Source organism: Panthera pardus, unplaced genomic scaffold (genome assembly GCF_024362965.1).
Source record: "Panthera pardus isolate Hobbes unplaced genomic scaffold, ASM2436296v1 HiC_scaffold_24, whole genome shotgun sequence".
In the NCBI taxonomy this organism is placed as follows: domain Eukaryota; kingdom Metazoa; phylum Chordata; class Mammalia; order Carnivora; family Felidae; genus Panthera; species Panthera pardus.
In genome coordinates this window covers 91,192,005-91,768,720 of record NW_026526810.1, presented here as the reverse complement: position 1 = coordinate 91,768,720, position 576,716 = coordinate 91,192,005, and the positions used below count along the sequence as shown (strand labels likewise).

Sequence of the window (576,716 nt, the reverse complement as noted above, 5' to 3'; positions counted from 1 at the left end):
TTTTCATATAATAAGCCATGGATTCCAGCCTCACCTCCTCTTCTCTCCTCCCCTTAGCTCCCTGTGGTTTACACCTTCTCATTCTGATTGGTAATTGACTATTTTCTGGTCTCCTTCCTCCACTAAAACCACAAAGTCCATGAAGGACGTAGTGTCTACCCCAGCACAAGGCCTCACCTACAGTCAAATACTAAATTATTTGAGGCTGATGACAAGGGCAATAGGAGTTGAGAGGAAAGAGGTAAGTATTTCCTGAAGTCATTCACAGACAATATGGAATTCAGACTAGGTTTGAAAGGCGAGCGAGATTTATTTACTTGAGGAGTTGAGCAATGGCATTCCAGAGGAATAACATCATAAACAAAGACGTGGGGTTAGGTTTGAAAATGCAAACTGCAGGATGAACCACAAGAAAGCTTAGAAAACAAGGTGAAATTGGTAGGGTGGGGCTCGACTCCTCAGGGCCTGGCCAGCCAGGCAGCTGAGTGTGGTTTCTAATGGGTTGGTAAGAGCATCATGAGCCAGAGCACTCTGGGTTTTGTGCAGGAACTGGAGGTTACATGCATGAATCTGGCAAGATGTGGTTTGCATCAGTCCTTTTTTATTTTTTTAAGTTTATTTATTTTGAGAGACAGAGAGAGAGCCCATGCATGTCAGCAGGAGAGGGGCAGGAGGCGGAGGTGGGGGAGAATCCCAAGCAGGATCCATGCCCAGTGCAGAGCCCAAAGGGATGCTTGATCCCATGAACCACAAGATCACGACCTGAGCTGAAATCAGGAGTTGGACACTTAACCGACTTGAGCCACCCAGGCGAACCGGCATCAGTGTTTTTGACTTTAATCTTCTTTTTCTAGTGGGAGCACTTCAATTTCCTTTAGATCTGCTATTTTGCCCTGTGGTACAGTGATCCTGGGGTTCAGGGATGGGTGGGATCTCGAACTAGATCCAGCCAGTGGAGAGTCTTAGAAAATGTTGCCAGTGATATAGCCAGTGACTTGTGCTGGAGCTGTTACTATCTTTCCTCTGTGGTTGCTGACCAGGTGAGAGCAAGCCTTACACTGCCGACACTGTCTTGTTGCTGAAGGTGGGCGGGGGGAGTCTGAGAATCAAACCCATGCAGAGGAAAGCAGGGCCAAAGGACGAGAAAGACACCTGATGACATCATCTCAGCACCTGGATCCAGCTGAGCCTGACGTGGGACCTGTTTCTGAGCTCTCCGGTTACATTTAGCCAGTTTCATTTAGGTTCCTGCCACTTGGAACCAAAGGAGTCCTAATTAATGGGATGGCTCAGAGTGGGAGGAGATGAGTCAGCGTGGCCACCCCAGCAAGTGTGGCAGGAATTCAAATGTGAGGTACTGAGGGTCTGAACCTCTGGGGGCTGAGAGGAAAGGATGTGAGTCCAAGCACTGAGAAGGAAGCATCTAGACTTTCCCCTCTCTTCAAAAGTTGTGCGATCAGTGTCTAATGTCTCTTTATCACCTCTTCCTTCAGGAAACCTCTGTACTTCTCTCTTTCATTTGGTTTTGACAACTTAGTGAAGCAGATATTCTCATCGTCATTTTATAGCATGGAGAAGTTAAAGAACTTGCCTAAGGTCCTATGGGAACTCTGGGGCCTAGTTCTGCTTCTCTAGCTCATGCTGGTTGGGCTCTGTGGATACAGTACGAAGGCACCAGGCACCGTCTTTCTGTCACCTTAGCATGGAGATACACCCCCACCCCAGGGCAGGGACAAACAGTAGGAGTTCTTACTGAGGAAAGGCCTGGGAGCCCATGACCCTTTTCATTAAAAATAAATTCTGCCTGAGTCTCCTGGTTCTAAATAGAAGAAAATGTAGATTTGGGGCAGAACCGAAGGGAAAGGGATTTCCCTTGGCAAATTATTTGCAATTTGTGGATTGGAGCTGACCCAGCTCCGATTCCCACGTGATTGTGAGTGCTGCCTACAATGTGACCAGCTTATTAAAGAGCCAGAGCTAAAGGCAATCCTCTCACGGGGGCTCAACAAAACAGGAACAGAGTTAAAACCCACCAGCTTCCTCCCCACGGTGTCTCATGCCTAGGATCTGCCTAGATTCTCACCCACAGGTTATATGTCGACTCCTGGACAGCTACGTCCTTTGGCTGTAGGAATAAGAGCGAGCATAGATTTGGTTGGTTTACGCCTTTCCTTAGGCATTATGCAAAGCTCGCTGTCGGTAAGTCCTTAAGTCATGGTCCTCGGACTATGCCATGTAGGTGAGTACGTGTACTTAAGTACCACTGCCAGAAATTCTTAGTTGCGGCCTACTGTCTGCCTTCTTACTAGGCATCCCAGGTGATTCTGAAGCAGGTGGTCCAGGGACCACTGTCTGAGAAACAGTGATGTAGGTGGACAAGTACGTTCACTCCAAGTGGCCCCTTTATCAGTTTTAAAGATGCTGCTGTCGCTGGCACAAGTCCTGAGACATCTAGCACCTCCTTCGTTACTGACAGGGTCTACTAGTCACTGGCATAATTTGAGGGACATACAGAAGGTTTTGTTGACTAAGAATATCTCTGAGGAGCTACTGAATCTAGAGAGTGAGAGCGTGAGCCACTGAGAGAGGCACGGGGCAGTGTGTTCAGTGCAGAGCCCAACGTGGGGCTCCATCCCATGACCCTGGGATCATGACCTGAGGTGAAATCGAGAGTCGGACACTTAACCGGCTGAGCCACCCAGGTGGCCTCCAGTACCCCATTTAAGTAGTGAACAACTTACGGAGACCAGACTCTCTGTGTTTATTTGTGCGTGTGTGTGTGTGTGTGTGTGTGTGCACGTGCATGCGTGTGCACGTATGAAGAAAAAAATCCCAGTGCGGCACTCACAGCACAGTAGAGCATAATCACAGTTTGTCCTCATGGTCCAGCCTGCCGGAGCCCTGGGCTCTTCTCCATCACCTTTCTCTGTCCCCAGGCATTGTACCAAAGATGTAGAGACCCAGGGAGAAAGGCTTTTAAAGAGTCTCACGTGAGTCTTTCTTTCCTTAGGGCACCTCTATTAACAAAATCCTAAAGAAAGCCAACGGATTTCTATTTCCCCATCCATCCTGTTACATGTCACCATCCTTCTCAAATTAACCATGAAATCGATGGGCCAGGTGGCCCACGGGCCCTCAAATAAAAGTGACTGCATGTGAAGTGAATTTGAAAATTCCATTTATTAAAACAAATACATTGTCCATGTGGGATGAAAATGTGCACATCACATTCAGGTTTTCCTTCTTTAACATTTCTGTATTTTCCTCTCTTTGAAAGACACACTCCATAGATCTTATATAGGAAAAATGTGAACCATTCTTGGGTTGGGAATATATTAATGTATATGTAACAATTCACCTTTGCCAGGAGCAGCTTAAAGCAAATATTAAAAAAAAAATACAAAACTCTAAGACAGCATGCTTGATTTCCTCAATTCCCATTTGTGAATAGGAGTATATGGATAAATTGATTTAATTTCTCCTTGGTAAGCAATCTCTTTCAAATATTATTATTAAAATTACCCTCAGATCAAAGTACTTTTTCGCAACCTCTAAGTAAAATTAAATAGTACTTGGTTTAAAATCGAAAAAAAAAAAAAAAAGAAATTGGAATATTGAGGATGATACAAGATATTTTTTCCCCTAAATATGAGGGTTATTGTTACTGTTTAAATTAACTGCATGGCAGATTCTCATTACTATCCAATACATTATATGCAGATATTAGGGCCTTGAATAATTAAGTTTTCCTATTGGTTATTCCTTAAGATAAAGTCATGCTGGTGGAAATGATTGGTGAACTTCTAACAGAATTAAAGCTCTTTAGAGGTATAAGTCATCAAAAGATTTCTTTTCCCCTTAACAAGTAAAAATACCAATAAGCAAAAACGCATATAAAGACTCTGGTAGTATAATTCCATACGATAGGACATGAAGGTACGACAAAGCCAAAACACTTTCCTTAAACGTAATTTCAGATGGGCTGTGTGTTCTCTGCCTTCTCTCTTCTTTTGTAAACAAGGTCACACGCACTTTGGAACTGCCTTAACTTTTCTAATTACCAGAGCCGTATTATGGTGCCTCCTTCAAGTTTTAGTTCCATCTTAACTGCTCCAAAGATCTAGATTCACATAAAAATATAAAGAGCCCCTCTAAGAAACATAAATGATGTGGATCATGAAAATCCTTGGGGTCTCGCAATGACACCTTAATCACCACCCAGAGGTGCTTCATTTACAGTTGTTTTTGTGTGACTGCATGGCCAATTCATGTTTTGACTAATTTTGAAAATGGGATACGGTTTTAGTTGATTCCACGGTAATACTAAGCTAATGGTACAATATGGCATGTAGTTTAACAACTACTCTGCCAAGGTCTTCCCACTGTATCTGCATTAGTGTCTCACTGATTGTAACAACACCCCAGGGTTTGAACAGCAGTATCTGGTTACAGAAGTACATTCATACCTTTTGCAAATGTTTCAGCATTCCCTTTTCCTGGCCCCAGGCGTGAGCTTTAATTGGATGTACTTATTCTTTTACCATCATGCCCATAAAAGGAGCTAAGGAAAATATTTACTCTCTCAAAACCTGTCCTTGGCATATTAAGCTTTTACATCTTTTTTCCTTCCTTTCCTTTTTTTTTTTTTTAATAGAAGGAAGAGAATGGAAAGAGAATAGAATGAATTTGGAAATGGTTTTCGTGACACCAAAGTAAACAGTGAGATGTAAGAGAGGTCCTCTTTTGCCTGGGAATGGCACAGAAAAAAAGTGATGCAGGCTTCCAGGACCTTCCATTACTGATGAAGGCTAGAGCTGTAAGGAAAAATCACTTTCAAGATCATCTCTTGGGAAAAGAGGGCTCTAGCTGCCAGGAAGTTGTAAATAAAGACTGAGAGACTCTAACAAACAAGATGGAAAACAAAACCAGAAAAGGTTCTACTGAAAAATCTGCTCAGTGAAAAGCAAAGACCATCTCAGTGGCAAAAAAGAGCCAGAACCTTTGTGATGTTGCTGGCTGAGGGGGCCGCACCTGCCCCCTTCTCCCTGGCAGTGAACAGCCAGGATGCTGAGAATGGGTCTTCTCTGGAGCCATCCAGGTTTATTTCTCCTGGTACTTGAACAAACAGAAAGTGTTCTTGAATCTAGAATTTCCACAATTCAGGGAAAGATGAAATTTGCCCTTACTCTAACAAAAGCACCTCCCAACTGATGCTGAATCCTTCCCTGTCCTGTTCAGTGGTTCCTGTGCTGTCCTGGATCCTGGACACAACCAAACTGCTTTGGATTCTGGAAAATACGTCGAAGAGGCGTATACGCCACTGTGAACTCAGAGGTATTTTAGGCATGGCTAAGGCGCTGAAGTGATCTCAGTTTTCAAGAGACTGAGATTTTTCTTCTCCAGCTTTTCTCCTCTCGCGTTCCTGTTCCAAACTTCAGAGTGAAACAACAAACCTTCTGAATGGATGTAACATAGGGACATTTTCATGCAGTATCACTCAAAAATTGTCACAAATATATGAAAGCACCAGTCACAACACATGATTTACTTTTACTTGCAGAATCAAAGCTATCATGTACAAATGTTAGGAATTGTGATAAGAGAACACAGACAACCGGCGTTTTTTTGTTGTTATTACCATGAGGATAAACCACGGGGAACATCTCCCTACATGTTTGGGTTCTCATCCTTGGAGTTCAGTCTTACGGACAAGTCCAGTCTTATCTTTGTACTACTCTAATGGGAAGGGGTGGAAGGAGAGGTATGGGGGAAGGAGAAAAGAAAAAGGCACAAAGACTAAACATCAATGCCATAAAACCAAACTGCGGCTACACTGGACAATTCAGCTTATCAAAGGGTATGCTAAAGGCAATATTCATTCCAAGAAGGTCATACACATCTTAGCTCAGTACGGCTGTCTGTTTTGATTTTTTTTTTAAATATGAAGCAGAAACATAAGGTGTGGGGAGGGATAGCAGAAAAGAAATGACGCGGATTTTATCTTTACAGATTCCCCTCCTCCAGGCAGTTCTGCAGATATCAGATCTCTTAACTTGGGATGTGGTTTGGCGATCATTCTCATAAAGGGGACCAGTTCTTTAAACATGCATAGCCTGGAGTTTCCAGGATGGTTCTCCTCCCTCTCTTTAAATGCTGTGGACTAGAAAGGCGCCCACTTTGCTAAGAACTCTACATCAGTGTCCCAGGAGCCCGGCGGCTCTTCAGGCTCTTCACGAAGGCTTAAAGGATGGCGCAGAAAAACTTCTTCTCCCTAAATGGGTTTTCTGAAGCCGGGACGGGGGTCAGCAGGGGGTCTTCCTTGGCATGGGCCTCACAGTAGGCCATCAAGTCTGCAGCCGCCTTGGATACCTGGAAAGGAGGACAAAAAACAACCGGATGTTTAGACGCGGCATCGGCAGAAGCATCCATGGCTTCCATCAGTCAAGGCCCAGACTTCAGAGTCCAGCTGCCCGGAAGGATTTGGGCTCAACTCCATGCTGCACTGCTCACCAGCTCGTGTGAAAGACAGGCGGGTGCTCAACCTCCATAGGCTCCGTTTCCCGGTCTGCAAAGAAGGGAGTTGGTGATCATGACCTCTCAGGACTGTCTCCAGCAGTCCCGGGAGTAGGCCCAGGCGAGTGAGGCCCTTAGGGCACAAACGGGATGGGGTGCTCACTGCTAAGGTCATGTGAGGATCAACCCTGCATGCGCACAGCCCTGACAGTGGAGGTGTCCTGAGACTTGTGCCTCAGGTACCTTACTAGGTGCCTCATCATAGTCCCAGCCCTGGCTGCAAGGGTTAAGTGAGTTAATCCACACAATTTACGTAGTGCCTGGCACATGTAGGCTTTCCATCCAGGCTAGACATTATTACCATTTCATAGTTGTGCCTTCTTGCTTCGGGAACTGTGTTAGAATGCAGAAAGGCTTGTTCATTTCCTTTTTAAACAAACACAGCAGGATGTGCACAAACACAAAAAATGCACATAACTTTACGTATTCTTATATTTTTACATATTCTATATTATATGTTCTTATACATATATAATTATGTATATATCTGATAAATATATATTATTCCTTCAATAGAGCACTGTATCCTTGAGGGAGTCCCATTACAAGGCTGGTCATTGATTTCAGCGATACTGTTATTTCTCACATTTCTGTAGCTTCTTCTTGGGAATTGTCTGGACTACCTTCTTTCGACCAGTCTCGACAATGGCAAATTTTCACTACTTCAGGGTGGACTTCATTTGGTAAAATAAACTAAAGGTCATTTATAACCACATCTGGGGACTAGGTGGATGATCCACCTGAGGAATGGTATTTGGGCTCAAAAACCATGAAGTTAAGAGTTGGTTTCTTACAGGACATAATATACTTGCTCTAGAGATCACTCCAAAAGATTTTTCAATATCACTGTACTACTAGAATAGCCTTTCAAAGTGACTACTGAAAGGATAATCCTCTGTAAGAGTGGGATGGAGTCTATTATTGCTAAACAGATTCACTGGCCCACCTTACAGGTAGATTATACACACCCACCCAACGACAGCAGACTTGCTCTAGCCAATGAGATGTGAGAGAAGTGATGTCGGTCACTTTAGGGCCGAAGCATCAAGAACCAGTGCATAGTCTGCCATATGCTTTCTCTCTGCCAGTTTGTCCACATGAAGCAATTTACTGCGAACCACCTTAATTGATTCAGAGGTTTTAACGAAAGGCATAGTGGCCATACCCTGGATTTGTTCCTTGCCTTATGGCCAAGTTGATTACAGCTTTGCTACTTAAAGGCCTTTCAATTTTATGGTTTGCTGGTTTCGTCATCTAACTCCACAAAGCTTTGAATTTTTGGACTGTCTGTTCCTTTCATCACACACCAGACAGAGGCAATATTCTGGATAGAGGATGCTGTGACTGCCAGGATCCCTGATGAAAGTGACATGGTGTGGAGTGGCAGCTGATCTGTAAAGGATATGTGGTGGGAATATCCACCAACATAACCCCCAAGAATGTTTGTTGTAACCCCCTTTGTTGTCGTAACCCCCAAGAATGGGAGGAGAGGACCTTTTGTTATTGCGACAAAACCTGGTCTACCCGGACTGATATAAAGAGGTATAGGAATTGGTATGTGCATTAGTTTCTTCAGTCTGCCTTAATAAATTGCCACCAACTAGGTGACTTAAAACAACGGAAATTTATTCTCTGGCACTTAGTGTTAGAGACTGGAAGTTCAAAATCAAGGTGTCAGCAGGGTTGGTGGTTCCCAATGGAGGCCCAAGGAGCATCTGTTCCATGCTTCTTAGCTAGTGCTGGTGGTTTCTGGCAGTCCTCAGTGTCTCTTGACTTGTAAATGCATCGCTCCAAACTCTACCCACATCTCTCCATGGCCTTCTCTCTTGTGTGTCTCTGTCTTCCCACGGTATTCCTCTCTTCGTCTATGCCCCCATTTCCTACCTACCAATCACTGGATTAGGGTCGACCCTAATCTAGCTTGAACTCATCTTTCCTTGATTACGTCTTCAAATATCCTACTTCCCAATAAGACCACATTCTAAGGTTCCAGATAGGTTTAGGGGACACTATTCAATGCAGTAGAGTATATTTGTGTCAGAGTCAGTCTCACCTTTTTTAAAAATTTTAAATAATCTCTTATTTACCTTTTTCCCAGCTTTATCGAGATATAATTTATATACGATGTATAACTTTAAAGTGTACATTGTAATTGTTTGATACACGACTATACTGTGAAATTATAACTACAGAAGGATAATTACTACCTCTGTCACCTCACGTAATTACCTTTTTTTGTATGTGTGTGGTGAGAGCATTTAAGATCTACTCTTTTAGCAACTTTCAAGTATCCAGTATACTATTGTTAACTGTGTCACCCTGCTGTACATTCAATCACCAGAATTTATTCATCTTATAACTGGAAGTTTATAGCCTTTGACCAACATCTCCCCATTTCCCTCACCATCCAGCCCCTGGCAACCACCATTCCATTCTGTTTCTGTGACTTAGATTTTTTTAGTTTTCACATGTAAGTGATATACAGTGTTTGTCTTTCTCTGACTTATCTCACTTAACATAGTTCCTTTAAGGCCCATCATATTATCACAAATGGCCAGATTTCCTTTTTTCTCATAGCTGAATAATTCTCCATTGTATGTATATAACACATCTTCTTGATCCATTCATCCATGGATGAACACTTAGGTTGTTTCCATAACTTGACTATTGCAATGAAGTGCAGATCACTCTTTGGAATCCTGATTTCATTTCCCGTGGATATATATACTTTTAATTTTTTGAGGACCCTCCATACTGTTTTCTGTAATGGCTGCACCATTATACATTCCCACCAAAAGCAAATAAGGGTTCTGCTTTCTCCACTTCTTTTTAAAAAAAATTTTTTTTTAACGTTTATTTATTTTTGGGACAGAGAGAGACAGAGCATGAACGGGGGAGGGGCAGAGAGAGAGAAAGACACAGAATCGGAAGCAGGCTCCAGGCTCTGAGACATCAGCCCAGAGCCTGACGCGGGGCTCAAACTCACGGACCGCGAGATCATGACCTGAGCCGAAGTCGGACGCTTAACCGACTGAGCCACCCAGGCGCCCCTCGCTTTCTCCACTTCTTAACCAACACATATTATCACTTGTCTTTTTGATAATAGCCACTCTAACAGGTGTTAAGTGATATCTCATTGTGCTTTTGATTTGCATTCCCCTGATTAGTGATGTTGAACATCTTTTCACATACCTGTTGGCCATTCATATGTCTTCTCTGGAAAAATGTCTGCTCAGTTCCTCTGCCCATTTTTAAATCAGATTTCCCCCCTTCTTTGAGTTCTTTATATACTTTGGATATCAACCCCTTCCCATGTGTATGGTTTGCAAATATTTTCTCCTATTCCATAGGTTGCCTTTTCATTTTGTTGATGGTTTCTTTTGCTGGGCAGAACCTTTTTAGTTTCATGTAGACCTTCTTACTTATTTTTGCTTTTGTGGCATGTATTTTTGGTGTTGTATTTAAGAAATCATTGTCAAGACCAATGTCAACGAGCTTAGCCGCTATGAAATATTGTTTTCAGGAGTAGAATTTAGTGATTCATTACTTGCATATAACACTCAGTGCTCAACACAATAGTTTCATTCTTTTGCATGTGATTATTCAATCTTCCCAACACCATTTATTGAAAAGATGATCTTTTCCCTATTAAGTATTCTTAGCTCCCTTGTCAAATGTTAGTTGATGGTATATAGTAGGGTTTATTTCTTGGCTCTTTATTTAGTTCCATTGGTCTGTGTGTCTATTTTTATGCCATACTGTTTTGATTACTATAGCTTTGTAACAGTTTGAAATCAGGAAGCATGATGCCTCCAGCTTTATTCTTCTTAGGATTGCTTTGGCTGTTCAGGGTCTTTTGTGCTTCATTATGAATTTTATGATTTTTTTTATATTTCTATGAAAAATGACATTGGAATTTTGATAAGGATTGCACTGAATCTTCAGATGGTTTGGGGTAGTATGGACATTTCAACAATATTAATTCTTCTGATCTATGCACATAGACTATCTTTCCATTTATTCGTGTCTTCAATTTCTTTCATTGAAGTCTTAGTTTTCAGTGTACAGCTCCTTCACATTCTTGGGTAAATTTATTCCTAAATATCTTATTGTTTTTGATGCTCTTGTGAATAATTTTCTTTATTTCTTTTTCTGCTATTTCAATGTTTTGTATAAAAACACAATGGATATCTGTATGCTGATTTTGTATCTTGCTACTTTACTGCTTAGCAAGTTGATTAGTTCTAACAGTTTTCTGTGTGTGAGATCTTTAGAAATTTTCTTTATCTGAGATCATATCATCTTCCAATGGAGACAATTTTACTTCTTCCTTTCTGATTTGGATACCTTTCATTTCTATTTCCTGCCTGACTGCTCTGGCTAGGACTTCAGTACCATGTTGAATAGGAGTGGTGAGAGTGAAAACCCTTGTTTTGTTCCTGACCTTAGAAGAAAAGCTGTCAGTCTTTCATCACTGAGGATGATGTTAGCTTTGGGCTTGTCATATATGACCTTTATCATGTTGAGGTACATTCCTTCTATACCCAATCTGTTGAGTTTTAATCCTGAAAGGATGTTGTATTTGTTAAATGCTTTTTCTGCCTCTATTGAGATGATCATATGATTTTCATCTCTCATTCTGCTAATGTGATGTGTCACATATATTGATTTGTTGCACCATCCTTGCATTCCGGGATAAATCCTTAACTGCAGTGTGTGATCCTTTTTTTTTTTTTAATTTTTTTTTAACGTTTATTTATTTTTGAGACAGAGAGAGACAGAGCATGAACGGGGGAGGATCAGAGAGAGGGAGACACAGAATCTGAAACAGGCTCCAGGCTTTGAGCTGTCAGCACAGAGCCTGATGCGGGGCTCAAACCCACGGACCACGAAATCATGACCTGAGCCAAAGTCGGCTGCTTAACCGAATGAGCCACCCAGGCGCCCCATTGTGTGTGATCCTTTTAATATGCTGTTGAATTTGGTTTGATAATATTTGGTACAGAAGTTTTGCATCTATTCACCAGGGATACTGGCCTGTAATTTTCTTATCTTGTAGTATTTTATCTAGCTTTGGTAGCAGGGTAATGGTGGCCTTTTCAAATGAGTTTGGGAGTATTCCCTCCCAATTTTCAATTTTGGAAGAGTTTGGGAAGGATCAGCATAAATTCTTTAAATGTCTGGTAGGATTAATCAGGGAAATCATCTGGTCTTGGGCTTTTCCTTGTTGGGAGGTTTTTGGTTACTGATTCAATCTCCTTACTCTTTATTGGTCTGTTCAGATTTTCTATTTCTTTATGATTTAGTCTTGGAAGGTGGTATGTTTCCAGTAATTTATCCAGTTCTTCTAGGTTTCCAATTTGTTGGCATATAATTTTTTTCATAGTAGTCTCTTATGATCCTTTGTGTTTCTGTGGTATGAGTTGCAATGCCTTCTTTCATTTCTAATTTTATTTGAGCCTTCTCTTTCTTTTCTTAGTCTAGTGAAGGGTTTGTCAGCTTTACTCATCTTTTAAAAACTAGCTATTAGTTTCACTGATCTTTCCTATTGTTTCTCTGGTCTCTATTTCATTCATTTCTTGCTCTTATCTTTGTTATTTCCTTCCTTCTGCTAACTTTAGGCTTAATTTGTTCTTTTTAAAAAATTCCTTGAAGTTTAAGTTTAGGTTATTTAGGATCTTTTTGTTGTTGTTGTTGTTTTGTTTGTTTTACATGTTGCTATAAACTTCCCTCTTGGAACTGCTTTTGCTGTATCTCGTAAGTTTAGGGATATTGTATTTCCTTTTTTTTTTTTTTTCATTTCAAGATATTTTTTTATTAACCTTCTGATTTCTTCTTCGATACATCGGTTTGCTGTTCGGGAGTGTGTTAACTTCCACATATGTGCGAATTACCCAGTTTTCCTCCTGTTATTGATTTGTAGTTTCATACCATTGTGGTTGGAAAAGATTCTTTTTATAATTTCAGTCTTCTTAAATTGGCCAAGGCTTATTTTGTGACCTATTATTTGTCCTGTCTTAGAGATTGTAACATGTACACTTAAGAAGAACATGTATTCTGCTGCTGTTGGATGGAATGTTCTGTATATGTCTATTAGATCCATTTAGTCTAAAGTATAGTTCAAGTCCAACATTTCCTTATGAATTTTTTGTCTGGGTGAGTTATGCATTTTTGAAAGTGGGCTGCTAAAGCCCGCTACTATTATTTTATTGTTGTTTATTTCTCTCATCAGGTCTGGTAATATTTGCTCAATATATTTAGGTGCTCTAACGTTGTATAGGTTTATGATGGTTATATCCTGTTAATGATTGACCCCCTTCATCATTATATAATGACCGTTGTCTCTTGTTACAGGTTTTGGCTTAAAGCGTTGCTCTTTAATTGATATTACATTGCTTATAAAAAGATTTTTATTATGCTCCTACTATGTTTTAGACATTGCGTTTTCCCTGTTGATCTACACAATTATCCCGAGGTAAGAAGCGTTATTGTCCTTTCATAAGTGAAAAATTAAGGCTCAGCAGATTGCTTGAGTTTTCCAATGTCATATAGCAAAGCACATGGCAGAAAAAGAACTGAACCTGATGCTTTGCCATTAAGCCACAGCTATCCACATAGAAGCTACTCAAATGCAAGGCTAGTTCCAAAGGTTGAAATTGAAATTCTTTGTGCATCTTCATGAAATGCTATTATGATAGAATGAAAGGAAACAACTTGTTCTTCTCTTAGCTCCTCTAAATGAAAGCAAAGGACAGACTTTCAGACTGAATCTCAATCACTGTGTGTGTGTGCCTTTTACTTGTTTGAGCCATGGTCATTATTACCCCAAACAGGAGCTCAGCTGCAGGCAGCAATGACTAGGCAACAGGCGTATCTAAAACTCACTTGTTAAGAAGAGATCCAGCACCATCCCTATTCTGCAATGTTCACATACAAATACAGGCATGCCTCAGAGATATTGCAGGTTTCATACCAGACCACTGCAATAAAGTGGATACCACAATAAAGCGAGTCAAATGAATATTCTGGTTTCCCAGGGTGTATAAAAGTTATGTTTACACTATCCTGTAGTCTATAAGTGTGTAGTGGCTTTATGCCTAAGAAAACAGCGAACATACTTTAAGTAAAAAATACTCATGCTAAAAAATGCTAACCGTCATCTGAGCTTGTAGCAAGTCATAGTCACTGATCACAGATCACCACAGCAAATATAATAATGATGGAAAAGCTTGGAATATTGCAAGAATTACCAAAATGTGACACAGAGACGTGAAGTGAGCAAACGCTGTTGGAAAAATGACACAAATAGACTTGCTCAAGGCAGGGCTGCCAGAAACCTTCAGTCTGTAAAAAAACACAAAAAAGAACCAACAAAAAACTGCAGTATCTGAGAAATGCAATAAAAATGCACGATAAAACAAGGTATGCCTGTGTGAAGCAGAGGTTTTCAAAATCTTTTTATTAAACAAAAAGTGCTACATTGAGAAAAATTAAGCTTACGTGTTGCATATGTCTTATATTTGACCACTTGATTCTGAATGGTTTCTTTTTAAAAATATTTTACGGGTTTTATCTGGTTTCCTTAACCAGATTGCAATTTCCTGTGGGTGATAGTCCCACACATTGTCAGAATCCTAGCAGGAATGAGAATAATTGCTATTATTTATCTTCTCTTGCTATGTGTTAGAAATGTGCTAACCACTTTACATACAGTATCTTATTTAATACTTACAACAACATTATGAGTCACAAGCTATTATTATCCCCATCTGAAATATGTGAATTTGAGGCTTCATTAGGTAGTTGTTTGTCTTAGGTCTCACAGCTCATGGGTGGCTGAGTAGTGAGTCTCAGTGTTTCTGACTTAATCCTATGAATACTCTTCCTTTAGAATGCATAGTGTCATCCTTATCCCTTACTTAAAATGAGTCACAGCAAAAATAGTCTGCCTGGAAAGTCTTCTTGCTTTCTGACTATCCCTGCCAAGATTTTGCCTACCCTGTCTTTTCCATTAAATACCTTTAGGCCTACTTCCATGAAAACTTTCCCAGTAACCACAGGCAATCTCTCTCTTTTCTGTCTTGTTGATTATTCCTCCGAAAATATCTCAAATTTGTTTCCTTATTGCTATTGTGACTGCTCTAATTCAAGCCTCCATATTCTTTCTCCACGTTTCCAGAAATAACCTCTTAAACAAAAAGTGATTAATTTGGGTTTCCCAAAGGGTCTACTATAAACTGAATGTTTGTGTCCTCCAAGATGTATATGTTGAAACTTAATTCCCAATGTCACGGAATCTGGAGTTCTCATGCATGGAGTTAGTGCTCACATGAGAGAGATTCTAGAGTTCCCTCACCCCTTCTAACATGTGAGAACCTAGTGCAAAGTCTGCCATCTATGAACCAGGAAGCAGGCTCTCATCAGACATGGAATCTGCCAGTGCTTTGATGTTGGACTTCCCAGTCTCCAGAACCATGAGAAAAAAATTCTGTTGTTTATAAGCCACCCAGTCTATGGTATTGCATTACAGCAGCTCAAACAGATGAATACAGACTCAACAGATAGAATTCAGGGGGTGGTCTGTGAACTTTAATAAGAAAAATTACATCTTTATCTTCACCAACCTCAAATGGAAATTTAGCATCTTCCATTTCATTTAGTATTTCTTTTTATTTCATTCCCAGAGGTAGACAACACACAACAGTAGCATTAGCCCTCTGACTTGGTTCCCCATAGAAATCAGATATTTTCCATCACATTACTAGCTATTGCAAACATCTGAACATTTCATTTATGTTCATCTACCTCATAATTATAGACCCACTATGAGATCTTATATAATCAGTTAATAAAGGAGTACATATATAACTTTATCACAAATGTTTTTTTCTAAAAAATATTCTGATAAACTGTATTTCAATAGGATTACTTTCCTTTGTAATTTGAAAACATTCTGAAGAGGGGACCATATGCTTCAGTAAGCTACCAAACAGGTCTAAGGCAGAAAAGTTGAAGAATCTCAGTTCTAAATGAATTCCCTGCTTTGACTACTGTGCCAAGAGTAGCATTTTCCATACTACGGCTAGGAAGTTAATTTAAAAATATAAATGGGCTCATATCATGCTCTTAGTCAAAACCTCTCATAGTTTGTCATTCTACTTTGTAGAGAACAAAAACATCTTAAAACAGCCTGTGAAGCTTGCATGCTTTGGGCCTGCCCATCTTTCCAATTTTGTGTGTGGCCTCCTTCCCTTCCCCACACAAGCCTTCACTAATTTTGTGGAAGCTCCAAGTTCTCTTATGCCTTAGAGCTTCATTTATACAACTCCCCGGAGTATTTTTTTCCCCATTTTCTCCATAGGCTGGTTTCTTCTCTTCCTTTAGGAGTCAGCTGAAATATTGCCTCTTTGCAGAGTCTTTACTGACCGCTTCATCCAATAATGACTTCCCTCATCATGTTCTTTCAGAGCACCCTTTCTTTCCATTTACAGAAAAACGTTTCTCACAATTTATAATGACAAGCGTCGTTTATTTATTTGCTGTTTGATGTATGTCTTTCTTTTTAGGCACTATGCTCTATGAAGGCAGAAACTGTATCTGCTTTATCCACTGTATAATCAGTGGCAGACACAAAGTAGACACTCAGATAACTGCTGAAGGAGTTCTCAAACAATCTTACTCAATAAATATTCTATTCAACTAATATTTATTTACTGAGTACCTAATTTGCCGGGCATAGGTCTGGATATTTGGGATAATAAAGGAACAAAATATACAAAGATTCCTGTCCTTGTGGAACTTATGCAATATTCTAGGCTTCTAATTCAGACTCAGATGAAAAAACACACACTAATTAAACTGGAAATATATGAACAAGTAGTTTTTAAATGTCAGGCAACAGGTAGGACAGGACAGTGACCCGTGAGAAAAGGGAGATAAGATAAGCCCCGTGATTGTCCCAGTTGACTGTTTAAAAAAGGGGTCCCTGGGTGGTTCAGTTGGTTAAGCATCCGACTTCGGCTCAGGTCATGATCTCACAGGTCATAATTTTGAACCCCACATCAGGCTCTCTGCTGTTAGCACAGAGTCTGCTTCAGAGCCTCTGTCCACTCCCCCTCTTCCCCCTCCCCCACTTGCTCTCTCTCTCTCTCTCTCTCAAAAGTCAATGTTTAAAAAAAAAAAAAGGGAAAACTGTTTTTAGGCCATGGCATAGGGAAGGGCTACCCAAACAGAGTTCAGGGATCTCCCTGAGTTGAAGAGAGAGTAACAGAGAATAAAGTGCTACACAGACACAGAATGAGAGGGAGACAGAAAGCGTGAGCTCTGGAGGTTTCCAGAGGATTCCTTTTGAGTCATTAGCTGAATACTGATCAGCACATATGTGGGAGAAAACTGCTTGAAGCTGTACAAAAAAATTCAGAAAGGATCAACTGAATAATCCCTGGTGATCACGCAGGGCTGGAAAAGTTTGTGCCTCCACGATCTCATAACAGATGGGGGATTGACCAGAGTCCTAAAAAGGGTATTGCTTCAGAAGGGGTACCAAATCGGCCTAGGTTAAAGGCTGTTGTGGACCCACCTGCCAATGTTCAAAAGTAAGCCTTGAATAGATCAAATGCTTCTAAGTAACTTAATTGCACTAGAGAACAAAACCCCCAAATATTAAAGGGAATACAAAAAAATTCCAGTATGCCACAATGTCTAGAATCTGATAAAAAAAAATCAGGCATGTAATTAAGTGTGAAAAAAATCTCTCCCTTATAAGGAGAAAAATTAATCCAAAGAAAAAGACCCAGAATTGACACAGATGATAAAATTAATAGATAAGGAGGTTTGTTGTTAAAATAGCTATTTTAAATATTGTCCATACAATCAAGAACATAGAAGAAAGCAAAACATGATAGAAAGAGACATGGAAGATATTTAAAAGACCCAAATCACATCTCTGGAGATAAAAAAAAAAAAAATACATTGGATGGAATTAACAGTAGATTTAGACACTGCAGAAGAAAAGATGAGTGAATTTGAAAACGACAATAGGAACTCCCCAAAATTAAGTACAGAGAGAAAATAGGCTGATAAAATATGAACACAAAATATTAAGCTAGAAGACAACTTGAAGGGCCTGAATACACATGTAATGGGGGTCTCGAAAGGAGAGGAGATAAGTTGTGGGTGGAGAAGAAGGAAGAAACAATATCTGAAGCCATAGTGGCTGAAAGAGACATAATGGCTGATGAAAACAACAAGTCCACAGGTTCAAGTAACCCAGAAAACCTCAAATGAAGCAACATGAATCAAACTATACCAATATACAGCATAAAGAAATTGCTTATATAGTATTTGAGTGGGAGAATTCTATATATAATTGCGTATATAGAATTTGAGTGAGAGAACAGAAAAGAAACTATTGTAGTTAGAGAGAATGTTAGAAGGTAGTAAATTTTATAAGGAAATGGAAAGTAAAGCAGGGTAAAAGAGATTATGAATGTGGGTGTGTGCAGTGGGGGTGGGGAACAGATTACAATAGTTGGGCTCAATTGAGAAGGTAATTAATCTTTGGGTAAAAACTTACAGAAAGAAGGGGAGGCACTGACTTGCACTGGAAAGGAGCACTCAGAATGCTGGTGTGGAGAACACGGAGTACTTTTGGGGAGTCAAGGGAGGAAGCAGAGATTGCCCTGGAGTCTACCACTGTAATCTAAGAGAGAGGTGGCAGTGGTTCAGAAGTGGTGTGAAGTAATATAATTCTAGATAAACGGTATTTGAATGTAGACTCACCAGGAATTTATGACAGACTGGAGATAGGGTGTGAATGCAAAAGAACTGGTAAGGATAATTCTTAAAGTTGTGGGACTGAACAAGTAGAAAGACGAAGCTGTTCTCATTTCAGCTGGTGAAAGCTGCAGGGAGAGAAGTTTTGGGGGTGAGATCAAGAATACAGGTTCGGTTTGAAATTAAAATGCTATCAGTGGGATATACAGTGCTGGAGTTTGAGAGAGATGTAGATGAGAGCTATAAATTTGGGAGTCAGGGCCCTACAGATGGTGGATAAAGCCTTGGGAAGGAATAAGATCATCAAGAGAGCATGTTTAGATAGAAAAGAGAGGGACAAGGACTGAACCCCGGGACACTTCAATGTAAGAAGCTGGGGAGCTCAAGCAGAGCCAGGAAAGGGAATTTAGATGGAGTAGCCTGTGAAAGTGGGGGCTGCTGAGAGCCAAATGCTGAAGAAAATGCTTCAAGGCATAAGGAATCATTAACCATGTCAAATGCTACCAGTAGGCCACGTCCGATGAAACTGAGAATTGACTTAGTTAGATTTAGCCAACTGCAGCCCTCAGCAACCTTGGTGAGAGAAGGTTTAAGAGAATGGTGGGAGTGAAAGTCTCACTGAACAGGTTGAAGAGCAAACTGGGGGGCACGTGGGTGGCTCAGTCAGTTGAGCACCTGACTCTTGATTTTGGCTCAGGTCATGATCTCAGGGTTGTGGGATCGAGCCCCATGTTGGGCTCTGCACTGAGTGTGGAGCCTGCTTAAGATTCTCTTCTCTCCTTCCATCACTCCTACCACTCGTGCTCTTTCTCTCTAAAACAATAATGAAAAAAAAAAAAGAGCAAATGGGGCCTCCTCCTCCTTCATGAACAGTTCAGTCTTAAAGAGATTGGTGGGACTAAGCACGGGGGGCTCCACACTAGGTCAGAGGCCCACGGTGGGATGTCAGAGCTTACGCAGGGTGAGGAGAGCATCTGTACAGGGGATAGGAGCATAGGAGCCCAAGTGGGAGGCGAATGCATTCATGTTGGGAGGAGAGGCCATGGAATATGGGACCTTGGTTCCCTACAGGAGAGTTGACCAGATAAGGACAAGGGGAGCCAGGACCCTCTCTGTCAGTGAAGGAAGTTAAAAATACGGGAAGTGGAAAAGCTAGAATGTACTGTGGTGTAGGACAGGACCTGGTGGTGTCGGTGTGAACTCATGCTTACATATACATGGATACACAAGAAAGAAAGAAATGCAGATGTAAAAGTGTGTGTGTGTGTGTGTGTGTGTGTGTGTGTGTGTAGTATTCTCTAACTCCGTCCACTGAGAGGGACTAAGAGTAGCAACACCTCAAACGCTTCAGCAATGACAACACCTAGCATCCAGAGTTTCATTTGTAAACACCATTCTCATAGGAACTAGTGCTCTTGGAGAAAGGATGATTCTAGGGCTGGGGCAAGAAAATAACAAGAGGCCCCTACACCATCATCTTTTTGTACCAAACACTAAGGAGGCACTCAAACAATGATGGAGTCATGTCAAAAGGACACGGTAGCTAGCTTCTCAGTCTGTGTCAATTAAAACATCAAAATAAATGATGGCAGTAGCAATTATAAACCACCGAATAAAAGAGGAAACCATGAGTCCATATCAATATAATTAAATACGTTTTTAAAAATAGAATGTTTGTGGGGCGCCTGGGTGGCTCAGTCGGTTAAGCATCCGACCTCGGCTCAGGTCACGATTTTGTGGTTTATGGGTTCAAGCCCCACACTGGGCTCTGTGCTGACAGCTCAGAGCCTGGAACCTGCTTCAGATTCTATGTATCGCTCTCTGTGCCCCTCCCCTGCTCACACTTTGTCTCTTTCTCCCTTAAAAATAAATGAACATTAAAAAAATTTTTTTAATAAAAGAATAAAATGTTTGTTGAGGGGTAGGATAGTTATAGATCTCAAGGTCCCTCCCCCCAAATACAAATGTTGCTGAACTACAAAAGACAAAAGAAGAACTTTACATGAAGAAACTTGAAAATAACACCTTAATTAAGTAATCAAAGTTAACATCACAGTGACAATTTGAAATCACATGTCACTGATAGAATGCAATGAGACAAATATCCCCATCAATTCTATATCAATGCCCCAGTTTTGTTAACTGAATTTAATCATGAAGAAATACTAGACAAACCCAAATTGAGTGGTATTCCACAAAATAGACGGCCCATAATCTTCAAAAGTGCCAAGGTCATGAAAGTGAAGGAAGTCTATGGACAGGACAACTAAATGCAACACATGATTCTGAACTAGGTTCTTTTGCTAAAAGGGATATTATTATTATTAAGGTGATTTGCAATACTTAAATGAGGTCTGAGGATTAGAAAGTAGCAACATATCAATGTTAACTTTCTAATTCTGATGACTGTACTTTATGATTATGTAGAAGAATGTTTTTATTTACAGAAAGTACACACTAAAGTATTTGGAAGTGATGGGGCAGCTGTTGACAACTTATTTTCAAATGGTTCAGGGGAAAACAAAATTCTTTATACTATATTCGCAACCCTGTTATACCTTTGAGATTACTTCCAGAGGAAAAATAATGTTTCAAAAGAAAGGGAAAATCAGAGGTAGTGAATACAGACAACTTTTTCAAGAAGTTCTGCAAAGCAGAGTAAACAAATGAGGCAGCTGCTGGGAGAGGAAGTGGGTAAGTCAAGAGAAAAAAATTAAAAATTTTATTTAAGGGGGCGCCTGGGTGGCTCAGTCAGTTAAGCATCTGATTTTGGCTCAGGTCATGACCTCACGGTTCGTGGGTTCAAGCCCTGTGCTGGGCTCTGTGCTGACAGCTCAGAACCTGGAGCCTGCTTCAGATTCTGTGTCTCCCTCCCTCTCTCTCTCTGCCCCTCCCATGCCCATGCTCTCTCTCTCAAAAATAAATAAACATTAAAAAAATTTTTCTTCAAGATGGAGAAATAACACTGTGTCTGTACATTGTTGGAGCTGACGAAATAGAGAACCAAGACTGATGATTTAGGATGGGCAGATGGTGGAGCGTGTCCTCAGGCAGGGAGATGACATCTGTTGCACAGGTAAAGGAATGACATTTGATAAGCGTGTGCATGTCCCCAGACTGACCACTGCTGACGCCCAGCTATCCGGCAATCTCTCCAAACGAGACCGGGGCTGAGAACACCGGAGGGAAGAAAGGGTCACTCCACACAGTCCCAACAAAGGCTGCCACACTATGATTTTAGGCTCTGAAAACATAGGAAGCCACCCTAGGCAGATACCATGACAGCTCTGAGAAGCAGGTGTTAAGGTAAAAATCAGACCCAAGAATTTAAACAGTATGTAAGGATATACATCTGTCTTCATTACATTCTGAGATCGAGACGCATTTTAAAATTGATGTCGCAAAATGCTTGCAAGCCATCAGGCAAAGAAGTAAGCACTGACAGGTGGTCACTGCCTATGTATGCGGGAAGTCTCATGTGTGAGATGGCAATCAACCCTCTCAGTTGAGTTGCCTGAAAGGCACCACCCAAAGTTGACTTAACTTTAACTTGTTGCTTTAAAGGACCTCAAAGATTGTGCTGGGATGGAGGCCTGAAACAGGAAGTTATTATGAACATTGAACATCGCCCGTCATAGGCGTGGTGACGTACCTGAAGGCAAAGAAACTGCCAACCTCCGGAAGAGACAGAATTTCCAAAGTAGGAGAGATTGGTCTGACATTTGTCTAGAAAGGTCTTTTGCTCAGGTCAAAAGCAACTGGCTACTTTTAAGCCTTCATTTTTCTTTGAACCATTAATATGTAATTCATGTAAGAAAAAATGCAAATGTTCAGTTTAACACTAGTGAATGCAGAAGAAACCTCAGTATTCTTTGACATGCTTCTCAACATCATGGTGTCTGTATCACTGCGGGTGGCCATAATTGAGTAGAAAGGATCTTTCCTGGGTGTGAGGAGTACCCAGGGTCAAACTTTGATTGCAATACTACAGAAAGTAAAATTGTATGGATAAATATCTACTATTTTTTATTTATAAAATAATGAGTGAATATTCTAAGTTCTCTTCCCCTCTCCTCTCCTCCAAGGGTGGTATTAAACTAATGTTGTATCTATAGGATTTTTTTTAAAGGAAATAGAATGATATTTTTGAAATTAATAACTTGAAAATAGTCACCAAAAAAGTACATTTATTTAATAAAAAAGAAAGACACTGAAAAGTGTCACCCAAAATAGTTACATTTTTAAAAAGGGAGACTTCATCTGGCCTGAAAACTGGGCTATCCAGAGAAATTCATTTTCTAGGGATTTCAAATCATCAAGGTTTAACAGTACTTCTGTAGCCCCTAGGTACAATGTGTAAGGCTAAGCATGTGTGTGGTGCTTAACAAATACCTACTGAATTTTTAAAAGTTATATCAACTGTCACAAAAATGAAGTGCCAAGCTCAATTATTAACGTATGTGTGAATTCAATTTAAAATTTTTTGCTTCATTATCCGCAAATTGAAAGAATTAGGACTGGCCAATGCTGAACACAACCCTTTCCTCTTTAAGTCCTTTGACATACTGTACTGATTTTATAGTCCCTGAAAATTCTCTCAATTGGCCTATGAGGAGGACAGTATCTTATTCTCCCTAATAAATCAAATGCAAGCATTTTGGGGAAGAGATGTTAAAACTTTCATTTCAAATGCTGGAGAAAAACTTCAAAAGCCTCAAACTTAGGATGTATGTCCCCTCTCTAGTACCAAGTGTGATGTCTAACTGGTCTTTTTTCAGTACCATTTTTTTTTTTTATGATTGGTACAATTCCAATCTTTTATGAATCAATCATCAGAAAGATGATTTCTTCCTCTCTCTCTCTCTCTCTCTCCCTTTGCCCCTCCCCCAGCCTCTAAGAAAAAGGAACCTTTGTCTTTAATTCAATAATTTACACATATTTGTCAGTTATGAAAATCGGGTCTATTTTTATGTTGAACTGTTTTAAAAAGAAGGTGTACTATAAACGCTGGCTACTTATAATCATACATATGACATGAAACTATTTGCCCGTCCTCTCTTCATTTTTGCATTTCAGTGAAACTTCTCCTGTGATCACAGTTTTATTTAGCCAGTTTATATTCAGGCTTGCAATTTCCCAAACCATAAATGTCACTGGAAATATCACATGGAGTATAGCTCCTGATGTCCTGTTATATGACATTCTTAACACATGAACTTAAAGTTATCCACTCAAAAAGAGTTTCTGGAATGCCTGAGTACTCCACTGCCCTGACGGATGCAGACAGGTGAATGACGTGGTCTTTGACTTTGAGGACTGGAGTCTAGTTGGAAAAATTTGTTTGATGAAAATGGTCAGAATGGCAAGAGATTCACGGACAAATGGGGATTGGAGCTGACCCTTAAAAGGGGAGTAAGATTTGGACAGGGTCTTAGTCAATTCAGGTTCTGTAACAAAATATCGTAGAATGGGTGGATTATAAACAACAGAAATTTATTCCTCACAGTTCTGGAGAGTGGAAAGTCTAAGAACAGAGTGCTGGCAGATTCAGGATCTGGTGGGAGTCCACTTCCTGGTTCAAAGATGTTTTCTTACTATTACCTCCCACGATGGAAGGGATGAGGGACCTCCTTGGGGTCTCTTTTTTTTTTTTTAATTTTTTAAAATATTTATTTATTTATTTATTTATTTATTTATTTATTTATTTATTTATGAGACAGAGAGAGACAGAACACGAGTAGGGGAGGGGCAGAGAGACAGGGAGACACAGCATCTGAAGCAGGCTCCAGGCTCTGAGCTGTCAGCACAGAGCCCGACGCAGGACTCGAGCCCACAGACCGCAAGATCATGACCTGAGCTGAAGTTGGACGCTCAACCGACAGAGCCACCCAGGCACCCCGTGGGGTCTCTTTTTAAAAGGGCACTAATCCTATTCATGAAGGCTCACCCCTCCTGACCTAATCATCCTCCAAAGGCCCACCTCCAAATACCATCATATTGGGGGTTAGGATTTCAACATATGAACTTTTTTTTTGAGGAGTCGGGGATAGAAACATTGAGTCTGTAGTAGATATGAAAAGAATAAGGAGAAAGGCATTCTCAGTGAGGGACCCAGAATAACCAGAGAGGTGGGAATTTACAGAGCATATTCTTGGGGGAGAAAGGGGGAGTAAGGGGAGCAAGTTGCAAAGGTCTACTTGGGATAAATGAGAAATAAATTTGACGTTTTTATGTGGGGTCAATTTATGGAGCATCCAATTAGTTAAGAAGCACTCATTTCACCCACGCCCCTGGCCTTGGCTTTCTTTTTTTCTTACATCTACATTATTCTTCATTATGCTAACCATGCCCTCCGTCAGAAAGCATCTTTCCAGCCTACAATGATTCTCACTCCTCCTTAAGTATCCATTCCTTTCCCATTCATGTGGGTGTGTTAATTCCTAGGAGCAATGTTTGTGCAATGTGGTTCTATTCTAATGTCCATTGATTAGAGCTGTAGATGGCTCACTCTTGCTAGTACAGAAATGCCACTCTAGGAATATGCACTTGAAAAGGAATTAAATCAATCTATCACCTCTTCATGGAGGTGGAAGTGACATGGGATCCTGGGAGCTGTGGGCAGCCATCATATCTGCCACACGGAACAGACAGCTGAGAAATCTATTCTTGGGAAAAGAAAGAGACATACAAAGGGAGGCAGAGACATGTAACAGAGCTCTCCCGGTTTCCAATGGGCTTCCAGCTCTTATTTCTATTGCTTACCCAGCTACATTTCTGCTCTTGGAATCTGAGACACACTGTATCTTTTATAATCAATCCCCTCTTCCTGCTTAAGTGAGCTTGGGTTAGGCTCCTATTATTAGAAACCCAAGGAGCCCTAATATAATGGTGAATAAATAGATTTACTGAAGTCCTGCTGTCCTTTACTTTTGGACATGCTCTCTCAACTTGTGCTCGAAGGACAAGCTTCCTTTTATTTGTCTCTGCTCAACATCAGTGTGAGTATATTGCTGTTTCATACATCTGAGTGTCACAGTTCTACGCCCCTCTCCGTTCCTGTCGCCAGATCCCTTCCCAGCTTCCTTAAGTTTCTCTTTACTTTCTGTCCTTGAATTAAATGCTAACAAAGAAACACAGAAAGGCTGGGAGTATAATTTATATATGCCTGAGGCTTATGAACAGATAATGGATTCATTAGCCCAATTCTCCCAGGATCTGTGATGCAAAGGGATAGGACACAAGAAGGTTTAAAAATGAATATGCTATTCAGATCCTCTTACTGTACAGCTTCTCTCTGCAGCCCAAGTTATTCTGGAGGCCACAGGAGGGATAGGGCCGTGCCTGCTGATGGGACTCTGGAAGCTCCAGGGCCACTGTGTTCCCAGCCCCCTGTTTCTTGTGGCCTCAGCCACAGTGGGCTCTGTCACATGTACATACCACCACCACTGCCCTTTATAGCTTAAAGAGGTCGCTACTCTGACTGCAAAATCACAAACATGGGATCTCCAGAAAGAAGCCCTCTCTTGCTGATGGGATCATGCATGCACATCAGGTGGAGAAGCCTGAGTGCTCAGAAGCCTTTGAAGGGACTCCGGAAGGCACATACCCCAGCCCTAAACCATCTAGCTGTCAACTCTGTCAACACAGTTGCAGTTTAGCCAACAGCTGAACTAAAAATAATCTGACACTTCACCACAGCGTGCCTGCCTGGCTCTGATGTGCAGAACAAATACAGAAATACAAGCTGCTGCTGTATTTCCAACAATGTGAGGTCTAATGACATAGTGAGGGTCCAGAGATTTGGATATGAAGATTGCCTAGGAAGATCACCACCCAGGGCCGGCTTTATTAGATGAACGCTTCGTCTCTCTTGCCGTGGTGATTCCTTTGGTGTCTTCGGAAGAAGTATACAAAGGGAACTGGGGTGTGGTGCTGACTTCTTTCTGATTATATTTGGAGATTATGCTTCTTGGCTATCTTATTTATGTCAGTGATAGGTCGTGTTCATATTTTCTGTAACCGCTTCCTAGACTAGGAAGGGGGATCAAGGAGATCCTTGAGGGCAAGAGCCATGTTTTCATCTTTATCTGTCTTTGTCTCTCTAGGACCTAGCAAAGGTCTGGCAATTCAAAAAGCTGTCAGTAAAATATTTGTTAGATAAAAGAATAGATGAACAACTGAAAATCAGTAAAAATCCAACCTTATGATGAGGGTCTGGGAAAGCTTCTCAAAGGATGTAATGATTGGTCTGAGCCTTCAAGGAGTCGCCAGAGTTAGTAAAGCAGAGAGACAGAAAGAAGGTGAGTGAATGTTCCAGGCATTTGAAATTTCCATCAAGAGCATCAGAAGTGGCTCAGTATGGCAGGTTGGCAAAAAGAAGGGGATGAAGCTGAAAAGAGGGGCAGAGGCCAGAAGCACCTTGCATACTCTGCCAACGGTTTGGATTTTATTTTATAGGTGATGGGAAGCATGAAAAGATTTTCTATAGGAAAGGAACATAATGAGATTTTTTTTTTAATTTTTTTTAACATTTATTTATTTTTGAGACAGAGAGAGACAGAGCATGAATGGGGGAGGGTCAGAGAGAGAGGGAGACACAGAATCTGAAGCAGGCTCCAGGCTCTGAGCTGGCAGCACAGAGCCCGACGCGGGGCTCGAACTCACGGACCGCGAGATCATGACCTGAGCTGAAGTCGGCCGCTTAACCGACTGAGACACCCAGGCGCCCCCATAATGAGATTTTCTTATAGAAAATTTTCATTGGCAGCAATGTGGAGGATAGTTGATGGCACGGATGGAGACACGGTTGAGATGGGATTTCAGGGATCAACTAGGAGCCCCTTGTAGTCAGTCACTCAGGTGAGGGAGGATGGAGATCTGACTTATGGCTGAACAGGCCTATTTCTGTCTTCTCTCTCCCACTGCCAGCTTTTCATCACCTCCAGTACCATCACATCCTCCTTCGGGAGAAGATCTGAGAATGCTGAAGAGTAACAGAAAATGCCAACCACAACAGTGCCTCACAAACACTTTTATCTTAGTTGGGGTGCCCTGAAAGGCAAAGTGACATTTTCCAGAAGGTCCATGGGCAAAACCTCCCTCTGTTCCCGTCCCTCCCAAAGAAGAACTAAATGTCTCATTTTGATGTGACAATCCTTGAACAACCTCACTTCTCTCAGCAGTCACTGTGCTACTTTTTCAGCAAGGGGGTAAGAAAGAAGAGGCAAAAGGAAAAGACAAGATGAAGAAGGTGGTAAAGGAGCAAGGCAGATGGTGAGGACCCTTTATTTATCTCATTCATGAATAAAGAAGAAGAGTTAAAGCTGTTGAAAGAAGAGAAGCTGTTTACATCTTATAGCCCCATTATCAGAACTCAAAAAAGAAGATTAAAATAGATAGATGTCCATGGATATTTGCTTAGCTTACTTATGAGGGAATACCATCACCCCCTTCACTCTCTAGCATGTATCTGATAGGAGTTAGAAGGAACAAACCCTGGGTACCAGGCTGCCTCAGTCGGGTGAGCATGCAACTCTTGACATCAGGGTCATGAGTTCAAGCCCCATGGTGGGTGTAAATTTTTACTTAAATTTAAAAAAAAAAGGAGCAAATCCCTTCCCCTAGGTTCTTAACCTTGGCTTTACATTGAAACTAAGTGATAATTAAAAACAAAACACACACACACATACACACACACAAACCTGATGCCTGAATCATAACTCAAGAGATTCTGACTTAATTGGTCTAGGGTGTTATCTTGGAATTGATCTTTTCATAGAGTTCCCTGAGTAATCTGAGTGTACAGGTGGGCGGAGAACTATTGTTCTAGACCAGGGGGTCAGTCAAGTTTTCAGTAAAAGGCCAGAGAGTAATCATTTTATGTTTTGAGGGCCACGTGGTCTCTGTTGTAACTACTCTGCTCTGCTGTTGTAGTGGGAAAGTAGCTATAGACAATATGTAAATTAACGGCTGTGTTATAATAAACCCTTATTTATAAAAATAAATGTTCTGGCTCATGAGCTTTAAGTTACTGACCCTTGATCTACAAGCATACTCCAAAGGTTGGGTAGATAGTTTAGGCTGCTAACTCAGGTATGGAGAAAATAGTAAAAATATTCTAGTTTTAAAAAGAATTTGGGGGGGCGCCTGGGTGGGTGGCTCAGTTGGTTAAGCGTCCGACTTCGGCTCAGGTCATGATCTCGCGGCCCGTGAGTTCAAGCCCCGCGTCAGGCTCTGTGCTGACAGCTCAGAGCCTGGAGCCTGTTTCAGATTCTGTGTCTCCCTCTCTCTCTGACCCTCCCCCATTCATGCTCTGTCTCTCTTTGTCTCAAAAATAAATAAACGTTAAAAAAAATTAAAAAAAAAATAAAAAGAATTTGGCACTTGGAAGAATGTTCTAGTGTTATTTTAATAAAATGAGATACATTTCTGAGTTTCACTTGATAAAATACTTTCATTTACCCACTATGCTGTTTGACTTCTCCTTAGGGAGACCATGTGTGATTTCAGTGTTTTGAAGAAAAGAAATCCAATGAGGTATAAAAGAGTGAAGAATCATAACCTGCAGTGGTGAATAGAAGGATTAATCATGACAGGATTAATCAAGAGAGACACTTAAACTTAGAGCCTAAACCAAGACAGAAAAGTTAAAACCCAAATAAGAAGACAGTCTCTACAAAGTTAGGGAGGTCAACTGGTGACCTGATACGTTTTGTGTGTTCTCCAATCTCCTTGGCTAGATCTCAGCCATGAGCCAAAGTTTTTCATTTGTTTGTTTTGCTGTTATTGTTTTGTTTTTAAGTCTACATGGAGAACCAGTTTTAATCTATGCTGTCATTTCATTTGAGAGAAATCTGGAGAAAGCAAAGACACATTAGAAAAATGAACGTTTGCCCAATCATTAAGTTTCTCTCTTGCCCTCACTGCTTTCATCACTCTCTATAGAAGGGAAGTCAAGTGACAGGTGGCTGCAAGCCACGCTCCTCATAATCGAGGCTGGAGGAGTGGTGTGGGCTACGTGGTCCTCACCTTTATCCTATCGATGTTGGCCTCCATCTTCAGCTGTTCTACCAGCTTCCTGGCTTGTGCTATGCTGGCGGTGTTGTTGCTGGCCATTGGAATGCTGGGTAGGCTTTTCAGATACACTGAAAGAAAACAGGAAGGAAGAATGCATCAGGGAATTCATGGGCTGCCAAATGCACAGGCTCATCATATCCGGGAGTGTCAAAAGAGTGGCTGTGGTCAGGTCTGGCTCTCCCAGCCCTCTACATCCCCAGTCCAGCACTGAGTCTGATTGCAGGCAGACCAGAAGATGAGGTGTGTTTTTCCAAATACCTGCCCTCCCCACCTCACTGCCCTGCCCCTGCCCCCCCCCCCCCACATCCATCTGCACTTCTTCCCCTTCTTCAGAGAAGCACAATGAAGCACAATGAAACACAATGTTTACGAAATCACTTAGAATAAGATGTACTGCTGAATCAAGAAAGCAAGTCATTAAAGTTATCTTATGAAATGAGTTCAAAATAGTAAGTGCGACAATATACATTATTACTGCTGTTATTTTTCAGGTGCTATTGTCAGATACTCTGTTAAGTGCCCTCAGAGGGTAAACAATGGAAGGCAAGCAGAGAGAGGAATGGTACATTATATAATCCTTTAGGACTAAAGACACCAGGTTTGCAATGTTCTCCTGATGGGCTCAAACACCAGCTTTATAGTTAACTGTAATCACCTCAGCCTATTATACTGCAAGGACTCTATACAGGATGTGTGGCTTTTCAGTGTTGTTTATCCAGCATTTTAAAAAATAGTCATTTCTCTCTACTCTATTTGAAATATGGCTGGCTAGATTCACAACCATGTACTTGATTCACAACTTTTCATTTATAACAACAAGGGGGAAGGATTGCCATGTCTGAATTGTTAATTACATCAATGAGTTCACAGAATTCTGGTGAATTCTTTATTAAGTATAATGGACTTATTACTTTTCTAAATATGGAAATGGAACACAAATGTTCAGAGAGTGGAATTCTGCACCTATGTAAATTGTGAGATGGTTTCTTTGCCTCTGGCTTTGCCAGATTTCCTCCGCATCTTTGCTCCCATCCCCTTCAGGTCCTATCCCAATTTCATTTTCTCTTCTAATTCTTTCTTGACCCACCATCTCATTTGATTTTTGTCATTCATCTCGGAAAGTACCCTATTTTATTTTTGGTACCCATTTCCCCCACATTCTGATCACGTCTCACTCTATGTTAAGGTGCCATATGCTATTTCAAGACTGTCTGTATAGATGTGCCCCTCATGGTCACTGACACCCAATAGTGAAGCAATGTCTGAGAGCAGCAATTTAACTAGAGTGCATGACACAAGAAATGAGAGGCATTAAAGCCTTGCTTCAGTCAACAGTTGAACCTTGTTCTGAAGACATTATATTAAAAACTGTGACTTCTGCTAGCTTTGGGCAGTATTTTAATTCAGGGATAAAGTATAATCAGGCTACCATCACAAAAAGGAAAGAGAACACATAGAAAACCTGGGGAAGGAAGAATGACCCATAGTAAGTTCAATGTAAGACTGTCTCTTATTCAGTAAAAATCAAGAAACAATTTTTAATGACCAAAAAAGCATAAGTATGCAAATTATTTCCTTTGGTTCTTATATCTTGGCATCTTATTCTTCACGACAAAAGAAGAAATTATGTATAACTCTCTGTAAACAAAGAGGTCCCTTCATAGTGTTATTTTATAAAGAAGACTGCAAAATCAGCCACCCCAACGGCACTTACAGTATAAACTGGAAGATAATTAACTGTTCTCTCAACTTATTTTCAAAGGCGTCAGAGACAATAAAGTGGGAAGGAAGACTGAAGGGATTTTGAAGCCACAAAGATCTCTGAGCACTACTTTCATACGCTTGAAGATCAAGGGAGGGATCTTTATGTAAAAACAAAAAAAAAATAAGAAGAGGCTTTGACAATTACGATTTCATCAGCATAATTAGGGACCCAATCATCTCCCCCACAGGGAAATTACGTATCCCCAAATGGAATAAAAATCTAACACCCTTGCAAAATGTCACAAGACCAAGATGGAATTTTGAATTACCAAGTTAGGGTAGTCTAACTCTTTCATTCATTCAAAGTTGGAAGTAGTTATGATCCACAAGACCCTGGACACTGTTCTGTGAAGTTAACATTTCTTCTGAATTAGAATTTATCACACTAGAATACAAATTATCACAGAATTATCAAATACTCATTGGCGCTGAGGGAGCTTTGGGAGTCTGGCCAGCTATTCTTCTGCCCTTGAATTTAAACCAGATTACGTAGCAACTTTTGTCAGAGACCACAGCTTGCCTCCAAATAGTCAAATACTGCTTCTCCTCTTCTTCATTAGTAATGACAATTTTTTTTTCTTTTTAACAGAGACCACAAGAACCCTGAATTTTAGCTGGGCAGACTTTACTGAAATATATATTCTCCGGTCTCCCTTGCAGGCCGTTATAGCTCTATGACCAAGTTTTGGCCAATAAGATATAGGCAGAAGTGCCCTTGAAGGGAGTGGGGTGTGTTCTTTGCCTCCCTTTCCTCCTGCTACTGGCCTAGAAGACAGTCTTGTTGGCTATAGTGCTCCATCTTGAACTGTTAGGTTTCACACCAGGGTGAGAAGGAAAGATCCGGGTGCTTACTGATACTGTAGAGCCACAATACCAGTTGTGACCTGGTTATGTAAAGAGAAATAAGTACTATTTTGTTTATACCACCATTATTAAGAGTTTTTCAGTTATTGGACAAGAGATCTGCCACTGAGTAAATGACCCATTGTTTTCATGTGAATATCTTAGGAAAGTCTGTGTCCTAATGCCTTTTCATGTTCCTTGGGAAAGCTATGGCTGTCCCAAGGAGACTGAGACAGAAAATGTCTGAGTTTTCTATTGCTCCTGTATCACATTACTACAAATATAGGAGCTTAAATAATAGGAATTTATTATCTTACAGCTCTAGAGGTCAGAAGTCTGAAATAGGTCTCACTGGACTAAAATCCAGGTGTCAGCAGGGCTGTATTCCTTCTGGAGGCCCTAGGGGAAAATTTGTTTTCTTGCCTCATCCTAGCTTCTAGGGGCTACTATTGGTGTTCCATGGCCCTATCCTTCATTTTCAAAGCTAGCAAAGGTGAGTTGAGTTGTTCTCATACCATATCACTCTGACCTCTTCTGTTGTCATATCTCCTCCCTCTGACTCTCCTCTGCTCCTTTCTTCAAGAACCTTGTAATTTATGCCTGGCCCACCTAGATAATCCAGGACAATCTCCCCATCTTCAGGTCAGCTGGCTAGCAACCTTAATTCCAGCTGCAACTTTCATTCCCCTTTGCCATATGACGTAGCATATTCACACATACCAGGAATGGAGACATGGGCATTTTGGGGGGCCTTCATTCTACTTACCATGGAAGAAGACCCCTGTACAAACAGAAAAGAGAAGTGGGGAGGTGAGGAACGAGATGGAAAAAGAAGAGGGATGGGGCAGGATGCAAGTCTGAAAATGTTGGGAAGAAAACACATTTGAAACCTAAATGGACTTAAGAGTAAAAGTAAACACAGGTTTTCGTTTTCGTTTGAGGAAGATACAGCATCAGTGTTCTTGGTTTACCATATGACCCAACAGAGTCTAGTATCACTTTTGGAATCGCTTTGTGCATTTTCTTCTTTTGTGTATCCAGTTGCTTTCCCATAACATCCCCCTCCTGGAGATAGAAAGCACTAAACAGTCCTAGACCAGTGTTCCAAAGAAGTATGTTTTCCTAAAAAGTGGCTATGGTAAGAAAAGTTAGCCTGTCTTCTAAGCTTGATGTATTTGGACAATGCATCACGTGTGCGTACATGCACGTGCACACACACACTCAGAACCCTTCTCTTCTTATAAAACTGAAACTCTGTACCCAGGAAACAGTAACTCCCATTATTTCCTCCCCTTAGCCCTAGAAACCACTATTCTACCTTCTGTTTCTATGATTTTGGCTACTCTAGGTGCCTCGTAGAAGTGGGATCATACAGTATCTTTTTATGACTGGCTTATATCACTTAGCATAATGTCCTCAAGTTTCATCTACATTGTAGCATGAATCAGAATCACCTTCCTTTTTGAGGCTGAATAATATTCCACTACACACATTTTGTTTTCCCATTCATCTATTGATGGACACTTCCATTGCTTCCATGTTTTAGCTACCATGAATAATGCTGCTATAAACATGGGTGTACAACTATCTCTTCAAGACCTACTTTCAATTCTTTCGAGTATACACCTCAAAGTAGAGTTGCTGGATCATATGGCCAATCTATTTTTAGCTTTGTGAGGAACAGCCATATTATTTCTCATAGCAGCTATACCATTTTACATTCTCACCAAAAGTGCACAAGGGATGCAAATTGTCAACTTTCCCAATACTCATTGTTTTCCATTGTTTTTGTTTTTGGCAGTAGTTATCTTAATGGGTGTGAGGTGGTATTTCAGTGTGTTTTTGACTGGCCTTCCCTAATGATTAGTGATGATGAGCATCTTTTCACGTACTTATTGACCATCTGTAGATCTCCTGTGGAGAAATGTCTATTCAAGTCCTGTGCCTCTTTTTGTTTTTAATGTTTTATTATTTTTAGGTAATCTCCACACCCAGCATGGGCCTCAAACCCATAAACCTGAGTTCAAGAGTCACATGCTCCACTGACTATGCCAGCCTGGTGCCCCTCTTTGCACATCTTTTTTCAAGTTTATTTATTTTGAGAGAGAGAAAACAAGAGAGAGTGGGGGAGGGGCAGAGAGAGAGGGAGAGAGAATCCCAAGCAGGCTCCACTCTGTCAGCACAGAGCCTGATGAGGGGCTCAGTCCAACAAACTGTGAGATCACGACCCAAGCTGCAATCAGGAGTCAGATGCTTAACCAACTGCCAACTAGATGTCCCTGCCCATTTTTGAATCAGGTTTTTTGCTGTTGAGTTTTAGGAGTTCTATATGTATTTTGGATATTAATCTTGTACCAGATAATACAGGGTTTGTAAACATTTTCTCTCATTTAATAGATTGTCTTTTTACTCTGTTAATAGTGTGCTTTGATGCACAAGAGTTTTTAATTTTCATAAAGTCCAATTTTCTTTTGTTCCCTGTCCCTCTGGCATCATATTCAAGAAGTCATCAAATTCAATGTTGTTAAGTTTCTGCCCTATGTTTTCTTTTGAGAACTTTATAGTTTTAGCTCTTACGTTTATGTCTTTGATGCATTTTGAGTTAATTTTTGTATGTGGTGTTGGGTAAGGGTCCAACTTCATTCTTTTGCACGTGGACAGCCAGTTTTCTCAGCACCATTTGCTGAAAAGATTGTCTTTTTCAAGTTGAACGGTCTTACACCCTTGTTGAAAATCATTTAACCATATATGTGAGGGTTTATTTCTGGGCTCTCTCTTCCTAAGTTAATTCTATTCTAAGTTAGTCCCTAAATATTTTATTATTTTTTAAAAATTTTTTGGAATGTTTATTTTTGAGAGAGACAGAGCATGAGCGGGGGAGGGGCAGAGAGAGAGAGGGAGACACAGAATCCAAAGCAGGCTCCAGGCTCTGAGCTTCAGCACAGAGCCTGACGCGGGGCTTGAACTCACGGACTGTGCGATCATGACCTGAGCCGAAGTCGGACCCTCAACCGACTGAGCCACCCAGGCACCCCAATATTTTACTATTTTTTAATGTTTATTTATTTTTGAGGGAAAGAGAGACAGAGTGTGAGTGGGGGAGGGGCAGAGAGAGAGGGAGATACAGAATCCAAAGCAGGCTCCAGGCTGCAAGCTGTCAGTATAGAGCCCAATGTGGGGCTCGAACCTGAGCCAAAGTCAGTTGCTTAGCTGACTGGGCCACGCAGGTGCTCCAATATTTTAGTAGTTTTGACATTCTTGTCAAATGGAGTTTTTTACTTAATATCCTTTTAAGACTATTCATTGTTAGTGTATGTAAACGTTACACCACAGATTCCTAATGGGGAAGACAAAAGCTTTTGTTTTTCATCTCTACCTGAGCTGACAGGGACTGCACACCATGAGAAGTGTTGTTGAGAAAAAGATGTTGCACATTGTGAGCATATCGGGCCAAGAAAAGTGTTGACAAAGTGCTTAGGCAGAAGCATAGATGCATATCAGATATCCTTTGCTAATGTTCCTGTTTCATTTTACATCTTACTGAAATTGGGCAGAAATTATTTTAAGAGGGAAGGAAATGGTTTGACTATACCAACCACTAAAATAGCCAAAAGGAAAAGTAAAATTCTGCTGAAAAGATCATGTAGACAAAGCTTTAAGACACCTCTTAAAAACAAACAAAAAACTGTTAGTTAAAAAGAGAGGGTGATTAACTTCTATACACTGCTCCTCCCTCACCCCGTCAGCTCAGTCTTTGGGCTGCCTTGTGATGTACCATAGTTTACCCTTGCAGGGGCCCAGCCTGTCCCTGGAACCATCAGAAGCCCACCTCCACGATGCAACCAGCTGTGGACTCTAACTCTTCTAGAAATCAGTGAGGCAGAGGGAAACAGAGCCAGAGTCTGTTTCTCAGGGGGAAACTCTGGATTCCTGGGGTCACTTCTGGAATCTCAAAAGATCTCTGGGAATCAGCTGGGGTGATGATCCAAGGTTGGGTAGTGCTGGAGTAACACTCTTTGGTCCAGCCAGCTGTCTTCAGCCCAGCAATTGGTGGCACCTGTAAAGTGCTGCATCATCTGGCAACCAAGTTATGGCCTAAAATATGGGTGGTTACACATCTCTGAATTTGAATCAGAGAACACTAATACTGCAGATTAATTCTTTCAGAATTCCACAGCCAAGATCTCTTTTCAAAATTCCAACAGTCTACCCTCTGGAAATTCCGAATGGGATTCAATCTATTCTCCAAGTCTCGCTGGCAAAGGTTCTCAACCAGGGAAAGTGCCACCCCTTAAGAAGCATTTGGAAATGTGTGAGGGTGGCCTGAGTTATGACAGTAATTAGGGGCACCAGTGGCATTTAGTGAGCAGAGGCAGAAACTCTAATGCCCTGCAGAGTGCCAGGCAACAATGAATTGTGCTGTTCCTCATCTCTCAATGAGAAAGGACACACACACACACACACACACACACACACACACACACACACAAGCCATAGATCCATGCATGAAAAATCTGCTCAAAGAAAGTAATCCACAAGGAAAGGTTCAACCAACTTGGCTTTTATATTATGTCTTAGGATCCTGATTACCTTCAAAGGGATGAATAAGTGTTAAGTGCTCATAATTCTTGTTAGCATTATTATGCTTTATGGATATTTGGTCCCTGCTGATTTGAAAGAGGGCACAATCTCTTGCAATGTGCGGGTGGAATGAGATTATGCTGGGTCATATTTGCCAGTGAGGAAAAAGAAAACAAACAACCAAAGCCCCTAGAACAATTCTAGAGTTTGTGTGAGAGACTGGTAGGACTCTGCAAGAATGTCCTAATTATCCCACCTGAATTCCAAGCCTGAGACTAATACAGAAGGCATTTTATTCTTTTTACTGATGAGAGGAGCGTCCCTGCCCCTGAACATGAGAGATAGGCTTGTTATAGAATAATAACCACTAGATGAGTTTTCTTTTTCTAAAAATACATCCAGCATTTTCATTTCTTTCAGGAGGAACTCTTCTGTTAAGAAACTATACATTTTCTTGTCATTTAGTCTTGGGAGTAGAAACACAACTCCTTATTTCTGTGGCACAAAGATAAATAAATGTTTGGATAATGAGATCTTTGCCTTAGAGAGTATAGGTTAATTGTGGTGGATTCCATTTTTCTCATGCTGTACTTGGTGTTTTTTAAGCACGGCATGCAGGCGGCTTCCCTATGGTCTTTCATTTTCATTACAACTGTGTGTTTCTCAGAACTATGTTTTGATAGTTGCAATTGGTGATAAGGGGGCTTGATTTACTTGTTTTGTATATTCGCAGGTTAGGATTACACGGCAATAAAACAAACAATTCTAGGTCTAGAAAACAAATCAGAGGCTTGCAGTCTCCTGTCACTTGATGACATCTTTTATTATTCTCATTTGTCAGGTAGCTGGTATCATCGATGAGTGGTTGTTCGTTGCTTTTGAATTAGAGGCCCAATTTCTAACAATTTCAATTTGGAATTCGCCAGAGCTGCTATAGTTAGTCACTTCGATCAATGTCTACCTTGACTGTTTGTTCCACAACACAAGTTTAGCTTGGTCATTTTGCCAAACTTATTTTTCTGGTTTTTTTGCTTTTTTAGATCCCTACTCTAATTAATTCTGTAACGAGTCACAAAACGCATCACCAAATTGATTAGAGTAGGTATACAAAGAGTCCAGGGACGGGCCTTCACAGTCAGACCATGAGTGAATTTCTGAGTTGTGGCTGCAGTGAGAATCAAATAATAACTGTAAAGCAGCCCGCCAGGTTTCAGGGAACTTTTTGGTCACATATCTCTATTACCAGTTGGCCACTTTGACCTGAAAATACCAAAATAGCACATTACGATCTCCAATAATCAGCAAACACTAATTTCTTTTCAGTTTGCCCACCACTAGGGATATTTTAAATCAATAGAGGATTTCTTTGTGAAGGTTGTTGCTTCTCCCTCCACAAGTTCAAGCCCTAGGGTCTCAGGATTGGAATCCACCTCACATGCTCACTCTTTCCCAATCATGTGTTTCAACAATTGGAGAGGGCACAAAGATATCTTTGGGATGTCACAACGTCCTGGTTTCCTCACTGGCCTTTCCTTTGTTCATTTTTAAGCAGCAGTGTGGAGGTGGGGGACGGGTAGCAAATGAAAAGAAGGTGAGAATGGGGAGGGAGGTGTCAGGAAAGGGGGAGGGCAAGGTAGGTCCACACAGACTTGGGCATGGAAGCGCTTGGGGACAGAAGATGTGAAGTGATGTTGGACCCTGGGGCACTAGTTAGCATTTGAATAGGGGAAGGGAGAGAAGGAGAGCCAGTGAGGGGAGGGGGGCCAAGGGAGAGGAGGCACAAGAAGATAGCCTCCCCTGTGGAGACCCAGGGAGTTTATGGGAACCCAGAATGCAGAGAGCCGGACCCCACAATGCTGGCTAAGTATGGATTTGTAAATAAAACAAAACAGGAGTCTCCCAAGCACCTTCCCCTTCCTCCTCTCTCTTTCAGTGCTTCTCATTTCCGGGAATTTGATCTTCGAGGCCAAAAGCTCTGTTCTTTTATCAGAGGACCAGGAACGCATACTAAAAATGAATATTAGCTTATAAACCAAGGGCTTGCCATGTGCCAGGCCCTGGGCCAGCTTCCTGTTTAATCCTCACAACTCCAGGGAAGTAAGCGCTGCCTCCCTAGCTGAAGGAAATCAAGGCTGGGATTAAGTCAGAACATTGGAGAAAGGGGTATTTCTAAAGCAAGCCCCAACCCCCCACCCCGCCCCAGGGAAAGATGTTCTCCCAGCCCTTCTCAATTCACATTTTTAGATACAGCAGACTGATCCTAATCTGGGGGACTGTGGTTTATGTTTGGCCATTTTCACAAACACAACAGCAATTTTTACAATCTGTGTAGCTACAGGGAGAGCGAGATCTGGTACGGAAGCTATGGGCCAATAGGGAAGAACATGAACCGAGGGAACAACATATCCACTTAAAATCCACCCTGGACTATTTCCATGTGGTTCTGCTGTGACGTTGCCACTTACCAAACGGGAGAAAGACAAGATTGCGTCTGATTTCCTTCAAATCTGCATGGGGGCCGTCTATGCCTTGTAGGTGGAGAGTTAAGACACAACACAGCTTCCCTGCCTTAGTCGGGTGCCAGAAACCATTATTTGAAATGACCGCCCTCTGCTTTCCAGTAAACTGCTGTTTTTGAAACATCTCTGTGAGATGCAGTCTTCTGCTTGGAAAGAGCATCATTGGTCAGCTGCTTTTAACGACCTTGACAAAAACATAGCCCTTTGAAAAATGTTGACTGAAAGTCACAGATTTCACAGGTTTTGTAAAATGAAACGGAAAGGAATAGGCCATGTTGCAACTTAAAAACAACATGGAAGTTTTAGTTTTTCTCTGAGCCTTGGATAATGAAATGGCTGTATCCACAAATGGGAGCGGGCATTCTCAGATGTTAGATGGGCTTTGTTTGCTCCCAGGAAAAAAGATTTGTGTTTTGTATGGTACATGTTGGGTTTTCTTAATAAAAAAAGAAAGAAAGAAAGAAAGAAAGAAAGAAAGAAAGAAAGAAAGAAAGAAAGAGAGAGAGAAAGAAAGAAAGAAAGAAAGAAAGAAAGAAAGAAAGAAAAAAAGAAAGAAAGAAGAGAAAGAAAGAAGAGAAAAAAAAAGGAAGCCTAGACCGTGAACCAGTAGGGTTCCAACAAAAGAGGAATAATGAGCTTGTTTCCATAGAAATGTCTCTGTTACCCTACTGATGTCTAATGCTCCACAACAGCAGGCAAGGGGGATCTGACAGGCAGTGGCCTTCTGCCTCCTTGTAGGAAATTATTTATTGGTTAATTAATTTCTCTTTAAAAAAAAAACAACACTGCTTTAATTCTAAATCCTCAGTGGATCTCAAGCCTTAGGCAACCCCTGGAACCCAGGGAGACTTGCCTGCCTGCGCCTCCTTGCCTCTGCTCAAATGGACTCTTAGGCTTACAAAACGGTGATACCAGAGGTCCTTAGGCTGAGCTCCTCAATGCAGTTTCCCCAGGAAGAACTAGACCCCCTCCACCGAAGTTTGTTATCACTGTATTGTCTAGGGATACTTCCTGAGATGTAATTGACAGATGGTACAAGAGTAGAAAAACAGGTACTAGGAGACAGTAGGCCTGAATTCTAGTCCATTATGGCACTCCTAGCTGTTTTTTGGTGGGAAAGTCACTTAGTCTTTCTGGGACTCAGTGGCTCAACTGGACTGCAGGATTGCACAAGTGTGCCTAATGTTTGTGACAGCATGTTATAAATTATGGAGTGCTATACAAGGAAAAGCCATGAATAAAGAATGATCACCACCATTTACTGAGCAACTACTAAGCTCTGTAACCTAGAAACATTACATGCAGAATCTGCAATCCTCACAAGGAACATGAAAAAGGAATCAGGGACTAAGAAAGGCAAAAGGAAAAATCTATGATTATGACCAACGGTGACTCTATTAATCGAGAACTCAATAATAAGCAAGAACTCAACAAACAGTCCAAAGCAGAGGGGATCTCTTTTGGGAGGGAAGGGTGGGTAAAACTACATCCAATTCTAAAATTTCTAATTTGCATTGCCAACTTATTAAAGAGATGACGATTCTTTGAAGATCAATTGTGATTTCAAATCAGTAAACGGGGGTTTATTGTCTCATGTGTGTGGCTCCAAAGTACGTGCACATGTTATACATAGTAAGTTTCTATGGAAACTGGTCACTGAGTGCATGTGTGAGAACCCTGTGGGCTACCTCAATAATTCTAAGAAGGTGCTATCTTTCACCAGTATCTTCTGGAGGGAAAGGTTCACATCCACCTACAGCATTTGTAAAGGTTTTCTGTGGGCACAGAATAAACCTGCAAGCTAAGCACCCGAGGCTCATTGTCTTCTGCTTCCTCCTCAGGCCTATTTCCTGTATGTAAAGGCCAGCAGAGCATCTGTGCATACAGAGCAGATTTTGCACTAAAACCTATAGTGCATGGTGCTACCCCACATCACCAGCCCTAAACTTCGGCTCTTTTCTCCCAACACAGCACATGCCCCTGGCAGCCATGATTTCACCATGTCTCTCATTCCCTCACGCACACCTTATCTTTCAGACTCTAGCCCCTCTTCCTCTGAGAAACCTTCCTCAGCAACTACCTACTACGTTGACTACATCCTCAGTCCCTCAAACTCATACCAACCCAGGAGGCTGTGCTAGTATAAACCAAGCCATTTCTTGGGCCTTTTAAATAAATGGCATGGTGACTGGCATTATTAATTACTAGCTTTATTAATTACTACCAGGCGTCCTCCCATAAACATTTATTAAACCCACTCCTCTATCTCCAAAGTTTGTCTGTCTTTACTGGCTGAACAGGCCAAGACAGGTTTCACCCCAGGGCCCTTGCACTTGCTGTTTCCCCTGTCTGCCAAGCTGCACTGCCCTGCGTGGTACTGCCCATGACTGCCGCTTTCTCCTTCGAGTTGACGTTCAACTGCCGAGTCTCCTGATGATCACATTATCTAAAGTGCTTCATTTAGCCCGTCGTTCTCGGAGCACATCGCCCTGTTTATTTTCTTGAACGCATGATAACCATCTGAAGTTACTGAATTAATCTGTAGATCATCCATCTTTCTCTTCCCCTACATGCAAACTAAGAGTAAAGACCTTATTGTGTTCACAGTAGGTGCTCAATAAATACTCATTAAATGAATCCAAGTCCCCCATATAGCATCCCCAGCACCCAGCTTGTAAATATTAGATGCTTCAGTAAATGTTGCTACTTATGAGGATGAGTCGCTGGAGCGGGTATCACCCATGCAGCCCCACCAAAGAGTTGCTCCTCAGTACAAATTGCTAACGGCGGCTTTTGTTTGGGAGCAGATGGGCTCCTGGAGCACAGTCCCTAAAAGGGCACCTCCCAGGCTCTTCATCTCATCTGATCTTTAAGCATCCCCACACAACTGGGGCAAAAGATAAGCTTGTGACTTTGAACCTCCTTCTCACCGTTGCCTGGCTGCTGCCAAGAAAGAGACAGATCCTGAGGTAAACCACGCACAATCTGGGTTGTTCTTGGCAACACGTAAATCACCAACAACTCTTCACAGTTGCAAAGTTACGCAAACACACCGCAAACACACCGTTTGAGAGCGTAAACATCGGTCTGATGCTGAAAAAGCTCCTTTGTCATAGTGGCCTCACATCCCCTCCCCCACCCGGCGGCCACCACTGGCTCAGGCAGAAACCCAGTGTGAGGCCACAGTCCTGAAAATGTGGCACAGAAGACCTTGGCTCCCTTTTGTTAGTTTATTTAAAAAAAAAAAATTTTTTTTTTACATTTATTTATTTTTGAGAGACAGAGTGTGAGCGGGGGGTTGGGGGGTCACAGAGAGAGGGAGACACAGAATTAGAAGCAGGCTCCAAGCCGTCAGCACAGAGCCCAACGCGGGGCTCGAACCCACAAATGGTGAGATCATGACCTGAGCCGAAGTCAGACGCTTAACTGACTGAGCCACCCAGGTGCCCCTCCCTTTTGCTAGTTTAGAGTCAGAGACAGTAAGGAGCACAGGTTCTCAAACTTGCTTTTTAAACTATTTTTTAAATATTAAAAAAGTAAAGACTAAAATTCTTTTACTTTAAAAATATTTCAATATTGAAAAGAAATATACAGCCATCATCAGAAACTCGAAAAACACAGAGCTTCAGAAAGCACAGATCCCCTGTGATGTACCATCAAGAGACAACCAAATGAACCCTCACAGTCATTTTTCAAGTGCCTCTCTCCAACTTCTTTTTTTAAAATTTTTAAAAAATGTTTTATTTTATATTTGAGAGAGAGAGAGAGACAGAGACAGAGTGCGAGTGGGGGAGGGGCAGAGAGAGAGGGAGACACAGAATCGGAAGCAGGCTCCAGGCTCCGAGCTGTCAGCACAGAGCCTAACGTGGGGCTTGAACTCACGAACTGCAAGATCATGACCCGAGCTGAAGTCAGACGCTTAACTGATTGAGCCACCCAGGTGCCCCACCTCTCTCCAGTCTCTAATGTTGATTTGTTTTTTGGTGTGTGGTATTATGTTGGGAAGATAATATTAACTAGTACACATACACAATTTGCTGGGGCTTGCATAAATGCTGACTTTCTGAGATGTTTTCCCATCATGCACACTGCAAGATTTATCCACCCCCCACCCCCCAACATTCATCTGTAAGAGAATGAAGTTATTTTAATGTTTCCCCATGACTCAACTGTCAAATTCTATATCATCTTTTAAGGCTGTTACACATCTCTGATATGTCGTGCCGAGCCGGCTTTTATTCTTCTAAACAATACTGTTTTTACAACTCCTGCTCTAAGTACATAAAATAAATTGCCCTGCCAATATCCCTTTGATTATAAGGACTGTGTTAGAGGAACAATGTAAGAAATCCAAGATGAAGGAACAAGTAACCCTTTCTTTTACTTTATCATTAAGTAAGGACACAGACAACTCTTGCCCACACTGATTATCCTGAAGACACCTGGGTTGGAGGGAAGAAGAATCAAGAAGGGGACCCTTTTCCATGGCACAGTGGTTTACTTGCTGTCTCCAAAAGGTAAAGGAATTAGTCGGAAATGGTGACTTGGGGACCAGGAGACCACCTCACAGATACTTTTATTTTTTAAGTTTATATTTATTTTTGAGAGAGAGAGAGAGAGAGAGAGAGAGAGAACGCACGTGTGTGGGGCAGAGAGACAGGGAGAGAGAGAATCCCAAGCAGGCTCTGCGACCTCATGAACTGCGAGATCAGGATCTGAGCTGAAATCAAGAGCTGGACGCTCAACCAACTGAGCCACCCAGGTGCCCCATAGATACTGTTTTTATGCAATGTTTTTTTAATTTAATTTTTTATTTTTAAATGTTTTTATTTATTTTTGAGAGAAAGAAAGGCAGAGCGTGAGCTGGGGAGGGGCAGAGAGAGAGGGAGACACAGAATCCAAAGCAGGCTCCAAGCCCTGAGCTGTCAGCACAGAGCCTGACGTGGGGCTCGAACCCACGAACCGTGAGATCATGACCCGAGCCGAAGTCGGACACTTAACCAACTGAACCCCTCAGGTGCCCCTCAGATTTTTTTTTTAAATTAAAGTCAAGTTTATTAGGATATAATTCATACACATTAAAGTTCACTCTTTCTTAATGTGCCAATGAAAGAGTTTGACAATTGTGTACGTATAATCCCCAAACCACTTCAATTGCAGATACTATTTTTGGGAGCTATTTAACAACAGTGTCTGATCACTTTCTTCCTTTTCTAGCCTGCTCTCACAGAATAAACACCTCTGAGATCAGTCCCCAGGTACCGAGAACAGTTCTAGGAAAGCAAAGGCTGAGAACTTGACTCACCTTCCTTAATATGGAGTTCATGGAGTTATGAAATCTCGGAAGTTAGCAGGCCCCAGAAGTTATCTTGCAGGACCATCTACCCAAAACAAATCTTTTTTATAATCACTGATTTAATACACTTTAATCTCTTGTGACACAGGTTTCGGAAATACCGCTGAGTGTCTGGAGCCCCGGGTAGCACAGTGTTTTGCTTAACAAGTTTGGTTCAGTTTTGGCAGCCCCTGCGGGCTCATGACAGGAAGGCCTATCCAGGATGAGGGGTGAGGATTTTTCTAGGAATGAGCAAGTTAAAAAACATGGCTTCAATATGGCTCCTCTGCAAATGTATGCCACTAACCCTTAAAGACGGGTTAAATATGAGGCATCTGAAACCCACTGAACCAAGATCTTATTTCACAGATAAAAACAAAACAAAACAAAAAAACACAAAACAAAACAAAACTTGAGGGCCTGAGCAAAGAAATGAATTGCCTTAGAAAATATCACTAACAACTAGTGTCAGAACCAAGGACTTAAACCTGTTTCCTATTTCTAATATCAGAAGCATTATTAAGCTTCAAATTTCTTCAGAGGCACCTGGGTGGCTCAGTCGGTTAAACATCCAACTCTGGTTTGGGCTCAGGTCATGCTCTCACGGTTCATGAGTTTGAGCCCTGAACTGGGCTCTGTGCTGACAACACAGAGCCTGCTTGGGATTCTCTCCCTCCCTCTCTCTCTTCCCCTCCCCTGCTCCCTGGCTCCCTCTCTCTTTCTCTCAAAATAAATAAATAAAGTTAAACATTTTTTTAAGGGTTCAAATCTCTTCAGATTTCTCACTAAATTCTACCTCCACCCCCATGCCTGGTCACTACTAGAAAAACCCTATCAGGGAATGGGGTGGGAGATGGGGTGTCGGTGACATAAAAACACTATCATACTCCCTCTGCCGATCCCTCACCAGGCCATGGTGATCAGTACCCAACAGTGAAACAGTCTGATCTATTTAGGCTAGAGGAACTGGGCTTAATTTTCTCACTTTAGTTTTTATTTTTATTATTTTTTTTTTTACTATTTTTGTAAAGAATGTAAATACCTGGCAAATTTGACTACAAGGTGCCTTGATTAGTGAGTGAATAGTATTTGCTGAGCACATCTCTGCACTGGAATAAAATACGTTTAATGTTGTATGGTAGGAGAAACTTGAGTCAATCTCCAAGGAATTTTCTGGAGGCCATCTCTTTCTAGTACATGTGGCATCTGTGGATGGAAATGTGAAGGGAAAGGCAGAGGGGCATGGAAGCAGGGGAGCTGTGAGGATGCTTTCTGAGCTGACATCCAGGGCACCCCAAGGTACTGAACCAAGGTTCACAAAGGAAATGTGGGAATCAGCATGGGGGAATAGAGTGCTGAATTCTGAGGCTGGAAGTCTGGATGTAGGGTTTCAACTTTGCCAAGTGATCATAGATGAGTCATTTAAACCCCTCTGGGGCTCAGTTTCACCTTCTGTAAAGTAAGAATCTGGAGGTGAATGATTGGTTCCTGCTAGTTATTGTAGAGATAATAAGAATTTCATTCCTGTCAGTGTATCACTGAACCCCGCACCTCTGGGATTTTCTCAACACAGTTAAGTGTCAGTTCAGATTCCAAAATTCACTGGAAATTTGTCCAAGGAGAGTGGACAAATATGTGGAAAAGCCTTAACACCAAGAGGTCCCCAGTTGGTTGAAAGGAAGATTTCAAGCCTTCTATTGTCTCATGTCCATTTCCTGTCTTCCCAGATCAATCCTGCTGTACCCTGATGATAAAAATTCAGAACACCCATCTATTGAGCCTGCCTCCTTTTCCCTGTTCCTCAAAACCTTCATGTTCTCACGTGTCACCATACCAGGTTTATATCCCATGGTCTATTGTGTGGTCACTCCCTTCAAACTCACAGCAATCCTGCCACTTTCTCCCTCAGTCATACCAGCTGACAAAATCCCCACCCCTGATTGAATCCAACTCTCAATCTTATCCTTAAGCAGCTAAAGAGTGTTGAGTAAACACACAACCACAAATTCACAGATATTAACTATAAGTAGGTCCTCAGTGCTGTCTAGTTTTTCTTCCACATTTCCTTAGTCAACTTCCAATGACGTTTCCCATACGTTCTCCTCTCTCCTCAAACCTCTAATACCTCCTTCTGTCCCCATCCTCATCCCCAGCTGATGACCTTGCTTCTTATCTCAGTGAAAAACTAGCAGCACCCAGAAGAGAACAGCCATGTTCTCCCATGACCAACCCCACCCACTCACCTGCACATGCACTTCTCCACTCATAACTACTGCCTTCTCTTCTCTCGTGAGGATGAACAGCTCATGCCCTGGTTTGGTTTTGTTTAGTTTTAATATCTTGGTGAGCAGACCCTTCACTTTAGCACTGGCCCCCGTCTTCTCTACTAAAGAACTTGACCCTTGTCCTTTTTCTCTCATTTTCTCCTGCATCATCAGTTTTCCTCTCCTCTGTACTGGCGCAATCCCATCAGCATACAAACATGCCAAAGCATCTCTCATATTTAGAAAAACAATAAAGCCTGTCCCTTGACCTTGCATGCCCTCCCAGCAAGAACCCCATTTTTCTGTTTCTTACAGATGACTTGGAAGACTTGTCTAGCCTCACTGTATCCATTTCCCTTCCTCCATGTTTTTCCTGTGGCCACTCCAAATGGCTTCTCTTCCACTTACTCTACAGAAACGACATTTGTCTAGGTCGGCAGCGGGCCAACTTCCAGTTTTCCAAATCCAGTGAACACTTCTTAGTCCTCATCTTACTTGACCTCTGTTTCAGTCTGTTGTGGCTGCTGTAACCAACAATCACAAACTCGACAGCTTAAGACAACAGAAATGTATTCTTTCACAGTTCTGGAGGATAGCAATTCAAAATCACTCCTCCACTGAAGGAGATCAAAGTGCCACCAGGACCATGATTCCCCCAAGACTCTTGAGGGAGGAATCCATTTCTAGCCTCTTCCAGCTTCCGGTGGCTGCTGGCGAACCCTGACTTGTGGCCCCGTCACTCCAGCCTTTGCCTCTGTGGTCACATTGCCTCCTTCTCTTCTGTGTGGCACCTCCCCCTGGGTCTCTCTTGTAAGGATACGTATCATTGGATTTGGAGCTCACCAAGATAATTTAGGATAATGATTCCATGTCAAGAACTTAATCACATTTGCAAAGACTCTTTACGCTTACAAGGTAACATTTACAGATTCTAGGGATTAAGATCTGATATCTTTGGGGGCCATTATTCAGCTACTACCACCTTCTGGCAGCATTTAATGCAGTGGATTGCTTCCTTCTCCTTATATACATTCTTCACTTGACCCCAGGGATGCTGCTTTTCCTTGACTAACTGACTGACTCATTCATTCATTCATTCATTCATTCATTCGTAATTGTGGTAAAAGGCAGGATTTATCATTGTAACCATCTTTTAAGTACATAGTACAGTAGTGTTAAGTATATTCACATTGCTGTGTCAATCTCCAGCAAGGTGAACTTTTCACCTTGCAAAACTGAAACTCTATGCCCATTAAACAACTCATGTCCCCATCTCCTCTGCCTCTGGCAACCCCAATTCTACTTTCTGTTTCCATGAGTTTGACTACTTCAGACACCTCATCTAAGTGTTTCTCAATAATTTCTCAATAAGAAATTGCACAGTATTTGACTTTTTGTGACTGGCTTATTTCACCCACAATGTAGCATGTGACAGGATTTCTGTCTTTTTTTTAAGGCTAGTATTCCATCATATGCATATATCACATTTTATGTATCTCTTCATCCATCGATGGACACTTGGATTGTTTCTACCTCTTGTCTACTGTGAATAGTGCTACTATAAACACGGATACACAAGATCCTACTTTCAATTCTGTTGGATAGATACCTGGAAGTGGGATTGCTCGATCGTATGGTAGTTCTATTTTTAGTTTTTTAAGGAACTCCCATACTGTTTTTCAAAGTGGTTGAATAATTTTACACTCCTACCAACAGTGAAATGCACAAGGGCTTCGATTTCTCCACTTCTTTGCAACACTTGTTATTTTCTGTCTTTCTTGATTCTCATCTTGCTTTACTGTCAGTTTCTTTTCAGTCTCGCTTCTGGGTTTTATTCACCTCTTCGATCCCCAGGTCTCAGTGTGTTTGCATTTTTCTATGTTTACACTCAAGCCAGATGATCTCATTCAGACCCACGGCTGAATTACTATCCATTGGCTTACATCTCTCAAACTTATATTTTCATTACCGGTCTTGCCTTTGAACTCTAGACCCAACTACCTAGTCAAACTTTCCACAGGAATAGGCATTTCAGATTTGATATGTCCTAAACCAAATTTTCAGTTTTCTCCCCCAAGCCTGCTCTTCCTACAATCTTCCTCATGGCAGTCAATGGCAGCCCCATTCTTCTGGTTGCTCAGATTAAAAACGTTGAGGACATTCTTGCTTCTTTGTCTCACAGCTCACCTCCAATCGCCCAACAAATCCCTGACTACTTCCTTCCAGATATATCCAGAATCCAACCCCCTTCTTCTCCCTTCCACTGCTACCAGTCTGGCCTAACCACCTTTATTTCTTGCTTGAACATTTCAATATCACCTATCTTCCCTGATTTTGCCCCTGCCCCTTTCAGTCAGTTCCTCATATAGCAACTGGAGTGTATGTTAATAAAATGTATGTCAGAATGATGCCAGACCTCTGCTTATAACTCTCCAATGGCTTCCCACCTCACTCAGAGTAAAAGTTCAGGCCTTTTCATGGTCTATAAGAGCTGAATGAGAGAGTCCATTGGCATCTTTCTAATTTCACCTTCCACTAATCTCCTCTTGTTCATTCCAATACAGCGATAGTGTCTCCTTGCTGCTGTTTGAACATAGGAAGCATACTCCTTCCCCAGAGCCCTTGCACCTCCCAAAACCTCTGTTTGGAATATTCTTCTCATAATTCACCCCCTCATTTTATTCGGGTGTCTGTTCAAGCATCAACTTATCACAAGCCTTCCTTGGCCTCCTCTGACCTGAAAACAATACCTTGCTTCTAACACTTCTCATGCTCTTTACCCAGCTTTATGTTCTTCTTTGGTACTTATAACCACCTGACATATTTTATTTATTTTTATTTTTATGGCGTGCATTGCCTGCATTATTTAGTGTAGCTCACTAAAATACAAGCTCCATGAACGCAGGAAATTAGTCTGTTTTGATCACTGCTGAATCACTAGTGCCTGAATCACTAGTGGCTTCCAGTAACTATTTATAGAATAAGTGAATGAGGCACCTATAGTGAGTGCCTTTGCCAAAAGAGTCATTTCCCAGAAGGGAGTTTACTTCTATTGATTATTTGTAGATGGGCCTTGAGAACTTGGGTAGTTTGGAACGTTAAAAAGAAAAAAAAAAAAAAAAGGCCTTACAGGAAGTTAACTTTAAAACAGGTTTCCTGTTGGAACCTCTAAACATTGCCCTTACCTGGGGGGTAGGGGATTTGATGCTAACTTGTCAGAGATACTCCTGAGGCTCATTTGTTCCATTTAATTTTAGGCCATTAATATAGAATGATAAGTATAATAGTGGAAGGTTACCTTCAAGAACTCATATTGTATTTTCCACTGTTTGGGGGAAACGCCTCTGAGACAAACCAGAAACAGACTTGCAGATGAAGAAACAATAGAGAGATCAGGTGACCTTGCCAAGGTCATAGGTCGTGACTATAAGGCAATTCTTATGTCTCTGACAACTAGTACTTTCACTAGAAAACCCCCCAAAATAGAATCCCATTTCTTACTAGGTCTTTCCTGTGAAAATGAGTAACTTCTTCCATAAAGTAGGGCAAGGACAGAGCTGACATCCAGAATCACTTTGCTAATGGTAGTGATGGATTAGTCAGGTTCGTGATTACTATGTCCCCTATCACCAAGGGACATGGCAGGGCAGGACTTAACAAGCACATCTGTGGTCTTGCAACAAAACAAAGCTGACCCTGCTGAAGAGAAATGAGAGTGGTTTAACCATATTTGTACAATGTGCTAACCAAATATACCAAAGGAAGGACACACAAGGCAGAAGGGCAGGGGCGTCTGGGTGGCTCAGACTGTTAAGCACCTGATTCTTGGTTTTGTCTCAGGTCATGATCTCATGCTTTGAGAGATGGAGCCCCACATTGAGCCTGTGCTGACAGTGCAGAGCCTGCTTGGGGTTTTCTCTCTCCCTCTGTCTCTGCTCCTACCCTGCTCATGCACTCTCTCTCTCTCACAAAATAAACTTAAAAATTTTTTTAAAAAAAGTCAGAAGGGCAACTCGTGCCTGGTTGTATCATTATGTGCTTGGCTGAGGGTTCTTCACAGTCTACAGGCTGAGGCTAGGATGAGTGGGACACTTCACAGACAGGGGTGGTGATTAGTCATCCACATAGAAACATATTCTGGAATTTCCAGAGATAGATGCTTTTTTACTGGTGAGTTTAAAATAGGATGCTACTTTTTCTTCTGCCTGATGAGAACAGAGAATACCATCCTAGCAAATAGTTTTCCAGAGGCATTAAATTGCCCATAAGAATGTTCATTTACCTGTCAAACTGGCATCAGAGCAACCTACGTCAATTACTACTGCCAGCCTCTTCTCTCAATGCCAGTCTCCCGTCTTCCTTATGTTTTCTGCCCTACCAAGCACACAATTATCAAGGAAGTCCCTGTGGCCAGTGGATTCTGTCTTCTCTCATCCTCGGTAGTATCTCCATGAAAATCAAACCAATAATGAGTAGGAAAAAGACGTGGACATACTTTTAGTTTCAACACTTGGATATCCATGAACCCATCCCACACCCAATTACTTGTGGCTCCAGGACATAAAGCTTACATTCATGACTAATGCCTTGATTCTTTCTTTATGTTTTCCCTTGCTTGGAGAAGCGAATTTTGCTGGAGCTGCTAGAAAATTCGGTGAGTTATGGATACTCATTTGCAGAAACCCTGTGTGTTTTGAAAGGCCGCTTCACGAGTGACTGGATTCCCAGCATCCCTTCTTCAGCAAATGTTTGATGGGTCACACAGATATGAACTGCACCCTCCATTGGGGGTAGATAGGAATGGGATGAACGGAAACAGCCAGTGGCACCATTACAGCAGCTATTTAAAATAGCTGGAAGAGAAACAACACACAACCCTGTATCTAAGCCAGCTTACTTGCTGGGCCTGTCATTCAGGCGACTTCTGATTAAGTAAACGAGCCCGATTCATTTTACAGAAATCTAATTAATACTCTGACATTACTGAGTCATTTGAAATTCCTAGGATTTGGTCCTAAAAACTCTAATGTTAGTAACCCCACGTGTTTATGAAATGTCTCTTATTCCTAAGAGTTCCACATATGCACAAATGACAGAACAGAATCTTTAATAGTAGTCTTTCAAGATTACTGAAGCTATGGTTTGATGAGAACAAAGAATACATGATTTATATGAGACAATCGTTCAGTTCACGCCACTTACTGTGATGGTACAAAGACTGAAAAAAGGCAAACACCCAACAGGGACTCCAGAGAAGACTTGGTGTTTCCATGAAGCGTTTTGGTGTCATGACAAACCCTTAGGATTCTAATGACACAAGGGGATCAGTTCATCTTTCTTACCATCAGTTGCAAAGAACGCCAGAATATTGGTTTCAAAAACGTTCACTCTTCCTTTACATAACAGATCATTTTTTCCTAACATCTGGGTGGCCTTATTTAATCTAACTGGACAATTAAACAGAAACCTTGCCAGCCCTCCGGCACTACTCTTCTATCAAATATCAGCACAATCTAGAGATTTATGTGCCAGGCAGTGCTGGGAGCCAGGGAATCAGATATAAGCTCAATTTTCAACGAGCCTACACACTCTAAAGGTAAGACAGACTCATAAAAAAGCAATTTCAACGTGGCGCCCAGTATGCTCAGGTAGGAGAAAGCCCAGTGTATGATGGAAGCACCTAGGAGGGGCATTGAAACCATTTTCTTTTTCCAGAAAAAGAAAGAAAAAACTAGTTTATAGAACTAGTGTGAAATGTAGTGATCTGTTAGGTTAAATAAGAATTTCTCTATAAGTAGAATGGTGGTTGTGGGGCTGGGGTAAGGGAAGGGGGGAAATGTTGGTCCAAGGGTACAAACATTCAGTTATAAGATGAGTAAGTTCTGGGGAATATAATGTACAGCATGGTAACTATGGTTACCAATACTGTATTACACACTGGAAAATTGCTGAGAGAGTAGATCTTAAATGCTGTCACCACACACATGCACACACAGACACACACACAAGGGTAATTATGTAAGGTGATGGATGTGTTAACTAGCCTTCTTGTGGTAATTATTTTGCAATTTATACATGACTCAAACCTTCATATTGTACACCTTACACTTATGCAATGTCATGTGCTAACTATAGCTCAATAAAGCTCAAGGTAAAAAAGGAGACTCTGGTGCATAAAGAGTCTCCCCAGAAAACAAAATAAGCACAACTATGAACTTGCCTTGCAATACCTGTGTAAGGGACACTGTGGAATCACAATTTGAGCCAATGACAGAAAGAATCACACGTGACTAACTTCGGAGGTCTGACTCTTCATCTAATGGCAGCTGGGTCTTAAAAGAACTGGAGATGCTAAATTATAAAAGAAAATCTTAGGGGTGCCTGGGTGGCTCAGTCAGTTGAGCATCTGACTTCGGCTCAGGTCACAATCTCATGGTTCATGGGTTCGAGCCCAATGTCAGGCTCTGTGCTGACAGCTCAGAGCCTGGAGCCTGCTTCCGATTCTGTGTCTCTTCTCTCTCTGCCCCTCTCCTGCTCACACTGTCTCTGTCTCTCTCTCAAAAATAAATAAACGTTGAAAAAAATTTACTTACAAAAGAAAATCTGATTTTTGAAGAATTTTAATGCCATTAAACTGGGAAAGGGGAACAGAGAAAAGTGTAGGGATTGTAATTCAAAATGACATCAGTTCCAGAGAAACGGTAGACATTCGATCCCAGACAAAATTGTTTACCATGTTGCTGGACTGCATATGCACTCAGATGGAATTATCTGACCAAGTGGAACTGCTAATGGTCAGGGGAGACAAACAATGAGAAGGCCAGCACAGCCCAAGAGTGAGGAAAGACCTTTCTAATTAATAGCCCAAGGAAAGGAACCAGTTGAGGTGGGTTTGGCAACTTGCCTCAATTTACAGTCCCATCTGCCTCCAAGAACCTTCTGTTTGATGAAGAGCTTATGAAAGGTATCCACACACACTCCAGTGATTATTGATCAGGCCTTTAGTAAAAAGATATTTAACACGAATGAGCCTGAAGACAAAGAAATGCAAATATCTGGCACCTATCTCTGAGTATCTTCTCAACAAGATTATTGCCTTTTGATGACTTTAATACCTAGACTCTAAATGTTAGTCTATTTTTATTGACTTAAAAAAAGTCGGTAAAGGATAACAAAAACAGTAATCAAGTGCAGCATGGGGCATAGAGTCAATGATATTCTAAGGGCAGTGTGTGGTGACAGTTACAGGGCTATGCTTGTGAGGTAGTACAGCATGACACACGGACTCGGTCAATCACTGAGTGGCACACCTGAACCTAATGGAACATTGTGTGTCAAGTCGACTCCAATAAAGAAAGCGAGAAATCTACGACAGGGACAGTGTTGGAAACACCATTCCATGTCAGTGGTCTTTTGGGGTCTGTCCTGGGGTGCCGAAACATCAAACTTTGGCCCGCATTTCTGCCCACCATACCCCTCTGTGCCTGAAAAGACCAGTCCAGAACTCATTCTAGAGTCAGACGTAAAACTTCTGCCATTTCCCTTACCTATGAATCTACTTTTGCCTGTAATTTCTGTGACTTGTTTCGAAGGGAAGAGAGGATATTTTTTAAAGTTAAGGCCAGGGGCGCCTGGGTGGCTCGGTCGGTTAAGCGTCCGACTTCGGCTCAGGTCATGATCTCACGGTCCGTAGGTTCGAGCCCTGCGTCGGGCTCTGTGCTGACTGCTCAGAGCCTGGAGCCTGTTTCAGATTCTGTGTCTCCCTCTCTCTGACCCTCCCCCGTTCATGCTCTGTCTCTCTCTGTCTCAAAAATAAACGTCAAAAAAAATTTTTTTAAAGTTAAGGCCAAAAGTCCACTACTTTGCTTTGTTCTTCGTGACTTGTCTCTGAATAAATTGAGACACACCTTGGTGAAGCCTGGAGGGAGAAGCAAACATCACGTCAAAATGGTGATTTCAGAAGATTTGCAAGATGGAAAAATAACTCAGTGTGACCTATCACGGCTAACAGCAGCTTTGAGAGTTCACTTCTCAAAAAGAAATGGGCGCTTCTTTACAAAAATGGACACTTGACATTCTCAGTGTCCCTGGACCTCTGTTCTTCTCAAACCCTTATTTCACTTAAAAAAACGAAAAGACAACTGATCACTTCCTTGGAGCCCTTTCCTTTTTGGCCCTACTCCATCCTTACCGCTGCAAGTATATTTAAGGCTTCAACATCAAGTCTCGTGTAGGAGAATTTGAGCACCAGGTCCCAAAGAAGGGAGTGTCCTCTGATGATCACAGAAGCAGATTCTGCGCACTTCTTGTCTTCTGCACATTTTAATTCCTTCACCTCCAGTGGCTATGCCAACGGTGGGGAGGAAGGAGACACAGTATCTGTCTGGTTCTATGGTCATACTACCTGGTTTCAGTTGGATCTTCTACGCCAACTGCTCAAATTCCTAAATACTCAGCCTCGGTTCTGTCAACCGTGAAGTGGGAGTATTAGAGTACGTAGTTCTTAGTGCTAGAATAGTGCCCCACTCATCGTATGTGCTTAGTGCTTAGTACATAGTACATGCATAGTACATGGTACGTGCATAGAATACAGGACATGGTTACTGCTCTTATTAGATGACGTACACTGAAAAAGAGACAAGAGGCAGGATCATCAGAAGTAGACAAGATCATTACATATTTTAAAAGTTAAGCAGGACCACTATTTACTTTAAATTCTGTATGCTTTTGGAAGATCCTTGTTTTGAAAAATATTATACTCAGAACTCCATAGTCTGTGTCTTAGGGGTTGCCTAACAATTTAAGACGAACCTCTTCTATTGACTTTTTCCTTGATAGTAACTGGAGCCATCAGGGTGTTTCTACCTCGAGGTTCCCATGCCTAACTGCAGAACAGAACTGTGTTCCGACATTTCCTCACCTCTTTCCTCTCCCTTCCCTCCTCTGATTTGTAAAACTTTCAAATACCGAAGTCCCTCACTGAGATAATGCTGCGGGCCTGATCTTCCCAAATGTCTTATCATTCGAAATTCCCTCTCCCTGTGACATCCCTGTTCATCTGTTAACTAATCTCAACTTAAAATGTATTAATAGCCAGGATGATGTACCACTGATCTCAGTTAAAAGTATTCAGTGATGACTGATATTTAAATAGTACTTCATAATTTAATAGAGGTCTTCCATGTGAATTACATCATTTTGACTTCATAGCTGTCTTGTGATGGCAGAGCGGATGGTAGCCTTCCTATATTCAGGTTAGGAAACTGGGACTCAAACGAATGAACCGGCTTGCTCTAATCCACAAAACAGTGAAGTGACCCTAGGTTAGGAACTCACAGTTTCTGATTTGGTCTGCGAGCCACTCAAGACAGGAAGCTAGTTAGGTAATTAATTAGATAAAGCTAATAAGCTAATTCATATTAAGATATGAATGACCAGGGGCACCTGGGTGGCCTGGCCGGTTAAGCGTCCGACTTCGGCTCAGGTCATGATCTCACGGTCCGTGAGTTCGAGCCCCGCATCGGGCTCTGTGCTGACAGCTCAGAGCCTGGAGCCTGTTTTGGATTCTGTGTCTCCCTCTCTCTCTGCCCCTCCCCTGTTCATGCTCTGTCTCTCTCTGTCTCAAAAATAAATAAATGTTAAAAAAAAAATTAAAAAAAAAAAGATATGAATGACCAACACCTTAAACCTATCAAGAGGCATATGCTTTTAAAAAGAGAAACCTGAAAGGCTAATAAATTTATTATTATAGAATAAAAGTGAGAGTGGAGACTTTAAGTATCTTTGGGCAGAGAACTTTTCTTTTCTTTTCTTTTTTTTTTTTTTTTTTTTGAGAGAGAAAAAGAGAGAGGAAGAGAGAGGGGCAAAGAGGATCCCAAGCAGGCTCTGCACTGCCAGTGAGGAGCCTGATGTGGGGCTCGAATTCACAGGCCATGAGATCATGACCTGAGCTGAAGTCGGACATTTAACTGATTGAGCCACCCAGGCGACCCTGGGCAGAGAATCTTTCTGATTTTTGTTGCCCATTCCTGCTGACCTGCGTGGCCATCGGTAAGCTGAGATATCTCAGAGTATTCGGTAAGGCTGAGAGAAGAGAGTAAACCTATGCCCCTCGGGAATCTGTGGGCCTTTCCGATCACAAGCAAGGGCTGCTTCGCATTTTTATCTTAAATTCTTATCCATTTTGCATTCTATGTTTACTTTAATGTAAAGTAATTTTTAAATGAAATAAAGTGAAACTTTTACCATATTAATCCCGGCACATGGTTGCATTCTTGCAGTTTAAGAAGGCAATATGAAATCCATTTCGAGTCCCACAAATAAATATCCTCTCACTTCAATCTAAACCACATACGCACACGCACACACACACACACATACACACACACACATTTACCAGTACAGAATGCAAATGCGTTTACATATATAATCATGTACGTATGGAGAGAAGTGAAATTAACCATTCGATTTCACAGCTGTCAAAAATGTTATGAGTCACTAAATCGACCCTCTCTTTACTTCTACGGTTCAGTTTTTCTCCAGGTTTGATGACCTCTACACGAGTCTAACTTAAGACCTAAGACCAGGAGGCAACTCCTTCAGAAGAGCTCTGCCTGGCTCTGGGCACCATCATGATGGCCTCCACAGGAAAGGCAACACACTGGCTTCCCCTGGCAGCACTTTGCTGGCCTGCCACAGAAAAAAACCCCACAGGTTCCAACAGTTTCCTACTTCGTGCCTAACATTTTCTCTGCTCAGTTTTTTTTCTTTTTTTAAATAAGGGTATTTTGTGAAAAAGAAAACCACTCTGTACACGGGAAAGCATAAAGAAGGCCATTTGGCAGAGAGAGCCGCTCTGCTAACAAAATGCATGTTGGCCCGTTTAAGGCCGAGCTCCTGGGGCCCCTCTGAGTAACTCTTGTGGGAAGTACCTACACGGCCACATGCACAGCACTTCCCCTTCTCCTCCACCCCCGTCGCAGCCCCCATCGCAGCCTTGGAAATTGGCAGTTGCAATCTTTGACTGGACTCCATTGAGCCGTCCCACCCGCGGCTGCTCAGGAAGCACATATCAGCAAACAGAATGAAAGGGGCCTTTATAAACAGGAGTCGGTTATTTCTTAAACAGACTCCCACATAAAGACTTTTTTGTTTCTTACTCTTTAGGAAAAACTGAGCTCCTTCTGAGCGGACTCTGGAGAGGGAGGAGAAAGTGAAGATGGGGAGGAGGCTCACTGGGGGGATGCTACTTGGCGGGGGACAAAGAGGGGCACTGCGAAGGGTCAGACTTCTGAGGTAAAACCTCCAGTGTCTCTGGCTGACAGAGAGCGGGGTCAGGGCTAAGGGGCGCTGGCTGGTCACAACCACTTGGGCTCTTCTTCCCCAGAAAGAGATGCATCCACACAAGGAACATTCAGGATAGATCCTAGTGCTCTGGCATTTTTCTGGCTCCAGAAAATGCCAGGGAACTAGGCTTTTTTCTGAGAAGACTCAAATTCTTGTCGATTTCTTCTCCTTTTCTTTAGAAAAAAAAAAGCTGCATGTTCTATTTCACGAGATTTGCAAGCAATTTCCTTCCTGTCATACTATCCTGGCTTATTTCTCTTTTGCTAAAGAAGTATAATCTCCTAAACTATTTCAGACATCCCCAAATCTGAGGAGTATGTAGGAAAAGGATTGAGGTTTACCAGTTGACATCGTTTGTCACGTGATTATGCACACATGGACACACACACACAGACACAAGAAGGAGGATATATAGTAAAGTCTCATTAATTTATTATTTGTTAATTAAACATTTCATAAAAATGCATCATAATGTAACTGAATCCAGGTGGTACTACTGAGGGAAATGCTAAGGAAAACAGTACGAAGAAGAAAAGGATCGGGTTTTAGAGATTCGTATGCATTAAGCAAGGAAGAGAAACTGATGCTGTTTACTGCAATTCTGCATTAGCTCTGTTAAAAGAGAATATCTATGTAGAAGTCAGCTAAAGTGAATGCTTATATTTTTTAAATACATTTTTCATGATTTGCAAAATCCTTCCCAGGTTTAATTTCCAGGGTCTCATTACGTTGCTTAAAAAGAACAACTCACTGCCCTAAGAGATTCCGCAGCTCAGCACTTCTGGTAAAACGGCATTTATCTCTGTGGCTCTGTCATCCTGGCGGCAGGTATGACAGCATTATGAAATTAGCACTAGTTTAATATCCTGTACACACCTCATACCCAGGGGCTTGATTACCTGTCTGTGTCCTAAGGAAAGACAGCGCCTGTGGGTATCAAATAAAGCATTCTATGGTTATGGCCCCTTTTCCAAAAATTGCCCCTTTAAAACACGCCTGAAACAAGGCGAGGTGTGGTAGGAATTGTGGACATGTAAATCTTGGTTCCCACCCACTGTTCTGTTTGTATGTTCCCTCCGGTGTCTTGAGCGTTCTGCCTCTATTGGAGTCCCACCTCCAAGGAGGTGACCTCCTTTCAGTAACAGCAGTGACACTATTAGTAACACTAGTAATAATAGTAACACTTCTTAAAAATCTGCCACGAGGTAGGAGGCACTGTTCTATGTACTTTACCTAAACCGATTCATTGAATTCTCACAACATTATGGGGTAGGCACTAATATCATCCCCCCACCCCCCATTTTTGGAAATGGATGCACAGATGCACAGAGAGGTTAAGAACCTTCTTTCCTCTTCTCTTCCCTCCTCTCCATCCCCAGGAGAATTCAGGTCTTCCTAAGGAACCCAGAACCTCTTTCACTGCTTCACATTGCCTCCCATTTCCATGGCCTCAACGACAGCAACCATTAGGGCTATACAAGCTCATGATGCCTTGGTTTAGCAAGATACATATTGGCAGTAACACAGCTAAAATTCATGGTTGGGGCATTCCTGCCATCCTCCATTGTTTACAAAGGATGAAAGGGAAGGAGGGACTTAGAACCATTCCAAGGACACTTCTAAGCTCAAAATCTCGGATGCTCACTGGGACGTTTCCATTTGTTAAGTTCTATCCAAAGTAAGTCTTCCCTACTATATCTCATGGCACTCTGTTCCCATCCTTCAGAGTACTTCTGTAGCACAAGTTATAGGTTATGTGTATATATGGGTTATGCATATGTTTACTTCCTGTTTCCCCAGCTGGATTATAAACTCCACGAGGACAGGGCAGGGGCCATATCTCTTTTATTTGCCTATAAATACCCAGAACCTGGTATACAGTAGTTACTCAATGAGTATGTGTTCAACAAACTTACTCCAAAGACTAAGCAACACAGTGATAAAAGATGAGCTCAGGCTGTGTCACATTTTGCCTAATAAAACGTCTACTCTTCAGTGCTCATGGCCTTTACCCAGTCACTGGAGCACATCCACTACTAGGGCAGAACACATTCAAACAGACAAAGTCACCAGCAGCAGCAGCTGACTACAAATCTACCTTTAAAATTTTTTAAAAATATTTATTTATATTTGAGAGAGAGAGAGAGCATAAGGAGAGGAAGGGCAGAGAGAGAGGGGGACCCAGGATCCGAAGCTGGCTCTGCGCTGACAGCAGCGAGCCCGACGTAGTGCTCGAACCCACGAACCATGAGATCATGACCTGAGCCAAAGTCGGACGTTCAATCAACTGAGCCACCCAAGCGCCCCTACAAATCTACCTTTTATTTAGGGCCCGGGAACCCCCTTGGTGGGGCTGACTATATTGTTAAACCTCAGTCATCACACTAAATAGCAGGGAAGACCAGTCTAAAACGTCTAAATAATGGAATATATCGGGGTAAATGTATTACTTTTAAGTTCTGAGGGTTAACTTCAAAGTATACGAGCAAAGCTGGCTACATGATATTTCATCAGTGACTTGCTTGAAAGACTAGAGAAAACAACTCGTGTTTGGCAGGTTCACTGTTTACATGCAAAGAGTTATTTCTAAAGACATCAAGGATGTTCAAAAACAAATCATTCCTTTAACATTTTAAATATTACTCTTACAATCTTGTTGACAAATTACTGCATTTTAATCACTTACATCGTTATCCACAAAGAATAGGTTTTTTGAGTAAAAATTAAATGTCAACCCAGTTACTATCGGAAACAAAACACACTGTGAATTAATAGAATTTAAATTAACAAAGCTTTTACTTTGGCTGAATTAGAGTTTTCTACATTCTATTTTCCTTGATGACAACGTACAAGAATGTCTCCAAAACAGTAACGCTTTGCCTTTTAACTCTTTCACAATGAGGAAAATAGATTCAAGGCAGCAGTGTTAATTTTGTGCCTAAGTAACCAATATGCTTTAGTTTCTATTCCATAGCCAGTTCCAAGTAAAAGCTGTCTTATTTTTGTGCTATATATGTTAGTCTATTTATTTATTTAGTTACTGATTTTGAGAAGAGCCTGCAAAACCCAAGGTAAACAAGCACTCTCCTGGGCACCATGTCGGAGATGAACAACAGCTCTTTTATTTTCAGAAAATACTTTTGTGTCAGTTAGGATGGATAGATCTGTTTCAAATTTGAGTTCAACCTTGGCCTCCTCTTATAAGGATGACACCACAAAACCTGCTCTCCTTTTGAAATGAAGGAGATAAAAGTCAACTTCATGTTTTATAAAGTGCTCTCCGCAGGGGACTTACATCTATGGAAGAACAATCAAGAGAAGCAGAGTAAGAGGAAAGCTGGGTGGAGACAGGGCAGCTCTTCACCAACACGCATGATTCCATTTTGGTGATAGGGCCAAATCTTAGGAGGGCACAACCTCGGCAGCTGTCTTTGACACTATTAAATAAAAATGCTTCAGGATCACTTCTATGCCACCGTGTCCTCTCGCTTTTCCCCTGACACTCAGGCTCTTTACCCTGTAGCTCTGATCTCTCCCTTCTTCTGGAGACGGTAATGGGGCTTGTTACTCAGTCTTAAAAATAATATAGGTGATTGGTAAGAAAATGGTAAGAAAAATTAGAATTGCTTTTATGATTCAAATAACCATGGCAAAATAGCTCAATGGTATGGTTTAAAAAAAAAAAAAGCCTGATTTTTACTTTTAAGGAACAAAAAGCTCCCTTGATTAATCTTAAATACCTTTTTTAAAATGTGTGTTTTTTTAAATTTATTTTTGAGAGAGAGAGAGGGACAGAGTGCAAGCGGGGGAAGGGTAGAGAGAGAGAGAGGGAGACACAGAATCCGAAGCAGGCTCCAGGCTCTGAGCCATCAGCACAGAGCCCGATGCGGGTCTCAAACCCACGAAATGCAAGATCATGACCTGAGCCAAAGCTGGAGGCTTAACCGACTGAGCCACCCAGGCGCCCCAGTCTTAAATATCTTTAATCAGAGGAAATTCAGTGTGTGCAGGACTTCTACCACTTTCTGGATGTTAAGTAACAAAAACCAACCAAACAAACAAAAAAACATGATGCTAATAAACTCAGCACTGGGCTAAGGTTCTGGCTCTAATCCCCTAGATGATGTTGCATCTCACAGAAGATTCCAAAGGAGATTGTAATATGAAGGAAACCAATCATGTCATTGCTGTTGGACAAATGGGATGAAATTTTCCTGTGCTTTCCTCTCAGGGCTGTGTGAGTGCATCTATGGAAAAATTGCTCCTTCTCCATCCCTCTTCCCAGCATCAGGTGGGTTTCACGGGGAAGTGTAGTGACTGGGTATTTTTGACTGGAGAGCATTTAGGGACTGCTTCTGCTTTGATGAAAGTGATTTCAGAAAGGAGGTGTCATTTTGAAGGGGCAAGGGATGAGCTGGAGATGTGCTTACATGCCTAAGGGCTACCAGAAGTTTAGGTCAAGTCCATTAGGCAGGTCTTTCCTAGCCACTTTCTCCTCCTTTCTAGTGCCAGCGTTATTTTAAGCAGGCTCTGCTCACCAGGTACCGAAGCCAGCCCTGAACAAGATCGAATCTCCAGCAATGGGTGAGGTTTGAAATAGACTTTGTTTCTAAAGCCTCATAGCCAGAGAACTGAAGACACCCAGGCAATGTTTCCTAAAGCATTCTGCCCTTTTGGCCAGGCCTTCTGCCAGGCATCAACATCCAATGGCCAGGACTTCCTCTTTGAACTTTAATAAACATCATTTTTAAAAATTTAAGAAAAAAATTTTTTGTAATGTTAATTTTTGAGAGAGACAGAGAGAGTGTGAGCAGGGGAAGGGCAGAGAGAGAGAGAGAGAGAGACAGAGAGAGACAGAGAGAGAGAGGGAGACACAGAATCCAAAGCAGACAGAGCCTGGAGCAGGGCTCGAACCCATGAACGAACCGCAAGATTGTGACCTGAGCCGAAGTCGAACGTTTAACCGACTGAGCCACCCAGGTGCCCAATAAACACTATCAAATGGGAGGCAGCTTTGCAGCTGGCAGATGGCCCTGGAACCTTGACACTATTCTCTACCTGACATCCCCTGTCCATCACACCACACACCTGGGATACCTACACCAAACTGGATGTGGTCCAAGGTGACCCTGTGCTGTCCCCACCACACTGCTCGTAGCTAGGACTTCTGCTCCTGGCTTCCTTCTCTTTCCTTGGCCACTGACGAAGATGCACTAGCTACAGATCCTGTTCTTGCAGGAGAGTGCGTTTAATTTGATTGATCTCCGTTTCTTTTCTTCAGAATTATTTCGGTGGTGAAATGCGAACACTTTAAGAAGTTATAACACCAGCATCGTTGCAACCAAAATATGGAATAACAGCACAGAGCAGGTCCTTGTGGGACGCCCATGTGAAAAATTTCCCACCATGATCTGCCAACAGTACACTGTTCTCAACTACTCCATTTATCTCCAGGGGGCAAATAATGGATATGTGCCAGCACCCACTCAATTTCTGTGTTTTCCTCTGGCGAAAATAATAATAGATCTAAAATATGGCTTTCCATCTAAAATTAGCCTTTGGTTAGACACTATCAGCTACCACTCAACACAAGGAGATTTCATACAGAAATAAAATGATTATGTAGATAGAATGATGCATAATTTCATCCACTAAATCAACTGTTCTGTACTCATTTGATGTCTCCTCTATGTAGTATGTTGTACAATAGGCGATAAAGACATAAACGGATAGAGGTTCCTGTTCTCAAGGAATTTATCTTTGAGGTTGACATTTATATTCTTTTATAGTCCCACTGTATCCTTTGAATTTCTAATGCCTCCCTCTCTAAAAATGACAGTAATAATAGGTTTATCTTACAGCAAATATTGTCGTCACCTTTCACCTGCTGCCACAGGCAGGGGAACACTCCCAGGAAAACAAAAAAAGCCTGAACATGGTGCTCTTTGGTGTGTTTCTGCCTGAAAAGAGAGTTAACAGCTATTTCCAAAGTTCTCAGCACATATCTTTAATTCACATCTGTAGGCAAAAAAAGGATTATTTCATGCTAAGTGCTTTCTTCAAAGAACTAATTTAAAGAAATGCCACTTTTTTCATTCATTCATTTTTTTAACATTTATTCATTTTTGAGAGAGAGAGAGAGAGACAAAGTGCGAGTGGGGGAGGGGCAGAGAGAGAGAAAGACACAGAATCGGAAGCAGGCTCCAGGCTCCCAGCTGTCAGCACAGAGCCCGAAGGGGGCAGGGGCGGGGGGGGGGGGGGGGGGGGGGGGGAAGGGGCGTCTCCAACTCACAAACCATGAGATCATGACCTGAGCCAAAGTTAGACGCTTCACCAAGTGAAGCATATAGGTGCCCCAATGCCACCTTCTTTCAAATAGGATCTTGTCACAAAACATTTTAGAGAAACATCAATTTTCTGTTGCAGAGAAAAAATTTTAAGGACGTAATATTTATAGAGGAAGATTTCTTTTTTTTAATGAAAAAGCCACTTTAGCTCTCTCTGACTAGAGCAGAAGGCATCAGTGAGCATTGGGGTTGGCTTGATAGGCTGGGTGAGCCAGACCCCATACTGACACGTCTACTGCAAAAGAGAATGGTGGCTTCTAATGGATTATATTTACCCATTCCCCCCCCGCCCCCCCTAATTTTCCCTTTATCCCAAGTTCAACTTGTTTTCCTGCTCCCTCTCTAAATCCACCCCCTATCCTGAGAGCAGCTTAGGTATCATCTGTGAATTCATTTATGTTCTTTGTTCTATTCATTTTATTTGAGGCAGTAACAATTTATAGACAAGACACATTATATTATGAGTCAGTCATAATTATTATACTCAAATGTGTCTTTTTCCATCATAACAGAGCAGAGGTACAATAACGATTAAATCTAAATTTCTCAACCCAAAACTGCATTCTTACCCATGAGCTAGTTAACTGCCTTTACAAGGCTCTTTTTCTTTAAGGACAATGCCCTTATTCTAAGAAAAGAACAAAGAAGATGAAAGGGAGCATAGGGAACAGATAATTGAACTGATTAATATACTTGAGATCTAAACATGGCTAACGTTTCTTAACAGCTGAGGCACAATGGTGAACACTTTGGGTTACATAGTTTTCTGCAGGGTAAAAGGCAAAGCAAACTTACGAGTAGAAAGAAATGCCCCTGAAGTTAAACCCAAGGAAGAAGTCGTGAAGTGACAGGCTCTTTGGCCCTTCCTGACACCATGCACGCATGATACTAAGGCGTGACACCGGGTCATGCTTATCTTTTGTCCATTTCCCTTGCTTTATCACGAGATCTCAACCACATGATTTTCAAGTTTTTTCCAAAGCTAGGAATTTGTGAGTGATGCTGGTCAATATTAAATACCAGTGCAAACCTATATTATACTTAAAACACACACACACACACACACACACACACACACACACACACACACAAAACACTCTTCAAATAAAATCTGATGAAGATAACTAGCCTGTGGGACCCCATCCAACAAGTTTCACCAACTAAAATCTCTCTCTGTTACTGGACCCACCACATCAGGGCCGCAAAGGAGCTCCCTTAGACTGCTTTAATTAGGTATTTCACTTACAAATGAATTAATTAATTAGTGATAAGCACCTGAAACACATTACTCATGTGGTCTGTTTAAAGCTTTAAATAGATAAAGACTACTGACATTTCATTACTATCAGATAATGTCACATAGAGGCTTAGCATACAAGATAATTTACCAAACCTTTTCCTAAAACTGTTAGCATATATTTTAACTCCTCCTCCACCCTGGGCACCCTGAGCAGGGAGAATCCTTCAGAAAGACTCAGGAAAAAAAGGACTAAAGCAGGAGCTACGGCTACTGTGGTCAGCTCTACTTCACCAGTAGTTCGTTAGACATAACAAAACAGCCCAAGATGATGGTCTTCCTCCGTTTCGCCTTGGTCTGGTGTCCATATCACGTTGCCTAATGAACCCTGCACAATGGCACTGCCGTGTATGGCAGCCCGTCACTGGAATAAAAGTGGTGACAGACCTACACGAGAGCCAAGATGGAACCACTACATTCTCCAGAAAATGGCTGCAAAGTGTTGAAGTACGTCCTGCAAAACTAAATAAAAAAGCAAGCAGGCAAACAAAACACCTTCAACTTTGTACAGTGACTCCCAGTACTAAGCACACATAGGGAAATTCTTACCCAAACCCAGCTCAAGTAGGCCTACGAAATATGGCAAATTGAGTAAAACTCTCAAATTAGGCCAGAAGGAACTTTGTGTATCCTTTATAAAACTCATTCACGCAGGGGCGCCTGGGTGGCTCAGTCGGTTAAGCGGCCGACTTCGGCTCGGGTCATGATCTCACAGTCCGTGAGTTCGAGCCCCGCATCGGGCTCTGTGTTGACCACTCAGAGCCTGGAGCCTGTTTCAGATTCTGTGTCTCCCTCTCTCTCTGACCCTCCCCTGTTCATGCTCTGTCTCTCTCTGTCTCAAAAATAAATACACGTTAAAAAAAAAAAAATTAAAAAAAAAATCACGCAAATTAAAAAAAAAAAATCACATGGTTATTTGTGGACATAATATGGGCCTAGGGATGAAAATACATTTGTCAAGAAACTAAATGAATTATTGGCATTGATCTTTAACTAAAGAAGCCCCGGGGGAGATTCCCATTGAAAATAATCTTGAGAAAGAGACACTGATTTTGCACATAACATTCTTGACCAGACTGACTGACTACATCTAGATAAATTACCAGACCAGGATGGTTATATGCGGGTGTTTCAAAAAAAGGGTGGAGTTCTGGAAGGATTGGCCAAAAGCACTGTTAAAAATGGGTAAATGTGCAAAATTCCTCAAAAGGTGGTCAAAATTCATAAATTCAGAAGTATGAATAAAAGTCATCAAAGGTTTTCCAATTATCTCCTGTTAAGACACAGCACATAGTCTCTGAAAATCTCTAATTTTAATGTCTAGATTAAAGGAGTATATTTCCATTTGATGCTATGGTTAATAGTGCTAAATATAGAAAACAAGTTACATAGAGATACAACATATACAACATTGAATTTTTGTATAATAATGACTTTTTCCACGGGGTGCCTGGGTGGCTCAGTCAGTTAAACCTCTGACTTCGGCTCAGGTCATGATCTTGCTGTTCCCAAGTTCGAGCCTGCATCAGGCTCTATGCTGACAGCTAGGAGCCTGGAGCCTGTTTCGGATTCTGTGTCACCCTCTCTCTCTCTGCCCCTACCCTGCTCACGTTCTCATTCTCTCTCTCTCTTTCAAAAATAAATAAATATCAAAAAAAATTTTTTAAGAATCATGACTTTTTCCTGAATATCAAATGATTTGTCACTTGAAAAAAAATCTATATGATTCAGACAGGTAATGTGGAAAATGTAAAAATCATTTGTAATCCTACTATCTAAAGATAAATTTTTAGTGGGGGCGCTTGAGTGGCTCAGTCAGTTAAGCATCTGACTCTTGATGTCGGCTCAGGTCATGATCTCATGGTTCCTGAGTTCAAGCCCCATGTGGGGCTCCATGCTGACAGAGCAGAACCTGCTTGGGATTCTCCCTCCCCAAGAGGAGCCCCTCCCCTGCTCACGCTCTCTCTCTCCCAAAAATAAACATTTAAAAACATATTTTCAGTGATACTCTTTCCATTAGTTTTCATATATACAGAATGAAATACATATGTGAAAAAAATATTCATACATTATGTGCAACGTTTCTGGTGTTATTATTGGATCAGTTTCAAGGGAATACATGGAATACCCTGAGCCTCGTTATTAGACTTGGGAATGTAACTTAAAGGTTGTAATCGTCACTCCCACAGTAACTTCGGGTTCTCTGACAGTACAAACAGCCATGACATCTATTTATCTGGAGCATCCCTTTTCCATCCCCCTCTCTACAACCTCTCCATGTCTCTGCTGCTCTGCCTGGTGCTATGGATGACCATGTGCAGGAAAGCACCGCTAATCCTGTACCTCCCTCCCACAGTAGCAACTGTATTTTCTCAGTTCTTCCCCACAAACCTTATTTTTTAATGCTTTTATTCTGCCTAATTTATTTTTTAAAATTGTAAATGCACAGAAAAGTTAAAAGAATAAAACAATGAACACCCGATGCCATCGACCTAGATGTGACAATCATCACTTCCGCCTTCTGTCTCCCCACCCACCCTTTGAAACGAGGTAGCAGACACGATTAGACTCTATCCCTGAACGTTTCAGCAACAGCATCCCTCTGAAAGCAAAATTAGAAGATAACAGGTTACAATAACTCCCAGAGGTTAGTGAACTTCAGCAGTTTTACCTAAATACTTATTTTAGCGTTTTCTGGGTAATCGCCCACCTCAAGGACACAAAACAAAACCAAGCCAGGCAACCAAAACGTGGACCGCCGTATTTGAGATATGGATTACGTCTTGCCTGGTGTGAGGTGTTTGTGAAGGGCTGCCCACATAATGTTGTTCCCCAGTGTGGTGACTTTGGCCTCATATTAGAATCGTTGACATATTAGGAGAAATAATCTAGGCTGGTAACTCTGCTGGGAATAATTCTTCTCTAGAATGTCAGATCTGGCCAATCAGGCAATTCTGTTTTGAGAATTTCACCTAGACCATTCTGGTGTGTCTGAAAAAGCCCAGCAATAATGAAAGTAGACAGGACTCCATCCATAAGAGGGGATCTCCCCTGGCCATGGTGCCAGGTACCCCTGGACAAACCCCTGGCCAGTCTTCAGTAACCAGGACGGCTGTTGCAACAGCAGAAAGTGACAGTCTCTCCCTCACTTAAGTGGGATCAAGAGGTTTCAGTATGGGTATAACACTCAGGACATACTCGGTATTTAGTTTGAGCCACTGGAATTTGGGATTTGCGAGGGGGTGGGTAAAGGGTGGAGGATAGAGGGCACAGAGGCTCCAGTCCACTCCAAGGTCCAAAGGAATCTTAGTGCTCTCATCCCCCCCTTTCTGGCCCTTTTCTACTGTATTTCTTCCATTCTTTATTCCCTCCCAGGAATAACATAAGCTAACGTTTGTTTATGGCTGGGAGGCAGTGCAGCAACGCAGTTAAGAGCTTGGGACTCTGAGCCCAACTGTCCAAGTTTGAGTCTCAGTTCTGCCATCTCCTAGCTAGGCGATCTCGGGCATCTGGAAAGTGGGGATGATGAGAATAATCGCACATACCTCCCGGGATCTTGGAAGATTAAGTACGTTAACATATTCAAGGCCCTTCGAACAGTGCCTGGCATTGTTAGCTGTATTTTCAGTCTACTAAATAATCATTTTAAACAGAGGCTTTTTCATGCCTCAACTCTTTTAATTCTCACAAAAAGCCCATGAGAGAAGGCTGTCGTTATTCCCATTTTACAGATGAGGAAAATGAAACTCAGTTATGTTCATTAAATCTCCAAGGTTTCTTAAATAGTAACTGGGGGGTGGGGCAGGATTTGAGTTCAGACGGTGGGTCTCTAAATCCACGGACCTGGCCACTTTGCTCTCTGGCTTTCCAAATCAGGACACAGGAACACCAAGCTATGCTCACTGACTGCGTCATTCTCACAGGGCTGGGTGAGCATTCTCTTCACAAGCACACACACACACATACAGAGTTTTTATAAAGCTTGACATTAAAAGCATGACATCAAGCCACGTTATACTTTTCATTTCACAATTGCAAAAGCTGAAGCTAACCAGCTTGGTGAGCAGCACTGACAGATCCCTGGCCTGGTTCCTGAGGCCCTGACCACTTTCCCGCTCACCCCCAATGGCACTGCTGGACAAATGCTGATGCTGGAGGCACAGCTCTCCACTCTACCCCTCGTTATTAAATAATGGCTCAACACTGACTTGAGCAGCAGTGACGCATTTCAGAAGTTCAAAAACTAAAGGCAAAAGGGAGGAAAAGTAGGTTGTTCTGGAAGCTCTGCCAGCTAATTCCGTGTAGACAGGTGACCCATATTATGTCAATTAAGTGCCGTTTTAGAGGCATGCTGCAGTGGGCTTTTTAAAACATTGAACATTGTAAGGCAATGTGGGGATGGATTAAGGTTTGCTGAATGCACTAGGGCCTTTGCTCTGTAATTCAATTAATAGAATCAGGCATGGACTTTGGTTGCAATCCTCCCAGGCAGCTGAAAGGCAAAGTGGGGCACAGACTTTCAAGTCTATGAGGGGAGAAAGGCAGGTCCCGGCCAGGCCGCTCAGTCCCTGAGCGTGTGCCATGTGTGACGATGGGTCCGAGCCCAGCGGCACCGTGCCCAAGAAGACCAGGTGGATGCTGAGGTACAGGAGGTACATGGCTAATGGAGCGGATAAGCTTCTTATCCAGCTGGCACTTCTCCCTTCCAACCCAGTGTCCATCACTCTCCCTCCTCTCCTCCGTATCTGCCTTTTTGAACATTTCCAGATCCCGAATACCTTTTTCAAACTGCTTCTTCTAACAAAATGTGCAGGGCTGGCATGATCTGGCTCTGGGCCCTCATCTCTTGCTATGACTCCCTCTGGCCACACTGGCCTTTTTCCTTTCCTCAAACAGCTCAGCTCTTTCCCGCCTCAAGGCCTTTGCAAGCATGTTGTTACTTTGTGTTCTGCCCAGTGTGATTCTCCCAGGGTCTCTCCTACTGAATATATTTGAATACTGCCCACTTTCTCCACTACCTGGCAGTTCCATGTTGGTACTTGTTTTGGCTCATGATTTTATACCCAGTGTCGCATAGCTTCTGGCCTACAGTGGGTACTATAGTTATTATTTGATGAATGAACTCATGAATGAATGAATTCCATTCTTTCAGAGTCTCAGTCTCTTCAACTAACGTGAAATACTAACTTTGCTTGCGCATTAGTGGCTGATGTCAAGATTACTTTCCTCAGACGATGTGTGTGCTGTTTAAAGGATCTTGAGGGGCACCTGGGTGGCTCAGTGGGTTAAGCGTCCGACCCTTGATTTCGGCTCAGGTCATGATCTCATGGTTCATGGGATTGAGCCCCGCTGACAGCACGGAGTCTGCTTGGGATTCACTCTCTCCATCTCTCTCTACTCCTCCCCATGCTCACGCATGCTCTCTCTCAAAGTAAATAAATAAACATTTAAAAAAAAAAAGGATCTTGAGTCTAAGGTGTCAGGTAAAGCAATAGTGAGATTTTCAGGAAGGAATGTTGGGGGGCTCTTGGGAAGAAGCTGGATTTTTCTGATCCACTTATCTTCTGGTCTATTCCATCACTTTCTTCACTGATGCACAGACACCTGAAGGCATTAGTGTTATCTTATTAACAGATGAGCTGGGCAAACATCGCTAATGTTCACACTCAAGGCAGAGTAGCCTAACTGGGGGTCTAGTGCTGTGTGAGCTTGGGAGCGGCTACTGCCGCCAGGGAATCAACCACTCACAGGATCCCCTCCACTCTCTCTGACTGTCTCCTCACACCACAGTCCTCCCCACCACCCTTCTTTTTCTCTGCCAGGTACACGACAATCACCTTCCTCAAAATTACAGCAAGGTGTATCACAGCAAAGTAATGCTGACATTAGAAGGCAGGTGTTTGGGGCACTTTTGTCACTAAAGTATTGTAAGTACATTATTTTTAATAATTTTTTAATGCTTAATTATATTAGAGAGAGAGAGAGAGAGAGTGAGTGGGGGGGCAGGGGCAGAGAGAGAGAGGGAGACACAGAATCTGAAGCACAGAACCCGACGCAGGGCTCAAACTCATGGACTATGAGATCATGACCTGAGCCGAAGTCTGATGCTTAACTGACTGAGCCACCCAGGTGCGCAGTAAGTACAATATTTTTAACAGACAATTCAGCAACAGCTGATAAGTTTTTGATGCACATACTTTTTCACTCAAGAATATACTTTGAAAATTTGCTCTAAAGTATTGTCATACAGCATGCAAAGATATATGTACAAAAATGATTCTTATTTTGTCAAAAACCGGGAGGGGGTGAAATTCAGCTGCCCAACAGCCGGGACTGGATAGACAATTCTGGTGCATTTAGTCTACTTGCTACAGTTATTTAATAGAATACTATGCAGCTTATAAAGATGAATGAATGTATATTCTGACTTTGAAAGATATAAGCAATACATTGTTTAATGAAAAATAAGATTCAGAATAGTGTTATCACTTTTTTAAAGTTTATTTTTTTGAGAGTGAGAGAAAGTGTGTGTGTGTGTGTGTGTGTGTGCGCGCGCGCACGCAGGGGAGGGGCAGAGAGAGAAGGAGAAAGAGAATCCTAAGCAGGCTCCTCACTGAGCCCGACGCAGGCCAGGTTCCCACGAACTGTGAGATCATGACCTGAGCTGAAATGAAGAGTTGAATGCTTAACTGACTCAGTCACCCCTGTGATTTTTAAAAATAAATATATTTTATAGTGATATATAAATATATGCCAAAAACTGTGGGTATAAGGAGCTCATGTAAAATTTTAAATTTCTATGTTGTACTCGAGTCTCTGTTATTTAGTCTTTATAATTGCATTTTACTTAAAAATAATAATCAAGTTTGTTTTTAAGCAAAGACATAAAAATGATTTTCAAAGTATGATAGATCATTATTACTCACTTGATCAAGAGGCTGTCCCTAGAAAGGGAGCTACCTAATCCATGGTTTCTAGAGAAGCGAGTCATGTGAACCTGTGGTAGGCAGCCTCCAGGAAGACCCGCGATCATTCCTGCCCCCTGGTACTCACATCCCGTGTGATCAGTAGAATGTGGCAGAACTGATGGTATGTTACTGCTAAAATTAGGATACAAAAGACTGTGGCTTTGCTCTTGGGTTCTCTCTCGCCTGGATCACGGGCTCTGGGGGAAACCATGCCACGAGCAGCTGCACAGAGAGGCCCCTGCGGTGATGAACTGAGGCTTCCTGCCAACAGCCATATGAATCAGCTTGGAACCAATTCTCCAGACCCAGTCAAGTCTCAGATGACTGCAGTGTGGGCTGTCACCTCAGCGGCAGCCTCACAAGAGCACCTGAGCCAGACTCCGCAGCTAAGTCAATCTAGGATTCTTGACCCACAGAAACCATTAGATAATAAATGTTTGTTGTTTGAAGATACCATGTTTGCATTAATTTGTTAGGTAGTCATAGATCACTAATACAGGACTCGATCAACTATATAATTTTTAGTGCCTGTTTCCTCATCTACACAAACAGCCTTTTAAAGTTAACCATCTTTTTTTTTTTAAATTTATTTATTTTTAATGTTTGTTAGTTTTGAACGAGAGAGATACACAGCGTGAGCAGGGAGGGGCAGAGAGAGACAGGGAGACACAGAATCTGAAGCAGGCTCCAGGCTCTGAGCTGTCAGCACAGAGCCCGACGCGGGGCTCAAACCCACAAACCATGAGTTCATGACCTGAGCTGAAGTCAGACGCTTAACCGACTGAGCCACCCAGGCGCCCCTAAAGTTAACCATCTGAAAAAATAAATAAATAAAAAATAAAGTTACCATCTGTGAGCTCTAAACTTAGTTTCCCCTTGGTTCCTGCTTTGCACCAGCCTCAAACTGGAGAAGACCAGCAACTAAAGTTAGTATAGGGCATTTTGTCCTGTTCCTCAGGAGGGTACCACTGATCATGACAGGTGGGGACTGACCCCAAAAGAGGTCACCAGAGACACAGGAGCCTGGAACTATTTGATCTCAAATCTTCAAATTAAAATCCTGTGCTTTAAAAAAAGACTTCTGCCATTTTAATCTGATCCAATCAATCCATTACTTTATTGACTCAGACGATGGTCCACATTAAATGTCACAAGAGAACACCCATAATTAAGAGAAAAGGACAGAGCAGCTGAAAAAGCTGCCCATTATTTCCTTGCAAAGTGGGTTTCTGACAAAAGAAATGGATTCCTTTCATATGTAGGTTTAATTCTGCTCAATGCCAAGTGCAGAGAAGGAAATGAACTTTCATTGTCATAGAAGATTTTTCTGCTACACTGTTGGTGAGTTTCCACTCAAGACCCCTGGTTTTTAATCCAGCCATAAGCATCGGTTCAAATAACTCTAGGAATGGCTTTTGTTTTAAAATGGCTTGCACATGTATTGTGTAACTGAAAAAAAAAATGTGTGTCTGAAAGACCACTTCAAAAACCAATGAGAGGTCAGGGAAGCATAGCTAGCATGTCCAAGGAGAACCAATCTGTCCCAAGGCACCACTGACTCCCCGCCAGCTTGGTCTAAGGAGACTTGGAGGTGGCCGCCAACCTGAATAAAATCTAGAGCCGGTGTGCCTGTTTCTCCAGAGTGGCTTAGTAATAAAGTCATGGAGTCCATACAGGGAGTCCTCAGACAGGCTGCATGTAAAATATATTCTATACATCTGTGTTCTTCTATTTTCACAAGTATAAGTAGATGCCAGTGTGATAAATCAAATGGAAATTCATTTAAAAGCATTCTTCAATGAACAGCTTTCTTAACCAACGGATATTAAAAGTACATCTGATATACTGAGATTTGTAAAATTTTACTTAAAAAAAAAAAAGACTTTTCCAATTGACATGTTGAGAATCATTGTTCTAGAGATGCTACAGGGAGATCAGGGACATAAAAACATTTCTTGTTCTCCACTGAAATGTACCTGCATTTGGATTTCATTTCACCCACTCCCTGAATGGGAAGATTCCATACACTGAGTAAAACAAATCATGTTTTATGTATAGATTTACATTTACGGAATATACATTTTAAACAAAAAGGAAAGTGGTCTCCTTACACAGTTAGGTATGACATATAAAATATACTATAATATCATCATTTCCAGTAGGCCCAAAACTTTGATACAAAATAGTAAAATATGGAGGCGGAAAAAAGCAACTGAGCATGGCCCTTGAGGGCGAGGTGGTAGAACGGCAAGGAGTGGAAACTTTTGCCTCATGTGGAAGATTCTAGAAACTTCAGTGAACCAGTGACAGCCATAGTCCCCTCTGAGTTTACTGCCTTGGAAGGGTGAAGGGGAATGCTGTCTGCCATAGGTCTTTGTCCTTTTTTTTTTTTAATTTTTTTTTTTTTAACATTTTTTTATTTATTTTTGAGACAGAGAGAGACAGAGCATGAATGGGGGAGGGGCAGAGAGAGAGGGAGACACAGAATCGGAAGCAGGCTCCAGGCTCTGAGCCATAAGCCCAGAGCCCGACGCGGGGCTTGAACCCACGGACCGTGAGATCGTGACCTGAGCTAAAGTCGAACACTTAACCGACTGAGCCACCCAGGCACCCCTCTTTGTCCTTTTTAATAGCACTGCCAAAGCATACCTTCTCTGTCAGTATGAGTGACCCTTTTCTATGGCATATTTGGCCTCTAACCTTCCTGACTTTATCTATAGTTCAAAGTGAAAAAGTAAAGGTAATCAGAACAAATTCAATTTCCCTAAATTTATTTTTAGTTTTTCGCTTATACTCTAGAGGTGTGTTCAGAAAAACTCAGCTAAACCATGCAGGGGAGGTATGTAGGTGAAAATGTCATTGCAATTTTAACCTAAGTCACGATCATTTTTATTTTCAGGCTATCTATCCAATATCACTGTCGATTTTGTGGTAAATAGTCAAAAATGACAACCCCGCCCAAATACCAAAAACCCTAGCCATCTCACAGAGCTGTCCCCAAATTTAAAATAGTTAAAAAATGTTTTACAAACACAACTTTTTCAAAAGAAATATTACTGGATCCCAAATCTCTAGGGAAAACTACAGCAAAATGTTCTGAAAATTGGGAGCACAGCAAAAGGTAACTAATTATTTTGGACTAACTACTTCCATGATGGATGATGGGAGTGACTGAGGAACATGGCAATGAACCCTGCCAGAAACTGCAGGGAGCACCCTATTCCCCGCTCTCCTTCCCACTCACATAACAAAGAATTTACAGTGAGAATAAGTAAGATAGTAAGAGAGAAGCATTTGCAACTGCAAATTCCTTCCCGGTCAAGTTCCCTCAAAACCCATCATGACCAAACCATTGTGTTGTGTGTGTCCCCAGTCAGCTGGGCATTTGGGCAGTTCTAGAAACTGTCTGAATATGTCTTATATTGTCAATGGGCATAAAGTGCTTTCTGAAGAATACGTTTTTTAAGACATGCAGCCGATCAAAAGTTTTCTAACACAAAAATATGGCTCTGAAAATCAGATTTGACTTTCACAATTGATGTGGAGGCAGAAGCCCCTGAGAGCCTAGGTCTGGGGCATGTTTGGGGAACATGCATAAGTCAAGAGGCTTTGAAGTCTGTTTGGCATTTCTTTAAAAGTGGTTTTGCATTACTGTATTACTATAGCTTGTCTCTCTCTCCTAACGGTAGAGTAAAAGGAGTTGCACACTGGGCAGCTATGGCAGTGGGGGCAGCCCAGGTTCCCATATGGATCATGCTCCAGCTGCCGGGACAGGACAGTCAGTCGTCCCAACAACATACTCCTGTAGCGGCCTGAGTCATAAGTGAACCCCTTCACGTTGGCTGTGTAGGTAAGGCACTTTTATCATTCTTTTTCCCTCCTTTTTCTACCTCTCTTCCTACGTTTGAAGGCAGAGGCTAAAATTCATTTCCCTGGCTTTCTCGCAACAAAAGTACAGGCACATCACCCAAGTTGCTGCCCAGACTCCAAAATGGAAGCTTGAGATGTGGAGAACTGGGGGTGGTGGACGTAGGGGTGGTGGCAGCTACTCCGAGCTTCCAGAGACAGTTGTGGTAGCAGCTCCAGCAGTGGCATCCCAGTGCCCAGGGTCTGGGGTCAGTTGCGTGAGCTACAACAGAGTAGCACACAGCCAAGTGACATCTTCTCTGGACCAGCTCTGTGGTAGGATCTGGGTGTTCTTTCTGACTAACCATCTGCCACTTTTATAAAGAGCCTCCATCTTTCCAAGAGATTCCATGAATGCTGTGTAGCCTTCAGATACATTCCTTCTATGGTAAAATTCACCCAAGTTAGTTACGACTGCTTGTAGTTAAGAATGCCCACGGAGGGAAGAGCTGGGGAATAGAACACAGCTCTCTGAGGTTTAAGTCTTTTTATGTTCAGCATGGGCTATCTGGTTAGGATTTAGGCCACAGGCGCCCTGTCACCACCTGAGCTCTTCCCAAATCAAACTGGTAGTCAATTTCTGATCTTGTGGAGACTAAGGAAATATAACTGGAAACATCTACTAAGGTTCCTGCCATTTTCTTAGGATTTATCACGCAGGCCTATGCTACTTGAATAACAATATTCTTGTTGATCTTCGAGGAAAAAAGGGACTGAAAGTCATGGAGGTCTAGAACTACGTGTGTTTACTACCAAATGAGAGTAAAAAAAATTTACCACAACCTAACAACAGATGTCTTTTTCTGGCTCACTCAAGACTTTGTCTGATGATATTGGACCAGAAGTGAACACCTAAGTTTATGCCTCCACTAAAACCAGAGTCGGTTCTCATTATTCATGGTGGCTATGTTCTACAGAGTTACCACAAACACTGAATTAACAAATGCTAATTAGCATTGCATCTAAGGGAAATGTAGGGCTAGGCTCCTGGGACCCTTTTTCAGAATATTTGGTCAAGGAGCAATATATAATCTGGTTTTATGTGTATTTCTGTTTAAAGACACCTTACTTAAGACACTTTATGTATTACTATTTTTTAAGACTATTTATTATTGATTGGGTAACACTGAACACTGGGCCAACAGCCCTATAGCTCATGGCTAAACAAAGCTTATCTAGCATGCATGTTTTTCCCAAAAGGCACCTCACAGCCTTCTTGCAGTTGGGAACGCTACACAGCACTTTAACACTATGCTCTGGGGGCTATTTTAAATGGTAAAATCACCATCAACCACAAAAAGGCATGATAATATGAACAACATGGCACTAAACAGACCGTGAAAAGAACACTTATTTACAGGACGAGAGCTAAAACAAAAAGACAGAATGCCGCTTCGGTTTGACTTCAGCTGCGTATATGTGTGTTGAGCAACTCGATATTCTCATTCTGTTTACGTCTGCAAATTATCATGAAAGCGTCATGAGTATTGTCTTGGGGGTTACAAATAAATTTCAGCGAGTAGGCAAATTCACAAATATGGAATCCGTGAATAATAAGGATCGACTTTTCTTGGTTCACAGAAATCTTTCTGGATACCATGAACTGCTTTTGAACATTGTTACTACGTGCTATCAGGTTGAATGTAGGGATCATAAATCTTGGAGGAACAATGCAAATTGAAGGGAGACAATAATCCTCAGAAAATAAATTTGGGGTTAAATATAAATGTGCTAATGATCTTTAGTGACATCCTACATTGGCCATCTGTAAGGGAGGTAAATTTGTCTTTAACATTTCTTGCTCATCCATAAGCAAAGGCAGCTTAATAAAAATTACATCCTGGTGGCTTTTCACCTAGATACTCTCCATTGCCCCTTATGTTTCCATTCCACAGATGGATACTGTGTGGTTTTCAAACATGGCTGGAAGCCGAATGTGCATATCTGTTAATATTTCTTCTAAACTTCTCCACGTAATATTCACATGTATCATTTCAAATGAGTGCATACTATTTCACTGTGCTGTTGGGATATTTTGATTGCAAGTTTTGCTATTATAAACAACTCTGCTATAAACATTTATAAAGAAAAGTTTTCATTTCCTTTAACATTGTTTCCTAAGGATAAATCCCCCAAATGCGTGAAGAAAGTAAGCAGCCATGATTGTTAGTAATAAATTAATTAGGTCCTTCCAGAAAGTGGTGACAAGCTTTCCCATTTCCCCAGTGGTTCTCTGGCATTGGTTTTATTTCTTTAATTTGCTAAATTAATAGGTGTGAAATTATATCTTATGAATGTTTTAGTTGCATTTACTTAATTACTGGTGAGGATGAAGAGCTTTTTCATATATTGATTCAGTCATTTACTTAGTCAATTAACATTTATCAAATCCCTATGAGACCAGGCCTGTGTCAGACACTGTCCCTGCCCTTGGGGAACCTCCTTTCTGCCTGTTTTTACATTTATACAGACTACCTACCTAAAATTCAACTGTCTGCCTATTGGAGGTTTGTGTTATCCTTTTGGCTTTGAATAAGCACTTTATTTAAATTCAGACAATAAATCTTTACCTATTATATTGTCAACTATGTTCCCAATTCATTTTTTCCTTAGTTTTGATGGTTTGGCTGAAATAATTTTCATTTGTATAGTCAGAAGTAAAAGTCATATTCAAAATATTTAACTGGAAGATAAAATATTAATATGTAATATAATAAAACAAAATATTTAACCAAAATATGTCCAACATTCCTTTATTTTCTAAATTAACCATATCCTAAACATCCATAAATAATATATTATGGAGAAAACAATCTACCAAAACAATCTAGAAACTTCCTAATTTGTTGATTTTTACAAATTGTTGCCACCTTAGTGGCATATATATATGCCCCTATAGCTGTCACCTAGCTAAGCAATGCCCTTGTTCAGAACCACATCAATGACTTCACCATTATATTAATAGTCATGAAATTTCCAGTATCTTTGTTGCAGCTGGACATACTGAAGACGCTTCACAACTGGTATATAGCTGGATGCCAGTGCCCCCCAAAGGGCCTGTGCCCACTTTGCCACCCCTACTAACTCTAGGTAGCCATGGATCAGAGGCAGGGCGCTGAACACCCCTCCACTGTTGCCTCTCAAACCACTCAGTGGCTGCTGGGGCCATCTGTGCTGGGGCTCCTCCCCGGTCCATTGCCACCTCCACAGCCACTGATGGGAGACATCATTAGATACTTCATAATCTCAATGGAGAGACCATTTCTCTTCACCAACCAGTATGAAAACATGTCAGTACTTGAACACCCAAAGCAGCTCTACGAGTATGTACCAGCTGATTATTTGGCCTGGATAACCTCATATAAGGGTTTTATATGAAATGATTCTTCAGAAATGTAAGTCCTATAGATCTGACACCTGCTTAGATAACAGATTCTAAGCATTCCCAAACACTTCAGATGGTCAGTTTGCCGGGAACTTGGGAACACTTTGGAATCATCCTCCAATGCTCCACATTTGAAATTTGCATGCCCTGGCTGAATCTCTAACCCTAAACAAATAAAACCCCAAAGTCCAAACCTGACAAGAGCATTTAAATGCCTCTGGGTAAATTTACACCATCATTTTTATCCAACTATGAATACTGAGCTACTCTTTCCGGCAATTAGACAACCAATAGAGCCAAATCCTGTTAAGTCGCTCTGGCCAGAAAGAGCATAGGAAGGTGACAGTTAAGTGACAGAAAAGATCCTCTGCTCTGCCCTCAGACCATCTTACCCTCTTCCACAGCACACAGGAACAAGGAAACAGACTGTTTCTGAGAGTAAAACTATTAAGTCTGCCGCAAAAAATTGTCCAAAACTCAGAAATAAGGCAGGAAGACTCATGCACCCTTTTAATGTGATACAAGAGCATGGTCTAACAAGCTCATCTGGCTTCATCTGACACTGAGGAGAAGGACAGTTTTTTGATTTACTGTTGATTAGGACCCATACTCTATAAAGCTAGATGTTCACTGGTAGAAGACTGACAAATTACAGATTATTTTTTTTTGGGTAGAAAACCAAATTATTTAATTGCAGAACTAACCCCTAAACTTATGCCTTTACTGCCCAGTAGAGTATGAGCCAGTTTGGTAAGTAAGTTGGTGATATTCAGTGTCCTTTCTTTCATGACTATATATACTTTGTGTGTTCTTTAACTGAGGCTTTTCTTTTTTTTTAACGTTTATTTATTTATTTTGAGAGAGAGAGAGAGCAGGGGAGGGGCAGAGAGAGAGGGAGACAGAGAATTCCAAGCAGGCTCCATGCTCTCAGCACAAAACCCAGCAAGGGGCCAGAACCCAACAAACTGAGATCATGACCTGAGCCGAACACTTAATCGACCGAGCCACCCAGGCGTCCCTCAATCAGGTTTTTAACTCATTGTTTCCTTTCATGAGTTAATTAAATCCTTGACATGTACTCACTATGTATGTGTATGAGACTCATTTTCTTCACTTTTTCAAAATTGACTTTGACACTCATAACCTAATGGATTGTGGCGAAGATGTGCAAAGACATCATCAAAGAGACAGAATTACTTCCAGACACGGCTGACTGGATTGATGACAGCGACTTGACTGAACTAATTTCATCACCTGTCAGTTAGGAAGGGAAAGTTGGTGGATCAGCAATGGAAGCTTCACAAGTGAATGTCCATCCATGCAACCGCTGACCCGGTGGATGCGGCATCCACTTGGCAGGTGTATCCCTGCATCGCCAGTAGGTACCCAGCCTGACGCTACTAATATACAAATCATTTATTTAACCCATTTTTTTTTCTGTTTTCATGCTCACTGAGTAACCTCTGGATTATAGGTTGGTGTCTCAGGCAGGGAAATGATTCACTGGTCAGGCCAACGTGAGTAACCCGTCCGGTTGACAGTTGCATTTCTCACTGGAAATTAATAAACTGTCATTGGCATGTGGTTTCATATTCCAGTTCCTTGTGGAACTGACAGCGTGTGCCTGTGTTATGACTTAAATCAACTCTTAAATCAAGTTTCTGGCCCACAGGTTATGACCTGTCCCAGATCATTCACCAAGGGAAATGCCCCCTGGTCAGAACTCTGGTGACGGTGCTCCTCAAGTGGTCTGTGGCTGCAGACATGTTGTTTATTCACCTGTTGGGTTTTAAATTTCCAATCCCTGTGAACCAGTGCTTTTACAAAATTCAATGAAAATATATTACTGGAAAAATGAAATTTTAAAAAGTCATAGAAAATATAGGCCCATTTTTTGTTACTAGATTTGATAGAATCCAAATTACTCCAAAATGTGGAAGTTCCTTTTAAAAGTATAAAAGTATAAAATGTTTACTTCCAATTTATGCATTTGTCTCAGGCCCAGAGACTACACTGCATGAGGAAACTTGTTAGAAAAGCAAATTCTTGGGCCTCATCCCAGGCCCACTGAATCAGAAATGCTGGGGCTGTGGCTGAGCAGTTTGTTTTAACAAGACGTCCGTGTGATTCTGATGTCCAACCAATTTTATGATTCTAGGCAAGAAATACTCACCTAGAATGAGTATTCATCAGAAATCATAAGCTTAAATGGCAAAGGGGCCAGGTAGGCACAGAAAGACAATTGTGACATGATGAGAATTATGAGGAATGGTAGATTCCTTTGGCAAACTGTAGCCTAGATGTCTGTCCCACATGGTAGCATCCAAATCCAGACACACACACACACACACACACACACACACACACACACACACACACTCACGCACTTACACACCTTGGGCCAAACAAAACTTCCACTGGCTGATGCGGGACCTCAGTCTATTACTTTTTCTAAATATGGGTTGAGAGTAATCTGAGTCTTAATAAAATGATGGGTTGCTTTTTCCCAACAACTGTTTAAGCTCAGAGTACTGTATATTAAATCCTGAATGTATGAAGGCTTATTCTTGAGGTCTCTATTCTGTCACAAGAATGTATTTCCATTGTTAATTCTATATCACACTATTTTGAATTGTGAGACATTATAATACATATTTAATCACCCCTGATTATATTTTTTTTGTTTTTCTTGGTGTTTTTTGAGAGAGAGAGAGAGAGAGAGAGAGAGAGAGCGAGCGAGCAGGGGAAGGGCAGAGAGAGAGGGAGACACAGAATCCGAAGCAGGCTCCAGGCTCTGAGCTGTCAGCGCAGAGCCTGATGCAGGGCTTGGACCCACAAACTGTGAGATTACGACTTGAGCTGAAGTCGGACGCCCAGCCGACTGAGCCACCCAGGCTCCCCTTTCTTTGATGGTTTGAAAGTTAATTCTTACAATAGGTTTTAGAATAATTTTGTTATGTTCCATTACGTGTCCTATTAGCATTTCAGCTGAATTAACTATTAGTTAATTACTAGTTAACAAGCAGTTCACTTGGAGATGGGTTAGAAAAAAAACAGGCTTTTGGTTCCCATCCCAGCTCTGCTACCCAGTAACTGTGGCTTTGGGCCTTATCCCTTGAGCTGGCATACCAACGCCTCTCCCACAGGCTTGCTGTAGGAAATTAATAAAACAACATATGCTAATCACCCATCCATTTACAGCTTCTCCAAAACATCACTGCCCTTTTGCCTCCTCCTACTCTAAAACACTGTACACCTCTTCTCTTCTCTATCCAGTTAACAGTTTTCTCTGCTTCAGGGATGAAATAAATGAAGAATAAAACAATCCTGAAAGTGATACATTTCTTCCTCTGTAGTGCTCATCTATGACTTAATTATTTTTAGAGTGCTTTTATTGTAACCATTTTGGGGTGAGATGTACTATGTTCATCAAATGGAACACCTGATATGATTTCTGATTTCTTACTTCTTATTGAAACTTTCTATGTGTTCAAGTAGAAAATACATTTTTATAACTTCTTATGTGTCTGAAGAAAAAAAGCATTTATTTTCCAGAGGCAACAGAAGAAAACAAACAGATAAATTAGATGACATCAAAGATAAAAATGTGCACGCAAGAACACAATCAACAGAGTGAAAAGGCAACCCATGGAATGGGAGAAAATATTTGCAAATCATATAACAGGTTAATATTCAGAATATATAAAAAATTCCTACAACTCAAGAATAAAACACCTGACTAAAAAACAGGGAAAGAACTTGAACACATTTTTCTCCAAAGGCAAATGGTCAATAAACATATGAAAAGATGCTCAATAATCAGAAAATGCAAATCCAAACCAGGAGATATCACCTCCTATCTGTCAGAATGGCTATCACCAAAAGGACAAGAGGTAAGTGTGGTCAAGAATGGGGGGGGGGGGGGGCGGGAAGGGAACCCTCGTGCACTGTTGGTGGGAGTGCAAAATTGGTTCAGCTACTGAGGAAAACAGTATGGTGGTTCCTCAAAAAAATTAAAAAATTGAACTACCATATGATTCCGCAATTCCACTTCTGGGTATATACCCAGAAGAAGTGAAAGCAGGGTCTTGAAGAGATATGTGCCAGGCTATGTTCATAGCAGCATTATTCCCAACAGCCAACAGGTGGAAGCAACCCAAGTGTCCATCAACAGATGAATGGATCGACAAAATGTGGCATGTACATACAATGGAATGTTATTCAGTCTTCAAAAGAAATGGAATTCTGACACATGCTACAGCACAGATAAACCTTGAAGACATTAAGCTAAGGAAAATAAACCAATCACAAAAAGACAAATACTGCATATAAATATTTATATGAGGTACCTGGTCAGATTCCTAGAGACAGAAAGTGGAAGGGTGGTTGCCAGGGGCTGAGGGAAGGAGGGATGGGGCATTACTGTTTAATCGGTAGAGTTTCAGTTTTACAAGATGAAGAGAGTTCTGGAGATGGATAGTGGTGATGGCTGCACAAAGAGAATGTTTTTAATACCACTGGGCTGTACACTTTAAAATGGCCAAGATGGTCAACTTTACGTTATGTGTATTTTACCACAATTGCAAAACACGAAACCTCAAAAAAACCCAAGATGTTGATTTTCCTTTTTCTACCCTTAATTTTGATATAAATCACAATTCTGCCTTATTGTTGGTACCATTCTTGTTTCAGTTCCAACTAAGTCGTGGGCTGGGGATGGCCTGAGCCCCAGGAAGGGGCTCATTCAGAGTCTGTGGGCTCAGCCGAAAATGGCTGGATCTTGGCAGAGGCAAGGCTGAGCAAGAGCTGATGGGCAGAAATGGGCTGAGGGAGGGAAAAACATGGAGTTCCCCCAAAGAGCCCAGAAGCAAACTGTTATTTGTCAGCAAGGTGTCAGAACCAGAAGAATACTGCAGAGAGACTCTCCCAAGAGTCTCAAACAAGCTGGGACACAAGTCCTTGAAGGTCAGTTCCAGAGTAGAGATAGGTTTCCAGGAAGCTAACACGGCACTATCAGAGATGAAGGTTTCATCACCCCTAGCCTTTCTTCCATTTCTTTCCCATCTTACACCGCTGCCAAACGAAAAATACATCAGAACCTTAGGTCTTTATTAATTACTGATCTTGCCATTCCTACCTATTTAATTTCCACCGAATCCTCATGGTTTGGGGGGCAGGAAACTTTAAGGCAGAGCTGACAATGTCCAGGTACTGTAGCAGACTGTTCAGGAAGACAGGGGACAGTGAGTGACTTGGTAGTATTTGTCTGGAAGTTGTTCCCTATCTCAGGCTGCAAAGTTACAGAGCTGAAGGGCTCTGCAATGAAACCTACATTTGTATTCAATGCATATCAGACCACTTTTCGTTATTTTTAATTCAGACAAAGAACTTTCCTTTGTCCTTTGTGGCGATTTTGTTTGTTCCATTGGGCTTTTGCTGGCACTATTATTTTGACAATTTTCTCTCTTTTTTTAAATGAGTGATCTTTTTAGCTTTGTTTCATGTTACTTTATTGCATTTTTTCACTTTTATTAAGTGGGGATAAGGGAGCAAGGGAAGAACTATGAGGGTACTTTTTCTTCTCCTGGCCAAGTCTGTGGTATTCCTTTCTATATCTACTCCAATGCACATCTATGTGAGACCCAGCAAAACATAAATGAGGGAGCTATTTCTACCCTTAAAATTCACTATGCAAATCATTCAAAAGAACCACTAAGAAAAAATAAATAAATTCTCTGTCCTTCCCTGTATAATTTAAATATTTCACAATCATTTGTAAGCAATAATATTAGTTTCAAAGGCAGCTTGGGGGAAATGGCTGGAATGATACCATTCCAAAATTTTCAGAATATGAGATCTGTAAACTAGAATCTGTGGTCTCTAACCTATGTAACCACAGGACAGAGACAATTTTCTTGAGAAGTCCAAGCCATAGATGGAAAATAAGATAAATGAAAACAAAATCCAGAGAGCAAGAGCGTTAAATAAATCCAGAGTCAGAGGGTCTCTCTGTTGATAGAGCCCCTTTCATATTGGCCTGCCTCCCGACAGCCTCATTTCAAAGCAGAGCTTGAAAAGAATGTTGCTATTATGCAGATATTTCCCATTGCCTTCCTTTAAAACATTATTCCTTTAATACGTTGTGGGGCATGCAGCAGTTATAACATTAGGGGACCGTGACCTCAAACATGGTGAGGCCAATAACATTCTGTCTACGCAGCCATGTTCAGTTCCAACTAGCTTTTCACCAAAGGAGTTCCCTGTCGTCTCAGAACCAGGTGAAAAGAGATCCCAAACTATCTGGTAATCTACTAAGGGAAAGGCAGGTAGCATTACAGATAGGCCTATGCCCCTAGGAAGCAAAGCTGATCACTAATTCCCCCACCTAATAACTTTTTCATCAAACTTCTCAATCCATCTCTCCTTGAAGTTACCATTGGCATATGGATTCGACTGGAAACTTGGTTCCATCTGTATAACCCGCTCACCTGATACCTCTTAATTCTAACATTACCCTTTTTTCACATCACAGACTTACTCTCACTGGAGTTGTGCAGTGGGGCAACCCTGACTTCTATATTGAGTTCCATTCTCATTAGCTATAGGAGCAATCACTTGCACAGTTGCTTAGGAAGTGTCTTTCTCCCCAAGATGAGCAATCCTAGGAAACTCATATAATTCCTATCTGTAAGTGAATGAAAGATTTGACTCTATTATATCTGAGTCCAAATAAAGCCTGACTGTCTACTCCACTCCATGTTAGTAAACCAGGAGGTATACAACATTTACATTTTTTTATGTTTATTTATTTTTTTGAGAGAGAGAGAGAGAGAGAGAGAGAGAGAGAGAGAGAAGTGCAAGCAGGGGAGGGGCAGAGAGAGAGGGAGACACAGAATCCGAAGCAGGCTCCAGGCTCTGAGCTGTTAGCACACAGCCCGATGCGGGGCTCGAACCCACAAGCCGCGAGATCATGACCTGAGCCGAAGTCATACACCCAACCAACTGAACCACCCAGGCACCCCAGAGGTATACAACATTTATACCTAAATTGCAAGAGGCTAAAGCTCTTCCCTGGCTCTGAGGGCTCTTGGAACATACCTCAGGATAAGCCAACCTTCACTCTTAGAATGATACCACCCAAAGCAGACCCCAACCTAATACCACTACTTGTGCACTGCAACATTATTTGCTTGTTCCTTTTGTTTCTAACACTTTTCCTTTTACGCATTTTGTTGTGATGTTAGTTCTCAAATATTATTATTCCCAGTTTCTTTATTATTTTAATTAATGTATAATATTCCTACCTTATATTTAAATGCATGAACTTTTGTTTTAAGTGCATCGGTTTCATGTGGAATAATTAAGTTATATCTCTTATGACTGTCATACATGGACCGTCATCTATCATTATTTCCTCTTACTTTTGCTAGTTCTTATATTTGCTTAATATATGGCACTGGTATTAACTAAACACTGTATATATACTCCAATCTCTTTTGAAACATGTTTGGGAGAAAGTACTGAATGAAACTATTTCTACCTAAACTAAATCTGTACACCAACATACATATACGCACGCTATCATGACAATAATCAAATTCATTTGTCTGTTGATTTCTAGTTACAGCCATTATAAAACCAAAATTTCTTGGGCTTCTATGAGTAAAAAAGAATATTTGAGCTATGGGCTGCAGCCTCTCTCCATCTTATTTCATTCTGTTTTCACACTGTTATTCTGAAACTTCTACTTTTCTTGGGGGGTCAGAAAGACATGTATCCAAATTCTGACTATTACTTAGCAAAGCAAGTTATTTAATCTGAGACTGTTTTCTTAGCTGAAGCAAGGGGGGTCATCCTCCCAGGGGTTTTGAAGATTAGGTGAAATGAGGTACTGTAAAGAACTTGATACACAGTAGATGCTCCCTAAATACTAGTTCCCTTCAAGTTTTAGATCACAATCTTATCCTGCAATGGGACTGTGGTCAGAAGCACTGATCCTTCCTACTTAGTGTTTCTAGTGTCTCCTATTGAGAGTTGATAAGGCAGCCACAATATGAACAAATTCCTGTTGGGGACCCAAAGAGTAAGGCCAGTGACTATTTAGGGTTGGTGGGATATGTGAAAATCTTTCTTTAGCTTTCCCAAATGAATGACATCTTGCCTGGATAATTTTTTCCATAAAGGGAATTGCAGATGTTTCATTTCCCTGGGGAGTTTATGGTCTCAGTTGCAGCTGTATCTGAAATCAGTATTTTGAATGTTATCTGGCCTTTCTTCCAGATGTTTTAAGATTTTTTCCTCACTGAAGTCTGAAAATGTTATAAGTAATGTCTTGATATTTTTCTCTAGATGTTACTATCCGTTTATAGGCTAAGCCTTTCATCAATTCTGGACTTCATACCTTCGATTGTAGATTCTTAAAAATGTATTTCTTCTATTGGCTTAAGTACTTACTGTATTATTTTTTAAGTTAAAACAGTGTGCTCCATTCTAGAAATGATTCATTGTGGTAGCCATTATTTATACATGTTTACTTAAGCCATCTAATGTTGGATTTGAAGCTATGGTTCATAAGCATACTTCCCTAATTAACCATTTGGAAGTTATCTATGTCAATTCTTTACTACTTCTAGAAATGTCCTTAATTGTGATATTGCAATTTTTACTACATGGCCTTTGTTTTATGACTTTCTATCTTCTTTATCATTTAGAGTATATTTATGTTATTTTTTAAATTCCAATGGAGACTTTTTGGTTGTTCTATATCGGTCAAGTTCAAAGTTTTGTTGTTGTTGTTGTTGTTTTTTTTTCCGATTCTCATATAATTTTGTTCTCTGGTGTTCCAACATTTAAAAATTAGTTGGGTTATTTTGAAATTCTTTTTCACTTAAAAATTTTTTTTGGATACTGAGGTTATTTTATTGAACATTTTTGAGACATTTTCATTGGCTACTTATTTTAGAGAGAGTGTGTATGCACACAAGTGAGCCTAAGTGGGAGAGGGGCAGAGGTAGGTAGAGAGAGAATCTTAAGCAGGCTCCATGCACAGCACGGAGCAAGCACAGGGCTCAATCTCACAACTGTGAGATCATGACCTGAGCCAAAATTAAGAGGCAGACGCTTAACCCACTGAGCCCCCCAGGTGCCCCTTCATTGCCATTTTAATAGGTTTACTATGAAGAAGAACATCTATACTGTTACTTAGGCCACTGGTTTCTAAGAGGTAAAAACATTTCTACTTGTAAATTCTACAAGTAAATACAGGAGTATTGCAGATATTTTTTAAAAAACTGATGATAAAATTCTTCCAATAAGTAATATTCCTCATCTACCATATATCTCAAGATTTTGTCTTCAAATGAGCCTCTGTTCAACAGATAGTTGTGTTTCAAAGAAAACTGAAATGTAAATAGTCAGTTTCCCCTCTGTTAACATCCTACTTTTAAGACTATCTTGGCTAATCCAGAACCAAACAAAGAAATAACATGCTTAACCCCACAAAGCTCAGAGCACTGCCTTCATCTATAATAATGTTGCCCCACATTAGCAAAGTTGGAATGAAATCAAGTAGCAGAAAGCTCTTTAATATTTCTTTAATTTAATATTTTGTATTCTGTAAGTCGGCTCATCACAACTGTCCCTGGGGCCTGGAACTAGGGACTGCTCTGTGTTTTAGTCTGAGAACAACTTTTAGCACAAAGAGAAGAAAAGCCATGTATTTTTATATTTATCTTACATCTAGCCATTTAACCAAATTACCAATTCCAAAAGAAACAAAAACTCTTATACATTGAGGAACACATAAAAAAAAAAAAAAGCTCCATATTTTTTTTGAAAACCATTATGGGGTGCCCGGATGGCTTGGTCAGTTAAGCATCCGACTCTTGGTTTGGGCTCAAGTCATGATCTTGCAGTTCATGGGATTGAGCCTCCCATTGGGCTCTGCGCTGGCTGTGCAGAGTCTGCTCGGAATTCTCTCTCTCCCTGGGCTCCTCCCCCACTTGTACGGGTGGGGACTCTTTTCTCTCTCAGAATAAATAAACAAACTTACAAAGAAAACCATCATAAAATATTTTTGAAAGATGTAAAGCAAGACTGGAACAAAGAGACATGTTTCCTGGATAGGAAAAAAAGACTATAAAAAAAAGTTGGTCCTTTACAAGTCAAGATATGATTTTAATGCAGTTTTAATCAGAATCTTCAATGTCTTCAGTGGTTGTTATCCCCTTTTTAGACTGTAACAAAATGAACTCAAAGTTTATATGAAAAAAAAAAGCCAAATAATACCAAGAAATACTGAAAAAGAGGAATGAAATAGGACTTGGTTGCTTTTCTACATACTACAACCTAAAACAAAACTACCGTAATCCTGACAGATATTCCTAACTGACACCATATATTCCAGAGGGATTTAATATATGCATATAAAAATAAATCAATAAAAGTATTAGAAGAAGAGTTAGGAGAATATTTATATTACCTTTGATAAAGGAAACCTTCCTAAGCAAGGTAAGAAAGATACACATATGTGACTAAATATAAAATTTTTTTGTGTGTGGCAAAAGAGACTATAAACAAAATCAGAGGCAAATGACAGACTGGGAAATGAATAACCACAACATGCTGAGCAAAGCGATACTATCAACAATAAACTAAAAGCCCCCGACAAATTGAGGAGTCAGATAACTTTATAGAAACATGGGCAAAAGAAATGAAAATTCAGGAACGAAGAAATGCAAAAAAAGCAATGAAAATATATGAAAGTATGCTCAACGTCACAAAATTCATGGGATATCAATGAAAATAGAATAGCATTCTTTACCCAGTAGAATAATAATACCCAGTGGTCACCAGAATATAGAAAACCAGCAGTTCTATACTTGCTAATGGGAACCTGAACTGGTACAACTCTTTTGGAAAGAAATCTGACAACGTATTTTAAAATTTGAGATACATGTGCCCTCTGACTCAATAACACCACCCCTCCTCCCACTCCATCCCTTTGAAATTCAACCAGAGTGAAGCTCTGGTATATAAAGACATATTGGTTAGGGGAAATACAACCACAACCAAAGGAGACAATGTTAATTTCACTCCATGGGGGACAGTACAGGGAACACTGTGCACTCATTAACATGAGCAACTTAGATCCATACCAATGAGCCAGGTGAAAGTCTGTGACATGTGTCATGTAAAACATAGTTGATGGTAATCCTTATATGTGAAAAATCCTCAAAAACAGAATATGCAGGCATGTGTTATTGAGCTATAGGAAACTGTTGATATGTGTATGTGATTGAGCTCATATTCAACTGCTTTTGATCCACTAAAATGGCAATTTCATTAGTCACAACCTTGCATGTGTTTATTACATACATATGAGCAGGAGAAAAAGAGTGAAATCGTACAGCCCAGGGCACTGACACTGGTTATCTGGGGAAGCAGAGAGATAAGGAAGGAAAGGGAAGATGAACAACTTTTCATATATCTTTGCACTGTTTTACGTGTTACACTTGCAAATTAAAAATATCTAATAAAGGGGTGCCTGGGTGGCTCAGTCGGTTAAGCGTCCGACTTCGGCTCAGGTCATGATCTTGCAGTTTGTGAGTTTGAGCCCTGAGCTGGGCTCTGTGCTGAAAGCTCAGAGCCTGGATCCTGCTTCAGGTTCTGTGTCTCCTCCTCTCTCTGCCCCTCCCATGCTCATGCTCTGTCTCTCAATAATAAATAAACATTAAAAAAATACATATATCCAATAAAGAAAAAATTTGAAGAAAAAAACAGAAAAGAAACAAGATGCTCAGGTTGGATATTACTTAAAGACCTATATCTAGGGGCAGAATCTATAGCAAGGGTCCATTTGATTTTATAAAATGTAGCAAATGAAACCCGATTTATTCTCTTATCTCTTTCACTAAGATAGTTCCAAGTGAAAACCCCAACCAATTATTTGCTATTTAAAAAAAGAATTTCAGAGCACATTTGCAACAAGACTAGTAAAAATGAAAATTCAGAGAACATTAAGTATTGACAAGGGAAGCAACAAAAACACTTTTACAGGCTAATGAAGAATAAATTGGTGTAACCACTTTAAAACAATTTGGCATTACCTAATACAGTTGAACATTGCATATTCTATGACCCAGCAACTGAACCCCAAAGCACACATCCTGGAAAACTCCTGGATGATGACTAGGACACACGTACAGAGTGTCCAGAACAGCATTTTCATGAGAGCAAGAAGCTGGAAGCAACCCAAATGGGTAGAATGGATAAATAAAGTGGGGTATATATCATACGGCAGAACAACAATATTGAAATACTAATTAATACTAGTGGTGAAAATAACTACACACATCTACCGGCAGGAATCTCAAAACATAATGTTGAATAAATTCCAAACGAGAGAAAAAGCATGAAACAGGCAACACTAAACAATAAAAAAAAATAAAGATTTTAAAAAAGCAGGGGAATGACAACTTAAAAGTTGGTTTCTAGGAATGGGGAGAAAGGAGGAAAAGGGCAGTGATAAGAAAACAGGAGTCTTTAAGCGTGATACTTATCAATAAAGCTAGGGAGGAAAAAGACTATACGTGTGCTTATTTTATTAGTCTTTAGAATATGTGTATACATGCATGTATTCTTCTGATGTATGGTATGTTTCACTCACACACATGCGCACACACAGAGAAAGAATCTAGGTCAATGTCTGCTTATGCCTTCAAGCCTGTCCTACTCCTGGAGAAGTCACTTAAACATCTTCTAGGCATATTTACATTCTAGATGCTTAATACATAAATGAATGGATATATTTCTAGATTCAATGGATACACTATACCCCTATATATATTTCTAGAATGAATGGATGTAATATATCCCTGCATATATTTCTAGAATGAAGGGATATAGTACCTAAATGAACGGACATTCCTGGGAGCCGTCTTTTTCCAGGGCCAAGGTAAAACAGAAATTCTCTTATGCAATTTTTCGTAGCGTGCCAGAAGCTGGACAGAATACAACAGAATGCCCAAGATAAATGCCAAGTCACCTTGGGAGAACTTCATTCACTAAGTTACAGCAAAAGACAAAGGCAACATTCCTTAGTAGAGTTACAATGGTTTTAATTTCACTGTTTCATTCACATCATGATTTAAAGTAAATGACATCAAAACTCACACCATGGCTATTAAGATTTCTAAGAGCAGAAAAAATGTCTTTCGTCCACGACAAATTCCAAGTACCCAGGAAACACTGATTTATTGGGACTAGACCCCATGGAACTCTATGTCCAGACGTTACAATGTCGGTCCTGATTCACAGCAGTGGAGCAGCGAAGAGCATTCTAAATAAGGCGGTGCTTCACCAGGTGAAGGAAGGCAATTAGAAAGGGAGGAAGTCTGTCTTGATTCCCATCCTCTACAGCTGCTTGAAATCAAAGTTACACCTCTGACTGAATCACCACTGACTCTGAGCTACTGGCTTCTTTTCCTTTCCAAGGATTATCTTGAATATTTGGACTTCGACTTTACTCACTCTGTTCTGCCTACTGCTGTTAGGGGTTTGGTAAATAATCTGATTTAGCTAAGATGCTTTACTGACAGGATATCCTGCGTCTAGTTAACCGAGGCCAGAGGAAAGGGTGATTAGGCAAACTGAATGCATGTTATTTTTAAAAGGAAAGGAAAAGACAAAACTGTCAATGTAGTTATAGGCTCTTTATCATCTCAAGTAAACTAAAACAGTATGATACTGAACTGCCTCCAAAATATGACTTATATACAGATGTGACATTTTTACTTCCTAATGCTTGAAAGTTCCACATTGTACTCAAGCCCTAGAATGCAGGCGCAGCATGGCCAACGAGGAAAACAGCTTTAAGTTTTCCTTCAGCAAATTAAAAACAAGCAAATTAAATTAACTGCTGAAGTTCAACGTTTTTCCCCAGTTTTACAGATTACTTTTTAAAATAACAGTTTTATTGAAATATAATACCCATACTATAAAATTCACTCTTTTAAAGTGTATAGTGCAGTAACTTTTAGAATATTCAAAGTTATGCATCTATCACCACTACTATTCCAGAACATTTTTATCACCCTCCAAAAAACCCCCATACCCATTAGCAGTCACTCCCCATTTCCCCTCCACCACCCCAGTCCCTGCAACCACTGATCTACTTTGTCTCTATGGATTTGCCTATTCTGGACATTTCAATAAATGGAACCATGTAACATGTGGCCTGTTTTGTTTTTTTAAGTGTATTGATTTATTCTGAAGGGGGGACAGGGAGAGAGAGAAAGAGAGAGAGAATCCCAAGCAGGCTCTGCACTGCCAGCATGGAGACTGACACGGGGCTTGAACCCACGAACCATGAGATCATGACCTGAGCCAAAACCAAGAGTTGGACACTTAACTGAATGAGCCACCCAGGCACCCCTGTTGTGCCTGGTTTCTTTTACTTAGCACAATGTTTACCAGGTTTATCCACAATGTAAGCATGAATCCATATTTTGTTCTTTTCTATGCAAATAATATTACATTATATGACTATATCACAATTTCATCCAGGTATCAGCTGATGGACATGTGGGCTGGATCCTCCAGGTTGCTTATTTCTTTTAAAGAGCAAACAAAAGCTGAGGAAGTGGAAAGAACTGAGCTTCAGCTCAGAATCAACCTAAGCCAGGGATTAATAAGCACCATTACTGTTATGTCTGAATTTATCCCCAGTTGTTATAAACCATGCTACCCCTGGGCGATCTTAATGGAAATGTCAACTGGGTAACATGGAATACGTGAGAATTTTTTCTTATACTCTTAATGAGGAAAGAAGAAGGGAAAGAGAAACAAAACATAACTGAATAGTGTCCTCCAATGGGTGAGCAAACAGGGGCACACCAATCCAATAGAGCGCTACTCTGTAATAATAGGAACAAATAGTGATCTTTACAACACGGATGTGTCTTGTAAAATCATGCTGAGCAAAAGAAGCCAGGAAAAAAATACATAATATGATTGCATTTATGGAAAATTCTAGAAAACGCAAATTCTTCTAGAATGACAGAAGGCAGATCAGTGACTGCCTCAAGACGGGGATGGGAAGGAAAGACAGTTACTGGGCATGAGGAAACTTTGGGATGGAAATGTTCATGATCTTGATTGTGGTGATGGCTTCACAGGTGTATTCAGTCAAAACACATCAGCTTTATTATTTTTTTTAATATTTTAATGTTTATTTACTTATTTTTGAGAGAGAGAGAGACAGGGCACGAGTGGGGGAGGGGCAGAGAGAGAGGGAGACATAGAATCCTTAGCAGGCTCCAGGCTCCGAGCTGTCAGCACAGGGCTTGAGGCGGGGCTCAAACTCACGGACTGTGAGATCATGACCTGAGGCGAAGATGGATGCTCAACCAACTGAGCCACCCAGGCGCCCCTGTTTTACTTTTTTTAAAGTTTATTTTTTTATTATGAGAGAGACAGAGACATTGTGAGCAGGGGAGGGGCAGAGAGAGAGAGAGAGGGAGAGGGCCATGCAGGCCCCGCAGGCAGTAAGCCCAGAGCCCGATGCGGGGCTTGAACTCACGGATGGTGAGATCATGACCTGAGCTGAGTTCAAAAGTTGGACGCTTAACTGAGTGAGCCACCCAGGTGCCCCAAAACTCATCAACTTTAAATATGCATTATTTACTGTATGTCAATTATATCATATGTCCATTGTACCTCAATAAAGCAGTTAAGAAACTATTTTTTAGTAGGTAAGTATACCCCCCAGAGGTATTTGAATGTGTGAAAAACACTGCCTTTGTTTTGCACATATGGCTTTAATCAATCTTGTAATAAGTCAAATTATTCTCATTTTATACACAAAGAAACTTGAGATTGAGAGAGTTCAATAATTTGCCAAGGGGGCCACTGTCGGTATTAAACTGAGATCTCTTATTCTCAACCCCCAAACCCATGTTCTTTTCTCTATACCACAAGCCACTCACTGTTCCCACTACAGACCCAACTCTTTTTCTGGAATCTCTGGGTCCCAGAATTTCCCAAGTCAGGGAGTTTTCTGGCCCACAGAAGAGATTTATGCTTTACAGCAGTATTCCAAATGTGTTTTCTTCTGTGTAGCACGGTATGCTACCACAAATACCTCTCCAATTATGGGGATTTGTCCAAGTCAGTTGATTTATTCATTTTCAGTGGATCAGAGTAGTTAATCTGGATTAGATCACGGCAAGTAATCCTGGTCTCTGGGTCAAAGAAGTGAAAATAATTCATCTGAGATTAAAAACAAGCTGGACAAAACAAAAAAACTAGCCATTCAACCCACTAGCTGAGCATTGTACATCACGGGGAATGATAGGTCACTCTTTTGAATATGGGGGTCCAAGAATGTAGACTATTCAAAGTTGCTCTGAGGCATCTGTCCACTTTTGGCCACCCTTAGCACGAAACTTAGGTGGAGGTTGCTGTCCCCTCTCTATATGGCTCATGGACAGGATAGGCTTTCTCACCTCTGTACAGCCTCCAGATCATCTTTCACCGCATAAACAGCTGGATATTGTCCAAATGCCACCAATGTACCTGGGTCCATTTGAAGATGGGCTATGACCACCATTACGTAAAATTAATGAAAAAATACAACTTGGTTAAAACGACTGTTTTTATAAGATAGCTAAATTGGGGGGAGGAAAGGGTGCCATTTCTCTCATGCACGAATGTCATAATGAAGGTTCTCTGGGCTAGCTATCTTCCATTTGTCCCTCCAGACCCATTCTCCAATCCTATTCCACTAAGCTTCATGCCCCAGGAAACTAAACTGTACAAACTCAGCAGCAGCAGCCTTTCTTATTCTTTGTCTTCCAGTTGGGTTTGGTCAACGGGGAGCACAAACAGATTCAGAGGGAGAAGGAATCATTTCCGTGTATAGTTTCCTGGGATCTCTGCCTCCCAGGTCATTATAATCTGGCTCCACCTCTTCCCTGGAGGCTACAGTTTCACTCGGGAGGCCTCTCCTCCCAACCCTCATCCCTTCAGGCTTCTAGACAGTAAAGGAGCCTTGGAGAAGTGCACTTTCCCTACACTCTGCCCACATCCTTGTAAATATTCTCATTATTAAGCTCTCCTAAAATTAACCAATTTGAGGATGCCAATTTTTCCCAGTACGGGCGAAATGTCCTGAGGGCTAAGAGTACGCCTTCTTCAGAAAATGAACTTTATTCCAAGCCCTCAATTTGTATGAAAACACAGACATTCATGGGGTGACATCAAGGCCAGGCAAAAATAAAGAAAGGCTAGATGAGGTGCGTAACGGAGAGCTCAAACAGCTCTGATTCAAACTTACTGCACCACGAGCCTGTAAGGCAAAGACCTATTCACAAGATTTACAAGCATACAGTAAAGGGCGGTGGACGCATTTCTCAGATTTTAAAATGTGGGAGATGTAAAGCATTTTCAGGTTGCTATATCCTTCTTCGTGCTTATAAATCATTTTCCTGTGGTGCCTTCAACATTTCTGCATGTGCTACGTTACTTAGATTGAGGCTTTAAACCACTTTTGGGGAATTCTAACTATCAATATGAAGAAAGAGATGTTTGCTACAATAAAAACTGCCTAAATGGCAAATCTGAGAAAGAGAGCAGATTTCAGAGGTACCATCTGTTTTCCTTCATTGAGAGGTATTATCATATATAGTAAAAAATGCTATAAAAGTGAAGTGATGCTTCCTGTGTCATACATAAATTATAATCTCAAGCAGATTTTGATTACTGAGAGCTTATATCAAAGATATAAGACCATTAAAGAAAAAGATGGATCTTGATCCCATCTAAGTCCGAAACAACTAACCTTCTGTCTCTAGAATTAACCCAACTATATTATTCCCAAATGAAGAGCATTCTATAACTAGAATAACTACTTTAAGGCTGGCTTAGGTTGAAGATTTTTCTCTAATGAAGACAAAATGTTACATAGCACAAATCTGTAAAGCTTCTTTTAAGTGAAAAAGCTAAAATATTGAAATATCAATAGGGTGCTTTGTTTACTTTGGTTTGGGTGTGCGTGAGCACATGTGACTGTTTGCATGCTTGCTGTAGATTACAGCCACAGACAGAAAAGAGAAACTCATTGAATTAACTTGAGTCAGCAAGGTAAGATCTATCCTAGTATTCATTATGAGTGTCTCTAAGAACTTAAGAGTATTTGAAAGAAGATATCAAAAAAATCTGGGGGACTCTGGCAGCTTCCATTGAATTCTGCATCACACCAGATGGCTCTTACAAAGTTCTCACTTCTTATTTTCCAAATGAGTGGTAAATTCATGCTTTTGATTTTTCCCAAGTCAATACAACATATCAATGAATAATACCACTTTGCATTTGTACAGCATTTTACAATTTACAGAGTGTTTTCCAATTCATTATCTCAACTAATCTTTAGAGCAGTTCAGATATGGTCAGGGCAAATATTAGTAACCTCCATTTCACAGATGCGAAAACACCTAGAGATACCATCCAGAACTGTCTGTAGCAACTTGAATTAGCTTAGGTAAAAAATGGAAATGAAAATGTGTTGACTCCCATCAACTGAATTCATAGCCTCCAATTGTTAGTGAGCTCTCTCCTTTCCCTTTATCTACCTGCCTCTTTCTTTTGCTTCCCTTCTGTGCATCAGACTTCGTTCTCTCAGCAGACTGAAACATGGCCTTATATGACTCTTACTGCCTTGAGATGAGAAAGGATGGGACCTCATCCTCAACTTGAGCTGGAATATCCCACAGGAAGAACCTATTGGCCCCTGCTTGGCCACATGTCCACCCTTTGAACCGACTCCCGTGGTCTGGGGATGAAATACTGTGGCTTCCCCAGCTCGGGCCAAGTCCCCACCCTTGAGGCCAGTATTACCCAAACAAACAAACAAAACAGGAATAGACAGACAGAGCCAGCGAGGAAATTGTGAGCAGAGAGCCAGCCACCCTAATTTGTATGTACTACATTAAATAAATTGCCCCGGGCAGAATCGGAATGACTTCATAACCATCTTCCAGTGCAAGCCCAGCACCCTTCCACTTGACCGCACAGCCCATCACTGCAGGAGCCACACAGGTATTATGTGCCTCTTTGTTCCTCACGGTTACCCGTGTAGTCTGGCTCCAGAGTAAAATCTGGACTAGACTCAGGTTCTAGTCCTCATCCTACCAGTCATCGGCTATGTTTGTGGGCAACGCATTTAACCTGAGAATCACAGCTTCCTCCTTGGTAACATAAACAATTCCTACGTCACAGGGTCATCAAAAGGATCAAGGGAGATAATGTACTTCAGATGACTTTGAAAATTATAAAGAGCTACCTTAAGGTTTATTACTAAAGCTCTGTATGTAAATTTCAGGGAGGCCAAAATGACACAGTAAGATTCTTCAGTGCAGGCCCCCCTACCACCATGCCCTATTGGCATCACTTTGGTGCTGACATTTTTACTTTTTCGGTGTTGGAAGGCACATTTCAAAAAGAAGTATCAAGTAGTGTCTCCAGATTAAAAGATGTGGTCCAGAAGAGAAGCAGACTAACAGATGGTTTAATGGCACTTACCATACTCACCTTTTCACTATAGATTAACCGAAAGATGAAAACTTCTGACAGACACACAAGAAACTATTAACAGCGGATACCTCCAGGGAGTGGGGCTAGAAATTAGCATTTGGAAAGAAACTTCTATTTTTCACTTAACGCCTGTCTCTACTGCTTGAATTTTAAAAATCTTACACATGTATTCCTTTCATAATAAAGAAAACTAAATTAAAAGCATGGTTATCACATCACAGAAAAGGAATACAGTATATACTTAGTATAGTGTCTGACACATAAAAAGCTTCCAGCAAGTGCTTATTTATTGATCAAAGTAGTTACCGCCTATCCAGCAAAGTAAAATCAACTTCACTAGAATAAAAGCCAGCTTTCATCTCTGTGACTATGCATGTTTTCCATTAATCATATTGTGAGGAATGTTCATTGCCACCTGCTGAGCGTATGATTTTAAACTCTTACACCTCACACACCAAAAAATGAAAGCTCCTTTCTTAATTCCCAATCATAAAGCATAGTGCATGCCGCTACCTCTCAACTCTGTTACCGCTGTTCTTGTAGGCACACTTCCTTATTCACAGCAGATGATGCCGGGCTTCTAGGAACCACTCTATTTTACAGTTGGGGGGGTTGCATGATATTTTCTAAGACATTAAAGGTTACATGGCAGCATATGCCAAAGCTAAAATACTGATTTAAGTGGTATTTTTTAAAAATGATGCGATGGTTATGAAGTTTGGGTGCTGTGCACTGGCTACATGCTGTTACTTGTTGCCTAGTTACATCTCTGAGGAAAGGTCAAAATGGTTGCCTCTAAATCTAGAAGGAATTAAAAAACCTTAAAGCTTTATAATTAAACCAAGGATTGTGTGAACCCTTATGTAGGCATCCCTTAAAACAAGTCCCCATCAGACTTTGATCACATGACAGCCCTTGGGAATGTCGAAGGAGATGTTTTAATGAAAGACATTTCTGTATCTGAAATTTGTTACCTGCTCACATTTCATTAAAGTTATCACATCTGGACTCTTTCCATTTTATCATATCCACCTGCAGTCTGCGACCACAGGATATTAAAAAACTGTCCAACCTACTTAACACAAGTTCTATCCCGTGAAAGATAGAAGAAAGTCCAGTGTTTTAAACTGTTCCACTAAAAAACCAAATTGTTATTGTGGTCAACTTTGCAAAGTCTAGGCCAGTCTATAATCTAGTAACAAAAACTATACATCTTAATAAACAACTTGTGTCTTAACTCTCAAAATTGTTCCTCCTTCACCTTTTTAAGAGTTTCCTCATTAGGTCTGCCTTGCAGACACTTTTAAGTCTAAATATCTTCTCTGAGTAGTGGGGCAGGATACAATCACAATTTTGGTCTAGAAATTTAACATGAGTGTATTAAAATGGCTAAGATGGCTTCCAGAATCTACAGAGAGGGAGAAGCCATCTTTTTTCACTTGAAAAAAGTATTTTTTTAGGTAAAATTCACATAACACAAAGTTAGCCATTAACCATTTTAAAGTGTACAATCCCACAGCATTTAGTACATCCACAATGTTGTGCGGCCATCACCTCTCTCTAGTTCTAAAACATTTCTATTACCCCCAAAGGAACCCTGCACCCAGAGTAGTCATTTGGACCTCTTATTTACATTTACTCTCTAATTTCTCTCTGGCAAAGAATAAAAGAAATCTGGGTTTAAATGACAGCATAATGATTTGATATGCTTTCATTTCTTCTGTAACTTTTTTGATTCACAAAAAAACCAGCATGCACAGGTCTGAAGCTGAAATGATGCTAGTCTTAACAAAATGAAACCGGGATTGGTTGTCCTAGAAGGAACCCCAAAAAGGGGGCTGAGGTAGATCTCAAAATAATTTACAGTTCTATCCAAGACAAATCCTTGTCAGAAACCCAGATCGTACCTCCATGACTGATAGTGCTCAATCTATTGGGATTTAAAAAAAAGATATTGAAAGAGAATTCCTTATACTATCAACAAGGAAAGTTCAGAAGATAGGGAACAATTAAGCACATTTAATAAAAAGAGGAGGGGGGAAAGTGCCAGCTCCTGAAAGTCAAGTACCTGTTCTGGGGGAGCTAATTTATTATTCTTTCAAGAACACTTATAGCCTTCTTTGTCCCCGTGGTTTAGAGAAACATAAAATAAGAGACCCCAGGACCTTCAGTATTCCCGTTTTCTCACTCTGTCTCGTTATGGTTAACACAGTGCAGTGTCTTATGGAAGCAGGGAGGAAGGACTGAGCAAGAGTCTTTACCCAGATGCAGCTACTTGGATCAGGGCAAGTAGCTCACACTCTACAGCTGGCAAGTCAGAAAGCATCAAGAGCTGGGTGAGACTTGAGCACATCGTCCACTCCAATCCCTTCTCCTCGGACACTCAAGAGAGTCTTCCTAATACTTCTCTATTTCTGAACAGTCTATGCTATCTCTCAGGTGGGAAAGTCCAACTTTGTCATACAAGAGACAGAATTCAAACTAAGAGAGCCCCGGGTTGTTTAGGGAAACCTGGGTTTTATCATTTCCATACATGCTGACGTGCTGAAAAAGAAGCAGTGAGGCACTGTGGTCACTTCAGTAACAAAGTTTTTAAAGATGGGCTCATCAGAGGCATCTTATAAGAGGGTGCTGGTAACACTGGGGAATTGAAAGGGAAGGCCATGAAATGTAACACCTCTTAAATGTCACAGGTTCTTCTTAGTTCTGAATCTGAGAGTTGTTGTTGTTGCTGTTTTTAAGTTGGTTTGAGCAAACATGCTAATGTGGATACAGGTTTTCCAAGAGTTAGACTTGCTCCTCTCTTCACCCCAAACCCTGGGGGTTGTTGTCATTATTTAATGCAATCAAAATTTCTATTCGGGGGCACCTTTATTTGGGCCATCAGTCAGTGGAGCGTGCAACTCTTGATCTCAGGGTTATAAGTCTGAGCCGCATGTTGGGTAGAGAAATTACTTAAAAATAAAATCTTTAAAAAATTTTTCTATTTTAGTAATTCATTGACATGACAGCTACTTTCCACTAGAGCCATTTGTTAGACAGATGGTGGGGGGACCAACTGTCCCGATTTTCCCAAGACTGGTCCAGTTTTAGCATCAAAAATTCTATGTCCCAGGAAACCCCCAGTCTTAGACAAATCAGGGTGGTTTGTTACCCGATTGCTAGCCCTAGGTTTGGTCTTCAGATCTGCACTGCGGAAGTGTCTAGAAGTAAATAGAGAGGGGGCCTGCTACAAAAAGTAGCTGAAAAAATTTAAAATCTCCAACAAAAATTTCCAGCTACATTGTCCTCCAGAGAGAATTTTCAAAAAATAAGCCAGTGGTTCATTTCACTCAGTAGGCAAAAAATGGTTTCTTACTTTGTGGGGATGACCTACCTGATGGATGATGGAAATTAAACCATACTTAGAAATTAGCTATAAGAAATACCTCTACAGTGAGGTTTTAAAATATTGTTATTTTTTCCTCCAATTTCCACATTTTAGAGCCTAATAAATATAGCATAATATGACACACAGACATAACAGCATAAATAAAAATCTCACATGTCTTTGGTACTATTCAAAGACCTTGGAACTTACACACTGTGGGCAAACTCCCCAAAGCTGGAGGAACTCCAAAAATAGCACACCCTCCAGGGGCCACACCCATAGTACCAAAAGGTCTGGCCAAGAAAGGAGCTGTGGGACGTCAACCTGTCCACTGGATCCAATGACAAATACTCCAAGAAAACCCAAAGCCTTTAGGGCTTGTATCTATAACACAGGATTTCCAGAATCAAGACAAAAACTTGCTCCAGCAATTCAGGAACCCTAACTCCTGCTCAACCCTACACAGTGGAATGTTAGATAATCCTACCTCTGCTACCCGACGCCTTTCCACTTTTCTGAACAGCTAATCTCTTTTACTTTGCAGTAGGCAGAATAATAGCCTCCAAAGAGGTCCACGTCCTAACCTCTGGAACCTGTGAATATGTAACCTTACAAGGGAAAAAGGGACTTTAAATTAAGGACCTTCAGAGGGAGAGAGTATCCTGGATTAGCCAGTGGGCCAAATCTTATCACAGGGGTCCTTAAATCAAAGAAGCTTTTCTATCTGAGTTCAGAATTAAGAGATACAGAAGGCATACAGAGATACAATGTTATAGGCTTTGAAGATAGAGAATTCTCTAGAATTCTCTCCTAGAGCTTCCAGAAAGAAAGGTGCCTCTGTCAGTACTTTGCTTTTAGCCCAGTGAGATCCCTACAGAACTTAACCTGCAAAACTGTAATAAATTTGTATTGTTTTAAGCCACTGAGCTTGTGATAATTTGTTACAACACCAAACAGGAAACGAAATATATCCTTCATCATTGCTGCGCTTTCAATTTGCATGCTGTCTTGGTAGTATTTTGCTTTAAACCCCAATATTTGACCATTTCTTACCCAATATTTAATTTGCTTCTCTGTATAGACTAAAAAAAAAAACAAAAACAAAAAAAAAAAAAAACAGATTTGGTCCTAGAGCACATATGCTCAAAATCCCTCCAACAGTGCAAAACACTATTTTGCTTTACATATCTACTTGGTTTAGTTTCTTTCTTTAGTTTGTTAGCACAGAGACCACTTACATAAGGAACCACTGAGCATAAGTGAAATCAATCATTTTGCATGAGGCAAAAATGCTTGCGAGAATAAGTGACAAATAATCGCTCTACCATTGTGTGCAAAGACACAGTAGTTCCCAGTGTCTTCCTAGGGTGCTCTGGATATCACAGTGACTGGAAGATGCCACCGGCCTTTTGTGAGCCAAGGACAGGAACACCAAAAAGGACAATGAAGAATTGTCCCATTCAACATGCCAGCAACTCCCATTGAGAAACTCTGCCTGGATTGATTTGAAGCATTTAAGTACATGCATTAACATGAAAAAAATCAACACAAACATCAGATAGAGAACATCAAATACTTATAAGAGAGTCTTCATTATCAACAATACAGTAGTCCCTGCCTTATCCGTGATTTTGCTTTCCATGGTCCCAGTGGTGCTTGGTCAACCACAAATATCCCCCACAAATAAGGGGGGGCTACTGTATTTGGTACAATGTAGGGATGGCTCAGTACTCTCTTGCAAGATATTAAGTACTTAAATCCAAAAGAACTTCACTATGAGGTAGCAAAAGCTATATATGGTCTTAAAAGCATACCTACACAGGCCTTTCTTCTAATAAGCTCTTGATTAGAGATTCTTATCCTAAGTTTCTAATAGTAGAAAATACTAAATATTTGCTGAATAAATAAATGGATGAAAGACCAGCTCCAGGAAACTGTCAGTATTTTTTATTAGCACTTTTCTGTAACCACTAAATAGTTATGTAAATAAATAATTAAAAATCCAACAACCAAATTCAAGCCACTGACATAAAATCCAATGGGCAACGAAGAGAATAGGTGATAGCATAAAGGAAACAATATCGGCCACGAATTGATAGTTATGGAAACTGAGTGGTGGGGATATGGAAGTTCATTATATTATTCTATACTGGAATATGCATGAAATTTTTCCTAATGAGGTTAAATTTTAAAATAGGGGAAAGGGGCACTTGGGTGGCTCAGTTGGTTAAGTGTCAGACTCTTGGTTTCAGCTAAGGTCATCATCTCTCGGTTTGTGGGTTTGAGCCCTGCATCAGGCTCTGTGCTGACAGTGCAAAGCCTGCTTGGGATTCTCTCACCCTCTCTCTCTGCCCCTACTCTGCTCTCTCTCTTTCTCTCTCTCTCTCTCAAAATAAATAAATAAACTTAAAATAGGGGAAAAAATCCAAGTTGCTGACTACTGGTTGGGGCCGACAAACACATTATCACCTGTCTCAGCAGTATGGTGACCTTTCAAGTCTACAACCAGAATCAAATGGCTTTAGCTACTTTCAAAAGCCAAGTTAGCTTCTTTAAGAAGAAACCCCTACAGCATTAGATTGACCTTTCGTTATTATTGTTTGTTGCTGCTGGAAAAAAACCCTTACAACGTCTACAACCAGTCTGTTAAGAACAGGGCTTACCCTTCTCTGATCTAATCTACTGTGACGTCTGTCTTGCACAGGGTATGTCTTCAATAGCTGCAACCGATTAATCATGTATAGTGCCACAGGAATACATTTTAAGGCTATGACCCCAAGGCTCTCCAACTCAGGTTTTTAGAAGAGAATAAGAAAATCTGGGTGAGAAATCTGATTTTAACTATCATCAAGGATAACCAGGCTTGCCTTAAATCCTGAAATCATGTTAATTTTACTAAAGCCTCTATGGATATTTCTTTTTGATAAACATCACACGTCAAATGCAATCATCTACAGGATCAGTTAAGATACTCTTTTCGGCTTAAAGTTCTAGTTAGATTCAAGAAAATCCTAGGAGAAAGTATTTTATAATTCTTACCTCTTGAGTTCCCAAAGCCTGAGGCTCACTGGCAGATCTGGGCTGTTGAGAAAGCAGAGAGGAAAATGTATTTTTTTTTTTATAAAAAGGAAAAATAACATGATACGTAAGAGCTGAACAGGCAAATGGGTGTTTCTGTAAATAGGGTTTGGTGGTAATGGCTGGATAGCTCTAAGGGCAGAGGGTCTCACAGGTTTACATTTCTGAACCAAGAAACAAATATTTTGTTAACTCTTTTTCTTTTAAGAAGCAGATGTGAAATAAGAGTCTCTTTCTTTGTGAACTTCCCTGGCCCACAAGAAACCATGAAAATACAAAGTCAGCTTGGGAACTTAAGGAAAGCAGAGTTCTTGGTGACAGAGATGACTAAGAACAAGTCTTTCTCTTGACCTCACCCAATCTGTTCCCAACGGACCAAAGCGGCAGAGGCAGGAAAGGTTCTTGCTTTAGGTGTCCTGGACAGAGCTGAAGTTCCATTTGTGTGTATCTAGCCCTTTAAGAGGGTAGATTTAGACAATTTAGCAATTATAAAAGCATCTTTAGTATCTACAGTTTCTGTGGGCTGTTTAGAAGTAGAGACACGCATATCCCTGGCCACCATAACTTCTGAGGATGTTGAACAAAAATCACATTGGGTCCTAGGACCCATGAACATCAGTGTCTGTAAAGATCTCACAGTGCTTAAGATTGGCACGTGTGCTACAGTCACAACCCAACCAGCTCCCAGATGGTTAGAAGGGATCATACATTTTATTTTATTTTATTTTATTTTTTTTTATTTATTTATTTATTTATTTATTTATTTATTTATTTATTTATATTAACATATGAAATTTATTGTCAAATTGGTTTCCATACAACACCCAGTGCCTATCCCAAAAGATGTCCTCTTCGATGCCCATCACCTACCCTCCCCTCCCTCCCACCCCCCATCAACCCTCAATTTGTTCTCAGTTTTTAAGAGTCTCTTATGCTTTGGCTCTCTCTCCCACTCTAACCTCTTTTTTTTCTTTTTATTCCTTCCCCTCCCCCATGGGTTTCTGTTAAGTTTCTCAAGTGGATCATACATTTTACAATGAGCCAAAGTTGTTAGGAAAGCATTATCTCATGATTAATGACAGCAAAGAAATAAAAAAAGCCAAGGGCCAAAAACAACCTATTTTCAGAGGATGAAACCTATGGATAACGATGATTAGTGGGGCTTGTAAAATAAGCCTATCCAAGGATGCTCGGAGCTGAGCACTCTCATGCATTACTGGTGCTAGCAGCCTCTTGGGAAAACAGTTTGGCACTATTTATCAAGGCCCTCAAATATGTTCTCAATCATTGTCTTAGTGATATCACTCCTTGACTTTATTAAAAAAAAATACAAAATGCAGACAATTTTTACCAAGGTGTTAGAAACAAACGAAATACCAGTAATTCAGCCTACTGAGTAAAATAAAAACTCTGCATGATGGAACTTTGAAACAATACATACAAAAAATTGGGGAGCCTTGGGTGGCTCAGTCTGTTAAGCATCCACCTCTTGATTTCAGTTCAGGTCATAATCTCATGGTTTGGGAGTTCAAGCCCCACAGTACAGAGCCTACTTGGGATTCTCTCTATCTCTCTCTGCCCTTTCCATGCTCATGCTCTCTCAAAGTAAGTAAATAAAACTTTTTAAAAAACAGATACAAAAATTTTAAATAAGGAAAAATATACATGATATAAAGTAATGTGAAAAAATACAAAACTACATATAGTATGACCTCAATTTTGTAACATATGTTTCAAATATACTTTTTCTAATTCTTTTTTATTTTTTATTTTTTTTTAATTTTTTTTAACATTTATTTATTTTTGAGACAGAGAGAGACACAGCATGAACGGGGGAGGGGCAGAGAGAGAGGGAGACACAGAATCGGAAGCAGGCTCCAGGCTCTGAGCCATCAGCCCAGAGCCTGACGCGGGGCTCGAACTCGCTGACTGCGATATCGTGACCTGAGCTGAAGTCGGACGCTTAACTGACTGAGCCACCCAGGCGCCCCTCTAATTCTTTTTTATATTTTCACATGTATATTCTTCTAGTACATTATTTCACAAATATTATTTTCTGGTAAATATTATAATCTCTCTGATATAGGTTATTCTACAAAATGACTGGAAGAAGATACATCAAAATGTAAACAGCATATTACCTCTTCTATCCTATCATCTATAGGATAATGAAAGTAGCAGAAATTGCTAGATATGTCCAGTATCTGCTCTTCTCTTTTATGCTTATAATAGAATTTTCAGCTAGGAACATAGATGTCAAGGATAACTACTTTTCCCAGCCTCCATTGCTGCGAGGTGTGTGGCTATGAGACAAAGTTCAATGCGAAGACTGCAACAGTGATAAATGTCAACTTGTGGGCCATGCCCTCCCCTTTCCAACGACGTCCCTTCCTGCTGGTGATAAGTGAGATCCTCAGGGCAAGCTACTACTTTAGATCATAAACCAAGAGAAACATGCTTGAGTGATGGACTAACATGATAGAAAAAGCATGGGTCCCTGGATGTTCTTGAGGAGCAGAGCTACCTTTCCAGCCCTGGACTACCCATACCTCTGAATTATTATGTGAAAGAGAAATAACTTCTGTCACCCACGGTGAAGTCAAGTCTCTGTTACTTGCAGTTCAACTAACAACTCAAGTATTTTGGCAATTTAAGTATTTTCCAAATTTTCAATAATCACCGTGAATTACTTTGATTATCTGAAAAAAAAAGTTTGTTAAGCATCGTTTCATAATGTTAAGAAAATTAAGATAGCACAGAATGGAGTTCAAGCAACGTGTGACTTCTCTCCATATAGGAGAGGAAAAAATGAAATCCACAGTTTCAAGAAGTAGTTAATATATCCTTTCAAGGGCATAAACTACACACAAACTCCCTGAGTTGCTATGACCCTTTCATCATGCACCAGGGCACTTTATTTCAAGCCTTTTGAAAAACAGTTTTAACAAGGAAAAGTTGTTTAGCTCTAAATAAAATCTGCTTTAAAATCTGCTTGAGGAATATTCTAAAAAAATACAACTCTAGTCAACATATTATAATTATCCACTTGAGAAGATATCTAGACTTCTTAAAGTAAACTTAGAAACATTCTTAAAAACAGGTTTATATGCACTCACTCATACCTTTAATTTAATAAGGTTGTTGTTTTCTCCCCATATAGAATCATAATGACTCACCCCTACCGTACGTAATTCCACTGGTCCAACAACTGTGTTGACTGTCCATCAAACAAGTGTTATGTTTTGATTTTACTTTCCTCTGGAGTGGAGCTCACATAACCTCTCTAATCTCTGTGACCCATGGGCCCGTATTATAAGATGACTGACCAAGATAAAGGAGTCAAATCTACTCCATATAATAAAGATACCTCATCCACTTGGGGATCAGCTCTGAAACAATGGCCTCACTAAAACCAGTCTCTACCCATATTAGAATAATGCATTAAGGATCCTTTAAATCTGCAATAACATTATGCCCGTGGTATGTGATGTCTTTTGGAAGATCATTAAAGCCTTGTGCACTGGCGTGCAAGACATTTCCCCAGGCAGACCTCAAAGACTTATATGTAATTATGTATCAGATAAAGGATCTATTTTTCCCCCCTTCTACCCCCAAGAGAATGTCAAATGGTCCTTTTCTCCCCTGTGAATCACAACCCCCCAACACTAATAAGGCTAACTTATATTCAATAACCAAGGAGGTATGCCAGAGTTTCTTCACTCCCCTCTAAGGATAACTACGCCAGTATGTTTTCAAGATCCCCCTAAACTCTCTCTTGCAATAGGCAAATAGAAGCTGATAGTCCAAGCTCTGAATTCTCAGTTTCTCTCCCCCTCTTCCCTTGACAGGAACATAAGCAAGCCAACTCGACAGGCCTAATTACCATGGTAACAACATGCACTGTGATTATAGATGTGTTTGTTTTTTAAAATGACTCACAGATTGTTCTCCCAGAAGCCCCAGACACACAGGTTTCTGGGTGGTTTACAAAAGCTATTCAAAGTTTTCTTGCAAATTTCTCGCTCCTATTAGCATAACTGGTGTGATGGAGAGAGATTCATCAAATCAAATATGCCTTTCTCCTTAAGGAAAAAAAAAAAAAAAAAAAAAAAACGCCGCTTGGTTCCTTAAACGCTCCAACATTAATCAATTTAAAACTTGGGTTAATAATGAAATTAATTTGAGTTTGTACACTGGAGATAATTAATCTGTTCCTAATTTAAATAATTAAGGTATTTCATAATGTAGTTTTAGAGACCCAAATGAAATAATCAAGTGAAATAAAATCAGCACTAAAAAAAATAGCAAATAAAATAGCCTAAATCTGTGGGTACATGATCGGTCCCATGTAAAGTGTTACAAAAGAATAAATGTTAAGTCTTAATACCAAGATGTTTTTCAACTGACGTCCAAAATAAAGACATTGACTTTCTAAATGCATACATGAAAGAGTCCAGATATTTGGAAAAATTGGACTGTTCTGTTCATTTATTCAATACATATTATTTAAGACACGCTATGTAATAGGTATCATTGTTTACAACCAGAACATCGCAATAGGGCTTAGGGAAGACCATTTTTTTTATTGGAGACAAAGACCATGGGTGTGGCTTAGTCTATGAGAAAGATTCTTTGCCTCACAAGGCACCATTCGGGGTAAGCTCTCAGTGAGAAGGACAATTTTCCAATGATAGTATTGGGCTTAGAATTCAGAGTCCTGACTTTGGCATCATGGTTGACTCTCTCCAAAAAAAAGCACAGTTGGTAATTTTGGTATGTTGGCTTTCCTCAGTATGAATTGGAAACAAACCTTATTTTAAAAGAAAATTTAAATGGAAACTTCTAAATCTATTTAACTTAAAACTCTATCTCCTGATGCTTTCATATAATACAACATATAAAACACACACACGCGCGCACACACACACACACAAAATAGTCACTAAAAATCACTGTCTCCAAATAGCTACACATTTTATGCACTGTTACCAATAATATACTCTTCCTCTAGAGTTTGAAGGGATAAATTGGCTAGGTTATACTGTGGTGATGAACATTTCCCAAATCTTAGTGGTGTAAGACAGCAAAGCTTATTTCCCACTCCCACTACATGTCCATTGCGGGTCAGTGGAGAGACCATTCCTGGGTTGTCTTTACTCTAAGACCCAGGCTTAAGAATGCAGCCCCCATTTCTGTGTTCCTACCACCGCCAATTGCCAAGGAATGCACTCACACCCTGATTCTTAGAAGCTTCTTCCTGGAAGTGATAAATAGCACTTATGCTCACATTTCACTGGCTAATACAAGATATGTGGCTACATCTAACTAAACGGACAGAGAAGTGTAAGCCTTTCGTGAGCTGGGAAGGAAAACTGGAAATATGTATGACTAAGTGCATGGATTACTGGACAAATAGTGCAAGCCTGAGATCGGCGCTTAAGTCAAAACATCGACATCTGGCTATCCCAGGGAAATAGGCTTCCTCAAGTGATTCCTTACTCCAAGTTCTTTGTGTCTGTGACTGCTATTGGTCCATAGCAGTGATTTCTGCTAGAATTTGGTAAGAATCCCATGGACAGAATAAAAGACACTCTAATTCCAGCTTTGTAGTAACAGTAGTAATTACAGTAATTAATAGTTATACTTCTAAATAGTTACTATGTGATGCATTCTGCTAAATGAACATTTTAATACATTATATAATTTTCTCCTGACAATTTTGTGAAGTAGGTATTGTCATTATTATTTCCCATTTTATAGATGAGGAAACTGGGGCATAGAAAGTAACTTGCTCTAGAGATTCCGATTCCAAACTGGTGTCCTTTAATTAACTATGCTCACTTGTGTATTAAGCTTTAGAAAATTATTTTTTTAACATTTATTTATTATTTTCTTTAGAGGGAGCGTGAGTGGGGGAAGAGCAGAGAGAGAGGGAGACTTGAGGATTCAAAGCAGGCTCTGCGTGCTGAGAGCAGCAAGCCCGATGCAGGGCTTGAACTCACAAACCACGAGATCATGACCTAAGATGAAGTCAGACACTCAACTGTCTGAGCCACCCAGACACCACAGAAAATTATTTTTTACACTACAGTATTTTAGGATTATTTTAAGACTTATAATAAAAAACACATCATTTGTCTTTTACCTAGAAGCTTTCACTTTTTCTTACTTAACTTTTGTATTATTTTCATTAAAAGAAAATCTAGGGGCTGTTCAATATCAAGGGTTTTTTTTTTCTTAGTGAAATTATTTGAATGCCTATACACCATGATGTTCCCTAAACACAGTCATCATTTATGAGATTTTTTTTTTTAATAGCAAAGAATCAGCTCAGTTCTCTAAAGACTCAAAAAGGATGGGTTTTTTTTCCTGTTTAAGTTTTTTCACAATTTTTCTAATATGGTTCTGTACAGATCAGATAAATACCCTTCTTAAATAGAGCTCTGTTGGCAAAGCCTAGAAATTAACTTTACTTTCCTGTTTAAAAATGCAACTATGAGTAGGAAGCACTCAATCATTTATTATAGAAAAGGTACTCCTACTATTAATACTTAGTCTGCTATGATGAGAACGCAAAGAAACCACACCTCAAGGCAAGCAGTCAAAACACTGTAATGACAGCAATTCCGCTGAAATCTCCCTTTTTTCACTATGGCTGCCTCACACACGTGGCCTCTGAAATACAATGCCAAAGTGGAAAGTAGGAACCATGAAGAAAAGGCAACGATAATAGAACTGCATGTTGCCTCCAGAGTTGGAAAGTGAAAACCAATTTTCGAAACAACTCATAATCTGAAATTCCAGAGATTAGTCATTCTTCTCTTACAGGTGCTGTAATCAACAAAATACACACCTCTCTAGAGAAAACAAGGTTTTCATTGAAGTCTGACAGGCGCCACACATAGAGAACCCTTGGCCTCTCTGGGGCCTGTCTTGGCCCAGGGTGGATTTTATTTACATCAAATTGACTTAACTGACCAGGCAGGAAATCTCATTTTATATATATGTGTGTATATATATATATGTGTGTGTGTAACATATATTTATACATATGTAACATATATATAACATATAATTTATATATATGTTACATATATATATTTACACAATTTTTTACAATGCAGATAATGCAAGAGTGGTTGTCTAAATTAAACGACATTCTTTTTTTTTGAAGTTTTCATTTAATTTATTTTTTTTAATTTACATCCAAGTTAGTTAGCATATAGTGCAACAATGATTTCAGGGGTAGATTTCTGAATACCCCTGACCCATTTAGCCCATCTCCCCTCCCACAACCCCTCCAGGAACCCTCTGTTTGTTCTCCACATTTAGGAGACTCTTATGTTTTGTCCCCCTCCCTGTTTTTATATTATAAGTTAAATGACATTCTTATGGCTTTACAGGACCTGATGTATTTTCCTCTGGAATAATTTGGTTAGAAGGTTATTTACTAAGTCTTGTATTAGCCATTTGGTATTTTCTTTCAGGATTCTTTCTCCCATCTACCTATATCACCACCATTTAACAAAAACAAGCTTTTTGTCTATGTGTGTATGTGTGTTTTTCAAAAGGAAATGCATGGAAACACTGGTCAACTCCAAGTTGTGGGCTCTTGAAATATCAATTACCTTTTTTTGAGCCTTGATAGCTTCACTTATAAAATGGGAATAATAATAGTGTTAGACTCCATTGACTGCCTACTTGTTAATCATCAACTCCTTGTCCTTTGCTAACACAACCAGACCTTTTCTCCGGGGTCTGGTGACCATGTGCTTCAGAGACGCTGTTCCGTGGCCCCAGGAGGAAACTCTCACATCAGCCAATCACAGGGGTTCTGTCTGCCTCACCTCCATAGATAAAGCGTGTGAGCTCTGAGGGGGATTCAGCTGGAGACAGCTGTTCTGTAACACTAATAAGAGGTACATGAAAAGGAATCGGTCACCTCTCTGTGCCTCTAGATATTGAAATCTTCCTGTTATTCTGAAATTGTAGTAGCCATGTCAGCACCAGCAGGGGAACAGTCTAAGAGAGAAACCAACTGTGGAGGATGTCAGAACTGGAGGAAGGAAAGAATGCAGGTTGCTGAAAACAGTGTTCTGGAGTTACCCTTCTTTTAGGAGGTCTTGAGGCAAATTTCCTGTTGGTTAGGCCATTTTGGTAGGGTGTTCCTTTACCAGCAACCAAAAGTACCCTGATAGAAAAATTCTGTTCACTTCTCATAGGGTTATTTTTTAAAACTAATGGCAAACAGTAATGTATGCAAAGTACGGGGCACAAACAGCATGCCCAGCAAATGCTAGTTCTCAACTTGATTGCTGAAATGTGTTGATTTTCACTCATTCAACCATGAGTGAGCGCTTGACTCTATGTGGTCCGAATGGCTCCTCTGTGAGGTTTTCCTTGGCTCCTCCCAATAGAATTAAGGGCAAAAATCACTGCTTTCTCTACTTTGTTCATCTAAAAGATAATACCAAGTACCTAAGGTTTATTTTAAACAATAACATTGGCATTTAGTCCAGACAACAAGCCCTGTAGTGCTGATTGCAGTGTAGAAAAATATAACGAAACAAAGTAGTCTTGCTGACTGTGTAAATCAATTTGATCCGAATAAATTTTAACCCAGACCAGGTACTCAATGGAGCAGCCAAGTGTGCTCCATTTGGAGACTGCCTAGTTTAACGGAAAAGTGGCTTTCTGTAGAGGAAAGACATATTTCATAGATTATTTTTTTAAGTTTATTTATTTATTTTGAGAGAGAGTGCATGCACGTGAGTGGGGAAGGGACAGAGAGAGGGAGAGAGAAAATCCCAAGCAGGCTCCACAGTGTCAGCACAGAGTCTGACACAGGGTTCAGTCTCACAAAACATGAGATCATGACCTGAGGTGACATCAACAGTCAGATGGTTGACCAACTGAGCCACCTAGGGACCCCGAGATTATTATACATGTATGTGAAAAGGACATACTGGCTCTGAATTTCATCTCATCCTTAAGACCTGACTGGGAACTCTCACCCGCCCCCACCCCCCACATCCTCACATGGTGTTCTCCTCACCAAGGCTCAATTTAAATGTCACCTCCTCAGAGAGGTCTTCAGGGACTACCCAACAAAAGTACATTTCCATTACCACCACCATCGTATGTATAATCTCCATCATTCAACTTGTTTCTATTTTCATCCATCTCAGCACTTCTCACTACCTGATATTTTCTTGTATTATAATTTATTTCTTGTCAATGGGGTCCAAACTTGGCTGGCTGTGATCTAATTAGCCTGGGCTGAGGCCAGGACCTGGGTATTTTTTTCAAAGTACCACTCAGTGATATTGAACATGCAGCCAGATCTAAAAGCCACTTGTTTATGTGTTTACTGGATCTCTCCCAACACTAGACTGTGAGTTCCAAGAAAACAAAGAACTGGCCTGTTTCGTTCATCCAAGTCTCCCTGGCCCCTCCAAGAACACGTGGCACATTGCAGACATTCAGTTAAGGCTTGTGGACCGAATGACCAACTGGGTTATAATTACATCAGCATTTGTCTGTTTCCCCTGTAGTTTATGAGCTCCTAGAGAGCTCCTAAAGTATCTAGCCCAGTCTGCATCAAAAAATAAGTGATGAAGGAGAGTTCAGTAAATAAATGAATTATAAACAAACTGCATTTGTGAGCTTAAATATTCTCTCACATGCACACACATACACACACACACACACACACACACACACACACACAATAATATGTGAAGTAAGGGATGTGTTAATTATCTCGATGGAGGGGATCCTTTCACAATGTATACATGTATCAAATGAGCCCACTGTACACTTTAAATGGCTTATTTTATTTGTTAATTATACATCAGTAAAGCTGAAATTAAAAACAAATAAACAAAAACCCCCATAACTGTATGTGTGTGGTATATATAAGGAAGACAAAGATGAAACTGGGCGTGGCCACTGTCCTCAAAGAGCTGGCTGAAGGGGAAAAAAGGCAGATTGCCATTATACACACTAGAATGTGCTAACTGCTATGATGAAAGAACAAAAGATTTCAGGGGAGGTAAAAACTGTTTCTTACTGGGGAGGGGGGGAAAGAAACCAAGGAAGGCTTCATGGAAGAGGTAGCATTGGAACTGAGTCTTACAGAACAGATGGAATTTGGCTATTCAGAGAAGTAACACTGTGGGGTGAAGTGTGGAAGGGGAAGTAGGAAGGTTATTCTAGGGAGAGGAAAGAACACACACAAACCAGTCCAGCTGGAAGTTAGGAGGGCCTGGACTAAGACACCAGCTATCAATGTGGAAAAGAGTAGAGAGTGTCAAGATATGTTCCCAATCACAGTGCAAAAAGCTATGGGACCAGCTACAACTTGGGCTGTTTGTTGAGGAAAACTGAAATTGAGTTTTTATAACTGAGGGACTGAGAGAATGGGGTGTCATTAATAGTCAGGGAATCCGGTAGGAGCTAGTTTTGGGTGGGGAAAGGCAATAGTAGCACTAGTTTGGACATGTGAGTTTCATTTTCAGTGGGTCGAATGTTTGCAGGGTGCTTGATGCACAAGTTTGGCAGCGGATGAGTGATGACGATGAAGGATCACATTTGAACTTACCTGTACGGTGACAATGACTAAAGTCATAGAAAAGGATTTGATAAAGGGAGAGGGAGAAATTAAGAGGCAGAAAAACCAAATCTTGAGAACAAACATATTTAGGGATCATAACTTGGGGGTTAGTGGGGAAGTTGGGAGCCTTAAGAGAGCTATGAAGGGTGGAAGAATGTGCCACCCCAAAATATACCTCTTTGACATACAGATTATTTTGAACAGGATACTTTGGGAAACAGCAGACACAGGAGAAATTCTGAAAACAGACTAGATGTTACCACTTATGTAAGGGAAATTTACACTTACAAAGAAAATCTCCATTTATAAGGGTGCCTCCTCCCTCTCCTACCTGAAAGGGAAGGATGACTAAATCCCTAGAGACTCTAGTCAGTGGACAGGTATCCACTTAAATCTGCTTTATCTTAATCTTACTCTTATTTACCACACTTTTCCTGGTCACCTCTCCCATAACTGGCTTCCTCCAACCCTTCTTCTCTGCCTTTAGCTGAAGATGGTATTTCAGCCGGAATTCTAAGCCACCTCTGAGAGTTACTCATTTTTCCTGGGTATCCTGCATGTATACATGAGGTATACATGTTAATAAGTATGTTTGCTTTTCTCTCACTAATCGGCCTTTTGTTCCAGGGTTCCCAGATGAGAACTTAGGATAGTGGGAAAACTATTTTTCTTCCCCAACAGGTAGAAGAGAACAGGTTCGTTGAGGTTATAAAAGTCAAGGGGAAGCTCTATTGGCAGCAGATCTAATTTTAAATTAATTTATGTGCATGAACTAATCACATTTGCAGGCAAAGAGAAGAGGGCCAATAAAGATAAGAAACCAAATACGTGTGAAAGAGATAGACTTATTGTCAGAACATAGTCCCCTACAAAGTAAAAAGAAATGGAATGGAGAGTCCAAGTAGAGAGTTTACTCTCAGCTTGAATGAAAGGCTGTGTTAATTTGACCTAAGAAGACAGGGGAAGAGAATGAGTGGAGACACAGAGGTATTTTGAGATGGTAAATAATGAGGTTGAGGAAGCCTGTAATATATACCTTTTCAGATAAACAGAAGGTGAGGTCACCTGAAATAAATAAAAGTAGTGGGACTTAGGTTTAAGGGTTTTATTGAAAATGCACAGGGAATAGTAAAATAGGAAATTTTAAAAAAAAAAGAAGCAAAGGGTTTTCAGAGAACAGCAATGGCCCTACTGATGTTGCAGTGAATGTGGAGTAGAACCCAGCTTCTAGACCCTCTTCACTAGCTCTGAGTGCCAGGTACTGGAGGAGAGGATTGTGGAAAGGTCTGACCCTGACAACCAGGCTGACAGGAGGGCAAGGAAAGTCCAAAGCAACAGGGAGGAAGAGGTCAAGGGCCTAGTTTTCCCAAGCCTCTCCTTTAAAGAGCTTGACTGTTTACACATATTTGCCAAGAGATAAAAGAGTTGATCTTGTCTTATCTCAAACCTTGGTATAAAGTGGTACCATTTCTAAGAAACATGTTATCACTCGAGTTTAAGATTGAACTCCCTCTTTTTTAATGTTTAATGAAGTCCCTTAGAGATTGTTTGAACATCGATTCCCATTAAATATAACTCGTTTTCTGTAACATAAGAGTCTGGGGGAACATATATATCTCTAATGCTCTTACCTGAAAATCTGAATTGCAATTCCAACATGGCATCTTTACATTTGAACAAATCTGAACACAGAAACTGCATACTTACACGTTACACAGGGTGTTAAATTTAAACACTTATGGTCTTCTTTTTAAACAAATTTGGTCATACAAACAATTTTAAAAGTGACAAACTATAGAGACTTTCTCTGTCCGTTTGCCCTAAGACGGAGGGAGGTGAAATGGAGATTGAATTGGGAGGCAAGGTATTAATCATCTGGGCAAATCTAGAAAGGTAACTTAAATTCTAGGCCTTTTCTATTATCCATCATGGATGGTTTGATACAGGTTAGGCTCATCCCCAGGTCATTTTCAGTTGTACAAGTTCTACGATGTCAAAGGTCAGGAACTAAGTCTTAATACAGCTCTGTAATTCCCCTCTCCACCTGGATCTAGTAAAGCCAGTGATGGATCCTCCAAGTAAATGCAGAATAAATAGATTTGCAAATTAAACAAACTGAGGATCATTATTCAACCAACCAACACAAAGAGTGCATTATAAGAAATACACATATGATCATTCAGGAGTTCTTCAAACCATTCAAGGTCAACCTCTGTTCCCACACCATAAATCTCAGATATTGTTGCTCTTAATAGAATCCCCCTTCATCTTCCCACCCAGCTCCTCTCAAGCCTTGTCCACTCCCTGCCTCACCAGTTTCAGAATCAGGGGTGAAATCTGCAGTGGGAAATGAAACACAGAAGGATTCCCTATTTTCAAAAGTGAAATTTAGATCAGCATCACATTTCATTAGTAGAAACCTTTTTCAGACATCTATTGTCGTTTAACTACCAAAGCCCCTTCTTCACAGGTTAATCCTCTCCATTATGCAGAGCTGGAGAGGGGCACCTGGGTGGCTCAGCTGGTTAAGGGTTGGACTCTTAGTTTCGGTTCAGGTCACGATCTCACAGCTCTTGGGTTCCAGCTCCAGGTCGGGCCCCGCACTGGCAGCTCAGAGCCTACTTAGGATTCTCTCTCCCTCTCTCTCTGCACCTCTCCTGCTGTCTCATGCATGCGTGCAACAGGCACACACACTCTCTCTCTCTCTCTCAAAATAAATAAAGAAATTAAAAAAAAATAAAATAAAGAGCTGAAGAACAATTTAGTACTTTAGATTCTCTTCCTTATTTCTGACCCTGCTAACTATTGGACATTTTTTTTCTCATCCAGCTAATGAGAAGAGACTAGAAGAACATGGGAACAACAGTCCCCCAGGGCCTCCTCTGTAGTAGCCTGGTCTACATTTGACCAGCCAGCTCACTGGTGTGACTGTCTACAATACAGGTTTGGATTTCACTATCAGGTCCTTGATATCACCAATTACCAGGAGCTATACAGATTTTCTTACTTTCTCCTTTTGATTTTTTTTTTTTTAAATGTAATGTTTTTTATTTTGTGTTTTAGAGAGAGAAAGAGATAGAATACTAACAAGGGAGGGGAAGAGAGAGACACACACACACACACACACACACACACACACACACAGAATCTGAAGCAGGCTCCAGGCTCTGAGCTGTCAGCACAGAGCCCAATGTAGGGCTCAAACCCACAAGACTTATTCATGACCTGAGCTGAAGTCAGAGGCTTAACTGACTGGGCCACCCAGGCACCGCCCCTCCTTTTGATTTTAAAAGTTACTTCTGAGAGAGATATTTTACTTGGGCAGAGATAATACTGGTATATGCAAGAGATTAAGTACAAATATTACAATCATGATCTTTATGATGCACTATGTTAAGTGATCCCACCATTTAAAAATGTCTCCTTGAAAACAATCCAATTAAAAAATGAGCAAAAGACTTGAGTAATCGTTTCTCTAAAGAAGATATACAAATGGCCAAGAGGTCCATGAAAAGATGCTCAACTTCATTAATCCTTAAGGAAATGCAAATTGAAAACATAAAGAAATACCAATTCATATCCATTAGTATGGCTACTATCAAAAACAGACAAACAAAAACCCCCAAGAAATGACAAGTGTTGGTGAGGATGAGGAGAATTTGGAACTCTTACGTAGTGCTGTAGGACTGTAAAATGGTACCATCGCTGTGGAAAACAGTATGGCCATTCCTCAAAACAATTAAACACAGAATTACAATTTGATCCAGCAAATCCATTTCTGGGTACCCCAAAAAAGTGAAGGCAGGGACTCAAACAGATAATTGTACACTCATGTGCACAGCAGCATTATTCACACTAGGTGAAACATGTAAGCAACCCCAGTGTCCAACAGATGAATGAATAAACAAAGTGTGGGGTAGACACACAAAGGAATCTTATCCAGCTTAAAAAAAGAAAGAAATTCTGACACCTGCTACAACATGGATGAACTCTGAAGACATTATGGTGAGTGAATTAAGCCAGTCACAAAAAGACATACCACTTACATGAGGTACCCAGAGTAGTCAAAGTCAGAGACAGAAAGTAGAATGGCGGTTGCCAGGGGCTGTGGGGAGGAAGAAATGGGAACTTATTGTTTGATGGGAGCAGAGTTTCAGTTTGAGAAAAATGGAAAAGCCCTGCCGATGGACAGTGGTAATGGTTACACAACAATGTCAATATACTTAATGCCACAGAATGGTACACTTAAAAATGGTTAAAAGGGGAAATTTTATGTTATATATATTTTACTCCAATTAAAAAATATATATATATATCTCCTGGAACCTTGGAGGTAGCTAGCGGCAAAGGTCGAGAATATGCTAGTTTTCCCTTATGTCACCCATGAAGAAAAAATGCCACGTGAGTACCTACCACATAGCAGGCACTCCCCTATTCACACACAAAAGCAAAAACAAAACACAACAAAATGAAAGACAAAAACAAAAACAAAAAGAAACCCTTGATTACGTACTATTAACTTCTCTTTACAACGAAGAAACTAAGGTTTATACATTAACGTACCAGGTCAAGTAGTAAGAACCAGGGATAGGATTCAAAGGCAGATCTGCCGGACTCTCGAAGCCTATGTTCTTTTCACTCCACGATGTTCTTTTATTCTACCCACAGTTGTCTTTTTGAACTGGCTTTCTGCTTTGACGATAGAGCTTTTATACTTAAAAGTTGGGCCTGCCTTCTGAAGTAGGCTAAAAAAGTCAGTCAACCAAATACATTCACTATGTGCCCACCATATGAGGCCCAGGGCTGGCCACGAAATAATGGAGTCATGTTTCCACTCAGCCATTGGCCATATGGCAGGAAAAAAACCCCATACAATTAAAATTTCAGTGTCCATCGACTCCCTCAAAAGCCACTGAATACTCTGGGCAAAAGCACTATGTCTTTCAATATTCCATATGGCCAGAACAAGTGGAAATAGTCCAGTTTTACAGCATAGAAGCATTTTTATCTTTTTTCTAAACCTTCTACCATCATAGTGGCTGATCTGCTGTTACTCACTGATGTTGTGCTTCAAGCTGGAATTTAACAATTAAGGAAATGTTTTGTGCTGTGCAGAAAATAGGCAGCTCTTAATTGTTTTCTAAAAGAGAACAGGGGGCCCTCTTGACTCTCCTGTGCCTAAGGGCCAAGGTTTCATTTTCTTACTCTTTTGTGAAACACGGCGAAGAATAACACAGATTATCTACACATCCCCAAATAAAGCAGGGTGTTGGCAGGATCCAGTGAATACAGCCTGAAGATGAGTAAGTACCAAAGGGTGAGCCCCATCCTTGTTCATACAGCCCAGATCCCCAACTTTCTATTTCATTTAGTGACAGGCAGCTTGATCACAAAACTGGATCCAAGTTAGGGGCATTCTGGATCCAAGATCCACCCTACATCTCCCCCTGGAAGATGATCTTTACATATTTTATTCTTTAGGAGGCAAATGGGGAGTGTAATTGTGAAGTACATGGAATGACCTGGCTTGCCTACAGGTTTGATTAAATTCATTGACTCCACAGGGAAACTCTACGGTTTCAACACTAGCAATATTTTGCCCCTTAGACATAGCACAAGTTTAATTTAATAAGTAACCTCAGAGAAGTAGACATTTTTTTTCCTTTAGTACCTAAAGATTCTCATCTCTGAACATGTGCTGCTACCCACAAATTTTGGGAAGACAAATAAATTTCAGAAAGATGGCATTAAAAAGCAGACCTTACAGCTTCTCATAACCGAGAATGGTGAGAAATGAGGAGCCATATACACTCTCAACGGCATATTTAGTGTTTAAAAGCCTATATGTTAGGAATTTGAATATCTAAATACGACCTTTTTACTATTTTTTTTACCTTACTATAAGCAGTTCTTTCTTTCCTTTGAAAACTTATCTCTCTTCATTCTAAACATTCAAGAAGAAACCTTTCATCAATGACCATTTATTGCTTACCCACACTTTCCATTGGAAACAAAGCTTAATTTTTAAAACCATGCTTCAGTAGGGTCTTATGCTCTTTCTCCTACATATCCTGCCAAAGACATCTCACAATTTCATTTCCAATCCATTAGACCTATTTAGTGTACTTTTACAGGTCGTTCATAAATATGAACAAGTCATAGTCACGGGCACTCTCATTAAGAGGATCCATTGCTCAAGATAACCAAAGAACAAAAATCGCATTCTGATTTTACCATTTGGGTGTAAACAGGTAAGGAAATAACCGAGCTCCACTTTCACGTTTTGTCCCTCACTAAGGTTAACATGCATCTTGACCCACAGATGAATAAAATCCACATAAACATCAAATCCATATATATCTGATTCTGGACAAGTTAAACCCGCCACACTCCTATGAGAAAGGATGCAACTTTAGGATGAGACCTACTAGCAAATGGTAGCTCTGTCTGAGGTTATCCAGAAAGCAGCTGCACAGAGAGCAGAGGGAGGAAGACACCGTTTTTTTAAAACAAATACTGCCCCTCACATACGCAATTCCAGCCCTTGTTGGCAAATTCTGAGTACAAAAGGATTTAACCAAAAATAAATAAATAAATAATAATAATTTAAAAAACCGCTAAATCACAGTCGTTATAGTGCAAAACAGCAGACACCTCAGTGCAGTATGTAAGAAAGATAATGCAACGAACATTTTCCACCACTTAACACCCTTAAGACGAGGGGACTGCAACGCTCAGATGATGAGCCCACAGCTTCACAGCCCCAGTTGATTTCAACTGAGCCCCGCTTTTCTTCCAAGAGAACTCTGCAAACGGCTTCTTAACACTTAGGGTGTTTTTCTGACGAATCGCCAAAGCGAAGCGCCAACGATGATTTCAACAACAAAAACCAAACAAACGCAAAAGCAAATGTGCCACGAATTTGGCCATTCTCAACAGCCCTTCTCAAAGAACCCATCCTCTCATCCTTTCCCCCCACCGATCCCGAAGCAACGTCCCCATCCTCCCTGAGAAATCCGCCCTTACAACCGCAGGCGGTGGTCATTCTCTCGCTTAAAAAGGAGCGAGCCCCAAAGCGGCCCCTTTACCTGGGCGCCCGCGGCTCGTCGGAGAGCGGCTGGTCTCCTGCGGGGGAGCCGATGTGTGCAGGGGAGCCCGGCGCAGCCCGCGCAGCCCGCCCAGCCCGGCCCGGCCCAGCCCAGCAGTAGTAGGAGCTGCCACGGAGCGGCCGCCGCTGCGCGCTGTGCGCTGTGCGTGTGTAGCAGCGGCGCCTGCAGCCCAGGGACTAGTCCCCACCCAGCTTTGTCTTCAATCATCGCGCTTTCTACAGGAAGCAGCGCATCTCCCACTTCCTCCTCTTCTTGGTGGCTCTCGGCTGCTTTCTTCTTTCCCTCTCTTTCGAGCTAGCGCTTTCACCTCCTCCTGCGCTGCCCACACTAGTGTGACCAGAACCCCTCTCCCCCTTTGTTCCAAGTCCCCCTGGTGCCTCTGTTCCTTCCTTCCCCTTTCTCATTCCCTCACCTCTAACAGCAGCTTCCAGCAACCGCCTCTTCGGGCCCCCTTCCGCGCGCGCAGTCGGCTTCCCGGCAACCGGCCTGCACCGGCCAGTTGTCGTTGATGGTGCTGCTGCTGTTGGTTTTGGGGGGTCCGCAGCCCCTGGCGGGGGGCTGGCCCTGAAATCCAGCACCAGCCTCAATGGCTGCTCCTGATTTACTGTGGTCCCTTTCAAGGCAGCTAGCTGGGAGCCTGCAGCTTGCAGCTTCTCGCTGCAGCATTTTGCTCTGTGGCCAACATGCCAGCAGCTTAATTTCTCCAAGGTCCCACTACCACGGAGATCTTATTAACCCACATGCTCAGAAAGGAATGGCCCTGATAAGTATCCTTGTGGGGTACAAGTGCTAAACCAAGTCCTGCACTGCTACCTGTAGCCTGACAGTGAAGACATATTCCCAAAAGATTCTCAGAGGTGCCAAGGAATGGGGGGGGGGGGGGGGAAGCTGAATGCCTTCCCAGCCTAGAAAGAGAACTCTGCCCCTGCCCCCACCCACTCCCACTGGTAGGGCTGAAAGGACCCTCATGACCCTCTAATCCTTTCCCCCTTGCTTTAGGGCTTTAGGACAGGTATCATGTTATGGGTAAGGGTAGAGACTGCAGGCAGTCTGTCCACTAGGACTTGAATCCAAGCTGTCATGACTGACTATATGAACTTGGGTGAATTATTTAACGTCCGTGTCCCTCGATTCCCTCATCTGCAAAATGGAAAGGATTACAGTCACATCCCACAGTAGAAATGTGAGGGTTACAGGAGATGGCCACAAAATGCTAATAGTTCCCGGGACTTAGGAAGTGTTAAATACACATTAGCTCTTTTTAGAGAACGTGGATGCTCTGAGACGAGATGACTTTTGAGAGTCAGCAGCCACATCAGGACCAGTCTTTGGTTTCTGAGTTCCCCACCATCAGTATATTCGTCACTAAACTCTGATGCTCTTGGCGACAATCTATTCAGTTTGTGAATCACCCTCCCCTCAATTCCAATACAAGGTGCTTTGGGGAAGCTACAGATTAAACATGGCCTAGGGGCAGGAGAAAATCTTCCCAGTGTCCAAGCATTGCTGTTAAGAAACCTCTCTCCAGGCTTCAGTGCCCAGAAAGCTAATCCTCCCCAGGCAAAAGAGTTAATTCCCCAACTCCACCTGTTTAAATCCAGTCCTGCTTTAACCCTCCGGCAGTTTGAGGCCACATGCACCTGAAGATACAGAATTTACTAAATAGGAAATGTTCTGACACGGTCCCAGCATACTCTTTGTTTTGACGTTCCAAGAACAGAATTGACTTTTCTTTCTGGAAATCTTTTATCAAAAAGGACCCTAATGTCAACTCACTAACATCAGAAAATTACAAAATGGGTTGTTTTAAGATTAAAATCAAGGAACTGCTTTTGAGCCACCAAGAAACAGAATTGTGGTAGGGAGAAAGATTGGACACAGATTTCCACTGCCTCCTGCAACCCAATGGAAATCAGACACGAATTATCTCCAAATCAGGAATCTTCATGGCAGAGGTTCCCAGGAGCTTTTAAGTAAAAATTTAAATACAGTATCTGTGCTACAAAGTCTAAGAAAAAAATGAGAAGCGCAATTATTAACGGTTGGAAGATTACGGAAACAAATCTCTGGTTAGTTTTAGACTAGTGGATTTTGGTGTTAACTCTGGATTCAAACAGGTCTCTTCATTTATTTATTTTTCTAATCCTCTGTTTGTCTCTCTCCTTCTCACACGTTCTCTCAACCAGCAGAGAGTGGTTGGTATTTACCTTTACATCTTTATAGGAAAATCTCAGACAAGGAAATCTGCCAGGAATTTGACCTGTTGTTTTCTGATTGGCTCTTCCCCCTCTGGAGCTTAATAAACTCTCAGTAGGTTCACCTGACCACTGCTGTGAGCGCTCAACCAACCTCTCTTCACAGCCAAAAACTAGATTTTAAGCTCTTTCTCTTTCTGTCATTAACCTCATTGCTTTCAACTGGTCCTAACAGACTCTTTCTGGAGAAGAAAAAGCTGGGGGGAGTAGGTTGGCCAAGAGAGAAGATCAATCCAGTTCAGATCTCTTAACACAAGCATAGTGTAAGTACACACTAAGTCTGCAAAGTGTTCATTTCTTGGGAGATATAATTACATCTCACCATTAACAGTTCATGCCATCAGTAACTAAACATGAGCCTAGCCTGGATGCGTTGTATCAATGCATAGAACAGAAACCCGTAAAACACTCCAACTCATCAATAGTCTTATTTATAGGCATTGATACCTTCTATTTCTTAGGTCCACCGTGTAGAAGTGGTTGATGGTCATAAAGAAGCCATCGTTTCAGCCTGATATCTCTCCTGCATTACCGAACATTCTAGCTGGATGTCCCTTGAAATTAACATTTTCCAAATTTTGTATATTGCCTCAACCAAAGCATGTTCCCCTTTCTGTATTCTCCACTTTATTTAATGAGGACTATAAACCTGTTTCCCACAGGGGGAATATAAGAATGCTATCAAAACCATTTGTCTTTGTCACCCCATGTCTGATTGAAAGTTCCTTATCTGTTTGTTCCCATATAATTTGATAGCACCAAACTATCCCTTTGACTAAATCCCTGTTTTCCTTGCCCCTGTCTTAACATAAATGCCTTGGTTTCCTCTATATGACTGCAATACTCCCTCCTGTGTCCTTCTACCTCCAGTCTCTCTTCTAAACCATGCCCGCTAGAAGTACACTTCTAAAATGAACAGTTCAGGGGCGCCTGCGTGGCTCAGTCGGTTGAGCTTCCGACTTTGGCTCAGGTCATGATCTTGTGGTCCGTGAGTTCAAGCCCCGCGTCGGGCTCTGTGCTGACAGCTCAGAGCCTGGAGCCCGTTTCAGATTCTGTGTCTCCCTCTCTCTCTAACCCTCCCCTGTTCATGCTGTCTCAAAAATAAATAAACGTTAAAAAAAAATTAAAATGAACAGTTCAGGGGGCACCTTAGTGGCTCATTCAGTTAAGCCTCTGGCTCCTGATTTAGGCTCAGGTCATGATCTCACCGTTCCTGAGTTCGAGCCCTGCTTTTGGGCTCTGCACTGACAGCACAGAGCCTGGAGCCTGCTGGGTATTCTGTCTCCCTCTCTGCCTGCCCCCTCCCCCGCTTGCTCTCTTTCTCTCTAAATAAATAAAAATAAACTCTAAGATAAGCCGTTGATAGCTGATACCATCACTGCCCTGCTATACCTCGTCAGCATCTCCCCTCCCCATTGCCTACAGGACACAAATCTTCATTCCTCTGCCTGGCACACAGGACCTTACAGAATGTCACCCAGCTACACTCTCACCTTATTAGCTAACCTACAACCCCACCTCCACCTCCACGGGGATTCTCATGGGACCGTGCCCTTTATCTCCTTTGCACCTTGGCATATGCCCTTCATCTGGGTAGCAACACCCTCATTCCTTCCTCCATTTTGTCTGCTGGCAACCCCTTCCTATCTCTTCAGACTCAGCTTCTCTCCGAAGCCTTCCCTGACTGCACAAGCAGGGCCGGGTGTTTTTGTTTTTGTGTTTAATATTTACTTATTTATTTTTGAGAGAGAGACAGACAGAACATGAGTGGGGGAGGGGCAGAGAGAGAGGGAGACACGGAATCCGAAGCAGGCTCCAGGCCCTGTCTGGGCTGTCAGCACAGAGCCCGATGCGGGGCTCGAACTCACGAGCTGAGAGATCATGACCTGAGCTGAAGTCGGATGCCCGACTGCCTGAACCACTCAGGTGCCCCAGGGCCGAGTGTTTTTTGCTGGGAGAACACACGGTGCCTAGCCTCGACCTCTGAGTCAGCATTAACTGCATTGTTTTCATGAGCTGTTATATGTCCGCCTCACCTGTTACTGTTTGAGCCCCTTAAGGTTAGGGCCACGTTCTGTTCATCTTCGCGTGTCACAAAGCAGGTAGTTACTGTTTGTATAATAGTCATCATTGGCAGAACTTCCAAACCTGCCACTGTATTCATTTGGGTGCCTGGGGAGGGGAAGAAAAGGGAAGTCTCTGATATGAGAAGTTGGTCATGGGATGAGACAATAATCCCTCTAGGTTTGTTTGTTTGCTTGTTTACAGAAAACCACGGTTTTCTGCAACTTGCATGCCAAATTCTGAATTTTGGTTATGTAGGTAAATCCTGGTTCTACGTCTGCACTGAATTGCTTATAAAGAAGCACAATCTGGCAACAAAAAGTAATTTTAAAAAATAAACTCTAAAAAGAAATAGAAAAAAAGGAAAAAAGCTATTCTTTACTTGCATTTCTGGGTGAACTTTAAAGAGACTGATTTATAAGCCAGAAACACTTTTCGCATTCCCTCCTGCACGCTCCAGTTTTTGCCGCCTCGCAGCTGTCCCAGAGGCTCTCCTATGCCAGATCCCCAAACCCTTCTCCAATCTCTTGACAATATTGTTCCTGTCCCTCTGCCGCCCTCGCCATGCCTGCTAGTTCTTTAGTATTTTGATTGACTTGCTTTCTCTGGCTGAGCCCTCCCTACTTTCCTGTCCATGTCCCAGCTTTGATGTCTCTCTATCCTTTCTTATTCTGTTGTAGCAGCCAGGAGCCATAAAGCGAACCGGCAAAGCCGCTGCTGGATTGCATCTGTGTGTGGCTGCAGTGAAGAGGGGAGAGTGAAATGGAAAGAAAGTTCATACATTAATAAATCTTGTGCCAGTCAGATCTATGTGTCACAGGGTCATTGCCAACCCCCCTCCCCCCAAGACATCTGAGCCTACCCCAGCTGTTAGGAGTCAACAAGACTAAATCATGTTTGGTGTAAAGAGAGTCGGGGCGGGGGGAGGTAGACAGAATAGATTTTTGAGAGAGAGCGGCTGCCCCTCACTAATGAAAAGTGGCAGTCTGTGTCATGGCCCAGGACAAAAGCTAGTAGGATAAGGGGTCTGCAGAGTAATGACCAAGGCTTCCTCTAGAGGGCAAAATGTTAGAGGCATGAACTCCCCTCTCCCTTTCCCCTGGGCAGGGCTAAGGAGGGGATTCAGTGCAAGAGGGTGACACCCTCCAGATACTTCCCTGATATTGCCTGAAACGTCACCATTAAACCAATTTGGGTTGTTAACCCAAATGTACGTGTGTGTGTTACAGGCATAAGGCCCTGGGGAGGTTGTCACTGATGAATGAGTTCAAGAAATTTGCTTTCCTAATATCCCATGAGAGAAGAAACACAAGTGTTGATAGGAAGGAAGGGGGTGGGTTCGGAGGCCAAGGGTGGCCAGGAGCTGGATGCTGAGGAGGCTAATCATGAAGCATGAGGTCTTGCTAGAAGATACTAGGTATGGAGGGATGCAGGAAGGAAGAAGGCAGGAGATGGGGAGGGAGGCAGAACCAGAGCTGGAAGTCAGTCAGCAAGCGGCCTAGATGTGGATGGAAACAGCGGGCGCTTGGCCAGGCTGAAGAAGGCTGGACGCTCCCCGAGTGCACACTGCCTGCACTGTGTCTGCAGTCCTGGTCTTCCCAGAAGGAGGAAACGTTCCAGACCCTCCACCAGCAGGAGCAGGAGGTGGACCATTGACTGGGTTGATGAGACAGTCTAAACCAAATGCATTATTACCATAAGGACAGAAACAGCAATTGCCGCAAAATACAACTTGTTTCCTCTAAAAAGTCTCTGAAGCACCACACAGAAAATCAGGGACAACAGGAAGTGAGCAACAGGATCAAGAAGAGGGAGTCAGCAACAAAGTACGACAGAGGTTAGAGACCATGGAGTGCAGCAAAGCCTTGGGAGAACAACCCTTGAAAGGAATGTCAGTATTAAAGGACAGGAATCGGTGAGATTAACGTCACACAAGGAAACCATTTTGAAGTGTCTTGAAAGAAAAGCTGTACGCTGAGAACTCCAATCATTTGCAGGCAGGGCAGAAAGGCGAGACTTGATTTTTCTGCACCAAATATGTCAACCAGATAAGGTGATCTCTTTCTATAGCAAACAGGGTTGAAAAAGGCTGGAGAACAAAAGATGTTTGAAAGCCTCTTTGTGTCTTTGTTGATTTCCCCATTGTAAAGATACTTCATAGGTTTACTTACGACCTCGGTCTCCCCACCAGCTCTGTTTTTCTCCTAAGTTCTCACTTTGAATTTTCCTATGATAGAATTTCAGAGACAGAACCCCAGGCACTGAGGAAGGAACTTTGGTGTTAAGGGCTAGGTGGTGACTCTGTCTCTCCCACCAGAGTCCACTTGAGTCTAATAAGTAGACTGAGTGCTAAGGACAAGGGCTGTGCTCTCTGCACCATTCAGCACCTTGCACAGGACTCGGCATGTCAAGTTATGCTCAGTACACGTTTGTTGACTTTAACGGAATCTAAACAATGAGGCCCTGTGGGAGAAAGTTATGAGTACTGCTGACCACTTTGAAAACACATGCACATATTTTTTACAAAATTCTAGGAATGAGCAAACCACCCTGGCTGCTTAATATATTACCCAAAATGTCCTTGAGAATCAGAAAATCAGAAAAAAGGAAAAGGTGATACTGAAGTTAAAAAAGGACAGACCCTGGGCTCAGTCAGTTAAGCCTCCGACTTCGGCTCAGGTCATGATCTCCCGGTTCCTGAGTTCGAGCCCCATTCATGAAGCCTGCTTCAGATCCTCTGTTTCCATCTCTCTCTGCCCCTCCCTCACTCTCTCTCTTTCTCTCTCTCTCAAAAATAAATATTTTTTTAAACGGACAGACCCTGAAGTTACCAGCTGACTAATGTTAATATTAAACTAGTATGAAAATCCATTATTTGCTCAGATGACAGTGGAGTCCCACTCTATGTAGAAAGCTCCTAAAAGTTTTATCATTGATTACTCTTCTTGCAAATCTGCACACTTGGATGGTGCATCTTCAGTAACGCAAAACATTTTCTATAACGTCCTGTGAAATGTTACAAAAATGGTATCAGTTCCGTTAGTAAGAAGGTATTCAACGTTCTTTCGTTTGCATTGTTATGCCCAGAATTCGTGATCCCCAAAGACCACCAGGGAGCCGAGTCCGATGCAAAAGCAAAGAGCCTTTATTGGAGCTAGCTCGAGCTCAATCCCCTACCTGCACCGACACAGCAGTAAGATACCGGAGAGAGAGAAAGAGAGCGCGCGATTTTCAAAAGCACAAAGGTTTTATAGGGATCATGGCCTTAGCCGACTGGCTCGGGAAGGGTCATGGCCTCAGCCTATTGGCTGGGGAAGGATAGAACAATGGCTGCCAAGGTGTGGTCCCAGATCAGCAATTATCAGCGTCACCTGGAACTTGTTAAAAATGCAAATGTTGGGCCTGGGGGGTCACAGACCCACTGAACCAGAAACTCTGGGGGTGGGGCTCAGCAATCTGTGTTTGAACAAGTCTTCCAGGAGATTCTGATGCACCTGAAGTTTAAGAACCACTGTGTCTGAGGATCTCTAACATGTTTGGCCTCAGTGTATACAGAACGTTTCTCACTGGTCACCTATTAACCATTGGCTGTCAGCCTTGCTGTGCTATATAAATACCTAGCACCAAACACCATCCCCAGAGACTCTGATTTAATTGGTTTGGGGAGGGGAAAAATGCTCCCAGGTCATTCTAAGCCTGGACAGGGTTGAGGGCTCCTGCCTCTCTGGCCCCTACCTGAGAGAAGCCCTCCCTCTTCTATTCACACTTTCCGCGCCTCTCACACTCCCCTTCCTCCCACCTTAGACTTCGGAAGAATGCATCAATCGGTAGCCTGCTTTCTTAGAAAACATAAGTTACTCAAGGGGAGGAGGTGTGGTCTGAGGTTTGAGCGGGAACTTCTTTCTGCGGCCATGTCAGGGACATAGTCACTAGTCGGCTGGCCTAGGTCTGCTCTTTCAGTATGATTACACAGGGAAATTTCAACAGAGAAGAATTGTGTGGTGTATAGTAAATTTGGATATCTCAAATTATTGACTTGGCAAAAATAAACAATATGATTCCTCAGGAAACTACTATTTTTACTTGTGAAGTTTTCTCAAAGAAAATGACTGGGTTAGGTGGATCCTCCCTCCTTCACAAATCACCTCTTGCTTATCCTGGCTATTGCTCTTATCACACTTTATTGTCATTGTGTGTTTCTCCTTCTCTATCATCTACCATATGTGGAATTCTAGAATACCCAGGTAATGTCTTACTTGGTGCTATATCTCTAGTACCTTCTGCAATGCTTAGTGCACAGGACGTTGTAGGTGTGCAATAAATATTTGTTGCATGTATGAATAAAGGCAAAAGCATGCCAAGTAAAGGACACAGATTAAATTTAATTTAATTTGTGGATTTATTTGCAATTTTTAAAAAAATTAATAAAGTCCTATAGTATCTTGTTGGTAGGCAAGATTGTCACTATTTATACCTTGTCCTTTATGGCTTTGTTTTCACATGAAAAGAATGGGTTACTTGCTCAATATCAGTTATTGTCATTGCATCCTTCCCAGCTCAAAATACCAGAATTCACCCAGCCCACAGCCAAGTCATTTGTTTGCTACTAAAATATCTGTGTACATTCCTAACTCCCCAACCTCACATTTTCACATTTAGAAAGTAGGTAGATTTATACTAAAAATTAATAGCATAAATATGACTAAGAAAACTCCACCAATACCTAATAAATACACTTGGCACTCTAACATAAGACTACATTCCCCATGTTCTAAGGATTATATATGTATATCCGTAGTTTGATATCTGCAGAAAATGAAAGAAATAATCTCAAACAATATACACAAGAGGGAAAAAAACATTGTATGTGCCCATAGCTAAGGGAACCCCACTAGAGAAAAATAAGATTCCAAGAAAGAAGTGAAAGTGTACAGTAATGAATATATTTGCTTTAATTTTTTAGTGAGACAGACTCCCACTTTATTCTGGAACAATAGCCTAAGGAGAATCTTCAAAGCCCCACCATTTATGACAATCATCAGATGAGAAAAATCAAAACACCTCTCTACCCCTACATTTCTAGGAAGATAACTAGGTGCTTATTTTGATTAGCCAGGGTCTTGATGGTGCCTGGTACCCAGTATCTACTCACTAAATCTTTGTTAAGTGAACTTTACAAGAATGACAGAAACTCACTATTCATATTTCTAATATGTACAAATGATGAGGTTTAGTACTGATGAGAGCTGAAGCTGTTGGTTCTGGTACAGATTCTGAATGGCTGTAGCTCATTACCGAAAGGAATTACAATGAAGACTTTTGTGTGTAGATTTCGTGTGTAAGTATGGCACTAAGTGTGTCACTAAGCGTGGCACTAAGTCATGTCTTCTCACCGGCTGTAACAACCAGCTTGTCTCCTCCACTCCAAGGGCCATTGCTTCAGAGCATAACAGACTAGTTTTCTCCCAATTCATATCTGGGAAGGTGTTAATTTATCACGCACCTTCTAGGGCTGGTAGAGGATAGATTTGGGTTTACCCACTCTAGATTTGGGTTTAGATGTTCCTGAGGCTGCCTTCTTCTTATGATCAGTCAGTTGGGATAAGGCATGAACATGGGCTCCCCAGTTGGCGCCAGGGTGGGGGGGTGGTCCAGGACAAGTGTTTTGTTTCCTGCTTGCTCTGTTCTCTTCTGACTATGGGTAACCAGAGGTCAGCAATCTCTTTAGCCTCTTAAGTGCCACGGAGGACAAGAAATTGCCACATGTGCCCTTGCCAGATTTCAGAAAGAAACAGAGGAGGGGGAAATAAAGGGGAAGCTAGAAGGGAAGTGTTTATTTTTCTCGCAAAAACCATTTTTAAACAAGACCTCAGAAAACAGAACTCAACGGAGAGCCAGATAAACAGAAAACAATTTAATTTACTTTTAAGAAGGAGAGATGTGAAACCTTGGTTTTAAAATTTCAGGAAAGCACTAGCAACAACTCAAAGGAATAGCAAACCAGAGGAGGAGTCAGGACTAAGAGACAACTGTGTTTCTTGCAAAGCTCTCAGAGGCAAATTCTAATTCACTGAGTAGCAGTGCTCTTTCTTTTTTTGGGGGGCGGGGGGCAGAGGGGATAAGGTTTTAGTTTTAAAAAGGTGGAGATGTTACTGGAATTGGGCATTTAAAAACATTTATTTTTTATCTAAAATTGGGTATTATTTATACATTCAATTACAAAAGTATTTCTTGAAAGGTTGCTAAGTGCCAGCAGGAAACAAAATAGACTAAGTCTCTTATCTCATGAAGTTTATACGATAGTGGGAGAATCAAAAATAAAACATAGTTGACCCTTGAACAACACGGGTTTAAACTTCACGTGTCCACTTACACGTGGGTTTTTTTTTCCCCATACAGTACAGTACTACAAGTATAGTTCTTCCTTACAATTTTCTTGGCATTTTTTTTAGTTCATTTTATTGCAAAAAATATAGTATATAATACATATAACATACAAAATGTGTGTTAATCAACTGTTTATGTTATGGTAAGCCTTCCAGTCCATAGTAGGCTATTAGTAAAGTTTGGGGGGAGTCAAGAGTTATGTGTGGATTTTTTATTGTGTGGGGTATCAGTGCTCCTAACTCCTGTGTTGTTCAGGGTCAATGTGGTTAATACACAAATACATGTCAGGTAGCATTAAGTCCTATGAAGAAACATAAAACAGAGTAAAGGGGAATGGAGTGGCAGGATTGCATACAATACTTTAAGTAAGAAGGTTGCTATTCCCTGATTTCTACATTCCCCCCCCCCCCACCCCCGCCGGCCATTTCAATTCACCCTCCACCCTTCTTTGCTTTGTGCTGCACTCAGTGGTATCTCTACTACATCTGAGATGTCCCCCAGTTATAACTGGCTCCTGGTATGCACACCCTTGTGTGGTCTCCTCTCACATTGACTCAGAACTGCTCTACTCAGCTGAAGTGACCCAAGGGATTTTCAAGGCTAGGTCACAAAAGGGCATTGTAGCTTCCACCCTGGTCTCTTGGATCACTCCCTTGGGGGAAGCCAGATGCCATGTTGTGAAGATGCTCAAGCGGCTTAGGTCTCCTGCTGACAACCAACAACAATTCACCAGCCGTGTAAGTGAGCCACCTTGGATATGGATCCTTCATCCCACATGAGCCTTCGAATAATTGATGTCTTAACTGCAATTTCACATGAGGGTTGGGACTGGAAACACGAAGATAAGCTGCTTCCAAGTTCCCCACCCAAAGAAAGAGATAACAAATGTTTATTGTTTCAAGCCAGTGTATTTTGGGACTATTTGTTGTGCAACCATTGATAACTTCTATAGTACCCAATACTACATTACCTGGACTCTCTTGGACTCTGGTTTCCAGCTCTGTTTGGCCAATCCACAGGAAGTGAGGTCAGTGGCTTAGGCCTCAGCATTCTGTTCTGGGCAGCCCCACGGGACTCCAGGATGCAGCTCCCTTTGTGCGCCTACAATATTATTTTTTCCCTTTGGCTCCTTAAGACTAGCTATGGCATTCAACCTTGCTGTTGGCTTCCTTATTCCTGCACACAGCAAATAAGTCCTTTCATCTCCTAAAACTTGTGTGACTTTTGTTTCCAATGAAAGACCCAGGCTGATCAAAAGGCTTCCATGAACCATGGGAATCTACCCCCCAAAACCAAGAGCACACTTTACACACTGTATGTTAGCCAATTTGACAATAAATTATATTAAAAAATAAACAAATAAACAAAAAAGGCTTCCTGTAGGAGAGCCTATTTAGAGACTTGAAGAAAGTGAGGAAAGGAGCCCTCCTAACATGGGGGGTAGGGGGAAAGAATATCAAGGCATGTGCAAAGACCCAAAGAAGAATCCTGGATGTGTTCAAAGAATGACAAGGTCAGCATAAAAGAATAGAGTGCACACACAGGGAAGTGTTAGGGTATGAGGATGGAGGGGTAGGCTGGGGCCATAGCAGGCCACGGCTGCATTTTGAGTGTTGTGCACAGCCATGGGGTGGGTGGGGAGCAGTCTCAATGCTGGCATGGCATGACCTAACTTGCCTTGTGTGACCAGGATGGGAACCGGAAGACCAGTCAAGAGGCTCTTTTAGAATTTAGAAAGATGATGACAACTTGGGTATGATGGATAAAAAGGTGGAGAGAAGAGACTGCATTCAGGACTTGTTTTGAAACCAGACCTGTAAGAATTAGCTGCTAAACTGAATGTGAGAGAAGTATGGATAAGGAAGACTCTCAGTTGAATGATGAATGTTGGAGCCATTTACTGAGATGAACACAGGGAGCAGAGGAGGGCAGTTTGCAGGAAGGAGGGGTAGAAATCAAGAGTTGGATCATTTCATCTTCAGAAGAGGAAAAGAGTAACAAACACTCTGCTGTTAGAAAGGAAGATGAGAGGTTTTGTTTTTTTTTCCCTCATTTTACAAACCAGAGGATCTACCTTTGCAGAGGCAGTTTCCTATTTCCCTATTAGGATACTGCCATTAGAAAACTTTTAAAAATCAGGTAGGGCATTCTCAAGTTTAGCTATAAACATGATCAAATCATGGGTAGTTCTGGCTCCCCACAGGTCAGACTAAATAAATCCAGGAGCCAAGTCTGTTCCGGGGGACCAGAGCCCCTGTAGTTTGTTATAAAACATGATCTGCCTATCAGCTGGGGATTCTAATTATCAAGCCTGTAAAAGATAATCTCACTGGTTAACCTCACATGACTTTCTTTTAAAAAAAAAAAAATTGAAATATGACTACCCTCAGCTCCAGAAGCAGATGTGGCAGGAAACAAGACTTAACAGACACTTCCGTTTTTCTTGGGACAGCACCCTTTGCTCCACTTCTGCAGTTCAGGGTTCTTCTTACCATAAAAGTAGAACTGTGCCCCAACCCAAACAAGATACTCCCCCTCCTTACACCTCAGTTACCTGCCTTTCCTTTGCAGACCTGAAACTTGAGAGAGAATCGGACAATTCAGTGTGAAGCTTGTGCTTAGGGACTTCCCTGAACAGACCTACTAGACCAAGTCAACACCCTGTGCTCTGAGGGGAGAAGGCAACGCCCTTTATCTCCTTGTAATGTTTGCCACCTGCTCACTGGCACCCTCCTCTACTACAAAGAGCTTTGTGATGCTGGAGCATGGTTGTCCTAACGCCAACTGGCATTTTGTTGTTGTTGTCGTTGTTGTCGTCGTTGTTGTTGTTGTTCTTGTGTTCATAATGACCTCTTTCTAAAAATTCTGTAGGCTTCCTGGAAGGGACACCAGCCTACTGTGATAAAATGGACTTCTCCCTGCCCCCCTCCCCACCTCTGGTTACCATGGCAACTCTGAATGACTGATTTCCTGGTTGCCATGTAAATGCAGTGGGATCCCAGCCACTGCACCACACAAAGACGTCAGTAAGACTAGTGAGAACACAAAAATCATATTTAAAAAGACAAAGCATTTCATTTCAAGGCTTTTTCTCACACAAAGGCGGAGGAAAGGAACCAACTATGATTAGAAATCGTGCTCTTCACCCCCCCCCTCCCCCGAGGCAGGAGTGTGTCCCTCCTTCACTGGAGGGAAGACTGGGAAAAAAGGGGAAATCCCTCCTTTGTAGTGGAGTTGGCATGGTGACAGGAAGACAGATGCCATTCTCAGGTGCCAGGAACCCTTCAGTAATCAGCCTGAGTCCCACAGAGAGGAAATCTGAAATATTTAACTGGAGTGGAAGAATTAAGTTGAATTGAAAACAAAACAAAACAAAAAATAAGTCTCATGGACTTTGTTTAGAATTACTTCTATAATTTTAGAATTAAGATTCCAAGTGTTCCAATTTAATACTTACTCAACAATGAATTTTTATTTCTTTCCAATAACTTTGGAGAATTAAATGCAGCTATTTATCTATTTTTTTAAAAATTGATTTGTAACACCCTGATGAAACCATATACTGAATATTGATTAATCCAGATTTCTATGATTTTCATAGACTGCGTGTTAACTGTGTTTAGTAATATCTATAAAGAGGATTGGCATGTAAAAAGATGTATATTTTGTATTACTCTATGTATGCAAAAACTAAAATTGTTGATAACTTACCTCTTTGACGTTCCATCATATCTTAGAACCAAATGGCTTAAAATTAATCTGTTGTTCCTTTTCCAGAAAAATCTTTCTGCCTTTTGACTAATGTTTCACATAAAGGTTTCAAAAACCTAGTCAGGCAGAATTTCCATAGGTTTGTTGAAAAACACATATATAGGCAGCTACTGGTGCTTTACTATTAATTTTTGGCTGTTGAGTCACAAGGTAATTTTTTTGAATGTCTATCTTGGGGAAGGTTAGATCTGCATTGAACGAAAGCCTCCCACGTATTATAGATGCTAGAGAAGTGACACCAAGAGATAAATTTCTGTGCCTGGGGGTACTCCAGGGTACAAAGCAGACAAAGCCAGGCCCTGTAACTGCCATTTCTTAATATTCTTTCTGGCATCCAACACTGCCTCATTGCAAGAGCCAGCAAGTTCCAAACTGGGTCAATAAGTGTTACACAAGGTAAAAAGTTGGGGCAGGAAATTCAGAGCTCAAATAATTTTGTAAAATCTTAGGTTCAAGAATGTTAAGCAGGTTTATTTACTGCGTAACTTCTCAGCGATTTTGATATTCCAATACCTATGGTGACTCTCCAGGAGGGGGCTCTAGACAATATGCTATTTCCCAGATGAATTTGATCACTGAGTGATATCTTCACAGAACATCCCCAGTACTTCAGAGCATACTTTGAGAAATGCTGGGGCAGATTTCTTTCAAATCTAACTATAATTTAAAGATAAATTTTTATTTATGATTTAAAATTACAAAATTTACACAAGTGATTGGCTCCACATGATACCCTAAAATTTAGCTCATAGATAAATTCTTAAGAAAGCCAAGAGAAAATTTTAAAATTTTAAAAAGAATCCTCAATAAATTGGGTGTCTTTCAGAATATTTATTTTGAACCTGAGCATATGAGTACATATTTTCCTTGTCGAGGTTTTATTGTTGCTTTTATAGGTCTAGATGAAATTCTCTAACAATAAACCCCACAAGACCTCTCAATTTTTTCAACAAAAGTTGTGGCAAGGAGCAAAGAGGGATGTGAGCCATGCCTCCATTGGGACGGGGGGGGGGGGGGGGCGGGGGGGGGGCGGGGGCTGATGGGGGTAAAGGTCAGCTGGAGTTGCTGTGGATTCTCCTGGGAAGTAACCACCAATGCTTAGGTGACTTTTTGGGACTGAGTTCCCATCAATGCAGATTTGGGGGCTTCCATTCTGACCACAGTGACTCTTTATAAGACTATTCCTAGCCCCTGTCCCCCACCAACCAATGAGCTGGGAGAAACAAAAGAGTTGCCAACAGCCTCATTACCACTGAAGATAAAGAAAAAAGTGACAAAGGGAAACCTCTGCTCCCTCTGAGGTTCCCTGAGTAGGGAACCTCCTACTCACTCTGATCTTTTAAGAAGGGGACCATGTCAGAAAGCAGATGTGCCCCCAGTCCAGCCTTGTCCTGTCTGCCCTGGGGAGGTGGAGAGGGGTTTGTACCAAATATGAGATGGTTAACAGGACCAGATTGTCTTAAAAAACATAAGTGACTGAAGAGTTCTGGGATAGAATGAACTATTGTTAAGGGAGCTTGCTGCCCAGAGGGAAAGGAGAGTCAAACAAAGGAACCAAGTGGGTTAGCAGCCATGGGAAAGATAAAATGGGTCCATGTTTTTATCTCAACAAATTGAGCTTCTTCGATCAAACTGGCTAAGTAGCCGGGACAGCCATGTACACACCGTAGGAGCACAGATGGGGGAAACTGAGGAGAGGAAGCATAGGGACGGGATAGATTTATTTTGTCTGGGTTGCCAGGACAGCCTTCAGAACAGTCAGCAATTGAGATGGTGCCTGAGTGCTCAGTGATAGAAAGGGGGGTTTGCAAGTTAGGTAACTGTTTGGAAAGAGGGTGGGACAGAACATGGCTTATTCTGTGAACCATGAATAGTTTGGGATAGTGGGAACAAATGGCTGGGCTGTATCGAGGGGGTGCTCCATGGATTGTAAAGGTGGACTGGGATCCACCTTTTGGGAAGTACCCTCCATGATGTTTCAGCCAGTGTAGATAAATGAGAACCACAGAAGATTTTAGGTACATAACTTAGATACATAACTAGGCTTGCATTTTGGAAAAACCATTGCATGACGATGTGGGGTAGGCTTTGAAATGGGGTAGGGTGGAAGATGAGAGCAGAGCAGACCCACAAAAATAGTTGAGTGGTTTTCACAGCACTAACTGGTAATGCCTGGGAAGAGGTGACAGAGAAGAATGGGAAAGAGGAGGCAAGGAGTAGCCTCAGGAGCAAAACAACCACAGTGAATGCTTGTGCCTTCATCTATCCATTCAACAATTATTGATTTGCATTAATATAAAAACATCTCTTTGCTCTCTTTGTCCTGAAGACCTTCCCTATGATTTCCGGTAAGAATAGTGTGGATTGGAAGCACCTGAAGGAGTTCAGCTACTTATAACTTGATCGTGTTATTGGTCTCCTGCTTTCTAACATGGGTGGGACTTTTGCCACAGCATCTAAGTCCATTACTTTAGCGATACCAATGGTAACAGGGTTCTCCAGAGGAAAAGAACCTTTTTGTCGGTCTTTGGTTCTGACAATAACCGTGTTCTGTGAAAAAGGGTCACACGTGGGCCCTCTGTCTGGCAAAACAGGCCAAACTGCCATCTTAATAATAAATTAATTTTGGACTCCGAACGGATCCATGACCACTCTGGTGGGACCTCAGGAAACACCACTCATATGCTGGGAAAGTAAGTGGCTTTTCACCACTTTTGTTTAGGCGTGCAGAGCCCTGTGGCTGACGCGAGAGACACCCTACCTGCCAGTCACAGGTTCACTTACCGACTTTGGCAGCTCGAGAGGATGTAGAAAGAAGAAACACAACTGCCCTGGCGAAGACCTGGGAAAGATGTTTGCTCTCTCACTTTCTTTATAAAAAATAACACATATTAAGATCAGATTTTCGGAAAATTTATTTGAAGACATCAACTCCAGACTGAAAGATTCTAATTGTACCTTCTTTCATGAGTCCCTATGTCTAGACCAGATAATATCAGGACACTTGTCTCGTATCTGAATAAGCTTTTAGTGTCCTGGCTCTGAATAGGAGGGTTTTTCAAGGACGTAAATTTCATTACTGTTTAGGTCAGGAAAGGGCAAATAAGCATGACATCACGGTGTCCATCTAGGTTAGACAAAAAAAAAGGAGGTCTTTTGCACAATAGGAAAATAACACACAGTGGAGTAAAAACGTCCTTAGGCAGAATGTTCAGAGATTAGCATGTTTCCCTCGATGGGACTTTCTGGGTGTAATGGGGGAAGAGTGAACTCATGTTAAACATCTTTCTTAAATATGTTAGCATATATTTCATATTTTGCTTGTTTTATGTCCTCTTAATAATTCTGTTGAAATATTATCATGGGGTCTGAAGTCAGATTACCTGGGTTCAAAAGCAAGCTCCACTGCCTACTAGCTGTGTGACCTCTCTGTGCCTCAGTGTTCTCATCTGCAAAAGGGGGATATTGGTACCTTCCTTACAGAGTCGTTGTGAGCACTTTATAGATAGAGAACACTGAGGGGCTCTTTTCCTGGTGGCGCCTCTAAACATGGGGTTCCCAGACTTGGGCAAATGTCAGAACCGCCTGGGGAGATATTCTCAAGTGTAGATTCCTGGGGCCACTGCCACAGATTGTGATTCAGTCAGTCTGGAGAGAGGCCTGTTGCAGCTGATTCATGCAGTGGCAGTTAAGAACCACAACTTAAAATTAAAATTTTGCCTCCTGTGGCACAGTCCTTGCTCTTCCCTCCTATTCTCTTGAGCTTCCCCCAAGTCATATTGAGCTTGAGCTTCCCCCAAGTCAAATCTCAGGTGTTTTTTTTTTTTAATTTTTGTTTAATGTTTTTATTTATTTTTGAGACAGAGCATGAGCAGGGGAGGGGCAGAGAGAGAGAGGGAGACACAGAATCTGAAGCAGACTCCAGGCTCTGAGCTGTCAGCACAGAGCCTGATGAGGGGCTTGAACTCACAGACTGTGAGATCATGACCCGAGCTGAAGTCGGATGTTTAACCGACTGAGCCACCCAGGCACTCCTATTTTTTTTTTTTTAATTTTTAATGCTTATTTATTTTTCAGAAAGAGAAAGACAGAGTGTGAGTGGGGGAGGGGCAGAGAGAGAGGGAGACACAGAATCAGAAGCAGGCTCCAGGCTCTGAGCTGTCAGCACAGAGCCCGACATGGTGCTTGAACTCACCAACTGCGAGATCGTGACCTGAGCCAAAGTCGGACGCTTGACTGACTGAGCCACCCAGGCGCCCCACAAATCTCAGTTGTTATAGTGTTTGGCTGATTTGCCTACCAGTGGAGGACCTCTATAGAACTACCTATCTTCTTACTAAACTGGTCTCCTATTAGACATTTCTGGCCACTTCTCAGCGTCAGTCCGCGACCTCTACTTTTAGAAAAAATGATCAGACATGCGAGGGCTCCAATTAATCTGTGTTTGCTATGATGGGAGGTAATACGTGTTTGGCATCACACGTGCATGTGACTGAACCCAGTATCAGGGCTCCGAATACTACAAGGTAGGAGAGGCTTCAGGGACTTGTTTATGAAACTTACATAGAAGGAAGGGGGTCTCTCTTCTAGCTACATGCGTTGGCATCATGCCAAAAGGCAGTCCCTTGGAGTGGTGTGAAAAGTCAGACTCTTCTCCTGGATGCTAGACCTGGGGGCTGAAGGGCAAACGTAGCTTTCTTCTCTCATCATTGTTCACTGGACCCAGAGCCTGTCTTCAGCTGTCTCCGGGAAAGATGCTGCAGCAGTGGAGTAAGTGACCACCTAGGCTGAGGAGCAAAGCTGAAGATGCAGAGGGTTTTAGGAGAGTTGGAGACGAATGAAAGGGGGAGGGCCAGAGAGGGGCATCACAGAGGGGAGAAGTCCCTGGGGAGCTGGGGAACAGGGTAGCTCGGGCCGCATCCAGAGTGGAGAGTGGAGACTCTGCCCAGGGAGGGGGGTGGGGGCGGGCAGACTCACAGGTTCTAGAAGCTACTTCTGATTTTCTGTGGAAGTTAGCTCTCGTGTGGAACATTTCATAGGTGTCACAAGGGATGCAATCGATGGAAAGACGCCAGCGGAAACAGTACAGGAACAAGAAGTTTCGTAATGCTAAAAGACAAGGGATAACGTTCTAGAGTCAGGCAAAGCAGGAGACAAGGTGAGAGGCTCTCAGACCCGGGTACAGGCTTCCGTTCCCAGGCTCTGACGATGACAGAGAGCTATTGATGAAGCCAACCAGGTGGAGTAAGCCTTTCGCCAGACATGAGAAACTCACCTTGCCCATTCTTACAGCTATGTTTACATCTCCTTGAGTCCTTAACAGATCCCTAGTTGCCAGATGTCAGTAATTGTTGCAAAACAACTACCACACATTTCAAGTGCTTCCTGCAAGACAATTAAGCAAAGAAAGACCGATTCACTGAGATCATCCTGCAACTGGCCAAAGGTTCAGGACTATTGGAGATCTGTTCCTAGAACTTCTGGAACTGGCCGTGTCTGCAGTTAGACATGGTGCTGCACATAGTCTAGGACTGTTTACGTGTAACTGAATGACTTCTTTTTTGGTAAAAGACTTTGTGGTACCTCTTATTCTTTTTTCTATTAATAAATTCAGGTGTAATTTGCACATAGCACAATTTGCCCTCTTAAAAGTATAGTTGTGTATCTTTTAAGATATGCATATAGTTGATTAATCACCACCATAGTCGAGATATAGGACGACTGCATCACATCGACACCCCTACCCCTGAATTCCCTCGTGCCCCTTTGCAGTTAACTCCTCCCCTGACTCTGGTCCCTGACAACCACTGATCTGCTTTGATCCCAATGGTTTTGCCTTTTCCAGAATGTCAAGTAAATGGAATCCTACAATATGTAGCCTCTTCTATCAGGCTCCTTTTACTCACCTTAATGCATAGGAGATCCATGCACATTGTTGTGTGTTTGGGGGGTCACTATCACTGAGTATCTTGTTCTTCTTTGAGAGGATTGTGCATAAGCTGACATGGGGGGGACGTATGGCTCCAGAGGGGGATATTTGAAGAGAGCATACAGGAATCCAAAGAGAAGTCTTTTGAGTGATTGAGTAGAAGACACTTTGAGGTAAGATTTCAAATTTATTTTACTAAACAAATGCCTGTATATTGTTGCTGTGTATCAGATAGTGTTCTACATGCTTTACAAATAATAGCTCATTTAATTCTCAACCCTCCTAGGTTGGAGTGATTATTCTCATTTTACAGATGAGGAAACTGAAGTGTACAGAGGTTAAATTACTTACCACAGGTCACATGGTTAAGTAATAGAAATAGGATTTAAAGCCAGGCAGCTTTTTGTTTGTTTGTTTGTTTGTTTTTTCTGCCCCGAATCATAGCAGTCTATCAAAGATTCACCCATTGTCGTAAAAAGAAAAGATAGTGAATTCAAAGTCTGGCCATTGAAGGAAAGCAGTCTTCCCTAGGGTCCTAAATTATATTAATTTGTGGAGTAGGAATAAAAATAACTACAGATTTAGAAATAGTTGTAGACTGTTTAAGATGTACATCCAGGGTATCTGTGGAGACTGCAAATTTTCTGTAAATTAGTGAGTCTGCCTCAATTTAGGTAATGATCTAATGTGGACCAGCACACAAAACACAACAACAACAACAACAAAAAAGGTAAAGCCCCACTCAGAACTGATAAAGAAAGAAGAGGTGTGCAATCAATATCATTCATAAACATATATCAAGCACCATGTGTTTACTATCTCCTTGGTACAGGGACCCATTCTGAAGTTAGATCTCTGTATATTAATTGTAGCTTGTTTATATTTATGGTTAGATTTATTCAAATATGCATGGTCCTTTACATAGTAGTAATTAGGTTCCTAACTTAGTCTTTTTATACAGTGCTAAATTTAAAGAAGCTTTCTAATATTACTAAGCATTTAAAAAATATATTTTTGAGAGAGAGCGAGTGCGCAAATGGGGGAGGGACAGAGAGAGAGAGGGAGACAGAGGATCGGACAAAGGCTGTGCACTGACAATAGAGAGCGGTGGGGCTCAAACTCACGAGCCTCAAGATCAAGACCTGAGCTGAAGTCGGACATGTAATTGACTAAGCCACCCAGGTGCCCTGAGCATTTTTATCAAATAGGTTTGATTGGTAAATGCCATCAAAATCATGGCACCCTAAATGAACAGAGGGAATGTATCAAAAAGACATAGTTTTATTTCGGTATGTTACACTCACCTATTAAAATAACCCCCAAATTGGAAGCACTGGGATCCATCCACGCACTCCAGACAGAGCTGATATTATTTGATATCACTTTCTCAGACCTAATGCTTTATAGAACTGTCATATTATTTCTTTCTTTTATAACAGGAAAGGGACCAAATTTAAATGCAGAGGAATACTTATTCATATCACAAAATAGTTAAAAATAAAGGGTAATGATTTAAGTGTTGTTAAGGATGTGAACTTACTGGAATCTTCATACACTGCTATGGTAGTAGGAATACAAACTGGTGCAACCACTTTGAAAAAATATTTGGCAGAACTTACTAAAACCAAAAATATATAAACGTACCACCCAACAACTCCCCTCCGGAGTATACAGCCAACAAAAATATATGCTCATGCTCACAGAAAGGATATACAAAAATATTCTTAATAGCTTTATGCCTTAGAGCCAAAAATTGGAAACAACTCAAGGGTCCCTCAACAAGAGAATAGATAAGTTTGGGTATATTCATGCAATGAACTTTGTAAACAGTTTTTTGGAAAGAATACTACCGCATGCAACAACATGGGTGTATGCCACAGGCATAATTATGAGCAAAAGATACCAGACACAAAACAGCAGCTACTGTATGTATGACCCATTTTATGAAAATCAGGCCAAACTAATTTATGGTGATAGATGTAGAAAAAAAAAAAAAAAAAAGGTGACCTGGGGTTAGTGGTGATGGTGGATTGAGTAGAAAGAGGCATGAGAACCTCTGGGGCACTACAAATGTTTAACATCTTGATCTGGGTCATGGTAATATGTGTTTGACAAAAGACACGCACATATACATATGTCCTTATATGTAAAAAGCCATTAAAATGTGTACTTAAGATATCTGCGCTGTGCCATATGTATGCTGTATCTCAATAAAGACAATTAAAACATTTTTGGGGGGTGATATATACACTGCAGCAAGAAAAGCAAGGATTTCATAATTTAACAGGTCTGGGTAATCATTTGTTCCAGTGAATTTGAACAAATTTCTTTGTCTCCTTGATTTTCAGTTTCCTCATCCGTGTAAATGGAATTAATAATAACCACTTTACAGAATTGTGTAGGTCGCACAAAATAATAAATATTAAATGCTTCCATACACTATGCATAAGTGCTGTTAAAAATAAAAGTATCCAGGGGTGCCTGGGTGGCTCACTCAGTTGGGTGTCCGACTTCGGCTCAGGTCATGATCCCATGGTTTGTGGGCTCTTCGTGGGTTCAAGTCCCGCATCCGGCTCTGTGCTGACAGCTCAGAGCCTGGAACCTGCTTCCAATTTTGTGTCTCTGTCTCTCTGCCCCTCTCCCACTCACACTCTGTCTCTTTCTCTCAAAAATAAATAAACATTAAAAAAATAAAAATATAAAAATTTAAAAATAAAATTATCTAAAAATTTGGAAACGTGCAAGTCTTTTTCAGTGTTAAGCCAGGGTTGTGTGTAGACCTGTTTGGTGAATTATCTGATTCTCTAGGTGGGTACTTCTGTTTGAGTTGCTATTTACTCAATCTCACCATAAGGAGATTTTGGAATTCTGTAAGTGTAAAAGTTAACTTGTAGAAAAGTGCTAGCAATGCAAATGATTCTTGTCCAAGAGAAAGGCAAATTGATTTTGTCCAGAAGACATGAAACTGCTTTCAGGGTCGAAAAGATAATCCCAAGATTATCCTGTTACTGCCCTCTAGGACATGAACCAGGTCCGTACCTAAATTACAAATTTTATCCATGTGCTCCTCTTTCTTGCTCAGCCCCTATAAATACTTCCATCTTCCTAATTCTTTTTGAACTATCTTGTCTGTTCCCTCATTCATGAGTTAAGAAATCTTTGACACGTGCTCCCTGTTTTGTTTTAATGTTTATTTTTGAGAGAGAGAGAGCACGAGCCCAGGAGGGGCAGAGAGAGAGGGAGACACAGAATCCGAAACAGGCTCCAGGCTCCGAGCGGTCAGCACAGAGCCTGACACGTGGCTAGCACTCACAAACTGCAAGATCATGACCTGAGCCGAAGTGGACACTTAACCAGCTGAGCCACCCAGGTGCCCCTGACATGTGCTCCCTTTATATTTGAATGAGTCAGGCTTTTAACTTTAGATCTGACAATACTTAGCAGAGTGCTTTGCTCATAGTGATGTTCAATCAATTTTAACTCTTAATCTCATCCAACTTTTTTTCTTTCTCCCAAGTCTAGGCATGTGAAACAATCTAAAATGAGGTATTTTCTTTGAAAACAGGTTTTACAATTAATGTATGTTTTATTGCATCCATGTTAAGATTCTTTAAATACAATGCTAAAAATATTTTACTGCATTTATAAAAACAAGCTTTTATCATAGGCTGGCCTTGAGTCCCTTCTTTAATGGGAAGTTGGAGCTTAGGGGCAAGAGTGGATAATCCTATAAATGTGCCTTATAATTCTCCCCCCACCCCCCCCCATGCATCTATTTAAGAGCATGTAGAGGAACATGGACCATGAGAAGGAGAGTAGGTTAGATGTGATATATTTTGGTCAGGTTATCCAAAAAGTGAATGGTAGATGACTACTGGGTGTGTGCTAGAATTGTGGGGAGGGAGGGAATACCCATGAGGGAGGTGATATATAGAGCTAACTATAACAACACATATTTATATGCTTTTTTTAGAATTCTTTTTTTTTTTTGAGATTTGATTTTTTTTTTAAGTTATCCCTACACCCAACGTGGGGCTTGAACTCCCAACTTTGAGATCAAGTGTCTCATGCTCCCCTGACTGAACCAGCCAGGAGCCCTTGGCTTTTTATAATTCTAAAAACATTTTCATACACATGGTCTCACTGGACTCTCAGAACGCCACCATAAAATATATTTTTCCATTTTGTATAAAAGGAAACAGAGGTATGAAGGGTTCAAGGTCCCTCAGTGAATGAATTCGTGACAGCGCTGAGAACAGCCCAGAGTCCGATGCTTGCCCTGCCACACCACACTGCCTCTACTTACCCACCAAACCCACCTGTAGCAATCTACCTGCACAGCATCTCATCCTGAAACATTCAAGCTTGGACATCGGAGCTCCCTTTTCAGCACCTGTCAGCAAGAGATCTGATGATTAGCAGCAAGGCCAATATTTACCAAATGGTAGGAAACAAAATCACAGTATTTTAGCTAAGATTTTCTATTTGGTTAAATGTTTACATTCATTCCCAATTCTGCAAGGAAGAGACTTTGGGAGCCTCGTAAATTTAGGTCTTTCCTTAAGGGGAAGTTGTAGGTTAAGGGCAGGAAAGGATGATCTGATAAGTTTGCCTTAATATGTTTTTCTTTAGGTTCATCTGTTGAAGTGTTTGTAAAGGAGCATGGAACATGGGAAGGGACAGGTGAGAGGTTGATAGGCTCTGGGGCAGCCTACCTCACACCAATGGTGGGTGATATCCTGGAGCTACAGGGAAGACAGGAAACCAGGGAGCACACTCTGAAAAGCCCCATCTTATTCATCTATATAGCCTTGGACCTCTGATATATTACAGGTAAAGAGAGATAAGAAACCTGGAGGTCTGAGTATATAAAGTAATTTTTCCTCTTCAAAATAAAAGACCTGGGATAAGAAGGTAGGTTTGATGTGGAAAGAATAGGAAACCTGGATGCCTACTCTCCCTCTTCACTTCCCATTTTCTGGTGCTTTGTGTCTCTTATCTGATATTATTAGCTCAGCGTTCCTTCCTGCTTCACAGGGTAATTACTGAGTTTCAGCTCCAGGCTCTTTATAAACATCAGATTAGCCCCGAAGCTTTCTTTTGTTTCCTCTTTTGCTTGTTCCTCAGAGGGCATTAAAAAAACTGAGTCTTGGTCATAATTCCAGCGATTAAGCCTATTTCTACAGAGTTCGCCTTCTGTTCATTTGCATTGCATTGCTCTGGTGAAGACGCTGCTGAGCCTCAGGGTCCCCTGCTCTTTTTTGCATGGCATCTGCCCTTACCTGTTTATGCATTAGCTGGGTGGGCATTTAGGGTATCTTTAAAGCAGGCAACTAATAAAGAGCTCTAACTCAGAGCATTAAGGAAAATGGGTCTCTTTGGATACAGCAGAAATAAATGGAATGCCCTAAAGGGAATGGAAGAGAAAATCTATTTCCAGAACATTTGCATTCGTATTAATGAGTACTTCAGGCCATGTACCCAGTAACTTTGCATTCATTACAGCCCTAGTTGTGTTCCCAGAATCCACTTAAGTGATGTCCCTTATGCTTTCCTTCTCCCCCGTAAAAGGGAATCTCCCAGAAAATTAAAGCGGCATTAGCAACCTCAGTGTTGAATAGCATGTGTTTTTCCTTACCCGCTACCCAGTGGCACTGGCATCCACAGGGCGCATGAGCACAAAAAGGCAGGAGAGGCTTTCTTCTGACTTGCTACCCTCTGGAGGGAATAACATTAGCGCCTTGCCAGCCTTTCATCTGCCACCTTTCCCCAGCACTGGACTCTTGTCTCCCAGCTGGTTGACAAGCTCTGCTCTCAGTCACCAGGGAAGGCCTAGCTTCCATGCGGCTCTTACCTCAGCAGGGAAGCTGGGGCCAGGCAAGCCCAGAATGGAGACCATCACAGGGCTGGAGCCTCTACACCGCTGTGCACATCCTCCGTGCTGAGCACCAGGCATCTTTGGAAGATTTTGTTATCTGGAGAAAAATATGCATTTGCGTCTGTCTTAGTTACCGTCTCCAAAACCCTTAGTGCATTATTTATTTAATGCACATTCTGAATGAAGTCAACATTCTGCAAATATATTTGCCTTTTTTTTTTTTTTTTTGTCTCTTCCAGGAATTGTTCAGAGAGCAGGACCATGTTTCTAACTCAGCTGTATTGCACAATGAGAGTGGCTTAAGGGCATTCTGATGTTTATGTTGAGGGAATCTCAAGCCGGCTATGGTAAGCTGTGAAAGCACAGTGTATCCCGCACCATCCGTACAGCCGCCTGTATTATTGTCAAAAGAGGGGAAAAAAGGCAAGAAGTGGTGGCAGTTCTAATGAGATGGGAATTTCATTCATCATCCCAGCCGGGGGCACATAGGAATGACGCTGCGATGAGCCAGTTATGGGGACAGTTGAGTGACATTCTGTAGAATGTGTGTTCCTGGTGGCTTTTCTAAAAATCAATATTGCCATTCTTTATAACCCTCAAATATCACACACCCTTTCCCTGAAATTCCACAAAGAGTGATTTTCATTCCTTTGATTTGAGGCTTCCTGATTATTATTTGAAAAATTTCTGAAGAAGCCTACACATTAGGCTTTATTACCCATTTCCACCTTAGTGTTAAGAAGTATTGGATTTTTGGGGCGCCTGGGTGGCTCAGTCGGTTAAGCGTGCGACTTCATCTCAGGTCATGATCTCACAGTTCATGAGTTTGAGCCCTGCGTCGGGCTCTGTGCTGACAGCTGTGAGTCTGGAGCCTGCTTCGGATTCTGTGTCTCCCTCTCTCTCTGCCTCTCCCTGCTCGTGCTCTGTCTCTCTGTCTCTCAAAAGTAAACATTACAACAATTTTTTTTAAAGAAGTATTGGATTTTTCCCAAAGAGTAAGTATGGAGGGGGCACATATTACTAGCTTCATATTCACAATCTTATCGTATTCCTCTCCTGTTCGAAGAAGGGCGCTTTTTGCCTCTTGCTATAGAAATAATGGGTAGCAAGAACTAGGAGTTGCTTGGAGATGTTACAAGGATTTATTTTAGGAGACATGAGAAGAAGCTCATGGACCAAGAAGAGCTGGAGAAGAGTTTTGAATGGGAAGGCAATATTAGGCTAAATAAAATAAGCCAGACAAATACATACAAATACTGTATGATTCTTTTTTTTTTTAACGTTTTATTTATTTTTGAGACAGAGAGAGACAGAGCATGAACGGGGGAGGGGCAGAGAGAGAGGGAGACACAGAATCGGAAGCAGGCTCCAGGCTCTGAGCCGTCAGCCCAGAGCTCGATGCGGGGCTCAAATTCACAGACCGCGAGATCGTGACCTGAGCTGAAGTCGGACACCCAACCAACTGAGCCACCCAGGCGCCCCTAATACTGTATGATTCTACTTACATGAGATATCTAGATGAGGCACATTCAGAGAGGCAGAAAGTAGAAAAGTACATATCAGGAACCAAGGGCAGGGGTGGGTGGGGATTATTGTCATGGATGTAGGATTTCTCTTTGTGATGATGAAAAGTTCTGGAAATGGATAGTGGTGATACTTGTAGGACACTGTGAATGTACTTAATGCCAAAGAATTGTACACTTAAACATGGTTAGAATGGTGAATTTTATGTTACATATATTTACCACAGTAAAAAATAGACACACGCTTTTTTGAATGGGTTTTGAATGGGGAAGGAGAATCAGTGAAAGATGGAGATTTTCATGGAATGTTTAGAAGAGAAGATTTAGGGGGAGGTGTGGAAATTGCTACAAAGAGGGTTGGAGATGGGTTTTCCAGGAAGTTCTCTCTAGCACAGACTCCCTTTCAGTTCTAGAACCCAAGGACTGTATTTATGTGCTTATGTTATATTCTTCTTCAAACAAAGTAGCCGTCTCCCAACTGTACAAGCTTCAGACCTCATAATTCTGAGTCATGAGTGGGTTTATAGAGAAAGAAATAAATGATGTTAAGAAAAATTTTCAAAACTCTGCAAGGCAAAATGACTTCCTTTTTGTGCTAGGGCCTTGGCTAATAAGCCCTCCATAAGGGCCATCTGAATTCAGAAGGATATAAAGTTGTCTGACTAATTGCCAATTATTCATTAGACCATTTTACAATTTTGTAAGGACCGTCTTTAAACTTTGCAGAAGACTGCTAATGCAAATGTTTCTCGCCTTTCGCTATGGATTGAACTGTGCCTTCCCCTGCCCTCCCTCAATTTGTATGTTGAATCCTTAAGCCCCAGTATGATGATATTTGGAGATGAAACATTTGGGGGGTTATTATAGTTAGATAAGTCATGAGGATGTGCCTCATCATACAGTTAGTGCCCTTATAAGAAGAGATACTGGGGGACAAAACCCAAAATAAAAACAAAACAAAACAAACAACAAAAAAGAAGAGGTCCCAGACAGTTTGCCTTCTCTTTCTCTCTGCCATCTGAGGATATAGGGAGAAAAGGGCCATCTTCAAGCCAGGAAGAGAGATCTCACAAGAAAGTGATCATGCTGGCACCCTGATCTTGGACTTCTCAGCTTCTAGAACTGTGAGAGAATACATTTCTGTTGTTTAGGTCACCCATTCTATATGATGTTTTGTTATGACAGCCTGAATTGACTAGAAAATAATTTTGAATAATTGAATAGAAAATAAATTTGGGGGGCGCCTGGGTGGCTCAGTTAAGTGTCTGACTTTGGCTCAAGTCATGATCTCACAGTTTGTGGGTTCGAGAGCCCATGTTGGGCTCTCTGCTGACAGCTTAGAGCCTGGAGCCTGCTTCGGATTCTGTTTCCCTTTCTCTCTCTGTCTTCCCCTGCTCGCTCTCTGTCTCTCTTTGTCTCTCTGTCTCTCTCTCAAAAATAAACATTTTAAAAAAGAAAAAAAAGAAAATAATTTTTGCCCTGTAGAGATATAAATTACTTCTGAAAGTAGAAAAGAGAACTCCAAAGATAATGGTTTTTGCCCCATAACAAATAAATCAGTTTTGTATCTAACAATCTTACTCCTGCATTCATTCATTTTTGTTTTCACTAACTACATTTACATTATATTCTCTTATCATCCTTGAACTGCTTTATCATTTTAATGAGTTAAAATAAAACTCTGACATACATGCAATGTGTATAAGAATTTGTGTTTTTAATTTGGAAAATAATGCTTTCAACAGTGAAGAGAGTCTTTTAGGAATTATGCCACATGTTGTGTAATACATTCCACTTTAGTATCTTCTCATGAGACCTCAGTAAAGATTTAAATAACTTTTTGTAAAAACAATCCTAAAATTCTTATGGAACCACAAAAGACCTCAAATAGCCAACACATTCCTGAGAAAGAAGAACAAAATTGGAGGCATCATACTTCCTGATTTCAAGCTATATTACAAAGCCATGCTAATCAAAACAGTATGGTACTGGCATAAAAACAGATACATAGACCAATGGAACAGAATGATGAGCCCAGAAATAAGCCCATGCTATACAGTCAACTAATATTTGACAAGAAAGCCAAGTATACTCAGTGGAGAAAAGACAGTCTCTTCAATAAATGATACTGGAAAAATGAGATATTTACATGTAAAAGAATGAAACTAGACCCCTATCTTATATCACTCATAAAAATTAACTCAAAATATATTGAAGATTTAAATTTAAGATCTGAAACTATAAGAAACCAGAAGAAAACTAGAAGAAAACAGGTAAGCTCCTTGACATGGATCTTGGCAATGATTTTTTTTTTTTGGATATGAGACCTAAAGCACAAGCAACAAAATAAAATTAAACAAATAGGACTGCATCAAACTAAAAGTCTTCTGCACAGCAAAAGAAACCATCAACAAAGTGAAAAGACAACTTATAAAAAGGGAGAAGACATTTACAAATCGTATATCTGATAAGGGGCTAATGTCCAAGATCTATAAAGAAGTCATACAACTGAATAGCAAACAAAACAAAACAAGCCAGTTAAAAAACAGACAAAGAAACCCAAATAGAATTTTCCAAGGAAGATACTCAAATACCAACAGGTACATGAAAAAGTGCTCAACATCAGTAATCATGAAGGAAATGCGAATCAAAACCACAATGAAAAATTACATGAATAAATACATGTGTTGGGAAAAAAATTAAAAAAAAATTTTTTTTAACGTTTATTTATTTTTGAGACAGAGAGAGACAGAGCATGAACAGGGGAGGGGCAGAGAGAGAGGGAGACACAGAATCCGAAACAGGCTCCAGGCTCTGAACTGTCAGCACAGAGCCCGACGCAGGGCTCGAACTCACGGACCGTGAGATCATGACCTGAGCCAAAGTCAGACACTTAACTGACTGAGCCACCCAGGCACCCCAAGGGAAAAAAATTTTTTTAAACAAAGAGGGAGGGGTGCCTGGATCTCCCGGTCCATGAATTCAAGCCCTGCGTCAGGCTCTGTGCTGACAGCCCAGAGCCTGGAGCCTGCTTTGGACTCTGTGTTTCCCTGTCTCTGCACCTCCCCTACTCGCACTTTGTCTCTCTCTCTCTCTCTCTCTCTCTCTCAAAAATAAACATTTAAAAAATTTAAAATAAAAAGAGGGAAAAGAAGTGTCAGAAGTGAGGGTGAGGGGGTAAGTTGAAATATTAAGTAAAGCGATCCCTGGGAATATGACATTAAATCTATTGGTGCTAAATAATTTTTGGATTTGGGGAACTAGCAAAGTAGAAGATGTCTGGAGGATGAGCATTCCAGGCCAAAGGAAGAGCAAGTGTTTCTGGCCTAGAGGCCAGAACATGCTTGGTACATCTGAGGACTCACAAGGAGGCCACTGTGTGGTATGAATGAGGAGAAAGTAGTAGGACACAGGTCAGAGAAGAATAGGGGAAGAGAAACAGTGTTGTAGGGCCTTGTCAGCTATTTTAAGGATTTAGCTTTTGCCTTCAGTGAAATGGGTACTTTGGAAAAGGTTTTTAGAGGAGTTTTGCATCTCATGTTTGAAAAAAATCACTTTGGCTGCTGTATTTATTGACTAGAGGAGGAGCAATCATGAACACAGGAAGACCAATTAAGAAGCTACTGCAGGGGTGCATGGATGGCTCAGTCAGTTAAGTGTCCAACTCAACTTTGGCTCAGGCTCATAGTTCATGGGATCGAGCTTCACATCAGGCTCTGCGCTGTCAGCTTCAATTCTCCAACTTCCTCTCTCTCTCTGCCCCTCCCCAGTGCACTCTCTTTCTCAAAATAAATAAATGAACATTAAAAAAAAGCTACTGTTATAATTCAGGTAAGAAGCATCAGCAGCTTGGACCATAGTAGCAGTAACTGGAGTGATAAAAAGTGGTTAGCTTCTGGATATATATTAAAGTTTGATGTTGGATTAGATGTAGGATCTGAGAGTAAAAAGAAGACATATGGATGACTCTATGATTTTTGGCTTGAGTAACTGGAAGAGTAGACCTGCTATTTACTGAGCTGGGAGAACTGTAGGAGGAGCCATTTAAAGGTAAGGAGGAGTTCCATCTTGAACCTGTCAAACATGAGATGCCAGCTATCCATCAAGTATAGATGTCCAATAGGCAGTTGGCATGTGAGCGTGGAGTTCAGGTGAGAGGTCTTTGCTAGAAATACAAAATTGGAAAATCAAGGGAACAATGGCAATTGAAGCCATGAGAAGACAGGAGCTCAGTAAGGGAGTGATGTAGATAGAGAAGAGAGGAGGTCCAAAGACTGAGCAGCTGAAGTGCCTCACTGTCTACAAATCACTACAATGGGAGCAAACCATTAAAGGACTCTGAGAAATAATGGCTAATGATAGAGGAGGGAAAAACCAGGCAAGTGTGGAATCCTGGTATTAAAAAAAAAAAGTGCTTCAAGAAGGGAATGATCAGCTATGAAATGCTACCTATCCATTAAATAAGATGAACACTGAGAATCGTCCACTGCATTTTGCAGTGGAGACCTCAGTGGAGTCCTGAGGAGAACAGCGTTGTGGGAATGGTGGAGGCAAAATCCTGGTAGGAGTGAGTTCGACAGAGGTTAAGAGGAAGGAGATTGGAGACGGTGAAGACTGACAACTCTTTCCAGGGGTTTTACTATAAAAGGGGGTGGAAGAATGGGTCAGTGACCAGAGGGTGATGTGGGATCAAGATACGGTTTTTGTTTTTAAGGTGGTAGGAAATGGCTATGCAAACCTGAGTCTGTTGTGTCCGATGAACTGGATTTGACCAGGAGGAAGGCTGCCACATGAGTACACTGGAGAGGTGAGTAAGACGAGCTCAAATGATAATGATGATGAGCTATGGGATCTAAACTGGATAAAGGGGGAATGGGGGATGGAGAGAGAGAGAAAAGGTGGTAGGATCAAGAGCTCGTAGGTATGTCAAAGAGCTGTTCGAGTTAAAGAAGTTTAGAGTAAGGGAGATAAACTGAAAGGTCAGGAGATGGTGAGTGAGATGGAAAAGGGTTCATTGTTGATGGCAATGACAAGTCCAGGATATACCCACGGGAGTGGACAGCTGAGGTGGGAGGGAGTGAGCACAAGAACCCTGGAGGACTGAGAGCCTGGGTGGGCAGGATGCACCTGGCTGCTCTGCTGAGGTGGGGTCTGTTCTACCTGACAGATGTCTTTGCCCTATCAGTTGTTAAATATTGTGGATGTTATTCCCAAGTCCAAGCAGTTGAAAGTCTCACCATTGTGGACCTCAACTTTCCCAAGAATTGTAATAGGAACATCTGGGGAGTGTGACAGTGGCTAAGAGCCTTCAGGGAGTGTCTGTAATGACTGTATGTCAAAACATTAGGTGGAAGAGAGAGGATAACCCTCTGTGCTGTGCCTAACCCTGAGCCACAGGGATGTTCCTGAAGGGCGAGCACAGGACTATAGGGTGAGGAAAACCCAAGGAGAAGGATTTCCAGAAAAGGGAAAAAGACTCCCAAATGGAGTACAATCAGAAACTAGCTTCACAACTTAGCCTTGGACCAGCCCAAGCAATTGTTACTGGTCTGTACACTAAGCTACATCTTGTGGCCATAAGAACACTTAATTCATTCCAGAATTCTCAGTGTGCCCATGAGTCAGAGAGAAGTCATAAGACAAACTACTGAGCCCAGCAAAAAGGATCTGTTTTCTTCTGCTTTTGTTACCATCTCCTTGATTTATTCCTTCCTCCCTTTCTCCTCCTGTCTCCCTTATCAGAGCCAGGAGAAGCAATATCTAAAAGTGTTCAAGGTCTTCTGATTCTGTTTTCCTTTATGATAACAATGGGGCCCTGGGACCATTTTCAGGCAGGCACATCCTTGATGGTAGAAGGCCCAGAGCTCTGGCAAGCAGGAAAGTCGCCAGGTGAAAGAGCTAAGTGAAGACCCAGTCCGTCCACTACCTATCCATCTTAAGGTGTCTTCCCCATGTCTGCAGTGCTACACCAGTCATGAAGTGGACTGTCGCAAGACTGTGGCTTTTGCCACATGCTGACTCAGCTCCCTGGGGGTTGGCTACAGGACTGTTTGGGACCATCAGCCACAAAGGCACCAAATAACTCATGTTGAAGAAGCTATTCATTTTTAGCAAGGCCTGTCATACCGATAATCCATGGCCACTGTCCCAAAGGCAGATGGAACCTGCCCTGGTCCCCCATCCTTCCATACCCATACATCTATCCAGCATTGTTCTTTTGTATTCTGTAGCTCATGCTTCCATAGCCTGCCCCTCCCACTCTCAACCCCTGTCTCCAAATTTTTAACCCTTCCCACTATGCCCTCTGCAGCCACTATTCCATAAAAAATGCTTCCACATTTTTTCTTTACAATATTACTCCACCACCATAAATTGAAGCCTACCTTCTCCCAAAGGTGCATGGTCTTTTGCTTCCATCTCTAGTGGAGGCTCCTGTTTTTCCTGCATGTCTGGAAGCAGGGCTTGGAGTTAGGATTCATCCAGCTTCCTGGTGCTGCTTTTACACAATGTGCAAATTCTGCCAAAGTTTATTCCTCTTGATGCTACCATTTTCTATTTCCCATAAACACTGAAAATCTAGATATGAGTTTTTTCATCATTCCCAAATCCTGACGCAATTCTGGGATATTTAAACATATATGTGGATGATTATCCAACACACTAGTGTTTAGTTTCTTCACCTTTTTGAGCCTCAAAGCTGAGTTAGTTACAGACTGGAAATGCTTGACAGTAAAGGATACCAGTCCTTCTAGCTCTCTCACTACACTCGCTCTTTGAGGGATTACCAGGACAACATTCCTTTTCTTCCTTATTCAGTGGTTGTCAAACTTTAACAAACATGAGAATCACCTGAAGGACTTGTTAAGACAGACTGCTGGACCCCAATCCCAGAATTTCTGACTCAGTAGGTCTGGGGGGAGGGGATCAATGCAAACTTGCATTTCTAACATGTTCCCAGGTGATGCTGATGTGCTGGTTTGGGGGCCACATTTTGAGAATGCTCTGCTAATGGATGTGCCCAATGATTCCCAAATTACCTTCATATTAGAATTACCTGGGGAGCTTCAAAAAGTAATGGAGGTTTGTGTCTGCGTTCCAGGCCCTCAGACTGTGATTTAATTTACCAGAAATGTAGCTTGGGCTTTGAAGTTTTTAAGAGATCCTAACTGAGGTGATGCTGTGAACAGATAAGTTGGGAAGCAGTTGGTACCAAGACCTTCTATCTTCCCTTCCTCTCATATCCATCCTGGTAGATGTGGTTAATCATCCAAACTATACCTCTCACCTGGATATTCCCCTGTAGCCTTGTATTGGCCTCCTCCTCTCGGGAAATTTGTGTCCAACCTATGTCAATCTATTTGCTCCTTGTTCCTAAATGCTAGCCATCATGTGTGGCTGGAGAAAACCACATAGCTTTCTCATTCTGTAGCTTATCCTAGTTGTGCTCCCTCATTAGCTTTTAACTTATCCTTGATTCTCTCTAGTCTTCATCTCCCTCACTAAAATAATCATTATTAATAATTAATAATAATTTCAAAACTTAACCATTCTAATATCCCTATGTGAACTCTTCAGGTGACCTTCTACTTCATCAAGTAAAATTCATTCTATCCAGCATGATCTCTTTCAATTTTATACTCTATCCAAAGATCAAATTTATCTATAGCCACACCCTTTCATTTTTTTATTGCTTCATCTCAGAGGATGCACCCCTACTCCATTTCAAGGTCAACACTTCCACCGTGCCGCACAAATCACCTCACCTTGCCAGCACATAGCATGATTAATTATATGCTCTTTCCATATACCTTCGCCTTCCCCTCTCTGTTGGCTCTGGACCCTCTGCTTCAGTTCTTAGTCTTTCTAGACTCTGACTCTGCTTCCTTTCCTTATTGCTCTTTCATATACACCCCAGCTACCGTTTGTCAGCCCTTGCTGCCTACTGAAGATTGATTCAAAAGTAGGAGTAAATCCTTCCAGATGCCTCCTTTACAGGCTTTTGAATTTGGTATTCAGAATTCTTGGTTTTAATGTTTTTTCTTTTTTACTTTCCCCCTTGCCACGTGACTCTGCTCGTATTGTCAGCACCATGCTTCTCTTATTTCTAGAACATAACTTCTTTGTTCAATATGCTAGGGACTAATGAGAAAGCTGCCTCAGAAGCATAAAGCATTGTATTAATTGTATTTTGTTTCCAACATGTATTTACTGCTCAACAAAAGGTGAGCATATAGCTCCTGTCAGCACAATGAAGAAACAACAAATCCAGCAACCCTGTGGGAATCCGGTTGTCTGGGGATTTGAGGGACTCCTATTCACACAGTGACAACTCCAGAAGAGGCAGGGGGAAAAATGAAGGAAAATGACAAAAACACACACAGGAAGCACAGTACAGGAAGGAAATCAACAAGGCAGACAAAAGAGTGTCTGTGTAGTTTTGTTTGCTCAGCTAACACAATTAAATCAACCTTGGTTCAGGAAGTGTGCTTGTATTTGTACTGTGGTCCAGGTGTCAGACTGGGTCTTCAGTACTAGGTGATACATAGTGGATTTCTTTCATCATGGCTGTGAAAAACCTTAACACTAATTATAGCAGAGTACTACTGTTTCCATTCAAAATACAAAGTAAGTTAGGAGGGATAGCAGAGAAAGCTTTGGTACTAATTTTCCTCATAACATATATTTAATATAACATCAAACATTACATTCACATAAAATTACATATTATACATATGATATTAAATGTTATATTTATGTAAAATTCCTTATTTTGACACAATATAAAAACAGTGGACATCAAAAGCATGATATTTAAAAGAAAAAACTGTTAAATTGGACCTTACCAAATAAAAAACTTCTGTGCTTCAAAAGACACCATTTAGAAAGTGAAAATATAAGCCACTAGACTGCAAGAAAATATTTATAACTCGTGTACCTATAAAATACTTGTATCCAGAATATATAAAGAACTTTTACAATAAATCCATACAATGGAATAATATTCAACAATTAAAATGAAAGAACTACTGATTTATGTTACCACGAGGATGAAACTTGAAAACATTATTCTAAGTGATGGAGGCCAGATGCAGAAGAATGAATACTGTATGTCTGATCCCATTTACATGAAGTGTTTACAAAAGGTGAATTTATAGAAACAAAAACAGATCAGTGGTTGCCTAGGGTTGGGGGATAAGAGCTGTGAGTAACTGTAAGTGGGCATGAAGAAAGTTTCTGAGGTGATAGTAATGCTGTAAAACGAGATTTTTTAAATTTTATATTGATAAAGCTATATTTTATTTTATTTTTTAAAATGTTTATTTATTTTTGAGAGAGAGAGCTAGAGAGCGAGCAGGGAGGGGCAGAGAAAGAGGGAGACAGAATCCCAACCAGGCTCTGTGCTGTCAGCACAGAGCCCAGTGCGGGACTTGAACTCACCAACTATGAGATCATGACCTGAGCTGAAACCAAGAGTCGGACACTTAACTGATTGAGCCACTCAGGCACCCCAATAAAGCTATATTCTTAAAAAGTGACCAACTCATAGTTCTTTAAATTACCATTAAATCAAATTTCCATTTTTTTAAGTTTATTTATTTATTTTGGGAGAGACAGAGAGAAAGATCAAGTGTAGGCAGGGGACGGGCAGAGGGAGAGGGAGAGAGAGAATCCCAAGCAGTTTCCACGTTGTCAGCATAGCGCTCAAACCCATGAACCATGAGATCATGATCTAGCTGAAATCAAGAGTAGGACACTTAACTGACTGAGCCACCCAGGCACCCCCCAAATTCCATTTCTAATTGCTAGAAATAAAACATGAGTAAAGACTTTTAAATATGGTATATAAAATAACTACCCCTCCCCACAACCCCAGGATCAGTCATTTACTACACACAGGAGAAGAGGCTTCTGGGAGCTTCCAGTAGTTCATGAAGATGGTTAACCCTGCTTCTGACCAGACCACTCATACTGAAAAGTCTGCATTCCTCTGTTCTCACTGCCCCTTTACAAAGGAGAGGAAAGCCAGGCGTCTGGATAATCCACAAATTGGATCATGAGTCCTGAATAATAAGGTAGTCAACTCATTTTTTCTTTTTTTTGCCAGATGCCAGCTACTTTTCCCACGATTATATATTAACTATGGTTAAAGCTTGTCATTTTCATCCTTAAAGGCTGTTAAACAGCATGGAATAAATGTGCTTGCAATATTTTCTTATCTGGGACTGTACTGAAAGGTGTGGGTGAAGCACCAGGACCGTCTTCAATATTTACCAAGTGTCTTTCACTCATTAGGCACTTAGGGTGATGGGCCACACAACGAAGATGATGCAGCCTCTCCATTCAGTGAATTTGTAACCTGTCTGGGAAAGAAAGCTAAGAAACGGTTATTAGTAGACAATTAGTAAATAATAAAAAACACTGTAAAGTCAAGCTGAAAATCTCAAAATGTAAGACAAGGGAGTTGCACTACAATATGTTTTGAATTCCATCCTGCTTGAACAGTCTATCTTTTTTAGAGAAAAATCTGGATAGCTTGCATATAGGCTGTGTCTGGGTAACTTAAGGATTTGTTATGTTTCTGTGACAACTACTTATTTAGTGATGTTTTTTGGTCTGTTTTTTAAATTGTATGGATTACAAAATTGTTTCATTTCCAAGTCAAGATCTCATCAGTAAGGCTGAGCCAAACGTGTGCGTGTGCATTCTTATGCATGCAGCTGCAAAAATTTCTCTTCTCTTCTCTTCTCTTCTCTTCTCTTCTCTTCTCTTCTCTTCTCTTCTCTTCTCTTCTCTTCTCTCCTCTCCTCTCCTCTCCTCTCCTCTCCTCTCCTCTCCTCTCCTCTCTTCTCTCTGTCTCTCTCTCCCTCCCTCCTTTCCTCCCTCCCTCTCTCTATTTTGCTGATGCACTCAGTTCTGCAAAATGACAATGCTGATATTATTATTATGGGCTTACGGGCAAATTTCCTAGTACTGTGCATGGGTATGTTAGCTTATCTTGGCCTACCAAACCACAGAGGTCCTTGTTTGGTGATGTTAACTGTTGTACTCAAGTTTCCCAACAAAATCCAGATCTGTTAAGTGAAGGCAGACCACCATCATATGTACTGAAACTCTTGGTCCTCTTCTATGGTGAAGGGAATGGCCTCATTAGTGATTCCTTCCCTGCTATTAAGTCACCTCAACTTTTGAATAAATATGGAATTGCACACGTTAATGATGGCAGCCCAGATTTTTGCAGACAAATCTCCATTCAGTTTATGCAGCATTCCTATAGACTTTTCTATATTTAGCAAGTTATGGAGAAAGGAGTCATTGTTTAACATAAGGTTAGAATTGAGGTTTGGGTATGAAGTAATGCAAATTAAAATTATATCTTTCTCATCTGCTTTTTTCCCCCCATCTCATTGTATTTATAGACCACCATAGGAATGGAAGTGGCCACATCATACCTAGGCATCTCTCAAATAATCCTTTTGTGTGTGAATACTCGTAGGGTTGAGGGGTTCTAGAAATACATTCCTGCTTTTTCTATTCGCACGTGAACCTGCCTGGAAGATACTTCCAGAAATGAGATTCTTCCTGCTTCCAAGATCTGTCTCATACTTGGCCTCAACCTGCCCCTGCCTCCTAGAATGCCATACCCTTCACTCATGTTCCAAATTACATTATAAGGTTTTATTTCATCAGAAACATTACCCTGACTTCCTTTTAACAATCCTGTCTTGAAATGCAATACAATGCAGAATATTATAATGTTATATTATTAAAAATGATGCTTACCCAACTGCTTAGCTCTTGGGAGAAAAAATCAAGTTAGACCTTTATTTCTCATGACATGCCAAAATAAATTCAACTGGATAAAACTATTAAATATGAGTCCATCAAAACATAAATATACTAGAAGGAATGATAGCTAAAGATTTATATGATTTATGAATAGAAATGTCTGTGCTAGAAAAGGTTAAAATCAGCTGAAGAAATCAGAAAGTAAAATAGTGAATTGACTACATAAACAGCAAAATCTATATGTATGTAAAATTATTAATAAAATTAATGAGTAAACAATAAGCTAAAATATAGTTGTGAAAATATCAAGAAAAACTAATAGTTTTACATGGAAAACTTAAACAGGAAAACTGTAATATTTCTATAAAAAACTAATATCCCAAAAATATGAATAAACAATGTTTAAAAGAAGCCAATTTGTAAATGGCCATTTTATTTTATTTTTGTCTTTTTTCATATTTAAAGATTTTTTAAGAGTAGATTTAGGTTCAAAGCAAAATTAAGAAGAAGGTACAGAGTTCCCCTATATGCACTGCCCCCCAATATGCATAGCCTCCTCCTATAAATGGCTATTTTAAAATGTTGACATTTCACCCTCATTAGCAATGGAAGTAATAAAAATGAAGGCAATAGTAAGATCTGAATTTTTTTTTAAAGATTTGTCAACCTGGTAGACAATAACTACCTAGGGTTGAGGGAGAGGCAGCGAGAAATGCCTTCTCTTGTTTGTGGAGAGAATGAACTGGTCAAAGCTTTCTGAAAGTTTTTGACAAGATATATCAAATGCCTTGAAAATATCCATATGTTTTGATAGATCAATTTGCCTGCTGCTAGGAATTTACATTATGAATGACACACAAATGTATGTGTAAGAATATTATATTATTTACAATAATTTCTAACAAATCACAAGTAGCCTTTAGGTCCAACATTAGTGGAGTAGTTAAGGAAATTAGGGAGCAACCATATGATAGACTATTATGCTGTCATTAAAAAATATTTGGAAAATATTTCAAATGACACAGGAAAATATTTCTGATTTCATAACAGCTAAAGGAATTTGCAACAGTAGAAAATGTTGTTCCGCCATGGAAAATTCATTTTTAGTAAGTATAATAAAACATGTACAATATTACCTACACCTTTGAGTAGTGGGATTATGGTTGATTGTTATTTATTCTTTATACTTTCTGTACTTATAAAATGATCTACCATTGGTAGGCATCCGTTTATAGTAAGAAACAAATTTTTTTTCATGATTCCATGAATAACAATACAAAATATTGTATTATATTAATCTCAAAATAAATAAACTTCTTTTTAAGTTTCTGCACAGTAAAAGAAACAATCAACAAAATGAAAAGGCAACCTATGGAATAAGAGAAAATACCTGCAAACCATATATGTGATAAGGAGATAGTATCTAAAATATATAAGGAATTCATATAATTTAACAAACACAATATGGTTTTAAAATGGGCAGAAGACCTGAATAGACATTTTCCCAAAGAAGACACACAAATGGACAACAGGTGCATGAAAAGATGCTCGACATCACTCATCAGAGAAATGCAAGTCAAAACCCCAAGGAGATATCACCTCACACCTGTCAGAATGACTGTTATCTAAAAGACAAGAGATAACAAGTGTTGCTAAGGATGTAGAGGAAAGGGAACCTTTGTGCACTGTTGGTGGGAATGTAAATTAGCACAGCCACTATGGAAAACAGTATGCCAACAAACCCACATGCACGTGCATATGCATGTGCACGCACACATAATGGAATATTGTTCAGCCACAAAAAAAGAAGGAAATACTGCCACTTACAACAATAGGGATGGACTTACTTCAAGGGCATTATGCTAAGTGAAATAAATCAAAAAGAGAAATACAAATTCTATTTGATGTCCTTTATAGAGGGAAACTAAAAAAGTCAAGTTCATGGAAACATGGTTGCCAGGGGCTGGGGGTGAGGGAAATGGGAAAAATGTTGGTCAGAGGGTACAAACTTCTAGTTAGAAGATAAATAAGTTCTAGGGATCTAATGTACAACATGGTGACTATTGTTAACAATATTGCGTATGTGGAAGTTGCTGAGAAAGTAGATCTTAAATATTCTCACCACATTCACGCAATGTAATTGTGTGAGGTGATGGAGGTGTTAACTAACCTTATTGTAGTAACCATTTTGCAATCTATATGTATATCCAATCATCACATTGTACATCCTAAACTTACACAATGTTATATGTCAATTATATCTCAACAGAGCTGGAAAAACATACTTCACGATATGAAAAAAAAATATGATATTCTTACTGGAAAAGCAGAATGCAAAATTACAAGCACAGTATGATTATGCTTAAATAAAAATGAATTTTATCCATAGACGTAAAGATTTAAAAAATACCCAAATATGACTGTAGTTCAGTTTGGGTGGTGAGACGATAAGTGGTTTTTCCCTCTTTTCCATTTAGATCAAAATGTATTGATGAATTTTTATGGTATAAAAATGTCAGCCATTTGTCAAACAATTTATATAACAAACACTGATTTCATAGCTACTGTATGCCAGGCCCTATGTATGCCAGTTGCTGGAGATTCTGAAAGTGTTATGACAGAGTTTTTGCCTTGAAGAAAATCACAGTATAGAAAGAAGAAGAAACACATGATTAAATACCTAGTCATAAGTTCTATCATAGAAGAAGGGACTGGCCACTATTGGTGCTATTGGATCCCAGAAGTAGGGCAACTGATTCAGACTGGCTTGGAGGAGAAGAGACAGCAGGGGAGTATTTCACAGGAGAGCCACCAAATAATGACATGCCATGATGGAAGGAAGGTTCAAAGAAGGGGTTAAGTAGGTCACATATTCAGATGACAATATCTTAATAAGGTGACTGTCACATGAAATGCTTATAAAAGAGAATTGTAGGATAACTTTCAGGCTTCTGGCTTAAAGGTGCTGGTGTCCTCTAAAAAGAAAGGAATCCAGGGGCACCTGGGTGGCTCAGTCGGTTAAGTGTCAGACTCTTGTCTTGGACTTAGGTCCTGATCTCATGGTTCATCAGATTGAGCCCTATGTTGAGCTCTGTGCTGGCAGCACAGAGCCTGCTTGGGATTCTCTTTCTCTCTCTCTATCTCTCTCTTTTTCGAAAATAAATCAATAAATAAACTTAAAAAAAAAAGATAGGAATTCTGTTTGTGGACAATATGTTGTCCCCAGTCTCAGTCATGTTGAGTTCAGTGTACCTGTGGGCTATACTAATGGAGATGTCTCGTAACAGGTAGAGTTGAGAGACAGAAGCAGACATCTTGGTTGTGAATTTGGCTGAAGGACCCAGGGAGGATGTAGAGAGTGAGAAATGGAGCCAAGGACTTGGGACAGGCTCAGAGGAAAACACACATTTAAAGAGGCACCCGAGAAGAACTCAAACAAAAGCCAAGAGAGAGAAAGGTCCAGGAGCCAAGCGGGAGAGAGCTGTGGTTAAAGGTGCTGAGTGCTATAGAGAATGCCAGAAAATAAGAGCTGAAGTGCCACATCAGGAGCCAGACCTTGTGTCCAATCCATGTATGAGGGAAAGCAAGGTAGAAAGAGAAGCTGGAAAGGTGGAGGAAAAGATGGGAGTTGGGGAGTGGGGGGTAACAGCTGTTAAGGCATTGTGAATGTCCAGGACACTCACATGTGCCAGACATTAGGGTCATGGTATAAAGGTAAGTAAGACATATATCCCTGCCCTTACCAAATTTGTTATGGGAGACAGGAAATACCCAAATGACGAGCTAAAGAGTAACTACTTTTCTTAAACTTCTTCCAAACTTGACTCATGGTCACAGAATGGAATATGGCAGTTAGATGGCTCTCAGCAGGACCTGCCTGGCCTTCTGAAACCTGAGCTGAGAGCCCAACCAAACTCAGATGTCATTGGCAGAGGTTTTTGTCCTCTTTGTTACATTCAGTTGCACCTCAATGGCTCTGCTGCTACGCTCATTAAATGTTCTCTATTTCCAGCCACCTTGAACCCCTGCCAGGGCAATACTGTCATCCAAGAGCCTCTGAGACATTTATCTGTCTCAACAGAAAAGCAATTCAAAGGACAAGTAGACACAGATCTGCTCCCTTCAGGTATGCAAGCCACCTAGGCGTTGGCATGCTTCTCATGGTCCTGACATTGTTTTGTGGTTTCTAGGGTATGTTTGGTTTCCCCATGTGAATTGTAGACCCTTGTAAAATTGGGAGATTAAGTCTAGTTTTTCATATGCCCCACAGACTCCAGCACTCAATACTTTATACAGCCCGTGCCCTTTCCCCCTTTCTTTCTGCTTTGAATCTGGACATGACGTACGGATCTGAAAGGGTGATCTTGGGACCAAGAGGTGAAAAACACAAGGGAAAGATCAAGAGCATCACCACGTGTCTAACCATGACATCATCAAGCTGCTGAATCAATGTCAGCAGCCAGCTAACACAATAATTTAGGTTATGAGGGAAAAATACTTTTTAGCCTAATCTACTCATAAATTGAGTTTTGTTTCCTGCAACTACATGTTATCTACCCAGCATCCATCCTCCTACTTGTTCACTAGCAGAATACCAACTGTGTTCAGATATCCCTCCCTGCCTACTCAGCTAGGTGCCTCAGGTGAGACTGATTCCAGCTCTGGTTCCAGGGGAGGCACTGACTGGGCAAGTGTAATCCCATTACCCTTGTCCTTGTCCTTGTCCATGTAAAGGAACTGGTGAGGCACGGGAGTGCTGAAATCTGGGGCTCTTGAGGAAAGCTCCTATGACAGAACAGCAAGAAGAGTCTGTCTCTCTCTCCTTCTGGAGAATAGTGCTGTGTCCAGGTTTGAGACCTTGAACTATTGCAGTCACAGTGAGGCTCCCCAGAGGAGGATGCCAACACAAAAGATGGCGGAGTGAAGACACAAAGATAACCTGGGTCTTTGTGGACATTGTTGTCCCCCCCCCCCCCCCCCCCCGCCCTGAGTTAACCGGCTTGGAAGCTTGCATTTCCTTGTATCACCACAATGTAAATTTCTGTATTCTTTCATGTAGTTTGAGTTGGGGAGGGGGGGTGGGTTGTTGCTTCCCCACAAAGCACCTTTGCAGATAATGAGGTATTTTTTTAGTTGAAGTATGCTTTAATTTTATTATTATTTTTAGAACTTATATATTTAAAATAAATGTACTTATGTAAATTCAAGTTAAAATACAGTGTAGTACCGGTTTCAGGAGGGTGAGGGTATTTTTTAAAGTTTTGTTTGTGATGCTCTAACTCCAGCTTTTCATAAGAAAAGGTACATCACACATCAGTGTGTGTATTTAGCATTTTCAAATGCTGAAGAGTATTAATTTCCACCCTCCTGAAGGTAGAAACTTTGGATACAGACAAAGGTTGAACTCAACATGTGTCCTGAAGCAAATATTAATTTTATCCCTGGTCAGCCTGACCCAGCCAGAAGAGTGCTTTGATTTATTAAACTTGCCCAGCCAATAATAGGTTATCTTCTTTCTGATGGGGTTTTAGGGGGGAAATGAGCCAATGAGAAATAAGACTCTCACTTCTGATAAGACCTGAGGGAGAGAGACCAGTGATTCTTTTGGTATTTCCCTGACCCCTAACATTCCATTCCCTTCTGGGACTATAAAGATGGGAACCCCAGGGTATGATCTGTGGTTGGTGCAATTAGTACTAATTAATGAAAAGGACAAATTAATACTATGTCTCTGAGTCATTTCAACCCAAGGAGGAGAATGCCTTGAAACCTGCAAGGTTCAGACAGCTGGCACGGTGCCTGGCACATAAAAGGCACTTGAGACAATGTGTTTAATGGATAAATTAGGGAAGATGGGCAAGTGGAGCCATTTCTCTATCTTCCTCTCCCTGCCGCTGCATTCGCTCAATCAATTGTCCTCTTTTCCTTGTTTAGATGTTCATTGCTGAATATAGCTCAACTATGTACACAGGTGATTTAGGGAGACTTGGCGTAGCCTGTCTAAGGTCACTGAACAATTCCCAAAGCATTCTATAGCACAGCACCTCAACCCCTGGGCCAAAACTTTAAGCCCAGAACATTTTTAGAAGCTGTGGGCTAGAAAAGGGCCTTTCCCAAAATATTGCTTAGGCACCCAGAATTTAAACACACACTCTAGTCCCCAAGTCTGTCATGCTTTTCTGAGAAGATGGCTGCATGAGTCTGTCACCATCGCCATGACAGATCCTTCAATAATGAACTTGGAACGTTCCAGGGATATAGCCATGTCCCTCACCCACTCATGGTGAGATAATCTGGAGACTATGTTCCAGACAAAGCTATCAAATGTGCACCTTACCTTTGAGGCTCTTTTTTTTTTAAATATATGAAATTTATTGTCAAATTGGTTTCCATACAACACCCAATGCTCATCCCAAAAGATGCCCTCTTCAATACCCATCACCCACCCTCCCATCCCTCCCACCCCCCATCAGCCCTCAATTTGTTCTCATTTTTTAAGAGTCTCTTATGCTTTGGCTCTCTCCCACTCTAACCTCTCTTGTTTTTTTCCTTCCCCTCCCCCATGGGTTCCTATTAAGTTTCCCTTTGAGGCTCTTTGAAAGTCCTGTCTTCTTAAAGGGCTTAGATCCTACATTTATTTGAATGCATGTTTCCCCTGCTATCTGAAAGTAGAGTATTTCTATGAAAGCTTTTGTGGGATGCTTGGATGGCTCAGTTGGTTAAGCGTCCAACTCTTGCGTTAGGCTCAGGTCATGATCTTGCAGTTACATAAGTACGAGCCCCATGCTTGGGATTCTCTCTCTCTCTCTCTGCCCCTCCTCTGCTTGTGCTGTCTCTCTCTCAAAATAAATAAATAAACTTTAACCAAAAAAAGCTTTCATAAGCAGAAATGGAATAAAGTGAAGAAACAATTCCCACTAATTTACACGAAAATTTGAGCATTCCCAGACCCCCAAAATAACCTCTCATGCTTTTCTGATACCTTCGGATACATCTTGCTAACTGACTCATAAAATAAGTGGAGATAAAGCCCAGATGCTCAGAGACGCAGTTCAAAGCTAAGGGAGCATGATACTGAGATGCTGAATATAGTCCCCAGGAAGGAGCTGGGTGGGAACACTCAAATCTTCTTTGGATTTCTTTCAGTTAGTGAAAACAGGTACCATCTAGGTCTTTAGTAAAAGCAAAGTAGAGTAACTTGAACTTTCAAGAAGCAGAGGAACCTATATTAGACTTGCTAAATAAGCAGCTAAATAGGGCTGGTTATAAACCAGGCATGTACTCCCATTTTCAACCCCGAACAATATCATAGGGGACTAAATGGTTTCAACTTTCTCATATATATGTACCTCCTGTGAATGCCCATGATCCAGCATAATGAAGCATAATATAGTGCTCAATATAATTTGTAGAATTAATGAATAAATTTCATGGATAACTAGAGTGGAAATAGATATGGGAGATTCTTTCCTACTAAGTTCCTCACATTCAAAGAAATATATCTCTCAGGCAGTCTAGTTGACAAAGTGGATAAGAAATAATGGGGGTGCCTAGGTGGCTCTGTTGGTTGAGCATCTGACTTTAGCCTAGGTCACGATCTCATGGTTCATGAGTTCAAGCCCCACATTGGACTTGCTGCTGTCAGTGCAGAGCTCACTTTGGATCCTCTGTCCCTTTCTCTCTCTCTCTGTCCCTCTGGCATGCTCTCTGTCTCAAAAATAAATAAACATTAAAAAAAAAAAGAAACAATGTCATGGGAGGGAGGATCTAAATGCTGAAGCTATAAGGGTTTTCCATCTTATATCATCGTAAATAGATATAACATTTGTTGTTTATTCATATATATATGTATATATATATGAATTATTGGCATCAGATTCGGTGCTACATGTATGACATTGCATTTTATTCTTACAATACCTGTATAGTGGCTACTACCATTGTAATTCTTGTTCTAAAGATGAGGAAAGTCAGGACCTAGGGGACTAAGTAATTTTTCCTTAGCCCCATGGCTAGAAGTGGTCTGTGCATGCACTTGACTTTACAATCCCATTATGAGAAGCAGGGTACCTCTAAGAAATTTATCAGATCTGAAAGAGGCTGCAAGAATAGAGAGAATTTTGAATCAGCTAGACACTGAAAATATTTCAAAGCTATAAAGATCTCTTTGGACTCTACTAAAACCCATCTTGGCATGGGTTAGCTGATAGTCTGTCCACTTTTCAATGAGAAATTTTCAAGTCTTTCCCCATAAAAAATACGTCTACTGTTTTCATCCAAGTCATCAGCAACAGTAGACTGTGTATGAAGAAAAATGCCATGGAAGACGGATAGAAGGTAAATGCTTACTCTGAGCTATAGCCCTATCATAAGAGCAGTCTTCTCTAAGCTTCACAACATAGATACCCACCCTGCTCCACAGGCTCACTCACACAACTTGTGCATCTTGAACTCTGTGCTGGAGTGTCCTTTCTCCCAGAGGGCCCCTCAGTGCCACCACCATCAGCCTACATTCTCTGCCATTAATGTTGGCTCAAACCTACTCACCATTCCAGCCTGCAGTGACAATTCCAATAGTTAGCACTTATTGAACCTGACTGTATGCCAGACCCTGCGATAAACACTTTAATGATTACTTAACTGCCACAACAATGCAATGTGGAAGGAACTACTGCTAGTCTATCAATGAGAAAATCAAGTCACAGAGCAGTTAAGTAACATCCCATGGTCATATAGCAAGGAAGTAGCAGAAGAGAAATCTCTTTTTACTTGCTGGTCAACCATATTTTTTAAAAATCAACTTCATTTGGGGGCACTTAAAATAGCCCCTGGTGTTTTGTTTTGTTTTGTTTTGTTTTTTTCTACCTGGTGGTTGTCTTCAAGACACTAGAGAACCTAGATTCAAGGAAACACATCCACTACAGTAACTAGTGAAGTAACTCTCGCATGAATATACTGTCTTTTGGGCATTTCTGTTTTCAAGGGATGTGTTCATTCCATGGCATCATTATTTTTTTTATTTTTTAAATGTTTATCTTTATTTTTGAGACAGAGAGAGACATGAGCTGGGGAGAGGCAGAGAGAGAGGGAGACACAGAATCAGAAGCAGGCTCCAGGCTCTGAGCTGTCAGCACAGAGCCTGACATGGGTCTCGAACTTGTCAACTGCGAGATCATGACCCGAGTTGAAGTCAGACACTCAACCAACTGAGCCCCCCAGGCACCCCTGCATCATTATTATTATTATTATTTTTGATACTCAACTAATGCCCTAATTCCTCCACAGAGCTCTAGCATGTAGCTTAATAGCTGTGGAATGGTTTTAGTTTTATCACAAAAGGTAGTTGTGATGCTGTGGAAAAGATTAAAAAATTTGGTTTCTGTAAATAAAAACATTAAATAAACATTAAATTTATTCTATAAATAAAAAATATTACAATAATGATTTTAAAGAACATCTAATGGCACGGAAATAAGTTCATGATATATAGTCAATAAAAGTATGGTACAATACCAAATACATAATATCCATCCGCAATTTAAATTTAAAATATTCACCTATAGATACATATTTTAAAAACCTGGAAATAAGTACAATAAATGTTAAGAGTGGTTAGAGTAATAGTGCTTTTCATTTTCTCCTTTATATTTTATTTTTCAGATCTTCTATGATGACCTGTATTGCTTTCATAATCAGAAAACAACAACACAAAAAGATTCTCCAGTAAAAGGCACTTTGGGGGAGTCTGTGTCTAAGGCAGGAAAAGTACAAGGTGAGTCTTGACATACTGTTTCAGAAGAAAGAAAATGCATGCTCACAGGCTAATGGGAGTGTGTCAAAAGGTTTTCAGAACCAGATCAAAGGGCTCTCACTAGCCAAAGTCAGAACAATTAGAGCATCAGAAATAATAATGGCTATCACTAATGGCAACACATGGAATAATAGTGATGGAAAAAAAAGAGAAAGGGAAACGAAAGGAGAGAAGACTTGCTGGATTAGAAAAGTTGACATAACGATAGTTACAAAAATAATCATTTTGCAACCTCCAATGTAATCACTGATTAAGGCAAGAATGATCTACAGATACTAAAACTATCAGGAAAGGTTGCTGGGGGACTGGTCACTGTCAGTGTACAGACCTTTTATTTATTGCAAAGAGAAGGTTGTTCCTTTAACAAGGAAGGGATTTGGCAGATTTTCCCTTAGACAAAAGATCAAACTTCACATCACTAAATGTGTGGCAATCTGACAGCATGTTCCTTCTGATAGGCTGCAACATGAAGCTCACAACATCTCTGAAGTATTCTTGCCAAAAATATTTAACCTGAATCCAATCAAGCCTCTAGACTTGAATTAAAGAGAAAGAAACAAGTCAATAATACCATGAGCAAATAGTAAGACAAGTTCAGAATATGATATACTCTGTAAGACAATTGTCTTAGTTTCTTCAAAACAACGGTATAATGAAAAGAGCAGGATTGTACTTTTTTCAAGTGTAATATACCTTGTTTTTTTTTTTTAGAGCAGTTTTAGGTTTACAGAAAAATTGAACACAAAGCACAGGATTCTCATATACTGATATATGTGTCAGGTAGTTGTAAATGTTATGAAAAAAAAAGCATGGTAAGACAGAAAGTAACTGGGAGTGCAAATTTTAGGCAGGGTGGTGTGGTAACCTTGGCCCTGGGGGCAGAGCCACAGGTCTACCTTGAGCCACAGAAGATTATTTTCAGGCCTTGAAACCTTACTGGGTTTTAATATTGCTTAGGACCTGTGGCTCCCTTCTGCCTTCCATTTTCTCCCTTTTGTAACAGTAATGTCCATAACCATTACCCTATTCCTGTCCCATCATTGTATTCTGGAAGCAGATAACTTTTCTAGTTTCATGGATCACATGAGAGGAATTTTGCATCAGGATGGATCATACACAGAGTGTCCCCCATTCCTGGTTTAGATAATTTAGAAAATGAGTTTTGGGACTTGGAAGCTGATAAAAATTTAGATGAGATTTTGGCCTTGAATGGATGCTTTAATGAGTTGAGACTTGTAAATGTATGAATTGGGTATAGATGTGGGAGACGCATCAATCTTTGGGGGCCAGAGGGCAAACTGTTGTAGGCTAAAAAATACTCTCCCCCCCCCCCCCAAAGATTCACATCCTAATTCCTGGAACTGGTTAATTTTACCTTATTTGAAAAAAGTCTTTGAAGGTGTGATTAAGGACCTTAACATAGGGAAACTATCTTGGTTTATCTAGGGTGGGCCTTATATCCACTTATAAGTGTCCATAATGAGAGGAAGGGGAAGATGATTACACACAGAAGAGGAAGAGGCAGAGATTGCAGTCATGTGGCTCCAAGTCAAGGATTGCTGGTAGTACCAGAAGCTGTCCAGGGCAAGGAACCAATTCTCCTCTAGATGATGAGCCTCTAGATGATGCACAGCCCTGCTGACATCTTGGTTTTGGCCTAGTGATCCTGATTTCAGATTTATGGCCTCCAGATTGTGAGGGAATACATTTATGTTGATTTAAGCCATCCAGTTGTGGTCATTTGTTACAGGAGCCACAGGAAACTAATCCAGGCAGTCAGGGGGGTCACATTTCAAGGGAGAGCAAGGGAGTGAGCCACAGGGCTATCTGGGAAAATGGCACTCCAGAAGGAGATAATAGCAAGTGCCCAGGAAGGCCCATGTTTACATAGCAAGGACGGCAGTGTGAATGACTGGAGTAAGCAAAGAGAAAGTAATAGGAGATTAAATCAGAGAGCTGAGGATAAGGGACAGAAGATGGTTCCAGACTTTGTAGATGGGAAGGCACTAGAGCATCTGAGCAGAGGAGTGACATGATCTGACTTACGTTAGACTCCTTTTCTAGGTGCTGTGTCCAGAAACGACTATGGGGGACCAAGGTAGAATAGAGAGACTAGTTAGGGGTCTCTTGCTAATGTGCAGGAATAAGGCGATGGTGACTTGAACATGGACAGTAAGCAGAGGAAGTAGTGAGAAGTGATTAGGATTAGGAAACATTTCACAGAGATCCGGATTTGCAGACAGATTGTATGTGGAATGTGAGAGAAAAAGAGTCAGGGATGACCTGGCCTGTTTTTTGGCCTGAGCAGCTGAAAGGACAGGGTCACCATTTCTTGAAATGAAAAGACTGTGAGAAGAGTACATGTGGAGGGGGAGGAATGAAGACATTAGTTCTGGGGATGTAAAGTCTGACACGCCTATTAGGCATTTGGGATGGTTAGGAGGCAGTTGCTTATCTGAGCATGGCATCAGGGGAGACCTCCAGGCCGGAGATACAAATCCACAAGCCATCAACAAAGAGGTGGAATTTAACATGTTGGGACTGATTGAGATTAGCTAAGCAGTGGATTCAGATGAAGAGGAAAAGACATCTGGAGAACTTAACCGTGAGGCATATCAACACACAGACATCATCAACAAGAAGAGAAACTGGCAAACAACAAGAACAACAACAAAGGAAAACAATACAAGATGAAAACCAAAACCAACCAACCCAACAAAAACCAGCTGAGAATGAAGGGGCTGTGAAATAGGAAAAGAACTAAGAAGTCTTCTGCACTAAAAGACAGTGGAGCAGTACCTGAAAATATCCCAGGGGAATGATTTTCAAACTGGAATTCTCCATCTGGCCAACGTGTCAACTGAGCGTGAGGATGATCTGCCAGGGAGTTGACCGCTTAAGAGGACATCATGAAACCTAGCAAAGAGGAGGGCAGAGGGAATTCCTGGGAATCATCCCAGGGAAGGGCCAGAAATCTCTGGGAGAAAGGTACTTTCCCTGGGGGGAAACGGAATTGACAGTTGTTTGATACACTTGCAAATGGATGTATGCAGGTGTGTGTGTGTGTGTGTGTGTGTGTGTGTGTGTGTGTGTGTGTGTTTGGAAGGGTGGGGACTAGGAAGGAGAGGATGAGCCAATTTTAATCTACTATACAATGGTGGGAAGTCATCTGGTGGGAAGTCAATAGGTAAGAGTTAAAATTGATAAATCAAAATTACAATTTAAGAATTATTCACTTAAATATTGGAAGAAAGAGCCAAAGAGGTGAATGTGGTTGCCACTGGGGAACAGGAATCAAGAGAGGGACTGAGTGTGATGATGGGCTTTGGTTTTTTTACTTACAAATCTTTAAGTACAAAATAATTGTTAAGTATGTGCACATAATGCTTATTTTAAAACATTAATTTAAAAAGGGACAACTGGGTGGCTCAGCAGGTTTAGCATCCAAGTCTTGTTTCAGCTCAGGTCATGATCTTATGGTTCCATGAGTTCGAGCCCCACATCAATCCCTGCATTGGGCTCCACACTAATAGTGTGGAGCCTACCTGGAATTCTCTCTCTCTCCCTCTCTCTCTGTCCCTCCCCTGCTCTCTTTCTCAAAATAAATAATCTAAAATAAAATAAAATAAAATAAGCAAAAGATAGGTATTCTGTAATCAAGTGAACACAATTTCTCGAACTCACCAACTGTGAGAGTTAAAATCAAGAGCTGGACAGTTAACTGACTAAGCCATCCAGGCGCCCTGATGCACAAAAGTTTTAATTCCAGGGTAAACTTACCAATTTCCTTTGTGGTCTGTATTTAGTGTCATCTTTAAAAGAGCATTCCTTCATTTTCCTCTAAAATTATTGTCCATGCTTCTTATTAAAGACCAATAAATTTGTTAAAATGAAAACTTTATTTTAAAATAAAAGATGATGACAAACTCTCTTTTCCCACAGTTCTCTAACTTCCTTGGACAAAAGGTCAAGTCATTTTTTCTCAAAGACAAGATATCTATCAAATATTTCCTTTTTGGAATGTCTCATGGAGTACTTTGAAACATGAAAATATTCATTGTATTTTTATGGGATGATAGTTCTGTTGAAGGAAAGAACAATAAAGTATATACTGGTCTTTACTAATTATCAAAAATCTTTATTCCTGTAACTGCTGAATTGTAAGAGTTCCAGAAATGGATATGGTCGCTTAATCCTTGGCTGCTTGAGGAGTGGTCCATGAACTAGTAGCCTCACCAGGGAACTTATTAGAAGTACAGAATCTCAGGCCCTACCCCAGACCTACTGAATCAGCGTCTGCATTTTAACAAGGACCCCAGGTGATATCCATGCTCATGAAAGTTTGAAAATTGTGGGCTTAACCCAAGAGACAGAGAAGTGCCCAAGAGACAAATCTCTAATAATTTTCCTCTTCTGAGTGTGGTGGTTCTCAAACTTCCTTGTGCAATGGAATCACCTGGAGAGCTTTCAACACCACTGATGGCTGAGGTCCACTCCCAGAAATTCAGATATGATTGGTCTGGAATGCACACTGGGCACTGACAAATTTTAAAGCCCTCTCCCCACCCCCACCCCACCATGTTCACACAAGGTTGAGAAGCCCTTCCTCAGAAAACCTATGAGTTAGAAATGCTCTGAGCTGCCAGTAATAACAAACCCTGGTAGTGGTGGCTTAAGCCAGTGGCCCTCAAACTTTGCTGTACATGAGAGTCACTTGTGGAAAATTTTAAACTCCTGATGCTTAGTCTACAACCCAAGAGATGAGTATAGTTTGATGGTAGATATTTACAGGCTGGTTTAGTAGTTCCATCATGTTAACTAGTACCCAAGTCCTCTTTCTCCTTCTGTCTTCGCTGAATGGAACTGTAGCTGGGATTTTCCAGCCCTCTTTGCAGCCTCTGTGACCATGTGCCTAAGTTCTTGTCAATGGAATATGAGTAAAGTGTGTGCCACTTCTAGATCAGCCCCATAAAACTTCTTAGATGTGCTCCTCCATACTCCTTCACCTCCCTTCTGCTGGGAATGGCCATGACCAGAATAACCTTAACTCTAGAGAACAATATAGATGGTTACCAGAGGGAATGTGGTGGGGGCGGGGGGGGGGGGGGCAGGTGAAATAGGTGAAGGGGAAAAACAAAACAAAAGAAAAAACAAAAAAGAAGAGCCACCCACCAACCTGAAACTCCTAACGTGGGCTGCTCTGTGAGAGAGAAACAACCATCATAGTATTTGTATTACTCAGGCATTATTTACCAACCATCGCGCATCAGACATCATCTGTCCCTATTTTGTAACACCCACAATGAGGCATACCATTATTTGTACTTTACAGCAAGGAAGGTAAGACATATCAAGGTGCAGTAATTTCTCACAGTCACACAGCAAGAAGGTGACAGAGAACAGACTTACAACCAAAGTTTTCTTATTTCAAAACCCAGGCTCTTAATCACACACCATGTATCTTCCCATGAATGTTTGAAAGTAAGAACACTCATCGTTGGAAAAGATAAAGAGTTAATGGAGTCTATAGTTAAGGCAGAAAACATCTGTGCCTTAAAGATGGAATATTTGATTCTGCCTTTTGTGGCTTCTTGCTCAGTAATTTTTAACTGCATGCTTTTTGTTCAGCAATCAGGTCTTTCTGCCTTCTTCTCTCTCACATGTGTTCTGTATGTTCACGTCTGTTCCATATGCTGCTGCTATGTTAATCTTCCAAAAAAAAAAAAAAAACAAAAACAAAACAAAACCAATCTCCTCATATCACTTCCCTCCTCAGAAATCTCCAGAACCTACCAGCTACAGTTCCAATTCCTCGGCTTGGCACTGAAGGCCCTCCTCATCTGGTCCCAACTTACTTCTCGGTCTGGCACTCTGCTCCACCCAAATATGCTTATCTCACTTCATGAGCCATAAACTTTCAGTGCAAGAAGGAACTTTAAGTTCAAGTAATTCAATAACCATCTGTATCAGTTGCTTATTGCGGTGTGACAAACCATTCTAAAACTCTGTGCCTTAAAACAAGATTTATTATTTCTTACTCTATCATGGGTCGACTGGGTGGTTCCTCTGTTGGTCTCACTTAGAGTTACTCACATGATTCCATTTGGCTGGCAGCTGGGCTGCACTCGAAGTCCATGAAGCCCTCTCTCACAGGACTGGGGGCGGGGGGCTTGGTACTATCGGCTGGGGTGCCTCTTTCCTCCTCCACATGGTCTCCCCTCCATAAGATGTTTCATTCTCCAGTCTTCTCCACGTGACCTCTCTCTCTCTAGCAAGATACTCTGGGCTTCCTTACATCTGACTTCCAACAGGAGAAAGGCAGAAGCCACTAGGCCTCTTAAAACTTAGGTCTGTGTCTCATACAATGACTCTTGTGCCACATTCTACCAGTCAAAACAATCACAGGGCCAGCCCAGATAGACTCCATATCTTGAAGGGAGAAGTGGCAAAGAACCTGCAGCCGTCTTTGATTTCCTGTGTCGTCTCATTTCTTCTACCTCATCCTTCCCTTATTCTCACCATCATTGACCAATATTCCTTCTTAGTATAGCCACACCACAGCCTTTAAGGGGTGAGCTATGTTTGAATCCCAGCTCTGCCACCAATCTACAACCTACAAGGAGTCACCATACCTCCCTGTGTCTCATTTTGTTCAGCCATAAATGGGGCAGAAGGGGGATGTAAATCCTATGTCATTGGGTTGTTGTGAAACTGAAAGTGACAACAACGTGTTGGAACAGTGGCTGGCGTTAGCACAGACTTCATAAATGTGATCTGTTGTTGGTCTTGGTTGATACAGAACACAAACAAGTCAGACTAGGCCTGGGGTTTAGGCTCCAGGCCAGAGCATATTAGAGAAAGGGATATATATAATCCCTAAGGAGTCATCCTTGCACCAAAATGCCTTGACTTAATTGATCATAGGAGGAATATATTTTTTGTTTGTTTATTTTGAGAGGGGCGGGGGCAGGCAGAGAGAGAGAGAGAGAGAGAGAAAGAATCTCAAGCAGGCTCCATGCTGTCAGTGCAGAGCCTGATGTTGGGCTCGAACTCACTAACCATGAGATCATAACCTGAGTCAAAATCAAGAGTCAGACGCGTAGCTGACTGAGCCACCCAGGCACCCCAACTACAGGAGGAATATTTTAGGAGAAAGTATATAGGCTTCTTTCTCAGTTTCTAAAAGTTCTCCCCCTAAGATAGAACCCCTATTTCTATAAAGTTGGAAATCCACATCCTATGCCCTAAAAGGTAACCTCAAAATCATCTCAAGTTTAGTTTTCCTGATTGAATAGTGCTTTAGAATTCATCCTATTAAGACTTAGACGCCCCCCCCACCCAGTATTTCAATGCCTTTTTTTAAAGGGTACTTTTTAGATCCAAAGGAGAAGCCTGCAGCAGAAGCTTGTCTGCGGTATTCTAAATATTGGCAGTTCCAATGTCGGCACACAGCACACTCAGCCCCGAGCAGCCATGATTTACAGCAGCAGAGTCTGGGCAGGGAATCCAGCAGCTCTCGCCACACATGACAGAACACAGAGCCCAAAGCACACAGACCATGTGGCATGAGGACCGGGGCAGAGGCACAAGAATAAATGGGGAGCCAAGGACAGAGCTCTGTGGGTATTGCTGGTCCCTTTCTCTGACCATTAGTCATGCTCTGTGGTCATGAGTCTTATTTTTCCAGTTCCAATCTATCACAAACAGGTTAATCATTGCTTTTCCTAAGAGAGAGAGGAAGAAGAAAAATGATTTAAATTCACCCAGAGGCTGAGAGTAATCATAATAATGCATTAGTTCAGATGTTATTTTGGGGCAAGATGGCTATTAGTCTGCCATAATTCATCTGAAAGCTCTGTGATAAGCTTTCCTGACATTATTTATTATTTGTTTTACAGCACAAAATATGCAAAGTGTAGTCTGAGAAATGAAAGTGGTATCTAGAGCTTGTGCCTAAAATTCTGGAGTAAATTTATTTAGTGTCTTTATTGTCTTCAATTCAAGTAATATTTTTGGATTACCAAGTATGGGCAGGGCATCGTGGTAGGCACTGGCAAGGGGATGGGATACAGGAAAAAAGAATCAGATGTTTATTGAGCCCATACTCTGGTCAAGGCAGATAACAGGGGATTTCTTTTTAAGTTTATTTATTTATTTTGAGAGAGAGAGAGAGAGAGAGAGAGGGCGCGCGCGCACACAAGTGGGGGAGGGGCAGAGAGAGAGGGAGAGAGAGAATCCCAAGCAGGCTTCGTGCTGCTCACACAGAGCCCAACGTGGAGCTCAAACTCATGAAACCACAAGATCGTGACCTGAGCTGAAACCAAGATTTGGACACGTAACCAACTGAGCCACCCAGGTGCCCCAATAATATGGGATTTCTAATGGCCCCTGGGAGTCACAGACTGTCTTTAATACTCTAAATGTGGACGTGGCACCAACAGACATGAATGGGTAACATTTTTTCCCAGCTTTACTAAGATATAATTGCCAAATAAAAATCGTATATACTTCAAGTGCACAATGTGATTTGATTTATGTATACACTTTGAATTGTTTAATCAAGCTGATTAACATACCCATCATCTCACTATTACTACTTTGTGTAAGAACAATTAAAATCTGTTCTCTTAGCAAATTTCAGGTATACCATACAGTATGGTTAACTGCCGTCACCATGCTGTACCTGAGCTACTCAGAATTTACTCCTCTGGCATATCTGAAACTCTATGCCCTTCAATGAACATTTGCTCATTTCCCTCACTACTCAGCCCCTGGCAACCACCACTCTGCTCTCTGCTTCTAAGAGTTTGACTCCTGTAAATTCTACACAGAAGTGACACTATTCAGTACCTGTCTTTCTGTGTCTAGCTTATTTAAATTTTTTTTTTTAACGTTTATTTATTTTTGGGACAGAGAGAGACAGAGCATGAACAGGGGAGGGGCAGAAAGAGAGGGAGACACAGAATCGGAAGCAGGCTCCAGGCTCTGAGCCATCAGCCCAGAGCCCGACGTGGGGCTCGAACTCACGAACCATGAGATCGTGACCTGAGCTGAAGTTGGACGCTTAACCAACTGAGCCACCCAGGTGCCCCCGTGTCTAGCTTATTTAATTAACTTAGCATAATGTCCTCCAGTTTCATCCACATTATTGCAAATGATGAGAATTCCTTCTTTTTAAAAGCTAATATTCCAACGTGTGTGTGTGTGTCTGTGTGTGTATTACATTTTCTTTATTCGTTCATCCATCAATGGACGCTTATGGTGCTCCAGTATCTTGGCTATTGTGAACAATGCTGCAATAAATAGGTGAGTACAGATATCTCTTCAGCATTGTGATTTAATTTTCTTTTGGACATCTACCCAGCGGTGGAATTGCTAGACTTATAGCTCTATTTTTACATTCTGAGGAACCTCCATACTGCTTTCCATAGTGACTACCAAAAGTGCACAAAGGTTCCCTTTTCTCCACATTCTCAATACTTATGTTTTGTTTTCCTGATAGCAGCAGACCAACAAGTATGAGGTATGTAGTTTCATTTGTATTTCCCTGGTGATGAGTCACACTGAGCACCTTTCCTATACTTGTTGCCCATTTCTATGTCTTCCTTTGGGAAATGTCTATTCAGATCCTTTAACCATTTCTAAAATTCAGGCTGTTTGCTTGCTTTGAGTTGTCTGAGTTCCTTGTTATATTTTGGATATTAACTCCTTATGAGATACATGGTTTGCAAATATTTTCTCCCATTCTGTAGGTTGCCTTCACTCTGTGGATTGTTTCTTTTGCTATGCAGAAGCTTTTCACTTTGATGCAGCCTCAGCTGTCCATTTCTGTTTTCATTGCCTATTGCTTTTGGGGTCACATCCAAAAAAATCAGCGCCCAGACCAATGTCAACAAGTTTACCTTTATGTTTTCTCCTGGTACTTTTATAACTTTAGGTCTTATGTTTAAGTTTTTAATCCATTTTGAGTTGATTTTTGTATATAGCATGAGATCATGGTTCCATTTCATTTCTTCTGCATATGGATATACAGTTTTCCCAATATCATTTGTTAAAAAGGTCATCCTTTCCCAATTGTTTGTTTGTGGCACCCTGTCAAAGATCAGTTGACTATACGTGCATGTATTTATTTCTGTGCCCTCTATTCTGTTCCATTGGTCTAAATGTCTGTTTTTCCATCAGTACCATACTGTTTTGATCACTATAGCTCTGTTGTATACTTTGAAACCAGGCAGTATGATGTCTCCAGCTTTGTTCTTCCTGCTCCAGATTGCCTTTGCTGAAGGCAACATATTCAGAAATACTTTGAGGCTAAATGAGAGCGTGGGTTGTAAGCATCAGCTCCCATTGTCATGGAATGCCTTGCCCAAGGAGCAGTGCCCTAGAATTTGAATATAATCTAGAAGCATGGGCTCAGCATCCAGATTCAGGTTCTGGCTCATACCATGTACCAGCTGTGTGAACCTGGCCAGCTACTGAACTCCTCTGTGCCTTGGTTTCTTCATCTGTAAAACGGACACGAGTGACATCTACCTCACAGGGTGGTTGCGAAAAGTAAATGGAAAAGTACTCAGGCTAACCACACCACTAGTGTCATTCGAGTGTGAGATATTAGTATTCTTACTGTTTTATGGGCACAGAGGAAGGAGGAGCGACATCAAAGGCTTATGGTAGAAGATGACAGAAGCCATCTGTTACAGGACAGGAGTGATGAGCACGGGGTTGTCAGTCTCCCACGCTCCATCCTTTTGCTCACTTGGCTCTTGGAACCGCAGTGTGTGGGCAAAGAGAAATGAAGGGGGGTGTGGGACTTGTTCTAATTGATCTCTTGTGTTCCCTTTGATGCTCTTCAGGAGGTTCTGGTAGGGTTTGAATCGCTTTTCAATTATTCTTGCCCTCTTACAGCTCTTTATATAAAGCTGAAATGGGGTAGAGACTGTCAAGAGGGACTCCTGGCTATTTCCTCCTAATCTGAAGTGATCCCAGCCACATCTGAACCCTGGGGCCGCTTTCCTTGAACTACATTTTTAAACTCTTGCTTAGTCTGCAACATAGTATGTTCACTTCTGCACATATGATACGCCTCTGAAAAACCCCATAAGGGTTAAGGCTAGGCCTTATTTGCTTGGCATTCTGACCACATTCCTTTACAGAGTAGCGTTTCATAATCATTGTTGAAATAAGGAAAAGAGTATTTTCTAGGGTCAGTGATAAGACCAACTACTTGGAAAAGAAGGTTCCAACCTTAAATAGGGGAGGTCCTAAGAATTGTATAATCCTAATCTTGAACAGGATTTCTATTCATTCCAGAAACTGAACAGACACCTTTAACCTGAAAGCAAAAAATGTGACCACTTGCTTTCATTTCAGATGCCGGCATTGGACAGAATCGAGAAGCCTCAGCCAGCCCTGGTTTCCTCCCAAGGTATGGCACTTGATTAAGAATGTGCTAGAGCTGAGGCTGTAATGCCGTTAATGCAATTGGCTTCCTAGTCAGGTAGCTGTGAGCAGAATTTGAAGGCAGGGCTAGATATTTTCAGATCAAATGCACTTTCAGACTGTGGTGCTAAGAAACCTCTTCGTTGTACAGTGTTTACAAAGCAAGTCATAATCCATATCACGGTTCAGAAAATATCACAGGAGAGAAAAAGATCCAGATAAATTTTGGATGTCAATTATCCTTCCCAGTGCTATTATTGCGTAAGACATTCTTATAATTCAAAATAGAGGTTTAGAGAAATAGTTCCACATTTATAGCATTTCGTTCCACTCTTTCCCACTAACCCCCAGGCCAGTGGGGATTGGCGATGAAAAGGCAAGTTTCAGGGTGGGTCCACTGAAAGAAGGGGTTCAGAGAAATAAGAGGTACAAGGTAAATCTCATTAACAAAGCAGAGTGTGACCTATTTGTTAAATGCCGTTTTGAGGCTGCAGGCTACAAAACAGTAGCTTTCAATCCTGGCTGCCAGTTAGAGTCATTATGTTTTTTTCCTGCTTGTTTTTATTTTTACTTTGTATTAAAATATGACACATGTTCAGCGAAGTACACTAATCTCAAGCGTGCAGCTTTGTGAATTTTCACAAGGCCAACTACCTGGGTACACCATCAGATCAAAATATAGAACATTTCTAGGACCCCAGAGGCCTCCCCAGAGGTAACCACTCTCTTGATACCTATCACCCTGGACAAATTTTGTCTGCTCTTAAATTTCATTTAAATAAGATCGTACAATATGCATTCTGTTGTTTTTTTTAATTAAACAAAAATTTTTTGGTTAATGTTTATTTGAGAGAGAGAGAGAGAGAGAGAGAGAGAGACAGAGTGTTAGCAGGGGAGGAGCAGAGAGAGGGAGAGAGGGAGACACACAGAATCCGAAGCAGGCTCCAGGCTCTGAGCTGTCAGCACAGAACCCGATGCGTGGCTTGAACTCATGGACTGCGAGACCATGACCTGGGCTGAAGTTGGACACTTAACCGACTGAGCCACCCAGGCACCCTAAAGTGTTTTTAATGTTTATTTATTTTTGAGAGAGAGAGAGAGAGAGAGAGAGAGAGAGAGAGAGAAAGGGAGACACAATCTGAAGCTGGCTCCAGGCTGTGAGCTGTCAGCACAGAGCCAGATCCGGGGCTCAAACTCACGAGCTGTGAGACAATGACCTGAGCCAAAGTTGGATGCTCAACCAACTGAGCCACCCAGGCACCCCCGCATTCTGGTTTTTTAACCGAATATAATGTCTATGTGATCCATCTATATTGTTGCATGTACAGTTTGCTCTTTTATATGTAATATATACATTATATGCTAGGTAGTATATTGTTGCATGTACAGTTTGCTCTTTTATATGTAATATATATATTATATGCTAGGTAGTATTCCAACATATGAATATATCACAGTTTATTTATTCTACTGTTTGCTTTTTTTTCCGGGTGAAACAGATGGGTCTTTCTGTGCATGAAATATCTCTGGAAGACACCGTTAACAATTGCTCTGGGAAGGGAAACCGAGTGATTACAGGGCAGGGATGAGGCGGAAACTTACTTTCCACATACAACTCTCTGTAGCTTTTTATTCTGTCCAGTGTATCTGCTATAGATAATACATAAATTTAAGTAATAAACATTTTCTTTAAAATTAAGTCTTTCTTGTGTCTCAACTCTAGAAATTCATTCTACTGTTGATGGCCATTTGGATTGTTCCCAGTTTTGGGTGATTACAAATAAAGCTTCTGTGAATAACCTTGTACATGTCTTTTGGTGCTGCAGACACCCAATTCTCTTGGACATATACCTAGGAGTGGAATTGCTTGGTTGTAAGGAAGACATTATGTCAAGCATTTTCCAAGATGGTTATATTAATTCATATTCCTACCAGCAATGGATGAGAATCACAATTGCTCTAGCTCTTCTCCAACAGCTAATGTTACTCGATTTTTAAAGGTTTAGCCTAGGGAGCTTTATATGATACCATCCCCAGAGAATCTTCCCTGATTCTTCTGGTTCTGGGGCAGCACTCGCACATGGGTACTTCTGGAAATTCTCCCAGGCTATCCCAATGTGCAGCCAGGGCTGAGAACCACAAATTTGAATAATGTCCTTACTTGACTGGCCATCGGAATCAGTGGGAGAAATGGAAAACATACAGGTTCTTGGGTCTTGTCCCAGACCCACTGAATCAGACGCTCCAAGGGAAAACCTGTGGTCTGAACTAGCTCTTGGAGTGATTTGGATGCAACTGCCCTACATTTGACAACCACAGATTTAAGACATGTTTATTAAAAACTTCAGCTACTTTTTTTTTTTCACTGAAGAAGACACACACAGTTAAAAGCAAAGAGAAAATAAAAGCAGTTCATTTGCATACACAATGGAAAGGAAGCCTTCTCCTAACCTAGACTCCTAGGGTCCCTCTACAGAGGTGATGGCAGGGTTGGTTTTCATGTTTTGTGTGTTTTCTAAAGATTTGGGGAACATACCATATTTGTTAAGATACTTTATGTTGCAAGTCATTGAAAACTCTTCACATACTGGCTTCCATTTTTAAAAGAACATGGAGAGAATTCATTTCCAGAACTGAATAGTTGGATTTAGCCCTGGCTCTGGGTACACTAAGAGCCCGAGACTCAAACTCCGAGTCTCAGGTTTTTACACCTTTTGGCTGTTCCTTTATCGTCAGGTCCGTTCCCTTAATGGCAGCAAAATGGCTTCATGGCTGTTTCTGGCCTGAGAACCTCGCCCCCTCACACTGTGCCACCATTTTCTGGTCCTTTTCTCTACAAATCCTGGCATTTTCTCTGTCTCACTGATCTGAATTGGATCACACACTCATCCCTGAACTAATCACTATGGCCACAGGAAATGGAAGGTATCCCCTGGCACTGAAGACTAGGTCATTTTACCAAAATATGTGATTATAGATGTGAATTTATTTCCCAAAGGAAAATCGAATGAATGTTCACAGGGTAGTCATGGCTAACCCTTAATATCATTTACTATGTAACAGCACACTCTATCAAAAACCCATTTCAGAAAGCATGTTATAGCCCTCTGGTCATGACAGATTGTCCCAGGAAGTCTGGCCTAAACCCAAAAAGGTCCTTGCAATGTTTTTTGTTGTTGTTGTTGTTGTCTTCTTCCTCCTTGTCTTAGAAGCAGGGAAATGGAGGGGATGCCCAGGGGCAGAAGCTGGGGGAATCGTGGAAATGAGGGACGGTTGGTTTGTGGAGTGTGTGCTCACTCTTGTGTTCAGGCCTCCTTCCCCCCCCCCCCCCCCAACTTGGAAATGAGTTAGCTGAATTCTATTTATTTCTCAATTAATAGGCATTCACCTCTTTCTGAAGTTGAAGTTAAGCTAGCTTCATTAACAGCTGGCCTTCATACACATGCTCTTGAATAGCTTCACCATTGACAGTATCCCCTGGTGTGGCAGGGTTAGTAGAACAACTCTGTGACAGTAAGGGTTAGCCTTACGCTCCCATTTAGCTCCTCCAGACAATCTCCTGGTCACCTTTTGTTAGGACGGGTTCATCCTTAAGGTCATCCATTAGGAAATCCAGGGGTCTCCTACTCCAACACTGATGCTGGACAGAACTATAACCGACCAAAGCAAACCAGCTTCTATTCTGATGTTTGTTTTGAGAGAGAGAGAGAGAGAGAGCTCAGGGGAGGGGTTGAGAGAGAAGGAGAGAGAGAAAATCTCAAGCAGGCTCCACGTCATCAGTGCAGAACCCTCTGCAGGGCTCAGTCTCAGGAAGCATGAGGTCATGACCTGAGCCAAAATCAAGAGTCAGGTGCTTAACCGAATGAGCCACCCAGGTGCCCCAAAACGGCTTCTATTCTAAATGATTAATATATGTCCTAGTAACGACTTACTTAAGACTTACAAGCAACTCTGAAATTGTAAGATTTGTATAAGCAATCCTAAAAATGGTTTCCTTCCTATTTCTATTTATCAGTTGTGATTAGTATATTAGGTGTTATCTAAAATTAGAACGGAAATTGTATTACTTTAAATAGATTAATAAACAGCTTTGGGGAGGGCACAGAAGGGTTTGTAACAATACTGTAAACTGTTGTGTTTACTACAAACTTCCTTATATATTCATTTTATGACCCATTTTTATATCATAATGCTTTTGATAGACATAACTTATCCCAGTGGACTCTATTATTACTATTAATTATCTTTATAAATTTGTTTAGTTTTTCTCTACCTTAACAGTGGGAATCCTCTTTTAACACTAATCTAGAAGAACTTTCTAAAAGTGTTCTTACTTTCTGACAGTATCAGAATGTTTTCAGCCTATCTTGCTTTTTCTCTAAGACTGGGTCCAATATCCACCAAGGAACTCTGGCTCCTTTTCATGGAAAATAGTGAGATGGGTCAGAACATGGAGTCTATGTTGCACTCCAGACATTACTGTGACTTTTGGAAGTAGGAATGGCAGAACCAAAGATACAATGATCCATAAAGCATGGGTCTCAACCTGGGAAAATTTGTCCCCCACAAGGCATTTGGCAAAGTTCGGGGCCATTTTTACTTGTCATGACTGGGGAGAGGAGACTTGGTACTGGCATCTAGTGTCTACACACTAGATAGCCAGGGATGCTGCTACATTTCCTATAACACGCAGGACAGCCACCACCACCAAAGAATTATTTGATGCCAAGTGTCAATAGTGTTGAGGTTGAGAAACCTTTCCGTAAAGCATTAGCTCATGTTGATGTTTTCAGTTTACCTGCTTAAGTTCCTGCCTTTTGTTTTTGAATATCTTATTATAAATATCGGTAAGTTTCCTACCATTTTGTGCATACTCATGCATATATATACACATGATATATACATACATGATATATACACACATGATATATACACAAATATATATCCCTATATATGTGTGTATATATATATCCCTATATATATATGTATATTCCTATATATATACATATATGATATATACACACATGATATATACACATTATATGTGTGTGTGTATATATATATCCCTATCAAATTTGACATTTTGTGTTCTTTATGATCACCCCCCAATCCTGTATTTGCATTACAGTGCTGCAAAGAACAGCGCATATCCCCACTCCCCATGTAAAAGCATTTATGGTGCTCTAGCGGCTATATTTTAGGTTTTAGGGTGATTAATGTGATTTACAAACAGAATACACACGTGGAAACGTCATGGGAAAGCGTCATGGCCATGATTTGTTTTTCTTCTTCTTCTTTCTTCCTTCCTTCTCAACCCTTAGTTAAAAATCTGTGAGCTGATTCCAAATAATGCAAAGTCTGTGATGTGCTGGTTGATACTATCAGAGAGTAGCACCAGCTGTCAGAAAAGAAAGTCAAGGGGCGCCTGGGTGGCTCAGTTGGTTGTGTCCGACTTTGGCTCAGGTCATGATCTCATGGTTCGTGGGTTCAAGCCTTGAGTTGGGCTCTGTGCTGACAGCTCAGAGCCTGGAGCCTGCTTCGGATTCTGTGTCTCCCTCTCTCTGTCCCTTCCCTGCTTGTGCTCTGTCTCTCTCTCAAAAATAAATAAACATTAGGGGCGCCTGGGTGGCTCAGTCGGTTTAGTGTCCGACTTCAGCTCAGGTCATGATCTCGCGGTCCGTGAGTTCCAGCCCTGCATCGGGCTCTGGGCTGATGGCTCAGAGCCTGGACCCTGCTTCCCATTCTGTGTCTCCCTCTCTCTCTGCCCCTCCCCTGTTTATGCCCTGTCTCTCTCTGTCTCAAAAATAAATAAACGTTAAAAAATTTTTTTTAAAAAATAAACAAAAAATAAAAAAAAAAAAGAAAAGAAAAGAAGAGAAAAGTAAAACCCAACCTCTCTCAAGAGGACCATTCCTCAAGGGAATCTTAAGGGCGTGCTGCTCCTAGCATGACAAGTAGAGGTCCTGTCGTGGAACCCATTTTTATACTTCCCTGTTAATAGTGTCATTTTCATTCCCTCCTTATTTTACTTATATACTTACTTATTTCCTTTTTTAATGTTTATTTTTAATTTTTAAAAGTTATTTTATTTATTTCTGAGAGGCAGAGAGAGAGCATGAGCAGGGGAGGGGCAGAGAGAGAGGGAGACACAGAATCTGAAGAAGGCTCCAGTCTCTGAGCTGTCAGCACACAGCCCGACATGGGCTTGAACCCACCAGCTGTGAGATCATGGACCTGAGCTGAAGTCAAGACACTGAACTGACTGAGCCAACCCAGGTGTCCCAATTTCCTTTATTTTATTTTTTTAAGATTTTTAAATTTTAAGTAATCTCTGCACCCAGTGTGGGGCTTAAACTTACAACCTGGAGATCAAGAATCTCATGCTCAAGGGCTCCTGGGGGGCTCAGTCCCTTTAGCATCCGACTTCGACTTCGGCCCAGGTCGTGGTTTCATGGTGAGCTTGAGCATGTCAGTGAGGAGCCTGCTTAGAATCCTCTGTCTCCCTCTCTCTCTGTCTCTCCCCCACTCTTAGGCATGTTCTCTCTTTCAAAAATAAATAAACATTAAAAAAGCAAAAGTCACATGCTCTCCCAACTAAGCCAGCCAGGTGTCCCTCATTCCTTCCTTATTTTAAAAAACTTTTTTGAAACACAACATACGTACCGGAAAGTGCACACATCTTAAGCGTGCTACTTGATGGATTCTAAAAACCTGATCACACCTGTATAACTAGCACCTAAACTGAGATGCTAACCAAGACTAGCAACCAGAAATCCCCTTGCATTCCCTTTCAATTACTACCCCACCTCTCAACCAAGTCACCTTTGTAACTTCTAACAGCATAGGCTAGTTTTACCAGTTTTGATAATATGAATAAGTGAAAGCACACAGTATGTGTTCATTTGTATCTGGTTTCTTTCACCCAACAGTGTATTCGTGAGATCCATGCACACTGTTGTGTGTTAGTTAGAACCCTCATTGTTACTGCGATTCGGCATGTGAATGGTGTGCGAACATACCACACTTTCTCCGCCTTACTGTTGAACATTTGTGCATTGAGTTTTCATTTGGGGGCTATTTGAAATAGTACCGTTATAAACATTCTTGTAAATGTCTTCTGGTGAACATATGTCACACACGTAAGCATTGCTGTTGGTTCCTAAGAGTGGAATTTTGGGGTCATAAATACGCACATGTTTAACTTCAGTATATAATGCCAAACAGGTCTCCAAAGTGGTTGTGCCAATTTATACACCTGTCATTAGTGTAAAAGGGTTCCATTGGCTCTACAATGTCACCAACACTTGATATTTTCCACCTCTTTTCTTTCCAGCCACACTGGTGTGTATGCAGTGGTATTGCAATTGGTTTCAATTTGCATTTTCCATATGATGAATGCGACCGAACACCTTTTCATATGTTGGTCGGTCATTTGGATATCAGCTTTCGTGAGATGTTAATTCCCTATGCTTTATTTAAAAAATCTTATGGGGGGCGCCTGGGTGGCTTGGTCGGTTAAGCGTCCGACTTCGGCTCAGGTCATGATCTCACGGTCCGTGAGTTCGAGCCCCGCGTTGGGCTCTGTGCTGACAGCTCAGAGCCTGGAGCCTGTTTCAGATTCTGTCTCTCCCTCTCTCTGCTCCTCCCCTGTTCATGCTCTGTCTCTGTCTCAAAAATAAATAAACGTTAAAAAAAATTTTTTTTTAAATCTTATGGTATTCTCCTCCCACTTCTATTTTATTCCCCTTGCTGTGTAAAGACCTTCTCCCTCCTCTTACCCTGGGGGGGTCATTATAATATTTGAATTTTTAAGGTAATGTTCTTTCATTTCATTTTTAAGCCTGTGCTAATTCACTCTTTGTTCCTTTTTCCTTAGGAGCATTTTAATGTATTTTACTGATCAGTTGTTAGCATACTAAAGATATAAAGGACTTCATTTGTTCAAAAACTGGAAATGTAGAAGTAGAGCCTAGTAGACAAGAGAAGTCCCACTCCCAAGGTTGGGTTTCTGGAAGGTGTTTCAACTTTAGGCCAAACCAGCGCCAAAGAAATCTGTAGTATTGAGGGCTTTCTGATAAATCTTTAGTTTGATTAATAAAATGTGATTAAAATGCATATCAAGTATTTTTGGTGAAATGCATAAAAGATTACAGAATACAAGATCACTTTCTTAGAAAGCTTGCATAGAATGATTTCTACTTAAGCTTTCACAAGGTAATCTGAGTTCATAATAATTGATTACAAAAAAAAAATACACGTGGAGATAAATTAAAGCACATTTCAGTTAAAATTCCACCTTCATATTATATTAGTTCAATTTTATCAATATTTGGCACATCATTTTGAGCCATATTTTTTTAGTCTCTGATATTTTGTATAAGGTTCAACAGAGAACAACTATACTGTTTTGATATAAGTATCTGTTTTCTGCATCATGATAATATACTGTGCCTAGAATCCCCCCAATTTTACATTCTGTGGGAATTGTACATTATACAGTTATCATCAATAAACTTTGCCAGTAGAAATGTATTCCCAATTTCACATGGACTTATCTTTTTAAAAAGTTTTTAAAAAATGTTATTTTATTTTGAGAGACAGAGTGTGTGTGTGAGTGAAGGAGGGTGAGAGAGGGTGAGAGAGAGAATTCCCAGCAGGCTCCATGCTGTCAATGCAGAGCCCAACATGGGGCTCAATCTCACAAACCATGAGATCATGCCTGAGCCAAGATCAAGAGTTGGATGCTTAACCGACTGAGCCAATCAGGCGTCCCTGGACTTATCTTTAAAAATCCCTCATAGAGGGGCGCCTGGGTGGCTCAGTTGGTTAAGCATCTGACTTCAGTTCAGGTCATGATCTCATCGTTCATGAGTTCAAGCCCCACATCAGGCTCTGTGCTGACAGCTCAGAGAGTCTGCTTTGGATTCTGTGTCTCCCTCTCTCTCTGCCCCTTCCCCCACTCACACTCTCTCTCTCAAAAATAAATAAACATTAAAAAAATCTTTAAAAAGTCCCTCATAGCGACCCAGAAATAAAAATCACACATATATGGTCAATTGATTTATGACAAAGGATGAGAAAGGATGGTCTCTTCAATAAATAGTGCTGGGAAAACTGGATACCTACATGCAAAACAGAGAAACTGGACCACTGTCTAACATCATACACAAAATTCAACTCAAAATGGACTAAAGACTTGAACTTAAGACCTGAAACCATAAAACTCCATAAAGAAAACATAGGGGATAAGCTCCTTGATCTCAGTATTTGCACAATTTTTTGGATGTGAAAACTAAAACAAACAAGTGGGATTACATCAAACTAAACAGCTTCTTTAGAGCAATGAAAACCATCAGCAAAATGAAAGGGCAACCTATGGAAGGGAGAAAATATTTGCAAACTACATATCTGATAAGGGGTTAACATCCAAAATATATAAAGAACTCATATGACTCAACAGAAAACACACAATTTAATTAGAAAATAGGCAAAGGACCTGAATAAACATTTTTGCAAAGAAGACATCCAGATGGCCAACAGATACATGAAAAAGTGCTTACCATCACTCATCATCAGGGAAATACAAACCACAATTAGATACCACCTCACACCTGTTAGAATAACTATTATTTATTTTTTTTAACGTTTATTTATTTTTGAGACAGAGAGAGAGACAGAGCATGAACGGGGGAGGGTCAAAGAGAGGGAGACACAGAATCTGAAACAGGCTCCAGGCTCTGAGCTGTCAGCACAGAGCCCGACGTGGGGCTCAAACTCACGGACCGTGAAATCATGACCTGAGCCCAAGTCGGACACTTAACCGACTGAGCCACCCAGGCGCCCCTAGAATAACTATTATAAGACAAGACAAAAAGTAACAAGTGTTGGTGAGAATGTAGAGAAAAGGGAACCCTTCTGCACAGTTGGTGGGAATGCAAACTGGTGCAGCCACTGTGGAAAACAGCATAGAGGTTCCTCAGAAAAGTCAAAAATAGAAGTTACCATATGATTCAGAAATTCCACTTTTGGGCATATATCCAAAGGAAATGAAATCAGTATCTTAAAGAGGTATCTTCCCCCTCACACTCACTGCAGCATTATCAACAATAGCCAAGACATGGAAACAACCTAAATGTCCACCAATGGATGAATGGATAAAGAAGATGTGGTGTATAGATACACAATATAATAGTTAGCCATGAAAAAGGAGGAAATCCTGTCATTTGCAACAACACAGATGAACATAAGTGAAATAAGACAGAGAAAGACAAATACTGTACGATCTCACTGATAACACGGGAGCTAAAAAGAAAAGCCAAACTCAGTAGATACAGAGAACAGGCTGGTGGTGGCCAGAGGCAGAGGGTGAGGGAAAACACCGGTGAGGAGGTCAAAAGTTACAAACTTCCAATTATAAAACAAGTAAGTTCTGAGGATGTGATGTACAGCCTGGTGACTATAGCTGACAATACTGTATTATGTATTCAGGGTTGTTAAGGAATCAAAAGAAAAAAAATATCTGTAACTGTGTGGTGATGGATGTTAATTAAACTTATCGTGGTGATCACCTCACTATATCTACGTATATTGGTCACTATGTTGACCAATTGATACACCTTAAACTAATACAATATTATATATCAATTATATCTCAATTAAAAAAATCTTTTAAAGCAAATCCCTGAACTGAAATATATGAGATTTTTTAAATTGTTAGAGTATTTGTTTTTTACCATCTTTTATCTAATTTCTAATTAAATTTCTAATTACCATCTTTTAATTTCTAATCAGTAGTTTCATAAAACAACAACAAAAAAGGGAAACAAAGTTGTCACTCTTCCCTGCCCACACTGTAGCTTAGCAGGGAAAGCACTGACCTCAGGACAAAATCATAAACACTTTCAGTTAACTAACGATCGCTGGTAAATTTCCATTTAAATATCTTTGCCTTGTTATCTCTGGTTGCTTTTCAAACTGTTAGGTCACTAAAGTCTGCTTTTGAGACAAAGACTATTCCTGCCCCAAAAGTCAGGGGAAATATAAAAAAATGAAATTAGTGATTAAGGATATAAGTTAATTAATGCAATCACTTTGGCTTAATCATTTGAAGTCCAGTTTTTTTTCCTCCAGCACACCTGAAAATACACTATCCCCCAGCTATCAGAATTACACCGAGATCTGTAATTTTTCAATGATGAATTTATAGCGCTCACATACACGAAGAGAAGAAATAGAATCTGGAGGGCGAGTCATACAAAATTATTATACGCTGACATATATATGCCAAGTTTTGCATACACATGCTCCTACACATTTTTAAAAGATCGGTTCTCTAATACTAACAATAAAATTTTTGCTCCAACTAAGCAATTTTGATAATTCTTTTGAGACACATTTACCTAATGAATAATCACCTTTTAACCTTATACTCTTTGAACACTAATTTTCTTTTTACCATCTTACCTGTTTTTAAGTGTTCAAGTCAATGACATTAAGTATATTCACATCATGCATCTCCAGACCTTTTTCACCTTAGCAAACTGAACCTCTGTTCCCATCAAAGAACTCCCCATTACCTCCTTCCCCCAGCACCTGGCAGCCAGCTTCCTATTTCCTGTCTCTATGAATTCGACTACTCTAGGTACCTCGAGTTAAGTAGAATCATACAACGTTTGTCTTTTTGTGACTGGCTTAATTCACTTAGCATAATGCCTTCACATTTCGTCCATGTTGTAGCTTGTGCCAACATTTCCCTCTTTTTTTACGCTGAATGATATTCCGCTGAATGGCCGTGGCTAGACCTTGAGATTGCTCTGCCTTCCGGCTATTGTAAATAATGTCATCATGAACATGAATGTCAATATATGTCGGATTCTCTGCCTTCACGTCTTTGAAAGAAGTAAGGGAATCCCAGAGGTGGAATAATCGATCGCGTGGTGATTCTATGCTTTCTTTTTATGGGAAACTGCCGTGAGTTTTCCACAGTGGCCGCATCATTTTACATTCCCCCACAGCAGTTCACGAGGTGAACACTACATTTTAAAGCCATACCTCTGAAAACCTTGTGTAAAAATCATGTGACCTCAAGATGAGCATTTGTATTTTTTTTAATGTTTGTAATGTTTGTTTATTTTTGACAGAGAGAGAGAGAGAGAGAGCGCGCATGAATGGGGGAGGGTCAGAGAGAGAGGGAGAGACAGAATCTGAAACAGGCTCCAGGCTCTGAGCTGTCAGCACAGAGCCTGACGCGGGGCTCGAACTCACAGACCGTGAGACCATGACCTGAGCTGATGTCGGATGCTCAACCGACTGAGCCACCCAGGCGCCCCAAGCATTTGTATTTTTATCTGTTCACAGAGATATTCAGAAGAAAAAGTTTGATTCGCAACTGGTGGACTCGGAAGGCAGTTCTGAATGGTATATGCCTACCTGGCTCCTCACTTGCTGGGAGTCTCTTACTCTTCTGACTACTTGAGGGAAGTGGGGGTGGGCAGGTATCTCTCCCTAGCTCTGTAGCCAGAGGGGCATTGCTCAGCAAGTCCTGGTTACCCACTGTCCTAGGTGATGGAGACCTGGCCCCTTCTAGAAGCCTTTTCTGTAGGCTTGTAAGTGTATTCTAGAAGTGGTCTCCAAACAGCACTGCCCAGAATGAATCCATTTGCAATTTACTTCATCTTTGATAATCTCATTGGATTCTCCTCTTTTTTCCCTTGTCTAGTCTTCCCATTAATTTCATATTTAGCCTTTTAGTATTTTTGCCAGTACATGTCTGAGGATTCCTCCGGGTTTCCTTCTACCCAGATTTTTCACACCCTCAGCAGGAAGTTCCTCTCTGAAGGGCTTCTAGAAAATGATTACGTTTTGACTGGGATTTGTGAGGTATAATTGTTGTGACCATCAGAAAGGCAAGAGGGGCTTTTATACCTGAAATACATGGTCTGTAGAAGTGACTTTTGTCACTTAGGGTTAGGAAGAGGTGATGGAAGAGATGGAGGTGACACAGAGGTTCGTTCTCATGGGAGGGAGGGAGCTTCTGGAGTTTTGCCCTCATATGGTGCCTGAGGATTCTCCTGTGCATCCTTCTCTAGCTTCTCCTGTATATTCTCAAAGATCTGTCCTCCAAACAGGACTGTGGCAAGGACTGGGACTTAACAGTGATCATGTGTATGTTTCAACTCTGTCCTCACTGACAGCCACTCCTGAGTCTTCTGTGCTAGATCCCATTCCTCACAGTCTCTAAGAGGTAAGGTGCCCTGACCACTGTTCTTTTTTTTTTTTAATTTTTTTTAATGTTTATTTATTTTTGAGACAGAGAGAGACAGAGCATGAACGGGGGAGGGTCAGAGAAAGGGAAACACAGAATCTGAAACAGGCCCCAGGCTCTGATCTGTCAGCACAGAGCCCGACGTGGGGCTCAAACTCACAGACCGAGAGATCATGACCTGAGCCAACGTCGGCCGCTTAACTCACTGAGCCACCCAGGCACCCCTGGACCACTGTTCTTAGATCTCTTCTCTGCCCTATTCACTTTCCCTAGGTGATTTCTACCAGTCCCATGCATTAAGTAAATCTTTATGCTAATAACTTCCAGGTGTATATATCCCATTTTGTCCTATTCTTAAAACTCTAGATTTGTTTATTCAACTTCTATACAGTTATCTCAAAATGGATATATAAGAAGAATGTTAAATTGAATGTATCTAAAATCAAACTCTTTACTTTTTCCACCCACATTAATTTTCACCTTCTTCTGTCCTTCCTGGTTCAGTAAATGGCTCCAGCACTTACGGGTAGCTCAGGCCAAAAATCTTGTCATCTTTAACTTTTCATTCTCAACTGTTACATCGAATTCAATCTGTAAAATCCTGCCGCTTTTACATCCTAAAGTCTACCCGTTCTCACCTCCTTCAGTGCTAACAGCCTTGCCTGTCACCATCACCTCCTTCCTCACCCGACTGCCCCTCCACCCGCTTCCATGCTGGCCCCTCTACAGTCTCACCTCACCTCACCACACTAGGGAGGTTTAAATGTTAAACCATTTAACAGGCTGATCTTTCATCATATCACCTCTGTTCTCAAACCTCTAAGTGCTTCTCATTTGACTCCCAGAATAAAACTCAAAGTCTTTGTCATGTCCCGTGGGTCACATGAGGCCCTATGTCATCTGTATCTGGCTGCCACATTCATCTTATCTCATACTGTTTTTGCCCCTGTTCCTCTATTGTATCCACACTGGACATCCAGAACTTCTTCACACATGCACCCAGAATTCCCACCTCAAAATCCTGAACTTTGCTTTCCCCTAAGTCTGGAACACTCTTCCCACCATTTTTACATGGCTCCCTCCCTCCTTGCATACAGGTCTCTGCTCATATGCCACCTTCTCTGAGAAGTCTTTTCTCATGACCTTATGCAGAATCTCAACTCCCCCCCACCCCAACAATACAGATGGTCATACCACAGAAAATGGCTATCCTTGTAGGTCAAAATGGTAGAATATTGTCAATTTCAATTGGTCTAACACACACATACATGTTATTGTGCTTACCTGTCATCCTTTATATTTTTATGGTTTTACTATTTATTTATTGGCTTATTTTTTTCTCCTCCCCGGGAGTGCAAGTATCTTGAAGGCAACAACTCGGATGGCTCACTTCTAGACAGTACCTGAAACAAAGAGGCATCTATACATCACCATCTGCTGTACACTTCTCTCATCTTTGGCCAAGCCCTTTGATAAATTAAGTGCATTAAACGGCTCTCTGTACAGGCACACTGCCATTTTTGGAGGCTGATCCCTTTCACTCCTTATCAAGAGCCATCCTCTTCTGTTCTCAGATTCTCAGTTTTTTTTTTAAATTTTTTTTTAACGTATATTTATTTTTGAGACAGAGAGAGACAGAGCATGAACAGGGGAGGGGCAGAGAGAGAGGGAGACACAGAATCTGAAACAGGCTGCAGGCTCTGAGCGGTCAGCACAGAGCCCGACGCGGGGCTTGAACTCACGGACCGTGAGATCATGACCTGAGCCGAAGTCGGACGCTTAACCGACCAAGCCACCCAGGCGCCCCCAGATTCTCAGTTTTGAGGTCCTGTCATTCCTCTTATACTGTTTTCTCCTTCAGATTGTCTGCTTATAGGATCAGATTGTACTTTCCTCTGAATTTCTGAAAGCTGTGTGCTGACTTTAGGATTCATGTCACAGTCCCCCGAATGGTTTTTTCCAGGCATTTTAACCTCCCCCCCATGTGAAAGATTCCAGCCCCCAGCTTCCTACACTTCTGCTTCAATTACCAGCTCTTTCTCAGAGGTCAGAATTAAATCTAGGAAAGAAGTTCCTTGTGTTTCTTTCTCTTCCTCTGCAAAATGAAATTATCAGCAAGACAAGGTCAAAAATATACTGTATGTTCTGCTTTTAGAGAAATGAGATTTCCAGTTGAAACTCAGTGGCTGGTAAGTTCCCACTACTGCTATGACTTGCAAATGTGTTAATTCTGTGATCTTTTTAGGAACATATTAATCAGAGCTCCATATTATTTAGCTGAGGCTATTATATTCACTTATGTTATGCCAGGTACTTTCCAAACCATTTAACAGTGGATGGAACATCAGTCATCAATATGACAATGTTTAGGACCTACTCCAAGGGATGCACCCAAAGACTATAACTTGAATCTCTAATTATACTTGATTCAGAGTGTTTTTTGAATGCCACTGTTGATGAAAAAAAAATTAATGATATTTGTTGAAGATGATGAGAGACTTTATTTAGGAACATCATGAATATATGGAGACCACTGCGATGAAATTTCACAGGGAGAGAGATTGGGCTCAACTCTGAACACAGGATGGGCAAGTGGGAATTTATAGCCAAGGAGCACAGTGGGGATCAGTGGATGAAAAATTACTGAGACGAAACATCCAGGGTAAGGGTGGGAGGGTCCAGCTAAAATGACCTAACCAGGTTCTTGCTGAAGACAGGCCAGGGTGATCAGATATCCGCTGGGGGGATAGTGGAGCATGAGGAACCTGATCAGTTATGAACGGTGGAGGGTTCTGGTTAAACTGACTTAGCATGGTTCTTGCTAAAACCAGGTTTTATAAGGTGGTGCACAGGAGAAAGAGACTGAGTAAAGTTTGATCAAAGTAATGTATTTTTGCCACAAGTAGCGAAAGGGGGTAGGTGAGAATAGCACAGAGTAGGGATCAAGGGCCTGGATTTGGAGTCAGACATACTTGATTTTGAGTACCAGTGGTCTATGTATTAGGAAAACAGAAACCAAACAAGTAACTTTAACAGAAAAGAATTTAACGGAGAGAATTATTAGTTAAATGGGTATCGAAGATGCAAAAAGGTAAAGAAGGAAAAAAAAAAAAGAGGACACTGAGGCACCAGAGGGATAATGACTTTAGGAAGCAGCTTTTTCCCTAGGGCTAGGGGACCAAGAAAAAGAAGATGAGGGTATCAGAACCTCGAAGCTCAGAGCAGGGCCCTTTATAATTGGGACCCAGACCTCTGGGAAAGGGGTGCCCATTCACTACTGCTGGTATTTGTGAGGTGCTGGTCTGGGAATGTGGAAAGTTACTGCTGCTGAGGTCAAAACCACAGCTGGGGTGAGGCTGACCATACCAGGAAGCAAACAGGAAGAAGCAGTCCCTACTCCCTTGCCCAGCCTTACAGTCTCCTGCCAGCATGCCAACAGAGCACCTATGACGAAGCAGAAATGCGGTTTGCAGAGTCCCAGACTCAGCACCTTGGAGAAGACTGGTTTTGAAACAGAAAGAGATCACCTAGTAACCGGGATAATGGCCTTCAGGACTTAGAGAAGCTCTCTTAGCCTCAATTCCTCTACCCGTGTAACGGGAGGAAATGCCTCCCTTCCAGGTTTTGGTAAGGATAAATGACTGGTGAATATAGATTGCCCAGCAAGTGCATCAACAGCAGCTCTACATGTATGTTCCTGACACCCCATCTTCAGCCTCAATCCAGCAGCCAGAGGGTAACCAGGAAAGGTAGAAAGAAAGATGGTAAAGAGGGAAGAAGAGAGGAGATGAGAGAAAGAAGGGGCAGGGGGAGGGGGAGAACGGAAGGCAAGTGAGATGCACCCCAGGCTTGTGTAGCCAAGTCTAGGGGGAGATTTTACACCACCGGAGGGAAGGGCTGAGGCTCTGTGGACCATCCCTGGTCTTCTTGGGCAGGCTTTTCCCATTTGGAACAGATTACGTGCTCCAGGTGCTTCTAATGACTCCTGGGTGTTGTTATGATTTCTGCAAAATCAAGGGAACTAATAAGGGTAGTTGGAGGTATGTGACCATTTTCTAAAATGTGAAGGCCCAGTGGCTTGGCAAAGGATGACAGCAGGAGGTCTTAATGAGTTAGACAACACATTAATCCTGGCTTGTTTCTCCTTTTAACTGTTTTTTTTTTTTTTTCCTTGTGTGTCTTTGGCTGGCTCTAACAGCTGTTCCAACTGTGTAATTAAGTCATTTCTAAAAGAGCTGAGCAGCTGGGTCAGTACTATATGTTCCAGTGATCATTGGCTGTCAGGCTCAAGCTTAAATTAATATTCTGAACAGTTATTGAATTTCTGCTGCCCCATCTTCATGGAAACCAGCAAGTGGGATGAGACTGCTATTCAGGCTTCTACTTCTATCAACAAATTCAAGGAGGGATAAAATCCAGAGCCAGCCTGCTATGTCCAACAATATTTCTTAGACTAGCTGTTGATGTGAAAAGTAGATAAGACTAAATTTAGTCTGAGGAATTGGAAATGTGGCTGTTCACTGTAGGCTGACAGGACAATCATCACTCCACCACGCTGAGCTGTCTCTCTTTGCCTCTTGGCCTCATTTCCTTCCTGGATAATAAACATAAATTCCTTACAATGCAAAAGGGTTACTTTCTGGAGGTGCAAATTGAAATTTGCTAGCTGTATAAACTTATGAAATTAGTTTTGCTGGTGGAAGAAATCTTAATTAAAGGACTACTTTGAAATAATGGAGAGTAATAAAATATTTTTTGTTATGTTCACCTTGGCACCAGCCACATTCATTTAATGATCTACTTTTCTTATTTAATGGATGGCATTAGATTAGCTTTCCCAACAGTTTCACTTCCAAAAAGTTAATGAAGTCAAAAGCTAAGTATATATAGTAGATCATTAGGTTTTCTGCTTAGAACAACCAATATTTGGGGTGCCTGGGTGGCTCAGTCGGTTAAGCATCCAACTTCAGCTCAGGTCATGATCTTGCGGTTCATGGGTTTGAGCTCCGTGTCAAGCTCTGTGTTGACAGTTCAGAGCCTGGAGCCTGTGTCAGATTCTGTGTCTCCCTCTCTCTGCTCGTGCTCTCTGTGTCTCTCAACAATAAACAAATGTAAAAAAATAAATAAAAAGAACCGCCAATATTCCATAGTTCTTGATTCTGCTTTGTGTTTTGGAACAAGATGAGATTTATTAGAAAAACGAGTCCCTCTTTTTATACTAAATGCTCTATACTAGGAAATCATTTTAATTATCAGAATTGCAGAGGAAACAGCATCTCCTCCAAATAAGTAAATTGCCCAAATATCAGGTGTTTTTTGTGACTTTTCATAAAAAGAATTGAATGAAAATAATAGATTTAATGTATGAGAATCAAAATTTGGGAATGTAAAAATTGATGCGTCACAACCCAGTCTTACCAGAGAGCTAGGGACAGGGTTTTAAGCATTTACTCAAGGCAGTAACAGGAGTAAAATTTAACTTTTTATAAAATCATTTTGTTTGCTTGTTTTCTTTTAATTTTTTTTAATGTTTGTTTTTTTGAGAGAGAGAGAGAGAGACAGAGACAGAGAGAGCACGAGAGGGGGAGGAACAGAGAGAGAGGGATACACAGAATCTGAAGCAGGCTCCAGGCTCTGAGCTGTCAGCACAGAGCCTGAAATGGGACTCGAACCCACAAACCGCAAGATCATGACCTGAGCTGAAGTTGGATGCTTAACCGACTAAGCCACCCAGGCACCCCTTGTTTGCTTGTTTTAAGGTGGTACTATACCCACTTCTCTTCCATCAGGCTTCTTAAGGAAAGAGCACAGGATTTGGGTTCAAAGGCCTTGGTTTGCTAGTCAACAGGGACTACATTTACAATTCCTGCCTGAAACAACCAAAAAGCAAAACAAAATAAAACAAAACTCCAAAAAAAAAAAAAAAAAAAAAGAAACAATGGTCTTCAAAAATTTGAACACTGGGGAACAAACGATTGTTACTCTTGAGACGTGATAAAAAGTGAAGTGAGTCTTACAATCTATGTAAAGTCAGTGCTATCCTACATAAAATCTCAGATGTTTTTCTCGTAGAAATCAAAAAGCTGATTCTAAAATACGTATGGAAATGCAAAACAACAAGAATAGTCAAAATAACTTTGAAAAAGAAGAGCAAATTTGGAGGACTTATACAACCTGATTTCAAGACTTATCATAAAGCTGTAGTAATCAGACAGTATGGTATTGGCCTAAAGATAAACAAATAGATCAGTGGGATGGAATGGAGACTGGAGAAATGGGGTTACATATATCTGATATGCAATTGACAATCAAAAAAGGTGCAAAGAAAACTCAACAGAGAAAGGACAGTCTTTTCTATAAATGATGCTGAAAAAATTGGCTATGCATTTGCAAACATACAAACAAATAAGAAATTCAGCACACTCTCACATCATGTAAAAATTAACCCAAATGGATCAGAGGCTCAAATCATAGAACTTCTAGAACACATAGAAAAAAAAGAATCTTTGTGATCTGGGGTTAGGCAGGCTTCTTAAATATGATCCATAAAAGACAAAATACGGTCCATAAAAGACAAATTTTATAAATTTGACCTCATCAAAATTTAAAAGGTCCACTCTTCAAGAGACATGAAGAAGAGAACAAAAAGACAATCTACAGAGTGAGAAAAGTATCTGAAAAAAAACATCTGATACCCAAAATATTTAAAGAATCCTCAAACCTCAATAATTAGCAAATAACCTAATTTTTAAAATGGGCAAAGGATTTGAATAGACACTTCACTAAAGAAGATGTATGAATGGCTAATAAGCACATGAAAAGATACTTAAAGTCATTAGTCATGGAGGAAATGGAAGACCACAACGAGATCTCACTACATGTGAGAATATATAAAATGGAAAAGACTGACCATAGCAAGTGTTGGCAAAGATGTGGATAAATGAACTCTCATATACTACTGGTATGTAAAACATATAACCACTTTGGAAAACAGTTTAGCTATTTCTTAAAAGTTAAAGTTTTTTTAGTTAAAGTTAAATAAAGTTAAACTTTATTTCTTAAAGTTATATGATGTACCTATCATATAACCCAGATATTCTATTTCTAGCTATTAACCTAAAAGAAATGAAAGCCTATGTCCACGGCAAGGACTTGTACATTAATGTTTATAACAGCTTTATTCATAATAAACCCGAAATAGAAATAATCTAAATTTCCATCAAAGAATGGATAAATTGTGGTATATCCATACAAAGGGATATATGTCAACTATAAAAAAATGAACCACTGATGCACACAACATTAATGAATCTCAGGATAAGTGAGATGAAGCCAGACAAAAAAAAATGTGCACACTGTATGTTTCTATTTATATAAAATTGTATAAAATGAAAACCATAGTAACGGAAGGCAGATCAAAGTTTGCCTGGAGATGGTAGCATAGGGGTGGACAGGAAGGTGGGGTGGGGCAGGGGAAGGAAGTCTAAAAGGGCTGAGGGAATTTATGGGGCTGATATGTTCATTATCCTGATTATTGTGATGGTTTCACCATTTTATACATATCAAAACTTACCACATTTTACTTTAAATATGTGCAGTTTGCTGTAGTTCAGTTACACTTCAATAAAGTTGCGTTTAAAAAGGCCTATGTTGGGGCGCCTGGGTGGCGCAGTCGGTTAAGCGTCCGACTTCAGCCAGGTCACGATCTCGCGGTCCGTGAGTTCGAGCCCCGCGTCAGGCTCTGGGCTGAAGGCTCGGAGCCTGGAGCCTGTTTCCGATTCTGTGTCTCCCTCTCTCTCTGCCCCTCCCCCGTTCATGCTCTGTCTCTCTCTGTCCCAAAAATAAATAAAAAACGTTGAAAAAAAAATTAAAAAAAATAAAATAAAAAGGCCTATGTTGGGCATCTGGGTGGCTCAGTTGGTTAAGCGTGACACTTGGGCTCAGGTCATCATCTCGCGGTTTGTAAGTTTGAGTCCTGCCTTGGGCTCTGTGCTGACAGCTCGGAGCCTGCAGCCTGCTTCAGATTCTGTGTCTCCCTCTCTCTCTGCCCCTCCCCTGCTCCCTCTCACCCTCATTCTCTCTCAAAAATGAATAAATATTAAAAATTTTTTGAATAAATAAAATAAAAATAAAAAAATGAAAAGGCCTATGTTTGAGTCATAGTTATGTGATCTCGAACGAGTTTCTTGAACAAGTGTAGCTGAATTCCCTTCGGCGTCAAAGGAAGGCAGTAATAACAAGCATGTCACAGAGGTGAGAACCTGTAATGACAGCCCTTGCTTGGAAAAGTACTACATCGATGGTGGGTACAGCATCTTGTCCTCCCTGTAAAGAACCTGATTTTACAATTAATCCCTCAGACAGTGTTCTCTCTCCAGGCTGTATCTTTTATCTTCAGAAATCAAAGAACATGATTTTTGAAGCAGAGGTAGTTCAATCTCTTAAAATGCCTTTGTAAACCAAGTCCGACGAGGAGAAATGAGAACACACAGGAGATTAAAAAGCAACAGCATAGCATGTGTAGCACTCAGGTGGAAATCACACTTGCCCGATCATCAATGCGCACAATAAATTCAAACCATCTGGCCTAGGTGTGAGCCACCCCCTCTCCAACTCTCCCACATTCACATGACAAAAAAGTATAACAATTAAATAAATAAATAAACAAGCAAACAAATAAATAAATAACAAAGATCATATGCTTTGGAGTCAGACTTCAGATCAGATCCTGACTCGTCACTCACTGAGTCTGTGATTTGGACAGCTCACTCATTCTTGCTGAGTCTCAGTTTCCTCACTTCTAGACCCATTACCTGTGTGGCTGGCTATGAGGAAGAAACATGAAAAATACCTTGGACAGCACCTGGCACAGGGGAGGTGCTCAGTAAAGGTTTAACAGACTAGACAGTGGTAGATCTTGAGTAGCAATCTCCTGGCCCCAGTTCAATACTCCTTCCACTATCCTCTGCTGCTAGTTTTCTTTGCTACTCTGTGGCAGAGGGGCAATCAGATATCAGGAGTCTTAGCTCTCAGTCTGGCTTGTTACTGTGCAAGTTCATTTTTTTACACCACCATGAATCGGAATTCATTTATTAATTAGGGAAAAGGGCACCTAGAGATAAAATCATATTAGTCGCAGGAAAAAAATCCCTTTGGCCCCTTGTCCAATGCCATTAATTACCAGCTCAGTTCCCAGTGTCTCTCTACTGAAGCATTCTCTGATTGCTACCGCCTCTCTGAGCCACAACCCTTTCAAGAGCTTTACACCAGGTAGCCCTGGTGCTGGACTGCAAAGGATGTTCTTCAGGTGCATAATTGCTGCTGTGGCAGCTCTCAACCACTAGATGGCACACAACTCTCTCCTTTCAGATGAGAAAAGCTAGCGAAGCCGTGGAAGGAAGTCTGAAACCAGGCATATTTCAAATCAGGTGAAAATGCATTTATTTTAAAGAGTTGCCCCCTTCACTTTCAAAAATGGCCAGGACAAACCAAAGAGCATGGAAGGAGATCATGCTAAGGCCTGAGAGACGACGGGAGAAGGGAGGCTGCGTTGGGGGGACCCAGGAGGGTTGGCAGAAGAGAGGATGTGTCTTGTTGGTGTTTGCGCCTGGTCTTGTTGCCTCCCTCCCTGCTCATATGCTGGTCAGAGCTCCTAACTCCAATATGGGCTATAGGGTTCCCTGTCCCTGACTGAGGGTCTACTTGAGCTTTGATGAGACGTCAAGACTCCTGAATTCCTCTTCTACTCCCATAAAGATATGTGTTCCTTACCTCTTTTCCCATAATGGCAAGGACATGGTTTTTACATTTTCCCACATGTTCTCTGCTGCTGAGCAGCCACTCCAGATAGAACTTATTGTTGTTGTTACGCCAGTACAGGGATACACAAGTCTATTTTATCCTGTATTTCACCTGAATACACCCAGGCCTGGGCAGCAGTGGTCCTGCGCCTCCCACCAGCCACATCTCCCTGCAGCCCCCTGCTGAGAGGGTCACCATCTTCCTTCCTTGTCCTTCCTCCTCCCTCAGACTCCACCAGCTGGCAAAAGGCATATTATGGAACCCAAAGCATTTGTAATACCTCCCCCAGGAGCTCATAAATCTCACTTGCAGAGAAGAGAACATACCCATTGCCTAAAGTAATTCAAAGCCCTGCACTTAAATCTGGTGTCATCATCTTTCCTATCAAATCTTGAGGGAACATGGTACGGACATACAGACAAATAATTGCAACATAAACCTGAGGGAGTGAGGAGGGCAGGTTAGAGATGATCACCAAAGCCGAGTGAGTGGGAGTTACCTAGTCCCTAGGCTGAGGAGAGGGGCTGGAATGAGGAAACACATTCTCCTTGGACACAACAGCATGTGGGCTGGAGGTAAGGAATGGCAAATGCAAGCAACGGGCACAGGCAGTATTGTTGTGCTAGAGAGTGAAATGCAGACAGTCACTGAGGAAGCAGCCCCTGCGACAGGCACTTGCTAGATAGAGGGCCTCTTGTGCCAGAGGGAAAGGCTAGGCCTCTGGCTCTAAGTGGTGAACTGAACCACCGAAGAGTTTGATAAGGACAGTTTATATTCTATTTTTTAATTAAACATTTTTCATGTTTATTTATTTTGAGAGAGAAAGAAAGAGAGAGAGAGAGAGCAGGGAAGAGGCAGAGAGAGAGGGAGAGAGAGAGAGAATCCCAAGCAGGCCCTGTGCTGTCAGCACAGGGCCCGATGTGGGGCTCAATCTCACGAATGATGAGATCACGATTTGAGCCGAAATCAAGAGTCAAATGCTTAAGCGACCGAGTCACCCAGGCACCCCAAGACACTTTATATTTCAAATAAGCTGCTCTTCCCCTAAGATGAAGGACAGATTTAGGAAAGATATTCCTGTGTCCTGGGAAACCAGTCGGGATGCTATTGCAGTAACTCAAGCAGGAGATGATGTGGCCTGAACTAGGACAGTAGTGAAGGCAGAGAGGAGCATTGAGAAGGTCCATATAAGAGGACCCCGTCAACCAACTGAATGTGAGGGACCAGGGCAGACCCCTAAGTGTCCAGCTTACAAGAGTAAGGAGATGTGGGATCAAGAGGGAGAGCTGATTTGGAAGGAAGGTGATAAAATAGGACGTGTGCATGTTGAATCTGAAGTGCTCAGAGGACATCCAGCTGGAGATGACCAGCAGGCAGGTGCAGCCAAAACCTGATCAAGGGCCTGGGCCAGCAATATTTATTTGGGAGATAGCAACAGATGAGTGTGGTTAATTTTTTTTTAACGTTTTTATTTATTTTTGAGACAGAGAGAGACAGAGCATGAATGGGGGAGGGGCAGAGAGAGAGGGAGACACAGAATCGGAAGCAGGCTCTGGGCTCTGAGCCATCAGCCCAGAGCCCGATGCGGGGCTCGAACTCACGGACCGTGAGATCGTGACCTGAGCTGAAGTCGGACGCTTAACCGACTGAGCCACCCAGGCGCCCCCAGATGAGTGTGGTTAAAACCAGGACAGTGGATGACCTTGTCCTGGCATGGAGTGAAGAGGAAGAAAAGCAGAGGGTCAAGGAGTGGGTCAGTGTTGATTCCTTTACCATTGACATTGAGGGGATAAGTAGCAAAAGAGAAGCTATTGGAAAGAGAAATCCATAAGGGAGACAGAGAAGAAATGGCCAGGGAAGTGTAAGTGGGAGCAGGAAAGTGCTTTGTCATAGACTCCAAATGAATAGAAGGAAGGAGTCAATGCATTCAGTGCAGCGGAGAGGCCCAGCAAGGGGAGGAGTGTGGACTCTCCACACTGTCTGGTGATGGGGAGGCTGCAGAAGACTGATGGCAGTGGACTGGAGAGCCAAGGGAGCTTGAGAAAGTGGAGACAGCGAGGGCAGATTACCTTCTGGGCGCACTAGCTGAGAAGGGGAGGAGAGAGGTGGGCGATGGGGTGGTGGCCCTGGGATGGGGGCCTAGCAGGGCTGAACTGAATATAAGGCAATGAAGCTTCTGTTACTTGCTTGATTTTAAAGTACAGGCATTTATTTTTTACCTTGTCTTTTGAAATCATTATAGATTCACAGGAAGTTGCAAAAACAGAACAGAGAGATTCTACGTGTCCATCACCCAGCTTCACCCAATAGTAACAGCTTACTTTGCTGTCGTATATATTATCAAAACCAGGAAATTGACATTGCTAAAACCTATAGACCTTCAACAGTTTTTACATGCACTTATGTGTGCATGAACAGTTCTGTGCAACTTTACCATCAGTATAGATTTGTGCCATCACCACCGCAATCAAATACAGAACTGTTCCAGCACCACAAAGGACTCCCTCAAATTATCTAACCTCTGGTGACCATGAATCACTGTAATTGTCATTTTGAAAATATTAAAGGAATGCCATTACATAGTATTAACACTTAGAGACTGTCTTCTGTCACTCAGTCTAATGTCCTTGAGACCATCAATGTTGTTGCAGTTATCAAGAGTTTGTTTCTTTTTATTATGGGGTAGCATGCGTTATATGGGAATATCACCCTTAGTTCAGCCATTTACTTCTTTTGAAAGAAGTAAAGGCATTTGGGGTGTTTTTAGTTTGGGGTTATTAAGGATAAAAGCTGCTGTGAACATTGTATAGAAGTACGGGAGACATTTTTGTGATATTAGTTTACATTTCTCTGAAATATTTGCCATATTTGTATCGTATGTTAAGTGTATGTGTAGTTTCATAAGAAACACCAAACTATCTTCCAAAAGACTATACCATTTTGCGCTTTCAATAGCAATTTATGAGTGATCCAATTTTTCCATATTCTCACCAGCACTTGGTATTGTCAGTATTTTTCGTGTTAGCATTTCTAATAGGTGTAGGATATAGAAAGCTTTTGTCTGTGTTGTGTTTTGTTTGTTTGAAGGTTTTTTAGCAAAGGTGAGCCTTCGGCATGTCTGTGGGCAGAGGGGAAGCAATGAGCAGCGATAATGGATCGGAGGTCCAGGAGAAAGGAGATGAGTGGATGTAGTCCAGAGAAGAAGGAAGAGGCGGGGCAGGATGAGCTTGGACAGCAGGATGTGAGCCTTACTCTCCGACACCACAGGAAAGAATGTCAGGATGGCTAAGTGGGTAGAGATAAGCTGTAGGTGAGAGGGAAAAGAGTTGACTCTAAGCAACACGGCAGATGAGACAAGATTAGAGGTGGAAGGCCCTGGAGAACATTGTCACCTGGTGGGTAGCAGCGTAGGCTCTGGAGTCACGCTGATCTGGACTCCAATACCAGTTCCCCCAGGGCTCACCAGCTATGTGACCTCCGGCACACTACCCGATGTCCCCAAGTACTCGGTGTCCTCATGCATAAAACGGGACAGTAACAGGCCCTCTCTTATAGGACTACTGAGAGAACTAAGGTTCTCTGCACCCTACCAGTGTAGAGTGGCAATGATGATGGTCATGCAGCAAATCAAAGAACTAAATACGCCAGAGAAATTCATGGTCCAAACAGTTTGATAATTCGGGGTTTCTCTTTCTACTGCTTCTCACCCACTAAAAATAACTTGAGGGTAGGCAGCATATGTCTTCCTTTTCTTTGTTTCCTAAGTATCCAGTTCAATGCATTCCTCCTAGAGGGCTCTCAGTAAAATGCGTTAGGTGATGGAATAAATGGGTGGCAGTCATCCGGGAAACAGCTCAGACTCCTGACTCTCAGGCTGCGTTCTCTTTCCACCACACCACCCCTCCTGGTGGGGCTTTCACTTCTGTGGTTGCTACCCCGACACACTAATCTCTCTCTGTGATCACCAGACGAATAATGAGTCCTTGAACTGGGCTCTAGATCAGTTCTGAAAATGCAAAACTCTATTATTATACACGATTAAAGTCAAGTGACCTATTTGTGTTGGTTACAAATTACCCAGTATTAAAAACGAAAAAGGAAAGACAGATTGTTGGACAGACTTCTTTGAAATTCCTGTTTTTTTGTTTTAAGTTTATTTATTTTGAGAGAAAGAGAGTATGAGCAGGGGAGGAGCGAAGAGAGAGAAAACCCAAGCAGGCTCTGCACTGTGCGGAGCATGGGGGGGCTCCAACTCACAAACTCGTGAGGTCATGATGTGAGCCGAAATCAAGAGTCCCACGTTTCACTGACTGAACCACCCAGGCGCCCCTTGAATTACCTGTTTTTAGGACCACTTGCATCCTGGGAGGGCTTTAACTTCAGCAAGTTCAACAGGTTCAATGTCCGAGGGTTGAGTAGACCCAGCTCGCTGGGTTGCATCCTCAGTGGGTTCAGGTGCGCAGACAGGTGATGGCCGAGTGCGGTCTAGGCCAAGGAGAGAAAGGCCGCGGCCCAAATATAGCCGAACCCATGCACACCTGTGTCGAGTTACGTTTTTCAACCTTCATCCCCACCCCAACCTTCAAAAAAAATAATGTCTTGTAAAAACACCCAACTTCCTATCCATCTCTCTCTCTCTCTCCCTCTCCCCCTCTCTCTCTGCACCCCCCCCCGCCTCCTCCCTCGGATGAGATACATAGAAATGCAGCTAAAATGCCGCCTGCAGGCGTTCAGGGGAGAGGGGCTCCGACAAAACGCGTAAGCAATGGAGGCAAACCAAAGAAGTTGGAAAATCCACAAACTGCAGACCACCCCCTCCTCACAACGTTCCAGTCTTGTCAATAGAGGCTCCGCCGGCGGAGGTGGAATTTAACTTTTCCCGGGACTCTCTACAGCCCCAAAGCACCGAGTCCTGCCCAGCCAACCACTCGCTCTGGCCACCAGGGGTCAGGCTGCGGCCGGGACACCCCCGGGCTGAGCTCCGCCCCCGCTGTCCCCCAGGCCCCGCCCGCGTCCCGGAGAGCTCACCCACACTGGGCCCAGCGCGCCCAGCCCTGGCCTGTGGGATTCCTTTCCCGTTTGTCACAGAGGCTGCCTGGGGTTGAGTTAGGTCCGCGAGGGAATCGTGCCCTCATTTCCATTTAAGTTTGAGAACCACTCACCTAAGGATCACGTGGGGCGGGGGAGGGGGCGGAGGCGGCGCTTATTTTGGGTCCTGCTTATGGAGGCAGACTCGGTAGGAGGGTTTGGGCCCCAGAATCTGCGTTTTACGCAAACTCTTTTGAGTAGTTCTGAGGCGGGTGGTGCAGGGCCACACTTTGACAAGACGCTGCTTTAAGGATTGTTCAAACGAGGGCAATCCCTAAGTGGAGGGATTTGGCTCTGTGCCTTGCCCTGGACTTAAGTAGGCAGGTGGGGTGAGGCATCAGATGTGTGGTCTCTGGCCACTTGAATAAACACCCAAGGTGAGGGGCGCCTGGGTGGCTCAGCCTGTTGGGCGTCTGACTTTGGCCAGGGTCATGATCTCGCGGTTGGTGAGTTTGAGCCCTGCGTGGGGCTCTGTCCTGACAGCTGGGAGCCTGGAGCCTGCTTGGGATTCTGTGTCCCCCCCCCCCCCCCCCTTCCTCTGCCTGCACGCTCTCTCTTAAAAATAAATAAATAAACATTAAACACACACACACACACACACACACCACCAAAGGTGGGATGAAGGAGGGTGAGGATGAAGGAAAATTCTTGCTCCCTGGTGCCAGATGAAGACCACCACTGCCGCTGCCTCTTGCCCTCTCTTGATGTCCTTCATGGTCTGTGTTTAATTTTCGGGCACCCGTTTCCTTGTTTCATCCCCTTTGATGTGCCTCCCTCCTCCTCATTGCTCAGCAAAAGCATCCTGGATTAGAGGCAGCCAAGCTCTCCGCTCAGGAAAATGTGTGTTGTCCTCATCTGGTGCTAAGATACAATTTACTCCCGGAGCGCCCTGATGTCCTAACTGCTTTGCAGGGCGGAGTGGGGGGTGAAATACAGCATCAAATATGCTCATCCATGGTAAGATGCAGCTCAGTTCCAGAAATCAATAAAAAAACAATATATGTTTTAGAATTGAGAGAAGTTTGTCTCTTCTTCTCATCATCTGATGTTACTGTATTCATTCAACTCAGATTCACAGAGTACCTTCTGTGCCAAGAAGCTGCTCCAAGCGCTGTGGGAGAGTTAAGCCAGATTCATAGTGTGGTTGCCCTCACATGGCTGAAAATGAAAGAATAATAAATGAATTAGTGAATCAGAGTTGGAGGTTGTGACCGGTGCTATTAAAGAAATAAATAGTATTATGTGGCAGAAATGCCATGGAGGGACCCATTTCAGCTGGGTGTTCGGGAACTTTCTGCGGAGGGGTCATGGAATTGAGGTTGAAATGAGGAGAAGGACTTGAGGTAGAATATTCCAGGTAGAGAGTACTTTCTTGCGGTTCCAGCTAAGCCCACCCGGCAGCTTGGCCCATGGTGGCAGAATTTCAACTCATTGCTTCACATGTTTTGAGCACATGTTTTGAGTCACATGATGCTAGTTCGCCAGGATGCAGCTGTGAGCAAGAATGCCATGGTTTCTGCCCTCCTAACGCTGATAACCTGGTGCAGTTTTTATTTATTTATTTTTAAGTGTTTATTTATTTTGAGAAAGAGCTTGAGAGAGCAGGGGAGGGGCAGAGCGAGAGGGAGAGAGAGAGAATTCCAAGCAGGCTCCATGCTCAACGCAGAGTGTTGGCTTGATCTCAAACTGTGAGATTATGACCTGAGCCGAAATCAAGAGTTGAATGCTTGATTGACTATGCTACCCAGGCGCCCCTAACCTGGTGTAATTTTTTTAATTTTTTTTTTTTGAGAGAGATTATGTGAGCGGGGGCGGGGCAGAGAGGGAGGGGCAGAGAGAGAGGGGGACAGAGGATCCGAAGCAGGCTTTGGGTTGACAGCAGAGACCCCAACGTGGGGCTCGAACTCATGAACTGCAAGATCAGATACTCAACTAACTGAGCCACTCAGGTGCCCCACCTGGTGTAATTTTTAAAGATAAGGTTCTGCTGATGTTCAGTTTCTACATTTACCATTTATCTTCTTCATCATAGAAAATCTATTTTAGTTTGGGACAGTGTGGCCCTTCTGGGGAGGCCTTTGGGACTACAAATACCAAAACCCAATGGGAAAATCATCTGTTGGAGGTCTCCAAGAAACTGAATACAATGTCTTGTGACTCATATTAAAGAAAGAAAAGCCACGGATCACAACCCGCCCATTTTGGGGGGAAGCAAGCTTTTCTTTGCTCTCTAGCATTCCCTTCATACCATCCCATCTCACCAGTTCTGGGTGAGAAGAAATGTGTTCCCAAAGTAGAGCTCATATCTTCCATAACTGAATTCAGCCCATTTAGGCATTGTCATTTTGGGAGCCATCTATTGGAGCTGAGCAAAAGCACAATGGCCACGCCTGCCCAGACTTCTCAGACCTCGGAGGGGAAAGAACTCTTTGCCTTTGAATCCCTCAGTTGCCTTTCTGAGTTTCTGACTGAAGATTAGTGATGGGATAAAAGTAGCAACAATCAATAGCAGAGCTTTGTTCCCACCCTTCCCAGGAAGCCCCGGCTTCTCCTACAGCATGAATTGGTAACTGACAGGTGCTGTCAACCCCCTGGCAAAAAGCAGATTTTTACCTCTGGGTTTCAGAAAGTTCCTGCTGCTTCTGAATTGCTAATAAGGAAGAAGAGAAAGCTGAAGTAGGGAGAGGACTGCCCTGAGGCCACAGGCAGGCTAGGCTTGGTCTGGAACTGGCACAGCAAGGCTTGTGGGGGTGGCCGTGGTGGAGGAATGAGTGGGAGAAACAGAATCCTGGGCCTTAAAACGCCTGCAGGTTCTGATCAGCTGGTGTGCTGCGAGGCCTGGAAATAAATCTATCTTAAAAAAAAAAAAGTCTTTGGAGCTTCTGAAAATCATTCAGGTTTGTGAACACTTGAACTAGGGGATAGGCTGATCAACAATCTCCTGCTTATCATTGTCTCCCATCCAGACAGGCTCCGTGTCTCCACCCACTCCCTCCCAATACAAGACCTCCGGTTCCATCTTCTGCCCCACTTTTTGTCTTAGCCCCCTGAGACTGGAGGCTGAAACCTGAGTCAGCCCCAAGCCCATGCCAGGTGGAGGAATTGCCTTGGTCCGTTTCAGTAAAGGCTTTGAGTTACCAGACACCCATCTGCTGGCTGTTCTCACCAAGGAAACGGCAGCCAGATCACTTTCACTGGGCATCAACCCCACATGTCCCAGTGTGCAGGGAGGAAGGGAGATTCGTCCCACCTTCTGGCGCTTTCACTACAAACAACTCCCATGTGGCTGCCCAAAGCCTTTTTCATTAATAGGCCAACACCTCCCAGAATAGCCTGCAAGGCGTTGTCAGGAAGAGTCCATGCCCAAAGGAAAAGCCTCCCTCTTCCATTCTACCTCCTGGGCTCACATCCATACCGTGTTCATTGGAGATAAACTTAACAGCCTGTTCCTCAAAACGAAGACTGACGCCCACCACACTTGCTTCCATTTGCTGATTCTTTTCTCTTTATGGTCTCTGGGAACCCAGGGTTCTGTGCTAGTGACTGAAATAACTTTTTAAATTCTTAAAAAGAATTTTAAAAAAATTTAAGTTAATAAGTCTACATTATTTGAAAGTGCTATCATGCCTCTAACAAAAAATAGCAGTTTCCTCTTCCCTCCCCAGATGCTAACACTTTCAGTTCTTAAGGTGGTTCTAGAAGTAAAGTATTTTACCTCCATATTTTAAAGTAACATTCTCACAAATATTTGTACACTGCTTTTTCAATTTGGAATGTTCTCTGTCAACTTCTTGTTATGAAAGTTGAGAAGATACCACTTGTATACACATTCACTCTGTCTTCTAACACTGAGGGTTCTCTGGTCCTATCCAACAGAGCTTAAAAAGCAAGCCTTTAAATATTGAAAGAAAAGGGCTGTTCAGTACTATACCCAGCAAAAATCTCTTTCAAAAACAAAAACGAAATAAAAAAAATGAAAAATGGAAATCTTTCAGGCAAAAAGAAAATACCAGATGAAACACTTTATCTGCACAAAGAATGAAGAGCCCTAGAAATGGTATATATGTGGGTAAAGATAAAACACAATTTTTTTTTCGTATTTTAAATCTCTTTAAAAAATAACTGGCCATTTTAAGCAAAAATAAGAACAATGTATTATGAAGTTTATAACATACGTAAAAAGTCACATGTACTGCAATAACAAAAAGACCTGTATAAATTTCTTATACTATATTTGAAGTGGTGTAATATTATTATTATTTTTTTTAAGTTTATTTTTAAATTTTTTTTTAACGTTTTTATTTATTTTTGAGACAGAGAGAGACAGAGCATGAACAGGGGGTCAGAGAGAGGGAGACACAGAATCTGAAACAGGCTCCAGGCTCTGAGCTGTCAGCACAGAGCCCGACGCGGGGCTTGAACTCACGGACCGCGAGATCGTGACCTGAGCCGAAGTCGGCTGCTTAACCGACTGAGCCACCCAGGCGCCCCTAAGTTTATTTTTGAGAGAGAGAGAGAGAGAGAGACAGAGCATGAGTGGGGAAGGGGCAGAGAGAGAGAGGGAGATACAGAATCCAAAGCAGGCTCCAATGGTCCGAGCCATGAGCACAGATCCCGATGTGAGGCTCGAACCCAAGAACCATGAGATCATGACCAGAGCTGAAGTCGACACTTAACTCAGCCACCCAGGCACCCCTGACGTAGTGTAATATTATTTGAAGGTGGATTATGATAGCTTAATGGTGTATACCATAAACTTTAAAGAAACTACTAAAAATAAACAAAGAGGCATAGGAGAGAAAATGAAATAAAAATCACTAAGCCCAAAGAAGGCAAAGGGGAAAAAAAAAAAGAACAAAGAATAGGACAAGTGAAAGCAAAGAGAACATTGGAACATTTAAACCCAATCATATCAATAATCAATTAAGTGCAAAATTCACCAGAGACATTTACAAGGAATAGCCTAGAATTTTTTTTTGAAATACAGACCCAATGAGAACACGTTCACTTTTCCAGATGCAGAAAACACCACAGAATTCCTGTTATTAATGGTAGTGATGACGAATTGGCAAATGTTTTCTACAAAGGCCAAACAGTAATATTCAGGCTTTGCAGGCTCTATGGCTCCGCTGATAGCTACTTCTCTCTGCCCTTGTAGCCTGAAAGTGGGCCTAGATGATAAGTCAGCAAAGTGCTAGCCGAGTGCCGCTGAGGAGGGAGAGAAACCAGGGCTTGCTCTCTCCATTTGCTCTCCCTCTGCTGCTTCTTCCCGCTCTGTGCAGCTCTTTTCTGGGACTCAGCCCTGTGAACTCTAGCTACCTTGGCCTCCTCAAATTCCCACCCTGTTTTCTCAATTCTGGGAGACCACTGGGGTCTGCTTGGTTCCTCCTCCCTCATTGAGGCCTGGAAACCCTCTCTGGGCCGTGAGCTGGGCAGTGATAACTTGTTTGTCCTTCTGGGGCTTCCTCTGCCGCGCTACGGTAGAAGGTTTAAACATTTTTTCATACATATTTTTTCTCTTTTTAAAGTTGTTTAAGGTGAGAGGGTAGCACTGCTCCTATTACTCCATCATGGTTACGATGTTTCATCGTTGGGATTTTGATTGAAATTGATGGGAAAAAATGATATCATTGAGTCTTTCCTTTTAGGAACATGGGGTATTAATTTAGGCCTTTTTAAAATTTCCCCAGTAGCTTTCGTGGTCTTCCACACTCTGCTGTTGCCTTTAAAGGCCCTGATAGAGTCTCCTTCGCTTCTCTCTTAGCATCTTATTTATACCCTGTAGCAATTCAGGGACAGAGTTTCAATAAGACCCTGGGGCTTCTGCTTCTTCCCACCTGTAGATCAGAAGAAGGTCTGTGACTTGATCTTAGGGGTTGGCTTCATTCCAGCTGACTCTCATGATGGCAGAGCAGGATTGAGCAGCTCTGGACTGGGGCCTGGGTTGTGGATGGGAAAACCCTAGAAACATCCCTCGTGGAACCGCAAGGCAGAAACTGGCTTAGAGCTGCTTCGTTTTGGCATAGCTTACCTGAAGCCTTTTTCTACTTTTAGCTACAGTTGGGCATGGATGTACCCTGAGACGTAAAACCTGAAGATTGAATTATTGGTCTACTGGGGGTGCTATCTTCTGTATCTGGTTGTCAGGTCACTCCATCTATCTTGTTTATACTCTGGGGCTCTTTGTTGGTGGTTACTAATGCACAGGAAAAAATCATCTCTAATAATATCTCTGGGATAAACAGGCATTTGTGGGCTAGTTAGGGAACTTGGCCACGTTGTGTTCTAAATACCAAACAACCAATTTAGAAGCAAACTTGGAACATAATTCCTTTCTAAGTTGGGAACTATCTGTTTTTATAAAATCCATCTCTCGCCATAATAACAGTAATAAAGTGAGGAGACCTTCACAGACTAGGGTTCACACCAGATGGGTAAACACCCATCGTAAGTAATGAGTTGGTTAATTATAGCTGTGCCCTGTTTATAGACCTTCGATTAATCTCTTGAGTGTACATAACTCCATCACCCACAATGTCTCACAGCGTTTGAGGAGGACTTTCCAGAGGTCAGGATCCTCCATTAATTCAAAATGAATGTGTTAAGAAACAAAGAGCTAGGTGGAATTTAGCTTACTTCTTTCCATTATTCTCAGTAGCGATCAACTCATACAAAGCACCAGAGGAATGACAAGGCAAATGAAAGTGGCAGGGAGGAGATTTGGAAGTATTTTACTGTACTCACATAACCTCCACTCTCATACTTAGCAGAATAGTTATGTGTATGTAATGCCCAGCTCTCTAGAATGTGGGTGTATTCAGACTTCCTGGGATGGTGAGTTCAGTGCCTCGCCTGAACATTGGTCCACTCTCTGACCTCTTTATCAGTAAAAACATTATCATTCTCACAAAATGCAATATGCTGGGACACTCTGGAGACCCAACGCACCCCAACTGTGGATCATGCTAGTTCAGAGCAAGTAGCCTGCTTGGTCTGTATTGCTGGGGCTCACTGTAGACCAGTGGGTGCACATTAGCCTCCCTTGCTGAACTTTTCCTAGTACCGTATGCCCACCCAGACCAAACAAATGACAAGCTCTGGTCTGGGCCCTAGGCATCGCTGTTTTAAATTCTCCAGGTCAGTCTTCTGTGCAGCCCAGCTTGAGGACCTATAGACTAGAGTAGTTGTGGCCATTGTGCCAATTTTTAACATTGGAAGCATCCGTGCAGAGTAGATTGTAATTCATTCTATAAAGCAGTAGTGAGCTTTCTGGTCTTCCCAGGGACGTTGCCAAGTATGGAAACTTGCCTATTTCTCCAGTATTTAGCTTAGAACATAATGTGTGTGTGTGGGTGAGAGGGAGACATGAGACGGGGGGGGGGGGGGGGGGGGGGGAGAGAGAGAGAGAGGTGAGTGAGGCATAGCTACATAAGTTTTGAATTTTTCTTCTCCCTGCTGCCACATCCTTGTTCAGATCATCATCTCTCCAGTCCTGCTCCCCTGTCCCTATCTTCTACTGGCACTGATCCCATTATTTCTCTCAAATAATGTCTCTCAAACATGTCTCTTTCCGTTTATAACCCCCTTCAATGGCTCCCTGTCCAGAAAAAACACAACAAAACAAAACAAAACTCAGTGTCCTCCTCTGGGCACCCAGAGCCTTTCACAACTAGTCTGGAGAGAGTCGTTACTCAAGCCTAAAGGCCCCTGAATGAGCACTGTCGTCCAAGGCTTCTAATCTTTGCATGGACAGTTTGTACCTCACTCCCGTCTGCCAGAAGGCCCCCTTCAAGGCTCCTCTATGTTCTTCCCACCTCCCACTCCCTACTACCACCCCCCAGGTCTCCACTGCTTCTGTACCAGAGTACTACCCAAATAATGCTTCTATAGGTCTGGCATAGGGGTGCTTTAAAAAGGTGGGCAGGGGTGCTTGGGTGGTCAGTCGGTTAAGCATCTGACTTCGGCTCTGGTGGATGGTTGAGTTGAAGCCTCACATCAGAGCTCTGTGCTGACTGCATGGGGCCTGCTTGGAATTCTCTCTCTCTCTCTCTCTCTCTCTCTCTCTCTCTGCTTCTCCCCTGCTCATGCACTGTCTCAAAATAATTTTTTTTTTTTCTTTTTAGAAGTGTGCAGGGACACCTGGGTGGCTTAGTCGGTGAAGCATCGGACTTCAGCTCAGGTCATGATCTTGTGGTTCATGAGTTCAAGCACCACGTCGGGCTCTGCGTGGACAGCTCAGAGGCCGGAGCCTGCTTCGGATTCCGTGTCTCTCTCTCTCTCTCTCTGCCCTCCCCTGCTTGTACTCTCTCAAAAATAAATGAAACATTAAAAACAATTTTAAAAACAGTGTGCAAATAAATGTCATTTATCACATTATCCAAATCGTAAGTCTGTCTTCCCTATTAGATTCTGAGCTTTCTCTGAGTGTAATGGATAACGTGGTATGTGTAGTAGAAAAAGCAAAGCTTTTGGACATGGATTTGGGCTTAAAACTCTGCTATTTACGAACTGTAGGATCTTGGGGAAGTTTAACCGTTTCCTCAGCTGTAACATGAGTTGACTACTTGAAGGGCTGTGAAGGTTAGACTTGACGTGTGTAATGGCAGATACAGAGCAGGTGACCAGAAATGTTTTTTTTCCTTGACTCCAATTTACTCACAATTTACCAGATACACTGCAAAATTCATGAGTTAACCCCTCAGCAGAAAGCTTTTGTTTTGGACTGTAGGCTTCCGAATGGCCACATGGCTCAATTCTACACAAGTTAAAGGCTCGTTAGAAGATCGGAAAACACCCACCCTCCTTTCTCCCACCTTAGTGATCAGGGGCATGTTATAACTATTATGTTATTAATCCCCCAAATAGTCCTTTGAATTATTAATCCCACGAGAGCCAAGAAAACTGGAGTAACGAGAAGATAATGGACGTTCTTTCACAAGGATGCCAGGCTTTTTGGTGCTTTTGACGCCTGTCTACTACTGACTGCCAGCTCCAGCCTCTCCCCCTGATGCCGCTTTGCTCTCACGCCCAGCCTTGCGATAGGCATGCTTTTAAATGTAACCACTTACTTTTTTAAAATTAAAACTAACACGCCAATGATGATTATTTTGAGGGAAAAGTTAAAGTAGTCATTTTAATTTAAAAAAATAAAATATTGTATCTTATCGAGTGCTTTTAGCCCCACAGCTCAGGCCTGCACAGCGGCTGGCTGCCACTGCCTCTCTCAGCTTCGGTTCCTTCGTCTCTAGGTCGAGAATGAGAACAGACCCCGCCGTATGTAAACAGGAGGATGAAGGAGTTAATATGTGAACTCCTCACACACGCAGAGCAGGAGCAGGGGCAGCTCAGTCCCCACCAGCTCCGCCACGGGGGGCTCCGGGCTCAGAATCCTACCACCGTGGACCCTTACATTGTTCCTCAACATGGCCTATTATAAGAAAGAAGAACATAAAGAAAACATTCACTCTTTAATGCTTCTTGCTTAATTGAGAAGTCTAAAAAAAAAAAAAAAGGCACTTTAAAGACAAATAAAAAGTAACTTTATTGACTGCTAATCTTACCATGAAATGCCTATAAGAAATCATTACAAAATAATGCAGTTTTCTTTTACACACTTTTGGTATCTTCCTGATATGATGATCCTTTCACAGAAAGGATTATTTACAGTTTATGTAGATATAAAGCTCATTGTTGCAAATACAAATGTCGCTGTATCGAGGCAGTATATACCAAACTGGTATACCGACTAGCGATGATATTAACAAATGCAGAATAAATAACAGCTTCATACGTTTCTTTTCCTTTTTTATTTTTTAAAACAATTTCCAAATACAAAACGTAGATAACCAAAATGGATTTTCATATACATATATATAATTCTGCCGCAAATAGAGGATCAAAAAGCAAAAATGTTCCTTAGCATGTTTCATTTTTGAAAACCCACAAGACTATGCATAAACCCAATTAGAAAGAGGGTGTGCAAAACCACCAATAATGCTGGCAAAACCCTGAAGACCTGATTCTGGCTGAAGCACAGAGAAACTAAAGCGCTACATACTGAATTAAATATGCTTTTGCCTCGATGTTGCAAGAAACACTAAGAGCTAAGGAAACGCACCACATTATGATCTGGGCTCTTGAGAGTTAAACTTCCTAGGATTTGTCCCTTAAGCATCTATAAGAAATGGTGGACTATTTAACGACTTACTTATAAGTGAAGCTGTCATTAGATGATCCTTCTACCCTTTCATACAGAAGACTGAGACACTTGTACATTCTGGTATCTGAAAACTTTGGTTCTTTTAAAACTTTTGATAAAAACAAAATAATCGCATGACTACAAAACTCTATAGAACTTCTGTTCCTTTTTCCAAGTGTCGGGTTGAACTGATTCGATTGGGATTGCAGTGTCCACACTGGCCTGCCCCATCCGCACGCAGGCGTCCGAGCACAGCACAGGTGAGGCTTGTCCACACTCCCCTTATGTTCATAATACTGACTCCCGCCCCCGGGGAACACTGCATGTTCTGCTGTACCCTAAATCGATTTCTTTGTTACCTGAAAACTTAATTTTGTATAAAAATATGACTGTTTCTTTAGAAAATAATATATAGTTTTTTTTTAAGAAAACCTGGCAGATAGAAAAAATGGTGTATCAAAATATGGTAAACAAATGTTGTTAAATACGAAATCATTACAAACATCTCGTAGAAAGACATTGTGCTAAAGTTCTCTCCTGAAGTGTGAACAACATTGTTACTGTACATCTAAAGGTTGATCAATTCACTCTCCTGACGAGGTTTCATTATATATCCTAATAGCAGTGGCAGTAACTGTCTTAAAAATGGTCCTTCCTCAAACACTGACATTTTCTGTATACCTTAACTTCAAAATTAAGAAAAAGACACCCTCTGGAGCAGTGGTTTTAAACCCTGTAGCATATTAGCTCCATCTGGAGAGCTTTAAAGGAAAAGGCAATTCCACCTGGACCTCACTGCAACAGACTGATTTTATTGGTCTGAAGTGGGATCCAGACAGTGTTATTGTTTTTAAAGCTCCCCAAATAATTCTAGTGTGCAACCAGGGTTGAGAATCATGGCAAAAGACACATGGGAAAACAGTTGTTCTTAACTCTGCATATATTAACTGATTGTCTGTAGGTATCATTCATTCAGTGACACCTCCTCCATATTAAACAAGAATGACTATGTACACAAAACAGTCATGGAAGCCAAAATGAAGCGTTAGTAAGCTGTAAACACATATAAACACATACAATCTCAGGTATTTATATATGTATAACATATATGTATAGTTAGGGTGTTTTGCTTAAGCAGAAACAAGCATTACTACAATTTGTTGTTGATTTAAAAAAAAAAAACAAAACACCAAGCACAAACATTTTCTAAGACGTTTCCATAGTTTTAACAGAAACTGGTTTTACAAACTCTACAAAACGCACGAAGACGTGAACACAACTGATGAGTTACTCGCATGAGAAACTAGCTGGGTCCCAGAGGTTTCTCGAAGAGCAGGAGGAGGACAGGGCACTGACCAGGCATGAAGGAGTCACAAGGCATCACAGCACACATAGCCTTCTGGTTATTGCTTCATTCATGTCTTCTTGGCCCCGGGCTGCATTTCTGTTATGTACATATCTTTGGCTTGCTAGAACTACAAGATTTTGACCACTTCATTAGTGTTCACTTTGGGACAGCCCCAGCGAGGCGGCAATGGCTATGTACCAGGCAATGGTTTCTCCCTTAAGAGGAGAGACTCTCCTTTCTCTCCTCCCTCAAACGACGTGCATGAGGGAGTGACACACACACACACACACACACACACACACACACACACACATTTACAAGCAAACAAATCAATCTAATAACATCTTTCACATGATAAAAAATGTGATGTCGTATGATCAAACTGAAAAACAAAACGAGGGACAAACACACCACAATTCAATATTCCGAAGGCTTGGTAACCAGTGAAGCGCGTTTCCTTCCAAAGGGTCACGAACTTCCGGGCACTTGTCTTGCTGTACCTTCTCTGCAGTTCTTTTCTATCTGTGTAATACTTAAAGTGCAATTGTCCCAAGGCTTTTATTTCCATTGCAAATATCATAAAGAAAGAGCTATGTGGTGGGGTGAAGAAAATATGGCACGATACTTAAAGAGAGAACCCGTGGCTTCTCCGGCCTCCAGCAGACAGCAGGCTGCCTGTGTGGCTAGCTACACGCAGACATACTTTATACAACGAACTCTGGAACTTCGTCATGAGTGAGATCCAGAGAAAAGTACTTGCTGGTTCTTTTGACTGGAAAAGCATCTTGGATGTTGACACACTGCTGAGCCAAGCAGCTGTTGCAGTAGAGGCCTTCCTCATCCAGTTCGTGGCCACACCCGAAAGTGTAGCTCTGAGCAGTGTCTTGACATAGACCTGCAATGCGCAGGAAGTCTTTCTGGTAAAGCCTGATGTCATCAAGGCTCAAGCTGTGCCGATCGGTGGAGGTCTTTGGTTTTCGACATATGGTCTGAAAAATAAAGTAAGGTTAAAACCACTTCAAGAGGATGACTAAAGTGACAGGTTAGTGCTATTTTGCCCTTGTAAAGAGCGACACTGCAAAATCATAAAAGGTTATGGAATCCTTATATGTTAGAAAGTGATTTCCGGTCTGAGGTCCTGCGGGGGAAAACAGCACCACTACCAACAGTCAGAGTGGCTAACATTTACTGAGCCCTGATTATGTGCAAGGCTCTCACCTAAACACAATATTATGTATTTACTTGTTTACTCTTCCCATCTGCCCTATGAGCCCAGTGCTATTATTCTCCCCATTTTACAGATGAATAATCCAAGGCAAAGGAAGTAAATGCAACAGAAGCCTGTCTCTAGCATCTCAGAAGTCAAGAAAATGTCTTAAAAGGAGGCTAGATACGTACAGATATAGTTTCTTTTCTTTTTTCTTTCTACTAGAATATGACAATTCAACATATTCTATACAGTAATACTTTCATGCTGAGCTCTATTATTATTTTCATAAGAAATGCGGAAATGAACCAATTACTCAAGGAATACAATTTGAAGAACGTTTTTTTGGGTGTTTTTTTTTTTTTTTTTTTTTTTTTTTTGGTTTTTTTAAAGCTAGAGTTCTTGGATAGAAAAATAATACAAAGTACGGAAAGGTTGGGAGGCAAGAGGCAGCTCCCAAACACTGTAGGAGGTGCTGTGCCAAATACTCCACACAGCGGGCAACAGACTTACAGAACTCATTATCCCCAGAAGTGGTACTGGCTGAAAACATAAATAGGTTAAAAAAGGCTCAGATAATTACATGAACGAAAGACGCTTAATGGGTTATTTAAGGAAACAGGGCACTGTACCTCTCAGCTTTTGCTGCCGAACACCACAAAAGCCAACCTCATTAGAATAAGAGATCACTTTTTGCTAAAGGCAAAAGCACCAGGAGGAGAGAACAGGGTCTGAGCCCAAAACCATTTTATTCGGAAGTATCACATCCGAGCACTCCCTGAAGAAGGTCCCCTGGACCCACACGGCTTCCCAGGTACCAACGGGCTTTCCCACACAGAATTCATTAGGTCATCCTCACAAATCCACACAGCAGGCACGCAAATGCGCTTCCCATTTTGCAGGCGTGGAATCTGATCCTCAGCTGTGCACCACAAGCACTTACGTACAGGAAGATCTAACACCGGGTGACAGAACTGGGTGCAAACCCGGGCAGTGGACCCTGGGATTTGTAATCATCATGCTACACATACTGCTTTAGAAATTATTCACTGGAGTATTCAAAAAAATATGTAATAAAACATCATGTGCACATAGAAATGAAAAAGAAAAAAGGGAAGAGAGAAGCACACACAGAAAGCAAAAAGACAAAACCCAAAAAAGACAGAGATGGACCAAGAAAGAGAGTCATAAAGGAGAGAGAAAGAGAACGCACAGGAAATAGAGGTGAGTATATCAGCTGTGGAATAGATCCAGACGCTACAACCATGAATTTCAGAGTATTTTATCCTTTGATATTTTAATAGTCTAGCAAGTGATCACAGGTTATCAAACAGTCTCACTCAGCATACTTTGAAAACGCAATCTGAATGGAATAATCAGCGTGGAAACGTTTCTGCCATAACACGCCTGACAAGAAAATTACTCTCTCAGTTGTTGAGGTTCACACACACAACCTGAAGTCTGAAGTTACACACTTCCCACCTCTATAAAGTGGGAAACAAAGTATATAATTTATCCAAATGAAAATCAACTCAGAGATGAATGGAACTAGCAAACACAATGGTTATCAACTGAGGATAAAACTAGAATGTACCTAGGAAGAATCAATGCCTTATGGTTCTTAATTTTTGCTCATTTATATAAATATAAACGTTAAGTTCCAATTTAACATTTTCTGTAACTTCAGTGCACAACTTAAACATTTCGATTCCTTCTGTACCTGTGGAAGAGAGTCTGTACTCTGGCCACGAAGCTTCACAACTGTTTCTGAGGAGCTAGAGGTGGAAGAACCAATTTCTTTCACAATCAACCCTGAAGTAAAACACAGAAAAACAACAACAATGAAGACTTCCTTATTCATACTTTTTGCCACCTATCTGACACATGCTACCACCAAGACTGAAAGGTCAAGCATTAACCGTTCCTGAAAAATCTCACTGTGACTCATCCGTGGTAAACAACCAGCCTAGGACACATCCCATCTCCTGTCTCACAGTAAATAAGGGGGGAGAGGGATAAATGTGGGGTCAGCGTACAGGAAGGAGTTTAGAGCCTGCCTTTTCTAAGGTGAACTACAACTTCTAATTAAGCTATTTATGATGAAATTAGTAACAAAAACAAAGACCGTAGATGTAAAGCAGTCTCCCTCCTAAAGCTAAACTGTGACACGGCCGTCTAGGTTTGGGTCCCTTTATTTATTTTTTTAATTTTTTTTTAACGTTTATTTATTTTTGAGACAGAGAGAGACAGAGCATGAATGGGGGAGGGTCAGAGAGAGAGGGAGACACAGAATTGGAAGCAGGCTCCAGGCTCTGGGCCATCATCAGCCCAGAGCCCGACTCGGGGCTCGAACTCACAGACCGTGAGATCGTGACCTGAGCTGAAGTCGGACACTTAACCGACTGAGCCACCCAGGTGCCCCTAGGGTCCCTTTAGATGGACAGTTAAAGTGTAGTGTGGGGCTTGACCTCCAGAGTCACACGGATCTGAGCCGGAAGCAGGCCCAGAAAAGTAATTAACTGTGTATGCTGGCCAGTGACTTAGCCCCCCTATGTTTCGGTCTCATCTTACAAAGTGGGCCTGACAGCAGTGTCTATCCAACAGAGTTTAATGACGACTGAAGAGTAAATGCATGGAAAGGGCGAGGTACAGGGCCTGCACATGGGACACACCCAGCTCAGAGCTCCTCGGGCTGACAGGGGCCCTGTGGCACTTGCCTCCTACAACAAATCCTGCTGGGGAGAGGCCACGAGTGGGAGGCCACCCTAAGCATTCAGTTCTGGATCTCTGAGAGTGACAGGGCCCTAAATCACCCCAGTGCCCAGGAGTCACCTCCTAATACTTTGGAAACAGAAATCCAGGGCGGAAACTTCCCTCTGTGGCTCTAGCATGTTGAGTGAAGCACCAGGAAAAAATGTTTCGTAAGATAAAACTGCTAACAAGAATTGGATATGGAAGTGGAGATCACTGACATTTTTCTTGCAAATAGATGAAGCAGGTCAGTCAAACCCCAGATTCTTAAGGCCAAATGGCTTCTCAGATAAAGCACATTCTCACCTTATAAAAAAGGAACCTGGAGTGCAATGTGATTTTTATTTAGCTACTTGCTGATAACCTCAGAAATGGCCTTTTGTGTTTTATCCCTTAACTCTTTAGAAGTGACGCCTAATGATTCAGTGACGAGTATATACCTTGTATATATTAAGTGTTTGATATTTTGTTCAATTGAAACATGGAAGGAGGACATTCTTGGTTTACATGTAGACAGTTTAAAAGCCTTCAGGTGGGTACTTATGTTTTGGGGGTTGGTACAGACTGCTTTAGTAGGGGGTCTTTCTTGAGAATATCTTTATCTTTTAAAAAGCTTTAAACTTTTAACAAATCCTCAGAGGATGATGTGGACTGGTGTCCTTGGTTGGCACTTGGGATGGGTCCTTCTGGACTTCCTGGTAAATGTGTCCTTGGCCACCATGTCTGTAAATTATGTGCTCCCAAACCCAAACTCCGCATTAGACAAGTCAGCAGCAAGTCTGGTGCTGAGAACACTAACCTGACTTGTACCAAACTTCCATCCCTATTCAATCTCAGCTCCATGCTTGAGAAACAATGTTTAAATGCTCAAATTGTAGGGGCACCTGGGTGGCTCAGTCAGTTAAGCATCCAATTTCAGCTCAGTTCATGATCTCATGGTTTGAGTTTGAGCCCCGCATTGGGCTCTGTGCTGACAGCTCAAAGCCTGGAGACTGCTTCGGATTCTGTGTCTCCCTCTCTCTCTGCCCCTCCCCTGCTCACGCTGTCTCTCTCTCTCTCTCTCTCTCTCTCTCAAAAAATAAATAAATGTTAAAAAAAGTAAATGCTCAAATTGTAGAGAATTTGGAAGAGGAGGATGATGCGAGGAAGAAAATAAGATCATCACAACCCCATCATCCAGAGAAAGGCTATTAATATTTTTATGTATTTTTTCATATACATATATACATTTTTGTAATTTGAGAGCATCCTGATTATACAATTTGTGCTGTTTTTCTTACCTATCTTTCTTATATTATTAAATATTCTTTAAAAGTGTCATTAGTTAATGGCTGTACGATATTTCACTATATGGACAGCATATAACTGCTCATTGTTAACCATTCAGGTTCTTTTTCAATAAATAACATTTCAAAAAGCATTTTTTTTTGTATAAAAACCTCTTTAAACAGCCACCCTATTTATTTAAATTTTATTTCTATTTAAAATTACAAAATCTTATTATAAAAATTAAACATAGAAATATATAAATAAAAAGCCAAAGTCTGTTTCCCTCATCTCCCCTCCTCCCATGGACACTTTGGTGTATATGGTTTGGACAGTTTTCTTTACACAAAAATACACATGCACATATCGAGTGAGAGCATGATATCCATGTAAATATAATGTGCATAAAATTGTAAATTTATATTTAATATATGTGTTAAAATGTATTTGTGAGGGAAGACATCTAGGTAAGAAAGTAAATGGGCAAAGAAACAAGGGTAAAGTTTGGTTTGAGAACTCTAAGCCTGAAGCATGACCAGAGCAAGCAGCCTGACGGATCTGTGTTTGCTTAGGCAGAGCGGTTCTCTGTAACCACTGGCAGGTCTATTCCCCGCAGAGCATCTGGAGGCCATGCTTCTGCTAGGTGAGCAGAGGAAATTCTGCAATAAAAGGAGCCTTGTGCTCTTACAGATTCAATGCCAAGATGAGGGGACCATGTGTACTGTGGTCTTGTTTCTCTCTCATTCCCAGCACCTGTTGCATGGGTGAGGCTCACTTATCAGGGACCGTGGGTCTTGACACAGCAATGGCAGGTCACCCCAGTTGTAAACAGGGTCTTTCACTCAAAGCTCAAAGCGGCTGATCAGTAAGTACCTGGGACATTTTGACTTCATTCCTAAGGTATGTTTTTTAGACAGAACGGAGACCAATTCATAAAATGTGGCGAGAGCAGTTAGGAGTGACTGAGGTTTAAAAACAAAACCTGGGGCGCCTGGGTGGCTCAGTCGGTTAAGCGTCTGACTTTGGCTCAGGTCATGATCTCGTGGTTCGGGAGTTCGAGCTCTGTGTCGGGCTCTGTGCTGACAGCTCGGAGCCTTGAGCCTACTTTGGATTCTGTGTCTCCTTCTCTCTCTGGCCCTTCCCCTCTGGAGCTCTGTTTCTCTCTCTCTCTCAAAAATAAATAAACATTAAAAAAAAATTGAAAACAAAACCCATACTGTGGTTTTTTGCAGTAATATTGAAGGGTAATATCTTTTATTTGATAGAAATAGATTATTACATATCGTATTATATAATCCCATAATAGGTTTACAGTGAATGCAAGTGTCCTAGTAGAGTTAATGAAATACAGAATATAATAGGAATGCCTTTTTACGCCAACATTTATTGACACTTTTTCCTCCACACTCCCATACCCACTCTGATCTAGTTGGGGAAAAACAATACAAACTAAACTCGGAGACCTGACTTCTGTTTCTAGCCACCTAAGCGTCTGTCCCCCTCATCTATGGGTTTTCTCATCTGTAAAAAGGAGGTCTCCGAGGTCCCTTCTAGATGTATTCTAGGATTCTCTGATTATCATTTGTAATAGCGAAACAAAACAACAGCAACAAAGAGAAAACTGTGTTTTACCACTTTGTGCTGAGCACAGGGGAGAAGATGCTAATTCCCCATCCTAGATGCTTCTCCCCTTCTGTTCTCTTTTTTCCTCACGAAGTACTCGACCCTGCAGTCTATGGCACTGACTTGGAAAGGTTCTGATTCCAGCCCTGTTTGTGATCGAGAACCCCACCCTGACCCTTCTGTTTTCTGAGGCACCTGCTCCTCAGTCCAAGACCATCCACTAGCTCAGGAGAAGAACTTCCCACAAGAGCTCACCAGAGTGTCCATTCAGCTTCCGTGACATGAGCATGTCCTCGGTGATGTAGATGCACATGTCTGGGCTGACTTCCAGAGACTCTTCATTCATCTGTTCCAGGTCCCTGGGGTCATCAACCAACATCTCTATTTCTGACACAGAAGAAGAAAGAGACCTTTAGTGACACGAAGGGAAATGGATGACAGCATTCGTAGCCACACTTTGCGGAAGGCTCTGTAATTATTCAGATTTTAAAATACATTTGCTAATGAGAATCTACAATAGGAAACTCTAGGACAATTCTCAACTAGATGTATTTGCTCTCTTTTTTCACAGGGTTGCTGTGTTATCCACATGTCTTCTAATGCCACGATTGAACTGTGTTATTCTTTCCTCTGTGAGAAAGAAGGAAAGAGCTATACCACCTTGCTGAGATGACAAAGGGCAACTGAGACTGATGGGCCACATGCCTAAGCCAGAGCAGACTGCTGTCACCTGCACAAGGAGTAGTTCATGAAGCTCCCCATTTCTAGACCTGCCTGCCCGCAGGGCATTCAGTTGACTTCACTAGAGATCCACATGAATTCTACAGTAAGCAAGCAAATGGGCTTCCTTAATGAAGTCACTACCCTTTCCCCAAACCCGAAGCTATAGCACTTGAGGCATAAAAATAATAAAAAAGATGCCCGCATATGTTAAGTTTGGCTGAGACAGTCTGGTTTTTCTCTCCTTAACAGAGTTAAGCATCCAGGTGCTAACTTTCTTTTACATTCCCAGAGTTCTGGCTGCATAGGAGGAATTGAAGAAATACTAAATAACCAATGGCCTGGGCTCAAGTCTTTTTTTTTTTTTTTCCTCTGCAAAGTTTAAGACATTTCTGTCGCTATCACTGCGCCTCTGCTGTTGTCCTCACCGATGCCTATTTAATCTGGGAACCAGAAATGCAGACACGAGTTCTGCGGCACCGATCTCTCCTCTACTTGGGCTAAACCGCCAGGACTCAGCCTCCACTGGCGTCCAACCCTGTGGCGGCAAAGGACCAGAGGGATGCTTTGTTCACTGACACGAGCAACTCCCCCAAATCATGGGGGAAGGTGCAGGACACCTGTCCATTACTACCCCCCGGCTGTGCCCTACACAGCAGTTCTCCAGAAGGGATGCTTGGGGAAAAAAACCAGAAACAAGACGAGGCAAGAGGAAGAAGGGGGCGAGCGACAGCGGCTCAGCGCTGCCAGCTTGGAAAGCCGCGGAGAGCGGCTTACCATCGTCCTGCGAGTCCTCTTCCGGCCGGTCCTTGCCGCTGCTCTCCACCCCGGAGGTGTGGGAGCTGCCGTGGCTGGTCGTGGAGCTGCAGGTCTTCAGCTTGCGGTGGATGGCGCTGCCAGAGTAGCTGTCCTCCGGCCCTGCGTCTCGGGGCTTGGTGTCCGCCTCGATGCCCGACGTGTGCGAGCTGCCGTGGCTGGCGGTGGAGTGGCGGGACAGGCGCTTGTGCTTGGCGCTGCCCGCGCTGCTGCCGCTGGCCCGGGACCGCTTCTCCAGCTGGTCCACGTCCAGGTCCAGGCTGTCGCTGATGTAGGACTCCCGGTACTGCTTCTTCTCTGCGAGGTGAGGAGCACATTCACGCAGGACGGCGGGAGGGGGGGAGGGGGAGACACGCCTGGTTAGCCTACAGGGCACATCAGGCTAAGAACGCGTGCAAGTTCACACCCAGGATCTAGTTAAGCAGGATCACACCCAGGATCTAGGCGCCGTGAGGGTTCTGACCCGGGTGGGTGGGAGAGGGTCAATTAACGAAGATGAGCAAAAACCAGTACAACGGATTTGAGCGAGTACTGAGACTACTCAAAGGGTTTTGACGCTTCAAAACTCGGAAAAGTGCTATTTGAAGTAGAGTCGCCAGACCACCTCTTGTCTGCAAGTTGTTATTGGTCCACAGCGATGTAAGCTCAGTAAGTGAGAATAAATACTTATAGATTTTCAGAGCAATCTGACAGTGCCGTGACAGCTACTAAGGTGATTTTGTATTTTGTAAAAGTATCAGTCCATGGTGGATGAGGAATGTTAAAAATCTGGTCCTTCCCCACAAATAGTTTCAGAAGCACTGCTATGGAAGACTGTTTGATAAATATAATTACACTAATTGCCAATGATTTCATTTATTCAATTTGGCCCATTATTAGCTCAGTTCTGACTGTTGAATATAATTTAAAATAAAACTATTCTTCTCTAAATTTCCTTCAAAGAGTTCTAACATTTAGTTTTTCATTAGTGGAAACTGCTTTTCTCCATTTGGGGTGAACTAGTGAGGTTTTACCATCTACTTAGAAAACACAGTCATCACTACTGGTTTGATGATTTATACCTATGTGGCCTCTGACTGACAAAACTGTTCTTTGATTTAACATGTCAGTGCCATTCTTTAACACCAAGACGCAATGTTAGAAAGTCCCTTTTATCAAATGGTAAAGCAACGATCACATCAAGGCACAAAGTTACAACTGAGTTGCAGGTATACAATACTTTTGTGTCTCAGGTCAGAACTGTAAAACAGAGAAATAGTTTAGATTCTTTGTATTCTTAATACTGATGACAAATAACACATGAGAACAATGTTAAAGATGGAGAATGCATTTGAGGAATGTTAAATTGATATTATTTCAGAAATTGCTAACTTGTAGACTAATTGGGTTCTCAGAGGCCTGCTGATGAATTTAATTGTCTTGTTTCTTGGGTAAGTGAAATCACCTGCACTCCTGGTGTCTGAAGTATAATCTACACAGCCTCCTCAGGGAGGGAAGAAGCATTAGCAGAAAGAGAAGATGCGCTTTCCAGGATGCAAAATGCAAAAATGCTTGCAGAAGGCGATGTGTACATTTTTGGGCTCCAGCCATTCATGTCAATTCTAGGGAATCAGGCTGCATCACAACAGCGAGAATGCACAGCCACACAGAAAGCAGACTGGGGCAGGACACCAGAGCCCAAAACACACATCTGAGACAGATGTGCATCATCTAAAATCCATGTTTTAGGGCTAGACTGGGTTATAAACATTCCTGTTTTCTGAAGACAACAGGGGTTGAGATGAAGACAGAGAGATAAAAGGGTTTGCAAAATTCTCATACAATTTCTATTCACTGTGGTTTCAAAATACTAGCCACGTGGCACTTGGAAAGGTGGAAAGTGAAAAAACAGTTTTCTAAAAAGTTCTTTAGGGTGCCAGAGTTCTAAGACAAGTGGGAATTGTGGCTCTAATAACTTAAAAGCTTTCTGCCTCTTTACAAATAGCCCTTTTACTCCCAACCCTTCCCAGCAGGTTCGGAGTCTATTACGGTTACTCTAGTAACAGAAGGCAAGCGCTCGCCGAACTGTGGTCTACCTCACAGGAGCCTAGCGTAAATCTGCTTCGTGTCAGCGTGTCAGCACGGCCTTACTGTTCTACGTGGCTGGCCAGTGTTCCCTTCCCAGAGCTGTATCACTTAGACCTGGTACAAATAAAAAGTGTCATGAAGGAAATGCTGACGTGATTATGAAGTTTATTCTGAGACCTGGGAAATGCAACCTCTTACCTCCCTAGTAATCACCGAAGTCAAGAGCACAGATTACCAATGTGTTGGTATTCTTTGGATTCCCTCTGTTGTAAAAGCCCGGAGACCACAGAGCTTTTCATATATTATTTTGGAACAGAATGCAGTGTGACCTCTTGGCATATGGCCTAAGAATAAGCTCCCACTGTTGAATAAAGTTGGGTTAAAAAAAAACTTTTGTTTTTAAACTTTTTTAATGACAAAGGCATTCTCCCCCTTCTAAATGCTATGGAATAATTCTTGTGATCATTTTCTACCATAAGATGCTAAAAGAGTATCTCAGACAAGATGGATCTAAATTAAATTTAAGAAAAATACACTCTCTTTCTGTGCTGTTTTTTTGCTAAGAAAAGGGCTTTATTGTAAAAGTGAGGAAGACTTTAAGCGTGAGTGAAATAACTGGCATCAGGCCAAAGCTGGCCCAGAGAAACTTAATTTTGGGTGTTCTTTAGACTGTGAGGGATCTCTAAGTAGAAGAAAAGAAGTATGTTTTCTTTAGAAGAAAAAAAAGAGATATCCGCCCAACTCTATCTACATTTACCCAAATAACAAATACAATCCACACCTTTATCATTCCTTCATTGCCCTAATCGCATAAGCCCCCAAATGCACTTGATACTACTAGGTGCAGTAACAGACAAAACCCTGCCCTCTAAGAACTGAAAATTCTTTGTCATTTTACCTGAGAACCTATAGGGGTTCTGGAATTCATTCAGGCTCTAAAGGGCTCCCCTTACGGTCATCTAAGCAAGAATCTGCTAAAATGCTGGCAAAGCTGATGAAATAAAGAAACTTCTCAAGGCGCTATAAGCTGGCCATTTAGGAATGTGACCCATTTGGCACATGATGGGCTCTGCACATAAGTCGCCTATTCTTACAAGTTCCCTTGGCGCTTCTGTCCCATCTCGAGTCCTCCTAATAATCATGTCAGCATTGGAGAGAGGTGCTTCTTATCGCAATGAGTCATCGTGGGGAAGAAGGGGCAGCCTGGCAGCAAAGGAAGCCCATACACCTGGTGGTTATACACCAGTTCTCTCCAAAGACAAGAAAGCAGTTTGGTGGCAGACCGTGCAAAATGATTCATGTTCTAATGGCTACTTAAGATGCAGTGGCATCCCCAAACTGGGTCTCATTTAGTTAGAGAGATAGGTTTTGAGAGAAATTGATTAGATGTGCAAGCTTCTTTCAGGTTTTTTCTTAAGAGGACAAGTATTTGTGTTTCTGTGAGAAAGCTGGGGTCTGAGAGGTCGAAATCTGTTTCAGACACGGACCTAAGGATATGAATCTGCATCCAAATGTTCATGCAGATATCCTAAATCTAATCCAATTGAATTATAAGAACTACCACAATGGGAATCTACAAAACAAATGGAAGACATTGAAATAGGCAGGGGCGCCTGGGTGGCTCAGAGCCTGGAGCCTGCTTCTCATTCTGTCTCTCTCTCTGCCATCTCCCCACTCATACTCTATCTCTCTGTCAAAAGTAAATAAACATTAAGGAAAAAAAATTTTTTTTAAAGAAATAGGCAAATGAGCACAGTAGCATTTTGGGGGATCAGAAGTTCGTATGTGTTAAATGGAATAACCCTGGGTGCCATGACTTAAGATGAAGGGCTAACCAGTAGAGTTGAAGCCTGCTCTGAGAGGCCCCAATCCCTGCCTTCCTCTTCCTTACCGTGACTCATTCTCCTTTTCAGGGGCCCCAAATGTATCTCAGCAAAGCCCCCACAGGACTGGCTGATATAATCCTCAAATGGAAACTTCTTTCAGGACGCTTAGGTGGCTCAGTTGGTTAAGCGTCGGACTCTTGTTTCAGGTCAGGTCATGATCTCACAGTTTGTGGGGTTGAGAACCGCGTTGGGCTCTGTGCTGTCAGCGTGGAAACTGATTGGGATTCTCTCTCTCTCCTTCACCTTCTGCCTCTCCCCCATTCTCCCTCTCTCTCTCAAAATAAATAAGCATTAAAAAAAAAGAAGAAAACTTCTTTCTCCTTTGTCATTCCTGTTGACCCAGACCTGGGGTCCTCTCAGCAGTCAATAAGAGAGACTGGAGACATTTCTGTCTCCCACCTTTAATCTAAGGAGTAATTGCACTGGAAAAAATTCCAGATTCCAAGGTGCTCGGAGTCGCAGATAAATCTTGCCCTGCATCTTCATGTGGTGGCTTTTTGCAAGGATTTTCAAAGCAAATGTGGGGAAACGTTAAAGAGACTGTACTCGGGGATAGCTAAATGATAGGGATGACCTCAGATATTTGGGACAGGTGCTGGGACAGTGGTGAGATGTGAGGCGGAACACGGCCCTGAATCTGGAGAGGGTCAGCCCTCGAATCCCATTTTGCAGGGGTCTAAAGCCCCAACTGATGGCAACTACAGACTAAGGGGCCAGAGGCGGCCAAGGCACCGTGTGTGCTTCTCCCCCCCAACACTCTGCCATACCTTCGTTCTCCTCCAGCTTCCGGATGTGGCGCAAGACAGGCTGCAGATTCATGTAGAGGCGGTGGCTGTTACTCAGGAGCTGGAGGAGGTGTCGGGAGCGCATGGGGCACCCTGTGTAGTAGATGAGCTTCCTGGCGGAGGGCAAGCCATCTGGCAAAATCTCAAATTTCTTACCCTGTGGAGCAAAAGCACGAGTCAGCTTTTGGAAGGTAAGTCTCTAATTTGCCAAGGTCCCCTTCATTTTCTCTTTAGTAAGGAGAAGTGCAGATTCAAAAACAGATGTATAAAGCTGCATTCAAAATTCAGCGAGAGATAAATTGCTGTTTTCCTTTTCAAAAATGTCCCAGGACAAGGATTACCAAAAACTCAGGGAAGTGTCTAGCCGGGGTCATCCGGTCGACACCGACTGGGTATGACGGTGGAGGAATTATCTTTGGTTTCTCTGGCTAGTCAGGCCATTTATACAATGGAGAAGAGAAGGGCTCATCATGAAAGCATCTTCAAATGCAATTCCAACACCCTAATTCAGCAAACAAGATGACATTCTAGAAGCGTGATGTATTCAAATATTTGTGAAACACTAGGTACCAAACACTGTGCTAGTCACCAAGAAAATAACAGTGAATAGGACAGACGAGGTCGCTACCTTCACAGAAATACATTCTGGTGGGAGAGATGGCAAATAAACATAAATATATAAAATCACTATAGTTTGTGATAAACTCTGAGGAGGAAATAAATGAGGAGTTGTAAGAGCAAACACTATAAATACCTTTTTAGGGTTAAGAAAATATGGAAAACTTCTTCAGCTGGATAAAAGAGGGAGGCTGGGTGGGGGGCACCTGGCTAGCTCAGTTGGTAGAACATGAAATTCGTGATCTCAGGATTGTTAAGTTCAAGCCCCACACTGGGTGTATGGTTTATTTAAAAAAGGGTGGGGGGGGGTGGGAGGGGATAGGTGGAAGCTAGAGGGACAGCTCAAGGGATGAGACAGGAAAGAGAAAGGAAGAGATATAAGTACCGTTAAGTATTTCTATCAGAGATACCAGGAATCTCATTGTTTAAGTTTGGGATCATTAACATAAAGTTCATTAACATAAGCTGAGGGTGAGAGTTTGGCAGTTTTTTACAGTTATGGAAAACTGTAAGTTTATTTATTTTGAGAGAGAGAGAGCACACACGTTTCTGAGCTAGGGAGGGGCAGAGAATGCGAGAAAGAAACCCAAGCAAGCAGGCTCTGCACTGTCAGCACAAAGCCTGGCCTGGGGCTGGACCTTACAAAACTGTGAGATCATGTGACCTGAGCTGAAATCAAGAGCTTAACCAACGGAGCCATCCAGATGCCCCAGAAATGGAATTATCAATTCCTTCACCTTTCCTATGAATGAACAGGGCAGCAGGATTGCATAAGGAATACTGCGGACATAATGATTCTCAGCCAGAAGGGAGAAGTAAAGCAGAGAGAGGCACCTTCTAACCACACACTTAAAGTCAATAAAAAACAATATGGCTCTGTGTATCTCGGTTGGGAATGGATTTTTCACCTCTTGATTTTTCATTTTAAAGGAACCACCAGTGGATTCCAATGCTCGAATAGTAATAACTGACACTGAATGAGCACTAGGCAGGTATTGACTCATTTAATCCTCAGAATCAGTCTATGGGGGAGGACCAATTATCTCCATTTGGGAACAAAGAAACCAATGCACAGAGGTTAAGTAACTTGCTCAAGGTCACACGACTGGGGCAGGACTGGGCTGGCTGTGAGAAGAATCATCTGGGAAGTTCATTAAAATAGATGCCTGGTCCTCAACCCACACCCTCTGAATCAAAACTCTCTTAGGGGAGGAGGATGAGGCCCAGAAATCTTTATCTTAAACCAACTCCTCAGATGAGACCGATGCAAAACTAGATTCAGGAACCACTGTGTCCAGGACCCTTAAGACACTCAATTTCATAAAAGTATTTTATGTCTACTCAATTTGGGGTAATGGGGTAATGGGCTAATAATTTGCTCATTTTCATACAGCTCAGATCCTTTCACAAAGGGCCTAAATGAGAGAGAGCAAGTGGGGAGGAAGCAGGTAGGGCCCCATTTGATGTATGAGTGAAGTGAAATCAGATTGAACTGGGCCCAAGTAATTAAAATAATGTAAAGTCAGGAACAGGTCTTTGACTTCACAGGGCAGTATGGAGTCAGAACCCAAATGCTCTTTGGCAATACAGCCCTTTATTTATATAGGCCATCTTCTTTATTTGTGTATGTGTACAAATCCTTATCTTCCTCCTTTGTGTATTTTTTTCCAACAATTTCTGAACAAAGAAAAAAATATGGATTTTAATGACCACCAGATATACATGTTATTAACTGTAATTCTTTGAACCCTGCCCCAAACCGGATAGAGCCGGCAAAGTAGAGAAACAGCTGGGAAAAATCATGAATTTGCTCTTATAACAAAAAAGAGGATACTATTCTCAATATTCTAAAAATAACACCATTTTTTTCCTGTTAAGAATTGTAGACCTTTCTTTATAATGATGAGTTTCAAAGAGTTAGATATTAATAGAAACATCTTTTTATATCACTCTTTATTCTTTGCTCAAAAGAAGTGACTTCCAAAAGAACTGGCCTACCCCCACGCCAAGAGTAATTTATCCTGTGATTATGGCTTTCCGTTTTCTGATCCCTCTGATGTAGGCTTTTGAAAATCATTCTCTTTGCTGAAGTCATCTTGCACATTCCCCCACTACATTTCTTCTGCAACTAGAATAACTTAGGATAGCACGGTGGGGACCAGACTCACAAATTAAATAAATAATTTCTTTTGCTGTAAAATTCCTTAATTTTAGATTCATGACCTATGAGTGGCAACGAACAGAGCACATACGTAAGAATGTAAGAAAGTGAGTTGTCTTCATTTTCAACTTTTTAAAAAAAAATATCAGCTTTTGTGCCTGTCACAGCATTATTTTTAAAAACAAAACAGGGAACAACAAAAATCCACAAAAACAAACAACTGAGCAATTTTTCTTTAGTCAGTTACTTTAAACTTACCACAAATACCAACTTTCCAACATTTGTCCAGGGGAAATCATAAAGTAATTGTTTCTCTTCATCTAAATTCTGTGGAAAAAAATTTTAATGCATACAGAGTTACTGAGGAAACTGCCAGACACTTTAAAATGGCTCTAACTTCTCTCCCAGAAAACTAAAATACAGTAATTAAAATCTGAAAGAGGTCCTCAACTCTCTTTGGAGATGTTCAGACAGTAATTAAAAGATTAGTGAGACAATTCTGTAGCTTTGGGTTCCTGAGTGACTGCATTAACTGGCCTTTCAAGGCAACCTTTTCCCTTTGAGCCTATCCATAAATTTAAATAAAAAATCCAAAAAGACTCAGGCATTGGAGAGATAAGGCACTCAGACTTTCCTAATTGGATATTGTGCCTACATCAAGATAAGAGATTCTTATATTCTCCCTGGTCTCACAGAAAGAGGGATTCTCTCTTTCTTGTTGATGGCTGTGGTATAATACCATCCCACCTGCAAAAGCATGACAGGGACAGGGGACAGGCTGTATCGGAAAAGTGTAATGAAAATTAAAATACAGTGGTCTGCCACTGTATTAAGATGTCATTTTTTTTCTTTACACAGTTGTAACGCTCCAGAGGAGCATTATAATCAGGATATTTAAAATCAGTAACACACAAAGAAAAATGTTTGGACGTTAATGATCTGTTAGTGATGAACCTGAGCCAATCTTGGGCTTATTACTTTTTATTCTAGAGGACTTATTACTGTCAAGGTTTGGACTGTATCACTTCATTTATCCTACATCATCCCTATTTGTACTAGACAAATAGGAAGTAATGGCCAGTCGATGGCCAGAAATGAACCAGTGCACCTGTCCAAGGACCACACAGGTACACTGTCAACATGAGACATGGTGGATGCCACTTGACAGTCATTTCTCGTTTACTGACCTGAAAAATCTGTATTCCCCGCATGGTCAGTCCAAGCATCAGAGAAGCTTCAATTTCCCTTTTATCCTATAGAAATAAAATCATATGAAACAGTAGTGGGTTTTTTTTGTACAATGGACAATTAAACACCAAAGGGAAAAAACAGAAGGAGAAATACGATTAGAAAATTTTTGATTTAAAATAACTTCATTCAGGGGCATCTGGGTGGCTCAGTCCATTAAGGATCCGACTTCAGCTCAGGTCATGATCTCACAGCTCCTGAGTTCGAGCCCCACATCAGGCTCTGTCTCTCTCTCAAGAATAAACATTAAAAACAAAATTTAAATAACTTTGTTCATCTTTTTGTATCCTTAGCTTACCATAAGCTTTAAGAAAATCATGAGCACATACACATGAGCAAGGATATATTCTACTTTTTAAACCACTGAGATTTCAAAGGATTAGTGTTTTTACTATATTATATACACTTTCATATCTGACAATATTCTAAAGACCGCCATCGCTGAAAACTCTAGTAAACAATACTATTTTTGCTGCTTATTTATTTATTAGTTCTCTTCCTTTTCCCAGATGTCAGAATCTTGAATCTAATATCATAGATATATTCTGAGATGCATTCGATTTTATAGGTTTCAAACTATGTAACTCTCCTGCCTCTGAAGCCAAAATCAGAGGCACGCCTACATATTTAAGACTGTCATCCCATGAGGATAAAAAACTGTAAAAGCTTTATATTCAGTTTGTTTGGAAAGAAAATACTTATTTCTAAAAAGTTCAATTGTCACTTGCCAATATGATATACATTCTACCAGCTAAACTATAAAAAATCAACTACAATGAGTGTAGGGGAAAAAAAACCCTGAAATGTTCTCTGAATTTTAAATGTACTCTGAAATTTGACCACATCTTTGGAGTGCTCATATGTAATAATGGGATATAAGGTATGAAGTTCAAAATAGAAGATAAATAAAATCACAAAGTAACTAAAATATTTTCATTATGAAATTCCTCAATAAAAATAAATGAGTATGTTTAGTGCCAGCGTTCCCAAGAATATGGGAAGAAATATTTTTAGAAAATGCATCCTCATCTGGTATAGTAAAGACAAGATATGGCCTATTTTCACTATTTGGACTGTTTTCTCCAACTACTATGTTTTTACATCAAGAAAGGCACATACAGCAGGAGAAATCAATCTATCACTGTGAGTTTAGGTCAATTTCCTCTTCAAGGCTACTCTGATTGCTTCCTGAAATAAGATTGTGCTCATAAAAATGCTGGCTGTGCAGGCACAAGGCATGTACTACTGGGAGAGGGACACAGAAGTTTTTCCCCCCAGAATGTTTCCTGTCCTCTGTCTACCTTATTTCCACTTTACGAGCAGTTTTAATGGCTGCCACTTTATTTCTCTAAAGAATGAAAACTCCGCCCATGAGGTAACAATATCCATTTCCCCACTTCATTCAGTTTCATTATTATTAATTATCTTGCTTTAAGAAGATAAGAAAGTCATTTTCTTTTTTTAAAATTTTTTAACATTTATTGATCTTTTGAGAGAGAGAGAGAGAGAGAGACAGAGCACAAGTGGGGGAGGGGAGACAGAGGGAGACAGAATACGAAACAGGCTCCAGGCTCTGAGCTGTCAGCACAGAGCCTGATGCGGGGCTCGAACTCATGGCCTGTGAGATCATGACCTGAGCCAAAATCCAACACTTAACGGACTGAGCCACCCAGGTGTCCCAAAAGAGTCATTTTCTATGCCATGTAGAAGTACCACATCGTAAGCAAATAAAAGATAAATCTTTTAAGCAAAAGATAAATTCCTAACAGGATTCTTTAAAATACTATGTTTCCCTATCAAATGAGAAGCACTTGATATTTATTGAGCACTGATTAATGTACCAGACATTCCACCTGGTTATTTCAGATTCATTACATCATAGAATTTTCCCAACCTTGTGAGATGTATTGAACCATTCCCACTTAATAGATGGTCCAGAATTATAGTTCTATTTGCCTAGGATCCCATAACAGTGGTGATGCAGGGTTTCTGATATCTGACTCTAAAGCTATACTCACTCCTTCTTATACACCATTCATATTTCCTGTACATTTTAAAATATAAACTGATTGTCAAATGCCACTTATTTGCATTTTCTCATATAAACTGAGGTGTCACAAATGAAATCTCTCAAGGAAACAAACAACTCCATCCTTCAGGAATTTGGCCAAAGAGATCTTATAGAACTCAATTATGCCTCTCAAGGATGACAGGACATTAACAATTTCATCTCTTGGGCACAGAAGTGAGAAAATAAAAAAAATACCATTCTTTGGTACCTAATTAAGTTTTCTGAACCAGCCAAGAAGATCATCCAGTAACATATCCAAACTACACCCTAGTCTCCAATGGTCTAGTTAGGCTAAACTTACCACAAAGGGTATAGTAGTAATAAGAAGCACATTAATAACAATGATAATGGTAACAACTTAACATCATTCTTAACATGTGCTGGGCACTATTTTTATCCATGAATTCCTTTAGTCAAGTAGACCTGGGTTGAATCCTGGCTCTGCCCCTTGCTAGTTTTGTGGTCTTTGGTCTGTTTCCTCATCTGTACAATGAATATTACAGCTTCTATTTTATAGAACTGTGAGGATTTAAAAAAGAAAATAAAGCGTGCCCCATAAAAACAATACTCAGTAAACACTAGCTGTTGTGGCCGTTCTTCTAATTAATGGATACAGTGCAGGTACGGCTTCACTTAGAGGAACTTTAAAAATTACTGATCAAAAAAGTTGCAAATGTTAGTCCCCAAGGCAGAGATGCAGATTTGGAAAGGAGAAAAATAACTATTTCATAGTCACTGAAAAGCCAGACTCATGATTTGAAGCCACTTGGCATCTCAGTATTAGAACCATTATAAAGGGACTCTATCATGCTCCCAGGCCTGAGGAAAAGCATCATTAACTCGAAGACTGAACTACCATGAGAAACAGTTCACATGAATCCTTTTTAAAAAAAAAAAAAAAGCAAAAAAGCCCACTAAAAAATGAAATGACAACTTTTAATAAAAGCTTCTTTAAATCATGAAGGTATTTTGTCTTCAGAAGCTGCAGACTTGGGTGCCTGGGTGGCTCAGTGGGTTAAGTCTCTGACTTGGGCTTAGGTCATGATCTCACAGCTCTTTAATGAGTTCAAGCCCCACATTAGGCTCTTTGCTGTCAGCGCAGAGCCTGCTTTGGATCCTCTGTCCTCCCTCTCTGCCCTTCCCCCACTCACTCTCTCTCAAAAATAAACAAACATTTCACAACAACAACCAAAAGCTGCAGGCTGACTGCAGTTTTGTACCTTATACAATCTGTAGTAATGAACGGCAACATCATCCAGTCGGACGGCCTCTTTGATGTATTTAAGATGAGCCTCGGAAGCTGTCAGCGCAAACTGATCTTTGTGCATGTTTGGAATGTGCTTCAGGATGTAGTCCTTCCCTCTCTTGGAAACAACCTGTTGGAATACAATGGGTATGCACTGCCACATCTGTTGGAGTGATGGGAGTCCTACCCTTGTCCCCCAAATGATGAAAGGACAAGGACCTAACATAGGTCATGGAAACTGGCTAATTTCCACCAGGAAATTTCCCACTTGTATTCTGTTTTCACCATCTGTTATGTTACTAGGCTGAATCAGCTAGTACCAGAAGCTCCAAAGTCAATTTAGCTGTATATCTGAGAAGAAAAATCACAAGAAATGAGAAAAATATGTTCTCTTGGCTTTAAACTCACCAAGAAAAAAAAACATGCAAACTTGCAAAATTTTGTACACATCACTGTTTATACTTGCAAAATTATTGGTACTATGAAATACATCTACTGTCAACACATCTTCAGGTTCTGGATCCTACTTAACTCTTCTAAAATTACAGCCACAGAGTGGGAGGTTCTAAATGTTAATCCAAAGAAGGCAGGGGACTGGGAGGAATTCTCTGAAACATTTTTGGTTTTTGCATAAAAGGCTGATGTGAACATTCTATTTGAGTATTTGTGAGGAAACAATTTCATTCAAACATTCATTGCAATTCACTATGGCTTAGTTTTTCAACGGACGGTAGCCTGGGCCTTTCAATGCCCAAAACATATAGTATCCAGCAGCTGCAGGCTAAGATTAGTTAAAAATCTTAGCCGAGGGGCGCCTGGGTGGCTCAGTTGGTTAAGCGTCCAACTTCAGCTCAGGTGATGATCTCATAGTCTGTGAGTTCGAGCCCCATGTCAGGCTTTGTGCTGATGGCTCAGAGCCTGAAGCCTGCTTTGGATTCTGTGTCTCCTTCTCTCTCTGCCCCTCCCCTGCTGATGCTCTGTCTCTCTCTGTCTCAAAAATAAATAAAAATATTTAAAAAATTGAAAAAAAAATCTTAGCCGATTTCATAAGGATTATAAAACATGGAAAGGATTATGCAAAGAGAGCAAAAAGAGTAGTGCTTAAAATCATCAGAATAAAAAATAATTAAAGAATTTTTAGTTTTAAATGTTTTTATAGATATTGACATTTTGTTTCTTCCTATTGTTTAAACATGATAGATTGCTGGCTATTTAATATTGCTGAGAACTCAAGGTACAGATTTTTCTTTCGGACTCCTCTTACATGGAGATCACCTAAATTAGTATTTGTTAACTTTTCTCGGCTCAAAGAACACACAGAAAATAATATTTGCAAGGGCACTGAAGTAAGTGGCTTTGGTGATCCCAAAGGTTGAAGAAACTTGTATCTCAGTGCTCTGGAAGCTATGGCGCACTGACTGGGAAGATCTGATTTAAAAGACGGAGATTCAGCAAGTACGTGATGACAACTTACCGGATGTAAACATAGGCTAATTTGGGTTCCACAGACACTGATATGTAAAAGCTTGATACCTTTTGTGGTTTCTCTTTAACAACTGACATGCTGGCAGTCAGTTCACAAAAATTTATATTGAGCACCTCAATGTGAAGTGCTGAAGAAACAGAAAAGGTGTATGTAGTTTAAGCCTGTCCTTTAGAATATACTAATAAACAGTTCACTGGAGGCAAAAGATAAACAGAAAATAAGATGTAAAACACTATGCATAGCGGGGACTTCTAGAGCCCAGAGGAGGGGCACTGGGTACCTAGCCAGTCTGCCCAGAAGGAAATACATCTGAGCAGAGTCTTGGAGAATGAACAGGAGTTGGCCAGGTCAAACAGGGAGAGGGGTTCTGTTGGCTAAGGGAACTTCAGGAAGAAAGGCCAGAGGTGCAAAATACCACAGGGCGTTTGGAGACATAGGGATTGTTGGATGTTGTTAGAGCATAAAATTCAAGGTGCAGGACAACCTGAAAGGAAGCTGGAAAGGCTGGCAGAGATCAGATCCTGGAAAATTCCTCGGTTATGTGTGGGAGCCTGGCTTTCACTCTGTAGGTGAGAGGGAAGCCCCTGAAGATTTAAATCAGGAGCAAAATCCACTCATCCGCAAGCTCTAAAGACAGAGGCAAAGACAACAAGCCGCCTCAGCAGTGCTGCTGAGTGCTGATGAGAGCTGGAACCTGGGGGACGGGAGCAAGGACGCTGGGGAGGGCACACGACAAACATTCAGGAAGTCTACCACAAGGAAACTTCAAGAGAATTTGATTTCTTAAGCTGGTGACGGGTAATCAAGTATTTTATGTTCTAGGTTGTTCCGGTTGGTTTGGGCAGGGCAGGGAGAAAGAAGGGTGATGGGGAGAGCTCTGCAGGAGACTCAAGTTTCTGGGTGACTGGGTGGATGGCAGTGCTACTAGCTGACATTAGGGACACAGAGGCAGGAATACATGAAATCAGGTGGGAGAAAGATGAAGTTGACTCGGGACATTTTGAGTTTGAGGTGCCTATGGGTAAACAGCTGTCTCATGGACACAGAGGAGAGAAACAGATTTGGGAGCTACTGGCATATAGGTGGTTGTTAAAAAAAAAAAAAAGCATTCATTTGGAGGAGATCTCCAAATGAGAGTGGTTCTATGTCAAATGCAGCCGAGAAAAGAAGTGGAAAGTGTCCACAGAATTTGGCAACTTAAAGGTCACTGGCGACCATAGGGACAGCATGAGGAGTAGAGGGGAGCGTCGGGGACAGAAAGCAGATGGAATTGTGTTGAGGAGTGTATCTGGGAAATAAGGTAAAAAAATCAGATTTTCAACAGAGGCCTGGAGGAAGGGTGGGAACAGACATGGGCAGGGTTGGGCGGAGAAAGGACAGTTGAGACAGTTCGAATAACCTAAATTTGCCCGCTGACGTAAAGGCGTGGTTCCTCTCTCAAGAGTGGAGGAGATGGCGGTCAGGGCAAAGTGACTACTTAATTTGTTTTCTCAACATAAGAAAAGCTGTGAATGATGTTACTTTTCAAAGTGTAATGTTTTTCTCTCTTCAAAGGGAGGAAAACTATGCTTGAGTTAAGAGTAAATAAGAAAGTAAAGACCAAGCAACTGCCAAAAGAAGGCTGGTAAGTTCCAAGTTCCACCACATTTAGGATGGACAGAAATCCTCTTCCCCTTTAACTGGAAGGAGCAGATCAAATATATCAAGAGATCATGTGTACAATGCTCTTAAGTGTTAAACTTCTATCTGGGCATCACGAAGGGTTTTACTGGCCACAAACATCTGTGTTCCCATTTCTTGAAGCAACCTGAGTAGCAGCATAATGAACTAGAAATGTGCTAGAGAAAACACTTTATAACTTGAAAACAGTGCCTACCCAAGATGGGAAGTAAGCCTCCGGCTCAAAGTATTTTCCATAGTGCTTATTCCTTTTGAAGTTCCCAAGATCAGCCTGCAGGGCAAAGGCTGCCAGCAGGAAATAGGCCTCTTCTCGGAGCACACACTGAGAATGAAGAACTTGTTTTCTCAGGTGCCAGTAATAATAGTATCTTGCTGCTCTGTCACTAGGAAAATAAAAGAAAACAGAACTCACATTTGATGGAACAATCCAATGGCGTGTAAACAGAACCCAAATCCTGCTATCCATCTGGTGACAAGAACTCTTCTGTTTCTGTTCCCTCTTCCTCCCTCCACACTCCTTGAAAAAAAGTGGGTGGGGGGTTGAGGCTAATACCTGATTGCTGCCCCACCCAGGTTGCAGGGAGGTAGGACTCCCAAGTCTGACTACCCCAACAGGCAAAAATAACATTTCCTGAGGCCTATAACATTTAATTCATTCAGAGAATGGAAGCAAGATCTGAATCATCCATTCCAACATGGTAAATATTTCATTGAAACAAGTATTACTCTAGAAGCCTGGGCATTTGTTGTCTGCATTAAAGTAACTTTGCTGCAATAATGCGGCACGTATGACAGAAACAAGGACAAATCTGAGGGGACAATCCTGGCTTTAATGTTTTGCTCCTCTGTTTTGTTTTGTTTTTCAGCTGAGCACATTACAAATACCCTAAGGTCCTTATAAAAAAATTTCTGTTTAAATGCCCATTAAAAAAAACTATAGTGTTTTGTTTTCTTTCTCAGAATGAACTGGAAAAAAAAAGCTTGCTTTAAATCTCTCTCTCCCTCTCTCTCTCTCTTTTTTTTTTAATTAAGTGGATGTTACTTTATGGGTGTGGTTTTATAGGAACATGTTATGACAGTCATGATACTCCTCACAGATGGAAATCCTACTAGTGCACTCATTACAATCCGTTGAAGTCAGAAATAAATATAGTTCCCATTAAATACATTGAATAAGAAGTGCTGACTGGGGAAAAACATGGTCAAGCTCCAAAAAATGTCACAGGCAAATGGGATGCCTTTGTGATCAAAGTAAAAATGCAAGAAAAAAAAAGTGCGTGTGTGTGTGTGTGTGTGTGTGTGTGTGTATTTAATGAGCTTACTTGCCTCCCCTATTAGTTTAAGTCAAAGGTTTACCTGAGATTTATAATGCATTACCTGATGACAATAAAAACATGAGTTTATTTTAACTAAGATCATGTTTAAGTATGATGAGTTTAAAAATAAAGCATTTATGTAATTTTTTCCCCATGGGACAGAGTACTTTTCAAGGCATTTCTTTTTATAATGCTGACCACACAGTGTTTGGACTAGTTCATCCCTGGGGAAAAGAGCAGAAGTACAGGGATGAATTAAACATTCATTAGCCCCAGGGGGTTAATTTGTGGCTAAATAATGTATTTTCCTTCTTTTCAGCACATTCCATACTTAGTAGGTAAATTGAGCAAAAATTTTACATAAACTCCAAATAACTAAGAAAGTTTCTTGGCCTTTAGAAAAAATTATTTATGGGCTAATATTTTTTACTTTTTAATTTACATATGGCAATAACACAAATATTAAGAGCAGATCTCACATATAACTTATTAGCCAAATGTATCTTTGTATCTTTTAATGGAGTTTCTCAGAGTTTGAAAGTAAATAAGGAAAACAGAGTTCACATTTCTAGTATTTTCCATCAGCATTTTCTATCCATTAACAAAACCAACTCTGAAAGCTTTCCAGCACTGAATCCTCCTATACAAATGATAAACTGAGCTTTTGAAATGGTAAATTCTGAGTCTGTATCAGTAGCATAGAATTGCTCATGCACCCACCTCCAGAAGAAGAATCAATTACCTGCCCTTGCCAAACTGCATCTAAGATTCTCACAGGATAGCTCCACTGGGTGTAATCTTAGCTTTAAGGCCCCTGCCAAGAACAGAAGCAAGACCCCAAAGGTGGAAAGAAAACCAGGCTATATCGACACCATTTTTACAGGAGAGAGTTCTTGCTGCTGCCCTACTCCCCATCTCCACCAGAAAAGAATACAGTCCTTTAATTAATTTCTCCATTCTTCACAAAAGTGCTAGTTCCTTCTTGAATGAAATATCTTCTTTTTGGCGAATGACTGGTTATCGAAAATGGGGAGTACAATGTGAGGCAGTGACATTGTTAACATTTTCATCAATACTCTAACATTATCATTCATCCATTCATTCATTCATTCATTCATTCCACAAATATTTAGAGCGCTTACTGTGCCTCTTTTCTAGGAACTGAGGATACATGAGTGTACACAAAGATTTCTTTTAAAATCCTTGCTCTTTTGAAATGTGTATTCTAGCAGATGGAGACAAACACACACAAGAACTTTATATGGTTATGTTAGAAGGTGAGTGCTTGTGGAAGTGAAGGTTTAGAGTCTCTCCCTGTCCTCATACCTGATCAATCTGCCATTTTCCACATAGTACTGCACACGGAAGTGAATGATCATAGGAGGTCCAAATTGGTCAATACCCTAAAACAAGGACACATACAAAAAGAGAGCTATTTTTGGTAACTGCAAAACGGGTTTTAAATGCAACAAAATACCATTACTTGCAAGATACTTTGAAACCTTGAAAGGTTTTGTCTACTTCTAATGCAGCTGGGTGGTGGTGGTGGCTAGGCAGAGGGTAGACAGTTGTCCGTTATGGATATTAAGTTCATACAAAACTGGGAAGTTATAAAGCATCATCACGTATTTGATACTCATTCACTGTAATGCCAATGACAACATAAGGGAAGATAAAAATAAATGCCAGTGGAAATTTCTAGTTGAGATCCAGTTCCTCTCTCAGCTCTATCCCCTGTGGTGACCATTTGCTCCTCATTACAAATGTTCTCTTGTTCCTCTGACATTCCACATACCAAATTCTAATATGCTGTTTGTTTATTTAGACTTTAATGTTCCTTACTTTGTAGTTAGCTTCCAAGTAGCCTTCCCGTTTATTCCAAGAATTCTTAAATGCAAATCGGAGGATCTAGGATTAGACACTGGGGACTTATTCCTGATTAATATGGTGGAAACACTAGGCAAATTCCCTGTGAATGATGTCCCATGTAAATGGAATTGATGTTTATTAAATAAAGGCACCAGTATAATAAAGTAATAAAGTATCAAAGGTAAGTACAGTAAAAGTAGATTTAAAAATTAGGAATAACTTCTAGAACATCAGTTTTGATGGCTAACATAGCCACAGAAGAGAAGCAAGTTCTTTTTCCATGGTTCTTGTTTCAAAGTATTATCCCCAAATTACTAAAAAGTTATTATCCAACATGATTTAAACAGATACCCAAAATCTATCATACGCTATAAGCTATTAATACTTTATTAATGTGACATTTTAGAACTTACACATTTCCCTTTTTCATTCTCTACTTCATAGTGTTTTTATGAATTAAAATTTAAAAAATTAGGGGCGCCTGGGTGGCGCAGTCGGTTAAGCATCCGACATCAGCCAGGTCACGATCTCGCGGTCCGTGAGTTCGAGCCCCGCGTCAGGCTCTGGGCTGATGGCTCGGAGCATGGAGCCTGTTTCCGATTCTGTGTCTCCCTCTCTCTCTGCCCCTCCCCCGTTCATGCTCTGTCTCTCTCTGTCCCAAAAATAAATAAAAAACGTTGAAAAATTTAAAAAAAAAAATTAAATATTTTTCTAATGTATAATAGCTAAAATAAACCTTTTAAAAAAATCAAAATAGTTTTGCTCATAAATGTAATCTCACCCAAGTGACTTCGTATTGTCGTACCTTGCTGGCCTCTTTCTTCCATTCTTTTGGACAGTATTTATACAGCTTTTGTGACAACTCCATATAGACATGTTCATTATCTGCACATTAAAAAAGGAGGCAATATGATAAAGAAAAGATGATTTTTTTTAAAGAAAATACACACAAAAACGGGTTCTTTTAAAAAGCCTCACAATTTGTGAATGTGCTCTGAATTCACACACAAAACGTGAACAATCAACAAGATACTAAAAGTCAAAAAGTTGGCTAGACATTAATGAGGTTCTTTATAAACTATTTTGAGTTCGCAATACAGAACACATCTTATTAAAAATATGTAGTATTTAGAAGAAATACTAGCTTCCACATCCTGCTTTTACTAAGTTTCTATGGTCAATCCTAATGCATAGTCAAACTTCCAACTCTGTGCTTACTTGCTCTTAGAGAAACATGCTTTTGCTTAGCTCACAGAGGACTCCTGTCATAGCTGCAGAATAATGAAACAGGGCAGAAACACCATCCTAACTGCTATATAAGAAATGAGACAACATTGAGGATAATTGACTATTTCCAAGTGACGGGTCTGACCCACGCTTCGTGAAGAACATTCTTTAAGACAATTTCTTCTCTGTGTTTTCCACATAAAACACACCCTGGTAAAACACAGTCTTTGGACTGATCCCATGGAAAGATGAGAAGAATCTCATGCAAAAAAAATAATGCTAAAGTATTTCTTCAGGGAGATGATGTTCTTAAGATGAACAGAAACCATGATTGCTAAAAACCCGTGTAAAAATGATCTAAACATATGAAGACAAGCTGTTAAAAAATATTAAAATTTTCAGATTTCCCCAAGAGAATATTTTAAAAGAGAGATATTTCACAACAGAAACCTTCAGCATTCCTATCTTGTACAAAGTTGTAAATCTTTTTAAAATAGTTTAGTCCTTTTTCTCTAACCATCACTAAGGCAGCGTCCTCATGGAAAGCTCTGCATAAAAATGTACTCACTCTGGAGGGGAAGGGTGTCTCTTTGACTTCTCCAAGGATAACAGACCTGACTACACTGTCACTCCTGACTGAATGCTGGAGAGGTTTGCTTGAAAAAGAGCCATAAGAGAACAGGAAGGGTAGAGTTTCTCTGTCTATAAATGGCATATTAAGCCAGCCAATTTGAATGAAAGGGATAAGAGGTCCCAGAGACCAAAACAAAACAAAAACAAAACAAAAAAACCCAAAAGGATGCTACTTAAATCCACTTATCAGATCAGCCAAATTATCTCCCATATCTCACATGCTACCAGTTAAACATGAAGTGAACAAGACCAGACAACCTTCCTGTTGAATATGGTTTGTGTTTGGCTTGAATTCCCATCTGAAGAAGCAATATAATGAACAGAATGGAAACTGTTCACCGTAATAGCACATACTTTTAAACTACCACCATATCTCTGCCATCTGACAGTCTGATCATGGCTTTATATTTTAAGAATTCTAAAGCATATATCAGAAGTCTGCAAAGTGGGTGAAGTAATCTCCAGCTGACACCTGAGAAAACTGAAGTCGAGAGAAGTCAAGTGACATTTCTAAAGCTACATAGCTAGCTAGTGGTAGAACTAGAATTGGAACAAGGTCATCTGTGTCCTTTTCCAATGTTCTTTCACCACACTACAATCTTTCTTTTAAAAAAGAGATCTTAAAAACTCGTAGTTTGAAATCTAAGGAAGCCATAAACTGGTTTTATTAGACTGACTTGTTAAACAACACAGATCAACAATCTGGCTGTCGTGGTAGTAAGAAAGAATTAATTTTGAGTTTAGAATAAAAGAAACAATTTTTGGAATCTATAGAGCATCTTATTTCTCCCAAACTTTTCCTTGAAAGAATGACTGAGGGATGTACTAATAGAAACACGGAGCTAAGCATCTGTGCTTTTATTGCTTTAACTACTACAGGAAAAAAACTGAAGAGCAAATGGTTGATTCATTGGTTCCTAAGGTGTTCCCTGCTCCAAGCTCTCTGGCTTCTCCTAAAAAAAGACAGCTGAAGATGGTTCATATTTTGGAGGAGAAGGGCTGATCATGATACACTTTCCAACTTGGCAGATCTAAGCTTTTTATGGTACTAACCAGATTCTCAAGATGTCATAAGCCTTTAAATTTAAGCCGATTCCAGTAGTAGAATATGATTCATCTACAAGTATAAAATGTAATTAAATACATTTCACACAAAAAAAGTATTCCTGAAAAACTGAGCAAAGATAGAAAAGGTTTTTTGCATAAGGGTAAATTAGAGAAATTTAAACATATGACTTCAAAGAAAAAGCTTATAAGGAAAGGCTGCAGGTAAACCCTGGGAACTTAACTCTAAGGTATTATGGGCGTGGGCAGGTGGAGGAGGCTTCATGTGAAGAAAGCCTTCACATAAAGTAAAAGTAGAAACTGATCCCCCATCTTTAGGTCTTATAGTCTGACTGGAAGAAAAGGAGATGGTGTTAAGAAGGAAAAACAGGAAACAAGAGCAAATTAATAGATCACTTTGTTATACTATATGGTCAACAGCAAGAAAACTTGAATAGACGAAAGCCATTTTTCTTATGCCTAAGTTTTTTAATGTCAAAAAATATGAAACAAATTACAAAAACATGCAAGATAATTTCCTACTAGCTACAGCTGTTCCCTGAGTGCAAGGAAACAAAAATCAAGCATGGTTCATTAAAACAGAAAAGAACAAATACAAAATTTAGACTCCTGAAAAGGAACCGATTTTTAAGTTCAAACTATGATACACAGCCTAAAATTCTAAGTCTTGTAAGAAATACACAACAGTTAAGATCAAAACACGAATAGTAGACTAAAAATGATGATGAATTTATGGGTATTTTGCCAATCACAATCTTATCACAATACGCCCAAATCAAGTCACAGCCAGCTATAAAATATCACTTCCTCGGTGACAGCTGGCTAAATCTATCAGAGATGGGACTAAGACCTACTTTGTATAACACTGAGTCCAAACAGGTGACAGTCCTTTAGCCTGAGTAGGTCACACACCTGGACCAGCAACTGGTGACACAGAATTTTAACCTGTAGAGAAAAACAAACAAGCACACAAAAAACACAACTTGAGACAACAAGTCACTCAAACCCAAATACTGAGCCACAATCAGGCAATTTAATACACCCTGAATATATGCCTTGAAAGGACAAGCCGACACTAGCAAAAACCGCTGTTGGTTCATGGAAATTGCTTTAATCTGCGTTGTGTTTCAATACTGATTATCACAATACGAATTTTTACAACATGGCAATAAAGTACCAATGCAATCTTGTACGAGACTCATAAATCTTATGACACATTGACGAGGCCTTAATTCTAAACCCATGGCGCATGGTAAATATTTCAGAAGGTACCCAAAACAGCCTACTCAGATTATCAGAAGCATGAATTAGGCAGGTATCTTTACAAGGAAGGTTTTCTTCTTGATGGTCTAAGCAAAATACTTAGATATTATTACAATGAGTGAATAACTAGCTTTTATTTATCTTACTTTTATTCTTTTATACCTTTTAAGTACCTAAACAAGGGTCCTTTCTAAGTCCTAGTATAATTCAACCATAAAAAATCATATCAATTTGGAACTCTGAATAGGCTATCCTGAAAAGTCACATGTTGAATAATAACATAGTCTTTAACAGACACAGTTTTAATGATTTCTCCAATATTTAATAAAGTATTTTGGGGGACAGTAATTCTGTTGGGTCTGTCTCATTGAATTCAGAATCACTAAAGCTTAGAGTTGACTTTAAGAGACCATACAGGTCAATTTCTTCATGTTATGGATGATTTCTTCATGTTATGGTCAATTTCTTCATGTTATGTCATGTTCTTCAGTAGGTTAAATGTCCAACTGGTGATTTCAGCTCAGGTCATGATCTCATGGTTCATGAGTTCAAGCCCCGCATCAGGCTCTGTGCTGACAGTGCACAGCCTGCTTAGTATTCTCTCTCTCTGCCCCTACCCTGCTCTCTCTGAAAGAAAGAAAGAGAAAGAAAGAAAGAAAGAAAGAAAGAAAGAAAGAAAGAAAGAAAGAACGAACAACCCACAAAGCTTAAAGTCATATAAGCTAGTAATGGCAAAAGCAGCAACTCACAACTTTGCTCATTTAAGTATTAAAATATTTCCAAATGTATATTTTAAAATACATACAACATGACAGTTTATCATTTCAGCTATATATATTATGTGGGGCATTTGTCCCTCACTTGTACTATACTTGCAATGATACTGATGCCACTTACAGTTTTAATGATAAATTCTAAATTAACTCTGAATTCATGACTTTTTATCATACCTTAATATGTGACTCAGATTCAGAAAATAAGAGACCCCTGAAACCCCTTGATAACTGAAAGCCAAACAATGCAGAATGGTGATAATTCCAAGTGAAGGTTTACTGCTTTTTCCACATTATTAAATGGCAACTAATCTGAAGCACCTTATCTAATGGAAAGAGCAAAAGGTATTTATTTAAGACCAAAAGCACCAATTCCGCTGCTTAGAAGCACCAGGAACTCAATGAAGCTGGGATCGTGTCTTATCTTATTTTTAGGATATATAGTTGGCACTCAGTAAATGTCTGATGGATAAAAGCAGGTGTCTGATGCCCATTTGGGTCTCTTGCTTTTGTTCTGTACCAGGACTATGGGCTAGTCTCTGGCCCACTGAGCACATCACTTTATGAATGTGCCACTGAAGAATTTAGGGAAAATGAAGAATTGCAAACTCACAAACACCACTGGGAGACTATATTTGCCAATAGGAAATCATCCTCTTTGTTCATTAAAAAAAACTGTGTATTTTTGAGTTCTATATTGTCCTAATTCTACTTTACAAATAAGCTTAACCAACGTGATAAAGGGGAAAACTATCAAACATTATATAAAGTTGAAATACACACTGCAAATTTGAGACTTAAGATGCCATACCATCTAGGATACCTTTAATCCTTAGTTTTTACTGTATTTTAAAATGTTATAAACAAAGCAATTGGGATAAAATGTGATAAAAAGTTAGCAGAAAACTTCCAAACCACAAACTATACATAAAACAAACCATGTTGTAACTGTAACTGTTGTTCAAATAATGCTGTACATTTCTTCCATATATCCCATATACTTATTATTGTTCTGCTAATTTAAATCAAGTATCTGGGGCCTACTGATAAAGCTCTGTAACATCTATGGAGTAAGTAGTGTTCTTGTTTAAAATTGTGACTCTTCTTTGAAAAAAGGCTTGAGTTTTTTGTATTTGCATATTATGACTCTTGAAGGCTACATTTTAGCTGATTGTGAAATTTTCTTAAATTTTTTTTTTTTAACGTTTATTTATTTTTGAGACAGAGAGAGACAGAGCATGAATGGGGGAGGGTCAGAGAGAGGGAGACACAGAATCTGAAACAGGTTCCAGGCTCTGAGCTGTCAGCACAGAGCCCGACGCGGGGCTCGAACTCACGGGCCATGAGATCATGACCTGAGCCGAAGTCAGACGCTTAACCGACCAAGCCACCCAGGTGCCCCTATTGTGAAATTTTTCAAGTTCTTTAACCTTCAGGAGAAATGGAACTTTAAAAAGTGCTATAGAGTATATGAAGTATTAAGAATAAGAATTAAAATATTATCTAAAAATATCCTCTATATGGACCTTTTTAATAAAAAAAAAAAAGCATTTGGTCCTAAATGTCAATGGTTATTGAGCAAGCACATTTAAAATATATTCCAGGGGCATCCGGGTGGCTCAGTTGGTTAAGCATCCGACTTCAGCTCAGGTCATGATCCCGTGGTTTGTGGGTTTGAGCCCCGCATCGGGCTCTGTGTGGACAGCTCAGAGCCTGGAGCCTGTTTCAGATTCTGTGTCTCCTCCTCTCTCTCTGCCCCTCATGCTCATGCTCTGTCTCTCTTTCTCTCAACAATAAATAATTGTTAAAAAAATTTTTTTAAATATATTCCAGAAAAAAAAGAATTGTTTACCTTAGTTTTAGTGAACAAGTATAAACTCTTGGCCACTATTTATATCACTCAAAAATTTTGTGGCTCTTACATTTACCATAATTTTATTTCCAAAATTTTCCAAGTTTCCATATTTAGTATTTATCTGATGATTAAAATCATTTAAAACAGCCCCTACTAGTTCAACCTCATGGAGAAACTAGAATGATCAGACACTAAATATACCTCACATGTAGAAAGACAACATTCTACCAACTACACGTCAAGGAATAAATCATCTTTGTGTAAAAAATATTTAGAAATGATGAAACAAATGAAACCATTGATAAAACTGGTTTTGTTACAGTTAATTTGCTATGTTACAGCCATACAAATAACAATTACTATTTTATGAATGCAGAGATAACATTGGAAGGAAAAGGCAGAGCTCTGGCAGTCCTGCACTGGCTTTCCAGCAATGAGGGGCCTCCATACTACTTAACTGAGTCCCTCCTCCCTCCTTTGTTCAATTACTTGCTAGAGAAGGGTCTGGACATGGCAGCGGGGTCTACATGCCCTGGAGTAAGAAGATCTCAACAGGCCCACAGGGGGTTCGGATTCTCTATTTGAGTTTCATTAACAGAGCTCCCAAATGAAATGCACAAACATAGCTCAAAGAAATGAAAACAAGCGCTACTCTGTTAAGGGCTCACGTACTGAGCAATGCTCAGCTGCCACACACTACAATGAACAGTTTATTCATGTCACATCTTTAAATCCTTACAACGACCCTGATGAGGACAGTAAGATCATCTCTACTTTACAGATGAGGAAACTGGAGCAAAAAACCAACTTGCCCAAGGCTGCAGAGTATGTCAAGGAGTAGAGATTTCAACTTCAGTCCCTGTGACTCTAAAACCCTTTTTTTTTTTTTTTTTAATGTTTATTTTTGACAGTGAGAGAGACAGAGAGAGAGAGAGAGAGAGACAGAGAGACAGAGCATGAGCCGGGGAGGGGCAGAGAGAGAGGGAGACATAGAATCTGAAGCAGACTCCGGGCTCTGAGCTGCCAGCACAGAGCCTGACGCGGGGCTTGAACTCACCAACCGCAAGATCATGACCTGAGCCGAAGTCGGACGCTCAACCGACTGAGCCACCCAGGCACCCCGACTCTAAAACCCTCCTTAATGATGACGATGTATGGCTGTGCAATTCATGATCACAGCCCTGCCCATCCTGTAGGGATATTACACTAATGTTACAAAATAAGGAAAGTGAAGAGATGTAACATGAATCTCTGATGAGGAATTAAAGTAATAATAGCAGCTACTATGTAAGCATTGGGAATGATGCTATGCACTAACAATATACACAATTACATAGTATGATTGTAGCATGGTTGTTATTCATAATTATCTTCCTTAGCTGAGATTTTAGGACAAGTTAATCTCTTTGAAAATTCTAGCTGGCTCTCGGTATTCTTCATGAAGCCAGATTAGTCTTCCTTCCACTCACCTGAGGTCAGTAAGGTTTTGTTCCGTATCCTGTATGTGCGCATAGATGCACACATGAACACAAGGATATACAACTCTCTGGGTGGAAACATATAAATGGAACTGAGAGAAGTTTCTTAACTTCTTATAGCTTAGGCTATATGCCCTGGATTTTGAATTTTAAAAAAATTTAGTATCTCTTTATATAACTGTATATAAAAACTGAAATAGCATATTCACCTGTATAAGAAAAATTACATTTTATATATTTTGACCATGACCACACTGAAAAAGATAAGCTGCCAAGTTTTATTAGATTAAAAAAAAAAAAAAAACCCAAATGTTGTAAAAATGATAGCCTATCACTTCACATACTCAAAAACAACTTTGGGTACAACATTGCAATAGCAATGTTGCTGATGAACAGAAATTCTGCCCCACAGATGATAAAATTCATCCAAGAGGTAGGTTTGATGCTCAGACAATCCCTATAAGCAAAAACGAGGTTATATCAGTAAATCAAGAAACTAAAACCCAGAAACTGTGGTGGTTGTCAGAATAAAACCAAAATAATTACGGTGATAAGCAGAGCCATTTCCTGTGTAAATTTTGTAATGAAGCTATTTAAATGCCATATATATTCAGTATAACACTTAGAAATATTCTTTTATATAGCAATTGGGTTAACAAAGAAAACTAAGGGGTGCCTTGGTGGCTCGGTAGGTTAACCATCTGACTGTGGCTCAGGTCATGATCTCGCAGTTCGTGAGTTTGAGCCCCACATTGGACTCTGTGCTGATAGCTTGGAGCCTGGAGCCTACTTCAGAGTCTGTGTCTCCCTCTCTCTCTGCCTCTCCCCTGCTCATACTCTGTCTCTGTCTCTATCAAAAATAAAGATCAAAGAAGAAAAAGAAAAAGGAAAAAAAGAAAACTAATTTAAGGCATTGCACTGAGGCAGTATTTTTCCTAATTCCATCTGAATACAATCAGTAAAAGGAAGAATATGAAAGTCGATAACAGGGAGAGGAGCTGAAAAGTGCTAGGCATGATTCTGATTACCATAAAACTGTTTGGCAGTGTCTACCAAAGCTAAACACAGGTATCCTTTATGATTCACAGTTCAGCTCTTAGGTGAGGCTCAGAAATGTATACACATGTGCATATACATAAAATGCTCTTAACACTTTTACTCATAGTAATAGCCCAATACTTACAACAACCCAATATCCATCAACAATAAATGGATAAACAAATTGGGCATATTCATACAATGGAATATTACACAAGAATGAAAAAGAATTAGTGTTATGTGCAATAACATAAGTGAATTTCATAGGCCAAGTTGACTGAAAGAAGCTACATATAAAAGAAAACACACCATGTAATTCCAGCTGCATGAAGTTCAGAAATAAGCAAACTACTCTATAGGGGAGGGAATACTTATTACCCTTTGGGTAGAGATGACTGACAAGGAGAAGTCATAAAAGATCTTTCTGGGATGCTGGAAATATACTGTATCTCAAGCTGGATGATGGTTATAGGGGTGTATACACTTGTAAAAATTCTCTGAGCTGCATGCTTATGATTCCTGTACTTTGCTGTATGTAGATTACAACTCAGTTTTAGAAGTTAAGAAAAACAGTACCATATTCCTCAATGTCCAGGTCAACTAAGAGAGTTACCCTTGACTCCTGAACCATAGCAACAGCTTAGTGCTCAAGTGCACAGCCTGTCCTTAAAATTGGCTAGACTTAGGCTACGATTAATGATCAAGATGCATATTAAGAAGCTAGCAATTATTACCTTATCATGTGTGTGACAACTCAAAAACATTTAAAAAGCAAAATCATATTATATATTCATAAAAATTTATATTTCAAGACACAGCTTTAAAATAGCAAGGTGTTTGTTTTTCTATAATATAGTAACCAAAATTCTGTAATTCCGCCCTCCCCAGGTGAAAGAATATTGAGGGCAGTCGCTCTAAAGCCATAATTCAAAGTTTGTAGACAACTTTAACCCCCCACTTCTGTCACATTATTAATGGTCTCATTCTGTAACGCTCTCACCCTTCACCAGGTAATAACTTGAATGTGGCCACTGGTGGGAACAGGACATTCAAACATTTCTCAAGTCGAATCTACTTACATTTATGATGATGTTCAGAGATTCATCATTGGGAAGGAAGATACACACACTCCGGCGGTCTTGCATGACTCTGTTGTTGTGGAAATTCAATTTGTTCATCGTGTTGTGGGCTCTCCAGTGGTCAGGGCTGGGCTCCGAGTCCTCGGCAATTCCTCTGGTTCCGAGCACTCCAAAGCCAAACTCCGTTCCTCATCACACGCCCTACGGGAGAAGCAGCGTGATGTTCCACTACGTAGGTTTCATAGCTGTAAAAAAGCCCAAAAGCCAGCCATAAATGAAGGCAGTGAGATTGGTGAGGAGAGAGACAGGGACATGAGCAGCAGCACAACTGCTTCTGTTGGCACAAAGACAGCACGTCTCAACGCGAGGGCTGCCTGCTTTAATAAATGAGAACTCACTGAAATTCATTCTGTATTTTGCCCACTATCAACTCTTTCAAAACTTTCATTCATCGTCATGAATTAAACATAGAGCCAATGAGCGCCTCATACATTCGAGGCTGTGCTGTGTCCTCCAGGGCTCACAGAAGCAGAGAGAGCCTGCCTTTGAGAAGTTTCCAGTCTCGCATGGGAGATAACAAAGGGTTCCATAAACAAACAGAATGACAAACCAGCAACAACAACAAAATTCTCAATCTTTTTTCCCATCGCAAACTCAAATAAATGCCTTGGCTCTTACATCACATTCCTTCTTTAACTGCTGTGGTCTGGCTTTCACTTCCTTCACTTCACCACCATGGCTCTGCCAAAGGAAGCCAGTGACCTCCAGACCATCAGCAGAATCTGGGATTCACTTCAACCGATCTCACTCTTACCAAGGTTAAGCCCTCCTGACAACTTTTTTTCTCCCTGAGATTTTATGGTGCTGCTCTCTCTCCCGATTCTTTAACCTGACAATGCAAACAATTTTTCTGTTTCTTTTCACCAACCAATTAATACCTAGAAATAACAAAACTATCTATCAAACCATGTTTGTATACAAAAGAACTGTGGATTTTGTAGATACCCTCTCATATCTATTCAGTTTATTAAACACATTTTTAAATTTCTCTCAGGTTTTCAATATATGCAATTTTTTTTGCAAGTAATGAAGATTTTATCTCTAATCTTCAACACTCACACCCTTTGTTTCATGTCTTATTGCATTGGCAAGACTTTGCAGAATAATTTTAAAACAGCGGGGGATATATTCTACTTTTAATGGGTGTGTCTACTTTTTCATATATTATTGCTAATATAACAATATTCAGCCAAGATTAAGACTAGTTGCTTCTCAAACAGTAATTATTTTTCCCCAATAGTAATTATTTATATTGTCTCTTTCCAGCTATATTTGTATGATGCAGAAAAGAATTTCTAAGAATACAAAATTGTTTTGCCAGAGAGTATAACCACACATTTTCTTTCTTTTTTTATCATCACTTATATTCAACACCCAGTGCTCATCACAAGTGCCCACCTTAATACCCATCATCCATCTAGCCCATCTCTCACCCACCTCCCACCATCAACCCTCTACCATTAAGAATCTCTTGGGGTTTGTTTCCCTCTCTCTTCTTCCCTACCCCCCTTCCCATATGTTCATCTGTTTTGTCTTTTAAGTTCCACATGAGTGAAATCATATGGTATTTGTCTTCCTCTGATTGACTTATTTTGCTTAACATAATACATTCTAGCTCCATCGACGTCATTGCAAATGTGTGTAATACACCCCCCCCCCCCCAACACACACACACACACACACACACACCATCTTCTTTATCCATTCATCAGCTGATGGACATTTGGGCTTTCTCTGTAGTTTCACTATTGTTGATAATGCTGCTGAAAACCTTGGAGTACATGTACCCCTTTGAATCTGTATTTTTGTATCCTTTGGGTAAATACTTAATAGTGTAATTGCTGGATCGTAGGGTAATCCTATTTTTAGTTTTTTGAGGAACCTCCATACTGTTCTTTTGAATGGCTGCACCAGTTTGCATTCACACCAAAAATGAAAGAGGGCTCTCCTTTCTCTGCATCCTCACCAACATCTGCTGTTTCTTGTGTTGTTAATTTTAGTCATTCTGACAGGTGTGAGGTGGTATCTCATTGTGGTTTTGATTTGTATTTCCCTGATGATGAGTGATGTTGAACATGTTTGCATGTGTCTGTTAGACATCCGGATGTCTTCTTTGGAAAAGTGTCTATTCATGTCTTCTGCACATTTCTTAACTGGGTTATTTGTTTTTTGGGTGTTGAGTTTGGTAAGCTCTTTATAGATTTTGGATACTAACCTTTTATCAGATATGCCATTTGCAAATATCTTCTCCCATTCCATAAGCTGCCTTTTAATTTTGATTGTCTCTTTCACTATGCAGAAGGTTTTTATTTTGATGAAGTCCCAATAGTTCATGTTTACTTTTGTTTCCCTTGCCTCCAGCAATGTGTCTAGTAAGAAACTGCTCTGGCCAAGGTCAAAGAGGTTGCTGCCTGTGTTCTCCTCTGGGATTTTGATGGTTTCCTGTCTCACATTTAGATCGTTCATCCATTTTGAATTTATTTTTGTGTATGGTGTAAGAAAGTGGTCCAGTTTCATTCTTCTGCATGTCGCCGTCTAGTTTTCCCAACACTATTCATTAAAGAGACCGTCTTTTTTCCATTGGATATTCTTTCCTGCTTTGTCGAAGATTAGTTGATCATATAGTTGTGGGTCCATTTCTGGCTTTTCTATTCTGCTCCACTGTATCTATGTGTCTGTTTTTGTACCAGTACCATACTGTCTTGATGACTACAGCTTTGTAATATAGCTTGAAATCTGGGTTTGTGATGCTTCCAGTTTTGTTTTGTTTTTTTCAGGATTGCATAAACTGTGTAGATTGCTTTGGATAGTATAGACATTTTAACAATGTTTGTTCTTCTAATCCATGAGCATGGAATGCTCTTCAATTTCTTTGTGTCCTCTTCAATTTCCTTAGGCGTAAGTATTCTATAGTTTTCCGAGTACATAACCACACAGTTCTAACAGAAAAGCTACTGTCAGTGCTCACATAAATCAACGCATAAATGAGATATAATCTGGTCTATTTGCTTAAGGTTAAATGTCCATCTGTTATGAGCAGGAAGATGGGAGAGAATATAATCTTATATGGCACTATGAGTAAATACAAACTAGCATTTCTTTTTTTTTTTTTTTAAACGTTTATTTATTTTTGAGACAGAGAGAGACAGAGCATGAACAGGGGAGGGTCAGAGAGAGGGAGACACAGAATCTGAAACAGGCTCCAGGCTCTGAGCTGTCAGCACAGAGCCCGACGCGGGGCTTGAACTCACGGACCGCGAGATCATGACCTGAGCCGAAGTCGGACGCTCAACCAACTGAGCCACCCAGGCACCCCTAGCATTTCTTTTTAAAGTATGAATAAAATGCCACCAACAAGGAAGCTACTTAAATTAAATAAAAACAAATGGTAATCTTACATACAGTATTTCCTTATTAGGAAGGTGACCGAAAGCCCCCTTACAAGTATTTTGTTTTTCTTAAAGGATAATAGCAATTCTTTCACATTAAGATTGTAGCCAGCACATCACCCTATAGGGTCACTGGAGGTCAACACTGAAGTTTATCTCCAGTATGGGATGGTTAGCCCATGTGTTATACGACCACAAACTAAGTACACGCCAAATCCAATCACTGGTCTGACAGATGCACACTTTCAGTTCAACAGTTCCAAAGCACCAATTGGAAGACCCATTTTGGCTGCATCAGAATCACTTCAGTGTCTGTAAGAAATACAGAATCCTGAGTGCAGTGACATTTCTACTCACTCAGAATCTCCCAGGTCAGGACTCAGGAATCTTAATCTTTTAAAAAAAGCTCCCAGGTATTTCTGACACATAGTCATGTATAAAGACCGCACTTGAGTTAACAGAAGGAAGGTACTGTGCAAACAGTTGAATACTTTCATAGCATACACTGGGAAAACATCATGAGGTACAGAATGAGGAATAAGCAACATATAAGGACTTCTGAAAAGTACTCAATATTTTCAAAGGTATAAATTCCTAAAACAGGTCAAATTTTTGTATTAGAACACTTCCCTGAAAAGTGTTACTAGGTGACCTAGGGATAAATAAGTTGGAGAAACAGAGGACCCTATATATACCTTCTCTGAAACAAAGTGTTAAAGGCTCTGAGGAATACTGCAGGCAACTTCCTAAATTTGTTTAACTTAATATTTCTCATATTTACTTGGTCACCGAATACTTTCCCCACCTCTAAGATTTATCTATTAAGGTTCTATAGAATAATATTCTTAAACATACTATTTGAGAAATATGGTTGTAAAACAATCTCCTTGTCAATTTCATGGCAAATTTTTTTCCTACATATTGATCTATTCTAATACTTAGGTCTCCTCTCTGCTATTAAAATCTTTTCAAGAAGAAATACTAAGCTATGACTAAACAAATCTTATTTAAATTCAAACCCTTAAGTGATATTAATCCCAGTGTAATTCTTCTTATTTAAATCTACACTTCAAATTGAGTTATTCCTATAATTTTCCATTCCTAATTAAAACAGTTAAAAGAGGGATATTTCTACTGACCTACTTTCTAGAATTTAAAAAATAAACTAAGGAAAAAAACATCTTCTGGTGTTTGAGATGTTTCTAGAGCTTCATTAAAATAATTTTCAAATTTCATTTGAGTACAATTTTTACTTATTTTATGATTCAAATAATGTAATAAAAAAAAGGACTGGAAGAGGATTACTGAAGAAAAATTAATGAAAAGCAGAGTCTTTAAGAAGCAGCACTGCCTCATTGCTGCCTTTTCTGCTTTGAGGATGGCAAACTAAAATGTCCTAAAAAAGAGATAGGATTACGTTTTTATTTTACCCAGGACTGCATTAAAACTGATTAAAAGATTCCAGTGAAACAGCAAAATGCCTATGTCTCTAATACACTCCAGTATAAAATTTAATCTGAAATTGGACATTCCTAGGGAAAAGAATTAGGCTAAATTTATACCAATTTGAGTTGTTGAAATTAGCCTGTGAGCCATTGGCTACCTCTGCTGTGTCCTCAGCTAAGTCCCAACTCGGCCCCAGGAGGGCACATTTCCTACTCCAGGCAGTCCTTTTCTGCCCAGTGATCTTAGGATAGATTATTGATTTTAAGACAGGTATCCATGAACATACCATGTTGTAGGATCAGATTTCCAGGCAACAAAAACACACCTTTAATAATGATCAAACCCCACATCCTGTCATCTTTATTAATACCCAACTTACAAATAAAATATGTTAAGCTATTAGATTCCCCCACTTGAATTTTAAACCCACGTTATTATAAGTCCCTTACTTCCTGATAAGCCGCACTGGGTAGTTACTTTGTTTCTTTAAAGAAACAGGAAGCTACTACCTGGTATATGTGTACAATGAATAGAGACTTTCATTTTTTTTTTTTTTTTTAGAAATTATTAGAATTAACCTTTAAAACTGGGTCATCCCAGAATGAAAGTATGACCTTTAGTTTATTATCATGCATCAATAATGGTTATTAGTTGTGATAAATATAGCACACTCATGTAAGATGTTACCAACAGGGGGAAGTGGGTACATGTGGGTATGTAGGGACTCCTATACTCTTTGCAACTCCTATATATTTGAAAGTATTCTATATTAAAAAGGTTAATTAAAAATAAAAGAAGTAAGTTACCAGAAATTTCCAACACACATAATATAGTCTCACTTTGAATGGAAGCAAAGGAGGATTCTCAATTCTGAGACTGTCACCCTGAAAAAAGTGAAAGGTGGTAATGTGCTACGGTGATTACTATAAGGCAAGCATGGTTAGTAGTCATATTTCAACAGTCAATAAGGTATCTTTACTACCTAACAAAAACAAGATGAAAAATTATCTTGGAAAGCTGGATCACAAAGAGCCCTTTTAATTTAATGACTATACATTTAGGAAGCTCAGGTTACACACACAGTATTGTATTTATTTGCTGAAAAGCAGAATACAACAGCAATAGAAGACGTGCCCCTGCATCCTTGAGCTTGAAATGTAGTTAGGAACATACCACTGCCAAGAAACTTAAGATGATGATATTGCCTCTGCTTCCCAAGAACACACGTATCCTGACGGATAACTCTCATGGGATGACATAATAGCGGACAGCATTAAGTATATGAATACTGTGGCTAATATCATTTTGGAATAAATAGTATATGGTCTTTCAATGTATGGTATCCTAAAAGTGATATCAAAATGCCTTTGGTAAAATGAGTTGGGTTTTTTCCTCATTCATTTATTCATTCATTCATTCCATGTATATACATTGAACACCTACAATGTACTAAGTGTTGTCGTAGGCACTGAGTATATAACACTGAACAAAACAAATATCCTGCCATGATGGAGAAAGACAAATATATAATGTAGATGGTGATATGTACTGTGAGGAAAAATAAACTCAGAGTAGATGACAGAGTTGATGGAGATAAGGTGGTAGTGTAGATGCTATTTCATACAGGGTAATCAGGGGAAGCATTTCTGGTAAGTAGATATATGAACTGATAACAGAATTAAGAGAGGGATGCCATTTTCTTCCTCCCTTCCTTCCTTCCTTCCATTTATCCATCCATCCATGCCTCCATCCATCCACCTCGGGAAGACTTTTCCAAATAGAGGAAACAGCAAATGCCAAGGTTCACCTACTGTTCAGAAAAGGCACTGATTATAGCTAACATTTAGTACACACTTACTATGTGCCAGGTGCTCCTGTTAAGGACTTATGCTATATTAAAGAAAACTGTAAACTCTTTGCCATGCTTCCCATTAAGAGATGGGATCTATTTCCCCTTCCCTTGAATTTGGGCTGGCCCTGTGACTGACACATATTCAGTTAGAAATTCTGCTTCATGGATGACTCATTTGCGCGAATATACTTTGTTATTTCAAAGCACTATCTTTACACTAACAGTTCAGTAGCTTATGTTTCTTGTCTGTCTCCCCTACTCAGACTTCATTTAACCTCCGATTGGCAGGTGTAGTATATGCTCATTAAGGGAGGGATGTTTCACTTACTACATACATGTCCTTGGACAAGGAAGATTCTATAGCAGGGTTTCTTAACCTTGGCATTATTGACATCATGGGTAAAATATCCTTTGCACTGTGGGACATCCTGTGCATTGTAGGACGTTCAGCAGCATCCCTGGCCTCTACTCACTAGATGTCAGGAGAATCCCCCCACCTCCCAGTTGTGACAATCCAAAATTTCTTTGGACATTGTCGAATGCCCCCTTGGGGAAAAATCCCCCACTGTTGAGAACAAGTTTCCTTAGAGTCATTACTTTTTAGCATCCAGTTGTTTTTAAAATACATACACATCTTGTTTTATTGCACTTTGCTTTACTGGACTTCACAGATGATGTTTGTGTGTGTATGGTTTTGTTTGCTTGTTGACAAATTTAAGGTTTGTGGCAAATCTGGTTGGCACCACTTTTCCAAAAGCATTTGCTACCTTTGTGTCTCTGCATCACATTTTGGTAATCCTCACAATATTTCAAACTTTTTCATCATTATTATATTTATAACGGTGATCTATGATTAAAGATCAGTGATCTTTAATGTAACTATTGTAACTTTGGGGGAGGGGTGCCATAAACTGTGCCCAGATAAGACAATGAATTTAATCGATAAATGTGGGTGCTCTGACTGCTCCACCAACCAGCCATTCCCCATCTCCCTGGCCTCTCCATTCCCCATGAAACAATATTGGAATAAGGACAATTAACAATCCTACAATGGTCTCCAAGTGTTCATGTGAAAGGAGGAGTTGCACGTCTCTCACTTTAAATCAAAAACTAGAAATGATCAAACTTAGTAAGCAAGGCATGTCAACAACCAAGATAGGATGAAAGCTAGGCCTCCTATACCAGTTAGCCAAGTTATAAACGCAAAGGAGGAGTTATCAAAGGAAAAGTGCTATTCCAGCGAACACACAAATGATAAAAAAGCAAAAAAGCTTTACTTAGAGGTCTGGATAGATCAAGCCAGCCACAACATTCTTTTAAGTCAAAGAGTAATCCAGAGCAAGGCCTTAACTCTCTTTAAGTCTGTGAAGGCTAAAGGAGCTGAGGAAGCTGCAGATGAAATGTATGAAGCTAGCAGAGGTTGGTTCATGAAGTTTAAAGAAAGAAGCCATCTCCATAACATGAAAGTACAAAGTAAAGTAGCAGGTGATGATGTAGAAGCTGTAGCAAGTTATCTAGAAGATGTAGCTCAGGTGGCTACACGAAACAGATTTTCAGTGTAGACAAAACAGCCTTCTATTGGAATAAGATGCCATCTAGGATTCTCATAACGAGAGAGGAGAAGTCAATGCATGGCTTCAAAGCTTCAAAGGACAGGCTGACTCCTCTCCAGGGGCTAATGCAGCTAGCAGGTGACTTTAAGTTTAAGCCAATCCTCATTTAGCATTCTGAGAATCCTAGGGCCCTTAAGAATAATGCTAACTCTACTCTGCCTGTCCTCTATAAGTGGAACAACAAAGCCTGGATGACAGCCCATCTGTTTACAACATGGTTTATGGAGTATTTTAAGCCCACTATTGAGACCTACCACTCAGGAAAAGATTCTTTTTAAAATATTACTGCTCATTGACAGTACATCTGGTCACTCAAGAGTTCTGATGGAGATGTACACTGAGGTTAATGTGCTTTCATGCCTGCTAACACAACATCCTTTCTAAAGCTCATGGATCAAGGAGTCGTTTCGACTTCCAGGTTTTATTATTTAAGAAATACTTCCCATAAAACTAATGTTACCATGGATAGTGAGTCCTCTGATGGACCTGGGCAAAGTCAACTGAAAACCTAGAAAGGAGTCACCATTCTAGATGCCATTAAGAACATTCGTACTTCATTGGAATAGGTCAAAATATCAATAAGAACAGGACTTTCGAGGCAGCTGATTTTAACCCTCATGGATGACTTTGACGGGTTCAGTGGAGGAAGTAACTGCAGAGGCAGCAGAAATAGCAAGAGGACTAGAATTAGAAGTGGAGTCTGAAGATGGGACTGAATTGCTGCAATCTCAGGATAAAACTTGAGCGGATGAGGAGTTGTTTCTTATAAATGAGCAAAGAAAGCGATTTCTTGAGATGGAACCTATGCCTGGCAAAGATGCTGTGGCAATGACAACAAAGTATTTAGAATAGGATACAAGTTTAGTTGATAAAGCAGCAGGAGGGTTTGAGAGGACTGACTCCAATTTTGAAAGAAGTTCTACTGTGGATAAAATGCTATCAAACAGCATCGCATGAGACAGAGAAACTGTTCGTGAAAGGAAGAGTAAACTGATTTGGCAAACTTCATTGTCTTATTGTAAGAAATTGCCACAGTCACCCCAACCTTCAGCAATCACCATGCTCATCAGTCAGCAGCCATCAATGCAGACGCAAGACCCTCCAGCAGCAAAAGAATTACGACCTGATAAAAGCTGAGATGATAATTAGCATTTTTTAGCAATAAAGTATTTTTAATTTAGGTGTGTATATTTTTAATACATAACAATATTGTGTACTTAACAGACAACAGTATAGTGTAAACATAACTTTTATATGACCTGGGAAACGAAAAAGTTCATCTGACTCACTTTATCACAATATTCGCTTTTCTGCAGTGGTCTGAAACCTAACCTGTGATAGTTTGAGGTAATGTACGAGTAATATACAAGTTAGAATAACTACATTTGAAATGTAGTTATTGAATTGATAAAAATGATAAGCTTGTAAAGTGGGGATATAGTAAGAGTTAATATGATGTGCTACTTAAGAGCATGGAGAGGGGCGCCTGGGTGGCTCAGTCGGTTAAGCGTCCGACTTCAGCTCAGGTCATGATCTCACGGTGTGTGAGTTCGAGCCCCGCGTCGGGCTCTGTGCTGACGGCTCAGAGCCTGGAGCCTGTTTCAGATTCTGTGTCTCCCTCTCTCTGACCCTCCCCCATTCATGCTCTGTCTCTGTCTCAAAAATAAATAAACATTAAAAAAAAAAAATTTTAAAAGAGCAAGGAGAGACTGCCTAGATTTGGATCCACCTGAAACACCGGAAACCCAGGTGCCCGTGGGCAAGTCTCTTTACTTCTTCGTGTCCATTTTTCTCACCTCTGAAATCAAATTGTCGTGAAGATTATTAAATTGGCTACTCATTTACTACCAGGTAACATTATTGATATCATATTACGGAAAGTAAGTGGAAGAATGGCTTTTTGTGTAATACGTGGTGTTGAGTTCTAAAAGAAATCGTGTTTTTCTCTTGTTCGTAGCTAATAGATTATCTCATTTCTAAATTTAATGATGACATTTGCTAGACACACCGTGGGGCTGGGAATGGCAAAGCACCTTCCAATTAAAGTGGACTTGAATTGGTGCCAACTAATACTTACCATACTCTAAGGAATAAAACTATGCAGCCAGTCCTACAAATGTTTGTACCTTTGACCCAAGAATCTGACTTCTGGGGACAAAATGTGTAAGAAGGAAACAACCAAAACACATCACACTTTTGATCAAAATTACTCACTGAACTATTATCCATCAGAGTAAAAACTGGGAAAAAAACTAAATAGTCTAACAATAGGAATGGATTAGTAAATTATAGTACATCAATAAAAAGTACCATTTATTGAACACATTCTTCCCAAATCACAAATACCCACTGTAGCCCCAAATTACTCTTTAACTACATTTTCAGAATAGAACTAGCAGGAATAAAGAAAGCCCCTAAATCAAATAGGTACAAAGAAAGACAGACAGTAAAAAGACAGTAAGACAAGGAAGGAAGGAAGGAAGGAAGGAAGGAAGGAAGGAAGGAAGGAAGGAAGAAGGAAGGAAAGAAGGAAGGAAAGAAAGAAAGAGAAAGAAAGAAAGAAAGAAAGAAAGAAAGAAAGAAAGAAAGAAAGAAAAGGAAACAAAACAAAATGAAACAGGGAGGGAAGGGGGGAGGGAAGGGGGGAGGGAAGGGGGGAAGGAGGGAAGGAGGGAAGGAGGGAAGGAGGGAAGGAGGGAAGGAGGGAAGGAGGGAAGGAGGGAAGGAGGGAGATCCAGAGTATTCTGTTAGTCGGACAGCATGTAAACTAACTGGAATTTGAGTCCTCCAGCACTTCGTTTAAGTATGCTTCTTCTCGTCTCTCACATCATTTCTAAATTCTGGCCTTAGAGACCTTATAATCTCTATTAACACAGTAGGAACAATAGGAAGGAATACAATTGTATTTTAAGTTCAATGCTAAAGTGTGTGGTAAAAAGAAGGTTGTATCTGGATTTGTGGAAAGGCTGTGAACAGAGGGAAGTGCAGCACAGAGGAAAAATGTCACAGAGGGAGGTAAAATGGCTTGTATGCAGTGGGGAGAAAAAGAAAGAATTACAAGGGTGTAAAGTCATACAGATAAGGGCCCCGGCTAGGGAGGCAGGACAGAGGACCGAGCCCCTCAAAAATTCAGTGTTGCTGTCCCATGATGCAAACTCAGACTGGACAGATGAGAAATCAGGCTGTGGAATGTTCCCCTGAATGATAAGGCATTTCCTTCAGTACCCTGACCAGGTTTCTGAGGAGACTCAGAATGAGGAAAAGACAGTCTCTTCAGTAAACAGGGCTGGGAAAACTGGATGGCTATAGGCAAAAGAATGAAACTGGGACACTTTCTTACACGATACAGAAAAATAAACTCAAAATGCATTAAAGACCTAAATGTAAGACCTGAAACCATAAAACTCCTGGAAGGAAACTTAGGCAGTAATTTCTTCAACACTGCATTTAGCAACATTTTTCTAGATGCCTCCTAAAGCAAGGGAAACAAAACAAAATTAAACCATTGGGACTACACCAAAATAAAAAGCTTTTGCCCGGTGAAGGAAACCATCAACAAAACAAAAAGGCAACCTAATGAACGGGAAAAGATATTTGCAAATGATATATCCAGTAAGGGATTAATACCATATATAATGAACTTGTGCAACTCAACACCAAAACCCTCAAATAACCCAATTAAAAAATAGGCAGAGGACCTCAATAGACATTTTCTGAAAGAAGACATATAGTGATGCTCAACATCACTAATCATTAGGAAAATACAAATCAAAACCATGAGATATCACCTTACACCTGTTAAAATGGCTAAAATCAAAAAGACAAGAAATAACGAGTGTTGGCAAGGATGTGGAGAAAAAGGAACCCTCATGCACTGTGGGCAGGAATGCAAACGGGTACAGCCACTGTGGAAAACAGTATGGAGGTTCCTCAAAAAATTAAACATAGAATTACCCTATGACTCTGTAATTCCACTACTGGGTATTTACCCAAAGAAAACAAAAACACTAACTCAAAGGGTGCAGTCATGCACCCTTCTGTCTGTTGCAGCACTATTTACAACAGCCAAAATATGGAAGTAGCCCAAGTGTTCATCCACAGATAAGTAGATAAAGAAGATGTGGTACATATGCATACAATGGAGTAAAAGCCACAAACAGGGATGAGATCTTGCCATTTGCAAAAATATGGATGGACCTCGAGCGTATTATACTAAGTGAAGTAAGTCAGACAGAAAAAGCCAAACACCGTATGATTTCACTTATGTGTAGAATCTAAAAAACAAAACAAACAACCAAAAAGCAGAAATAGATCCAAAAATACAAGAACTGGTGGTTGCTAGAGGAAAAGGGGGTGGAGGAATGGGCAAAATGGGCGAAGGAACATGGAATGAACAAGTCACAGGTATAAAAGGGACAGCATACCGTAAAAGCATTGTATAGTGACAGAGGATAGCTATGCTTGTGGCGAACACAGCATAACGCAGAAACTTGCCGAATCACTATGTAGTACGCCTGAAATAATGTAACAATGCATGTCAACCATACTTCAATTGAACAGAAAAAGCAATGGGATCTTTACAATTATTTTAGATATTTCAAAACCCCTGATAAAAGCTGGTATATTTATCCATGGTAATATTTCAAAGAAAACTAAAAGATCATTCACTTAAGTCATTTTCATACCAGTTTTCAAGTGCTTATTTGACGGCACATTTGGTTTTACCCGCCAGATTTAAAAAATGAAAATTCACTTTGACAGACAATCTTTTCATAAGGCCCAAGGAAGGTGGGGGAGAGGAAGGGCGACAAAAATGATCCCAGGGGTCGAAAGGCTGTGATACAGTTGCTACATATATACTTAAAAATACTCTTAGTTACAAAAAATGTATATATATTCTTCCTGTGTCTAGTCTACCATTCTAGCGCCTTTCTCCTCTCCCGTACATCGTCACTGTACTCTCTCCCTTGGATTTCTAACTGTTCGGTCTTGTTTCACTCTTCAAGGCCGCCACCCCCTCAAGGCTGCCAAGGTGACCTCATGAAACTGCACATTCAATTTTGCATATCACATCCCAGCTCGCACATTCTTTCATGCCACAGCACTTCCACAGGACAACTCCTAAACTCTAAGGCACAACCTTTCACCTTCGCGTTGTATCCAGCCTCCACGTGGCCGCTCTGTCAACCCGTGTTGTACATTACTACAGTTGTTTTCCTCAGAGTTCTCTGAACAAGTCTTACTGTCATATGTCTATGCTTTTGACCATCCTGTTCCCCCTGCCTGGATATCCTCCCTCACATAGTATTCACCCATGTCCAAAAGAACAAGAACAAAATACTGTATCTTCGTTCTCCCCAGAAAACTCAAGATACTTGTCCGGGCAGCATGCCTCCACATGGCTAGGCAGCTGAGGGGCATTTCACTTGCACTCTTATCACCCTTGTACTTGTTGGCAAGTTGTCCCCCCCACAGAGAACTGGAATGTCCTCCAGGATAGGATGAATGTCTGTGGTAGGCAGAGACATTGGGTCTCTAATAGGCACACAGCAGGACGCAATGAGTAAATTATTTATCAATTCACCAGAAATGTGAATTCTCTAGCAATTAAGATTAAAATTATGTTTTTAAAGACGCACTCTCCAATCCCCACCCTAGAAACGGGAGTCAGTATTGGTCACAGCTTCTTGAATATTTTCTGCATGTTAGTTACAGAAGAAAAGGTGCATATTTTTCCTCATCTTTAAATGTGATAGCCAAACATAAAAGAAAATAATCTCCAAAACTATCAACAAAATACAGTTTCTAGGAAAGTCTCCCTGTATATCAAGTTAAGCCAACTTACGTGAAAGCAAATACATAGAAAGATACATTGGCTGGGATGCATTATATTGTAAGTACCAAAAATATCAAACTGAAACTTGAACTCTGTAGCCAAGTTGCCTGGGTCTGACTATTAGCCATCTACTTCCTAGCTATGTGACCTTGGACAAATGCCTTTGCCTCTCTCTACATCTCAGCTTCCATATCTGTAAAATGGGAATAACAACAGTAACTACTTCAAAGGATGATATAAGGTATATGGTATACACTACAGACATGTTAACTATTAGTAGTTAGGCTAGTTAAATGCTATAAGGGAAATTTATAAAAACCAAAGTAACTTGAAGGCAACAAGCAGGATGAAAGGGCCCGTGGGTAGTTTGATGTGGTAGTTTGAGATGTCATCCAGAACCTAGTTTCCTCTTGGTACCTTGGAATCACTCCACTTTAAGGCTTGCTTCTCTCAGAGTGGCCAAATAAACCAGAATGCGGAGGCAAACAGGAGTAATGATACTAATCCTAACTGAATGTCTCAAGTCACCAGCACGCACCCCCCCCCCCCCCTCCTGACACACACACAATATAGGGCAGGGGCCTGCATGGATTAGCTGAGGCCACCCAGGGCCCACCTCTAGAGCTAGAGGTAGGATCAACTTCCCCTCAAGTACATAGACATCAAAACAAAAATCTGAGTACATTGGAAAGCCTGGGAGATGAGGGGAGATGCTAGATAGGAACCAACAAGAAGAACAAAGTCAAGGGTAAAATTCATGAATTTTAAGCCAGAGAAACTTGATTTTGCATAGCCATCTGTATTCAAAAGTCATATCGGGTTTAGCAACCAGGCACAAAAATTCCTTTCAACCAAGATGGATTTCTAGCATGACATCGCCAACAAAAAGTGCTGTTCTCAGGGAAAATCCTCCAACTTAGAAGCATCTGCTTCTAATTTCCACAATGAAATCTTTGATTCCTTCATTCATGGGACTTGCGCTCAATTCTCTCTGACAGTGGAACTGCAATTTTCTTGATAATGATTTTGCTGTGAAATTCTCATTATCTGGTAGAAATATAGAAATCCTTCTATTACATAGGAACCTTAACATTAACTTTACTTATTTTTCCTCTGAAATATATTTTTTTTTCCAAAGAGACTTTAGCACCCCTCAGAAAGACTGAATTAAGGATTTGGAAAGTTTCTAGCTTTAACACTGCAGAAGGACTTTTCATGTTATTAAACAGTTCTTAACAACAACAAAGTAAACACACACACCAGAGAGGCAAAAGTCCATTGACAGAATAAATAAAATACGATACATTAAGGCAATTCAGCAGTGAACATTAATGAACCACAGCCACACGTGAACAACTGTGAATCTCAAAGACAATGTTCAGTGAAAAAACAAGTTACAAAAGAATATATACAATTCTTTCCTGTGAATAGAAGTTCAAAATCAGGTGATGAAACAATAACTCATTCAGGGATACAGAATATATATTGGTAAAACTGTTACGAAAGGTAATGAGTAAGTTCAAAATGGTGCTGGATGGGGTAGTCTGGGAGCAGGAGATGTCTTCAGAAAGGGACAGGAGCTACAAAGGAGCTAGAGAATTATTTTTCTTATACTTGATAGTGGATATAATGGTGTTGATTACTATTACTGTTTAAAATGTACACAGACATTATAGGCATTTTTCTATGTGTGTATTTCATAATTAAAAAAATTATCAGAGGTACTGTTGTTGAAAATGCTGTAAACAACTACATATTGGTGACTAAACTTGAAAAAGATATATAAAGTACGACAAGTATGCAATCCTGTTAAAATAAATAGCCTGTTACTTTTAACATAAATTGAATCCTTTGAGGATCCTATGCAAAGACTTTACAGCAAACTAAAATAATCTTTATAAAATATTATTGTACCCACTACATAAGTGTTTTCATGGCCCAGAAGTGGGAAAAAGCCTTAGATATTCTGGTGTTGTTAATGAATTTTTACAGTATTTACAAGTTAGTAGTAGGCATATGTATTAATTTCTAAGATTCTATCTACTACTAAATGGAATAATAATGCAATAGAAGAACAACCAAATGAAAATTTGACCACTGTATCAGATCTCACAGATGATCTACTCCAATCCCTTAATTCAATTTTATTTTGTAAGTTTATTCATTCATTTTTGAGAGCCAGCAAGTGAGAGCACGCACAAGTGAGGGAGGGGCAGAGAGAGAGGGAGACACAGAATCCGAAGCAGACTCCAGGCTCTTCTGAGCTGTCAGCACAGGGCCTGATGCAGGGCTCGAACTGACAAATTGTGAGATCACGACCTGAGCTGAAGTCGGACACTAAACCGACTGAGCCACCCACGCACCCCCCAACCCCATAATTTTATAGGTGAAGAAACCAATGTGGTGAGAGAATGATCTGCCAAGGTAATACCAGTTAGTTTTAGGTACCCAGTATCCTTTTTTTTTCCCCCAGGATTTTTCTTCTCTAAATTCTGTTCAAAAACTCCCATGAGTAGGAAACAATTTAATTTAATCTAGTCTCTCTTCAAAAAGTTCATTTTTGATATAAAGTTAAGAAATATGTTAAAATGATTTACTAAAGTGAATGTACTCAAATGCTAATAAGACCTGCCTTCCACCCTGACAGTTGTAGCATTATATGTAAAGAAGTTTATGAAGCCAGAAAAAGAGTGTGAGGTGCTAGGAATCCAATTTTTACCTTGATACACATAAATGATGGGCTGCAATTACTTTGTTAACCAAAGAGTAGCATTTGCATCAGGGCACACCCTCACACATGTGCCCATACTGTTCATGTGCCAAACGTGCAGAAGGGCGTGAAGTAAAACTCATGGGTCCAGGTACTCTTTACAGTAAAAGATCAAAAGCACAATCTACAGACTTCAAAGTAAGCAATTCCTCTGGACATTCTAACAAGGCTTTATACTGCTACAAAAGTTCTTATTCAACACCTCTTTGGGGGTTTTGCTGTGAGTAAGGTAGAGACAAAGTTGTCAGGTAAACTTATAAAGATATCTGAAAATACCAATTTAAAAAGTCAGAGAAAACAACTATTACTATTATTATTATTTATTTATTTATTTATTTTTTTTTTAGTGACAGAGAAAGAGAGAGCACACATGTGCACGCAAAAGCAAGGGAGGGGCAGAGACAGAGAGACAGAGACAGAGACAGAGAGAGAGAGAGAGAGAGAGACACAGAGAGAGAGAATCCCAAGCAGGCTCCATGCCCAGTGTGGAGCCCAATGTAGGGCTTGATCTCACGATAACGAGAGCACGACCTGAGCTGAAATCGACAGTTGTACGCTCAACTGACTGAGCCATCTGGGCACCCCAACAATGATTATTTTAATCATTAAAAAAAAAAAAAAGTCTAAAACTCTGACTTACAGTTTTAAAAGTCCTTGCTTAAGAAAACTGATAAAAATGTTCATTTTATATAGGGCTTCCCAGTTATATATAGCTACCCCATCCCCCTGGGGCATCATCCAGTCATTAGCTAATCTTCTCCAAGGAGACTGAGGTGATTTGTGCTATTCTGGAGAAACACAAATCCAAGACTGTTAAGATGAACATGAGGAACATCACTGGGAGCCACGGCTGCATCCCTTAGGTTTTCCCCAAGGTAACCTTCAATCAGAAGTTGGCTCTCTTCTACCCGTCATCCAGCGTTTAATTCCCTTAGCTTACTTGTAGAAGATAACCACCATAAATTTGCCAGGTCCATCAAGTGTGAAATCTCATTTTCAAGTAGTATTTACCTATATAGTAATATTCTATTTCCCATACACCAACTCACAGACCTTGTTTCTAGAACTCTTCTCAACCAGGTTTTGAAACAAGAGACCAAAGCCAACCTGAGTGTTACCTTATATCCCAAAGAGAATAGAAATAAAAGTCATTTAACAGTGAATCTCTGCACTCTCTGGTGAAGTCCACACTGTCCAACAGTGAGTCACTGAATAGCCCAGTCAAGTTGTCTCCATTTGACCTACCTGTTCATTGGATTTTCTGGTTCTGTGATGTGCATCCCTCTGCATACCGCCAAAAGACAACATTCCTCCTGATACTAATCATCCTCTAATGCTGTGAGAGAGACTTAAAAGCCTGATTTTTAAAGGGTGTGGAGGAAGGAAATCAGAATTACAAGTTACCCTACAGTGACAGGGTTAATCCTCCATGAAAAATGGAACCACAACTCAACGCTGAAGTTAAAAACAAACCAATCAAACAAAAAACAGAAACCAACCTATCTCTGTTTAGCATTGCTTTTTTTTTTTTTTTTCCCAAATGGCTCTAATCATCCTGGAAAGGCAGCTAGTTCTGAGGCTGACCTACAGACTATTATCCTGAGTAAACCAGAAGAGCAGCCTACTCCAAGGTCAGCCATTCTTCATGGCAGGACTACTGCCCAATACCAGTGGTCCATCACTGTCCTCCTACTGCCTTAATTCTACCAAGAAAATGTTACATACTGCCAACAAATGCCATAGAATCATTATCACCTCAGATCCAGAGGCAAAACTATTCAAGTATTCAAAAAGTCCTCATTAAGAGATGAGTGCCTATTTTCCTTCATGACCTTCACATTTGGAAAAGTGAATTAAGAAAATACGTTGTTGGTACTAATCATGGGCTCTCTAGGGAAAGCTGGATGAAAATTCTTTTTCAGATAAGATTTGGAAAGTTGTAGGTTGTCTGCTGGTAACCCTCGATACAGTTGGCGATAATGAAGAGACAAAATCCTGAAAATCCTTCTAAGGAGTCTTTCAAAAACATCTTCCAATTGCGTTACTCTGTCTGGAATTTGGAAATTACTTGCTCCTAGAAGTCATGACAGTTTAAGAAAAATCTACAGTTAATATTACACTTAATGGCGAAAAAGTAAATGGTTTTTCCCTAATATTGGAACAAAGCAAGTATGTCTGCCCTTTCGACTCAAATTCAAAGTTGGAAGACTTAATATCTGATTTTTCAGACTTACTGTAAAGAGTACATACATTACTTAAAGCAGTATATATTTTTACTTTTTTTTAAGTTTATTTTGAGAGAAAGAGAGCATGTGTGCATGTGTGAGCAGAGGAGGGGCAGAGAGAGAGAGAGAGAGAGAGAGAGAGAGAGAGAGAATCCCAAGCAGGCTCTGTGCTGTCAGCATGGAGGCCCATGTGGGGCTCAATCTCACGAACTGTGAGATCATGACCTGAACTGAAATCAAGACTCAGACGCTTAATGATAGCCACCCAGGTGCCCCTAAAGCAATACAATATTGGCCTAAAGATATGTCAGTCGATGGAATAAAGAGTCCAGATACAAACCATATATCAAAAGTCATTTGATTTTTGATAAAGGTGCCAAGGTACTTTACTGAGGGAATAAACTTAGAATTGATTTCGGCCCTAATACAAAGATTAACTTGAATCATAGATCCAAATATAAAGGCTAAAACTGTGAAACTTACAGAAAACTTCTAGGAGATCTTTGTGATCAAAAATTTTTTTAAAGGAAAAATTGGACTTCTTTACAATTAAAATTTCTGCTCTTTGCAAGTCAGTTTAAAAATGGCAATGCAATCCTCAGACTGAAAAAAATATTTTTAAACATTTATCTAATTAAAGACTTAAATCCAGAATACATAAATAGCTCTTACTAACAGAAGAAAACTCACTTAAAAATATGGCCAAAAGATTTAAACAGTCACTTCACTGGAAAAGATACACAAATGGCAAGTAAGCATTTGAAATGATGCTCAATATTATTAGTCATTAGGAAAATGCAATTAAAAACTACAGTGAGGGGTGCCTGGGTGGCTCAGTTGGCTGAGTATCTGACTCTTGATTTAGGCTCATGTCATGATCCCAGGGTTGTGGGATCAAGTCCCACATTGGGCTCCATGCTGAGCACGGGGCCTGCTTGGGATTGTCACTCTCTCTCCCTCTGTCCCTCTCCCATACTCACACATGTGCGCTCTCTCTCTAATAAAAAAATAAAAAACAAACTACAGTGAGATACCACAATGCACACCCCTAGAATGTTTAAAATTGAAAAGGCAGAGAATACCAAACCTTGGTGAGAATATGGAGCAAATAGAACTCTCAGACACTGCTGGTGAGAGTGTTAAATGATATATAACTACTTTGGAAAACAATTAATAGCTTCTTACAAGGTCAAACATTCATTTATCATAGAACTCATTCTTAGGTACTTGAGTAAGATAAACGAAAAGATACATCCACCAAAGACTTACACTTGCAACCCTTATCAAAATACCTATAACACTTTTCACAGAACTAGAACAAATAATACCAAATGGAACCACAGACTCCAAATAGCCAAAGTAATCTTGAAAAAGAACAAGGCTGGAAGCATCACCACCCCAGATTTCAAGATATACTACGAAGCTGTAGTAATCTAAACAGTATGGTACCAACATAAAAACAGACACATAGATCAATGGAACAGAATAGAGTCCAGAAATAAACACATGCTTATATAGTCAATCTATCACAAAGGAGGCAAGAATATACAATGAGAAAAAGACCATCTCGTCTCTTCAATAAATGGTGCTGAGAAAACTAGAATGTTACATGCAAAAGAATGAAACTGGGCCACTTTTTAACACTATATACAATAGGACTAAGGACCTAAATGTGAAGCCTGTAACCTTAAAGCTCCTGAAAGAAAATATAGACAGCAGTTTCTTGGACATCAGCCTTAGCAACATTTTTCTAGATATGTCTCCTGAGGCAAGAGAAACAAAAGCAAAATGAAACTACTGGGACTACACCATATCAAAAGCTTTTGCACAGTGAAGGAAACCATCAACAAAACAAAAAAGGCGACTTAATGAATGGGAGAACATATTTGCAAATGATATACCAGAGAAAGAGTTCTATCCCAAATATACAAAGAACTCATACAACCCAACATCAACCCCCCAATAATCCAATCAATCAAGAATGGGCAGAAGACATGAATAGATATTTTCCCAAAGAAAATATGCAGGTGGCCAACTGACACATGAAAAGATGCTCAATGTCACTAATCGTCAAGGAAATGCACATCAAAGAAATATCAGCTTACACCTGTTAGAATGGCTAGATTCAAAAGACGAGAAGTAAGTGTTGGTAAGGATGTAGAGAAAAAGGAATCCTTACGCACTATTGGTGGGAATGCAAATTGGTAGAGCCACTGTGGAAAACAGTATGGAGGTTCCTCAAAAAGTTAAAAACAGTTAAAAAAAAGTTATTATGACCCAGTAATTCCACTACTGGGTATTTACCCAAAGAAAACAAAGACACTAATTCAAAAAAATATATGCACCCTTATGGTTATTGTAGCATTATTTCCAATAGCCAAGTATGGAAGCAACCCAAGTTCCATCCATAGATGAATGGATAAAGAAGGTGTGGTATATGTGCACAATGGAGTATTACTCAGCCATAAAAAAAAAAAAAAAAGAATGAAATCTTGCCATTTGCAAAAAATATAAATAGACCTAGAGGGTATAATGCTAAATAAAATAAGTAGGACAGAGAAAGACAAATACTGTGTGATTTCACTCACAGAGAATTTCATTCATGGAATTTAAGAAACAAAACAAACAAAGAAAAAACAAAAAGAGAGAAACAAAAAACCAGACTTTTAAATACAGAGAACAGGGGAGCCTGAGTGGCTCAGTCAGTTAAGCTTCTGACTTTGGCTCAGGTCATGATCTCACGGTTTGTGAGTTTGGACCCTGCATTGGGCTCTGTGCTGGCAGCATGGAGCCTGCTTCGGATCCTCTTTCTCCTGGTCTCTCTGCCCCTTCCCTTCTCTCTCTCTCTCTCTCTCTCTCACTCTCTCTCTCAAAAATAAACAAACACTTAAAAATAAATAAATACAGAGAACAAACTGGTGGCTGCCAGAGGGGAGGGGGGTGGAGGGATGGGTGAAATAAATACAGGGAATTAAAAGTACACATATCTTGATGAGCATTGAGAAATGTATAGAATTGTTCTATTATATTGTACACCTGAAACTAATGTAAAATCATATATTATACTTGAATAAAAATTTTAAAAATATAAATGAACTGGTGTGCCTCAAATTAAAAAAAAATTTATACATGAACGTTCATAGTAACTTCATTCATAATAAACTTCCATTCCCAACTGGAAACTATCCAAATATCCATTAATAGCAGATGAATGAACAAGTTGTGACAACTTAATATTACCCAATTAAAAAAAAAAAAAAAAAAACTTGATATATGCAACAAAATGCATGAATCCAGAAAGCATTATGCTAAGGGACAGAAGCCAGATACAAAAGCAAAGCACAAAAAAACTACAGGTCACATGATTCGATTTACATGAAATTCTATAAAAGGCAAAACTAAAGATCAGTAGTTGTCATGGATAACTGGGGTGGGAGGAAGGAGAAAAAGGAGAAAGTGGTGGAAGAGAAGAGGACTAACTAAAAAGGGGCTGAAGAAAACTTTTTGGCATGACAAAAATGTTCTATATCTTGACTTTGACACTGGTTACATAATTATACACATTTCTCAAAAGTTACCAAATTATCTACTTAAAATTTGTGAACTTTATTTTTATTGCATGCAATTTATATAACTAAAGTTTAATTTAAACAAATTTAATGAATCTACATGTTCATTGAAGCGCCTTATGTGTTTAAGTAACACCACATTACTTCAAACCCTTTGCTGCATGATGCTGGTATTATTACCTAAACTGGCTAAACCCATGGCTTCCGAAAGTTTAAACTTGACCTTAAAAATTGAAAGGTAGGAATTCATGGTGATTTGGAAAAAACACTACAATTTTTTTTTTTAATTTTTTTTTTCAACGTTTTTTTATTTATTTTTGGGACAGAGAGAGACAGAGCATGAACGGGGGAGGGGCAGAGAGAGAGGGAGACACAGAATCGGAAACAGGCTCCAGGCTCCGAGCCATCAGCCCAGAGCCTGACGCGGGGCTCGAACTCACAGACCGCGAGATCGTGACCTGAGCTGAAGTCGGACGCTTAACCGACTGCGCCACCCAGGCGCCCCAAAACACTACAATTTTAAACGATACTAAGTAAAACCAAAAGTTAGGGCCTTTTGATGTTTACCAATGTTATCACCTGGCAAGAATTCCGGAGAGATAAAAGAAAATTTCTTGTTAAACAAAAATAGCACAGCAGAGTTTTAAACAGGTAGCATTTCACATATCACATGGTTTAAGTGTTCACTGGTTTGTCTGTCTCCCTCATCAACCAGGCTCTAATTTCCAGAGGACAGGTCCATGCCTTGTTCATCATTGAATTTCCAGCAAAATGCTTGGCATATAAATAAGAGTTGAATGAAAGAAAGATTTGCAGATGCTCTCATGCTAAATTCGGGTTCATTTACAAAGTCCACATGTCTAAAACTTCCTACAGAAAGGCCTGTAGTATGTTTCCATAAAACACTAGCACTTAAAGATTATAATGTTCTAAAGGGAAATCAAGCAAATGTATTTAATGTCTCACCTTTAAATGTACAATGTGCCATCATTCCAAAAACACCTTTACTCTAATTTTCCTTTATTAACCAATCCTACAAATTACTAGAGGTTTTTTTCAAGGTAACAGCTGCTCTGAACAAAGGATTATGCATGTCTTGCTGTCTTCTAATAAAATCCAATGATCAGGAATTTTGTGTCAAGTTAAATGCATTATCACAGGAAGTATAATATGTTTGAAAAGACTACCCTATCTAGTTTGGACTGACACAAAAAATTCTCTACGGCAACATCAGTGTAAGCTAATTAAGGAACAAAAGTTGATTTAGCATCGGGCAGAAACCAAAATTGACTTAAAAAAATACTAAAAAAAAAAAAAAAAAATCAAAATGTCACACCATATTTTGCAAATACTCTAGAAATATTTTATCAACAGGATGACTGGTAGCAAGAAAAAAGAGCACAGGCCTCAGAGTCAGAAGAGTATCATGTTCTGGTTTTTCACCAACTATTTCAGGTAAAGTTGTCAAGTCATACAAATTATTTAACCTTCTCATCTGTAAAACAGGGACTACTACTCTGAGGATCAAATAAAGTAACCTACAAAATGTCACATAGAGATAAATTATGATGATGCCGGAATATCTAGTTAAAGGAAAGACATGCTCACCTTCCTTTAATTTTTGAGAAAGGTAATATATACAAATCATGGTTCTTAATCTGATAAATACCATGTATCCTTGCCCCACAAGTACGCATCAATGTTTCATTTTCCAGTGTCAGAGTCTCCCGCTCACCACCTGCAGTCCAGGGTAAACGCTGTAACAATCGCTTCTTTCTCCTGCCCACACCTATGGGTAGTAAATGACCACCCAGATAACATCTATGATAAGACCCTGAGGTGTCTCCATGGGATACCACATTTACAGAGCACTTTCAAATGCATTATTTCATCTCAGTAGTATATCCCATTATCTAACAATACTGTAAGATGTATGACCTTGGCATCTGCGTGGCTCAGTGGGTTGGGTGTCCCTCTTGATTTGGGCTCAGGTCATAATCCCAAGGTTGTGAGATTGAGCCCGGTGTCCGGCTCTGCACTGAGCATGGAGCCTGCTTAAGATTTTCTTCTCTCTCTCCCTCTGCCCCTCTCCCCTGCTCATGAGCTCTCCCTCTCTAAAAAATTAAAAAAAAAAAAAAAAAAATCTGTGACCTCACTCAAATATCAGATGTAATTCAACTTCTCAACGATGACTTATTATAATACCAAACTCTAATGACAGAATTCTTAATCGTGCTGTATAGCTACATTTCTATCTGCATTTAGGTAGAAAAACCTTATCAATTAATATGCATACACCATTATGAAGATCTATTATTTTACTTTACATTTTAGCATCTCAAAGAGAATTGAGAGAACACTATTTATAGTTATTCTTATGATTACATAATTATTCCCATAATCAAATACTTATATATATGTATATATACATATATATAAATATACATATATTTATATGTATATTTATTTTTAAATAAATATGTATATACATATATACATTATATTTATATTTATATATATTTATATATATGTATATATATGTATATACATATATATACATATATTTATATGTTTATATATGTATATACATATATATGTATATATATACATATATATATAAATTATCATAGGAAGCTAATCAATGATATCTTGATTTGTTTCTTTGAGGAAAATGTCCTATTTCATAACTACACTCTATTGGTAATTTTCAAAATTCAATCTTTGTTTAGTTTTTGAAAACTTTAAATTTATATTTTTCACACAGATACAATTTATATTTTTCAGTGTGACATTAAATCTAACTACATATTACTGTTAGGAAAGTTATATTTTGTTCATATGTCAGATTTGGGAGATACACAACATGGATTTTCATAAACACAGTTTTTAGTTTGTTTTATGGATCAACTGCTCCTGGCCTGTGAAAGGTTTAAATTCATAAAGATACTTATAAAATAACTTTATTAATATCCTCAGGGGAAACACACACACACACACACACACACACACGCACACGCACAATTTGAGTAGAAAAGAAACTAGGAAGGAGTAGAATCCTTGTACATGATTTTAGTTAAATTCTTGTCTGTGAGCCTTTTCATCCCATTATAGAACATATGACATGCAGAGTTGTTTTTTTCTTTGTAATAGAGGATACATAGGCGATCAGATGAAGCAGGAACAGAACACAGAAGGGTTGAAGAAACAGAAGGCAGGGGAAGTTAAAACTCACATTCATAAGGAGGTCAAGACAACAGCAAAGATGGGTGGCGCAGCAAATATAAAAATTTCATTTAGAAATAATCCCAACTTTTTGACCCCACCCCCAATATGAAAGTAAGATAAGACTATATCAACTATTTTATAAGAAATTATGAGGTCCGTTATCATCTCGCTCCTAGGCACAGGGCCAAGCACATCAACTCAAATGGTGGGAGGGTCGTGTCATTTCAGGACTACCTCCTCACAGGCAATTTGATCATCACAACGAGGGTGGACACCACCACATGTCAAACCAAGGAGGAAAAACTGCAAGAATGGTTGAATGGGCGTTTCCAGTGGATTAGGCTCGTGTCTTGGGCCCCAGTGCGTGGTGTACCATCACTAAGAAAACATCTGGCATGAGGAAACAAGAAACGTTGTTCTGATGCAGGCTGGGAGGAAATCCCTAATTGAGGTATTTCAAGAGACCTTGTTTTCTTGCACTGAGAAATCACAGATAATTTCTATTGCCGCATTCTATTATTAATGCTTAAAATCCAATCTGTATTTATGGTCTTTTGAAAGTTTACGGAACAAAATTTGTATTCTTCATGGCCTTTTGAATGTTTAAGCAACAAAATGTGTATTTCCAACGCCAATATTAAATATGAATACATGTCACTATTGTGCTATTGATATACATCATTTATACATCAGACTCGGGAGATGCACACAAACACAATTCTGTTAACTTTTTTTAATGGGTCAGATGCTTCCTGGACTTGCTGAAGGCTTAAATCTAGATGGCAGCTCTCTTACATCATACAGATCAGAAAGAATAAAGCCACAACACTGTTGGGCTGAAGTCAAGAGTCAACAGTTTTATAGGAGCTATGAAAGAATTCAAGAGAGTAGAAATCACCTCTTATGTGTCCTCAAACAGTACTGCCTACCTGGGAAGACATGACTAACATCCATAACACAGACAATAATATCATACCAGAAAAAGATACACAAACTCAGTCACCACTGCAACATGTCTGGTCAGGATTCAAGCACTAGAAAATGGAATTCAGTTGACCACAACCAGGCTACACAAGCCCCCAAACATTTCAGAGCCTTTCCCAACCCCTTGGCAATTGAGAATTTGTTTCAGGCCCCTCAACTGAAAATAGTTCATACATTAAAATGCATTAATTTAGATCCTTTATCTATAATATGGTGACTACAAATTTCCTGAAAACGTATTGGTCAATTACAAGTCTAGTTCAAGAATACATAAGCCAACCAATCATTAAAGGCAACTTTGTTTTATAAGTTAACTAACTTTCATCAGCTTTCCCTGCTAGTTTTTACTCTACAACTAAAATTCATGAAAACTTCTCTTTATATTTCTGTAGGCACCAGTAAAAGCAAATAATTTAGTAAATAACATATCATCTGTTAAACACCCTCTTCACAACTTAAAACTGACATGGGCTCAGTTAATGAATATTTAAGGTTAAAAAGATTTATCTGGTACTTATTTTAAATTCTACATGACATTTGACATTTCTTAAAAACTATTTCCTGATCTGATTTCCTTAAATTTCCTTAAGCTCACATCTGAAAATCTTGGGTGAATTTGAACTAAAACTTACTTCAGTATGTTAATTTTTCTGAGTCTCTTTCTATAATTACCAGTAACATAAGTTTCTCAACAGAAATTTCAGACATGGCACCACTACAGCTGACCTTTGTTTCAGTGTGATGCAAAGCTATGCAAAAAATTAACTTTACCACTATATTTAGATGGATTTAGTTAAGTATAGAATTCTATTTTCTTTGGGGGGAAAAATGCCTAAAGCATTTCTGATTGCTTTGATAAAATATATACACCACACAAAATTCCACTCTATTTTTTGGCTCACATATGCTACTAACGTTACCTCTGAGGTTTTTCATAATACCCTCTTACATCACTCCAAGATCATACTAATAAACTATTAGTATTTTTTAGTCACGGGCTTGGAAATATAAAATAAAGGTACAATCCACTACTCACTCTTGAGGGAATAAGTCAGTTTATTTTTTATATCCTACTTTCGGAAGCCATAAGAAATGTCCTCACTGTAAACATCTTTAAAATAATTACAGTTTCATAAAATAAAAGTTAGTTTGCGAGTTAGCTATATCTGAAATTTCTAGCCCAAATTCCTTTTTGTCTTTCATTTACTTATTTAAATAGAGTTCAATTCAGGTACCAAACAAAGTAAACTCTAGAGTTATAAAATATAATTCATTCTTCATGGGGCACCTGGGTGGCTCAGTCAGTTAAGCATCCGACTCCAGCTCAGGTCATGAGCTCGCAGTTCATGGGTTTGAGCCCCGCGTGGGGCTCTGTGCTGACAGCTCAGAGCCTGGTGCCTGCTTTGGATTCTGTGTCTCCTTCTCTCTCTGTTCCTCCCTCACTTACACTCTGTCTCTGTCTGTCTCTCTCTCTCAAAAATAAAGATTAAAGAAAATAAATAATTCATTCTTCCTCATTAAAGTAATGACTGTAGCCAATGGTAAGTTCCTTAGAGATTTTTTTAACTCTTATTTTGTCACAGAAATTACCACTTATTTGTTTCTAAGGTTAATTTTTTTTTTTAATTTTAACGTTTATTTTTGAGAGAGAGCGAGACAGAGCATGAGCAGAGGCGGGGAGAGAGAAAGAGAGACAGAATCTGAAGCAGGCTCTAGGCTCTGAGCTGTCAGCACAGAGGCAGACACGGGGCTTTAACTCACGAACCGTGAGATCATGACCTGAGCCAAAGTTGGACACTTAACCGACTGAGCCACCCAGTGCCCCTCTAAAGTTAAATTTTTACATTTAGAATATTTTATAAACTGCTATGGCATTATGAGAAAGTCAAGGAGTTTAGAATTCAGTTATGTTATACTCCCTATTACAGCCCCACCCTCAGACCAGACTGCTGTTAGGAGGTCTCAGAGAACCCCCCAGTTCTTGGTAATACTTACCAAAATTAAACAATTATACATTCTGTTTTCTGATATCTGCCTTTCTGGCTAATGGGTTAAAGCTTCAGGAGAGCAGGTACCATCATGCCTGTTGAATTCATACTATCTCCAGGGCCTTCTACATAGGGTACTCACTATTTGTCAAATGAATGAAAAAATAAGACATTTAAAACAGTATTAGCCTTAGAAAGAAGCATATCTAAAATTATAAAATGGTATGCAATAAAGTTCCCCTTATTTGGAAACGTCATCCACCTACATAACAGAATCTAAACTGGCAATACATGAGGTGGTGACTTAATACTCAAATAAATGATATAAATCTTGCTACAAAGAAATCAATATAGTAAATTAAGATTGCCCTGTCTGAGGAAATAGATTTTATACGAGTTTTGGGTATTTTCTAATTCTTCTCAATCACCACTATAATTATATATACCTTCCACCATTACTGGAAGGTAACTCTAAACAATAATTAATCTAGTAAATCTAGAGTAAATTTGCTAGGCACTAGTAAATAAGATATGGTTGTTGTCCTCGAGAAACTTCGAGCTGGTAAGTTAGAATATATAAAAAGATGACAATATAAAGCAGGATGTACTAAGTTCCAGTGAAGTGACACAAGCATTCTGCAGCTCACTTGAGTGGAAGGAGAATAGCAAGCATGACCCAGACTAAGTATGTATGTCGTAGTTAGCCTGGTAATGGAGACAACTGGGGACTACGAGGAGAACTGGGATAGACTGACGGATCTGTGAGATGACATTATGAAGAATCCAAGTGACTACAACACACGGATAGTCAATTCCCATGCCTACAGGGGCAGGCAAGAAAGGAGTGAAGCCTGCAGGATGAAAATGCCGACAGCAATTTGGTCTCAACGTTGGGGCCAAGAGGATCTCTTCTGGGGAGTATGGTGGGCTACAGAGTACAAACCCCATATAAAAGGGGAAGTTGTTACCTTGCTCCCCAAAACTCATTGCCAGGCCTTCCGGCTTTTCAAAAGAAGATATAAAATTCAATTTTTTTTAAGTGAAAAGTCTCAACTTTTAAAAGTTGGCAAATAATTATTTTCATGCTATGTTAAAAACCAAAATACGTCTGTAGCCAGTCTTCCCGGTGGGCCACAGGTTTGGAGCTCTGGTTTGGGATATTGAATTCCATGCTCAAGAGATCTGGACTTCATCCTGTAGTCACTGACTTAAGAGACTTAACGTTTATTCCAAAATTTGCTTAGTTTTATACCTCTGCACACTCCAGTATTTACCACGTACAACTCTCAACACTGCCAAATTATTTCACATTGGTCTTGTGTATTTCTCCGTTACAAGCCAATTATGTTCACTTAACAAACTGTAGAGTGACTTATAAGTTTCAGCTGAAAAAACATTCAAAATGATACTAATAAAGCAGTGTTGACAGAGCAGTGCCTAAGAGAATGCTGACATTATGTTACACCACAACCCACTAGAAACACACACACACAGTCCCTGGAGCTCCACTTCTCAAAAAACATGCACCATAATCCAGTGCAAAAGAAGAGTCTTTGCTCTTTCCAGCATTTTCCCATACTTAGCAACTTTCTAAAGACTATTACTACACTTTCTTTTATCACCAAACAACACTCGAACACATGTAGCAAAGTTTTAATTCTACCAGTCACTGTAAGCTTTTAACTATCCAAAAACAATATTTAAGTACTAAACGCCGATGTGTTAACATTTTAATAAGCTTAGGGAAAGAAAAGATAATTAGTATCAGAGACTTGTTGATTCGTTTTGATGACAGTATTACAGAAAGTTAGCATTATAATTCAAAGGTAATTCCCAGAAGAGAAAATTCTTGGTGCATAATTATGATATACAATACAGAACTATGAAAATTGCTTAATCACATGCTTTGAAATAATATTCAGAGTGGAAGCTATCAACAAAGTATAAAAGAACTATTAAACAAGCAATGTTTCTATTACTTAAATTCTTCTGGCTCTTGGGAACCCCTACCCTGAGCCATCCATTCTGTGAACGAAGGCCTCCAGGATCGTGGGGCACTACGATGTGTGCCTGGTCAGCTCAAATCTATCACCATTGCCGAAAAAGAGGCTAACTCAAAGCACATGTCTCACAGGAGCTCTCTTATACCCTTTTCATGTAAAGGATCAATGGGTTGAAGTAAAGAACACGTCTTTACTAGAAACAGAAAAGTCTCAACACAAAGTGACAGTGCTTCCAGGATATAGTTCTTATCTAAAGGGATGCAACATAGAATAAAGACACTGCATTACAACTGATTTTCTATTTCAAAAGAAACAGACTACAATCTATACGCTGGGAGCTTTCCCGATAATAACCAGAGGGAAGCTCAAAGGCTCCCCATTACCCCCATCCCTGTCAGAGCCTGCTGGAGACCCCTCATGGCCTCTAGTATTCTGAAGTTCTACCCCACATTCTATCAGACATATTAAAAAGTACTCACATTCAATACTGTTTATAAGAAACTGAACAGAAAATAAGAATTATCAGGGTACCTGGGTGGCTCAGTGGGTTGAGTGTACAACTCTTGATTTCAGCACAGATCATGATCCCAGGATTATGCCATCAAGCCCCATGTCAGGCTCCCAGCTCAGTGTGGAGCCTGCTTAAGATTCTCTTTCTCTCTCTCTCTCTCTCTCTCTCTCTCTCTGCCTCTTTCCCCTGCTCTCATGCTCGCGCTCGCTCTCGCTCTCTCTCTCTCTCTCTCTCTCTCAAATAAATAAATAAATAAAAGGAAAATTATAATTCTCTTTCATAAGCTTTTTATTCTCTCTTGAGCCCACTCCAGTCACGTTTTGCCCCACCCCTCCACTAACACAGCACTTGTCAAGGTAACCAATGACTTCCCTTGCTAAATCCAATGAGCAACTCGGTCCTCACCCTACCTGACCTCTCAGTAACCTATGACGCCACTGATTCACTCTGTCCTCCCTGAGACACCTCCTTTACTTGACTTCAAGGATATTCTTCCCATTTCCCTCCTATCCATCTGGCTGCTCCTTCTCATTCTCCTTTACTGGTCCCTTCTTACCAACTCAATCTTTAAAGGCTGAAATACCTCAGGTTCAGCCCAAGTGCCTTATCATAGAAAAATAACTCTCAGTTCATTCTTCCCATTTTGTGGGTCAACAGAAATAAGAGTATCTTCTAATAATAACACTTATTTAGGAAATGGAGACAATTAGATCCACTATGTTAGAAATGTGTGCATAATTCCTATGTCGTAAGATAATTTCTTAGGAGATTTCTTCTCTTCTTCAACAAACTGTAAATACTAGCATGACCCAAAGCTTGGTCCATGGACTGTTTTCTCTGTCTATTCACATTCCCCAAGGGATCTCATCCAAATTCTCTCGGCACCTTCCAAATTTGAATCTCTAGCCTGGGCATCTGAAACTCCAGAATGCTATCGAACAACACACTCAACCTCTCCACCTGGAAGTCGAAGATAACGTGTTTACAACAGCTCCTTGTTATCTTTCCCAAACCAACCTCAATCAGATCCCCACCTCAATTCATGGCAACTCCATAATTATGCAAAAAGCCTTGATGTTATCCTTACTCTGATCTCTCTCATATTCCTCAAACAGCTGGCCAAGAAATCTAGGTGGTGTGATCTACAAAATAAACCCTGGTTATTTCTCACCACCTCCTCCACTGCTATTGGCATTTCTCAACTGGATTGTTATCAACAACTGCTAACCTGTATCCCTGATTCTGCCCTTGACCGACCACCCTGCTCCATTTTTCTACCTCAACACAGCAGCCAGTGATTGTATTAAAATGTAAATCAAACCCTTACTCCTCAGCTCAAAGCTTTCCAATGATTCCCCATTTCACTCAGAGTAAAAGCCTAAGTTCTTAAAATGGTCCACCAAATGGGCCCTACGTGACATGCCCCCTAAACTTCTCTGACCTCATCTATTACTGTTTTGTGACCTTCTCATTGTTCCGGGAACACACCAGGCACACTTCCACCTGAGACCTTTGCCGGTCTCTCTGCTGAACAATGTTCTCCAGGTATCTCTGTGTGGCCAACTTCCTCTCTCGAGTCATCTTCTCGGTAAGTCCTACTGTGGCCATTGTATTTCAAATCGCCAACACGGTCCCAGGATACTTCATAGAGACATAAAACCTATTTCTGATGGGCTTAGGAAACTTAATGTTTTAAAAACATTCATAAGTTCAAGATATTATTCAACACATAACAAGCATGGGTTGTGCAGGGTAGGTCCTGCTTTTAAAGAACACAGTGGGATGATACATCACAATTATTCTGGAGGATCCTGTGCCTATTTTGACTGGCTTCTAATTATGCTGTTTAGATGTAAATGTGTCTTTTTCTAATATGCTTAACTCTTTCTTAAATGTTCCTTTTGAAACTTCCAAACTATTAATTTCCATTGAATGAGTGGTTTAAAATCTTAAGCTTTGGGCCTACTGAGAGAAAATTATAAAGGGGTCTGACCCACATTATAGAAACTATGCCAATGGTGGGGATGGGGAGGGGAGAAATAAACAATAATTGCTTTATACCAATAATAGTGGTTTTCTTTATTTTTTTTTTTATGTTTATTTATTTATTTTTAAGGTGGGGAGAGGCAGAGAGAGAAAGAGAGAGAATCCCAAGCAGGGTCCACACTGTCAGCGCAGAGCCTGATGCGGGGCTTGAATTCACAGACTGTGAGATCATGACCTGAGATGAAATCAAGAGTTGGATGCTTAACTGACTGAGCCACCCAGGCAGGTGCCCCAGTAGTAGTTTTCTTTAAAAGCACATGTAGTTTATAGGGTACAAGAGCAAAAGACATGGGCCACTGGTAGTCTTTAAGTTTAAAAATACTTTGCTCGGCCTTCATTATCATAAAGAGAGATTATTTTTTAATCTGTAGATTTACTTTTTGGCATCTGGAAAGGCATATATATCTAGCAAGCAGAAGCTGAGAGCCTGAGTAAGACTACTGGAAATCAGAAGAGAAATAGGAAAAATAACTCAATCAATTAGTGGTCAACAGGATAGGCCAGCAGATATTCTCAGTGCTGTGATATAGACTGCCCGGTATCTGTAACTGAGAAACACTAGGTTTTGTTGCCTGTTGAAGGTCATCGAAAACAAAATATAATACCATCTCATGAGCTGCTTATAAATTAAAGGCTCAGGGACTTCCAAAAAAACTGTAAATCCTATACATCATTTTTTTTTTTTTGTCTTAAGTAGTAAGAGCTAACATCAGTTGACAGTTTGCTATGTGTCAGACCACGCCATTGTTTTCTACGTACTCTTTCATATAGTAATCAAAACAACACTGTGGGATAGTTACTATCATTATCCTCATTTTACTGGTAAGAAAAAAGAGGTTCGGAGAACGAAGTAACTTCCTCAAGGTTACACACAGGAAAATAGTGGAGCCTGGATCTGTGCCCCAGAGGATTGATTTCAAAGATCTTGTTGTTACCGTTAGACTTTTCTGCTTCTCTTCCATGTTGCCTCTGAAATGTACTATTCTTTTCTGCAGTAATTTCAGTGAGGAACTTGTCAGAGACATGACCCTATGGTGAGCACATTTTTTTAATTTTCTAAGATTGCACATGCTAGGTTTTTGCTGTTCTAAGCAGTATTTCATTGAGCAGAATATATTTACTACCCATTTGTAACACTTCTGCTATTTTACTTGTTTTTCACTTTCCTCATGAGCCTAAGTCAAAATTCTGAGCCTTTTCTTAAACCATGAAAAATGCCCTTTTCCCCTTTAGGGAAACATAAAAGAAAAAAAGACATCTACATCATTTGTTTTCCTTTGTAAGCACTTTATCTGTTAGATTTCTCATAATCCTCTGTTTTACAGTAAATGCTTCCTGGAGACTGCCACAGACATCAGCATCAGAATTTCACTGTTGTTTTAGGTAGAGACAGGATGTTTCCACAGATATTTATGAAAAGATAACTTGAAGGAGGGGGAAGCGTGTCCAAGGGAGGAGAAAAGTGTATAACCAGTGAGGACATAATGGCAGGAAGAGGCAAACAAACAAAGACTTTTTCATAGTATCTTCTTAAGAGTGAACTACTCTGAAAATATTTAGAAAGCAGTCCTTTGAAACTGAGTTCCAGCCTAGATCACTTGTGGATCAATGAAACACTGAGTCAAGAGGGACCTCAAGATGTCACCTACCTGGCACTTGACACCCAACCTCTCACTAGAAAGTCCTAGAACACAGGAAGAAGGAGAAAAGGGCTCTGCATGGGAGCAGAGGCAGACCAGCCTAGAGGAGGTAAAATTCTTCCTCACTGGACCACTGCCCTGTTTTCTCCGGGCAGGTCTGAGTCTATCTCAACAAAGCCACACAATCCCTTTGTGTTGACAGAAAAAAGCACCCCATCCTGAGGCCAGTGGACTCACTGCAGAGCAGAGGGCCGGCTGTCAGCCCTCAGATGGCGCGAACCTAGACCAGACTGAGCGTGAGAAGGAGCTTGTTCACTTGGTGCTGTCATTACCTGTGAGACTCTGAGTCACTCAACCTCACAGGGCTTCAGTCCCTCCACTTCTAAAACCTGATCAGGCTGTCTGCCACCTATGGCCTCCTCCCTCTTTCCAGTTCTCAGTTAAAATCTGGCAAGATCCAGTTGGTATGTTCCTGTGTCCCTGAAACAATAGGATTCCGTGGACTGAGCTGAGACTTCAGTGTTTTTGTAATGTTCCTTTCTCTTTTTTTCCCTTACGTTTTTGAAGTAATTTTCTCTTTTAATCTTAAGACTATACTCTCCTTTCAACTCCAAGGTGCTCGACTTTTCTTGAGCCTTCAAAAGGTCCTACCCCCATATTAGTCCCATCCCCAAGTGTCCATCGACAGAATGGATAAATACACTGGATATATTCATGCACAGAAAAAAAGAAAAAAGAACGGCTACCTGCATCAATGTGGACATGACGCTATGCTGAGCTGAAGAAGACACAAGAGAGAACTTCTATTTGATTGCACTTACGTGCAGTCTGAGCGGGGCACCTGGGTGGCTCAGTCAGATAAGCGTCTGACTCCTGATTTTGGCTCAGGTCATCATCTCAGGGTTCGCAGGTTTGAGGCCTGAGGGGCTGCCAGAGTGGAGCCTGCTTGGGAATCCCTCTCTCCCTCTCTCTCTCAAAATAACCATTTTTTAAAAAACCATCTAAGGGGCGCCTGGGTGGCTCAGTCGGTTGAGCGCCAACTTCGGCTCAGGTCACGATCTCGCGGTCCGTGAGTTCGAGCCCCGCATCGGGCCCCTGTGCTGACAGCTCAGAGCCCGGAGCCTGTTTCAGATTCTGTGTCTCCCTCTCTCTGACCCTCCCCCATTCATGCTCTGTCTCTCTCTGTCTCAAAAATAAATAAACATTAAAAAAAAAAATTTTTTTTAAAAACCATCTAACCTATGGCAATGAAAGAACAGTGGTTATCCCTGGGGCAGGGACTGTGAATGTAAAGATAGGCTTCTGGGGAGCAGATAATGATGTTTTTTTGGCTTGGATGCCAGCTGCCTGCATATGACCACTTCGTGCTATACTTCTGATCCGTGCATTTGCCTGGTTGTATCTACTGAGACTGGATAGTACAAGTGCCACTACTAAATAATTACTCATTTGATGTAAACTACACAAAGAACTACCCAAAAAGCTAAGTGAGCTTTTCATTAATTTCCTAAAATCTTCATCCGGAATTTGCTTAATTTTTATAATCATTTCCTCCTTCATATGAAACTGTGGCTAGAAGACAGTATAAAATAATTGTTTTTCTCTCTGTCTTCATGTACCTATAAAACGTTACTACTCAAAGTTGTATCGTATCTATGTACAAAGGCAGGGTTATTCGAAAACAGCTGAAAATATCCCTGGATAATCAATTAGGAATACTGAGGTTCTAAATAGATCTTTTTGGTCCAAATTATCCCAGTTACCACATTAATGAAATACACTGGGTCATGGCAAAATCTCTTAGTTTCTTGCTGTGCAGACCAAACTCTGCTAGGAAAAGGCCACACGGGTGGGAAAAGGCATTGGAGAAAATGCTGTGCTACACACAGCTCCAAGAAAGCTCTAGTCAACACTGCTGTCTCCTTTGGCCTGTAACTGGTTCATCTGAATTTGATGCAGTGCTACATTTTTCTCCTCCTGAGACGATTCTTCATGTCAGATCAGAGATTTCTTTCCTTTCCCCCTCCCATTGTTGTATGATATCGTTTTGATCAGTATGGTATACTGCATGATTGATTCCACTTGATACGTATCAAGAGTGATATCATACTCTGATGCATTACTTGCATCCGAAGTAATTACACCACCAAATCATGTCAGATAATCTGGAAGCACTGATAGCTTGTTTTCACTCAAAATCTTATCATAACTATGGCCATTATTACTGTAGAGCCCCTCTGGTCTTACAGCATGGCAGGCAGGCTGTCGCTCTCACAAATGCTGGGGGAGTAATTAAATATTTGTAGAACCAGGGGCACCTGGGTGGCTCAGGGAATGACCTTATGGTCCGTGAGTTCGAGCCCCGTGTCGGGCTCTGTGCTGACAGCTCAGAGCCTAGAGCCTGCTTTGGTTCTGTGTCTCCCTCTCTCTCTGCCCCTCCCCTGCTCCCACTCTGTCTCTCTGTCCCTCAAAAATAAACATTAAAAAAAAATTAAATATTTGTAGAATCATTAGAGTTTAGACAAAAAAATGTTTTTAATCTTCAAAATGAGAAGTGGCATGGGTGGTGGTGGGGCACAATAATAAGCATCCAGTCCCTAAACACTATTTAAGACCAAAGCAGCAATTTAACACAAATGCACACAAGCTTTCCAGGATGAGTAGCACATAACAGCACCATTTCATATTGTATGCAGATTCTGTAGGGCACTTTAACATGAATCCTTTTTTTCTCTGCTAAAAAAGATCTTGTTTTTTAATTTCCACTTTTAAATACAAAGTTTTCTCTACTTCAGCCTTGTTTTAAAAATGCATCCTTCTAAGTTCAGATTTTCCTTGCAACTCATTGTCCAGTATTCTACTTCCTCCTTCCTCTCAAATTATTCCCTTAACCTGTTTCTACTTATTTTTATAGGCCCCCAAAGCCTCTTCCTCAGGATAATGTGCAATTCAAAAAACCCTCTCAACTACCCCCTGTATCAAAGTTTAACTGCAGAAGCCAACAATACTATTTTTCCTGTTTGGGTTTTAGGAAAGATATGTTTTAACTAAAATTTCACCACTCATAAAATTCCATCACTATTTCTTTTCCATTCCCCCCTCCTACATTCAACTGTTTAATATGCAATCACAATGTAATCAAACTCTTAAATGTATAATTACATAAACAAAGACTTCTTAAAAACATATAATTTTAAGTGTGTAACACACACCCTTAGTAACACTTAGTAACTTTAGTGTTGGAAGTACAGATTTTTTTTTAAGTACTGAAGTTTTCTTCTAAGTTGTTTGTTCTTTCTTGGTGTGGGAGCAGGGTACAGGATCATCATATGAGGACCAACTGCTTTATCAGAAACCACAAACTGTGTTACAACAGGATCCTATTAAAGACTGAGAACGCACTTATAACTCTTTATAAAAATAAAGTTGGAATTGGGGCGCCTGGGTGGCTCAGTCGATTGAGCATCTGACTTTGGCTCAGGTCATGATCTCACCATTCATGAGTTCAAGCCCCACATTGGGCTGGCCACTGTCAGCCTATCAGCTCAGAACCTGTTTCAGATCCTCTGTCCCCCTCTCTCTGACCCTCCCCTGCTCATGCTCTCCCGGCAAATAAATAAATAAATATATTTTTTTTAAAAGTTGGAATTGCATAAATGAAAGCCAACGTTTCTATGCTTTGTTCATAAGGATACACAATACTGAATACCTCTGGTTTTCCTACTTATGAAACACACAGGCTCATTTACCAAACCAGGGCATTTATAAGGTTTGCATTCATGTGGAATAGGAAAAACCTATCTCTGCATAAATAGAGAAAACTTTCTATCCTTGAGAATGCTTAAAACAATTTTCAAGTGACTTTAGAGAAGGCCCCTAAAATTTAGTTCTGAACTCAGAAAACCACCTAAGGGACAGTTTGTGAATGCCATCTGGGATCCAGGCAGTTTCATCAACAAAAGGGAAAACTTGTTGAGATCATCCAAATCTAAAATTCACATACATTTTTACATCTGGACTGAATTAATCTTTTCTTGGTACTGGCTTTCATGTAATAAAATAATTGTTTGCAGGTTTTATTTTTTTTTTTTAAACCCACAGTCTCAGAAATCAAAATGTGCAGCATCCACGCTGAAAACTACAAAGAACTCCTTTATCAAAAAAGTTAGCTGTGAGACAGGACTCATTTACACTAAACTCTGAACTTGACAGTTCAGTCAAAAGCAATTCTGTTTGAAACTTTCATTTCAAGCATCTGCCACAAAAGGCTACACAGTCTATTATGTCATAAGTTCTGAAAGCCAAAGGCTTTATAAGTGTAGTTAAAAGTGAAAACAAAGTCCAGAAACCAGAAAAGCTCTACAACCCCCTTCTCTGGATTCAGCTAGCCCAACTGGATGAGTTTTTACAGAACTTGTTGCCAGAAGTGATCACCTAGCACATGGGCACTTTGCTTTCAAACAAGCAGGGTCTTCCTCCTAGCTCCTATTGTTTCACTGCAGAGCTAGGAGCATCTTCAACCAGCAAGTTCAAATTATGTACTTGAAGCTGGTAGCTTACCCAGGGTGCCCCCCAAAAAGGAGGGAGTGGAAACACGGAAAGATTTCCTTTCCCTTAAGATGTTTTGAGTTCTGCAAGGACTGCTGATTACTGTGGTCCATCAGTGTCAGATCTCCGGCATTTTTACAAGCAATTCAAAAGGGGGAAAATTAGTTCCTATTACAGTCAGTCTGCTTTCTGGAGAAGATATCCTGCAGATAACTTGATAGAAGATATCCCCTGGGGGACCCTTCTCATCTAATGATCCCAAAGGTCCATTTTAATTTGAAATATAAATCCAATATGTTTACAAACATACGGAAAGAGCATTTAAATGTCAGCTGCCTCATATTGTGCAGTATTTTCCTTTTTAACGTAATACTTTTATTTCTCAAAACCACACCCAAGGAAAATGATTAACTGCTACAAGTTTTGTACTACAAAGGACAACAGCAAAAGCATCTGTTTTCCTGTCTCTCTCCTCTGGTCTTCTCCCCTCCCCCATCTCGATGGTGCAGGCTGTAAGTCTTGGTGGTTGTTAAAATTACTTTCTACAAGACTCTCATAATACTGCAGTTTCTGAAAAACTTCTTATCCTTCAACATTGCTGAGCCTAAATTTATGTGCTGCTCTAAGAAGACAAAATCCAAAAGTCAAAAGCCTTTTTAATGACAGATGTATTACGGAAAATTTTCCCCACAAAGTTTTGATGCTGTGAAATATCAACTCCCTGAAATCACAGAAAGGAAATGACTTACATTCTTGGAAAATGAAGCCACTAGCAGCTTTCTCCAACAGTATTTTCTAATCCCTAAACTACACCCTGTGGCAACGGGGAGTATTTCGTGCAAAAACTGAATTTAAATAGATGCTTATAAACCCAATAAACAAACATCGTCGGATCCCAGAGAAAAACAGAATCAGACACTTTTTCTGCACACTCAAAAAACCTGGAGAGCACAGGCTTGAAGTCAAAAGCAACCTGAGAACGCTTGCTCAAGTTTTCCTGCCCCACTGTGGGCCATGCAAAGCTCCTGAGGGAAATTCTGGCAAAACAGATTTTTGCCAAAAAATAAAAACGAAAAGGGTGTAAAAGAGCTAATATTTCTTTGGACACTTAACTTCACAACTGCACGACCTGAAAATCTGCCAGTTTTCGTTTCAACTTTAAAATATGCTTATTTTGACACCTTTCCATTTATTCATGCCCTAAAGAAAACGCCCTCACTATTAGGTTACGCTGTCCCAGGACTCGAGGTACTGTTATTAAGCCCTGTGGATCTCACAAGGGTGGCCCCCAGCGGTCCATACGTGACAGTTCCCGGTCCTCCTCGAGGACAGGCTGGTGGTCTCTGCTGCCCCGGGCCGGGCCTGCGCGCCGCAAGCACCTCCAGGAACCCAAATTCTGCAGGCCGCGCCCCCCACTAGCATCCCACCGAGGCCCCCTTCTGGCGCCGCCGAGCCCCAGCTCAATCTCGGGCTCCCCGATTAGACACTTTCAGGGTCCGTGGGGCAGAGGCTGCTCTCGGGTCCCTTCCCGCAGCCGGGCTGCCCTCCCCCGGAGCACGCACAACAGGCGGCAGGGCACCCAGGAATTCAGGGTTCACGCGCTGGCCCCGGCGCCCCGTCAAAGTGGCTACCGATGGGGCGCAACCGACAAGCGCCCCCGGAACAGCGCGCCAGAGACCACTGGGGAGCCGAGCGCGGCACCGTGAGCCCGGGGAGCAGCCCGCAGCCCCGGCCGGCCTCCCGCCCTCGCCGCAGAGGCGGCCCCGGAGCTCCGCGCCTCCCCCGCTGCCTGGCTCGGCTGCCCCGGGGCCCCGGCCTCCCGCCCCGGCGTGGGCGAGCTCTGACCCGCGGAGAGGCGACCTTCCAGCCCGGTGCCCGAAGCCCAGAGTCGAGGAAGCAAAAAGAAGGCGAAGAAAGACGCAGGGAAGACACTGCTTTGGCTAGGGCTCTCGACTCCCAGAAACCCTCCCAAAGTCCCGTCCAGCCGCCGCCGCCGCCCGGCCGGCAGGGGGCACAGTGGGTAGCCGGGGCGCGGTGGCCGGGCCAGGGGACAGACTGGGAGGCCCCCAAGCGCCGAGCTCCCGCTCATACCTCCCAGAAAGCCCGGAGCACCAGGCGTCGGACTCTTCCCAGGTCCTCGTCCCTTCCTGCCTGCGCCGCGCCAGCCCGGCTCCTCTCAGCCCCTCTGCCCCGGCAGCTTGTCGAGCGCTCCGCGTCCGCCCCGCCCCCCCGCCCACGCCTCCCGCCCCGCCCCCAGAGGCTCCGCCCCCACGCCCGCCCCGAGGTGGCGGGGGTGGCCGCCGGGCCGCGGGAGCAGAGGGCCTTGCTCGCGGCCGCACGTGGAGCGCCTGTCGGCCCCGCCCCGGACCCAACCAAGCGTCCCGCGGAGGGGTGCCGCGACACGAAGGTGGGAGCAAACGGAGGGAGCCACTCCTCTCGGGTCCTGAGGAAGGAGGAGAACCCAGAAGGGCACCGTACGTGGACCACTGCCATCTAGCCCTTACCCTCACGCGACGGATGCGGGAGGGGACACTGTCAGCTCCCCCCTTCTGGCCGAATGGCCCTCTCCGACGCTCGGCCCCGCTCCCCGGGAACCCTCCCTCCCGAGCCCAAGTCTGGGTGGGCGGGGGCGGCTGTTTGGCCTGAGCACCGTTTTACTAATTCTGAACGACGGAGTGGAGGGAGGCCACTCTAAGAGGAGGCGATCCCAGCGGAGGAGGCTTCGTGACTCCTAGCTTCCCTCCCGTCTTTCTGTCCCGCACCCACCGGCCCACCCACCACTCGGGACGCCGCGCCCTCGCGGGTTTTATCCTAGATGGTGGGGGCGCCGCCCGGAAGCCAAGCCTCCCCTGCTGAGTCTCTCCAGTTGTGAAGGTAGACACAGCCTCTATTGGCTGTGCTTTTAGTGTCCGTGACCCCTCAGAAATTTTATTTGCCCGCTCCTGGAGGTGGCTGGAGAGAGCGCCGGGTGATGCAAAGGGCCCCCGGAAGGTGTTTTTACGGAATTTTCTTGGGTCTGGGAAAGAGCTACGCCTCTTTGGTCAACCTGTGCCCACTAGGACCTGCTGCTGGGAACTGGAGCCAAGGGAGAGTCACGTCGTCCCCAGACCCCTGGTGCACAGTGCTCCCGCCTCTCGGGCTTCTGCCCTCCTAGGTCTTATGTTGATTGCTGACCCAGTGACCCCTGGCCAGTGTAGCAGTAATACCCCACAGGGCCCTTCACTAAAGGAGTAAGGCTGTGTATGTTTCTGGGTCTGACAAATGGGTGAAGAGACCAGAAGAGGAGGACCTGAGAAAGGACAATACCCAAAATCAGATTTATGCTTACAGAAGCCAACTTAAAAATTGCTCTGCTCTTTTAGTCCAAACATAAATATGTAAAGCTGGCTGTTACTGGTCGAAAGTATGCCTGTCTGTGTGCCTCGTTTGCTTGGCAAAAGAAATTCACTTTTGTGTTCATTAGGGCTGAAGCTAACTTGGAATAGTTGCCTCATTGACAGCTTTTACAATGGAGGAACTATGACACTGGAACTGAATCTTAGAAGCAGCTGTGATCTTTTTTCACAATTGATAATACATTCAGAGCTTATTTCTGATAAAGCAAAGCAGCAGTGTCTAAGGGTATTGCATTTAAAGTCATAATTCCGTTATGGAAAAAAGGACCAGAACTACATTTCAATGACTGTCTTCTAAAGTAGTTGTATTTAATTAACAGTAAAATTAAAAATTGGCTTACACTGGTTGACGACAATGTAGGCATTTAAACGTGGAGGCTCACACTTTTCTCTCACTTTTTTAGATGCATTCAGAATGAGTGCACAGTAAACACTGGTTGATAAGATCTTAAATTAATTTGATGTCTAATGAGATAATCCAGCATTTCATAAGTAAAGATAAACGAGATAAAGGAGTAATACATTACTATCTTGGAAAACAGTTCCTAAATCTGATTTCTTTTCAGGCTTTCTGCATCTTGTGGATAAAGAACAACATACTGTAGGGTACCTGGGTGGTTCAGTTGGTTAAGCGTCCGCTCTTGATTTTGGTTCAGTACATCTCACAGTTCAGGAGTTGGAGCCCTGAGCCCCATATGGGGCTCTGCTTGGGATTCTCTCTCTCTCTCCCTCTCTCTGCCCCTCCCCAACTTGCACATGTGCTCTTTCTCCCAAAAATAAATAAACTTAAAAGAAAAAAGAACAACATGTTGTTAGATTGTGAAACATTGCTGCAATATAAAGTAATTAGGTAATCCAAGGAGCAAAATATTTTAAACAGCTTTTTAAAAAACATGTTTAAGATTGGGTTTATTGTCTAGAATTAGATTGTCACAAAATTTACTGTGTGGGTATTTTTTTACTCATAATGATCATATTAATAGTGAATACCAATAAACATACATTCTTACATAATGCATTTTGTAAACTAAGTAACACTCTTAAAAACCACTTTATAGCCCCGTGAAACATAAATTTCTGAAAGGATTGCTTTGGAAAACAACACATAATCCACTCAAAATGGAGGTGGAGCTGAGAAAGGATGGGTTGTTTTAGATAGTTCTTACCACAGGACATGTTTTTTTGCACTTATTACCGTAAAGAATGCAAATTCATAGGTAAAGTTATATTTTATGGTTCTTTTTGATGTTTAGGTATGGATCTATTTTCACCAATATGATGTTTTCCTAAATATGAGACATTGCCCATCAGTGAAACATCACCTTGAGCACATCTTAAATGACAACTTTCTCCATGGCATGTAAACATTAACATAACTCCATATTTTTGCTTTTTTTTTTAGGGGGAAATTATTCATTCCATAAATTTATTGAGTACTTCCATACACCAGGCACAGGGTTAGACTCTGGGATCTGAAGGTAAAAATACTCCTGAATTTTACAGTGGTTTGAGGAAGCAGGCATGTGAGTCAGCAGTTACAATATACTTTAATGCTTGCCAGGCTAGGGATATGCAGGAGGCATAGTGGGAAGGCCTGGCCCCTTCAGGGCAGGCATCAGACCTCTGTCTGGGTGAGAAGGATGAACTGAGATGGGAAGGATGAGCAGAAGTTTGCCAAGGAACAAGTTGGTCAAGGTGGTGGTTCTCAAACTTGGAAGTACCCTGAATCACCTGGGGACCTTCAAAAACTGTGTCCCAGGTATGTGAGTTAATTGGTCTGAGATGTAGCCTGGGGTTGGGAATGTTTTTTAAATCCCCAGATTATTTTAAGTGGAGACACATGTGGATATGGTATCCCAGGTAGAGGGCACAAGAGTGAGCACGTGTACTGGGGTGTGAGTTTAAAGCATGATGGCCATAGCCTCATTTTATAATTCAAGAGGCTTAAGCTTTGGTGGCTGATATTTACACATTTTTGGTATAAAGAATACAATTACATAGAAGGGAAAGAGCCGTAAACTGCTATAATTCACACCCCTTTACAAGTATCTTCCAAACACTGGAATAGTATTTTGAGAATTAAGATCATTCAGAATATTAAAAGACAAAAAAATTAGTTCTTTTTAATCCTTTCTATACAATTCAGGGTTATTTGGGACTCAGAGTATGTTTTAATGCTGAAATATAAGTTCTAGTCAGAGAAAGAAGTCGGTCATTTGACATACTGGCTTTTAAAGAAGACCTTCCCCAAGTTAAATACTGTTCATCATTCTGGATGAAGGTCATAATACGGAAATTAGGTTCATTTTTCTTTTTGGTAATTGCTGAAGTGCAATTTAAAAAGCAAAACAAAATGCATTTGAAAGCATTCAAAATACATTTAAAGTCCTACTCTGAGGTCTTAAATCTCCACTTAGTTAATGTATATTACTTTGAGAGACAAACTAATCACATATGGAAACTTAACAGTGCAGTGATATAGTTTTGGTTTTCACTGCCTAACATTTAAAATGCTCTTTTTATTATTCTCATTGGTATATCACTATATTCTGCAAAACAAAAACACCAAAAGATTTTAAGGGGTGCCTGGGTGGCTCAGTTGGTTAAGCCTCTGACATTGGCTCGGGTCATGATCTCACAGTACGTGGGTTCAAGCCCCACATTGGGCTCTGTGCTGATAGCTCAGAGCCTGGAGCCTGCTTCCGATTCTGTGTCTCCCTCTTTCTCTGCCCCTCCCCTCTCATGCTCTGTCTCTCTCTGTCTCTCAAAAATAAACATTGAAAAAAAATTTTAATAAAAAAAAAGATTTTAATACTCAGGAAACTTGCTTATCAGTTATTTAATCCAGCTGTCTCATTAGTATGCACCAGGAGCCCCTAACCAGGAATGCAAATAATTATTTTGCAGAGGTAGCACAGCATAGCAATATATTAGCATGCATAACATATTATGTAGCAATCTAACACAGATGTACCTTTCCCCAATTTGGAGACACAAAGTTACAAAAATTAAATTAATTGATTCTGCTCTTTTGGCCATCAAATTTTGAGAAAATATTAAAAACAGGATAACTTAGGGGCGCCTGGGTGGCTCAGTCGGTTGAATGTCCGACTTCAGCTCAGGTCATGATCTTACTGCTCGTGAATTTAAGCTTCACTTGGGGCTCTGTGCTGACAGCTCGGAACCTGGAGCCTGCTGCAGATTCTGTCTCCCTCTCTCTCTGCCCCTCCCCTGCTCACACACACTCTCTCTCTCTCAACAATAAATAAACATTAAAAAAAATTTTTTTAATAGGATAAATTAATTATCCTAGTATAAAGTTTGGTTTTAATGCAACATGTAAAACTCTACAGGAGACATATTCAAAGAGCTACTTTTCTTTCCATTCTTTTAAGGCTCTAGTTTTGCCAAAACATCACATTACTATTCCTTGAGGGCTTACATACTTGAACACTCCAGACAAAAGATTTGATAAGACTGGGAGGGTCAAGCCAGGCCCTTCACTCTTGAGAAGTGGGGCAGTGAAGGTGTTAGCTGCACAAGGTAGGATAACTGAGTACTGAGGTCTTGGAGGTGAAAGGCATAATGGCAGAGAGGCCATGCTTTTTTGGGGGATACTGTTGTGAATTAAAATAGAGTGAGGAATTAAGTGTGCGCATAGCATTTCTGCTTTTGCATGGGGCTTCACATTCCAGAGAAGATTGAGGACAAGTACAGAAAAATGTCTAGTAGAAGGGACGAGACAAGGGGTAGACTCCCTGTAGGATAAAGCTTCCTGATGTATACCATTTGTGTTTATACAACAGGCCTCAATGTCCCAGAGCAGTTTTTTGGCTCTGATTCCTTGATTACTCTCTGAAAAGCTGAAAGAAAACATTCCTACCCCCAGAGATGAAGGCGACTCCCTCCATTCCCCACTGGGGGAGACAGATGGGAAAGGAAAGGAAGTAGGACCAGTTACTCCAAGTTAGGCCTCAGGCACACTCTGATTATCTTTATCTGAGATAATATTCCTGGAAGAGTCACTTTCAAACACAAATGACACCATTACAGATGTCACTGAAATTCTTTTCAGTATTTTATGACGTCTTATCAATTTGTGCCAGAGACACACGGAACTAGAACAGGAGATGTGAATATCCATCTTCAGGAACACAGGCTTACAGCCTAGCTGACACTGGTTTTCTTGAGAATACCCACAAAAGCTTCATTTATGAAGAGGATTCGTGAAATGTATCTATTTGGTTTTAATTCGGTTACCTTGAGTCATATTTGAAGCACAACAAACGTGCCCTTAAGCTTCTTTTTAGTTCCTTGAAAAGGAAGGATGAACAAAAATACAAGTAAGAAATGCTGGTTCTGGAATCCCACGGGAAGCTCACTGACACTAACGGCCTCTGTTGGCGGGGCCTCCAAGGAACACCCTATCCATCTGTGGTGGCTGGGATTTTGGTTATAACACAAAGTCCTGATCCGCTGGCTACATTACCCAGTTGTACGCAAGGGAAAAAACATTTATGAACACCCGCATTAGATCCCTGTTTTCCTCTCACCTGATCCTAGATGAGAAACAAAATCTACATTCGCTCTTGTTTGGATTGGCTATGGAACCAAATGCCAAAAAAAAATCTTAAGGAATTCTTCCATAGGCAAGGCAGTGGTTATGTTTTTCTTTTACAAGAGTAGGCTAATGTATCATTCAATTAGCCTAAACAGAATTCTTATGCTTTAGTTCTTTGAAGAAAGAACACTGGTAATTAGGCATGGAGTTTGAATTAGAAACCGAGGATTGTAAGATTGTTCTCAAATGGCCTCAGATTCCAATGTTTAGTTTTGACAGGCCTGGAGAAGAAAGTGCTGGGTGATAGCATTCTTAACTAGATCTAGCTTGGAAGGTAAGACTCTTGGGGTGGAGGGGTAGGGCCAGTCCTTAAACATGCTTTTCTTTAAAAACTTGATTATGTATTTATAATTCATCTGTGTGAGTTCTTGAGCAGAAAAATAGAATCAGCAAATCAGTGATTTTCCATTCTGCCCATAGTTCTGTATTAGATAATAATTTTTGTCCTTTACACCCCAATTTCTTAAGAGATAATGGGATATATACTTAATATATTATTTTATGTATATATAGACCTCATATTATATATGCATCAATATATTTTATCACATCACTTACTTTTTTCATAGCACTTTGCTCATTATCTGAAATTATTTATAAATATGTTCACTTGTTTGTCCATGTCTCTCCCTTTAGAATTTAAGCTTCATCCGAACATAGACCTAATCTCACTAACCGCTGTGGCCCCGGCATCTAGAACAGCGTCTGGAGTATATCTCTTGATATTCCTTAATGGGTATTTTATTTCTGTTTGCACCTTTCCCTCTATCTTTAACTACTCAGACTACAGACTTTTGAAAGCGTAAGAAGAACATGAGAGGGATCTTACTAGAGCAGTGAATTATCGAATTCCTTGCCAGCAAAGCATTTTGATGAGATACCCTTGGGAACAGAGTGGTTTGAGTTGAGCAAGGGAAAAAGAAGTGGCCTTGCTTCCATTCGGTCAATGTCCTCACCTCCACGTGAAGGTATCCTAGTGTCGTCTGGAGCTGCTCTATCTCTAACATATGAAGCTGCTCTGTCCACCACGTCCTGCCCTTCCACCCCTCCCACCAGAGCTGTTGTTTGGCTTGAGACTTCCAGTCACCAAAAACCCTCCTAGTTCTTCCCGTTTATTGGCCGTTTTTGGCCTCTCTTCTTTTATTTTGAATTTAGTGCCTAGGCTCACCATTTTGACTTTATTTTCCCCCGTAGTCTATGCCCCATATCTCCTTGACCTTCTACTACAGCTTTCTTAACAGCCCTAACAGGTCAACTCAGTCGCCCATTTTCTTGCATTTTGCTTTAAAGTCACCAAGGAAGACTACAGAAAATAATGAATGCGTTGATCAGTCACATCACCAAGACAATGGTTGTAGCAGTGGAGCACTTAACACAGATTCTTATGTCTCTCTTCAGGTCCCTCATCCCAGTCCAAAAAAACCCTGCTGCTGTGAAGGCTCAGCCTAGCACGTCTCTCATGGTCACTGGTCTGAAAGGTTTATAAGTATTACCTTGTTGAATCCTTACAACAGCCCTTGGAGGGAGGCACTGTCATTATCCCTGGTTTACAGATGCCTAAGATCTTCAAGAAAGTAGGTGCTGGATCTGAAACTCAGGAAATCTGTCTCTAAGCTCACACTCTCTCCCTAAACTGTCTTGTCAGTGACTTTTTGTCAGCGATTTAGGAAGGTTTGGAAAACTAACCCTTGGCCATTACTGACTGATTGACTATTTGCACTTTAACTGAAATTATTCCCACCAAAGTTACCTCAGACTGGTACCTGTGGTTTAAGCCTTATAATCTATGATTGTGAAAAGAAAGACACAATCTGATTAAAGGAATTTCAGCATTTGTAAGGGGCGGGGGAGATATTTGTAAAACAAGGCACTTTTTAAACCCATATTTTGCAACTTTTAATCTAGTAGTTCTCTGGGCACCTGGGTGGCTCAGTTGGTTGAGCATCCGACTCTTGATTTCAGTTCAGGTCATGATCCCAGGGTCGTGGGATCAAGCCCTGTGTTGGGCTCCACGCTAAGCATGGAGCCTGCTTAAGATGTTCCCTCTCTCTCTCTCTCTCTCTCTCTCTCTTTCCCTGCCCCCTTCCCCACTCCCTCTCTCTCTAAAATAAATTTTTAAAAAATCTAGTAGTTCTCAACTAGAGGGTGATTTTTCCCCAGAAGAACATTTGGCAGTGTCTGGAGATGTTTCTGGTTGTCCCAAGTCAGGGTTGGGGGTAAGTGGGTCATTGCTACCAGCGTCTAGTAGATAGAGGCTAGGGATGCCACTAAGCATCCTACAACACAGGCACCTCAAAACAAAGAATTAATTGCTCCTAGTTGATAACCATGGGTCTAAACTTGACCGGAACATTTAGCTGCCCTGTAAGTTGGGTTGAAGGAAGGGTCCCTTTGGGGATTCTGGCTAAGCCTGCTGAAGGTCTGTCGAAGAGTGACTAGAGATGAAGAATCATTTGGAACCTACAGAGTAAGTTGTTTGGGCTGAGTTTCCCTGTCTGCTCTTCCCCAAACTTTACCTGAGTCTTTCTCTTAGCTCCAAGACACTTCATGCACATTTTATGATGTCTTGCATCACCTATCTTAGTGTATGGGGACTTGGAGAGGGAAAAGTAAGTCGGATAATCCCTGTATCTGACAAAAGCATTTTTTTACATTAGCGAAATTTCTACCTCTGGCTATAAAATTACCAATGTGGTAGAACACCATGCTCTTTGTCAACAGAGGTATAGCAAGATTTATCTCAATCCAAATTAAACAATAGGCCAAAGAAGAAAAAAGCTGGAAACACTAAAGCTTTTCACTGACATCAGTGAAGAATCAACTTTTGAGCAATTTTAGTCTTACGGATATTATTAATAAAGTATAAAGTTTATAATTTAACTAGACCTGACTAGTTATTAGCTCTTATAGTGAATAATAACTGTAATTGCTTAAATAATTCACGAAATTTTATTTTTAAGTAGTATACATGCATATGATAGAATAAACAAATCTTTTGAACAAATAGCCACTGCCAAATATATAGAAATAAACTTTGAAAGGATCATTAGGGCTATCAATTACTTGCAGGAATCATATTCATCACATTTATATTGACTAAAGCCATTTCCTAACCCTATACTTCCATTATTCTTCATATTACTAGCATTTATAATAAAGGATATATGTATGTATTCAAATATATTCAAATTTCATGAAAGCAAACCCAAGAATAGCTATAAGAAGTATATTGTTAATCACCATTTTCAAATATTACCTGATTTCCACTTAGACTTATTAGCTGATTTCTTTTATATAGTCATTTGCAAACCTATAAATGTATCAGAACCATTTAAGAGCCAATGGCAAGGTTGGGAATCTCAATATAGTGGCAACAAACTCTTCAAATCATTCCTACACCCATTTGTGACCATATGTGTAGTTGCACTGTTAATGCTTATACTAAAGTAAGATTTAAATGAAGAGGCCAGATTAAAGATACTTTAGAAATATTTAATTTGACGCCCCAAAATGCTTTAGGTACTGTAACTCCACCATCCCCTTCCAATGAATAAAACTAGGTGGGAGGGGAGGTGGAGGGAAAATGTGTTAAGATGTGATTAGTAATATTTTATCACAATAAGGACGGTGACATCAGTGCAACCCATTCAACTTAGGGAAGAGTTGCCTATTTTTGATTCTTTGTGATGTAAATGGAGTTATTAAAACTATGATTTTTAATTCGGTCAATAAGAAGCCATTCAGCTAAAGATAAAACAATGGAGACTACCAGTCTTACTGAGTAACATAATTGCATCTAGTCCCCAGAAACTTCCACATCAATCTAATAGTGTATAAATGAATCGGAGTCTTAATTAACGTTTCCATAAATACGCTGAAGGGCAGCTCTGAGAAAATGGAATAGAGACTGAAGAGAATATGTAAGTAACCCAATTTCTACTTCTTCCCATTTCACAGCTTTGCTCTTCTGATGCTGCCTAATAAACACATATATATTTCATCCCCACGGCACTGACTCACTCAGGACTTTGGAAGGTGACACCTCATTGATAAATTCAAAGTTGCGTGGATAGATACTATTTTGTTCTATGAATGACAAGTAACTTCAGAAGAGTAGTTTCCAGGAATACAATGCATTTAAAATAATGACAGGTGATTGTTTATTGATCATTTACTGTGGTTTAGGTACTATGCCAAATGTTTTAAGTTTACTATCATAACAGCCACCCTATGAGATAGATACCATCACAATTCCTATTTTACAAATAAGGAAACTAGGGCACAAATTTAAATAGCCCACTAGTATTGGAGTTTCTAAAAAATTTTTGTAAAAAACAAAATAGAAAAAGTCACATGAAAATAATGGAAATGCCCAGATTTGATATATTTTTTAAGTTTATTTATTTTGAGAGACAGAGAGGGAGAGAGAGAATCCCAAGCAGGCTCCACACTGTCAGTGCAGAGTCCGATGCAGGGCTCAAATTCAAACTGTGAGATCATGACCTGAGCCGAAACCAAGAGGCAGACGCTTAACTGACTTGAGCCATCCAAGTGCTCCTGATAAAATTTTTAAAATCTAACACCAAGGTGTCCACTTTCTAAGCAGAGTGACTTCCAGACAGCAAGCTATGGTATTAGAAAATGTGCAGAAGTACCCACGATATGGACCCACTCAAACTGTATGTGGGACAGGAAGGGCTGGGAACAAAAATTCTCAGCCCTGTTTTCAGTGGGTAGAATTACATGAGGTCATTTGGCAAGAAGGCACCCAGAGGGCAGTGCTTGATGATACCTTTCCACTCTACCAGCTGTAAATTGGCCTGTGTTTTAAATTGATCAGACTAAAGGAATGATGACCAAGGCTCTCAGGTAAGTAACTACACCCCTCTGCATTCATCTGCAACTCCACTTTTTCCTTTCAAGGTTCCAGTGACTTCATTTGAGCCACACCACTACATAAAGGAGAGAGGTGGACAGTTCAGGGGAACGTTTGAGGAGCCAACTGGCAGTCCCTAGAATCACCTCTGCCCTTAGTCTCCATGATTTTAGCATTGCTAGAGCCAGGTTGTAAAATCTAGCATGCGACATGAGCCTCCTAGGTCAGCTGTGGCTCCCAGAACAGTGGCTGTCAACCCTGAGCCTCCAGGAGGAATTCAAACAATGCAAAACCACCCACAGCTGGAGGCTCCCAGTCTGAATGAGGTGGTAGAGACCAAATTACCGTTCCCACTGGCACCGAGGCTTGGGCACCATGCTATCCTGTCTCATTCGACTCATTATCCATAGAAAGAACTTGGCAAATTTTTTTATTTCTTAAATCAAAGATTTCCCTACTACTCTTCGCAACTTGGAGAACTCTTGAAGAAAATGTCCTTGAGTTTCAAGAAAAGCCACCCATCAAAATCTTTTGGGGATTTAGGGAGAGATGACTTAAATTGGGATGATTTTTAGAAACTGTTTTAGGGTGGGGCACCTGGGTGGCTTACTCGGTTAAGCATCTGACTTTGGTTCGGGTCATAATCTGTTGGTTTGGGAGTTTGAGCCTCGCATCGGGCTCTGTGCTGACAGCCCGGAGCCTGGAGTCTGCTTCAGATTCTGGGTCTCCCTCTCTTTCTGCCCCTCCCCTGCTCATGCTGTCTCTGTTTCTCAAAAACAAAGAAGCATTTAAAAAAACATTAAAAACTGTTTTAGGTGGAGGGTGCCTGGGTGGCTCAGTTGACTGAGCTTCTGACTTTTGATTTGCGCTCAGGTCCCAATCTCATGGGCTGTGAATTCTATCTCCACATCAGTTTCTGCACTGACAGCGTGGAACCTGCTTGTGATTCTCCCTGACCTTCTCTGTCTGCCCCTCCCCTGCTCATGTGTGCATGTGCTCGAGCTCTCTCAAATACATAAACATTAAAAAAAAAAAAAAAACTTTTAGGTGGGTAAAGGGATGGGTAAAACAGGTGATGGGGATTAAAGCGTGCACTTGCTGTGATCAGCCCTGGGTGATGTATGGAAGTCCTGGATCACTAGGTTGTACATGTGAAACTGATATTACAGTATCATTGACTGTATTCCTTGGGCCTTGCCTTTTATTTTCGTGACTTATTCACGAACTGGAAGCCTGCATCTCCCTCTCCCCTTCACCCATTTTGCCAACTCTCCAGCCCCTTCTCTCCCTCTGGCAACCATCGGTTCTCTGTATTTATAGGTCTGGTTCTGCTTTTTGTTTATTCATTTATTTGGGGGTTTTTTTGTTTGTTTTGTTTTATTTTGTTTTCGATTCCAAATCGAAATATGAGTGGAATCATATGATATTTGCCTTTCTCAGTCTGACTTACTTCACTTAGCATAATACCCTCTAGGTTCGTTTTTAGATACATCAAGCGTTGCAATTGTGTGCAGGCAGGATAAAATGTTGTTGCTAATTGTACTGGTCTGCGGTGCTGATAACATGCCATTTGCTTTATGTCAGTTTTTCCCCCCAGCAACTATTTCTAGCCAATGGTATCACTTTTATGTGTAATGCTTCCAAAAATTAAAAATAAAAATTTGCAAAAGTATGTTCCTAAAGTTAGGGAATTACACATATATTTAACATCATTCATTTGCATACTAAATGGGGACACATCAATTATAGAGTAAAATTAGTTTTTAAAGATCTTTCACTTAATGGTTGCTATATAAAATGCTTATTCTTCTCCTTAAATAGGAAGCACATCCATACAAATAAAGTCCCCTGCCAGTTATCTTAAAGAAAAACAAAACTTTATTTTTTAAATGTAAAAGACACCTGCTCTTCCACGTAAAATGTGTAATGCAGGTGAGAAGGTGGTTCAGAATGAAGCTGGCCTTTTCTTCCCTATGGTTGCTTCTGTCTTGCCTTGGTCAGCCCCCTGGGTGGGGGCAGTCTCTCCTACCCCTCTGGGCCTCCCTCTCCGGGTGCAGAATCAGGACAGAAGAACAGCTACTCCATGGCCTTTGGGAAATGATCACTGTACCTTGTAATAATGACAGTCCTTTTGGAGGTCACCTCCCACATCATGGCCTTTTTCCTCTAGATTTGATCTTCAAATTGGACTTCACATATAAAAAAGTGGCATTTGAATAGCATTTCGCAGTTTTTAAACCACAAAGCATCTCATTTGCCTCTTGGCAACAGTACAGGGACTTGAGGACCATCTTCAACACAGGTCAGCATTTCACAAGGCTGCTTCTCCATAGCTGCCCAGAATGGGCCAACAGCACATAGCCAGACAGGGAAATGGTCAACTATAGGCAAATATGACAAATTGACTAAAGCAATTCAATTAGCTGTGGAGAGGCCTAGGACTGCAGGGTAGGGGTGGGCAGGAGCAGGCAAGCAAGGCCCTCCCACCCCCCCCCACCCCCCCCCCCCCCCGCCGCCTTCCTCGTTTATTCTGCAGATGTGAGCATAAACAGGTCAGAGTGAAGAGACAGGTACACAGCAAATGTTTTACTGTGTTCTTTAGTAGGGAAAACAATGTTTTCCCAGATAAAGGATATTTGGAAAAGACCAGTTGTAGCTGCTTTATTGGGTGATTACTACATGTCAGGCGCTCTCCTAAGTGCTTTTGTTTTGTTTTGTTTTCATTTAATTCTTATGCCTCCCACAAGCCTGTGAAGTAGGTAGCATTATTATTATTATTTTTTTTTTTGTAATCACTTTAAAAAGATGAGGTAACTGGGTCATGGAGAAGTCCCTTGTCCTAAGAGCTATTTTCCCCCCAGCTTTATTGAGATATAATTGACATATAACATTGATGATTTGATATACACATAAATAGCAAAATGATTACCACAATAAGATTAGTTAACACATCTATCCTTATCTAAGTTCTAAATCCAGGATTCAAACCCAGACAATCTGACTACAGAGAATATGTTCTTAACAGCTGGATATGCTGCCTTCTGATAAAATTTACTTCAAATATTAAAAGAAATGAGAGCATGTTAAACGGTTTCCTAAATATACTCGTTTAAAACATGAACAACAAAGAGCCTTTACTTATATGTGAAAGTTTTTTCTGGCCAGTACCTGGGCTCATATAATTCAGAACGGTGCTGAGTCTGTGCACAGGGCTATGCCAGCCTCTGTCTACTTCATATTGGAAAAGATAGGAAGCTTAACACAAGGCACTGGTCAGCAGCCTCTGGGAGAAGAATGATTAAAAAAAAAAAAAAAAGAATTTTAGAGCTGGAAGGAAACCTAGATAATTTAATCTCACCTTTTCATTTTATAACTCAGCAAGCTAAAGCTCAGATTAAGTGGCTTTACCCAGGGTACGAACAGCTAAATAGTAGCAAAGCCAGGATTCCAACCCAGGCTTTCTGTCTGCATTCTCTGTTACTCTAAGGTGCCTCCAAATTTGTGAGAGAGAATTTTCCATTTCCTTTTCAAATGTTTTAAGGAACGTCAAAAGCTAATAGCCATGTATTTAAGTAAATTTATCTGAATTTATTTTTGCCTCTATTATATACATTGGTAAATGGAAATGTATTTGGATTTCCCAAGGGTACTTGAATTTCATGAGTTTTACATTTCCTACAAAGGGGCCAGGCTCAGCAATTTAATTTTCATGGGCTAAGAGCTCTGATTAAAGCCTTTACCTTGACAAATAATTGGTTTTGAGAATAGGGGATAGAGCTAATTCAGAGATATGATAAGCATTCATTCATTTACTCAGACATGTATTACATGCCTATTATGTTTTAGGCACTGTGCTAGGTATAGCTCATACAAATATAATTATGACATAGTTCTTTCCCTTTAGGTATATGTTTTCACCTTGTTTCCTACTAGCAAAGGATCTGATATATTCTTGATGTTCTCAAATGAGGCTGATGTCTCCCAAGGTATATGAAGAGTATTAATTGTGGTATACACCACGATCATTACCATGATTTTTGATGGTGAGAGACAAGCATTTTCAAAAACTAGTTATATGTTCATTTCAATGTATTTTAGAAAAACCAAAACAGCTCAAAACCCATATTTAATAGATGTTATGGCTTAGGACATGGCTAATTACGCTCATGATCCATTTTATACAGACCATATGAACTACGGGTATGAAGCTCAGGCATGTTCCATAAACCCTCTTCCATAACATTTCCAAAGTATGAAAATACGGATTTTTTAAAGTTTATTTATTTATTTTGAGAGAGAGAGAGAGTGCACATGAGTGCCTGAGCACGCACGCAAGCAGGTGAAGGGCAGAGAGAGGGAGAGAGAGAAACCCAAACAGGCTCCGTGCTGACATGGGGCTCAATCTCACCAACTGTGAGATCATGACCTGAGACTAAATTAAGAATCAGACACTTAACTGACTAAGGCACCCAGGCACCCTGACAATATGGATTTTTGAAAGTACAGATGATATGGAGGCACCTGGGTGGCTTAGTCAGTTAAGTGTCTGACTTTGGCTCAGGTCATGAACTCAAGCCTCGTGAGTTCGAGCCCCGCCTCAGGCTCTGTGCTGACATCTCAGAACCTGGAGCCTGCTTCTGATTCTGTGTGTGTCTCTCTCTCTGCCCCTCCCCTGCTCATGCTCTGTCTCTCCTTCAAAAATAAATAAAAAATATTTTTTTTAAAGTGCAGATGATATGGATTAATAGCATAGATTCTGCATGTACTAAATTTCTGTGTTCATCACTGCATTTTTTTTAAGAAGATGTATCAAATTGTGACTTCTGAAGTTGACTCATTTAATATGTGAAGTATAATATGTAACTTTATTAGGTTAATTATGCATAATGCCATTCTCTAAGCAACTTAGTTTTAGCTACACATATTAGAATTGATTAGTTATTATTATTTATATTGTTTGCTTTTATATGTTTGACTTATGAAATGTAACATTACTTTTGATTATAATTTTATGGTTACCTTATAATTATGACAAGTTTTTCACTTTTTCATTCTTAATTCAACTATGTGTTTGCATTACAAACAGTAAACATCAAAGCTAATTAGTAAAAACAAGCCACATTACACTTACTTGTTTAATGAGATGGTTGAGCTTTTAGTTAGCATCTGTAGCTTTAACCTGCATATCTGCACAACAGGCTTTTTGCTATATTAAAACTCTCTCATACGCCTACATCACTGCTTTGTAAGCTCTTAAAAAACAACATACCAGGCCATGAATGACTAGGCGAGGTGTAAAGGCTATAGCATTCCAGAGGAAGCTAGCATCTCAGCCTTCGTCACTAAAAACCGCTGATAGTAGGATTGTTAAAAAGAGCGACTGACAGAGAAGAGGAGGGAAACAACAGAGGACTCTTAGGACCAGTCTCCAGAGAGTCTGATTTCATAGATTGGGACTGACTGATTATTCTGCATTAAAAAAAAAAAAAACTCATCAACACCAAAATATTCAAACCTACAGAAAAATATTGTATAAAATCCTCACCTGTCCCATTACTCAGATTGAAGTTATTAATATTTTGCCAAATTTGCTTCATCTATTTTTTAAAGGATTTTACAGCAAATCCTTAGCATCCTAACATTTCATACAAAACACTTGAGTATGCATCCTTAAAAACTGGCATTTTGTTTATAACCAGATACCATTATCATACCTAACAAAATTAATAATTCCTTAGCCTTCAAGCTTTCTATGTATCCCCAAAATGTCTTCTTATAGTTGGTCTGTTGAAATCCAGATCTAAATAAGTGCCATGCATTGCATTTCATTATTATATGAGTTAGGGTTTTTTTTTTAAGTTTATTTATTTATTTTGAGAGAGAGAGAGAGAAAGAGAAAGTGCTTGTGTAAGTGGGGGAGGGGCAGAGAGAGGGAGAGAGAGAGATAATTCCAAGTGGGCTCTACATTGTTAGTGGGGGGCTTGACGTCATGAACTGCGAGATCATGATCTAAGCCAAAGTCAGATACGTAACCAACTTTGCCACCCAGGCACCCCTAGTTTGTTTTTTCAATGAAAAATTCCCGTTTCACATGAAACTACCATTAAGCAGTGCTCAGTCAGGTTGGCCCTTTAGGCTTTTACAAGAAAATTCAGATTTAGAAAGGTCATAGATTTCATTTCTCCTTTAACATATTTCTACGCTCTATGGGTTTACCAGTCAGGGTCCTTTTATGGGCGATATGAGATGGAATGTGGGTGAAATGGAAAGAGGTTCCCGCGTGTGTGAACTTTGAATAGACAAGAAACCGTACTCCTAAAGCAATTGCAAATTTCCCGTCTTTCCCCAAAATGTTTTACAAAATGTTCCCGTGATTAAGTTTTTCTTCTCAGCGTATAAACTTGAGGAATCACCATGTTGTACACTTGAAAGTAATATAACATTGTGTGTCAACTACACTTAAAAAAAAGGTTTTCTTTTCAATTCAAGCAGTTCAGGAAATACTCTGTGCAACATGCCCCTCTTGGAGGCTCATAATGTGCATTTAACATATTAAAGGCTCTTTGGTATTACACAAATTTTACTCCGTGTTTCCCAAACTTATCTGATTATGGAGTCGGGTCTCTTTTCCCCACAGATCCCCTATTAACATCTTTTGGAACATAGTTTGAGAAGTGCACTGATCTTTGCTACAATTATTACTGTTTTGATTAGGTACACCAATAACCATCTGTTCTGGCAGAGCACTTTGATAATCACATTTGTTAGTTTTCCTCTCACTCTTAGATCCTGTGGTGTAAAGTGGAATTTTTAATCCCACTGAAAGATAAGTGCTATTGAGTACATGATATGAGCCCAGTAACAAAATGCTGCCAGTTAGGCTTTAACTTAAAGCCTTAAAATTTGAAGAACTTAATTGGTAAAAATTAAAATAATCCCCAATTACCTGTGTTGGCTGTCGCTAGAGAAAAAGTAATTTCAGAATGTATCACTCATATTCTCATCTCCCATCCCCTGTCCCTTTTACCACATTTCTAACCCTTGCCTGAACAACCTCTAACTTGGTGCTCTAAGGAATAGAAGAACTTCAGGAAATAGCGACATTTCCGTTGAAACTAGGCATCATAGGGGCGCCTGGGTGGCTTGGTCGGTTAAGCGTCCGACTTCGGCTCAGGTCATGATCTCACGGTCCGTGAGTTCGAGCCCCGCGTCGGGCTCTGTGCTGACAGCTCAGAGCCTGGAGACTGTTTCAGATTCTGTGTCTCCCTCTCTCTCTGCCCCTCCCCTGTTCATGCTCTGTCTCTGTCTCAAAAATAAATAAACGTTAAAAAAAAAATTAAAAAAAAAAAGAAACTAGGCATCATAAAGATGAGTTCTCACTTTTTCCTTCATGGTGATCACATAAACATATATGAAAAACAAATGAAGTAAGAAACACATAAATCAAATATTCCTAAAGACAAAGATTAAGGAGGCCTCCACTCTGAAATCTGTAAATGTATGTTTTTGTTTTCTTGAGAGAGAGAGAGTTCCTCCAAGCACCCTGTAGCATCTTCTAACTGCTCCTCTCCATCTATACACTGCTGTGACCGCCACCATGCAGGGATGCCAGGTGGTGGTGGGTGGCAATGACATCAGTAAAGATTCCACTCACCCGAGGGAAGCAGAACTATTACTCAAAAAATGTACCAGTTTAATTCTGGAACTTCTTAGTTCCTCACTCTGGGTGGTAAAAATGTCTCTGTGGATTTTTGCTGCACTATCTGGGCAAGTACTTGGGGTGAACAATCTTTTCTCAGCTGGGGGAAAAATCAAAATGCCGATTCAATAAACAAGAACACCATTTCTCCCCATTCCTCCTGAAGCTGTGAGATTGATTCCTCCTCCCCAAGGTTTGAACTTTGTGTGTGTGTGTGTGTGTGTGTGTGTGTGTGTGTGTGTATATATATAATATATATAATATATATATATATATATATATATATATAATATATATATAATATATATATATTATATATATGGCACATATATATTATATATATATTATATATATATATTATATATAATATATATATATATATTATATATAATATATATATGGCACCCAACTACAGAAATAAGGAAATAAGGCCTGGACCACAAGATAATTATTGGCTGTACAATGTAGTTATAATAATTGACCACTGTAAATCTCATTGTTATATTTTCTCATTAGTTAGCATTTACATTAACTTTTCCCCCTGCTCATCAGAATTTTCATCCTTTGTTTTTTTCCTCTCAGTTGGCACAGTGAAATAAAATTGGATTCCAACTAGGTGACCTGGGCTTAAAACCCAGCTTCACTTACTAAGTGTGTGTCCTTATGCTATTTACCTAACCTCTCTTCACCTGTGGAATGGTGATTGTAAAATTACCTCAAGGATTATGAGAATTTCACCATATGAAAAATATGAAAATGCTCATCTCATATCCAGTATGTGGGCAATTGGCAGATGTTGAGCTCTTTGCTTTCTTTTCTTTTCCTCTGCTTGCATTATTTATCACTCGATCCCATCATTTCAGGAAGAAAATCAAGAATACATGACTTCCCTGAATGTGTGGGCTTTTCTTTGACATGATACCAGGATATAGCACCATGAAAGGCTTATCCTAAAGGGATCTGCTTCAATTTGTCGGAGCAGATGAGAATCTATTGGAGAATCAGCTGTCCAGGTAGCTGGAGGAAGAATACAGGTGAGCACGGAGCCTCTACTCCTGCCCACATCAAGTACTAGGTTTTTGCTTTTGTTTTTAACTTATTCTAATTGGCCAAAACAAGTAATGGAAACTAAGCATTCCTTTTCTGCTTGTATAGACATCAAAGGGCCTGTTTCGAGTTGTAAGGAGACTCTGGTCCATGAGGAATGTTTGTGATGCTACTGTATGAGCATAATTGAAGTGACTGACAATAGCAAGTGTTGACAAGGATGTGGAGAAACCGGAATCCTCTTATGTTGCCCACAGGTGGGTAAAATATATTTTTCAGTTTGAAAAATAATTTGGTGGTTTCTTAAGAAGTTAAACCTACCACCTCACCCAGCAATTTTGTTCTTAGGAATCTACCCCAGAGAAATGAAAACAAATATCCACACAAAGGCATGTATGTGACTGTTCATAGCAGCATTATTTATAATAGCAAAAGACTAGAAACAATCCAAATGTCTATCATTTGGTACATGGACAGTGGAATAGTATTCAGCAGTAAAAAGGAACAAACGACTGCAACAAGTATAAAATTCAAAAACATTATGTTAAGTGAAAGAAGTCAGATGCAAAAGACCTACTGGATGATTCCATTTAAATGTCTAGAAAAGGCAAATCTATAGAGACAGAGAAGATATTGGTAGTCACCTGGGGTCAGGTGTAGAAATAGGGATTAACTGAAAACAGAGATAAAAGATTTTTGGAGAGATGTTGGAAATGTCCTCAAAGTGGATTGTGGTGATGATTAAATAACTCTAAGTTTATTAAAAAGTCATGAAATTATAGATGCACCTAAAATAGATTTTATAATATGTCAATTATACCTCAATAAAGTTGTTTAAAAAAATATTTATCATTATGCAGTTAATGAGATGATCTCCACATCAAAAGTAACAGTCAGAGATTGTAGAGGATATCATCAACAGGCTGTATTCTTGGAAACAGTCCCACATCTGTCTTTAAGCTCAAATATTGGAGCGCCTGGGTGGCTCTGTTGGTTATGCAGCCAACTTCACCTCAGGTCATGATCTCATGGTTCATGGGCCCCGCATGGGGCTCTGTGCTGACAGCTTGGAGCCTGGAGCCTGTTTCAGATTCTGGTCTCCTCTCTCTGCCCCTCCCCTGCTCACACACACATACACACACACACACACTCTGCCTCTCTCAAAAACAAATAAAATATTAAAAAAATTTTTTAAGCTCAAATATTATTATTTCATGACTTTGATTATAAACAACTCCAAAGCTCCAACTTTCCAACTGGGTAAGGAATGGGGTGGTGAGCAAGGGGAGAAGCAGGATTGGGTGATGGTAGCCACAGGAGAGAGATGAGCATTCCAGAGCTACTTCTGTTTATCAATAGCAGGAATGGAGACAGTAGGATGCCTGTATGGTCTGGTCTTTTGAGGACTGGACCCAAGATAGCCATCCCACCATTTTTCATCTTGCCCAGAAGTTTCTCTTTGCCTCACCTCTCCCTCACTCTTCCTTTTCCTTGATTTCCAACCTCCTTGGGCTGTGCTTTGCTATCTGTTAGTCCTTCAGTCATCTGTGCACCAGGGTGTCCTATCTGACTAGACCTTCTGAAGTATCTTAACCCTTACATGTAATAGTTTAAACCAAGGAAAACCCTATGCTTCAATCATTATTTTCCTTATACTAATGAAACTCATAAACCTCTTCCTAGGTCTCATTCACAAACTTATACCTGAGAAGCTAAGGTTATTAATTCGCAACTTACATTGTGGAAGAAAGTGAATGTGGATGAGAATCTCAAAGAATAGTGAAGCTTGACTATTTTGGAACTTGATAATTTAATAATTCTCCTGTTCACTTCATTCAGCCCCAGTATTTCAGAGTAAAATTATCCAGAGAGAGGAAGCACTGTTTTCATGCAGATAAATGTGATATACTCCTAATACTGATGGTTGCCATTCTACAGTCATATCAAGAATAATCAGGAATGTATGAGTCAACTAAACCATAATTTGGCATATGGTGCTTCTTTAAAGTAAAAGCCTATTTAAAATCTACTTTTTAAAAAAAATTTTTTTAACGTTTATTTATTTTTGAGACAGAGAGAGACAGAGCATGAATGGGGGAGGGTCAAAGAGAGAGAGGGAGACAAAGAATCTGAAACAGGCTCCAGGCTCTGAGCTGTCAGCACAGAGCCCGACGTGGGGCTTGAACTCACGAACCGCGAGATCCTGACCTGAGCCGAAGTCGGACGCTTAACTGACTGAGCCACCCAGGCGCCCCATAAAATCTACTTTTAAAAAATTGAAAATACCCTCCCAAACCTGTACCTGCCAGGTGAATAATTCAGATATTGAATCATATGGGCTTCTTTTCTACAAGAAGCTTATAGTATTTTACAAATAATAGCTAATAGTAACTGATCTATTCCGATGTCCCAGGCACCTTATTTAATCTTACGAGTAGGAGGAATAATTACTCACATTTTTTACAAATGAGAAAAATAACACAGAGGTTTTCTGTTCAAAGTGACAGTTGATAAGTAACATAACCAGGATTCAAGTCCAGGTCTTTCTGACTCCGAAGCCAGTGTCTTCAGTCACTACACCGTACATCTAAACAGACCTCCTGATAATATCTTGCAAAAACTGTCACCCTCATTTTTTAAAAAATGGAGAAGCCACAGGGGACATGGCATATGTCTCACTCAAGAATAGCCAATAAGTTGGTTCTCTGTACATTTCTGTCCTGGGCTCCTCTTCAGTGCTTTATAAATTGTTCACCAGGTTATAAGACTCTCTTGAACAGGACTCTCTTCTTTTATAGGGTACTTACCTGAGCTCTAGCTATAGGCTCCAGACAGCCAGAACAATTCAGACTCTTCATTTTCTGGAAATCACTGGAGTGGCTGAAAATAAAAGGACCATTTGTATTTAGCTTACCCGGTCATCAGAGCCAATTAAGGAGCAGTTTTGTTTACTTTACATTTAATGCAAAGATTTTGGCATCACTTCCACTGAAGAAGAGACATGAGATGATGGATCAGTGACATTATCATGTGGTGGATACATGCATGTATTTCAAGTAACTAAAACTCATCCTTTTACTTAAGGCACGTCATTATATATCAAATCCCTTTAAAATCTCTCTTCAGTATGTTTCAGAATTGTTTATCTTCTTAATCTGGCATCAGGCAAGAGTAGCAGAGGAGAAATCCTGAGAATGGAATGAATGATTTACAGAGGAATATGATTTAAAATCTTTCATTGTGGAGATGTGACTGCTGCTATATTAACTGTGCAAAACAACCCAGTCCCTAGATTAATGATGATAAGAAGTTGCACAGGCAAGCCTGGGACATACTGCAATCTTTCCCATTTTCCCTCTAGAATTCTCTGATCGTGAGTGCAAGTGATGGCACTCAATGATTTTTATTTTCCCTAAGTAAAAGAAATCTCAAAACTCTTTAATCTGTTTGGTAAATTAACAGAAAATAGGATCATTATTTCCAGGTCTCGGTTTCATAACCAGTAATAACTCCAATTTATTGAGAACCTACTATATAGAAGGCGCTCTATGTGGAATTTCACATTTCTTATTTCTAATCCTGATAACTAGGCAAGTTAAGTCTTCTTATTCCTATTGACGGGGAAAAAACCAAATACCTAAGGACAAGGGAGATTAAAAAATTCTGTCTGACTCAGAACTCATGTGCTTTCCATCATGCTATCTTGCTCTTCACCAAATCTGGGAGTACCATCAAGGATTAGATTTTTTTTCTTTTTTTGGCCACTTAAACAAACACTGTCAGTTGCCTACTTCATGCCTAAATAAACCTAGGATATGACAACCCCTCCCCCCAAATAAGACATGAACCTTGTTCATCAGGAGCTCCTAATTCAGTAAAGAGAAAAGAACAGAATTAAGTGATAAAAAGAACGACTTAGACAGTATATGCTAAGGGAATATAGAGAGGGGCAGTTATGAGCTGATGAGAATAGGTATAGCTTCCTCAAATGAAGCCAGGCCTAGGTGGGCCTCACAGAAGGCACGGTTTGGATAGCAGAGAAGAGAGACAAGAGCATTCTACAAAGACCTGGAAGTAAGAATGGGCATGTTGCATTGAAGAACAGTGAGGACACCCACCTGTGATGGGTCAGTGTGATGGGGTTTCTGCTGGGGAGCAAAAAGATTTGAATGTTACAGTGACATATCCTATGGCAGCCTGTGACACTAAGGAGATTCCATTCCAGTCAGGGTCCAGGGAATAGTTACTCAGGTACGGCTTCCTGTCTTGGGTAAAAATCTGTCTATTTTTTTTTTTTTTTTTTTTTTTGCCAGCATATAAGAAGAAGAAAAGAAAAGAAAGGGAAAAAAAGAAAGGAAAGGGAAGGGAAGGGAACGGAACGGAATGGAACGGAAGAAGTCAGGGGAATCCCAGAAGGGTCATAGGACAAATGTAGGGTTAGAAATCAGAATTTCTGGGTTTTGTTTTCAGTTTCAGTCATTTATTCTCTGAAAACGCAACAGCAGAAATTATTGAAGCTCTTCTGAATTAGTTTCAGCTAAATGGGAAAAATATATAATCATCTCCCCCTCCACACACACAAATTCATCCCATTCTAAATATGTGGATTGTTGGAAGTAAGACACCAAGTGTTCAAATTACTGATCTGGGTACTGAAAGTACTCCCAAACTACTCTGTTTCATCCCCTTCAGCACACACAATGCTGGCAACAGGGTGAGTGGCAAATGATGTTTTAAAACTATAACAATGTTGGGAATTTTTAGTATAACAGGAGAGATGGTATTAACACTCTTTATAGTTTTCAAGTACAGTTGCTAGATATAGTGTAATTTTTTTTACTGTCATTATAGTTTTCCTGCTACCTGGACAACTTGAAAAATCTCCAATGTGTTTAATTATAGTTTCGATCGAGCAAGATGGGGGTGAGCAATTATTTTAGTGAGTTTTATGAAGGCAAGTTAGCATTCCAGACAAATGTTCCCAAGCTCCCTCAGCTCTAATTTGGATTTAAAAAATTCATTTTACTAACTTGCTGAGCTTAAAAGATTGGTGCTGATGTTTAGCTGTCTCAGTGCTGCAGTTTAGAAGGGGAAGTAAAGAACACCACTCTGGGCCCCTAAGGCTGGACTGAAGCAGATCTAGACAGTGCCCATGTCCCTGGCTAAGCAGAGCCTAGCAGAGCCATTTTATGAAAGACAGAGCAGTAGGGGATGCCTGGGTGGCTCAGTCGGTTAAGCGTCCGACTTCAGCTCAGGTCATGATCTCATGGATCTCACAGTTCATGAGTTTGAGCTGCACATTGGGCTCTGAGCTGACAGCTCAGAGTCTGGAGCTTGCTTCAGATTCTTTGTCTCCCTCTCTTCTGTCCCTCCCCCACTTGTACTCTGTCTCTCTGTGTCTCCCAAAAATAAATAAATGTTAAAAAAATTTTTTTTAAAGATGGAGCAATGGAATAGACATATATATTCCACAATGGGATAAAACAATCATATACACTCATCCTACAAATTCATCTTGCTTTTAGGAAGGCAGCAATATATATTTTTTAAGTTTATTTATTTATTTTTTTGAGGGGGAGAGGCAGAGAGAGAGAGAGGGAGAGAGAGCAGGCTCCTCACTGTCAGTGCAGAGCCTGATGCAGGGCCTGAATTCATGAACCATGAGATCATGACCTGAGCTAAAATCAGGAGTTGGGCACTTAACTGATTGAGCCATCCAGGCACCTGCAGGAAGGCAGCACTAATACGGGCAGGAATGAAGGCAGTAAGGGAAAGTTTCAGAAATTGGAGATTCTAACTTACCCTTGATAGATCAAAGGTCTGGGAGACCCTTGAAATTTTTTATCCCAACCGGTGAATAGTATTGTCCATATGGTGTTCCCAATAGGGGCTACTGTTTCTAAGTTGGGAAACACCAGAGTAAGGTTCATAGGAAATTCTTTTAATCTATTTCCGGAACCACTAAACCACAGTTCTTGCCTTATAAGTGCTCTCTAATGCCATCTTGCTTTCATTCACTTGTTCATTTATTCAACATTTATTGGATGTCTACTGCAACTACAGTAAATGCAGTGTTTACTGAGATTGCTCATGGTCCAGTCAATAAAACTTGATGATACGGTATAGAGAAATATGATATGATCGTGAACTAGGTGTTAACGGTGACGGGAGGAAGACAGCAACGGTGAAGTCTTCCCGGAAACTGTGATAGCCGGGAAAACTCTGAAGGACAACAAGGAGTACAGTCCAGGTGGAGAAGAGGTAAAGCAGCTTTCTAATAGGAGAAAAGCATGTCCAGAGGGATGAGAAAATGTGCATGACCTTCACAAAGATAGGAAAGGTGACAGAGCTGGGTGACAGAGAGGGCTGAGTGATTGTCAGGATTTAGCTCTGAGTCATCAGCTGTACTCTGGTTATACAATATAATGAATTTTGACTGTTTGGACCTGTGGAATTCAGGAGCCCATTTTAAGGATAGGAAACACGATGGCAGACGGTTCAGAATGCATAGCTCTTTGAGGCATAGATTCTCCAGTGTACCCAGGTGGTAACGAAATGAGAGCACCTCATTTCATTTCTTTTTTTTTTATTTATGTTTTTAATGTTTATTTATTTTTTAGAGAAACAGAGCATGAGCTGGGGAGGGGCAGAGAAAGAAGGGAGACACAGAATCCGAAGCAGGCTCCAGGCTCTGAGCTGTCAGCACAGAAACCGATGAGGGGCTTGAACTGACAAACCGCAAGGTCATGACCTGAGTCAAAGTTGGACGCTCAACCGACTGAGCCACCCAGGTGCCCCTGATTTCTTGAAGTATGAAAAGGAATTCTGCCAAGATCATTTTTGTGTTGTTCTGTTTGAACAATCACCTATACCTTTCTCACGGTCCATAGAGCAAAGGTATTTTAACACGTGTGTAGAGGGCAGCTGATTTTCAGATCTGACCTATTTTTTTTGAGGAGCAAAATTTGATCTCCTATTTCTTGAGGTATTAAATCATTTTCATCACACATCCAAGAGAACTGAAGAGCTTATGAAAAATGACAAAGCCAGAAAATGAGTCAGTGCAGACAAAGAATTAGATTGAAGGTCTCCTAAGGCTTGGTCCGGATGAATCTTCAGGGTATTGTGAATAGGAGCAAATACACTAGAACCTGAGCAGAGTATGTATGTGTTGGGGGTTGGGCAGCAGCAGAAGCAGGGTCAAGGACTGACTCAGAGTAAAGTTCTCAGGCAGGAAATAGCCCTATCAGTGAGTAATATAAAAGGACTTGAAGCTCACAAACATGCAATGCACCATTTTCTCCTACATTTCTTCCTATAACCAAGGACTCAAAAGCAAGGCCACTGCTACCTCTTTCTTTTGTCTATGACCCTCAGCTCCAGCTGGGAGATTGATTTTCTTCTCTTAGAGCTGCCTTTAGTGATCATTTCATCCTAATTACATTGGTATAAATATGATGAGAGTAAGAAATATGATGAGAGTAAGTAATAATAAAATAGGGTGATTTACACCCTACTGGGATGATGCTGGTCCCTACTTCTCTCCCCAGGCTGTGCCACCTGAGCAGGTGCCCTTACCACAAACTGTGGAACTTGAGGCTCATACAATTTGTGTAGGAGTCAGAGGGTGCGGAGAAGGATGCTCTCTAAAAAAAGAAGAAAAAAAAGAGGGGGCACCTGGGTGGCTTAGTCAATTGTGTCTGACTTCGGCTCAGGTCATGAACTCACAGCTCATGAGTTTGAGCCCCACCTTGGGCTCTCCACTCTCAGCACAGAGCCCACTTTGAATCCTCTGTCTCCCTCTTTCTCTGCCCCTCCCCTCTCTCTCCTCAAAAATAAATAAGCATTAAAACAATAAGAATAAATAAATAAAAGCATAACAAATCATGTGTGCAAAATTAAGGCCACGGATGAACAATTACTTAGGAAAGAAATCACAACAGGTAACTGAAGCCTTGGGGATTTGGAACTTTTCCAAAAACATCTTCAGGGGAATTATCAGGGATGCTTTACACAGAAACGCTTCCTGATCATGGTCTAGTTTTCACTACACACCTACAACGCTCTACAAGTCCAGGCCACTCCCAGCATGCACAGGGACCCGTGTGAGTTAGGGACCAGAAGCTTCATTGGCTTCAGGGCTCACCCAGATATGGCATCACCGATGAAGGCTGCAGGATGACTGGGATACACATCCGGGTTTGCCAGAAAGCCCCAGGTTATGCCTGTTATTCCTGTTTAAATTTTAATAATTCCCTTTTCATTCTGAAAACAAAACAAAACAAAACAGTCCCGCTCTGCACCGTCAATTAAATGCTCACCCTATTTATGTCGGTCACCTCTGGAACTGTACACGCTGGGACCAGGTAGAGTCTTTCCACTCCAACTTTTGCAACTTCCTTGCCTTTCTGCCCCCGCTGGACCTGGGAGAATCTCTGTTTCCTGATCTTAAAGTGGGGGTAATCACATCGACCTACTTAGAGTGGGTTGCAAGGAAAGGTACTGTTGTGCGGGTTTTTATTTTATCTCCCTAGAAGTCATTTTTAAATATAAATTAAATCTTATAAAAATTAGTCATTGGTGTGTAAGGCATCTTCTGTTTAATTTTTTTTTTTTTTGGTGTTTTTATTTATTTTTGAAGGAGAGAGAGAGACAGAGCATGAGCAGGGGAGGAGCAGAGAGAGAGAGGGAGACACAGAATCCGAAGCAGGCTCCAGGCTCTGAGCTGTCAGCACAGAGCCCGACGCAGGGTTCGAACTCACAAACTGTGAGATCATGACCTGAGCCGAAGCCAGACGCTCAACCGACTGAGCCACCCAGGTGTCCCAGGCATCTTCTGTTTAGAGACCCAAGAATCTGTAAGTAACCCACTAGAGTTAGTCCTTTCTGGTCTGCTTTCACAAAGATCCTTCTTAACCAACCTAGGAAGGAGCAGCAGGAAAGCCTGGTTAAAAAGACCACCCGGGTGCCTGTCCTTTGGGTAAAACACTGCATCTGGAGGTGCCGGTGGACTAAGGAAGTGTTATCCATGCAATAGCTTCATCTTGGTGGGTCATACTGTGTCAGTTCATCAATGTGACAGAAAGACAAGCAGGAAAGCAAGGCAGAAGACCACCCCCACGTGAAGCTGCTTGGCATGGCTGGCCCAGCGAGGACAAGAAGACAGCTTCATTGTGGGCAGGCTACTGGATCCAGCACAGCACTTCAGAGCCTTTGAGTCATACGTCAAGCGCAAATAACCAGGCTTATTTTCCCTGCCAAAGTCACATGCACTGTCGAGGCAACATCAAAAAGTTGATTTAAAAGGCAGTTTCCTCGGAGTGCTGATTTAGGCACATAAACAGTGGCTTGGTTAAATGCCACTCTGTGTTTAAAGTAATTATACTTCAGCCCTGGAATGTGGTGATGTGAGAGCCCCACTGCAGCAAACAAAGTTGATTCTATCAGCAAACTCTGGAAAGTCAGCTGGCCTGGATGCCGCTTCTCCCTGAATTTACTACTTCCTGCTTGGGGACCGTCTCTGGAAAAGTCAGAACTTGAGGACAAGTGTGGGTGCACTGCCCAGCTCTCTAAGGCTGGTGCCGGCTTGCAACCGGCCATGTGTCGGGAACACGGCTTGGGAATCTTGGCCCATAGGAGCTGTGGTCACTCATGTTCAGAGGGAGCCCTTGGAAATAGCTGAGTCCCATTGGAGCAGTGGTGGCTTTGGTCTGTGAGTTACCCTGTTTTGCCAGATTCTGCTGGGCTGGACAGCCACTGCTCAGCAAGCCAGAGAAAGGCTGGTAGGTGGGCAAGGCTTCCTGGGAAGGGTGACATCCTTAGGAGCAAGGGATGATGACTCTCAGCTGCTGGTTCCAGAAGCCCTGCCTTGATGGCCCATACATAGGTCTGACTGGTGTAGTCTAACTTCATCCTAAATAGAAGGACACAGGGGCCCTTTTGTCCATTTCCACTTTGGAATCATACCTTTCTCAGAGAAAAAGACCTAGTAATCACCTTTCCGCCCTACGTCTTGGCAACTAATTCCCAACTGTGTGCCAAATCAGTGGAACTTTTCTTGTGTCTGGGAAGAATCATTTCCCTTCATCCTTACAGAATTTCCCTCATAAGTTACTGCTGGCAACTATATTCGTGCTAATTAGCTGCCCTTGATGGATTTATTTCATCCAGTTGTAAATTTTAGAGGAGAAGTTCCCAGGCCGACTTAAAAGTAGAAATCACAGAACAAGCTGAGTGGAAATCGGGTTTGGATGACCTCCACAGAGCAAGTCAAGCCAATTCCCATGGGGTTTGAACACAGCGTTCCCAGGGAGGCAAGTCAAAGTCAAATGACAGACCTGGAAGAAGTCTTATGGACACCATTTAGTTCAGTCACTTCATCTTATAATGAAGGACCTGGGGCTCCTGGAGGCGAATGAATTTGCCCTGTCACACAGCTATTTACCAGTCACCTCAGAAAGTGAAAAGGGTATGTGCGACATGGTGACCACAGGGATAATTCCTGTTTGTCTTCTGAGACAACTTGAATACAGTTGTCATAAGCAAAGACCTGGTCTGTTTTTCTCAAGTCCGCCTTTCTTTTCACCTTCTAACCTTTTTTTTTTTTGTTTTGTTTTTCATGGAGTACTGATGTATCCCCAAAGAAAACACATGGAATCCAGCTGATGAGATGTTTTAGATATTCCAAAAAGTATACAAAGCAGCTGACGTAATTTGGGTAGGTACAGTGGACCAGCTGTTGGAAAGTACAGAGCTCCCCAAACATCTGGACTGATCTGTGTCCTAGGTTCCAGTCATAAACTGTCCATTAGCTATAAACCTTTATGCTCTGAGTCTGGTATGTTCTCTGATTCCCCATCTGTCTCTGGCCCCTGAAGAGTAGTTAGGGAAGGTGGTGATGGTAGGAAGATTTGTTTTATGGGGTAATTGAGAAGAAATCTTTCTGATCATATTTATGACAGCCCTTCCAAATGGCATTTTTTCTTTGTATATTGGCCTCAGATTTATTAGAAGTGAATGTCAGGATTTTCTCTTCTGTTTTTTTTTTCTTCCTCCTTTTCTTCCTTCATTTCCCTCCTTCTCCCTCCCCCTTTTTTCCCTCTTCCCTCTATCCTTCCACCTCCCCCTCTTGTTTGCCATTCTTGTCCTCTTTATTCTTCTTCCTTTTTTCTCCCCCTCCTTTTTCTTCACACCTCAAAGCCCAACTGTGCTATTTAATAAACAGCCACCCACACCACATGCTTGTGGAAGGGATACTGTAACAGTTGGTCACTTGTTGAGCCCTGGCCTCCTGTGCATTTGTTAAAAATGAGTGTTCTTTCATCTTGCTCAGCTCTTGTATAGATATGAGGAATATTCATGTTTTAATATAAAATATCAGAAGCCTCTTCATTTTCCAGAACCAAGACCAAGAGGTTTCAGTATAGAACTTCTGTCATGAGAAATTTTTGCTCTGTGTTCAGAGCTGTACTCTCCATGGTTAAGTTTAAATGATGTCAAAATAATAGTCAAGCGGGTACTAAACTGACAGTACTGATTATATTTTTTTGCCTCACAATCGTTTGAAACAGTTTAAACATAGGGATTCTAAGGATCAGCTGGACTTCCTTAATATTACAACTTTATATATATCTGCACCAGATGAAACCTCGTCAGTTCTACAAAATATATACATTCATAATTGTATTACAATAATTATCTGTTGATTGCAATGGGTTAAAACCATTTGCATTGCAATTAAATGATTCTGACAGCAAATCGCAAGTAATCATCTTCCCTACCAGACCTGTTCCTCCTACAGACTTCCTCATTTCTGTCAGTGGCTGCACCATCTACATTCACATTCAATCTATTACCAAGTCCTGTCAATTTCACTCCCACAGTCTATTTTGACTCTGCCTATTTTGCTTCCCATCTCCATCTACTCCGGCCCACCCAAACCACCATCAGTTCTTTGCTGGGCTACTCATCAGTAGCCTCCCACCTGGTCTCTCTTCTTCCACACTTGCCTCCCTCCAATCCAGCAACCAGAGCAACCCTTGGAACAAGTAACATGGGCAAGTTGTGCTCTTGTTCCAAATTCCTTAATACAGGTCTAGATCTATTGCCCCTTCTCTCTTGGCTCCCTAAACTCTAGCTGCCTTTGGCCTTCTTTTGGTATGTGAAATGATGTGGAACATTTCCTCCGCCCCTTTACCCCCACACCCCTGCCCCAGACACTCACTAGTTTCTTTTCATCCTCAGATAGGTCTTAACTAAATGTCAATCCTTGGAAAGTTTTGTACCCAAACTAATGTAGTTCCCATTAAATATAGTATAATGTAGTTCCACTCCTAAATATAATAACTGGCTTTCTTCTCTCAATACGCTTACCACAATCGATTGGGGATTTGTGTATTTATGTTGTATGATAATAATATTGTTTATTGTACTATATATAATGTTTAACTTCTCCTGAAGACTATAAATTCTATGAGGGCAGATACCATGCATGTCCTAGTTCAGAGAGGCATATAAAACATTAATATGCTTTCAATCAATACCTGTGAACAAATGGATCATCACTGTAATGCATTTGTACATTGCATGTTTTTTTCTTTAAAGTGCATGAGTATTCTAGGGGCTCCTGGGTGGCTCAGTCGGCTGAGCGTCCGACTTTGGCTCAAGTCATGACCTCACAGTTCATGAGTTCAAGCCCCGTGTCAGGCTCTGTGCTGACAGCTCAGAGCCTGGAGCCTGCTTCCGATTCTGTGTCTCCCTCTCTCTGACCCTCTCCCACTCTCTCACTCTCTTTCAAAAATAAATAAATATTTAAAAAATTTAAAAAAAAGTGCATGAGTATTCTAATACCCTTAAATTTATGTACCTGTTGACCAGATGATTGCATCCCCCTTTCACAGACAGTAAAGCAGTTTAAAGAAAAAAAAATAAGTTAGGAAAAGTAGTTTAAGGTTCTCAAGTTCAGAGTTGCCAAATATAGAAAAACAATAACAACAATTAACATTTACTGCTCTCTTATAATGTCCCAGGAGTGTTCCAGTTTCTTCATTTAATCCCCATAACAACCCTGTGAGGCAAGTAACTTTATTATCCTATTTTAAGGATATGGAAGTTAGGTAACTTATCTAAGGTTTCAAACATGTACACACATAGTATTCATTTTTTTTTTAATAAAAAGTATATTTTCATGTTGGTCATCTTACTGAAATACCGCTCTAACATATTGAGCTTTACCCAGTCAGGTTTCCCATACTGAGGAATACTGCAGGTGGAATGATTTCTGTTCCTCTTGGTCACCATTCTCTTTCTTCTCTCTATATCCCCTGCCACTGCCCTCCCCACCCTCCTTCTTCCCTTCCCTTCTGTTCCCTGCTTCCCCGGGGCTGTTCAGTAGTAAAACCTCTGACAGAGCCACTTTTCTGCCAGGCTATCATATACAAGGTCAGTGTTCCCACATTCCAAAGGTAGGTAAAAATGTGTGTGGAAAGCAGGGAATTCTGCCAGAACAATGACTCACTGTGTCCATGCAAAACAGTTCAATAATAGGCCACTACCTTAGCAAGAAAAATGCTGCCTGTCCCTGTGGAAAGTAAGGGAGCTAGCATATAGCACTCCTGTGATTTAGGAGACGCTTTCTGTGACCAATGGGAAAGACATACCCCTCATAAACTGTGCCCTGCCTTTTTATTTCATAGGCATGAACGGTGATTTTCAAAAAGGGATGGGCGTGAAATGTGTTTCTGACATGTAATGTCACACAGATTTATAGGAAGCATGTTCAGCCACCTCTAGGTTATCCGGCAATTAGTGATATAAGTGGGGAAGCGTCTGGTCCTGTTGCTTCTCCCAGTGCTTTGTTTACTTGATTGTTTTTTTGTTTTGTTTTGTTTTTGTCCAGATTCCTGTTGATATAAACTTCCACTAGTGGAAATAGAGGATTGAGGCAGAACTGGGCTGGGATGCTCCCTGTCTCGCTTTCTTCCAAGCCCAGCCTTAGACTGCAGGGAGCTGACCTGACCCCTTTCTTGTGCCTCGAGCCTGCATAAACCGCACCTCGGACCAGTCCCACCGCCAGCCTACTTTGCTGGCCTCACACTGTGGCGGGGAGAAAGAACAAAATCACCCTTTGCAGATCAGGGCTCTCATAAATCTGTGCTCTGAAGACTCACCTGGTCTTGAACATCACTTCACAGCGATTCCACTCGCCCTTAATTCCCTTTTCCATTCCCCTCAGTGGCAATTTCTAGACTATTTGATACTTTCCTCAACCCCTTCAGTCTAGTCTGAGCCAGCAGTTCTCAACCTTGACAACCTATTAAAGTCTCCCCAAGACCTTCTGAAAACACAGGCCTATTATATCAAATTCTCTGGCAATGGATCCAAGCATCGGCGTTTTTAAAAGCTCCGCAGATGATTCCAGTAGACAGCCAAGGATTAGAACCATTGTTTTTAAGTAGATAATGTCACCTCCTACTTCAGCAGAAAACGCGATGTGGTATAGCACAAATGTGTCGCAAGCTTTTCTACATGCACCCTGTGGTCCTTTGCTCAGTTGAAGCAAACTAAGTCCTTCATACCCATGTCTTCTACAGTCTTGGCCAAGACCTGCTCATGTCTCTAATCTCTTCCTCTTTGCTGGATCCTTCCCTGCAGCGTATAAGCAAATTTAAGTTTCCCCCATCTTCGATAAGATCCCTACATCTTTTCATCTCTCAGTCTCCAGCCTCACACCCATCCACTCTCCACTTAGTTCTTCATGTTCTGGTAATATTTGCCCTGAAAACCAGCTTTTTCAGCTGAACTAACTTTTACTGACCTTTCATAATCAGGCTTGGTTGTTTTCAGCTCTCCATGAAAGGTTGCCGGATTCAATGGCTGAATCAAGACTTTTCTACAGCATTTAGTACATTCAATTGACATTCTCTATTTGTTTTTCTCTCTTCCCTTAACTTTAAGCTCCTCGAGGATAGGAACCATGTCCTTTTCATCTTCCTTAACATCAGCACCTGGGGTTTTGTAGACATTCACCCATGCTTGTTGAACTGAACTGCAAAACCATTTTCCCCCTAATTTCTTGGGCGGAATGATGTGTTCCAACTGGCTGTAGGTACATTTCATTTAACCTAGCCCCCATACTTTTATCCTCGTGAATAAACTGTCACAGAAATCACCTGGGGCAATTATCCGGACATTCTTTTGAATTTTATATTAAGCCAGTAATGTCATACTTACTTGTTTAGGATAAACTTCTACATAAATCTAATATAGGATTCTTCTGATGAGCATTCTACGCTTTTCAAGGCCATTGTGCCAACAATAATGATCATTAGTAGCCAGCAGAAAAACAAATGAACGGTGTGGCTGGTACTATAGGCATAGTCTTAGAAATGAAAATTCATAACCCAACACGGTCTGCTGTGTTTTAGAATCTAGCACCATTTCTTTGCAGAGGCAAGGCCAACCCATCTTTGCAAAGCTCCCAGAATAGGCTGGGCCACTACACTAAGCTTCTGGTGGCAGCAGCTTACTAAAGTTTTTCTCTGTTTCCTTTTGTTTTGCACTTAAACTCTGCTTCAAAAGTATAGGTTGCTCCTCAGTCATATTCCAAATGCATTAGCTCCCTCAACAGAGGAGCCAAATCCCTACCCAGCCTGATTAATTAGCTGAGTAAATCTAAGAAACTCCTCAACATTATGGCCCTTCTTTCTGCCAAGTTTTGTAAAATTCATAGGCTGCACGTATTCACAAGCACGAGAAAACACCTGTGAGCAATTAACCAAATATCCTCGATTCAGAGGCCTTACATGTATGCTGATGGTCCCCAGACTGTTGGCACAGGTCTGTAATTATGTGAGGCCACAGCCAGATCATCCCAACAGGCCAGTTACAGGAAGGGTCACTCCTTCAAGTATAACATGCTGCCGCCTCTAAAAATAATTCTGCCTGAGATTCAGAAAGAAATCCCCCTTATGAGGGTGCTGCTTTAAAGGGAGGACACATTGGCGGTTGGGAAGGAAGTAGTGCCTCCGGCCATTTCTTTGAAATTTGTATATGACCATGGTGAGGGGAAAAGAAACCGACAAAATCAATTTTTAAAAATTTGCAGAATTAAGAATTGGGTTTAAAATTATCAACCTAGAAAATGATGCCTATAACTCGGCTTTTGTCTGGCCTGGAAACAATATCCACAGGGTTAACAAACCAAATCTGCAACAAAAGTGTCCCATGAAAACATAAAAATCCATCTTTCAGTGTAGACAGTCCACCGGAGAATTACAAACCAAAAAGATATATTTGGGCAATACATCCTTTTATAAAATCCTTTTATTTGCAAGAATAAATTCTTATCATTCTGGATTGTACATTACTTTATATTCTGTGTAACCAGAATATTTAAAATTAACCCTCATAATATTGAAGAAAGCCATGGATTTCCAGAGCCAGTCTCAAGAAACCTAAAGTCTCTAAAAACAAGAGTTCTTTTTTTTTTAAAGGACTATTGTTTTACCATTTATTTTTTTAATGTTTATTTATTTTTGAGAGAATTTATGAGAAAGACAGAGCTCAAGAAGGGGAGGGGCAGACAGAGGGAGACTCAAAATCCAAAGCAGTTTCCAGGCTCTGAGCTGTCAGCACAGAGCCCTACATGGGGCTCGAACTCATGAACCACAAGATCATGACCTAAGCCGAAGTCAGATGCTTAACCGACTGAGCCACCCAGGTGCCTCTAAGGAAGAGTTCTTAACCAAGCATAGGTATACTTCAGGGGCTATAAGAGTCCCCAGAATTCTAGGAAAGTTTTGTGTGCATATATATTTTTCAGGGCAGAGTCGTGGGACCTGTCTATAGCCACACGGTCTAATGCAGTAGCCATAGGTGGCTACTAAGCACTTGATATAGTATAGCCTCAGTTGAAGAATGTTGTAAGTGTAAAATCCCAACTGGCTTTTGAAGACCTAGAATGATCAAAAGAATGTGAAGTATGTCAACAATTATTACAGTGATGAATGTTGAAGTTATAATATTTTGTGTGCATTGCATCAAAATAATTCAAATAATTAATTATTTAACTTATTTCTTAAAAAATAATTAATTATTTACGTAATAATTAAAATTAATCGTACTTGCTTCTTTTTACCTTTTTAAAATATGGTTACGAGAAAAACTAAAACTACGTTTGTAGCTGACATTACATTTCCCTTGGACGGTACTGAGTCTTAGAAACTTCTGGCATTTTCAGAGACAAACATTGACCCACCCATCACTTCGCCCTAGCGTACAGATTCTGTCATCTCTCTGCCTCTCATCTTGGAGGCACATGTACCCACACATCTGTGCTGTCTTCCTGGATGCTCCACCTAAAAACCGAATGTATGAGCACTTCTCACACCAGTCCTGCTCCTCCTGCACTTTTTATCTGGGTCACAGCCACCTTTAATTTCCTTGTCTCCTCATTCCCTGCCCGTGCCAGCCCGTGCAAACAATCATTAAGGCCTATCAAGGGTTTCTAATACACCCTTTTGTGTTTGTCACCACTGCGGGGATTATTGTCATGGCCTCCATCCACCTGGCCTCCCTTCCTCCAGATCACCTTCCTCATCACTGTTCTGAGGGTTTCTTTTCAAGTGACAGATCCGGTTATTCTACTCCCTGGTTCAAAGATCATACCATAAAGTCCTCATTGTAGCCAAAAAGGCCCTCCACAAACTGTCTGAACCCCAGATGCACCTACGATTTAAGCCCCAACCCACATCTGCTCCAGCCACACCACACGTGGTCTTTCATGCTCCCAAGCCTTGGCCCATGAACTTCCTCTGCCTGCGTGCCTCTTCCCCCTCTTCCCTTTCAAGACCCACGTTATCACCATCTCTACTACATGTACTCTGGGAGTCTGGAGCACTTTACCTCTATCTCCATCATGGCACATATCATGTTGTATTGAATTATTTGACCGGGCGCTCCTCCGGGTTACTCATTTTGTCCTCGCTGCACGGTACAGTGCGAAGAACTGTAGGCACTTACTTGCCATCTAGACAAAGGCCACATGATCTCGTTTCTCCAGATTTTCCAAAAGTACAGTTCTCTAGTGTCACGAGATAGAGTCTGAAGGATCCTTAGAGATCTTCTAATCTCCCTTGTCAATCCTGGATGAGCAAATCCAGACCTTCAGAGGTTACATGAGTCACCGAGGGCCCGCTACCTCATTTCACCTCCGTGATGACCTATGACGTAGGCATTTCTATTATCACTCATTTAACAAAAGAGAAAAGCGAGACCTCAGTGAATTTAAGCAATGTACCAAAGGTCATGTAGCTAGTAACCTGGCAAGATTAGACCAGAATTCAGCTCTCCTTGTACTTGGCCTAGCTATCCTTCCCTTGTCTCAGGTGACTACTTACAATTCGGGGCACTACCTGAGTTATTCAACAAGCACAAAGATGACATTCTTATTTATTTATTGAAGTATAGCTGACATTCAATATCATATTAGTTTCAGGTGTACAACATAGTGATCTGATGCTTCTATATACTACTCAGTGCTCACAAGTGTAAGTGTAGTCACCATCTGTCACACAGTACAATGTTATTACAATATTATTGACTATATCCCCAATGCTATGATTTTCAGTCCTCTGACTTATGTATTTTTTAACTGGAAGTCTGTACCTCTTAATCCCCTTCAGCTACTTTGCCTACCCTCTCCATTCCCCTCCCTTCTCAAAACCACCAGTTTGTTTTCTGTAGTTATAAGTCTGATTCTTTTTGTTGATTTATTCATGTTTTGTTTTTTTATATTCCACATGTAAGTGAAATAACATGGTATTTGTCTTTTTCTGCCTGACTTATTTCACTAAGCATAATTCCTTCTAGGTCTACACGTATTGTTGCAAATGGAAAGATTTCATTCTTTTTAATGGCTGAGTAATATTCCATCACACACACACACACACACACTACATTGTCTTTATCCATTCATCTACTGATGGACACTTAGGTTGCTTCAGTATCTTGGTTATTGTAAATAATGCTGCAATAAACACGAGGATGCATACATCTTTTTGGATTCGTGTTTTGTTTTCTCTGAGTAAATACCCAGAAGCAGAATTATTGGGTCATATAATATTTCTAATTTTTTGAGGAACCTCTATACCGTTTTCCATAGTGGCTGCACCAATTTATGTTCCCATCAAGAGTGCATGAGGGTTCCCTTTTCTTCACATCTTCACTAACACTTCTTATTTCTTGTTGTTTTTTTTTTTTTTTGATACTAGCCATTCTGACTGGTGTGAAGTGACACTTCATTGTGTTTTTTTTATGCATTTCCCTAATGATTAGCGATGCTGACCTTTTTCACGTGTCTCTTGGCCAACAAAGATGATATTTTGTACAGATAGAACGTTTTGGTGAAAAGAACCTAATTATGACCATGAGACTAGTTTTAGACTCAGCTCTGTCTCTTCTGGTTTTCTTGTCTGTGAAAGAGATCTATACCAGCTGTACTTTTTATTAATATGAGATATTGTAGAAACAACCTAAGTTTTCATTGACAAATGAGTGGATAAAAAATGTGATATATACAATGGAATATCCTTCAGCCACAAAAGGAAGAAAATCCTGCCATCTGCAACAATATGGATGGACCCTGAGGGCATTAGAGTATATGAAATAAGTCAGACAGAAAAGGACAAACACTATATGATCTCATTTATATGTGGAATCTAAAAAAAGCAGAACATAGAAACAGAGAGAAGAATGGTGGTTGCCAGTAGCCGGGGGATGGGGGAAATGGAGAATGTTGGTCAAATTATAAATGAATTCATAGTTACATAGTGGAAAAGTTCTGGGGATTTAATGTATAGCATGGGGATTATGTTAACAATACTGTACTATACACTTGAAAGTTTTTAAGAGAGTAGATCTTAAATGGTCTCACCACAAAAATAAAGAAATAAATAGGCCATTATATGAGATGATGGAGATGTTAACTACCTTTATTGTGGTAATCATTTTGCAATACCCATGTGTGTATCAAATCATCATGTTGTTTACCTTAAGTTTACACAGTGTTATGTGTCAATTACATTTTAATAAATTTGGAAAAAATATAAAAGAAAGGCAGAGAGAAACACAAAATTGGATATATGAAAATGTTCCACGCACTCTGGTATTTCAACCTGGAGATATTTAGACATTTCTTTTGCAACTATTTTGTTCATTGTGAAAGTTACTGGTGTTTCATTATGGACTATTCAAAAACTAGAAAAAATAAATGGAAGAAAAATATCACCATCAGGATCACTGTTAACATTCGTTGTAATTATTCCCAGTTTTTCCATGCATTTTTTATTTGTTTGACATATTTTTGATCACATAAAATTTTATGTCACTGTTACTTTCATTTCCCATCATGATATTAAAATTCCTTCATTATTACTATGCAATCTTCAGAAACATAACTTCTCATGACTGCATAAGAGCCCGTCAGTTACTCACACCACAATGTTCGGAGTTGTTTGAGTCCTAATGAAGTGATACTTAAAGGCATGAAATCCAGCAACTTGGTAGAATGACAACATCAACAGCACAAAAGGATCTCGGAGATGTCTAGCCCCTTGTTTCTCAGAGTGTGGTCCTCAGACCAGCAGCATCTGTATCTCACCTGGGAGCTTGTTACCAATGCAGACTTGAGCCCTACCCCAGACCTACTGAATTCAAATCTGCATTTTAACCAGATCCCCCAGTGACTTGTGTGCACATTAGTATGTGAGAGGTGGTGGCTAAAAACAGTGGTTGTCAATCTTGGCTGCACTTCAGAATCTCTTGGGAAGATCTTCAAAATCCTGATGTCAAGGTCACACGAGATTAAATCAGAAACTGAAGTGGGGGTTGGGGGTGTGGGCAAACATCAGTCTTTTTAAATGTTGCCCTGATGATTCCAATGTGCTGGAAAGCCATTGAAGGAGGAACTGAAACCCTGCCACAAACTGATTAAATAGTTAAGCAGCCCTTTCTCTCTAGTCTTCGAGTTCTTTTTATAAGGCATTCTACAAATTTCTGTGGGAAATTCTGGTAAAACAAGATCAAGCAAAACAAAACAGAGCAACAACAATGAAAACAAAACAAGACCCCATAATGCTTTTAGGAAGATTTAAATTTAAAAATTTCTTAGGCCGCCTGGGTGGCTCAGTCGGTTAAGTGTCCGACTTCAGCTCAGGTCACGATCTCGCGGGTCGTGGGTTCAAGCCCTGCGTCAGGCTCTGTGCTGACAGCTCAGAGCCTGAAGCCTGTTTCAGATACTGTGTCTCCCTCTCTCTCTCTCTGTCCCTCCCCCACTTGCGCGCGTGTGCGCACTCTCTCTCTCCCCCCCACCCCTGACTCAAAAATAAATAAACATTAAAAAAATTTTCTTTATTTCCCGTTTGTGTTTCCCTTTCTACTTCCCCCTAGTCTCCTCCCTTTCCACTTCTCCCAAGAGATTTCTGGCCATGATATTCTCTGGAGACCCTGCTCAGAGACCACAAAACATGGATTTCCTATAACGTAGCACCAAGAAGCAAATGGAAAGACTACTTGATTTCTTCTCAATATTTGTACTTGTCTTGGCACAGTGTCCTGACTTCAAGCCCCAAATCCAACTTGTCCTATATGCCCATATTTAAGCAAGCTAGTAGATTTTGACACTCTGACTCTATCTACACAAAGCCATAAGCACAGAGAGGTGGGAAAGTCAAGGTCAGAGCCATGAACCGTTTTCCCTAATTTTCTTTTCAATGAACTGACCACTTAAAAAGACGAACACTTTAGTTCACTTGGTAGACCTGGATCTCCTAGTCCTGCAGAGTGTTTAACCATTTGTAACCCTGGTACCAAGATGGGTACACACTCTTTCAAAATGAGGACTCAGCATTATTTCCCCTTTTTACATAAACTAGGATCATAGCACATACTCTGAATATTTTGACTTTTGTAGAGAATGTTGCAATGGAACATGCGCACATGTCAAAACACTTGGTCAATTAAAAGTGATTTTTAAGGGGCACCTGGGTGGCTCAGTCGGTTGAGCTTCCGACTTTGGCTCAGGTCATGATCTCGTGGCCTGTGAGTTCGAGCCCCGCATCGGGCTCTGTGCTGACAGCTCGGAGTCTGGAGCCTGTTTCAGATTCTGTGTTTCCCTCTCTCTGACCCTCCCCCATTCATGCTCTGTCTCTCTCTGTCTCAAAAATAAATAAACATTTAAAAAAATTTTAAAGTGATTTTTAAGCGATTTAATCTTCAATCCCAGTTTTAGGGACGTTAGCCATTCTGGTTCAAATTTCTTTCAATGCTCAACAACCCCAATTTAATATTTGTTTAAAACTTTAAACTTTAAGTTTATAGTTAAAACTTTTTACTCTAAGGAATACAAAATATCAGACAGATGTCTGGCTGGTAATCGCCAACTGAATACAACATTGTTTTGTCTTCCCTCTTGGTAGTATTTGCAAGTATTTTGTTCATTATGAAAGTAACTGGTGTTTCACTATGGAATATTCAAAAACTATAAAAAAATAAATGGAAGAAAAATATCACCATCAAGAAAGGTGGTCTTTTTTAAGGTGTAAAAGGAGAATGCGATAGGGCTATCAGCTTATGAGGGAGTTTTTAAATTTCTTGGACAACAGAAAGTGGTTGGAGGAACAGTAACCCAGAAAAAGGGAGGCTGGGACATTTATGCGCTGACACTCCTCACCCTTAGGTCTTCAGGTTTGGGGGTTGCCCCAGGACTAAGCCTATGTGTGAGTCACAGAAGACACACTGCCAATGTGAGGACACGTCAGAGCTTGCACGGAACTGTCCACCTCAGTGGCACTGAAATCCAAGGTGGGCTGCAGGGACGTGAAGCTGGCACAGAGATGTCACTAGAGCCACATACACCTGGAAGCGGAAGAGCCAGAACCCAGTCCTCCAACTGAATGTGACATTCCTGCTTAACATTTTCTGGGGATTCCCCACTGCCTAGCTCGAGGAACAGGGAGGGGCTTCAGATCCTTCAAGCCATGAAAGTGTGTGTATCCAGGCATTTGGGGGGACGAGAAGGTTCATAATTTTTATCCTATTTTCAAAAGGGTCCATGTAGAAGTGTTTAAGGACCTCAAACATAAAGCCCTAATCCTTAACATGGCAGATGAGGTCTTGCACAATCCAGACTAACCAACCTCTCTGGAGCCCCATCTCCTGCCCGCCTCTCCCCATCCTCTCTGGCTGGGTGAACTAAGTTCCAGTCACAGAACTTCTCACCAGTCTCCAACAGGCCATAAACCCATTAATACCTCTTGGATTTAACACACGCCTTTCTCTCTGCCAGGAATGCCATTCCCCCTTTGCTACTTCCTCGGCTCCTTCCCTGCCTGGGAATTACCTCTTATCCTTTAAGACTCAGCAATCAAATTACCTCTTCTGCTGTGCCCCCTTCTCCTGTCTCCTTCCCAGTTTCTTCTCAGTGGTTTCCTGATCAATCCACACAGCAAGATGCATGTGGAGCTTACCCCTCGGTATTGCTATTGTTCAGGTGCTGGTTTCTTCCACACGTTAGTGAAATCTTGAAAGAACAGATCATACCTCTCCCTGCCCCAAACCATAATGTGCAACAGCACATAACACTAATTTTGATGCAACGAATAAAGGAATGAATGACTGCTTTATCAGCGTGGCCAACTGTCTCTTTGGTTCTTACAGAGAACCTGACACCAAGAGGCTGGGACATTCATAACCAGGCTCCTGCTCAGCTTGTTGGAATCCATCCTGGTCCAAATGTACATTTCTGGCTGATTCCTATACACTTTTTAAGAACCGCTATGAAAGAAAGAATAATGAGAACAAAAAAGAAGACTTGGTAATTGAAAGCGTAACTGATGACATAAAAAATGCAAGGGGAGGTTTGGAAGAGAGTTGGAGAAGTCTCCCATAAAGTAGAGGTCCGCGGCAAGGCTGGTGTGCATCCTTGAGGCATCCTGGACAAGACTTCTCATCAGAGCACGTGTTTGTCTCCACACACCGTAGAGCCAATTGACCCAGACTCTAGCCCCCAAAAGACTGGCCTTCCCTTAGAGCTGGGACTGTGTCTCTTTCTACCCCTACTACCTATATCAGTGCTTGGCACATAGTAGGTGCTAACATAACGCTGAAAGAACAAATAATGAATGCATGAATGAGTGGAGGTAAGCCTCACTGGGCTTGCAGCTGAGAGGAAGCTGAAAGGTTTGTGGAAAAGGTGAGTGAGGGCGATTCCAGGGAGCACCCCCCCTCCCACCCCCAGGGAAGGGCCAGGCTGGGAACAGCTGGCAGGTTCCCAGCTGCTGTAAGCTTGCCTGAACAGGAAAAGAGTGACTATCTGGGCAGACGCAAGGGGGTGGAACCACCGAGAAGGATTCTAAGAGATGGAAGGGGTGGGGGAAGCTCACTCAGCACTTGACATTTCATGAGGAATTACTACACGCCAAGCGCTGTGCTAAGGACTTTTCGTGAATTCTCCCACCTAAGCTTCACAAAACCCTCACAAAACAGCTACACTTTTTATGACATCCATTTTCTAGATGACAAAGATAAGGTGTGCAGACAGTAAGTATCTGACCCAAGCTTCTAGAGCTAGTGATGGAACCAGGATTTGAGGGGGCAACGTCTGATCACATTTGTGTCATTTAATCACCGGGCTAGTGTTCCTGGTAAAAGTTCCTGTTTGCCTGGGATGGCCCTGCTGGGGGCCCAGAGGGCGCACTGCTTGTCATGGCTCTGGGACCTAATTGAACATCGTGGCCGATCCCTTTCCCAGAGTACTACAGTCTCTCTTTCCCAGAAAATGCTGTGTGGGAGAGAGTAAATAGCTGGGTTTCAGGCATAATGGTTTTCTTCTGTTTTGTGTTACTGGATTTGATGCACAGAAAAGTGCCCAGAACCTCAAATAATTACAGTAAGACGACTCTGCTTCCTTCACGCGGCCACAGCAGACAGGCGGGAGCCCAGAGATGCTGCAAAGCGACTACTGTAACTGTAAGATGGGGAAAGGCAGGAGCCCAGAATCGGGAATCGCAGACAGAACCGCAAGCCCAGCGTGGCACTTGGCAGAAACGGGGAAAGGGCACCCCCTTGAAGTACACTGACTCGTTTCATATGAAAAAAAAATCCCTTAATAAAAAGACCTTTAAGACATACGATTAAGTGGGGAAAATGGCAAGTCGTAAGACAGTTCATGGAGTGGGGTGCCATTTATGACAGGAAAAGATACAGTCCAGACAGTCTGCAGTCTGGAAGGCCACACGCTACCTGCTAATAGTGGTCGTCTCTGAGGAGGGGGCCGTATGTGGGAGACATATTGGCTTAACTTGTATTTTTTTTTTTTTTGAAATTTGCACAATACTATGATAATCCTATATTAATGGGTAACGAAAAATAGTGAAATAAATAAAAACAGGTTTACAAGGAAAAAAAGAAAGCGAAAGACGAACCCTGGTGTCAGTCAAGATTAAAGTTAGCGCATCAGGCATGGCGCCAATTCTTTGTTTGATTGCCATGATCAACGAATGCCCCAGTTGCCCCCTCCGTATTAAACTGGATGCAGAATACACTTTCCGCCCCAAGGTGCCTCCCAAACATTGACAGTTTCATAGTTTGTTCTGAGTCAGAAGAGACAGAAGAGCTCCTCTGCTCTGACGGTTTCACAGATGGAGAAAGGGAGTCATTCCCTTCTGTCCTCCCCAACATCAGCCTTCTCGCTTTTCAGTGCTGGTTTTAGAGATGCAACCTTAAAGCTGTTGGGTTAGGAATAATTCACGAGCTGAGCCCCGGAGAGCCAGGGTCACCTAGATATTAGCTGAAGGCCAGTGTATCATTAGGGCAGAGGTGGTGGGAGGGGGTGAGGGGCTAGAAATAGCTCCTTGGAAAGGGCCTGCACGGTGCCAGCTGGCCTGTGCATATGTGCGTATGTGTGTGTTTGAACATGTGTGCATGTTTGTGTTTGTGTGTGTGACTGTCTGTATGCATGTCTGAGCATTTATAAGGGTACGCATGTGTGTGCATGAGCATTTGTGAATGCTTATATTTATTACTGCATGTGTGGAGTCTGTGTGTATGTGAGTATGAGTATGTGTATGGAATGGAAAGATCCTTCTTCCCGCAAAGCAGAAGCCCAAGGAGCTGTTTCCAGGTGCTTAAAGACTGAATGCCACATTCTTAACTCTTTGCAGAGGACCTCCAGGCACCTCACTGATGCAAGGGTGTGGTGGAGGATGGTCCTTACCTCACCCCAGGGGGAACATGCTTTCCCTAGCCTCTGGAAACTGACCCATCTCATTTCTGGCTATATCACCAATTTTCAGTTAAGATGCCAGTTTCTCTGACCCTCTGGAGACAGCAGTGTGGAAACTGGGTAATTAATAGTCACTCTAGAGTGGCTCAGGAGAGCCAGCTTCAGCAGTGGGAAGGACACAAGTTCTGGGATTTCGAGGTTCCAGCTCCTTCCAGCACACCCACTTTAATTCCCTTTATAGATGAATAAACTATTTTGTGATTCTAAGTATCTTCCTTTTCAGTATGTCTCAAAATGTATAACATAACCCACATCGTATTACCAGTCCTTGCAAGGTCCACACATCACCTCCAACTGTAGAGGGGGCCTAGTTATAGAAAGAGCCTTCTTCCAGATCCTACAGAGAGTAAATCTTGTATAGTCTTTGTCTATTGAGTACCTTTCCTGCAGATGGGGGTATGGTGTTTCACTGGAGTGCCTTTTATGATAGGATATATTTTCTTTCTCTGCATCCTCCCAAGATGCAGAGAGAGAATATATATTTGAATAGAACATATATATCTTTGGGGTAAGACATAAACGGTGTAATTACATTGACTCTAAATTCTTCAGGCAAAAACACATTAAGAGAGAATGATTTATTTCTCTTGTTTGATGTAGCAAAGGCCTGCTTATACAAACCCATCCTAAAATTGGCATAAATAACATAATACAAATACATGTAAAGAAACCTACAGAGAAGTGAACAGCATAGAAAAAGTAATGACTGCGTAATGCATTAGAAGGCAGGGATGGAGACACAGTGAACTTCACCAAGAGATGGTTGTGGTTGGTTTGGTCTGGATTTACCCCTCATGTATCTTGAGATGGCAGTTCGTATAGGCCATTGACACTTCAAGGATATCATTTCAAGGAATGAACCATATTCACATGCCAGTGTCAATAGTGAGCAATGGTCTAGAAGGCTGGGACTTTGCATGGATATGGAGAGAGCCTGGGAGAGAGTAAAGGTGGAAATGAAGTTTCAGAGCAGTATTCCCCGGAAAACCAGGAGAACGAGGAGGACAACGAGAAGAATAAGGCACCCTGTAGAGTTCCCACTTGACATTATCCTACCCAAGAGCTGCTCCTTGGTGTTTACTGAAAGAAATGCAATGGGCCACGAATCTTCTCTTCACCTCTTCCCATTCTCTTAAGCATTTAGCATCTAGTCCCCTGTTACCGGTAGATTGTTTTTAGTGACTGGTTTTATTTCTGGCCCAATCGCTTCCTCAAAACACGGCTCTTTTAACAATATTTTAGTAATCATCTTCCTTCTTGCTAAACCCTGAGTGTGCAAGCATTCCTTGGAGTGCTACTGGAAAATGGGCTGGACACACAAGCAATCCATTGCCCGGTCCCTCTCCCCAAAGTCATCTCTCTAAACCTATAAGCGAGGCTCCCTCTGGAGCCACGCTTTATGCACCTTGGGAGGCCTGGCACTTTTCACATAATGGACACTTGAAAACTGCTGAACTAAACAGTGAACTGTCGCAACAATTTTCCTCCAAGACCTGCACCGTCACACACATACACATCTGCTCACCACCCGCCCCCTCCCCAGCAATCTAGCTGTCCCCGACTACTCTAAGCAGTAATGGAAGCTTCCTGACTGAATGACAAAACCTATGCCTCTTCTGAACCACTCCACTCTGACTGTCCTCAGGACAGGTGGCACTCTCATCCCCCGCTGCCCTCCTGTTCACTCATCTGCCTTCCCCTGCTCCTCGCTCCACACATTTCACTTAGGGACCGCTTTTCACAAGACAAATTGATGCAGAAGGCAGGACATCCTTATAGCAAATACTTTTCATAAAATAGACTGGAAACTGACAGTTTTGTATTGTTTATGTGCCTATCACTACATGGGTTGCCAATTGTTTTGCATGCATTATTTTTTTTTCTTTGCGAGAGAGAGAGAGAGAGAGAGAGAGAGAACGTGAGGCAGGAAGAGGGGCAGAGAAGAGGGAGAGACTCGTAAGCAGGCTCCACACACAGTGCAGAGCTGATGCGGTCTCACAGCCCTGAGATCATGACCTGAGCTGAAATTAAGAGTTAAACGCTTAACCAGCTAAATCACCCAGGTGCCCCTCGAATGCATTATTTTATTTAATGTTTGAAAAAGCCCTAAGAAGATGTTTTCTTTCCTTACTGGAGAACTTGAAAAACAGGCTAAGAGTGAGATTACAGAACCAATGACTGGAAGGCTTGGTTTCTTTTTCTTTTTTTAAATTTTTTTTAATGTTTGTTTGTTTTTGAGACAGAGGGAGACAGACCATGAGTGGGGGAGGGGCAGAGCAAGGGGGGACACAGAATCTGAAACAGGCTCCAAGCTCTGAGCTATCAGCACAGAGCCCAATGCGGGGCTAGAACCCAGGAACCGTGAGATCATGACCTGAGCCGATGCGAGACGCTTAACCGACTGAGCCACTCAGTCACCCCAGGCTTAGTTTCTGAACCCCAGTGAGCAGTTTGATGCTAAGGCCCCTGTTCCAGTATCTCCAGGAAAATTCCTCTTTTTCCCTTAGGGAAGAACACAAAATACCTAATGTATTGTAATACTTTTGTTCTATTTTTCTACCAAGGAAAAAAGAGGTTTTTTTTAATAGTTTTTTTTCCTTTTTATAAAGATAATATTTGTTCACTGAAAACCATTTTAGAAATGCAGAGAAGCAAAACTAAGAAAAGAAACCGTCTGTAACCCCACCACTCAGATATAACATGTCTAAATTATGGAATGGATCTTTGAAGATATTTTTAAGTTCTTTTAAATTTTATTCATTTTTGAGAGACAGAGTGCAAGCAGGGGAGGGCAGAGCAAGAGGAAGACACAGAATCCTAAGCAGGCTCCAGGCTCTGAGCTGTCAGCACAGAGCCCGACGCGGGGCTCGAGCTCACGGACCACGAGATCATGACCTGAGCCAAAGTCAGAGCTTAACCAACTGAGCCACCCAGGTGCCCCTAAGATATTTTTGATTGGAACATTTTTTGTGTGTGAAGATTCAATATTGGACACAGAGTGCCATGCAGATAAAGCATTCTATAGCATTCAATTGTGTAGATATACCATACGTTAACCAATACTAAATGGTTAGGCATAAGGAAAGAAATGGTGTTTACTCATTTTATGAATGGTGAACGATTTTTCACCCAAAAGCATTAAAGCTGAAAAGAAACAAAGAAGAAAATTTTATCTAAGTCAGGGGTTGACAGACTTTGCTTACCAGGGCAGGTGGTAAATATTTGAGCTTTGCAGGCCATATTGTCTCTGTTGCAAGCAGTCAACTCTGCCATTACAGCACAACGACATCCATAAATGATACATAAATGAAACAGCATGGCTGTGTGTTGACCAAACTATTTATAGAAACTGAAATTTGAATTTTGCATAATTTTAATGAGTCATAAAATAGTATTCTTCCTTCTTCTTTTTTTTTTTAAACCACTTAAACATGTAAAAACTACCCTTAGCCTGTGAACCACACAAAATCAGGGGGCAGGGCTATACTCTGTTCACTCTTGCTCCAAATCATCCATTCATACTTATGTCACCAGATTCACAGACCAAGTTACAGAATCAGTGAGAATTTGCTTTCCAGCCCTTCCTTCTCCTGGATAATCTCTCTCTCTCTCTCTCTCTCTCTCTCTCTCTCTCTCACACACACACACACACACACACACACACACACACACACACACACACCTGGTTGCCCCAGAGTCTTTCCTCTGTGGACTGGCTGCTCAAAAATTACTTCCATTTTCCTCAATCAGTTCTCTTTCTGGGAGCATCTATCTGACCAAAGTAATTCACATTAAGGAGTGACTGTCAGGGATCAATCCCCCTTCTAGGAATTTCCATTTAAAGGAATATGTACAGTGGTAGCTAACTGGATGTTGAGGACGACATTTTTAAGTAGCAGGATATCTGGTTCTCCACTCCAAAAGTTGATTTTGAAGAAAAAAAAAAGGAAGTTGATTTTGGTGTTATGAGGCTTGCCAAAGAGGTTCCGATGACTAGTCTACTCAGTGCTTAAAATCCAACTGGGAAGGCAGGACAAAGAAAATTAAAAGTTCAAATCAGAGGCTATCAACTGTTGAACAAACTGGTAGATAAACCAAATGGCTAAGCTGTGATGGAGACTATAATTGCCCAGTGATATCAAGCCCAGGCATTTGGGGACATTGTATATTGCTGGACACGGGGTCTTACTCTTTGCCTTTTGTGGATAATAGCTTCACAACATCTTCTGTGGCTCAAGGCTTTTACCCAGTCAGAGTACCTAATTTATGGTTTTACTGGTGCTGTTGTATGCATGAGCAATTAAAGAAAAATGTGTTTTTATTAAGCAGCAACCCAAGCTTAGAGGCAGCTCTTGAGCATTTCACTAAATCTGTAGATATTTGTGACACACCAAACAAAATGTGTTCATGAGTCCTTTAGTGACTGAACCTGGTAGTTTCACCACCAACTCTAAGCAACCACTGGGAGATAGGACAACAAATATTGGCACAAAATCATTTTCTGCAAAGGTCTCCTCTTATTAAGGAGGTAGAGGAAGGTAGGTTACTGAAGTCACAAGAATCTTCTTTCCTGAAAGACATCTCCGAAACTCCAGGACAGTGAAAGGTTCCTCAAAGATATCATAGAAAAGTGGAACAAAAAGGTAGCCTCTCACCACAAAAACAATTTTAGACCCAGGGGCTACAAACCAGCAGGTTCTCCCTTGCAGTAATGTTTGTTTGCCATCCACGTAACCCAGGCCAGAGGCTCCAAAAGCTGCATTTCAGCCCTACCCAGAGCACAAGGGAGACTGGGAGAGGGGTCTGCCCAGGAAATGCCAGGAGAAGCCCCAGGGCTAGGAAAGGCAGCTTGAAGGTCAATAGCAGGCCATCAAACTGCTTCTGAAAGTCAGTGGTGAAAAATATACCTTCCCTCTAAGTCCCCAAAATTGCTACCCAAATATCCTTTTTTTTTTAAATCGCACAATTTTCATTTCAGTGACAATTGCTAATAAGTCATTAAAATAATACGCACATTACTAACCCAGGCTATGGGCAACTGCAGCTCGCTACAAGCTCTTGACATTGCCTTCCGTATCTGACCATGGCTCCACTTCATCTGGCTCTCTGCCTTTGGCAATGGCCACATTTTGGTGGTTCAGAGAAAGGCAAATTGCCTAGCTAATTAAAATCTGTATTCTTAAAAACATTTTTCTCTTACATTGTCAGGCGAAGTTAAATGGGTGCAACTTTCTTAGAGAAGGCCAAAAATAAATTTAGGGCTTAGACGGTATAGATAAAATTGCGGTCTTAAATTCTAAATTGCAGAAAAATAAAGGCTTATCAAGGAAATTGTTATTTAGCTGTAACTGTGTGGGTGTAGGTATGGTGCTATTATTAACCTCCTTCACAAGTGGATGTGTCAGGGGCTGTGAAGAAAGACCCAGTTTGGTGGCCAATTGCCAGCATGGTTAAATACCCACAGCCAACTCTTCTCCCTCTGGTAATTGTAATTCTACATCTGTTTTTAGCCTCTCTCACCTTGGATATAGCACTCTGCAGAAGTCAAATGGATTTCAGAAATCAACAGCAAGGGAGTAGTCTGGATCCCTGTTGATAAATAAATTATGTCCCAATTACTGGTGCTTTTCTGAAATATGTTACTGAACGAAGCAAAAAATTAAGCCCCTGAGCTTCAGCATATCTTATTTTGCAAAATCCACTATCATAATTCTGAGTCTGTGTTCGAGTCATTCACTCCCTTGGGCAATTCAAAGGAGAGCTTGAGCTAAGAAAAGGGATAAAATACAAACCAAACTGTCGTCTCCTTTATGCCTTTTCTGGAGAAAAAAAATTGAGAGGGCTGTAATTTTTAAAAATTAAAACAGTTATTGGGGCGCCCGGGTGGCTCGGTCGGTTAAGCGTCCGACTTCGGCTCAGGTCATGATCTCACGGTCCGTGAGTTCGAGCCCCGCGTCGGGCTCTGTGCTGACTGCTCAGAGCCTGGAGCCTGTTTCGGATTCTGTGTCTCCCTCTCTCTCTGCCCCTCCCCTGTTCACGCTCTGTCTCTCTCTGTCTCAAAAATAAATAAACGTTAAAAAAAAAATTAAAACAGTTATCAATGTCACCTTGAATTTATAAAGCACAGGGGCTTTCAGATTTGTGATTTCAAATCTTCTGACAACTTTATTTATTTTTTTTTCAGGTGAGAACAGTTGGGAACCTGTGTGATGGCTGGAGATCAGGCTGGCCAGAGGCAGGTGACATAGACGCCATGACTCCTGACTGCCTCCCCAGAGCCGGAGGACCTGGAGGTCACTCAGAGAGAGGACTAGCCTCCAAAGGGAACCAGGTGCAGAGAAGTAGGAGGGTCTTAAGGGCACACGTTTCAGCATTTAACAGAATTTTACCTGGGAAGTCACTTATCATTCAGAACCTGACTTCCAACTTTGAAGAAAAGAGACCAAGAGTGACTGAGGAAAGCTTGCCTGCCTTAGAAAGGCCACTCGATGTGGCAACAAGCCAGTGAGACTGCCCTACACCCCTGTCCTGACAACCTGTCTCATTAGCTCTCAGACTTCATGTGCTTCTGAGGGCAGCGTGAAGGGGACAGATAAAGGTTCGGCTCCTGGGGCCACTTTCTGTGACTACAGATTAGAACCTTAATTTCTCTTTTTGTTTCAGTTTGGTTGTTTTGTTTTGTTTCTTCCTCTCTACAGCAAAGCTGTTTTTTTCTCTCCCCTCTTTTTTTTTTTTTTTAATCCTTCGTTAGCCAAAGAAGGACACAAAAGAGTAGCTGAAGGAAAGTCACAAAGGGAATTCTCCACTGGGAGAGAAAGGGATGGCATAACAGGGCTTTTTTCCCCCCTTTTCTTCAGACTCTATATTAACAGCAAAAGTAAGGGTCAGCAGCCCACTGTTTTCAGAGCTCTCTTTGTTTCTAGGCCTCTGTCTCCTCCCTACTGTTTTCCAAAACTGTCCCCAGGTCTAGTGGGAAGTCGGCCTCCTCCCCCTCAGAGACCACTCAAAATTCACAGTGGGTCGGCATGCTAGGTCCTTAGAATTGGAGGGATCTTAGAGCTCATCTGGTCTTGGTATCTCTTCACCCCTTTCATTAATAATTACTCAGATCTAATACTTAGAGAACTTATTATGTACCACGGAATATTCTAAGTATTTTGCATATATTCACTCATTTGTTTCTCATGCAGCCTTGGGAAGTAGGCACTATTATTATCCCATTTTACAGATGAGGAAAGTAGGGCACAGAAAGGTTCGGTAACTTACCCAAGGTGGCCCTTCAGAAGGTGTCAGAGGTTCCCTTCCTCCTTACACATCCCACATTCTAGCCAAATTTGCTGTATACACCCTAGATCTTCTGTCTGGTGCCCCTGCTCACCCCGTTCCCTATGTCTGGAAAGCCACCCACCCTGGCCCCTCGCCTAAGCTCAGTGTTGTCCAAATCCTACCTATTCCCTCACAGTCCAGGGCACATGCTACCTCCTCCAGAGAATCTCTCTTAATTGCCTTCAGCTGGAGCCAATCTCCTTATTCTGAAATAGCAAAGAACTTTAATTGTACTCTGTTCTACCCTGTATCCTAATGACTTATATGCACCTTTTATCTTTACAAACATAAGGCAGACACTCTATGGTATGATGCATATCTGATTGATCTCTGGGTTCCCATATCAGCTAGTTCATCCCTTGGCACAGAGTAGATAATACCCACTGCAGTATTTATCACGTGTTAGAAAAAATGCCTGAGTGAATAGGTACACTCTACATTATGTTAGTTCACGAGTGAATGCCCTCTTTTACCTATTGCAATTAGGCTCACTGGATATATTAAATGCATATTTATAAAAGGAATATTTAGGGGCACCTGGGTGGCTCAGTCGGTTGAGCGTCTGACTTCGGCTCAGGTTGTGATCTCACGGTCCATGAGTTCGAGCCCCGCGTTGGGCTCTGTGCTGACAGCTCAGAGCCTGGGGCCTGCTTCAGATTCTGTGTCTCCCTCTCTCTCTGCCCCTCTCCCACTCATGCTCTGTCTCTCTCTCTCGCAAAAATAAATAAACATTAAAAAATGTAAAAAAAGGAATATTTACATGTCAGTCAAATGCTATGCAATTTTTTGTGGGGTGTCTAAAGCTGCAAAACAGAGCACGAAATCTGAGGACCCCCATGTACACAGGCAGCACGCTGTCTTGCCCAGAGGAACGGGCAGCCACGTTGCTTCTCGGCATTCTCCCGGGTGAAAGAAAGCGTTTCTGTCTGGCCTCAAGTCCACCACCGCCCTCTCTGCGCCCATGAACTTTTGAACCAGGGCAGCGGGGTTCTGCTCAGGATGAGTCTCTCATCCACCAACGTGCCCACACAGCAAGCTGTGTTCACAGGCCACAGTAGCGTCACTGCGTAACCGTGAGCCTTGGGGCTCAGCCACAGCTCAGGCCACCACCCGCAGGAGGCAAAACAATCCCGCTCTTTATGAAGTAGTGTATTTAAAAAGTCATTAGTTAGGAGCCTTTGTACCTCCAGCCATGTGAGTAACTTATGAAGGAGTCTATGTCTTGTAATTTTCATGCAAGCAACAGGAGAAACAATCAGGCAGACAGAGGAATACACACAAAGTATTTTGATCGATCAGATGGCAGGGATCTTACGTGGTAAGTACGAGTTGAGAAGAGAGGTTTAAATCACCTTCCAATCCCAGACTTAAACTGTATGCAGATATTCACTGAAATCAATAAAGTGAGAAGTCTTGATTCTGTCTATGCGTCAGATTCCCTGCATTACTTAAATGTGTACACACACACGCACACACACACACACACACACACACCAGGCTGTCCCTCTGGAAATTCCATAATTTAAAAAGCTGCATAGTTCCCTCTGATGTGAAGCCTGAGTGGAGAATTACTGTGACAAAAGGAGACATAAAAATAATGGCAGGTCTCAGTCCCAGGCCCTGTCTCTTGCTGTTGCTACTTTTTAATCAAAGGGGCGGGAGAGGTACATCAGTAAGAACATAAGTTCTGCAAGCCGCAAGACTCATGATATTTCACAGCTACAGAAAACAGCGGGTAGCCATGATTTCAACACTGGCAGGAGTAAAACATTTTTCACAAGTACAAACCAAAATACATATAAAACACTGCAAACTCTAAAAGAGAGGAATTATAAATTCAAGACTGTGGAACTTAGGGTCCATTCACATTCAGATACCATTAATTAATCACTGGCAATATCTTACTACTAAAAAAAATCAGAATGTTGAAGATCCTCTTTTGCCTGAGACTTTAAGGAAAGCAAGCTATTAACCGAAGAATGTTAGTGAACCATAGTCTAAACCAAATGGAAACATTAGTGTTGTCTATTCCACAGCATGTAATTGACCTGCAATATTATCTTTAACTCACCCTGATTAACAGCATTTTCCATGCAGATGTCTTTCCTCTTGCCTTCTTCTTCTTCTTTTCTTTTCTTTTTTTTTTTTTTAAATGTTTAATTATTTCTGAGTCGGGGGAAGAGCAGAGAGAGAGGGAAGGAGAGAGAATCCCCACCAGGCTCCACGCCATCAGCGCAGAGCCCGACACTGGGCTAGAACTCACAAACTGTGAGATCACGACCTGAGGTGAAATCAAGACTTGGACGCTTAATCAGCTGAAACCCGCCTCCGCCCCCCAGGCGCCTCTCCTCTTGCCTTTGGACTTGATGCTATCAGGGTTTACCCTGTGTTCTCCTCCTAAATATTCTTTTTCTTTCTGCCATGTTAGTCCAGGGGTAGATCTTCACACTGTTAAAAATACTTTCATACTTTTGTTCACCCTGGAAGCAGGTTTTGTTCTCATCCTTCCTAATATAATCAAACTCTACCAGTCTCATGTGCCATTATTCCAGAGTATCTTATTCCCCAGTCTCCGTTGTGGGAAAGTGAAAGTGTTTTACAAACTAATCTGGAGAAATTGGAGCTAATAATACATATTTCCAGAAAACAAATTTGAGCTCAAGAGGATCTTCCAGCAATAATGCCTGAGCTTAAAACTAGAACTCGAAAAGGCAGAATTTCAGAGTAAGAGGATTGAAATAGCTTTGCAAAATAAGTCTTTCATAAGCTCTCAAAACCTATTTTCTAAGCAACTACTTAGTCTGTGTACTCCAAGAACCCCTGGTCCACTGGTCCCTGTGAAGTCTGGGTAACCAGAGGAGGATGGAGGTACAGAGGATTCAAGAATACCCCCAAACTCCCCCTTTCAATTTTCAGCACAGTGCAGGACTCCATCCTCTTCTGTTGAGGCTGGATTACCCAGAGTTAACTCAACAGTCTATCATTCGGCTCTTTGTCTTCTACACAACTTTGGGCAGTTTCCCTGACAGCACCTTCTCCCAAGGAAGAAATGAAAATTCAAAGCAGTCAATCCTGCTTTTGCTTAACAGTTCTGACCAAAGTCCTGCTACCTGTAAATAACAGGGACCCTTCCTGTCCTATTTCCCATTTCCAAGTGCAATGAGGAATTGGATTCCTGCTGGGGATGAGGATTCAATCATGTACTGACTTCTGTTCTTAGGAAGTCTCTGGATACAGTACAAGAAAGGCCATGAGTTCACCTAGGTTCCATCAATAATTCCCTCTGGTATTTCCATTTCACACTCCCTGCCTCGCTGTCCCCAAAAGTACACCTATGAAACACCCACCCGTTTGGCCCTATCTTTGGTTCAGAACATACGAGGATTCTATTCTTGGGAAGGAGGAGTGGAAATTTTATAGCCGTGGAGAGGTGGGCTTTATATATGTATACTAACTAAACATATTTCAAATTGCCATCTTCAATTTTGCACTTACAATATCAAAAAGGCGTTCTGGTTTCCAGAAGTGGGAGTCAAGGTGTAGCTGGATGAAGCCACACAAGCTCCCAGCACGGCAAACAGAATCAACTGGATTTGCCATTGGAGCGTAGGAGTTCACTCCGTGGGCACATTTGCGTACTGACTACAGCCTCCCTGAGGGCAGGGACCTCAAGGAAACCACTGAAAGGCACAGGGATTTATGTACGTTGCCAACTCTCAGCTGGTACTGACATAACTGCCAGCCGTCATTCGTGCCTCAGTTGTGATAGGTTCCATATAATAAGCCTGCAAGCAGGGGAGTATGTATATAAAATGCTGGGTGGGGAGAGCTCAAGATTCTAGTTATATTTTGAAATTACAATTTGTGTGTCTTTGCTTTCATTTGTTCACATTCTTCAGGAAAAGGTGCAATTATCAAATTTCGGAAGGAAGACAGAGTCTTTGGCTGGGTTAGAGGCTATGCTACAAAAACCTTTTTGTCAGATGCTGAAATCTCGTGCTGTTAGCTGGCAACAGGACAGAGCCCCTCTGCCTGCTCTGTTCTCCAGTTCCCCTCCTTCTGAGACGGGGGTGTGGTGACACAGGCCTCGGAGATGTCTGTCCCGCTACGCTGAGGGCATTGCCATGAAATGCAATTTTTCGGGAGACCATGAAAAACAAGAAGGTGGTTTAGGTTAAAACTGCAAAACACACTGTGTACTAAGGTGAGTGACAAAAATGGCACCATCCACCTGCCACCTCTGTCTACCTCCCCGAGCTCCTACATCTGGGCCTGAGCCGACTTGAGAGTGGATCCGTAAAGACGTCAGGTGCTGCAACCGGGCATGCACGGATTTTGCCTTTCATCGCATTTCGTGTCTTTTTAACAAAGGGCATACGTTTTAAAAACTGTGAGATATTTTGTTAATTTTTAATGAATACTATTTAAGAAATAGAAATTGTGGTTTCCAGAACAATCATAACTTGGCTTTTGTATGTATACAGAGATTAAAAAAAAATTCAACCCCACGTGCTATAATCCAAAGAAATGTGTCAAGACTCTGAGGCTGAATTACAGTTACTGTGGAAACGAAAAATGTAACCACCATGACATAGAAGGCCTCTAGACTCTCAACGATAGTGTTGTTTGAAGAAGAACAACTTAATTTTTAATTAAATGAGTAAAACACTTAAATAATTGTACATGAAATTTCTTCAAATGGTGTTCAAATATCACCTAATTATGTTCCTTTCTGCTTTTGGGGTAATTTCTCCCAGCTACTGCTGTCAGGTTTTTGAGAGAAGGTTAGAAATATTTTTTGAGCGTCGATTATATATACAGAACACCATTCAGGGCTCCATGGGATAGGAAGGAAAACACTTTATACATATAATGTCTCTATCACAAAAATTTTAATTTTGTTGATATCATTAAGAAATCCAGACAATAATCCAAATGGCTTTATAGAACTATATATCAGCAACAAGATATCTTGATTATATTTTGGTTAAGGGGTCCTGAGCCAAGGATAGAGAGGGCCAACAATATTCCCTATGGAGCTGAATGTTAAACCAATTTTTTATTGTAAATAAGTTTCTTCTCTGATAATAAAATAAGTGTTAATTGTAGAACAATTTGAAAATATTAAAAACTGCAGAGAAGAGAGTTAAAATAAGTTACAATTCAGAGAAGGTACAGGCAGTTGTCACCTTGCACGATAGTGTTTGACTGTAAAAGTTACCATGTAAAGCGAAACCATGCAAAGTCATTTTAATAATCAATGGGGGGAAATCCCGTTGTTCTGTGACCTTTAAGGTTTTTTGTCAAAACACTGAAAACTCTCTTACTGTTGGTAATAAATGTACAGGGAAATAGAAAATAGCAAAATGTGACTTTAGTACTCATTAAATTTAGCACCCTTAAAATATTAGAAACACTGAACAATAAAGTGTTTCATTTCTTTATGAAAAAATGTAAGAAAAGTAGTTTGAGTAGTGCTCGTCTATTTTGCATTACAGAGCAATCCTTTCTATGCCTTGGCAAACTGTCATATTCCTCTCTCAGTTTAGATCACCTTCCGGTATTTTATTCTTTGCACTTTCTTTTTTTTTTTTTTTTTTTAATTTTTTAACATTTATTTATTTTTGAGACAGAGAGAGACAGAGCATGAATGAGGGAGGGTCAGAGAGAGGGAGACACAGAATCTGAAACAGGCTCCAGGCTCTGAGCTGTCAGCACAGAGCCCGATGCGGGGCTCGACCTCACGGTCTGCGAGATCATGACCTGAGCTGAAGTTGGCCACTTAACCGACTGAGCCACCCAGGCGCCCCATATTCTTTGCACTTTCAATGTGAGATATCTTCATTTGTTCCTTTAATGTCAAGTGTGTTTTGCCAGCATCACTTCCTCTAGGACATTTCCATCCCTCTCTTCCCAACCACTTTCGTCATTTATGTCAATTTTGCCTTCCCCAAGTTCCTCTGGCTCCATATCACGGGTCTCTCAAACTGTGGCAGTGTCAACATCCACAGTCAGTTGTTTCTTTCCTTTTTTTTTATCTATAACATTTAAAAAAATTTATCTGTTTAAACTCAAGTTAACTAACATACAGTGTGGTATTGGTTTCAGGAGCAGAACCCAGTGACCCATCACTTACATATAATCACTCTATAGTCAGCTATTTCTTCTATAACTCCACTTATATGGATTAAAATTTCACTTCTACTTTTCATTTCTTTGCTGCACTTTCATCATTGTTGACCAATGATGACCAACCAGTTAGCATCTACTGACCATTGTCAACCAATCAATTAACTATTTTTAAAAAATGACATGTGGGGGTGCCTGGGTGGCTCAGTCGGTTAAGCGTCCACTTCAGCTCAGGTCACGATCTCACGGACCATGAGTTCGAGTCCCACCTCGGGTTCTGGGCTGATGGCTCAGAGTCTGGAGCCTGCTTCCGGTTCTGTGTCTCCCTCTCTGCCCCTCCCCCGTTCCTGCTCTGTCTCTCTCTGTCTCAAAAATAAACGTTATAAAAAAAATTAAAAAAAAAATGACATGTGGGTTTATCACTGGAAGACGAGGAGGCAACACAATCACATACTCTGTGGTCTGTACATGAACTAAATGGCAGGTGTACCATGACCGATGACAGACAGACTTGGAAAGAAGTGATGTGATTGGTTACCGATCACGATATGTATCTGTCATTTACAAGGTGATCTGTGCACTGAATTGCTAGCAGTCAAGCATTACTTAGGCAATTACTCACAGTTAATATACTAGGGTAACTGAAATTTGAAAGGTGTCAAGAGATTGTTGTTATTTAACTAACCCATGATAACTGAAATTCATGTATATCAAGCTTCTGCAAAGAGTGGACTACTGGTGTGCTTATTTTTTAAACTTATTTTTGGTCATTAATATACAATTTTGAACCTTGCTTTTTTTTCCCTTAGCATTACATCATAAGGTATTAACTAGTTCCAATAACTAGTCTCCAAAAACATTGCAGAATGATGTAGGTGATCGGGAAAGTACCAAGGGAATGGTAAAATGAGAGCTTTGGATTGACCTGCTTCCTAGTGCAAAGCAGCATAGGGAAAGGCATAGAGATTGACCAGTAGTTTGTTGTTATATAAAGAAGATTAATTTGGCTAGAATAAAGGATCTGTGTCATGATAAAAATGACAATAATGTCCGAAAATCCATTTGTCCATGCTTTACAAATGTCAGAGCTAACATTTATCAAGTACTTACTACGTTCTGGGTACTTTTCAGGTATTATCTCACCTAATCTTCAAATCTTAGCTGCTGTCATCCTCATCTACCATATGAGGACATGGGGGCTCAAAGAGGTCACTGAGTTTGCCCAGGACACACAGCTGTTATGGCAGAGCCAGCAAAGACACCCAGATCCTACATGGGTCTTGGTCCTGAGTGCTTCTCCACAGCCCTGCCTGATGACAGCGCCTCTTAGTTTACATAGTTCTTCTGCATCTGTTGATACTAGGTGTGCCCCTGGGTGGGTGGTAGCAGGATCTGGGGATGCCTGGGGCTGCAGTCTAGCCCATGCCAGTAGCCAAGCTTGAACCAGATGCCCGCATACTTGCAAAAGGGGTGCCTTTTTCTAATTAACTAAGATGCAAGTGTGGGCTAGTCTTGGTCCTGGTCAAAACAACTGATTCTCACCACAACCCTCAGAATTGACAGAACAGTTAGGATTACTCCAATTTCACTAAACACAAAGCCCCAAAGACTCACATTGGGTAAATGATTTATCTTTAAGTTTTTTTTTTAAGTTTATGTTTTTACTTATTTTGAGACAGAGAGAGAAACAGAGAGAGGAGTGAGGGAGGAGGAGGAGGAGAGACAGGAGAGAAAGAATCCCAAGCAGGCTCCGCGCTGTCAGGGCAGAGCCTGACTCAGGGCTCAATCCCATGAACTGCAAGATCGTGACGGAGCCAAAACCAAGAGTTGAACACTTAACCAACTGAGCCACCCAGGCTCCCCGGGTAACTGATTTATCTTAAGCGAGAAATGAATTGGTGAGAAAAGATGCAGTTGAAGGAGGGAGTAGATTCCAGGCTGAGCAGGTTTCATTTGAGGCAAAAGGCAACAGGGGACTGTAAGACATTTATAAACCAGGCTACACATTTGATTTTGACAGAGTAAAATGATGTCATGGCTGTTACCTGGGATAAATTGCCCTGGGCAGCTAGATGCTTTCCCCCCAGCTAAATCATTTCTCCTCCAGAATTTAGGTTCTTCTCTTCATTTGGATCAGACCTTTGGAGACACCTTTGTTTCCCCTGAGAGGTAAATATATAATCACTAGTGTTTAAAAAGAGTGAATCTGAGAGCAATTTCCCTTCACCTTACTGCCTTTCACAATTGAACTTTATAGACCTCTTTTAATTAGAGAATTGTAATTACTGTTGTTACTATCTTGAGAGTATCAAGGCCCAGGATTTTTCAGAGTTCTTCTGAGCTGCAGTGTCTATACCCTTACCTTCCCGAGAAATACATAAAGCAGATCTTTCAGATGTAAGGGATCCATAGAGGTTTACCCTTCCTGGGTGAGTTTAGCAATTCTTCTGGGATTTACAAGCTTTACAAGAATCCTTATTTAAAAAAAAAACAACAAAAAAACGTTGGTTAAGAACCAACTCATCCTGGTTCCATGACAGCCAAATGGTTAGGCATTTAAAGATGAAACCAAAACCTCCAAGAGACTGGCCCTGAGAAATGCAACTTGAAAATAAGGACTCTGGTCAAATCTTTGGAAAATTCTAGATACTATACCTCTTCTTTGGAGAATCACAATACTTCCTTGTATTCATGTAGGTAAGAAACATTTTTAATTTTCACAAATTTATTGTTTCCCATATTTGGCTGAGATAAGAAATACACCATTAACAAAACCTTTATTTTTCTCATTTCTCATTTATTAATATCCTGATGAACAAGAGTTCTATGGAACAGAAATGTTGGACCGTGGCCATGGATAAATTTGGGTATGAATAGCTAATTCTCTATTTGAACTCAGAGCTATTTCTAGTCCCTGAGCCTGGGGCTGGAGGGACAGTGACAGGAAATGGACCACAAATGGCCAACCTCTCTTCCTGAGAGGAGCAACAGCAGTGTTTAAACTTCAGTGGTGTTTTGTGTGTTTGAAATGAGGAGCGTGAGGCCGAGCAGACAGGGTTCTGTTCTCCCTTCCTCTTCAACCCAAGCAGCTCTGCTTTGATCTGCCTGAGATATTGAGGTTTCTTGTAAGGTCTCATTGGAAAAATTTAAAATGCTCCAGTGGCAAAATGAAAACAAAAAAACTTAAAAAGCCAACAATAAAAAATAAAGCAAAATGGGTAGTAGCATTAAGGAAACCCATTCATGAAGCAAAAGAATATAGACGTCACAAATACTTTCTATGGCCTTCCATAGTCACTTAACCTCTCTGAGACTTGGTGCTATGAACTGAATGTTTGTGTCTCCCTAAAAACCAAAAACCAACCCCCCCCCCCGAAAAAAAATGAAAAGACACTATTTGAAGCACTAACCCCCAATGTCATGGTATTGGAGGTGTGGCTTTTGGGAGGTGATTAGTTCAGATGAGGTCATCGGGTAGAGCCCCCATGATGGGATTAATGCCCTTATAAGAAGAAAAAGAGACCAGAACTCACTCTGACCCATGAGGATACAGCAACAACATGGTCATCTACAAAGCAGGAAGTGGGCCCTCACTAGATACCAAATCTTCTGGCACTTTGATCTTGGACTTCCCAGCTTCCAGAAACTGTGAGAAATAAATGCTTGTTGTTTAAGCCACTCAGTCTATGGCATTTTGTTATAGCATCCTGAATGAAGACACTTGGTCTTTCTATCTGTGAAATGGGAATAATAATACTATAAGGATCAAAAAATATTTTTGGAAAAAACCCAGAAGCTCTATACTAGATTTAAGGTAGAAAGGGAGAAAATAGAGGAGGATGGAAGAGAAAGCAAATATTTAAAGTATTTTGGCTGCCTATCACCCGAGTCCCCAACCTGTATTCTGGGGACATCACCACTTTGTGTTTGGTAGGAGGCTAATTGGGTGTTTCCACTGGAATTTAATATTGGAGTGAATGACATAGAGAAATCTGGACAGGTTAGGGCTCATCTTAGAGGTGATGGCAACCACTCTCCAGGGACAACAGTACCAGCCACGACACAGGGTCCCCAGAGAAGGCAGTGGCTGAGCCACGCTGTTTATGTGACATGAGAGCTGGGCTGTGAGCTTCCTCTCTTCCCTACCTGGGTGCTGAGTCTGATTTTCTGACCTTTTCACAGGATCTGTGAGTTTTTTTATATCTTTCCATTTAATTCCTCAAAGCTGAGATGAGTCAGAACTCTTTAAGCCAGAGCCGTGACAGGCACAGACAGTGGCATATCAGAGCGGGATGCGGGGCAGGCTAGGCTAGTAACAGCATTAAGACATGTTAAGGCTCTCTACTCAAATTTGACTTACAGGGAATAGGAAAACTAGAACCTCTGTTTGGGTCCTACTGTTGCCAAGTCTAGAAGATATCTCATCAGAGGGCAGCTTTTCTGTCCCCTGTTATTTATAATTTTTGTTAAATAATCAAGCAGAAACTTATAGAATACCTTTTTTATTTTAAACTTCTCCCTGTGTAGTATCTAACGAAAATCCATCTTTTAAGATGTCTAAAACCAAATTAGAAGGGAACAAATGGCAGCAGAGTAATATAGACAATAGCAGTGCCAGAGAACATGATACAAAAGAAAGATAATATGCGTGACAAATTGTCTGCCAGAATTCTAACCCAAATAGCCCTTGACTACTGGGGATCCACTGAGCTCACTTCCATCTTGCTGCAAGGCTAAGCCTTGCCTTTTTCTGTTGAATGCCCAGAGGAAGAATAAGAATACCACTGCAGTTAAGATTTGTCTGAAGGACCCTCAAGGTTACCTTCATGGACAGGCACAGTCATGAATCTGGTGCCATTTGCACAGAACCCCTTAGAGATTTGGGGGTGTCTCTGCCCCCTCATCTGTATTTCTAGAGAAGTCACCTCACTCTACATTTAAAATTCAGTGTTAGATGAAGCCAGCTGTGAATTTTCATGTCTAGTTTATCTGTGTACCTCAGAGAACTATCAAAAAAAGCCTAAAACTGCCTCATGGCCTGTGATATTTTTATAAAGAATATGGAAAAGGGCAGACAGTAGCATCACCATATTGACTTGGAAACTTCTAGTAGTGAAGAGTCTCTTCAAACGGCTCATTCTGTAATAGCTCAGGACCTCATGGCATTGAGTTCCTCTGGCCAACAGAGATAACTGAAATTCTTGGCTAGTGGCCCATTGGCACCTCCACCCTAAGGAGCCAACATTCTAGATGAAATCAAAACAATGAGCTTACGGTTTGGCTGCTGCTTTGCTCTGATGGCTTCTAATGTTGTACATCACCTGTCATCGCCAGCAACAACTTGGTTGAGTTATTAAAGCCAAAAAAAAAGCTAAAATAAAATCTTTAGGGTATTTTTAAACATTGAATGTACTCATAACTGGGGGTGGTTTTATAGTCATTTCCTTAATGATATAGAAATACATACACCGGGTGCCTGGGTGGCTCAGTTGGTTAAAGATCTGACTCCGGCTGAAGTCATGATCTTGTGATTCGTGAGTTCGAGTTCCTCATCAGGTGAGCTCGAGCCCATTTTGGGTGAACACGAGCCCCACTTAGGATGAGCCCCACTTCTCTCTCTCTCTCTCTCTCTCTCTCTGCCCCTCACTCACTTGCACTCCCCCCTCAAAAAAAAAAAAAAAAAAAAAGAAATATATAACATTTGTTACAGCTTGGAGGATGATGCAGTCATGGCAGCAACAATAACAACAATAATAATAAGAGTCAGAGTTTATCGAGCACTTACTATGTGCCAGGTGATATGCTTTGTAAAGGTTATAAACCTGTAATCCTTATAACAAGCAAGATAGGTGTTAACATTCCTGTAAGTGAAGAGATCAAGACTCAGAGGTGTTATGTGATCCAAAGTCATATAGCTAGGAAATGTAAAACCTAGATTTGCCTCGAGGTCCTGCTGCCTCTCAGGTCTTTGCTTTTATTTATTTATTTATTTATTTATTTATTTATTTATTTATTTATTGGAGGGGGGGGTTAAATCTAGTTTTATTTTTATGTTTTATTTTATTTATTTATTTTTAAATATAATTTATTGTTAAATTGGCTAACATACAGTGTGTAAAGTGTGCTCTTGGTTATAGGGGTAGATTCCCGTGGTTCATTGCTTACGTACAACACCCAGTGCTCATCCCAACAAGTGCCCTCCTCAGCGCCCATCTCCCATTTTCCCCTGCCCCTGCCCCCCATCAACCCTCAGTTTGTTAAGAGTCTCTTATGGTTTGCCTCCCTCCCTCTTTGCTTTTAATCCCTCTCAGACCGGCGTCAGAAGCAGACAGTTTACTTTTGAAACTTTAACTAGGTGAACTCCAGGATAGGGTGGTCTACTGAATTTGAGAGTTCTCGGGTGAAAGTTAGATGGCCTGATCACAATTTTATGTCATAAGTTTGCATGAAAATAGAGAAAGGGATCATTTTGCCCTGAAAACAAACTTGGGTTGTGTGTATATATGTGTGACGGTGAAAGGTGGCTTATTGGGCAGGGACTCAGATGTGATGGGGAGCAGGGGCGCAGGATGCCCTTTGCTGGAGAAGCCAAGGGGGCTTCCTGTGGTGAACAAAACCCTCTAAGGTTACAACAGCAGCCCCAGGGAGTGGAGTGCCTGGTGGGAAGGAAGAGCTTTATCTCTCCAGGCCGTCACAGAGACAGAACACTCTGGAATCATAATGGAGCAGAGTGGGATCACAGAAGAGCAACAATCACAGCTACCGCTTATTCTAAGTACTATTCTAAGTGCTTTACATGGATCAATTAATTTGCACTCACATTAGTGCTAGGAGGTTAAGTACTGATCACAGTGTCATTTTACGGACAAGGAAACTGAGTCACAAAGAACTTAAACAATCTGTCCAAGTTACACAAGTATAGAGCTGCAGAGCAGGATCCAAACTCGGGCCATCTGCTGTCAGAACCTACACCCTTTACCACTATTCCGCTCAACCTTTGAGGGGAGTGAACACGCATGAGGCAGACTGGCAGCAGAAGAAACCACCAAACAGAAGGCCAGGAGGGAGCAGACAATGCATGTCAACGCATTTCATCTCAGTCTTGGCAAGAACTTTCTCCCACACTGATGATGGTAGTAACCGCTCAGCAGCAAAATTGCAGAGAGCCTTGGGATCTAATCACCATGCTATAGAAGGTGCCGTATGGACGAGGTATAAGTCACCTCTCTCTCACAGGTACTAAACCCAGACTGATGATCTCTCTGCCCAAGTGGCATCTTTGTCCACTTTCCCTATTTCTGTCAAAGCTATGTCAACTTGGAGGCACCCTGACCCGTTCCCTTCCTTCATCAGTGACACCCATCTCCACTGAGCACAGGCCTCGTATGTTCACCTGGGTTTAGCACTAATGCCTCATGGGTCACCCTGCCTCTGTCTCTCCCTTCTAAGCTGAACCAAATGCCTCTCCTAGGGGAACCTTCCAGAGTTCCAGGCCTGAAACATTAGAAACAGCATTAAATGATGAATCGGGACAGCTCTGCCCTGTCCTAGCTCTGCCATTAGGTAAGTGACACTGACAATCATTTCAACCCTTTGGATCTTTGGATTCCATAATTGCCAAAGAAGGAGTTGGAAGTGATGCTCTCCGAGGTACATTCCAGAGCTGTAATTACATCAGTTATGCATGAGCCAGGTCTTGGCTTTTACACTTGCCTATGGATTTCTGTTGGAACTTTTAGGCCTCGTGCTCAAAGCCCTATATAAAACTTTTCTCATTCCATTTTGTAGGCTAGTCATTCCTCCTATCATATTGTATTCATTTCCAAGTCCCAGTTTTTCTTCTCGCCGTCCTTGCTTCCCAAGAAAGTCCAAGTCTTCCCTCTACACTGTATACCATCATGGACACTGTCCATGGAAGATCTGGTCTTGAGAAGCTGAGGGGGCTTCCTATGGTGAACGAAACGTGCTAAGGTTACAATAGCAACCACAGGGAGTGGAGTGCCTGGTGGGAAGGAAGAGCTCCACCTCTCCAGGCTGTCATAGAGAAGAAACACTCTGGAACCATAATGGGCAGCTTCTCTGAGTGTTTTTTTCTCTATCTGGTCTTGAGAAGCTGAGGGGGCTTCCTATGGTGAATGAAAGCTGCTGCAACATTTAATTCTACACTGAATATATGTACAATGGTAGACTGTGGCCAAAGAGCCTGGACTCGGGAGCCAGACTGCCTGGATTCATATGCTGGCTCTGCTATTTACCAGCTACTAGTTAATCACTCTGTGCTTCAGTTTTACCACCTATAAAATGGGATCATTAAAGGGGCTGCTTGGCAAGATTGTTGTGAGGATTGATACATGTAAAACGCATAAAGAGTTTCTGGCACCTAGAAAATGCTATGTAAATATCATCTATTATTCTTATCACAACTAAATTTCACATACTTTAAATAACTCTTAAATTGTTTCACCCATGTCGATATTGCCTCCCCAAGCAAATAGCAAGGATCTTCACCATTTTCTATTTTTTTCATGTCTTAACAAACGACTGGTTCTTAATAAATGCTTTGAGGGGTGCCTGGGTGGCTTAGTTGGTTAAAAATCTGACTGTTGATTTCGGCTCAGGTTACGACCTCATGGTTCGTGAGTTCCAGCCTGTGTCAGTCTCTGTGCTAACGGTGTGGGGCCTGCTTGGGATTCTCTCTCTCCCTCTCTCTCTGCCCCTGCTTTGCTCATGTATGCTCGTGCTCTCTCTTTTTCTCTCAAAATAAATAAATAAACTTAAAAAAATGCTTTGAATGAGGGTATGAATTAAGTCAATGAGTAAACAAATGACTGAGATACCGTCCAGCCTCAACAGGAGGGAGAAGCAGGTATAAAATCTATTTTATGTAATTCTGGAGGAAAGAGCCCAAATATACCAGGACTTCTTTCATGTACCACATCATAGTTTACTTGGTTGCTAAGGATGAATATCATACTGTAGCTGTTTTTCAGGAGGATACCAGAGCAGGGAAAATACAATGAGAACAAATATCAACCTAATATTGGTTCCCTATCAGCAGGCATTTTTAACTTTAGGAAGAGTTTGTTCCTAGGAAGAAGAACCACATTTATTCATTATGAGAACCAAAACATAGGGAAAAAAACAATGCACATGTAGGAATTAAAAAACTATAGCTGTTATTTTTATTTTTATATTTATTTTTATATTTATTTATTTATTAAAAAATTTTTTTTAATGTTTATTTATTTTTGAGACAGACGGAGACAGAGCATGAATGAGACAGGGTCAGAGAGAGGGAGACACAGAATCCAAAACAGGCTCCAGGCTCTGAGTCGTCAGCACAGAGCCCGACGCGGGGCTCGAACTCATGGACCGTGAGATCATGACCTGAGCCAAAGTCGGCCGCTTAACCGACAGAGCCACCCAGGCGTCCCTATAGCTGTTATTTTTAACAACATATTTCTTGAAGAAAAAAAAAAGTTTTCCTTTTACTACTAACTACCCAAATTTCAAATTGAGGAGTCTATTTCAGATCAATAAGGGCCCGTCTGTCACTAGATCATTAGAAGAACATTAGCAGAGAGTTGACACAACAGTGTCCACACCAGCAGTGGATGGATGACAGGGTAAAACAGGGAGGATTTGGTGCCCTGGGTGGGCACATGTCTTCTTCCAAACAAACACCTGAAGGCAGGCAGTGGGGACCTACATGATACATCACAACTTAAACCATTTTGGTTTGGCCAACCAAGATGTGTATGATGTAAACAAACAATAAAGACCCTGCATCTGCAACCACCAGTTTCTCCTTAAGGTCTTGGTTTCTTTCTGAATCTTTATGGCCAAACTGTGAGAGTTGGAAATGAGAATTTGTAACGGATTTACTGACACTATATAATTCCATACATAAGAATACGAAAATCCTCTGAAAATGTATACGGGTGCCACTACGTTGAGAAGTTATTACAGGACAGGAGAGAAAGTAAAAACTATGTGTGGAATAAAATGGTAAAAATGCCCTTATTTCATCAACTCATCTTTTTACTTATTTTACCATGAATTCTAAATGTGTCCAGATGAAACGTGTTTATTTGGCCTTGAAACTTCTCAATAATGTACTGAAGGGGCATTTCATGAATGCTAGGCAATACAAATTTCCTATAAAGCAACTAAGCTTCCTTAAGAAGTGCTCTGGAAGGAGCCTGGGTGGCTCAGTTGGTTAAGTGTCCGACTTCAGCTCAGGTCATGATTTCACATTCCATGAGTTCCAGCCCCGCATCGGGCTCTGTGCTGACAGCTCAGAGTGTGGAGCCTGTTTCAGATTCTGTGTCTCCCTCTCTCTCTCTCTCTCTGCCCCTCTCCCACTTGCATTCTGTCTCTGTCTCTCTCAAAAATAAATAAACAGGAAAAAAAATTAAAAAAAAGAAGTGCTCTGGAAGGAAAATTTCTCAGAGTTTTGTTACATTTCTCATCACCAAGTCAAACCAAATGCCATTGCCAAGTTGAACAGGAAGAGGGTTGTAACAGCAAATTCCACATTCCATTGAAGGTGAGATGACATATATATATTGTGTTTTTCAGACCAAGCATGATTCTTAAGGTACTTCCTGTTTATAAATTGATCTCACAGGTGACCTAGACCAAGGTGTACTTAGCAGTGGTGTGGGGCGGTGGGAAGGCTTAGAGAATCTTAATGCCTTTGGAAGACATGTGAGGTCTAGAGCCATAGAATGGGCTGGTTTCAATTCCTGAGGTGAAAATATAGCAAAACTTCAAAGTAATAAGTGTACTCATCACAGAGAAGATAAGGTCATCTAATGGCTGTAACTCATCAAGTGGGATGGTCAGTGGGCCAATATCTAAGCTGTCTTGGTGGACAAGGTTATTGATTTCATCCTGGTCTCTCATGATTGATGACCTATCTCAAAAACAAAGAAAAACAATTCTCCTTTCTGTCCTATCCCCCAAAACCCCAAACATTAACTCTGATACCTCTTTCTTGAGAACATTAGAGAATATGACAAACTGTCAGAGAACAACAAAGACTTCCACTTTGATCAGCAGAATAACATATTCACAAATACTTACTGAGCCCTATGTTGGGTGCTTGAACTAGACAAGTAAATAAGACACAGTTCCTGCTCGAAAGGAGCTCATAGTCTACTAAGATAAGGCTTTGTGTCTCAAATGGAACATGCATGGCCAGCTGAGGCTTCATATCCATAGTAGAGGATATTTTTTAAAGTCTTTCACCTGTGATGGTTCTCATAAGATAATCTGTTACTTTATGTCTTTGGGGATGAAATTATTTTCATACTACATATAGTTGTTTGGCTTAAGCCTCACACATTTAATGAAAAAAAAATCATTTCCAGGCTAGAATGATATATACGTTTCTTTTGCTCAGCACGAGCACTGGGTAGACTCTTTGAATCTTAACAACACAGTAAAATGTGATGTCAAGAATTTGGCAAGTATCTAGAGAAAATCAACTGAACTTTAACTTTCCATTTTTATTGCCTCCTCACAAAATGGACCAGAAGAGATACAGACATATAAACTTACTGATTTACAGCTTTCAAAATATTGTGTTTTTCTACAATGTATTAGTTTTAAGTGTTTTACATTGTTCCTTAACCCATACGGAAATGCACTGTACATGTTTCCAGAACATGAGAATTCCTCTAGATGGGGGGAAGAAAAGAGAATGTTTATAAAACTTCCTAGAGAAGACTCACTTTGTTTAATCCCCTCTAGACTGTGAGCAACCTGGGGCTGAGGAACACCTTCCTCATCTCTGTCACTTTGCATCTTCTTCAAGGCCTGGGTTATGGTAGGTGCTCCCAAAACATCTGTTGAATGAATGGATCTAAGAATATCTACATCTTGAAGAAGGAGGTAATAAGTAAAGAAAGATGGGGAGAGGCTGAGGAAGAGGGAAGAAGCATTTACACAATTTAGGAAGTATGGGAAGATGTGTGTACAAGGAACAGTGGCACGTGACACTGATAAAGTAAAGCGGGAAGGGGTGGTGACAGAGGAGATTGCAGAGTCTCTCTGTAGCCACACTGGGAAAGACATCTTCTTTCTATTCTATTATGATCGGCAGGTTATCATTGTTTCATGTTTTCCTTTATTTAGTTTTTGAAGGCCACACTAGCTCAAGCCCCATTAATACATTGTCATTTGGTCCCTGTATTAATTTATGGGTATAAAGAAGTATGCCTTCTGGAGCCACCATGTAAGGCTGAGCAGTCTGTGCACTGCACAATTCCTGGGAACTTGCAGTTCAATGTGTGGCAGCCCAGTGCTCCTTTAATCTCCCTGTATGTATAATGGAATACATTTACAAATTCATAAACATCCTGAGAAATACAACATGTTTGCAAGATATTTTTAACGAACCTCGTTAGCTGTTCCTTAAAGCAAACGATTCTTCTATTTTCCCCAGTTGTGAGAGCTGTATTGTAAAAACAGATGTTTGTTTTTGTATGTGTGTTGCTTCCACATTCTAACTCTCAGTGATTAAGGGCTACCTGCTTGGAACTCTTCCATACTGGATGGAGTTCTGTTGTTGGGATGCATGGGTTCTAATCCTGGCTCCATCACTTAGTGTGTAATCTTGTGCAAGCTACTTAGTTTCTCTGTGCCTCAGTTTCCTTAGTTACAAAACAGGAGTAATAAGAGCTCCCACCATATAGGGCTGATGTAAGAAAGAATTGAAATAATCTATGTTAAGTGCTTAGCACAGTGATTGGAACATAGGGAGTTCTCATAGGTGTTAGCAATTATTATTATTGCCAGTACTGGACTACCAGGTTTGGCCTGCTAGGCAGAGCTCCTCCTGAGCCCCTAGAGCTGGGACTGCCCAGCTAGGGCCTCCCCCTTTCCAATGAGCAGGCAGGTATCAAATGTTCTTCCCAGGCTACTCATTCCACGAGAGTTAGCCAGACCACCCCCAGCTGCAGGTTGATATACCACACACACACACACACACACACACACACACACACACACACACACACTATAAGCACACATACTTCCTCTCTATTCTAAGAACTGCCAACAACAATGCTATAGAATCGAGATGTTGCTGCCATCCCCATATCTTTTTTTCCAGATGAGCCCATTCAAACATAATTGTTAGATCTGAGAGGAAACCCAAGAGACACAAAACATTTCATGGCTAACAGCAACAGAATGATAGGTTTTGGCAAAGGATGACCACCAGAAAGGAGAGAGAAAACAGATTTTGTTGTTTTTGGTGGTGGTGAGCGTGTGCATGTGTCAGGTGGTAAATAGAGTGGGGGATATGTAAGATCTGGAAAGTGACATGGAAATCGATGATCAAGTTGGTGTTGGGGGGAATCTAGGGTCAGACAGACAATTAGAGAGGGGAAAATTCACTGGCAAGGTGAAGGTGAAGGTGAACCATAAGGACCAGGGGATCAGAACACTTACTCTCTCATTTAATCATTTACTTGTTCATTGGGAAAATTGTTACAGAGTAGTGACTACATGCTGAGATATGTAAGATGCAGGCAATCAGTAGAGAACAAGTGTTCCTACCTTCATGGAGCTTATAGTCTAATCTAGACAAAAAGCACATTCTCAGTGAGAGGTTGTATCCTAGAAGTAAGAGCAAAGCATTATGGAGGTTAGGGGTAGTGTGTGGCCTGTTGCAGTGCTTTGGAGAAAAGCACTGTTGTTCCTGGTGCTTTCCGGGAACAATAGTATGGCCGAGGTGCATCATGGGAGTGGAGCAAGATGAGGGTGAAAAAGTAAACAGGAGAAATACCAGAAAGAACTTCTTAGAATCAAAGGTTAAAGAGTTTGTTCTTGATTTTAGGGTGCTCTGCTGTGTAAGACTTAAATATTACTCAGATCTCAAGGACTGGAATCTAGGGAGGGAAACCAAGTGGCCATTTTCTTAAAAATGACATAATATATGAATAAAAGCTCAGCTGAGAATATTTGTTGGACAGGCCTTCCTCCCTTATGTTGTCATGAGAGCTGAAGGACCATCCCTGCCTAGAGTGGAGCATTCTCCAAAGACGAGTGAACATCTTCTGCCCTTCCCAGCACCTCTCCCACTTTATAGCGAACCTTGTGGCAGCCCTTATGTTTGCTGTGGGTGAGTTTCATAAAGCCATAAAGAAGAAAAGGAAGCTTATCACTTATTACCTTCATGTAGCCATGTTCTAATTCCTTAACCTGGCCTTCAAGAATATCCAACCTCTTCTTTTAATTTTTTTTAATGTTTTAATTTTTTTTTGGAGGAGAGAGAGACAGAGCATGAGTGGGGGAAGAGCAGAGAGAGGGGGAGACACAGAATTCGAAGCAGGCTCCAGGCTCTGAGCTGTCAGCACAGAGCCTGATGCGGGGCTCGAACTCACAAACCGTGAGATCATGACCTGAGCCGAAGTCGGACGCTTAATCGACTGAGCCACCCAGGCATCCCTCATCCAACCCCTTCTACCTGTGCTCTTACAACTCCCCTGCACGAATCCTCTTTTCCAGTCAAATGAGTCTCAAACACTCCACGTACTTCCCTGCTTTGGTGCCTCTGACCCTGTCCTTTTAAGGGCTTAGCCCTTCTCACACTCAGTTTCCTCATATGTAAATTGGTGATAATAATACCTTTATTCAGCATGTTATATGGATCATGTGTCTCAAAGTACCTATCACAGTGCCTGGCATGAAAATACTGTTTGACACACGTGAGAAGCTGCCAATTTCAGGTTCTAGATCTTTGTCCGTATGTCACAAACTTCAATACTGAAATGTTTTCAGGCTTGGGTAGGAGATGGGCACTGGGAACTGGAGTAGACTGGAAAGGGCAGGCCTGTCAATGAGCATGCAAGGAAACAAACACAAAAACTAAAAACACAAAAAATGAAAATAAAAACAAACAAAAAACCACGTCTGGAACCTCATTTGGCTCAAGCCTACCATTTATTTTGCAACCCCTTTGACTTTTGTCTCCTTACTTTAGGTTATAAATATCCTTCCTTTTGTACTTCTCTTTCATCCACCCTACGTGCCACTTATTTTTCACTTCATATTCTTTGTAGCATTACTGATATTTCAGTGTACATTTTGTGACTTTCAGAACCACAATGAGAATGAAGTCAAGCTACATATGTAAGGTGTCGAGTGCCTGGCACATACGTTTTAGCTTTATTGTTTTGAATAATAATAATCATGACCATAGAAATCTCTTAAATTCAGAGACCAGGTCTCTAAGACTTCCAAGAATCTCTTTCCTGCTTGTTGACTTGGTGAAGAATAATAATAACAATAATAATGACTACTAATTAAATGGTTGTCCACATGACAGGACCTGTTCTGAGTACTATGCATGCCTGAACTGATTTCTGCTCATGATAACCCTTGAGGTAGGCTCTGTTAGTATCATATAATATCATATGGTAGAAATAAGAAAACGGACGCATCAAAAGATAAGTAACTAGCCAAGTTTTGCAGGTGGGAAGTGACAGAGTCGGGATTTGAACTGGTTGGGCTGGCCCCACAGCCCATGTACTAAACTAATGGACTGTATTCACTCTCTGACCAAGTTCTATTCATCCTTAAAGGCGCAGCTCACACGCTACCTCCTCTCCAGCTTCCCATACAGAGTTGGCTGAGTTACTCCAACTTCTGTACTCCCCCTGCGCTTTGAATATACCTCCCCTATAGCAACATTCACAGTGAATATTATTTATGTGTGTGTTTATCCGTATGTGAGTTTCTTAAGGAAGAATCTGTAAATTACTCATTGTTATGCACTTTGCAGAGGGCGTGGCACATAATTGATAAGTAAAAATATGTGTTGAAATTTAATGGAGCTAGTAGGACATCAGTAAAATTTGATGTCCATGATGGTGGTAGCTATGAGATCGAACATGGGTGAATGGAAATTTCAAGTGAAAAGAAACAGTGCTAAGTTATTGGCTGTTTTGCTATGGTTTTTTACAATATTGCTGCTGTTCTTGTTGTCCTTTTCTGGGTTGGAGTGGCTAAAATGACTCCTATCTAAGATGTCTCATTAACCGGAGGCCTCCTAGTCCCTTTTAGTTACATGTCTTTCCACCCCAACCCTTCTGAGGAATTATCAGTTCATGGCAGGTGTGACTGCCCTGTGAAAGCCACAGAAGAAATAAGCAATACTGAAATGTATGCCACTTAGCAACTATTAATATTTCACCAGAGGTTACATAAACAAGCTAAAAGAATGACTGAAGGTACCCCACCTCAATGTGAGCCAAGGACCCATAGTTTATCATAACAATGCCTTCTGTAGTACTTTAAAATTTATAATCCTTTCCCTTCCATTGCTTCATCTGATTCTTACCATAGCTCATTGGAATAGGCAGGAGAAGCTCAAGGAAAGAAAGACACTTGCCTCATGTTCATGGCCAGTGCAAGATGGAACCAGGACAAGGACCTGTTTTCCATACACAACAGGCCAAACAAGATGGTCAAAGTAACTAATTCGATATTGGGACACTCCTGTCCCCAGCGTGCATAGATCTTTACTGTTACGGGCTCTGAAGACAGGGAAGATTTTGCAGATGGTGGAAAATGGAAACACTGAGAACTGGGCCAAGAGATAATATGCTGGGGTTCAAAGAAAAGATGGAGTTTGTTAGTTTAGGGGTGGAAGGACGTATTGGGTGATGTTTACTTATGGAGTGCAGAAACAAGGTCTGTCACAGGAGATAATATGTTGAATTTTATAGGATAAAGATTTTAAAAAGCAGTCTGCTTCAAAAGAAGAAATGAGATAGGCATGTGTAAAGCTAGAAGACAGAGGAATTTTCAGTCGGTGTGAATGGACTTGGCAAACTACATTATGTTTAATGTTCCTATGTGTGCTTTTAAAGAATTCTTCCTCCTCTATGTCACTGCCCCTCCTACTAAAAGATACATCAGATTCTTTGTGTCTGTTCTCATCTCATTCCCCTGTTCCCACCTATACTGGGCTTACTGTCAGTCCCACAGGAATGTGGAGACATTCAGAAGCAGGAAATGATCAGAAGGGCTCCTTTGATGCTGGCACATACACTTGCCTTGTGATTCCTCATGCTTTGTCCCTGTGGTTCCCGCTCTCCATGCACCCTGGTGTCAGAGACTCTTCCTACAAATCGTCTTCCTGTGTCTTGGGTGTCAAGCTTGCCCTGATCTTTGAATTATTTTGACTCCCCTTTATCTCTCATATGCTGGCTTCTCCTCTCCCCACCGCTGACCACAGGGCTCAAGCTGGATTTGTTCTGGCTCATGGTCACACTTGATGGCCGGTGACTGCCTGGTGCTGACAGGCACCTGGTGCTCCAGTGTATATCTATTTTCTTAAAAAATGTGTGACCATAGCCGAAACTGGCTGAAATAGGGTGACATTTGCCTCATTTGGGAATATCTACTGATAGGTTCACGTTCACAAGGATACAGCTCATGTCCATGAGCTCTTGCTGGTTGAGACAGAGAGAGAAGAGAAGAGAAGAGAAGAGAAGAGAAGAGAAGAGAAGAGAAGAGAAGAGAAGAGAAGAGGAGGGGAGGGGAGGGGAGGGGAGGGGAGGGGAGGGGAGGGGAGGGGAGGGGAGGGGAGGGGAGGGGAGGGGAGGGGAGGGGAGGGGAGGGGAGGGGAGAGAGGAGAGGAGAGGAGAGAGGAGAGGAGAGGAGAGGAGAGAGGAGAGGAGAGAAGAGGAGAGAAGAGGTTGAGTTCCAGACATCTGCAAATGAAAAATAAGGCAGAGACATAGCAAATTCCAAAGTGCAGCTGAAGGCACTGCAGTTTGGGCAGCTGAATCCCATTAAAAAATCATGTGAAAGCTCTATTCCTGCCATTGTGATGAAGAGGGAAAGCAAATGTCTGAGGGTTTCACAAAGAAAACAATTTGTGACTAGAAGACTTAAAGTTCTGTAAAATCTCATGAAAATGGAAACAGTTTGATGGGTACCCAGGAAGTCCATGAAGTATAGCCAGTACAGGGAGGTCACCGAAAGGTAATTCCACTCCCCTCAGCCAAGGAGCATCTATGGGAGAAGTCAAAGCCAGGTGGGCCCCTTCAGCTGACGTAAGACCAAAGACCTGACACACAAGGAGCGCAGACAAAGCTGTCTTTATAATCATAGCCTGTCTTTTACACAATCATTTCACGTCAGTAGAAAATCGACCTGAATTCTTTCCCTTCAAATTTTTATTTTAGATCATCTCTGGATCTTAAAATTAAAATTTAAGCCATATTTTAAAATTACATTAAGTAATAAATCTTAAGATGAAAATTTAAGCCATTCTCAGTTATAAACTAGAATTAATGGAAGTGTTCCTGGCAGCCATTTTGAGTAACTGGTGGGCATCATCTCTCTAGACACAGAAAAGTTATTTTTATAGGCTTCACAGTGTGTTGGAAAAAATCCACATTGGTCTTATATGAAAGCAATGGGTTTATATTTTATTTTAGGATTACAAAATCCATATAGATCTTAAAAAATACACACTTTTTTCCTAGGGTAGTTTTAAAGGTTTGGTGAATATTTATATTCTGCTTTTGCACATATACTGCCCTATATGCTTGGAATTCTTTGGGCCAATAAACTCCAGGGCACGTCCAGAAAAGGGAACTAGAAAGGCCGAGTGTAAGGGAGAATTATCACACCTTTCAGTCCGAAAAGATGAAGGCTGGAGGCAGAGAGGACTGATGCTTACTAAACCATAAAGAATAGGGTAGGGAGAGAACACCAAGGACTGTCCTCAAAATGAATCAAAGGTAGGTTTTGCATATATAAAATAAAGCATGAAGCCACACAGTGGCTATTCATTCTATGGAAACCATTATCTAAAGAGATGTTTCAAGTAGAAAATAAAAAATAGGCTGGAGGATGATGAATTTAACAAGAGCTAAGCTAATGATTACGGGATTCTGGGAATGCCTCCTAGAAAGCAAACTTAGCTCCACACCACTCCCCCCACCTCCCACCCCCCATCCCTGCAAAGTATTCCTAGTTGTTAATTTACAGTAAAGCTACTTCATGAGAAAGACAACCAGGCCTGTGGTCTGAACTATAAGTGGAGATTCTTCTGTTCTTTTTGAGAATGACAGCTTTGGCATGTGGTCATCTGCCCTCAACCCTTGCCTCTTGTAAGGTAAAGCGGTCCACACTCCTGAATTTAATAACTTGGGTATAAAAAAGAGAAGACACGGGGACTTTCTTCATTACCATGATCTGAATACAAAAGACCGGCATGAGACTGGTTCAGCAGTAGCATCATGGGAAGTCAGTATGCCCCCAGAATTTCATTAATACACTTTATGTCTAATGTACAATTCCATTCCATGGCTCACCTGAGATCTGGCTCTTCACAATATTTACTTTCTTGTAAAGTACTTAAGAAGAATAGCAGATTGATGTAGGAGGAGAGAATACCTATTTCACTTCCAGAAATCTCCTTTTCATCATCCCTCCCACCTCCCTTCTCCCTTGTCTCATACAGGAAGAAAGGATGATAAAAGGCACAGCAGGGTATTGGCATGAAATAATCCCCAGGGCGGGAGAGGGCGGGGAGGTGGTCCCTTCAGAATCCCAACACCCTGGGTCACCTCATTGGCCTGCTTTCCTTCTAGTGAGTGACTAGTTATGAGCCCCAGCAAGGGCATGTGAAAGCCCCAATTGAGAACACAGTAGGATTTAAGTAACCCATAAACCTGTTGTATACTCACTCCCTAGTCCATCTTGGGCAGAAGCCTATCCATAGAACTAATCTTTCTCAGAAATAAAAGAGGGAAACAACCTCACTTATAATTCCCAACTGCATCATTAATAAAAATAAGAGCCAATGTCTAGGTAGATATCCTTCCATTAGATTATTTTATTATGGAGGAGTTCTGGTTATGGAAAAATCATATAAAATAACTTAAGAATCATGAGAAAAACGAGTCCTCTATCTTCCCCCAAAAATGTACTATTAAATTTCAAATAGGTCTGTAAGCCTTTGACTCTTCAACTGTGTATTAAAATGGAACAAAAGGACTCCTTTGAGGAGACAGAATTAAGCTTAGTTGATGGAAAGTAAAAACTCTTTGAAATTAAAGAGTTCCCTTTAAGGCCTTGGGGTTCTGAATTAAACTACATTCTCTTCTCAACCACCTTAGACATTTGTTTTTAATAAGTCTTTACAAAGTAAACAATTTAAAAAAGGACCTCAACTGTGTTTCTGACCAGCAAAATAAGTACAGATTCCAGATGTTTCTCATTTTTCTATGTCACTAATTCAAAGTCAGAAATCTCTTGTTTATTGGACATTTATTTAATCCTAATGTTTTATATACCTCTGTTCCAAGAATCTCCTTTCCTATCTCTGCATCCTTTCTCTCGCCAAAGTCATCTATTTGTTAGATTTATTAGTCATAAATCTATTTATATCAGTATCTATATGAGATATTAGGGAAATTTCCTTCTCCCGAAATCTTTAAAAATTGGATACATGTTGTGTTTTGTAAGTTGAATAGAGGTTAGGGAGGTAAATCACCTTTCAGAGTTCTCTTTATGCCTTCTGACTTCTGATGCCTGCACTTGGGTCATCCCGTTGGCCTTTTGGATTTTGCTCTAAAGGGCTGATAGGTATTAGAGGAACTAATTGCAGACACTACTCTGTGCTCTCCTAGCCCTACAGGTCGGCCGTGGATGATGGATTTCTACACTCTATCATGTATTTAATTCTACCTGGCCCCATGCTGGAGTTCCAGCAGTGGCCAAGGAATTAAGAGAGCAGAGAGCTGACAACAGTAAATCTCGATGGAAAATATAATGTAGTAGTGGTTGGAATCATGCAAGGAAGAGACACTTGATCTCTCCCCTTTGTGCTTGTTTTTAATGGTATGAGGTCTAAGGTGACATTTTTGAATGTATAATTCTATTAATAATTTTTTAATCATAGCTAATATTTATTTAGCCAGGCACTGTGCTAAGTGCATCTAGATTATTTTCATTATTTCTTACAACAATACTAACAAGTAGATTCTTTCATTGTCTCCAGTTTACAAACGAGCAAACAGTCTTAGAGACTCCAATACCTACTTGCCCATGAAATATGCATGCTACAGAGAAGAAATCATGTAGCTCTCTGCAAGGGAGGGATATCTTGAACAAAGGCATTTTGGGGGCAGCATTTAGCAATCACTTCAGAATGACAGCATAATTCATAGATTAGCAGACATTCATAGGTATGCACAGGATTATACCAAATTACATTAAGGCTGGTGGTGAAATGGCTTCCAGAATTAGAGATAACAAATACTGTTCAGACCTCAAACATATCCTAAACACTACAAGAGAACATGAGCTCCTTTTGGACCACACAATCCTTGCAGATGACTTCAGAGGTGAAACTTCAACACTTGCAGCCCAGATAAAAATATTAACTTGTAAAGAGACTGTCCTACAGATATTAGGTATAAAAGGCAACCGTCTTAGAAAGTGGGCACCCTTTTCTAGATGTGTCTTATGTGACTACAGAGGTTTTCCTTCTAAAGCCTAAAAAAGGATTTAAAAAAAGTTAATTAGTCGACTTCTACTGCATAGCTAATTTTGATGGAGTCCCATATTAGATAGCAATTAAGTTGTCATAAAGACAGTAATTACAGGTTTTAATGTAGTATGATTTTGTGAAGCAAACTTGAGCTTGCTAAATGAGTAATGGATGAACTTGCAGGAAGGAGGAAAAGACAATGGAGAAAAGAAAGGAAGAAGAGACATCAAATCCATCAAATTCCATCAATCCAGAGGAGATATTTTCTGTTCCTTTGGTCCATAAAGCCCATCTAAAGCAGAGATTCTCAGACTTGTGTATGCATCAGAAACACCTGGCAAGTTTGTTAAAGCACAAGGAAGGGCCCAAGAGTTTGCATGGCTAACAAGTTTCCAGGTGGCACTGATGCTGTTGGTGTGGGGACCAAACTGTCAGATCCACTAAAATAACTAGAGATCTTGCTGGACTTTTCCTAGTTCATATTCTAGACGTTTGTCCAGAGCTGACACATCTTTGGATTTTCTAAACTTGGGTTCCTTCACAACAAGCTTTTCAGGTTCACATTTAGTACTCCTTACCTGATGAAATTTGGTAGTTTCCAACCAGAAGAAGCCTCATGAGAAATAAAAACTGGATGTAAAGGCTGTTGAGAGAAATATAAGAGGCAATTAAGAAAGGAAATCCAAATTACTCTGTCATTGTAATTAATAGTAACTTTTAGATAAACACCATTATCCTGAAGATATATTCATTGTATTTTCCGCATTTGCTTTTTATTAGCAACTTAAACAAATTTACAGATGAAGATGTAATTGGATCAACACAGTGATAAGTAAAAAAAGACGTTTAATTATTTAGAAAATTCTATTGAATAGAAGGTGATAATTATATCAGAGATACAACTAAATTTTCTAAACAATGTTAACGTTTATTTTGACCCAAGTATTGTTTGCCTAAGTCGAGGCATTATTTTTAGTAACCAAAGCATTCATTTTTTTTTTTTTGCATTCCAAAATCTACTTCCTAATGTAATGAGTCCTGTTTACTTGGTAATGTTTTTCTTTTTTTTTTTTTAACTACTAAATAATATGCAGAAAATGATGAGAACTGCGAAGTATCTGAAAGGCACATAGGTCGTTTTGTGAAAATAAGGAGTATGGAGAGAGAAAACATTTTCAGTAAAAGTGCTCTGTGAGTATTTTTTCAGTATTTCCCAGTAAGGAAGAAAATACAATGCTTTTCTTTGGTCAGATAGTCAATTCACATCAGAACTGGTCTGTTCACTTTAGCCTTTGGATTCCCCATCACATCAAGCTCAGCGGACTTAGGGATCCACAGGGGTATTGTTTCCACACTTCTCAACGTGCAAGTGGTACTGGCCAATTCAACCCAAACACTAGGCCCCCTCCCAGACACGTTTGTGGTTGCCCTGACACACATGCCTAGCTGTTCTGACTCTGAAGCCTGCTTCTGTTAGTGTAGAGATAACTTTAATGTCCAGCATACTGCAAAACTTGCTTGTGATGAGAGCCATCGCTTGGCCACCCATCGGGACAAAGATAGCGGTTGGTCATTTCCAGAGTTTCAGTGCTTGCTCCATTTCTCCTCCCAATGCGTTCATTTCTGGATTAAGGTTGACTGCAGCTCATGATTCTGCTGCTTCAAATCGCTCTAAAATAGCCCAAGAAGTTCTGACTTGTGAATGTGAAACATGAGTTCGACCTTCTCTAAGTGAGACTACCATTCTCTTACTGCCTAAACCAATGGCAGGTTTCCTGCAGACAAGAGTTGGCTCAGAAAACTTTTTGAAGTCAGGACTTACATAGGACCACATCACCTCCATTGGATAATATACATTCTACAATATTTTTATTCTAGAAAAGGCATGATGAACTCATAACTATTCTACTAACTGCTTTCTTCTTAAAAATTTATAGCAAGCCAGTGCTTCTCAGCTCCGCAGGGCACAGTGCCCACAGACTTGGATTTGTTCTCTTGCCTAGGCTAGAAATTCAGGAACGTCAAGATACTCAACTCATTTCTAGTATAACTATGTATTTGTGTGTCAGCAAAGGCTATCCTCTTTTTCCTTTACTGAAAAAAAAAAAAAAACAACTGCAAATGTTTATTGAACTTTGAGGCTGGCATAAAAGAACTATTAGATTATGGTTTTTGTCCTGGAATTATTTATAATGAAGTCTTAATATAAGATCTGCACATGTGAAACAATTGCAAACAAGGAGAAAGAGGACAGAGTTTATTTAGCATGGACTGTGTAGTACAGACCATACAGATATATGACGTAAGAGAGTTGGGGACAACTTTAGGAAGTTGATTTAAGTGATTTAAGTGATTTAAGTTGATTTAAGTGATTTAAGTGATTTAAGTGATTTAAGTTGATTTAGAAGTGATTAAAGTAGATTAAAGGATACATAAGATTTGTATAAAAAGATAAGTGGTCTTTCTCTGTGTTTTATTCAGAAAATGAATGCGCGCATTTATACTATTTAATCTCACTCACTAAATATCTTTATAGGGTGTCCAGAAACCTCAAAAATGGTCACCAGTGGGCCAAAGAGCTTTTTACTTGACCATCACTTGCCATGTTTTCAAAGAAATTTGAACTAGTTACCAACATTAACAAGTTGAACGATTTTACATTAAAATGTATAGATTTAGATTTTCTCTTGACAATTGGACAGTCTATCAAAACCTGGGATATATTTCTGCCTGGTAACAATGAATTACAGCTGAGTAGAACCCACCCCCATTGGACGGGGCACTGACTTTCTGCTCTCCACTGCCCAAACAAATCCCCCTAACTTCTCTCACCTAACATGCTGTGCTCATGTAGATCCCCTATCTGGCCTCTCTGGGCATTTGAGCTTATGACCCTGCTGTACGTTAATAGGGCCTCCCGCACAGGGAGCTGTGATATATGCTCCACTTCAACGAATTCGGTCACAATCAGTGATCCTGCCCTCTCAGCCTCACTTTAGAATGTCCAAGAAACTTACACACAGAAGGACACTTTATAAAATTGTTCTCAATCCACAGAGGAAAATATCATGGACAACGTACACAAAGAGTTGAACTTTGGATTCTGTAAGTACACTGGTGATCATGATTCAAAATGTATGTTCTCTAGTGGAGGTTACCAGGCTGTGTTCACATACGAAGGATGGATGCTCCGTTAGCTCCTTCAGGTCACTTACTACAGGAAGATCCATGCAAAGCGCATGTTATGCATGAAAATTTGGAGTGAGATAGCAGATAAGTTGAGGTTGATTATTCTCTTCCAGAAAATTTACCTATTTCACAAAGAATTTTATTTAAGCAGAGTTGTTCCTATGTATTTGAGATATAGTCAGATCTACCTATAATGTAGCCCTGTGTGTCCCAAAGTAAGGCACATCTGTATGAATATTTACTGTGGACAACCAATTCCTTCTGGTATGCTCTGAGGAAATGTACAGAGCACCCAATGGTCGGGCAATGCAAGCAGCATGTGTTAGATCTAGAATGAGTTCCATACTTGTATTGGGACAGTCATTCATTTATTCACGTGGTCATCCCAAATGTGTTTACTTCTTTAGCCCAGCCCCGTGGGCTTTCTCTTGGCTCTTCTATTAACTAGCTCTGTGAACTTGTCGAAATCCATTAACCTGTCTCGGTTTTGGTTCCTCAGATGAGAAAGGCATATTAAATGATCTCTGAGGTCCCTAAAGATAAAACATGCCAAGTTTTCAGAAGAAGGTGCCTAGGGTAAAGGGAGACAATCTGTTCTGACTTAGGAATCAGGCTGCAATCCTTTGCACGTAGACATCTCTGCCTAGCCTGCCAGTGTGCAGGCCAGGTATGGTCTCATACCCAGCTTGTGCCCACCAGTAAGCCCACACTGGTGTTTCATATCCAGCTTCCTTTCTGTTTGGCCCTACAGTCTAATGGTAGATTCCCTGGGGTTTCTGGTTCTGATATATACTTTATCACTGATGCTCATGTTCCCCTAGGAAGTCTTTTCCCTTTTTAGCTCAGTCTCATCTTGTTGACTTAGAGGATGAGATTTCATCCTCCTTCTTTGAGGCTACCTGGGAAGAGAAGAGGGGCCAACTTGTAATACCTCTTAAGATGGAAAAGTTATAGAAAACATCACATTAAATATTTGAATTGCCTACTGTTTTAAGAAAAAAGGAAAGGAAATTCTGTGCTTTTTCTTATTTTTTATTCTTTTCGAATCTCACCTTTTCTTAGCAAAGATAGAGATTCTCCTATAAAATAGGTGTTGGGGGAAGAGAGCACGAAAGGAAAGGGTCTCTTTAGGGACCAGGCATCTGGGGGGCAGGAGTGGCTGATTCTAACTGTATCAGCCGATTATTTAGAGCAGAAGTCTGCCCCTGAAAGACCCTGGGGAGTTGTTGTCACTGCTACCCTCTTGCCCAGTGGATATTTTCTTTTATACTTTTATTTTTTTTTAAGCAATAGATACTTATTGCAGAATAATTATATCTTCAAAATATAAATAAATCCTCTAAGCCACCCCAAGAGTTATACAGTTAACATTTTGATGTCTATACTTCCAACAAATATAAACATGTATATTATGTAGAGTGTTTAAAAAATGGGATAATATATGGGCTCCTCGATGACTCAGTCAGTTAAGTGTCTGGTTCTTGATTTCAACTCAGGTCATGATATGGTGCATGAGATATGGTGCATGCTGTGCTGACAGCGTAGAGCCTGCTTGGGATTCTTTCACTCCTTCGCTCTCTGCCCCTACCCTGCTCACACTCTCTCTCTCTCTGTCTCAAAATAAATTTTTAAAATGGGATAATATATTCATATACATATATATGTATGAACATACGTATACACATTACATACGTATATATCATATGCATACTATATACGTATTTATATCATATACATTGACTATACACACATTATTTTGCAAACTTCTTACTTCACTTGATATGTTATAAAATTTTTTCTATTCCTGTAAATATGGAATTTCAAATAATTTGTAGTGAATGTATCATTCTCCATTGTGTTGGCGTATTACAATTTATGTAATCAGTCCTCTATAACTGAGCATTTAGACCTTTCTTCCCCCCATTACTAGTGTAATGCAGTTGGTGGAAAAAGTCTTTTTTTTCTTTTTTTTTTTAGAGAGAGGGCAAGAGCATGAGCAGGGGAGGGGGCAGAGGGAGAGGGAAAATGAGACAGAAAGAGAGAGAGACAGAGAGAGAGACAGAGCGAGAGAGAGAGAGAGAGAGAGAGAGAGAGAGAATCTCAAGCAGGCTCCACAGTCAGTGCGAAGCCTGATGGGGCTCGATCCCATGACCCTGGGATCATAACCTGAGCTGAAATCAAGACTCTGACACAAGCAACTGAACCACCCAGGTGCCCCACGGAGAAGATTCTTTTAAAGCCTCTGGAAGAATTCCCAAGGCAGAAGAGGCAAAAATGGATTGCCCTCCTTGATAAAAAAGCAGCCATTCTGATGTTCTAGGGACAGGAGAAAAGAAGGGGTGCTGGGGAGAATCTGAGTTTCTGAGGCCCTGAGACCAGGCACAAATCTATATGTTAGAGAAAATAGGTTTCTAAGAAATTCCCAAAGACTTTTAAATCCAGGGCAATCTGTTATCTAATATTGACCATCTATTGTGCCATGCTGTGATGAAACTTTCTCCTGTGACCAACTGCTTTTTCTGAGAGACTTTGGGAGGGAAATTAAAATAAGTAACAGGCTGTGTTACTCATTTGAGTTGGCAAAGGGCAGAAAGACACAAAGCTGTAGGATAAACTATATAAGTGTAATTAAGAACCTCATGCCATTCAGGAAATAGGATAAGAGGTGCACAGAGGAAATGTTACTACTCCGAGAAGCCTTGGAGGTGGCGAACACTGAGCTCCTCCAGCAGGAAGAGGACTTGAGTCATTTTCTTGCAATACTAAAGTTAGAATGACTCCATGAACCCAGAGTGTTTGGTTATGCCTAGGCAGCTAACACACCACTGAAATGAAAATCCTTACATGTTTATTGACTAAATTCCAATTTGTGAGTTTTGAATTTCCAGATTAGAAATAAAACTCATGGGCGCCTGGGTGGCTCAGTCAGTTGAGTGTCCAACATTGACTCCGGTCATGATCTCGCAGTTTGTGACTTTGAGTCCTGCACCAGGGGTGCTGTGTCAGCATGGAGCCTGGTTCAGTTTCTCTGTTCCCCTCTCTCTCTTCCCCTCCCCTGCTTGTGCTTTCCCTCTCAAAAATAAATAAATATTAGCAAAAAGAAGTAAAACTCATCTACTTTTCTATATCTTTCTCCCTCCTATTCTTTCCCTCAGCCATTTTCTCTGTTTTTTTCCTTTCTTTTCTCTTAATTAAAATAAAATACCTTTTCATTAGGTGATCCATTCATACTGTACAAGATTCAAAAGCGAGAAAAGGATAAAGGAGGATAGGCTAAATCATGACTATGTAAGCCTACCTTGCTCTTCATTGGAGTCAATGAATGTTATCTGGTTGCATATTCTTCCAGATGTTCTAAGCATACACAGCATGTATGAATAATAGCCACTCCCTTTCTGTTTCCACAAATAGCTGTGTACTCCACAAAGAGTTTGTGGCTTGCTCTTCTCATTTAAAGGCCACTTTCTTTTTTTTAAGTTTATTTATTTTTGAGACAGCGAGAGACAGAGCATGAATGGGGGAGGGGCTGAGAGAGAGGGAGACACAGAATCCAAAGCAGGCTCCAGGCTCTGAGCCATCAGCCCAGAGCATGATGTGGGGCTGGAACTCACGGACCGCGAGATCATAACCTGAGCTGAAGTCGGAACTTAACCGACTGAGCCATCCAGGCTCCCCTTGCTCTTCTCATTTAACATACTTCACCAACGGTTCCACATTCATACACATAGAGCTGCTCAATGACTGTATTTGTAATCCAGTCCAAATGAACATAAATAATTTATTTTGCCTTTCCTTTTTCAGATGAGAATTAAGGTTGCTTGCTTTTTTTCCCCAACAAAAAATTCTTCCGTAGTCTTGGACATACGGTTTTTTCATTATGTATGAGAATATCTATCTGATAAAATCCTAGGAATGGAATTGATGAGTCACGGTGTCTGTATGTTTAAACTATTGATAAGTATGGTTAATTATCCTCCGAAAAGGTTGTATCAATTTGCACACCTACTACAAATGTATGAGAATATCTCTTTCCTTACACCTTAATCTAAATAATGTTACTGATTTTTAAATCTTTGCTCATCTGATAACTGAAAATTAGTGTGCCATTTTAATTTGCACTTTCCTATTATAAGTGAAAGATAACATTTTTAAAAGACCTTTAGTTCCTATTTATTTGTTCATTTTTACGTTGTATTATTTGGTTCTTTCTTTTTGGCTCATAGGAGTTCTCTACATATTATAGAAATTAGTTCTTTTACTATATAAATTATAGCAGATATTTCACCTCCTTTGACGTTTAACATTGTATATGTGTATTTCAATGGAATAGAAAGTCTTACTTTTTGAGTAGTTGAATTTACTGACTCTTTCTTTTATGCCTTCTTTTTGTTGTTTGGGTTTTTTTTGGGGGGGGGGTCATTATTTTTACCCTTCAAGAATTAAAAAAAAACTCCATATTTTCCTCCAGGACATTTATGGTTGCATTGTTATACTTCAATCTTTGGCTCCATCTGGAATGTATTTTGGTATATTCCTCTTCTTCTCCTTACAGTTCCCTTCTCCTCTTTTAGATTTAGGCAAGTTGCCAAGGAGATTTAATGGCCTGGGTGCAGTCCTTCCCTCTCTGGCCCACTTCCTCACTGAGAGACCCAAGGAAAGAATTAGCTGCTCCAAGTTTTGGTTGAAAGGCGATGTGGGGCATGGAGACTGGAGGAAATGGAGACTAGGGATGGGACGGTCACAGGAGTCTCTATACACTTCTGAGAAGAGTTCAACAGCTCCCAGTTTAAAGTTTGAGAATAAAATTTCTGGATTCCCAGATGTATTCTTTAAGCTTTACTGCTTAAACCATTTTCTCTATGAATTTCTCCACAGAGGACAGAAAGTGTGGAAATGAGATGGGATTAAAGAGAAAACAGCTTGAGGGACACATGGGTGGCTCAGTTGGTTAAGTGTCCAACTCCTGATTTCGTGTGAGGTCATGATCTCGCGGTCTGTGGGTTCAAGCTCTGCATCGCGCTCTGTGCTGAAAGCGCGGAGCCTGCTTAGGCTTCTCTCTCTCCCTCACTCTCTGACCCTCCCCACTCACTCCTCTATCTCTTTCTCTCTCAAAAATAAATATTTTTTTAAAAGAAAATAGTTTGGATATAAATAAGAACTTACTGATAGAGAAACCTACAACAGGTTGGAAAGCCATGTGTCTTGAAAGATAGAGTTGAAAACTTGTCCTGGAATAGGAGCCCTTAAAGCCCTTTATTTTATGGTTTTATCAGCTTTCCCATCAGGAAACAGACAATTTTAACACACAGGTATCATGTGCATTAATATCTATAAGCCTAGCACCATTAAGAAAAGAGGTTGCAGAAATATAAAGTAGCATTATCACAGATATATTTTTGATAGGTTTTGTAGCATGTTTTAGAGTAAGAGTATTTTCTGTCCAGCTTGAAAGTTGAAGAAATTCAGGAGAGAGTGGATAGATGAGCCATCGGTCTTAGTACCACCTTATATTGATCTTGGCCAAGTTACTCAAATCTCAGAGAAGAGACTTGATAATGAAGTCAATTAGACAAATATTAGAGAGTATCCAGACCAAGAACCAGTGGCTAGCCTAAAGGATTTTAACCTTTTGTATTATGACCCTCAGAAAGACATAAGTTTTCCATTTTGGTCCAGAATAACACTACACACGAGACTGAAATTAAAGTTACATGAAATGGTATTAACTTTTACTTCATGCATTCTGGTATTTTCTATTTCATTCCATTCCATTCCATTCCATTCCATTCCATTCCATTCCATTCTATTCCATTTCATCCTGTTTCTTTTAAAAATTGTAGGTCAAAACACGCTAAATGGATTTATCAACCATTTGACCTTCAGTTTGAAGAAAGCCAGGCTAACGGAAAATGAACATTCACCTACCCTGACATAGATTTAGAACTAATCGTCATATATTAAAAGCTTCCCTTGGAAGTCATATAAATAAAGCTTGTAAGTAATTGTACCATATATAGATGTCATATGTTTTCAGCTCCATTTGAAAAGAACACAATGTGTTTTGGAGCACATCATCTTTAGAATCCAGATAATTATTTAGAATAAATTAAAACTCATAACCCAGGTAAAATATAAAATCCACACATGATTGCCTCACAGCAATAGCTGTCATAACTTAGGAATGAGTGATTTTCTGACCAACTGGAACTTTAAATAAATTCAACCAATTAGAACTCATGCTTCCATCATCTGATGATCACGTATAGTTGCCTATTCATATCAGTGACCGCAACTCAGGCACTAATCCTTAGCAAGAAGGGTTGTTTCTTTCAGAGTATTTAAAACCAACCCCCCTCCCCCCAATCCCTCTCAGCAGGTAGCCTACCATCCATTCTCAAACGGCTCAATTATAGCTGCCCCTCAATGGTTTACAGTGGTAATTGGCAGGTTTACACTAAGCAACTTCCAATGGAGAGGTCATATCAGTCTCTGGTCATATCAGTCTCTGGTCATCAGTCTCCAGTCATATCAGTCTGGGAGAAATACAGAATTTGACCATTTAATTTCTATTGTTCGGAAAGTTGCCAGACTTGTCCTGCCTGGCAGTGGTGTCAAGAACTTTCAACTTCCTTGGCTCCACCTCCTCTCTGCGTGTGCAGAGCAGAGCAAAGGGAGGAGGCCCCATAGCAGCATCATCCGAGGAGCCAAACAGAGGTTTGGGTGTGGAGTGATCAATTGCTTTTGAATTCTAAAACCTTTTCCACAGAAGTTTTCACTCATGACTTACTGAGTTGACGAATCGGAAGTTAAGCGACAAGAACAGGTCTGCAACTATTCCTGTGCAAGATAATTTCCCCGTGTTTTTTATTCTCTACAAATACGTTCATAGGGGACATGCACACATATTTTTCCTATATTTTTGGAGACTATCATACACGCTAATAGACTTGTTCCTGTAAGTGACATGGTACCTGATCTGAGCAAGTACAAACTCCTACACGTAAGTGAAGTCACTCTGTAACTAGTAGGTGAGCTCCTTATTTAAACATTTGCTTTCCCTTATGCTTGGAAGAAGGATGTTGCCCTGAGGCCTTTCAAAAAGGGCTCTTGACCCCTCTTTCTAAGGCTGTTGTTCTACTCTTCAGAGGAAGGTTGTTAATTATATCCTTTAAACCGTCTATTATTCTGACCTACCTCAGTCCATAATCTCTTCTGTCAAAGTTGTCCTTGGTTGGCTCTCTCTGGAACCACAGAGCTCTATGCTCAAAATGGAGGCCTTTTAATCTCCTTGGGTCCCCACTGGTCGCTCCATCTTACCTTCTCTCTTCTCAAGGGGGCAAATTTTTTTCATCTCATCATTTAAAAGTCATAAGAAAGAGGGGAGCCTGGATGGCTCAGTCAGTTGAGCATCCAGCTTCGGCTCAGGTCATGATCTCATGGTTTGTGGGTTCGAGCCCTGCATTGGGCTCTGTGCTGACAGCTCAGAGCCTGGAGCCTGATTCAGATTCTGTGTATCCTTCTCTTTCTGCCCCTCCCCCACTCACTCTCTGCCTCTCTCTCTCACAAATAAACATTAAAAAAATTTTTTTTAAGCCATAAGAGATTTTTGTCTAAAACAAGGTTATGCAATTTTCTTTCCAGATTCATTATTATAGAGAGGAAACTGAGGATCTGAGACAAACTGAAATCATGTAGTGCCTCAAAGATCAAAGACACCAACATGAATGCATTTTCTCTCACTCTAATGAGTAGACTACCCTTTAGGAATTAAAATGCTTATAAGTCATGACAAATATGAGTACAGTGCAGGGAGAGACTCAATAAAATGGAATGTGGCCAAAGGAGGATTGAAGAGAAATTAGGGCTTTTCTGTGGGGTATTAAGTGACATTGAGTAAGTCTAGTATAAATAATCAATATAGCTATAATAAATTCAATCAATATATAGCTGCACTTCCAAGAAATTTTCCATAACAAAAAGTTTAAGCACTGGTTATAAAACAATTGTTTTCAAGAGGCAAAGGCAGTGAGAACCTAGAAGTTTTACAACTTGCAATTCTAAGTTATTTATCTTGTAGGAATTCTGAAAATCTGTTTTCAAAAATCTGTTTTGAAAATCTTTTTTCAAAAATCTTTAAATGTACAGTTATAAAACCTTAATATTTGTGAAGAAACCTGGACTTTCCAAGCTCAGTTATATCAAGCATTTCCAATAGCCATTAGTATTGTCATATACTGATCTCATATACTTTCCTCATATACTGTCATATGCTGTCCTCATATACTTTATCTCCATCTTTCTTACTACCTATAATTACTGAGATACACATGTAATCAAAATTGCAACCACTATAGTCTTTTTTCTTTCTATTGTGGCTCTAGCTCTTGATAGGTATGATTCATATGGATGACGCTACTGTGAAACATATTTAAAGCATGTATAAAAATTTTTTGACACATTGAGAGGTGGGATTTTCCACTCCTTCCCTTGAGTCTGGGATGTAAGCAATATTCTATTCTATGGAAATGACACTGTATAAGGCTAGGTCAGCAAAGGCCATGCAGCCTCCTCCTGGTTCTCTTGGGATATTCACTCTTTACGCTCAAGTATGAAGTCTGGCTATCCTGAGACTGTCATGCTGAGAAGGTCTACTTTTTGGCACTTTAGCTAATTGCCCTATGAGCGCCCAGCCTGAAATCATCAGCAACCACTAGACATGTCAGAAAGAAGCCTCCGAATCAATCATTTCAGCCCCTAATCATCAAGTCACCCCCAGCCCTTGGGTCTCCCTTGCTGAGGGCCTTGACCTTATGTAAAGAGATAAGCTATCCCTACTGTGTCCTGTCTGAATTCTTGACCCAGAGAATCTAAGGGCATCACAAATTATGGTTTTATGCCACTAAGTTTTGGGGTAGTCTGTTATGCAGCAATAATACCTAGAACATTCCCTGATCACTATAATACAAATTGTATTTAATTAATCTACCATGTTTAATTCAATTCAGGTTATAAAATTTTATGCTGGAGGAAAGCCTTTGCTGATTCAAATCTTCTTGGTAATATGTTTTCCCAGCCCATTATGATTTGTCATTGCACAAAAATTGTACTTGGGTAAGAGGATGGGTAGAGGGAGGGAGAAAGAGAGGGAAGAGAGAGGATGACTTGGATGTTCTTTTATAAGAAGTAAAATGAGAAGCTTTATCTGGGCTAACACTTTAGGGGTCTCATACAATCACCATGCACAATCAACTTGCACTCTTAGTTATTCAGAACAATTTTGGCACCAGGATTTTAATAAATTATGACTCCAGAGTGCTTATACCTGGGCCAGCTTGAAGATCCCAGGGTGCCATGTGGCCTGAACAATGCTCCTGCCCTCCTTCACTAGCTGATGAATGGCATCAGGTATGGCTCCTGATGAGATCTAGCTCTAATCTCCTAATCTACTTCCATTAGTCCCCAGATCTAGGCAATTTCTGGTTAATATTTACATTCTGATTAAGAAAGCAAGATATTAATTTTTAGATCATGGAACCCATGGACCTGGGGATGGGGCAGGATAGAGATATGGAGGTGAGTGATGGATATTTACTTTGCAGTGCTCTACGCCTCTCAAATTGTCATTTTTCAACTCATCTTGAAATTGAAGAAGCAATTTGTGCTAGACTTGGGCCCTGGAAGACTTATAAAATAAGCCAAAGTGAGAACCTTTGATTTGGGCCAAATTCTACAGACTAAGAAAATAAAGTGATTGGCAATGCTGGAAATAACAGTTTTATAAAATGATTTAACACCAGGATCTTTCTACGAAATCAAATTTCCTAGGAAAGATGAAGTAATATATTATTAATTTTTTTCCCAAACGGGATAAGGTTACAAATGAATCTATAGTGATTTCTTCCTTTTTCTTTTGACTGAATTATGATACTAAAAAGCCCAATTAAAATAGCCTGAAAGAATCATCATTCAGAAGATTTTGATGTTCATTTTCACTGAATAAAGTTGGCATATCCATTAACATGGAAACCTCCTCTCCAAGGAAGAGAGTGCTCTTGAATTCAAGACTATTTTTCTGAAACTCATCAGATCAATGTTAGGTTGGGGTCATTAAAAAAACCACCTAAGCCTATCATCAAATGCAACCTAATCTTTCCCTACAAATCTATGGATGTTTACGTACAGCTCTGTTACTTAAATGCATGATTCACAGCTTCAGACTCAGTTTCTACAAAGGATACTTGTTTCCCTCTACTCTAAGCACTGGTAGTTTATAACACATTCCTAATTTTGGGCCACAACAGGCTCTAGTACAAAGAAGGTCCCTTCCACTGTTGAAGGGATTTTCAAATTGAATTGTTTGCTTTTACTTAATTTCATATTCCAGCACTTAATGATTTAACATACCTTTTCTGTAATAGGCTTAGGGTTAGAGGCCACAAGAGGAAGACTATACTGATAGTCTAGGAAATTAATGTTGTCATTCATATAAAGGAATCACAGTTGCAGTAATTTCTTTCCTCTACAGTCACACATGGTTAGCTATATGAATTTGCCTGAGTCACCCCTGGAAGGCAGCTGGTACAAATGGCTCTTCCAGAAGGACTTCATTTGAAAAGAGTTACCTAGATTCAGAGGGCAAATATTCTGTGCTCAGAATTTAGCTCAGTTTTACCCCAAAATTGTGACACTTCCAATTGAAATGGCAAACTGCTAAACCATAGTCTTCTGATGGTGGGGAGAGGGGCTTAATAATATGGTCTTCATAGATGTGAACAATTCAAGATTAATTTCATTCAACAAACTGTGTTTTTAAAGTACAAACATCAGGTTATTTTCTCCCTAATACAAAGATGATGGATTGGAAGCTTTTATCAAGGAAGGACCAAGAGTAATTTTGGAGTTTGGAGAAATCCATGGAAGGACAAGTCAGAGCAGGATATGGAAAGGACCCCATTGAGATGACTCTGGATGCCTAAAGAAAAGAGGGATCAGTGCAAAGGAGTGGGATTTATCAGAGATCACCTGCCCACTTGGCCATTACATAAAACTCATCAGGGTTGAAAACTCTCCCCATGCTTCTTCTGACACCCTGTTGCTGACCTGCATGAATATCACTACATTTATGACTATTACCGCTCCATTCATGTGGTTTGTTATATAAATACATAGGACACTGACCTGAAAGCTTTCAAGAGTTTATCAGAGAATATTTAAATAAGTATAGAATTAAACTTAGTTTTGTGTTGGGTTATGCCCATTTCATTGTGATAGGTGAATTTCTGCTTTCTCACACCTAGATTGTGATATAGAAAACAAAGATGCAAAATATAGATCAACACATATTTATTCCACGTCAATAATGTATTATAGATTCCTAGTGTGTACTCTAAGTGAACATTAAAAAAAATCTAAAACATAATCCTCAGAGAAGAGCTTCAAAATACAGAGTCAAAAAACTAAAAAATATCATAAAGTGGAGAGAACAAAAAATAATAAATTACTATTTACCTAGTCAAGACTCTAAATAAGCCTAAAAATGGCTGTATATACCATCTAGTTCTTTCTACTTATAAAGATAAACTCACATCTTTAAAACTTCCTGGAAACATGTTTCATCAGTTTACGTAGCCCTCTTATACATGCAGGTTCAGGGAAGCAGCTGAGCAGATGGCAGGAGTTAAATGCACACAAAGAAAATGGATATCTTCTTTCTTTTTAATTAGAGAAAGATTAATGAAGGAGATAGAAAATATTCAAAGGAAGGCACTTGTGGGTACTGAAATTGGAGGATCCGGAGAGTGGAAAATTCAAGATAAAGTGGATAAAGAAAATGTCTGAAATGGCCAAAGAAAGCACAGAGGTCTGAGGAAAGCTGGTGGGGGAGAACTGTGAAGGATGCCAGAGGGGACACCAGCATGATGATGGAGACTCTCAGTCTCCCTGAGAGTCAATCCCAGGGGAGCTGGCTTTCTTTAAAAACCAGAAAAAAAAAAGTACGTAGAACCCACTACCAGATGATTCTGAATGGATTGGTTAGAACTAGGACCCAAGAGTCTGCATGATAACATGCAGTCTGAGTGTTTCTGATGCAGTTGGTCCAAGGACCGCAGTCCAAGAGACGCTTGGAAAAGATGACTGCTGGAGCCTTGCAGAAGAGGGCAAAAATTAATGACTTTTAAAGAGAAGCAGAGGGGGGAAAAGATGATATTTTCTTAGTGGACTTACAGATCTTATTTCTCCCCTGAGTGAGAGCTGGCACATCCTCTAGGATCAGAGAGTAGATACCAAAGCAAGTGAAATACTGGTCATGCCATGTGTGCATGCAACTTTCTCTTACCTAGCAACTTCATTTATCTCTAACACAGTCAAGCTGGGAAATAGGGCAAAAAAAATGTTTCAGCGTGGAAAAAACTGACTTAAGCAAATCCACACACAGTTCTCATAAAATAACTCCTTAGGGCCTTGCTTCAAGCTTATTTATTTTTGTTTTAGAGATGTCTAAAAACTTGGCTATTGGATTTCTTAGCTCAAAGCAGTTAAAATCATAAAATTTGGCAAGGAGAGGTGCAGGGCGTGGTGGGGCAGGGGCGGTGCTAGAGGCACAGACATAGGTGGCAGAAAGAAATGATAGCTGACACTGAAGACATCCTGATAGTAAAGAATATGAAAAGCAGACAAAAGAACTCATTTGGAAGAGGGGCAAAATTTCTTCAAATGATTAATAACACCTAAGATCTAGTGTGTTACTGTATGTTATAGCAACTAATATTCATAATGGTGATCTCTAAGTAAAAAAATAAAATTGCTAAACTATGTTTAAAATATTTTGCTGAAAATGGCATGGAGGTATGACATTTTTGAAGAGTTCCTATTTAAAAAGCCTATAATTTCAGAGATATCAGCTTTGGTAATCAGCTTTGAGATAATCAGCTTTGGTTTTGCATATTATATATTCAGTTACTTATTTGCTCATTTATTACCTTCCTTATGGCATGCAAGGTATCATGCAAAGTGCCAGGAGAAAATAACATGGTCCCTCAAAAAGCAAAATTCTAGAGTCTGGAAATGCAAGCATCTTGGTTTAGAAGAAAGGTCAGAGATCTCTATGTGGATCTGGAAGCCACTTATGCAGAAATTTCAGTTGAAGTCACAGGAGTACGGTGCAGAGAGCAGAGAGGAAAACAAGGCAGCTCAGGGTGGAGCCAGGTGATGGCCTCACTCTCCAGTGATAAACAAGGCATTACCATACTATGTTACATGTAAGTTACATTTCAATCCTCATACAACTGGGATGGACTATGAATTGGGAAATTTGGACACAATTATGGGCTAAATCTTCTTTGAAAGAGTTTTGTCCAATGTTCCTCCTCACTCCGTTGCCCACCAAGGACCTGGTCTAGATGCATAATAGGATCAAAAATAAGAGTTGCTGAGAAAGACAAGCCTGACTGAGCCTCTGTCTGATGAAGCAATTAAGCAAATGTCACCACAGAGCACATTTCAGCGCTGAGGGCTTCACTCTGATCATTAAGGCTCTCACCTACTCAAATGTACAATTTTGCAAAGTAAACTGGTGCTATGAAATGTTTTGACACTTTGAAGAAAAAGAAATGCCATCTAATTGTTCAGAGACTGATAGGAAGAATAAAGTATATGAAAAGATAAAACGTATAGTGCATTAATATACCAATCTGCTAAGCTGAGCAAACAAAAGCTTTCTAAAAATTACTGCTGATGTTTGTGGGTGGGAGGAAGTAGTAATCACCATGGTGTATTCTGAGCTTGCTGTGATGTCCTGTCAAGCCTCCTGCTAAGTCACAGGAGAAAAGAGTTAAACGTTAATTCGTACACCAGATGTATGGAACACCAACTATAAGGAAGGCCCTTTGGTAGTTATGTGGGAGACACAACAGTAAATAATATTTAGCCCTGGCTTTGAAAGAGCTTATGAGTAGCTGAGGTACAAACAAATGACTACATCGGAAGGCAGGGAGTGATTACAGAGTGACTTTGCACATCTCCTGTTCCAACCTTCAAACAAATCATCCAGAGAGTTTTGATCTTACATACGATGTAAACCCAACCCAATGTGTAATTAAGTTAGTGGCAATTTCAATAGTTTTATCTTTTCTTTAATATATCGCTACTATTTATCAGTTGTCTTTTTAACCAGGAGCAGACCACATCAGTATCTAGATAAAGCTACAAATTTATTAGTGCTTAGAACTAATCAGTTCCAAAGGCAATTTCAACATGGCCCAGTTGTAAAAATCAAAGGCCTGTGATTTATATATATATAGGATACATATTTACACAAAATACATCTTTATATTTATGTTAATATACTTATAATTATATATTTATTTTATGTAATGAGTAAGATAATAAATATAAACATAAAATAAAACAAATATCTATATTTCCTTATAACTAAATATCTAAATATAAATAGTTATATATGTTCGTATGTATAAATATTGCCTGGCACATAGTAGACAGTCATTATTTATCTGTTGAATGAATAACAGAACATAAAATCTGGATTAAATTTGCTATGAACTACCTGAGTTGTATATTTATAATGTGCATTCATTGCTATTATTTGAAATTGTTAAAAATATCACATTATTTAGATAGACATCATCAGTAGAATTCTTCCTTGGAAATTAAATGCTCTCCCACATGTATCTGAAGATTACATGCTCAGCGAGAAAGTCTAGGGATAATGTTTTGCCAGATGACAGACATCTGGTGGTCGTCAGGTAAAACAATGCCTAGTGATGCCATTAATGCCCTTTTAACCAAGAAAGCTTCTTGAGGGAAAAAAAATGCACTGGAGATATAGTTCACATTATGTGGACTATTAGTGTTAATGTTTCCTAGTTCAGACTTGGATGCTAGTTTTAATAAAGTTTTTAGACTAGTCTTAGATTTACAGATAAATTGTGAAAATAGTACAGACAGTTCCCACATACCTCAGGCCCAGCTTCCCCTATTATTAACATCTTACATTAGTATGGTATATTTATCACAACTAATGAACTAATATTGACATATTATTATTAACAAAAGTCCATACTTTACTCAGTTTTCTTTAGTTTTTACCTAGTGTTCTTTTTCTGTTCCAAGAGCCCATCATGGATACCACATTACATTTATCTCCTTAGGCTCTTCTTGGTTGGGGCAGTTTCTCAGACTTTCCTTATTTCTTAATTTTTTTATTAATTTATTTTCAAGTTAGTTAGCATACAGTGTAGTCTTGGCTTCAGGAGTAGAACCCAGTGATTCATCTTTTACATATGACCCCCAGCGCTCATCCCAAAAAGTGCCCTCCTTAATGTCCATCACCCATTTAATCCGCTCCCAGCACCCCTCAGTTTGTTTTCTATATTTAAGAGTTTCTTATGGCTTGCCTCCTTCTCTGTTTTTATCTTATTTATTTTTAATGACCTTGACAGTCATTTTATAGAATGCCTCTTTTTGGGGTTTGTCTAACATTTTTTTCATGATCAGACTGTGGCTATGGGTTTCTGTGAAGAACACCACACATGTGGTACCATTTTCATCACATCATATCAAAGATATATAATATCAACATAGTATCACTATTGATGTTGATCTTGATCACTTGGTTGAGGTAGTGTTTGTAAGGTTTCTCCACCGTAAAGTTACTCTTTCTCCTCCTTTTCATACTGTACTCTTTGGAAAGAAGTTACTCTGCATAGCCCCCCCCCCCCCCTTAAGGGATGGGGAGTTATGTTCCATCATCTTGAGACCAGAGCATTTACATAAACTACATGGAATTTTTTGGCATGGGGAATTTCTTTCTTCTCCTTATTTATTTATTCAATCATTCATTTATATCAGTATGGACTTATGGATATTAATTTTAATTTTGGATATTAATTTTAATTAATATTTAATCCAAATACCATTTCATTTTGTTGCTCAAAGTGTTCCAGCTTTGGTCATTGGGAGCTCTTTTCAACTGGCTCCTTTATTCCTTTGGCATTCCCTAATCATTGTTAAGCGTTTGGTTTTGTTTTGTTTTTAGCTAGCACTTCCTTACTGGCTTTATAAGATGTGCCAGGTTCATCTTGTATATTTTTGCCCTGTCCTAGAATCATCCATTTCTCCAAGGATTCCTGGTTCCTTCCTTCTATTGGAGAATAGTCTTAGAAACCAAAATCTGAGCACTAGATTGCCCTTCCTGTTAATGGGGTTTTAGGGTATTATTTTGATATTTGGGTGGAAGCTTGCCCTCATCTTCCTAGAGGTTCTCATAGTCCCATTTCGCCTTTATTGCTGTCTAGATTCACAGCCTGCCCCTTTTCTTCATGGTAAATATCACTCCATTTCTTCTCTTAGCTCTTCACTATCAGCAACTCATTCAGGGTCAAAGTAGCATTAGAAATAGCCACCAAAAGAATAATATCTTTCAGGTATTTTTGTATTTCTTAAAACTAGTTAGTAGGTATCCCCAAAGAAAATATGATCCATTCTTCTACCATTAGTCAGGTGTTTCAGTTCTGATGTTTTTGGTTATAGCATTAGGTATCCACCCCTTTAGGGAAAGTGATCTTTCCTTGCTAACAAAAAACTCAGCTCAAAATAGCTAAAACAATACCAAAATGTAACCTAGTTCAGTGATCCAACAATGCCATCAAAGATCTAAGATCTTCTGAACTTTCTGCCATGCTATCTTAGTCCTTGTCCTTAGAGTAGATACCCTGATGGCCACAAGATGCTCGACACAGGTCGTATCTAGATACATAGAGAATCTACTTCTTGCCTTTGAAGTATGAAGAAAAAGCTTTCTAGAAGCTCCCAGCAAACATTTTCTTATGTCTCACAGGCCCAAATTGGGTCATATCTTCACCTCCAGATCAATCATTGATAAATTACATGGGATTATCAAAATTGGTTTAGACCAAATAGAGTATATCCTTGAGCTTTCCTGAGGGCTAGATACCTAAATAAAATCAGGATTCTGTCAGCAGAGAAGGGGAAAATGACTATTGGGTAGCTCACCAAAAATGTGTGGTAGAGTAGCTACGGCATTATTTTATTCCCTTACAATACAGATTAAGTTGGGTTTGTGTGTGCGTGTGTGTATTATATATATATGTACATATATATATATGGGAAATATATTATATATATTATAATATGTACACATATTATATATGTTATATATATACATATATTATATACATATATACATATATTATACATATATTATATATATAATATATATATATGGGAAAATGGAAAACTATTTACATGTCATTTATAAAAGAGCAAGTCTATAAAAGAGTGCAATACCAAGGTATAAATGCAAAATATAGTGGCACATCATGTGAACGAAAAGAGACCAGTATCTCATAGAAACAGGCGGTCAAGGAGACCTGGGTGGGGTCGGTTTTGCTTTGTCTGCAAGGCCGCTGGTGGTGTTCTAGCACCTCCCTCAGTCTGTGTGACACAGAAGTGTGTGTGTGTGTGTGTGTGTGTGTGTATTATATATATACACATATATATAATACACACATACATATATAATACATACATATTATATATATACATATATAATACACACATACATATATATAATACATACATATTATATATATATAATACACACATATTATATATATATAATACATACATATTATATATATAATACACACATATTATATATATAATACATACATATTATATATATAATACACACATACATATTATATATATAATACATACATATTATATATATATAATACATACATATTATATATATATATATATAATACACATACACATATATGCATACACACACTTTCAGAACCATTATACCTCTCCATAGTATGTCTTAACCTAGAATCCTTGGAAGCAGAGCCTGAAAAAGGACTACATATGAAGGTAATTTATTTGGTGATTGATTTCAGGAAATCGAAGTGAGGAACTAGGGAAATGAAACAGGGAAGGGGAAAAGCCAGTAAAAGGATATACTATTGATTTGGCCACTGCTGTGGGCAACTGATGCTTCAACCTGCTGGAATATTTTGAAGAGCCTTATGAAAAACATCTCAAAACTGCCTATCCATGGGATAAAAAGAGAAGGCATTAATTTATTATCCTTAGTTTCCCATTTAGTAAAGTGGCCTTGTAGGTATTAACGCCCTCCAGGCTAGCTAAATGTGAGTTCTGAGCAGGTTCCCACACTTGGGTATCAGATAAGCCCCAGGGCAAGAAGGAAGAAGCAGCCATGGTCTAAGGACAGGCACTGTCAAATTATACATCTGCGAGGCTAGTCAAAGGCTGCCTGGAACATGTTGCCACAATAGGGGTTGAATAAGAGGCAGGGCTGAGGGGGTGTGAAAAAGAAGAGCAAAAGGAGTGTCCGGTGCATAGCATTTATCCTGATCATAATTATTCACCATTTGTAGGAGTATGTAATGGAAGTCTCCTCCACCACCCACACCAGGCTGCAATCTCTGTAAGGAGAAGAACTGTGTGTGTCTGGATTATTTCTTCTATCTCTGTCACCTAGCACAGTGTCTAGCGCATTGTAGGCATTCACTGAAAGTACAGTAAGTGAATGGACAGATGGATGGATGTCACGAAACGAAGAAAAAGGTAATCCAATTTCCAGACCCATCATTTCAAAAGGAAAGTGTTCAATAATAAGCTAAAAATCAGCTCAATTCTCCCAAGATACAGGACCAAATCATCTCCCTAGGTTCCCAAGCCCTTTGCGGAGCTGGTTTAGGAATGGGCTAGGTCAGGAGAAATACAATACAGATGCTAACTAGTGCTTGGTTTGGAGAAGACCTAAGAGGAGGTGTCCCCTCTTGTCTCATTCCAGCATGTATTTGATGTGGTTCTGGAGAACCCACAGGACATCTCATTCAGGTGTGTTTTCTATGGAGTACCTCTTAGCATCTCCTGGATATCTGGAGGTCAGCTCCTGAGCTTTCCTTATTCCTCCTCGATCAGTCTAGTGCTGACCTGGCCCCACCAATGAGCCATGGACTATGGGGCATGATCTGACTTGAACCCCAGTTGCATCAGAGAGTACGTGCCATTTGGGGACGGAGAGCAGAATCAGGTATACTCCATACCTCAAAAGTGGGCATACTCCATTGAGTACCACATTACTTGAGGTGCATCTTTCTTGTGCCTCTCTTCTTATAGTTGTGCATTTATTACCGTTTGTCCTTTGAAATTACATAAAAATTTCCAGGGTAGTGACTGTGTCAACCTCCATTTTTCAATCAACTCTAACACTTGTAGATGCTGAATAATAAAGATGCCTAACTACTCATTTCCCTTAAAAAAAGCTTTAGCCATAAAAGAAAATGTTCTGGGTTTCTTTCCCATGTTGATCAGGCAAGTACAATCCCCTGCTTACATCCTGATGTAACCTGATATGAGAACCTGTCTGATTAAAGCCATGTCTCCAACTTGCAGAGTTAAGGGCATTTATAGGAAAAGAATATATTTTAATGTCCATTGTGCAGATGCTATTAAGGCTATTATCCTGAAATGACATTTCCCGTTACTTGGCTGGGATTTGTGTTTTTGACCTCCTTTTAAAATGCTATTTAGACTTTTAACTCCAGTAGACCTCCAAGAGCAGGTAAATCTGAGGGTTTTTATAATTTAGTCCCAGGAATATTTTTTAGAAGTGAGAAGAGCTTATTCACAATGTATTTAGGACCTCTCCCTCTGATCAGCTTGCCAATTCACTGAGCCAGGTAAAAAATGTTGGCCGTCTCCTCTATTTGTATTGACATTACTTATGGTAATTGCCCAGCAAAACCTTCCATCCACTTAGGATTTCCTGCAGGAGCCACTGAGAAGTCTGGTTTATGAAAATGACAGATTGCACCCCTTGATGATGACAGGTACAGTCAGTCCTTTAAAGCAGTCACACCTGGCATTCAAGTATCTGCAGTCTTTCAGGTGAACAAAACAGCTCCCCAGCCTAATCCAGAGGCTTAAAGTTCTCAGGTGGGTGCTGTAGGACTTGTAATGTTAAGTATTTTTATCACACACAAATAATAAAAATAAAAATGAAAAACAATAATAATAAACAAATAGTCCACTTAAAAATAGGCAGAAGACATAAACAGATGTTTCTCCAAAGAAGACCTCCAGATGGCCATCAGACACACGAAAAGATGCTCAACAACACTCATCATCAAGGAAATGTAAATCAAAACCACAATGAGATACCACCTCATACTTGTCAGAATGGCTAAAATCAAAACCACAAGAAATTATAAATGTTGACAAGGATGTGGAGAAAAAGGAACCTTCATGCACTGTTTGTTGGTGGGAATGCAAACTAGTGCAGCTACTGTGGAAAACAGTATGGAGCTTCCTCAAAAAATTAAAAATAGAAGCACCTTAAAATTCAGTAGTTTCATTACTGGGTATTTACCCAAAAATATAAAAACACTAATTCGAAGGGGTACATGAACCCCTACGTTTATTGCAGCATTATTTTACAAGCAGCCTAAGTGTCCATTCATAGATAAATGGATAAATAGGGTGTGGTACGTATATACAATGGAATATTATTTGACCATAAAAAAGAATGAAATGTTGCCATTTGCAACAACATGGATAGAGCTACAGAGTATAATGCTAAGTGAAATAAGTCAGAGAAAGACAAATACCATTTGATCTCACTCGTATGTGGAGTTTAAGAAACAAAACAAATGAACAAAGGAGAAAAGAGACAGTGAGAGAGACAAACCAAGAAGCAGACTCTTAACAATAGAGAACAAACTGATGGTTACCAGAGGAGAGGTGGGGGTGGGATGGGTGAAACAGGTAAAGGGGATTAAAGAGTACACTTACCGTGATAAAAATAAAATAATAAAAAAGAATAAACAACAACAACAACAACAACAATAATAAAGAGGGAAGAAGAAAACCTTTGGAGGAGACAGCTATGTTTATGGTATAGATTGTGGTGATGGCTTCACAGGTGTCTCCTTATCTCCAAACTCATTGTTTCATACATTATTAAGTATGTACAGCTTTTTTCTATGTTGACCATACCTCTATAAGGTGGTTTAAAAAATAACTGTAAATTAAATGAGTTGCCATTATTTCAGAATCAGGAATTTCCCATAAATATTCAAATTTTTGGTGTCTTTTGCAAAATCAGAAGAGCTGGCACCACTGGGCCTCACACTGGCACACGAATGGGCCTCAGTAGCGGCTACCTGTTGGAAAGGACTGGGCACTCCAGTTTGCAGACTGTCTATACTAGGTTTAGATCAGCATTCTGTTCAGTCTACTTCTCCTGTAAAATCACTACCTGGCTCCTAGAGGCATCAGAGTTTGCGCCTGTTGGCAGGGGATCCAAGGGACAATTGTCACCTGTAACTGTTTGCCCAATCCCTAAAAATATTACACTTAAAGCCCCCAAAGTTCAAAGGCAAAATGGTGTCTACACTTATGGTGCTGAATCTACCCAAACAGGACACCAATTCTAAATCTGTGTGTGGTTCTGGGATGTCAAGTTATGGCAGATAGGGGTCCACCTATCTGGTGGTCACCTTAGTAAAGAATCAGGCTTTTTATTTCACGTATACTTTTCATGACAGTTCATCAACAAATTTGCTCCCATTAAAGGAAACCTATCACAGAAAATTCAAAATTTACACAGAAAATACATTAGCATATGTACACTCGTTTACTTTATACACACACACACAGACACGCGCACACACACACACACACACACACATACACATACTGTGAACTGCTATGGGCTAAGCAATATTCTAGGCACTAATCTCTTTAAACTATGACTTATATTCAATAACATGAGGGATAATCAAATGAGAAAAAACAGGTCATAAATTCATTATATATTGTATATATAACATATTAAGATTGTGTATGTACATGTGTGGTTTCTGATGGTTTCTATTAAGTTAGTGATGGAGCAAATACACATATACATATAGTCAAAATATCTTAGCATATACTTACATGATATACGTTAATATACTTTATATTATATGAATTTATTTGTGAATTTATTTATATAAAATGAATTTATTTGTATATTATATGTTCATTTATATAGAGATTTCAAAGCATATTGATCATCTGTATTTAAACAATTTTTTTCTTCTACAATGAACTTATATGCCTTCAGGTCACTTTTAAAGATTATTTATAAAGATTATACTTTCTTCAAGAATGCCAAAATTATTGAAGTTCAAAGAAGTATCCTAAGAATACTACTTTCTGGTTCTGATATTTGTCTACATGTCAGTTAACTGTGACAAATGGGGCAAGGTTTTTACTTGGATTAGACAGGGCAGAGATCTAGATATAAGGACCGGGGTAAACCAGGAATGTACTAGTGATCAGGGATGGGCAGAGAATACCGCAGGTGTTGAAAGGAAGTGTACTTTGCAGATAAACCATAATTTCAGACCATTTCAGTGAGGGACAAATGGAAGTTATTCCAACAGAACATTTGAATCCAAGGAGATCTTGCACAGGGAAACAGGGTGTGCCACATAATGAGTGGCACCAGGGACCAGCAAACTGGGAGGGAATTCAAAGCATTCATTATGCATGTCAATGTGCCACATACTAAAGGATGCATTATTTTTCTGCATCACAATGAGGAAACTGAGGCTCAGAGAGGCAAAAGAAACTAGTATTTGGTGAACACTACCAGGTATTGTACAATCACAGACATGATGAAAACTGCCCAAGGTCACACAAGTAGTTACTGGGAGAGCTGGAATTCAAATCCAAGTTTTCTGATTTCATGGCCAGTGCTCCTAATATTCCCTTTACCACCCCACTTCTACCTCCATATCCTGAAGCTTCATCTCAGGAATCCACTCATGCTGGGAGTCATGGAGTGTCTCCTCCTAAGCTGCTCTTTGATGAGGCTGGTATTGGCAAAGCCACTCAGAGCTCTTTCCTGAGGGTAGCACTGACACACAGGCACAAATGTTTTCATCACGTGTCAGAGAAGCAGAAGCCACCCCCTGTTACACGATATTGGCTGGCTTTAATTTCCAACAATTTATTGAATGAAAAAATGAACCAATAATAGAAGGATATCATGCCTCTTTCCAAAAGAAATGGTATCAGTGAACAGGTGTATTTAACGTGAGAAAAGGAGGCACAGGTTGTTTCTCTCTGAATGAACACCTCTGTGTTAACATAGGACTCTGATTATTAGCAGACATGGCATGAACACCATTGTGGTGGTCAGGTCAGTGGACATGTTCTGGTGGCAGGGGAGTGGCTGTTTAAGGCATGGTCCCTGTCTCTAAAAGGTTTATACTCCAGTTGTGGAAATAGGGCACAGCCAGGAAAAAGGAACATAGCAACAAAGGGCCCAGATGCAGAGTGTTAGATGAGTTTAGCGGAGGGAATATTGTCTTCATTGCTGGAAAACACCCTTCCACACCCCAAACCTGGCTCCAGAGGCTAATGGAGGCCTATAACTGCCCAATCAATTCCTAAAATAAGCCTTTTTTGGCCTGTCAATGTTATACTATATTGTGATCATGACACTAAGCAAGCCTTTCCTGATTGAGTAATAACAAAAATTAAATTCTGCTTGGACTTGATTTTTTTATATATGTTTATATTTTTCTTTCGAATTTTTTGGAGAAAAAATGGTAAAGGTCCCATGCTCTTCATCCATCCATACATCCACCCAGCCAGCCAGCCACTCACCCACCCACCCATCCATCCATCCATCCATCCATCTGTCCACCTCCAATATGTCATGCACCAAGCTAAGTGATGCGAATCCAAAGGCCTGGGAGGCAGTATCCCTGCCTTCAGAGCATGCTCTGCCAAGGAACAACACTGCACCCACTTCTTTCTGGATCTGCTTGGCAGTCATATATGGAATATGAATGCCACCTAGACAGAATGATAAGCTCTTTAAATGGATTAAGTATCACAGACATGCATTATGTCTGGTTCTCAAATGTCAATGTGAATACAAGTCACGTGGGGGCCCTGTTAAAATGCAGATTCTGATGTAGGTCTGGTGTGGCCAGATTCCACATGTCTGATTAACTCCCAGGTAATGCCGCCAGTCCTCGGACTACAGTTTGGTAGGAAAGATGTTATAGTACGTGAAGATGACCTTGAAGTCTGGACTTTGGAACACCAGGGTCCCTCAAGTTTGAGGATAAATATACCACTACCAAATCCACATCTTTCCTTCTTCAGGGAAACATCTTTACAGAAGTTCTTTAGGCTTTAACTGAGATCTCCCCACACTTCCCCTTCCAAAAATCAGGAGTTTATTTAGTCCAGTTATCTTTCTATTTCCACAGAGCTTCTTCAGTTCTCTCAACGGCAAACTGTGGCTTCAGGAATCCACTGAGAATTAGAAGCACTTCAGAACAAGAAGAGGGGATCCAGAGTTAATTACCCTAAGCCTACTAGGCTATGTTGCAGATTCACAGAGGCACCTGCAATTAATTCTGATGGCTACAAGCCACGGGGTACCTAACAGCTTGTGGGTGATTAAGAATGAATTAGTAACCTTTCATTTAAAAGGTCCCAAGAAAAAAATGGGGACAGATGCCAGATATGTTTACAATACTTACAGAGCTCAGCCATCATGAGCATTCTCACTTATTTTCTGGCAATGCCTCTTTTTAATTTTTCTGTTTTTAAGTGGCACTTGTCCTTTGGTGCAACACTTACACAGTCTTAATGATACTTTTGCAAATAATGGGAATTCCTTTCTTTCTAAGATCCAGAAATCTCCGGGTGTCATTTTTTCATAGAAGAAAAGAAATTGGTAATTATCTCCGCAGTCTGATGTTGGGCACATTTCGTTTTTTAGTAAAAGATGATTTCATGGCAGCACCTCATTAACATTTCTGTGTATTTCTTTGTTTTAAATTTCTTAAGGCTGTTTTGTTTTGTTTTGTTTTAGAGATTGAGAGAGAAAGCACAAGTGGTGGATAGGCAGAGAGAGAGGGAGACAAAGAATCCCAAGCAGGCTCTGCACTGTCAGCACAGAGCCCAATGTGAGGCTTGAACTCACGAAACCTTGAGATCGTGACCTGAGCCTAGACCAAGAGTCAGTCGCTTAACTGACTGAGCCATCCAGGTGTCCCCTCTCTGTGTATTTTAAAATGAATGCTGTGTGATGCTATTTACAGATTCTTGGTTGGTCTGCAGTTTCTAGTTCAATTACAAAAGACCTAAGATATTTTTTTCAGGGCCACACAGAGTGCCAACATCTACCCAATCTCAAAATCTTTGGGAAATATGCCTACCCTCCAAAATGCTTACAGATGTGACTATAGTAAAATACTCTTCTAATAATACTTGGTGTTTCCTTGGCATCATCACAGGATTATTTGGTATGTTACATACAATGATGAAGATAAAGGTGAGTGTCCCAATAATTAAAAACAAATCACATTTGGGTAGGATACCATAAGACAGAAAGTTCCCAGGGGATAGAAAAATTAAATTGCTCCATACTAATATGCACTATAGGGCTCTCAATATATATCTCCAGAAGATGTGTTTGGTTAGGGCACACCAGGCTAGGATGTGAATCACGGAATGCCACTCCAAGACTGTTACAGAATGTGCATATGGTATAAACCAGAAAAGGCTGTATTTTAACCACTGTGACTCATGTATGACAGCCTGTGGCTTCAAGAGAAGGCTCAGAATCAGGATGGCATCAGGCACAGGCAGAACAAACTTGCAGCCAAGAGAAACAGAAGCTTCAGCTTTCCAGCAGAGACCATGATGCACAGAGTGTAGAATTATGTAACCTGTCAGTGGTGGGTACTCTGGGGATAGAGGGGTTTGTGCCTTTTTATTTTTTCTGGCATAAATATTTAAACTTCTCCATAACATTAGAGTCACAACTTACTTTCCTGGAATGAGGTTCTAAAACAAATTGATAGCCAAAGACTCTGGAATTTCTACATGCCACCAGGTTTGTTTCCATTACAGAACACTCAAAAGTTTTTACGTCTCTCAATTTTCACAGCGATGCTTCTTCCCAAACCTCCGTCGTTGTACCACGGGCTCGGGTTCTTGGTCAACAAGGCACCAATGGCATGTCGGGAACACTCACCTGGTATCTGAACTGTCAATTTGAAATCTGCCTGTAAGGTGGTATTATAAAACTTGTTTGCCAGCACTGGCTTTTGAACAATCTTTTACTGGGTTTCTCAAAATCAGTTCCTTGTAAAGATACTCTCTCTATTCATGCCTCCCTATGACTAAGGTCATTAACAGCATCAGAAGTGCTCAGAGCTGAAACCCAGCCTGAGAAGGTTACTGGCAAGCAGTGTGCTTATACTCTACATGTGTACACGAGTTGTTGTCATTTTTTTTCAATTACAGTGAAGACGATTTATGGTAGACGATATTTGGGGCGCCTGGCTTGCTCAGTTGGTAGAACATATGACCCTTGGTCTCAGGGTTGTTAAGTTTGAGCCCCACATTGGAGGTAGGGATTACTTTTAAAAATTATTTAAAAAATACAGTAGAAAATTGGGTTCTTTTTTTCTGGTTGCCCAACACTCACCTCATCTCCTTAGTGTAATAGCACCTCGGTTTTTTTCAAGAGTACATATTCTCGTCTCTATTAGACACAGTCTGTTAAGGCTCTCACACTAGAGTTAGCCATGCGACAATTCAATCAGAGTGAACTTCAGGAGTTGTGGAAGAACTCTAAGAAAAGTGTTTTTCTCTTTTCTGGTGCATATGATTCTGGAAAGAACTTTCCACATTATTTTTTCTTTTCATTTATTTTATCTATCTATCATCTATCTATCTATCTATCTATCTATTTTTGAGAGACAGAGACAGAGAGAGAACATGAGCAGGGGAGAGGAGGAGGAGGAGGAGGAGGAGGAGGAGGAGAGAGAGAGAGAGAGAGAGAGAGAGAGAGAGAGAGAGAGAGAGAGAATCTTAACCAGGCTCCACACTCACCAAGGAGCCTGACACAGGGCTTGATCCCATGATCCTGAGATTGTGACCTGAGCCAAAATCAAGAGGTGGACCTGAAGTGACTGAGCCACCCTATTGCCCCAAGAACATTCCACTTTAAAGATAGAATTTGAAACTGCTGGGGCTGCCATATGGAGTCTGGGGATGGAGCTAACAAAGTCGAAGGCAGAAAACAAAATGAACTTTCAAGAGCTAGCAAGAGCCCTGCTGCAAACTGTGTTCAAAAACAGACCTATCTCTGAATTCTTACTTTTGGAACAAATAATTCACTTTTTTGGGGCTTAACATAATCTGGGTCAGGAATTCTGCCATTTGTTGCCGAAATCCAGAATTGTCAGATTTTTCTACCAAACATTTGACGTTGTTCATCATTTTGTCATTTGCCATTTATAATGAAATTCCAACGAGCTGTCTCAAGGAAGACAAAAGTCAAGTGACCATTTTGAATTTAAATATAATCCTCTGTTTTCATTTTGTCACAACTTTCTTCCTTTTCTTTCTCCCATCAAACGTTTTGCCAGGATGAAGATGATGTAAGAAGGCCCACAATGATTTGATTAGGTTTTGGCTGCTTTATTTTCTGTGTCTGAGCATGTTTCCAGGTGATAAATCGTAGATCATGCATCAGTTTGATAAGGAAACAATTGAGAGTTGGTTGCATTAGTGTTTAATGGTAAAATACTGCTGCTGCTGCTACTAGTTGGCACTTACTGAATGCTTTCTGGTAGGGGGGAAAACATGCAAATGCTTGACAGAAACCAACTCGTTTTGTCCTTAAACCTATCTGGTAGGCAGTAGTGTGCTGGTAAACCAGCTCTGAGGAATGGGGAGGGAACCCTAATTTATAGGGTTCCCTGGTTCCTGGGATGTAAATATTCCCACCATGCCTGATTTTAAGCAGCCAATGGTTTACACACTGGCTGGAAAAATTCTTGCACATGTAACAATCAGCCCTTGGGAGCCAGTCTAACAGACTCCAGCACATCCTGGGAGGAACCTGAATCACGGAGAGGCTATGCAGCTTACTCAGATTCAGCGGTTTTCAGACCCAGATCTGTCCTCCTCCACAGCCCATGCTCTCAGTCTCTGCCCTCCTCTCTAACCATGGGGAAGGTTTTCACCCTTTCTTTGAGAAAAGCATACGAGAATGCAAAGGTATTTCTAATATCCTTTGCATTCAGATAAATTATATTTAGTGAGACTATTTAAAGAGTACTCGCGTTTTCTATATTTTATGGGTAAAGAGCAAGAATTTATATTAAAAATGACATTTGTATCAACCTCTTTGATGAATAGTTAACCACGTTCTTCTACCACAGACTGTTTTGAAGATAATCTATGTCTAGTATGTCTGGGAATGCTTATGAAAAATGAAGAAGTGATTTAAAAAGAATGGAGCGCCAATTAAGGGTGACCTATCAACATTTTTCAGCGCTAAACCCTGTCCTAATTCAAGTGTTACTATGTTTCTTAATCAAGAAACAAGCCTTTCCAGAAGTTTCCAGGAAATTTATGTGTGGGTTTTGAGTCCATGAAAGATACTGGCTTATAACCATGAATTTAAAATCGTTGTGTGTGAGCATAAATACCAAATATTTCCAAACTATGAAAAATTAAGTAAATTATAATTGATAAGATATTATTCACAGTAATTTCCTTTCATACCCATGCAGGCCTGACTACAAAGTCTTTCTTGGCTCACAAGTAAAGGATTTTGCATATACTGTTTATTATTTTAATCTAAGTGTGAAAGCTACAACAAAGTAAAATTGATAACAATTGTAAACATTAGATAATAGACATCTTTGCACAGCAGAGATATCAGAGTTCACTAGATAACAGGCATGAAGGCACTTTGGAAAATTCAAGGCTCTATACAAATGTGAAGAGTTATTACTGAATAACAATTCCAAAGGTAAAATTTCTCAACAGCCCAATTTATACACATTATTTTTAAACTATAAATTTGTAACAAAGTAGAGACTTCCCTACCTAAATACATGTAATAGAAAAGCTAATCACTAACATAGTCCTAGGAACTACATATTTTCTGTGTATTTCAAGCAGTATTATCTTAGTTTTTAAGAAACTTGATCACCTCTCCAGCCCCTACCAAAAATATTAAGGAAAAAAATTTCTATAGGGAATAAGATGGAATTCTTTGTGTAAATATTTTTGTAAATTCTTGAGTTTAAAAAACCTCCTACTATTAAGAAATTATTATTAAGTTTATTTAGGTAGGATAATCCTATTGAGATTATATTTTTAAAATGGTTCTCATCTGTTGAAGTTACATAATAAAATATTTATGGATGAAATAATATGGTCTCTGAGATTTGTTTCAAAATATCTGGAAGGGAGAAGGGGCAGAGGTCACAGATAAAATATTTGGTCCATGTACTGATAACAGTTGGATCTGTCCTGATGGGTATGTGGAGTTTGTTTACTAGTCAAAGAGTTTTTGTATGTTTACAGCTTTCTGTAATAAAAAATTTAAGAAAACTCACCTCATATCAATATTTGAAGCACTATAGAACATTTCTAGGGCTGAATAAAATGATATGAGGAAAAATTAATTGCCAAAATATCCATTCTTATTGATTTTACTGACTGGCTCTTGTCTGTTCTGTTCCAGTCCTCTCTCCCATTGCTGCCAGAATTATATTTCTAAAAATTAAATTAGTTCATGGAGTTTCCCTGCTCAAAAGACCTCTTTGGAAGACCCCCATCACCTAAAGGATACAGTCAGTGATTCCTTCTTGTTTTACCCAGAGCACTTTGGTCTTATTCTCTTATAGGAACCTCTCGTATGGTATGATCTTTTATCAGTTCCTATGTTTTTATCTCCGGCAAGACTGAGATCCACAAGGACAGGGAGCGTGTCTTTTTTTCTTCTATTTTTAATGCTTGGCACATTGGCATATGGTAGGTGCTCAATAAGATTTTGGTGAATGGAATGAATGTGAGATACATACTGTATAAAAGTAAACGTTGAGAACAATGGAACTAGAAAAGGAAGTTGTAAAGATGACTAGACAATTGGTACTTGTGTTTTGCCGTAACCCTTCTAAATAATGCATGAGAATTACTTAGAATCAAAATTTAAGGTGAAAGAATACTTACACATGATACTTAAGTATCTTTTAATTGAAAAGACGCAAAGGTGAATGTATGTTATTTCTTTGCTATTTTTAGGGATGCACACCTAAAGAAAATCCAACCATTAGGAATATACTATCCTCAACAAACAGTATCCTGGTAATATCATCAGTACAAGATTGTACTGCTTTAGTGTATAAGCACGATCACAAAAATCATAATCAACTCTGGTGCTTTCCCACAAGCAACAAAAGAAAGAAATAGGTTGGACTTCATCAAAATTTAAAACTTTTATTCATTAAAGGACACTATCAAGCGAGTGAAAAGACAACTCACAGAATGGGAGAAACTATGTGTAAATCCTATTCCTGACAAGGGTCTAGTACACTATAGACTACAAAAGAACTTCTATAATTCAACAACTAAAAGGCAAACAGCTCAATTAAAAAATGAGCACCAGACCTGAATGCACTTTTCTCCAAAGAAAATATATGAATGGCCAGCAAGTACATGAAAAGATACTTAAGGTCATTAGTCATTAGGGCAGTGCCAGTCAAAATCACAATGAAATACCACTTCACACCCACTAAGGTTGCTATAATAAAAAACCCAGAACATAACAGGTATTGATGAGGATGTAGAAAAATTAGAATATGCATATGTTGCTAGTAGGAACGTAAAATGGTGCAACCACTGTGCACAACAGTTTGGCAGTTAACATAGAATCGCCATGGACTCAGTAATTTCATTTGAAGGCATATGCCCAAAAGAATTATAAACAAGTGCTCAAACAGAAACCTGGACACAAATGTTTACAGAGACACTAATTTACAATAGCCAAAGGAAGAAAAACATCCAAATATCTATCAACTAATGACTGGATAAACAAACTGGTATACCATATAGTGGAACATTATTGAACCATAAAAAGGAATGAAGTTCATGCTACAACATAGATGAACCTTCAAAACACGCTAAGTGAAAGAAGCCAGATACAGAAGGTCGCATATTATATGATTCCATTTATAGGATTTATCCAGAATAAGCAACTTCATAGAAACATAAAGTAGATTAGTAGTTGTCAGGGGCTGGAGGGCAGGGAAGAATGTGGAGTGTCTGCTTAATGGGCTTATCTTTTGGGGTGATGAAAATGTTTTGAAACTAGATAGCAGTGACGCACAACATTGTGAATGTACTAAATGTTACTGGATTAACACTTTAAAATGATTAACATGGTGAATTTTATGTTACGTGTATTTTACTAAAATAAAAATTATGTTTTCCAAGTCCAACTTCCAGAGATTCTGTTGTGGGGGACCTGGTATGTAGTTTTAACAAGCACTCCAGTGATTTGATGCAGGTGGTTTTGGGAAAATACTTTGAGAAACATTGATATTCTGCTCCTACAGGCATTTAAATTACTTCCACAATAAAAGCCTCATACCACATAATTTAGCAAGGAAAATGTCTCAGAGGCATTACACATTACCTTTCTAAAGTTCCTACTTCCTAAGATGAAAAATTGTTAACCACTTTCAAATGATACTTCTCCAGAGCCTGGTTACATAAGCATGTGTACAGTCTCCCACTCAAAACTTTTTCCCATGACACCTGGAGTCACAGTCCTGTTAACTGATCAAGGCTCATCTCTCCTATGCCTTTGAAAGATGCACATGTTTCTACATCCTACCAAAGGATCTCCTTTGACTTCTGCTCAAATCCATACATAGTCAAGAGACTTGAAAATCTGCTGGTGTTTTTTTTTCTCAACTTCTCTCTGCCTTCCATCTCCCACCTGCATCCTGATTTAGTCCCCAGAACAACCTTGGGAGGTATGTATTATTTTTATTCCATTCTACTATGAAGAAAGTGAGTCTTAGAGTGAGTGGTTAGGAGACTTGTTCAGAATCATGCAACAGATTATTAAAAACTCAAATTCCATCTCTAGATCCCAAGTTCTGCAAGGGCATAATTTCCATGAGAAAAGGAACTTTGTGCCTTGAATAAAAAAATAGTGGGTATGTTCTTTTTCCCTGAATCCAGAAGGGTACCTCAGTCAACGCACAGTGAAAATTTATAGAGCATATAAATGATAGACAAAGCTTTAAGAGCAGAAGAAATCTAAGAAAGAAAATCCAAGTCCAATAATCTTGACCCATATAGAGATATAACAGTTTGCAAATTATTAAAGTCAAGTAAAGTCATCCTGATTTGGAGGTCTGCCACAATTTTGTCCCCGGGAATTTTGTTAGGCAGGAACTGGAAACTTGGCTGTGATCACTTGGGAAAACCTCTGGCCTAAGACACCTCACATCTACATTACTGACAGAGATTCCAAGAGTTCAGAAGGAAGGACTCCAAATTGTGATTTTGTTCTTCTACTAGAGAGGTATTCTAAAATAGGAGAGAAGATAAGAAATGGTAGTTCTGCATAGTATTTAGCTTAACATATCAGTCTAAGAAATGAATATCTTTGAGTGTTATGCTTTCATAAACTTCCTCTTTCATTCTTGTTTCAATGTAAATGCTTAGTATTTTAAAATTTCCTTTGGCAAGACATTTAAAAACCATAGGTAGCAAGATATAATGTTTACTTTTGAATCATTCTCCTTTGAATTTTATTTTATTGGCAGTAAAACAATGATTTGGTTCATTTACTTATAGAATTTATCATTAATTACCTACCCTAAACAACTACAAATTAAATACTCAAAATATGTGCACTCTGTTGTCTAGGAGACAAAATGGGACAATGGGAATCAGGATGAAATAAAAAACAAAGAAAATGGGCTTAGGTCACTGGGCTCTAATATCTAATTTGCAAATTTAGTTTGGCCTGTATCCTCTTCTTTAAGCTGTTCTGTTGAATTCTCATTGAGCCTCTACTCTGAGCCAGGCATTGTGCTAGATGACAGAGACACAAAGACAAACCAGTGTTCCCTACCATGATGGTATCCTAGTTTCATAATGTAATGTTTCACTATATCTAAAAGATCTCAAACCCCCTAGAACAAAACCTCATCTCAGATGTGTAAGAATCCTCTAAATTATAGCTCCAAATGAAAATACAAATCTCTATTTCCCAAATTTCTTTCACCACACACACACATTTTCCTTCTATCTGGCCTGACAACTGGAACATGGATTCTGAGAATAGGACAGGAAATACGTTTCAGGCCAACAAAGCTGCAGGCCCATTTCATCTTTGCTTCATTTTCCAGACCCCATCGCTACCCTTCCCTCTGTTCTCTTATCACCCTTAATCTTAATATTTCCAACTGAAGCACCAGGGTTGAAGCACCAGACTTTTAAGAGAATTCTAATTAAGAAAAAAACACCCTGTTCTAACTATTGTCACTGATATCAATGAAGCACTCAAAAAGGACAATAATTGCAAGACTCCAGAGCAGTCTTTTGGGAGGGCCAGCACATAAAGTGTGTTTTCTGTTGCAGTGTTCCAAGGAAATATTTTTCTTGCTAGTCACTGGAACAGCTGGTTGGGGATTTCCCTATTTTTTTTTTTTTAGAGTGAATTGATTTGGCAAGAAAAATAAATGAATCTTTTCAATTCCCCTTCTCCTCCCCTTTCACCCCACTGCCTCCTCCCCTCCTCTCCCACAACGAGTCAGCTGTACCCCAGGAAAGGTAAGAAGTGAATAAGAAGTCAGACTGTGGCTATTATCTACAAATGACTCACATAGCTGGGTCTTTTTTCTCTGTGTTTCTTACCACCAAGTAAGGAGATTTAATGGGGGAAAAATCCAATGTTACTGGCTACACACTCAATGCCTTGGCCTTCCTAAGATAACCACATTCCATTCCAGAACTTAATTCTCCAGAAGGAGGCCAGATCGGTTATACAGATGGTATGTGCCCCACCTTCAATTTGCTCTTCGACCCCCCACCCCACCCAAAGTTCTTAATTATAGCTATATTTCTCCAGTGCTAACCATTCATTCTTTATTTCACTCAACAAGTAGCTGTTGAGTATCCACTATGTGCCAGGCATAGTGATGAAAATTATAATAGTGAGAAAAATGGGAGAGGGACTTAGAATCTGTTGGGGAAGAAGGACATCAGTCAAGGTGTAACACAAATGAGAGCAAAAGCTGAGGTATGTGTTAAGGAAGAACACAGTATTTGTGATGGCTTCCAGAAAAGAATCAGACATGGAGTGGGGTGGGAGGGCAGTTCAAATAGATAGAGCTGAAGGATGAGTAAACCAGGTGAAAAATGCAGGAGAATGGTGAGATCTAGGCAGAGGGAACAGCATGTGCTAGGGCCCTATGACAAGAAGGAGCTTGGCATATTAGAGAAACTGAAAGAAGATCAGAAAGGGTAGAATTCAGAGAAAAGGGAAGAGAGTAGTACAAAGTGGAGATAGAGCCACCAAACAAACAAACATAAAACAAACAAAAAAATAGAAGTTGTAAGTGAATTCACTCAGGTTTCAGGACACAAGATCAATGTATAAAAGTCAGTTGTATTTCTACACAATAGCAGTGAGCAATCTGAAAATGAAATTAAGAAAACATTTTCATTTATAATATCATCAGAAAGAATAAAATACTTAGGAATAAATTTAATTTCAAAAGTGTAGTACTTGTACATTGAAAACTATACAATATTGTTGAAACATTTAAGGAAGAAGAAATAAATGGAAAGGCATCCTATGTTCATAAACCAGAAGATTTAATATTGTTAAGATGGCAATACTCACCAAACTTATTAACCCCTATTAATGCCCCAGATGATTTCTTTGCAGAAATTGACAAGCTGATCCTAAAAATTCATATGGAAATTCAAGGAACGCAGAATAGCCAAAACAAAAAAAGTTTAAACACATATTCTTCCTAATTTCAAAACTTATTACAAGGTATATTCATCAAGACAGCATGGTACAAATATGAAGGCAAACATATAGATCAATGGAGTAGAATGGAGTGTCCAGAAATAAATTCTCTTACTTTTACAGTTAGTTGATTTTTGACAAGGAAACCAAGAAACTACTGGGGAAAATAGTCTTTTTGAATTGTGCCAGGATAAGTGGTTATCCACATGCCAAAAAAAAAAAAAAAAAAAAAAGAAAAAGAAAAAGAAAAAAGAAGCTGGACCCCTACCTCACACCATGTACAAAAATTAATTCAAAATATGTCATCAACTTGAATGAAAGAGCTAAACCTGTAAAATTATTAGAAGAAAACATGGAAGCAAGTCTTCTTAACCTTGGACTAGGCAATACAGTCTTAGATATGACATCAAATTCACAAGTGATAAAAGAAAAAATAGACTGGACTTCATGAAATTAAAACTTTTATGTTTCAAATTTCACCATCAAGGAAGTAAAAAACCAACTCACAGAATGAGAGAAAATATTCTCAAATCATATATCAGATGAGGGACTTATATCTAGAATATATACTTTTATGACTCTTATGACAGTAAAAAAGACCATTCAATTTTAAAATGGGCAGAGTCAAGGAAGGAAGGAGGAAGGGAAGAAGGAAAGAAGGGAAGAGAGGCAGGAAGGAGGAAGAGAGAGGAGGGAGGAAGGGAGAAAGGAATGAAGAAGGAAGGAAGGAAGGAAGGAAGGAAGGAAGGAAGGAAGGAAGGAAGGAAGGAGAATGAGGGAAGGGAGGAATCTAGACACAGACTTTAAACCCTTCACAAAAATTAACTCAAAATGGATCATAGACCTAAATTTAAAATGTAGAAGTATAAAACTCCTGGAAGATAATAATAGAGACAACCTCGGTGGTGGCAATGACTTTTTAGACACAACACTAAAGGCACGATCCATGAAAGAAATAACTAATAAGATGAACTTCATTAAAATTAAAAAGTTCTGCTCTATGAAGGGCACTGTCAAGTAAATGATAAAATAAGCCACAGACTGGGAGAAAATATTTGCAAAAGATATACCTAATAAAGGACTGTCATCTAAAATATACAAAGAACCCTTAAAATTCACTAATTAAAAAAATGAACAGCTCAATTAAAAACTGGGCAAAAGACCTGAACAGACACATCACCAAAAAAGAGTTACAGATGAAAGTGTAGGAAAAGATGCTCAACATTGCATCTAGGGATTGCAAAGTAAAACAACAATGGGATACACCTATTAGAATGACCAAAATCCAAAACACTGACAACGGCAAATGCTGCAAGGATGTGCAGCAACAAAAATTCTCATTCACTGCTGGTGGGAATGCAAAATGATGCAGCCACTGTGGAAGACAGTTTGGCACTACTTCCTGACAAAGCTAAGCATACACTTACCATATGATCTAGTAATTACATTCCTTCGTATGTACCCAAATGAGTTGAAAACTTATGTCTATACAAAATCGTGCACATGAATGTTTATAGCAGCTTTATTTATAATTGTCCAAACTTAGAAGCAACCAAGATGTCCTCAGTAAGTGGATAGATAAATAAACTTAGGCACATCCAGACAATGGAATATCATTCAGCATAAAATGAGCTATCAAGCCATTCAAGGACATGGAGGAAGCCTAAATATATATAGCTAAGTGAAATAAACCAATCTGAAAGATCTGCATACTATATGATTTCAACTACATGACATTCTAGAAAAGGCAAAAACTATAAAGCCAGGAAAAAGATCAGTCATTACCAGGGGTCGGGGAAGGGGAGATTAATAAGTGGAACATAGAGAATTTTTAGGGCAGTGAAACTATTCTGTATGATACTATGATGGATACATGTCCTTATACACTTATCCAAATCAATAGAATGTACAACACTAACAGTGAACCTTTGGGTGATGATAATGTGTCAATGTAGGTTCATCAACTGTAATAATGTACCACTCTGGTGTGGGATGTTGTTAGTAAGGGGGGCCATGCATAGGTGGGGGGGAAAAAGTATAGAGGAACTCTCTTTGAACTTAAAACTACTCTAAAAAGTCGATATTTTTTAAAAACCCACCCAAATAAATAAGAAATTCCATTATTTATCTCAGTCCACCATACAAATAATTCTCCCTAATACTGCTAGACTGGTTTATGAATGATCAAAAATGGAAGTTAAAATATTTTCCAAAACCCTTTTTAAATATAGGCAAAGATTTGGAAGAGTATTTCTTCAAAGAAGATACACAAATGGGCAATAGACACATGGTAACATGTTCAAGATCATTACTCACAAAGGAAAGCAAGTCAAAACTGTAGGATACCACTTCATATCCACCAGGATGGCTAAAATTTAAAAGACAGATAATACTAAGTGTTGGCAAGGATGTAGAGAAATTAGAACACTCCTATCTTGCTGGTGCAATTTTTAAATGGTTTCATCACTTTGGAAAACAGTTTGGTACTCCCTCAAAAAGTGAACCATACTGTTACCATATAACCTAGCAATGGCACTCCAAAAAAAAAAAAAAAAAAAAGGAAAGGACAGAAACTTATGTCCACATAAATACATGTACACTAATGTTAACAGCAACATTATTCATAATAGACAAAAACCAAAAGTTCATCATCTGATGAATGGATAAACAAAATGTGGCACAGCCACACAATGGAATGTTCTTTGGCTCTGAAAAGGAATGAAGCACTGACACACACTATAACATCGATGATCCTAGAAGACATTAGGCTAAGTGACAGAAGCCAGCCACAAAAGACAGTCACAATCATATAATCACATTTTATGTGATTCCATTTTTATGAAATGTCCAGAATAGGCCTATTCAGAGAGACCCAAGGTAGATCCGTGGTTGCTTAGACCTGGGGTGGCGGGGATGTGATAGCTAGACAAATGTCCATGTTTCCCACTGGGGAGTACCTGGCACGTGCTTCTCATTGTATCTGGGTTCTTGTTCCTCTACCCCGCTCATCAGTTTTTTTGTAAAACTAGCAAGAAAGCATAACTTTTGGGTCACACAAATGACCTTGCTACTAAGCTCAAGTGGAGGCCTTTGTCCAAATGCTCCCTGCCTCACTTCCTGGGGTGGCACGTATTGATTTTTCTCGTGATGGAGCACGTATTCACCAGTTCTGGAAGGCTGAGAATTTTAATCTCCAGTTTTAGGGGAAGGATTATGACACTGACCACACCTATAAGTAAGATGTTATAGAAGGAAAAGCTAAATAAAATGACTGCTGGCTGGGCAAAGGAGAGACATGGTGATATTTATATAGACCTGACAGGTATTCAAAACAGGAAAGGTAGAAAGGTTTTAAAAGGCAAGCAACTCAGATTGTCCCCCAGGGAAGAAGCCAGGCCCTTGGTACTTTTCCAGAAAATATCTAACCATCACAACCTTCCTCATTCTTCAACCCTCCAGCACTGTTGGGACTGAGTTCTGAGTGCTGATGATTGAATCGTATATTGCCAGGGGGACAGTGACAAAATCCCTCCATTTTTAAAGCAGTGATATGGAATGGGTGATGGCTGTTTATGTAGGGGACGTTGGTTTAAGCATGTGGTTCAAGAAAAAATAACCAGGGGTAGCTGGGTGGCTCAGTCGGTTAAGCGTCCAACTTCGGCTCAGGTCATGATCTCATGGTTAGTGAGTTTGAGCCCCACGTTGGGCTCTGTGCTGACAGCTCAGAGCCTGGAGCCTGCTTCAGATTCTGTGTCCCCTTCTCTCTCTGCCCCAGACTTCCTTGTGCTCTGTCTCTCTCTGTCTTCCAAAAATGAATAAGCATTAAAAAAAAATTTTTTTAAAAGAAAAAATAACCAATTAGTAGCCTTTGGAATGAACTGATCTCCAGCCATCTGAATGGTGTGAACAAGTCCCTGCAGGCCGACAGGAATGGGGTGTGCCCTCTGTGTGCCTCCACCCTCCACTGACTCACCTCCTTGGTTGTGCAAGGAGCTGGCAGAGTTGCCTCACACAAGTGCAACACCACCAGGCAATGCACGTCTGCAAACTGGGTTCTCTCCCCACCCACCAGGGAGGGGCATTGCTGTTGTTCTTCTCAACACTTTCCTCCTATTGGTCTCACTGCAACTGGCAGATAAAGGGATCCACACTGTGGAAAGGAGACTGCAGTGAAAACTGAAAACAGGGGAGTTATGTCAGTGGGTGGTGACGAGGACTCACAAGGTAGGATTTGAGGCAGGACCCAGAAGCTCTCTCTGAATGCAGAGCAGAGGAGATGGATGGAATCCTGGGAAAGAGCAGGAAACCTGGCCCTAAGGACCTGGTAATGCCATGCTGGGAGCATGACATTTTATTGATAAGAGTTCAAGAGGATGTTCGTTTCCTATAAGTTGGAATTACTAGGTTTGACAAACTGGACAGAAATATCTGGAGACAATTATTTCACAGTTTCTCATTTTGAATGGGTCAAAGATCCCCAACATTCGGTGAGACTCAGCAGTAGGTCAGACATTATGCAAAACAGAGGCAGCCCTGATTGCCTCCATCCTGCTCCCATAAAATACCAGTGTCCTACTCAGATCCTGAGCTAATAGCCTTAGGAAAAATCATTTATGCCATTCAGGACAACTCATGCAAATGTAATGTGGAACCTGTTTTTATCCAGCTTTTTTTTTTTTTTTAAGGCAACGTTTCTGTAAAGCAAACCACCCTAAGAAATAAATCCTATCAATGCTGCTAACTAATTGCCAAAGCCCTCGAGTAGTGCAGTTCCCTACCATCAACTTACCCTTTCCCAGAAAGAACTTCAGGTTCTTTTTGAAGCACAACAAAAACCTAAGCAGGTCTTGGCTTTGTGCACGCGACATTGTGACTCCTCTGAATTGTACTCTCTTTGCCACTGTGTTGTACTGGGGTCAAACCAAGAGGGCGGCGCAAGGTATGTAGCCCAAGCGTTGGGCAGACACGGAAGATGTAGACACAGTTACTCTTCATAAAAAACAATTTCCAAACTGTTCCAGGGGAACATTCTTCAGACTGACCTAATAGCCGTGTTGCAGCCCTCAAAGGGATTAATAACATTTATAACATTTACTGAGAGCCCAAGAAGAGCCAGGCAATGTGCTAGACACTGGGTTGATGAAGATTTACAAAATGAGGTTGAGTGAACCTTGGGATAACCTAGGGCTGAGTGCTGTCCTCTTACTGCTGTCACTGTTAGAAGGTTAATTGTGTTTTTAGTACTAAAACCAGTGGATAATAGGGTCTATGAAAATATGGACTGGAATGTGAAAATATGGACTGAAATATGAAAATATTCTATGAAAATGTGGACATCACTTATAGTGTCCATTTGTTTTTAAAAGCAGTCAACAAATATTTATTGAATACACACTAAGGTTCTGGAATGATTTATAGAAGCATAGGAGGCAGTTAGTCTCTGTTGTTAGGGGCTTGAAGGCATATTGGAAGATAACACATAAACATGCACACACAATCCAGCAGTCCAATATATCATGTAATCCCTGAATGGTACTGTAAGAAGTAGAAATAGAGAAAATAATACAGGAATATAAGAATGAAGACTGCAGGTATCTTCATAGAGAGCTTCGTGTAGGAGTGAGGAAAAAATCAGCAATGCGCATGGTAAAGGGGCAAGGTTCACTTGAACAGAGAGGTAGAGAGAAGTTACTCTAGGCAGTAGTAGAGGGATGACCAGGCATAAAAGGCAAGCAGAGAAAAAGTGGACTGAGGCAGCTGTGAGTCTAGCAGACTAACCGGGGCAAAGACGGTGAATATGCAAATGGCGGCTCCCATGCCCAGAGAAGTAGCTTGAAGCCAGACTGAGAGCATCAGGGGTTATGTTTACATATCTTACTATTGGTGATATTAACGTCGGTCACTTTGTTAAGGTGGAATCTGCCAGGCTTCTACACTGTAAAATAAGAAAACTCAACAAATATCTTGAGGTAGATGCAACACACTTCTAAGTTTAAACTGCATTATCAACACTTTCATGTAACTAAGTCTACATAATCAACAAAACAATAAGCGGAACCCTGGTTTGTAGCATTTGCTCGTTTCTGTCCTGTAAACATTCCCACCACAGCAACATGAAGCTTCCAAGGTGACTCCACTAAAGACAGAGTTGGCAAGAGATACAGAGTAGCACCCCAGCCTGCCATCCACATACAATAGATGCATGGAACCCCAGGAGTACACAGGACAGTAATTCATAGTAAAATAATTAGAACTTGATGAGTTGAGTATTCATTACCTTTGTGTAGAATATAGTTTGAATTTTTTTGTAATGTGTATTTCTTTATTTTTGAGAGACAGAGAGAGACAGGGAAAGAGAGAGACAGAGTGCCAGCGGGGGGGGGGGGGGGTGTGTGTGCAGAGAGAGAGGGAGACACAGAATCTGAAGTAGGCTCCAGGCTCTGAGCTGTTAGCACAGATGCGGGGCTCAAACCACGAACTGTGAGATCATGACCTGAGTTGAAGTCATATGCTTAACTGCCTGAGCCACCCAGGAGCCCCCAGAATATAATTTATGTAATTGCAAATTTACATAAGTTAAGTTTTAAGAGTGACTGTGTTTTACAACTGCCTCACAAAATTCCTGAAAATCTAACAGTTGGCTCTCATGAGCTGGTAGGCGCTGACTCCAGCACATGGCTGTGGGCACGGCTGTCTACAGCCAGGCGGCCCACCCAAGGCATCTTGTCACAAAGCTGGGAATAAGCAGTTAAATCTCTCTTAGATCCTGTGGTCTGGCATTTGTTCCAGTCATAGGAAATGTGCACTTGAACTAGAAGAAAGAGTAACATTGACTGGGTTCTTCGTTACAAGATACAGGTGCCAGGTGCCTTTGCCAGGCAAGAGTTTTCGGATGTGCATCTTTCCACGTAGAGTGATCCGTGCCGAGACACTGGGACTAGGAGACCAGACTCTCAGTTTGACACCTACTGCTCGCTCGGAGAGAAAGCTCAGTTCTTTTTCTTCATCCATAAGGGCGAAATGATTGCTAATGAGTATATAATAAATACACAGATACATACACAATAACAATATTGATAAAATGCCTGGTCCAATACCTATGCTCTTTGTGCATGTGTGTGTGTATGTGTGTGTGTATATATATCTAATATATATAATATGTATATTTTATAGAGAAAATTTATATGTTAAAATATCAGAATTATATTGATTTTTATACAAAATATATTTTTATGTATTTTTCTCTATATATTGTATATTTAATGACACACATGTACATGTATATACGTATATGTGCGTGCATTTGTATTTTTACTCTTCTGTAGCACTTCTTAAAATGCAAGGTACTTTAGGGGCATCTGGGTGGCTCGGTCGGTTAAGCGGCCAACTTCGGCTCAGGTCATGATCTCACGGTCCGTGAGTTCGAGCCCCGCGTCGGGCTCTGTGCTGACAGCTCAGAGCCTGGAGCCTGTTCCAGATTCTGCGTCTCCCTCTCTCTCTGCCCCTCCCCTGTTCATGCTCTGTCTCTCTCTGTCTCAAAAATAAATAAACGTTAAAAAAAAATTTTTTTAAAAATGCAAGGTACTTTACAGCACTAACATGTATTAACTAATTGTCATAATCCTGAAAGGCAGATAGGTGTTATTATTATTGTCATTGTCATTGCTACTTTTTTCTTTACCGATGTGCATGTAAACTAACATAGGGAAGTTGAGCAACTTGTCCAAGGCCAGAAGACTAATAAGTATAGAATCTAGGATTTAAGCCCAAGGAATTTAAGCACCAGAATTAACGTGCTCTCAGGCACTATGAAGTGTTCATTTTCTTGCCCATTTAGATGAAAGGCAGGAAAAGAAATACAAGACACCATGTTTCTACATCTGTGGGCTGTTCCACCAGCATGCCCCACGAGACAGACTATTTATTACTTCTGTATGTTTCAGAAAAAATGACTTGTGATTGTTATAGGAAGTGTGTGAACATGAGAGGAGGTGTGGGGGCTTGTGGAGTGGGAGAGCCCTTATGACGAAGTTAAAAGAGGAGAAAGCTGCAGCCTTTGCTGGGAAAGCTATGCCAAGCCCTTACTGACGAGGGGGCACCAGAGGCGCTGAGAGCGTTGACGCTACAAAACTTCTTGGCTGCTCCTCCGCTGACTGGCATTGCTGAAAGGTCTCCCTGCATTGACAGGATTCGATCCCATTCTGCTCTGGTAGAAAAGAATCGTAGACTATCAGAACAATCTCAATGATTTCTGTTATGTTTTCACAGTTAGAAAAAAGCAGATATCTGGACCAGTGATTTTTCAAACACTTTTTTTTTTTTTTCGCAAGAAGAGGACTTCTTTTTTCCCTTTGTTTCGAAATGCAATCTTGCTTGGGCACTCAATATATAAAAGAGGGGAAAAAAAAGTGAGGCAGTTGGTCGTAGCTAGGTCGGGGACCTTAGTGTTCTGCCTTCTGGGATCTCTTTAGTTGCTTCTGAGAAATCTCCTGAAATGCAGGCGTTCTGTGGTACAGGTGGAAAATCACAGATCCGAGGGCTTGAGTAACAGAAAGAGAACATGATTGTCCCAAAGCCACACAGCTGAGAATGTGCCAGTGGCTAGAGCTCCAATGCTTCGTGTGTCACATCATGGTATCACATTATTATTATTTTTTAATTTTTTACATATTGATTTATTATTGAGAGATAGAGACAGAGCACGAGTGGGGGAGGGGCAGAGAGAGGGGAGATACAGAATCTGAAGCAGGCTCCAGGCCCCGAGCTGTCAGCACAGATTCCGATGTGGGGCTCAAACTCATGAAATGAGAGATCATGACCTGAGCCCAAGTCAGACGCTCAACCAACTGAGCCACCCAAGTGCCCCTTTGGTATCACATTATTGACTTTGGTGCTTTCTCGGGGCCAGCTGAGGAGAGACAACACAGGGGTCGGTGAGCCACAAAGTCACTCATACCTCTTGGCTGGTGATCCACTGGTCAAAGTGGGAATTCACCTGCCAATACCAGGGCATAAGCAAGAGGAGCTGGCAACTGCTGACCAGTACACTTGCCACTCAGTCTTGATGAAAGGTTCCCGCTACATTTGCAGAACAGATGCTGAAACAGAAGGATCATATTTTACTGAAATGGAAGCCGTTTTAATGTATGCCTCACCCATCTGTCTTTTCTAAAGACACAGAAGCCTTCCCCCTTTATCTGGCTAGAAGGTAGTTATCTTCACTGTCAGGAGCATAAAATACGTAGGGACACTTGAATGGGCATCTTTGGAATGCACGCAGAGTATCCGCTCAGCACAAAGCAACTGCTAAATATTTTGTAGGGTTTTCATAATTCATGAAACCATTAATTCAGTGGAGGCTTTTCTAGATAACCCATCAGGAACCCCAGATTGCTTCTACAAGCTGCAGAGAAAGGAGAGCGAGCTACTTTCCTTAAGGGTCTGCTTATCTGATCTATTTGCCTCATTTACCCAAATATTTACATAGGGCTATCTCTTGATTACTAACTCTCCTAGTAGTGACCTGTTTCTTGCCCCGAATCTGGATGTTTTGGAACAAGCTGTTTCGCTATTTCAGGACCTGGTTTATCAATTCATGTAAAGGACCAGTCTGCATGTTATCATGAGGAATACACTGAGTTAATGTTTATAAATGATGGTGATGTTCTCAGATGAAAGATGTTTGGTGAATATAAAAATACTTTTCTGTGATGATTAATGCATGGTCTCTGCCAATGAGATTATTTAAATGATGGAACGGTGGCTACTATTTTAATCGTGTAGAGCCTCACTGAAGTTTCAAAGCACTTTTCCGACACTAAATCATGGCAAGTGTTACTTAATCCTCGCTTTAGAGACAGGGAGGTTTGAAACATAGTAATGCATGTGCTTTACTTATGGGCAGGGGTTAAGTCTTACTATGGAGAACTTTTCAGGGTTGTTTCTCTTCCAGAACATTCTCAAAATTCATTCACCTTGTCCGTCTGGCCAGGCATTTTGTAAAATATCCTCAGCTGAGGCATTTTTGCTGGCCAAGGACTGCAAAGCTCACAGGAAATCCACTTAGCAAGCATTTATTGGGGTCCTGGAGATACAGAGACATAATATTCTCAAAACACTTACAATTCAAAGGGAGAGGCAGAGCAGTGAGCGAGTGGTGAGCCGGGCACTGTGATAGAGCCTTGCGTTCACAGGGAGAGTATCTGGATGAAGAGTGAAGTAGGGAGTGTAGACACAATATAAGAAGTGAGGCTTTGTTTGTTTGTTTGTTTGTTTGTTTCCAAATGTGCTTTGTTCATGAATCTTAATTTGGGTTCCCTCAGACACAATTATGAGGGCAAGGATTTGAGGGATTTTTAAAATTTTTTTTTCAATGTTTTATTTAGTTTTGAGAGACAGAGAGAGACAGAGTATGAATAGGGAAGGGGCAGAGAGAGAGAGAGAGAGAGAGAGAGAGGGAGACACAGAATTCAAAGCAGGCTCCAGGCTCCCAGCTGTCAGCACAGAGCCCAACGTAGCCCTCGAACCCACGAACTGTGAGATCATGACCTGGGCCAAAGTCAGATGCCCAACCGACTGAGCCACCCAGGCACCCCTAGGATTTGAGGGTTATAAAGAGGCTTATTTGGAAGATGTCACCACAAGGTGACAAGAAAATGAGGCAAGGAAAGAAAGCAGTTATCCTTGTGGGCAACTGGAGCTTATTTCTGGGGAAACACATCTCAGAGGCATCCCTACAAGGAGCAAGGGGACCGGGGTATTTATGTCCCAACTCCTATTGGCTGTTGATGGGGGCCTGCTTCTGGGGCATTAATTCCCTGACACTACCTGCGGATGGAGTGTGGGACAGAGAAGGCTCCAGACTAGAGGAAGTCTTCAAATAAAGAAGTGGCGGCAGTTGGAAGTTCTATGCACTTAGGGATAAGGGTGAGGGGGGCAAGCAAGGCACAGTGACTACTCCACCTTTTGAAGAAAGTCACTGCTTGAATGCAAAGTACTTATTCTCTAGTGCATCTCTTTGACTTTCTGGTTTATAGACAGCTATTTAACTATAGATTTCAGTCTACAGAGGACAGTCCCTATTAAGAGCAGGGACAGTCCTGGGGGAAGATCAACTTATGGCTTACTACTCATACTTACACAAAAGACACAGCTCACTCCTCCTGTCCTGTGGGTTTCAGAATAGATGTCCCCTCCTTAGCCTTAGCCTTCTTGACCCCCTCCTGTGTCCTCCGTAGGACTCTGAGCTCACCCCTCTCGTGGCACTTATAACATCCACTTTTGTATTTACTCATCCATCTTTGAAAGAGTCAACTTCCTGAAGGCAGAATTTGTACCTATCAGAGAACCTCTCAAGTGATGCATGTGATCTCTTAAAAGATAAAAATATTACATCTTTTCTATTTTATGACTTTCCCTTTAAAGCAAGTGTATGGGAGGGTGTGCAAATGTGTGCCATACTCTAGAAGTGTAAGATGAGCTGAAAGTAAGGAGGTCAGTGATTGTGATGCAACGAGCACAAAAGGAGGGGGCAGAAGGAAGGGAGATCCACCAGCATGATAGATTCTAGGGGTTAAAATCAAGCAGGAGGAAGTGTAACATCATATTAGGAAAGAAGATTCTTTAAAAACAAGGCCGAGAGGAACCTCCATGCTGTTTTCCACCGTGGCTGTTGCAGTTTGCATTCCCACCAACAGTGCAGGAGGGTTCCTTTTTCTCCACATCCTCATCAACATTTGTTGTTTCTTGTGCTCTTGAGTTCAGCCATTCTGACAGGTGTGAAGTGTTATCTCATTGTGGTTTTGATTTGCATTTCCTTGATGATGAGTGATGCTGAGAATCTTTTCATGTGTCTGTTGGCCATTTGTACATCTTCTTTGGAAAAATGACTACTCAAGTCCTCTATCCATTTTTAATCTGATTATTTGTATTTTTTTGATGTTGAGTTGTATAAACTCTTTATGTATTTCAGATATTAACCCCTTTTCTGATACATCATTTGCAAATAAATATCTTCTTCCATTCAGTAAGTTGCCTTTTTGTCTTGCTGATGATTTCCTTCTTGTGCAAAAGCTTTTCATTTTGGTGTAAAAACTTATAAAACAGAATTACCATATGATCCATTAATTCTGCTCTAGGGTATTTATCCAAAAGATATGAAAACACTGCTTCAAAAAGATATATGCACCCCTATGTTTATTGCGCCATTATTTTACAATAGCCAAGATATGGAAGCAACTCAAGTGTTCATTCATAGATGAATGGATAAAGAAGACATGATATCTATATCTATCTATCTATCTATCTATCTATATATATATATATATATAGAGAGAGAGAGAGATACAGATATAGGTATATAGAGATATAGATATATATATTATTCAGCCATAATAATGAGTGAGATCTTGCCATTTGGAACAACATGCATGGACTAGAGGGTATTATGCTAGGTGATATAAGCCAGACAGAAAAAGAAAATTCCTTATGATTTCACTTAACTATAGAGAACAAATTGATGGTTGTCACAGGGAATGTGGGTGGGGGGATGGGTGAAATAAGTGAAGGGGATTGAGTACACTTATCTTGATGAGCACTGAGTAATGTATAGAATTGTTGAATCACTATATTATACACCTGAGACTAATATAACACTGTATGTTAACTGTACTGGAGTGAAACTAAAAGAAGAATAGCTAGAAAGTCATTTCCCTAAGGTACTTAAAGTAAAAAAAAAAAAAATTTAATTCGCTTTTTGTCAACTCTGCTTTCAAATGTAGGCAGTCAAGTTTGAGTGAACATATCATTTTGTGTTTAAATGCTTATTTTATTTTTTTCTAATTATGAATTTTCACACCCCTACTGTGGAAAAAAATTCTAAAATAGAGGTTTCAAAATCAGAGTCCTAATTCCCCAAGATAATTACTGTCTACGTTGGGGTTGTATTTCTGTGTAATTTTTGTCCTACGCAGATCACATCTATAACTTACATTTTGGTAAAACGAGAATCACACAAGAATTTGCATGACATCTTTGCACAGGTACCACGCTAACCTCCCGTACTGTTCCAACTGGAGTACACATGGAGTACAAAAAATTTTATATTACATGTTGCATTTTCAGTTTCTATTATTTTTTAACTTTGCCCACAGCAATGTGTCTCTTTGGTCTGAGTCCTTAAGGCCAAGTCTAATTTTCTCTAGTTGCTGGAGAAATTTCTGGCGTAGCAAGCATTTTCGACCCAGGGGGAAGGGCAGCATTGTCTTTCCAAATCCCCAAAGGGGCACACCTGTGCAAATCTATGATTTTATGATGATGCTAAAGTGCAGATACATATGACTGGATTTTATTTTATTTTATTTTATTTTTTTTAATTTTTTTTTTTCAACGTTTTTTATTTATTTTTGGGACAGAGAGAGACAGAGCATGAACGGGGGAGGGGCAGAGAGAGAGGGAGACACAGAATCGGAAACAAGCTCCAGGCTCCGAGCCATCAGCCCAGAGCCTGACGCGGGGCTCGAACTCACGGACCGCGAGATCGTGACCTGGCTGAAGTCGGACGCTTAACCGACTGCGCCACCCAGGCGCCCCATGACTGGGTTTTAAATTCACGCTCCATTTCCTAGAGCGCTGTCTAAAATCGTAGAAGGGAAAACAGACACTCTTATTATGGTGCGACTACTCCCCGAACACGGTGCTGCAGGATTTTATATCAGCGATATGATGGACAGAAACCTAAATGACAGAGCTAATTGAAAAATGTAAAGCCCATCTGCAAAGGCTAAGTGTAAATTGCCCATCGTTTTGTTATTTTACCCCATCCCTGCTCTCTGGATTTATGTCTTCACATAAAAATAGCCACATGTAAAATTTGCAATGGAAAATGCTATTGTTTGCGTGTTATTCATAACCTAAAATTTTGAGGTTAAGACAAGATTATTTTCTGTCACTTAGAAGTAAGACATTTTATATAAGAATCCATTTTTGATTTGATGAGTGGTCCCGGATAAATCGGTCTGAGGTGTGTGTTTAAGCCACTTTAAAAATTCTGCTCAAGAACAGATCTAAGGAACAGCTAAATTAAGAATGCCATCTTTTCACTTTATGTTTCCACAGATGAGTCATTTAAATGACCTTTAATCCTAGTACATTTAAAATGACTACTACATTTAAAAGCACTCATTCCACACTCCACAATTTCCATTGCATGTTAAGCGAGTACTCTCTGCACAGCTCAGAGAGAAGTCTAAATACATAAATGGGCCTAAACCGGATGGGACCAAAAATATGACGTGTCCAGATATAAGCATATATGGTAAATATATATCACTTCTGTTCTTCACAAACTTGTCTTGGTGAGTTTAAGAAAGGTAGAGAAACAGAATTTTAGAACTGAATGTTTCATTTCACAATAGATATTAAGCTTCCCACATGCCAGTTGCAAAGCCAGAGGCTCATGAAGGAAGGTGGGTAAGTCATGATCTCTATCTTGGACTAGCCTGTGCCTGAGCAAAGGAGTCTCAGTGTTTGCTGTAAAATAGATATGAGACTTGGACCCAAGATATATTCTAGGGGAAAGAAAGGGAGTAGATGGGGCCAAGCCTGGGATTTGGGTCTACAAAGCACACAGAGCAATTCATTGAACTTGGCATCCCTGGGAGACTAATCTATCAGAGCACAGCATCTCTTTAGTGAAAATTTATAATTTCAAAACAGTTGGTCCCTGCAAGGGTCTTTTTCCCTCCTCCTCCTCTTTCTTCTCTTTTTGACTGATGTTAAGACCTACCTCTTGGCTGGGGTGTTTGCATTTAAGTTTCTTAACCTGCCCAACTCTATTAACAAATCACTACTTCTATTCCACATTCTTTTCTAAGTTTAAATAAAAATGACAGCAGTCCTTGCTTTTAAGGCTATATAATTTATACTGGAAGATAAAATACATAAATATGTAAGTGTTTCCTGAAGATTCAGGTGCATTGTATTTCATCTCTGATACATATCAGTATGAGTGTTAAAAGAACATACAAGTAACACTTCCTTCAAGTTATGCACTCCAATCTTACTTTAGCTCTTCCGTTCTACTACAGTAAAGGTATTCGCTTTACTATGAATTGTATATAATATAAATACTTTGCCTTAGTTCTATTTGAGCACATTTATGTATGTCCTTTCATGATGTCAGTTTTTAAAAATCAAGCTTACGGGGGTGCCTGGGTGACTCGGTCAGTTAGTGTCTGACTTCAGCTTAGGTCATGATGTCACAGTTTGTGGGTTCCATCCCCGCGTCGGGCTCTGTGCTGACAGCTCAGAGCCTGGAGCCTGCTTCGGTTCTGTGTCTCCCTCTCTCTCTCTGCCCCTCCCCTGCTCGTGCTCTCTCTCTCTCTCTCTCTCAAAAATAAATAAACATTAAAAAAATGTTTATATTTTACATAGAGTAAAATGCACCTGTGTTAATATACAGTTTCATCAAATGTGTGCATCTGTGTAACTACCTTCACAGTCAAGATACAGAATGTTTGCATTACCTCAAAAAGTTCCCTCAAATTTATTTGTAATAACATCCTCCTTACCCCCAGCCCAGACAACCATCAACTTGCTTTCTGTAACTATAGATTAACTTTTTTTAGCATCATAAAGTGGGCATTTTTTGTGTCTGTATTTTTATTTTGATCAGCATAATATTTTTGAGATTTATCCATGTTGTTGCATGAAGCCATAGTCCATTCCCTTCTAAATGCTAGATTTAATTCCACTGCATGGATATATAACACTTTGTATATTCATTTACTTTTTGATGGGCATTTGGGTTGTTTCTAGTTTTGGGCTAATAAGAATAAAGCTGCTGTGAACATTCATATATGAATATTTGTGTAGACATATATTTTCATTTGTACTAAGATACCTAAGAGTGGAATTATTGGGTCATGGGGTACATTTGATTAACCATATAAGAAACTGTCTCTTTTCCAAAGTAGATGCACCATTTTACATTCCCATCAGCAGGGTATGAGAACATTTGCTCCACATCTTATCCAAATTTAGCCATTCCAGTGGGTATATGTTGGTATCTCACTGTGGTATATAATTTGTATTTCCCTGATGACCAGTGAAGTTAATGTGTTTTAAATGTGTTTATTGGCCATTCGTATATTTCTTTGATGAAGTCAATCTGGTCAAATCTCTTGCCCATTTTTAAATTAGGTTGTTTGTCTTTTTATTATTTAGTGGTAAAATGTCTGCATATATCTGAAGACATTCTTTGACAGACATATGAATTGTGAATTTTTTTTCCCATTTTGTGATTTGCCTTTGCATTTTCTCAATGCTGTCTTTCGAAGCGAAGTTTTTGACAGCCATTCCTTGGAACATGGTAGGCCTATCTGTTTACAAATAAGCTTTGCCAGTGAGTGCAGTAAATATCTCTTAAAATGTAATGCCAAGGTAAATCACGTTGTCTATTCCACAGTGATTGATAATGCTTCTGTGGCAAAGAGTCCCGGGGATTATCAAGCATAAGATTCACCAATGATATATCTCCCCAAATTTTGTGCTATCAGGAGTTTCTGCCTCAGGACCGCCTTCATTCCTTTCCTTTCTTTCTAATACTTCTCCACAGAAAGTCTTCTTTATTTCACAAGATGAGTCAGCAATGAGTACAAACACTATTTCATTGCAGTGTAAGGGTCATCATGACCTCCTTGTTGCATTGTAAAAGTAATTTAAAAGTTGAGTCTGTTCTAGATTTTAGGAATAGAAATCTCTGATATATTGACCCAGAAAGCTCAAACCTCTCCTTGCCTCTCAAAATCAGAGCCCAATGAGTTTGTCCTTTCTTTTAAGAAAGCTAGTGGCCTGTGTTTTGTTCACGTATTTTAGAAAATATTTGTTAAAATGTACCGTATCCCAAGCATTGTGTCAGAAAGGCAAGAAATATCTAGAGTACCATGTATCAACTCTTTTAGTTTATACTTAGTGGAACAACGAGCCATCTTGAGGACAGGAATCTTATTCATTCTCCTGTCCTCAGTGCTTAGCACATAGGTATTTATTAATGTAGTTAATATATGAATGATTGTATACATGCATGAACAAATGAAGCATCAGAGAGAGTTGCCTTGCCTTAGCTTCCTATGTTTTCTATAATGGGAAAGCTATATAACTAAGTAGCCACAGCCACTCAGGGGAAAACGATGCTATGATAGCAATAAAATAATCCAGATCTCCCAGTAACATCCTAGCTAGGAAGTCAATTATGATTCAGAGTAAGACTTCTATCATTTTGATTCCTAATGGTTAAAATTTCCCAAAGTGGGGGAAAATACATGGGACCTCAGAAATGAGCAGGGTCACAAGGAAATTAGTTTCTTCCTAGATTAGATCAGAGATAAGATTAATAATAAGAAGAAAATTGACTACAACTATAACACATAATATTTAGTACAGTCTATAAAACAATTTCATATACATTTTCTTACTGGATTCTTACAATACTCCTGGGAGGTAGCCACAAGGGGTATGAGTATTAGTACATCCCCATCATACAGAGTTGGAAACGAGGTTCAGAGAATGAAAGCGTCTTGCCCAACATTTTATAAAGCTACTTAACAGCAAAGTGGACTAGTTGGATTCTAAAATTCTTCTTTGCTACCCTTGGAGGACGATGCCCTTACTTGACTGGGTGCCATGGGTGGTAGTTTACATCTAAGTGTACATTTCTCTTCTCCTCTTGAATTTTAAATAATATCCCTTTTGTGTGTCATGAGATGAGATAAATTATCCTTACTATAGTGTATCTTTATGGTACACTCTGCACAGTATTAAAGAAAACTCCATTTTGAAAACAAAGCTGTATCAAAAGAAAACTCCATTTTGAAAATGAAGCTACATCAAAACTTTGTTTTCAAAATGGAGTTTTCTTGAAACAAAGCTGCATATAATTCCACAGGAATGAGCCCCTTGGAAGTCATGACTCTGTGAACCCTCAAATTCCTTTTTCTATACAAACCCTATTTTATAAGTAGTTAGCTAGAGCATGAAGACATGATTTTTTTCTTTTACACAGATGAAACCTCCTTAATTGTTTTTATGTGCTACTTGTCCAAGAGAAACTCCATAGCTGAGGCACACCTATTCAGAAATCTCATTGCCTTGATATGCTTGGAGGAACAATGGGGTTTGATACTTGTAGACAGGAACTTGGGAGGAAGGACCACAGAGCTACTCATCACCTCTGTTCAATCCTCCAAGGAACAAAGCGAAGCAGTACTATCTGTGAGCTATCACATTAAGTCATATTGGAAATCCAGCTTGCATTTGGAGAATGATCTTCAATGGCAAGTATGGCCATGGCTTGACATTAATATTGTAGCAGGATTACATTTTTAGACCATTGCTTTGCAGAAAGTCAAGTGTTTTTGTCTCTGCCTCCTTCAATGACAATGGTGTAATTGTAGGCTTTGTAATGGGCTGAAGGAAAGAAAACTCAACTTTGTTCAGGATCAGGGCTGGGTCATTGGACAAAATTTGAGATTCTATCATCCCCACAAATAGTTGAGAGCTATGACCAAGAAAAACACAATTTAATCTCTCTTTCTTCAACAGCTATATTTCTACATTCTCATTGGCCTCTATAAAAGCTATGTGAAGGATAAGCAGTTCTCTTTATTAATGCTTCATTAAGAATTTTTATGTCTATGTGACAAGTGGTATATTCTTTGCTCAGAATAAAGTACTTTAGAGACTTGATTCCAGCTGGTCTGGATTAGAAAACTCATTAATGCTGTTAGCATGACTGACAGCAAGCTCCTCAGGGGAGAGATATGGCCTTATATGTATGGAAACAGTCAAACTGGATTGGTCAACTTTTATAAATAAACCATTGGAAAATGTAATTTAGAGAGAGGAGTACATCAGTTACAGATTGTTTCCTTAATTGTGCCTGTTATTTCCCAGTTTCAAATTTTAGGCATTTTTCATGACAAAAATAATAACTAAAGTATCCAACAAAGCTCATCATTCAGTCTTTCATACCACAACGTCCATAATGACAATGGGAATTGTCATTAAATGACATTATGATTCAGAGGCAAAATAACAAGATCCTTTATAGTTAAGGCAATTGATAGCCACCTTGACCAAGTTCTAAATTTAAGTCACCATCTCTTGATTCAAAGATTGGCATCAGGTTAAAACAGACAAGGGATTGTTTCCAGCGGAGAAGATTAAAATGCAATTATAAATACATCTATCTTCCTTTGCCCAGGGACTCTCCATCCCATAATACCATTTGCATAATGGGTTACTTTGTTTGTTCCCTTTTAAATGTTAAATTTGGAACATTTTATTCTAAGTGCCATGAAAAAATAAACACATGAAGTTCTAAACCCACAGCTTTTCATATTTATCTGAGACTAAGAATATGTCCATTTTGTCTGTATTTAGGGAAGCACAAGTACTTTCTCATTTTTTAACACACCCAAGATGACAAGGATCTAAAGAGTTATGAATATAGACAAATGAAAGTATTTCACCTCATTCTCAAAGACACACACACACACACACGCACACACACACACACACTCCCTCACCCTTACTCTGCTTCTTTCTGAAGGCATCTGGAGGCTCCAGTTTGTTTCTGTGTTGGCTTCCGACTGCCCTGCTCCCTTCCCTTCTCTGATGTCTTCTATTCCTGAACTGTATTCCTAAGTGGACACTTGAATCAGTGCCTGCCTGCACTCTTTCCTTCTGCTGTCCCCAATGTAAGTGGACCTGTCCTATGTCTAGTTGCCTGGATGGCAAAGGGCTAGCCTAAAACCCAGTCCTTGCAAATAGAGAATCTATTATTCAACTCAAGTGGAACACATTTTGCTTTTTAAGAGGGTATCTTGATGCATAATAGCCAAGGTTAGTACTTAGAGGAGGGAATTCACAGCACAAGGTTGACCAGTGGTCAAATCTTTGGCAGGAGGAGAAACTCCTATCTTCTCCCAGATGTGAGCACCTTCCCCTCTCCCGGGTACAGCCTGGCTCAGGGCTAGATGAAGTTAAGATGCTGTTTAGAGCGGTGATCAGAACTGTGACCTCCCAGAAGGTTAGAAAGAGCCCTTTGCATTACTACAGTAACTATTTGCAGCATCTCAGCCTGCTGACGTTTGAAACTGCTGTTCTAAAGCTTCTCACATTCTATTTGTATTAGCAACTGGCTTTTCCTGGATTCAAACTTCACTGCCTAGGCTCCCAGTAAAGAGATTTTATGCTATTTAATGGTAAAATTCAGTTTCCCTGATGGGTTTCCTCAACACAGCTACTGGAGCAGCCAGGGGATGGGTCTCCTTGGAAACATCAGTAGCAAGTCAGCTATTCTGTCTCCTGACAACAATCTCTCTGCATCATTGGCTGCCTATTTCACGCGGCCGGTGTCCTGACTGGAACTGGACACTGAAGACCATGCAGTAAGGAGGAGCAAATCTATTATTAAGGTCAAGACAGGTGTTGGAAGGTAGGCCCAGGTGATAGTGGAGATTCTGCCAAACCAAGCCACTGTGTCCAGAGAACATGGATAGCTCCATCCAGGGTTCCAACAGATGGGGGCACAAATTGTTCTAGAAGTGGGGGCCCAACAGGTAGGCAGAGCCCAGCCATGGGGAATTTGGGCAGTATGTATATTGAAGTTCAAGCAGTTAGGCAGTGGTGCATCAAAAGATGGAGAACAGAGGCCCTGCTACTGGGCAAAGGGCCTAGTTAGAGATAGGCAGGCCTAAGGGGTAGAAGGAGACTAAGGTATGTCCCAGAACCAGCAGTCAGAAACGGGACAAAGGCAGAGCTAAGATTTGGATTATGGGAACAGGGGTGGGGAGGACTGCCCTGGAATATGGGACCAAGGTCAGAGCTCCATTATGAGAACTGGAGCACTGAAGGAAGGGACTAAATGAGGGAAAGTGTGAGGTATGGCTCCGTTTCTATCTTGTAGCATAATCTAAGAAAAGAGGCATAACTAAGTTCTAGGATGTGGGGTAGGGACACCACCATGGTTGAATCAAAGGGTCAGGAACTCCGGGGTATGCATGAAAACTCTATCAGTTAATAAGAGAAAAAAAAAAACTTAGAAAAAAAAAAGTATTGGGGCACCCACGTGGCTCAGTCAGTTAAGCACCCAACTCTTGACTTCGGCTCAGGTCATGATCTCATGGATGTGTGATGCAGCCCCACTTGGGGCTCAGTGCTGACAGCACAGAGTCTGCTTGGAATTCTCTCTCTTCCCTCTCTCCCTGCCCCTCCCCTTCTTGTATGCTCACACACACAGTCTCTCTCTCTCAAAATAGATAAATATACTTCAAATAAAAATAGCACCCACAATAATCCTCCCCACATTTTTGCATCTTATACTGTTTCCTTTCTCTTCTTGTCATCATAGTCTTAATAACTGTTTGTATTAAATAAACATTTTATCTTAGAAACTGTTGAGAGGGATCATTTTTGAAGAATGTGCTAGGGTGAAGAAGTGCTTTGAGACTGATTCCTCTGTCTCTGTCCAGCTAAATCGTGCTTGGGGGTTGGTTGTCAGGACTGGCTGCATCCGGGGTTAGATGAGCAGGCAGAGACCTGTGTGGGAAGCAGTCTAAGAGCCCAGAGAAGATGAGCGTCACATTATATCATGTAATCGAGCACCCTCTGTGTGACCAGTACAAGGCAGGACACTTAACATACATAATCTAATTTAATCCTGTCAAGGTAAGAATTATTCTTCTCACATACACAAATAAAGCCACTGAGGCTCAGGGAGGTTGTGTAACTTCACTGATATCCCACAGTTGGTTAGTGCCCCATCAGCCTAAGCTCTTTCCATTAGGGGGACTGGGAAAGCTTAAATTGTTTGCTTCCAATCAGGATTACAGAGGAGAGAGGGGCATCAGCTGCAGAAATAAGAGGGCCCAGATGTGAATAAATGAGGAAGGCAGGGGATGAACAGAAGGGTAATAACAGAGAATATCAGATACTCCTGGCCCAAGTCAAAAACTAAACTATTTTAACTGACTGGTACCCAGACCTGACTCTGGATCATTAGAAAAACTCCTAATGATAGATATATGCTCCTTAGTTTAAAAATATAGATTCAGAAAAAATAGATAGTAGATTCAGGAAGTAGCCGAGAACATTGATTAAATGAATACCATGTTTCTAGGAACACAAGAACTTTTGCCTGAATCTTTGCCACCCAGATTACACTGTAAAGCCAGAGCAGCCATTACAAAGAAAGGTCTTGCACAGGTATTTAACATGTGACAGAACTGTGGATTTGGGCTGAGAATAACAGCCAAAGGAATCAGCTCCTTAGTATTCTCTGATGTGTAATTTACATGATATTTTCTCAAAAAAAGGTAGCAGCCACCTAATATGCCAGCTGACAAGAATGGCTACTCTCTTTTCAGGCAACCTGAAAAGAGCCTGTTTGGCTTTCTTCTCTGGGCTCTTTGGCTCTTTTCATCCAGCCTGTTTGGGTCATTGGGACCAAACTTTTAGGCAAGACTGGTCTCAACAAGGAGTGGGTCAGGGTATTGTTCTAGTTCAGAGAAACCTGGAGAGCTTGTTAAAATGCAGAGACCGAGGCCCCCAGATTCAGGACATTCTTCAGGTGGTTCTGATGCAGATGGTCCTGGAGGTCCACTTTGAAAAAGTGTAGCAGAGGTTCCCTTCACACCACCATGCACTGTGTTTGTGAGAACTGAACTGAACTGGACACTGCTCATTTTGAGAGCACAGGTAGAGGGCCTCCCCATCTGCCTGTGAATGGCTTCTTTTCCAATACACATCAGTGCTCAGTGTTGGGGAGGAAGAAGAAGCCCTCAAGGTGCTCAGAGGTCAGCATTGCTGTGGTCAATCCCAGGAGACACTGTGGCAGCAAAGACAGGAGCCCTCCCAATGCCACAGACACCTCATCACTGAGCCCCAATCTTTGCTTTGCTTTCATTCTGGTCACATGACTGGAAGTGGGTGAGTTCCAGAAATAAGGGACCAAAGAGGGGACATACAGGTTGTTCTTCCTCCCAATTTCTCTCCCCCATGGCTACTGGAATCCACTCATTTGTGTTGCAGCCTGAAGACTGCTGTTCTTTTTATCCTTCTTGACAAAAATGAAACATTACACCAACTATCAGGAGGAGGTTGTGACTTTCTTGCATGAGCCCGCTTTAAGGACAAGGAGTTGCTGAGACAGAAAATTCCTCAGTGGCCGGCTCAAAAGATGATACGACATTGTCTCCTGGGGACACAGTGATTTGCGGCAGCATTTCAGCAACCCAAAATAAACCATCATTCTGCACAAGGGGTGACAAACTTAATGTCTACAGTCTTCATCATAATTCTGGGAGCAGAATTCCCAGACTCCAAGTTAAACCCCTTTCGTTTTGGCCAAAAAACCTGGAGCAGGAACATGGGAGAGATCGTAAGATAATTGTCCTTTGGAGGAGCACCTTTCATCTGAGGATTTCCAAGTGCTTTATAAATATTAATTAAATTGCAACAACGCCTTAGTATGCACAATTATTATCCGTCTACCACCCCCAGCTCCATACCAGCCCCTTAAAGATGAGGCCCTTGAAGAATAGCATGGCTAGTGTCTAAGCCATTTAGCGTCTGAGCTTATCACAGAGGCAAAACCCAAAATTCAAGGTTCTTCAATTCTAGAACTACATTAAAGAGAACTAAAGTGATTCAAAGGACCATATGATTCCTATGCATATATACTGTGAAGTACTATTACTAGAAGAGAAGAATAAAATATGTATGCTGAATTTATCATTTAATTAGAAGAACTACTCTATTAGTCCTAGCTTTTAACCTAGCTTTTTCCCTTCTAAGGGAAAAGATTCTTTCTTTTCTTTCTGTTTCAATTTTTTCCACCTATGAAACGGTGATACGATGGGGTTTTATTATCGCTCGTATTATCCTATCGCTCTATCATAAGCATTGATGGCTTATCAAGAGATGTGTTCTACAACCTACAAAAAGTATTCACGTTTCCAATTAATGGCACGCTCTGTGCCAATTAATGGCAATACAATTAATTCATAAGCCAAGCCAATCCAATTGACGGCATACCTTCACAATTTGAAATGCATTACCCTGATCCATCACCCAACCCCAAAGAATATTCATTATCAATTCAAAGCTGTTACTCACATTATCAGAATTACCTTCTTCTTCATATTAGTTCACGGCCACTGGCCTGTATGATACTATGATACTGTCTTATTTGAGTCAGTCACAATCTTTTTTTTTTTTTTTTTTTTTTGGAAAGCTGGTACTAAAACCACCACCAAGATTAAAAGTAAAACAAAAACAAAACAAAACCCAGAAACCACAACAACAACAAAAAAAACTATAAAGACCAAATACTGTCAGTGATTCTAAAATCACAAGGAAATAATGCATGCTGCTTGCGGTATGTCAATGAGAAATCTTTCTACAGAGTTTTCTTTTATGAGGCAAGTGAGAAACTTCTACAAAGGAAGCCAATTGGCTAGAGCAAAAATCTGTAGTCATAAAATATTCTTAGATCTTTTGGAAATCATTAATAATATCTTAGGAAAACATAGAGAAACCAGTTCCTGAAAATTATATATATATATATATATATATATATATATATATATATATATATATATATATATATATAATGGGAATAATGAGCTAAGGACAAACAGCTGCACAAAAACAGGCACGAACAGTATTTGTTTCACACTCGACAGCCTACGATGTATTTCCATGCAATGTCTTATTTGATGCTCTGAACAACCAGATGTGTTAGGAGCACAAAGAAAACAAGTGACCTGCCTCAGGTTGGTAACTTGGGGAATGAGCCCTGGAGTCAGAAAAATGGGTCCAAATCCTCCTTCTGCCACTCCCTAGCTGTGTGACCTTGGTCAGTCACCCGCCTCTAAGGCCTCAGCCTTCCCTCAGGGTTGTTGGGAGAATTAAATGAGATACTGCACATAAAAAGCTCAGCACAGATCCTGGCACATCAAAGAGAATGCACTCAATATATGTTAGTGCATATCACATGTCACAACAGTCTCCCTACCCAGCCACAAAGCTGATTAAAAACAAACAACATACAGGGGCGCCTGGATGGCTTAGTCTGTTAAGCATCTGACTCTTGATTTCAGCTCAGGTCATGATCTTGTGATTCATAGTTTCAAGCCCCGTGTTGGGCTCCAGGCTCACAGTGCAGAGCCTGTTTGGGATTCTCTCTCTCTCCCCTTCTCTCTGCCCCTCCCTGGCTCATGTTTACATACTCCCTGTCTCTCTCTCTCTCTCTCTCTCTCTCTCTCAAAATAAATAAACTTTAATAAATAATAAAATCATAAAAAAAAATCCAACTTTTCTAAGCCAGTATATCCAAATGAAACACTATCTTCCCAAATGGCCACTTTGGGCACTATGTCTGACTCCAACGTTACTCTGTTTTCACAAAATAATTTTGGCCCGACTCTGTCAGGAACATCCTTAGTGCTTGTTTAAAATATACACACATATGTGTATTGTTATTGGTGGCAAATCTTGGTCCTTCTGGAGTGATTTTTTTTTTCATTTAGAATTTGTCACTTAGAGCCAAATCTAATGAAGAAGGAACATAATCAAGAGGGAACAAAATTAAAGTGTACAGATTGATTGTATGCATGTGTGTGTGTATGCATGTGTGCACCTTGTACATTACCCCTAAAGGCAATCCCAAATGAGGACTTGTATAAACATGGTGAAAAATGGTGCACAGTGATGTTAAGTGCATATCTTCCTGAACTCATTACTTGAAGGCTGTCCTTCACCTAATTTTGACTTTTTAAATATGATCTAACATACAGGTCTCATTCTTTTATTGTTATACATGAGCTGTTGGCCTCTACTCACTTTTCCAGGTAGGGAACGCTGGGAAGAAAGGAAAAGACCCAGGATAGAAGAAAGGGGGTGGGAGGAGAGAGAGAAAGGCCAAGAGTTAAAGGACAAGTTGAGGCAGGGAAAATCAAATAAGCTTAGAAACATCACAGAGGAATCAACCTTGTAGGCAAGAGATGTTAATTACACTTTGCTTTTTAAGACATAACTCATGCTACTCTTTGTTTTGTGAAGCAGGGAGAGTGCGTATAATGGGCTGCAATAAACTTTCCAATTAAGGCTAAATCATTTTTTTTTAACTTATTTACTTATCTTGAGAGCAAGAGAGAGAGAGAGAGAAAGAGAGAGAGAGAGAGAGAGGGGCAGAGAGAGAAGGAGAGAGAGAGAGAATCAATCCCAAGCAGGTTCCACACTGTCAGCGCAGAACCCAACATGGGGTTTGAACCTACGAATCAAACTGAGTCAAAACCAAGAGTCAGATGCTTAACCACCTGAGCCACCCACCCTAAGGCTAAATCATTTTTTTAATTCTGTTTTGAGAAAATGTGTTATTAAAATACTTTAGGCTTTTGAAAAATGGAACCATTTCTTAGACCATTTACTGTACTTTTTCGTTTATATTCTGGATGATCGCTTACCACCTGCTCACTTCTTTGCTCTTGTCTCCTCGAGGCTCCTGGACAAGCAGGGGCTTGTGGGAAAGGAAGGAAGCACGAAGAACTCTCTTATGTGAATAACGTGATTAACAGAAAGTATAAAAGAGGCTTCTTCCCCTCTTCACAAAGCAGATTTTCTTCAGAAGCTGGCAGAGCTCCCAGACAATTTGCTCTGGGACAGACACTGGCTAACCTGCTGCCAGTGCCGCCTCTGGGGCCCTCGGGATTGGGATTGATGAGTTGGGGTGGCCACAGGGAGGGAGCAGGGAAGAGGCAACACCAGGCAGGGCCAGCCTGGGTCACCCAGCAGGAGACAGAGCTGTGAGCACAGAGCAGGCGCTGTGCTGTCTCGTCCACTCACTGCCCAGGCCTTCTGGCACTGAAACAGCAACAGGAAGGGCTAGGGGGCTGCAGAGGGGAGAAGCTGGCTCCAGGGTCCAAGATGGAGCCTGAAGGGTCAGTGCTCACAATGTAGGGGAAGGAGTAGCAAAGGAGGAGCTGGCTCCCACCTGTGTGCCCCAAGGGCTCAGTCTTGATCAAGGTGCACAGACCAGCTTGGAAGGCAGAGTAACCCTGTTCCCCAGCACCTAGAAAATAGTGTCTCCTGACTTCCTGCCTGGCACAGGGGTCTGACCAAGCAGCCAGTGGGTCTGGGGAATGATCTCGTGTCAAATGTAGCTGCCACGCTCCCCGGATCCTGTATTCACCATTGTCACTAAGGCAATGCCCAGCCCACCCCTTTCAGCTCCCCCTGGGTGGTATTTTCAGCAAACACTTGCTCTGAAGTACTTCTAATTGAATTGGAAATTAGTAGGCGTTCTGTGATCTGAAATGTGTTGGTGGGGAAAGGAGAGGAAGGTCATTGGCTTCCAAAGCTATTGCCTGCTTCCCTGCTAGGTTTTAGCTCAGCCAGATCTGATTTCTGATGAGATTTTTAAAAATTATTTTCCTCTGTAGTAGGATTTTATTTTATTTATTTTTTAAATGCTTATTCTATTTATTTTGAGAGAGACAGAGAGAGAGACAGAGAGAGAGAATCCCAAGCAGGCCCTGCTCTGTCATGGGGGGAGCCCAAAGTAGGGCTCAATCTCTTGAACCTTGAGCGGTGACCTGAGCCTAAATCAAGCATCAGATGCTTAACTGACTGAGCCACCCAGGTGCCCCTCCCTTATAGTGGGACTTTAGAAAGGTTTACGGCCATGAATTATTCAGGGTCACTAACTGATATGCCCCCTTCTTCGCCCCCACCCCCCCCACACACCTTCCAAATATCCTCAAAAGGATTCTTGACTAGCTAGGATATAAACAGAAAAGGTAGGGACATATTTGCCTCTCCGTTGTCTTAAATGTCCACCAGCCAGGCTGCCCTGAGGCTACCAAGGAGCTGGGAACTGGCAGTCAGCTGCCCTGCCAGCTTCTGCTTTCTCTGTTCTTTCTACTAATGGAATAACTTAAGGGGGGGGGGGGGACGGGGGCAGTGTGCATGTGTATGTGTGTGCACACGTACTTCAACCAATTTTCAAAATTCAGAAAATATAGAAACATGTGAATACCACCAACTCAAAATAACCACAGTTGACGTGACAGTACATATCCTCATGATTTTTTCGAATGCAGTATTTTGAAGTGAGATTACAGTATGCGTATATTTTTATAAACAACTTTTTTCACTCCACGGCAGGTCACACATATGATCCTTCCATGTTAATAAGTACAGGTTCATGTTATCATTTTAATGGCTGCTTAATAATCCAGGATAAAAATGTGCTGTAGTTTCTTTAATCAATTGCTTATAGTTTGACATTTCAGATGTCACTATGTTATTGCTGATAGAAATAAGGATCTTTACATAAACATTACCAAATCCTTGTCAGATCACTCGCTTAAGATGGATTCTTCAAAATGGAGCTGCTGGGTCAAATTCCATCATCTTTAAAAGCTTTGATGCATCCTGTCAAAATTCTCCTACAGGAATCCTTGACCAATATTCCATCCTTCCAACAGCAAAGGGAGCTGTCCATTTTCCTCGTCCACCCTGGAGGCAGGGCATAAGGAGTGTGGTTCATCTTTTCTAGTCTGAGGGTTGTAAATGATTGTCTCATTTGCGGTGTTAATCTGATGTTCAGTGTTTTCTCTTCTCCCTCTGGCACCTCCGTCATGGCATGGAGCTCTTTTCCCACCAGCATCTCTTTCACTCAACAACAGACATTAATAGAGCACTTCCTGTGTGTAGGCACCATACTCGACATCCATGCTACAGAAGTGGCAAGGTCTAGGGTGCTCTGGGGAAGGAGGGGATGGCTGGGGGAGCAGGAGAGAGCTTCACAGAGGAGGTGCTATTGATGCCAGGTTTAACGGAATGGTGGAAAATGTCATTTAATGCAGAAGACAGAGCATAAGCACAATCAAAGACCTGTGTTCCAGTGAGGCCGGGGGATAGGATGGGTGGGGTGCCAGACTGAGACAGCCTCCGCGTACTGCACTATGGAGTTCAGATTTTATTCTGTGGCAACAGCAGATAATTAAAGGACAGGTTTTGAGGGGCAAATAGTGATAAGATCTATATATAGAAAGCTAATTCTGGCAGTGGTGTGAAGGAGGAAACAAAAAAGAGGTAGAGGATGAAAGACCAATTAAATGGCTGTTGCAATCGTCTGTATGAAGAAGCTCAGAGTTAGAAAGAAGTCACGGGCAGAGCAGAGAAGCGGGTGAGATAAAATTTTCAGGACTGGTGACTGGGGTGGGGGGAGTTGAGGAGAAATTCAGGAAAACTTGGAGCAGAGAAGGTGTGAGTTGGCGCAAAAACCAAGAGACGGATTCAATTTTGAACACGTTCCATTTAAGGTCTACTGGACTTTAGATGGATATATCCAAGGGAAATTGTTATTGCCAATATGGATTTGGGACTCTGGAGAAGGGCTGTGGCTGTGGATGGATGTCGATTCGGGAAACATTAGCACTCCGAATCCACACATCAGTTGGCAGGAGCCCTTTCCCTACCTGGCAACCAGGCCTGCCACCCTGTATTCTGGTCTTTATCCTTATGTCTGACCCATGAGCCCCATTGCCTGCACTCAGAGGGGCCCAGTTTGCCACGAGAAAGAATGGATCTAAGGTAGCCAGTTCACATAAAATTTTGAAGATTAAGAAGTCTATCTTATGGTGCCATTGATATGCTTTTTTAAAGGGGGTATTTGTCTAACACAAAGAAATCACCCCCTATTAGTGTGGCAAATGGGTGGGAGATGTTTGAGGGACAAAAAGCCTTTCTGAGCTCTCTCGAGTCATACCCATGAAGTTCCACCCACCCCTGCCTCTGGGTCGGGGGCTCTGTTTCCTTGCTGGAGATCCCAAATGCAAAAAATAAAAATTAAAAAAGCCAAACCAAATAAAACACTGTCAGCTGCTGGAAGAACCATTCATAACCACTGGAGTTTGCCTGAAGACAGAGCTCTGCAACCTGAGACCCGCTCTAGGAGCCAGGTTTAAACACCAGGACCTAAAGAGGAACAAGGGGTGTGGCGCCATGCCTTTGGCTGCTTGGCTTCTCAGCTAGGATTTGAACAGCTCAATTAAACGGACTGGCAGCTGCCGTGTCAATTTCAATAAAAACATAACACAACAAATCTGGGTAATGTGAGCCTGCTCAGCTCCCTTCAGCATCTTAATAAATCTTCACGTAGAAAGACAAAAAGTGCTTTTGAGAGTCATGCTGAGGTAGAAACGTGCGCGTCAGCTCCAGCTCCCATTTTTTGGCAGCTCATCGCCAGACCAGGGCAACCTTACTCTGACCTGACCAGAAATGCCTTTTTTTTTGTTTTGTTTTAATCCTGTCTCCTTTTCTCACTGGCTCCCTTCAAACCCTCTTTTCTGGGTATGTCAAATCAAAAGTGGCTCCTGCTATCTGGTAACGCAGTTCTGGCTGGGCCCACAGAACCAGGAACTATCCACTCTGCACACTGCTTCAAAACAGTCACATTCCATCTTGTGCTGTATCAGGAAGGAGTCTGCAACAGAGGCACCTCACTTACCAAAACCAGCAAATGAACAAATAAAACCTCTATTACTTCAATAAAAAGGACTTAACTAGAAAGGAGATAACGTAATTTAAGCAATATTTGCTCCATAAGGAAGTATCACTGCTGCGGGTGGCCTGACTTTCCTCTTTCCAAACATGGATATATAATTAGCTACGAGTCAAAAAAAAATTCCAGGTTTCGTAAACACACCAGGAATCTGAGGTATAGAAAGACAGCACAGACAACATACCTGATTTCCATATGCTCGGTCAGGGAACCAATAATGCAGAACATGGGAATAAATGGCTCCTATCAAGTGCTGAAATTCCACGAGATAAATCATAGCTAATGCTCTAGATTATTTCCTGTTAGAAATGCCTAAAAGGTCATTCATTTAAAATGACGTAAACACCCCAAATGAGAAAGCAAGGCGGAAGGGAACAGGGCATGGAGAGATTCTGAATTTCCATTTCCGATCTCTTATTCAGCAATAGCATGGCTTTCAGCCCAAACTGTTAAGAGTTTTGGGGCAGAGGAAATGATTTATACTATGAAGGAGGAAAAGAAAAGCTTTCTGAAGCATCAGCTTCCTTAATGACAAGCCGCCCTGATAAGTTGGCACATTTCCTATAAGTATTCATGGCAAAAATCCCTGCAACATCAGAGATCAAAACGGCTTCCTAATTTAGGCCAACATTTCTGAAACTGCTGACACTTTCGATAGAAATTAACCCAGAAACAGCTCACTTCACTGCTCACTGCATGGGCTTCCAACTCAGGGTGCTCAGGGTGTGTGGCGTTTAAGGGGTGTGTGACTCACACCCCTCTATGTATACGCGGCATCGTCTACGGCCTCCATGTTTTTTCAACCTCATAAATCTTCTTCCTCTGCTACCTGAGGACATCTTAATTACCCAGGCCTTTCTATGTTCACACAAACAAAAACTAATCTAAAAACAGTCGAGTAGCATGGATCTTGCTTCATTCAAAACTGTTTCCTTTACACACACACTACATCATACTGTTCCTACCTTAGTTTATATCTTTAAGATTTCCCCCATCATTTCCCAAAATGTGTTATCTGGCAAAAGCCTTTAAAGTACAACTCCAGTAACATGTGGGAAGATTTTTAAAAACATGATTGTAAATGTGAGCTGCTTCTTTTTCTCACCCTACAAACTTGGCACCTTCATATATCGTAAATCTTGCAGTGGCAGCAGCAGACCCAGAGCGACTCCACTCTGTTGGGACCTGTGTGTTCGCCACCAGCATGAGAGGAGCCGTGCCAAGGTATTCTGAGAAGCATGCTCTCTGGCCAGTGTTCCAGCCAATATTTCACAACACATCAGAATATTTTCAATCTAACAAGCTCAGCTCAGAGAGGAGAATCCAGTGAGATCAACTAGAAAAAAAAAAAAAAAAAAAACCTCCCTACACATCTGCCCTGATTGAGGAAAGCTGGTCGCCAGAGAAAAGAGTTCTAGAAGAACAGTTTATGCAGAAAACCCAAAGGACTAAACGCCTGAAAAGATCGTACACAGACTCTGACGTGTCGCCCTGCCCTCTTCTGCACTCCAGGCCTCATTTTCCACCCTTGCACTGTCTCTTCTGCCTTCTCTGAACGGAGACAGCTGTGGGACAGCGATGATGAGCATGGCCCCCAGAGCCAGGCTGCCTGGACTCAGGCCCCGGTTCCGCCTCTAATTTGCTGCATGACCTTGGCTGTTAACTAGTTTCTCTGTTACTCATTTCCTCATCTGTAAAATGGACTACTTGGAGGATGAAATGAGCTAACATAGTTGAAGCTTTTTGCACACCGTCTGACATATAACATAACCTGTCTGCTCAACTCTTTGCTCCCGATTAGACCACCAATGGAGCAAGCATGGATGGATCTTTCCAAACATAAGGTACAAGCAACTTTGGAACCCAGTTCCGGTATCTGCCCGTGAGACTTTAAGTGTTTATGTACAAATTACCTCATGTAATCCATAAGATACCTGGAAGAGATAGCATGGCAGGCCTTATACAAGTTATTCCTCAACCAATCGTGCCTTCCAAGACCGTGCGCTTATGTAGTTTCCTCCCATGTTGACTCTGGACTTGGTTGTGGGCTTACTCTGGCCGGTGCAATCAGCAAAACTGAGATTCTTAGAGGTTTCATAAGTGCTTGCACGTTAAAACTTGGACCCTCAGAACACGGCCGCTACCGTGTGACAAAGCCTAGCCTCCTAAAGGACGAAAGAGCACATGGAGCCAGTGAGGCCCAGCTGGCCCAGCTGAGCCCAGTCCCCAATCTTCAAGATCTTCAAACTGAAGGTAACTGCATGAATAAGCCCAGGTAATACCAGTGATTAAACTAGCCTGTCAACTCACAGAAGCATGGAGAAACAATAATCTGTTGTTTTCAGTCGCTATGTTTTAGGGTTGTTTGTTACTCTACTGTGACTAAAACAGAACCTGGTGAGGAGGACGCTGCCGAACAAAGACTTATAACGTGTGGTATTGCCTTTGGGACCAGATGGCGGGGAGAGGCTGGAAGGGCAGTGAGGAAATTGGTTTTGGAGGCTGGGAAACGGGCAGCCCTTCTTGCTGAAACAATCAGCAAAACTGTCATCTGTAGTAATTCGTAAGGTTAGAAAATAGATTTAATCAATTTATTGGTCTGGCTAAAGAGACTTCTGGGCAGAATGCTTAAAGCACCAGTGGATATTTTAGCCTTGCACAATAAGGTACAAGGAAAGAGAGTTAAAGCCGGAACCCATGTTTGCAAACAGAAAACTGAGAAGAAAGAAGGGAGGTTCAGAATTTGCTACGTTAGAAAGTTCCTCTTTCCACTCTCTCCAGGTGGCAAAGGATTCTCAAAGGAAGAGATGGTCTCAGAGTAAAGACTGATCAAAGATAGGGTGTAAGACCCTTAATTAAGACCTCGAAAACACTTTAGGAAGTGCTGAGCGGGCCCTCTCAACTAGACAAAGGGCTTCTAAGATTCATAGGAGCCTAATCCCAAAATATCTCTGAGTAATCAAGCTGGGCTGCCCAATATAGCCACATGTAGCTGTTGGGCACTTGAAATGTGGCTAATCTGAATTAAGCTGTGCTATAAGCATAAATACATACTGGAATTCAAAAACCTAGCATTAAAAAATGTAAAATATCTTATTAATAACATAAAGTTGCAACAATATTTTGATTATAGTGAGTTAAAAAATTTATCACTAAAATTAATTTCACTTGTTTTGTTTTTACTGTTATTTAAATTGTGGGTCTTAGAATTAGACAAAACCCCACATATGTAGTTCATTCACATTTGTGGTTTGTACTGTATTTTAATCAGAGAGCATTACTGTAGAGGCCAGTCCCCAAAAGAATTGTGGATAATGGAATGAACAATAATGAGATACATAGACAACCCATAGTTCTTTTTTTAAGTTTATTTATTTATTTTGAGAGAGAGAAAAAGAGAGAGAGAGAGAGAGAGAGAGAGAGAGAGAAAGCACACAAAGGGGGAGGGGCAGAGAGAGAGGGTGAGATAGAATCCCAGCCTCCCACAGAGGCTGACTCTATGCTATAAACAGGGAGCCCCTATGTGGGGCTCAACCCCACAAACTGTGAAATCATGACCTGAGCTGAAATCAAGAATTGGATGCTCAACCGACTGAGCTACCCAGGTGCCCCAAGATCACAGACTTTGAGCTTGATGTGGTCATTGGATGAGACTACAGGGGTCCTGGGAGAGAGGAGTGTATTTTACATATTATGGGAGAAATTGCAATAATTATGGCCAGAAGCTGGGCTTGATGGATTAAATATAACCACACACTATTTACTAATCGTCTTGTTAAGAAGCAGTTTATTTCTCCCGCCCTTTGAATTTGGGCTGGCCTTTTTATTTGCTTTGTCCAACAGAATGTGAAAGAAGTGATGTGTAGCTTTCGAGCCCAGGCCTCAAGAGGCTTTACAGCTTCTATTTTTGTCTGACTGGTACTGGGAGAATTCCATACTGTGATAAAGCCCACAATGAAAGGCCATATGGAGAGTTCTAGCAACCCCAGCTGTTCCATCAATTCCTATTTGTGGCCCCAAACACGAGGGTATCACTCTTATTTGGGGGGTGGTTTGTTCTGCAGCAATAGATAACAGATGTCTATTTGCAGTCTAACAGGGAGCAAAGAGTTGAGCAGATGGTTCAGGTTTCCAGGCAGAGGTGTCACTTGGGACTCCACCACAAGTAGAATGCTGTCACCACCATGTTCTTCATTACATGGGCTTCTCCAGAGTGCTGCTCACAGCATGGTAGCTGGTATCTCCCAGAGTGAGTGATCCAAGAAATGGAGAAAGTGACCAAAATGAAAGCCCTGACATCTTTTATAACCTAATATCAGAGTCAACATCCCATCACTTATCCAGTGTTCTACTGGGCGCACAGACCAACTCTGATAGGTTGTGGGAGGGGACCACACCGGGCGCTAATATCAGGAGGCAGGGATCATTAGGAGCCATCTTGAAGGCTGGCTACCACATAAACCAATAAATGAATATGTGTATTTCACACGCTTGAAGAATTCGCAAGAGGCTACTTTTCCCATATCCTCTATTATTCTCTGACCTATTTATTCACCACGGGTTCTTTAATATTTTTCTTTACTTCTCATTTCATTCCATACCTGTTATTCCCCTCTCCAACTTTGTTAGGCCATGGAACATGGCATTTCACGTCTTTATTACTCTGACTGGAGGCTTGTGTGGTTAGCGGGCTCAGTGTCAGTCTTCAGAAAGAAGGCTCAGTGATGAGAAGAAAGACACTCGAAGATTAGTACTCCCAAAACTTTTGGAGAGGAGAACTATAAATAAATTCAGCTCAATAAAGAGCAGGCCAGCCTGGAATTGGAGAAAAATGAGTCCTTGTGTTTGTTGCTGGTGACAATGTGAGGTTTCTGACGAAAGCAGTCTGGCAATTTTTCATAAGAGCTATAAAATTTGTTATACCATTTGACTCAGCAATTTCCTCATTGGAGACCACACACTCCAAAAGGAAAAGCAAAAGGAAGAAATGAACTTGTATTCTTTGGATCATCTCAACTGCTCAATAACAAGGAATCAGCTTGAGTAACAGAACAGAAAACTGTCTCAGTGTAAGTGATAAGTGTTTAATTTCATTAACATTGACCTGCATTTCTGAAATAAAATTATGTGAGAAACACAGAGTAGGGCATATGTAAGTAAACACATTACTAAGATCAAGGTTTGGAAAATCAAAAGTGATACAAATAGATTACTCTTCATTAGGATCTTGGGGATTAAAATTTTTCACCTGAACACCATTTCTCAGCTGTCTGAGATGAATAGGAGATGATCAAAGGCTTAATAGCAGCTGATTTCCATTAACCCAAGCAGTACCCTCTGAATCTAGTTTCCTCATCTACCAAATAGGTATCACATACCTAAATCCCAGGGTCATGAAGATCTGAGTGTACTCTGTCCACTGGGAAAGGCTTTAGAACCCAGGTGACATGGTGAAGGCAGTATGGAATAAGGGAATATGTGAATTCTGCCCCATCTTTGTATTACACTTCCATCTACAGTAGCTTAACTTTTTTGAACCTTGAGCTTCTTCAACTGTAAATGGGCCTTCCCACCTTCCTAGGTTCCATCAGGATTAAATATCATATCATGTGTATAGAGACCAGTGGAATATGTAGCACATAGTAGGTGTTCAATTAATATTAGTCCCCTTCCTTTTTGCCACCCCAGACCTCCAATGCTTTCATTCTCTTCAAATAAATACAATAGGGGAAACAGTTGGAAACTGGAAATAAGTTAAGGCCAAATATCAAAGAAGGTATTACTTCACTAGCTCATTGCCAAGTCACACAATAAAAATAGTCTGCAAGAAGTCTAAGGGGATGGGGTTTTGATGCACTGCTCGAGTTAACCAAAGGGTCGTCCAATAGGCTTGGTGCAGGGGCTGATCTGAACCCTTCTTTGGTCTCATTGGACAAGATCCATACTGTAGAAGAGTTTGCCTAAATGCTGAAAACAGGAAGGGGTTCAAAATGTGAGAGGACCCCTCAGAAATGAGCCTGTGACGTGACTTATGAATTGTGGAGCCCATGGGTAAACAGCCTGGAGACTTTCCAAGCTCTTCCTCAGAGTAGTTTCAAAAAGGTACTAGGAGTGGTAATTGACCAAGTAGAGACCATCTCTAAAGGAGAACTCTTTTTGGTTCTAGGTAGGCTCTAGGGAATATATTAGCTGAAATCAAGGAAGGGAAAGAACTTATTACAAACATTCCCTGACGCCTCTTAAGGGCTAACGTCTGTCCCAAAACACCAGCAGAGTGGAACTAGAACATATGCTCCTTTAAAATTAGAGTCAGCCCCAAATAGCAAGGAAAGAACAGGATGCATGGCCTTTGTTTGTAAACAAAGACCAAGATAAATGTTGGTTGCCAGACCTCAAAGGGAGGCATGACAAGCCACTTGTAGAGAAGCCACAGGCAGCCGAGTAATCCCTTTGGTCTCCCTGGTGGTCTCCAGTAGACCTTTCCAGAGGCACCACTGCAGAGCAGGAAAGCCAAGAGGGCCAGAGGGCATCTGCCTCAGTAGATGTGTACTGCTCACTGGTGTGTACTATCTTCCCTTGGCCAGCATTCAAGCTAAATTTGATTGTCACTCTTATCACAGGCTGTCACTAAATGCTTTGGAGTCAGGCACTTAGGTCTGAATTGCAAGCAGTAAGCAAATGGTTAAGCCTCAGTTTCTTTGTCTGTAAAATCGGGATACCAAGGGTCCCCACCTCATAGGTAGTTGTAAAGAACAAATGAGATCAGGTATACAAAGCCTTTAGCACAGCGCCTGGCACACAGGCAGGTCTTACAAATGTTAGGTGCTGTTATTATTTTTGTGTTGTACATTTTATCCTCTGCTTTGTTATTTCACGCATGGCAGCATTTCTCACCAGAACTGGGAGACGGGCAGAGCCGAGGAACCACCAGTGACAAACTCAGACCTTTTCCAGAGTGGGGGAATGGTGCTGTTTATAGCAACCAAGAGAAGATGCAGCCATAGGAAAGAAGTGAAAAGGGAGAGCATGTGCTGGTAATGAGGTAATATTTATATCTATCCACCGTGCCTCTGGGTCTGCCTCAAATCAGCTCAGAAGCCAGCTTCCCAAAGCAGAAGAGGGCCCAGGCCTGGCATGTAAGGAGGTTCGATCATATTTGCTGAGGGTCCAGGGCCTGTTGCCAGCTGATGAAGCAGGTCCCCTGAGATACACCGAAAGGGGAAGGGTCCCCACCCATACCCCACCCCTCACTTCCACAGAGTTTCTGGGCGAGAGACTAGCAGACAAGGCATTGCCCCTGTCTTAGAGCCTGCATGGCTCCAGGCCAAGCTTCCAGTCAAGGATCAGCGCCTCACTTACCCAGAAAACAGGAGTCACAAACAGAGCACAAATCTCATAATAGTGCTCTACTATTCCTTGGCCTCAGAGAACTGGCTTTTAGGAAGCTCAGGAGGAAGTTTCTTTTTGACAGGGTGTCATTTCAACTGGAAGACAATATATATTTTTCTAGCAGACCGATACAGAAGCGGTTCAGGTAACCAGGCCACCTGAACAGTCCAGTTATAAGTAATTGCACTAAACTCTGTGGTTGTCTGTTTGTTGGTGACACTAACAAGAGGTGGGCAAAAGTTACCGAAGAGGAAACTGAGCATGACACATATAGTCCTGAGCCCAGCACAGTGCCCAGAACACAAAAGGTGCTGTTTGCAGAATAAGTGGTTACTGAGGTGCATTTAAAATAAGCCAGGCTCCAACCCAGTTCGTGAGGAAAGTATCTCCTCCCTTTTTCCATCTCTCTCCCTCTCCCCTCCCCCCCACCCAGCAAACAAGAGACACTTGGTCATTCACAAGTGTTTTCTCAGAGAATTGATTCTTTGGTTGCTGACTCACAAACTCAGTTTGCTTTTAAAAAGTAGACCTAAAAATTCTCATAAAACTCCATTTTGTTCCTTTCCATATTCCCTTTATTACTTCCTCCTATCACACACGCATCATATTTTACTTTTACAACACTTGGGAACTGGTTATGACAAACTCTGTAACAGCTCATCATGTTCACTTTATGGTTTTTTTGTCTACTTTTACTAAGTTATATTCCTTATAAAGTAGTGCATGACCCCCAAATACATGAAAGCCTTTTGCTGTGATCCAGAGGGTGAGCAAGTAACTGTACTAATGCAACTGACACCTATTCAATATTTGTCACACTCCTAATAACTTCCTCCTAAAAAATGCATGGTATTGTCTTCTAAGAAGTCAACCGATGGGCTCTTGGAAAACTTAGAATAGGAATGCATCAAAAGGGGCCTATCTTCCGGTCAGATCATCATCTGTGCTTTTGTGAGTGTTCTTACCAAAGGTGATTGTGTGTCTGGAGTACAGGATACACACACCTGTAAATATGCACACTGCAAGTGAAAATCTAGAGAACACAGATGCTGTCTAATTCATCAAGACATGAGTTTCTTCCTGGCACTGACCACGATGGCTACTATAGGGAACAACCCAAGGCACCGCTTGCCTCCAAAAGAAATCCCGAGACAGGTTCTCCAGCCAGCAGAACCAATCCTCTCACTAGTCGAGGGTGGTTTACACATGGAAATCATATTATTTAAATCTTTTGGTGATTCTACTATGCCTAATATACGGACATGTCACATCAAATCTGCCTTAAAATTATATTTTATGTAAAACAAAAGGTAAGAACAACCGTTCGTTTCTTACCTGCTGCTGTAGTCACCAGAAACCAGGCTGCTGCTCTTCTAATGGGGCAGACTCCAGGATTTAATCTTCAGCTCCCTCCCCTGGAACCAGAACCATCGAAAGAAAACTTTCAATTGCTATGAGCAAGCAGACAATTTACTTCCAGCCAATTCTTTCTTATTCCCATGGCTTGCCGATTGTGAAAGCGGGGTGCCTAAGAAAGGATGTCTGGGGAGAAAGGGATCGAATTGAGAGAAAGGAGAAGAAAGAGTCCTCAAAGCAAGAGTTGGGTCAGCCAATATACGTCCTTCAAGGAGAGGAAAGCCCTCTTTTTTCAGCTTTAATTTCTCATAGAAGATCTGCCACTACATTACTCACAGGTAATTGCTACATTGCCCCTTCACAAACAGCAGACATACTTTTTGGGCGAGCCTCCAGATTTGTGATGCATGCCTGTACCTGTCCACAGGGATATCACTGTGCCTGGGAAAATTGGGAGGGCAACCGCCCGCCCAAAGGGAGGACCCAGTCTAGACTATTAATCAAGCTCTTGGGATAATATATGCCACAAACTAAGATCAGAGGCTGGTGTGAGCCCCTCTGTCCATAGGGCACCCACCTCACTCATGGGATCACCTGGTAAGGGCTCGAACTTCTCCCAAGTAGATCAGCAGCTACACTCTGTCAAGCTTTGACTTGTTTCCCCAACGAGGGAAGGAGTAGCAAGGATTACTATCACTGAAGGAATGTGGTTTTCTTACTCTGGGCAGTTAATGGAGGAGCCTCAAAGATGATAGATGTGCAATTACAATTCCTTTAAGTTTAATATCATGAAATGCAGTGTTTAAAAAGGCATTTCAATGGCAATCAAGTGTCATAGAAGCTTCGTGTTTGATTCATTCCTGGTTTTCCAGAAGGTGGAGGTAACACCATGGAGGGGACAGAGCAGAAGCACAGAAATTGGAAAGTCTTGGCTCCAGTGTTTATTATCCTGTCTATGGATAAATCACTTAACCTGGTTTCCAAAGAAGTCAAAAGAGAAGACGGGGCTGGAGATCTGCACAATAACAGAACACCACCTCTCCACTTCCACATCTATTTCACCTCGTCCTAGTATCAATGTTTTGGTTCTCCTTCAGGGAACCACCCCTTCCTCTCAGCTGGTTCGGATGAGGTTACACCACCCCCAGGCTTCTTCAGAAGTGGGCATGTGGCCACGTCAAGCCAATCGGAGTCACTGATAGATTCAGAGATGGGTCCGTACACAACGAGCATCATCCCTGGAACGTGAGCAGGGAAGGGGACTGACTTCTCACCTGGCTGTGGCTGCTAACCTGGTAGAACAGAGCCTAGTGCTTCTGGTGGCCATTCTAGAGAAAGAGGGAGGGCCTGAAGATAAAGCCACTGCAGAGGAAAACAGAGCTTAGAGATGACAAGGGACCGATTCCTGAAAATGTCATTTGAAGGCTTGGATTCAGCTATGAGTGACAGCAGCATTTTCCTTGGCTTTCTTAAAAATTTCCTTTAACTTCTTCAGCCCATTTTAGTTACGTTTCTGATGCCTGCCACTGAAACATTTTAGCTAATAGGAATGCCTTCCAACTGCCCCCTGCACCTAACTCTATTGCTTTTAAACATTCACATCTATAAAGATCTGGGTGGCATGGGGATGCAGGGGGACAAGAAATCAGTTTCCTTTTGACGCACTCTTACAATTTTTTTTTAAGGTTAAATCTGCAGAACACAGAGATGTAGAAGTAAGGCAAATTCTGGTGAAAGATTTTTAAATTCTTTACTCTTCTCTCAGAATACAGTTCTTTGTCTAAAAAACAAATGCAAATAATGCATAAAGGTGAAATGTAAAGTGAAGACCCTCACAGTTCTACCTTCCAGAGATAACCGGGGATAATGTCTTAGTGGCCTGCTATTCAAAACATGGCCCACAGAACAGCACCTTGGCCTAGAAGGGGTTAGATAAGCAGAACCCCAGGCCTCAAGCCAGTCTTGTACTTTATCAAGGCCATTAAGTAATCTGTATGCACATTAAAGTTTGAGAAGCACCAGCTGAAGGTATAGTCCTCCAGGGATTCTTTTTTTTTTTTTTTTCCATAGGGTTGCCAATATTTTTTTGCACATATAATTCGTTGGCTTTTTGTTTCACTGATTTTGTAAAGAAGAGGCACACCTGAGGGGTGCCTGGGTGGCTCGATCAGTTGAGCGCCCGACTTCGGCTTAGGTCATGATCTTGCAGTTTGTGAGTGTGAGCCCTGCACCAGGCTCACTGCTGTCAGCCTGTCAGTGTACAGCCCGCTTCAGATCCCCTGTTCCCCTCTCTCTGTCCCACCCCCATTTGTACTCTCCTCAAAATGAAAAATAAACACATACAGAAGAGGCATACATGAATACAATGACTCAGAAACAATACAGTCGAAATCCCTTATAAAACATAAGTGATTCATTTCCTGGGACCCTGTGCGAATTATAAAGTCATTACAGACCCATCCTTAGTGTCCTGAGGGACTCTGTACACAGTAGCAAACTCTTCCAGAAACGGACACGCAGAGCAGTGGTTCCACAACTTGCACGAGCATCAGAACCACCTAGAGGTCATGCTGCCAGCTGCACACCCAGAGTTTCTGATCCAGTAGGTCAGGGGTGAGGCCTAAGAATGCACATTCCTGACAGGTTCCTGGGTAATGCTGATCCTGCCAGTCCCCGGACAGTATTTCAACCAATACTGCAAAACTAAAAATGGTTTCATATTTCATACACACACAACACACACTGTTCTGAAACTTGCTTTCTTCACTTAATACTGTATCTGGGACATCCTTCCATGCCATCCACATAGCATTACAGCATTCTTTTTAAAGGCTGCAAGGCCAGAGATTTGGGGCTTATATGACAATATATGTTAAATGACAAAAAAGGGGATCACTGGCATCTTCAACATAAGGACAAGCATCCCCACCCCCAGATCACCACTTTCAGACTGTGTTTACATCTACAGATAAGCAAAGCTCTGGACTGACCAGGAAAGTGAAATTAGCATGGTGCCAGGGCCACTGAAGGTACAAGAAGACAATCTGGTTCCTTTGCACGCTATTCTAGTCATCATCATCTTCTTTTTTTTCCCATATATCCATAGTGCCAGATGCAGGAACAGGTAAACAGTGCGAACTTCATAAATGTTATGGAGTCGGTGAATGAAATGTCCTGAGCATCACATGTGCAGAACAATTCCACATAGGCATCCTTGCTACCCAGCTGTACCATACTGCACACACAAATGCTTTGTGGCCAGGTACCCTCCTGAGTCCATTCAGATTCCCAGAGAGAAAGCAATCCAGCTTGAAGATACGCCTGGAACTTCAAGGAGGCAGTGCAGCAAAAATCAGACGCGGAATTTTGAGGCAGTTCCTGAGACGCACACTGATACACTTCTCAGCAACCCCTCTACTTGGCTACAGGTGCTTTCCAGATGTCTCCCATTGTTAAAACCCTCTGGGCTCCTCAGAGAAGTTAACCTGTGGAAGGCTTTTCCCTTAGGTAGGAAAAGATAGCCATATAAATAAAATATGAACATATACATATATATCTCAACATTCTTCAGCTGGGAAATGCCCATGCTTCTGTAGCGACATATGCAATCACCACTAAACGAAAAGACGGCATGACCTCAGTAGACCCTGGAGAATCACATGTTGAATATTCTAATGTGAAAATTAGAAATCTCAAAGAGCCACACACTACATATGAATAAGCCACGTAGCAGCCCTGATTTGGCCACTTACTAGTTCTAAACTCTGTTGGAAGACCTCATTTTACTCACTTGACAAGCATTTCGTAGACCCACCTACTATGTGCCTCGTATTGTGTTTGGTGTCTGGGATACAGATATCTGGAATATGGAGAAGAGAGGTACACACCATGAAGGAACCTAGTGTGAGAGACAAGAAAATCCTTGGAGTAAGCCAACTGTGCATACAGATGAGGAGGGTCAAATGTGCACAGAAGGGTATACGGAACCCCGCTTGAGAATCATCAGAGATGGCTTCCAAAAAAGTGAAGATGGAGCTGGAAGGGAGTCTGCAAGGTAACCAGATGGAAGTCAGGCAAGCCTGGCACAGCATGTTGTGTCACAGAGCACAGGTGAGCTTGGGAAAGTGCAGGGCGTTTAGTGTGACTGGAGTGAAGTAGCCTGGGAGCAGGTAAGAGAGGGGATGAGTTGGAAGTCAGCTGAGAGATTAGATGCAGTCACCAGTCAGCAGGGATGGGAGATGACCTAAATTTGCATTTCTAAAGGCTCTGGGGGCAATGTGGAAATGGGACCTGGAGAACGGGATCAGAGCCAGGGGGTGCAGCTTTGAGGCTCATGCTTGTCCCAGGCAGCCCTGGAGGAGCCGGGGCTGGCTTTGGAAGACCAAGACAGGGGAGAGACCAAGAATGCACGGGCCTTGGTGACTGGGCAGAATAAGGGGAAGGGAACAATGAGGGCAAGGGATGAGTTCAAGGGGACACCCAGGTTTATGGTTAGGGTAGAGAGCCAACAGGCAAAGAATTTTGTACAGAATTGCATTGGGGGTGCGATTGGGATGGAGGATGATAAGGTGGCATTGCTCCTCAAACACGTGTATACTGGATCTAAGGATATCCTTGCTGAGAAAGCATACACCCCATTAGGGCACAATTTAAAGGTGCCTTGTGGTGGGGTGAATAGTGTCTTCCCAAAATTCATGTCCACGCAGGACCTCAGAATGTGACCTTATTTGGAAATAGGGTCTTACAGATACAGTTAAGATGAGGTCATACTGGATTAAACCCTAAATCCAAGGACTGGTGTCCATATAAGAAAGAAGAGAGGCCACACAGAGACACAGAGAAGAAACCCACGTGAAAACACTTGCACAGACTGGAGTCATGTGGCTACCAGCAAAGAAATGCCAAAATTCCTAGGAGCCACCAAAAGCTAGGAAGGGGCAAGGAAAGATTCTTTCCTAGAGCCTTCAGAAAGACCATGGTCTTGCCAACACCTTGATTTCAGACTTCTAAGCCTCTAGAGCTGTCAGAGACTTGATTTCTGTTGTTTTAAGCCACTCAAGTTTGTGGTATTTGGTTAGGGCAGCCCTAGACAACTAATAAAGCTCCCCAAACTCCTTTGGCTCAAATTTTCCTGAAATTGCACCATTACTCAGTTTTCTAGGTGGCGGTTGGGGGGGAGGTTGATCTGTTTAACTGGGAAGGATGCTATATCAAGCCAGGTTCACACACATTTTATGATTCACTCTACTTCAAGGCCCTGTGGGATTGGAACATGGGTTAAGGTGGGTCTGAAGAAGGGTGGGGGGGGGGGTGTTCTTGGGATAATATAGGCCAAGATAGGATCTCACAGCAGGGTAATTCTAGAGAGGAGGGGCATCAGATGCCACTGACATTCAACAGGATTCTAGGAAATAGGCAAATGGTTATTATTACTTCCATCTTACAGATAAAGAAACTTAAGTTGACAGCCTTTAAGTGATTGTGTGAAGGTTACACAGTTAATAAATCCTGGAGGCAGATATAAAAAACAGATTTTCTTAGTCCTATTCTCAGGATTTTCCATGGGACCATGTAGCCTCTATCATGCTGTCTCTAGGGAACCACCTTAGACTAAAATAAGAAAGAAAAAATATCATTATCAGTTATTGTCACAAAGGGGTTCTTCTACACAAATAAATTTCCTATACAACTAAAAGTATTCCTGTAAATGCCAGTTTCTTTATTTTTACCATTTTACATGGAAGTCTTCCCTGCCTTGTAAAACAAATCATACTAAAAGGACTTAATCGCCTCCCACTGGTATGACCATTAATCACTGCTAATAACCTTTGTTAAAGTGCCTCAGTTTTTCAAAAGAAATGGGCAGAAATCTGTAGGCACAGATTGAGGCAGTGTATTTGCTGGCCCACACAGATCTGGTCACCACACTATCCATCAAGAGGAGAATCATGCAGGTAAGGGATCAAAGCTTTCATTGACCAAGTGCTAAATATATGCCAGGAAATATGTGAAGTGCTTTCTTACGTGTTCTCATGCAACCTTCCAACCTCCCTGTGATATGACTATTTTTAATGCCCATGTTATACAGAGAAGGAATCTGTGGCTTGGGGAACTTCTAGCACTCACCCAAGAAACATGAGTACACTAGGTTGGTGATAAGCTCCTATATGAAATAGATACCTGTTGATTGAGAATCAAGTTAATAAACATCCACATTTAAATCCAAGAGTCAAGCCAGAATTTTTCTTTGAGAACTCAAGGAAAAGGGTTGTGTCCTTAACTGGCATGAAATGCTGCCAAGTTTCTCAGCTCAAACTTCTGAAGGATGAGGTATAACCTTCATGCCTGTATTAGCTAATCTAAATCTTGTGTCAAGTCAACTTAAGTGGGCTCACCTGAGTTGAGATCAGGAGTGAGATGCTTAACCAAGTGAGCCACCCAGGCGCCCCCACTCTGCAAATGAACTTTCCATGTGAGTGAGCTGCGATGCAAAGGGAAGGGCCTGGAGGCATCTTTCACCTTCTTGGAGCTAGTGGTTGGCCTCCTAAGACCCATGATCTCAGGCTTCTCAAAAGCCTACCATTCACTGATGCTCACAAGCTTGGTTCTGCTGGGTTCTTCTGAGGACCTCCCAGGGCATAATCTAATCCTCAATTCTTTTCTCTTTGAGGACAGAAGCATCATGATACAAACACAGGTCCAAGAAGCTTCTCATACAAGAAGGTGAGCTCCTCATTGCTCAGAGGAGAACTACATCTGACTAATGTCAACCAAAAACTTACCTCATTGGCTGCATTTTTAAGTTTCCAAATTGCTTTGCCAAATGATGAACATTGCATTTGGGTTAAAAGGGGGAAGACTATGTGGATATGAGAAACTGGCACCCATCATCCACTCTACTTTTTTTCTACTGCAGAGGTTGGAAAGCTAACAATTACTTTCTCCAGGCTCCTTGCAGCCAGAATTTGGTTTGCAAATCAATCCTCCAATTAGATGCAAGTGTAGCAGATTTGGAAAACGAATGTGAGAGAGGGACTTTTCCCTCTGCTGCCTCTACTGTTGCTTTTGGAAACGGGTTTGTGTGGGCGGCAGCTTTTCTGCAGCAGTGTTCCAGGGTCTAGTCTCCAGATGTGTAACAGATGAGGGGCTGTTCTGGTGGTGGCAGTGGAGTTTTCCTGAATGTTTCATTGCAGCTAAGGGGATGTGTTCTTGAAGTCAACAGTTCAGTCAACGAACTTCTGATTCATACCCTGTTCCTGACAGCAGCAGAAGGAGGCAGAGGGGCTCCTCCTGACAGGTCAGATTAGTAATTCCTTCCGGGAATCATCCTGCATTTCCAGCCTAGCAACCCCTCTTCCAGTCTCTCCAACAATGTTGAGACTTTCACAAAAGGGTCTTGCCTGTGGAGAGTTTCTAGTTGTTCTTCCCATGAGGGGAACTGAAATCAGGAACCACACAGTTCACCATCTTGCTGATATCATTCTTCGCACATTTATCAGATAACTCAGGCACCGTGACTCCTCATACTTTATTCACAATCCTTAGGAGGTCAGGTTTCACTCTCTGACAATGTTGAATGTGTTCAATTCCTTGTATTACATTTTATTCTGCTGAAGAAAGCTAAATGGATTATGTTTCCCATGATTGAAACCTGCATGGGTTCTAATTCAAACACAAGTCCTGAGTTTTTCTCGATAGTTCCAAACAGTGTTCAGCTCCTCAATAAAGCAGAGCTAATGTTATTGTTTTTATTTACCTCTTACCCTAGGCCATCATTTTGGGATTTGGTGTTAAAAATAAAGGAAGAATTTTTAATGGAAATGTTCACTATTCCCATATTTTAACAAAGATTTATTGAATGTCTTCTATGTTTGAGGGACTGTGCTAAGGTACCCAAATGTTAAGACAACATGGCATAATGGAAATAGCACAAGCTCTAAGTTGTTGACTTTTGGCTTTGCCCTTTGTGTACTGTCTGTCCCCCTCAGTTAGAACGTTAAGTGCCTTGTGAGCAGACAGCCCCACTGTCTTCCTCAGTACTACATCTCCTGTGTTCAGAACAGTGTCTAATGAATTAAAAAACATGCAATCAGTATTTACTGGACGAATCAATTAATCTTGCAGTAAAAATCCCCGAAGATAATGGTTTAAAGAAAAAACATTTATAAAACCAAACTGTTATTGATAATAATAGTAGTATTCCAGTGTGTGACTAAACATATTTAGCTTTCAAAAATTTTTTTAAACCACAACAGGAGGAAACATCACTAGATTCATTAAAAACCAACCAGACAGGCACAGTTCCTCCCTCAGTTGGATTTCCCTGTTCACCAGGTATAGTTGTACTATGCCTATTTCTGTGTTCCAGACAGATTCTCCCGTTTCAAAAGAATGTGGCATTCCTGAAGTTTACTGTTCCCAGTGATTCACAGTGAGCAGAGACGAAGTAAAACACAATTCTGACTCCCTGGTAAAAACAGGGCATAGAAATACCTACAGAGCCTTTCTTTCAGCCTGCTCTGCTGCCCTTCAAGTTTGTTCTAGAAACATGAAATGAGGATCCTCTCCACTGGCCCTGGAGAGAGTACTGGCCTGCAGCCAAAGGTGGGTGTGGGCTTCTGCAGTCTCCATGACACCATGTGCCAGGGCTGGCTCCAGAAAAAGGGGCTGCATCCTGCCCATGTGCCATGACATAAGCCCCAGTCAACATTTCAGGCGGTCAGCAAATAGCTCTAGGGAACATCTGGATTTGAGCCCAAAGTAGGTAAAGCCAGATAATTCTATTGGAGGCAGCATCTCTTTTATGTCATGAAAAGCACTAATCAAGTTCAGATTGTCATCTTTTGCTAGACATGTTTTTCTTTTCTATACTAAAATGATCCCCATTCTCCAATCCCTGAAACATCCAACTCCTTTGAAAAATGGTATGAGCTGTGGTTCCCAGCATCATACTGCTTGCTCTCAGGTACACCCAAGGGAAAATGCAGTTATAAAGTATGATCTGGACAAACAAAATAAAACCTAATACAAATTAGGGCCAGTTCCCGGAACAACAAAAGGGCCAGTTCTGCATATGCTCTAATCTCTGTTACTGATTTACTGGCTGAATGGTCCACTCCAGAAAGCACTTGGAGGAGCCCCCATGCCAGAAAACACTCTAATTCTTTCCAGTTTTCAGTCAAGTGACTGGGAGTTCTCCTTTGACCCTACATGTTTATTGTAATCTCGCCACTTTTCAGGACCTAAGATATAGCTTGTCTACAGTGCGAGAGCTACAATAAAAGCCAACTTGTTTGACCAGGGAAAACGTGATCTAAGGGAGCTCAACCTGAAATTCAAGTGATATTAACTTATGAAGTGTTTGTGTCTTTTATAGCTTATACTTTTACAAATAGTAGGTACCTAGTATTTTCATTCTTGCCTTTCAAGTGCTGTGTGTATAAGAATGCAATCCGCATAGCATTGTTTTAATTAAGTGCTCATTGTATGAATGATGAATCAAGGTAACACTCTGAAACTTAAGACATTGGCCCTAGTAGGTGACCCCAGGGACCCCGATATTTGCTCTTTACTTGTACAGCATCATGCACGTGGTTTCACAAGATCATCTTCGACAATCACACTTTCAACATACTGGTTGGAGATTGTCTCCTGACCACTACTGGGTTGAAGTGAACTGTCACCTTCACCAGTATACCACAACCCACCACTACCACATCTCCTCCCAGATAACATCTCACACTCACCAGGCACTGTTCTAAGCACTTAGCATGTATTATCTCTCATATGCCTCACAATATCACTGTGAGGTAGATACTATTATTATTCCATTTTTTAAAACATTTTTTATTTATTTTTGAGACAGAGAGAGACAGAGCATGAAAGGCGGAGGGTCAGAGAGAGAAGGAGACACAGAATCCGAAGCAGGCTCCAGGTTCCGAGCTGCCAGCCCGGAGCCCGACGCGGGGCTGGAACTCACGGACCGCGAGATCATGACCTGAGCTGAAGTCGGCCGCTCAACCGACTGAGCCACCCAGGTGCCCCTATTATTCCATTTTAATCATGAAAGCACTAAAGCACAGAGAAGTTGAGTAACTCACTCAGGGGCGTTAGTGTCAGGATCTGCACCTAGGTCCTGGTAGGACACCAGACATCCCAACTGATATATGTGAACACAATGCTTTCTTACCCTCAGGCACCACATGCACTAATGGAGGATACACATATGCAAAATAGATTATTACAGTTCTGGGTTTTTAAACCAACAGTTGCTTCCTAGGTCTTAATTTTCTATACAGCAGGAATACAGATACATAATAGATAGAAGCAAAAAGAACATCGAAGAGGACAGACACCCTTCTCCTCATATTCTTTCCCAATTTATTATTGGTCTTTGTTCTCTGCCTGGCCATAAACTTAGGGTTCTCATAAGTTGCATTTTCAGTGACATTTTCAATTATTCCGCCTCAATCGTTCTATAAACACACATGTATGCGTCAACCTTGCATCCTGATGCTGGGCTCAGAAATTGTGGCACCAGATCTCAAAACATAGTCTTGTCTTCCGTTGCTCTGCTGTTTTCCCCCAGCTTGTCACTACTTCTTCCATAGTTCCTTGGCTGTATCTGACTCCCCATTCTGCTATCCCAGCCCTGATTACTGCTCAACTGGGCTGTTATAACAGCCTTCTCTCACCTCCCTGACTTCAGCAATCCACTCTTTCCAACCGTCTTGACCCCCACTTTCACTCAAGTTTAAACAATTCATTGCTGATCATCTCACAACCAAACTCCTTTGCCTGACTTGTAAAGCCTCCATAATCTTTCCCCACCCTATCTAGTCAATTTTCTTTCCAACAAATCCCAAAAGACCAACACACACCCACTGAACCAGTCAGGCTGTTATCTTAACTAGAGAGGCAGCAACCCACATGCCCCCACAGCTACCATTTTCCCACCTCAGGTGACATCTGCATTGCTCAGGTCACCATCTCACTAGATTTTACCCATCATTCAAAGGCCCAGCTCAAATCGCAATTATTTAAGTAAATTTTCTTCACTGTTTCAGCACACACTGATCACTTCTTTCTCTGACCTTCTATCACATTTACAAATTAGTAATAATATAAATAACAGTCAGGATGAGCTAACTTCTACTGAGTACTTCATGTGTACCAGGCCCTCCTGGGAGAAGTAGTTTTATTATTCCTCTTTTACAGAGGAATAAACAAACACAGATATGGGAAGACAATATAACTCATCTTTACACTTGACTGTTGGCTAATCATTTCATTTGTGTTATCATGGTCTCCCCAACAAGCTTTCCATTCCTTTGAGAGCAGAGACTGAGATTCATATTTATTCTGTGTCTTCTGCACAACTAGTGGAGTCTGTGTGCACTGTAAGTTATCACAACTTTTGGTTGGCCCTTGTAGACATCGATATTACACATCTTTCAAAATCCCTACCCTGCAAGACTTGCACCATGTTTGTACAGTGCACAAATACATGCTAAACAAACCCTTTTGAGCACAATGATGAATGGTTTGGGACAATTCATAGTCTACAAATGTCTCTAGGTGATTCTCTGGTAACCTTACTACATCCATCCTCTACGTGCTTGAAACATTTACAGTTGAGAAGCCACAGGGAAGCTGTCAGCAATCAGTGACAAAATTAATTAGAAATTTTGGAGGAACAAGGGGGGAAGAGGGCAACCTAGGAGGATGCTGGACTCACCTCATCCTGCTGATCACTTAGATTCCACCCACATCTGCCTAAATATCCCAGAAAACTACCAGAAGACTAGCAGAAGGGACTCTCCAGAACCAAGCGTAGACAAGAGGCCCACAGAAAAGGGTAGGAAGGGCAGAGAGGTGGTGCATGCTATGTGGACTGATAGGAGGGAGTCAGGGCAGTGGAGGGGGAGCCCATGCGGTGAGGCAGAGCTCCCGAAGTCTGGCTTGCAAAAGCAGAGGGGCCAGAGTGAGTGACAGCCAGAGGGACTTAACATCTGGAATGTTAATAGTCAACAGCTCTGCTCTTGGAGAGTGAGGAGGGTGAGGGGGCGCCGGGAGAGAGAGTTGTTGAGCTCTAGAAGACAGAGCTCAGCTCAGCGTGGAACAAAGGCACTGGAAAGCAACATCTCCCTCTCCCATCCCCCAGCCAAAATTCCAAAGGGAACCAGTTCCCATCACTGAACTTGCTTGCGTTGCACAAACTCTCAACCCTGTGCTTCTGTGGATCCATCCCTCCAATGGGGCTGCCTCCCTTGCGGTGCTGCAGGGCCCCTCCCACAGGGGACCACCACAGGCAAAGTGAGCTAAGTCTGCCCCTCCCACCCCGTGCACCTTGCGGATCCACCCTGGCTAATATGCCAGATCCCATCAAAGCAGCACCACAAGCCTGGCAGTGTGCAAGTAGCCCAGACAGGGGCTACACCACTCCACAGTGAGTCCTGCCCCTGGGAGAGGGGAAGATAAGGTATCCACCAGTCTGACTGTGGCCCCAGCGGTGGGCTGGGGACAGACATGGGGTCTGACTGCAGCCCCACCCACCAACACAAGTTCCTCCCCACAGCACAGGGGAAGTGCCCTGCAGTTTGGCACCACCCCAGGGACTACCCAAGATGATGAAATGGAAGAACTCCCCTCAAAAGAAACTCCAGGAAGTAGCGACAGCTACAAATTGATCAAAACCAATTTAAGCAATATAATGGAACAAGAATTTAGAATAATAGTCATAAAATTAATCGCTGGGCTTCAAAAAGTATAGAGGACAGCAGAGAATCTATTGCTACAGAGATCAAAGGACTAAGAAATAGTCATGAGGAGCTAAAAAAATGCTATAAATGAGGTGCAAAATAAAATGGAGACAATCACAGATCGGATTGAAGAGGCAGAGGAGAGAAGAGGTAAATTAGAAGATAAAATTATGGAAAAAGAGGAAGCTAAGAAAATTAGAGATAAAAAATTCCAGGAGTATGAGGGGAGAATTAGAGAACTAAGGGATGCAATCAAGCAGAACAATATCCATATCATAAGAATTCCAGAAGAGGAAGAGAGAGAAAGGGGCTGAAGGTGTACTTGAACAAATCATAGCTGAGAACTTCCCTGATCTGGGGAAGGAAAAAAGGCATTGAAATCCAAGAGGCACAGAGAACTCCCTTCAGACTTAACTTGAATCGATCTTCTGCACAACATATCATAGTGAAACTGGCAAAATACAAGGATAAAGAGAAAATTCTGAAAGCAGCTAAGGATAAACAGGCTCTAACTTATAAAGGGAGACCTATAAGACTAGTGGCAGACCTATCTACTGAAACTTGGCAGGCCAGAAAGGAATGGCAGGAAATCTTCAATGTGATGAACAGAAAAAATATGCAGCCAAGAATCCTTTATCCAGCAAGTCTGTCATTCAGAATAGAAGGAGAGATAAAGGTCTTCCCAAACAAACAAAAACTGAAGGAATTCATAACCAGCCCTACAAGAGATCCTAAGGGGGGTTCTGTGAGTGAAATGTTGCAAGGACCACAAAGTACCAGAGACATCACTATAAGCATGAAACATACAGACATCACAATGACTCTAAACCCATATCTTTCAATAATAACACTGAATGTAAATGGACTAAATGCTCCAACCAAAAGACATAGGGTCTCAGAATGGATAAAAAAACAAGACTATTTGCTGTCTACAAGACACTCATTTTAGACCTGAGGACACCTTCAGATTGAAAGTGAAGGGATGGAGAACTATCTATCAAAAGAAAGCTGGAGTAGCCATACTTATGTCAGACAAACTAGACTTCAAATTAAAGGCTGTAACAAGAGATGAAGAAGGGCATTATATAATAATGAGATGGTCTATCCATCAGGAAGAGCTAACAATTATAAATGTCTACGTGCCAAATACGGGAACCCTCAAATATATAAAACAATTAATCACAAACATAAGCAATCTTATTGATAAGAATGTGGTAACTTCAGGGGACTTTAATACTCCACTTACAACAATGGATAGATCATCTAGACATAGTATCAATAAAGAAACAAGGGCTCTGAATGATACATTGGATCAGATGGACTTGACAGATATATTTAGAACTCTGCATCCCAAAGCAACAGAATATACTTTCTTCTCAAGTGCACATGGAACCTTCTCCAAGATAGATCACATACTGGGTCACAAAACAGCCCTTCATAAGTATAAAAGAACTGAGATTATACCATGCACACTTTCAGACCACAATGCTATGAAACTTGAAATCAACCACAGGAAAAAGTCTAGAAAACCTCCAAAAGCATGGAGGTTAAAGAACACCCTACTAAAGAATGAATGGGTCAACCAGGCAATTAGAGAAGAAATTAAACAAAATATGGAAACAAATGAAAATGAAAATACAACAATCCAAACGCTTTGAATGCAGTGAAGGCAGTCCTGAGAGGAAAATACATTGCAGTCCAGACCTATCTCAAGAAACAAGAAAAATCCCAAATACAAAATCTAACAGCACACCTAAAGGAAATAGAAGCAGAACAGAAAAGACACCCCAAACCCAGCAGAAGAAGAGAAATAATAGAGATCAGAGCAGAAATAAACAATATAGTATCTAAAAAAACTGTAGAGCAGATCAATGAAACCAAGAGTTGGTTTTTTGAAAAAATAAACAAAATTGATAAACCTTTAGCCAGGCTTCTCAAAAAGAAAAGGGAGCTAACCCAAATAGATAAAATCAGGAATGAAAATGGAATTATTACAACCAATCCCTCAGAAATACAAGCAATTATCAGGGAATACTATGAAAAATTATACGCCAACAAACTGGACAACCTGGAAGAAATGAACAAATTCCTAAGCACCCACACACTTCCAAAACTGAAACAGGAAGAAACAGATAATTTGAACAGACCCATAACCAGCAAAGAAGTGGAATCAGTTATCAAAAATCTCCCAACAAATAAGAATCCAGGACCAGATGCCTTCCTTAGGGAATTCTACCAGACATTAAAAGCAGAGATAATACCTATCCTTCTCAAGCTGTTCCAAAAAATAGAAAGGGAAGGAAAACTTTTAGACTCATTCTATGAAGCCGGCATTACTTTGATTCCTAAACCAGACAGAGACCCAGTAAAAAAAGAGAACTACAGGCCAATATCCCTGATGAATATGGATGCAAAAATTCTCAATAAGATACTAGCAAATCGAATTCAACAGCATATAAAAAGAATTATTCACCATGATCAAGGGGATTCATTCCTGGGCTGCAGGGCTGGTTCAACATTAGCAAATCAATCAATGTGATACATCACATTAATAAAAGAAAAGATAAGAACCATATGATCTTGTCAATCGATGCAGAAAAAAGCATTTGACAAAATTCACCATCCTTTCTTAATAAAAACCCTCAAGAAAGTTGGGATAGAAGGAACATACTTAAGCATCACTAAAGCCATTTATGAAAAGCCCGCAGCTGATATCATCGTCAATAGGGAAAAACTGAGAGCTTTCCCCCTGAGATCAGGAACATGACAGGGATGTCCACTCTCACCACTATTGTTTAACATAGGTTGGAAGTGCTAGCATCAGCAATCAGACAACAAAAGGAAATCAAAGGCATCACAATCGGCAAAGATGAAGTCAAACTTTCACTTTTTGCAGATGACATGATACTATCCATGGAAAACCCTATAGACTCCATCAAAAGTCTCCTAGAACTGATACATAAATTCAGCAAAGTCGTAGGATACAAAATCAATGTACAGAAATCAGTTGCATTCTTATACACTAATAATGAAGCAACAGAAAGACAAATAAAGAAACTGATCCCATTCACAATTGTACCAAGAATCATAAAATACTGAGGAATAAACCTACCCAAAGACGTAAAAGATCTGTATGTTGAAAACTATAGAAAGCTTATGAAGGAAATTGAAGAAGATATAAAGAAATGGAAAAACATTCCGTGCTCATGGATTGATGAATAAATATTGTTAAAATATCAATACTACCCAAAGCAATCTACACATTCAATGAAATCCCAATCAAAATTGCACCAGCATTCTTCTCAAAGCTAGAACAAGCAATCCTAAAATTCATATGGAACCACAAAAGGCCCCAAATAGCCAAAGTAATTTTGAAGAAGACCAAAGCAGGAGGCATCACAATCGCAGACTTTAGCCTCTACTACAAAGCTGTAATCATCAAGACAGCATGGTATTGGCACAAAAACAGACACATAGACCAATGGAATAGAATAGAGACTCCAGAATTGGAGTATTGCCAACTAATCTTTGACAAAGCAGGAAAGAATATCCAGTGGAAAAAAAAAGTCTCTTTAACAAATGGTGCTGGGAGAACTGGACAACAACATGCAGAAGAATGAAACTCGACCACTTTCTTACACCATTCACAAAAATAAACTCAAAATGGATGAAGGACCTGAACGTGAGACAGGAAACCATCAAAACCCTAGAGGAGAAAGCAGGAAAAAAACCTCTCTGACCTCAGCCACAGCAATTTCTTACTTGACACATCCCCAAATGCAAGGGACTTAAAAGCAAAAATGAACTATTGGGACCTCATGAAGATAAAAAGCTTCTGCACTGCAAAGGAAACAATTAACAAAACTAAAAGGCAACCAACGGAATGGGAAAAGATATTTGCAAATGACATATCGGACAAAGGGCTAGTATCCAAAATCTATAAAGAACTCACAAAACTCCACACCCGAAAAACAAATAATCCAGTGAAGAAATGGGCAGAAAACATGAATAGACACTTCTCTAAAGAAGACATCCAGATGTCCAACAGGCACATGAAAAGATGTTCAATGTCGCTCCTCATCAGGGAAATACAAAGCAAAATCACACTCAGATACCACCTCACACCAGTCAGAGTGGCTAAAATGAACAAATCAGGAGACTATAGATGCTGGAGACTATGTGGAGAAATGGGAACCCTCTTGCACTGTGGTGGGAATGCAAACTGGTGCAGCTGCTCTGGAAAACAGTGTGGAGGTTCCTCAAAAAATTACAAATAGATCTACCCTATGACCCAGCAATAGCACTGCTAGGAATTTACCCAAGGGATACAGGAGTGCTGATGCATAGGGGCACTTGTATCCCAATGTTTATAGCAGCACTTTCAACAATAGCCAAATTATGGAAAGAGCCTAAATGTCCATCAACTGATGAGTAGATAAAGAAATTGTGTTATATACACAATGGAATATTACGTGGCAATGAGAAAGAATGAAATATGGCCTTTTGTAGCAGTGTGGATGGAACTGGAGAGTGTTATGCTAAGTGAAATAAGTCATACAGAGAAAGACAGATACCATATGTTTTCACTCTTATGTGGATCCTGAGAAACTTAACTGAAGACCACGGGGGAGGGGAAGGGAAAAAAAATAGGTTCGAGAGGGAGGGAGCCAAAACATAAAAGACTTGCGAAAACTGAGAACAAACTGGGGAGCCTGGGTGGCTCAGTCGGTTGAGCGCCTGGCTTCGGCTCAGGTCATGATCTCACAGTCTGCGAGTTCGAGCCCTGCATCAGGCTCTGTGCTGACAGCTCAGAGCCTGGAGCCTGCTTCAGATTCTGTGTCCCCCTCGCTCTCTGCCCCTCCCCCACTCATGCTCTGTCTCTCTCTCTCTCTCTGTCTCAGAAACAAATAAACATTAAAAAAATTTAAAAAAACTTGAGAACAAACTGAGGGTTGTTGGAGGGTGGCAGGGAGGGGAAGGTGGGTGATGGGTATTGAGGAGGGCACCTGTTGGGATGAGCACTGCGTGTTGTATGGAAACCAATTTGACAGTAAGTTTCATATTAAAAAAATCAAATGTAATTCTTTTTTTTTTAATAAATTTTTGAGAATTACACGGCAGGGAAGGTTGTTAATTTTATCCTGGCCAAGAACTGGGTCTTCTGTTTTTATTAAAAATTAGGTAGCAGCAAGATTTCCCCAAGTAACCAAATATTTACACCACAATATTATGGATTTTCTCCAAATCTCTTCCAGCACTTTTTTTCCCTTTAATAACCATGGTTAGGGGGTGCCTGAGTGGCTCAGTTGGTTAAGTGTCCAACATGAGCTCAGGTCATGATCTCACAGTTTGTGGGTTCAAGCCCCGCATCAGGCTATGTGCTGACAGCTCAGAGCCTGGAGCCTGCTTCAGATTCTGTGTCTCCCTTTCTTTCTGCCCCTCCTTCACTCATGCTCTATCTCTCTCAAAATAAATAAACGTTAAAAAAATAACAACAACCATAGTTAGTATAGACATATTCAGCAAAGATAAACAGCACAGTAAAAATTGGGAGAGATAATGATTTAGACCAAACTTTAGTATTTTTTAAAAGTCACAATTATTTCATACATTCATCATAGTTGTAATTTCCAGTTTCTCATTCCCATACTCATTCTACAAAGAGGATATGTAAAAATTCACAAGATTCCTCTTCCCTGTCACTTCAGATCAAAACTTCAACAAAAGCCAAAAACCACAGAGAAAAACTTACTTAAAAGTTCTTACATTGGTTCAACTGCAACTCATGAGTTTCTGAGCAAACTCTTATAAGCAGTAAAGAATCTTTTCTGACCAACATGTCCAGTGAGAAAATTCAGCCCACCAAAGCCAACCTAGTTGTAGTTACCACTGCATACGGCTCACTTTCACTGATGCAAGCAGATTTCTTCACTTGAAAAAAATATATATACGGAAACAAAGAAAACCATTTATATATCTTGTCTCCTGATATAGTTTCTTAAAGCTTCAGCTTATTAGGATTTCCTTCACTGCCACCTGAAGCCAGATACATGGCCCATCTGATCCTATAATAATTTCAGTTTTAGAGATAAGCTGGCTTGAAAAGCATTCTCCTGGAGAATTTTCAAACTAAAATCACTCACTCAGAGAAAACATTAACTCACATTAAATAATAACATTTTATATTTTCTCCCTAATTGTAGAAAAGATACTCGCTCGCTGTGGAAAACTTGGAATACAGTCCTACTTCCTCTTTTATCAATCTTTGTTCATCTAACTTGAGGTTTTCAGACCTAAGTAAATCTTTTTTCAGCAATAGGTATTAGCTTTTGTGTATAGTTTTGTAATCATATTCAAAACTTTAAATTTTTAATTTTTATTTGAGAGAGAGAGAGAGAGAGGGGGAACACGTGAGTGGGGGAGAAGGGCAGAGAGGAAGAGAGAGAGAATCTCAAGGAGGTTTCACATGCAGCACTCAGGATCATGACCTGAGCCAAAATCAAGAGTCAGATGCTCAACTGACTAGGCCACCCAGGCACCCCTAAAAATATTTTTAATAATTTCCAATTGCTTACTGAAAGTCATTTTGTACTTTTCTGTGTGTGTGTCCTCATACCAACTTACCTGTTGATCAATTGGACTTCAAATTGAAATACATTTTTTTATAGAACGGACCATGTGGGCTGGATTTTCTACTTCCTTGTAAATCTAGAAATAAATTTCTATGGTCTTTGCACATAAATATCTCTTTGGGTGAATATGATGTTCTTAAGAGACAACCTTATCTTCTAGAACAGTCTTTTAGTCTTTAGGGTTGAGAGGTCTGACCCCAGCTGGGTGTTTATTTTATTAATAACCTATTCATTTCTGTCTAAATGCCTAAAATATTCCTTAACCTGGAAACACAAACCTTTTAAGAGATATGTCTCTATTTGGGTCTGTTATCTCAGATCTTCTTCACTTCTGGAAAGTTTTCTTCTGACATATGCTTGACCATTGTTTCCAGTATTTTGTTGCATTTCTTCTTTGGGAATAAATATAATTCTTAGATAAGATTTGTGTTTTCTGTCTTTTCTCTCAACATTTTCATCTTGGTCATTCTGTTCCTTATGTTACCTTCCACTTTACCAGTTTGACTTCTGTAGAGTCTTGTCTATATTTACTCTCTTCAGTACAGGCTTGAATTCTGCTACTTTACTTTGGGCATATTTGTTTCAACCTTTACAAATCATCTTTCTTCTCAATCTTTTTATCCTGATGGCCCCTGAATCCTATTTCATGGTGGATATGCCTGCTCACATCTTTCTGGGTATACCAAAAATATTTCTGCTAACATGTTTTTCTCTTTCCTGGAGAAATTTATTTCCAGATAGATAAGCTTGCTTCAAGTTTTAATGGAAAAGATACCTGTCTCTTATCTTGCAGTATTCTTTTCCTAGGTCCCCTTTGGGCATCTTTCTGTCTTTTCATAGACAGAAAAGAGAACAGTATGTTCAAGTCTGGCACTTGCCAACAGATAGTACTGGTGAAGAGTCTTAATATTCCCTCACTTTCCTCTTGGGTACAAGCAAAGCAGATCTGAAGGGCAAACTGACTCACATAGTACCTACCTCCGTTTTCAGGGTCTACCAGGTCTCTGGGTGGGGCTTCTCCTGTTCTGTCTTACTAGGAAGAGAGAGACAAAGAGGCAATCTGCTGTTCTGTTTTAGAGGGCAGTACATAAAAGATCATATGCCTTTCCAGCATGCATTGTCCCCTGCCTTCTTCTTGCTTCTTCCCTATTATGGCACTTAATATCACACAATTAGCCCTTCCAGGACACAAAACATTCTCTGCTTGTTTCCATCTACCTCCTGCCTGGGAGCCATATCTCTACATGAATATAGAAGGAAAGAAGCTGATAGGTTGGGTTGGGAGGCATGACTCTGGATTTGACTCTGGCTATTTCAGAAGATAGTTTCTTCCCAGTTGGACCATTTGCTTTCCTGACCAGTGCAGCTCTAAGATTCTGAAATAGCTGAGGGCAAATGATAGGGACAAGGTACATCTGTGTTTTATTCTCTTTTAGCACTAGCTGGGTTGAGTGCATGAGGCATGTATTTTGTAAATTTAAGAATATGCTTCTTGGGAGGTGCCTGGGTGGCTCAGTTGGTTGGGCATCTGACTTTGGCTCAGGTCCTGATCTCACAGTCCGTGAGTTCGAGCCCACGTCGGGCTCTGTGCTGACAGCTCAGGGCCTAGAGCCTGCTTTGGATTCTGTGTCTCCCTGTCTCTGACCCTCCCCCATTCATGCTCTGTCTCTCTCTGCATCAAAAATAAATAAACGTTGGGGCGCCTGGGTGGCGCAGTCGGTTAAGCGTCCGACTTCAGCCAGGTCACGATCTCGCGGTCCGTGAGTTCGAGCCCCGCGTCAGGCTCTGGGTTGATGGCTCGGAGCCTGGAGCCTGTTTCCGATTCTGTGTCTCCCTCTTTCTCTGACCCTCCCCCGTTCATGCTCTGTCTCTCTCTGTCCCAAAAATAAATAAAAAACGTTGAAAAAAAATTAAAAAATAAAAAATAAAAAATAAATAAATAAATAAATAAATAAACGTTAAAAAAATTAAAAAAAAAAAAAGAATATGCTTCTTGGGGCACCTGGGTGACTCAGTTGATTAAGTGTCCAATTCCTGATTTTGCCTCAGGTCATGGGCTCAAGGTCATGAGATCTAGCCCCATGTTGATCAGGCTCTGCACTGGGCATGGAGCCTACTTGAGATTCTCTCTCTCCCTCTCCCTTTGCCCCTGCTCCTCCTTTGCTTGTGCTGGCACTCACACATGCTCGCTCTCTCTCTCAAAAAAAAAAAAAAAGGAAGAATATATTTCTCAATCCACCTCACTGACAATTAGATTAGTAGACATTCCCTGTGGACCTCAACATGTAGCCTTTCTCTATCTTAAATTTACAGTATATCATCCTTCCTTTTTCACATATTTTGTATAGTTTTATGGGTATTTTGGTGAAAAGTTTGGAAGGAAGCATCTCTGATATTATCTGTCTCCTGCTATGATGACCTGAGAAGTTTGTAAATGAAAATTTTAAATATTACTAGCTAGGATGATACAGGTAGTCTATAGTAGCTTATCCATATTAAGTTTTGAAAGCAACACAAGGGAAGAACAAAGAGATTTTTTCATGCTATTTATAGATTCACAGGACAGAAAAATCATGCATTATGCTAATAGCTCCATATAATGGCTCATGATTCAAAGTGGCCACAACCCTTCCAGAACTTGAGAGTAAGAACATTCTCTGAAGTGGAAAGCATTATCAATTTAGAATGGGTGAAATCAGCTGCCAGCAATAGTGACTCCTGAGGTTATAGTGTTCCCCAACTCTACAGCAAGGAGAACAGCTTGTTCATCCAACTGAGTCCAGAAAAACCACGTAGTTCAAAGAGCCAGGTTGACCTGTCTGCATCCTCAGGATGTGAATGTTGTTGATGTAAATCAATTTATAACTAAGTAAACTGCATAGTCTCCTGAGTGAGGAAATAATGAAAAATATACAGTCTGCTCAGAATCTAGGAAAAGGATAAGCAAAGAACAGGAATGTGTCAGTGAGCCTCAACACTGCCTAAGAGAGACAACATGTTCTGGCTAGCTGAAACAAGCATTGTCATTCTCTTGGCAGGTACAACCCTATTTTGGAAGGGGCATTATCATAACTGATGACTCACATTACTAAAACCATCTAGCTCTTTTACCCTGAGACAGTGAGCAAGCTCTCACCACATAAGGTTTTTCCTCAGTTTAGGGAAAAATCTAGGCAGGAAGAATGTGGCTCTAATGCTAAATGGATAACAGAACCTAATTTTCTGGAGTTCAGTGCTAACGTCTTGACTCTAGCCTGTTTGATATGGTGAAATGACCCATGCTGTGAAAAAAACATTCCATAATAATTTTTTTGGCCTATATTTCTTATATCCAAATGCCTTCTGTGATCCCTCCCTGCCTTCAAACTTAATTCCAAACTTTCGAATATGACACTCAAGATCCTTTTCAAATGTATCCTCCACCATTCCCCAACATGGGCTACTTTCTAATCTGACCCAGTTTGATGCCTTCCCAAATGCCCACACTCATTCCCTCCTCCCTGCCTTTGATCATACTTTCCTTACTTAGAATTTCCTTTCTTATTTCCCATAAACCCAAATCTCATTGGTTCAGGGTAAGTTCAGGTCCATCCATATCCATGAAAACCTTTCCAGCTACGCCAGGCCATTCATTTCTTCATTTCAGCTGTACTATGTAGCGTTCTGAGGTTTAACTCTTCCCTGCCAGGCCTAAATTGCCAAATCTAGATCCCTGTTGACTATGTCACTAGTCCATCCTCTTCTGTGTTAGCTAAGCTATGAAATTTCATCATGTACTATTTAACTCCTGTGTATGTGTTTGGTCTTTCAAATTTCTAAGGGCAGAGAAATTTCTGAACTCCCCTCTCTATCCTCACTGTGCTAATCACAGTGATGATAACAAATAAGTACCAAGCATTTACCTGAATTGAGGTAAAATGTAAATCAGTCCACACAGACCTGGATGTAGACTACTTACTATATGTCTCTCTGCATTGGAATGGCTAGTATCCTAAGTCTTTTCTGTGTGAGACCAAATGATACTAAGAGCGTGGATTCTGGATTCCAGAAAACCAGGATCCTAATCTCTGCCTGGCTATTTTTCTCTGCAAATTTACGGCAAGTTTCTTCAATTCTCTAAGTCAGGGTTTTTTTCCCTGTAAAACGGGGAGTTCATACGGTTTTGGTGAAGATTAAATGAGATCATATAAGTAACATGTTTAGCATAGTGCCTCACACATGGTAGGTGCTGAGTAAATGTTAACTATGATTAGCAACAAGAATTCGAAGGGATGCCTTCACCTGCATCTTTCCTTTGAGAACTTTGGACAGTTCTAAGACAAGAGAAATTATATTGCATAAGATCTTAAGATTTAATGAGATAAAAAAAAAAAGTATAAAAGCATCAAAATTAGCTCCAAGAGTAAGACTATCAATCCTTAGTAATAAGTTGGAGACAAAGATGCTCCCATCTCAGATGTGGGTGGTTGAAACCAGAAGAGGGATAAAGGAGTGGGGGGGGGGGGGGGAGGGGCATTGCTCTAGAAAGGCAGAAAACTCCCTGAGATAGGGCCAGAAGCTTGGGCCCTAACCTGCAGCATCAGTCCAGAATCAGCAAGGAAGATGCTTGGTGACACTACAGATAGTGTCTTCAAATGGAAGGAGTACCAGTCCCAACCTGCTCAAATGTCCTCAAGCAAGGGTGTGTAAAACAGGAAGAACAAGACTACCTCTGGAAGTGTGAAGAGTTCTAGGTGGTCAGAAGCTACAATCACTGGAGAAGCAGTGTCAGGTTCTGAGTCAGCTGGGGCGGCTGAGGAGTAGCAGTGGTGGTGGCCTCAGGGGATTGGAAATGGCAGCAGAAACCTACCACTGGCTGAGTAAAGATGGCCCTGCACTGAAAGCCTTTTAAATATGAATATGAATTCATATGAATTTGAACCAGAGTAAAACTGAGAAGTGGCTGAGAGCCACATGCAAGGGTGAGTCAAGGCCAAGTCCTGATTGTCGCTAATGGTATGGCCCCAGAAAACTGTGGCTATAAACAATTCTCCTAGGGTTGGGGACCAGCAGCAGGAGCAGGGCTGGCAGGGGCATAATCCCAGGCCCTCACATCTTCCCAGCGCCTCCACTGTTGGCCTAGGTACCCTTATTTGGATGACCTCCAAAATACTTTAACTCATTATACCTAATTTGAAAATTATTTCCCAAAATGCTTAAGGGTATTAACTAATAAGTGTTCTATGGTGTAACCATTAGGTCTTATCACATGTAGGGGCAAATACTCTCCTAAAGCAGCACACAGTACATTATTCTTAATTGAATCTGGTTAACAGACTTACAGCACAACCAGGGGATTAACTTGCTAAAGTGGTTCAACAAAGATTCCTGGCGCCTGAGTGCTTGAGGACTAAGAACATTTCAAAGATTTACATGACTCAAGTCAAACCAGAAACCTGGGTAAGGGGAACAGGGCAGCTTTGAATTCTTGGCAGGACTGCCTCAGCTATATGAGTCTAATTTCAGGGAAGCTGAGGACAAGGCTTAGGAACTGAAAGGGAGGGATCCTGTTGGTTCTCCTTGGACAGGTATTTCTCTCATGGCTATCATCATCCCTTCAGCAGTTGAGTGAAAAGAAAAGGGTCCCTAAAACACCCAGATCTTCTGAAATTTCATAAATGTGCCTTGGTCTAGCTCTTCAACCTACACTCTCATGGATCTTAGAGAGGCCCTTTGAATCTGGTAAACTATGCCCTTCATTTACAGGAAACATTCTTATATTATTTCTTGGGTTTCTCTCTCTCTCTCTCTCTCTCTCTTTTAAACTCTTATTATTTGAATGCTGGACCTCACTGAGTACTTCTGCTAGGTTCTTATTTATCTATCATTTTCCATCACTGTCGTTTTCTTTGTTTTTGCTATTTGTCGGGGGGATGGGGGTCTCTATAACTTTATCTTCTGAATCTTCTTTTTAACAAATATATTTTAAAATTTCAGTTATCATATCTTAATTTTCCAAGAGCTTTTTAAAAAAAGCAATGAGTATTTTATAATGATAAAAGGAATAATTCATTAGGAAGACATAACAATTATAAATGTGTATGCATTTAATAACAAGATACATGAAAAAAAAAACTGACAGAAGTAAGGAGACAAACAGTTCCACAATTATACCAAGAGACTTTAACATCCATTAGTAAGCAATTCAGAGAAAACCTAGATAAAATATCTGCATAGACACAGAAGATGTGAACAACACTATCAATCACTATCTAACTGACATTTAAGAAACATAATATCCAACAACTGCAGTATATATTATTCTCTTCAAGTACACAAAGGTAGGCCATATGCTGGATAATAAAATGGGCCAATGAATGCTAAAGGACTGAAGTATGCAGACTGTATTTTCTGGTCACAGTGGAATTAAAACAAGAAATCAATAACAATATGGTATCTAGGGAAACCCCCAAATATCTGGAAATTAAACACCTTTTTAAATAATTCATGAGTGAAAGACAAAATCACAAGGGCAACTAGGAAAAATTTTGAGCTAAATGAAAATGAATTCAGCTAAAATATCTTTAAATGCATATATTATATAAGGAAGAAATTTTTAAAAGTCAGAGAATGATAAAGATAAGGACAGAGACGAGTGGACTAGAAAACAGACAGATAAAACAGAAAATTATCAAAGACAAAAGCTGCTTTTCAAAAAGATCAACAAATTTGACAGATCCCAAGATAGACTGAGAGAAAGAGAGAACGAATAGAAATTGCCAATGTGAGGAATAAAAGGGGAGTTATCACCTCAGATCCTACAAATATTTAAAGGAAAAAAAGAATAATATAAAAAATTATGTTAATAACTCTAACTATTTAGATTAAGTGAAAATTCTTGAAAAATACAACTTACCAAAATTGATACAAAAAGAAATCAAACATCTGATAACCCTTCATGTATATAAAAATGGAATTTGTTATAAAAAAAATCTTTCTAAAAATAAAACTCCAGATGCAGAGTATTTTAGTGGTGAATTCAATAAAGCATTCATGGAGGAAATAATACTAATCTTATACAAACATTTTTAGAATACAGAAGTGGAAGGAACATTGCCCAGCTTGTTTTCATGAGGCCAGCAGAACCTTAATACCAAAATCTGACAAAAAAAATTACAAATTACAAATTACAAAAACAACAACAAAAAACAAATTAAAGACCACTATTCCTCATGAGTATAGCCAGAAAATACCTAACAAAATGTTAGCAAATTAAATTCAGAAATATTTTAAAAAAATTTTTTTTAATGTTTATTTATTTTTGAGACAGAGAGAGACAGGGCATGAACAGGGGAGGGGCAGAGAGAGAGGGAGACACAGAATCTGAAACAGGCTCCAGGCTCTGAGCTGTCAGCACAGAGCCCCACGCGGGGCTCGAACTCACGGACTGTGAGATCATGGCCTGAGCCGAAGTCGGACGCTTAACCGACCAAGCCACCCAGGCGCCCCAGTTCAGAAATATTTTAAAAGAATATTATATCATGACCAAGACCAAGTAGATTTTATCCCAAAATGCAATCTTGACTTAACATTTTAAAAATTAAGTATAATTCACAACATGAGCAGAATAAAGGAGAAAAACCATACAATCATTTCAAAAGACGTAGAAAAACTATTTGAAAAACACAACACCTATTCATAATTAAAGAAAGAAAAAAAACTCACTGCAAACTGGAAGGTAGAGAATTACCTCACACTAATAAAGACCATCTAAAATCAAACCTACAGCTAACTTCATACTTCATGGTAAAAGACTGAATTGTTCTGCCCTAAGTTTGGAGGAAAAAAAAAAAAAAAAGGAATACATCCTTTCACTATTCCCATTCACCGTTGTACTGAAGGTTCTAGCAATGAGGTCAAAACCAAAAGAGAAAAAAAGAAAAATTATTAAAGAAATAGGTAAAACTGTCCTTATTTTCAGTTGATAAAACAGTTTACATAGAAAATTTTAGAAAATCTACAAAATGCCTTTTAGAGTCAATATGTGAATTAAGCTAAGTCACAGGATACAATGTTGATATAAACACCATTGTATTTTTATATACTGGTAGCTAATGGTTTGAAAATAAATTTTCAAAAAACTAAAATTTTTGTAGCACCAAAAAAACCACATAAAAAAGAAGTAAATCTACCAAAATATTTCTAAGACTTCTGCACTGAAAGCTATAAATCATTACTGACAAAAAGAAGACTAAAATATGAGATATTTGACATTTATAGAAGATTCAACATAATTATAATAGCAAGTATCCCCAAATTGATTTTAGATTAAATGAATTCCCTATCAAAATGCCCACAAGATATTTTGCATAAATTGACAAACTTATGAAATTTACGTGGAATTGTAAAAAACCTAGAATAATCAAGGCAATTTTTAGAAAAGAAGAGTGAAGTTGGGGTACTTAGCTTGCTTAATTTTAAGAATTACTCTAAAGCTATAGTAACAATAACAGTTTTTGTACAGGCAAAAAGATAGACACATAGATCAATAAACAGAATAGAAAACTCAGAAACAAACCTATACATATATGATAAATTAATTTATGACAAAAGTACCAAAATGATTTATAGGGAAAGAAAAGTCTTTTCAACAAATTGTGCTAATCAACTGGATATCTGAATGGGGGAAAAATGAGTATCAGTCCTCATTTCACATCATACATAAATGCTAATTCAAATGATTGGATCAGAGACCTAAAAGTAAAACCTAAAAGTATACATCTTCTAAAAAATATATGGGAGAAAAGTTTTGTTATCTTAGAGAAGGCAAAGGCTTCTCAGGACTCAGAAAATATAAATCTCAAAAGAAAGAAAATGATAGACTGGACTTTTCCAGAATTAAAGGTTTTTGCTCTTCAGAAGACCATTAAAATATGCAAATGCAAGAAAATATTCATGAGTCATATAAAAGAATTATATCCAAAATATAGAGCATTCTTATAAAAATCAGTCATGAGACAACCTACTTTTAAAAATGGATAAAAGATTCAAACACTTCACAAATATGATATGCAAATACCCAGGAAGCACGTGGAAAGATGCTCAACATCAATCTTCACCAGGAAAATGAAAGCTAAAACTACAATAAAGCTTTAGACCTCCATTAGAGTGACTAAAATGAAAAAGACTTTCTATATGCAGCACCAGCGAGGATGTCAAACCACAGGAACTCTCATACCCTGCTGATGGAATATAAAATAGTACAACCACTCTGGAAAACAGTTGGATCACTTCTTGGAAAGTTAAATATGCACCCTACAACCAGCTATTGCACTCTTAGATATTTACCAAAGAGAAATGAAAACATGTCTACACAAAGACATACATGTTCACTGCAACTTTTGTAATTGCCTAAAACTAGAAGTGTCCAAATGTCCATCAACGTGTGAATGAGTAAACAAATTGGGGATAGCCATGTAAGGTAATACTACCCAACCAAAGGGAACAAACTTTCAATATATGCAGCAGCATCAATGATTCTAAACTCATCATGCTGGTAAAAGAAGCCAGACCAAAAAAAAAAAAAAAAAAAAAAAGAGTATTTGTGTGTTTCCATTTATTTAGAATTCTAGAAAGTGAAAGTTAATTTATAGTTTCAGTAAAAAAGAATCATAGTCGCCTGGAAATGGAGGCAGAGGGAGAGTGGAATTATAAAAGACTGTGAGGAAACTTTGGGGAATAATAGAAACATACATTTTCTTGATCGTCATGACAGTTTCATGTATGCATACAAATGTCAAAATAATCAAATGGTACATTTAGCTATTGCAGTATTTTGTTACTAAGTTATAGTTCAATAAATTTAAAGCAACAAAAACAAAACCAGAAACAACCATTCTGGTTATTCAAAAAATTAAACTAGCATTTTTTTTCTTTTACACCTTATGACTCAAAATCTTTGTTAATTTTCTAAAACTGTTAAATCTTTCTCCCTATTTTTCATATGTTCCTTAATATTGTCTCCTTCGCTTCAGGTTTTTGCTTTTCATTTTATTTTGTTTTCTGTTTTTGATACTGAGTAGTTCTTTCATTTCCGGTGCTTCTTGGTTGATTGGAAGCTTTGCCTATGTGCAGGGAATGAGTTCGATTATCACGGGTTGACTTTATCCTTGGCTGACCTAGCAGAGATCCAGCTTTTTTGTTAAAGGACTCCTAAATCTGTTTCTGCAGGCCATTTCTCCCGAGCTTGTCTGTTTCCCTGGAGAGCAATTCTCTAGCCTTCTGCTTCAGGTATGAAAGCCTGGTTGCCAGCATTCTGGGGCCAAGTTGGATCGGAGATATTATCATTTAGTATGCAATTCTTCCTTCCTGTTTACAGACCCCCTACCTAGTTTCTACCCCATGTTCTAACTGAAGTCTCCAAGTCCTGAGCCCCTTGGGCTGTACCTATTGATACAGAATCCCTGCCTTTGGCTCTGACTGGGAAGGCCAGTAGCACAGGCTAAGGCAGGGGTAGCTTTTGCTAACCCGGTTCTCCTACTTTCAGCTCTACCCTCATCCCTGCCGACAGAAAACCCACACTCTTTAATTCTCCAGTCTTTCTGAGGTTCTCCAGCACAAATTACTTGGCTTTCAGCACATTCTGCTTTCTCTGTTCGAAGTTAGACACCACTTCACCCGTTTGCTGTCTTCCAAAAATTTATCTTCTCCTCTGCTGTTGTTTCTTCTGCTCTCATTGTGCTGGGTTTACAGAGATTTCATTCTTGTACTGCCAGCAAAGTTGAGGCTTTAGTTGGAAGAGAAATAAATATGAGTATAATTGTTCTTTCCCCACTAAAGCCTCAGGAAGAAAACAATGACTGTGTTCTAATAGTGAAGTGCAAATGGCTATTGTGGACAATGAATTAATGTGTCTTTCAGGCCAAAGGCCTGCAACGTGCCCCGTGGAGTGTTAGGTGTTGGCGGCCCTGAAGCCTGCTGTAAGCACTGTGGCTTATGGCGACGCTGCACTGATCCCTGTTTTAAGGCCATTATTAAGAGTTTCTGGAAGTGTCAACACCACATCTTGTGTTAGTGTTTCCCCGGAGCCTCCCAGGACTTTTCCCGTGGATTAAGTCAATAGAGTCGTGTTATTTAGTAAACAACTAACAGAATAGAATTGAGAAAATTCATGAAGGAAAGAGCAAACTTCTAGAGATTCTGGTTGAACTACAATAGGAAAAGTTGCTCTTCTCATGTTTCCAACTTGCCCCAAACCAGATAGTTCTGGAAGCAGTGGGTAGCTGAAATATATATATGTGGCCAAAATTAATTTTATTTTTTGTAACCCTCTAGCAAGGTAGGTTAGTACCATAATATCACATTTTATGGACAAAGAAATGAAGCCACCAAGTGATCAAGTAAGCTACTTGCCCAATGTCACTAACAAGCTGTGGCCAGATGGGATTGGAACTCTTAGCCTCTGGGTTCTTAACTTGTTTCTTCATCTATGAGTCACTTTTTAAATTTTTTTAAAAGACTTGACTTATGGTTCCTCACAGTTCCATTTCCAAAGAAGTTTACACTGATAAACCAAATTCAGAATGGTCCATGACCAAGCTTTTCCTCATCTATGGGTATATTGTTCTGATGAAGCAATTCAGAAAACACACATGGATATCCAGCAGTAACACTCGCCTCTCAATTACTAGGAACCAGGTAGATGGGGTCTACCATTCAGTCTCAATGAACAATTACTGCACAGAAGCCCAGAGAAAAGGGAAAACACCAGCCCCAAAGCCCCAAACTCAGGAAGGCTCCTCATCCTCCAAGAGCCAGTTCAAGCAGGCACATGACCAAGGAAAGCCATACCAAAGGAAGAGTTGTAGATAGAGATAGCCCACACCCCTATCACTCTTACCACTTACAAGGCTCCTACCCATACATTAGCTCATTTGCACTCACAACCAACCCAGGAGGCAGGTATTATTAACATCATTCCATCTACAAAAGAGAAGAGGACTCTGACATTCAGTGTCATCTCATGACTGTTTGGATCACACACCTAATGAACAGCATCGCCTGGCCCAGAGACCAAGTCACCTAGACCCAAATCCTGTGCTCTTCTCCAACATTCCACAGGAAGAAGTCTGTGACAAGGGTTCCATTGCTTTGTGATTTTTCTTTCCTCCCACCCTTCCTTCCTTCCTTTCTGTTCAACAGAATGTCTTCTAATGAATTTTATCATAAGAGTAAGAACAGCTAACATTTATTGACGGTCTGATATTCGGGAACTGGGTATATGAGATACCTTACATGGAACTTCTCTTTATTGTTATTATCTCCATGATGTAGATGAAAATCTGAGGCACTGAGAGGGAAGTAATTCCAACTAGGTCACCAGCTAGTAAAACATAGAGTCGAGGAATTAAACCCAGGCACTCTGACTTCAGAGTCAACACTCCAACTCATTATTACCTGTTTTCCCTTAATGCAAAATGAAAAACAACAACAAAAAAATGCTTGATTCTTGTATTGACCAGCAAATTGGTGGTAGGCAGAGTTTTTAGGAAAACAGTTCTCACACATTGGGGACCTCAGCAATATTATGGGTGAACCCTTCCTCTGAGCTAGATCTGGTTTTCATTTTTTCAGACAAATTGGCAAAAAACCATTTTGTAGTTCCTTTTATTTCCCATCCAATACTGTGCTAAATGATATGCAGGTATTATCCACACGAGTTTCAGCCCTTGACTGGTGAGATTTCTTCATCGTATCAAATATCTTAACAGTTCTGGTCTCTGCTATTGGGGATAAGGACACAACATAGCCTTTAACCCACAGCTAACCTCCATGAACACAATTGGCAAAAGGTTTCAGAGATGGGAAGCTTTTTGACACCTTTCATTACTTCCTCTGGGGAGAAACAACAGGCAGTGGCATCATCTAATCCTAATTCCACTGTCTCCATACAGGCAGGTTCAGTGGTCAAGTACCTTGTTACATTCTGAGACCAAAAATAAAACCATGAGCAACTGTAATTCCTGGACTAAGAAATTTCTCACAGAAATTCATTAAACAACACATGCCCCAATTGTTGCAATGGGTGCGCTTTATCTTTCTGGGAAAGGTATTCACAGATCTTGTGTGGCTTAACTTAAATGTACATGTTTGTTGGCAAAATTTGCTAATCCCAGTGGTTTCCCATGAGAAGGAGGGGAATTGTTATATGGCACCAGGGGACTTTGGGTCTGTAAAAGGAAATTTGATTAAGGGGATTCCACTAGCTTCCACACAAACTGTGTGGGGAAGGACTTGTTTCCTCCTCCTTTATCATGAACAAATACTTTCATTGTAAAAAATAATAATAATTACTAGGAAAAAGATAAAATGAACAAGTAGCATACAGTATACACACCCAAATTTTTAACATGAAATCACTATCATAGCGCCATAACGGTTTTTAAATGTTTAATTGTCCATTTCCGGCCTTATCACAGACTCCTAATCAACATCTCTAGGACCTACGCCAGTCAGAGGACTATACTTTGAACAGCATCAGTTTAGAGCATGTGCCAGAAACATACCAATTGTTTTCACTACTAATTTTACTGATTTCTTAAAATCAACTCATTATTTCCATGAAAGTAGTTGGATATGTGGTGGCCCAAGACCCCTCACCAGCTACAAAAGCACCAGCTGCTTCTAGAAAACTTTTTAATAAAAATGTATCAAGAGCCATAAAATATTCACATTCTTGACCCAGTAATTACATGTCTATGACTCTACCCTAAGGAAATAATATTGCTTATGCACAGAGGTGTTAATTGCAGGTTTATTAAAAATAGCCAAGATTGGAAACAGCATGAAGTCCCCAAACAGGGGAATCACAAAGCAAATTATGCTCCGTGCTGCCCAGAGAAGTTTCTCTTACGTGACACACTAGGCCAAGTTCCCCCATGTATTCCCTATCATGGTCCACACGTGCTTCCTTTGTGTCATGTACTATGATTACTCAAAGATCTGTGTAATTATTATGGCGCCTGAGTGGCTCAGTCGGTTGAGCATCAGACTTCGGCTCAGGTCATGATCTCCCAGTTTGTGGGTTTGAGCCCCTCATCAGGCTCTGTGCTGACCTCTTGCTCAGAGCCTGGAGTCTGCTTCAGATTCTCTGTCTCCTTCTCTCTCCGCCCCTCCCCTGTTCATGCTTTGTCTCACTCTGTTTCTCAAAAAGTAAATAAATGTAAAAAAAAAAAAATTTAAAAAAAAGATCTGTGTAATTATTTAGTGATTTCTAATATTAAACCCTGTTTCTATTGTCTTCTCCAACACATCTTCAACTTAAGATAGTTTCTGGCACATAGTACCTGCTCAATGATTGAGAGAATGAACACAGTGTGTATGAATAAATCTGATGACTTGGGAGATTCTCATGATATAATACCAAGTGAAAAAATTAGGATATTAAATTGCATTAACAGAAAAACAAGAGTATGTTTTATGTCATTTAGTGAGAACTTGTTAAAATAGTGTCTGGAAAGGGGCACCTGGGTGGCTCAGTCAGTTAAGAGCCCAACTTTTGATATTGGCTCAGGTCACCATCTCGTGGTTTTGTGAGATGGAGTGCCATGTCTGGCTCTGTGCTGTCAGCAGGGAGCCTGCTTGAGATTCTCTCTCTCCCTCTCTCACTGCCCCTCCCCCAGTTGTGCATGCACTCTCTCTCTCTCTCTCAAAATAAATAAACATTAAAAAATAATAATAAAATAGTGTCAGGAAAGCTAAAGAGCAGCATTAGCTGAGACTTTTAAAAAATACTAGAGTCACAAATTGCTTTTAAAGGTATGTTGGAAACAAGGAGAAAAGCAAAGAACTTTGCTTGATGTAGTGGTAAGGGAGGTAAGAGAGAAAAAAGAAGTGTGCAATCGACTTTTTTTTTTAATTTTTTTTAACGTTTATTTATTTTTGAGACAGAGAGAGACAGAGCATGAATGGGGGAGGGTCAGAGAGAGAGGGAGACACAGAATCTGAAGCAGGTTCCAGGCTCTGAGCTGTCAGCACAGAGCCTGAAGTGGGGCTCGAACTCACTGACCGTGAGATCATGACCCGAGCCGAAGTCGGATGCTTAACCGACTGAGCCACCCAGGTGCCCCTTGACTTTTCTATTCAACAAGGAAGCCCGGTGTTCAACCTAAAGAGGGTAGAACAATGCAAAGAGGGAATTTCAGTCCCAGATAGGCAAGAAGCTAGTGAGAGAGGGTCTTGTCACTTCAAGTGGCCTCAACAATCCCAGCACGTATGAACTGGACTCCAGGGCCTAAAGGACAGTCATCTTTGAGAGATTACAGGAAGCACAAAAAAAATAAAACAACAGAATACTGTGGAGGATGATGGATTATCAGAGAAAGTAAGATCTGCTCTTTGTTGCTTTAGAGACCAAAGGAAAATCAATGGATTTCAGTTATAGGTAAATAGATATAAGGGTCAACATAAGGAGAAAACTTTTTTTAAAATTTATTTATTTATTTTGAGAGAGAGAGAGAAAGAGAGAGCAGGGGAAGGGCAGAGAGAGGGAGAGGGAGAGAGAATTCCAAGCAGGCTGCATGCTGTCAGCACAGAGTCCAATGTGGGGCTAAATCCCACGAACCATGAGATCGTGCCCTGATCTGAAATGAAGAGTCTGACATTTCAACTGAGCCACCCAGACACCCCAAGAGAAAACTCTTTAGCCAGTTACTAGCACCAGTCAATACTTCCCTGTACTGCCTTGTATACCCCTGACACTCTGTGACCTGACAGAGATGATGGAGAAGAGCTGGGAAGGGGTGTTAACGGAACTCTGCCATCCCTGCTAATTTATGCTCCCTCATTTTCTCTGGCAGCCCAAGCCACAAAGTCAAAGCCATGATCTCCAAAGCCAATGAGCTTGAGTGTTTCAGTAATACAGTCCTTCATTTCCATCGCCAGCCCTCTGTGCAGCTTAAAACAGCTGCAGACTTCTCATGAAAAAGACCAAGAGGACATCAAGGCTTGTGAATCAAAAGGCACACCACGGGGATGGTTGCTCAGGGAAAAACTGGACACTGCGATTCACCCTTTACTAACCCCAACCCCAGTCCAACAAAAGAAGTCAGGATTCAGACTAGAACACAGTCCAGGTTCCCTTTCAGTTCTTTTTTCTCCACCTTGTTTATCTTCTAGTTTTCCTAATTATAAATAATCAATCATCCAATTGGTTCTGGAATTGCATCATTAATGGTCTGGAAGGATAGTACTGTGGCATCGACTGAGTTTAGAAAGACTGTCTCCCAAACTTCAAAGGATTTTCTCATTTAAAACACACCAAAAAAACCTTAAAGATAGCATGTGGTTTAGAGTAAAGACACCAAACAGCTTGAAGATAAGATATATAATCTCGGAACTTTCTAGGGAAGCTGTGAAAAAGCTATCAGGATCATCTACAAAAAATGCAATTTACTGTGAAAGTCTAATCAGTCATTTGGCAAACATTTCCCCAGACAGATAAGAGATTAGAGTGGGGTGAGGGGAGATGGCTAAGGGGCCAGGCAAGAAAGAGGGACAATTAATTGCTGGTATCAACCACTCATATCATAACAATACAACTCTCTTCCCTCTTCAAAGATTATTGAATATTATGACACAGGAAACAAAATAGGTCAAAGAGTGAACAGCTGAATTTCGGAAACAAAGGAATCAAGTTATTCATATGGAATGCGAGTCTGCATTTTACCCACTCTATCTGGCCCACATTCCAAAGCACCTTAGAAAGGTTACTAAACAAACAATCATGTCAGAACCCAAGCATATCTCAGAGCAAGCACAGGCTGAGTTCTCAAGTTCCTCTTCTGTACAGGAGTCCATGATTCACTAAATATTCATGATTTCATCCATTTGTTCCACATTAGTAAACATTTGTTCTGTGTTAAAGCATTCATGCTTTTTATAAATCAGCCATTTTGCCCTACTGAAAGCTCCCATGAGGGATATTTCTGTACTCACTGATTAAACCCTTCATCCGATTACAGTGAGGGGCTATGGTAGAACCTTTCTAATTCCCAACACCTGGAACCTACTGTTTGACCAGGGCATCTTGTAAGGCACAATTCAGTTGTGATATTTAATAACCGATAGATGTTTAGGAAGCCTATCTGCAGGGTAGAAAGTGAGGAACATCTCTTGGACTCTTTGCCACATCATTAGCTTCAAAGGGAAAATAATAAGTTTCCTCAAATACTTTAATTTTTTTTTAAATTTATTTATTTATTTTTATTTTTGAGACAGAGAGAGACAGAGCATGAGCAGGGGAGGGGCAGAGAGAGAGGGAGACACAGAATCCGAAGCAGGTTCCAGGCTCTGAGCTGTCAGCACAGAGACTGATGCAGGGCTCGAACTCACACACTGTGAGATCATGACCTGAGCTGAAGTCGGACGCTTAACCAACTAAGCCACCCAGGCACCCCTCCCCAAATACTTTAATAGATGCAGTACAAAGCGAAGGCCTGGAATCACAGAGACTTGTATCTTCTCAAATCTGCTTTTTATAAAAATGCTTTGTCAACCACAACACCCACTTTTCTGTCAGGTTTTTTTTCTAGTCATCATACACTTGATGATTTATAGTCTCTTTTTTTTTTTTCTAATAGTCTCTGAAGGTTTTCAAACATCATTATAGTAAAAACTCTTAAATATGGCAATACCACTTCTTTATTTGTGAAGGTTGCAGAGGGGTTGAGGTAGTCCATTTTTGTGGTTTTTGCAGACAGCTGCTATTTTATTATTTTATTATTTTTAAATTTTTAAATTTTTTTATTAAAAATTTTTTAATGTTTATTTATTTTTGAGAGAGAGAGAGAGAGAGAGAGGGAGACAGAGCACAAGCAGGGGAGAGGGAGAGAGAGAGGGAGACACAGGATCTGAAGCAGGCTCCAGGCTCTGAGCTGTCAGCACAGAGCCTGACGCAGGGCTTGAACTCACGAACTGTGACATCATGACCTGAGCTGAAGTCTGATGCTTAACTGACTGAGCCACCCAGGTGCCCCACAACTGCTATTTTAAAGTGGAGGAAAATCATACAGTGTTTGAATGGATCTTTTCATTGTAGGGAGAGGTAGCTGGAGAAGAGCAGTCCAGAGAGGTGAAGTGACTTGCCTCAGATCACACTTTGTCAGAGGCATGAGGAACCTACAAAGCTAGCTCTCCAGACCTCTTGTTCAGTTTGTTGTCTATTTCTACATTCTAGCATTTTGCATGGTCTCATTTATTAAGTTTGAACTATGTTTAAATATAAGGATTTTTTACAAATATCTTGTAATTGAGGCATTTTGATGCCTTGCTTCATTTTTTTCCCCCATAAGTTGGAATTAGCAAAGCTTTGTGTACATTTGTATCTGAATTCATGGGCCCTCTGAAAACTGAAGTCCTTTGACAAAGCCAGGCAGTCGATCACTCTGCCATTTTTTTAGAGTGAAACAGAAAGCATGACAGACTTCCCCTTGAGCAGACAGCCCCCCTCCCTGCCAGGAACAAAACCCAGCCACAAGTCCTCATGCATTAAGACAAGTGGGATCAGCAGAGGCCCAACTGGGCCAGGGAGAGCAGGATGGGTTGGAGCTCCAGAATACAGTCAGCTTGTGGAGAGGGTGAGGTCAGTGAGAGTAGGCAGGAGGCAGAGGGAGAGAAGGAGGAGTAGAAGAGAGAGGGGAGACCTAGTAGGGAGGAAAAGAAATAACAGGTATCCTAGGGCAGATGATCCAAAGCATAGTCAGATATGCCAAAGACAAGACAAATTGGCTGAATCAAGGTAGCCAAGGAGGCCAGAGTTCAGGGGGTGGGGGGTGAGGCCTCCTGGGGCACATCCCATGACTCCAGGAGCCTAGGGGGACCAAGAGTCAGACGGTCTGTATCTGAAGTCAGGAACTGTGTCGGCCCCGCTCATCTTGTGTCCCAGTGCCCAGCTCACAGCAAGTCTTCAGATACTAGTGGAAGACTGAAAAGGGTAGAGGGCGTTCAAAAGCTCAAGCCAGGAAGTCTGGTTATTTAGGGGCTAAAATCAATCAAAAAGTCTGGATAACAGCACCAGTGACATGATTCTGAGTCAACATCCCTAGAAAATACCATACCATTCTCCCCAGAGTTAGAAAAGTTTAGAAAAGTGGGAAGTGAGTTCATGGCCAATGGCAGGAAGGAGACAACAGAACAGGAAGAGAGGGAGGAGTCAGAGGAAGGAGAGGAAAGAATAAGTTTTGATTTTTGCTAATTATTCATGGAAGCTTCTTTTTTCTATCACCTACATCCCAAGACTCTTGATAAAGACACTTCTGATTTAAAAAATACGTATATACATATGTGTGTGTGTATATATATGTATATATGTACATATGTATATGTACATGTATATATGTATATATGTACATATATACACACATATATATTTATGTTGTTATTTATGTTATATATTTTTGTTGTTATTAAGCATGTCATGGTAATAGTATTATTCCACTTCAGGCTAGACTCAGACCTTATCTAGGAATGGTTTATGCAATCTATAAAGAAATATTCCCATTAGAAGATTAGCTAGGTAGAAATAAACTCCCACCCAGAGTCCCCTTGAATCCAGTGCTTCCAAAACTTTTTATCAAGGAACTGTTTTCCTCCCTGGATCCTTAGCTCACGTGTCTGCAGGCACAGTCTACCCACTGCACCAGCGTGTTTCCTGCTATTCTAGACAATGACAGGTAGATGAGGCCCAGGTCCAAGATCTCTCCTGAATTTTGGTTCCCAATCTTCCCCCCTGAAGACGAGGCTTCTGCAGACCCTGAACTTTACCCTTCACCTTTTCCATCTTTGCATTGACCTGCCCTGAGAAAGAGGCCCTACTATCACAATGGAGAGCTCAGATTCCTCTGCCTTTCCCTTACATTCTCCTCTCACACCGGGATCCCCAGAACTTTGCTTTTCCTCTCACTCCCACAAACCCTGTGAATCTGAGCTTGCTGGTTCTTGGGCAGCTCTCTGCCTGGTGTTCTCTGCTCCTGAACTCCAGCCTACATCACCTGAAGAGATTAAATGAACTCCAGCCTACCTCACTTAAAGACATTAAATGACTCATCAAGATCATACAGACAAATAAAGGTAAAACTCAGAGCTGAGAATGCTAGTATAGTGTCAGGCACAGACTACCACTCAGTTGATAAATACACATTTGAGAAAATTAAAAATTGTCCTGCAGATGCAATGCAAGAATTTATAAAACTTATAAAATATAGTACACAGGGTCAAGAGGGTTATGGTTTTTAAAAATCCAGCTCAGGACATCACCACGATGATTGGAATAGTCAGGAAAAATTATTAAAAGAACCATAATGGTGCCTTAAAAAAGCACATCTTTGGGAACTGAAAGAAGGAGCTAGAACAATATTACTCAAACTGTGTTCTATGGAAGACTAACACCTTGGGATGTGAATCAGTGTTCCTTGACAAAATAGTCCAAGATCCTGTTAGCTCAGGATGCATACTGCCTATCACCCTCTTGGTATTCCCTATGCGTTTAAGCATATTTCAAGTTCTAAGACATCCTAAAGAAACCCATTAAATTTTCCTTGACATAAACTTTTCTTTAAAAATTTTTTTAATGTTTTATTTATTTTTGAGAGGAAGAGAGAGAGAGAGAGAGAGTACGAGTGGGGAAGGGGCAGAGAGAGAGAGAGAGGGAGACACAGAATCTGAAGCAGGGTCCACGCTCTGAGCTATCAGCACAGAGCCTGATGAGGGGCTCAAACCAGTGAACCACGAGATCATGCCCTGAGCCAAGGTCAGATGCTCAACCGACTGAGCCACTCAGGCACCCCTGAGCTAACCTTTTCTAAACTTACCTGACTATTGCTCTCTTTTTCTAGAGTATACCTATTCACTCTGAGAACACAGTTTGGGAAATTCTGAGCCAGATTTAGTTAATAGGTTTATTTAGCTCCTGATTTTTTAACTCAATTGCTAGCTAGAACAAAGCAGGGCACTAGCTTTACCCAGCTCACTGGATAATCATACACCTTCTCTCATTAGAGAGTCTCTGCCATATGTCGTGCATTGAAATGCATCCTTAGTGCATTTGTTAATTTCCAGAATTTAACAAAAGGATAGGAAAGCAGTCACATCACTTCAAAAAGCCTTCCTCATAGCTTCAGAAGACTCAGGATTTCAGAGTGGGAGCTATAATTGCTCCAGAAGAATTTGTGTTCAAAAGCACATCTTTCAGGGAGTCAGAATATCAGAGGCCCGGGCTGGAATAGGCCCTAGAGGTTAGCCAATCGATGCCGTAATCTCATAACCAGAAAGCAGTCTCAAGGGGATTGGCAGCTGCCAACACCACAGATACTCAGTAGTGAAGCTGGGATTAGAACCCAGATCTTCTGGTGCCTCTTCCAGGAAGTTTTTCCTGTCCTGGGATTATCGGCTTTTCTCAGAAAGGAAGAGATCAGTTCTCTTCATCCTAAAAACTACAATGGAAAGACAAGAAGGAAATATGCCAAAATGTTAACATTGCTCGACATAGAGATGTGTTTTGGTCTTAATTCTATTTCTCTGCATTGACCTAAATGTCTACAAAGGGCACCGACTGTTTTTATGCCAGAAAAAAAAACATTACTTTAAAAATGAAAAAAAAAAAAAAATGGAGAAGGTAAAGTACATACCCTGGACAGCATCACTACGTGGCTCTTAGTCGTTGATCAAAATAAGCACAACTAGTAAAATGCCATGGCATTTCCCTGTGCCAGGGGAGGCACCAGGCTGTGAGCAAGGATGATTCACTGTGGCAGTGTGGGGACCTCCCTGCTGGCTGCCTGTGGGACGTCGGCTCTCTCATAGGCTTCGTGTTGCTGTGCCTTCCCCCACGGACTGGCGAGGAGCAGAGCCCTGCTTCGTTGCTTATGGTAATTTCCTCTTAAAGCATGTGTTTCAAGATTGGTTTGAATGACTCCTCAATGATTTCTAAGCTCAACCTAACTGAATACACAACTTAATTAGAAAGGTAATTTTTACTTTGCTTTTCTGTACTTTTGCACTGACCTCCCACCTAGCAAAACCTTCTCTTCAGCCTGATTGGTCCTGAACACAATACTTTTAGAGATTTAACTCAGCTTGGAGACCAAGCAAGTTGTAAATTGTTTATGCACAAAGCATAGGTGTAGGGGTGTGTGTGTGTGTGTGTGTGTGTGTGTGTGTATTGTCCTTTGGGGCCGCTACATAAAAATATCAGATTGGGAGACATAAACAACAGAAAACTATTTCTCACAGTTGGGGAGACTGAGAAGTCCAAGATCATGGCTCCAGCAGATTTTGTGTCTAGTGAAGGCCCACTTCCTAGATGTCTGTCTTTTTGCTGTGACCTCATCTGATGGAAGGGGGAGCAAGGGAGCCCTCCGAGGTCTCTTTCATAAAGGCACTAATCTCATTCAACAGGGCTCCCTCTCATGACCTAAACACCTCCCAAGGCCCCACTTTCCAATACCATCACATTGTAGATGACGTTTCAACATATGGGGGAGAATTCATTCAGTCGATAGCAGTGTGCATGCGTGCTATTTGATTCTGACTCAGACCCTTTCATTCTAAAGGGAATGATTGGATAAGCCTCTCAAATAACATGCAGTCACTTCTGAATTATTTCCTGAAGCTTTCCAAAGACTGTATCTCCATTGTTATCTGAAAATGCCCTGAATCTTTAGACTATAATCATTCCTCTTAAAAGTAGTGGTTGAGGTAGATCTTCAGCATGTCTATAATTTCCTCTGATATTTCATTTTTTACTCTCTCCTTGCTGACATTAACCACAACTCTTTGTTTTATGTCTTCCCATTTCCAAGCTGTCATTCCTCCTTTCCTTCAGCAATATCCTAACCTGCCCTCCCTCCCATAGTCCCAGAGTGTGCCACATCCCTCTTTCCCCTAAAGCCAATGGCCAATGGCTTTATCATTTCATCTCCCCATGGGCCCTGATCCATTCATTACTTCTCTTAGTCTCTGTATCTTTAATTTTCTTTTTACCAATTGCTCCCTCTCAGTCTATAAGTCTATAAGCTTCATAAGTTTATTTAGTTCTCAGCCATCTTAAGAAAATAGCTCCTCCTTGACCATACATGGTCTTCTGGCTTTTGCTTTACCTCTCTTCTTCCCTTTCCCTCAAGTTTCTCAGGTGGTGAGACTGTACTTACTATCTCCATTTTCTCAGTTCACATCCACTCTTCCCCAGGAGTATACTGGCCTCTACCCATCAAACCACTAAGAAAGTTCAACTGAAGATCATCAATGAGGAGGCCACTTTTTCTCATCATGGTCCTGGACATGTCTTGCTCTTGACCCCCATGATGGCTCATGCCTTGAGACACTCTCTACTCACTTTGGTTCCAAGACTGAGCATTTAGTCTGTACTCCTTACAGTCCTCTGACTGTTCCCTCTTAGTTTGTTTCCGAGGCTCTCTTTTCTCTGTATGCTCCCCAAACACTGGACTTGCCATGTTTCATTCTGCAGTTTTATTCTAGATCCACTTCCCTTTTTGCTCTATAGTCTCTCCCTGGATGATTCTCCCTGGATGGCCCTAAACAACCCCTATTTATGTTGATGGCCTCTAAATCCACTTTCTCCAAGTCAAAATTCTCACGTTTTTGAGCTCCACACCCCCCCCGCCATTTTTTGAGCTATTGATTCATCTAAGGCCTACTGAATATCTTCATCTCAACATCTGCTTGCACTTAAATTCAATATGCTCCAAATCAACTCATTATCTCCCCAACCTCCCAGACTTATAGCTTCTTCTACTGTTTCTCATGTTAGTTGGAGAACTATTACTAGAGTGACCAACCATTCCTATTTTCCCTGGACTGAGGGGCTTCTCAGTATGTGGGACTCTCAGTCTTAGTAGAACAGTCCTAGGAAAACAGGGATAGTCACCCTAACCATCACCCACCCATCATTGGGTATGGAATCTGGAGTAATCTTTGACTGTCTTTCCTTCATCCCCTTCTTCAATCTCCATGTCTTTCCAATTTAACTTCCTAAACAGTTATCAAATTTCTGCTGTCTTCCTCACCCCTAGCTCATGCCCTTACAATTTCTTGCTTTCTTTACTACTCTAGGTTCTTAAATATTTCCCTGATGCCTGTCTTCTTCCCTTTGAGATTTATGTTCCAAATACATGCTGAAGGTATAGTTTTAAAACAGAAATCTCACCATGCTTCTACCCTGCTTAAAGCATTCCATGGTGCCCCCCCCCTTGCTTTTAGGATAAAGCCCAAACAAGTTAATACAGAAAAGTCTTCCTTGGTCTCTCCATCCCCAGCTTCACCTTGTTATCACTCATTGAGCTGTATAGGTGTCTTCACCAGCCAGACTACGCTCATCTTCATTTCCTGCGGTGATCTTTTCCTGCTATGTCCCATCTACCTGCTTCATCTGGTTAACTCTCAAGAGTCAACTCAGGTTCAAGACTCAACTCCTCTAGTATCATTGCCTCCAGGTGGCTTTCTGTGACATGCAGAGTCCACAGGTGAGCTAGCTGCCCCTCACCTGCACATCCAGATCACTCTCTACAGTGAGCTCATATGATCGATTTGCAGGTCAGTCTTTCTTCCCCTCTGGTTTGTGAACTTCCCAGGATCATATATAGGACTCCCCTCATCTTGATGTCCATAGTATCTAGGACAATGGCTGGCCCAAGGTAGATAATAATTCATGGAGCTTTTCCATTTGGGGTAAAAACTGGTAGCCAGCAGATCAGATCCAGTCCACAGTCACATGGTTTATTTGGCCCATGTGATGGCTATTTTTGAAAAATATCAATGTTTAAAACTCAGGAGACCTCATATAAAAATCTTAAATTTTGGATCTCATAAGAAGTCTAAATATCTGAAAACATTAGGTTCATATTTTTCTGTGGTGCTGACCTCATCAGAAAGGGGACTTACCATCTTCACATTCACTCTCAGCCTACATCACTCCTGGACCCTGGAAGGAGCTGTTACTCCCAGAAGCAGGTTCCTCACATGCGTTCTACTTTGTGCTCAATGAGATGTTTGGGGGAATTTTTTGGTTGGGCTTCATTTGGGGGAGCTAACAGATGCTGCCCAAAGCAGGTAGATGGTTGCTTTGGGTTAAAGAGTGAAAAAATGGTCAGAGACCATTGAGAACATTGAGAGTGAGCAAGAAGTCAACCCTGGGTGGTGACTTCTGCTCTGGTTTTCTGTCTTTCCAGATTTCTATTAATATAGAAATCTTTCTACTTTAATTCCTAGCTCAAATTCTGAAACTCAAAGAACTTTCTCTCAAATTTCCTTCCATATCTTTTCCCTAGACAGCTGTAAGAGAAGATGGTAGTAACATTATCATCTCCAAACTACCACTGCTATCTCATTTAATTCTTACCTTACCTCTGGGACAATAAGTCACAGGGTCTTGGCATGAAAGATTCAATGTTATAAGTGTACTGAATTTTCACCACAGGTATAAGTGTTTTCACCCAAAACAGACAACAATCACATGCACAAAGACATATCAAGAGCTTTCTACATCTTATCTGTTAACAGCTTTATGAATTTTAATGGTTCAGAAGAGGTTTATTTTTCACCACAGGCCCAGATGGAAATCACTGCCATCCGGAATAGCTGAAATCCCCGGCTGAGATAAAGCAAAAGATTTCCAGGCAGAGGAAATCAAAATTGGACCTACTGGGGCTGCCATCTGTTCCTTTGTACTGACCCAAGAGCTGGGGACTCCCCTGGGGCCTGACGAATCATCCAGCTGTGGTTTTATGCTTTACCTGGACTGCATTCAGTTAATGTCCCTGAATTCCAGGCTTTAACGATCATCCTATAATGTTCACCTCTATTAGATACCTCCACTATATGTTTTTAATACATATCTATTAGTAATAATAAAGTTAATTCAACTTAATCCACTTATGATAATTTGATGACATATTTTGGGATCACTGTGGGTACCACTGAGCATGCCCAAGTCAGGATTTCAGATCGGGGACTACAGAGCATCCTTCAATTTCAAACGGCCTGCTCTGGAATCATGGACCAGCTATTTCTTTGTGGCTCTGGAACTGTTCTATGCCAACACCGACAAATAGTAGAAGATGTACCTTAGCCTGATAATCACATAAGCTGTGAGGGAAAGATTCATTGTATTCTGAGATTCCTTTTTCATTGGGTAGAATCTCAAAATCAGCAGCAGACATCACATGCCCTTTTGTAAAACTGCCCTGAAGACTGATTTTTGTGTTTCTCTCCAAGAACCTCCCACTGAAGAATGGCCGAATGCCAGATGCTGAATGCCACAGGGAGAGACTCACCCTTCCCACCATCCCTACCCCCCCTTGCCAAAAACACTCTGGGAAACTCCCTCTGAAGTCATGCATATCTTTTCTGGACTGTGACCTTGCCTGTGCATGACTGTGGTCACCAGCAGCTGGGTACAACAACTGAGGGGCAGACATGTGTTCCACAAAGATGGCAGGGACAACTTTTCCTTTTAATTAGACTTAAAAAGTAGACTGCTCTGGCTAACCACAGCAGCAGGTATTTCCAAGGGGAGGCTGCATATGCTATTTGCCTACCCTTGTCCCATTTACCTGCTCCCTGGGATGAGATACCACAACTAGTCTGAACAAGCCTTCTGAGACTTACTGAACTCCTTTTTCTTGATGGTAACCTTCTTTCATGTATTTTTAAGTGGGGGAGGATGTCAAGATCATACCTACATCAAACTGGGTGAGGTAACCCAATTCAAAAGTGGCTTTTCCCTAGGTTTGGGACTTGGCAGTATGTCTCATTTCCTGCCCCAGTTTTATTGCATAAGCAGAGTGATATCTGGGAGTTTTGTTTGAAAGAGAAAACCTGACTTGGCCGTGGTTGGTAGGCAAGCCTGCCATGTGCTCCTGCCTGGCTGAACCTGCCCTTCCACCACAGAGAGAGCAGTATAGTCCAACCAGTCCCATATATCATTATTGTAAGCAGTGAGCCCTCATGGTTCCTCTTTCTTTGCCAGCAGATAACCAATTTGTATTTTAGCATGTATTTGTACCTTGAGTTGAACAGGAAGATCAGGCCAACAATAACCCCTCCGACATGCCAAGCAATTAATTTCAGCAAACACTTATTATTCACTGGCTATGTCCCAGACACTAAACTAAGATGAACTATATGTAGTCCCTCACCTCAAGGAGTTCACAGATTTAATGTGTGGAATTAGATATACACACACTTAAGTATAGATTAGTAAACCAGAATATGGAGGTAAATATTCCAAATGTAACCCATAAAGTGATGAAAATATTTTTTAAATGGTTAAACACAGATGGAGAATACAATAAGAACGTCTACCATACATCTATTTGGAAATCTAGAAGGAGCTAACAGAAGGAATAATGAAAAAGCAATATTTAAAGAGATAATAGCTGGGGCGCCTAGGTGGCTCAGTTGGTTGAGCATCTGACTTCGGCTCAGGTCATGATCTCACAGCTCATGAGTTCGAGCCCTGCATTGGGCTCTGTGCTGACAGCTCGGAACCTGGAGCCTGCTTCAGATTCTGTGTCTCCCTCTCTCTCTGCCCCTAACCCACTTGTATTCTGTCTCTGTCTCTCTCAAAAATAAATAAACATTAAAAATTTTTTTTAATTTAAAGAGATAATAGCTAAGGATTTCCTAAACATCAGGAATTCCAAAAACCTCCAAGTAGAATAAATGAAAGGAAATCTGCAAATAATCCCATTATAATGAATCTGTGAACAACAACATGAAGAGATCATCTTAAACATCTAGAGAGAAAAGACATATTACCTATGAAAGAACAGCAATTAGAATGATGCTGGCCTCCCCACAACAATACTGGAGGCCAGAAAAGACAGAATATCTTCAAGTAGTACATAGCTGTCAACCTAGCATTTTAAGCCCTCAGAGCAATAATAAAACAATTTAAGTTGTGATAAGAATTGTAATAGTTATAAGAAGGTGCTCTGAGGAAGCTAAGGAAGGAACAACTAACTCTGCAAAATAGTAATGCTGAGGGGTGATGAATGGAATAAGTGGCATATAACTGGATTTGGATCCTGACAGATGAGTAGGATTTAGACAGCTGGAGAATGGGGGTGAAGGGGAGCTACCTATAGGATCCTTTGTTCATATGAGGAAAAGGCCCTACCTGTAAGTCAATACAGCTCCACCCAAGGTGCCTAGAGTGTAGGCTATAAGCAGAAGGCCAACCCTTCCTTTATTCTTCAGCCTGTTGCCCTTAACAGGGCATAATCTGCACAGAGGTGTCTTGCTGCCCTGTGGAGAGGTGCTCCAGACAGAACAGTATGAGTAAAGGCCTGGATGAATATGTGGAAGCTCTGATATGTTCAGGTGATATAAAATAATGGAAAGTCTCTAGTATCATCCAGTAAGTATGACTTCTTCCTGGTGTTCAAGCTGGTGCACTAGATTATGTAGAACACCACCCATCTCTGTGAGCAGGAGAGATAGCAAAATTAGAAAGCTAATTCAGAGTTTCAAGGTGATGAGGCCATTCTAGAAAACAATTTTTGTGATTTCTAAGGACATTAGGGACCTACTACAATTCTGAACCTAAGGAGATCAACTACAGTTATACAAGTTCTGCTGCTTCTCCCCATAGTCCGATGTGGCCTTGGGGTTGCTACCTATAGCCCCTATGGGCGCTCTGTTCATTTATACTTTGCCACTCCAAACCAGGGGAAATGCAATGAGTTAGAAGCTACAAAAAATTCCTTTGTACCCTCCTTGTAAGTCCTGGATCTCTGACCACATTTGCCTAGTCATATGGGGACAGAGCATTAAAACAATATTGGAGGAGACAACTACCTTTTTCAGTTCTTCCTCACAGGCAGTGTGGAATTTCCAGTACTATGTCAATGACGAGTGCTGTCTTCCCTGCCTGCCCAAGCTCTCCCAGGAACCACGGGCTCATGGCTTACTTCCCCAGGATGGCCCTTCTCTCCAACATGTCAATCACTTCCTCCCTATGTCTGTCTTCTCCCAGGCAAAGAACCTCAGTCCTTTTCTTAAGGGAATGCTCCATGATCATCTTAATATTGTCAGGATTTGGCATGGTGCCTGCACTCATGTCAATCAGAGGTCTTATCTCCCTGTCCTGTAATCACCTTCACTAGAGCCTTCACCTGGGGGTGAGGACCATTGTTTGTTGATTACTGACAAAATCCAAAGGGTCTGAGGCACTAGAGGATATATAGTAGACTCTCACTAAATTATTTCTGAAAGAATAAGTAAAGTTAGAACCATATTGCATGACTTCCAAACCACTCAACTCATCTTTCTTTGTATATGCTACAGACTCAGAAAACTAAGAGATCTAGAATCCAATACAGGTAGCCCCAACTTCCACATATGTATGTACATAGAGAGATGCACTGACCTACTCTGTGGCCATAGCATTTCCATTCTTCACTTCGCCTTATTCTTCCTTTGGGCAGCAGCAGCCTCTTATTGATCTTCAAATTGTCTCTATTTTTTCTTCATTCTTAAGGTAAATTTTCCCAAAGATGGAAATGAGAAGCAAGAGCACTGGGGAAAATATCAGTCATTCCTATGATCCCTTCCTCTACCACTGCTCTGATTCGAATCTCTGCTGCTATGCAGATCCTGTTTTTTTTTTAAAGTTTATTTATTTATTTTGAGAGAGAGAGAAATAGAGCGTGTACTTAGGGTAGGGGCAGAGGGAGGGAGAGAGAGAGAGAGGGAGAGAGAATATCTCAAGCAGGCTCCATGCTTCGCAGGTTTTGACCCCATGAACTCTGAGATCATCACCTGATTCGAAATCAAGAGTTGGATGCTTAACTGACTGAGCCACCCAGGAATCCCCAGATCTTGTTTTATCCCAGAAAATGTAAATATCTCAGGAAAACTAACCATCTTCTACAACTCCCAGCACAGTGTGAGGCACACAACTGATTTCTGAGAGACACCATGGAAGTGAAGAATGGGCTCTGCAACCAGTCATGATCAGTCTGAATCTTCACACCATTACCTGGCTCTATGGCAGTGGGTAAGTACAAACCACTCAATGCTCTTGCCCCCCTTTCCTCTAAAATGGAGGTAGTGATGCTACCTACTGCACGGGATCAGTGCAAAGATTAAATGAGAAAAATACATTACAAATACCTGGTATGTAGTAAATGTAAGAATTGCTTGTTATCATAATAATCATTATTTAATAAGTATGTATTGAGTTAATTACGGACAAATGCAGAATCACAGCAGTGGACGATCCTTTGCTTTTTCATATCATACAAAGCATTTACAGAGCCTTCTCTGTGCAAGCTGTCGAGGGTATAAAGACGAAGAGGACCTGAGATGATGTCACCTGGGAAGATATTCTTTTCTCGCCTTTTCCCTTTTATATTGGATGCTGCAAGGAGTCTCTAATAAGGTGTTAGTTAACAGGTGTCAAAAAATCTTTTTTAAGCAAGTCCCTTAATCCTTTTGGGTCTGTTTCCTGCACTTCAAACCCAGATGATTGGGCTAGTTGATCTTTAAGGCTCCTTTTAGCTCTAACAGTGTAGGATTTTATAATCATGGGGGATTTGGCTGTTTGTAAAAGCTCTCACTTCCGTTTCAGCAGATTTTCTTCCCATTCTCCTTCTCATGCACTAGGAAAGCCCACAGAGGACTCATTTTTGAGGTCACAAAAAAGGAAGCACCCAAACCCTTCAACCCAGACCCGATCATTGGCTTTGATGACAACAGGGCAAAAGGCGGAAAGTTCTGTGCAGGCCTAGGAACCTGGGACATGACTCCCCATTAGGCAGGTGAGCCCGAGGGCTCTGTGGGGGGGCCCAGCTATAACCCTCATACAAAGCAGGCTGGCTGTGGGTACACATAGATCAGATCAGGAGCAAAGAGAGTCTTTCAGGCTGAGAGCTATAGAGGGAACTGCCCAATCTCTCACTGTTTTAGATGATAGTCCAGCTTCTCCTGGCAGGAACCAAGCCTATGCAGAGTCACTGAGGCTTGATGGTCAACTGAATGGACACAGACCCTCACTTTCTTCCTGGGTCCATTAAAGAGAAGAATAAACAGTCAATCAAAGTTAGGCCATCTCCAGGCTCCTGAAGCATTTCAATGATCACTATATTATCTCTGAAGTTTTCAAGCACAGTGCCTCAGAGACATCTCTGAGGAGCTGCTTCATCTCAGGCTGGAGGGGAATGGACCAGGATGTGAGTTCCCTAGAAACTGACATTAACAACTGAGAGGACTCACACATGGAGATGTCTCCACATCCCAGCAGTTCTAAGGGGGCTTGCTAAAGCAATTTAGAAAACGTTTTAGAAATCTGGAGAACGAAACTCTAAGGGAGAATAGGGCTCAGTGACCTTTGCCAGGGCTGGCTCTCATCCTCCCTGTGCCATCACCACCTGAAGGAGAAAGGGCCTTCAAGTACTTAACAACAATGGACTATGAGTCCAAATTCCCTTGCCCTCCCCCATTCTCCATCAGCCCCACAAATGTGGGCTGGCAGCTTTTGAAATAACTGACCGCATATATTGCTAACAATGGAATTGTAATAGATTGTCCAGGGAAAATGGGAGAGGAAAAACTGAGCTGAGGCATAATCCCAAATTCATATCATGGCAACCCTGTACAACAAACAATTCTTGCTGTGTCAACATGGGAGTGTGCCTCTTCCCTCCCCAGTCTCACATAGTCCTCAAAGAGGGTCTGATGGCCACAAAATTATCATTAAGTCCCTTGATGGTGGGACCAGCACTGACCAGATAAAAACTCACAGCTTGAAGGGAATAATACATTTCCCCCGCTCTACCTCAAACATTCACACACAAAGTTTTCTTCATGAAAGCAATCAGCCTTGCTATTCTCTGCTAGTGGGAGGTAAGCCAGTCTCTAGCATTCTGGAAAATGCTGGAAAAAAAATACTTCCCTGTTTATTTTCTAAGGGGGGACTGCATCAAAGAAACTTGGGCAGAGAGAGCTTTTGCACGGTTTCCCATGAAAGATGAGGACAGAGATTACATCGAGACAGTCTTTTTGGAGAGAAGGGTGAGGCATGAAGTCCATATAGGCAAACCAACTACTGGTATAAGTCCTTTGAAGCTTCAGTCTTATCAGGTCCAGAAGGGCCACATATGCAGCACAAGCTGGTGAAGGTGCAGCCTTAGGTTTCATGCAATGCAGGTTTTTTTGCTCGTATGCATTTGGAGGCAAGAGTCTGCATAGTTTTTGGCAGCCACAAACCTTGCCATATGCTAAGAGAGTGAGGGTTGAGTTACATGCTGCCTAATCCTTTGGTGTTTCACAGCTGAGTCACATCCATTTTGACACTCAGAGGATATAAATAGAAAGATCTGGGGAGAAGAAATAAAAAATCTATATCGTGGACTCTTCCAAATTCTTCTTGCTTGTACGTGCCATTTTCCCTAGCAGGCGTGGCTGTGATGAAACAAAGTCAGAAGAAGAGCCTTTGCTCAAACTTTTGAGTATCTTTGACACATTAGATTGGGGAGTTCAGTTGAAAGAGAGAGAACAAGCATGGTTTCTTTCTCAGAACTAGGTGGAATGTGGGTATCCTAGGCCAGGGGTGGGGAGAGGGGAAAAAGCTTATGGGCAATGGGCATCAGCTTCAAGTCCTAGGGAGCTAATCCCATTCTAGTGCCTTCATGACCTCATTAGTATGCAGAAGCCAGAGTCACACAGAGATTCCTGCACCAGGAATCCTACCTCAGAAAGCATCAAGGCACAAGGCCAGATACTGCTTATTCTTCTATTTTGTACTCCGTGGCTTCCTGACAAAATAATGCATCACTTTGTGGGCTTTCTTGCTCTTCTTCAGAGGTGAGACATAACGTTTTGCCATGTTTTATACCAAAATGATTACACTAGAGAAGCCTGGCATAGAGTTACCCTGAAGGAGGCTGCCCCAGAGGAGGGAGAATTGACCAGCAATGCTTAGTTACAAACCACAGAAATTAGGTGACTTGGGACAATCAATATGTCAAATGTGTCAACAAATATTTCTTAAGCTGTCACTAGAATAGTATAAGTTTAAAAGGCATAGCTCCTGCCCCCAGGAGCTTATAATATTTTGGGGGCAGGAGGGGGAAGGGATAAATATTTAACAACTTAAAGGCAGAAAAACTTGAGGCAAGCCAGGCTGGTGCTCTCTAGGAGTTTGCCTGAGTGAAATCACAGAAAAAACTCACGGGGCCGTTTTGTCTTATGTGTAAGTTTCAAGATTAGTCTTCTTTCTGGATGTCTAATTAATTAGCACTATACTTGGCAATTACTGAAATTGTATTTCTCAAGGTGTGGAAACCCCTGATAGGCCTTAGAAAAAAGATGGACGGGAGCACGTGCGAGTGTATATATGTCAGAGAGAGCGAGCACAAGACAGAATGAGGGAGGGAAGAGAAAGGAAAGGAGGGAAAAGGAGAGAAAGGGAAGATTAGGGAGGGAAAGAAAGGACAAGAGAGAGTAAAGGAGGGGAGAAAGACAATGAGGGAAGAAGGGATAACCAACTTAGTTCAACCCCCTCACCCCAAACCACTAAGCACTTTATACCAATATCAGAATTATTATAGTCACTACCATCCATGAATGCTTTTAAGTCATCTAAAAGTATAAAAAGTATTTAATGTGCTTTACAGAACAAGCTCAATTAAAAGGATTCTTGCACCTGGACCTGAGGGACTCCTCATGGGCTGAGTGCTACAGGGAGTTCTGAGCACGTAAACAGACAGGGGACAGCAAACCTGCCTCAGGGTAGGGCCTTGAGAATCCTCACTTTTCAGGTGCTCAGAAGGAGAACAGACAATGTTTCTATATTCATCGGACTGGATAGAGATAGGAAAGATTAATTATGTCATTAAATACTATATAATTACCAGGCACATTTAATGTACTGTATATTTATGGCAATTTTCTAAAGCAATTTTACATTATTATATTATTCCCACAACTAAAATTTTTTTAATGTTTATTTATTTTTGAGAGAGAGACAGACAGAGAGCACAACAGGGGAAGGGGCAGAGAGAGAGGGAGACTAAGGATCCAAAGCAGGTTCCACGCTGACAGCACAGAGCCCAATGAGGGGTTTGAACTCACGAACCATGAGATCATGACCTGAGCTGAAGTTAGATGCTTAACCGACTGAGCCACCCAAGCGCCCTCCACAACTAAGATTTTTTATGTTTTTCCGAAATACAATAGTTCTACAAGGAGATCCATATACCTTCTTTAACTTAATTCCAACACCAATATAGGAGAAGGACAGATTCTATCAAAGCTCTAAGTGTACTGGATTACATTTAGACATTCATATTCTCTTGCTTGCTCTCTCTAGCATGCTTGCTCTCATCCCCTCCCCCCAACCTCTGTCTCTCTCAATCTCTCATAGTATTGTGACACAGGGAGTAAAACTGGATCAAAGTCTCCAGGTGAAGATCACAGAATGGGGTATTTCAGTTCAACTCCCTTCCTTAAGTAAATAAATAAAAATTTAAAAGAATGGAACATAGAAACAAACTCAGCCATCTCTGATGAAACTAGGAGATTGAAGACAGCCACAACTCCAAACCTCAGGCTCTGAGGCATAGATGCCATGAAAGTGAAACTGGGACTCAGGAGAGACAGAAGGATAGACATACAGATCCCTGACAGGACACAGAGATCTCCAGAAAGATGAACTTCTGGAGTGGCCCGGTGATCTCTTCACTGAAGTGTCAGGAGCTAAGCACTTGGGCAGGACCAGAAGTCCCCCTGAGTCTTATTCCAGGCTGTGGAGCATAAGGCAAGGCCAGACTGGGATTGAGTACACAACATATCTGCAGGAGGCATAGTGGGGAAGAAGGCAGGTGGCAGAAGGAGCATGACCAGACACCACAGTTGCAGTAGTGACTCCAAGCCTGCTGGTAAACATGGTTCTGAACCAAAGAGAATTCTGCCCTCCAGGGGACACTTTACCAGTGTCTTAACATTTTAGTCGTCACACCTGGAAGTTAGGGGTGTGGTACGGCATCTAATGGGTAGAAGTAAAAGTTGCCACTAAACATGAAAAATGTACAGGACCTCACTCACAACAAAGGATTATCCAACCCAAAATGTTAATAGGAGAAGAGCTGAGAAGCCCTGTGCTAAATCATCAGATTAGAGGATTCTGGGAGCCATCTGCATCTCCTGCTTGCCTGGAAAGGGAGAATTTGGATCCCTGAGCAGAGACTTGCTTCATGGGGATGTTCTCAGGACTCAATGCATTTAATCGGGATGTCTTTTGAAACAACATATTTAACTGAAGTCGTTGCTACTCCACCTCACTCCCTACCACCATAACATAATAGGTCTTCAATAAATGACTGGCTTGGTTAGGAAAGCGTCCGTTCAAAATTAAGCAATAATCAAAAGGAAATCTTGAAAAAGCAGAAAAGTTGAAAGCTATTGGTTTAGAGCATGAGGTTTAGAATTTAAAAGACCTGGGATCAAATACTTAAAAAGTCTTCCTAGCCTCCAGTTGAGAAAATAACTGGCTTTTAGTCTAAGGTTTAGTCTAATGAGAGGCAATCCTCATGGGTTGGCCAAAAAACCAAACAACCAAACAAACAAACAAACAGAACATAAGTATTTAGGAAGGACAACCCTTTAAAGAGGTCCTGGCTCTGGTGAGGCTGGCTTAATCTGCAGTTTCTCAGGTGGAGCCTCCTCCTCCAGCCCAGGAATCTGAGGACAACAGAGCAGGGCAGAACTCTGAAGCTGCCTTTACTGCTGTGTTTTTCTGTTCTGGAATGCTTGAGATCAAATCTGTGGTTCAAGAGTGTCCCTTTTAAATGGCCCCAAAGAACTTTCCAGTAAACTTGAGTCATCAAAATGCAGTCCAAATATGTGTGGAGGTCTGCCTGATGCCCAGCTCAAAAGGCTGTAAGAGCCAATTCAGGTGACTCCAGTCATAAGCTCACTGCAGGAAAAGAAGGGATTGTTTTTTCATTCGAGTCACCACCAAAAACCAAACCTCTCCCATAGTGCCTCAACTTCAGGCACATTCCGTGTTCTTTACCATGGCTTTCGAGCTTCAATTACACACAGGAAAAATCACCAAATTTTAGGTAAGAGTTAACAAAGAAAAACCCAAATTCTCATGCACAGTCTACATACTGAGAATGCTAATCATTTTTAGAAAACATTTATTAGATACCTACTATATGTCAAGCACAAACCTGATGATCAGACCTATGTCTGTCAGATTTTGAAGTTCTAAAATATGGCATTCTACTGTCTGGGGTTGAGTCCTGGTCATATCACTTGTTCTCTGACCTAGACTAAGTTACTTAACCTTTCTGGGCCTTAGTTTCCACACTTGGAGAATAGGACTAGTTAATTCCTATCTTATTGAGTTATTGTGCTTGACATATTACAAAATTGACTTATGTTGGCAACTCACTGTTGCTTTATTTTACTTTTTTTATTGTGGTAAAATATACACATCATAAAATTTACCACAGTAACCATTTTTAAATGTGCAGTTCAGTGGCACTAAGTAAATTCACACTGTTGCACAACTCATCACCACCACTACCTCCAGAACTCTTTTCATCTTTCCAAAGTGAAACCGTACCAATTAAACAGTAACTCCTCATTCTCTCCTCCCCCCCCAACCCAGCCCCTGACAACCACCATTCTACTTTCTGTCTCTATGAATGTGACTACTCTAGTACTACATATAAGTGAAATTATACAGTATTTGTCCTATTTTGTCTGGCTTTTTTTTTTTTTAAACAAATACAATCCATCTCTTTAGCTGTATAACCTATAGCCATTCTTTGACACCATTCTGCCTCTACAAAGCATCTTCAGCCAACCAGGACTTTCTAAGAATGGCCTACTTCATTCACAACTCTTCCATGAGAAAAGTGCTAAAAATGCAGGGAAGATTCAGATCTCCATCATGGGAAATCTGATCCAACTGAATGGTCTAACACACCACTCTGATTTTTGAGTAAGGATCATAATCCACCATTCAAGCTTTACCTAACCAAATTAGAGCAAAATCCAGGCCATCTAAATCCTTGGATAAACAACTGTTTTTAGGTAAGTCTTCTGGATCATTGAAGATTTAGATGCATAGGCATCAAAACTTTCATTTTAAACATTTGAAAAGGAAATCTTCCTCAAATGAATTATACATTTCTCTGTATTTTTTAACAGAGTATATTCAACAGTTTAAGCTTTACTTCATGACTCAGGATCATTACAACTAATATCAATTATCATACATGCTTCGATACAATGATGGCCTTAGGATCTACTGAAGTATGCTGAATCTTAATCCACATACTAAATAGCCCCAGAGCACTATGTTTTTTTTTTATCTTTTGTTTATGTTAATTAATAGGAGTTTTTTCCCTACTTAATTCCTTGTTATAACATCTCTAACTCGGTCTTCCCTCAAACATTACAGTCATTGTCAAGGGTAGATTCAAACTTGTAGAGGCCTGAAGACCATACCATTGAGCAGAGGGGGAGGAAAAAGCTCTTTAAGAATACAAAATGACAAACACAAAATTAGATTCCAAGTTGGGAGAGTGGGAGTATTCCTGGAAGAAACCCCTACCCTCGATCAGCTACCAATGATATAATGATACACAGAAGTGACTGAAAAATATACAAATATATCCTGATAAACCCTAATTCACCTCAGTTACCTGGAGCTCAAAAATGCCTGCCGCTACTCCAGTGCCATGTGACAGGAGGTGAAGCGTGTTAGAGGGCAAGTCAGAGTGGCCACAGGCAGTCCCACCCAATTATGGCTTAAATATCTCACCTTTGCAAATTTTACAAAACGTTATGATCTAGCCAACACATCACTGGGCTGCTTACTATGTTTCTGCCTCTGTAGTGATCAGATGCACGATTACTCTCTCCTCACCTGTTATGAGCTGGAAAACCAGACAGAGCTTGAACCAGAGAGAAAACTTAATAGAGCTATGCATGAAGTAAGAATGAATAGGCTCTTAATCAAGATGAAGGGCATCTTCTTGAAGTAAAGTATAAGGACTTCTGTGCAGAGAATTTGAGATACGAGCATAAAATATCTCTGGTTTATGTCTTATTTCTAGCTGTGTTTCACCAGGTGAGGGAAAACCAGCTTATCCCTGTAAGGGTCATTTTTTTCACATATTCTCTTAATATGAATATTTTTTAATATGATTTGGGTTCAAGTAAACATAATTGTATGTGGTTGGTACTCTCTTTAGTAGTATAAATTCAAGACTTGGCCTCTTAAGGTTTCTAATAAAAGGCAAAAATGGTTATTTGTGTCTCCTTTTGTTCCTCTTTAACCAGCTATTTCTTTTTAATTTATTTTGAAATAAGTTTAGGCTTACAGAAAAGTTGCAAAAGTAGTTCAGAGTTCCCGGATGTCCTTCAGCCATTCTCCTTGACATTCACATCTTACACAATCATACTACAATGATCAAACAGAAAATTAATATTCACATACTACTACTAAATAATATTCAGACAAGTGGGAAAACTGGAAAAATTCAAATCATATCTGCCTCAGGACCTAATCCACGATTCCATATGTGTTGCCTTAAGTTGTCACATCTAAATCTCCTCTAACATATGACACTTACTTAGCCTTTTTTGTCTTCTATCATCTGGACACTATTGAAGTGTACCGGCCAGTTATTTTGTGGAATATCCTCAATTTTGGTTCATCTGATGATTTCTCATAATTATACTTTTTTTTTTGCAGAAAATCCTAGAGGTTATGTTATGCCCTTCTCAGTGCACCACATCAAGGGGTACACAATATCCCTATGTCATTACTGGTGACAACTTTGGTGATTTGGTTATGATGGTAGCTGACAGATTTTTCTACCATAAAGACACTATTTTTCCCTTGGGAATCTTTAAGAGTGAAACTTTGAGACTATGCCAATAATCTTTATTTCTTCATGGAATTCTTAATCCCTCTTTCTCCCCATAAAAAAACATTTACCAACTTTGTGTACAATGTTTGTATACAGTTATTTTTGTCTTCAGTGTTATAGTACACACTCAAAGTTTTCCAAAGTTACTTAGGTTAGTTCTTTTCTTACTGATGTGCTCTATCTTGGTTGGGTTTAATTAATTATTGCAAGAGAGGGATATGTGAGGCATTGCCATAGTTCTAAAAGCCAGAGCTGTACAGGAAGGTGTACTCATAGAAGTGCTGTTCACCCTTTGTCCTTACTACTCTGACCTCATTCCCTATTCTTTGGACCCTGTTTTCATCCACCTCCTGTACATAACCAATCTCATTCCCTTCTGATTTATTCTTTTTGTATTACTTATATTGAACTGAGCAGATGCATATATTTGCTTTTAATATCCTATGTTTCCTTACATGAAGAGTATTCTTGCACTTTGCTTTTTTCACTTAACAATGTATCCTGCAATCATTCCTTATCATTTCATAAAGATTTTCTTTATTCCTTTTTAGAGATACATAGTACTCCATGTATAGACAAATCATTGTTTGTTCAATCATTCTTCTATGTATGGGCATTGAGATTATTGCTAATATGTTCAATTACAAATGATACTTCAGTGAACAACCTTGTACACATGCTTTCCATATTATTGGAGATATGTTTGAGGTTAGATTTCTAAACGCAGAACTACTGGGTCAAATGGTAGGTAAATATGCTATTTTAAAAGGTATTGCCAGGGGCAGCTGAATGGCTCAGTTGGTAAAGCACCCAACCCTTGCTTTTGGCTCAAGTCACGATCTCATAGTTTGTGAGATCAAGCCCCGCGGTGTCTGGCTCTGGGGTGACAGCAGGGAGTCTGCTTGGGATTCTCTCTTTCCCTCTCTCTCTCTCTCTCTCTCTGCCCCTCCCCCCCACCACATGCTCACTTGCTCTCTCCCACTCTCTCTCTCTCAAAATAAATAAACTTAAAAAAATAAAAATATATTGTCAAATTTCACTCCAGAAAGGTTGTACCAGTTAGATTTCCTATTAGCAATGTATGTGAATGCCTATTCTCCCCACACACACAAACCTTTACCAACAGAATATGTTGTCAGATTTATTAATTTTAGCTAATCCAACAGGCAAGAAATTGTATCTGTTTTTTTTCCTTGTATTAATTATGAGTAAGTATGAACATTTTTCAACATGTTTAAAAGGCCATTTCTCTATCTTTCTGTGTGGGAACTATCTGTTCATCAGTGCAAAAGCCAACAGCAGAAATGGCTGTGAGACTTTTATATCTGGCTTCAGTGATGGGCCCTGCCCTTGAGGTTAAGCTCCAGACATAAAGACCTTTGACTTGCCTCCTTTCTCAGCACTATTCATACCCAGCACACTGGGCAGACTCCAGTTCCTCCTAGTGACTATCTGAGTCCTTCATCCTGTAGTTTGGCTGGTGTCCTAACCAGGCTCAGTGATCTGAGTATTCAAGGCTATGGTTATTTTTAGGTTTCCCATGTCAGTAAAAACTGTTTTTGTAAATGCTTAAGAGCAAGCCCTGTATTTGGTGTAGAAATCATGAAGTTAACAATTAACATGAGGCCTGGGGTCTTTCAGTTTGAGTTCCAGGCTTTAGTACTCATGTTTCGTACTGGGAAGTCATTGAACTCATCATTCACAAAGGTCAAAGCAGGGGAATGACCTCATGACTAACAATTTTGTGTTCCAGATCACTGTGAATTCCTCTACCTTTCTGTTTGTAACAGGAAAATGGAATTTTCCCAAATTTCATCTGTATTAATCACATTTAACAGCTCTTTGGAGGGAAAAAAATCAACCTGATAAACCAGAAGTCTTCTTTAACTCCCTGGAGATCCACACTTGAGGTATTGTGTGTGTGTGTGTGTGTATGATCAGGCCGGAAAGGGAGCTGGGTTTCATCCACCTAGGACCACATCTTCACCAAAGGCAGCATTTCTGCCATTCTCTGCCTTTCCAATACTGTATCATTAAAAACTGGATCAATTTGAATAAAAGTGTCATTACTGTATCTTAATTTCAATATTTTCTGCTACATCTTGCCTTCTTTTGATTGTCTAAATCAAAAGAGTTGTGTTGTTTTAATTTACCGCCATTATCAAATTAAACAAGGAAATATCTTACTTGGTGATAGCCTCCCTCCAGGAATGGAAGGGAAGTAATGAAGTACAAGTCTTATTCCGATCACATAATTCAAAGGCACCCTTACAACATGGGTGCATTTAAAAGGGGTGCTTCCTCTGCATATAAGTAATCTCACCAAGAACTCCACATGGACACCTAAAAACCATTCTACTTGCAATTTGATCTCTATTTGTTAGTTAGATGAGATTAAGAAAAACTAAGCCATCCTCAGGGTCCCATTTACCCTAAACTGATCATAATTCTATCCCCAATTTGGAAAAAGTACATAAGAGGAGAAATAACTAACAGCTTCCATCACTGACATCAGGTGAAATTTCAAAGTCTTGCTTGTATTACTGCTACATTTCTGTGTATGTAAATCTATGATGCTTCAGTTAAGGACCATGAACTATAAACTCAAGTTTGCTTTTCACTACAACCTTGGTTAAGAAGGAGAGGCTATGAATACAGGATTTAATCATCCTAAAGACCCCTGGCACGTGTGATGGTTTCTCTGACTTTGATGTAAAAGAAAGTTTCAAGTTTTTCACTTTCTGTACCAGGTGGTATTACCGGTAATTTTTTCACAGCCCTTTAAGGAAAGAAAGAATGAGTTGGAAGCATATCGATTTGAATGTTTCATAGAAACCTTCTCTGAGAGCCCCTGGCATACCAAAATTGCTCAATGTTGAGTGAAATAGGGAGTCTGTTTTGGAAGGATTTCCAGTTTGAGTGACCATTTTCCTATTGGTAAACACTGAAATTCCCTTTATCTGAGTCAATGGCTTAACCATTAATAAGAAAAACACAGGCTTGTTCTCTAATTCTGCAGTTCCCTTATTGAACTTGGCCACTCACAGGTATGATGGCTTAATGCCCACTAAGCCATTCCAACACCATTCTGGGTTAGATGTGGAAAACAATGACCTCAATTGTGTGTGTGTGTGTGTGTGTGTGTGTGTGTGTGTGTGTGTCTCCCTCTCTCTCTCTCCACACACACACACACACCAGCATGTACATATCCTCAAACACACACACAAGCCGTTTTCTGCATACACACATACTGTATACATGAATAGCAATGTCCTTACTAGAGTAATAAAAGTCCCTTTCAGCTCTTCTCTCTTTAGCGGTTCCCATTTCAGAGCCACACCACAGATTCTTTGTGTCCTAAGTTCACAGGAAGCATCCCAAGCATTCTTGCAAGTCCTGTGGCTTGGCTTATGCAGCTGGGAATAAAAGGTCCCTTGAATACAGATGGCAATGTTGCCTTCTAGCAGCTGCCACCCAAGGGTAGTAAACACCATGCAGTTCATGTTTTGTACTGCTACATTTTGTGCCAAGGGAAAGATGAGAGAAATGTTCTTACTGGGGACTCCTCTTGGTCTGATTTATGAGAGGAAGGAACTGTTCTTTTGATGATTCCCTGTGGCATGCAAAAAGCTTGACTTTGATTTTAACTACCAGGAATATGCGAGCTTCTATACAAGGTTATGTCTGAACTTTAAAAGTAAAGGAATTGGGAAATGATTCCAATTAACATGGAGACACCACTTTTCAGGTTTCAAAACTGACACACAACTATCACGTGTACAGTTAGCAGCAATGGGTTAGATCCTCTTCTATTAATGGAGGCCAGAAAAGAATACTTTGGGAAAGGTCACCAAGGCTTAACTGGAGATGGAGGAAGTGAGTGACTATATTTACAGTCCTAGAATGGAGCATATTTCAGCTTTCCATACAAAGAATGCTTTCTTTCAGCTTTTAACATGTCACTAAGGCGAGGTGGAGAGGCTCTAAGGACTCACAGAGGGATTTGTTGCCAAATTGTAAATCCAAACTTACATGTCATGAATTTCATTACCGTATCCTTCATTCCACCAGGACAGCCTATGGCACGGAAAGCCTTTGGCCTGGCATAATCACAGTGAACACAAAGCATCTACAGAATTTGATGGAATGAAAGAATGGATACTGAGCTTTATTTTCTTTTTTGTTCTTTCCTCTTGAACTTTGTGCATGCAAAACAGGCATGCATACTCAGGAAGCTAAGTGCCTGAAGAAGTTACTACTGATGTAAGCACAAAGCTTTTCAAAACCCCGGGGTGGTGGTTATAAATCTAGACTGAGTCAGTGGTGATCAAGAGCAGATTGATGGGCTGTGTGTTTTTCTGTGAAAATAATATATCCCCATTGATAGTTATTATTCCACACACCATTACACTGACTGCCACAAAACCCCACAAGTGAAAGGGAGCTTAGAGAAAACGTAGTCTAACTTCCTCATTTTACAAACATCAAAAATAAGACTGGGAAAAGATATATGACTCACCCAAGGTCATAAGAGCTAGTCATGTCAAAGCTGGGAATAAAGTCAAGGTTTTCTGATTCATATTCCAGGGTTTGGTCTCTTTAAAAGTCCATGACACTTTATTGAATATTATGGATTATCTCCCCCAAATGCAGGAGATGTCTTTTTGCCACATAAAAGTAGTTTACTTAGGTGGAAAATGAAACAAATGTTGTGTAATGTGTGAATAGGGGCTAGGGGAAAAATAATATTTGTAGCTACCCAGGTGGAATGATTTCTAAATGGCTAGCCTGCACATTAGAATCACCTGGAGGGGAGTTCTGGCTATCCAGTGTGTTGTGACAAACTATCACAAAACTTAGTAGCTGAAAACAACAGTCATTTTATTAGATTTCACAATTTTGAGGGACAGGAATTTGAGTAAGGCTCAATCAGGTGATTCTTCTGCTCCATGTGGCATGAACTGAGATTACTTGGTGGTATTTAGCTGGCAGCTGAACTGACAGTTTGGAGGATGAAAAATGGCCTCACTCACTTCTTTCATTCACTGATGGAAACATACGGGAGTCCAGGCTCAGCCAATCTTTCTTCCCGTGAAGTCACAGGGAATCTCTACATAATTTTCTTATATGGCAGACTTCTTACATGGTAGCTCAGGGTTCAAGAACTGACAGAAAGTGCCACTGCCTTATAAACAACTCAGCCCAGAACTGGCCCAATATTGTTTCTGTCATTTCTATTGGTCAAAGTAGTCATAGACAACCCAGACCCAAAGGGAGGGGAAACAGATTCCATCTCTCGATGGGAGGGGTATCAAAGGCTTTGTGGCCATCTTTAATCTACCACAGTCCATCCCCTAACCACTAATTATTTCTACTCCTCCCACATACTAAATCCACTCTCTTCCTCCCCTGACCTTCAAGAGCCTCATCTCATTATAGCAACAGGTTTAGATTGGAGATCCAGAATTTTGTCTTCTAAATCATGTCTAAGGAACGGTAGGGTATGATATCTTCATAAGGTATGATTATGAAGTATGATTCTCTCAATCTGAAGACCTGTCAGCCAAAAATCCAAGTTTTCTGTCCCATATTCCCACCTTAAAATGATCACACTGAAACAGAAAATCACAGGAGACATTCAAGTTCAGAAGTGGAGAAGGGAACAACAGGATTCACAGAGAAGTAACTTGTCCATAATAAGTCTGAAATACAATTGGTCACACATCACTAATTCCTTGATTAGGGTCCTGATTTAATTGGGTCTGGAGCGGAGCATGCACACTGGTATTTTTTATTGGCTCCGCAGGTGACTCTAATGGGTAGACAGAGGTGAAAACATGTTCCAGCAGTTGCCGGAAAGACAGGACTTGAGCTCAGAAGAAAGGATCACCTGCATGGAGGCAATGGGGGAAGCAGTGCATGAGGTGGGGAGTGCCCCAGGGAGGGGTGGAAGATTCAGAAGCACATAAGATATTGAAACCAGACACAGAGCCCTGGCGTGTGCAGGGTCAGTCCTGGGAGCCCTTGGCAGGGGGTCACAAGTCCAGCCTGCGAATTGAGGAGCAGAATCAAGGTAACAAAGGATAGAGAGCTGATAACAGAGAAGTTCACGTGGGGATTCCAAGGGCAAAGATAATCAGAGAGGGTGCGAGGCCAGGACAGAGAATGAGATCAAGCAGCAGCATCCAGTCCAATCCAAACCATCCATTGCATAAGAGCACCAGCAGCACTGCTTGGCACCAGCAAGAGCAAAGGATGGAGCCACAGGAAATAAAAGGAGGAAGAGGCTGGGGCCAGATGCTGCCCAGGATAAGGCAGACACAGACGGCTCTGGTGGTGAAGAACATGAACTGGAATTCCCTATTTCAGCTGTTTTGTATGAAAGCGAGTCCTGCCCAACTCAAAATGCATGATGTGTTCACAGAATATGCTGACCTTTTGTTCTCCCAGGAGTGAGTAGAGCAGGGATAGAGAAGGGAGTTGTTCTGGAGAAATCTACAACTAAATTAATGGCTCAGAAAGGCTAGGAGTGTGATGACAGCTGCTTTTTCTCACACTTTTCTGTCCCGTTCTTGGAGATACTTTCTTTTCCCATAAGCTTTGCTGATTGTTGCTAAAGAGCAACACAACACATGCAAACTTTTAAATCTGTACAAAAGAGAAACAGAAATTCCTCTTTAGAACAGTGCTTTAGACCACAACAAAGCCATGAGGAGGAGTTTAACAGTATGACACCTGCTGGACTGCCTGCAGCGAAGGTGTACCCAAAGCCATGTATCCCTAAAAGAGAGGCCATTTTCTGGAACATATTTGGGAAGCCACAGAAGGTTAACAAAAATGGCTGCCTCTGCCTTTCAACTGAAGCATCCTGGCTGATGCACAGCCTGTGATTTCCATACAATGCAGATCAAGGATCTGAACTTAAATGGGATTGCCACGTTTTCTACTTTCACTGTGCTCTTGGAAATTCTTATAAAATGTAGACAAAACAATTTCATGAAGTGCTTAGCTTGTTTATATCCACATGTGGACTTGGGAGGTTCGTCTCAGTATGTAAAATATCTTAAAATTACAACACCCCAGGGCACCTGGGTGGCTCAGTAGGTTAAGCATCCAACTTGGTTTTCGCTCAGGTCATGATCTCATGGTTGTGAGATCGAGCCCTGCATGTGGCTACATACCAGGCATGGAGTCTGCTTAAGAAGTCTCTCTCTCCCCCTTCCTTTCCCCCTTCCCCGTGCGCGCGTGCGCGCACGCATGCGGGCGCGCGCACACACACACACACTCTCTCTCTCTCTCTCTCTCTCTTTCTCTCCCAAAAAAAATTATAACACCCTATTTTAAGCTGAAAACAACTTAGATTTGAATTCAATAAAATTCCTGAAGTTTGGATTTTACTTCTCCTCCCCCTCATATTTTAGGTTATTGCTGTCACAACCTACATATTTTTTAACAGTGTAACTTATAACAGATTATTATAGTTATGTCTATTTTCACTACATTCGTGAATATAAGTGAATTATTCACCATATTACCATATTACACAATATAACTTTGGCATATTTTCCCTTACCAGTGAGTATTTATGATGGTAATCTGTAGTGGCCTGGGGGAGGGGCAATGTGGTCAGCTGCTCCTCTTAACCTTTCTAAGGTCTTGGTCTACGTGGTACATGAGGGAGCTTCAGCTTCACCTTCATGTTCTAGGATGCCCTCAGTGGTACCTTGTTCATGAATAGTTACTAGTTGTTGTTTCTGTGAGGGGGAGTGAAGTCAGGAACTACCTATGTCACCATCTTGGTGACTTCCTTCTCTCAGTACAGATCCTATCACCCTATGAAGCAAAAATGTTCTATTTCCACATTTCTTCTGAAGTCTATTGCTCTTTCTCATCCCAGAGGATGAGAAGGAATGCAGCAGTCTTTCTCTTCAATACCTCGTCAAGGCTTATTTACCTTATTAATAGAATCAAGCACTGTGCAGCTTCATCTATGACTAATCTATCTCATCACGCCTAATCAATGACTACCCAATTTTTGTAACTGTCCAGACAACATGACATAGAATTCACTGGCATGAAAAACTGTTAAAAGATAACCTGAGGCATAGCAAAACATTTTAAGAGTTTATGCAAGCAAAAATTGATTCCAGTGGGGCAGCACCAAACCAAAAGGGGTTAGGAGAGCTCCATCAAAGAAGCTCAGCAGGAACTTTTGTAGAGAAAAGGCAGAAGAAAAGTATGGAAATTATTGACTGGCTATATCTTGAAGCCTAGTTGGTTGTGATTGACTGTCCTTAGGTTTTAATTCCATAACCTTGAGGCATTTACAGGCTGAGGTTCTGGTTTGCTTATGTAGGCCACCAGGCATTAGAGCCACATCTAATTGAACAATACATGATGTTTAATTAATTCAACAATACATAATGCTTGAATGTAATACTCTTTCACTCATGCATTATTTCAAATAAACAAGGTCTTTCTCTAACTAGGCTGGAAGCATTTTATACTCAAGGGTTATGCATTTTACTTTTTAAATTTTCCTATATTGAGCCCCAGGAGAGCGCTAGATCATTTTTACACAGAGAAACCGGCCACTTCTCCAGACGTAAGTCACCTTATTAGTAAACCTTTAAGAAGTGGCTAATAAGAACAAAAATGGAGGACAAAGAAATTAAATAGGGGAAATTGGTGAAGCAGGCAACTTCCCTGCCCCCATTGCTGATATAAAAGAAAAAAGAGTATGTCCAGAATCATGCCCCGGTTCAGTGCGATTGTGGTGACAAACTATAGAAGCCTCAAAAAAAAAAAAAAAAAAAAAAAAAAAAAAAGGCCTGGGAGGCAGCAGAATAAGTTCTTGTCCAGAAGATTCTGGAACAGATGAGTTTAACAATCTGAGAGGGGTGTCCACTAAGGGGTGAGGAAGAAAAGATGGAAAGTTTCTCTGAAGTGAAAGGAGGGTCAGCCATCATAGGAGCTCAGTTCCAGCTCCAGGACAAAGGCTTAAGGTCCTGGTAACCAGTTAAAGGGGCCTAGTCTCGAGGTCTACATGCAAGAAGAGCTGCAGCAGAAGCAAGAAGGAGCTCACTCCCTGGCAGATGGACTTTTTCTGCCAGGAGGACTGCAGGGTATGGTTCCTTAACACCACAATAGCCATGGAGTGCCCAGATGAGGAAAGAGCCACTGAGACTGCACAATGAGATATGAAGCTTGTGCGTTTGTAAAGACGAGGGGGAGAAGGCAACTTCTGGAAAGGACTGGTTTATCTTGATCTTATCAAGCGCCCCCATCCTGAAACTCGTGTGATGAACCAGGTCAGAATAAGCTAAACTCCAGAATCTCAGTGGCCTCTCATAGCAAAAGTTTCTAGGTCACTCATACTGCAGGTCCACAACAGGCTGGCAAAAGGCTCTGCGGCCATACTCACTCAGGGAGCGAGGCTGATAAAGGGGTTCGACTCACCATGAACTTCCATGTTTCCCCAGGTAGTGGGAAGGGAACTATGGGAACGGGGAGCTGGCTCAGAAAGGTTGCTCCCGAAAGCGATGCGCATCACTGCTGCTCACATCTCATCGGTCAAGGTAAATCGTGTGGCCACCCCCAACTTCAAAAGGGCAGTGAGTCCAATCCACCACGTTGCTAGAGGGGAGTATTGGCAAACCGTGCTAGTAACTACCACCTACATCACAGAAAAGACCTGTTTGCCCAGAGAATGTTGATCTTCCTATTCAGCACCGTGAAAAACCTTTCTCTACCAGGCCAACTCCGATTGCCTGCTCAATTTCACTTCATCATTAAAGTACTGCCCAAATATTAAATGAGAAGATGCAGATTTAAAACATCTTTTAAGGTCACTAATCAATTTTAGTACAATAAATTATTAAATGGTAAATTCTTCTCAGGAAATTCTTCCCAGGACACTCTGACTAGGCCCCCCTCTTGTCCTCTCTCCTTTTATCCTATTAGTTCCCTTCATAGAATTGATCAATATTTGTCACTATTCATATTTTTCTATGTACACTTCATAAACATATGAATACACATGTATTATGTATTCATAATTTTCTATGTAAATTTTTATTTTAAAAATTTAAATAGATAATATTGGTTCAAATCTTGTCCTAATTACAGAAGATTTAAAATATATAAATATCACTCTCTAAATACCACTCTCCAGGCTGATGATGATAGTAAGTAAAAAGGAAAATAATTTTCTAAGGCCATTTCACGAAAAAACAAACAGAATTATGTATGTCGTTGGAACCTGAATTATTCACTAAATAAATTAATTTATGAGGATGAACTTGAGTTATAAAAATAAAAAGTTTAGCTTATACTCAATATCCTCTTGTTAAGGGTACAAGAATGACTTTGGTAATACAGGTACTTCAAACCCAGCAAAATCTTTCCCTTCTAGATCATGACTAAAAGTATCAAAAGAATATTCAAATACGGAAAACCTGCATCAGCTCTGGAAAGAAGGAAAGAGCACCATCAGTATGTTAGGACTTCAAGGAATTCCTGATGGATTACAGATAGAAGCAACTTAAAGGAAAGCCCTAGGTGGTGACTTGGAGACTTCCTTCCTGAAAATAACAGGATTTTGTAAGAAACAAATGAAGGGAACCTGTACCTAAATGTTCATAGCAGCATTATTTATACTAGCCAAAAGACAGAAACAATTCAAATGTCCATTAACAGACAAATGGGTAAACATAATGTGGTGTATTCATACAATGAAATAATTGGCTGTAAAGAAAAGGAAGTACTGATACATGCTAAGCATGGATGAACTTTAAAAACATTTTGCTAAGTGAAAGAAGCCACTCCCTATATGATTCCATTCATATGAAAAGTCCAGAAGGGAAATCTGTAGACACAGAAAGTAAACTAGTGGTTGCTTTAGGGGTTGGGGGGGGGGGGGTGCGGAATAGGGGAAAATAACTGAAGGGTACATGTTTCTTTTAGAGGTGATAAAAATGTTTTAAAATTGGCAGTGGTGATGGTTGCACGTATTTATGAATAGACTAAAAATCAATGAATTTCAAAATGAGTGAATTGCATGGTATATGAGTTATATCTTAATAAAGTCATTAAAAATTTAGGACGGAATGAAGGGAGGGATGGGAAGGGAGCCTCAAGAAGACTTAGCAATGCTTCTAAGTCTGGCTAAGGGTGGAAGACAGCTGCAGGATAGATGATTCCAGCTCCTTTGAAACCTTCTTCCTGTGGCAGATGAGCAGCATTCTACAGAAACTACACAGAAGGCCCAAAGCTAAATGCAGCCAGAGCAAAGAGAAAGCTTGCAGGCCTGGGCTCCTCCCCAGTGCTGTGGGACTCTTCCTGATGTGTAGGTAAGAGGTAGGGCAGAAGGCTGGCCCAAAGAACAAACAATGTTCAGAACTTGGTCTCTTGTGAAGTTGCTTTACCAAACACAGGGCAGAAACTACTTGAAAGGGTCTCACTTGGGATTGAGCATGGCCCAGATCTTTGGCCACTGTATAGCAGTCTTTGGCTGCTATATTATGACACAGACGGTCACCTCCATCCACCAGTCCCCAAGTTTATGATCAGAGAGGAGGTTTCTAATGATATCCAGGCTCTAAGGAATCTTTGGTTACATAATTTTTCCAAGCCCTTAGTAAGTACCTAGTGCATTTGCTTCCAAGAAGTTCTGTGTGTCAAAAACCATACCTAAATTTCTTTCCTGGTAATAATTCCCAATCCTAATCCAGTTTTTTCTTACTCAACTCCTTTCCACTCTCTCAATTTAATGGTGGCTATTTGGGGAGGCTGGGTAAGGAATACCGTACCTTTAAGGAGTTCTTTGCCTTGGACTGAGTCTTGAAGGGCTTTAACTCCTCAACATCTTCTTTCAACTTAGTTTCCTGCTCTTTGAGCCCTATGGCCATCAACTTTTCCTATTTAAAAGACCAAGTTTCAGGTCTCTGCAGTTATTGCCTGAGCTTTTGCTTCTAAAATGTCATAAAATGTAGCCACTATCAACTATCATACAGTATAACATTCTTGTAGTCAATTTATTCCCTTAGAACTAAGAGCTCAGTAGGCATTTTATCTACCTTGCAAGTTATCACTGACAAGAATTTTTCCAGACATTTTGCCATTGCAAATCATGGGTCTCCATCCCCTAGTCTTTGAGATCAGTTTCCTTGCTGCCCACTCCCCAGCTCTTAAGACAGTACTATATGTTTTAGTCTGGGGTTATGGTAGCACCCGCTTTCTTTACCATTTCTTGCATAAGTTTATTTCTCTCTCATACAGAGTCCAATTGGCAGTAAAGGGTCCCTGCTCCCTGCAGTTATTCAGGGACTCAAACCAGTAGAGACTGCCATTTCACCTGTGGTTTACAAGGCTGCTGTGGCATCGTCATGCAGACCAGAAAGACAAAGGGACCATGGCTGAGAAGTGCAGGCATTTCACTGTCACCATATTCTGTTAGCCAGAACTCAGTCATGTGCCCACACCTGACACCAAGGGAAACTGTGGACCCAGGAAGAAAACGAAATGAGCTTCGAGATGGTTACACAGTGCATGAACTTGTCCTATTAACTCTGGAGACTTTCAGATAGGTCTAAACAAAAAATATTAACAAAATCTCTATACTTTCAATAAGAGACACTTAAAAATGTGATATGGAAAAGTTCAAAAAGAGTAACTAAAGACATATCAAAAAGTACACACAAAAAAAGAAAGCAAGGTGGCCATACTAACATTAGGCAAAAGGTGTCACGGCAATGAACATTAAATTAAAACAGCACTTGAGGAAATGAACTGCATCAAACTCTATAAAGTGATAATTGGAGGTATAAGAAAAAAGATGGTCAGAAATAGTATACTAGTAAAGACTTTAACAGACTACTTTTTAGTTACTGACAGATTAGAAAACCAAAATTATATGGAGTATTTAAAGAATATATTGAACAAAGTTAAGTAAAAAATCCATTCCCTTAAGTAACTCTTGGGTCTAAATTATCAAAACCATTGTGTTATTTATATCCTTAGGCTTCTGGGTACAGAGACTCACTTCAACCCCCAGTCTATGGGTGGATGAATTGGTGGATGGACTTGTAAGGACACATGGAGCACCAGGGAAATGGAATCTAGCAGAATCCAACAATAGGATTGAATTGGTAGAACTGGGTCACCCCCAGCATAAGCAGGCAGTGACCTAAGGGAAGGACCAGCAGACTGAAAATGGGGATATTGCTGTAGTGCTCTGCCATGAATTGACTCAGCCTCCTTCCATTGGCTGCTTCTTCCTGTACCCCACCCCTGGCTTCCTCCATCTCCATAGCTTGCCTTTACCTCATAGCTTCTGCTTTTTTTTTTTTTTTTAGTGAATGTGCCCTAAACTTGGTCCTTTATGACTCTCCATTCCTGCAATATAAGATGACTTCAGTAACGCTCCTGCTGCTCTCTCTTCCTCTGAATATTTTTTAGTTCAAATTCTTAAGAAATGGAATCTCAGTAGCTAGCACATCCTTTGCTTATGAAACCACACCTTAGGTCCCAGCCTGTGGGTTCTTTGAGCCTCTAAGTACCCCTCACCCAATAAGCAGACAGAGGAGAAGAGGGAACACATGGTATAAAAAACATAGATGTCTGATTACTGTCCTGTCTGAAAAGACAGGGGTAGACTGCCCAGGAGGAGTTACAGGCATGACAAGCTGGATAATATAATATTTGTTGAATGAACAAATGAAGACCCTGCTAGTATCAGGTATTTTGCTAGTCGATAAGCACATTGTGTGCAACACCTATAAAATACTACGCAGTTGTCCAAAATTCACATTTACATAGAGATCCACGATGTAATGTTGATTTTTAAAAATCAGATTGCAAAACAGGATTATTCTGTTCTTTGAAAAAGAAAGTATGTGTATGCATAAGAAGAAAATCTAATAAGGTATATAATATACGAACATGTTTAACCATGGTTTTCTCTGGGTACCAGGTTTGGGGGCATTTTAATTTCTTCTTAAATCTTTCTGAAGTGCACATATCTAGCATTGAGTTTATACTGGTATATATATATTTTTTTTACAATCAGGATAATAAGGCTGTTTTTATTATGGGATGGGGAGTCTTAAAATATGCATACCTTTTGACCTAGTGAATCCATTTCAAAGAATTTCTCCTGAGAGAATAATTGGAGTTATGCTCAAACGTATTTTTATAAGAATGTTTAAAGAATTTTTCCCCCCTCTTTCTAAAAGGAGAAGCTATTTAACCTTTTGAGGCTCCACAGTTTCTCTATAAATGTGGCTGAAAAATGAGCCTTCACATTTCCTTGGCTGGTCTCAAGAAAATTCAGTAAAACAAGGTTATTTTGAGGTCAAGTAAACTAAAGATATAGGTGAGAATACCCCCATTGTAGTGGTCAGGAAAATGGAATCAGTGAATGCTGGATTCTTTACAGAGAAGAGTAATTTTCCTGATGTCACTATCAGGAAGATGTTTTTCTCCAGCTATCAAGTATTCCTAACCTTTTTTGTTATGAAAATTTGTTTCAGAAAAGAATTTGAAAGTAATTTTTACAAAAGCATAAAAGACAGATAACAATTTAACAATGTGATTCTCCACTGGAACGCTTCATATACATTCTTCTTCCCTCCATCCCAAGATTTGTATCAGAAGGTTTGAGATGTGACCCATGATCAGCATTTTAACAAGCATGCCACATGAATTTTATGGCAGTGGTTTTAAGATGCCACTGTGAGAAATACTGCCTTAACATGCTGTCTCAAGCAAAGACATTTACATTGTAACAAGGACCAAAGCCTCAGCTTAGAGGAATGCAGTTGATATTCATTTCTGGTAGCACTGTGGGAAAAACTAAAATCCTGGATAAAAATGTCTTTTAGCATCTTTTCAAATTTGTTGATAAGCTGTCCAGAAAGCAAAACATTCTCTGAGGCCAAAAAACCTAAATTTAAAGCACGAAGCAAGAAAGGTAAACAGAGCACTTAGGTTGGCTTTTGCCCTGAGGGATTTGCCAACCCCAGGTGAAACTAAGCATTAGTTTTTGTCTTCATGGGTTCAGGACAGAAGAGACAAATCTCTCTACCTAAGACCATGGGGAAGCAAATAAGAGATCCCCGCTGAAGCTGGGGTTCATCAGGGCTATTCAGTTAAGGAGTAGACTAGAAATAAACCTGTCCTCATCCCTGAGTAATGTAATGAAAAGTACCTCTCTCCAACTGCAGGGATGGTGGGAAGGAGAAAAGTCTCCTTTGAATATCCAGATTTTATGTGGCTTTATGCTACCGAGGTCATCTAAAATTGCTCAAGGTAAATACTGGAATTAAAGTGTTTTGGGGTTAGTAGTTGCCCAAGAGCCTGGCAGGAGCAGAGAACATTCTCTGTGATGGAAATCATTTTTGACCTAGGTGCAAAAAACCAGCAAAGACAGTTTTCAAAATATGAGCTCATATAAGAATCCCTCATATACATACAAACATATAGAAGATGTCAATATCACACTGAACAACAAATCCTGATGGCTTGATTTTTAACATATATACACAATTTTACCACCCCTACTATCTTCACCTCCCCCACCCTAGTTCAAATGATCATCTGCCACCCGTACTACATGTTTAGGCTCACATTTTTAGATATATATAAACAACGAACTCTAAGACATGATCTTAAAAACACTGATTTACACAATAGCATCAAAAATGCAGAGTCATACATCTAATAAAAATGTACAAGGCCTTAGTATAGAAAATCACAAAAATGTTATTTCAAAGATAAAAAATAAATAAATGTAAAAGCTAAGGTCACAATAGGAAATGGTTAACTAGACACCACAAAGATGCCATTGCCCAAAAAACCTATAAATTTGATGCAATGCACACCAAAATCTCCAAAGATTTAATATTCCCTTTCGTATGAACGTATGTGGTAGATATATTACTAGACAAGCTGTGTTTTAGAATATGTGGAAACACAATGAACTAAAAGTATTGAGATCATCTTGATAAAAAATTGGCTGAGAGTAGAATGTACCTAATCAGATATCAAGAATTATTATATAACTATATCAATTAAAACACTGGAATATACTGGAATATGAGTCAGGGATAAAACAGAACAGAGTGCACATGTTGTGTATGGCAGAGAGGAATTACAGAACAGTAAAGAAAGGATGGACTTCAAAAAAAAATGGAACTGGAGCAGTTGGTTATCCATACGAAAGACCAATCAAATTGGAGCTCTTGCTCACAGCTCATGTAAAAGTCAATTCCAGGTGAATTAGAGAGTTAAGAGAGAAAGACCATACTTTAGCATCTAGGGAAAAATAGAATATCTTTGTGATCGTGCGATAGAAAAACATTTTTTTTAATAAGACTTAAAAGCACAACCCATAAAGGAAAGACTCAGCAAATATTCACTATGTTAAAATTAAGTACTTCTGTACATTGAAGGACACCAAAAAGGGAGTGAAAATTCAAGCCATCAACTGGAAGAAGATACTTGTGACAAATACAACAGACAAAAGTTTAATATTCATAACAGATAACAAAATTTTACTAACAAAAAAAAAGAAAAACAGTCAAAGCTTGAACAGACATTACTATAGAGAAAATATAGCAATCAACCTAGAAATTTCAGCTTATTGGTAGTAAGAAAAAAATGTAAATTAAGACTGCAGTAATGTCTTTCATGCCTACCAGAAAACCAAAAAATAAAACTTCTGAAAATAGCAAGTAATGGTGACAATACTTATACGCTACCAGTGGACATTTAAATTGTTACAACCACTTTGGAAAATAATTTGGCATTTTCTAATAAATTTGAACATTTACAACACCTATGATCCTACCTCTTCTCTCCTAGGAATAGATCTAGAGAAAGTCTTGCACATATGCACCAGAAAAACCATGCAAGAATATTTATAGCGGGACTGTTTTGTGATAGCAAAGGTCTAGAAATAATACAAATGCCCATCAATTGTAGAATAAAATCCAAATTGTGGCATATTCATTCAATCCAATTATATATAGCAATGAGATGAACTATAGAAACACACAAGAATATTCCAAGATACAACATGGATTTTTTTTTTAAGTTGCAGAATATAGTATTATTCCATTTATAAGAAGTTCAAATGTAGGTAAAACCAAATAACACGTATTAGAGGAAAATAAATATAAAAGGTAAATCTTAAAAGCAAAGTGATGATCAACACAAAAATCAGGATTATAATTTCTCAGAAGGGGGAAGAACATGCAAAGGACTTTATTTTCCATAAACCAGATGCATGATACCCTTATTTTATCTTATACACGTTTAATATACTATTTTATATCTTTCATTCCAAAACTACTTTCAGATATGATATACTCTTCAAAAAGTGAATTTATATTAGGTTATTTAAAAATTCATAAGCAATTGGGAGAAAGATTTAAAAGGGATTCAGAGAACCTTCTTGGCCCCCTAACCTATGGGCATGAGGAACAACTGCCTTGCCTGAGACAAGTGCCTCTGACTCTCCTGTTCTCCCACCTTTTTTAAAACTTGGGGTTCAAAATACTCTCCAATTCTCCTACTGCCATTTGCAGGCATTCTTTTTAAGACTATTGCGGCTCATTTACCCGAGCCTTTTTTTTTTTTTTTTTTTTGAGAGAGAGAGAGAGTGAGTGAGCAACCTGGGGAAAGGAGAAGAGGGAGAAAGAGAGGGAAGGAGACAGAAAGAGAGAGAAGAGAGAGAGAGAGAGATCTCGCCACCGTGAGATCATGACTTGAGCTGAATTCAAGCGTCGGACACTTAACCCATGGAACCACCCAGGCACCCCTACCCCAGCCTTTTTAAATGAACACAGTTTACCCATGCAAATTTGCCAAACACAAATGAAAGTGCCATTTGCTCTCAGCAGAATTTGCCAAGACTTCAACCAATTAATTTTCTGGTTACTGAAAGGCCCTCATTTTGGCCCAGTTCCGTGGCTCTTGCCATTGGCTCAGCTCATGTGATGGGTGACCTGAATGGGCCACGGTTTTCACCCTCACCTTGGGCACTACCCCCTACCCAAGCCCCAAGCCTGTTTTTCAACATCCATCCTCAAACGTTATGAGCCCAGTGATCTCCACAAACACCCTTGAAAGAAAGGAGTCCAGCCCAATCGGGCGCCCACATCACCACCCCAAACACTGTGGGAAGGAGGTGAGAGAAGAGCAGCTGCTTCAAGTTCACTCTAGCAGAGTGACTTCATCTTAGGCTGAATCACATACCTCTGCTAGCCCTCCCTGCTCAAGCCCTGTTGACACTAGCAAGTTGAATACTACCACTGGCAGTTGCGAACAGTGGAAAAACTCTTCGGAGAAATGGATGACTGTTTTACTGTTGGCCTGAGCTTGGGGTAGGATGGGCATTCCAGAGAACTCATCCAAGACACCACCTGATCTGCTCCTTTGACTCTCAGAGTTCAAGATGTTCCTCACAGAGGGACCTTGCATTTTACAGACTACTGCCCAAGGAACTTGTTGCTACAACAAAAACTCCCAAACCATGGAAACTATTTGTAGTGGCCAAACCCAAAGCTCAACTATATACAAAGCCTAAAAATCAAGTTGCCTTAATCTTGCATTTTTGGCTCATTTTGCCTGGCCACATCCTAAAACCAAATGGGTTGAATTACTAGATGAAAAATAAATTCCATCCGTGGGAACTGTTGCTATTGTCACAGAAAACAAAGGGAAGGTGTTCTCCTGCCATGTTTTGGAAGAGGTGAAATCACCATTTTAAGATAAAATAAGACTTAAATTCCTGCCACATGCCAAAAAATAAAGTTAGTTGCCTAATTAGACTCCCTGTTAAAAGGTCTCTTATTATTTTAAATTCTGCTTTAAAATATCAAGTCCAGGGAAACCTTTCTAAAGAACAATGTGAAAATGTGGATTTAAAGTCTTTAAGATGTATATAATTTTACACAGTAGTTCCAATTCTGGGAAAGTGCCCCAAAGAATTAGCTGCATGGACAGTTAATGCTGCATTACTTTTAACAGTGAGGGCGGGGGGTGGGGGGGGTGGGGGGTGGGGGCGGTGGACAAAAACAACAACAACAAAAAATCTTTAGATGCCCAACATAGGAAATTGGTTAAATAAATTACTGTATAGAAGTGCTCTTGAAAATCTAAATAGTCCCCTGGAATAACCATAACTTTCTATTCTTTACATAAACTTAATGTCTAATGCCCCAGCATGCTGAGTGCTCACAGCTGGCAGGCTCTTTTTAGTTAACCCACACACTTATAGTCCCACTAGGTGAGTCGTATGCTTACCAGGAATCCATTGTGTTTGTTCCCAAACATGTTTATGCTAATCGTTTTTATTGTAATTACGTAATTTAATTAAATAATATGTACACCGATGAAATGACAAAGAGATTCTTATTTCTCCAAACACTGGATGTTTTAAAGAGACTGGATAAAGTTGAGTTGCCAAAAAAACAACAACAACAACAACAACAAAAAAACTCCACTGTTGCATTAGGTGATAGTGGACAACTGCAAAATATTAAGGGAGAAATTGTAATGATTCCAAGATCTTTTTTTCTGGATTGGTAAATATATTTGAGAAGCTACATTTCGCAAGCTCCTCATGGAAGCCTGGCATACACTCATGTCTGAGAACCACTGTGTGACCATGAATGAATGCTACCTCATCTCCTCTCAGGTATGACTCTTAAGTCGTTGAACTCAGTTCTGCTCCTGGTTCTGACTTTCATTTGCACCATGATCTTAGGCAGAACATTGAACCTCCCTGGACTTCAGGGTCCTCATCTATAACCCAGATGCGGTTGGAGAATACACCATCTAAAATCCCTCTGGTGTAAAATATTTCAATATCTATGTTGTGAGTGATCTTTTTTTTTTTAATCTGAAACATACCTAAAGGCATTTCAGTTTCATAGTGGGCTTTAATTGCGGACAGATCACTAAAAACCACGTGTGCAGTGCATAGCAGACTTCAACAATAACAGAGTTAACTTTGTTAACTCCAATATATGCAGAATTTCAGAGTTTCATTCAGTTCTTTGCACTAAAATGGCAGGTTCCTTCTGATTCAGCATATGTCCTTAAATCATTAGGACAAGACAAGATTTGGAAATTTGCTACAAAAAGATACGAGTTGTAAGAATGACATTAGGGCTTTTCACTCTGGTTTTGGAAAACCACTTCCAAGGCGAGCCACCATTATGATAAGGATGAGGACTGGGGAGGGATTGTGTGATTTATTCTTCAGGTATTATGATTCTAGCACAATCTCAAAATTGTCAGGGAAAAAAATTGATACCCGGAGATGTAAATGACTGATCCAAGGTCAGCCCTCCAGTGGGGAGCAGAGCACCAGCACCAGAAATCTGCCTTCCTGACTCCTTGTCCAAGGCCCTTCCTGTCATACCTCCAAAGGCCTAGTTCCAGGGCCACCAGACTTTTCCTAGAGACTCAGGGCCTTCCAGCATCAGAGAGGTACCACTTTAAAACTCCTGTTGTTCCCTGGGGGTAAACAACATGCAGAGTGGGACACATTAACATTTTCCTTCCTGTGGATGTAGAGAAGACTCTGTAACACTTCCCAGTCTAGGTCAATCTCCATGTCCCCGAGGCAACTACGCAGGGGAAAGGCTTGTTACATTAACCCCATCCAGTTACCTCTGTCCACATACAATGGTCTACACAGAAGGAAGTAGGACTCTGACCCTGCTGCAAAATACCAACTAAGGCTAATCACAACGGTGGTCCACCTGGGTGCACAGACTGTGTGCACGGGCCTGCAGAACCGGGGGCTGCAGGTGGGAATCCCCCCACTTGCCCTCCTGAGAGCAGTTAAACATTGCCCCTTATTAGTTGACTCTCTGAGCCTGGGCTCCTGCCCCATCTCCCTCCAGAGCTCCATGTATCCTGAAAAGGACAACCTTCCAGTCACTTGTTCAAAACTGAGCTCATCTTTCCTTCCTTGAGTCTGCTCCGGCTTCTGCGTTTCTTATTTCTATGAAAGGCGCCTCATCTTCCTTTCAGAGACATTTAAGACTGTAGAGACAGCTTTGAGGATCTCTTCTCCCGAAAGCAAGTATCCGTAGCAGCAGCAAGAGTGATGGATGACAGCAGGGACAACCACCCTCCTTGGTGGCTATCATCAGGGTCTGCTGTATGCACACACACGGTGACAATGGCCTTACATACGTTACTCACAGCGGCGCCACAAGGCAGGCATTATGATCCCCATTTTTCCCCCAGGGAAGATAAAGAAGTCACCCAAGGACACACAGCTAGAGAGTGAGGGTGCCAGTACCAAACTCAGGTGGGTCCCAAAAGCCCAGTTTCCCACTCTGCTGCCATGCCTCCTGCTCTTCCTTCATTTGTCCCCACCATCCATCCCTACCTTCTCCCAGGCCACTGAGACACTTCCCAGCACCTAGCCCAGCTTCTGGTCCTTCTGTGTTTCAATCTTCCCTGCAAGTAGCAGCCAGTTATCTTTTTGAAAAACTGCTTTTGTGCGTTGCTTTCCTGCTCCAACCTCCTCCATAGCTCCCCATTTCCTCTCCTGGAAAGTACAAATTTCTTATGTGGGCATTAAAAGCCACAGTGTGGACCCAGGTGCCTTTCTAACCGTAATCGCACATTACTCTTTCTTTTATGTTTTTGTTTATTTATTTTTGAGAGAAACTGAGAGAATATGTGCAGGGGAGGGTCAGAGAGAGAGGGACACAGAGAATCCCAAGCAGACTGCACACTGTTAGCCCAGAGCCTGACATGGGGCTTGATCTCACGAACTGTGAGATCATGACCTGAGCCGAAATCAAGAGTTGGATGCTTAACTGACTGAGCCACCCAAACACCCTCACGCTACTTTTTTTTTTAATTAAAATATAGTTGACATGTTATATTAGTTTCAGGTGTACAATGTAGTGATTTAACCATTCTGTGCATTACTCTGTGCTCACAAAGGAAGTCTCCTTATCATTTGCCACCATACAAAGTTATTACAATATTATCATCTCTATTCCCTACGCTGTACTTTTCATCCCATAACTTATTTATTTTATAACCAGAAGTTTGTACCTCTTAAATCTCACAGTACTCTTGCCCATGTACCCAGAATTTCACTTTGGAGTCTCAGGATCTGCACCAGACTCTTGTGACATCAGGCCACTTCTCTCTGTCCCCTTCCCTACACCACGTCTCCACGTGAAGCCCTTTCCTTCTAGACAACATGGCTAATGGGCCACCTTCTTCAGGCAGTCTTCCTCAGCTTCCCACCAGCAGCAATTTCTTCCTCTGCTGACCTCCATCAGCTTTTATTTGAATACCTCTATTGTCTTTCACCCCGTGGAACTTTAGGCCATAACAGCATGAGGCACAGACAAAGTTTTCTGGAGTTGTTTGTTTGTGAGAGTGCATATGTGCACCTGCACAAGTGGGGCAAGAACAAAGGGAGAGGGAGAGAGAGAATCTTAAACAGGCTCTGCGCTCAGCATGGAGCTACATCTCATGACCCTGAGATCAATGCCTGAGCCAAAATCAAGAGTCAGAGGCTTAACTGACTGAGCTACCCAGGCATCCCTGAGTTTTCTGCTTTAACTCTAAGGAGCTTCATTCAGTCCCTACCTGTAGACAGCACCGTCTTAGTACGCTGACTCTACCACCTACCAGCTGTGTGACCTCAGGCAGGTTACTCAACCTTTCTGTGCCTGTTACTTCATCTCTAAAACGAAATGATAATTCCATCACGTCTCCTAAATTCTACGGGAATTAAATGATCTCATAGAATTAAGTGAGTTAATAAATGTAAGATTGTTAGAAGAGTGCCTGGCACACAGTGAGCATTCACTAAATGATAGTTGTTATTAGTCATATATGTACCAGCACTGATAAAATACAGACATCTGTTTTATGTGTTTTATATAAGCTGGCTTCAGCAAATGACTAAGTTCTGGTTACTAATTAACATGAAAAAATAGATAAATAAGAAAATAGCTTATTCATTTATATCCTAAGTCTATAATGTCATTTTTATTTTACTTAAATAAAGTACTTACTAGCTATCTCACTATTACCTGAAACTAGCATAAAATTGCAAACCCTCGTAAAATCTGTTCAAATTACTAATGGTCTATAATCAAGAAATAATTGCTAACAAAGCAATGTTCCCTGAAAAAACAGATTTAATTTTTTTTTTTTACTTTCTTCTTCCTCTGTATTTTGCCTTATGCAATAAAACTTCTCAATTCTACCTGAATTGATTCAACAATTTCACTAATAATGATAAGAGCTGGGCTAAAGTTTCTCTTGGGAGAATCAATCAATATAATTCTGGAATAAAAATTCTATGAAAACAGTTCTCTCAGGTAGATAAATGCTTTGGGAGCATCTACCTAGGTATCGATAACTCCACTGACCTTGAAACATGGTGGGCACTGTTATGGCTATCATGGGAGCATTATTTCAAATGGTTCATCAGGATCAATTCAAGGAGAAACAACACGTTACACCCTAACTCTGGTAACTGCAGGCCCTCAAAAATAATAAAGTCATATTTTGGAAACAGTATTCTAATGATCAGATATAGTTCTAACTCAGACTAGTACCTCAACTTTAATCTAGATTAATGAGATTTCACTAGACATAGATACCTATACTAAAAGATGTAGGACATTCAGATGGGGGCTAATGTCTGCTACAGAGGAAAGTAGTAGATTGAGCATGTATTGAACACTTTCTATTTTCTGGTGACTGTGAGGGATGAAAGATTAAATAATACCTCAAAGCGACAGCCCGACACACTAGTGTGGGAAATGTGCAGAGATAGTTTGATATTAGTACAAAGCAGAAGGGAGCTATGCAGTGATGTCTGAGGAAGGTAGAAGAGGGAGTGGTTAATTCTGACTCAGGGAATGAAGGAAGGGTAAGGTTTCCAAGAGCAGAGCTGGGGCCAGGGCATCAGCAGACAAGAGCACATGAGCAATGGTAGACACATAGGAAAGGGTTTGCCCAGGGAGCAGTGAGAAGTTTGCAGTGAGTTGAAGGTGTGCCTGTCTGGGGTGAGGACAAGCAAATGTGTGGGAAACAGAACTTGAGAATGGGGCTACGGCCAGGTCCTAGAGGTACTTAGTGACCATTTCAGGGAGCTGGGGTTTTATTCAGTAAGCACTGGGGATCCATGGACATTTTATGAGCCAAGGAGTGAGCACACCTAGGTTTGAGGCATTCTCTTAGGCGGCAGTGGGTAGGATGGTTTAGAGTTAGGAAAACCTAGGGACAAGTGAGAAGGTTATGAGGTTCATTGTCCCTGATTGGGAGTTTTATTCCCAATCTTCCAGTTTACTTGCTGTCTTCAGAGAGAATTATTAGCCACTTTAACAAAAAATTTTTTAACATTTATCTTTGAGAAAGAGAGCATGAGCAGGCTAGGGGCAGAGAGAGAGGGAGACACAGAATCTGAAACAGGCTCTAGACTCCGAGCTGTCAGCCAAGAGCCTGACGTGGGGCTCGAACTCACAAACTGTGAGATCATGATGTTAGCCAAAGTTGGACACTCAACCAACTGAGCCAGCCAGATGCCTCCAGATGCAACTTTTTGAAACTAGAAAAGAATTAGCTAGATTTACCATTATTTCTTTGTTCCAAAAGACTGGTTATCAGAGATTTTTTTAAGTGCCCTTTTCATAATCTAAGAACATCTAGTGAGTAGTTACACATGCAAAAAATATATACAATTTGCTCAATTTATAAATATTGGCCATTTTAATTGATACTTTTTGGTACATCTATGTATCTTTGATATAGAGATGATGAGACAATGTTCTTTGAGAAATTGTCTATTAATGCATATCTATCACTCTTGAGTAAGGTGCTAAAAGCATTCCACCAGGAATGGAATGAAAGAAAATTAGTTCTGCTTTGCCTATGGACCGTAACTCCTACCTCGGGGCAATGTGCACTGAAATGAACACCCACTTCTGCCAGCAGACATGAGAAGGGATCATGGGTGGAGGAGCCCAGTTAGATTGACTGTTCTTATCTCAGGATGGCCTCGATAATTTAAACACAAGTACCAACATCTCTATGTCATGAGCAAAGAAACAGACCAAAGATTTAAAATTACTAGTTTCAGGGGCATCGGGGTGGCTCAGTTGGTTAAGCGTCTGACTTCGGCTCAGGTCATGATCTCACAGTTGGTGAGTTCAAGCCCCGCGTCAGGCTCTGTGCTGACAGCTCAGAGCCTGGAGCCTGCTTCAGATTCTGTGTCACCATCTCTGCCCCTTCCCTGCTCATGCTCTGTCTCTCTCTCTCTCTCTCTCTCTCTCAAAAAATAAATAAATATCAAAAATTTTTTAATAAAATAAAAATACTAGTTTCAAGAAAAGCACCTAATCAGTTCTAAATTTGAAAGAAAATCCTTATCTTTGGAACTCTTTTTTGTATGTCTGCAGTACATATACAGTGACTTTCTCCTAAGGTCATTTGCTTCTTTTTATCCTAGAAAAAAACTTTCCATGCCCAAATGCTTCTAAACTTTCTCCCAGGACTTCACACTTTTAAATATATCAAAGATAACCAATTTGCTAGCAAAGCAAGTCACAAAGTACAACAACACGCTTATGTCCTTAATTTTGAAGAAAGGTAAAAAACAGATTACTACGTAAAAGTTATTTTCCTTCCCCCACAAATCATCATTGCATACAACATATACTTTGCACATATTTCAAAATTGCTGAAAACTTCACATCTCTTGTCTCAACTCTAGGTCTGAACCTGCCTATGATACTGTGGGGTCAGAGGGAGGCATCTGAACCACCTTGTTGATCTTAATACTTAACCTCCTCACCTACGGCACAAGCCACAGACCCCTTTAAAAATGGGACTTGTGGCTGTGCTTTGTGATGGGGGAACTCTCTGCAGAGTGTGTGCACACCATCCTTTGCTTGAAACTCTTTATTTTTGCCTTAGTTTCTTTCTTCAGGTCATATGCCCAAAGAGAATCACCCAAATTTTTTGGGTTGACAACTCATCAGGCAGGCCGCCTATGTTCCAACCTCCCATTGCAGATAAGATATTATCTCTCAGATTCTTCTCTTCTCCTCACTGACCAAACCAAGGGCCAGCTCTTCTCCCGTCCAGCCCCTTCTAGAAGGGGATCCATGGAGGGTGAGTTACAAACAGTCACAGCAAGAGATGAATCCCCTGAACTCTACACATGATGCGGCTTAACACTTAGCCTTAACTACATGAACACCTGACACCCACTAGAGCACAACTGTAATTGGAAAATTGGATTTGCATACAAAAAAGGAGGTTGTTGGAGCTAACCCATTAGTAAGACCCTTGTAGCTTGCCAAGCTACATGTTAGTGTCTGACTTGTCACATTGGCTAGCTGACTAAATCGGCTGGCAGATTCCCCAAATGCAAGATTCTCATGACTCACCTGAACTTTTAAAGTTCAGAAAACTGGCCCTTCTACCTGGAAAGTTTTCTGAGGATCAGGATGTTAATTTGTGAGCCTGAGCACTGCCTTGCCTCTGGATGGATCTGTGTGCCGTCCGCGGAGACAGCTCAGCGCAGATGGTGGCTCCTGAATCATTAACTTCGGGCAGCTGTGTTCAGCAGCCACCGAACTCTCTGGCAATGCACGCGCCACAAGCCCACGGATTATAACGATAAATAGTACAAGACCTCTCACGGTTGTAGGCCATGGAACACATGTTTAACTTCTTCAGGAAAAAAAAAAAAAGAAATTTGACAAACACCTCATTTCCTGCTATATAACCAGATGGTTATGAATCATGTGAAAATCCCTTCCACCTCCATGAGCAAACATTTCGTGTTATTTACAAACTAATAGCACATTGGTGAGTGCATAAATGTGTAAGAAATTTCTAGGCCATGGAACATATTTCTCAAGTATGTGGAAAAACATATTACATTCAAATCTTTATCTTCCCAGGTGTTCCGAATAATGTTTATTAAACAGTTATTGATGACCCAACAAAGATTACTGAGGGTATTCAAGTGCTAGACAAATCAGTGTTCCAGAGAAAAGATGTTCCATGAAGCAGGAACTAAACTTCTGCACTGTGGTTTCACCCTCCTATTTACAAACAATAAACATGGTGGGGGCATCTGGGTGGTTCAGTCAGGTAAGCATCCTACCCTTGATCTTGGCTCAGGTCATGATCTCACCGTTCGAGGGTTCGAGCCTCATGCAGAGCCTACTTGAGATTCTCTCTCTCTCCTCTTCCTACCCCTCTCAGAATAAGTAAACTTGAAATAAATAAAACTAAAAACAATAAACATTTTTGTTATAGCTTTGAAAAGAGAAGCTGAATGCTTTTTTGAAAGAGAGAAAGAGAAAGGACGATAGGGAGAGAGGTGGGAGAAAGAGATGTGAAGAATTAGATGATTCTTTCTAGCCAAGGTGCCTGAGAGCTATGAACAAAACTAGGCAATGCTGGAACTTTCTGCACCACATCTGCCTCTCTCGGGAGCAGAGAGCAGGCCCTCAGGCTCCTTGCCTCTGAGGGAAAGTGTCACCCTTCGGCACAACGTGGCACAGAACAGTTCTGGCGTTGTCCTCTTTGGCCTCCTGACAAGAATGTTGGCTCACAGATCCTCAGTTATCCTAAGTCCATCTGGTATGTTCTGAGGACCAAAAACAAATGTGAGAGACTCCCACCCCCACTCCCCCCCGCCTTGCGTCCACCCTCTCTCACAGGCTCTGACCCGCTTTCACAGGCACTTGGGGTGAAGCCCAGACTTGTCCCAAGGAGGGAGACACCAAGCACACAGCACAGAGACTGGCACTTCTGCCCCCTCACCCCGCCGGAGAGGCAGAATGAATCAGCCCCTGCAGTCGCTGACAAACAGGGCTGGAACACTGCTGGGCCTCACAGATCCCGCAGCTTGGCCAACAGCCGCGCACTGTTTGGTTGTTTCTTAGTCGACACAGAGCTCTAAGGGAACTGAGATGTGATTTTACAGAAGGAAGAAGCCCAGAAAGGTCAGGCAATTCACGCCACTCACACACCGAGTTACAGAAGAGCTGGGATTAGATACCCAGGACGGAGGGTTCATTTTTAATGTTTTGCCATCACACGGACTGGTTTAAATTAGGAGTAATAACCTTAACCCAGCTACTCTTCGAGGAAAAATACAGCCAGGGGGTTGCGGGTGTTGTGATGGGGAAAGGAAGCATCAGTCACCACTTTATGTCATAAACGGACACCCTTCTGACACAGGTATGACACGTCCAATAAAATACCATGGCACCTGCACCAGCTGGCTTGACCTGAACAACAGGTTCAGATGCCAAGGCACTGGGGAAGGGGGAGGGCACAGGAAGAGGAGGGAAGGGGAGACGTTGCTAGTCTTTCTCAGGGCAGGAGCTTGGCACCTCAGTTTTTTTTGAACAATAGAGCCACTGTGTAAGCCCCACATCACCCAGGGAAGGAGAAACCCAGGAGGCCCCACACTTTGAAACCTGCAATGCTCCTTTCTCATTTCCTCATTGACTCATGATTTTGGGGGTTCCAGGTGGGCAGCTCTTGGAGTCCAGTTATGTTAACTGTCCACACATCCCATCCTTGATTTTCCTTCATTGCAGCACGCAGCCAGAGTGCAAGTGGAAGCTCTCTGGGTCTGGATTTTATGACAAAAGAGGATTTATAAACAGAACTCAAGGGCCTTCCTGAGAAGGAAGAACTGGCTTCTCTTCAGTCAGGAGCCAGGGGATTATTTGCACGCCAAGCAAATAGCTCTCAAGCTAACAGTAAATGACTCTGGGGATGTGTCATTCATTGACCCTGGGAATTCACCCGAGACACCTCTGGAATTTGAAAATTGCTGTTAAGGACATTAAATTGTGAGGGTTACAGATTCTTCCAGAAGGGATGATCATTAGAAATGTACGGTGTCAACTGAGGTTCTGATGAACAAGCACTACAAGTTTTAATTGTTTTTCTCATAATCCAAGTCCCTTTAAATGATCTGAGAATTCACACACGCAAGCTAATTGTAAGGCAGGATTGGCCAACATTATGGGAAGTGGAGTTAAAACCTGTGTTCTTCCCACCTCCCCTTAAAAACAGAGTGCATACTGCATTGGTCTAGTGCTTGAAACACACACCATAGGTTATTACTTTGGCTTAAGCATTTATAGATCTAAGAGACTTCCTTCAAAATGAAAATACCCTGGGAAGTGACAGCACATCAGGCTGTTATGGGCTGAATTGTGTCCTCCCCCAAATTCATAACACCCAATATTTCAGAGTATGACTGTACTTGGAGACTGGGTCTTTCAAGAGGTAATTCAGTTAAAATGAGGCCATTAGGGTGGGTCCTAATCCAATATGGTTGGTGTCGCTATAAGAGTAAATTAAGACATAGACATGTAGAGAGGGAAAACCAGGTAAAGATACTGAAGAAAGTGAAAATCCATCAGCCAAAATGAGAGGCCTCAGAATAAAGCAACTCTGCTGACACCCCGATCTTGGACCTCTAGCCTCCGGGACTCTGAGAAAATAAATTTCTGTTATTTGAGCCTCACAGTTTGTGGTACTTTGTTATGGTGGTTCTAGAAGACTAATACACAGGCTATTTACACTCAACTTGATAGTAAAAACACAAAAAACAAAAAACAAAACAAAACAAAAAAACAAAAGCAAGCTCTGTAAGGAACACAGACCATGAACCAATCAAGCCCCTTACAGGGATGTGGGGCACAGTGTTTAAGGGCATGAACTTTGGAATCAGCACCAGCTATGGAAACCTAGGTAAGATACTTAGCTTCTCTAAACTTCAGCTGGCTCATCCATGCTGCGGGGACGTGGGGATTATAATTGGACCAACCTTATGAAGTTGTTGGGAGTAAATGAAATGCATGGCAAGTGCACAGTGCCTTCAACATAGTGAGCTCTCCATATGCTGCAGTCATGATAATGGTGACAGGGGCCAGGAGACGAGGTCTCTGAGAATGGAACTGGGTGGAAGATGGAATGGGAAGCTGACAGAACAGCGGTGCACTGAAGACTCTAGAGCCCTGGATTTTAGCTCCAGCCCTGTAGCTGATTAGATAACTTTGAAAAACCACTTTGCCACTCTGATCCTTGGTTTCCTCCTCTATACAATAAGAGAGCTGGACTATACACAAAAGGGAAGAGGGAACTGAAAACCACCTTAATGTTTTCTCAAAGTGGTCCAGGAAAGAAGAGGTTCTTTGCCTTCCTTCCCACAGATGTCAATTATAGATCAACTTCAGGGTCAGGCAGGGGACGTAAGCATAAGTTTCTACTCTTGTTTCTATTCTACCAAATTCCCATCTCTGTAGTACGTACCATGATTGGCGAGAGGAGCATTTTCCTAGGTCACCTTTAGCAGCGATCTCAAGACTGTGAATCTTCGTTTGACTCTCCCTTCTAAACTTCCCTACATCCAGGAAACTTGAGATTTCCACATCCCAGGGCGACATTCCATTCACTGGGTCCTAGGAAAGCAGAAGAGCATGGAGGGGTCAGACCTTATGCTACTGTGAAGGGATACCCAGAAATTTATCCTGGCAATGAATTGTCTGCCAACGTCAGAACTTAAGAGCCTTAATCACAAAAATGATTGCATTTATTAGACGGTAATTGACGAAGCTTTGAACAAGGGCGTGCATTTATTCAAGCAATCAGTGCTTGCTCTGTGCCTACTCACTGCCAACATACTGTGCTAAGTGGACGCAGGGAGAAATAAGATATGGCTCCTTCATCGAAGGAAATTCACAGGGTCATATCGTAAAAAAGGAATCCCTCATGTTTTCATGCTCTTTCTATCAATTGAGCCATGACATGCTGCTGCCAAATATTGATATAAGCCATCATGAAAATAATTAAACTTTCTCACCTCCCAGGGCCATCCATTTGTCATTTCTCACCTGTTCACAAGAGGCATAGAGCATTTTTCCAGATTCCAGGACTCAGACTCATTGCTAATAACAGGATACTTCTCAAGACTGGGAAGTCAGAACGATCCAGGTCTCTTGCTGACTATGAGCAGACCTATGAATCAACAGAAAGATGTGTGCCCTTCAGGTATCTCTGGTTAAAACAAGTACTTGAAATCTGACTCTGCTGTAATCTGGCACCCACGCTGGGCCCATTCCTAGAAGTAATAGGACTAGAACACATCAAAATGAGGGAATTAACAGGCAAATCCCTACAGAGTGGATATTGGGCATGAAAGTAAAGAGTAGTAGTTATAAAATGAGAACATGGTTTTCTAATTATAGAGTCCATGAGTCCTCTATGCATGTGGATGGACTCTAAGGTGTGCTTCGCATGCCTTGATTACCAAAGGAAGAAGGGAGACTGAACACACTCAAAAGTTCCACCCTAGTCTTTAAACACAGTTTGAATGGAGAGTAGAAGAGATAAGTTCTATTTTACAAGGTAAAGTTTAAAGATTATATGGATGACCTTCTTTGCCACTTGTTCTATGGGCATAAAAAACCTCATATCTCAGGGGTTCCTGGGTGGCTCAGTTGGTTAAGTGTCCAACTTTTGATCTCAGCTCAGGTCATGATCTCATGGTTCATGGGTTCCAGCCCCACATTGGGCTCTGCGCTGACAGTACAGGGCCTGCTTGGGATTCTCCCCCTCCCTCTCTCTCTCTACACGTAGCTCTCCTCTGCTCTCTCTCTCTCTCAATAAACAAACAAACAAACAAACTTAAAAAAAAAAAACCTCATCTCTCAGAAGGAGAATAATGCAAGGCTTAACATGATAGAGAGCAAGAGAGGGCCAGAGTAAGAAAAGAAGGAGGTAAAGGAAGGGGAGGAAGGGGAGAGATAAAGGAAACACAATATAAAATGCAGCATTTGTCAAGCTCTGTCAGTAAACTGACTTGCGTGGTTATAGATGAACTGGCTTGACAATAAAGACCCTATAACATAGAACTTCTTTTAAGATTCTTCAAATAATAGGAATCCTAGATCTAGCTCCCTGGTGAATGGACTGCTCCAAGAAGGATGCATGATCAAAAACTTTCTGCAGCCAGAAACCACTCAAGGCTGCCTCACAAATCCTACTTGTATACTGAGTTGTAAAGAATATGCTTTACTTTAAATTCTTGATGATACAGATCCATTTAAATGATTACATGCATGAAAAGACTCATGAGATATGGCTTTAAAATATATTTTTAGATTAAAGGTTTTCTGAAGCTAGATGGTTTCGATCTTGCAAGTAGATTTCTTTTTTTCTTAAGTTTACTTATTTATTTTGAGAGAGAACAAGAGAGCTGGGGAGGGGCAGAGAGAGAGGGAGAGAGAGAGAGAATCCCAAGCAGGCTCCATGCTGTCAGCGCAGAGCCCGACATGGAGCTCAAACTCATGAACCATGAGATCTTGACCTGAGCCAAAATCCAGAGTCAGACGCTTAACCCACTGAGCCACCCAGGTGCCCCTGCAAGTAGGTTTCTTATCAGAAAACAAAAGCAGAATGTATCTCAAAAAGTGTGTCTGTAGAAAAGTTAAAATGGTCCTTTCTGCTTTGCAGGTTAAAGAATATACTCAATCGGTGGAAGTAAATTGCAGTTTTTAAGGAAAGAACAATAGCTAATACTAACAGGTGATGTTTACTGAGCATTTACCATGCACATTTGTTCTTCCCAACAACTCATGAGGCAGGGATTACCATTTTCCCTACTTTACACATGGAGGCAATTGAGATTTAGTGATATAAACACCCTAACCAAGGTCACGAGATTAATAGGTGATGAAAGAAATCTAAGAACCTGAGCAGTCTGTCCCCAGCACCCATTCTTGCAAGTATTGCATTGTACTGTCTCCCTACAAGGAAAACGTCTTAATCTTCCATTGTGTCCTCAAATGACCGGTGAGTCCTCTGCTTCGGAGTAAATGAAGTATTTATAGAGCAATAAACTCTCTTCCACTTGTTTCTACCTCTCCAGGATTTCCAGCGCTTGTCCTCTGGTCAGCTGCTCAGCATAAGAGGAAATTGGAACGTACCACCCGTTTTATTTTCTAACTGCAGCCAAGAGCTGTCTCACCCTGCAAGCCTCTGCCCCAGCTGCTAAAACCCACCTACTCTCTCACACACCAAGGGGTGTGCAGAATCTGGAGAGACATCACAAACCTCCTGAGTACTGAAGAGGCAAGGAGGTGCCTGGAAACATTCCACAGGGAAATCTGGGTCATGGGAGCTTTTAAGAGACACACTGCCCACTGAAGAAAGGGAAATGTAGAGCTTTCCAACCTCAGGCAATATATGTGTAGAAAAATTATCTCTTAAGGATGAATGCAGCACATGTAAGATCTCAATTCTTCTGTCATCTCTGTCAGTCACTGTCTTTGAAAATGGGCTAACGACCCACTTGCTCATTCTCTTGGCCAGCCGCCTTTGGGTCATTTGTCAACATTTGGTACTGTATAAGGGATGAGAAAGGAAGTCAGACTTCAAGCTATCAGAGGTTATGGCATCTTGGTAAACAACTGAAGTGGAAGGAGAATAAATAAGTTCCATCAGAGCAGGAACTTTGTCCTGTTGACTGGTGTTCCATGAATGTATGTCAATAAGGATGGTGGGGAGAGGAGGAGGAGGAGGGAGGAAACTTTTGCCACCTCTAGAAAAGCACCATTTGCTGCTCACCTGAGCCTCAGGCTCCCCCTGTTCTCGGGATCTAATTATGTCTTAGGTGGAAGCGATATACGTTTGTCTAGCATAAGTGTAGCCCTGAGTCAGTTTGCTGCCAATTTCTGTTGATTATGTACCTGAGGTCAGGAATGAGAGTGATTGTATATTTCAGTTATCTATTGCTACATAGAAACCATCCCAAAACGTAGAAGCTTATGACAGTGGCAATCATTTATTTGCTCACAGTTCTGTCATTTGATCAGGATCCAGTGGGGACAGTTTGTCTCTACTCCATATGATGTCAGCTGGGGCAGCTCAACTGGGGCTGGATGGCCCACTTCCAAGATGGCTTACTCACAAGGCTGGCAAGTTAGTGCTGGCTGTGAACTGGGATCCCAACGAGGACTGTTGGCCAGGGCCCCAGTCCTTTGCTCTCTAGGCCTGTCCACATGGCTGCTTGGGCTTTTTCATAATATGGCAGGTGGGTTCCAAGAGCAAATAGTCCAAGAAAACAAGCCCCAAGATCAAAGCACTTCTCAGGCTCTCACTTGTATCATAGTTGCTAATGTTCCACTGGCCAAAGTTCCATGACCAAGTCCAGAGTCAATGTAAGAGGGAACTATACAAGGGTGTGAACCAAGAGTCAAGGTTCATTGTTGCCACCAAGGTAACGGTTTACCACAGAGTATGATCATTTTTGTTTCCATTAGCAGAGAAAAGTTGAACGTTGATGTTGTTCACCCACTTACACATTTTTTATTAGCTAGAAACTTCAACGTTTATTTATTTTGAGATAGACATAGAGCACAAGCAGGGGCAGGGCACAGAAAGAGGGAAAGAGAATCCCAAGCAGGCTCCATGCTGTCAGCACAGAGCTTGACACGGGGCTCGATCCCACAAAGAACCACAAGATCATAACCTGGGCTGAAATCAAGAGTCCAACTCTTAACTGAATGAGCCAACCAGGCACCCTTTAGATAGAAACTTAATACTAATGTTTTCCAAGTTTCCAATTGGCTTAGGAAAATTGTCAGAGAAGAATAAAACTTCACGAGAGAAAAAAATGTCATGGGTATATAAAATCAGGAAAATAGAAGTTCTTACTTTAAAAAATAAACTATCCTGGAACCACAGGAAAGGAAGGGGTACACATGTGATTGGGGGGGACGATTATGAAAACCATGGTATATTGGTTAGCAAAAAATATATATGACATAAAGCACACTCACAAATCTCATAAGGAGTAGAAATGTCACAAGTTAATAAAGATTCATGAAGAAATAATAAAAGGTATCTCAGGTAAAGTCAGAGAAACAAAAGCAAGAAAACAGTTCAGTTTTGTAAGCAACATTTCAACTGGAATTTTTAAAGGGTTGTTAATTTGATGGATATTTTATGTTTTTATCAATGATGAGATTGTTAAAATGGTGAGATGACTAGTATTTTAAAGGACTAGATTAGAATTCAAATTAATTGAACAAATAGAAGCAGTGAATAAAGATGTAAGAGTACTTACATCTCTGTTAGCTAACATTAACATTTTTTGAGCTGTTACCATGTTCTAAGCTTGCATTAAAAACTCTATAATCATTTATTGTCACATAAAAAACTTAAGCCACAGAGTTTTAGTCATTTTTTCCAGGTCACATAGTTGGTTAGTGTGGGAGACAGAATCTTAGCCTGATGTCTGCTTAATCAATTGGTTAGATAACACATCTCTGTAAATGGAAATATTTTTCGTCAATGAAATAGAAATCAAAAATGGAAAATATATTCCCATAGAGGAAAAAAAAAGCACTGACCAAAAATGCAATAAACCGTAACTTAAGAGAATTTTGAAAACTCATCTAATCCCCAAACTGAATTGAAAGAAATTTTTAATGAAATGGTATTAGCTCTCAAAATAATTAACCAAATCACATACGGAATGTTTAAATATCAAATTATGAACATGTTTCCCTGAGCCATCAGCCCAGAGCCTGACACGGGGCTCGAACTCACAGACCGCAAGATCGTGACCTGGCTGAAGTCGGACGCTTAACCGACTGCGCCACCCAGGCGCCCCAGTGAGGGTATTTTTAAAAGCAAAAAGCTGCAACCTTCTCTATTCCAAGTATTCCCTTTTAAATCTCCCAAAAGTTATAACTGAAAAACCAAATCTTGGTACTTTAAAAACTCAAAGAAGACTTGTGCTGTAAAGTCTTTATCTTGGCTTATTTGCTTACTTCCTATGGGTCCCTCCCAAATTGTTTATTACCTGAGGATTTTGCTCTGCTCAGGCCAAGAACACTAATATGCTGCATTTAAGTGATCTATTTGCTTGACATGCTTTGTAAATTCTTGATGCTAAAAAAAAAAAAAATCACTCATTTTTATGTTTTTCCTTAGAACTAAAAAAGATATGTATAGAGATTGACCATTACTGTAGTGGTAATAGCAGCTCTGTTAAATACCGTTAAAAGCCCTGGCTTCCTAATTTATTGATTTTTTTCAAAGTTGGCATTTCTTTGAAATGCAAGGAAAATGACTCAATATGCTATAGCATAAACACAAACCATGCTCCTGGGACATATAAACAGGACCAGGGTACACAGGACCCTGGGTCCTTTGGTTCACCTTTCTCAGAGCTCTGTCAGAGCTAAATGTCTAATTTTGGACTCAGTAATTGAGACAAGTAGTGAAAAGTTTGGAAAATGTCCAGAAAAGAGTTGTGAAAATTATTAAAAAGCTAAGTAAACAGGTCTTATGAGAAATCTAAAAGAACCAGGGCTATTTATTCCAAGAAGGAGATGTCTACAGTGAGATTTAAGATCTGTCTTCATGTCTGGGTCAAGCTATTAGAGGAGTGGTAGTGGCCCCCATGAAGGGGATTAAGGCTCAAAATGAGGGTGTCTATAAAGGCTGGAAGATTCTAGAACTGACTGCCAGGAAGAGGAATTGGTTTAGAAAATGAGCTAGAAGCATCTTTGTCTAGTGTTGCCTAAGAATACATTTCTACTTATCCATCAACAACAGGATTGGCTCTGTTTCCTGGACATTAATTATTCACAGAATCCAATGAGATTCAGAGGCTAGGCCAGAAGAATAAACCCTCTGGCTCCACATCCCCTGTTGTTTTATTTTCAGTGGATTCCTTCAGTACAACACTAAGTATCTGCTAATGGTAATGTTCTCTCAGTAGACCACCCGGGATCCTAGAAGGATTCAGGTTTGAGATTCAAGCAGACATAAGTTGAAACTCTATCTCTGCCATTTTGTCAATTGGTAAATTTTTCCATGCTTTTCAGAACTCTGTTTTCTAAACTATTGGATGTGGATAATAACACTTAAATTTAATTTTCTATTTACTGCATCCCAAGATCTACTGCAAATGCTTTCTGAATGCCAGGTTCTTTGCTGCGCACTTTACATCCTAAAACAACAGATATGTGTTATCGTTCCCATTTTTTAAACAAGGAAACTGAGGCCCTGGAAGGGTATGTGCTTGCTAATTAAGACACAAGGTGACCGAGATGTGGAACTAGAACTGGAACCCAGGCTCTTTCTGGCTCCAACACCAACAATGGTGGAGGGGCAAGGAGAAACCAGAGGACTCACTCAGGGGCAAGGCCAGGGTTCAAACTGAAAGCTTCCAAGTGCAGAGTGACTGGTGAGCCGCACCATCAGGCCCTGGCACCTGGAATCTGTCACCATGTGTACGTGTCATTAAAAAAGATATTTCCCGGAGTTAGGTGCGAGTACCCTGCATGAAACCCACCAGCAGTGCATGTGTTCCAAGGAGGGTAGAGGACTGTTTACTTCCTCACACCTAATCTCTTTTTATCTTAAGTGGATTTCTAAGGGCACAGAGAAAAACTCTCTGCTCCTGACACCAGGAAGTCTTGAGAGTCACCTGATTTATGCTTCTTCCCAGCTTGCACCAGCATGCCTCTCTGTACCTACAAATAGCTTTCTGTTCATTTAAGGCATACAGGTAGAAACACAGCAATTCTGACTCATCATTAGGCAGTTCCAAGCTGGTGCTATTTGCCTTTCTTCACCCCGTCACCAAGTTAATGGCTTGTATGAACAGTGATATTTATAGACCACAAATTGAACCCCAAAGCAGCAGCTATGCCCATCTCGTTTGGAAAGGGCCTATTCACTGTGGCTCTCATGCTTGTGGTCCTGTTGTTTCCTGTGGCCCTAATCCCAAAGTGCTTGCCAGATAGGACATGTGTTTCTTTCCCTTGCAAGGAAGAAGCTTTTAGCTATAGGGATTGAGGGGGAAAAGGATAATAAACATACCTAATACTGACCCTGATGCTTTGTATTCTGGTTTTTATGTCCTTTCATACTTTGAATAAAATAAAAAGTTATTCCTATGACCACAGGGCTCTTCACTGTCTGCTTCTCCCCCAACATACACACACACACACAAATACACACACATATGCACCAACTCCCATCTTTCCATCCCTCGGTCACCTGGCTCCAGCCACTGTGGCCTCTTTGTAGCTCTTGAATCACACTTAGCACATGACCACCTCAGGACCTTCGCACTTGCTTTTCAGATGCCTGGAAATCCCTTCCCTTATATAACCTTATGACTGACTCCCTCATTTAGTTCAAGTCTCTGCTCAGATGTTAACTGAACAAAGTGAACTTCGTTCTATCTGAAATAGTACCTTCAGTCACTCTTTATCCCTTTATCCTGCTTTATTTTTCTTAGTGCTAAATATTCGACACTATATTGTCATTTGGCTGTATTCAGTCTACATACACACACACACTCAAAGGGAAGATCCATGAGGGTAGGGTTTTATCTGTTTGTTGCTACAGCCCCAGCACCTAGAAGAAACCCAGGCCTGTAATAAGTGCACAACAAATAGTAATTGAATGAATGAATGATTTGCGAGACTAACCTTTAAGGTGTTTTAAAGATATCAAAAGTTCTATGTACCTATTTTTGGCTGGCTTCAAGGATGTTAAAAACAATAGCTTCAATTTTTATTTTTATCCAGTTATTTGTTTATTACCGTTTTTATTTGAAAGAGAGCAAGAAGAGAATCTTAAGCAAGCTTAAGCAACAGAGAATCTTAAGCAAGCTCTACTCTCTATGTGGAGCCTGACACAGGGCTCAATCCCACAGTCCGGGGATCATGACCTGAGCTGAAATCAAAAGTCAGATGCTCAGGGCACCTGGGTGGCTCAGTCGGTTGAGCGTCTGACTTTGGCTCGGATCATGATCTCGTGGTTCATGGGTATGAGTCCCACATTGGGCTCTAGGCTGACAGCTGGGAGGCTGGAGCCTGCTTCGGATTCTCTCTCTCTGCCCCTCTGCTGCTTGTGCTGTCTCTGTCTTTCAAAAATGAAAAAACATTAAAAAAAAAAAGTCAGATGCTCAATGGACTGAGCCACCCAGTTGCCCCAATAGCTTCAATATTTAAATCAATAACTTATAGGTAGCCTCTGAAAAAACAAAACAAAACAAACAAAACAAAACAAACAAAAAAAAAAAACTCCTTCTCTTGATATAGAAGGAAACATCTTGAGCAAGGAGGGAGAAATAAGGAAGTTGAAAGATCTACTAAATACTGTACCTAGTTAATGATATGATAATTTTAATTGAAGGAAGTAGCTAGACCTCTTACTGTTTTTGAACAGTATCTTATATGGAAACTTTCCAAATAGTGCTAAATTTCAAGGCCAGGTGTTTCATAAATCATTACAAGCACCATGAAAAAGATAGTTGGTGATCCAGAAAAGAGACATTTCAATCTAGTGTTTTCCACTAGAGGAAGCAGAGGTCACAGCTCACCTGAGGTCTTTACAAGTCAATGGAAAATGTAAGGGCTAGAACTCACTCCCACCCTTCATCCCCCGCGCTGGCTGATCTTCTTCCAAAGGTGCTTATTTCCTCCAGCTGCCTTTTCCTCTGGGTTTTAACAAACTATCTTCTCTTTTGCACACAACCCCCTTTTCCAAAGGGAATTTCAGATTTATCTTTGGACCAAAGCCAGCCCTTCCCAAACTGCATTCTATATAATATGGAAAGTGTTCACACAATGTTCTTCAAATTAATATAGAATAGGTATATAGTGCATTATATACCTTGAAGAGGGAGAAAGACAGACTGATTGCTTCCTAAACTTAAAAGTATATAATGCACTAAAGACCTTGACAAGTCATGCAATACAGAAATTGTATATCTTTGTACAGCTCAGTACTTCTAGAACTTATCTGGCCAACGAAAATGAGGTATTTTCCCTAGAATTTTCTCACAGACACAATTGAGAAAATATCTCTTTCTATCTTTGTATCGATACACACATAGGCATTTACAAGTCACTGTTTGTATGGGAATAGAAATATACAAAAAGATACATATCACTGGAACATACTCATGTTGCCAGAAGTGCCATTATCTAGCCAATTGGAGGAATGGTCAAGTCAGAGTAGACTAAGAGCTCCTACAAAGCTAAAGCTGTAATTAGCCAGCAGAAAAGAAAATAGGGTAGCAGGTATAGCACGCATGTTATTTAATTTTTTTGCTCAGTGCCTATTTTCTAGGAATGACTTCTACCCACTCACTCACCACCCAAACGGTTTTGGTAGGAAGTGCTATGTCTCTCTACTCTGGAGTTCCTGGCCACACAGCTGTGGTGGGCTGTGGGTAGGGTTCTCTATTAAGTCTGGCCAATAAATTTTGGATCCAAGACTGAAAGGCCTTAACTAAAAGAATAAATGGGCATTGAGAGAGAAGCTGAGATAGAGATTGAGAGAAAGGAGGTACCCTAGAGAGTCCCACCCACAAGTCTCTTCCTGAGGCTCAGCTATATCCCTGCCTTGGAGTGCATGAAATATCCCCCCAACCCACCAATAAACTTTCTCTCTTCTCCTTTTGTCCTACTTTTTTGCTAGGATCTGTTCCTGCTCCTTTCAGACTAATATTAGTCTCTCCAACCTAATTATTTTCAGTAAATACTTTCAAATTGTCCCACTGCCTTCTATAAGTTCACGCTACTCATATCATCAAACTTTGCCTTTTAAAGATCTCTCTCTCTCTCTTTGTAAGGACCCCTGAAGCTTTTTTCTGAGGGAAGTATTTCAGGTAATTTATTCTACTTCAGCACAAACATTATTTAGCCCTTTTAAAGCTTATTGATATTGTGGCTACATTTCAAAAGCATAGCTGCAGATTGAAATCTGTACTTTGGTTAGTGAGGGCAGAGAGTATCAGAAAGCAATAAATAACCTAACTTCATTGTACCCACTTGCCAATTTTAAACAGAAGAATTGCTTTCCTATAGATTAGGCCAACACAAAAGAGCTCTTGAACAAGCAAATAACTTTAGAGGGATACAATTAGGAAAGGACTCAAACCTACAAGGAATCAGAGAATTACAAACTAAAATAAGGCATCAATTTCTATCAGCAAAACTACACACACACACACACACACACACACACACACACACACACTCACACACGTGTATTTCCTTTGGGGACTAACCTGGCAGTGTATACCAAATGCTATATAAATGCATATTCCCTTTGATCCCCAGTGCAACTTCTAAGAAGAAAGAAAAAATATTAAATATGAAACAGTTACATCCTTAAATATGTTCAATGCTATTATTTTGAACAGTAAAAAATGGAAACAAGAAACAAATGTTCAGCTAGAAGGGAATAAATAGGTAAATTAGAGTATATTTACTTGATAAATTATTATCCAATAATTAAAGTGATGGTTGTGGAGACTATGTAGGCAACTAAAAATTATTAATTTCATATTAAAGAGCAGGTCCAACATTGCATATATGGGATATTTACAACTATGTAAAAAGAAATGTCATTTTTTAAAAATCCTGAAGTAAATAGTCCACATTGCCTAGAGTGATTTATTGAATAGTAGCGTAAATACTTTTCAGTATTTTTTAAAATGTGATTGTATTGCTTTTCTAATTTTACATTTTATAAATGAAATTAGAGAAAATTTTATATTTTCTACATGTTCATACTCCAAGAAACCAAATTTTGATACTAATATACAACCAACTTGATTTAAGACTCAGGAGAATCCTTAAAAAACATCTGTGAGAAGATGTAATTAAATCATTGATCTACATCTAGTATGAATCCCAGGGAAAGTGTTATAGTGAAGAATATTAAGACAAGGTACATAATATTTTAGAAGCTGTATATCAAGGGGTCCTGGGTGGCTCAGTTGGTTAAGTGATTGACTTTGGCTCAGGCCATGATCTCATGGTTCATGGGTTTGAGCCCCATGTCAGGCTCTTCACTAACAGCTCAGAGCCTGGAACCTGTTTCAGATTCTGTGTCTCCCTCTCTGCCCCCCTACCCCCACCCCCCGCTTGTGCTCTGTCTCTCTCTCAAAAATAAATTTAAAAAGTTAAAAATTTTAAAAAAAGAAAATATTTTTTAAATGTTCACCAATGCAATTCCTAGGTGTGATAACATACTACTCAGCATGGACATGATAATTAGATTCCTTCCATTTTACAAATTATACTGTTAAATTTTCTTCTGAGAAAAAACAAACATGAATGTTATAAATATTAAACATCTACTCTTTTACATATTGTTACTATGTCACACTTTGTGCCTGTGCATGAGAAAGACTGGAAAAACTCCCCCAATGTGTAACAAATTCCAACAGGCCACTTTGAAAGAAATACACATGAGTTACGATTCTGTTGAGTTTGCTATTACTACTGCTCTACATTGTGACTGAAATTTAACGTCCTGAGGACAAGCTTTGTGCTCCCCCACCACCACTCTGTGAAACTCTCCTTCTAAATGTCATTACTCACCTCTCTTTGCCAAATGCAATGCGTGGTTTTTATTTTCTCCCTATCAGCTTGGAGTCCTCTATAGCATTTGGCAGTATTGTTTTTGAATTACTGTTGTATTTCAGGCATTATTCTGGGTACTTCCAGGTGTGATTTCACTCAAGTCTCACAACAATGCTATGAACAGATACTTCTGACAGTCCCATTTTACAGATAGGGAAATTTAAACATAAACAGGTTAAGTTACCCAAGATAACCCAGCTAGTTAAGCTGTGGAATCTGAATTTGCATTCAGCCAATTCTATTTGATAGTCCCCGCTCCTGTCCAACAAAGAATCAAAGTCAACATATTTGCCCCATGTTTAATTAATGATACTATTGTTACTATTTTATCACCTGAGAGTACTGCTGTATACTCTTGAAAGTGCTTCAGTATATCTTTTATTTGATGCTCAAACTTTACATGTTCAAGACCAAGTTTATTATATTTCTCCCCAACAACTTTTGGCCTCCCTGTTCTTTCAGTCACTATCTTCCTCCTGTGCTCAAACCTGAATCGTCTTTTTTTTTAATTTTTTAATGTTTATTCATTTTTGAGACACAGAGAGACAGAGCATGAATGGGGGAAGGTCAGAGAGAGGGAGACACAGAATCCGAAACAGGCTCCAGGTTCTGAGCTGTTAGCACAGAGCCCGACGCGGGGCTCGAACTCACGGACCGCGAGATGGTGACCTGAGCCGAAATCGGATGCCCAACCGAACGAGCCACCCAGGTGCCCCTCATCTTTTTTTTTTTTTTTTAATGTTTATATATTTATTTTGAGAGAGAGAGAGAACAGGACTGAGTGGGGGAGGGGCAGAGAGAGAGAGGGAGAGAGAGAATCCCAAATGGGCTCTGCACTGACGTGGGGCTCTGTCTCATGACCGTGAGACCATGACCTGAGTCAAAATCAAGAGTCGGACGCTGAGCCCACTGAGCCACCCAAGTGCCCCAATCTGAATCATCTTTAACTCCCATTTCCTCCCTTGTCTCCACATCTGATCTGCTGCTGCTCCTACAGGTTTCACTTCCACCAAGCTTTGGGGCTCCTCTCCTCCTTTCCATTTTCCCAAAGGGCAGCTAAAGCACCACTGCAAGAATATCCTCCTCGTCACCTTCAGTGGCTCCCTACAGCTACCTAGTTAAGTGTAAACTCCTGAGTCAAACACTAAGATTTCTTTATAATATGTCTTCATCTTACCTTTCAGCATTAATTCAAGTTAATGCACTATGTCTCTCCTATATTCATTCACATTAGACAGCATTTGCCTTCATGTTTAAGCAAAGGGGACAACTGCAGGGTTTCAGACAGATTAAATCATACACATTTGGCCAGTGTCAGGCTTTTCTTAATGGGTGACTTCCGAGTAATTTGACTTCAAAATCCCTTATGACATCTTGAAAATATCAGCTAAGAATACTTCACCAAAAACAGATATATATCATGTAACTATTCTCCACAGTCAAATTTACAAAATAATCCCCACATTTTATCACAGAGAGCTGCTCCTTCCATTCCACATAGCAGTAGAAAAGGAAGAGAGAAAGTTACAGAATACTCTTGGGCTAACTGGAATTGCAAAAGTCCCCTTTAAGTGTTCTCTCTCATCCTAATAAAAGGGTATGGCTCCCAAACAGAAATCAGTGTGCGTCAGAAGGAATGTAATCATGACATCTGGGAGTATGAACAGAGTTACCCTGAAAGAGTGGTGAGACAGGTAGCACATTTTTTTCTTAGGTTGATTTTTTTAAGAACTTACTCATATGAACCATCGTTAGGCCTAATTTTGGTAATATTATTTAAGTTCTACATTTTTAAAGAAGTAAAAATTACCTTATTCTCTGGCTATAGTAAACGTCTGGAGTTTGACCACCCAACCAAGGCACCGAAGCGCCCCCTGGTGGTAGCCTATCATTATTGCAGGTTCATACTTGACTCCCTTGAGGGTTCTCCGACGCCATCCTTTCCTCTATCGGGACACTGTTGCCTATTCAGTGCTATTAATTTTCCACTCGCCTTTTAAAAATCTTCCGCCACCTAGACAATGCCTAATATTCTTCTGGTAGTGCTTTATTCCTTTATCACAAAAGCATGGGGAGAGAAAGCTATGTGTCATTTGTAAGCTATGGAACATTTGTACTATGTTCCATTTGGTGGAAACAGGTTACTCCATGGTGTGAATGAGTTCAGGACTCTGCTGAGAAGGATTTCGACAGCAGAGACACACTCCAGGGCCTTCAGAAGAAGGGGCTATTACTGGCAAAGGTGGGGGAGGAGCACAAAATGGAGCGACTAGAGGAGCCAAAGATAAATTTCGTCCATCTTGATGTTTTCCTTTGTTAAACCATAGTCAGCTTTGGGTAGGAATAGCTTTGGTGGAAGCAAAGACATTATGGTGGAAAAGAGCCTTGACATGAGCAATGGGCACTTAGACAGATGGGGGTTGGGAGGGAGACCATCCCCCTAGGGTGCCTCTGCACTTCACCATCAGCAGTGGTAAACTATTCTGCAATCTGTCCTGGGAAATGTGTTTAACCTAGCTCTCAGCACATGTCTCTAAGGTTTTCCACTTATTTGCCTTACGCTCAGAAGAGCTACATGACCTGGTTATAATTTAATGCAAGCCATTGACTAAGTGATTTCTCTAATTCCTTTGGGGAGGGGGAACCTATGGTAAAAAATCAGATTCTAAGAATCCAATCTAATGTTAATCCTAGAAAGAAGATCTCTATTATACTCAACAACTGGTTTGGGAGATCTGTGGGTGATGCTTGTTTTCTGAGAAGGATTGGGCCAGGAATGCCAAGCCACAGACTTTTAGTCTTTCACAACCCTGATTCTAGCACTTGACTCAGCTATGCAGACACCAAAATCCCCAAAGATGCTTGTACATCATACTGGTTAATTCCAGGAGAGAAAAAGGGAATGTGGCCAGTGACTACCTTCTTACCTTTTCCTAGATCAAAACCAGAAGTCCAACACGTCCCAATATCATCGGGTACTAAAAGACTCAGCACAGTATTCATGTGCCTTATAGAGCATTATGGAAGGATCTGACTACATCACTTAAATCCCACCCAACATGTCCCTTTTTGGAAAAAAAAAATTTGCAAACCTTCTAAATTCTACTTCCTCAATGAATTTCTAAACTAACCTTTAAGAGGTTGTTGGCAAATGGGAAATAATGTGGAATTATACCTTACTGTCCCCTAAACCATCCCTTCTACTTTAAATAGACAATCATTTTGTTTTCCATAAGTGAAAATCTATCTTTCACAGTCTGGCGCTACACTATTCCTTGAAGCTGTCCTGTCCAACACAATAGCCATTAGCCACAGGAATCTACGGAGTTACTGAAATGTGCCTCAGCTGAATTGAGAGGTGCTGTAAGTGCAAAACACACAACAGATTTTGAAGCTTAGTTAAGGAAAAAGAATATAAAATATCTCATTATTTTTTTCATATTATTTACATGTTGAAATAATATTTTGAATATATTGAGTTCAGTAAGATAGATTACTAAAATTAACTACACTTGTTTCTACCTTTTGACTCTGGCTACTCGATCACTGAAAATTACGTATGTAATTTTATTTCTAACAGTGAAGCTCAACTCTTGTTGTATTAGAATCACTCAGGGCTTTTGAAAACCCCAGAACATTCAACTCAGTATACCTGGGGTTGGGGCTCAGCATTGCTCATTGCTACTTTTTTTTTCTTTTGAAAGCTCCCAAGGTGACACTCATCTATAGCCAACATGGAGAACCAGTGCTCTACATTCTAGAATTCTATGATTCTAAGACTTCCATGACTACTCAGGCAGGTTAAAAGTTCAGAGTTGTTTTTTTCCTTATTCTGTATAATCAACTTTGTCTGTGCTGATCTATTTCTCCCTAAAGAAACAATGAAATGTTTTTCCAGCCATGCAAGTTAGAACTTTGTTTGTTTTATTTTTTAATGAAGTTCACATGAATCCAATACACTGCCAGGGCTGGGGAAAAGATGCATTGAACTTGGGATTTTAAGGTTGATGAATAACACGTAATCTTTCCTGGGGCTTCTTCTCATACTTGCCTTTTTTCTTCATGGAGGCACCTGCTTTGTTCCTACTAATAACAAGGAACACATTCACAGTGCTTCTAGATTTGAATGTGCATACGAATCACCTGGGGATCTGGTTCAAATGTAGGTGTTGATTCAATAGGTCTGGGGTGGGGCAGAATCCTGTATTTCTAACAAGTGGCCAGGTGAGGCTCAGGCTGCTGGCTGGTGGACCCACTCTGTGAGAAGCAAGGCATTGGGGCTTGGGGAAATGGCAAAATTTCACCTGGGTGGGTGGCACTTGTACACAGCTGCCCAGCCAACCACAATAAAGTGGACGGCATATTGACTCTGTTTTCTACCGATGAGCGCAGAGCAACCTTTTAAATGACGTTTGCTCTGATGTGCCCACTGAGGCATAGTTACGTGGGCACCTGTGTTCTCTCTCTATAACGTGGGCATCCCAAGAGTGAGACTGTATTTTCATCCCACTATGAGACCAAACTCCCCTAGGCCTTCTTCCTTCATCCTCGGGGCTGGACGAGGAGTCTGAGGGCTTGGAGAAGGCTCTCTGAGTAGGACTAACTCCATGTTTCTCCAGACCTCTTGGCATCCACCGACAGGGGTCGAGGTGGAGTCCCAGGAAGCCCGGCTGCTCCCTGCTCTCCAGCCCCTTTGCCAGCACTCTCTGCCTTGGGTCCCCCAGGACTACTCACATCACGCTTTTGATCCCTTTTGATCCACAGAAGCCCGACTTCAGGGTGGCCCCAGGTCTCTGATTTTCTACTCCCCAGAAGGTCTACACATCTCTTGTTCTGTCTCCATCTTCTAATCACAGGGCTCTCCAGTGGATCCACAGCCCTTCTATAGCAAAATCTATTCTGAATATTCCTTTCACCTAGGGCTCCTGAGGACATTCTTCCCCTGCAGTGCTCTCCTGCAGCACTGATGTTCTCCCCTCATTCTTCCCAGTACTGGGCCTGGAGGTGGAATGGGTGTCCTCCCTGCCCCCACAAATACTGCCTCCATACCGCTCCGCTCCTTCCTTCCTACCCTCAGCATGTTCTCTCTTGCCATCACCCCTATAGCCCTCACTACCTCTCCTTGTTGCCATGGCCCACTCCTGCTGGCTCCTGCCCATTGTGTGATTACTTCACCTAGCTCACTGTCCCTCTCTTCTGTACTACGTCTCTCCCTATTCTTGGTGATTTCAATGCACACAGATGGAGCATCCAAATCCATCCTCTTAGTCACTTGAACTCCCCTCCCCTAATCATCCTGTTTGAACTCTCCCCTCCACCACTCACTCCCAAGGACACACCCTCCCAAACCAATAATTTCAACATCTGATTTAGTCGGGGTGGGATCAGTGCTTTGCAAAATACCAAAGAATCGAACAAAATAAATACACTCTAAGCTTATGTATGGTTCTTGGTATATCACCCCTTTGGGGCTGGATGGAGGGCCGTCCAGGTGACAGTTCAGGAACCTGGGATCCTTCTAACTGGAGGTTCAGCCACACCCCAGGAACTTACAGTCCTTGGCTGGATTCTCAGCATCCAGCTGGCTGTCAGAATAAAGGGAGGGTATGGGATTGCACGGAAGGGTTTTTTGCAGGCCAGGCTAGAAACGGGGCACATCACTCCCACCTACATTCCATTTGCCAGAAGTAGTCACTGGTCCTATCTAAGTGCAAGGAGGAATACAAAAGGTAGCCCAGTCATCCACGACGGTGAACAATTACCCCACCATCCACATGCTCATTTTCATCCATCCCAGTCTCTGACCACTCACTTCCTAACTCTCCAGTTCACTCACCTCATGCCCCAACTATTACAAGCCTTCAGCCACTGGGACTGTAGATCCATTGATCCCACCACCTCTCACCATCCCTTGTCCTCTTCCCTTTTTCACCGCTTAAATTACCTGGCCAATTATCATAATGGCTCCCTTGCCCCCTCTAGCTTTGTCACTCGGCAAAACCTCAGCCCCAGCAAACCCCCAGGTGCAAAACCCCAGCAACCTGCGCCTGCACCTGAACACTTAAACGTGGCTAGGGAAAAGCTCAGCCACGCTCACCGATCCCACTTCAAGTTCACGATGATGAACAGCAGTGAGCTGTTACTGCTGCCAAGCAACCGTGTCTGTTTCCCTGCTCTCCTAGACTACCATCTAATACTTTATCCATCCTCCTCAGGCCTCTGATACTTTCTCTGCCATCCTCAATTTTAAATGATGACCTTCCTCCCTATTTCACTGAGAAAACTGAAGCCATCAGAAGAAGAAGAAGAAGAAAAAAAAAAAAGAATCCACTGACTCACCCACTACTCACCACTGGCATCGGCACCCACGTGTGCTGCCTTCCCACCTAATACGGGGATGACCCCCCCATGCACCACCCCCAACCTGTGCTCTAGATCCATCCCTTCCCACCTACTCAAGGGTATTTGCTCCAACAGCTCCCCCCCCCCCCACCTTTGGCATCAAGAATCCTTCCTTTCCTTATCCAATTATTTTTATCATCACACAAAAATGCTACAGTCATTCTCATTAGAAAAAAGAACAAAAACCTTTTCTGGACTTAATTCTCCTACTCAGCTCCCTGCCGTTCCTCTATTCTGTCTCCAAGCTGGCTTTAACCTCTGCACGGAAGACCACTCCTGTCACGGTATGTCATGGTTTCCCCGTCATGAAACCCAGCGGGCGCTTCTCTGTCCTCTACTGCAACCCACAAGTGGCACCTGGCCCAGTGCTCTTGTCCTCACCACACTTGCTCCCCTGGGCTTCCAGGTCACCACACCCTCTTCATTTCCCTCTCACTTCTCCAGCCCTTCCTCATCTTTCTCCTTTCTCACTCCCCCTTGTCTCCCAGACCTTGTGGGAGCCTCGGAGCTCAGTCCTTGCTTTGTCAATTCTCCATCTGCACTCCCCAGGGACCCCAAGCAGTCCCTGGCTCTAAATATCACCTATACCCTGATAGCTCCCCACATGTGCCTGTCCATCCCAGATACTCCTCCTAACTCCAGGTCCAAGGCCTCCTAGACATCTCCACTCAGGGGTCATACTCAAATGACTCAAAGCAGACTTCAGTATTCCTTCCCAAACTGGACTTACCCACAGTCTTCCCATCTTGCAGGCAACTCCAGTCTTTCAGTTATTCAGGCAAAACCAAATAAACAAAACAAAACAAAACAAAACAAAACAAAACAATTAAAAAAAAAAACCCTGAGGTGCCTGGGTGGCTCAGTCAGTTGGGTGTCCAACTTCAGCTCAGGTCATGATCTCACTGTCCATGAGTTCGAGCCCCACATTGGGCTCTGTGCTGACAGCTCAGAGCCTGGAGCCTGCTTCCAATTCTGTGTCTCCCTCTCTCTGGCCTCCCCCACTCACACTCTGTCTCACTCTCTCTCTCAAAAATAAATGCACATTAAAAAAATTTTTTAATAAAAAAAAACATTGGAGTCAGTAATTCTACTCTTCATCTTATACCCAATTCAACCTGTCAGGAAACGCTGGTGAATTTTCCTCCAAAATATATCTACTTCTCACCACCTCCACTGCTGCCATTTTAGTCCAAAGCACCAAGAGTCTCCCCTGGATTGATACAGAAGCCTCCTCCCTTGTCTTCTCCTTGGTACCTCGGCTCTCCTATAATCTATTCTCAATGCTGCAACCAACGTGATCCTGTTATATTACAAGTCCTATCTGTCCACCCTTCCTGACCTGCAGAGGCTTCCTGTCTCCCCTGCCCAATGTGTCTCCTTAACTGTCTCATATAAAATATCTTTAAATAGCATTTGACCACAGTCTAACATTCTATGATTTACTTACTAGGTCTACTTTTTACTGCTTATCTCTCCCCATTGGAATGTGAGCTCAAAGAGGGTAGGGATTTTCATCTGTTTTGTTTTGGGTTTTTTTTTTTTTCACGGATACATCTTAACACCTAGAGCAGTGCTCAGTACAAAGTTATTGAAGGAAAGCAATCCTATCTCCATGGTCCTTAGCCCAGGAGGCACTTAATAAATTTTCATCACACGAGTAACTTAACTCTACCACATTGATTTTAGAAGGGTTGTGCTTTATTTGACAATGTCCAAAGCTCTCCAGCAGAAAGTCATTTTAAAATACAGACATAGCAGAAAAGTGCATGGAAGAGTTGTTTCATGCAAATGAAATACTGGCAGTACTGCCTTTCACACCTTCACATTTGTTGTTCCAGATGTTTAAAGCCGACTAATTAGCACCAAGACCTCAATCTTGTGGCTTTCATCTAGCCATTTGCTGGGATCCATGTCCAACATAAACACTGTCAGCCCTCACTTGTTTCTCATGCCTCTGCTCCCCCAACCATCTCCTGACTGAGCCCACCTACACCTACACCCAATAGCAAAGAAACAAGGAGAAAGGATGAGAAAGAAGATGAGGTGGTGGCCGTGGAGGAAGAGGGGAATGAGGAAGCTGCCTACCGTGTCTTGTTGCCTACATGCGCCAAGGCAATCTTGCTCAACTCAGCTGGAGTGTCTTGATCACCTGTAAGCTCCCTAAAACCACCGATGCTTGGAACCCGCCCTAGACTTCCTAAGTCAGAAACTCCAATAGTCGGGTCTGGGTGTGTGTGTACATTGCTAACACTCGGCATGGACTATTCTGATGCACAGCCAGAGTTGAGCAATGCCCAACAAGGCACTTGACGTTACCTCACTTCATCTTCGAACAGCCACAGAAAGTAGGTATTTTGATCTGCGTTTTATAGATGATGAAGCCAAGTCTCAGAGAAGCCAAAAACTTGCCCAGTGTCACACAGTTATGAAGTGGCAGAAAGAAAGTTCAAATTCAAGCCTGCTAAGCTATACTCTGTCTGCAAGTATAGGCTAAGTCCTAAAGCACCCTGGCAGGGGCAGGCCATGCTGGTGGTCCTGGTAGAACCCAGATGTCAATCACTCTCAGAAATCCAGAAATGCCTCTTGGAGTCAGTGTCTCAAGGACTGCCCACTGGGTGCCCAGTAGACTCAGCAATCCAGCTCACCATCCCTGGGCCCTGGGACTTGGCTTCAGCCTCAGTCCCTGTTCCTAAGCCCTGTCTTCCAGTCCATCTCTGGATAAAGCTATGAGGTGGTCCACCTGGCTGTATGCAGATCTTTAGTACAACCGCATGTTTCCTTAATGGTGTGAGCATCTCGGCCCTGGATTCCCCATCTTCTTGCTATACCTTCTCAATGAGTTTCTGATCCTTCATCTCGTAGAACCACCTACCCCAAATCCAAGCATGAGGCTACATGCATTATGCACTTGTTCATTCATTCATTCACAAAGTATTTCTTGAGCACCCGCCAAGAACTAAAAAGTATCAAGCTCAACAGTCATTGTTCCTTCATGAAAGTTATGGCAGAGACAATGAACAAGTCAATTCACTCTCATGCTTCCATTCTTATAGCCTGTATCTAATTATGTGTTGTAATGGCCATTTACTCCTCCAAGTACTCAACAAATATTTATTCACAAGTATATACGTGGAAGGTACTTTGAAGAAAAAGAGGAGGATTCAGCCTGAGAGATTTACCTGTGAGAGACTGGTTCAGAAGGCTTTGCTGCAATGGACCCATCTACATTGGGACCATCAACTGTGAAGGAGCCAGGTATGGGAACAATGACAAGAAGGGTATCGGAGGAAGAGGGGACAAAATGGATGGATCCACAGGGCAGGAAGGAGCTCCGAGGAGCACGGCAGCAAGATGGTTGGCAGGCACACGGGGGTCAACATGTAGCTTCTAAAAGAAGAGCAGGTGCAATATACAATTTTACGAACAGATACTAAATTAGACTGACTCGCAAAGCCATGAATACTGAAATGGGGCAACAGGAAAGAAAACCAGCAAGGCAGGAAGAAGGCAAAAATAAAGACCTGGATCATTTCTGACTCTTCACACACTTTTAAACAACATTTTCTAAGTCATGTTCTGCAAGTTATTTCCTTCACCTCTTCAACAAATTGTCTAGTATGTGCCAACATAGTGTTGTATGCTATTCTAGGTGCTGGGGATCCAGTGGCAAATAAGAAAACTCCTTTTCCCGCCACTCATCACTGAACACATTCTGACTGCCCGGTTGGGATCTTTCCTTCCTTGTCTTGCCAGATGCTTCCTTTGGGGTCTTTAAACAGAATGAGAAGCAGAGGATAGAAGGAGAAGAGAGGCATGGACTACACTAGAAGAGGATGTCCCCCTCCCCCTGCCCACCAAGGATTTTTAAGAAAGAGATAAAGCTGTGGCGTGTGAGGAAAATTATCAGGAGAGAAAAGCAAGTTTTAAGAAACAGAAATAACATAGCCAATGTGTGTTGAGCTCTTACTATATATATGCCTGGCAATATCCCAAACATTCACATGTATCTTCTCATTTAAACTTCACGATGATGCGCTGAGGTTGAAACTATAAGGTCATCCACTTTACAGATGAGAAAACTGAGACACAAAGAAGCTGAGTAACTTGCCTAGGGTTACACAGCTGGCAAGTGGCCAAGCTGGGATTTGGACCCTGTTGGGGTAGTTCCAGAGCTCATGCTCTTTATCATTCCCTCGTACTGCACCTTGACCCAAACGGCTCTCGACTATCAAAGCCCTTCACGTCATTCATGAAATGTAAATGTGAAAACTGCTATCCAGGTTTTCTTCTTCTCTTTCAGACTTTCCATTATATAATAAAACCCAGATTCAAAAAAAAAACTGCAGAAAGTAAACACATAACTTAATGAAGCCCTTCCACATGTCCTGTGCTGGTCAATGTGGCTTCCTCTTCACAAACATAACCACAACCCTGACTTTTATAGTAATCATACCCTTGTGTTTGCAGTTTTATCATGTAACCATGCATCCCTAGATACTATAGTATAATATTACTCATTTGTCAATTTGACATGTCTTGTAATGTCTCATATTCCACAGATTCCTTTCTCCATCCCTTTCTTTTGCCCGCAACTCCTCTGGAAATTTGACCTGTGGAGCTCCTATGTTCAGGATTTGGCGGATTATACACACAGGGGGGATCACCATGTTCCTCTGTCCTGCACATGGGCAGTTGGACCCAGAGGACTGTTCATCCCTGGGTTTTATCTTTTGCAAGACTCTAGGTGTTGACTTGTTCTTTCCTCAAGAGTCATGTGATGTCTGTTTGTCTCTCTGTGATGGTAGCAGCTGTTGATGTTCAATGTTCTATTACTTGAGAGGGGGTTGAAGAATGTAATATTCTACTTCTAGCATTTCTTTTCTCCTCATTAATCCATAATTTTTAAACACATGCTTTCCCTCATCTACTATTTGGTTACTTGGTGGTATCATTCACCTGGGAAAAGCAGAATAAATGATTATTTCCCTTCATCTACCAATTGTCACAAAAATAATTGCTTCCTTATCATACTCTAAAGGGGATCATTTTTTTAAAATAGCATTATGAAGCCATGGATTTAAAGTTATTTGATGGGTTCCAATTAATTTTAATTATTATCCTTTTCAAAGCTCAAAATTTCCCTTTGTTGGCCACCAGAAGTCTCTTCAAGTTGGTTCTGGAGTGTTTTTCACAGAATCCTGGTGGTCTTTGATAAGTGTTCTCACTATCTAGTATGACAAGATGTTCCAGACACATCTTCATTTCCCACCCCAGACCTGGAAATAGCTATTTCTCTAGATTCTTTTAGGGGGAAATGATATTTCAAGACTACAGTCTGGGCACCAGAGATGCTCATTTACCAGATGGTCATTGTTTATAGGCCTTTTCAGCGAGCAGAGCTAGAAAATCTGTGCACATGCACACACATACACACATACAATACACACACAACATACTTTTTTGTATGTACAATAGATTCAATAAAAAGGGTGTTTTGGTAAAATTCTGCATTTTGTCCCTCACTTTGCTTGCCCAGACCCTGCCCCCCACCGATCCGAGCATAGCCCCCTAAAAGGGCTATTGATATGAAGCCCACCTCAGTATTTTGGAGGCTTTGAGGAAAAAGAAAGAAGTTCTTCTTCAACTCAGATTTAGGGATCCAGCTCCCATTTCAATGTTATTTATTTTCTCTTTCACATATTTGTTCAGAAAAATCTCTGTTCATCCATACCATTTTATGAAGCCTATTTATATATTCCAAATGTCAAAATTTCATCAAATAATCCTTTTGGGGGGACTGTTTCAGATGCAAGCTGTTGCAGAAAAGAAGAGGAAACATTATCCCGGAGGCCAGCCCACCTGCCCTTTGCTCTAGCTTTGTGAGTTTGCCAGTTGCAAGTCCAAACCAAAGAAGGAGCTGCACAGATTGCTAACAACACATCTTGTTACAAAGGAAATTAACAAGAATATGGCCCTGAATCCAAATTTGGCTTAAGCACTAGGCTATAGAAGGACAAGTACAAGAGACTTTTGAGAAGCACTAGATTAAGAAAGGATTTAATCTATAATGAAAAGCATAAAAATAGGACAGCATATGCGAAAGAGTCAAGGGCAAATATTCTGTTTCTGTCATACTTCCCAATGGAAATAAAGGAAAACATTTGCTGTAACACTTGTGTGATCATGAAGACAGGTCTAATGTTTCAAGTAGCACATGGAGTAACACATGCGAAAGTCCTTTCCATGTTGCAATACACAATGCAAATGAACTAACTATATTATTATTAAATGTTATTTAATTAAATTCAAAGATTCTTTCACAAATTATCTTGACCAAGTCTATGTGTTTCTACATGTCGTTTTTAAATGAAAGGCAAAGGAACGTCAGAGCATTAGGTTGCCTGCCTCTGAGTGCCTGCAGGGAGGCCAATAATATGACTCTGTGATCATCATTATCTTCATAAAAAGAAAGGTGTAGAGGTTGAAACAGGGCCAGCCTCCTGGGCTTCCCACTGACAAAAAGCACAAAGGCAAAAATCTTCCCATCCTTACAAGTCCATACATGCCTTTCATTGTTCACCAGAACTCAGGCCACAGGGTGTTTAGATATAGGTGCCATGTCTCAGGAAAGTTCCAGAAAGTTCGCTGCCCTGAGGCAGGATGCTGGGGACCTGAGCACAATGAAGGGAAGGCATTTGTGATGCTTCAGAGAAACTAAAAATGAATGAGAGTTTTTGAGAGACAAACCAAGTGAAAGACTGTCAGATCTCCTGTGGGCCTCTAATTATGCAGGTTTATGCGTGGGAATCCCAGCTACACTAGAGGTAAATGAGAGTTATCCTATCAAAGAGATTATTCTTCTCTAGAGGGGACAGAATGATGAAGTACCTGCAAAATAAGTGGGGGAATGCTATAATTATGTTTATGGATTAAGCTGGAATAATATCTTTAAAGATGCTTCAAAAATTATTTTGTCTAGATCCGTATCTCTCTAATCTGTGGACCTGTATGGCCTCTTTTCCAATCCACAGGGATCTACTTGTCAGGTTATGTTAACCACTACCACCCTTTGCACCACACAATGAGTTTTTACTGAATTTGTTCTAATCCTATTAAGAAAGAATTGGTAAATATGGTGCCCAAAAATAGGAAGTGTAATTATTCCAGTTATACAATTTACTTAGTTTTCCTCTGCTGTGAGAGGAATAACAAACGAGACAGTTAAACTGAAGTATCTGACTCACAAGACAGATTCCCTTCCTTTCTCAAATGGAACATCATGATTGGAGATAAACAAACGCTTAAATTTTAAAATACGAATTTCAGATAGGTTGCCTCAACCCAACTGCAGCCTTCTCTCAGTCTCTTTCAATCTCTCTCTCCCTCCCCACCCCCACACTTTCTCTTCAATTAGACTCAACTCAACTCAGTTCAATTCAATTCAATTCAGTGTTTCAGGAGCATTGAAATTCCTTCTCTAGAAAAGGGCATGAATGTACCATCAAGGATATCACCATTGGTATGCAGAGCTCCCATGTCCTAGCTCCAGTACAATCAGACCCTTTAATCCGCAGAGAATGGGAGTTTTCGTGTCATTTCAGAAGAACTTTGCTTTCTGAGGAAGCACCAGTGGAGATGCCTCAGGGCCTCAGAACTCTCAGCCTGGATAGGAACCCAAATATCCGTTGGCTTTCCATTTATGTCCTTGGCACCTCAACTTCTGGCTCCCTGCCCCTCTGTCCTGGTTCCAACTT

The 576,716-nt window shown here is 40.9% G+C and overlaps 2 protein-coding genes and 2 long non-coding RNA genes across 12 annotated transcripts; 1 reads left to right on the top strand and 3 right to left on the bottom strand.

Annotated features, from left to right (window-relative positions):
* Window positions 1-3,161: 3,161 nt before the first annotated feature.
* On the bottom strand, window positions 3,162-124,301 carry GNG2 (G protein subunit gamma 2). 3 transcript variants are annotated; one of them, XM_019451816.2, is made up of 4 exons: window positions 124,154-124,301; window positions 105,979-106,020; window positions 29,377-29,492; window positions 3,162-6,369 (listed from the first exon to the last, which is right to left on the bottom strand). In XM_019451816.2, exons 3-4 carry the CDS (start codon window positions 29,461-29,463, stop codon window positions 6,241-6,243), a joined length of 216 nt encoding a protein of 71 aa, XP_019307361.1. In that variant the 5' UTR covers window positions 29,464-29,492; window positions 105,979-106,020; window positions 124,154-124,301; the 3' UTR covers window positions 3,162-6,240. The 3 variants fall into 3 exon arrangements, with proteins under 3 accessions (XP_019307361.1, XP_019307360.1, XP_019307362.1); XM_019451815.2 differs by lacking the exon at window positions 124,154-124,301 and adding an exon at window positions 123,721-123,969; XM_019451817.2 differs by lacking the exons at window positions 105,979-106,020; window positions 124,154-124,301 and adding an exon at window positions 123,721-123,990.
* Window positions 124,302-142,033: 17,732 nt separating this feature from the next.
* Window positions 142,034-212,785, bottom strand: LOC109268481 (uncharacterized). The gene is made up of 9 exons (XR_002080676.2): window positions 212,679-212,785; window positions 211,990-212,135; window positions 199,134-199,252; window positions 161,821-161,922; window positions 150,002-150,122; window positions 148,467-148,540; window positions 144,125-144,217; window positions 143,494-143,603; window positions 142,034-143,327 (listed from the first exon to the last, which is right to left on the bottom strand). It is a non-coding gene; the product is annotated as an uncharacterized LOC109268481 (long non-coding RNA).
* LOC128773013 (uncharacterized) lies at window positions 175,385-221,074 on the top strand. The gene is made up of 3 exons (XR_008417192.1): window positions 175,385-176,134; window positions 184,517-184,571; window positions 220,862-221,074. It is a non-coding gene; the product is annotated as an uncharacterized LOC128773013 (long non-coding RNA).
* Window positions 221,075-221,864: 790 nt separating this feature from the next.
* FRMD6 (FERM domain containing 6) lies at window positions 221,865-461,895 on the bottom strand. Of its 7 annotated transcripts, XM_019451819.2 has the most exons (17): window positions 461,681-461,895; window positions 421,917-421,984; window positions 384,758-384,822; window positions 325,662-325,734; window positions 261,512-261,756; window positions 254,880-254,970; window positions 251,882-251,985; window positions 250,558-250,634; window positions 248,112-248,298; window positions 244,724-244,879; window positions 241,372-241,437; window positions 240,443-240,511; window positions 237,388-237,562; window positions 232,629-232,964; window positions 231,387-231,518; window positions 227,212-227,303; window positions 222,255-225,273 (listed from the first exon to the last, which is right to left on the bottom strand). In XM_019451819.2, the coding sequence occupies exons 5-17, from the start codon at window positions 261,608-261,610 to the stop codon at window positions 224,989-224,991; spliced, it is 1,869 nt and encodes a 622-aa protein (XP_019307364.2). In that variant the 5' UTR covers window positions 261,611-261,756; window positions 325,662-325,734; window positions 384,758-384,822; window positions 421,917-421,984; window positions 461,681-461,895; the 3' UTR covers window positions 222,255-224,988. The 7 variants fall into 7 exon arrangements, with proteins under 7 accessions (XP_019307368.2, XP_019307364.2, XP_019307363.2 ...); XM_019451823.2 differs by lacking the exons at window positions 222,255-225,273; window positions 325,662-325,734; window positions 384,758-384,822; window positions 421,917-421,984; window positions 461,681-461,895 and adding exons at window positions 221,865-222,165; window positions 303,308-303,437; XM_019451818.2 differs by lacking the exons at window positions 325,662-325,734; window positions 384,758-384,822; window positions 421,917-421,984; window positions 461,681-461,895 and adding an exon at window positions 303,308-303,437.
* Between the last annotated feature and the right edge of the window lie 114,821 nt (window positions 461,896-576,716).

Excerpts from the sequence above, each read along its gene's own strand:
- GNG2 (XM_019451816.2), bottom strand. The coding sequence starts at position 29,463 with ATGGCCAGCAACAACACCGCCAGCATAGCACAAGCCAGGAAGCTGGTA. Across the intron at positions 6,370-29,376 it reads CCAACATCGATAGGATAAAG|GTATCCAAGGCGGCTGCAGA; the intron begins GTGAGGACCACG and ends CCTCCTTTCCAG.
- FRMD6 (XM_019451819.2), bottom strand. The coding sequence starts at position 261,610 with ATGAACAAATTGAATTTCCACAACAACAGAGTCATGCAAGACCGCCGG. Across the intron at positions 254,971-261,511 it reads CTCTGAACATCATCATAAAT|GTTAAAATTCTGTGTCACCA; the intron begins GTAAGTAGATTC and ends TTTTCTCTACAG. Across the intron at positions 250,635-251,881 it reads GACAATACGAAGTCACTTGG|GGTATTGACCAATTTGGACC; the intron begins GTGAGATTACAT and ends TCCTTGTTTTAG.